Here is a 522,008-nt window from a genome sequence, read left to right on the forward strand (position 1 = left end):
CCATCTATCTTTTACATCTTTGGCTGGCAGCAGACGGTGCAGAAGGACTGCATGCCATCCACATCTCATGGCTGCTCGGCAGAAGATGGTGCAATATGACTGCTAGCCATCGTCATCTCTTGCCTGCCCGGCAGAAGATGGTGCAATATGACTGCTATCCATCCTCATCTCTTGCCTGTCCGGCAGAAGATAGTACACTACGACTGCTAGCAATCCGTATCGCCTGCCTGCTCACCATTAGATGGTTCAATAGGACTGACTGCAGGACTAAAGAGAATGACCTGATCAAGTCACTCCAAATTTAGTCCCTGCCCCGTGTCTGCCCAGGCGCTCCCAGCCGACGTGGCCAGGAGCACCTGGGACATGACGATGATGGCTACCAGTTGTATTGCACCGTCTGCTGCCAGAAGGCAATGGGTTGCTGCTACTGTGTAGCAATGCAGTACCGCGTCTGCCAGCACCCAGGAGACATAGGGTGACGGTTACCTGAGCGGGCTCCATGCTTGCCATGGTATGGCGTCTGCACAGGTAACTCAGGAAAAAAGGCGCAAAACGATTGTCTGCTGCTGATTTCACGGAGGGAGGGAGGGAAGGGGGGCCTGACGATATGTACCCAGAACCACCCGCGACAATGTTTTAGCCCCATCAGGCATTGGGATCTCAACCCAGAATTCCAATGGGCAGCGGAGACTGCGGGAACTGTGGGATAGCTACCCACAGTGCAACGCTCCGGAAGTCGACTCTAGCCTCGGTACTGTGGAAGCACTCTGCCGAGTTAATGCACTTAATGCACTTAGAGCATTTTCTGTGGGGACACACACACTCGAATATATAAAACCGATTCCTAAAAAAATGACTTCTATAAATTTGACCTAATTCTGTAGAGTAGACATACCCTAAGGTGCCACAAGTACTCCTTCTGTTTTTGCGAATACAGACTAACACGGCTGTTACTCTGAAACCTGTCATTATGTGGTAGGAGTCTTCCAGTCAGACCTATTCAATGTTTGCTCAGTGTTCCCCATTCTGGTTGATACAGGTGTGTTTCAGATTAAGGAGCACTCCACTGATCAGTTCTTCATTTGATTTTCTTGGGACCAGGTTGAGTGAACAGAGTGATGAATAGATAGTATGGACTCTGCAAGAGCCATCGATAGCCTTGATGCTTGGCTTGCAGCTTAAGAATCCCAGCTTGAAAATTGCTCCTCTAAACTCTCATTTAACAACCAAGAACTGTGGCCTGATCTAAAAGCCTGAAGGGACAGTTTCTTTCAAACCATGAATTCTCATGAAGGTCGAGACTAGTCACCCTGCTGCCATTGACTCCTCCAAAAACTTTGCCAAACAGTTGATTTGAAAACAACAGCTAAAATGTTCAAATTTTAAAAAAACAAGTGACTTCAGGTGCCTAACTTTAGGCACTCATTTATGTTTAAAAAAAAGAGCCTGAAACTGCAATATCGTATCTGTAACCAAAAACTGTGGCTCCTTTAAAATACCAAAGAGGGTAAAATACATGAGTCAGGATCAATATAAGTAAACCCGAGTCAGGAGAAATGCATTGCTAGTAGAAGGTATTGCATCTAAACTCTGATGTAGTGAATTACCTTTATAGTTGCTGTTAAACTATTGATGTTTCTCTGGCCAAAGGAAAAAGGTGTTAACCTGTGAATACATCTGAATATTTTTAAACTATTTATGGCAGGGCAGATGCACAATATAGTTACCCTGTTTAGACCAGTGGTTAGCCAAGATTGGGAGTCCTGGGGGTTGTTTCAATGAGGAGGGGAAACTGATGATGGAGCTGAGTTCATTGTGGCAATCCTGTTTGTTTATAAAGGATTACAAAATCCTGTTTCCCTCAACATAGGGGGAAATCAAGCAACAGGGGAGTTTCTTTTCTCACAGTTCCAAGCCTCTTTCAGCCAGCACTCAGTCTGAATAGCTCTCTAGGCCTTTTCTTAGGGCCATGCTCTCAGTACTTGCTCAGCTGTCTCCTTGGCTTCCTGCGTCTCTTCTGTGATGATGGTTCTTGCTGTTTCACTCTCACTGACACACTACTGTGGTCCAATCAATACCTGGCCCTTGAGTTTATCGAATCACAGTGGAACCCCTCCTTGGGCTGCCTGGCTAAATCCTACTCCAGCTCTGCATGTGGCTTTGTTTTTGGTGGATGCCCTAATTTTCAACTATCTATTCCATGATAGAGCTCAATTGCTTTTTACGTTTATACTGAATGAAAGGTGGCTATTTCACCCACCTGTTTCAAAGACATCTTACCCACCCCATAACAGTATAAAGAAATAGGGCCTGATCTGAAGTTCAAATAGGGCTCTGGAATCAGGCCCATAGTGAAGTAGACATATATGTTCCCAAAACAGGTGAAAGGAAAGTGCAGAAAGCAGGCAACTTAATAACACATGTCATAGAACATTGCTTGAGGAAAGGAATCAAACATACACGTTTAAACATAGTAAAATTAAGAACAATTTTATAATAAAGGAAAAGTATGACATCTGCTAAATGAAAGCTCATGTGACAGCCCCTGCATGTGATCTGCACACTAACATGTTTCACAAGATTGTCTTTTCTGGCTCTTGCAGCCCCTTTGTTTTTTTTGTTGTTGTTGTTTGTTTTTAAATAAATTATTTGTCTTGTTAAGTCAGGAAGTACTGAGGAGTGATTGCATGCTACCTATGACTAGAGAGTATTACCATGTCCTTCAGAGTGGCCTACAGTTGCCTGGGAACTTTCATGAAGGGATCTTTTTTAAGCTTGTCTAACCAGTTAATTATTTAGTTGACACTTACAAGGTTTTTTTTTGTATGCTTCTGCTATGCCAGTATGGTTGAAGTTTGGTCAATCTTATCTGATTATTCAGACTCATGCAGTGGCTCCCATTTGATGCTCCAGTGGGAAGCTGCAGCTCTCATGTCTCATGGTGAGCCTACTCAGTTACAGAATTCTATCTTTTTAACCCTCATAAAAAAGCCACTCAGTTTTTGTGCCTTTGTAACATAGCAAGCCAGTCTGTAAATGCTATCGTTGCTCATCAGTATCTTTTGATGCACTTGTAAACATACTTGCATAAGTGACGTTTTACAGCAGTGAATTCCACAGGCTCCTGCATATGTACTCTTCATTTACGAGCTCCGGGGACTGTTTTCCCATCAAAGCATTGATGTTCTGAGGGACACAGTTGGAACTTCTTTATTTTCCCTTTCTTTCCCAGGTGTGGTGGTGCTGAATCACCCGAGAAGGCTTAATGAGCTGACTCCACTGCAGAAGCAAAGCCTTCAGGAATGCATTAATGCTGCTGCTGCTGGATAAGTAGGAGGTGGAAAATAAATATATAGGATTGGAAGCTGCAGGCTGGCAGGAGCTAGCGAACATAGTTGAATAGCAGGAAAACACCACGTTACATGTCATAAATGACACCCTCATTTACTAGTTAGTGCAGTACAGAGTAGTATGTTGATTCTGTTATTATGTTTTAGTTGATAATTGAAGTTGCTTATGAGCTTGGCATCTTTTACTGGATATGTGGCAGTATTTTTCCATGCATTCATGTGGGGAAAAATAGGCCAGTGACACAAGAGTACTCTGTTTCCAAAGGGAATCAGTGGCCTGCTGTTGCTTGTTACCAAGGTGTTAGCCTCTTTCTGTTTTTTCTTAGCTTAGTATTGATTAAAGATTTCAGCTATTAGTGCTGTCAGTCGGACGTCTTCTACTGATTATAATAAATACTATGTGGACAACAGCAACACAAGCAAAATATAAAGGGGACCAAGATAACAAGAAACACAGGCAGAATAGTAAAGTGGAAAGTCCATGCTAATCCATAAGGAGAGAAAATAACGTGCCATTATACCTGAAACCCAGATATTCAAAGAGAAGGAGACAGTTGGGGAGCAGTAATACTGAGAGGTTTGGGGTGATAGTAGACAGTAGGTGAGAAATTAATTTGCCATGGACTAAATATTTACAGGGATATTTTCTCTGTTCAGGGTTTTAAATTGTTCTATAACAAAGTACAATTTCACTCTGGACAATGACTATGTAAAAACAGGCCCTTCCACTCTGCTGTTCTACTCAAAATCATCCCTGTTGCCTCCTAGACAAGAGCAAGTTTTAGTTATGCAAGGATGACAGAAGCAGACACACAGTTTTGGGGAGAGAACTGGATTCTCTTTTGGCTGGATCCTTATCAAGATTAATTTAAATATTGTCTACATGGGGGAAATTGACTAGCATAGCTATTCCAGAATAACTATTCTGGTATAATGTAAGTATTCTGGAAAAACTCTCCTGCATGCACACTCTATTCTGGAATTAAAATGATTTTTTTCTGGAATAATTACTCGGCTTCTGAAGTCACTTTTATTTCGGAGGAGTGTGTCCACACAGGAGAGTTATTCTGCAATAGCTAAGCTAATCAATTTCCCCACATAGAGAAGATGTAAGGTCCAATTGCAAGACCATCTTTGCAACCCTATTGGCTTCAAATTATTCCCTCATTTACCCCAGTGTCATTTCTCTGAGGGCAATAAGGTTGCACAGACAATGACCATGGGTTTATTGGTAGTAGCACCTAGATATTCTGGAAATGGGCAGCCTAAGACTATGAGATTTGGTCTACACACAATTATTTTTGTAATATAACTGTTGAAGTTAGAGGAGTGATTTTTTTCTATTGAAATAGCTAAATTGGTCCAGCCTCTAAGCCAGATGTAGTTGTACTGGTATAAAGGTGCCTTATAGTTGACTCCTCTTCCCAAACATGAATAGCTATATAGGTAAAGACACCTCTTTTTCTACATAGCTGTCTACAGTAGTGAGATTGTGCTGCCTAAACTATACCAGTATAACCAAAGCAGTACAATTCTTGTTTGTAAATAAGGTCTGAGCATTAGATTTTTGGGACAATGGGATTACATAAATGTAACTGAAGGCAGCTTTGGGCCTGTGGAACCTTGATAGTGCACAAATAAAAAGTAATACCTCGCTCTTATATAGTGTGTTTTTTCTTCAGTAGCTCTCAGTGCATTTTACAAAGGCAGTCAGTATTACTATTCCCATTTTACAGATGGGGAAACTGATGCACAGGGAAGAGAAGTGTCTTGCCTCAAGTACCCAGCAGGCCAGTAGCAGAGCCAAGAATAGAACCCGAATCACCAGAATCTTAGTCTAGTGCTCAAGCCACTAAAATAATGTAGCTTAACTATCAGATCTCAAGCTAGCCCCATGGTAGCGGGGTTAAAAAAAAAAAAAACACCTTTGTCTTACCTGTAAATTCAGCAAATGTGATCTGGAAATCATTGAGACAAAATACAAGGAGCTACATAGAACCATTTTAATGAAGTCACTTCCACGGGACAACCACAATTTAACTTAAAAAACAAACAAACAAACAAACAAACCTGGCTATTTTACACATGTTCTGCTGTCCGCCAGAGTCCACAAACAGCCTGAAACAGTAACTTAAAGAAAGGTGTGAATTGTTCCCATTCATCCCAAAGAGGGGATGATTCTGAAGTCTAACAATGACTACAGATGTTAACTTTTTTACTGCTGATCACTTTAGCAAAAATATCCGACTAATGTGATTTCCCAGTGTGGTTGGATGCCTGGAAGATATGGGGGAGAGCAGGGGCAACCTGAACTATTTAACAGTAGTGCACAACTATAAGTGGTAGAACTCCAGTGCTTAATTTATAATGAAAGAGGTGCTGGGGCTCAAGCAATGATTTTTGTATTCAAGATGTTAAGTCTATTTATAGTTTTTCACCGTGTTTCTACAATAAAACACTTTACCTTTGCTGAAGATGTTAAAGTTCTATTTACATTTTCCAGATGCCTTAGTCTTTCACCATTCAACATCAGGAAGGCACAGAAGATAAGCCATTCTCAGAGACATCAAGAACATTTGTTACCTTTAAAGCAACAGCCTTCAGCAATCAATGAATAGATTATGCTAATCCATTGATGTGGTTTCTTTTTAAAATTTGTGACAGATGTGTCAATAATATTTTCTTCAGAATATGCTGTGTGATACAATATGTTGCAACCCTACTACAAATTATATCAGTATATGTTGATGTATATGTAGAAATATTGTGTATTTAGCTATCACAGTTAGGATATAAATGTGACAGACTTTACCCTTATGTTCACCACTTTTACAAAACTATGATGAATTTTTTTCAAAGTACTCCTTATGAGGTATCATTTGAAAACTCATAATTCACTGACCTTCATTGTCCTGGTAAAATGTGTGGCAACTCTGTATGTAAATTAAGATTCTACTGTATGATATTACTAAGGCATATTCCAAACATGGGGAAGCAGCCACAAACCTGTTCCTCAGAGACAAAAGACAAATGGACACTGTGACATTATTGACATGAACTGTGACCGTATAGATCATTGTTGAAACCAGGGTCTTATGGTTGCACCATATCTTGTACAGAGGAGGTCAAGTGGGGTGTCTATGGAAAGGTTGTAGTTTGCTGGTTATGATTATGCTGTCTGCATGTGTGTATCATTTTTGTATTTGAAGTTATGAACATTAGCTATGTACTTGTATCTCAATGTGTTTGATTCTAAGTAGCCTCAGTGAAGCATTTGGTCAGCTTCTTGAGAAAGGACTATTCTCAATAAGTGCTCAATCAAGGAACACTTAACTGACAATAGACTTTGAGAGACACCAATGCACATCTGAGCTTTCCTGGGAAGGTCCAACCTAACATGTAAACAATGGTGTCAGTCTGTAAAAAGCTGAATCATTCATGGACATGTGACTTGCCCAGGTGGCTACAAACTCCATCTTGTTGCTCTGATTTTGCACAGGAGAACAAAGGGGTTTCCACCCACAAGAGAGAATATAAAAGGCCCTGGAAACCCCTCCATTTTGTCTTCAGCTGGCTTAAGAGATGGCCTCTCCACCCCCAAGAGATGCTTGAAAGAAACTGGAACAAAGGATAGTAACTACAGGGGTATGAATGATTGCTGGACCCAGACTAGGAAGGAGTCCAGCCTGTGAAAGAAGCTTATTTGAACATCTCTAAGGGTGAGATTTACCTGTATGCAGTTTCTTAATGTATTAGGCTTAGACTTGAGTGTTTTGTTTCATTTTGCTCGGTAACTTATTTTGTTCTGTCTGTTATTACTTGGAACCACTTAAATCCTACTTTTTATACTTAATAAAATCACTTTTGCTTATTATTGAACACACAGTTAGTGACTAATACCTGGGGGAGCAAACAGCGTGCATATCTCTCTGTCAGTGTTATAGAGGGCAGACAGTTTTATGAGTTTACCCTGTATAAGTGTTATACAGACTAAAATGAATTCATTTGGGGTTTGGACCCCATTGGGAGCTGGGTGTCTGGAGCTGGTGCTGGAGACAGGAGTACTTCTTAAGCTGTTTTCAGTTAAGTCTGCAGCTTTGGGGCATGTGGTTCAGATCCTGGGTCTGTGTTGGAGCAGACTGGTGTGTCTGGTTCGACAAGGCAGGGTTCTGAAGGCCCAAACTGGCAGAGAAAACAGGCTCAGAGGTAGTCTCAGCACATCAGGTGACAGTCCCACGGGGATTTCTGTGATCGAACCCATCACAGATGCCTCAGCCAAGTGTCAACAAAATCAGTTGGACAATCACCTGGGAAAGCAGCCATTCTTTGGCAGAAAGAAGGGCATGAGTGAGATATTTACATCTTTGCAAACAGACTTGCTATTACCTGAACCCCAGCTGGAGATGATTCTCAATGAAGAGAAATGCTATAAGAAGGGAGAACAGAGGACACAAATTACCTCTCTCCCCTCATCTCTACTCACAGCATCAACAATATTTGAAAGACAAAGAAAGCATCAGGGAACTAGGGGAGGGAAACAAGCTGAGAAATCCAGTCAGGCTGCTATGAGCATATAATGAGAGAAACCTTTTTGTTTTAAGTTAACTTAGCTTGTTACGTTAGGTATTAGTTTGCATTTTATCTTTTATTTCTTTGTAACCAATTCTGACTTTTATGCCTCATTACTTGTAACCACTTAACATCTATCTTTCTGTAGTTAATAAACTTTTTTTATCTATGCCAGTGAGTATTTGGATTGAAGTGTTTGGGAAACTTAATTTGAGATAACAGGGTTTGTACATATCATTTTCTATTAATGAAATTACAGACTTCCTATGAGCTTGTACTGCACAGAAGGAAAGAGCTGGGCAGTACAAGATGCACATTTCTGGGGACGAGTCTGCGACTGGGGATTTGTTGTAATATTTGTTGCCCTGTAATATAATTCAGGAGTGGCTGGCTAGAAGCACTCATAATTCAGCTGGGAGTGATTTTGCATGCTAGAGGCTGCGTGTGAACAGACGAGGAGTGGTTGTTCTCATCGTGAAGTAATGTGAAAGGCACCCCAGGTTGGAGAACCTGGGGGACACAGCTGTTCAGCAGTCCAGATTGTACCATAGGGAATCTCACAATAAGAATTAGAGGTAAACTGTCTATCTAATTGTCAGAAATTTCTTAGTAATACACAATAAACTAAACAATTTATTAGGACCCCACTGATCCAAGCATTGTTGATGTAATCTATTTTCATCTGATTAAATAAAGTCTGAGGCTTATGACAGATATATAAAAGGATAAGTTGAGATTCTCAGGTGCAGAAAGGTCAGGGTAAACACTGGCCATATTTGGCAGAAGTACGTATCTGGAAACTCCACCCATAATTACATCTGTTCTGCCATAAATATAGATGAAAACCAAAGAGCAAAATACTAGTAGCTCTGCTGCTTAGCACTCATGCAAAGAGCCACTAATACTCAGTCTCTGATTTTCAGTGAGGCTTCAATCTGAGCTCTGCTTGTGCAGAAGCAGCTCTGCCTGCACACCAGCCTACAGACTTGCTTTTCCAGTGCTAATACCTCCCTGCTCAAGGTGATGAAATCTATATCACCTATCTACCCAGGTGTTTGCGTAAGCTTGGGCATTCACAAAGTTGCAAGTATAAGAGAAGAAGCAGGGGTCAAGGACCAGGCCCTTAGCATGTAAGTGGTGATCTTTATATACGTAGGAGTTTGGTCTTTGGATTCCAAGATGCATTTCTCTGTATATTATAGCAATTTTAAAGTGGGTCACAGTTAGAGCCAAAGCTGTTTCGCATTCTCAATTTTAAAATAGTCGTCTTTAAATGGAAGGCAGTTTATATTCAAACTAGCACATCAGATATTACTGTGCTTTTTGCATCAACATTGTCCTTTCACATTGTGCAGTACATTGTGAGAGTGGAAGCAATGTCAGAAATGAACAGGAAAAGTTTCTTCTCACCGTTTTACAAATGGACATGAGTTTGGATTAGGGTTAGCACTTAACAGGAGCTAGCAGAATGACATGAGCATAATGAGGTTTAGAAGTGTTTTAGAAGGACTAACACACAAAAAATCCTAAGGTTGTTTTCATGTATTACAGTGGATCTTCACCGCAAGGGAAGTAAGTGCCAATACATCATCAGATCACAGGATTTGGAGGTGTAAATGGTTTTGCACTCATCTTCACAGCATTCTGGTCCAATTACAGCAATGTTCTGCCTCTCAGTATAGAATGAGAATACTGATTTAGCCTTAGCAGAATGCTGGGCAGATATCCTCCAAAATGCATACATCAACACCTCTTCACCATCATTAGGAATATTCTAGTGAGAAGCAATTTCATGTTTTCTCTATACCTCTTTAATCACCAGCAAAATGAATGCATCTAAGTGCAAGCCCTGATAGGGCCTAATCAGAACCCTGTTAGAGTCAATGGATCAACTCCCATTGATATTAATGGAGAGTGGCTCATGCCCTTGGAAAGGATGTGTGCAAGGGCACCACACTCCTGTTGTCTTTGGCAGCCCACAGATCCAGCCATGTTGGTCAGGTGAACATAAAAGTGTAAAGAAAACCTTTGACATGTATTTTGTTAAAGCTTACCTACTCTAGGGGACAACCGCTCTAAAACCACACAGCAAGTAAGAAAGATATTGGTTGAAGAGTATTAATGACGGCATGAAGGTAAATCTCAGCCAGTGGGAGTAAGTATCTCAGGATTTTGTCCTCAGAGACTATTGTAACTGACCCAGGTAGGCTATAGCCTCACACTGCATGAGCAGTGTTGCAAAGAAATCACTACTGCTGGTAGCCTGCCTCTAAGGACTTGGGGACTAGAACCTGGGGATGCAGGGGTTTTGACACATTGATCTTTTTTTTTTTTTTTAATCCCTCCCATAATCTGAGTTGGAATCATGTCTTCCTTTAAAGTCAAAAGGAGTTTACCATTTACTTCAACGGGAGCAGAGTTAGGTCAACACTGAGCACTTTTCAAAGTCACATGGTACCTTTTTGTGTTTTCTACCATATCAGCATATTTTCTAACTGATGTAGCACTCTCCTACTTGTCACTCATGCTATCCCTGCAGAACCAACACAGCAAGAAAGACTCTATCCTGACTCCTGCACTATCAAACAGAGTAGTTACCTATGTATGTGCTGATGAAAGAATCTTTACTGCTGGTGGGGTTGCACAAGCCAAACCCCTCCACTGCCAAACCACCACCCCCCTACAAAAAAAAAGAAAAAGAAAAAACAAAAACCACTAAATCTAGTTTGAGTTCCAGATCTCAGTCAAGTTTGTTGGAGGTGGCAGTTTAGTTAGCCATATTCTTACTTGAAAACTGAGCAAGTTTAGTCAGGAAATCATTGAGAGACAGCAAATAAAGAACCCAAAGTGCCATATTTACAGCGTCACTTTTTAGAATATAATCACATTCTTTATTTTATGATAATTTAGGGCAAATCAGTTTCTCTCTGTGCATCAGGTCCACATCTGCAAGAAGGGATATGCCACTGCCGCCTGCTTACCTCATGGAACATCATGCTGATAAATATAATGAGATTGTGAAACACTCATGTCCTGCTTCATTCGTTAGGGAATGTTCCCAATATCTCTTTTGTGTGATCCTTTTTTAGGACACTAGGGTGATGGGGGCCATATAAACACCATGGATTAGACTGATAGATAATTTAACACTTTGAGTTGGCCTTGTATGTCCTGTTTTAATTACACGGTACAGAAATCATGATAAATATAGCATCGTAGAAACTTTCCCCTTTCTTTGGGTGCACAGGGGGAATCCCATGAAGCTAATACTTTCTTATGAGTTGTCACTTTTGTCTCAGTGTGCCTCTGCCTCTCCTCAGAGGTAGCATAACCTAGCAGGGTCACCACCCAGGCCTTGATCCCATCTCCGCTTGTATGCTAAGCAACGACTCTACCATTTCAATTACTCCCTTGACCAAAATTGATACCTGACCCATCCATGCCATGCCAGAGGCTGCAAGGTCCCTGAGGTAGCATGTTGCTCCTTCCTGAAGTGGCTATGGGAGGTGTTCTTCTTGTGGGTTGGCTAGCTCAGTTGGTTAGTGTGTGATGCTACTATTACCATGGTTATGGGTTTGGATCCCTTAGAAGACACAGGCCTTTGGAAAGTGACTTTTCTCTCACTGCTCTGAGCACAGAGGCCAAAAATAGGAAAGGAGGCAGGCTCGATGCCTCACATGGAGCTGGCAAGAGGCCTCACCCCAGTGCCTGGAGAACACTATGTCTTGAGCTAATCCCCACCTTCAGCTGACTTCTCTCATGCCAGTGATACAAAGAGATGGTCCCAGGGTCTTGAGCAAACCAAAGGCATGGCTCCCCCCTGCCACAGCAGAGCAGGCTGGAGAATGCAGGCATCAATCTCATTACCACTCATATGCAAAAGGAGCCCTCTACCATTTCAGCTAATCCACCTGACCAAAAAATAGGGCACCACTCTGATGTCATCCCATTGCAGCCTATTTCATGTACCTGAATTGGCTGTGGGACGGGTCTTTGACATAGGCAGGCTAGCTTGCTTGGTAAACATCACCACTGCAGGTTTGAGTCTCTGTGCTGGTTACTAGCTTCCCTGTAGGTGGGCCTTGCCCTGTAGCTTTTGCTATTTTCCTTGACTTCTATGGGTAAAGGGCCAAAGGAAGAGAGAGGGTGGGGGGGGCGAAGTGCTTCCTCCATCCCCAGAAAATGGGAGAGCCATTGCCCAGCATCTGGAGAATGCAGGCACCAATCATACTATATCTTCCATGTGAAATGAGCACTAATCCCCCTGTGAGGAATTGGACCCCAACCAGCCCACGTTGTGGCAGGGGTCACAAAGACCCCCACAGAAACTTGTTGCTCCTGTCAGAAGAACCAAGAGAGATGTACTGCTTGTGGGCTGGCGAACTCAAGTGCTTAGAGAATGGTGATAGTGATCCCTGCATGACCCCCACTGCATCCAGACTTACCCTCACTGCATCCCACTAGACCCACTAGATCTAAATTAATGCTCATTGACCCCTGCATCACCCCTAGTATTTCTAGCATTGCTCTCAGTGTCCTCATTTGACCCCACTAGATCCAGATTAGTGCTCATTGACCCTGCATGGCCCCCACTACTTCCAGCGTTGCTCTGAGTGTCCTCATTTGACCCCCACTACCTCCATAATACTCCCCATTGACCCCTGCATGACCGCCAGGACTTCCAGCTTTGCTCTCAGTATCCTCATTTGACCCCTGCATGAGCCCCAGGACTTCCAGCCTTGCTCTCATTGTCCTCATTTGACCCCCACTAGATCCAGATTAATGCTCATTGACCCCCCTCCATGACCCCTACTACTTTCAGCCTTGCTCTCACTGTCCTCATTTGACCCCCGTAGATCCAGATTAATGCTTATTGACCCCTGCATGACCCTTACTACTTCCAGGATTGCTCTCAGTGTCCTCATTTGACCCCACTAGATCTAGATTAAATCTCATTGACCCCTGCATGAACCCTACTACTTCCACCCTTGCTCTCAGTCTCCCCATTGACCCATGCATGACCCACAGGACTTCCAGCCTTGCTCTCAGTGTCCTCAATTGACCCCACTAGATCTAGATTAAAGCTCATTGACCCCTGCATGACCCCTAGTATTTCCAGCTTTGCTCTCAGTGTCCTCATTTGACCCCACTACCTCCATAATACTCCCCATTGACCCCTGCATGACCGCCAGGACTTCCAACTTTGCTCTCAGAGTCCTCATTTGACCCCTGCATGAGCCCCAGGACTTCCAGCTTTGCTCTCATTGTCCTCATTTGACCCCCACTAGATCCAGATTAATGCTCATTGACCCCTCCATGACCCCTACTACTTCCTGCCTTGCTCTCACTAGCCTCATTTGACCCTATCCAGAATAATCCTCTTTGACCCCCTCCATGACCCCTAATAATTCCAGCCTTGCTTTTAGTGTCCTCATTTGACCCCTGTATCACTCCTAGTACTTCCAGCCTTGCTCTCAGTGTCCTCATTTGACCTCACTTGATCTAGATTAAAGCTCATTGACCCCTAGTACTTCCAGCTTTGCTCTCAGTGTCCTCATTTGACCCCAATACCTCCATAATAATCCTCATTGAGCCCTGCATGACCCCTAGTAATTCCAGTGTTGCTCTCAGTGTCCTCATTTGATCACACTAGATCCAGATTAATGCTCATTGACCCCTGCATGACCCCTACTACTTTCAGCCTTGCTCTCACTGTCCTCATTTGACCCCCGTAGATCCAGATTAATGCTTATTGACCCCTGCATGACCCTTACTACTTCCAGGATTGCTCTCAGTGTCCTCATTTGACCCCACTAGATCTAGATTAAATCTCATTGACCCCTGCATGAACCCTACTACTTTCACCCTTGCTCTCAGTCTCCCCATTGACCCATGCATGACCCACAGGACTTCCAGCCTTGCTCTCAGTGTCCTCAATTGACCCCACTAGATCTAGATTAAAGCTCATTGACCCCTGCATGACCCCTAGTATTTCCAGCTTTGCTCTCAGTGTCCTCATTTGACCCCACTACCTCCATAATAATCCCCATTGACCCCTGCATGACCCCCAGGACTTCCAGCCTTGCTCTCAGTGTCCTCTTTTGACCCCACTAGATCTAGATTAAAGCTCATTGACCCTTGCATGACCCCTACTAGTTCCAGCCTAGCTCTCAGTGTCCCCATTGACCCCTGCATGAGCCCCAGGACTTCCAGCTTTGCTCTCATTGTCCTCATTTGACCCGACTAGAGCCAGATTTTTCCTCATTGACCCCCTGCATGACCCCCTGGTACATCCAGACTTGCTCTCAGTGTCCTAATTTGACCCCACTAGCTACCAACTAATCCTCATTGACCCCTGCGTGACTCCCCTACTACTTTCAGGATTGCTCCCCATGTCCTCATTTGATCTCCAGTATGTCCAGATTAATCCTCATTGATCCCTGTATGACCTCTGCTCCTTACAGCCCTGCTCCCCAAGTCCTCTTTTTGACCCCCACTACCTCCAAAATTAGCCTCTTTGACCCCTGCTACTTCCAGTGTTACTCTGTGTTTGACCTCACAGCATCCACATTAGGCCTCATTGACCCACTTCTTGACCCCATTGTTTTGATACTGGCTCTCACTGACCCCTGTTGGACTTTGATTGCCTCCCAATTGATACTAATCAACCTGTGTGTGACTTCTAGCCTTGTTCTCTGTGTCCTCATTTGACCCCACTATCTCCAAAATAATCCTCTGTGACCCCTGCAGGATGTCGAATGCTTCCAGCCTTGCTCGCCACGTCCTCATTTGACCCCCATTAACCCATACTAATAGTCATTGACCCTTGCATGACCTTTTCTTTGTGTAGTCTTCCTCTCTGTGTCCCTGTTTGACCCCATTGCCTCCAAATTGAGCCTCATTGATGCTTGTGTGACCCTGATTGCCTCCATATGGATCTCAATTCAATTGTGTGTGAGAGCCCTGCTACGGCCAGTCTTGTGCTCTGTGTCCCTTTTGGACAACATAAGTTCCAAATCAATACTCTTTGAGCCCTGCCTGATCCCCACTACCTCTTGTCATGCTCTCTGTGACCCCCATGTGACACCCCCAGAATCAGAATCAGCCATTAAGTAGGATGATTTGCATGAAAGTGGGTTTATATTTACAGTGTTTTCTGCACATTTTAAAATGCCCACTGGTTACTGAATTTTTTCTATTTAGTTGCCAGCACTAGATCTGCATTGCAATCAAGTTGTATTAGGGGTCAATTTGAGACCGTATTCTCACATCACAAATTCGCCACACTATTTAGCAGGACTTCTCGGGGCCTCTGACCCAGGACATATCACCACACTTGTACAGGGTTGGGGCCACTATGTACATTATAAAAAGATGTTTAAAAATAGCCAGAATTTTTTCAGAATGTCCTCTCATCTAGCCTTGGCCCTGGAGGCTGCCACTTTAATACTAATTCCAACAGAAAGGCAGATGGTGGGATATTAAGTCAAAGCTTCCTGGAGTGAGACATGGAACAGGCATTGAATCCTTATTTTGTGGAGGGAAGAGGAAAAGGTTCATGGTGTCTTTTCTCAGTTTCTCTTCTCCCTGTCCCTGCCCATGTTTGGTTATGTGTGTCACTTCCTTTCTCTGCATTTTTTTCTTTCTCTCCTCTATCTGCTCTCTAGGAAATGAGCTAACGAAACATTTTTTTTGGTGGGGGTTGGAGACACTGCAACTCCGATTCTCACCCCCGATCTGCCAGCAACTCCTGTTTGGCTCCTGGCAGGCTTCACTCCTACTCCCTTACCAAAGAGAATTCGGTCATGGGGCTCTTCAAGCAGCAGCTCCTCTCCACGTGTGTGGTTTGTACAAATATAGATCTTCGTCCACTGATCAAGATCCTGCCCTGTTCTTGACTCTGTGTCCCAGTTTCTCTGACTTCTGCTATACTGTGTTATGTAGGTAACAATCAGCAGTTGGGAGCACAAAGAAGTCAGAGACTTCAGTCAGAATAGCAGTGGTTCTGTGAAAAAAAGTAACACTGGGCAGGGGAGGCTTTTGAAAAAAAAATCACGCTGGGACAGGGAAACCCCATGATAGCTCATTCCCCCCATCACCCCAACTGACAACCTTTCCCCATGTAGACGAGACACTCATTTGGTAGTCTCCACGTGGATCTATGCAGAGAGCATCAGGGAGCGAAAGGATGGCACTACAGCGTGCTACGATTTATAGTTGTGCACTCCTTTTAAATAGTTCAGGCTGCCCCTGCTCTCCCCCCCATAGTGCTCTTCCTGGCACCAGGAGATTCACAAAGATTGCAGGGCTAGTTACTACTCCAGGATAAATATCCCCTATATGTCTTGCAGCTAATGGGCTTGTATCATACCAGTCTTAGAGGCAAAGGCCAAAGATCCCCCCCCCCTCCATCTGTTAGAATTATGTAATCCTATATCTAAACCAATGGAATAGGGTCTTCTAGAATTCACATGGTATTTACGTAATAAACATGGAAGCGTTTGTGGTCAGGGACACATTGTACCAGCTTTCCCATGAACAGGTTAGATGTGATGGAAAGACTCTTTCTCATTGATTCCAGTGGGAAAAGTACTCAATTTTGAATACTGCATTTAGGTAAGTGCCACAAACTGACTGGCCCTTTAAGGGGAGTCAGACTCAGCTTTACCTGGGAAATAGCAGTTGTCCTCCAGCTGATCCTGATCCTGTGGCTTAATTACCATTAGTAACCCCAGATATGTCCACCCCAGATGAGTCAGCAGTGTGCCCTTGTTGCCAAGAAGGCCAATGGCATTTTGGGATGTATAAGTAGGGGCATAGCGAGCAGATCGAGGGACGTGATCGTCCCCCTCTATTCGACATTGGTGAGGCCTCATCTGGAGTTTTGGGCCCCACACTACAAGAAGGATGTGGATAAATTGGAGAGAGTCCAGCGAAGGGCAACAAAAATGATTAGGGGTCTAGAACACATGACTTATGAGGAGAGGCTGAGGGAGCTGGGATTGTTTAGCCTGCAGAAGAGAAGAATGAGGGGGGATTTGAGAGCTGCTTTCAACTACCTGAAAGGGGGTTCCAAAGAGGATGGCTCTAGACTGTTCTCAATGGTAGCAGATGACAGAACGAGGAGTAATGGTCTCAAGTTGCAGTGGGGGAGGTTTAGATTGGATATTAGGAAAAACTTTTTCACTAAGAGGGTGGTGAAACACTGGAATGCGTTACCTAGGGAGGTGGTAGAATCTCCTTCCTTAGAGGTTTTTAAGGTCAGGCTTGACAAAGCCCTGGCTGGGATGATTTAACTGGGAATTGGTCCTGCTTCGAGCAGGGGGTTGGACTAGATGACCTTCAGGGGTCCTTTCCAACCCTGATATTCTATGATTCTATGATATGGGCACAATACATAGAGAGGGGAACTCAACTGAAGGGAGAAAACACAGGCATATGGAGGAAGGAAATTTCTTGTTGTTTAGGAAGGCAGGCTAGAGAGAACCGCAGAGAGCTGGTCAGGCTTGTGTGCGAGGTCTGGAGCTAAGCCTGTAAACATGGGGCTTTAAATCCTTGAGAGTAGCCACCAGAGTCCCCTGGGAGGGGAGGCAGTGGGGAAGCCTGCTCTGAAGAAGCAGCATTGTAGAACTCTGCAGGGTGTAGAAGTAAGAGATAAAGAGCAGAGAATTTCCCTCTAGCCCAAGAATAGCAGAAGAATTGTTGGTTTGGATATTTATTTGGCTCTTCAGCTGGGTTCTCCTTCTGTCAGGAGGAGACAGACCTGGAAAAGTGACCTGACCACCAGACTAGAGCTAAGGATGCCTGTGCCATGGCCTGACATTAAAGGGTGCTGTGGCTGTGAGTGGAACTGTTTATGGTAAGATTTAACGTTTAGTTAAATCTAACTCTGGATAAATGCAGTTTTTCTTTAAATGCATTGGTTTTGATGTACTGCATAGGCAGATGGGATCTGTACCCCTGGGGAACCAGTATTCCTAATGTTTCTCCCAATAATACCTACCCCCAGACAACCTTAATTTGCAGTACAGTGAGGCCTCATTATACCACTCCGGCAGTGTAAAGAGGACAAATCCAGCCAGTGGACACTGCATTAGGGGCTTCCCTGGGTGGTGTAGAGTTGCAGCAGTGATTCTGGGGGGAGCACTAGAGGCATTGTGGGTGAAATCCTGGATCTACTGAAGACACCTAGAGATTTGCCATTGACTTCAGTAGGGGCAGGCTTTTACCTGGTCTCTCTGGGAGGCTGAATATCTGCTCGAGACCCTTTGTGTGCCCTTCTCTGAACAAACTACCCCACTGCTTAGGGAGTGCAGCCTACCTCTCCCTGTGTGCTGCTAGCCAGCATGGGTGGTAGGGGGCGGAACTATAGTTCTACCCACTTACTGCCCCTTTCTGCCTCCCTGCAGGGAGCATCCTGATAGCAGATCTGAGCTCTTCCTTAGGGCTTCCCCTCACACTCCACACCCACACCTAGGTTAACCAGAATCTTGACTGTAGGGAGCAGGTCTCTTGAGTAAGAGGGGACTATTTTTACATAGCTTCTTGGTGGGTGATCTGCCTGGGGAGCAGGGTACAGTTGGGGTTCCAAGTATAGGAGGGGGGTGGGTGTTCTGGATAGAGAGCAAGGAAGCAGCTGAAATGCTGCCCAATCACACCAGTACCTAGCTATTCACTGCCAGCATCCCAGGTGCCATAACAGCCACTCCAGCCCCTCTGGGTCCTGCTCTTGCCTTCACCCCCAGAGCCCTGCCAGGCCTGAGCATGTGAAACAACTCACTTAAGAACAATGTGCAGGGTGGAAACATAGAGCAGACCCACAATAATTCCATTGTGGGAGCTCTGTGTCCTTGGTTCTGCCCAGTTGCTGTTGACAACCTGATATGGGGCACACATAGTGTCCCTGCCTTTCCGGCTGTGCTGATGACTTTATAAAAGATTGCACTGATGTAACAGTTGACTAAGTCCTGAGCCATATGGACATTAAAAATGTTTGCCTGCCACTCCCAATCCTCTATCAGATTTCTTTTTTTATGCCCACCTTTCTGATTAGAACCTTCCTGGCCTCAGGGACTTGGAGCCAGCTGGAATCTTGGGCCAGCTGGCAATTGTCAAAAGGCATTACTAAGGTGCCACAAGTACTCCTTTTCTTTTTGCGGATACAGACTAACTCTGAAAACTAACTAGAGGGTGGCTAGGGGATCTTGTTTCAGTTCCTAACAAAGAGCTGTCACCGCCACAAGAGCTAAGAGCCTCTGCCAAGCCTTGGGAAGACTGGGCAATTGCAATATTCTCTCACCCCTAGATTGTAAAGATTTACTCTTCAATAGAATAAGGCGTTACTAACACAGGTAATGAAAAGGTTTTCTTAAATACATAGGGCCAGGTTAATCACTGGTATAAATCAATAGTTACACCAGAAATGAATTGCTGTGATTTTTCAGCTGGCAGTGTCACTAAGTTCTATAGTCTCCTAAAGGACAGCCTGTGGCCCTAACACTAGAATGATAAAATTCTCCTCAGTAGAGTGAAGTTTTATTTATAAGTTTCATTGTTTATAGTAGCAACCAGATCTTATGCTTGATTACCTGAACACATTCCAACAAACATAAAAGCCCCATGCTCAGTGGCTTACCCATGCAGAGCTAAATGCAGCATTGGGACTTGCATATTTCAGTAAACAAAAAAAATGTAGTCTAAAGGCCCTATCCTGCAGAGATCTAAGCACCTGCTTTGCTTAACTTTATGCCACTGAAATCAGTGAGAAGACTGGTATGTGTATAAAGGTTTTTGCAGGATAGGGGCCTAGACTGTCATTTCGAACTAGTAGTAATGTGGAACCAACATAAGCACTTGATAAACTACTGACAATTTTAAAAATCAATATTTCACTAATAATTCTACTGCTAGTGAACTCCAAATTCATATAAAACCAAGGCAATGGATACTCAATTCTGAAACAGAAGTGATGGTGGCGTCTCTCTCAAAAAATGTAACTGATCTTAAACTCAAAGCTAAGAATATTCTCACTCTGCAAAACTTAAGTGGTTAATTTTAAAGCTACGAAGGAGGGGTTAGTTTCAATGTACTGTGTCAAATTCATCCACTGACACTTTACTCAGGCAAAACCCCATTTCTCTTCAGTGGGAGCTTTGGATGAATTTGGCCCATGGCTGCCTTTAATACCCAATAACACTATATCCTGCAGTGCTTATTTAAAAGATCCTATTGAAGTCAAGTTAAGAGAAAAATTCATAATAAACTATGGTACCAAAGACTGATACTTTCATTCTCATTAGATTAATGCAGCTTAGCACGTTCTGGTCCAATTCTGGTCTTGCATCAGTGCTAATTGGAAATAATTCCATTGACGTAAATGATGTAAAACCAATGCAAATTCAGAATTGACCCCATTTGGCTGTTGGTTAGCACACAGAAGAAAAAACCAGGATGGCTGGGTTTTATTCCTGATCATGAACCTATTCCTGCACCATCGAAGTCCATGGGACTTTTGCTATTTACTTCAGTGAAGCAGGATCAGGCCGTTAGCTGAGTCTGCGGCAATCTACAAAATGGGTAGAATAAAATTTACCAACCTACCAGGGGTGCCTGTAGAGGCATTTGAGGTCCTTATGTGAAAGGCAAGCAAGAGCAGAGTATTAAAGATTAGTTTTCAACCAGAAGTAGACAAACTAAACTTCACCTTATTTCCGATGCAGTATGCAAAAAGGTGGACACAGAACCTGTCAACAAGCTTTTTTGTGTGCGCGCAAAGATATAAAAGATAGATTCAAGGAAAGAGTCTTCATCTCTCAACTTCATGGACACTCACAGGGAAGCATTGCAGGTGCAAGACAGACACCCCAAAAGTTATTTTGGGTAGTCCTGAGAGGTTTATGGAAAAGTGGCAGATTACTACATCTCTGCTATCATTTTGGACTTACAAACTTTGACTCACCTGTTAATGTATTTTACCAGCTTTAACCTCTCAACTGATTTTTTTCTTCACTAATAAACTATTAGCTTATTAGAGAAATTGGCTGTCAGCATTGTCTTTGGTGTGAGACTGAGTATCTATTGACCTGGGGTAAGTGCCTGACCCCTTTCGGGTTGGGAGTAACCTGAAATGGTGTGATTTTTGGTTTTAATAACCTCTTATCACTAAGTTCAATTTTTCTGGGTGGCAAGACAGGTTGGAGGGTCGTAAGGAGATTGTCTGTGACTCCATGGTAATACTGGTATGGTGATCCAGGAATGCACATTTGTTACTGGCTTGGTGAAATTTAATTATAGTATTATTCCTGGGTGAATTCTATACCAAAAAATCAAATTCTTCACAAAATATTTTAAAATTCCGCATATCTTATTTGTCAAAACACAACATAATCTGACAGTTTCAATTATTTTGGTAACTTATGTCAAAATACCTGTCAGCAAGCATGTCAATACAGACAAAGATTCAAGAAACATTTTTTTTTACAAATAGATCCCATGCTAGGCATATTAAAATGGATCTTTAAGTAAGTCCTTTAAACTACAATACAGAAACTTATTTCCCATGCCCCTCAGAAGCAGTGCAAAGGAGGAGCTAAAGGAGAGGGAAGTAATTGCTGGGCAGGAGCCTGTGAGTGAACCTGAAGGGTTGTTGGGTGTGGGTGGGAGAAGTATGGAAGATACGGGGTTTTTTTGGGAGGGGAGAATTGTTAGAGATGGGGAGCCTCTCCTATGCAGACCCTGGTTGATTGCTGCTCTCCCATTCAGTCAGGTATATCTATATCCATTCCCATGTAGCCCTGCATTCCTCCCCCATTCAGTCCCTGGCTCAGTGCTATCACCTCACTAGCTCTTCTGAATTAGTCTGTGACCTCTTCTCTTCTCCCCCCACACTCCCCATCCCATGCCTCCTCACTTGGCCCCATGGGCAGGGTACTGTGAGGGAAAGCAGCCTTTCCTCAGCTGGCTGCTCTAGCTGCCCTCTCTTCTAGCACCACTGCAGCCCCTGGTGGGCAAAAGGTGCAATTGCCATTGTAGTATTCTGCAAGGGGCGGGGGAGAAATCTGCAGAGGACATAAATTCTACACATGCACAGTGGCGCAGAATGCCCCCATGAGGCTAGAATATACCACCAGTTTGGGGTGTCTAACCTTTTGTCTGACAGTCTGGTCTGAGACTGGCACTCTGAGTTGTAAACCACTCCAGACAGCATGACACTGACATTTGGCATAATCCCCAAAGTAGGTCGTCCTAAATTGATCCGATTAGTTGCAGATGGGCTCACATGTATGACTTTACAGGGCATTATGTGAAGTCCCAAACCATCCAGTGACAAGACACACCCCTTTTTCAATATATGTGCATTATATCCAAGACCACCTTTTGCATGTGCCCTTTCAGGTTGTGACGATACTCATACCCTCTTTTGCCTGTTTGAGAGACCTGACAGGGTACAGGGAAACTACATTTATAGCCCTGGTTAGCAATGCCTTAGCTTGGTCTGGCTCCCACTCCAACAGTGAGGAGTGTGGTGGACTACAGCTCAGTTGGCTAATTCTCTGAGGGTGGGGCAGCAGCAACATAGTAACAACTATCCTTCACCATTGCAGAAGGGAGACTGAGCAGGTCCAAATGCAGGCATAGCGGCGTACCTACTTTGCCTTTCTTTCATTCTGGCTCCTGCTCTGGCAACTGTTTGGCTTATACACCTCATCTGGCCACAAACCAGGGGGTGGAGCATTAATGTGACTGAGCAGTGCATGGGGGAGTTCACTTCACTCTGCAAGAGGTTCTCAGTTGATCCAACAGACTTTAGTTTGTTAATGTCTAGGGCACACAAAGCGCAATTGCTTCATCCGCTTTGCCTGAGGCTGTGAAGGGTAGGGTTATAGTCCTGAAAGTCCCTGTATTACCTCATATTTATGAACTTGTTTTAACAGATACACATGCCCAAATAACTTCTGATGGGAGCACACTCCAAATTAGAAAAGAAATACAATAAGCAGCTAGAACCCAGGTCTTCCCCAAGTACTCACGCCTCCTGCTGTTGCAAATAAAACTGGCACTCTTAGGTCTGCACACCCACACAAATCCTGCCAGGTGCTCCTGGAGGGAGTGAGGTGCACCTATTCCTGCACTCAAAAGTATAGATTGCTCAGCAGGTCTTTAACAGCATTCGGGGAAAATCAGCCCTGACAACAGCATCAGGGCTGCAATCAGTTCCCTGGGCCAGAATAAAGATAAAACTTGAGAGCAGGAAAAGTCTCTGGTCTATTTACCAAGCACCTGTTTGCTTTGTAGCAGTAGGGCTATACTATGTGTGTGCGCACGCACGTGAGATCCTTCCACTCCCCTTTGGGACTGCCTTATTTTGCATGTTGGCTAGCTGTTACACGCCCTGAGATTGCCTGTAGTGGACAGGAAAGAGGCTCTTGGTCTCATTGGTGCATTACCCTTTCCAGTTGTTTAGCTATTCAGTGGTTGGTATGTACTACTTTCATGTTTGATTGTATTCTTTCTTTTGTCTCAACTCTTCTCCAGTGTAGTGGATAATGCTGGTCAGCGTGTTGACTAGGCTGTAGCACTCCCCGTACTTTGCAAGGGCGGCTAAAGCATTACACTGTGTGCAAAATGAGGACTGAACTTTAAAGCCATATACTGGAGAAATATTTTGGTTTATTACATACAGCACAGGATGAGCACACAAAAGGGTTGGAGTGCTGAGCTCAGACCTGCCTTACGCCTCCTGTGTAACAGTGGGCAAGCCACTTAACAGCCCCTTGCTAAATTACCCTTATCTGAGAAAGGGACCAGCATTTTTTTTCATTCCCTTTAGGAGTATGTGGTGTCACTCAATTAGATTGAGAACAGAGATTTAGAGTTGACAAAGAAGTGAGAATAGAAGTCATGACCTCACCACTCAGCCCTGTATTAATTCCCCTGAGCCAAGCAGGGATTCTGGTGAGGAAAGCAAAAAGAGAACAAGTCCTTTAATTAGATCTTGGGTTTTCCAAAAACATCTGGAAAGTTGTCTCAGCCAGTATGAGTAGTTTCCTACACACACACACACAGTGCTTTGTTCCTTAGGTGTACACTTAACCAACTCAGCAACACTCTATTCTGCATGGTGCAATTTTTGAATGTTCATAATTCAGTCAAATCAAACCAACTGCTGCCAGAACAAGACTCTGTGTCTCACTGAGGACTATTGTCCATGCAAAACTGCAACGTTCAAATGATCATTTTGGCTGCAGGGCTGTTAAAAACAGGATCCAAAATGTTATAAATGGAAATGCATTTTTTTTCAGTCACCTCTCTCTCAAGGGTTGAAATGTTTTTGCTCGAACTTTTCACAACCAAAAGTTATCCTTTAGGAAGAGGAGAAGCATGGAAAATCTCAAACACCCAAACCCTCCAAGAGCGTGTGTTACAAAGCTCTGTCTGTCCAAGAAGAGGGCTCTAGACCAGAAACCGTTTTACAACTTTAACTATCGTGATTGCTGCTGCTCTAACTACAATATCTGTTTAACAAAACTGCAGCTGTTTCACCACAGACCGCATCTCTCTCTCCTGTTTATGGTGCACCATAAACAGCTTAATGTAAGACTATTTCTCAAACTTTTCAGGTTGGCAACCCTTTATTTGAAGTCAAATTTTTGCAACCCCCTAAATCAGTGATACTCAGAACTCAGAGTTTCAGGAGTCAAATTAGTGATCAACATTACCCAAAAGAGCCAAAGGTGTGTGAATTCATTCTTTCATTTACTATAGCACTATATATTCAGTCACAGTGTTTTAATATGATGTGCAGCAAAGAGCCGCAGGAAATACATTATAGAGCCACTTGCAGCTTGAAAGCCTTAGTCTGAGTATCACTGCCCTAAATTTTCTGTAAAAGTTAAAAAAATAATAATCTATTAAGGATAAACCCATATACCATAATTTATTTGTGTTTTGAGGGAGTGACAGGGAATATTTGATCTTGAAAAGTAACGGTGTGGGAGAACAAGATTTTTGGTTTAGACTGTTATAAATTTTTCAACACCTCATGGATCCCTGTGGGTCACAACCCCTAGCTGAGAAACACTGATGTAAGAGGAATCGGAGCTGGTATGAATATTAACTGGAGGAAGTGGCACTGTATTTCATGCTACAATTAGTCACAACACTGTACATACATTTTTGAATCCAGACACACTAGAACAAATTTTTGCATCAACACTGAGAACTTTATAACTATGGAAATCAGCATCAATGGTTGGATTAATATTTTAATAATTACACACTTTTTACATTATGAAAATAAGTCATAAATAGTGTAAAAATAATTCTGAAGATCAACTTCTCACAAGCTAGGACCAAAAACCCAAGTACAAAACTCAAAACAAAACAATATTAAAAACTGAAAACCAAGGAGAAACTTTCAAAACAAAACCAAAACCATGCCGTTCGAACCAGAGGCCACAATAAAGTGGAAATAACAAATTAAAATGGATTATTTAAACATTGCAATTATTTACACTACTGGGCAAAACAGGTTTTGTGCCATTATTTACAGTGATAAGACACTCCAAAGAGTTGTAACAGAACTGATTACATGAGACTGACCCAATGTTTTCCCAAAAGCAGTGTAACTCTTGCCAAATTACTTTTCATTGCATTTTCATGTCCTCTACTGTACTTACAAGAGACCATTTGCAATACAAAAATAACTGCACTTATAGATGAAAAAAGTAAAAAATACAAATAAAAATATATAATATTTTCCAAAGGAAAAAAAGTCAGATACATACATCTTTAAAAAATGTTATTAGGCAGTATGATATTATATTTTCCCAAACATGTACAATAATATAAGAATATTCACATAAATGTTAACAATATGTAAACATTCTTCTTCTACAAACCAACCTCTTCAATAATACTTCAGAGAAGTGTGCAAGTACCAATGGTATCTGGGAAATTCATATAACTTCTTGGTTAAACAAATAAAACACTAAAGGTCCCAGGTTGGGTAAGGCCCCCATTCTCCAAAGAAAGACAATTGTTTCTAAGCAGCATTAACTTGATATATTTAAAATTACAAAACAAACAACACTCCAGAAGGTTATTTTTAATATGTTACTCCACAAAAGAAGTGGAATCTATGTTCAAATTCTATCAGAAATGAAGGTGGCAGACACTTGTTTGCAACGTCATTTAATTAATGCAACCACCACGTAAAATACTTCAATAACAGAAGGTTTGAGAGAACCTTTGTTTTCATATTACTGTAACATCGATTCATAAAAACAAGTTGCCATATGAAAGAAAACAATCAGATGATAGGCTTATTATTTTAATGGCCCCAGGAAAATGAATCAGAATCCAGAACCATCATACTCCATGCTTGCTTCTGACGTGTCTCTTTGCAAAGATCAGAACTTCTGTGAGATATTTTTTTTTTCCCTTTGTAAAAACTGAAGTGTTCTCCTCAGGTAAAATGTAAAGATACAGATTTACCAATACATTTGTATGATGGACAAGTAGTGGAGGTAAGGAAGTTTGAAAGAAAATGTCAACTTCTGCATGTCCTGTAGGATCTTATTCGTTTTCAGAAAAGCGATATTGTTCCTGCATCCACAGTCCCATTGAAGTCAATGGATTTTCTCTCACGATTAATAATGCTTAGCTCTTCTATGCACTTGTAATTAGTTGATCTCAAAACACTCTACAAAGGAGGTAAGTAGTATCATTATCCCCATTTTACATGTGGGGAAACTGAGGCACACAGTGAAGTGACTTGCCCAGCATGGCAGTGGCACAGCTGGGAATAGAATCCAGGGAATGAAACCATGGTGTAAGTCAATGGAACAACTCCCATTCTCTTCAATGGGGCCAGGATTTCACCCCATTTCCTCTGACTCCCAGCCCAGTGCTCTAGCCATTAGACCACACTGTCTGCTCTTAAGCAGTTAAGGACTGCCAGAGGCAGGGTTGTAGTATGTCCCACTGTCATCATCAGACAACAAATACACAGAGGTACTTAATTTGTGTGTATTCAATATTATAAAGCTTCAATTTTTCACACTGTACATAACACTGACTCTTGAAGATAACCCGTTTTAAGCTATTAGAGCACATATGCTTCTTTTTATGGATGCAGACATGCTGATTTGACCTCTTTCAAACTTTCCAAGAATACTTCTATGGTATACAGAGAACACACATATAACAACAGCTGGATGCACAGAGTCATTCTGCCTCACCAGATTGTCAGACAGTGACATCAAAATCACCAATACACTAAAAAAATATTAAAAGAAAAATAACTTATCAATATAGTGAACGAATGTTTCAGGCTTTACTTTGTAAAAATGAGGTTTAAAAGCATCCTGTAAGAAAGTTCTCCCCCCCCCGCCCTCTGTAATTAGCTTATGAAAATAAAGACAAAAGGCCACTGTTCAATGTGACTGCAATACACTTAAGTTAAAGATACATAAGAAGATTGGTACCAAACAAATACTGAAAACCTTAAACAAAGGAACAAGAAATAATCACAAAAACAAAGCGAAGGATACAAAACCTAAGTAAATTCATGTCCTCTACACATTTTTACAACTGAAAAGGTTGGTAGATGAACCACTGTTTCTGCATATTCACAAAATTAAACAAAGCAAATGAGGAATGCTATTAAAACTGTAATAATAAAAAAAAGGTGGTTCGAACCAAAGCTGTACTGCCAAACAAAAACAATGATATACTGGTAATAGCACCAAAACCAATTGTCTTTAAACTAAACAAACATGTTGCAAGTCTTCAGAGGGTGCTTTTCGTTATGAAATATTCAACTTGAGCTATTTTGTCTATACTACACATCAACCTTTTCTAGATTCCCCCCTGCTTTGCATGCTGTAGGCACCTTTTCAATACCACTTAATAGGTATGTATTACTATTCTAATCTGACTGGTTATATTGATAACGCTGCATGTCTACCCTGTCATTTCAGTGGAATGATCCTTTCCTGACATTAGCCAAAATCCAAGACACCGTTAACAGACAGCAGAAGCATTCTTACCTGGAGGGAGTAAAAATAAGCAATTTATGTTACTTATTTTTGTTTTTAAGTTTACAGATACACGTATTCTGTGGGTCATTGTGTTACTGACTATCGCACACTTACACCAGAGCTGAATGTTGCCCTGTGTTGAAGTCACCAAGTACTATCACCAGAACTGTATGTACGGTGATATTCCACACGAGGGGAGCCTCAACACAAGTATCGGAACGAAGGCTCATGCTTTTCTTGTTTACAAAAGAGGATTTATAAAGTTGATGTCAAGTCAGGTACAGCAAAAAATATTGGGGTGATAAGGGACAGCACGCATTTAATAGTGCGTTAGCTTGGTGCGAACGCCTTGAAATGACTCACTTTCATGGGCAATTCCAAGTTTTTGCGACCATATTCAGCATGCTAACACGGTAGTAACCTTCCTCATTTATTCTGCAAGCACAAAATGTGAGGGAGAACATGCACGTATCCTGATTTTTTCACTAAAACTAGCGGACTCCATGCTATTATTACCTTTTATCTTAATGTCTTAGCTAACGGGGCAATTTTTCTCATTAGAAGATCGGAATTACCATACTGCACTGGACAATAGACCATATAGTCCAGTAACTTGCTGCTGGTGGTTCCCAGAAATTGGTGTGCCACAGAAAGATGCTACTTCCAGTCCCCATATGCATAATGCACTTAATCATTATGTGTCATTTTAGGACATGGACAGCAGGATTCTCTCCTGTTAAGAGGACAGCCTGAAGGTTTCCCAAGAAACCAGAATAAAACTCGGAGGTGGCAGGGTGGAATGCTGCTCTTGCCCTGTTCCTGTAATCCCCTTCATGGGTGAAACTTCCATACTGGAACACTCAGACTTAAAACAGTACATAACAAGCCTGTGCAACGGTTGCAAGATCAAGCTGTTGGTGGTGGTTGTTACTACTTTTTAAGTAGAGTAAAACATCCATTTCTAGCAAAACATCACTGGGCCTTTTAAAAAAACAATTGCACCTGGAAGCAGGCTCTCTCTAGGAAACTAAAATGGAGACTTATGAAAGAAATCATCTTTATAGAAGTAAAAAAATTAATTATTCTCTCTCCTTGAAAAGCTATTTTCTTGACATGGTTTTGATATATTGAAACGGCATTAAAAATATTATGCAGAATGAAAGAAATGCCTACAGTGTGGATTCTAGTGACTTGAGATTCTAATGTAGTAGTAACTATCCACTTGAGAGTGAAATCATGAAAGGTCCCCACTTCCAGATGATCTACAAACCCACTGAGCAACAAATTATGCATATTTCCAGGAATGGCAGGGTGCCTTCACATTGATGGAGAAATACTCTTTTTCTGCAACTCTGTTTTTGGTCTGCCTATAAAATGAACTCTCAGAAATGTATATTAAAAGTTTGTGATCATCTCAATATGCACATTATTTGAACAGATCTAAAAATGATTTGCATCTATCAAATACAGAATTGTTTCATGCAAATTAATCTCTTAATCTGACCACAAATACACCATATGAAGACTCAAAACTGTAACTGAAACAAACAAATTTTCAGGGAGGCTCAAACTACAAACTATGCACCAATTCAATGTTTCCAGTAATCAAAATGCAGCGAAACAAAACAGTTTCTGCTTCTTTTGTGTACTAGTCACTTGATCAGAAATGGAAAAATAATTACACCTTATAGAGTGTATTGTGACTACCATATCATGATAATCACTTGGGCTCACTCCTTTTCTACATTCTTTGGGTAACCATGTTCAGCAAGATCATTGCAATTGCAGAAAAAGAACTATGTGAATAAATCAGCTTGTGAAAGTAAAATGAAATAACTTTTTTTCCAATTTAAAGGCTTCAGAGACTCTAAAAATAGATAATACTGAAACAAGAGGAACACATGGTGTGAAGTACTTCCTTCAATGCCTAAATATTTGTCACAACAAATCTGAAAGAGGCTACTGAAATTAATCTTCTGCAAGTTTTGAAAGCTATGGTTAATTTTGTTTCATTCCCCCCCCCACAAAATACAAGAGTCGTGTAATTTAAATTGGATAATCCAAAGCACACACTACAGTACATACAGATCCCATCAGTTTCATTAGTCCATAGAAGAGTGTTCTAAGATTCCCCATTGCCAAGAATGCTTTCCTTTAGCAACCCAAAAATACAATATGTGCTGCAATCCTTGAATCAGACTGAGAAGTTTCTAATCTCAAATGGGGCCTGCGGTCAAACGATCCACTTGGCATCTTTTCAACCTTTTCAAACTGCCCACAGAGGAAGTCTGGTTTCTCCTTCAAACTTCTTTCCTTCTTGGTTAAACAGTTGACAGCACTTGGCATCTAAACCCATCTATCTTGAATGTCTTCGTGACAGTGAGCAGTGCAAGAAAAACCAATGCTGATCAACAGGCATGACCCCTTTTTGACCAAGGGGGGGTGCACATGACCCACACAACTGGAAGCCATCCACCTGCAGTTGGAACTGTGTTCCCCAAAAATTCAAGACCTTTTTCTAATCTCCTCTCCTTTATCTCTTTTTGGCAATAAGCCACGGTGTGACTCCCTTGAGATAACAAAAGGAAATAATTCAGAACTTTGGATCAAAGGTCACAGTGAGCAGCCATTTAGCATGTGGAGTGATCACACAACAAGCAGGTTTAACACACAATTCATGCTTTTTTTTTTTTTTTTTTTTTAGTCTGTACAAGCAGGGATGATGGCATGAATCAGTGATGGTGTTTAAGATGAACATGGAAGCAAAGTCAGTAAATTCCAATGACAGTTGGTACAGTGCATTTCATAGCATTTAGCTCATATTTGGTCACAATTTCATGTAAACTAGTTAATGGCACTCATTGTCCATGCAGGTCCACAAGCCAAAAATAAGAGAACTTGCAGAAAAAACTAAATCTCCATGATTTATCTCTGTATAGATATCTCTATAGAGAGACTAATCTTTATTTTTGCAGATTTCTCCTGTGGTTATATATATTGCCTAACTGCAGATGTAAGTGAAGAAAATGTACACATGGACTACTGCAAACAAGTAGAAGCAGCTACATGTAAACATATCTCAGACTTGTAAAATAAAATTTCTGTTTTCAACTATAAATACAAAAAGTGGAGTATTATACACAACTTCATGCTTCTAAGGTTAGATTCATCACTGCAAAGAGACAAAAAGAGATAAATTGGCCAGGTTAGTACTCTAGTAGCCAAACTTCTATTCCAAGTATATAAAGATAGGGCAGAACCCCAAACATCTTTTATTCTCTAAGCCACAAATGTGCTTTCAAAATGCCTATAATACTTTTGTGGGTTTTTTTAATTATTGTTCAGAGATGCGGTCACAAAAATGCCTCTGAATAACTCTTTCTGGGAAACTAAGAATCACTGATTTAATGTGCATACCTACTTCAGTTGTCAGTTACCTAAAGAATTATAGGCAGATACTGACCTCTTTTGAGAAGAAAAACAATGCTTATTATCCTGGGAAGCAAATAGTGGCTCCTGTTTACCTCTAGCAACAAGATGGGTAGCTGTGTAAATACCACCATCAATTTTAGATCTGGTCATCTTCAAATATGAGTAACAAATAGCTTCAAGTACTACAGCAACTCCGGAGTTGCTTTGCCTGTTTTGAGAGCCACAGCTGAAACAGTGCCTCTAAATTGTCAAGAGAGGCACTAGTTAAAGGGAAGCTGCAGGTGTATTGACTTTCTCTGCAAATACAGCTACACTTCCGCACACGTTTTCCCAGCTTAGAAGTAGAATTTTTATTTTCAGTCTAACCTACACATTGTTTCAGCTTTGCACATAGGGCTAACCCTGCTCTGCTCTGCAGTAGCTGGCTTGGGGGTGGGCAGGTTGGGAAAAGGTAGAGCAGCTCACTGTTGGCGATGTATGATGTCCCGCTCTATAAAGCAGGACAACTCAGTGCAAGCTGCCACAGTATGCTGCTGCCCACTGAGTGGTGTTTATAGCTCCTCTTAGCTGAATAACTTTATACCTGTGCCAGTCAGCACGCCTACTACTGGCAGCATACCTGCTTCCTGGCTTGAGGGCTACACTCCCTCCTGATCCACAGCTCCACCTGCTAACTGGTGTCTTTCAAATAAAATATTCAACGCTCTTCATTATTAGCCAGACTCTACTATGTGACCACAACTATCTAGAATCATCTTTTGAAAAATGCCTGGGGTGAAATCCTGGCTCCTCTGAAGTCAATGAGAGTTTTTCCATACCCAGACAGGATTTCACACATGGTTTATTCTTTCAAGTGAATTCATGCATCAGTATTCAGAGAGGAATAAATATCTGTTCACGGATACATTTGCTCTGAATGCTGATGCTTTTAAATCTAGCATTGTCAGAGTTCGACCATTCAATAGCGGAAAACTTTACCAAGTAACAATGTTATTACCTAGCATTGCTGAAAAATCAGCAGCAAGCAGTAATAAAATGCAACAGCAGACTTTGGGGGTTGGGAAAGAGACAAACAGGAAGCAAGATGCATTGTCTCTTTGGATAACCTAGAAAACCCAAAGCCTGATAGGTCAATATGAACATTTTGGTAAGACTCTGCCACACCCCTGATGGGCAGATCTGATACTGTCTCCCAGCTCATGTGCAGGGGCTGAAGGAGATGTAGCTCTCGCTGTGAGGAAGAATGATGGTCTTTGACTTCTTAGCAACTCAGGTGCCAATTGTTTTCAAATACTGCATAAATCAGTTGCTGTTATAACCTCTACATATTACAAATTCACCATGCAAATAATATTTGAGAAGAGGTTATAACTTGGACTGCTGTGTATTCCAAAATCTGTAAGCTATTCTTACTGAAATCAGAGTGTGTAAGGTCAAAAGGGTTCTCTTATGCCAAAGAAAAGGGATGGTACCTCTGTGGAGAAATAATTTGGCACGTCTTACCTTTTGCCAACAGCCAGGCATTGGTAATCCATCTGGCCCCTGTTCCAAGGAAAAAGATAAAAAGTGCATAGATGAGCCGGACAGTATATCTGATGAAACAATCATGCCTTCTTAGCTAATGAATAGCTCCCACTTCCTAACTAATAATTCTGTCAGTTAAGATGAGGAAAATTCCAACATCCAATACAGGCTGAGTGCGTTCACATTGTAAATACATACAATCCGGCCCCTCTGAAAAATTCAAATTCCAAACTACAGTGTGCTTAATCATGGTAAGAACTTTAAATCATAACTGCTTTATTTTTGCTGTCATGGCAACATTATCAGGGGTCAAATCAGCAGAGCTGGATTCACCGCCAGCAGACTATATGTTAATCTAAAGTGTATCTATTATTCATAAGTCAGTGACATTTAGCCACAGATCAGTCAGCAATAGTGTATCGCTTACTGTTTTTGTGGTCCTAGTACAAAGTTAACCCATTGATAGGATATTTATATCCAAACTGCACATGGGAATATTTTCATACACGTTAATTCTTACCTTTATAAAATGAAAACTAAAGGACTGAACCTATTCATACTAAAATCAGTGGGGGAAGTTTCCATGAGAGCAAGGCACTAAGGTAGAAGCTGACTATTCTGTAGCATGCATAACATATGGCTGTCAAGCTATTTGTAACTTGGACTGTGCTAGTTACGAGCACTTAAATATACTCCCAGCACTGTATTCTGTTCTTGCACATCTGTGTCCCCAGTTTAGCTCATGGGACAGATTCTGGTCTTAGATACACAGGTTATAATGTTTTATAATACACAGGTTATAATGTTTTTCCACTGAATGCATCCAATGAAGTGAGCTGTAGCTCACGAAAGTTTATGATCAAATAAATTTGTTAGTGTCTAAGGTGCCACAAGTCCTCCTTTTCTTTTTGCAAATACAGACTAACACAGCTGCTACTCTGAAACAGGTTATAATGAAGTTATTCCTGATTTACACTGGTGTAGAGGCCCGATCTTGTAATGTGATGAGTGCACAGAGTCGAGGGAATTCAGCACCTCACAGAATTGGACTATAAATGAGAGGAGAATCAGGCCCCAACCATTTATTAGGTTAAGGGCAATACTACTTCATACTTGGATTTCTTTTCTGCTAACAATTCTGAGAAACAGTGTTTGTGTGTGGGGTGGCTTTATTTATTTATTTATTTATTTTCTGGCAAAAACTACCTGCTTTCTAGAACACGAAACAGTGCTGTTTGTTTAAAAGTTTATTCTGATAACTATCTATCCCACCAATAGAAGAACATTTTCACAGCAGTGGTGTAAGGATTCTCCAGATATAAATGATACTACAAAGACAAACACATTTTTTAATTATGAAGGCATGCTTGATTACCCCCCAACAAAATATGAGATATGGTTATCATTAATCAGAAGCAAACAAAATATAACATGGACTATATACTTCAGATTAAAATTCCATTGACAATTTAGATTAGAAACTTTGTACTTGATATAAAACCTACTTAATTTTAACATTCATCTTTAGATAATCGTGCTTAGCTAACAAACAATATCAGAACATGCAGACCAAATTTAACTGCCAACAATTAAAAACACCTATATCTTGAGCCTTTCGGAAATGTGTATGTACGGTTCAATTTTAATTGGAAAAAATAGAACATACTTAGATTTAAAAAAAAAAAAATCTGTGTTGCCAGATTGGTACAAGGGAGAGGGTCAACAAGTAGAATTTTAGTATGGGGGGAACTTGAATTCATGCTAACACAGAGTGGGGGAGTATTGTGTGTATTGCAGGGAGGTAAGTTCCAAAGGAAAGACCATTAAATTGAAAACGTTAAATAACGAAGACAGTGAGGGTTTGGGCTGCAGACCATTATCTTCTTACAAAGCTCAGCTAAGTTTTCTGTTTCAAATTTAAATACTACTCTGATTTATGGGCCCGATCCCAAAATCTTTGTTCATAGGGCCTCATCCTGCAGATCTTACGCATATCTTTGCTTATTGCAAAGCTCTATGATTTAACTTTGACAGATTGATATTTATCTCTTTCTCTGCATAAATGTCATCTTGGCTCAATCCTGAAAAAAAGATGCACTCAAAACTCCCATTGATGTCAGCTGGAGTCAAGTGTGCAGAATCGTTTCAGGTGCAGGTTAGGGTGAAACTAATTCCTGTGCAGAGAGCCAGCATGAGGTCCCCACACCATTTATGTTGTGGGACTTAAATACCGTATGGTCCTTGTGCTGGCTCTCCGCAAAGAGGTGTATTTCATTCTTAGTGAGGAAGGCAAAAGGCATTTGTTGGGAGAAAAAAACAAACAGTGCTGAGGGAAAAATTATGTTGGAAGAGCACACTCAAACTACCATGTGATGTGGGAGCAAAATGCTGGGTGTTAGGTTCCAGGTGTTGACAGAATGTGTCTTCTCGATACAGTTATGATTGCTGAAGCAGCTGATTTGTTCATGCACATGCATGTATTAGTGGATAATGTAAAGTCTGCGCAGAAAAACACCACTTTACACTGAGAATGACTGACTATATACAAAGGAATCGCATGCAGGGTTGGTAGGAAAGAGAAATACTGTACCAATTGGCAAGGGGCATCCAGCCCATCCAGGCCTGGCTGGCCTGGCTCCCCTTTTTCCCCCTTAATTCCACGGAATCCCTGTTTGTAAAGATTAACTTGCAACGTTACTGACAAAGAAGTGTCTTTGGTATTTGATTTAACTGGAGCAAAAAAAAAAAAAAAAGAGATCAAGAGGAGCAAGCTTACAGCAGCAGTGATTAAAACCCATGTGGAAATGACCCAGGTGCAGTCTCACAGCTAAGATCTTAGCCTTTAAATGACCCTCCAATCAAGAAAGAACTATTTAGCACAACAGGTTTCCAATTTGTATAGAACACTGACAGGTAAGTACAAGGAGCCAGAACGTCTACGCAACACATTCCATGAAAAATATTCCACAAGTGACATTCATTTTTAAGACCGTCAAACTGTTAATTTAAACCAAATTAGGAGGACAAAAAATAGCCCAGGCTGGAATTTTCAGACTAGGAGAGGAAACCCTTTGAATTATATCAGGTTACACTATAGCTGTGGCTTGTTCCTCTTCTCTCACTTTATCCCGTTATAATCTACAGCAGGAGGAGCGATTTCCAATACATGAGTGAGACATACCAATGGGCAAGGTGCATCTAATCCAGGGGCACCCTGTTCTCCTTTCTCCCCTTTAGGCCCCTTTTTGCCTTTCTTTCCCTTTTCCCCCTGTGGACACAATGGTTTGGATAAAACAAATGTTTCATTCTTTTGGGTAAAAAAATATAAATGAAAGAGATTGGTTTAAAAGATGTTTTTTTTGCCAGTGGAGGGCTGAAAGGACACTTACCACTGTGTTCTGGTTTGGATGGTGCATTATGTGGAAAAATAAATGATATGATCATAAGCAAGACCTGCATCAGTTGGTATTATTGAGCTTTTGTATGAATGTTTGTATTATGAATTATTTGAATCCTAAAGTAGGGTTTGAAATTATAGGCTGACTTCCTGATTCAAACTGTGGATAAGGACAGAAATGGCAAGCGGATTGTGGCCCTTTCTTTGGGAGCTACAGAGGAAGAGGAATTTCTAGTCAGAGGTGCCTTTGGAACAACTAAACAGATCAATCTCATTTCTACCATTAGGGGGCGGGAGGGGAAAATAGTGGGAACAACTGATTCCCGGTGTGATTCAGTGGAGTCACAGCACGGATGACTATGTCCCAACATGTCCTTTATTGAATGGACCTTGCATGCATCAGTCCCAGTAGCGTATGGGCCAAATTCTGCCCTCAGTTACCCCCATGCAAAACCCACTGAAGTCAATGGGATGGCATGGATACCACTCAGAACAGAATTTGGCCCTTCATTTCAAACCCTGCTAAAGGACTCAGAAGATCCATACTGCTTGATGTTGAGGTGCTATACAGTTTTCCAGTGATCCCTATCTTTCTGTAATTAGAAAAAAAATTAGAAATGCTAATGAATATTTTCATTTAAATTTCATGTTCAAAACATGATTTCCAAACATCTCTCCACTGCAGGTAAAATTTCATTGGTTTATTATTATTCACTCTTTTAAGCAGGTGACTGAGTTTGCACTGAGTTGCTTTTTAAAAAAGCAAACGATTAAGACTTCTGAAAGAGAGGTTTACAGCAAATTTCACAGCTTTTGATAATCCATTGAAATGAGACACGGAAAAAGAATCTTCTTTTTCCTAACAGGCCTACCGTGAAAGGATGACTCCCCTCCAGCAGTATGTGATATTTGGAGAGTCAATTTTATAATTGATTTCACACCATTTGATCACAATGGTAAATGAGTTTCAGGCTCACTTGCAGTTTAATAAAACCAAAACTGCTTCTATTAAAAAACAAAAAAATGGAGTTGGACAATAAAAAAAGAGGTGGGTGCACCATGTATATTACAAAGAAATAGAAAAACAGTGAAAGGAAAATTAGTATGACACTGGAGAACAACCAAGGGAGGGCTTTCAAGGGTTGTGGCTGTGGAAAGGATTCAGTTTGTAAGGAAAAGGGTAAAAAGGACAAGGAAATTGTAAGGAAGGAAGGTAAAAGGAGAAGGAAAGAATGCACCTCTGAAAAGGCAGACATGTTTAGGATGAAGTACAGTAAATGGACTTTCAACCAGTTTCACAACAACACAAAGATTAAATCCATTTAGAAAATGATTTTGTTTTTACAAAAACTTGATAAATTTAAGAAGCAAACTGTCTTACTGTAATGCATTTACAAAAGGGAAAACACATAATATACATGAAATACTACAGAATACAGTACCATTCAAATGTAAACAAGAGTTTTCCACAGACAGATATACTGTATTTATGGCACCATGAGAACAGAATTTCCTCATTTATCTTTCCTGTGTGCCAAAAAGCATTCTTCCATCAACCTAGCTGTGTCTACAAAAGGTTAGATCAGCATCCTTGGTGCTTAAGGGGTGTGGATTTTTCACACACCTGAGCACCGTAGCTATGTCGACCTACATTCTAAATGTAAACCAGGCCTCTGTCGGTTTTAACTCGCTGATCCTCCTATTAATTCTTCAATGAACTGGGGGAGGGTGGGAAAAATGGGGGGGATTGTTGCTGTTCCCTTAACTTGCCACTCCCCACTTCCTTGAGTTTCAGGCAGATTTCAAGGGATCCCCAGAAGTCCAGGAGCATCTGTGTGAATGTCCCATTTGTCACTACTGCTGTCCAGCACTGATGGATGCTGGGGAGCACAGCTCCTGAAGCAACCATGCTTCAAGGGATCAGTCTATATGTCCTGACTCTGGGCTCTTTCCCCAGTGAGAGGAACAGCATCTGGGGGGGGAGAAGCAGCACAAAGGACAACAGATTAAGAGCTGTTATAACTTGTGCTGTGTGTTCCCCATGTGATTAAAGATGGAGAATCAACAGAATTCTACCTGGCTTCCCTACCCCACTCTCCCTCCTGTTCTCTCCAGAACTGTGCAGCCCAAAACCTGTGGAGGGACTGCTATGTGATTAGGGGAAGGACACAGGCTCCTCCCTCCCCTGGAGACAGACTCCCCTCAGAACACAGAAGAGAGCATGAGGCCCTTAGAGTGCAGTCCAGTGAGGTTCTGGACTTCCCCCCACTCCCTTAACATCAATGGGCACTTTGTGAGATTGAATTTTAACCTGGGTTGAGAAAAATCAATCTTTGTCCTTTTTTAAACTGTTAATGTAATATCTTTTAAAAAGGTGGGTTTTAAAAAACAAAAGGTAAAACTACTGGCCTCTTATTTAGTAAGGTTTTTAAAACCCATTTTAATGACCCAAAATACCACATTATTTAAGTGCAGACTTTTGAGGATTCATTTTTTTGATTAATACAATTTAAACAAACAAACAAAAAAAAAACAAACCCCAAACCCAGTCAAACTAACAACAAACCAATCAAATCATTTTAAAAAACCTATTTCTCAAAAAGTGCTCCTGGAATATAACCTTGTATGTCAATTTGCAGCTTTGAAAAATTATATTTTTACAGCCAAGTTATGAAGAAATTATGACGCAAACACTGACTCACTTTCACTGTAGCAGAGCTAGTGAGCACCTGTAGGAGAAATTACCAGTCTATGACTTAATCCAGAACCAAGGGGCTGCAGATTTATGCGCTGCCCAACATTATTCGGAGCACACGTGAAAGAAGAGATGTCACTGGTTGCTAAAAAACATCATGTTGTTTATGCGAGAAATTTCTGCAGTGTAAATGAACCTCAGGTTTTCGGTGCAGTAATTTAATAATCTGAATCTCTGTGACACCAGCCTAGCAGTCAATATCATTCAGCAATATTTAAAGTGACGTTATCCAGAAAAAAAATCATGGTAAATTGGCACATAGCTGAATTGAAATCTGCGCAGCTATGCTAATTTACACTAGCTAAGGACCTGGCCTCAGCTCTCTTGACCTTTTTTTCTTACCCTAACTATTACAGCTGAGAAAATAAGTTACAATGAATGATTTATCAGTTTAATTTAGCCCTTACTGAAAAATGTATTGGATAAAATTAGCCTCTTTGTTCTGATCTTGGAACAATGACAAGCAGATTGTGATTTCCTCATATCCATTTTCCAAAAACATATTGTTTTTGGGGAGAGGGGTTAAATTTCTTTAATTCTATGAATCGATTATGCATGAACATTTCTCTCCAAGTTTTGGCTGTTTGCTCTGAAAGTTGTGCTAATCAAGGGTGGTTGGGCAGATAAGTCACACGGTATTGTTTCCCCTTGCCAAGCAATAGCAGATCTTGAGACCTGGTGGGTCTGTTTCCCACTAGGAGCAGAAATCAGTGTTGCAGAGTAAAGATGTTTTCTAGTATAATTTATTTCCAAGAAGTATACACCTCCTATTTCCCTGAACACAAGTCGTCAAAAACTGCAAAAAACCTCAGCTTAGACACCACTGCCTTTTTACCAAGAAGCACCTGTCTTGGACCACTCTTTCTCTTGGAATGTCAGTGCTTAATATATTGTTCCCCTTCCTACCTCAGCCCCTTGGCTTTCTGGGAAATCCCTTGCCTAGGATTACATGGTTTCCAAAGGTGGCATGGCTATCCCTTCTGCTACTCTACAAAACAAAAGAACTCTAAAACAAATTTAATCAGAAAGAAGAGCGCTTTAACCCACACAATCCTCTTAAGAAATGTCTGGGTGCAGTACTGTACAGATCCCTTTCTATGGAGGGTTTAATCCTCCTGAATGCTTATACCTCAATGACTCACAACAGACGTCATATTAGCACTTGTTGCCATAACAGTATTGTTTCTGTGCCCTGACTCGTAAGATACGCAGGCACTTCTGGAGCGAATACTCATCATGCGTGTAATATTTATAGTTCTGTGTCTGCCAATACTTGCTCATGTGACTCTGAGGTTCACTTTCTGTGAACATTCATGCCAATGAAACTTGATCACATGAATGTCCATGGAACAGGAACACAAAAGTGGTACGGGTACAGTTAAAGTGAAGCCATTTAAAAACTCAAGCTAATATTCTTTGACACCATTTGCAGTGTCTTCCTTTAGGATGATGTAGTCTGCTCCCCAGCACAAGTGGCTTGCTCTGTAGGCTGGTACAAGGCCAAGGTCATACCTTCTTGTAGGCCCCCTTTGAAGGAGCAGCCCTCTCCTCCTGTGGGCATAGAGAGACTACACTTGTTGTAAGCCCCTGTGTGGGCAGCACGAAAGGAGTCTCTTTGCAAACTCTCCCTGTGGCCCTAGGGAGAATCACAATCTGGCCCTAGAATATTAATTGCTTTTCACTGTGTTTATTATTTGCATATCACTCAGCTTGGGTTGTGAAATGAGGCTAATGATTTCACCTTATGGTTCTCATGCATTAGAGAAATATTGCATTGTTTGGTTTACATAAACTATAGGGAAGAGCTTTAATCCATAAAAGCAACTGAATGCAAATAATTAAGGTAATTATCTTAATTGTAAAGTTTGTAATTTTTTTAAAATAATCCCTAGAATACTTTCTAAGGAACCAGATCCTCAGCTGGTACCAATCTGTCTTGACCCACTGGAGTTACATTGATTTATACCAGCTGAGGATCTGAGTCAGCATCTCCCTCACAAAAAATTACTACCCCAATGACACGTGCATTGAGAATCACAGACTGAGAAGGACTTTCATCAGGCATGGCATGGGTTACAGAAAAGGAGCCTGATCCTAGGGTGAGAGTGGACAAACTCTTCCCTTCCTGTCTCGGCAAGTGTTGTATTACTGGTTCTGCATGGAGGTTTTGGTTCTCCTTCTGACTGATGACTTTGTCTAACAAATACACGTGACCTGCCTTTTGGCACACAGTAGGAAGAAAGATCAGGTTTAATGGACAAACAATAGGGTTGGGACAGCAAAATGGACTGGGCTGAGGAATCAAACAACAGATAACAGCACTGAGGTCACCTTTTCTCCCTTTTCGCCTAGGTCACCCTTTTCTCCTCGAGGACCAGGGAAACCCTATAAAAAAAAAAAAACGAACAAAGATATCTATTGGCTTCTCTATCAATGTTGGTTAGGTTTTAAAATAGTGCTGGAAAAAATGTATAAAGAAAAAGAATACTGCACTCCATGCTATTTGTCAGAAACTTGGCTCATATTCAGCAAGGACATTTTCTGGCAATGGAAGTAAAATGTGATTCAAAGTGACTCCTACTGTTGTACATACTAAATGACATTACTGGGCTCCAAAGGGGGTTGCTGCAATTTGGGGCCTTTGACAGTAGGGAAGGTGGGAATGGGATGAGAGTGGGAAAGGTGGGAATGGGATCACAACAGGCTCTCACCTGCATGCCATAAGAAATCCTAAATTGTGAAAAACGCGTCATTTGTAGAGCGCAGGATTTTTTTTTTTAAGAGGGTTGAAGTTACTTAACGAAATGTCGGTGGCTTCTTGTTCTGCTCCTAGTGAGGGGCACTAGTTAGAGTCTGACTCTGCAAACTCTTCTTACCAGGTGTAGTAGTTACTACTGTGATTAGTCCCACGCAGGTCAATGGGACTCCTTTGGGTAGTAAGCACTGTGCCTTGTGGGCTTTGCAGGCTTGGGCTGTACTTTCTCAAAATACCATCGTTCAGTCTGTCCCTCTCACCTCTCTTTATCATATGCAAACATCAATGCAATGTTTGGTATGTTCTCTGCATGTTCAGCATGCACAGAAAATGGGAAATAAATGTGCTGCACCCAGTGAAGGAATCATTTACCTACCATTATGAGTAAATTGGTCATAAATATTACTTACATCAAGGCCAGGCTCGCCATCTTTGCCCTGCCAAAGAACCATATAAACTATGTTAGCATCCCTAAGCCTCATGACTAGCTGATGTCTTACCTGCTAATCACACCTATGAAGGCTGTGTAGATATGCAAGCCCCTGCCTTCTCCCTACAGGAGAGCAATAGCATTCTTTTTGTACAGCAGCAACACACATTTCTAGGGTTACACAAATAGCATTGCCATTAGTGAAGGGTCTTTCTGTCAGTGTTTAACATTTCCCCTGTTTCCAGGAACTGATAACTTGACTGTAAAATTTTGCTACAGATTGAAGCTTATTGTTCCAGGAGCAAGTTAAAATAATGCAATCACTAGGCTTTCACCAGTTTCAATTCACAAAAAGAGCAGGAAAAGGTGAAGATTTTTATTTATGAAAGTGGCCAGCAAATAAGCATACACCGCAAACCAATACTCATCCAGTATTTCACAGAGATGTTTAGTACACAGATAAAGCTGAAAGCCCTCACTACCCATTGGCCTTCTCCTGTTCCAGGGGAAGTCTATGGAACTTTTGCCATGGACTTGTCAGAGCAGGATTAGGTGCATTGACTTCAATGGGAGTTGAGGGCGCTCAGCTCCTCAGAGGATAAGACCCACAGCATGCACAGATTCAGAGATAAGCCTCATTCTGACACAATGTCTGCTAGTGATCTGTTCCACTTTCAGTAGGACAGCCACGCTGGTTGCACGGAAGACATGCCAGGTCACTGATCCCAAAGGCATGGGTTTATACGCTTCCTTTCAATGTAAATTATTTAATTTCTCCAAGGCTCAGACAAAACAGCTCTGGGAAATCTGGCTCAGGCAACAAGGCCTCAGAGCTGTAGGGCGTGCATGCAAAATAAAGCTGCTGTGTCATCTTCCCTCTAGTGGGGACAGCTGAGCTAGCTGATACCGGGGTAAGAGTAACTTATCGGTACGCAGTGCCAGGGTCCTGAGCTGGGGGGGCAGAAGGGGTGGGGCCTTTAAATCCCCGGGCCCTTTAAATCACCACTGCTACCCCGGGGCTCTGGTGGCAATTTAAAGGGCCAGGGGCTCCGGCTGCGGTAGCGGCGGCTGGGAACCCTGGGCCCTTTAAATCACTACTGGAGCCCCACGGTAGCAATAGCTGAGGGCAGCCCTGGGCCCTTTAAATTGTTACCGGAGCCCTGGGGCTCCCGGCCGCTGCCACTACCCCAGGACTCCAGCAGCGGGGCTCTGGTGGCGATTTAAAGGGCCCAGGGCTCTGGCTGTGGTAGTGGTGGCCGGGAACCCCAGGACCTTTAAATCACCGCTGGAGCCCCATGGTAGCAATGGCTGCGGCGGTGGACGGGAACCCTGGGGCTCTGGGGGTGATTTAAAGGGCCAGGGGCTCTGGCAACTGCTGGGAGCCCAGGGCCCTTTTAAACTGCCCACCTGGGGAAGCTGCCCCCTGCTGGTACAGTTGGCTGTGTACCGGCTCTTGCTGGTATGCCGTACCATACTGGCTTACTTTCACCTCTGGCTGATACACAGAGAAAATGTGGTTAGGTTCTGTCACAGAGTGGCTGGCTCTTTAAGGGGAATTGGGCCCAACCTCACCTGTGATGGACCAGCTATCTTCCAGCTGAGTCTGATCAGCTAGGGATCAGGTAATTATAAAAGCCAGCAAGTGGCTCAGTTAGGGGTAGAGAGCTCCCAGGAATAGGGAGACTCTAGCAGGTAGCCCCTGGGTCACGGTGGGAGAACTACAGGAAGTAGGTTGATTCGGGATAGCTCAGTGGTTTGAGCATTGGCCTGTTAAACCCAGGGTTGTGAGTTCAATCCTTGAGGGGGCCATTTAGGGATCTGGGGCAAAAATTGGGGATTGGTCCTGCTTTGAGCAGGGGGTTGGACTAGATGATCTCCTGAGGTCCCTTCCAACCCTGATATTCTATGATTCTATGATTCTTGTGGGAGGCCCTAGAATGACAGTATGACTGTCAGGCAAGTGATTTATAGAGCAGAAATAGATAGGCTCCTGCAGAAGATCCTGGGTTAGGGGGAAGGGATAATTGATGTATGTGCTATACTAGTTTAATGTGGAAGAAATAAACCTAAAAATCGAAGAAAAGGGTCTGGACCAGACTTCCTGGGCTGAGAAGACAGACCCACAGCCCCTCACTCTCTTTTCAGGAAAGATAATGCTGCTGTGAGTGCTAGCTTTGCAGACTCCGTGTGATCTCTGTGCTCAAGAAATCGGATCATGTCTGGGCACTGCACAAGGCCTGGTGATCAGGAGTGTTCCACTGAGGGCTGGAGGCAGTTGTGCTTTGAGTAAAGAGTAGCCCTGTGATTACAACAACCAGAAAAGGAATACATAATAGGTCTAACTTTCAGATCAGCCCCATCCTGGCATCCCTTTTTGTGCCTGCAGTTTTGTGGGAGCACATAACTGTGTGTGAGATGTCACTTTGATGTCTAATACTCGATGTGCAGGTGCTATTAGATATCCAAGTGACATTAACTGTATCTGCAAACTGTGGACAGAAAAAAAAAGGGAGGGCAGAATTTTTAAAATGATCTAGTTCAGTGGCCCAGTTCTGCAACACTTACACTTTTGGGGCCTTATTCTCCACTATCTTGCACTTTACTTATCTTTTACGCTTGTAAAAAGTGAGTGTTATATGCTAGCACTGGTACAAATGAGTAGAGAATCCTGGTTTGTTCTCACTTTGCACAGGTGTGAATCACTACACAATGGGCAAGTCAGTGGAAAATCTGGTCCTGTGTCTTGGGAGTTTTGCTGGACTAAGAACTGTGGGCCTGGGCCTGTCATGCACTTGATTGCTGGTTTTGTACTCTGTGTTCCTTCATCTTTTGGAAACATAAATATGGGTCAGATTTGGCCCAGGTTTACCTGACCTGCTCACAGCCCCAGAGGGAGAAAGTCCACTACCAGTGGAGAGATTGTGGTGGTAAAAGGTAGTTAACACTCGCTGGTGTTGAGGAAACTATCAGAATCCAACTCACCTCTCAAAGGGGCAGCGGTAGCTAGGAAAGGGGCATGGCCAGGGCGTGCACTGTCTTAGCACATTCCCTCAGCAACCTCTCACAAGGGCTCCTATGGAACTTCCAGATGAAAATAAAACTGCCCTACTGTGGCAAACTGTCAAAGGAATATGGTGGCAACACTACCACCTGCTCTCATACTGAGAGACTCTCTAGTGCAGGGTGATGTAAATTACAACTCCCTGTTCAGTCTTGAGAGAATCCAGTTCAAACAAATGAAACTGGAGAGGAGATGTATAAAACTCTGCCTTTGTAAATAATGACCCAATATAATTGCAGTGGAACCACTGTGATCTTACCAAAGCTGGAACAGATCTGTGTTTGTAACACACCACAGCCTTTGTGTCAATGCACACAGTAGATATCCATGTGCACACACACTGAGCTAGATCCTCAGCTGGGATAAACCAGGGTAGTTCAATTGACTTCAGTGGAGCTATGCTGATTTACATCAACTGAAGCCCTGGTCTACATATGTTAGGGATGGGTAAACTAGTTAACTAACTTATAGAAAAAAGGATCCCCCCTCCAGCCCAACCCTGCCTTGAAGTTGCTTGCTCTGGTATAGTCAGATAAAACTTTTATCATTTCTGGTTTCTGATCAGGAAACAAGTACCAAAATACTATAAGAAAATCAGTGAGACTTCTAAGCCAAATGTGCAAACTTGAGAGGTTTGGATAAGCTTTAGGTAATCATCTGAACTTCTAAATATTTATCCAAACCAAACCCAAACTATGAACCTTTTAAAGTTCTCCCATCCCAAGTACACAGAAATGCAAAAAATCAAAGCAAACCAAAATCTTCCACACACAAACAACACAAAAAATAGTAACAGCAAAATATTGTTGCATCAAAGAAATCTGAATAAGACATTATGAAAATCACAAAAACTTCCATGGCTACACTCTGTCCTGAGCTCTTTGCCAGTCTATTTTGGTGGTCTCAGGGCATCTAACAACATGTGTCGACCATACATAATCAAAATGGCATAAATTGCAGAATAAGGGGCACTTAACTCTATATTTCCTCTTTCTTTTTGGTTTGTTAGCTCCATTCCATTACTTTCGCACAGATGTATGTATGTTTAGGAATCTGCGTAAGTTTGTGATATGGGCCTGCTTCAAGCTCAGGACTTTGCGTTGTCACGGATTATCATCTGCTCTCACCACTCTCAACTAATTACACTGCTGGATGGAAAATGGTCATAAAACACAGCAAAGTTTAATCAAGGAGTGGTGAAAGTTGCAATGTGTACAAGTTCCATGCAACTTACAGGCAAACCATATGGTCCTCTGGGTCCAGGGTCACCAACAGCTCCCTTTTCACCCTAGGAAAAAGGTTAAAAACACACATCTGATTCAATCACAAACAGTCTCTTCATGTTAAAATAATCCCTCTTGCTCAAAAGTGGAAGCCTATTTATCTCTAATCCTTTGTCTGGATAATATCTGCAAATCTGATTTTCAGTAAATAGTTAAATGAAAATGACAGGGCTGTATATTCCTATGTTCAGACACACTGATTGTATCTCTTTCTGGGCAACTAAAGATACGCCAGTACAGTATGATAAATGGCAACTGTGATAAAGGTAAACATTATCATGTATTAATACTATTTTGTGTAGTTTGTTTAGTTCCAAAAATGTATGTAGTCGCTAAACATCCAGTTTCAGAGTAGCAGCCGTGTTAGTCTGTATCTGCAAAAAGAAAAGGAGGACTTGTGGCACCTCAGAGACTAACAAATTTATTTGAGCATAAGCTTTTGTTAGCTACAGCTCACTTCATTGGATGCATTCAGTGTTATTAACTTATTCAGTGTTATTAACTTCCAGCCAGCGCTGTGAGCTCGTAACAGCTGGAATACTGGGCCTTCAGGAGGAGCCCAATACTGTAATGAAAGCTGTGGGTGCTCAACACCTTGCATCCCACTCTGGCTAAACAGCTGAGATTTGCTATGATGAACCACAAAATTACTGTCAACCAAGGCTTGTGTGTAACAGGCAATATTATTAACAGTAATATCGCGAAGACCATACCATATGTAGAGCCATACATTTAGCTGCTCAGATACATTAAATAAAAATTCTAACCCGCGGTGAGACAAACGGAAGTGATTCTCACCGAGAGTCCGATCCCACTCCCCACTGAAGTCAGTGGAAGAATAGAGAGTTTCCAAAGAGGAGTGCTGTTAAAGCAACTATGCACATCACTTTTTACAAGCCAGTCCAGAGGAAGCATTTCCAGAATGAAACGAAATCTCTAGAAAACAAATGTAAGGTTGGAATCCATACTGGACTTAGTGTTTTTCAAGGTGACTGACAGAAAAAAAACCACCTTTCAAATTAGCTGACACATGGCTCTGCATCAGTGCTGCTGCAGGACCTCTGGTGGTGATCATGTTAAATCGTGTACGCTAAACATAGATATGCCTGGGGAGCAATGAAATGGGAGACTCCAAGAAACATCAAATAATGTTTCAGTATTATTTCAGTAAATAATGAAAGGTTTGCTTTCCATGGTATTCTTCCCTCTCACTGAGTACTGAACCAACACTCCAGCATAGCCTTTTGGTGGGACTGTGCTGCTGGAGGTGTTGTGTTTTGCATGAGACGGAAAAGAGAGGTCCTGGTCACGTACGGTTTTCAAGGCTTCTTGTTTGACTAGGTTCCCCCTGGAGTGTCGCTTGAGTATCTTTTTCACTTTTTTTCCTTAATACAAACAAAGCTTTCGTGTAACGTTCCCGGCATGGAAAGACACCATGTTCCATCCCAGACATTACTACAGTTCAGTGGTAGATGAACTGTCTGCCTCTTGGTGAAATGTACTCTAAAAATCTAGATTATTTATTATCCATTATTAATAGAAAGGGTACGTTTTAAAAGCACAGATTTAGATGTGTGTGTTATCTTTGGGAGTCATGGATGAATCCCTGTGCACTGCTCTGAGAATGTACCACTGAAGTGTAAATTATATTGCTTGGGTAGTAACAGCAAGGAGGCTTCAGAAAAAAAAAATAGCTGAAAGAATCTCTTGTTTAATAATCCCAGCAACAAAGGATGCATTGGGGGACTGACATTTGATCAAGTTTAGATACTTTACTTTTTGATGAAGATTATAGCTTCTTATATGTGCCGCAGTTTGGATGAGACTAAGTGTCCGATTAAGGTCTTTCTTGATTCCGTTGATCTCCCAACTGTTTCTGACTAGGCAGCGAGACTAGATACCCTTGTAAAACAACAGGAGGTACTAGAAGTAACAGCTGATTTACAAAATTAATCCCCTGGGGCCTCAGCACTTTCTGCCAGAAGAAGCTAAGAGATTTGCTAACCTACTTAATATAACAGCTACAAAGTTCTCTGATCCATATTTGAGATTCATCAAGACTAGTTAATGTCCTTTTGATCTAGACCATATGGAGTCCTCTCAAAATAGGCCCGTATCATTGCTAAACATATGGTAGACATAAAAATACTGGCAAAGGGTTTGGCAAATCAGTTCAGGGAAGTCATCCCATCTATTATACACAAGGATCGGACTGGATATGTACCCTACAGATTTTCTACCTCCAATGTGAAGCACCTGCAGAAAGGTGTTTGGAACATGGGCTCATGCCATCAGTGGCTATGGATTAGGATGGATTAAGGATGGGGGGGAAGACTTTTAGGATTGCTGCCCCGAACAGTGAAATAAACTACTTGCTTCACGGAAACAGACTTTCACAGTCTAGTTTTAAGAAACTCTTAATCTTTTATTTTCAGAATCTTGCCAGTGCAAAAGTAACAATTTTGTCGCTCTTCAGTGTTGTTTCCTGCCATTTTAGATCCAGTGTCCTGAATTATGTTGTTCTGTGTTGTGCTGAAGTACTGTATTTGCAGGAACAACACTATATTTGGTGTCACCCTAGAACCTGCACACAAACTAGATGGAGATCTCATGAGACCACCCCACTGAGAAGATTTTTAAATAAATAAATGTGTTGTCAGAAACACTAACATATTTTGAATGTCTTTAGTGACAGAAGTTTTAGGCAAGCCACATGTTTGAGGTCCTGAAAAGAGCTAAGTTCAGAGACAAAACTTTGCCACACAGATGAGAATCCCTTGCAATTCCTATTTCATTAAGTGTGAATCTTTCAAGACCTTTTGAACTAATAAGAGACTGGAGAAGCCGTTTTGTCTGACAACATTATCGCTGAAATTTACATTAGCTATTGGATGATTAGCCATAGGGAATATATAAAATACAAATACTCCAAAATGTTTGATTGTCCAGAGGGAAAATAGAGTTTACTGGCAAACAGACAATGTAAATTAGATGTTGTTAGGGCTTCCAGCCAGCCTTTATATCTATTATTAAACAATCAATTCCATTTTTGGTTAGAAAAATCATTAAAATATAAGCAGAGATGGCTGTAGTAAAAACTCCTGCAGTTCCTGGTGAAATGGCAATGCTGATATTTTCAGTGTACTAATAAAAATGTGAATGTATGTAGCACCTTTCATACCAGAATATCAAAGTGTTTTACAAATTTTAATTCATTGTCATATCTCTTTTACAACAAGAAGCATCACATACAAATATATCATTGTGCACAAAGTGTCATCCTGAAATGCTGCCCATGGTCATCTGAGAGTATTATATTCCCATAAAACAGATAATAATAATTTGCAAAGCTTATACAACATCTTACATTTTTAAAGCACTATTCTCACAATAACTATATAGGGTGGTTAGGCAATTATCACCATCCCAGTTTTACAGAGGGAGAAACTTAGACAAAGAGCATCAAATTCAGCTCTGGATTAAATAGGTGCAACTCTGACTGGAGTCAATGGGAGTTGTATTCCCTTATGCCAGAATTGAATTGGGCCAAGAGAAATTAAATGACTTTACCAAGACTATGCAGTGAATTATTGCCAGATCCAGCATTAGATAATTTCCTGTCTTGGAGTCCCCTGAACCAGTTCTTTAGATCACACTGCCTCCATCTAAATTGGAATAGTCAGTGTTTGATATTCTAGTGAAATAGCTAAACTCGAAAAAATTCAGATCTGGACAATGTTCCTTCTGCCACATGCCACAGAATGGTAAATGTTATTAGATCAGGTGACTCCATCACTGCCCAAAATCTGTATATACAAAAATGAATCCATATAGTTAAGGGAATTTTATTTTAATTTGGAATTATATTTTAATTTGATTTTCCTTGCTCCCTGAAACGTTTAAGGAGTCCTAAATCTGCACTCAACTACAGTGTCTTTTAAAAAGCGAGATTAGCTTTCCAAATTATAAGTATAATATGTGGATTTACAATTTACTTTGTATTTGCAACTGACCCTTCCTCAACATTTCACCTTGAGACATCTGCATAGCCTTCCAACTTAACACTAGCTTCTGTTCCTGAACCAAAGATTTAGTTGTCATCATGGACAAAATTTGATCCTGTACCATGATATCCAGCAGCCATATATGGCCCATTATTTTGAAATGTAGAAGTTGAGGTCCAAGGACAAAATGTTTGTGCTCCTGTTTTTGCATACAGAAGCTCAATAAGTGCATGTGCAAATTGTAACGATGCATTAAAATAGCTGATAGTGCATTTATTATTTATTTCAATTTAAATAGTTTAAAAAGACATTTTTACAAAAGTCTAGGTACTCCGACTCATAACAAATGCCACAGCAAAGCTCCAACAGCATTAAATAATTATTCAGGCAGGAGCTCTGCAAGCCTGTCACCTACAAAAAAACTTCTTTCCACCCCCCATCATTTAATTGATTTATTATTAGTTTTATTTGTTATTTATATTACTGTAGTGCATAGGAGCCCTAATCATGGACCAGGACTCCATTGTGTTGGGAACTTCACAAACAGAGAACAAAAAAACATGGTTTATAATTTAAGTTTTAATCTTTTCACTCTTTTTTTCCTCTTTTTTAAAAAAGGTTTGGAGTGGTTACAGAATTCTTGGTCCTCCACAGTTTACCAGAGAAGACCGGGATGTGTCACAGCAAGGAGCTTAATAAACATAGGAACTTCTTGATTAGGGAGTTCTCTAGTTGCTGCTTAACGCGTGGCTCTTCATGTTTATGTTCTTACACTACACAGAGATGTCTCTCTTTCAAAGAAGACTTGAGTAATGTAATCCCCTACAAAAAATAAGCTAGGGCCCTCAAGACCATTAAACTAAACTGAGTGGCAACATTAGCTACTGTACCTGCTTTGGACTACAGGACATGTCTACATCTTATATCTCACCACATATTTTTGCAAAAATGAATCCTCAAGTCATGCAGATCTGTCTCGGATGAGCTGCTGTTAAAGCAAATTGGATCCAGGCCATATACCAATGACTTCAGTATGGCAGGTCTGAAATAGTGTTACCACAGCTGTTTGTTAGAAATCCAAACAGACGTAATTCTGGGTTTGCGACTCCTAGGAGATTTTAGTCAGTATCAAGTATCATCTTTTGTTTTTTTCTGCAAATTTAAAGTGGCGTTAAGGTTGACAGGCTCATAGTTAAAATGCCTGGCCCCCATCTTATTTAGACTGAAATCGATAGGAAATTTCCTACGGATTTTCAATGGGAACAGGCTCAGTTCCTAGCTTCTACCTTAAAAAACAGTGATAATTAAATGATGCTTTCCAGATTTTGAGGACACCCCTCAGCTCCTCTAAGAACAAGAACTGTAAAAATCCCTGTTCCTCGCTGGATGACTCAGCAGTCATAAATATGGAGCACTGAGCTTTTTGACATTGTGCATGTACACAATCAAATCACACTGTCTTCTGCTTTCTCCGTTTTCTCCATCATTCTAGGCACACAAGACAATGAAACCGACCAAAAACCTGTTCTGTGCAACATTCAGAATGCAGGAGTCCTACTAGTTTCTTCCTGATCTGTGATTGCAAAATACCCATTACCCTGGATTCCTCTTTGTTAGTGAACAACAGAAGCATCTCCTACAGCCTAAGTAGATGAATGTGTGGTCAGCAAGAATATTGTGGGAGACCGTGTCAAAAGCTTTGCTAAGGTCAAGGAACAACACATCCGCTGCTTTCCCCTCATCCACAGCGCCAGTTATCTCGTCATAGAAGGCAATTAGATTAGTGAGGCATGACTTGCCCTTGGTGAATCCATGCTGACTGTTCCTGATCACTTTCCTCTCCTCCAAGTGCTTCAGAATTGATTCCTTGAGGACCTGCTCCATGATTTTTCCAGGCTGACTGGCCTATAGTTCCCAGGATCCTCCTCCTTCCCTTTTTTAAAGATGGGTGCTACATTAGTCTTTTTCCAGTCATCCGGGACCTCCCCCAATTGCCATGAGTTTTCAAAGATAATGGCCAATGGCTCTGCAATCACATCCGCCAACACCTTTAGCGCTCTCAGATGCAGTGCATCCGGCCCCATGGACTTGTGCTCCTCCAGCTTTTCTAAATAGTCCCGAACCACTTCTTTCTCCACAGAGGGCTGGTCACCTCCTCCCCATACTGTGCTGCCCAGTGCAGTAGTCTGGGAGCTGACCTTGTTCGTGAATTAGCTTTTTCCACATCCTCTGTCACTAGGTTGCCTCCCTCATTCAGTAAGGGGCCCACACTTTCCTCGACTTTCTTCTTGTTGCTAACAAGAAACCGTTCTTGTTACTCTTAACATCTCTTGCTAGTTGCAACTCCAAGTGTGATTTGGCCTTCCTGATTTCACTCCTGCATGCCTGAGCAATATTTTTATACTCTTCCCTGGTCATTTGTCCAATCTTCCACTTCTTGTAAGCTTCTTTTTTGTGTTTAAGATCAGCAAGGATTTCACGGTTCAGCCAAGCTGGTTGCCTGCCATATTTACTATTCTTTCTACACATCGGGATGGTTTGTCCCTGTAACCTCAATAAGGATTCTCTAAAATACAGCCAGCTCTCTTGGACTCCTTTCCCCCTCATGTTATTCTCTCAGGGGATCCTGCCCATCAGTTCCCTGAGGTTGTCAAAATCTGTTTTTCTGAAGTCCAGTGTCCGTATTCTGCTGCTCTTCTTTCTTCCTTGTGTCAGGATCCTGAACTCAACCATCTCATGGCCACTGCCTCCCAGGTTCCCATCCACTTTTGCTTCCCCTACTAATTCTTCCCAGTTTATGAGCAGAAGGTCAAGAAGAGCTCTGCCCCTAGTTGGTTCCTCCAGCACTTGCACCAGGAAATTGTCCCCTACGCTTTCCAAAAACTTCCTGGATTGTCTCTGCACCGCTGTATTGCTCCCCCAGCAGAAATCAGGGTGACTGAAGTCTCCCATGAGAACCAGGGACTGTGATCTAGTAACTTCCGTGAGTTGCCGGAAGAAAGCCTCGTCCACCTCATCCCCCTGGTCCGGTGGTCTATAGCAGACTCCCACCATGACATCACCCTTGTTGTTCACACTTTTAAACTTAATCCAGAGACTCTCCGGTTTTTCCTGCAGTTTCATACTGGAGCTCTGAGCAGTCATACTGCTCTCTTACATACAATGCAACTCCCCCACCTTTTCTGCCCTGCCTGTCCTTCCTGAACTGTTTATATCCAACCATGACAGTACTCCAGTCATGTGAGTTATCCCACCAAGTCTCTGTTATTCCAATCACATCATAATTCCTTGACTGTGCCAGGACTTCCAGTTCTCCCTGCTTGTTTCCCAGGCTTCTTGCATTTGTGTATAGGCACTTGAGATAACTTGCTGTTTGTCCTGCTTTCTTAGGATGAGGCAGGAGCCCACCCCTTTCGCGCTCTCCTGCTCGTGCTTCCTCCCGGTATCCCAGGTCCCCACTTACCTCAGGGCTTTGGTCTCCTTCCCCCGGTGAACCTAGTTTAAAGCCCGCCTCACTGATGTAGTATGGCACTAACAAATGGTCACTCATCCTGCAGTAACTGTAGTTCTTTGAGATGTCTCCCCAGGGGTGCTCCACTTTAGGTGCGCTAGAGATTTCTCATAGCAGTGTCCATCTGGCCTGCACATGTATGCTTGTCAGTCTCCTGCCCTGTGCCATTGCTGTATAGCACTGCGTGGGCAAACCACCCTCAGTTCCTTCTCTGCTGTGAAGCCTTATAGCAGAGAACTCCAAAGCAGTGGGGAAGGCAGGCAGGTAGTGGTAGTGGAGCACCCATAGGGACACACATCTTGTAGAACTACAGTTACTGCACAGGGTGAGTAACTGTTTCTTCTTCAAGTAGTGTCCCTTCAGGTGCTCCACACTAGGTGACTACCAAGCAATTCCCCTTAAGGCAGAGGGGGCTTCAGTGTGGAGTCCAGTATGGAAGAAAGTACAGCCAAGCCGAACACAGTATCAGAAGCTGAGTCGTGAGCCATTGCGTAGTGTTCAGCGAATGTATGCAGACAAGCCAAGTAGTGGCCTTACATATTCCAATAATGGGTATGTTTTTGAGAAATGCCGTAGAGGTGGAAATGGACCTCGTAGAGTGAGTATGTATGTCCGTAGGTGCTTGAATATTACCAGATTCATAGCAAGAATTAATGCAGTCAGCTATTCACGTAGAAAGTCTTTGATTAGAGACTGCAGGCCCTTTCAATCTACCTGCAAGCAAGACATCAATTTGGAGGTCTTTCTGAAGGGTTTAGTCCTATCCAGACAGAAGGCCCTGGACAGTGATTGGTAAGCAAATGGCAAAGTACATCAGATAAGGAAACCATCTTTGTCTGGGCCAGGTTGCAACTATTAGGATGACTCTGGATTTGTCCTTCTTTATTTTGAGCAGCTACCCCCGACCCCCAAACGTTTCTCTGTGCCCCCCCACAGATTGGAGACCTCTGTTTTAGATCATACCCTTAGCGATGCATATTGTCAATATCTTTGCCTTGTTGTAACTGACTGAAACACAGGAAACAATTCTCCTGCTGCTGCACAAGAAGGACTAGCATACAGCTCCCTTCCTCTCATCTTTGTGACCGCGGCAGGTTTTAACAGGAATGAAAAGCAATAAAAACTTATTTGAGTAACTAAATTAAGCAGATATGACTGAATACACTCAGGGAGTAGATCATATGAGTAAGAAGGTGCTATTTTTACATGTTTCAGATTAAAAATGCACTTTAAACTATTTTAGGAAGTCTGACCCTTAAACACAAGAGGTACTATTCTGCTCACTAACATTTGTGCGTGTCATTAGTTTTAGAACAACATTTTGCCACAATGTTTTCTTCATAAGGAGAAACATCTGAATAATGTGTACTTACTCTATCTCCTTTAGGACCTGCTGGGCCATGTGGACCGACTGGGCCATCCATACCCTAAAAGATTAAACAAACAAGTAGTGAAAAACAAATGCCCTGAAATCTGTTAGCGGTTCTTAATTGCAGATTTATTCTGGTCAGGAACTACCTTAGGATCAGTTCAGCTCCCACTGGCTGAAAATATAGGTTGAGATTGTCAAATCTTAATGATGCTGGGAATTGGGCATCCAAATCCACTAGGGGGTTTGAAAATCCCATCTATAAACTATTAGCTATGATGTATGTAGCTCATCTTTCATCTAATTGGTTTGTACTTTATTGCTTTAAATCAACAGATTAATAAAGGTTTTAAAATGTAGAGTGAATTTCTGCCACTAGGAGTTAAAGGGTTAAACAAGGAAGTTTATACTAAAAATTGTGTAGATTAAATATAAGAGGCCATAATGACGAATGACAGGCTTAACAAGGCCTTTAAATACATAGCTATGTTGTTCCTTCACTTTTCCCCTTCCTTCTTCATCATTATAAATGCCACAGCAGTTAACATTTGTTGTAAATATCAAAAGGCTCAACATCGAGTTGTAGAAGTTTTGCACCACTCTCACAGACTCCGTATTACCTGGTCTTGTGAAGGTAGTACAAAACTCATCAGGGCTTCAGATTATACAGAGAAGCCTAATTTTACCAAGTAGAACAAGCGCTAGTGAAACTATTGCTTTTTACACTTCTTGTTGTTGCTTTCTCAGCTCAGAATTGATGTTCCAAGCATGGCATGGTTTCCACTACTGAAGTCAGACGGAACAGTACAAATAAAAGACAGGAAAAGGAAGAAATACAGCATGCTTCATTCAAATGGCAGTTCTCCTTACATGGGATTTGAAAGCTAGTCTCAGTGACAAAGCTACAATTTCCAAGGCCAATGTAAATCCAAGATGAACATAAAGCTCAGAAAGAAGATGAATATACTTAGATATTCTGAGCCATGTCCCCGTTTTAACAGATTTTCCTGTACAGCTGTATAAACTAGGCCAGCTCCAACCAAAATTTCACCCCATAATACATTAAGATTCAGAGCCCCATCTATAGAGCATGCCACTATCTGTCCCCCACTGCTAACCAGTACCAAGACTTTCTTCAGATTCAGCATCATGTAAGTTGCTTGATAAATTTTGCCTCATTCCATGTAAGTCACATGTATAAACTAGGCAAATAGGACCACTGTGAAACACATAGACTCAGTAGCAAAGCATGACACAGGAATGCAAGGGACTCACCCGGGGTCCTGGCTTTCCGTCTAAGCCAGATGCTCCCTGTATGATTAGGTGGAAGCATGGATGATGGGTATAACATGAATGACAAGAATGTGAGATTAGTAAGTGGTGTTGATGAATAAACATAACTTAAACACAGAATATAAGCTGTTACGGGGTTCTGGAATGAGGATTACATTATTACAATATGTTAGTTAAAAAATTACATACAACATTAAGAGCCGGATTCTGATCTCAGTTACATTGGTTTTACACTGATGTAACATCACAGACCTGATGGAATTACTCCTGATTTACACCAGCGTACCTGAGATCAGAATGAGGCCCTAGATATATTAGTGTTACAAACATCAGACATTATGGTGTTTCTTGTGCTTTAATATGCATATACTTAATTTATAAATTAACTAACAAGTTGTCTAATGTGAATTATAAAATACTGACAATACTGACTACTCTACTTTGCAATGAAATTAAAATATACATTTTAACATCGATAAGAAGAGTTTAAGCTGAAGAAAATTGTGTTACATCACCAACAAAATCTTGGCCCTCATTACAATGGTTTTATTCGTTTTCAAGAGCCCAGGAGACAATGACGTTTCCTGTTTTTACCAGCAAATTACAATTGTAGCGCATGTTCACGAACATTGAATCTAATTCCAGGCTGGAAGTGCAGATATGCATTGCACTTTGGGCTATTCAGTTTAACATCCTCAGGGACTGGCTGACCCCTGGTGGATTTTATATGAATAACATAAGACTGGTACACTGGAAACTATTTGCTGGATTATCAAAGGGACTTTTTGTCAACTTGAAAATTGCTAGTTTCACTGAAAGACACTAAAATCTTTCTGGTAAAGGTGACATTCCTCAGAGTCTCTCTGCAAATCTTTAAAAACTTTTGACCAGATTTTTTCTGATCTTTTTTTAAATGCTGCTGCGCACAATATCTACACAGCAACAGGGGAAGCAGATTGACTATAAAGTGGAAAACAGTTAAATTGACTTTTCACAAACTGCTGTCAAATGCACAAAGGAAACATAAAATATATTGTTTTTCTTCTAATCACTTTCAGCTCTGGTGTCTCTTGGGACAAAATTTTCAAATGGAAATGTGATTTTTAAGTCAATTATGTCCCTTTAAGATCAATTTATGCCAAGTACCTATAATGAAAACTGTTCTGAACAGTACAAGGCAAAAGTACAAACAAACAACCAAACAAAAAATCCAGCATCTCTGGCTGAATGGGGAATGTTTTAAAATTCTAGAAGCCAATTCCCAAGGTCTTTACTCAAATTTTACTCAGTCCTGACTCAGGCAAACCTCCCACCTTAGTGGCAGTTCTTCAATGAAATATCACTGAGGATACATCGAAATTAAAACACAACGTGTTTGATAAAACCACGTTTTTAAAGCAAACACCACACAACATTGAAATCACAACATGATTAATGTAATGGGGCTGACAGCATCCTCGTGAGGCTATTAACACTGTCCACTGACACGTGACAAAAAGAAACTGACAGCACTGTGTGTTACAGGATGTGACTTTGGACAATGGTACAGACTCTAGATACAACAAAACAAGACTGATGTTCTGCTCCAACATGATAGAGGTTTATAAATGCTGTTGAGTAAACCAGATTTGTTGGTTGAAAGTAGAGAGAAAAAGTCTGTGATTTGCACTGAAATTGAATAGTTTTTTTTACTTACTGGAAGACCAAGGGGCCCTCTGTCACCCTTTTGACCTGGTTCACCCTTCAATCCTTTAAGACCATTTAACCCTGGTTCACCCTAAATGTAAAAGTATAAATGCCAATTTTTTGGTGCTATAATGGGTAGTTAAGCTGGGACAGAAGAGAGCCAGTCTTAGATGTAGCTGCAAATTCCAGTTCAAAACAAAAGCAAGTTCTTTTCAGTGTAAGGTACTAATTCAGCATTCACAGATTATTGGCAATTTACATGGAGATATTGTACTGACCTGTGCTAAAATATACAATAGACAATGACTGGTCATTTTAAATACAACTGTGTGTTGAAATAATACAAGAAACTGCTGTGTAAAACTTTCCTGACTCACTTCTAAATAATTATTGAAGTATTTGTCTCATGTGGGGTCAATTGTAATTTTCCTGCCTCCTGAGTTTCCTCTATGCCCACACGTTTCTGTCATAGACTGATAATTCAAAAGAAAAGAAAAACCTTAGACAAGAATATTAGAGATTGTATTTTGTTCAGATTAGTAATAATTGATTTCTGCAGTGAGATCTGCAGAAAGGTGCATTTTGTGTGGAAGTACATTCTCTTCCAATGACAAACTGGAATTTGCAACACAGTCTTATGTAAAGATACTTTAAACCTTTAAGCACTCATAGTTAAACAGGAAATTAAGAGGAGCAGTGTGTTGTACGGGGACAATGCATTTTGGGGGTCCATCCTTCACTGATCTCACAAAAAAGCTATTTATAGTAGAACAAAAGATGTTGTGGAAAGATTGAGATTATCTAGTTACTTGGACATCGCTCTATTAAAAATGGTGAAGTGAATAATGGTGAACCTAGGGTATGTGTAAAGGCATCTTCACACTATGTAAAACTACCACAGCATGGTGGCTCTATAGACAACTCAGGGTGCTAACAATACCTGCTTCCAGTGAGAAATGGAAATGCATAGGATTTTCTCTGTGCGAAGGACGGTGCCCTGCTCCCAGGGTTTCTCACAAACAAACAAACAAACCATAAAAGAATTTAATCTATGCTTCTGCTTTCAGTGATGTCTCTTTTGTCCCTGCCTTAAAACAGGAGCCATTTCTCTATTCTTCCTCCATTTGAGTGAATGGATGTCTCTACAATGGAGCTGGAAATTGTAATTTCCAGCTTAAATAGACATATCCATGCTTTGTCCCTTTCCTGACATTTGGAAGCAGAAATCCTACAAAAACTTGACTCTCAGGTCAAAAGTCTGAAGTAAGACAGGTGCTAAGCTGGAATAGAACTAGGGTTGTCAATTAATCACAGTTAAATCACGCGATTAACTCAATAACATTAATTGCGATTAAAAAAATTAATCGTGACTAATCGCAGTTTTTAATTGCACTGTTAAACAACAGAATACCAATTAAAATTTACTAAACATTTTGGATGTTTTTCTATATTTTCATATATATATTTTAGCCTGTGTTGTAATTGAAATCAAAGGGTATATTATTTTTCATTACAAATATTTGCACTGTAAAAATTATAAACAAAAGAAACAGTATTTTTCAATTCACTTCATACAAGTACTGTAGTGCAATCTCTTTGTCATGAAAGTGAAACTTACAAATGTAGATTTTTTTTGTTACATAACTGCACTCAAAAACAATGGAAAACTTTAGAGCCTACAAGTCCACTCAGTCCTACTTCTTGTTCAGCCAATCGCAAAGACAAACAAGTTTGTTTACATTTATAGGAGATAATGCTGCCCTCTTCTTATTTACAATGTCACCAGAAAGTGAGAACAGGCATTTGCATGGCACTTTTGTAGCCGGCACTGCAAGTCATTCACATGCCAAATATGCTAAACATTCGGAGGCCCCTTCATACTTCGGCCACCATTCCAGAGGACATGCTTCCATGCTGATGACACTCGTTAATAAAATAATGCGTTAATTAAATTTGTGACTGAACTCCTTTGGGGAGAATTGTATGTCCCTTGCTCTGTTTTATCCACATTCTGCCTTATATTTCATGTTATAGCAGTCTCAGATGATGACCCAGCACGTGTTGTTCATTTTAAGAACACTTTCACTGCAGATTTCACAAAACGCAAAGAACATACTGATGTGAGATTTCTAAAGATAGCTACAGCACTCAACCCAAGGTTTAAGAATCTGAAATGCCTTCCAAAATCTGATCAGGACAGGGTGTGGAGCATGCTTTCAGAAATCTTAAAAGAGCAACACTCCAATGCTGAAACTACAGAACCCCAACCACCAAAAAAGAAAATCAACCTTCTGCTGGTGGCATCTGACTCAGATAATGAAAATGAACATGTGTCGGTTCATACTGCTTTGGATTGTTATCGAGCAGAACCCGTCTTCAGCATGGACATATGTCCCTTAGAATGGTGGTTGAAGGATGAAGGGACATATGAATCTTTGGCACATCTGGCACATAAATTACTTGCGACGCCGGTTACAACAGTGCCATGGGAACATCTGTTCTCACTTTCAGGTGACTTTGTAAACAAGAAGCGGGCAGCATTATCTCCTGCAAATGTAAACAAACTTGCTTGTCTTAGCGATTGGCTGAATAAGAAGTAGGACTGAGCAGACTTGCGGGCTCTAAAATTTTACATTGTTTTATTTCTGAATGCAGGGTTTTTTGTACATAATTCTATATCTGTAAGTTCAACTTTCATGATAAGGAGATTGCACTACAGTACTCGTATTAGATGAATTGAAAATACTATTTCTTTTGTTTTTTTACAGTGCAAATATTTGTAATAAAAAATAAATATAAAGTGAGCACTGTACACTTTGTATTCTGTGATGTAATTGAAATCAATATATTTGAAAATGTAGAAAATGTAGAAAACATCCAAAATATTTAAATAAATGGTATTCTATTCTTGTTTAACAGTGCGATTAATCATGATTAATTTTTTTAATCGCTTGATAGCCCTAAATAGAACTGATTTCAGAAGATCATTACTGAACCAAGCCTCCAATGCCAGGCAAAGTTTGACATAGTCTGTGACTCAAACCTTTAAAAAGGGATATTTCTATCTCATCCCCCGTACCTCAAAAACCAAATAATCCTTTTTTAGAAAGCTGAATATGAAAAGAGAAATGTAATGATTAAAATGGTTGTTACAGGATTCATTATGCTTGAGTGTGATACTAAATTTTTGAACTAATGTGTTAATTTAATTAAAATACAAATTAAACCATGGTTTCTTTTAATCTTTCCAAAATCATCCATGTTTTCAGGAAACTGGCTGTTGTCTAAAACTTTTGCAGGGTTTCTGGGGTATGTGTCATGCGCACATTCTATGCTAGGGATGAGGGAGTGTTTCCAGCAGCACTAAGATATATACTGATGCCTGGTGTGGGACTCCTAGTGGGGACTGTGGGAAGGAAGGTGAACTTGTGTTGGAAGGCGTAGGAGATGGGAGAGAGAGCAGAGGAAGAGGAAAAGAGGCATATCTGGAAACCAGTTTATTTGATTTCTCCTCCTCCATGTACAACACACTCATCCTCTGTGTTCTAAAGCGTAATTTAAGGCAATTGCAAATCACTAATTAGAATAGCATGAAACTCTCACCAGCAAACAGGAGGCTAGGTAATTTTAATACCAGTTCATAATCATAATTATAAAAATCTAGTCCCATTTATGCTCATGTGTAACACACACAAGCAATCATCATAAATTATTACAATTCAAAAATATCCTTTAACTTTTACTTTAGTATCTGCTTAAAGGCTTAAGAGTATCAGAAATATTTCACAAATAAATGAGACAAAGGACACAACATAGATGCATGCTTCACTATGGTTAACAAAGAACATAGCATGGCACATTACAGATTTAAGGAATCCAGGCAATTATTCATTTACCTTTGGGCCAGGCAGTCCATGGGGTCCCTGAAAATAAAGATTCCATCTTTAATGAAGAAAATAAAGGTTTGTTGCCTTTTCTAGGTACAAGTTGCACCTGCATTTTTCTTTTTACAAAATAAATTGCAAGTGCCAATATAAATAATTGCACCGCTAAGTACCCCACTGGGGGAACAAAACAGGGAAACACATTTATACCCACAATTAATTTCTCCACTTCCTAAGAACTTTGGGTTAGGATCCAAATACAGGTCCAAAATCCAGGGCTTGGGTCCATCTCTAATAGTCATGTACTCTCAGCACTTTTATTAAGCAAGCATTACAATGTGGAGAGGGAAAGAAAGACTTACCATAGGGCCTGGTGACCCATGCGGCCCTGGTGGTCCTGAGGGTCCTATGATCTACATATAGAAAATGATGTCATTAGCTCATGTAGTGAAGGGATCTCCCTTGTAAATACAGGAAGTCAGACTCTTTCTCCCCAGCTCTCTGCTAACATCGTTTGTCACTATTCAGATGAAGAATACTGCAGAGTGCTGCAGTTGCTGGAGAGCACTTTAAAAAGTAACAGCATAACTTGCACATATATATGGCATCTTTAGCTTTGTACTTGGAGTGCTTCTCAGACTTGGCTATTATTCGCACTTAATGGACGGGGTATCTGAGGTACAGAGAGAAAAAAATGACATGTCCAAGGTCATACTTCAAGTCAGATGCGGAGCTACAAACAGAATACAGGGTCTCCTGATTCCCAGTCCTCCACTCAAACCATTAGATAACTTTAAAACACTAGCTAGTAGTAAACTTCTTCAAATGCTGTTGGCTCTTTTATTTTCTGGTACATATTCCCTGCTATACTTGCAATCTATATACTACAGGAATAGCGAAGAATGCTGTGATGCCATTCCCTGGTTCCTTTCCAATCCTGATCAATGGAGATAAAACTAAACAATTTACCTTAAGTCTTGGGACGTATCTAGATTGCCCTCTTCCTCCCTGTTTATTTGATTTAGTCCAACAAGCACTACTTGCACAAATGTTCAGGCTTAATCCCAATGATGAAGTCATTACAACAGGTAATCAGGTTATTCAGTGTTCAGCATGTGTTCATTACATGCTGGTTTACTTTACTGATCCCACCAAATCCAGAAATAAGAATTTCATTCTGGTATTTATAATGTTTAACACCACTTCTCACACTGGGCTCAATCCAAAATAGCTATGAATTGTGACTTATGAGAGCAGTACTGAGAGCTACCAGGAGGGCTGCTGAGCAGCACAGCCAGTTCTAGGGATTATCATATAGCGCTAATCACTTTTCTAGCCAAACCTCTGAGGTTAAGTGTGGTGTCAACAAAGCAGGTTTTAAAATATAAAATAGGACGAAGAGAGAAGGGTTGATAATGGATGGTGGGAATTTGTCCTGGGAGTGGAGAGGAGTGGGATGGAAAAGAAAACAAGGACGATTGCCATGGCTGTTTTCTCTGGGGGATAAGCCTTTTACAAAAACACTACTAGGAAATTCAGCAAGATCTTTGAGTTCCACACACACATAATGTTGGAAAGAAACTAATTGATTTTCCCTTCAGAGCTAGATTGAGACATTTGTGCTCTGTACTGAGAAATGGGATCTAGAGATGCCAGGACAGGGAGCCAGCAACTCTTGAATTCTTATCCTAGCTCTAATATTGGCTGCCTGTTGTCTTGGACAAGATACTTAACCTCTTTGCTTCAGTTTCATGATCTAAAATATTGAGCTAATGGTACTTACCTATATCACAGGAGCCTTGTGTGAGGTTTTTATTTATGTTTGTAAAATGTTTTGAAGAGCCACATACATGTCTGATACTGCAAACACTTACTCATGTGAGTAATCCTGAATATTTCCATGGGACTATTCATGCCAGTAAAGATGCACCCCTGAAGCCATTAAGGACCGGATATAATGCTCAACCAAATCAATGGGAGTCCTTCATTTGACTTTAATGGGCTTTGGATTGGGGCCTACTATCATTATAGCCCTTTGGAGATCTGGTACTCACTGTACAAGGCTGACAGATAGATAAACAGATTGCTGAGACAAGAAATTCCCATCAGTCTTAACTCTCTGTCTTATCTCTCTATGATTCAACACAAGAAGGGATGGTTTCTATTCTCAGTGAAGCCAATGGGAGTTTTGTCAATGACTTATGTAGGGGGTCTGGATTCTTATATAGTTTTTAAAACATAGTATAGGGTTAAGTTAGTAAACTAGTGACCTACTTTCCAGAAGTCTGTATAGAGCAGTGATTCTCAAATTATTGTCCATCAGTGGTCTCCCTTGCCCACCGCGGTTGATCATAGAGTGAAACATTTAAACAACCCAAAAGTAGGAAACTGTTGGGGTTGGTAGGAGAGATCATCCATGAAGGTCCCTCTTTCTCTCATATGAAGTGTCCCTCAGAATGAAAAGGTGGAGAACCACTGCCACAATAATGAGCACATCACAATAGCATGGCAAGACTTACAGAAGGACCTTGAGGACCAGGCAAACCAACATCTCCTTTTTCTCCTTTCATACCATTGGCTCCCTATAAAATCATTATAAAGAGTTATTAAACAATTTCTGTCTTATTAACAATTGAATTCACTGTAGAGAAAAGAACATTTTTGTAATTAAATATTTATGCTTTTCATAATAAAAGTTTTGCTTGTAACGGAATTGTATCTCTAACTGTCATGACTTTCATACTTGACACCATGTATTATAAATGTACGCTTATTGCAAAATCCCATGATAATAGCCAGTAAGCACTAGACTATCAAACAATTACAAATATTAATTTTAACTTGCATGGTTAAAAATATAGATAGAGCAGATAGCAAGGAGTTTATTAAAAGTTCTTTGTATTGTAATATACTGATTTCATTATACATTGTCGAGGGGTGTGTGTGTGTGTGTATACACACTCATTATTCATGATTAATGAATTATCAAAAAAATTAATCATGATTAATCGCAGTTTTAATTGCACAGTTAAACAATAGAAAACCAATTGAAATTTATGAAATATTTTGTATGTTTTTCTACATTTTCATATCTATTGTAGTCAGCATTGTAACTGAAATCAAAGTGTGTATTATTTTTTATTATAAATATTTGCACTGTAAAAATGATAAAAGAAATAGTATTTTTCAATTCACCTCATACAAGTACTTAGTGCAATCTCTTTGTCTTGAAAGCGAAACTTACAAATGTAGATTTTTTTGTTACATAACTGCACTCAAAAACAAAACAATGGAAAACTTCAGAGCCTACAAGTCCACTCAGTCCTATTTCTTGTTCAGCCAATAGCTAAGACAAGCAAGTTTGTTTACATTTACAGGAGATAATGCTGCCCTCTTCTTATTTACAATGTCACCAGAAAGTGAGAACAGGTGTTCGCATGGCACTTTTGTAGCTGGCATTGCAAGATATTTACATGCCAGATATGCTAAACAGTCGTGTGGCCCTTCCTGCTTTGGTCACCATTCCAGAGGACATGCTTCCATGCTGATGACACTCATTAAAAAAATGCGTTAATTAAATTTGACACTGAACTCCTTGGGGGAGAATTGTATGTCCCCTGCTCTGTTTTACCTGCATTCTGCATATATTTCATCTTATAGCAGTCTCGGATGATGACCCAGCACATGTTCATTTTAAGAACACTTTCATGGTAGATTTCACAAAACGCAAAGAAGGTACCAATGTGAGATTTCTAACTGGACCAAGGCTTAAGAATCTGAAGTGCCTTCCAAAATCTGATCAGGACAGGGTGTGGAACATGCTTTCAGAAGTCTTAAAAAAGCAACACTCCGATGTGGAAACTACAGAACCCGAACCACCAAAAAAGAAAATCAACCTTCTGCTGGTGGCACCTGACTTAGATGATGAAAATGAACATGTGTCAGACAGTACTGCTTTGGATTGTTATCGAGCAGAACCTGTCATCAGTATGGATGCATGTCCCCTGGAATGGTGGTTGAAGCATTAAACAAGAAGCGGGCAGCGTTGTCTCCTGAAAATGTAAACAAACTTGTTTGTCTTAGCGATTGGCTGAATAAGAAGTATGACTGAGTGGACTGCAGACTCTAAAATTTTACACTGTTTTATTTTTGAATGCAGGTTTTTTGTACCTCATTCTATATTTGTAAGTGCAACTTTCATGATAAAGAGATTGCACTGCAGTACTTGTATTAAGTGAACTGAAAAATACTATTTCTTTTGTTTTTTTACAGTGCGAATACTTGTAATCAAAAATAAATATAAAGTGAGCACTGTACACTTTTTATTCTATGTTGTAATTGAAATCAATATATTTGAAAATGTAGAAAGCATCCAAAAATATTTAAATAAATGGTATTCTTTTACTGTTTAAGTACGATTAATTACGCGATTAATCCCGATTAATTTTTTTAATTGCTTGACAGCCCTAGTATCTGTATGTGTGTATATATATACATATACACCCCCCCCAAACAAATATACATAGCATATATTATATAGATTTAAAATCCTTCTATAAACACAAAAATAGACTTTCTCTCCTTCAAGAATATGAGTCAGCCACTGAGATTCCCGGTATCAAGCTATTTCTTGTGTAATCAAGCAGCTCATTTCTCCTGAATGTTACCATATTTATTTTTGTCAAAGTACTGCTGTGATTGATGACTCTTACAATGGACAAATAAATTTGTCAGCATACCAGTTAATCTACATCTTTCCACATTTTATTTGCCCATAAATAGAATGAAAAGTTCTGGCAAACAACTTTTGGTCTATTATTCATGCCTCCTCCTAGTCTAGAAATGGAACTACTAACACTTTCATTTTATGTTTTCTGCTACTTCTGAAACGTACAAACACTTAAGAATTACCAAATGTGGAAGATATCATTAAAAAACCCAAATTAGCTTTCAGCTAAATTAAATTGATTTTGCAAACTTACTGGTAAGCCTGGAAGTCCAATTCCTCCCTTTTCTCCTGGCATGCCAGACTCACCCACGTCCCCCTTTGAGCCTTTAGGACCCTGAAAAATCATATCTTTGTCATGAAAATGACTTATACAATGCTCACATATCAATAAAATCCTGGATTTGTTTAAGGATAAACCAGTAAAACATAGAGTGACTTTTTGCCTCTGATAGGTATGAATTTATTATTGCATCACTGCATAGTCACTGCATGTGTCACATATGGCCATGTCATGTGACTATGAATTCTAAAGCCCACCCCTTCCACAATGTACAGTAACATTATTTCTAAAAAAAGCCATAATTGTTCATAGGGTCTGGCCCTAGGTGATGTACTCATGATGTACCTGCTCCCCTTCAGCTCCTGGAGTTCCTTGGGATCCTGGTTCACCCTGTAAGACATAAGGTGGAATTGCGTTATCTTCCCTTATTACTCCAATTATTGGAGAGATTATGCTGTGCTAAGTAAATTATGTTGGTCAGTAATACCCCAAACCCCACACCTTAGCAGTGCACGACAGCACAATGAATGACGTAGCTGCATATTACACTGCAGAGAATAGGAGAGAGATGTGTCATCTTGTTAAACTTGTTGTGGAAGTTTATCTGCTACAGTATCTACATACACAGAATACTTACAATGGGCCCTGCCCAACTAGATTGTGTAAGGCACAGAAAGGGGTATAAATTGACTGCACACTGGCTGACTTACACAGGAGAAAAATTCCACCATCCTCCCAAAAAACACCCACTCTGCACCATTAAAGTCAAATGGGAGTTTGTCATTCACACCAATGAACATAAGATTAAGCTCATGAGCAGTGGTTTAGGATGCTCAACAATGTTGCAGCCTGGGTGAATAAATATGGACGACTCAGACCCTTTATGATTTCTTGCCTGGCTAATTTGATTGTGTCAGTCAACCAGGGAAGAGCCTCCCTACCCCAGTAGAATGTGGGAAGATGCCCTGATTCCTGAATGTCATTCCCACGGGAGGAGATGACATATAGGGGAGTTGGGGTCGGATCTTTGGTTCCAACCTCTTTAAGGCTGAATTCTGGTTTACCTTGGCTATTTCTGAGGGGGAAAGTATCCTCTTTGACAAGGAAGCCATGTTCTGCAACTGTAGCCCCAGAGTTTCAGAAACCCACCCCTGACTGGGAGCTGCAGAGACTCTGTAGGCTACACAGATCCTACTGAAATGTCTTTCTATGCCCTCACATATACTGTCCCTCACCAGTTTGTGAAAACCAGAAAGACAGTATTTTCTCACAAATGCTTGCATTGACTCACTTACATCTATACTGGCATTTGGTGAAAAACCTTTAAATGCAAGAACAATTTTTGATAAACCAAAAATAATGCATTTTCCCATGATATCATGGGATGGGATGCATCATAAATTTAAAACAAATGGCATTGTTTCCAGTGTGGGCTGCACAAGAGAGTATTTGCTCTTCACGAGAGCTCATAATCACTGAGAGAGTTTGCTGCTACCCAAACAGGATATTCTGGAGGATACATTATATGATAAGCTCTTAAGAACTACAATAATTATCTCTTATTTAATCCTATCTGGATAGGTTAGCTATCCTGCACCAGCTTAGGGAGGATCCACTGTTCACTCAACATATTCTGCTTTAAAAAAAAACAACCCCTTTGTAAGTATAAGCAATTCATGATTTAGATTGTATAAACAGAGCCCCACTTGGAAAATGCATAGCATACAGCTCCTATATGCTGCACTTTAATGTGTGCATCATCATACAGAAAATATAGAGACTATTCAAATTTAACCAAATTTTGTTTTGCAATTAATAAATGTTAGCTAATAAGACATCTTCTATATGAAAAATACATGTAGACAGAGAAACAGACAGCTAGACTCTGTTCTATTTTGTGTGGGTTTACTGGAGTGGAAAAGGGAACTTCCTCCACTCTTGCATATCTCTGCAAATACAAGGCAGAATATGGTCCTAGTTGTCTTGAATGCCATATATGGTGTTGGCCTGATAATGCTCCACAGCACCAAAGAGATGGGATCAGTTGGCTTGGGATTGCAGCCAGTCTCCTGGCACCCTGTGCACATATTGAACTTGGTGGCAAGTCAGGGGAGTAGAATATGCTGTTCCTTTTTGGAGCAGCAGTATAGCATGCTGCAGGAATCAGTGTTTTTCTCTTTCTGGTGCATATATATGATACAAAAGCTGCATTAATCTGTCCCCATATTTTGGCAAGCACTTCCATGTACAGCCCCAGTGCAGATTATTTCTGCCAGCCAAGAGTGTGAACAATCTGGATGTTGCTGTGTGCATGGGAGCCATTGTCTGGTGAAGTAGCTACTTCTAAAAGTATGTGGATCACCCTCCCTGACCACTAGGCCATACCTTGGGACCCTCCTCCACAGCAGAAGGCCTACAGAGCAACCTCAATGCAGAGCTGGGAGGGAACACCAGCAGTGCACCACATCGGCTGAGCATGGGTGATTTTCTATTGGGCATCAATGCACAACACCCAACCAAAAGTGTACATATATTGAAATAAACATTTTATACTAATTAAGATGCATATCATGATATTAGTCCCATCATGTAATATTTCAAGTGTATATGCTCGTCTATGCAGTATATTTTATATATAAATGAACCACGTATGTAAGCAAATAAATAAGCAGAAAATTGGACTATACATATAACATTTTTTGGTTCACTGGCAATTTTGAAAAATTGGAAAAAATCATTTTGGGTTAAATAAAACATTTTGTTTCATTTTTGAGCATTTTTTTCATTAAAAAAATTAAAGGAAATTTTGAGAGGAAAAGTAATTTGAATAAAAAAGTTGAAACATTTCATTTAGAAAATCTCAAAATGAAACATTTCAATTTTTATAGAATTTTGTTTAGCTTCTTTTCTGACCAAAACAATTCAGTAAAATCAACATGAATTTGCAAAATGTTACAGTGTCATCCAATCTACATTTTTCACCGGAAAAAAGTTTTAGTCAAAAAATTTCACCCAGCTCTGCTAGTGAATTCCTGGACTTTTATAAGAGGATGTGTTAATTAAGAAAGATCACCTTTGGTCCTTGTGCTCCTTGAGGTCCGGGTGGCCCTGGTGGACCCTAGACACAGAAACAGAAAAATCTGTTAGCTTTGAACCGTCTAAGCTCTTTCAGAACATATCAGATACACATAAGTGTGAACGTCACCATTGTTAAAAACACAACCAGTCTTTTTAAGAAAACTTTATTAACATGGGAAGAACCAACACCAGCTACAAACAGGTTGTTAATTTATGACAACTCTCAACAGACAATATGGAGTCACAAAAACCTGTGTTAAAATAACATTTCATGGTTATGGTTTTGAACTTATGAAGGGGCTGCTGCTCCTATTGATGGAAATGGCAAAGCTTCCATTGATTTCAGTGGGAACAAGACTGAATCCCAAAGTACGAAAAATGTAAAGCTGGCATCAGAGCCTACTGAAATCAATGGACAAACTCCTATGTTCAGTGCTTTGTGGGATGAGGTCATGAGTCATTAACTCATCCCCTTTTGGCTAGCAACTGTAGCAGAAACAGCCTATATGATTGCTTACTGTTCTGAAAAGCTGCACAATGGGGGGATGCATTAAAAACACACAAATTCCATCACTGTTATAACAACATTTACAAAGATGGCAAAACAGGCCTAATGAAAATGTTAGAGATAAACAATTAAACAAAAAAGGGAATAAATTAATTTGATCAAATCTGCAGCTCCTTTGGAGCCTAATTCTGCAAAATTCTAAGTGTGTCCTATGACACACTGGGTCCCCTAAGTTTCTAGTGAAGTCAAAAACTCTGGCCCAATGTGTATAAACCTCCAGTGGGAGTCAGTGAGAGTGCAAGGCATAGAAAATACTCCGCACTCTGCAGGATGTGAGCTGTAGGTACTGGAAAAATTTCAGTATTTCATATGACAAGTTCTTTTAACAGTGTCTGACAAGAAAGAGAAGGAGAAATCATCACACTAAATCTCTCTCCTATATTCCTGCTTATAAACTGAAATAGGCTACTTTTTAGGGGGAGGGGGGAAGGTGAACTTCTGTGTAAAGTTTTCACCCAATATGATTTAAAATAACTGAACTGTCTACCCTGAAAAATAAGGCTGACAACGGAAAGTTAACTGGTGCCCAATCCTATACTTCTTGCACACTCAGAACGCCCATTTAAATTAATGAGAGATTTGAGAACAGAGCAAATGAAGGATCTGGTGCACAGAGACAGCAATACTAAGAACCTTACATGTCTAATCTGTCTTGCACTTCTATCAATGGAGTTTTGTCATTATTCGATAGGAAAAGAATCTGGCCCTAGTTTTCAACAATATGTTCATTGTAAGGAAAAATTTAGTGAACAGACACATACATGATGATGAACAGGGTCAAAATCAGATGAATGAAGATACATCCTAAATCAGCAGAATTATGAACATGCAACTACACAGAATAAAATAGCTACAAAGCACAATAAGTCATGCAGTAAGAATTACCGTGACAGTTAGGGTGGTAATCCTCTGTTGGCAAAATATATTAACAAAAGACAATGTTATCAGATGTGAATACTGAAATAAAATATTTCACTTGTTTAATAATGAACTTCACAGAATCTGTGCTGTGTCTGGGAGATCTGTATCTTACATTGGAGTTTTATATAAGTGAAGACTACAGGCTCTGGCTATAAAATTTTTAGGTCCAAATAAGATGTACCTTAACAACAGTAGAATTTGATGGGGGAAAACTTTTGGCTCCTATACATAGCTATATATTAATCTTCCACACCTCTCCTGTTCTAAAAGCTGTTATTTTGCCCAATATTTTGAGGTCTCTGCTGGTTCTGTGTCATTAACAAATACAATTCCCAGAGCTGTGATGTAGGTAGTAATAACGGTACACAAACCAAGTTGCTGATCCACAATATCAGCCATCTTAACTTCAGCTCCATTTAAAACATTTGGAGGAGGGGCAGATCAATATTTTCATAATGGAAAAAGGGAAAATAGTTAGATTGGTAATTTTTTGTGTTTCAAAGATAGAATAAAACAAAAAGTAGTGAAAATTCTCAAAAGGCAATACAAAATTACTTGGTTGTATTGTTTAAACATAGTCAGGGCTGAATTGTGTTTAATTTACTCATACAGGTTTTTTCATTGACAGCAATGTGACCACCTGCACAAATAAAGTAGGCAGTATTTAGTCATGAAAATGCTTTTACTATGTGTCAGCAAAGACGTTCATACATCTAATGTGTCTATCTAAATGTAAGATTTAGTCTTATTCAGTTTAATAGGCATATAATCATACACTATTTTATAGAGAATTGCACAATAAAGAACATTTTTTTATAAAACTAGAATCATATCAACACAAGCTAACTTTGGAACCAAAATCTCTAGCAGATGGCATTTTATATGGTGGTGCATTTGCATTCACCCTATATATGGAAGTATTTAAAGAATTTTAAAATGGAAGAAAAATTCAATTCTGCTAATTTACAGGACAAATAACTAAATTAATTATACCAAATGCAGTAATTTACAGTTTTCACATTCATTTCTAGCTATATATTTAATTTAATTTTCAGTGTTCATTTCTAACTATATATTTAAAATTTTAATACATAAAGCACCTGATCCTGCAGTTCCTCCAAAGGTAAAATTTCCACTTCAGCTATTCGCTTTTGTCTCTGTGAGGACTAGGAGCAGACCCAAAGAGAGACTCACTTATGTATTTTGTGTCTGGTCCTCTAAGTCAAAGATACATAAACGCTGCAGGGTTCTTGCTTGAACTGTGGTGATAATTTCTATACCATCGTTTTCTGTGTTGATGGACTAAGATGTCTCATTCTCCAGTGACACATGAAATGCAATGGGAGGCACGAACTTGAACTACTGTAAATTGGTCTGAGTCCTCCAGGCTTCTTTATGATGTCTTCCCAAATTGTATAAAAATTCATTCAGACAGAGGGACTGGATCCTGTAAACTCTGTCAACTTCTACTTACATTCTGAGAGGTACTGAGAACCCACTGAATACTGAAAATTCCTACAAACTCCTATTTAAGTTAAAAGTCCCAGAACCTCCAAGAATTTGGCACAATGAAAATTGCAGGTGAGTGCTTCCATCTCATAGGACTGAACTGGTAGTTAGCAAGACCACCAAATACCGTTCTCATAGCTTGCAAGTCACCCTGGTACACTTGGCTTTCATGTGAACATTCACTCACCCTTTATGTAAAACACTTATTTTTCTAGGGCTGAGTAAATAAGGCGGCCAATGCTTAAGTCTATTTAATATATTTACTGCTAAGGATCCTAATTCAAGATGCTGATTGAATCCACAGCTTGCTAATGGAGTCAAGTGAGTTGGTTTCCAAACCTCAAAGTTTCTGCTCTTTACATTTTGTGGAAAGAGTAAGAGGAGGAGGAGAAGAAAAAGACAAAGACAAAGAGAGACGGTCAATATTATTCTACTTGAACTGAAAAGCAGACACTTCTGTGGGATCTGTGTAAGTGGTTTATTAGATGAATTCAGCACTAAAAGCTGTGGAGCCAGCAGTGAATCAGTTCTGTCCTCATCAGATGATGTCAATACAGTCCAAGGAATATATAGAGCTAATTCCCTCACCACTGCATCAAGGAAACTCTTTGTCTAACACCAGCAAGAAAATCTAGCTTCCAAGCACAAGAGATTCCTAATTAATATTTCCAGCAAATCTTTAAGATACTATGGTGGAGTAATTTCATGTCCTGTGCAAAACAAAAGTATAATTATGCCAAAGAGTTGTTCTTTCAGTATTTAATTATTTGAGCTTCTTTATGCTCACATACCTGCAGAGCTTCATGGATATTGCCATTGTAGTCAATTATCTCTGTTGCACCTTGATCTCCCTTTTGTCCAGGCGGGCCCTGTAACATATCACCCAAACACTACATTATTTGAATCAAGCACACAAACTCTTAGTGACTGATTGTTCTATCCTAGTCTCTCTTAGTCTGTCTGAGACTGTTTCATTCTATAATCAGCATTTGTTTGAAAGATCTCCCTGCGCTGAAAAGTTCAGGGTTGCTAAGATCCAGGTTTTGGTTGGCCCACAATAGAGATTAGAACCAGAAGCAAAGTTTAGATCTGAATCTTGTGTTTCCATTTGGGCCCCATAACTCATTAGTTTCTTTCTCATATTTTTATATTTTAATTAAAGAGGTTTTCAGAAGCGTGAAACTCATTCTATGAAAAGAAATATTGACCCAAGCCTCTTTCACATTGCAGCTGAGTCTGTGCTAGCAACAATGCTATTTAAACACAATTATCGTAAGCATGTTTTCTGTACGGTTTCCATGACGTACTGTAGAGAAGGGTTGTTTTCTGACTTGCACTATTTATTCATTCACATTTGTTCCCTGAACTTTTTTGTAAATCTTGGTACAGTACATTTTATCATTTTATAGCATTTTCAATAAATCACAGACTGCAAAAGTTAGTCTAAAACCAAAGGTTGTTTTAAGAGGAACAAACATTTTAAAAAACATAAATATGAATGAGTAAATCATAACACAGTGAATGGTGCTCCAAACAGTAACACCGATATATAAAACTATTTAGATAGAACACTGAAAGAAGGTGCTGTGTCAGGCCTACTCTCTTGGATCATTCAAGTAAAAACCACACCCCACCTATGAAATTTTGCAAATCTCAAACATCATCGTCCAATCCAGAATCCCGCTATCCTCTCAGGCAGCTTCCCAATCAACTCTCTCCCTTCCTTAGAGAAAGTCTGGGGGAGAGGGGATCTTCCAGAAAGGTGGGATCCAGACAATTTAGGATTTTATAGGATAGATCCATACCAACACTTTAAACTTCACCTGGAAATCAAGTGATTGCCACAGCAGAGCAAATATTTGCCAAACAGCACTGAAGGATGACTAATCTTCTATGCAGTGTTGTTGTAGCTGTGTCGATTCCAGGATACTAGAGTGACAAGGTGGGTGAGCTCACACAGAGCTCAAAAACTTGCCTCTCTCACCAACAGAAGTTGGTCCAGTAAAAGATATTACTAATCTTCTAGGCATCTAGAGTATGATTTATAACATAGATTTCCCTGTTGACACTGAACTCCTGTTAGAAACCCTCTTCATGCCACAACTATGTTAGCAACAATCATGTTTAACCATAGCTGGTGCTAACTCACTTTCACCTGTAGTTGTTGATGTGGCCTACATGTAACAATTGAGATTTCCATTGGACAGGTTAAAATGAAGTACACTTACCCTAGGACCTATTGCTCCTGAATCACCTTTGTCTCCAGGATGACCCTATGGAAAAGTAATATTCGTAAGCAAAAAAATATAAACAATCTGTCCAATAGTTTTTATTGTTGGTAGTTTAAATATTTTTATTACTGTCCAAGTTGAGCATATACTTTATTTTAAAAAACAAAACAAAAAAACTTGACATGGGTTATAAACAAATAGAATATGGGTTTTAGTTACATAGGGGTAACTCCGCTGAAGTCAATGGAACGTAAGGATTGAGACTGTTGCAACTGAGAACAGAGTTTGGCTCTTTGTATGTAGCATTTACTATATAATACATTACCGGGGTTGCTTTGGAAATAACAAAGGATCAAATAAAAGGCAGACTGCAAATTCAGTCATTTAAACAACTTCCCCATTCTTGATAGCATGGATACCCCACTATCAGAAGCTTTACAAGAAAGCTCAAGGGGTAAGTCACTCAGGGTATGTCTACACAGCAATTAAACACTTGTGGCTGGTCTGTGTTGCTGACTCATTATCACAGGGCTTGAGCTGCAGGGCTGTAAAATTATGGTGTAGATGTTTGGGACCCTCTCCCCTCACGGAGTCCCAGAGTCCAAATTTCGACACTGCAATTTTACAGCCCCACAGCCCAAGCCCTGTGAGCCTGAGTCAGCTGACATGGACCAGCCACGTGTGTTTAACTGCTGTGTAGACATACCCTCAGGAATTGCCACACAACTTCTTCAAAAGGGATTTTTCAAACCACACATGCATTTCTTTGTGTGCTCATTATTCCCATTGGGGTTGCAGAACTTCTTTCCTCAGCCACTGCCTCTCTGACCACCACATCATCGTTGTCAACATGTAATGATTTCTTTGCCCTAGTATCCCAGACGGAATAAAGATCTTTATCATCTCACTCTCATCTTTTTCCTCCTGGCTGTCACTAATAAGCTCAGAGGGGTGGAGAAAACTTTATCCATAAGGGCAAACTCTGTGAGTGAACCTTGTCTTCATAATCTGAAATCTAGTGCTTGGGACTTATTTCACATTCACAGTCACTTCCACAATAAGCTTTCTTGTTTGTCAGTAGTGTCAGTAAATTCAATTAAATACTGCTACTCTTACTCCTGTTTGGATCTATACTTGCTTTTGTGATTCTGGTATGGACAAGGATTATTAATTCACTAATGATACGAGAAGGGTGCATATGAGAAAAAAAGAGAGGTGCATAGTGGGAGGAGATACTAACATTTCTGCCATCTGGCTCTATATCCCATGTCATCTTCTCTGCAACAGGAGAGGGCTGGTGGACATGTGGCTAGGGCACTGGCGTATTGCTTAAAAATCTGAGTTCATTTCCCTGTTCTTCCACACAGTTCCTGTGTAAGTCTGGGCAGTCACGTAGCCCCTCTGGGCCAGATTTCCAAAGGTATTTAGTTGCCTAAAAATGCAGACGGGTCCCTCGATAGATTTTCAAAAGTGCTCAGGTGACTAAGTCCCATTGGGAATTAGGTGACTAATCTGCTCAGGCACTTTTGAAAATCCCATTGTGCACCTTTCTGCATCTTTAGGTGCCTCAATACCTTTGAAAACTGGTCAGCTGTGCCTCGGTGGCCTTTCTCTGAAAGGGGAATAAAAATAATACTTCTCTACCTCATTGCGATGTTGTGTGGATACCCACCACAATATCAGGAAGGTGATCAGATACTGCAATGATGGAGGTCTCAGAAGTAGTGCTTATCATCTCTCTCTCTCTCTCTTTTGACAAGCAAACACCTTTATCAATCTCCCGCCCCTCCCAAGGGCTCCCTTTTGTGAAAGTCAATGTTGACAACCTATGGGTGAAAAGTGCTTCTAAGATCATCCTGCACACACTGAATTTAGTGGTGAAAATTCCATTGACTTGGTGTAGGATCAGGCACTAAGGCCAGGTCTACACTACAAAGTAAAGTTGACCTAACTTACGTCAGCATACAGCTGCCACAGTAATTACATTCCCTGCGTGTGTCTACACTTTGCTTCTTGTGTCGGCGGTGCACGTCCTCAACAGGAGTGCCTGTTTTGATTGTGGGATGGCTCCTGAAAGCCAGTAACAGCCAACGGAAGCAATGTGTTCTACACTCATGCTGTGTCGATCTAATTACATTGACCTTGACTCCACACTGCTTGTGGAGGTGGTGTTATTAAGTTGGTGTGGCAGGCGAGTTACATCAGTGGGAGCAAAAATTAAGCGTAGACACTTCCATAGTTACATTGACCTAACTCTGTAGTGTAGACAAGACCTAAAAAACCACATTATTCTGTGAATAATATTCCAGTGGAGACCAAGTTCTTCAGCATAAGGAGGAAAAGAAATCAGGAGTATTTAATTGTTGTTTACACCACCTTGGTTCTGTGAACCACTTTTTATATTTTATTATTCACTATGAGCATATGCTTAACTTTGTGAAGTCAATGGGACTGAAGCACTTACTTAACTTTAATTGTGTGCTTATGTGTTTTGCCAAATGGAGATATACTGCCAATTGAGGGTTGACATTGCAAGCAATATAGAAATGATTCTCAGCACAGCTTTGTTCTCTCAAAGTCATTTAATTAAACAAAAGAATAAATATTTCAGGTTTTATTTTGTTTGGACCTCATAGTATAAACTGGCAGACACTAGTAAGATTTTGCAAAAAATATTGCAAATCCATTGAAAATTTTTACTTTCACTGATTTTGTATTCACTATGGTATTGAAGCTTTAACTTTTTGCCAAGGTCCTTGGTAGTTTTTCAACTATCTAGAAGACAAATCTGAGAGACCCAAGCCTGGTACATCTCATGCCCAAGATTCAAAATAAACAGCCACGAACCCCCTACAAAACATCAGCAGAATAACAATAAGAAATTATATTTAAATCAAATACTTTTCAATGGCTATTGGATCAGCAAAAGGTAGAAAGTACCAATTTTAATAGCTCTTTCCTCCAATCCCAAAGAAAATGGATTAAAACACAACCGTCAAACAGAGAGAGATAAAGCAGGTACATGGAAAAAGAGAACAGACAAAAAAGAGACTAATCATTTTAAGATGTTACAACAGAGAAAGAAAGAGCACAATCATGGTGTACAAAATATATAGCACTTGATTCTGCAGACCTTACAGTTAAAAAGCCCAGTGAAATCCCTGGTAGTTTTGCTTGTATGAAGCCTGCAGAATCAGTTATCATTTCTTTCTAGATCAAAGTTGATGTGATATTACTAATAATTTGCCCTGGAAATCTTCATGTTACACCAAAAGAGGCAACTCAGTTGACACTGACCTTTGACCCCTTTGGGCCTCTAGTTCCAGATTCGCCTGATTTCCCCTGTGTGAGGAAGACATAGAAGATGGGCAGAAGAAAAAAGAGAGAAAGGAAAGAGCAGAGGAAAAGAGAAATTAGTTCTGGCTATTAGTAGTAGAGAGCAGTGGAAACACTTTATTTTCTATGAACAACCTCATGAATCCATCTAGTTTAGCACCCAGAATAATGAATTAGTATCAATGCGCTCACACTGTCGGTTCCCTTCTTCCACAGGAATTCCACCAACTATTCTCTTACTGATTCTTGCAGACGGCTGGCACAAATAATTTTGCCTTGCAGGGGGTGCCAACTGTACTGCTAGGCCCACCAAGAACTGAGAGGTTAATAGACCCGCTAAGTGTTTACAAGATAGTACTGCTAAAACAAAGTGTTACCACAACAGTTTTCCCAGGAAGTATAGATAAATAAAAATCTACCTGACAGAGAAGCCGGACTACCATTTAAAGATATGCTAAGAGTAGAAAACTCAAGCACCAATCCAGTAGAAAATGCTCAGAAGATATTAAAATGTATTGAGGATTATTTCTTTATTTTTTCTTACAAAATTAGAAAACAAGAAGCAAAATGGATTTTCTCTGAACTTGAAAGGTCACAGTGTTCAAAAAGCTCAAACTAGGGTGCTTATAGACACATCAGGGCAGAGCTTCATCTTTTGTCAATTGCCATAGCTCCATCACAATTTCTACCATCTGAGGATCTGTCTCCTTCAGTCCAAATAATGGATTCCACTTAGGGCCTAATTCTGCAGTTCTGAACATTATACTACCACTGACTTCTGGACTAAACTGTAGGTATGTCTACACTGCAGCCGGAGATATAATTTCCGGCTCAGGCAGATGTCCACACACTAGCTGTGATTGATCTAACACACTAAAAATAGCAGTGTAGCCATGGTGGCAGAGGCTAGCTGCCTGACTAGTAGCAGTGTACAGGGATGAATTTACCTTGTTCTCCTTTAAAGCTCATTTGCAAAGTTTTGTTCTGGTTATTCAAAGCAATTATTGAAATGCCAGTGTTAAATCAGGCTGACCTTTAGCCCAGGAACTCCAGGTTCACCTCGCTCACCCTTTCCAGGAGGCCCTGCTTCTCCTCTTTCACCCTGTCAAAGATTACAACACACATGTATGTATGCATCACAAACCACAGGCAACCTTTAGTATAGTACAAAGTCAGTTCAGAAAAACTAAATAGGATGTACTTTCAAGCTCATGTGAGAGCTATAATGAGATGGAGAACATTTTTCCTAGGTAAATTTACAGCATTCCTGAAAGCAGAAGTGGATGTTTTCTGTAACTTAATCTGAGTCATTTTCTGTTGAACAAGACTGTATTATCTGAGAAACAGTATGTAACAAAAGACCAGAATAAGACATAGACCGAAGGGAGCAAAGTTAAAGTAGTGCTGCCTCTTACTTCCCTTCTCACAATCCTGGGGTGAGTTAGTTCCAGTGATCTAAATGAGTGTAGGTCATGTGATGGGTAAGAAATGAAGAGGTGGCCTTTTAGGAGCCTATTGGCAGCCGGTGTAGCAAACAAATCACTTTTGCTGGCTCACCCTGGTTAGGTGAGCAGCTGTATTCTGCACAAGTGAGAGCTGTGGAGTGCTTTCCACACTTCGCCCAAGGTAAAGTTCATTGTAGTAGTCACATCTAGAAGTAATACAGGTGTAGAATACTGAGTTGGGGTCTGCATTTAAGGAGTGGGGATGGCTAATGAAGCAATTAGGGACTCTAGAAGCCTAGGAATAAATCATGTCCTCTCATAGAAAAGGACAGAAACAGCACCATTCCATAGTTAAGACTGAAACTTTCCATTCAAAGCTTGTTTTGCATTCTCCAGCATTACCTTAAAACACATACAACATTTTAAAAATGGAAAGTTGACTTCAGAATTGGTCTGGAGTTCTGTTTTTTTCTTCCAAATCTGAAGTGAACGGGACAATAGGTTCACAAAATTTGGCTCTCAATTGGTGAGTCCACAAGACTTCAAAAATTCTTTTAACTTTATTTCCCGCTCAGTTGCAAAAGAACAGACAGAAGGAGAGAGGAAGAACAATGTTTTTATTAATGGATTTATATATCCAAGATCTAGTGCACAGGATCAAAGGTTCATTGCTTGGAGTCTATTTCTTAATAGTTATTAAGATAGATTGTCCATACTGGCATGTTGGCTCTCATGGCCTAATTTAGGCATTCGGTAGCTTTAGAGAGGCTACGTTGACTAAGGCAGCTAAGGAGCTTGAGACGCCTATGAATGATTAAGTACTCTGACTTTCTGGTTTTCTCAGGGCACGCTGTAGGCCAATTTAAAGTAACCTGGGTACCCAAAGCATTAATTTTAATATTTCCAAATTTTGGGCATACTTTAAAATTTTAACCTGAACTCTAAACTTTTTGGCAGTTTTTTTACAAGTACCACATTCTTATAAGGATTTTCATCCTTAAATGACTGATTATAGACCCTCAACTTCACTAACTTTTTTTTGATCATTAACACAAAAGAACCCAATATAATATGGACGAGTGTGTGGTAGAAACTAAACTTACCTTTGTTCCTGGTAACCCTGGTAATCCAGGTTCTCCCTGTGGACCAATGAAACCTGGTTCACCCTTTAACAGATGAAAGCATATTAGATTATTCTTCTTTTAATTGAAATTTATTACAATAAAATCAGTTTACTTTTAATAGTATTTTCCCTGATCCTTCAGGGCTTTCCTGCTGTGATCCAACAACTATAGAGAGATTAATTAGGGATGATTAATTAATCAGGGATTATTTCCATCAGCATACTTCTTGGAGCAAAGCTTCACGTAGTTTGAGAAAAACAAACTTGAAAGCTGCAAATCTTGTTTTTATGAAGCTAAGGACTGTTAACATGACCCTAGATTATGATGCAATTTATGAAACAAAAATCCACCATGGCAAGACTAACATCATGGTGGATTCAGGGAGTAGATGGGGTGGAGTAGGTGGGTTTTCATTCCCTGTACCCTCCCTGCCCATTTATCTGCAGACCGGAATAACAGGTAAGTAGCCCCTGCTCTCTCCCACCATGGTCAGTCGCAATCTGAACACAGCTGAGTAGGGAGTAAGGAGGGTCTTGTCCCCTCTCACTCCCCTGCATGTCTAAGGAACAGCAGTGACAATCACGTTCTAGATTAGCAACTACAAAAAGTTTTAAATAACTCTGTATGGTCTGTAAGGGACAAACCATACGTTTTTCTTTACAGGCTCTTTCTGAATGAGGCCTCATGGTTCCTAGCATTACATTTTCCCCCAAGAATCTGAATCAAGAAGAGGTTTAGCTACCAGCCATCATGAGTGCAGGTGGCCAAAATACTACTGAGCCAACAATCGCTTTTTAAAAAAATGTTCACATATAAGTTTTAGTGGTATCCCCGGAATCTAAGAACAAAAATTCTACTTGGCTTTATGCAGACTGATTCTTCTGGGCGCTGAGTACCCTCAGCCCCTGCTGAAGTCAGTGGGAGTTGGGGAAGAACAGCACCTCACAGCAGCAGATCATTAATGGCTTCATTTAAAAGAAATCACAAACACTTGCTATTTTAAATACCTAGAATGACAGACACATCCATATTCCTTGTTTACAAAATTATTTACATTGATAAAGGGAGACATATGGTTGAATAACTTTTAATTCCAATTAGAAAATAAAGGGAAATATCAACTTGCTCATCGGCATGGAATTACAGGTATGGTGCACTGGTGAGAAAAACAGTGCAGGTTATGAACTCAGGGAGGTTTCTTGCATATTTACATATGAAAATCACTGCTATCACTGATCAATGTACCACTGGTGGTATGAAATAAAGGCCAGCATATCTGCTAAAGCACAAAAAGAGAGGGGGAAGCGAGGAAATTAGTAGGAAATAAATAATGCAGAAGCATGTATTTCTTAATGAGGTTAGAGGGTATGTTATAACAATAAAAATAATCCTATAGTTCACATGCTGTCTTTGTAATGTAACTGTGTTAGTGCATACCAGTGAGAGTAACCTTTGGGTATTCACTGTGGAAGGAGGCATTCCCTTTTAATGAAAAAAGCACTTCGCCTCCACAGCCATGGAATTTCAATAATTTATTTTAAAATTAGGAAGGAGCTTGACAGCTCAAAATTATTTTACAGCACACCAACACAAACTATCACCTGGTCAACTCGGCAGATTTATTACTTGACCTGTTAATTATGATTTCTAGGGGAAGAAACAAGTACTGATTCCATGACCCAACTTCTGTCTATCAGAGGCCAAGCTTAGAAATGTTATACAAAGATCTTAACAAAAAGCTTTTGGCTTGAATTCTGGCAGACCATTGTGCATAGGCTCATACTAGAAACTTCATACACTATAAAAGGAGTGCTGGCAAAATCTTTCCACTGCAGTCCCAGCCTTCCCCCAAGCCTGGAGAGAGATTGCTCTACAGGTGCTTTGTAACAGAAAACATGGAGGATATTGTACAAGGTCTGTGGTTTTACTTCCATGATCTGAGAGTGCAGGGTTTATATCGAGACCTGCTTTAATATTTTATCAAAATAGTTTTCTATAAATTGTGTAATATCCTTGGGCCTGGGATAGGTGTAGTGGGAAAATCGAAGTACATAAAAGGCTTCCACTTTCTCTCTTTATCTGGAAAGCTCAGCCCATCATATTCCTACTTTCCTTCTGGAGTAAGGTATAGGGGTGAGGCATTAATCTGTACAGATACAGAACTATAACCCTGACCTGGGAATGACCCCTAAATATAACCCATCTGAGTGGTTTATTTGTGCTCATAAGGGGGTTCAGGGAAGCTCTGGATGGGCCTTCTGCCAGCCAGCATTCTGGCACCTACTATGACTGCTTTTGGACCACAGATAGGAGTGTGTTTGGCAAATCATATGCTCATAGAATTATTCTTTTGTCTTTTACTTTTTCTTATTGTTCAGAAAAAAGTCCACATCTGTTAATGTTCCTGGATGATAAGTCACCTCAGCTCGTTTCAGTGATATCGTACTACATTTCTCAATGTAATAATGTCACTGATGCAAACTGCTGGGGTGAGGGGGCTACAGTTTACAGACAGAAATATGGTTTATAAATACCTGTTGTGCCATTTTAAATAGAAAAAAATACTTGTTGCCCTCAAAAATACATAGGTTGATGTGCTTAATGCCACATCTATGCGTGTTCATGTACTTTACTGTGCTGCCACCTGCCAGGGCCATGCCCCTTGTGGCTGTTCTCCGCCCCTCCCCCCCACTCCCGAATATCTTAAGGCCTCCTGTGGAGATGGGGTTGATACTTGCAAATGCCCTAAAAACTCCTGCAGCTAAAAAAAGGGAGGAATTAGGACATCAGCAGATGTTCTTACAGATTTCTGCTTCTCCAGAAGAGCAATCTGGCTTCTGGTGGCACTTCTGAATGTCTCAGCAGATTCAGCTTTGGTGTGGGGTCCAACCTTCACAGACTTACGAGCAACTTCACATGAAGGACAAAGTACCTTACCTCAAGTTTTTTTGTCTAGTGTAGACATGTCTGAAATGTATAAAGACAAGGGCCAAATTCCAAACTCACATTATGCCCCGGACGGAAGTGGCAGATGTGCAGTACTAGTAGTGAGGGAAAATAAATCACATCAGATGAAGTGAGCTGTAGCTCATGAAAGCTTATGCTCAAATAAATTTGTTAGTCTCTAAGGTGCCACAAGTACTCCTTTTCTTTTTGCGAATACAGACTAACACGGCTGCTACTCTGAATCCAAGCTACTGTACTTGAGCCAAGAGGGAAGTGATAGATAGATAAAATGGAAAATTGATCTAATCACTACAGTTGCGAAGGGCCACAAAGCAGGGGAAGAAAAAAAAAATGAACACAGCTCTGCTTATAGTCTTCCTAGATCATTGCTGGAGCATGGTTATATCTCTGTACTCAAGCACCAAAACCAGGAAGGGCACTGTGAACCCGGGACCTCTTGGTTCCAAATGGCAGATGGCCATAGGGATGCATAAGGGTTACCGGGATCCCATTGGTCTGGTATCTACATACTATTTTGCCAGTGAGTGTCACACAGGTCTCTACTGAAAGCCTGTGTCACACTGGTCCTCATAATAATTGTGAATCTTATGTGTGGATAATATAAAAAGAGTTATGTATATCTACATTGATAATTATGTCCTTAAGGTCTGTGACTTGGGACTGGTCACCAAAAGGTGAGAAACAGATTTTTTTCAGGCAGAAGATGTTTATCTATCCGTCTACATGTACACTGATTATTGTATATGTCACGCCTAATTTTATGGTCTGAGCAAAATGCTTATCAAGTGACTGCAAAGTCTCCAGGGTAGATCCTAGACAGGAAAACAGACGCAGCAAGGATTATCCTGTTTGCAAGTGAAGACAATGGATTTTTGGACTACAACTGCAGAGACACAGACAAACTCCGGATCTTTCCACTGAGGAGTCAACATGACAGTGTGCTTCCCTCATAAATGGAAGATCACAGCCACACCTGGCTCTAATGTGCTGGAAGGATTTTGGGTGACCTTTTGCTCTGTATGAAATGACAATGACAGGAAGTTAAGTTTAGGCTCTAGCATGTGTGCTATGATTTTATTTTATATGTAACCCTTCGTTTCCAACATTTCAACTTGCTATCATTGAATCCCTGTTCTTTGTTACAGAAACTTGCTTTCTCAATAAACAAATCTAAGTGCTGTGTGTTAAGCGAAGCTGTGTTCTATGGTGTAACTGGTAAGCTGTGGTGTACTGTTTCTTTGGGAACAGAGGACCTGGGAAGTCAGAGTGCCCAGTGGATCAGGGGCAGGGCACTCCCAGGAGATGCTTGGATGATGCAGGTATTGGAGTATGCCTATTGTTGACCTGTACAGAGAGCAAGGCCTGTGGAGGCCTGGAAGGCAGTGCTTGCGTTGCTAGAAGCTGGCGGTGTCAGGGGAGCTGACCCAAGCAAGCATAGACAGGGCAGGTGGTAGAGAGGTGCACAACCCCAGGAACCCCTTGGGAAACATCAGGCACAAATGGAATATAATGTATTTTCAAGGAAATTCGCATGACCAAATAGGTAGCTTTAAATATAAGGTAAATAGGTAGCTGTTCAAATATAAGAGTGATTTGCGAACAGAACTAAGTTTCAAACTTTAAAAAAATCATTTTTTTAACAATATAATTTATACATTGTCTGTGTATCTCTAACAGCTCTTCAGTGTAACTACAGCATGTTTACTGACAGAAAATATCCATAAAGAGTACTTATGTGCCATTCACAATACGTGCAGGAAACTGTAGGAAGCCCATTCCCTGGCTTTTCTGTCAGCTACTCATAAAGGAAATGTTTGCTTTGCAAACAATATATGTTCATCCTACCTACTGTATAGTGCTAATATTGCCAGATTTCTGCTTTATCATAATCTACGCTGCTCAGATAACAAATCAAATGACTTATAAGTGTGTGAAACATAATGAAAACAAACAGTTTTATCTCAGTAACGTACACTGATGCCCCTGCAATGCAGAGGAAAAGGGAAAATCATTTTGATTAGTCCCTGCTACAGACATGACACAGAAGCCATACAGGATTATAACTAGAAAATCAAGACTATGATTTGGTAAAAATAATACTTGACAGTAAAAATCTAACCCAGCATATTGCCACAGGAATACAACAGTAAGGGTTGGTTCTGATCACATTTGCACAGATCTTTTACACTGGTGTAACAATTGACTCACTGCAGTTACTTCTTATCTCCATTGGTTAAGTAAGATGAGAATCAGGCTCTAACTACTGTGGGATGCAGTATCCTTTAATGTAAGCACATAATGCCACTAGGATTCACGGTACCTGCTGTCACACACACTCATCTATTTTAGTTTAGCAAAGGATTTTTCTAGTAGGTATGATAGGTGAAAAATTCACCCCGTGCAGAGCACTCATGCCAAGCCCTCTACCCCCAACTAGGGCCCACATGAAAGGCTCAAATAGACCCTCCAAACTGGGGTTAATGTCATCATAGATGATTAATCATATTTGCTCTTGTGTTAGTCTGTTTAAAATGCATCCTCAAAAACTAAATTCACCTTGCATCACTGATTAAGTAAGCACTAGGTATCTTTCACATTTGCATTTAGTCATCTTTACTTCAGCATCAATAGGCATAAGGTGCTGGGGACAAAAGCTGTGGTCCTGGAAACTGATTCTAGATATAAGCTAATGCAGCTTGCAGTCGGGTAGCAGATAAGTGTCATGTCACCATCCAGACAATCCATAGATTCTCAGACCCTGAGATGCTGAAGTGAACACTGCTGTCTATAAAATCAAGATGACCTTTAACCTTGACTTATCTAAACACCTGGTGCAGTTTCTTAAAGCAAAACAGAAGTTTTATCTTTGAAGGATCTATTATAAGTAGATCGGGCTGCAGGAAACTGATCTGGGGGCATGAAATATTGAAGGTGACATGTTAGGCAGGCAGGAGGATTGTGGTAGGAGATTGGCCATTGGTATTTTCTAGAGGATCAACAATTCCTCTACTAATAGTACTGCCAGGAAGCTTTAAAAACCCCCACAGAGGATTGCTTGTTTGTATTTTAGCTTAAGATTTTTGTGTTCATTAGTTATGAAACACTCGCTTAGCAACTGTCATCCCAAAGACTGCCCAGGTTTTCCAACTTTTCAGACCAAGATGTTATTGATTTGTTGGGATTGAGGCAAGTTCCACCAGTTTACTTGATATCAAGATACATTCCAAAAATTATTAATTACTTCCATTATGCAAAAGGACCCATATCATTTGTTGTTATTTGTTACGCTGGTAGACCAGATGTCAGCTCATGCCAAGGTCCCAAAGCCTCAAGTGAACGCTATCAGATGTGTAGCTGGAAATCAGTCTGACTCACCTATGTGTTAGCATTGCTAAAATAGGTATTAGACTTGTACCAATGTGTTCAGACTTTATGAAATACTTGTAAGTTGCTGCGTCCATTAATCTCACTTATAATATCTCTAACCCATGCAGTAAGGTAATATTGAAGTGTTTGTTCTGTAATGTACAAATGTTCTCTCTGAAACTGTAAATCCAGCCAAGAAAGAAACATCACCAAGTGAAATACTGGTTTCCACCCATGAGGAGGGGCTATCTCTGGCCCATCAGGAAGACCTATTGAATCCAAATGGGCCATAGTAAGCCATTAAAGAGCAAGAACTTTGTTGATTGCTCCCAACACAACCATGAAGAGGGGGACATGCAGAAGCGCTCGTCCTATCATCTTGGCCTCAAGACAGATGGGGATAAAAATTCCTGGCCAGAAGGAATTAGAGTTTTTTTTATGCAGTTCAGACTCTAAGAGGCAAAGATTCCTAAACATAAGGAAGAGATCCCCAGGATTAACCTGAGTTAGCCCTAAAGGACTTAAAGAGATGGCATATTTCAGCACTCTACCACCATCTGAAACCTAAGACTGCAACTCGTGTGTGTGTGTATGTTTACCTGTTTCAACCACATAAATAACTCTCATTTCTTTTTCTTAGGCTTTGTCTACACTAGAGACCTTACAGTGGCACAGCTGTACCGAGGCAGCTGAGCTGCTGTCAGTTCTCTCGTGTAGCTGCTCTATGCCGACGGGAGAGCGCTCTCATGTCGACGTAATTAAATCACGCCCAAGGAGCGGAGGTAGCTATATCGGTGGGAGAAGCTCTCCCGCCAACACAGTGCTGTGCACACTACCACTTATGCCGGTGAAACACTGCTCAGGGGAGCGTTTTTTTCACGCCTCTGAGTGACATTAGTTTTGCTGACATAAGTGGTGGTGTTGACATGGCGTCTGTTAATAAACCTTTAATTAATTTACTAGAGGTTTGTCTACAAGTGTTGTCTGTGGTGTGAGATCTAAGGTGCAAATTGACCTGAGGTAAGTGACTGGTCCTTTGGCACTTGGAGTACCCTGACTATTTTGTGATCTTTGGTGTAAAATGACCATCTATCACAGTGTCAAGCTTGCCTGGGTGGCAAGATAGTTCAGAATGCCCCAGGGGACTGTCTGTGAGTCCATATTAAGGCTGCATAGTGCCTGAGGAGTTTACACTTGTTAGTTGGTTGAATGTGATCACATCAAACCACCAGAAACAATAATCCATACCTCTTTGATTTCACTATGAGTGTTCATGCAATGCAGAGTTGCTATCTTGGCAAATGACAAACTACAAAGATACTTTTTGCAAACCTTGTTAGTATTATTTTAGCTCCTAATCAGGTAAACACGGGACATCAAAATGAAAAAATGTGTTAGTCCATTAAAACAAATGGTGTGTCGGACATCTAACAGAATGTAAGCTAGATAGATATTTAGCTAATATTTTATACTTAAAAGGGCTTCCAGATTCAGCAATAGGGAAGCTTATAATTATGTTAAACTTTTTTTTGAAGACAGTCTACTTTTTTTACGAAGATTATTATCTAGACAAATTCTTCAGTGACTGTTTCACATTTATCAAAACTTTTATGTGAGGAAGTGGAGACAAGATTTAATATGAGAGGCTAAGGGTAAGAGCAACACCATTTACTGTGGGTATCTTGCTTGCCATACCTTGCAAATTTGTACTTTGCTTTTAGCCCCCTAATGGTGAAAACACCACCTGTTGTGCTAACGGCATTTTAATCACCAGTAATTTGTTGAAGGATTTACACTGCAACTTATTAGCTGTAGATTTCTAACCACTTACTGACTTAGGTTGTGTCGTCATCTCACAGTTCATATGCAGATCAACAGAATTATTTAACACTTAACACTTTAAATAGGTCTACTCTGCATCAAGTGCCTGGAAAATATTTCTGTAGCATATGGACTTTAAAAATAATATAAATATGCTGCTTAGAATAACACATAAACTAAATATATACGCAACAACTGTTGGTAAGTAGTATACATTTGGTTGCAAAGGAGTAAGTAGGGCCTTGCTTTTATCATTAATGTTTTAATGACATAATTTCTTTCTCAGTCAGAACTATGTATGCACAAATAAACTGAACCTTAAAAACAAAAATTGTACCAAAGAGCCTGACAACTTTTTAAAAATTTGCTGACATCTTTGACCTTCTGTTGGTGGTGAGAGAGATGCTTAAGCTTGAAAGCTTGAAATTGTCTCTCTCACCAACAAATGTTGGTTCAATAAAAGATATTACCTCACCCACCTTGTCTCTCTAATACCCTGGGACCAATGCAGCCACAACAAAACTGCATATTTTTGACCTCTAGCAGTCAGTGATGCAGAAATTATATTATTAGGAAATTTAAAGGTATTTTAATTCTCTCATTGAAATACTTATGTAAGGCAATAAAAAAATATGGGCCCAATTCTCCCTGCCATAGAAAAAAATCTTGCCAGGGCAAAGACCCTCCCAGAACACCATGTGAAGCTGTGTTATAGTGATCAGAGGTTCCTCGGTCTGAAGCGTTTATGGTAGTTACATGGAAGTGGGAGGGCAAAGGACATTTAGACCAGGAATCTCCAAGGAATACAGGCTTAAGCCTTACAGACCCCCCGTCAAACCTGCCAAACACTTGTCCTTCCCATTTGACAACCACTCACTCTACCACCCCAGTGATTTACTGCAAACCCCTCTTTAAAGTTAATATTGCTTCCAGCATGAACCTCTGTAGCTATATGCTTTGGAGTTCTCTGCTAATGGCTGCATATGGCAGATCCTCCATGACCCACCAGCCCCTTGCTCAGCAACGTACCACCCGCCCCGCCCCCATGCACACTGCAGAGCCCCAGACCCAAGATAGCCCACTGCAGAGAAGGTCCAATCCATTTTTTCAATGCCCTCTTCCATTTTTGCTCCTATTAGCAAGGAGAGCTATGGACTGTGCAAACGGAATATCCTCATTTTATCCAGTCAACCAGATATATAGTTAGCCCATCATACATAGGGATGTGCCAGCCCTAAAAGACTCTCATGACTCATGCCTAGGCATATTTAAAATAGAAACAATATGAGCTGTATTCCTTCCTTTATGCTATTAAGAGATTTAGAGGCAGATTGAGATTAAAAAGAACAAAATAAAGCAACTTCAGTGAAAGCAATGAAGTACATCAGGCCTGAATTTGAGCCACTGCCTCCTCTGTTGAGTCTCAGACACTGGCATCTGCTGTCCTTTACTTCCTATTTTGCTTTCAGAAGGACTACAATAGTGAGCTTACGGTAAGGAAATGAAGGGGGTAAAGGTAAACCCCATAAACAATGATCCACGTTTTCTTAGACCTCTGTTTTGATTTCTGACACTAATTCAGAATTGGCTCCATAGGTGCCCCATTGCACAGGCTCCCCGGCTCCCTCATCACCCATGAAACCATATTTTGACTTTCTGATCAACCCAGTTGCCTAATCAACTTCTTAACTTGGAAAAATCTCTCTGGTTTTGTATTTATGACCATTTGTTCAGTTTTTATGATTCGTTAGAGGCAAAAGTGTATTATTCTTTAACCTGCCTAAAAACCCAAAGCTTCAGCTTATAACCAGACTCCGTTTTCTACAACATTTATTGCCTTTTAGTGAGTCCAATTTTCATTTTAAGAAAAGTGCAGTGGTGCTTGAAAAATATGTGCTGATTTGCAAGGGTGCTAAAAGTATCAGCAATAATTCTGACGAATGTGTCATGATTCTCCATGCATTAGTCATACAGAATACTTCTTACTTAAAGGCTAATTAGAATTCAAGTCAGCACGATACCTGCTTTTGAGGATTACAGTAAAAACATTTGTTGTAATAAGAGCCTTGTTTTTTCCTAAAGGCAGCCAACTTTTGCAATGATTGATCTGCTAAATTATTAGAAGAAAAGAATGAGACTCTATAGTCTGTCCAAAAAATTGTTTTCCTCTAGAACCAAATTAGATGATAAATTTAAGGGGCTTTTGTTGCTAATATTAAAAATGAACTGCAACTGTTTTTACTCATTTATGACTATATAAAATCAAGAAAACATTTTCTATGGTGGCATTACATCATAAGAGTGTTTTCAGTTTACTATTTGAGGTCTCCATTATGGCTGATAAAATCCCTGATTTCTGAATACATGGGTCTGCTAATTGGACTCTCAGATTATTCAACTGGATTCTAAATTTGGACTGACTTTATCTAGCACAAAGAAGCAAATTAAAAGACACTGTAAACCAGTTTCACTCTACCAAATCCATCTTTTAACCTGTAACAGCTTTTGGGGAAACAGAATTCACATCCTGTGTTTCAGTTACTTACGTTTTACCCTTTTCTCACTTCCCTAGTACGTTAGTGTCTTTTCCAGGAAAGAAATCCCGGCTTTTGTGGATTTAGAGGATATTGTTTCTGAGGGATTACAAAGAATTGCATATATCCTGAGGAATGCCATAGCAAATGCTCTTGCCACCTGCAACAGTTAGTCGTTCATTCACAGTCCACTGTCAATGCGGAGTTCATATTCTGGGCTTGATTTTCAAAATTAGGTCTGGGCAATTACATGCCTAATTTGTGCAATTGCCATAGTGACATAAGGAAATTAGATAAGTGGGCATGCAAATGTACAGTTAGTTGTGTAACTACTTTCTGTGCATCCAACTACCTGATTTATGCATCTATTACAATCCTGGTAACGGCATATTCAAATTAGGTGTACAACTGTGTATTATTTTTGTACATATAATTCCATGTACCTACTTTTGAAAGCAGGTCTATAAATCAATGTAACAAACAGTATAAACCCTCCTGATACTACTTCCTCCCACTGTCCATTTTTATCACGACACACATTTCATTGAACTCTACTCTCCAGCATTTGACCTGCATGCACTATCTATTTTTTCTACTCCCAGAGATAACCTACCCCCAGGACATCATTATTTGGATGAGGAAAGCGTAGGAGTTAACCAGCCTGCATGTTTCACCAGGGATTTCAAATGGGGGCACATGCATATTAGGAAGCTGTGAAAGTGTTCAAAAAGATAGTTTGGGGTTGAATTTCTTCAGTTTTCAGTGACTTCAGTGAGCTGTTCAGCACTTCTGAAAATCAAAGGATTTTTATTTAGATGCCAGTCACAAGGTGAACTGCTCTGTTTAGAGGGGTTCAAGATCCAGCCCTGATCTTTTTTCTGATTTCTGCCCAGCAAGAAGGAATTTTTGGAATGATGGTCTCTAGGACTAATAAAAGTTGTAGCTTGGCAGCAACACATGCATGAAACAGGAGCAGAGATATAAGAGTTCCCTTCTTCCCAGTAAGGGAGACACCATGGAAAACTAAGACCTGTTGTGAATTTTTTTAAAGAGAGAAAGGAAAACCTGAAGAACACAGGAATGGCTTGTGGATTCCTCTCTAAAGAGAACCAGGCAAAGGATCTACCATGCCTTGGAAACCTGTCAGCCCCTCTAATGCCAAAAAACAGAGCAAGGACTAAACAGACCAGGCCAAAGAAAAAGAGAATAGAGAGTAAGCATCTCCATGGCAAGCCAGTTCAATAGCATCTAAATAAGGGATTTAGGATCCTAACTTTAGGCACCCAGGTTTGAAAATTTTGGCTTTTGTTTTTAAAGTTTTGTCTGCATGGGAGTCACTTTTCTATTGGATGCAAAGTTTATTTGACTCTTCCAGAACTTAAAACTTTGGTTCTGAAAAGCTTTAAGTATTTCAAACATGATTCTTAGGCCACTAAGTCCTACTGTGCAAGCAAAGAACAAGATCCTGGGATATAGTAAGAGAGAGAAAAAATGAAATTCAAATACAAAATATAAATGAAGGTTGGAATTGTCTTTGCTTTCGATAAAGCGAATATGGGACAGACCCTGAGGTCCTTAGCCAGTTTTTACTGAGTCCTTACTCAGGCAAAATTTCTAATGATGTCATGCAGCTGGGAACAGAGTACGTTGGCTTGGATTGAAATCACATGGCCTGTATAAGCAACTACGTAGAAAGATGTAGGTGACTGAGTTGGCAACTCTATAGTCTCTCTCAGTGTTGAGAATAGAGCAAACTCTTATATGTAGGTCTCTCCCTGTCACAAAACAAGTAGGGCAGAGAAGCCAAATCCTTCAATGAGAGTTTGCTTGAATAAGGGCTGATTTAAAAACTCAGCTGGGACCTCAAGATTTGCCCCAGTATTTGTCTCATAAAATGAGAGGAACAAGAAGACAGATTATGTCTACTGTTGATGGAAAGCCTGTTCTCGCACAATATACTATATTGGGCCAACTATTGCAAACAGCTTATCTTCTGGTAAAGGTAAAGCTGGGATAATGTAAAATGTAATGACTGTATTGATTAAATGCCACAAAATTGAACCAGGCTAATAGAACACCTTGAAAGAAGGTCTAGAGATCACAAATGAATGAAATTACAAATGCCTCCGATTTCAATAGGTGAGCCATTTTGTATGTACTTTTTATGACTTCTTGAAGAGTAGGATAAAACAAAGTTACTACATTTTTGTCGTACTGAAAGTATTCTGCATCCTTTTGGCATCAGTAATAGGGTCTTACTAAAGGCTAACATGAGATGTCACAGAGATGAGTCAATATTCTGTGTTTAGGTGCTTTACTCATTTTCCTGAATGACATGGTGGAAAACATTCAGATGCTCATTAAGTTTCCAGCCATTCCTAAACAGCAACAGATGGTCAAGAAAAGTTTCTACAATATGTCACAGCTGGCTTCACCACAGTCCTGGAAATAACTGACTGAAGTTCTGTACTCTCTGTGGCACCTTTGATAATGAAAGGGATGAAAGAGATCAGGAAGCACTCCCAAAACATCCATATGCATATAGTGAATGAGCCAAGGAATATAATTAATAACTTCTTTGTCACATATACTGAATTCACACAAGATACTAATGTGCCTTTCAGATGCTGCCACTCATTCAGAGTGAAATCATGTTCAACCAATCTCTAACTGGCTATCTTGAAGGTATACTGAACTGCTGCATTAAATAACTAATTGAATAATTGCATATTATGAAGTTGAAACTTTTCTACTGACTGATGCTTATTAATGTTGTAAGTGACTTTGGCTACTCTTTCCAAATGATCTTAATGGATCCCTTTACAAATGTACCACATCCAGCACAAGAAAGATAAGAGGCAGTTTGAAAGATTCACTGATTGAAATGACCTGTGAGTTTAAAAGTTTACACAAAGATTGCTTTCAAACTTATACCATAAACAGTGTACTTGCTATTTACAGTTGCATACTGTGTTTTATTATACAGCCTGCCACAGTGGACAGGTTCAGAGGAGATTAGCTCAGAAGAATTTGTAGATGAAATGACACATTTAAGGAACAGAAAAGGTTATACCTCATATTTATCACATGATATCCATAAAACAGGAGAATGCCTAGGTGTTGTGTACTTCTCTTCTCCATCAGAGTTACAAGAATGGAAGACATTAAGTGAAGCTTTCTTAGAATTTGGTGGCACAAGAGAAAGCCTCCCCTGCTCTGCTTCTCATATGCCATGAAGAAGCCTATGTGTATCAGTTCGAAGACTACCAGCCAATTCCAAGGGGATTTGTAACACATGCTCCTCAGTCATCTGCATCCTTCTCCATAATATACACTGATGTAGGCCATGTTACTGTAAATTTGATCAAAGGCAATATACATGTCTGCTATAGACCACCGGACCAGGGGGATGAGGTAGATGAGGCTTTCTTCCGGCAGCTCACGGAAGCTACTAGATCGCATGCCCTGATTCTAATGGGTGACTTTAATTTTCCTGATATCTGCTGGGGAAGCAATACTGCGGTGCATAGACAATCCAGGAAGTTTTTGGAAAGCGTAGGGGACAATTTCCTGGTGCAAGTGCTAGAGGAGCCAACTAGGGGGGGCGCTTTTCTTGACCTGCTGCTCACAAACCGGGTAGAATTAGTGGGGGAAGCAAAAGTGGATGGGAATCTGGGAGGCAGTGACCATGAGTTGGTTGAGTTCAGGATCCTGACGCAGGGAAGAAAGGTAAGCAGCAGGATACGGACCCTGGACTTCAGGAAAGCAGACTTCGACTCCCTCAGGGAACGGATGGCCAGGATCCCCTGGGGGACTAACTTGAAGGGGAAAGGAGTCCAGGAGAGCTGGCTGTATTTCAAGGAATCCCTGTTGAGGTTACAGGGACAAACCATCCCAATGAGTCGAAAGAATAGTAAATATGGCAGGCGACCAGCTTGGCTTAACGGTGAAATCCTAGCGGATCTTAAACATAAAAAAGAAGCTTACAAGAAGTGGAAGGTTGGACATATGACCAGGGAAGAGTATAAAAATATTGCTCGGGCATGTAGGAATGAAATCAGGAGGGCCAAATCGCACCTGGAGCTGCAGCTAGCGAGAGATGTCAAGAGTAACAAGAAGGGTTTCTTCAGGTATGTTGGCAACAAGAAGAAAGCCAAGGAAAGTGTGGGCCCCTTACTGAATGAGGGAGGTAACCTAGTGACAGAGGATGTGGAAAAAGCTAATGTACTCAATGCTTTTTTTGCCTCTGTTTTCACTAACAAGGTCAGCTCCCAGACTGCTACGCTGGGCATCACAAAATGGGGAAGAGATGGCCAGCCCTCTGTGGAGATAGAGGTGGTTAGGGACTATTTAGAAAAGCTGGACGTGCACAAGTCCATGGGGCCGGACGAGTTGCATCCGAGAGTGCTGAAGGAATTGGCGGCTGTGATTGCAGAGCCATTGGCCATTATCTTTGAAAACTCGTGGCGAACCGGGGAAGTCCCGGATGACTGGAAAAAGGCTAATGTAGTGCCAATCTTTAAAAAAGGGAAGAAGGAGGATCCTGGGAACTACAGGCCAGTCAGCCTCACCTCAGTCCCTGGAAAAATCATGGAGCAGGTCCTCAAAGAATCAATCTTGAAGTACTTGCATGAGAGGAAAGTGATCAGGAACAGCCAGCATGGATTCACCAAGGGAAGGTCATGCCTGACTAATCTAATCGCCTTTTATCATGAGATTACTGGTTCTGTGGATGAAGGGAAAGCAGTGGATGTATTGTTTCTTGACTTTAGCAAAGCTTTTGACACGGTCTCCCACAGTATTCTTGTCAGCAAGTTAAGGAAGTATGGGCTGGATGAATGCACTATAGGGTGGGTAGAAAGCTGGCTAGATTGTCGGGCTCAACGGGTAGTGATCAATGGCTCCATGTCTAGTTGGCAGCCGGTGTCAAGTGGAGTGCCCCAGGGGTCGGTCCTGGGGCCGGTTTTGTTCAATATCTTCATAAATGATCTGGAGGATGGTGTGGATTGCACTCTCAGCAAATTTGCGGACGATACTAAACTGGGAGGAGTGGTAGATACGCTGGAGGGGAGGGATAGGATACAGAAGGACCTAGACAAATTGGAGGATTGGGCCAAAAGAAATCTGATGAGGTTCAATAAGGATAAGTGCAGGGTCCTGCACTTAGGACGGAAGAATCCAATGCACCGCTACAGACTAGGGACCGAATGGCTAGGCAGCAGTTCTGCGGAAAAGGACCTAGGGGTGACAGTGGACGAGAAGCTGGATATGAGTCAGCAGTGTGCCCTTGTTGCCAAGAAGGCCAATGGCATTTTGGGATGTATAAGTAGGGGCATAGCGAGCAGATCGAGGGACGTGATCGTCCCCCTCTATTCGACATTGGTGAGGCCTCATCTGGAGTACTGTGTCCAGTTTTGGGCCCCACACTACAAGAAGGATGTGGATAAATTGGAGAGAGTCCAGCGAAGGGCAACAAAAATGATTAGGGGTCTAGAACACATGACTTATGAGGAGAGGCTGAGGGAGCTGGGATTGTTTAGCCTGCAGAAGAGAAGAATGAGGGGGGATTTGATAGCTGCTTTCAACTACCTGAAAGGGGGTTCCAAAGAGGATGGCTCTAGACTGTTCTCAATGGTAGCAGATGACAGAACGAGGAGTAATGGCCTCAAGTTGCAGTGGGGGAGGTTTAGATTGGATATTAGGAAAAACTTTTTCACTAAGAGGGTGGTGAAACACTGGAATGCGTTGCCTAGGGAGGTGGTGGAATCTCCTTCCTTGGAAGTTTTTAAGGTCAGGCTTGACAAAGCCCTGGCTGGGATGATTTAACTGGGAATTGGTCCTGCTTCGAGCAGGGGGTTGGACTAGATGACCTTCAGGGGTCCCTTCCAACCCTGATATTCTATGATTCTATGATTCTATGTACCTTTATTATTTCTTCATTCACCTGACTAGCTCATCCAAGGTAGCTTCCTATGACTTAATGTTCTCTTGATCGTCTCTTGGGGATTTAGTTTTCCACTGATAGTACCATGCTCCCCTGAGGGTTTGGTCAGGGAATGTAACTTTAAATGGCATCCAATGCTCTATAAGAATCTGTGCATTTTAGATACAATGCCAGTACCTGTCCTACCACTGCTTCCCACCTTTGGATGGCAATGGCTGTCTGCAGGCTCCCCAGTGAAACAGCATTCAAAGGCATCTCAAACAATGCCACACACATCCAGGCAGGCTTTTCACCACCAGGGCCCTGGTCTGTTCTATATAGATCCTTATACCATAGTATCTGAACACCTAGAGTTCAGTGTTGAACTGGCTGGGAATTGAACCTGGGCCTCCTATGTGGCAGGTATGAATTCTACCAGTGCACCCTACGTTATTCCAGCAGAAGTCAGCATCACCCCAGAGGCTTAATGCTGGAAAACATCTATTCCACAATATCCAGAACTTCATGCTTCCCCCATTTCTCACATCATTAATCTTTTGTCTCTCTAGTGGACCTATCTACCACCCTCTTTGTGCTGCCATCATCTCCAAAACGATAGTATGTGAAGAGACAAAAGCACATATAAAGGCTGAAGGTGACTGCTTTCTCATAAGTTTGAAACAGCCGTATACAAAGTGCACTGGGGAATTTTTAGTGTGCTGCAGCAGGGTCCACACAGGCAGTGCACGGCAGGCTGCAGCACTGTAGATTCACACCCCAGCTTGCCGCACACTAAATGTTCAACTAGACATTCCCTGAGAGACATGTTTAAATTAGTTTTAGATTTTTTGGGGTCCAGCTGTCAGCGACAGTCACTGGAGTCTTTGCAGATCACCTGTCGTAGTATAGTATCAATAACCACGAGTCAAAGGGTGCTCGAAAGAGAATTCATTATTGTGGATAGTCCCCTTTAGAAATCTAGAAAAAAAAGAAAAGAAAATTCCTTTCTAGGAACTGAATCCGTACTAGGAGATGTGACTCTGATTTTTTCCAACGAGCTTCATCTTTCTTCTCATTAAAATGTATATGTTGCAATGGGAACTATCTCAAAAGTGCTCATTCTGCTAGCCCCCAGAAGATGTTACCGTAATAAGATCTTCTAGCTTGGTTGGCTCAATCTCAGGTTTTTCAGTGCCCAAAGCCAGTTTTGATAATTGCTCTTAATCTGCTGGCAGTGACCTCCAACTGAACTATATTAAGGACACACTACAAAACAAATGTTATTTCTATACTGACTTTCCAAAGTAGATAGAGACAATCACTAAAAGTGTTTCTTTGTATATATTAATGTCCCATCTACACTATAAATTTAACCATTCTGAAGGATCCATTTGCAACATGATCTTTCACGACACAGTAAACCATGGTTCTTTCTTACAGAACAGACAGGACCTAACATAATTTCTATCTCCAGGTCCTGCACCTTTCAGTATTAAGACACATAAGCCCACATTTTAAAATAAGCACACATGCTCTTGCATGTGTAGGATGTCCAATCAACTCCTCTTATTATTTTCCACAAATGAAAAATGGACACTAAGTTAAAACATTGTGGCACTCGACAACTGTCACTGAGCAAGCTACTGCAAATGTTATACACTTTGAAGGAAAGCCTGGTCCCACTGCTCAAGGGTGTTTTTACTTTGATGGAGGCAGGATTTCATCCCCTGTATTCAGTGGGGAGAAAATAAAAGCTCTCCATCAGCTGTTCACAGGCCCATGCTGAAAATGGAATATAAGGAAATTCTAAGAGTTTTCATTGTCTGAAAGAATTACCCCTGCCATGAAAGAGAAGCAATCAACTCAGTCAGCTCTCATTCAGAACATTTCAAATCTGCTCACTTTTTATAGTATAATACAGAATGAATCAAACTGAGTTCCAGTATAATTGGCAGCAACTCCCAATGCAACGCCAGGGCTGAACTGACTCCAGGTCTTTTATAATAATTTGCCTAAATATAACAGGCAGAATGGAAGTCAGCAGATAAACCAGTTATTGGTCCACAGATTGTCTGACTGCTTAATGGTAATACTGGATGAAGTATTCTTATTCAAATATTTTGACTTGTCAGTGGAAATTACTAATGAGCAATGAGAGCAGAGACTATTTTTGCTCATAGCTGGTCCTCCACAATTTGTGGATAATGAAGACAGTTCTTTGGCTGTTAGCTTTGCAGGTTCTGTAGGCTATTGTTACTGGCAAATACTAATTAAACTGCAAACAAACATTGATGACTCCTGAATTAAATAAAAATGTAAAAAAGACATTATTTTTAAAGGAGTCCAGGTTTTTTTTTCAAAGTAAGCTGACATTTTACTGCACATTAAAGTGTAAGGCATATTGTTCATTCATTCATATATAGATGATCAATTTTCTGTGTAAGGCCTTCATGTGACAAAATCCTTTTTAAAATAAAAAATGTTTAGGAAGATATAAGTACCACTATACAGATATTATGGTTGTATTTACCTTTATCCCGGGGAGTCCAGGAAGCCCAGGAAGACCTGGTTCACCCTATACAGGAAAATTACATAACATTACAGAACAATATTCATTTATAATTGGTATCCAGAAAACAACCAGGTATACACTGTAGTAGGTATAGTATGAAATCACATACACACACACGATTGCTATTCATTTCAGGGATCACAGATACTCAGGCCAACACAATGTACATTAAAGGGCTTGCTAACCTAGAAGTATCACTAAAATGTTTAAACGGAATGCCTAAATTTAGTCTCTTAAACCTACATTTAAGTACCTAAACATTTCCTGTGGATTTAGGAGCCTAACTAGACACACAGGTTGAAAATTCTGGCCAGTATTTTTATCAAAAGAAGAGGGAATAAATAGTATTAATTAAATAATATGAATACTGACATTTACTGCATTTGCAGTAATTCTGCAAAACTGCAATTGCAGATATTTAATTCTATCCCCTATTCAGTTATTGGCTGGATAGGGTGCAGTATAATGTCCAGTTTAGCTACAAATGTGGCTCAAAAATTTAATTTAATTTGTACATTTTCAGGGGGATTACTCAATTACAATTAACTATCATTTTTATAGAACCATCAACACTCTCCACATTTCAGTGTAAATGCACACACACGTACACATCCACAACACCACAAAGTACCATAAGCAAATAAACTAGAACTACTTCTAATAAATACCCTGCTTATTTAGCACTGCAATAAAAAAGAACAAAATACTCTACTTTCAAGAAGAAAATGTGTAACAGGAATTGAAGACTGAACACATTCATTCTGGAATGAAGTTGATATTTTTCTATGGGAGAGAAGGACAAGCACAACATTTACATACATACAATCATCCTAAGAAGTTAGTTGAAATGGTGCTGAAATGATGTCCTCTTAGGAGAAGGAAAATGATGAACACCAAAAATCAAAGGGCATTAGGAATATAATGGATGTAATAATTTTGATTTCAAGGACAAAACAATTAGACAGACAGTAGATTTCCAGCTATCATAGAGAGAGACCTGAACCAAAGCCCAGGATCTGAACATCCCTGAATTATAGGGAAGATCAGGTCCAAACTTTGTAGCTGGTCCCTACCTCTTGAACTAAACTCTAGATTCATCCATTCCTGAACTTTACTGAAATCCAGATCTCAATTTTGTGGTTTGGGCCAGTGCATGGAGATTACAAGCACACACAAATTCCTCAGCTTACATAACCAACTGCACTATATTTTTAGGTAATAATATTAAAACGTACTTGAAGAATTTCTAGCAAATTTACAATCTGCCACAACAAAACCAAAAAAAGAATAGTTGATTTGAAAATTGATTTGCCAAACGAAAGAACTGTGAAACATTTTAGGAGGACCCAAGCCCATCTTCCTTGCAGATTTCAGTCATTCCAGAATTTTAACAAATCTTTCTGACTGAAGCTACTGAAAAGGACAATCCACTTTGGAAATTTTAAATGTGAAATACAATAAAGGAATGGAGGACAGGATATCATTTTCAGCAGATTCTATTACCAGTTGGTATACTGCCTACCATTGTCTAACAGACACTGAGCCATTACTCCTGTTTAAAGAGTAATTCTCTGAACAGGATGTATTACATTCACTCTTGATATAGTATTAGCCCAAAAGTTCTACTCCATCTTTTTTTTTCTTGCATGAAGAGTCAGATATGCTAGTGAAACAAAGATATTAATACTATAATCTGTCAATTACTTTCATTGACGTGGACATGACATGACTTTTTCTCCTTCTGTTTTAAAATAAGTAAAAATCAGTTCTAAATATAAATGTTTAATCATTATAATTAATAGATCTTTTATTATTATTTTATTTGTGTTGCCATGGCATGCACAGTCCACGATCAGGGCTCGGGACCTCACTGTACTAGGCACTTCACACACATATAACAGAAAGACAGTCCCTTCCTTGGAGAACTCAAATTCTAAGTACACTAACTAAAGTGATTAAACTGTACTCTTCAAGGCAAGATTAAAAATACATTTCAATTACTCGTGTTCTATTATGAAGTTCATTGAAGTTGAATGGACACTATTTTCATTCTTTAACTTTTTTCAAAATATACGTTTGATATGATTTATGAGATTAAATGACTCCAAAGACAAACAAAAGCTGAATACAAACTCCAGTCTATCAAACTAAAGCAGTCAAATATTCTAAGTTGTTATAGAACATATATAATGTACGTGGGCTACATCTATAACGTATATGGCACACCTATCCTTTTTTCATACATTCACACACAGACGTATTTCATTCAGTCATACACAAATATCCTCACATATGAATCAATACATGAATAAATGCACAACATGGACCAAAACTTAATGTCTTTGCTCTGTCCTTTTTATTATTTTATGGTGCACAATGGGAGTTTTTCATGCGTAAAGACTAAGGCTCCAATACTACATTGAGATCTGGAACTTCAGTGTGTTTCCACACATATCTACTCTAGTGAATACTAATAGAGGATCAAATTCTTGGTATTTAATCAGAGAAAACTCCCATTGGGTGCTGTAAAAATAGCTGTACATTCTGAAGGTGTCCTCATAATAGGAAAGAACAAAAATTTGGGAAATTGACAGTTGACACAGTTCATGCCTATATAAACGTTTCTCATTGCTAGTTTATTTGTGTCTTCATTATATTTACACTCAAATAGTGAATCTCATTTAAAGTGTGATATTTAAATGTAGATTGATATGTATTTATCCATTAATCTGTACATGCATGGTATATATATAAGAAACGTCAAACCCTCATTTCATACTTATTACTTATTCACGAAAAGCTCACATTGTCTGCAATGGGAGTTTTGCCTGAGTAAGAACTATAGGATTTAGCCCATATTCTCTATTCACAGGCAAGTAAAAATATAAGGCAAAATTACCCTCTGATCCATAATACAGGTCTTTTATTCACTGCAGTTCAGATCTCTATCAGACATTCTGCACTTGTTTTAAGTACTGAACTCAGACTGGTGTGACTTGGCGTTCCATGTAGGATGGATTACAGACTACACAACAGAGATCTGCACTTCAGTGAATAAAATACCTTTACTGTGGATCAGAGAGGAGAATTTTTCTCACAGGGTCAAATTTTTAAAGACCAGAAGCAGAAGTCCATATATGTGCATTTGTGCAAGAAACCGGTTAATTGTACAAGCAAACAGATATTTTATGAGCAATAACCTGTTTGTTTTGCACATTCAATTGACAGATATGCTCATGTAAATACAAGTGATTATGAACCTCAGCATCTATTCATTAAAACTTTGGCCCATCTTATTTCAGTGAGAGACTCTTTTTATTTACAGTATTATCTTCACATCAATTTCTTGGTATTACATTTACAGTGATCTCGCAGAGAACATATTTTTGCCTCCAGATTGTAAGGTTTGAAAATAATTATATATATATATGTGTGTGTGTGTGTGTGTATGTGTGTGTATACACACATAATGAAGGGAAACATATGGGCTAAGTGGCACAATGCATAAATCCACAAGCCTTTTGCCTCTAAAGTACTGAGTTCAAATATGATTTACAGTAGATCACAAGTGAAATATGTTCTGTGGTTTCAAAGTAGCCACTAGACCACATCACAAAACAATCACTCACTTTAGTCTGACTGGCAATATATGCTCAAGTGTGGCCTGATGCCGAAACTGGAGGGTGTACTGAGGTCAAGACTGAGGTGCATTGGAAGGGCAGTGTAAAGAAATGTGCACAGTCCCTTCTGGTACAGCAAGGTGCTGAAGTACGTTTAAGAATCATGCCCCAATTCACTCGTAAGTTTAAAAAAAGAGAACAATAAAATACAGAGAGAGAATGAGTATTCAAAATATTATGGGCAATGTAAATGTTTGAGACAAAAGCCTGGCACTTTCTTTCCATAACATCATATGCAACCACACAAAGACAAGCTCATCACTTATAAAACTCTACATTAATGTGAAGTTCGTGGCTACTGGTTATTTATCTATATTACATCTATTATATCAAACCTGATTGCATTGGGCAGTGAGATCAGTATCTTGCTAATAAATCACTGCTAGTTGTTCCCTGCCTGGCAGATAGCAAATGAGAGTATGAATCTAAACATTTAAAGTGCATTCTGTAGTTTATTATCCAAGTAGAACATGCAGTACATGATGCACAATGATTCCACAGGTTAAAACTGCTTTCGCTAGCTCTCCTACTCGAAACTGAGCTTTACTAACAAATTTAATTTGCATATCATAATAGTCGTATAGAGTCTGTTACAAATCATTCCGATTAAAACCTGCCAAGTAGAGAAACTCAGCTGCAATTTTGTCTTTTACTGATTTTAAAAAAAATGGTTTCTCAGAGTTCCATATGGCCATAAAAAGGAACTGAGTTTTAGAATATAGCTGGCCTGATATTCCCTATATACAGTATATGATTTTACTTGTCCCCTGACCTGAGTACTGGAAAATCTCCAAAGTGTACTTTGCAGATTAAATTTCCAGTTCTCCTGTTGGGATAGGGGAGAGGTTTCTTACTTTACAAGAGGTGGGGATGGTGAAGGGTTGTTCCCAGGAAACACTGTACACTCCAGAGGGAAGCCAAACTGCTACCTCACACCTCCCAGGATTGTAGTGTTAAAATCCAACCTCTCCTTGGTGTTCTGCTAGCACCTTCAGGCTCCTTGAGGAGAGACACAGTCACAAGCTTTCCCATCTGTGCCTGCATCCTATCCTATCCTCTGAAAAAGGGTCAAAGGCATGGAGGGGGCAGGCAATGCTGCTTGGTGCACCATTCACTTCCTATTGGCAATTTCCTAGGCCAAGAGGGCATCATGCCATATTGAGCAGCTGTTCCCCGCTACACCTCCTCCCAACCAAGAAAGCTCTGGCTGCACAGTGTCCAGTGGAAAGGCTTCTCGGGGGGCAGGGGAGGGGTAGCACGTAGTGGAGCTACTTGCTCCTAACTTTTCAAAGCTTGTGTCCGCTTCTACCAGTTTAGCTCCTCACTACCAGCACAAGTGAGAGAGAACTTCCAGCCCTAGAGTCAATATTTATTTCATCTTAATGAGGTGTAATAACATACTATAATCTGCAGGTCAATATTTAGTCAAACATGCGAGGGTAAGTTGTCAACATTCAGACAGCAGAGCCATTCTTTGTTAGTTTCAGACAGCTGAGATAGTGCAAACTTTCAGTGTGGAAAAAAGTGCCCTGTAGTTATAAGAGTGGGTGGGTTATTCTAATTCTCACTTTTCACTCTATCCAGTGTCATTCTTATTCAAGTTTTTTTCAAAACTCAAAATTATCATAAACAAAATGTGTATAGACCTTGAGCAATCAGTTAAATTGCACTATCTTGCAATCATTGCTATGACCAAATAAGCAATTTATGTGCAAGACGGAATCTCCAGTACTAATGTTTTGTATAAACAAGATTTGATGGCAAGTCTAAATGTGAGGAAAAAAGGGACTGAATGCTTTCATGTATTACCTTTTGTCCTGGCCGACCAGATTCTCCAGGTTCTCCCTAATTGAAAGATTAAATAAACAAACAAATAAGCAACCACAAGATCAGACAAAGTGAAAAAAAAAACCTCAGGGTCGTAGAAGAGGAGAAAAGAGTTGTGGCATAAAGTGACAGGGATTCTGCAAAAAATGACCACTATAAACACAACATTACCTTAATTCCTGCAGCAGAAGATCCAGGATCACCCTGATATAAAATTCACAAGGAAACAATGATCACACTTATTATGTACATGTATATTTTCAGGAAACTGATAGTTCAGGAAACTAACAAACACAGGCATGATTATCCTGGAACCTTCTCAAAGTACCTCTCAATTACTGTAGCAAGATTAAATATGTCTTGAGACACTGCATACCAATTTGACCATTGACAATAAGTCAGTATTATTCAAAGAGAAACAATTCTGCTTTCAAAGAAATGCAGATGTGGGATTTGCTTTCCATTTATCCAGACCACTTAATAACCTATTCACTTGTTTGAAAAGTTTTACAACCAATAATGTAGTTGCTGTAACAAAAAGGAATTTTAAAGAGATGTGTAGTGGGAAGCTAGAGTATAGTGCTATGCCTCTTCATGTTTTGACATCCCCAAGTCTATGACACATTCAAAATTATTTGCCATATCAAAGAGCATCACTGGTCCTTTGGGTCCACAACTACAGATGGCAAGTCTCAGGCCTTAATTGACAAAGCTTTTGTGTTAATGACATTCAACCTCAAAGAATCCAGTGACCCATTAGTTTATCTTGTTTAACATGTCAGACTATCCATCTCTTTTGCACAGATTTTCGCTGTTTTTATCTTGATGCTTTAATGCACTAAATGTTGTAAGTAACAGAATGTCAGATGAGCTGAAATTTATTTGCTCAGGAAAGGTCAGTTCTGATGAAGCAACTAACTTTCAAAGAGGTTCTCCTGTGTTTTGCTCTGAGTGTCTGGGTTTGATAGGACTTGCCCAAAGTCACAGAATCAGCCAGTGGCTACGGCAGAGTGCTTCTGGTTCTCAGTTCTTTACTAGCCTTTGTAGACTTCTGAAAATTCCTGTACTTTCATTTCACTGCACCTTGTCTTCAATGGAACACCAAAGTAAAGTGGAGGAAGCTAAATTATTAAATGCTATTTCTCACTTGAAAAGTTTTGCTAGTCAACTTACTCATGTAAATAGGTCAACCCTGTGAAAACTGTAGAAGTTGTTTACAGAACCTGTATTTGGACAGTTTCCTTATTATTATTATTATGAATTACGATTGATCAAGAAAATTAAGAGATCACTGTGCAGTAAGCTTACCCTGTGTCTTAAAGCAGAATGCTACTGATGCACATACTGAGTAGAATAGCTAATATCTGTAACAGTAACATCTTAACAGATGTTAAGCACAGTATAAATGCTAAGTATTATTATTATAGTCTTGCACTATATAAAACAATAAAATGTAAACTACTAGTATAAAAACACCAGTTTTTGATTAGCTGTCCTGTGGTTCAGTAAAGCTGAACGAAGAGCCGTGGTGATTTATATTTTAAAAGCCTGGTTTCCTTTTCATAGTTATTGTAACTCTCTCTTCAGAGGGCAAAGAGAAAACAAAAGGCCATTTTCTGAAAGGCTGATTCATGTCTGGAAACCTGAGCGGTCTCATTTTGATAGACATGTATGTGTGATATTGCTGTTGTCCCTCACAGCACGTACAACTGTGAAATCTCAAGGACTTTTTAATAGCTATAAAGTGGCAAAGCAACTGCTGAGAGACAGTCACAAGTTAAACATTTTAAGGGATAACACTGGAAATAGCACAGATAAGACACAAAGTGTTTATGATCCACTTTCATTCAAGAATGAAAACTAATACAGGATAAAGTAAAAACCATGTAGCTAGAGCGTGTTCTCAGTCCCTCACTGAGTCAGCTGGATTGGAAATGAAAGAATTTCAGCAGGAGAAAACACAAATGGAAAAGTACTTCAAGGGGATTTTGGCTGCTTGAGAGGCCAATGGCTACAGCAGGAGAATGGAAGCAAGGACTAATGAGTGGTTTCCATTCCCAAGTCTGCCACTGACTCTGTATGTGACCTAAGACAGCTCACTGATGCCAGCGTTGTCAAAATATACGCACCTAAGTCTATGTTTATGTAGTAAGATCAATGGGAGCTGTGGATGTGCGTCATCTGTGGAAAATGACACTACTTTCATTTAGGTGCATAAATATGGGTATATGCTCCTAACTTTAGGCACCCTGGTTTGAAATTGTTATCTCTTCACCTCTCTGTCTCAGTATCCCCATATATAAAATGGGGATAAATAATACTTACCCATGTCACAGGAATTGTGAGTCTTAATGTTTGAGATCTTTGGATAAAGATACTATATAACTGCTTATTATTAATTATTAATTATTATTATTTACTGCAATGGTTTATGTATTGTTCATTCAGACAACATTTATGGAGGTTTACTGTATGGGGGTGTGGACAAAGGGAGAGGTCTGGGTGAACTGGCTCTAATCTTCTTTCATCTCTGAACCTTATTTTTGGTTCAGATTAGTCTTGATAAATCATTCCTGCACATCCAAAACTTCCGTGGTTCCCTCTTTTCTCAGGTTCAAAGACCCCTCCCCATGCTACCTTGAAAAAAGAGGCTCAGTAAGTCCGTAAGCCTCACTGCCGCTCAAGTACTGCTCCAATGCTTTGCCCTAGTGATGTCCTAGAGTGCACCAAATGTTTCAGAAGCCCAAGAGTCATCCAAATATCCCATGTTCCGAGACTTCTGAGGCATATGGTGCATCCTGGCTTAGATATAGCATGCATAACTTTGACCAACACCCAATATTAACGGTGCAGCAGAAAGGACAGTAGAGAGATATTCTGGAACACAGTGCCAACTGCTTCTATCAGGGCAGGGGGAAAAGGAGAGGATTTCCCATACCCCCATCAATGGCTAGAGGAGAGTGTGAAAGGCTTCTCATGGCACTACCCGAAATTCCTGCAACTATGTTGGAAGAGAAAGCCACAGAGCTCCCGTCTGTCTCCTGAAGACGATCCTGCCATTGACGGGGAGAAGTGACTGATGGATTAAGAAAGGGAAGGAAAACGAGAGCTATTTGGTGAGTATGCTACTGTTGGCTGTTCCTATTAGGGGGCAGCAGTCATCGTGATTTTTTTCCTCTGCAACCAACACAATTAACAACCACTGGGTCAAATTCATCTCTGCTATAAGTATAATGACGGTCAAAGATAGTGCAAGTCACTGGAGCACTAGCCACAGGAGCACTGCTCCTAACTACACTGGTGTAATTGTGGAGTAATTACTCTGACTTCAGTGCTTACTCACTCCTAAACTTCCACACCAAAAATATATTCTCCTAAACTCCTAACCAAACAGTCCTCCACTGCAGAGTCACTCTGCAGGACATAATCAGAGAAGTTCTGTGGCCTTCTCCTATACCTTCACAGATCTATGGGAAGCCCAACTCCTATCATGAAGCAACTAGCCTGATGCTGGTAAAGTAATGAGACCTGTACAAAAACTATCTATCCATCCTCATTTCACCCCAGTACTCCAGACAATTACATGAAACTTGGAAGTGGTGGGAGCATTATATGTTTCAGAGGTTCAGTCAATTCAGTTAAAGTTTTTCAGATGAACATTCAAAAGGCCATCTGCTGACCTATCTTTTCTAAAAGTTCTTCCCAACTAGAATACCAAACAATTTGAGGTCCACACAGAAACACACACAATGTCTGGCTTTGGAAGGATAAATTCCCAACAGAATGAGGAATTGATTTTTTTAGATTTTTTTGTTTTCACTTGGACACATGCCAAGTACTTCAGTAGCAGACACAATTGAAGAACAATTACTGAAGCGTCATGGGACTCACAGGAGAGATTCTGAACTTCTATTTTAGCTGCTGTTGGACCTTAATATTGTTTCATGAACATATACATGACCTATTTATCTGATCTACTGTTCCAATGATTTGGCTAAGCATGACATTCTCAGGACATAAAAAATGTCTCTAGACATGCTACTAGGTCTCTCAGGAAAATAGTTATGAAATCAAACTGCATATATTTTTGAGTAATAGAATAATAATTTAAATATTCAAAAATAGATAGTAATGATTCCTGGCCACTAGAGACCAGACATGCCAAACTTGTGATAAAAATGCAGAAATTGGGCTTGTTTTTGGCTTAATTGACTTGTAAGATGCTTGTTGGCTAGTTTTTGGCTTGTAGCTTGTTGCTTCTTTTTTTTTATCTACTCCCAGCAAGCGGGGGCAAGGGGCAAACAGAGGCAAGGGGAGAAGAGAGTCAGGGGTGCACAGCAGGCCCACCACAGTCCCAGACTACACGATGGGGGGATATAGTTACAGAGTGTTGGGGTTCTTAGGGACTGGCTTATTTTGGCCTTGTTTTGAAATGGGATTAGCTTGATTTTTGGCTTATTGTGGAAGTCGGAGTGCTTATTTACCACGTGAAAGTTGGCAACCGTGCTAGAGACATGGACTGGATTTGAATTTATTGCCTGCAGGTATGATTCTCTATTTTTCCCATTCCTCTTAAACCATAAAATCTGTCAGTGGTAACAATCTCAGCTTCCCATTTCTCAGTCATAATGCACATGATATACAAAATCACCCATTCTTTGGAGACTTCTGAAATATGGTACCTGAGGAGACTGAGCTGACGTAAAGGCATGGAAGCCAGATCTTTAGCTGGTGTGAAATAACAAAGATCTGAAACATAATTTTTAACTTTCACTCTGAATTTTCAAACTTTTGGGGGTTTTGGTCAGCCACTTGGATTATGTTTTCAACTGTATGCCAGATTGCCTTGGCCCTTCCTTTGGAAAAGAATGTGGAAGGGGATCAGTTTCCCCTTACAGAATTTTTTTTTCCGATCCAGTCAGAGGGCAGCATTCCCCACTCTGAAAAAGTAAGGGGTTGGTCCTCTCAGAACCCTCAGATCTCCTGAGATCCCTACTAACCTCAGGGATCTGTTGGGGACACTGGGTCTCTGTATGGGGGTGCTGTGCCTTGGCACATCTCCCTTAGCTCCAGATCTCCAGCAGTGTGGTTAAGTGGATCTACCTGGCATGTAAAGAGGCATGTCCTGGGAGGGAAGTGGGGACTGAAGTACCATCTATAGGGAGACCTAGCTGCTGCTCCATGTCCTGGTTGTAGAATTCTTCCCTCTCAGACTCAGAGGAACTCCCCAATGCACATCCTGAGTACTCAGGCTGTACACTGCAGCTAGGATTTTGGACCCAGATTTTTAAAGGTATTTAGATGTTGCTGCCAAACTATTATTGACTGTTGATATGATTTTGGTTCATAAGTCTCTTACTGCCTTTTGAAAATAAGATTTATGTTCTTACACCAGTTAGGCATTGCAATGCTGAATGCAGCAATGTCTTTGGCCTTAATACTCAAAACTTGCATCATTTACCAAACAGACATAACAAGAATATCTGATAGCTTGTGATTCAAGTTTCTGTGTAATGCATATTTAGAGGTTTATAAAAGATGCACTGTCAGGTCTCATGTTTTAACTACTGTAGCATAAGCAGGCCCTCTGTACTTAATTAGAACTGATGAGTTTCTGCTGTTTGTGAGAATGAGTCAAGGTCAGACCATTCAACCTTTTTAAAAGTCTCTTTGTATATTTTCTTTTTGGTATCATTCCCCTTTCATCTTCTGGTTATATTTTATGGCCTTTAAAATATCCTTTCATCTCTACTCATTAATAGATGTACCTTTTCACCCATGTCACCTTTGGGTCCGTTTTCTCCAGCATCACCCTAAAATTAAAAAATATATATATTTGCAGTGCTGTTTTGCAATTTTTAAAATAATTTTCATGCATTCACAAAGTATCCAGAAATAACTTGCAACTTGCAAACACTATTACCAGGCTAACAGTTTTAATTCACCAGCCAGAGTCTATAATAAATGACCAAATAAATAAATGTATTTACCTTACCACCCTGTCTCTCAAATAAATGTAATAAGACATTTACAACATGAACTCAGAGTCTTCATTCAACTTAAATCCACAGGAGGAGAAAAACATGATTTGATATATTTCATTTGGATTTGTAGTCTGAAATATAACTTACACAACTGTTATATTTGATCACTGATAGGAAAGGTATTTCAAAGTTATAAACCTCTTCACAGTTCCTTGAGTAAATACATACTGTCATGTCATTTCATCTTCTTGTTCATTTAGTCTACAGACATCCCCAGTTCATTCTGGTTCAGTGACAAAGGAATGATTTTATGATGATTCAGCATTAGGAATAACCAGTAAATATTTTTCACCACAAAGTCATTGATAGACGCATTTGATCAAACAGAGTTGGCAATTACTGGCTTCCAATACATTTTTATTATGATTTTGAAGCAGTTCATGATATGCTCTTTGAATTTCAAGTATTTCCCCATGAATCAGTGTGAAGCTAGTAAAACTTAACTAAAATATAGAATAAGCTACCAAAACCATTCATGTCTCCATGTAAATGCTAAGCATTACTCAAAGAGGTAATGTTGAAGTAATACTCTTGTCATTGCCTGGGAGAAAATGTCCCTATTTAAAAATTGTTGATAGCTTTTTTAAAGAAATATTTTAAAAGCTTCACCTGTACAGAAAGGCTGAATCCTAATTTACACTGACTCACCCCTTGCTGGCCAGAGAAGTGTAAAAGGTGTAAATGAGAATCAGGCCCAAAGACTTTTGCAGGCTTCTGAGTTCTTGAAAGAGAGGGGGTTTTTTAAAATATTTTTTTCATCAACTAAAATTTGTTGATAAATATTATCTACTATTGGACCAAAGAGTGTACCAGTGAACCCATGTCAAACACAAGGAATTCTTATACAAGTAATGGATGGCTGTCATTTATAAAATATTTGTTAAGGAATTCTCATTGCTTTTGAAACCATTTTGGAAATTTTCCTGACTAGGATCATTAAAAAAGTTGCCCAAATAAAACAAACAAAAAAAACCTTTTAAAAAAGGTATGGCCCAATCCTGGCCTCCCACCCTATCTGCTTATGTAGCTAGTTGGGGATGATTCTCTATGCCATTTCCCTCCTGGCCCAAGTATAAGGTGCATTTCAGGATTTTCCTGAGGTCTGGATGGCATATAGCCAGAGAAATTTACTCCTTGACTAGCCCCATTGTTTTCAATCTATTACACTGCTTCAGGAGAGTAAAGGGAGGCTCGGTTCTATAAGCCTTGCTCATGTAGAGTAGCACTTTCTTATAGGAGTAGTCCCATTAGAATTCTGCTCTGATAGGACAGAATCAGACCCATAGTTACTAGTACTGTGGGGACGATTCTGATCTGTGATATTGTACTGGTGTAACTCCATTGATTTCTATGGAGTTGTTCCTCATTGATACCAATGCAAGTGAGAACAAGTAGTGCATTTGTGTTCCTGTCCTTTTTCATGAAGTCTAAAGTTGAGATGGATGGGCCATCCATCCTTATTCTCACCCTTATTCTCTCACCCTTATTCAAGTAGAGCTGGGCTGCAACAGAGAACTCAACATGAGTAAAATGAGATATCACTGTCCTATCTGACTGCCTTTCCAAGAAACTACTGCCCACAGACACTCACAACACCAACACCAAGTAATGCAAACCAGCTTGCTTTTCTGTTCATTCAAAGCAGGAACATTCTTTAAAAATACTATAATATCAGAGTCCACCTGTGCAGCCCTAGCATATATTAGTGAGCACATACAGGACTCACATGAGTAGTTTCATTAAGTCAATGAATTGTTTGCATGAGTAAGTGCTACTTAGCCCCAGTAAAGGGTTCCACAAGAGGGTCCACAGTTTTGTCAGTTCAGTGACTGAATTCTAGTTAATAATTTTTAACACAGCAGGTTGTTGTTTTTTAACAGATCAGTCCTCACTGCTGCCTGTGCATTCACAATTCTTCAAAACAAGATAAACACAGGGAAAGTGAAATATGCCTCACCTTTTCTCCTCGTTCTCCAGGGTCACCCTGATCAAAAGAGTAGGAACAAAGAAATCTTGACGTTATTAAGATGATGTCATTAGATAACTCAACAGAAGAGACATTAGATAACATATTTAATGCAAGACACTGTAGAGCAGCTGAATTTCATTTAATATTACAGATTATTCAATAGAAGAAGCCATGTCAGAAAGGATTCAATACTATAATCTGATGGGCTGCATCAACACATTACACACAGTGCAATGCAAAAGGCTGGTCAGTTGTGTGGAAGGCTCATCTTGGTTTTTCACTCTGGATTAAGGGAAGTGAGGAACAACTTCATGGCTCTGTGAAGCCACCCATTAGGACCGAGAGGAACCAGAGGGAGATGTGCCAAGCCCACCTTACTCTGGAGGGACTGAGGGAGAGAAGAAAATGAAAAAGAGAGCGGTCCTGAGGTTTGGAGAGGAGTTTGGAGGACACCTAATGAGAAACAGAAACCCCTTAAATATCTTGTCTAGATTCATAATCTGGTAGAGAGCAAAAAATGCTTGCAGAATTTTATATAAAAAAAGACAGTTTATAGCCATTACTTTTTAATTACACTTTGTGTGAGAAGCCAGTACAATGGCAAATCCCCTTTCATACACTGAATCTGACCCTGGCAACTCATCTCTGTATTTTTGACCATTCTAGCTTATCCACACCACTTTTGATGGTTGCTTGGCAACTCCAAGAATACTGCTGTGAATATGAATTAAGCAATAACTGCAAATACTTTGCATTCACTGAGTATAAAACAAGAAAAGGGTATGCCCCAAATGGCTTGTTTTCTTTCCTGATGGACAAGCGGCACGTCAGTACATTTTAAAGACTATCCTGGCTAGCTGTCAATAGCAATGTGATCTGTAAAATCAGCTGAGAAGCATATGTGCCCGCACAGACACACAGACACAGCTGATGGGATTAGAAATTGGTATTATCCTTTCTGAGAGGCCCAACAATCAAAGCATTTTGGATGTGTCTGATTTTTATTCAAACAAAGTTATCAAGTTTTGTGTGTTCAATTTCATCTGTTCGGAATCGAGTAAGGAATAATAATCAAAAAAATAAATGCAAGGCAACATTTTCTTTTTGCCATAACTATGGACTCAAACCTTCTCCCACTCAAGTTTGCTGTTAACTTCCAAAGAAGCAGTCTCAGACCTCAAGATTTAATCCTGACATTCATCAAAGAATTGACTGCAGTAGTTCTTAAAAAAGGGTCTGAAATGCATTATGAGAAGCATAAACAATACTATGTAAACAGGTTTCCAAATTCCTAAACGCTTGCATCATATTTGCCTTGCAGTGCACATATACTCGTCACTAATGTTGACTGGAACTATGCATGTGCAGCAAAAGAACATGCCCCTTTATGGTGAAATGTTTAAAGTCTCTTAATACCACTTAGCACTGTAGAGAGGCAGAGCCTATTACAAATTAATCATGATATACAAATCAAAAAGCATGACACTATCATCCATATACATACCTGTACTGTGCTTTATTTTTCAGTTGGTTTTCTGCACTAACCTTAAGCCCTGGTGCTCCGCTTTCTCCCACTTCACCGGGCAAACCTGGCTCACCCTAGAATGACAACAAATAAAGACGTGGTGTTAAGAAAAAGAAGATGAAGAATATCAGCAATATTCCACCTAATGTCTCCTATTGGGTTTGTAGTAGTGATGGAGAAATCTCAAAAAGGGTTCAATTTGGATAAGATCCCCAAAGTTGGGATGCTAATATGAAGCTTGCTGAACCTCTTGGGGCTGATTATGATATCATTTACTCCTGTATAAATCAGGAATAACTCTACCGAAGTCAGTGGAGTTACAATGGTGTCATATTATCCTCAGAGGAGGATCAGGGCCCTTGAGTCAGCAAAACTGGCCATTATCCTCATACATCTTTCTAAGAAGATTGCTAGCATGTCCTCCTTCTCTTTGGCCTGGAAATAGCACAATAATGGCCTTTTAAAAAAAAGTTATTTTGGTACTTCTGGAGGAGAGATGTGCAGAGGCATGTGAAAACCCATGACAACAAATGTTAGCTTTCAAAAAGGTCCAAATCTAGAAATGTGAGAGGTTTTGGGAAGTAGAGTGTTGTTTTTATTTTTGAATATGGACTTATTTGCCCAACTCTCATGGCCTGAAACTGAGGATGGAGAACCAGGAGGTGCCCATTCAAAGATGCGCAGGTTGGGATAACAGTAATTAGCTAATGCTCAGTAGTGTTTGTTTATTGTGTAGGCAGTGTAAGGTTATGAAACCCAACCACTTAAAAGCAAGGAAATGTCTGAATGGTAGGTAAGAACATTGTAATTTACAAACTTTAATTGTTTTTTTTAAACACTTTTTTTTTCCACTTTATGAATTTCCCATGTTTTCCCCCCTCTGTGTAGATAAATAAAGACACCATTTAAAATTTTTTAAATAAATGTGATGGAGAGGTCAACCAATTATTAAAGAAATTAGTGGTGCTGGCCAACCTAATAATGTCTCCTACAGAACCCTGCCTCATTCAATCACCTAATAAGGTATACATGTTCCTCAGATAACCTTTAACCACATGCATGCATAGCACAGCTTACCTTCACTCGACTGTTGATCAAACATGTTCAAAAGGCATAGAGGTCAAGATTTTAAAAACATATATGTACAAAGTTAGCTTGTAAATCTATATTTAGGTACCTAAATAAAGTGGTCTGGTTTTAAGAAGTGCTGAACACTCATCAGCTTCCACTGTAGCCAAGCTAGAGACAGACACTAACATAACACAGGGAACTGAGCTGACCAAATAATAATAATAATGAAAAAAAAAACTGGGAAAATTTCTTCAGACTTTGCAGAAATATTCTCTTCTGCCTTCAGAGAAAATCTAGCGAAAAACAAACCAGTTTTGCAAGTCAAAGTTAGAGGGCAATTAAAATGGAAGCTGCTTGCAACTACAACTACTATGGAAAGATTCTACTTTTCCAGAACACAATCTTCCATTGCCAGATGCTTTTTCCATCCCTAACTGCTATGGTCAGTTATAAACCACAGCTCTGAAGTACCCATTCCTCACAGTCATGTAGCATTCTATTTCTGCACTAGGTCATAAAAAAGGTGGGATATGTTATGATTATCAAGAGTTGGGTAATTTGAATAATACAAAACAAGAATGTTGAGATTCTCCCAAAAGCATTTGTGACATTAAGGAGGGATGTTTTCCAAGCAGGGGGTGAGGAATTAGCCATCAGAGCACCATGATAGTCACAGAGAGTTATATGGCCAACTTGGGCAATTCATTGTCAATATTTTTAAATGGGTTCAGCTTTAGATTGCCAATTTTGGTTGGATGAATTGCTGGAGGTTTCATCACATGACATAATCTTTAATTAAAGATTTATCTTTAATTCCTGGAGACTTCAGGACAAACCTGGAGGCTTGGAACCCTACAGCCAGCTACTGTAGCAATTAAATCTGATCTATCAGGAAGCTAGGATTTAAATGTACTGGCTATCAAACATCCATGTCCTACAAAGGGACAATCTAAAAGTCACTTAAAGAGAACTGTCATTTGAGACACTGAGATGGAATGAGCACTTGTATATTTACTCATTTCTCCACCCTTCCAAAAAACAAGTCATTGTTCATTTCTGTCCCCTTCACTTTAAAACAGCTGTTGTCTGCTGACACTTGCCAAGGGCTTAAGTCTTTAATCAAAGTATCAGGGTTCCAAGCCTCCACCTTCTTCCTAGGCCTGCACATCAGTGGTATTAATGCCCATAGTTATTGGTATGGTAAAGAGAGGCTGCATAAGTAGAATAGAAAATTCATCTGATTTTCCTTGAAGTGAAATGAAATGCTGAAGCTTTTATCGAGTTATAATAAATCCCTCCTAAAACAAAACTCCATCTCTGACCCCCCCTGTGGGTTTCTATAATTTACTCTGCCTAAGCCCTGTGCTGGGTTTCCAGGGTGGTCGGTACCAAGTGAGAGAGAGCTATGGGGGAAAGGAGAAACTGAAAATATATCTGGAGGGACAGCACATGAATAACATACATTTGAACGGATTATCCTCCTCTGAATTTAATGGCCAGCATTGCAGGGATTATCTCATGTTCTGATTTTTTTTAATACACACAATACCCCCTCTTCAATTTTTCATCGTACTCTTTTCCAGGAGCCCATTTAGTTTTCTGAGAGTCTTGATGGGTGAATCAGCTATGATATTGCTGATTATTCTTAGCACCATGCACACATGAAATCTCAAAAACTTGGCAGCAAACTCAGAGCTATCAGTACCCTCACCCAGCTAGTTTGTATCATTGCCCTGTACTAAACTTTCCTAAACATTGGCCCTGTACCCTAGTGCAAGCAACTAGCTACATCTCTCCTGCAAGTGAGAAACTAAAGACCTCCCCTACCCTGCACCTTTTTACAGATAATAATTCAGTCAAGTATTGGGGTGCTCCAAAGGCTTATTTTACTAAGCTATTCCAAAACTCTTGAGCTGAACGGTGGTGTGACCATTCAGGACAGGAGTGCATTACATCAGCAGGGAGAGAAGGGCATATGAAAATTGTTTCACAGCCCACCAAACTGAGGGCCAGCCCTGCAAAGAACCTAGTAGAAGCAAAGAGAAGACAACCACAACAGGGGGAAAATGGCAGAAACCTACAGTCTGGCTGTTTCTAAGGAGTATTGGGTAATGCACTACGAAGAGCAGCAGAACACAAGGGAACTTTGCAAGTTGCAACTTTTTTCTAGGGGAAAGTCAAATCTCAAAGTGGGACACTGCCACACAATCCATTACGGCTTGTGTGATCTCTCTATACTATGGACCACATTTTGCTCTTCAGTTGCATCACTGGCACAGAGGGTAGGATCTGGCCATAAACACTGATGGTTTTTAACGTTTCTGTTTTTCAAAGTCTTTCAAAAAACAAAACAAAAAAAACCCCAAACCCCGACAACATTTCAAACACTCAGTTGATTAGGAAATTCCACAGGTAGTTATAAAAGCAAAACAGCAGCTGACATTTTAAATGTAGATAGATTGATGGTGCTTCCTCTGCTATACCTTAAAACACAACATTATTTCGGGTTTATTGGTCCCAACTGACCATTTTAGTAGTTAGGCTGAAAATAATGTTGAATGCCTTTGTTACAAAGTATGGCTTATTACGTTATATTTTTTTTAACCAAAACACATTTTAAAACCATAATGTAAAACACTGCTTGGGTCTTTTTCAACCATTCAAGTAACTGTTTCAAAGAGAAACAAAAGATTTATGTCATTTTTAAGGTGGAAAAGTGGTTACACCATTTTTTAAGGAAATGAGGCACCAAAGGAAAAATTGGTCATTCAACAGGGCTATCACATGCAATAATTTCAATCAGATTGTTTTTCAACTTGGCATTGGTAAAATGAAGAAAGCTGTGAATTTAAATCTTTAATCACAGATAATTTGACATTCGCTATGCTGCAGTGGATGTGTTTCCTGACTAGTGCTGAAGTCTACCCTTAACAATGATGATAACAAAGATGTTAGATTGTGGAAATAGTTGTCTTCTGTATAACATTTAGCTCTATAATTTATTCAGGATTTGGGGGAGGGGGTTCCACCCCCCAAACAGTTACTTTGTTCAGAGCACATTCCAAAGTTTAGGTAATGGCTCGCTCTTTTTAAACTTCTGGGGGGAAAAAAAGGCACCATCATTCTAAGGGGGGAGCGGGGACCACCAAGCAAACATAACATGTCCTATAATCTTTTAGTGCGTAAAATATAATCCAAGCTCTTAATTAAAGTAAGAATGAGGACTGTATTGTGTCCTCACATGGAAGATGGACATAGGGCCCAGGAAACTCTGTAAAGTCACGCCTGGAGACTTCCCTTATAATCCTTTCCCTGCAGGGAGGGGCTCCGGGGATTGCAGAGGAAGCAGTATTGCAGCTTCCCAACCCCGTGTGGATCCAAGGGAATCTCCAGCTCCAGTTCTTCCGCTCTGTTTCTCTGTTCCACACCCAGCTAGATGGCTTCTTCAAAGCTATGCTCCTATTGGCTACTAATGCTATGCCTACGACAGAACCACCCTGTCATATGCAGGAACAGCATCTTAGCAAACACTGCTTCTATTAGTATTAATGTGAGCTGGGATACGCCCTGCCTCTTGAAGTGGGTTTTGCAGCTCTGTGGAGCCCACTTGACACAGTAGTTGGTAGAGAAGCTTCCACAATGTCCAGCAGCAGATGTCATGGTGCTGGTAGCTTCTCTGCTGCGCACACCTCCCAGCTGCTGTCAGTTTTGTTTGATCTGGTGTCCTTGCAGAAGCAATGGTGGCAATCAGGTCCACAGAAAACATGTCCCAAGACTGTAAACATACAAATACTCCTTCTAGAGCAAAAGTGCAGTTTTAATATCCTTTAACTTTTTTTGCATTACCAACCGTACCACTTCCTAGCCTTTAAGAACACAACATTCACCTCTAAAGAAGGATCATATATTGAAAAAAAAAATGTGACTGCCTATACAAAAGACAATGAAATATCAGAAAAAGTGCATGGGTTGCAGTTATTGTTTTTCAAAAATTAATATCAATGTGGCCAAAGAGCTATAAAACTTGGAACAGTGAGTTACATTGTCCATGTTCGTAAACATGGATAATGGATAAACATTAAATACTGCAGCCACAGGATCACCACATGGCAGTCTGACATCAAGTCACTTTAGCTAAACCCAGGGCAAAAGAACATGAAGCTTCCTGTAGTCTCTTCCTAACCCAGAGAGAGGTATGTTGTGACCTAAGCAATGGTGAATTTGGACCTTGGTGCACATTGGTAGAAGTTTTAAAGCTACCTTGTCAGCAATAAGAATGGGGAATTTTAGTCACATCACATAGCGCAGTATTACGGAAGTTGCCAAAAATGGACCACGAAGCATATGCGCAGTCTGTGCGGGACAGGAGTGGTGAAAAAGGAACATGCTACACGCAATAAAGGACTGAGTACTGATTTAATTTACACTGGTATTAATCAGGATGAATTCCATCAGTGGATTTATACTGGTATAAAAGAGATCAGAATCAGGCACGTAATTCTTTAGACTCCTACAGTGTCTTTAAACCAAGCATCTCAAAGCATTATCTAAACACGAGTTAAATCACACAAATCCTCTGTAAGGTAGAGAAGCATCATCCTAATTTTACACATGGAGGAAACTCAGACACAGAGAGACAAAGTGACTTCAGTGGAGTTCAGAACTCCATGACAATGTAACACCAGCTCATGAGCTGACCTCAACTTCCTGCTCTGACCTCTAAATAAGTAGTTTATCTGCTGACCACTGACACAGAAAAATAATACTGCTGACCCAGGAGGATTTTTTTGTTGTTTATAATAATACAGAGAGATGGTCCTCATTTGTGCAGTAATGATGGTATATTTTCAAACAAACACACAAATAGGCTGAAACATTCAGAGGCTTTAATATATTACAGGAGTCAGCTTCTGGGCATGTAGCCGCCATCAACGCTAAGTGGAGTTCTGCACATTAACTCCAAGTGCACTGATGGGACAATATGCACAGTAATGCAAAATCAGCAACAACATGCTAACAAGTTAAGCAGCCTTCACTATTGCTATAGAGATCACAGGATTGCCACTGTTAAAGATAACTGTTGTTTCAGTAAGCTGTGATGCCAATGCGTAACACAGAAACATCATTATATTACATTATCGCTAAGGATGGGCGAACCATTCTGAATAACACCACCTACCACCCAGAACTTCTGAGAATTTCTAGAACTGACAGTAGAGTGAGGACACAAACACAAAGAACGAAGCTTTATGCAGCAACTAAAGAACCCCCTAACCAGGAAGTTCCTACATTCATTAAGCTCCCTGCTGCAACACATCCTGGTCTTCTCTGGTTACTGTGAAAGATCAGGAACTCTATAATCACTTCACATCTCCCTTTCTCTTTCATTAAATATTATAACTTAAATTATAAACCAATGTACAACAAGAAAAGGAGTACTAGTGGCACGTTAGAGACTAACCAATTTATTTGAGCATAAGCTTTCGTGAGCTACAGCTCACTTCATCGGATGCATTCAGTGGAACAGTTCAAAATAAACTTCAATTTTCTTAAAACTATTTACACTACTATGTCCCCTTATCAACTGCATTAAAATAGTCCAGAGTAGTATTCTAAGCATTTCAGGGGCTCTGATCAGTCTTCCAGACCATGTTGTCAGTTCTGTTGAGTTTATGCATGGAGTTTCCTGTTGAGGAGGCTCACTTCCTGATAGAATATCTGTAGGACCCAGATCCTCTCTTTGTTGTGTTGCAAAATATTGAAGATGAACCCGATTCCTCTGAAGAGTCCTTTAGGAGTCTTCACTAGGTGGGATCGGGGAGTTTCTGCCAAATTGGGAACAGCTCCAAGTGTCTGGGAGCTTTTGAGACAAACTTTGTTCCCTCGTCTCAGTTCAGGTAGTGCTTGTCTTCTGTGCTGAATAATGAAGTTTTTTTGTTGCAGAATTTTTATTCCAGCATCCTGTTTTCAAAATTCCTTCAGGTCAGTCCTTAGTCACCCTGACATCAGAAGTTTTACCAGAGATAGTCCAGACACGAGGCATATTGACTGATATGCCAGGAGTCTTCTGTTATGAATCCACTGATTTTTGAAGAAGTCTTTTTAAAGTCTACACTGTTTCTCCCCTTCCCAGTAGCTCTGGGAATAAAGGGGACTACTACAATGAGGTTCAAAATCAAAATCCTGTGCAAATGCTAGCAGTATTTCATAGGTAAATTAAAGCCCATTATCAAATATGAAGACTTTAGGAACTCCATGTCTTGCAAATGCTGACTTTAGTTTCTGGATGACCTGTGCTGATGAAGCGTGTGTAAGTATGTCCAAGTGAATACATCTGGAGAACTACAATAATGTGTGCGAGTCCTTTCCAGAAAACAAATCTGTGGCTACCTGCTGCCAAGGTCTGTCAGGTAGCTTTGTAGAGAGTAATGTTCTGGCAATTTTTTTTTTTTTTTACTTGTTACATATCTCATAGCCCTCTACTAAGCTCTGAATTTGCCTACTCAGACAGGGCCACCACATGGATTGTTGTGCTCATGCCCTGCACTTGTTTATGCTTTGGTGTCTCTCATGGATTTTGGAGAGCATCTCTTTCTGAAGTACCATCGGGATCAGAATGAACCGTCCTTTCAGAAACAACAGTCATGTGACGGTCATTTAGATTCTGCCAATATTGTAGTAGGTCTGGTGGAATTTGGCTCCAGAACTTTGGCAAAGTTGAGTCAGTTTCTGGTAACTCCTATCCTTTAGCTGTTCATCTCCAATTTGTTGAAGTCAGCTAGCAGATGCTGGAATTGCTTCCAGAAAAAGGACAATGTAGACTTTGACATCTTTCTCTAAAGCTTTTTCTTCCATTTGTGGCTGCTCAACTGGGGATCTAGAAAGTGTCTGCTGCTATGAGTGCTTTCCCTGCTATATGTTCAATGTAGAAAGCAGCCATAGTCAAAATCTTTGAATCCTAGGTGGAAAGTCATCCAATGGTTTTGAACATCATAATGCCACTAAAGGCTTTCGGTCTGTTTTAATACTCAAATGCCAGCCAAACAGATATGCACTGAACTGTTCACAGACAAAAGTGACTGCTAGAGCTTCCCTTTTCCACTTGAGGATATTGCTGCTCGCTTTCGGTAAGCCTTCTTGATATGACTGCAACAGCCTCTGGTCTCCTTCTGGGTGGTTTTGCGTGAACACTGATCCTAAACCATATGAAGATTCATCTGCTGCTGGATATTTTATGGGATATTGTGCAAAAACACGTGGCGATATCAGTAGTTCTTTTATTTTATTAAATGGGTTTTGTTGTGTGCTCCCCCAGATAAATGTATTATGACCACAAAGGAGATCTCTTAAGGGTTTTGTTAGATGAACTAAATTTGTTAAGAATTCTACAAAATGTTTTATCATGCCCAGGAATCTTCCTACAGCAAAAATGTCTTTGGATTAAGGTAAGATCAGTAATGCCTTCGGTTTGTCTGAATCCAGCTGCATTCCCTGTTTACTAATTGTGTGTTCAACAAATTTTGTGTGTTCCTTTTTCCAAATTCACATTTCCCATTCAGAGAGAGGCCAGCTTGTTGGCAGCATCTCAAAACTTCATGTAGTCACTTTTCATGTTCATTTTTATCTCTGCCATACACCACCACCTCATCTGCATGGCAAAGGATGCCAGGCAGACCTGACACAATCTGAAAGATTCTCTTTTGGAAATGTTCTGGTCCTGAAGATATGCTGAATGGAAGGCAATTAAAACAGGGGCTTCCAAACAGCATCATGAATGTCATTAATAGTATAGGTTCTTTAGCAAGGAGGATTTGCCAGAAGCCTGCTGTAGTACCTATCTTTGAGACGACTTTGGCTTCTGATAACTGAGCTAATGTCTGGACAATTGCGAGAAGCATGTGTCTTTCTCTGCACATGCTTTTATTAGGTTGTGTTAGGTCCACACAAATTCAGATTTTGCCCTTGGACTTTGATACTACATACTATGGAGACATTGCATAATACCCCAAATATATCTTAGAATTGTTTTGATATCCTGTAAGCTGTGGGAAAGACATGCAAAGGAACCAAAGGGAGTTGAAAGCCTGTTTCACCTTGCAGGTACTGTGTGCCCTGCAGGACTGGGATCTAAAATCAGGACTGTTCAGCAAAAATTGAGGTGGGTGGCTAACCTAACTTTTGCTGTATGTCTTGAATTTAAAAGAAAAAGGACCAAAAGGGTAAAAAAGCAAGAAAAAAAGCAGCCTCTTTCATGTCAGCATAGTTTTGGTGTGATGAGTACCTCTTGGTATAGCATCTGGTTGATTTTTCCCTGCCCTTGAGAGGAAAGGTTTGTCAGTGCTGCTATATTTTTCAGTCACTAGAATGTAATTAATTTTAAGGAAGAGGAAATACAAGAGGCCCCCAAAACCTAATCCAGGCTAATTTTCCTGTAAAATACATGAACGAGGACAGGGGGAAAAAGTGGTTTCTCAGACATGTTACTGTGATTTTCATTTCAAGCAAGGGTTGAATTACCTCCTTTCAACTTGCTTTTCGTCCCTCCCCCCCACCCCCCAAAAGGAACTTAAAATTGTTTGTTTAAGGCCTGGAAATCTCTTCTGGCCCACTCACCAGGTGAAATTAAGTGAAAAGACTCTTCAACAAGGCTCAGCTGGCCCACAAACTCGTCTGAGAATTTGTGAATTATACTCAATGATGTTTCCTTTCTTTGTATTTCTTCTTTTAATAAACTGCACTTCATACAACATGGTTTTTATACCTGCAAAAAATACTTTAAAGAAAATCTTTTAAAATATGTATCCTGTGTAATAAATAGTACTGGAAGAGAAATGTATATGCACAAGAGTAATAATAAATAAGCAATCAAAAGGGTAATAATAAATCTGCACACCCTCAAGTCTCTAAATCTACTAGCATATGTAAAAGAAGGAAATTTTTTTCCAGGTTTGCCAAATTGCTATCTGGTAACTTGGTCAAACTACTGAAGCAATTTAAAGTGGAATGATCGACACTGACCACACATTTTGCTTTCAATACATCCTTTTCAAAAAAAATTCCCAAGTAATGTATAAATAAAAATAGGGGTCTAACATATGTAGGCGGTGAAGAGGGGAGGATTTATGTACTGTAAGAAAGTCCCATTTAAAGCTAATGAGAATTACACAGCTCAAGTAAATCTCCAATTCGCTCATGGGAAAGTGAATTCCTTCAGGCCAAATATACTGCAGTCCTTACTGAGACAAAACTCCCATTGACTTCAAAAGTCCTTCTGACTTGTTGGAGACAACAGGAGTTCTGCCTGAGTAAAGCCCACATAAGGAATAACTGATTTGAGTCATATCCTTGTACTATCTAAACTTTTCAAGAATCCTTTTGTAGCCAGTTTAATATTAGTGATACAGGGATACACTGTGTAAGTGCAAGAACTCTTCTACTTTCCCTTGAGTCCCCACATAGGCCAGGCACAATCCTGCACCTTGTGTTCCCAGTGCACGCCGATGGGGCAGGCTTGTGCTACTGTGAGCGCTTGATTCTGTAAAGCGGGTGGAGAGGAGTGGGGTTAGAGCCCCGCTATCTCTCTGGACTAGCCAGGAGAGCACCAGTGGCACAGGGTGCCCACTGTGTTTTGTGAAAAGGAAGAGAAGGCCCTGATCAGAGCTACATCCTCTCACTGCTCCAAGAACTGTTGTGCCTGTCTACATTGCTATGTAGCCCGGGCCGGACCTATTGGTCATAAGCAGTATCCGTTTTCCATATTCCACTATTCCAATTAAAGGACGGATGAAGAAAAAAAGGAAGAATATAGAAAAACCTTCTATGACTGAGAGTGCTTCGCTGCACATTAAACGGCTCGCATTAAAAGAAAAAGTAACTTCACTGCGGACTTTCAGTTGCTGGGGGTGTTGCTATGGCTAACGGCAACCTTACAAAATTTCCTCAAGGTGAGTGATTATTTCTGAAGGGGGAGTAAAACTGAGGAAAGCATTTGAGCACATGCTTAACTTTAAGTCAGCGGGCCTTAAGTGCATGCTTAAAATTAAGTACATGCTTAAGTGCTTTTCTGAACAGAGATACTTTCCTGAATTGGATCCTAAGAAAGAAAATATTAACCCCATTAATGCCCCTTGCATTCTAGTCCAATACATCATTAGACGGAGGGAGTTCACTCATTAAAAGGCTATCATGGCTCTAAGGCTTTTCTAAACCTTTTACCCATATGTCTTCAAGGGAGATGATTTGCATCACATATTTGAGCCTGGTTCAATATTCTGCAAATCACAGTAAATCCATAAGAACGCTGCCAGAATCACCAGCCAGCATCCCACAACAAACTCTAACTTTAATTCATGAAAACTAGCTTCTTCAGCATAAACATTCATTTCTCAAAGGAGTCTATCTCTAGTTTGAGACTACAGAGGAAGAGAAGCCTACAATGGACAATGGAAAAATTAAGCCAGACACTGAAGTTATTATTCCAGTTTTTTTCAACAGTATCTCCTGCATAAAATGGAACTATGGGTTTGCATGCTATCTGAAAGATTTAACCTTTTGGCACCAAAATCTGAGCACAGGGATCAACTTGCACAGCTCACTGGCAGGAACAAACCTTATACTGCATGGTGTATTGTACAGTATATTATACGCCTCTTCATATATTATACAATGTTATTTTAATTTAGCTTTTCAATATTTTTTTTTCATTTATTCGCAAACAAATGGAATTTATTAGTCATTTACTGAAAGGAATTGCAGCATGCCACCTTTGTCACATTTGTGCTACATTAAAGTAATTCATTTTCTTTCACAATAAAATATTACATGTCGTCAAGGGCTGTGAAAAACAACTGTAGTATAATGAAAAGAATTTTGTCTACATTTTTATTTTAGATCTCTATAGCTTTGCTCTAGGATTTAGTTTCTTAGTTTAGTAATGTGCACATTCTTTCTTCCAGGCCAAAAGTAAAGCGTTCAACCTGAATGAAAATGTGATGACGCCTTTATAGGAAATGTATAAGCATTTAAAAGTGTCTTCAAGTTATACAGAGGAAAATGTTTGAAAATGCCACAACTACTGAAGGAAATCAGAACATAAAACTATAAACAGAAACTGTTAGGTTCTATCTTTGAAGCACAATTTAAATTTGATGAGTAGCATATAAAGAGCTGTAACATTTTTTCCTTTTTTTCCTATGGAAACTCCATATTTATTTTTTCCTTTGTAAAGTATGAATACCATGCCGTATACGTAACTTTCAGAAGGTAGATGTACAAATTGTGAGACCACAGAATCATTTATTCGTACCCGCAGTGAAAGTCCACATTGGTCTTTCCAATGTATTATCTTAAAAAAAAAATATTGACCACAATCCGGCAAATCCTAACTCGTATGAGTAGTCCAATTGAAATCAATGCATCTGCTCATGTGAGTAAAAACTATTTGCTTGAGTAAATTTGTGTCCTCAAGCCCCTAAAAATAATGTTTTTTATAAGAAGTGAATCATCAATCCAATATAGTTCAATTTGCCTGGAATTAATCTTGTCCTTCCTTTACAAGTAAGTAGGCCAAGTTTTCAAAGATGATGTTACTAATTTTGCACCCACACTTTGGTGGACACACCAGATAACGTTTAGGAGGTAGACTACATGGTCACAAACCCGATTTGAACATACAAATAATGCACTGGTAATTAGCGTCTACACTCTACTGTTTTTGCCCATAAGTGATTGTGCCTGCAGAATCGTTCTCTCAACTAAGTACAGTCACAAAAAAGCAGATGCAAAATCTGAGACCCCATGAAAAGTTTGGCTGGTGATATTTTAACATATCTTAGATCTCACATATGCTGATTCCAAAATATTTTCTCCTTTGCTGTCTTACAACAGACAACACTATTTTTTTTTTGTCTTCCTCGGATATTATGGCAAAATTAGGTTCATGTTTTACTAGCAATAAAATGAAATGACTATTAAATGTTAACTATTATAATCAAATTATACAGATCCAGAACTGCAAATTATAATGTTAAATGCTGTACTTCTTTTTTGTTAAGAAAAACTCAATTCAAAATAAATGATCAAACACTTTGGAGTTATGCTTTAAGGTTTTTTTTGTATGCATAGCACCATCTTTATATACAATGGTTTGTCATCCGAACACAGTGAATCAATTATATTTTTTTTCCTTTTGGTATTCCCTGCAAGTGTTTTTGAAGTTTGGTAGGAAAGTAAGTGTTCATGAGAAAAACAGATGCATAGTACTGTCTAGAGCTGGGCCAGGCATATTATGTAAACTTCCCCACCCAGCACAGCCAACAGACCTTAGTGCTGATGTGAAACACCCCTGCTGTTTTAGTCAGAGGCCTCTCTTGTAAGCAGAGACCATCAGTCATGCTGAACTGTGAGTCAGTTTGGTGATGGAACTAAAAGATTAGGACTACCAAATTGATTTCACTAGTGACCAAAGATAAATCCCTCCTCCCGTCCCAACTGAATAATTGTTTTGGGGATTATTTTCCTCCCAGATGGATTAGTTTGCATTTTTCCACAGTGAATCGAAGTTTATGTTCCCCCTACATTTCTAATCCATTTTCTTATTCATTATTTATTGCTAGTAGCACAACAATGAGCCAGGCACTGTAAAAACAGCAGAGAAGACATGGTCCTTTATAGAAAGGCATTAAGCCATGAGAAAGAAAAAAGAAATTACAAAAAATCTTTTGTATTTTTCTTTTTTTGTAGATACATTGTGTAAAGTTATACACATCCATCTGACAAACTTCCATTTATCTCTCCCTGAACCTAGCTGCAGAACTTGGCATGATCTATAGAAAGAACCAAATACAGCCGTGTCTTGTGTATCAGTGAAAGAAGAAGCTTGTTTCTAGGTTCAGATTTCATAGGTGTCTCGCAGGTGGAGGGCATAGCTCACTGGGGGCCTGACCCTCAAAAAACTGAAGCATGAGTCAATTTACTCACATGAGAAGTCCCATTATCTTGAACGGAAGTACTCATGGGAGTAAAATTGCTCTCTGCAGGACTGGGCCCAACAAAAAGCTATAAGGTTGTCTTTTTTTCCCTATGTATATAGTAATTTAAGGCTATTTGTTGTCTTAATTTAATTGTAAGGAGACTTTAAAACTACATGTTCTCATAATACCAACAGGACTGTATTCGTTTCAGCTTAAAAGCTTTATCTCGTTCTTTCCATTTAAGGGCCAGATCCCACAATCTTTATTTACTCTTTATTCAAGCAAAACTCCCACATACTTCAATGGAAATTTTGTCTGAATAACATAAATGACTGGGGACTGCAATATTTGGTGATATATAAAATGCAAACCCAAAATAAACCCTCCAACACAAACTTCAATTTAAAACTAACAATAACATTGTACGTATTTACCTCAACATCTATTTTTGCAACAATAGTGTTATCATTTTGAACAGAATCTTTGTCTAGCTATCTTTGCTTACCTAATTTATGTGTATTTTTATAGCCAATCATTGATCCTGTTGTATTTCACGACTTTCCCTGGGAGTTCAGAAAACTAAAATTTCATTGTATGAATTGGGAAATTAAAAATTATTCCTAATGAGACATAGTGACTGAGGATTTGTCTACATAAGGCATTTCCATTTAAGTTATACGGGTGTCTTTTAAAAGCTGATTTAGTTAAACTAAAACAAACCCCTGTGTGAACACTCTTAGCCCAGTTTCACAGTGGCTTGTTTCAGTTTCAATTAAACTTGTCTCCAGTTGCCTTAAGCTAAATCAAAAAAAGTCCCTTAAACAAAAAAAGAGTGTCCACGGTGTCTTTGGCAGCAAGTTAACAAAATCTGTTAAAAAATCACATCTTTGGTTATATCAGTGCAATTCTTTCATGTAGAAAAACTCTGACTGGCTTTAGAAACTCAAGTAAATAGCATTTTCAGCACTGAAAAAGAAGGCGAAAAAGTTTCATATTGAACTCACCATATGTCCATCTATTCCTGGAACACCAGGCACTCCAACAGAACCCTGGTGGGAACCATAGACTTGGGTTTAGCAAGTTTAACAGACAAACAAATCATAAAACATGTCAGCTCTAAACCCAATACTTAAAGAATTATGTTGAACACATGCTTGCCATAAGTGCAAAATGTTTTTAAAAATAATCATTGTTGATGGTAAGAGCTCTTCCCACTTGACCTTCTGCACTAATCAGAAGTGTCCTAGTGTTATAATTATTGCATACTTGATGTCCTACTTCGTTAACCAAGTTTCAAATGGCTGATTATATTGTGATGTTCTGAAACCTTCAGTAAAAACTAAAGAATTATAATTCAATTCCACTGACCACTCTGCATGAATTTGGAAGACAGAGCTTCCTAAATCTAGTGTTTGGACCTCTGTAATTAAAAATATTCATAACGGGAACCATGCTTTAAAGCTACCAACTGGTAACACTGACCAATCTTTAGTACTTTTAAGAGATAAGCTGGAATAATTCTGTCTGGCACTGCTTAGTTTTAGTTACTACAATCAAAACATTAAAAACCACTATAGATCAAACAAGAAGCAGACGTGAAGAAAGAATTAAAAAGAAATCGGCAATGAAATGTAACATTTGAGGGATCTTTTTTTATAAAGCCTTACAACAAATGTAAACTTCTTTATGATGCATTGTCTTTTTGTACTAACTTGTGCAACTGTCATTATGAATTTTCAGTGACAATTCAGAAGGTGAGGAAAGCAGCAGTACAGTATGTGCTGACATAGCGGGTTTTTTTTTTAAACACTAAGTTTCAGTGAAAAAGTACATTGAAACCATCAATTTATCTTTCATTTATAAACACATCCTCAGCTTAGCTCACAAGCATCTGAGCCTCTTTATACAGGCTAGTTTGTTCTAAAGAGAAGGGGATTGCCAGTGGTGGGGTGTATTGTTGTCCAGGACTCTTTCAAACAAATCTAGAGCCCCCTGTAAAGCCATTCATTTGGGTCCACTTTCTGCAAGACCAAAGAATCAGTGCGGGACCCTCTCCCCTCCATCCAGTTATGCACACCAGTTAGAAAGTTCAGTCTAGTGGGAGAAGTCCGGGGACATAGAAGTCATTAGGGAATGTGTCCAATACTGATGCCTGCATTTGTGGATGGATTGGGTTAGGAGAATAATGGATGGAAAATTCCTGCTAAATAGGAAAAGGAGGAAATGTGTCATGTGTCCCAGAATGGGCCACAGTAAAGGGAGACATCCTGAACTCTCAGAAGGCTCCAGCTCTTGTCTCCATAGAGCTGTGAGTCATTCAGAAATTGTTTGTATTCCATACAACGTGGCACTGTAACCTTAGCAAGAGATATCAAATGAGCATTTCACCCTTTTCCCTGCTGGAGGGATGTGGGGAGGCCTTCAGGACCTGGAGGCCCCCGAAGGATGCAGACTTGGTAGCATTGTCTGTACCAGCCCTGTTGTTGCTTGATGCAAGCAGCCCATGAATGCTAATCAGGAATAGGGGGCATTAGTGAACAGTCACATATTCTTGTTCTTCCTCCCAAAAAACAGAGGGCAACACACAGGCTCAGAAGGGAGGTAAGCCATCAGGCTCTTGATAAACTGTTTTTTTTAGTATGGACTGTTCCCTTATTGATATCTGCTGATTTTTCTTATAAGATGCTGACATGCATAAATAAAACAGGTTTAAAATTAGCATATGCTTAATCATGCAAAAGGATCTCAGATTTTCTAACATCCAAAAAAAAAAAAAAAAAAAAAGAAAGGCTTTGCTGATGTTAAGCATGCTATTAAAGTACCTCCCAAGTCTGAAGGAGCAGTTTTAAAATGGCAACATGGGGACTAGGGCAGCTTTACAATTTCACACACTGTCTATCAGAGGTTATATTGCTAAGCATACAACGCTCCTCTCCTTAGTCCTAGGGCTTGATCCTGCTCCTATTTATGTCAGTGGGAAAACTCCCATTGACTTGAATGGTGCAGGATCAAGCCCTTACATCTTCATAGCTTTTACCTTCTTTTGTTTGAAATGTTTTGTTTTAACCAATGCCAAACAACCCAGATTTCAAAGAATGCTGTGCCTGTGACAGTCTCAGGGACAGAAAAACAGGGGACAATATCATTCCCACCTCTGAAGGATAATTATTCTTTTAGGTTTTCTCTAGATAATTTTAAATCATTAAATGAATTTTCTTAAACATCTTTGACAATATTGTTTATCTTCTGAAATCACTTTTCAAACAATTTGGCCTTCATGATAATTGGGTCACACACTGGCAAAGTGCAGCCTACTAGTTTTTATTACCGATATATTTAGTATTGTTCTGATGGTTCAATCCCATAAATCCTTGGTTCATTCCATCAAACTGCAGCAGTCAGTCCTAATGAGTGTAAATAATGCTGAAAGCATTCACAGGAAGTCAGTTGTCAGGTTACCATAGAAATAGGAAGACACCGGCAGGCCACCTGAATACAGCCAACCAAACACCATTTATCAGCAACACCTACATCCTTTATTTCTTCTGGTCACTTTTTTGGTCATATGGCACTGATCTACTTGAGTAAAGACATGCATTCAATTTGAAACTTTATCCCCCACCTTTTACAGTGTTTCAAGTTTGGTTTCATAGTTATACAGTACTTGAATAAAGAAAATTATAGTGCCCTTTTAACCTGCAAGTTCAGCAGACAGATTGAAAACAGTCTGCTCTGCATTGCTTGAATTTCCTATAATGGGCGAAATTAGAAATCCTGTGTCTCACATTATGTAGTTGTATTTTCGGAAAACAAAATTCACAGACTAAACTAACTGCTTCAATGTGGTGTACAGTAGCTAATTCCATTCACCTCTCCTGCTTGCAATTTGGCACTAGGAAGTATAATCACTTTCACAGTATTGTTGTTTATACTATACCTTTTGTCCTGGAGGTCCCTGAGGCCCCTGAAAAGGGAAAATAATTTAATTAGCATAATAATGTAGCCAATTTAAGCTTAAATGACCAATTAAAAATGCCCTATTGTGTAAGCATTCTTATGCTGGACTGAAACCAGCTGATGTTTTGGACATCAAGGAAAAGTAAAACTTTCTGCTGGAAATGTACAATGGATCTTTTCTCCTCTTTTTTGGAATAGCATTAACTACACACTGAAAAATTCAGATTTCCCCCCTTTTTTAATCTTTTATATTCCATTCTGTCTGTTTCTTCTTATAGATGCAAATGTGTCAGCATTTAGAAAGCTAAGGCCTTTCTGCTTCTAATACCAGCTAAGAAACAGGTGTGCTTCCACAGTGAAATACCTACATTACATATTCGCTTGCCAACATAAAGAAAAGATTTAAGCAATGAACATTTTTGGGAAAAAAAGATAAATAAACTCCCCCTCCCCTGCAACACACACCTCTCTAAGTCTAGGATTAAGCAAATCTGCATAGCATTTTACAGTGCTTTTACAGTGCTTTTATTCTTCAATGCAGTTTAAAAACATTAACCAATTATTCTTAACACCACCCTTGAGAGGTAGGGAAGCATTATTATCCCTATTTTACAGATGATCAGAGAGGTTAATGGGCTGTTGTCTTAAAAAAGCACTTAAACATCTGCTTAACATTAAGCATGTGCTCATGTCTTGTTGATTTTAATGGGACTTCAATGGCCTGGATTCTCCACTCCACCCAAATGGAGCTTGGCTGCAGAGGAGAGGCATCAGGGAAATCATGCAGCTCCTCGATCCACGTCAGTTGGTCCTGGAGGAAGTCAGATCAGCTCCAACACAAGTCCTTCCTGTATCCCTCTTCCTAGGCAATGGCCAAGGGAAGGTGGGGAAGCTGTTGCAGAAGCTGGTTCTGTCACCCCTGGAGAGATCCACAACGCAGGGGAAATTCTTTACTAGTCAGGTATGTCAATTGTCTATGCTGCCTGAGTGACACAAAGCGAACAGAAGAGAACACAAAATCCAGCCCTTTGTGACTTGCCCCAAGTCAAAGAGGGGAGTGATACCAGAGCTGGAGTTGTTTAGACACTCAGCTTGCACAATGAAAATGCTGCTCTGAAATATAGGGATGGATTTTGCTTTATGGCATATGCTGTGAAAGCAGGGCAGAGGTTGCTAAGGGACACAATGCCTCCTGGAGTTTCCTGGCACACAGTGGAAGAACAGCCATTACAACATTAATCAAGAGGGTGAAGTGTGATCTTCACCCCATTGCTGGCCAGTGGAGATAGAGGCCATGGGAATGTCCAGGGTGCAGAATGTGTTCTGTTCAACACTCTCTCCCTGACACAATAACCTTCTGCACTTTTCAGTTGTTCATCCCCTGAGGTGTTGGATGACACACCACAGCCACCACCATTGCTAGCATGGATGAGTTCCAACGGTGGTGAATTATGGGTCCTAGAATTGCCAATACGGATGGAGTTATGTAGGTTTCATATTTGGATTTATGTGACTAACTTTGGGTGTCCAAGTTTGAAAAATTTAGGTTAGTGCCTTTGTCATGCAGGAGAGTGGTCTGACAGAGCCCTAAATGTTTAAGCATCAAACAGAAATAGAATGTTCTCCAGTTTCACCATCAAAAATCCTATCACCTTCAGGCACTAATTCCCTGGACTAATTCATTCCTGGATTGGATTTCTCATGAATAAGGATAGCTCATTATTTAGGTTCCAATCCTGTCCCACTGAAGATTATGTGGGTTTTGTCATTGGCATCAATGGGAGCAGGATTAAGGCCTGATTGTGCAATATTCTGAGCATCCTCCTTTCTGTTGACTTCAGTGCCTGATCTTCAGAGATGCGGAAAGCCACTTGTGAGGTGCTGAGTGCTTTCAGCTTCCAATCTTCAGTGGGAATTGAATGTGCTCAGCACTGGGAAGAATCAGGACAGTGGCTGGAACTGCTGTCTGGTTTACTAGGCTGGAGGACAAGTCCTTCCAGGCCACAGAATTCAAGAAACTGTAGAATAAGTCAGCTCTTATTTCCATTAAGTGGTTGGCGCTTGGTAAGAAGGTCTGTTGGTGGCTGAGGGGGGGGGGGGGTGTGTGGCGGGGGAGGGGGGAATGCTGGATGTGGGAATAAAAGAATGCATGTTTCTTGATTGTTAATTGTGGGTGGCACCGAAGTGCAAGAAATTTCAAGGTGAAGTTGAAAAAATACCAGGATGTTGATAGCACGTGTGTCCTATTGAGTGCAGTACATTGGGTAAGCAGTCAGGGGCATAAAAACATACAGTGATAATTTACAAGGTGTATTTTTCTCTCTCTCCTCCCAATGGAAAAAAAGAGAGAAAGCTTCTACTAGAGCCAGTCACCACGACACCCATTAATTTAGAAACACTCAGCCAAATCCCCCACCCGTATCAGATACCCCTTGTGCTACCTGCAGCAATGCTGCAACTTTCCACACAGCTGTGCTGGTGAGCAAAAGGGCTCCTTGCATTTCTCCTGTATCAAGCATACTTGGTAATTGTTAGCATCCTCTAATAACTGGGATCAAGTAACTCAAATAGTGAGGTGTACTGTGGGTGGTAACATCATCCCATTACTCCTAATACCTGATAAAAAAAGGATAAACTGTGGAATGGTAGGAGCACACCATATTTTTTCCAGTTTGAGCATTATTATTATTGTTTATATAATGACTGTGATGTGTGAGGCACTTTACATACCAAGTAAAAGTCCTGGTCCCTGCCCTGAAGAAATACAGTTACAATGTAGGGCTCTTAACCATTCTATTGAGGCCAATGGCAATTTTGCACTGACTTCGGTGCATTGGAGCCATGGCGCTACCTTCCTCTCTACTGGTCAGCAGAGCTGCCTGACCACAGAAAGGAGCACACATTGCAGTGCACCCCATTAGGGGCACAGCAATTGCCACTCCAAGCATACTGGAGCTCCCACTCAGACAGTACAGCTGTAATGCAGGAGCGTGGTCTGAAGGTCTGATAGAGCCCTAAATGCTTAAGCATCAGTCTAGCGGCAGGCAGCACCAGAGCAGGCATTAGCTAGACCGAAGACCTGAATTTTGATTAGGGATCTGAAAAAGGATAGTAAGGTCACTTGGTGTACAAGGCGAGGGAGACTAATCCAGGTACATGGGCTGAAGTGGAATAGGCCATCAAAAACAGTGTTACATTAACCATGCCATCAAAAATAGCACCCCCTATAAACCTTGAGACATGCAGGATAGTGCCTCAGACACCTCCAAAATGAAAACAATAGTATCATAACAATGAGTTCTTTAAAGGAAGCCTTTACCAAGAACCCTTAGTCCAGATTGTAAGGGTGAAAAACAATTTTGGATGACAGCTTAAAAAACCCCTGGTACTGTTATAGCAAGGGTTAGGCATGAGATCTCTGGCAAAATTTGCCTTCCCCCAACTGTGCTCCTGTTCTTTGCTGACCTCCATCACAAATGTGGCTGTATTTCAGTGGTGCTCTATGTCTATACTTTTTGAAGTGGTATCTCTCTATGTTTCTTCTAAGGTATCTCTCACTGAAGGGCCAGTTGGGATCCTTCAGCGGAAAGTGACTATTTAAACAGAAGTTAATATCATTAATATATTATTGCTATCTCCGAGAATAAACTGTGAACTGGGAGTTTATTAATTATATATGGGACATTTCTGTGTCTAGTGCCAGAGGCTTCTAGTCTGCTGAAAAGTGATATAATCTGTGACCCTGTGGCTGTGGCAAACCAGGCATTTTCCCTAGAATTTCCTCACCATCGCCACCACCACTCCAGCTCCACCAGGGGCAGTAGTAATTGGAGTTCTCGTATAGACAGGGCTACAGGCTGCTGTTGGTGGTTTTAAGTACTGCGTCTAATTCCATTGGTGATTTTCACAGTAGAGCTCCTGACATTGCTATCAGATGGAACTGAACTTGTTAGTGGCAATTGAAAGAAATTTTAGGAAGGAAATCGTAGCACAGATAAAGTCTAAATGCATGCAAGCCCAGTGGAAGAGACAGTAAACTACTTCCTAAAGCACTTTCTAAATGGGTTAACAGTTGTGCAAAGAAAACAGTGGATGATATTTTAAAATGAAGTATTTTATGTCATTATTAGTGTTCTCTTTATGGTGCTTAAACCCAAACCTGTATTAAATCAGGTTGGAAATTGTTTTCCTGTCTCTTCCATTGAGCTCTTACACTACTTGAGTCAGAGATTATATCACTCTTCAGCAAGATGGCTGCCTCCAGCACTAAGCCCAGAAATGGCAGTTGTAATTAGAAACTTACCTAGATATTCAGGGTGACAAGTGCTTCTTACCCTGTGAACTTCCAAACTGCTGAGCTCAGTTAAATGGGAGCAGTATTTCTTTGAAGGATTGCCCTGTGGCATTGGGACTGGTGAAGATCTGGCACTCAAAGCTGTGTGGAAACTTTGTGCAGCTGATCCACCGATGATTCCTCCCCCCACCCACCTTCCAGTCATCTCCTAGGTAGAACAATGGAAATGTAGCCATTTATATACCAAAGGAGAGAACTTAGTTAAATACCAAAATTTTAGCATGTTCTGGACTTCCCTTAGATTCTGTTTTTAATGGGTTGTCTACAATTTCTAACAAAGCATGTTGGAAGCCTTCCCTTTTAGAATAATATAGCATTGATACGTGTGTGTGTGTGTGTGTGTATATATATATATATTTGCAGTGTTCTTGTAGTCAGCTTGGACCCAGGGTATTAGAGACAATAATGGGTGAGGCAATATCTTTTATTGGGCCAACTTCTGTTGGTGAAAGATACAAGATTTTGAGCTACAGAGAGCTGAAGAAGTTGGTCCAATAAGAGGTATTACCTCTCCAATCTTGTCTCTCTCATATGGGTCTCTAAGCACATAAGTAAAATATCTGGTAAAATTTTAATGACCTTTTCTTATTAGGACTGCAATTGGGAGCACTTGCTACCCTACATGATAAACTCCCACTTTTCCCCTGGAATTGGGAGAGGGCTGTGTTGCCCACCTAATGTACTGGACCCCTTTTAGGCCCTGGGATAGCTCCAGAAACATCTACAGAGAGGCTCAGTTTCCACACAGCTCCCTAAGTCTTACTTCCATAGCACGGCTCCCTCAGGAGCCACATTTTGGTCCCTGCTAGTGGCTGCAATGAAACCCTTCTCAGCAGTGCTTTGCAGCCGCACATTCAACCAGGATAATATCTGGGTAGCTATTTACTGAATTTCTGGCTGAACTTGAAGGGCATATGCTGCATGAGTGCCTTCTCCTCTTCCCCATCTCAGTTCTACCTTTCCCCCAAGCCCTGGAGCCTTTGCAGTGTATGGAGACAGGTGAAACACACAGTAGTCTCCTCTAGCATAAGGCCCAATCTACACTACTTTGCTACTTTCCTCGTCGAGCATAGAGTGGCATCTGGCCTACTGTCACTATCGCCATTAGCAGCAGAAAGGATGTTATTGTAGTTAAGGAACAGAGCTTGAGGACAAGTGGCCTACACCTAATTTTTATTTCCACTAATACCGAAGACGTTCATACGGCTTTAGCCAAATCTCCTACTCTCTTTGTGCCTCAGTCCCCTGTGTAAATTGGGATGATAATACTTATCTATTTTACTGACCTGCTGGGAGGCTTGGGCCAAAATTTTCAAACCTGATACCTCAAGTTAGGCTCCTCAATCCATGTTTTGTAACCTAAATTAAAGTGGCCTGGCTCTGAGAAGCATTTGAGCTCCCTGAAATCCCATTAAGTCAATGGGAGCTGCAGGTGCTCAGCACATTTAAAGAGTATGCCACTTTTATTTAAATTCTAACGTGGACTGGGAAGGCTAACCTGAAGCAGTCAGGTTTCAATGCCTTGGCTGTAATGCCTGCACAAAACAGGGAGCTAAAATAATGCTAAAATACAATAAAAATAAAAGTGTAGCTTCTGCTAATCAGAGGCCATCAAAATCTTTGTAAAGCTACTTCTTTAAACAGTATAATATCTTAAGATACACAGTGAGTAAACATAGCTAATATGTCAGAAGGTAATATAGAGCATTACCAGAGATGAAAGACAGGTTTGGGAATGTCTTCTGGAGGCCTAACCACTGGCACATACGTTCTGAAGAGAGACTGGAGGGAGGCTGTAGTTCACAAGAACCTCATATTGCTAATTGTGTATAATTGCAGCGGGGAAGCTAATTGATTGCTCCAGCTGATTATAAGTGTGTTTACAACACATTGCACATGCCTCCATCTGATGCTAGTGAAAAATGGGATATCCTGGGATAAGGTGACCCAACTGGTTTGTGTGACAGTGTGCATGTAAAAGCCAGAAGACTTCTAGATTGGCTTTAATCACTACTTTGTGAATTTAATTGGTCTCTGGACTTCTGTCTCTTTAGGGTTGAGAACAGCAAAGATGAACAAATGGAGGTGTGTCAGATGATTTGATACTTGGGTGTTCTCTGGTTAGTAAACACCTGGAGTAAAATCCTGGCACTACTGAAGTCAATGGTAAAACTGTAGACTTCAGTGGGATCAGGATTTTCTTCTGAGCTGCCTTACACAGCCAACTCTTCTATTAAAATGAAAAAGTGGGGGTAAGAACAGAATAATCATTATATTGTCCAAATATTTTTAAGCACAATCTGTTAACTGTGTGTGTTTTAGCAAGTTACAGAACAGGAAAAAGTCTTATAGTGATGAGGAAATATATAAATCTGTCCTGAAAATATTATAATGTACTTTAAAAGTATCATAGAATCATAGGATATCAGGGTTGGAAGGGACCTCAAGAGGTCATCTAGTCCAACCCCCTAAAAATAAAGTAATTTCAGATTGTAATATTTTAGGAAGAGTCATTCAAGGTGTTTTGTATCCAATTTCAAATTACCTAGATGTTTAACGTTCAAGGAAATGTAAGAAATAGGAACTTGGACCATTTTTATTTGTATGATCTGGTACAGCACAGATGATTTGTTTTACAAGATATCAGATTTCATGGATAGCGAATGTAAATGCCAAATGAGAAAACGTAATGAAAAAATAAAGGAGATGTGAGTGCTTTTGCTTGTTGAGGCATATTTATATTAGATGCTTTTAATGAAGTAAAACATCTCTCAATGGCCATAAATAAATAGTATCAAAGTGTGATACTGTGACTTTGAAAAACTCCTCCGTCACCTGCTTGCATGTTGACGTGATGCTCGAGGTTTCAACCCAGACCAGTAAGTGGCTGTGTCACCGTCTGCCCTGTAACCCTTGGTGACTCTATGCTGTGCAGCTTTGGCTCAGAGCCCTGATACCAGCAGCAGCTGGCTCACAGTGCAGTGGCCTTCCAATAGCCTAGTTATTACTTGCAAGGTGACACCAAGAGCCCTTCCAGCCCCGAGTTTCCCCCGAACGGTCTCCCCTGCAATGTCCAATACCTCTCACTGGAACACTCGCAAAAACCTCACAAATTTGCTGTTCCTTTAAAGAGACAGTACACATTTTGTTGCTCCCTGTCTGTTGGCCCTACAAAACTTCCAGCCCCTGCCAGCCTGCGGGCAGAAAAACTGAAATAGAAATCTGAACCAGGGGACAGTGTAAAGCTCTAACCTTATATCAGGGGTGAAATCCAGGCTGCATAGTCAATGAAGGTTTTGTCGTTAACTTCACTGGAGCCAGGATTTCACCCACTGAACATCTGATCCTGTTTTGTATGCACAATGAGCACATGAAAACGTTTTGAAAATATGGTCCTGTATGGCTCCAAAGGAGACTTGCCCCATGCAGAGCTAATTCATTCTTATAGTACGTATTTATGTTTAACTGCATTTGTCTCTAGTATTGGTGAAGTCAACTGGATAAAATAATAGCTAAGTAAGAAACAAACTAATTATCAGATGGGAAACTTCACATAAATTCTGATTAAGCAGTGGCCTCAATGCTATTTGCATTCACTGATGGAAAAAACAACAGCAACAATTAATTAGTTTTTATGTAGTGCTTTTCTTCAGCCGATCTCTGTTGCTATGGCATCCCAGAAAATGTAAGTGTCGTTCTATTTGATAATACCACAAGTGCAGAAGAGATAATTATAAATTGAGCAATATACTCTTGGAACTAAACTATGGGTCACGTCCTGAGCTGAGGTAAATAGTTTCAAGCAAGTCAGTGGAGAAATGCTAGTTTATACCAGCTGAGGATCTGGCTCAGGGATGATAAAATTTTATCATTTAATTTGGTTTGCATTATAACTTCAACATTTCAACTTTGGTTTCTTTTTCGGGTCAGTTTAGGTTCCCCAATGTTTGCAAAACTTCCCTTTGAACAAAGAGTTGACGTTTACATGCGTAGATTTGCATCCATTTATGTCACACAATTTGTGAATTAAAGTAAGACTCAACATTTCTAGAACAAGAGAGTAGTTTATGAATTTAAAGAGTGATGTGCCAAAACTGTTCTCCTAAAACTTTTTTTTAAAAGAACAGTAATTAAAAAAACACAAACAACAATTCTCCACTGTCCCTCTGTTATTTCATGTATATGGCTCAAAATTTTGGTTTGGCAAAGAAAGATATTGTTAACTCATTCTCAGGGTCAGTGGATAAAGAAAGTAAAAATATCCATTGTATTTTAAAAGATACTTTCAGAATCAGTTAAATGTTAACATATATCATACCTCGTTAACTGCCTCCCACTGGATTTGCTGGTCCATGAGGATAAGAGAATGAGTGAGTTATTGGCAGATCACATAGAGAGAAGTCCTTCACTGATTGAAGGAAGGGCAAAAGCAGGGACAGCACCAACTGGAGGAGCCAGGGCTGAGCAGCCAGAGGACAGGAGGACTGGTAAGTGAAGACCAAGGATAAAGGGGGAAAGTATGGAACGCTAAAGAATTGGGAGGGAAGACGCCAGCAGGAAGGGCAAGATGTCCAACATGTGGTGGGTGGGCGGAGCATGGGTGGAGGCAGCAACAGAAGGAGGAAGTGAAGAGACATTCCTTTCTGCTTTCGTGAACTTGCTCCTCCAGAATAGGTCATGTAGATATAGAAAGAAAGACGCAGGAAGGAAATATGCCCAAACTGATTTTTTTTTTAAACTGAGAGCACTGCAAGAGCTCAGTGATAAATGGGGGAAAAGCTAGAACTAAAAGGATTAGATGCCTCCAATAATGCCACTTCAGGATAGTAAAACCTCCAGAGAAAGTCCTGATACTGCAGAAAGCAGATTTGATAATTCAGTAGTGGCACTTTATCCTCTGAGTAAATACAGAGCAAATACTCCAGTCTGATCCTACACATGCTATTCCATAAGAGGTGCCTATTTTGGGGATGAGATTTGCGCCAAGAACAGATGATCTGTGATCGTTAAAGCTATGATGAATTTTTTCACAAGAATAGGGAATTTTGTCTGTCTGAACAAATTGCAATTAAAGCAATTATATTTTGCCTGTTACATGCCTCTTTTGCAACACGCTGTCGCCCAGGCTTTGGCCTGTGTGTGTGTGTGTGTGTGTGTGTGTGTGTGTGTGTGTGTGTGTGTGTGTGTGTGAAAGGACTTTTTCAGTGACGGAGACCACCTGACTTAAGTTGGCCAGCTGGGCAGCCAGCACTTTTAATCTTCAGCAGTTTTCTTATTTTGGAAAGCTATAGAAAATATCAGCTGGATAGAGCCCCAAATGTTCATTATTTGCTCAACAGACCTTAAATACTCCACTGGAGACATCCTAGTACAGCTGTATGACTGTACACTATTCTGTACTAATGTAATGAAAATGTACTGCATTTGTAGAGTGCACAATTTGTTAAGCGCTTAGCGTTTGGGCCACATGAACCATGCAAAATATTTGTACATCTGTTGCTCCTACAAAACTCTTCATTTGCATATTTACACATGCAAACTGATTTCATTTTCTCATTTACTGGCTTACACACACAATTTGTGCACATACGTTTTCTATAGCTCACCTGTTGATGAGATCTTTGAAAATTTGGCCTAACATCTCAGTATCTTAACGAGTTATATGTTTTTTGCCTTCCAAAATAGAGAGACAATTATCCATTCTGAAAAACAACTACATTGCGTCTACTCTCAAATACTAGAGGTATATTTAAAACATACAAAAGCATACAAACGCATACTATATTTTCATATGAGATGCCAAATTAAAACATGCAGAGACTTGAGGTAGAGGAACATTAAAAAGGATGAAAAGCACATGACTGACATTCTTGCTGGCAACTGGCACGAGCAACTCCAAACAGCCACCTAGATTTGTGTTGGAGGAAGGAATAATTGCCTTAGGATTTATAGGCTGAAAATTGGACTGCCAACTTTTAGCCCCTAAGTTGCAAATTGTAGCCAACTTAATTCTAAAATAAACTCATCCAGGATTTATATTGACTACACTGCCAGAATGGCACAAATAGTGCACTATAGCTTTGTCTAGATCTTACACGTATAAAAGCAAAATTATTAAACTCCTCAGCTGGTGTAAATTCCCACAGCTCCACTGACTTCAGGGCAGACTTCCCTGAAATCAATGGACCTGTGGGAATTTACATCAGCTGAGGATTTACCCCTCAGGATTTCACCAAAGTTTAAACTAATAGCACTTCACAGTCTCCGTTTTGACAACCACTTTAAGCTTATTTCAGAGTTAGATTGCTTTCTTTTTCTCCATATGAAAATTAATCGGTTTTCAGTTTCAAGATTTGGCACTTTGAGAATTCAGGGTCCGATCCTGCAGTCTTCTACTATTCTTCAAGGGTGACAGTTTCTTATGAGAGAGGACTCCAGGATCAGGCCCTTGTTTTGCATATCTGAAAAAAACAACATGTAGGTCATGTTTTCTAGAAGAGTTGCCCAGTGAAAATGGATAAATGCAAAGTTGTTAATCCTACAGACTTTATACGTAGCTTGCGGTGGTTTTGCACTAGGGATGATTATAGTAGCATGAAACTTTTGCATCCCAAAAGCAAAGGTCCGTATTTACTACCAGTACACTCTGGCTGCTTTGCACTACTCTAGGGATGCAAAACAGCTGTAAAATTAGCTTACTTGACTGTTAAGCCAGGTGTCCAGTTGCTCTGTACCACTGACGTGGCACAAAGCAGTAGGCACATACCACTGAACTTGACACAAAATGCTTTAAGAAGTGTTTAAACACTCCAAATGGAGACTGCAAAGGAATCATATAAAACAGTATAAGAACATTAATATTTCAGTGCCAGGAGTTGAAGTTTCTTGTCACAAACCACAAATGAGGCACTCACTAGTTTGCAACCAGAAATTCTAACTCCCGGTACAAAATGATCAGCAATTCAAATTTCTTATTCTCAGTTCTGAAAACGAGAAGGAAATAATAGGAACCACTTCTTGGGTATTAAAGATTGTACAGCATATTGGTTGGGACACACAAGTGAATAAAACACAGACAACAAGGATGGATAGTAAGTGGCAGGCTTCAAGTGTGGGGGTTGGAAGGGGCACAATCCATTCACCCCCTCACATACCAGGCATTTCATTTAGTTCAGTATGGAGCTAAATAGCTGCATACCAGCTAACCAATAATTCAGAACTGACTCACTTTAGCCTAACTCCACAACTCAGCCCATCTCTGAATCTTCTGCCCACCCTTCACACTTGAGGGGAAATGGGGGTTACCTCAGTCTCAGAAGACGTAGTGTTCCTCTCTCCATATACACAAAAATGACAACTAGTTATATCCTGGGCCTTTTACTCAGATTTACCTCCGGGTACTACCTTTAACCTTTATCTGTATTAGACCGAAGACACAAGAGGTGACAAACTAAATACTCCTTTATCACTTCCTAACCTTAAATATTTGTATTCTCACTCTCTTTCACCTAAAACTGGTCTTCCATGATGCTGCAAGGAAAGGGACCCTTCCATCCTTGTCATCCTGACAATTTGGCCCTAACGGAAAAAACACCTCCCCAATACAGAAGATACAATCAGTTAGAGCCACAGTATCTAGAAAACGGAGATCAACAGTATCTCAACAATAGGGAGGGAGAGGGGGCAGCAGTAGCCTCAAGATGGCCCCAAGACTTATGGGGCATCTTTACACTGAAATGAGGGTGCCTGTAAGACCTAATTGGTTCCCTCTATTCCCCCATGAATCCCACTGGCCAATGAGAAGCAGAGAACCCCTTCTCTCCTTAAGGGGCACTCCAACCTTCATTCTAAGGCACCTGGGAGAGTGGGGACTAAGCTCCTGCATATATGAGCACAAGCACTTCCTCTCCTGTGCCTCTCTGGAACCAGGGGTTGGCCATCCTCAAACTGGTCCAACCAAACCTCCTCCAAGTGAGAAGTGGCACTGTAATACCAACTGCCCTACTGATTTCATCTGAAGTATGCGTTTCCTTTATCAATCAATCCAACATTGCTATCTGTTCAAGAGCTTTCAGTAAAATGGAGCCAACCACCAGCTGGTGTAAACCGTCATAACTCCATTGAAGTCAGTGGACCTCTCATTTAACTGAAGAAAATTATTCTCAGGAATCCAGCTACATTAAAATGATTTAAGACTATTGTGTACAGAAGCATGAATTGTTTTAAATTTACATATAAGAATTTAATACATCCAGTGACTTGTATGTACATGTGAATAATATTTAAAAAGTCACTGTGCTCACTCTAGGCCCTACACATGTATGCAAATTGTGCCTATATGCTATCATCACATTTTAGTTCCAATCTGTCCTTACTTCAGTATGCCTGAATAACTCTTATTAATGTTAAGCGAAGTTATGCAAGCAAATTGAGGGAAAATGTGTGTGAAGATTTGATTTTAATTGGTGCTTCTAAATAAGAATTATATTTGCTACTATATTAGTCAAGTTTTAAGCCTGTGTGAATTCAGACCTTATATGACTTTACAGTGTCTCTGTAATATACTTTGAAAGTATAGGGAGGGTTTATTTTGAGAACTATTGTGATGAAACCTCTGCCATAACTACTACGTAAGGAGTAACACACAATATGGTATGCAATTGCTGTGCGTGTCGGTGTACTGTACGCTGTGGGTGAACACTGACACACAGGCTGCCAAGACTTGCTATCATCTCATTATCTCCCAACAGTCCCTCTCTGTGAAGTGTTATTCCACTTGGAAGGCTGCAAGACTGACTATTTGTGAGAGCAGAAAATAGTTAGCAAAGCTAAGTAGTTTCAAGATGTGCACTGCAGTTGTTGGTCCATAATTGCAAAGATTGGAACCTTAGTTTCCCCCATTCTAAAAATACTTCTCACATTTATAGGAAGATGTCAAGGAGCTTTACCAACATTTAGGCCTTATGACATCCTTATGAGGTAGGTGTGCCTATTTCCACAGAAATAGTGTAGGGCCTGATCCTGTAGCATTTATTCACATGAGTAATCCCACTGAACCTAATTTTTGGAATGGTTCGCTCCGTCTCTACCAGTGGCAAGGAGGTTGCAGGCACCGTGCACTGCTGCAAACCTCATCCAGGTAGACTTTGCCTCTGGTGATCCTGTGCCAAGGTCTGTACTAGAAGACACTGCTATAGAGCCTGAGTGAATCTAGTCCACAGTGCATTAATGAGAGCATGTAGAACAGTATTAAAGCAAACGTAAAACAAACCCGCAGCTATTATACACTTTATAATCAACGGGCAATCAGAAAAACAGAAGAGGGAAGGAGAAAAGAAATAAACTGATCAGAACATTGGGTGGTACTCTTTTTTCCTTAATCATTATCTTCAAATGAACAGGCCATAGGATTTTCTTTAACTGTTTTCCCAGCAGGACATTTCAGAGCCAAGACATTTCTTAGGTTCATCAGCTTCTAAGAATATGTGCCTATTGCCATCCAAAATAATCTGAAGTTTTTCAAGATAAAACAACACCATATCTGCTCAAACCTTCAGAAATTCAGACTATAAGCAATCAAATTTGTGTCTGATTACTGATCCTGTTATCTTGCTACCCAGGGCTTCTAGAGATCCACAAATCCAAAAGGGCCATGGGCTGTGATTTTGTCAGCTCTCATAAGAGAATAAGGTTGGGCCTGGCCAGCACTGTGAGAGGAGACCTCAAAGGCCAAAAACCAGTGTATGGACCACATATCATGTGTGCACAGGGCAGCAGTCACTCTTTCACCGGCTCTTTGGTTGAAGTGGGGGTTAAAAATGATGGTACTCATTTTATTTCAAATTGAATGGGGTTAGTCTTCTTGATGCAGCAGAACACAACTATTCCCAGATCATTGTACTCATTAAAAATGCATTCCCTTGACTATGGAATTAAGGGCCAGATGCTCCCATATATGGGGAAAAAATTCCTAGGGAGAAGAAGACCCTGTGAATTTCAGTGTGCAGCATTTCCTCTTTATTGTTCCATCAGCGAAAGGGGCTTGGACTGTCACCACAGAGCCAGGTGAGAGTTGGGCTCTCTAAAGACTTGGGCAAGAGGCAACAATTAAGCTTTGAAGGGAGGACATATATGGGGACTCCCTGGGAGTGGAGTATTGTGCAACTCGGCTGGCTCTTTCTCCTTTCCGTGCTACCAGCTGGTTAAGGTCCCCTCTGCTTCTGTAAGTTGAGAGAAGAATCTGGCCTTAAGAGTCAGCCTGTTGTGCATAGGAGATCTGTCATTCAAGTCTCTCATTACAGAGGAGAATCCATACACTTTTGTAATAAAAAAGGGTTAAGCAGAACAAAATCATAAGACTCTTTGGAGTTATTACTTATGAAGAGAACATAAAGGTACTTTTTATAACTGTTTAGTGAACTGGAAACAGAAGAAATAAAGGTACTTACCATCAACCCTTGTTCACCTGGTTTTCCTGGCTCTCCCTTAAAAACAAATTGGATTTATATCAATAATGTTATTTACATTCACTCCCTACTTAGTAACATTAAAATGTCTATTAACTACATTATACCAAAATACCTACTGAAGCACGTGACAGCTGCAGGGACATATATGTTACTATGATCACTGGCTACTAAAATGGCAGATAAAAATCCTTCCTGGTAACATGATGGGCTTCAAAGAGTTGCTCGTGGTTTTTCAATCTTTCAGTGGGATAATTCTCTTAATTCAAGAGCTCTTAAGTACCAAATATCCTGACTTCCAGTCCCCTGTTCTAATGAACAGACAACATTCCTTCCCAGCAAACTGCAGTTTTAAAGGAAAATGAAGTAATGTTGTTTTGCATATGTATTATAGGACCTGCTTTTTGTGCATTCCAAAGTAATTTACAACTACATATTACATTCTCTGTTAGTAGGCTTATAAATGACTTTGCAAAGTAGGTGTTGTTGTGGCCATGTCGGTTGCAGAATATTAGAAAGACAAGGTGGATGAGGGAATATGTTTTATTGGACCAACTTCTGTTGGTGAAAGAGACAAGCTTTTGATCTTAGCTCGATGTAAGCTTGAAAGCTTGTCTCTCTCACCAAAAGAAGTTGGTCCAATAAAATACATTCTCTCACCCACCTTGTCTCTTTGCAAATTAGTGCTTTGGCACATTACATAAATTGCTAAAAAAATCCTAGGCTTGATATTTTCAAAGCCACACTGCTAGTCTCTAAGGTGCCACAAGTCCTCCTTTTCTTTTTGCGGATACAAACTAACATGGCTGCTACTCTGAAAACTGCTCCTATTAATTTCTGTGAGAATTGTGTGGATAAATCCTATAGTTGGCTTTGAAAATCTCAGCATAGAACTTTTCCAAATTCTTTCTCACACTGAGTAGGTCAAAAGAAGAATTACTGTTCTGCTGACTGATAGGAACCTTTTCATTTGCTCTTCAGTGGTAAAGAAGGCACTAGCTATTTTGTGTCAGAAAACTGATGGGTTATATGTTGCAACAATCCTATTAGATGGAAAAGATGCAAAGCAGAGCCAGGGTTGCTTCAAACTTTCTCAGAGCATGCTACTGGCACATGATTTAAATGATGCTAGGGTTTCAGAAGCACATTGTTGTATTCTGGGACATAAGTACTGAGAAAGCCCCAGAATAGCTGCAGTGAGACCTAATTTCTCACTCCATTCCCTTCTGAGGATGCATGCGGTACTGAAACTTAGGTGTTGGTGCAACTGTCCAATACATCCATTTCAGGTGGGAAGATAAGATAAGGCAGCCTCACCATTGGCCAGTTTTCTTTTAAATACGTGGAGTTGAAGAGGAGGGCAGAGTGCTGATTTTATTAATGGTTGCTCTAATATGGACTTTGCTGATGATGGAGGGGTCTGTGTCCTCTAGCCGTGGAATTCTGCAGTGTCTCTTCTCTTACACTCTCTAATCACTGCTTTGTTGGATGTGTCAGTCCAGTCCTGCAAGGTGCTGATTCTGCAAAGTCCCATGGACTTCACTGGGAAACCCACTTAGGCTTTTGAAAAATTCCACTAGGTGCCTATCTGCATCTTTTTAGAAACCTGAATACATTTGAAAATTTGGCCCTCAGGACCCCAAATAAAATATAAGAAAACACTGATGTTATATACACCTGAACTCTAGCTAAATGGTTTATTTACACAGAATGCTAGAAAAGGAAATGGAATAGTTCTCAGACATCCTAGCTTTCTCTGACATTGCCACAATGTCACTAAATTGTTCCATCTTTGGTGACCGCTTTGCCATTGGATAGGAAGCAATTTGTGCATCTGGTAAATAGTTGCTGCAGGTAACTATTCTTAAATGTTATTTTTTTGTGCATGTCAACTTAGTGTTTGCTAAAAGTGCTGTATTGACTGCCCAAGGAACTGAAGGCCTTTATCCACAGGTATAGAGGAGTATAAGTGTAAGGCTTCATAGACTGTCCCATTAAAGTGCCTTCACTATGGCTTGCAAGGACTGTAAAGGTAAAAGGGCAAATCAGTCCCTGTGCCTACTTATTCTTATTCTGCTCCCTTTGCTTGAGAAGCAAACATCAAGTCACATTATAATCAGTCTTGCTCTCCATCATTGTTGACCTTCCCCAGCCTCTTGTGGATTATCCAGAAAAAATTATACTATTGGAGTCAGACAGCTGATTCTGATCTCACTTACACAACTGTAACGCAGGAGTAACTCCACTATGTGACTGGAATTGTACCAGGGTAAGGGATATCAGAATGAGGTCCAAAGTTTTTTTTCCCTGACAATGCAGGGATGGTGCATCACTGGCAGAAGTGAGTGGGTGGCTGAGATGAACCTTAAAGAATGGAAAGTAGCAGATGTGTACAACCTTTCACAGTGGTCTTCTAATCAAAGGTTTTTCAACCAAGGTTTTTTGGACTCAGACTTCTAAATGCCAGGTCTTGTTGGGTTTTCCAAAGAAGTTTTAACATAATAATAGTTCAGCTCTGTTATGTTCTATAATTTTATACAGTTAATATAATGTAGGATGAGGCACTCAGAATGAGACCAGAACATGATCTTGGATGTGTTTTCCTTTTGGTTTTACCTTTTACCCAAAAAAGGACTCTTTTGGAAAGGTTTATGTCTTTCTGCCCTGGCCCCACATATGAAATCATGAATTTTCCTTCACAATGTTGATTTTATGTCCCATTGGACTATGAAAATGGAGGGTGGGGGATCCCCTTACAATAAACCTAAAGAGTTTAGTACGTCACAAAAATGTAAAATCATGAGCATTTCCAAGACTTGTTAAAAATAGGGCCAAGTGACTTTTGTATTTATGTTTTAATTTAAAAAAGTTTTGGCAGGCTTCCAACAACAAAATGCCAAAAAGCTAAAGGCCTGATTCTTCCTCCCAAACAAATGATGACTGTGAGTAGTGCCATTGAAATGTATGGGACTTTCTGAGGAGCAGTTTACCGCTCGTCTTGAGTATGGATGGCAGAATCAGGCTCTGGGAATAGCGTATAGAGTTTAACAATCTATTTCTTCTAACTTCATTTTTTTAAAATATTAATCATCATTAGGGAACCAGAAGTCTAATCAAACACACAATAACCTAGGTTCAAGTTTAGCTTTAATTCTCTTCTTATGTGCAAAGAGGCTGCCCAGCACTGCAATAATTAGAATATCAGGGAACAATTCAGAAAGGTCAGGAACCGGGGGAAACAATTTTCAGGACTGGGAGTCATGAGATCTGGGTGCTGTTCCTAGCCTGGCTACTTACTGACTGTGTTGCCATAAGTATGTCATATAACCTGCCTATTGCTCAGCTTTCGTATTGATAAAATGTGAATAATAATATTTCCTACCCCACAGGAGTGTTTCTGAGTCTAAATTTATTCATGCTTGTAAAACACTCATATACCACAGTGATGCCTCTATATCCTCTAGGCTAACTCACCGGTACTCCAGGCATCCCTCGGGGGCCATCTTTGCCAGTGTCTCCTGGAGGACCTCTGGGTCCTGGTGGCCCTGGAGGACCAGGGGGTCCAGCTTGTCCTTGGTCACCCTGAACAGGAGTCGACAAAATCATAATCAGAAGTTTGTCTTCAGATGTACAAAGCCCCACAAAAAGGCACCGATTTACCTACAATGAGTTCCTGACGGGTTGAAATAGCTGCTATGAGCAGGATGCTTACTTAGATCATGGATGGAGATGGTCTTTAAACTGCTGCTTCATTTCTTATGGCAGAGATTGCACTTTGCGTCAGAAGATTAGTGTGCTGCACCTGTACGGTGCAACCAGCCACGACAGTCACAAAGAGAGGCTCAAGTTCCGAACTGCGTGTCCAATAGCAGGATTTACACTGCTGTTTAGTATAGCCTTGCAAAACTCTACTCACTCAGTTTCCCAAAGCAAGTAATTGATTTGGAAGAGCAGGTATAATTTTCACTTTGTGATCATCATCATGATCATAGATTCACAGCAAAGACTGAGTGAGTTGGTTTGTCTGAGAGTTGTTATATTTTCAAAGTAATTTTGCAAACCTCAACAATCGAGCACTGATGGAGTTCTAAAATGATGGTGAAAAATAATTGCCTTGCTGAAAAGTTGCATATTATATTTTATCTTTTATGGTTTTGATACATTGATTTTGCAATAACTTAAATTTACAAATTGTCAAAACATTTCTTTCCTTTAAAAAAATTAGCATTTTTATTCAGTTTCCAGAAGACAAACTACTGTAAGAAGCCTCATTGGCTGAATTTTAACTACGAACCTTTTAGCAAAGCTTTGTGTAGTTTCCACTGCTATTTTACACAAACACGTTTCACGAAAAATGGTTTGGCTCCAAGTCATTTTTCAGATTAATTACCCACTAAAAGAAGGCTAATGACAAAAAGTACAGTATAGAGTAATATTCAAATGTAAAGAAGAACCAGACTCCAGTGAGATTAAGCACTACCTTAATGAGGCGGCGTTTAATGAGCTGCTGATCAGCAGAGAGAAACCCATGATTGATTTTAGGAAACACCATCTGATCAGGCAGGTGAGGTCAAAGGTTGAAGTTCAGAGATGAGAGAGTTGAAGAATAGACATCAGAAGGCCCCAAGAAAGAAATAAAGATATATACATTAGATTTATAATAGCTAATATAGTATAAACTGGTGCTTGTGTCTGATAAAATCTGTGCCTTTTCTTTTAAAGGAGTTAACAGGATTGACAGGATACAAGATAGAAGCTTTGTTACTTATGGATTGATTGAAGGTAACATAACACAAGTTTTCTTCCCAGCAATTCTTCTAGGTGTCTCTGAGTTCATCAACATTTTATAATCCCTGGGGTATAAAATCAGCACATTTCTCATATGGTAGTCTTTCAGCAAAGATTCCATAGACAAAGCACCAATTCAATTTTCAGTCAGATTTTCCAACCAGCATATTGCGCCATGAAGAATGGTGCCATTTTAATGATATCTGAAGTCCAGGCATACCTTGATTGTTTAAATCTTTCCTGTTTCATTTACACATTTTTCAAAGTGCATCTGCAAGGGTACAGCTTAAACTACTGGTGCACGACACATAAACAGAAATAGATCATTGAATCTGCTGATGCTCATTATGTGCCCGATGTACAGTACTTTGACATTTTCCATACTCCTGTATGTCTTAATAAAGCACAATTATAACAAAACTTAATCTAAAAACCAAGAGTATGTGTGATTTGGACGTTAGGGTAGGTACTAACACACACAGAGCTGGATTCTAATCTCACTCACACTGTAGCTCAGGAGTAATTCCACTGGAATAAGTGGAGTTACAGCATGAAACCCAGGTGTGGTGTAATCAGAATTAGGCCCATAGTAAGATGGGCTAATTGGTATCCCATGGCAAAATTAACTATTCATGTGCACTCTTATGCTGATAGAAAGACCTGACTGAACTGGTACATGTCAGCCACAAACCTTGACGGTGAGGATCTGATTACTGTGCAGAGCAGCAACTGTGGGGAAGCCTGGCAGACCCTAGGGACACAACATAACATAGGACCAAAACAACACGACACAAAACATCACACAGACAATTTACTAATGGACAAACAGAACAAACACTGTGTTTAGTACATCCCACTGCCTATCAACAGCTCTGTCTGTCACATGGGAAACAGAACTAGGTGTAAGCAATGTATCAGAGATTTGATTGATTATTTTGCATAAAGAATATAAAGGAATTTTAAAGAGAAAAGCCACCTAGCAGTATCAAATATTATTATGGATAATTATGAACATTTGACATCTGTTAGGCTACAGTTGGCTGAGGGGGTAAGCCATTTTCAATCAACATATGTTATAGTACTTTTAGAGAGGTATGTGTACAAAGCTCTGCCTGGAGATCACTGTGGAACCTGCAAGACTGAGAGCAGATCCTGAAATGACTTTGAATTATTATGCCTTTAATACTCTGTTCAACATATGACATTCAGCACATACACTGACAGTATATACACAATAATACACATTGAACAATGGTCTCCTGCTAGATCAGGAGTAGTCAGATGGCTGAGTTCAACATTCTTGACATATACAGCAGTATCTCCACCTTCAGGACAAAATTCTCCTCTCAGATCCCCCATGGTGGATCTAGCCTCTCATATTCTACTCTCCCTGCATGTGCAGGACTCCCATCGTATTGAAGGAGGACAAGACAAATACCAGAGTTGGAACCAGCTGAGAGGATGAGAGAGGTGAATTTTGCACCCAATTTATACTTTTCCAGTATTGCACTGGAGGGTGGGAGTTAGACCTGTTAACAAAGGAAAAAGGCCTCTCTCTCTTCTACAGTTGATAGGTATATTTTAAACAAAAACCTCTTCTAGCCTGTAGCACAGTATATTATCTAAAGCATCTCACGGCACTTTTAGCCTGACAGAGACTGTAAGCCACAGCAGGATTTTTTAACCATTATGAATAGTTGAATACCACTTCTGTTTCACACCCCGCCCCCTTTTGATCACAGTGATTTAAGATTTTTCTTTACAGATAAGGTCATAGGAATTTTTCTAATGCATGTGGCATTTCTCCAATGGTACATTTAAATCACATCTTAAGAATTGGGGTGTGACCCTCCTCTCACTTTGGTTTCATACCGAGGTACCTCTACTGACTTCAGTGGAGTTACTCCTGATTATAGCAAGCAAGCAGAGACTGACCCTAGTACTGTACTGCAACAGTACAAAGCAAACTTTATTGGCCTTGCTACTTTCTGCTACGTTGAGGGTATATAATTTTTGAAAGAACAGCATCATCCTCTTTTTATGTTTTTTAAACATGCTAAAACCATCTAAACACACACTGCTACCAAACACAGGAATGATGCATAATTTGGAAAACAGATGTATTTAATTTGTGTTTGTCTTATTATGGAATATAAGTTTAAAAAGTTATTAGATGGTAACATGCCAGAATCTTTACATCTGTGATTCATTAGCCCTACTGTACACACGGTCCATTCCTTTCCTTGACAAAACTACAATCCTTATGTAAACAGGTACAAACAAAAAGCCAACAAAAGAGCTAAAACCTGAAGAGCAATGATAAATATTAAATCTCACATATTAGAAAAAGGATAAATTGAAAATCTTCTAACGGCTTCATTTTTACTCTGTAGGCTCTACAATTACAACATGATAATGCACACATTTTCATAGTTAGCTCTGAATATAACAGGCTTGAAATTTGGCAATTTAAAAAATATTAATGGAACCTCAGACCAGTGTTGATTTATTCCCTTCTGAATACGAACCAGACCTGTGGATGAAATAGAAAAGGAGATTTTGCTCTGAAAAGGTGCCATTCTGCTCAACTCAAGAGCTCTGAAAGGCTCAGGCTTGTGAAAATTTTGTACAGCCCTTTAAAAAGGGTTCACCTGGAGCTCTGCACATACCACTCTGGCATACTCAACCCCTCTGAAGCTACATCAGCAAAATAAGGAGTAGTTATCAAGATTGCAGCTATTTGTGTGTACAAACACATGAGGGCATGAGAGAAACTCCCTTTTTAATATTAGTTTAGGACCAGATTCTGATTTGTTCTCATGAAAATGTGCAGTAGTAGGGAAAGGCACAGATGCTTAAAAACCAGACCTTTCACTCAGGGTAGCACAGAGATTGCTCCCTTCCTACTCCCATAGGGACACAAGGTGCTCCAAAAGGGGGTAGAAGGGAGTGAGGATAATGGTTCATCTCCCACAAAGTGTCTTCTGGAGCTAGCCAACCCTGCAAAGATGTTAGGTAGAGCCCCATGAAAGTGAGCAGAAATGGGTACATAGCGTCTGCATGCCTGGGAACTCTGGGAGGCATTCCACCTTCTGGGGTTCAGGGAAGATGGTGCTAGTGCACAATGAGTCTCTCAAAATTAAAGGACATAAAAGATCTACCTTTTCCACAGAATGAATTCTCCTCCCTCTTTCATCCTTCTGCTATACATATAACCTTCAAGAGTTCCTAGATCTTTTTGATTTTTTTTTTCTAACTAGAGCTGTTATCAGGGATGGATTCAAAGTTGTTCAGTGATGGATTATTTTGTTTAAGTTTTAAAACACACATACAAAGAGCACTCATCCCACGCTCTGCGTTCCCCTTCCAATAATTAGGACACCACAATAAGCAACAACTACACTGGACCACTAAGGTTCATCGACAATCACAGTCTGAATTCATTTCCATTCCAGAACTCCAGTAGTTCACAACATCCAAATATGCACACTGTCACACCCCCTCATCCCAACCCCTCCACAATAGCCTAAGCAAAACGAGGAGCTTTGGAGCATGCCCACAGCCATGGAATTGCACAATGCATAGGGCCCTGCTTACCAATTTGGAAACATACATCATGGCTGTACAGTCCCATTTGACACCTATGGAGGAAACTGAAGAATGTTAGAACTTTCTGATGCTTTTCCTCAGAATTTTCACTCCAATGTAGTAACTGTTCCTCTTATATCCCTCATACTGTAGTCTAACTTCTTCAGTGGAGGAATTCCCACCAGCAGTCCCAGAATACACTCTGGTGGGAATACAATACACTCTGCTCAGTGTGGCAGTTTACATAAGGTCACAACTTCTTTAAGATATTTTAAAAAACCCATCATAATTTTACTGCTGTATTATAAATGTAGTAACATTATGAAGTCATTATTACGAGCTTTATATAATGCTGATGCATATACTGTATGTTGACTGTTGGATTTGCTTATTATGGTAAATGTGACAAAGTCTTCATCAGTGAGACAAGGTGGGTGAGGTAATATCTTTTACTGGACCAACTTTTGCTGGTGAAAGAGACAAGCTTTCAAGCTTACACAGAGCTCTTCTTCAGGTGACCTGAAGTAAGCTTGAAAGCTTGCCTCTCTCACCAACAGAAGTTGGTCCAATAAAAGATATTACCTCACCCACCTGGTCTTGCTACTATCCTGGGACCAAACACAGCTACAACACTGTATACAAAGTCTTGCTTAGGCTTTTCCTTCTGACCTGTCAATAAACCCATGCTGCAAAAGCTTACATGTTCCTGTGAAGACATGGTAAATGAGACAGGAATTACCACCTGCTGCTCACTTGCACTTCCTAAGATTACAACCAGCTGCTGCTATTTCACATCAAATCACACAGGCTTCAGGCCAGAGTGATTCTGACACTCTTTATGGCTGACTTCCCTCCCCCACCCACCCCCTCAAATTCTAATTAATCCCTCAGACCAAGTGCCAGTCCTGCAGCTAATTATTGTACCTGCCCTGGGGAATACAGTGTCCTGTATCACTCTGTCCTGTGCCACAGACTCTCGGCAGGAGCTCTTTTATACAATCTCTTTCATCACAACTGCTGCTTTCTCCATCACCAGAATTCCGCTAACTTACACAATGCCCTGCAATGAATGACAAGGATGGGGGGGGGGGGTTCCCATACACAATAATACAACACAGAGCTTTAATTTTAATGTATTATGCCACTGTTAAGAGTTCATATCACCTCAATAGAAACCTGATATTTAGCAACTAGCACAAACTAATTCTGGCTAGAGATGGGTCGTTACAAAATATTATTTTCTATGATCACTATACTTTCATACCAGACTCTGATTGAGCTACTTTGTTTTTAGCATTAGACGAATTTCCCATAACACAATATCCTCTCCAGAAATAACTCAATTACAAGTATATTCTAAGTGGGAACACGTTAATGTAAATTGCAATCTAATTGCCTACATGGTAACTCTGCCACAGTCAGGCATAATAGGAGTTCCAATAAACAATCTCAACCTGAACTACATGAACTATCCTGTCTAAAGACAATGTCTCAGAGCCAATTCAGCTCCCACCAAAATCAGTGGGAAAGAATCCTATTGACTTCAACAGGGGTTGGATTGGCTCCTGTGTCCGGTTTCATCTGCAACCCTTATCAAATTGCACTCCATTTCTGAGATGTGAACTGAATTGGATAGGCTTCAGAGTGGTAGTCGTGTTAATCTGTATCAGCAAAAACAGTGAGGAGTCCTTGTGGCACTTTAGAGACTAACAAATTTATTTGGGCAAAAGCTTTTGTGGGCTAAAACCCACTTCACCAGATGCATGATCTGATGAAGTGGGTTTTAGCCCACTAAAGCTTTTGCCCAAATAAATTTGTTAGTCTCTAAAGTGCCACAAGGACTCCTCACTGTTTTTGCTGAATTGGACAGGATCTTAGTAAGCAGAGGCCTCCTTCCTGGACCCTCTGCTCAAAATTTGCAGTCCTGGCTCATTCTGTTTCTATTCATTTCATATTGTAGTATCTGAACCGAGAAATGGCACAAAGTGCATTTAGAGTATTTATTAGAGCTGGGTGAAATATTCATAATGAGTTTTATTTGATCAAATTTGTGTATTTGAAGTGTGTAGTACTTCATGGTAATTGAAACAATTTTACACAATGTCAACATTTTGAGGTGAAATTTTGTGTATAATATTTTTCACAACCTTGAGACTAGCATGGGCGTGTTTGTGCATGCAGTGGAAATCACGCTGAGAGAGCCTTCCTTATTCCTGCCCTTCTTGCACCACTGGCAAGGAGCCTACTACAAATTGAAGACACTGCCCCCAACCATTAGACCAGACATGCCAGCATTCTAATATAGGGGGGCAAGTACACTGAACACTTCCCCAGGATGTCACAGCTGCAGCTGCTCTCTCCCATGGCACCCCAGCGCCATGACTTAAAAGGCATAGTCTGGCTCTGGGTGGTTGTAAAAAATAAATAATAATAATCAAAAGGCACTTTTGTGAATTTTGAAAGAAGAGATTCCCCAAGTCCACATTTTCTAATGGATGAAACATATGGCGGGCAGTCAGGAGAACTTGAGTTCTGTTCTAACCTCTTCTACTGCTTGCATTCGCTGCGTGATTTTCCACGCTGCTACACTACTTTTATGGGGGTGTAACTCTACTGAAACGAGTGGAGCTACAATGGCATAAAACTGGTGTAGCAGAGTGGATAACCAGGCCTATTTATGTAGGTGGTAAATATTTTTGATCCCATTTTACAGATAGGGGAACTGAGACTCAGAGAAGTTAAATTACTTGCCCCATGTTTCATGGTAAGTCACCATTAGAACCAGAATGGGCCCTAGCCTCTCTGCACTTCACTAGAGCCCAGTGTCTCCCAGACAAGCCATTGAAACTTTCTAAGCTTCAGTATTGACACCTAACGAAGATACTGAAGATAGTTTAAGTTATTCCTTTATTTACATATGATGAGACAATGCAAAGATTAAGGGCTTGTCTACATGGGAAGTTATACCACTATAGAGTAGGGTGTGAATTTAAATTGCTATATAGTTATACCAGTATTACCCCCTGTGTGGACACATTTATTTGGAATAAGAGTGGCTTTTTGTGGTTTAGCCTAAAGTTAAGGAAGTATGGGCTGGATGAATGCACCATAAGGTGGGTAGAAAGTTGGCTAGATTGTCGGGCTCAACGGGTAGTGATCAATGGCTCCATGTCTAGTTGGCAGCCGGTGTCAAGTGGAGTGCCCCAGGGGTCGGTCCTGGGGCCGGTTTTGTTCAATATCTTCATAAATGATCTGGAGGATGGTGTGGATTGCACTCTCAGCAAATTTGCGGATGATACTAAACTGGGAGGAGTGGTAGATACGCTGGAGGGCAGGGATAGGATACAGAGGGACCTAGACAAATTGGAGGATTGGGCCAAAAGAAATCTGATGAGGTTCAATAAGGATAAGTGCAGGGTCCTGCACTTACGATGGAAGAACCCAATGCACAGCTACAGACTAGGGACCGAATGGCTAGGCAGCAGTTCTGCGGAAAAGGACCTAGGGGTGACAGTGGACGAGAAGCTGGATATGAGCCAGCAATGTGCCCTTGTTGCCAAGAAGGCCAATGGCATTTTGGGATGTATAAGTAGTGACATAGCGAGCAGATCGAGGGACGTGATTGTCCCCCTCTATTCGACATTGGTGAGGCCTCATCTGGAGTACTGTGTCCAGTTTTGGGCTCCACACTACAAGAAGGATGTGGATAAATTGGAGAGAGTCCAGCGAAGGGCAACAAAAATGATTAGGGGTCTGGAACACATGAGTTATGAGGAGAGGCTGAGGGAACTGGGTCTGCAGAAGAGAAGAATGAGGGGGGATTTGATAGCTGCTTTCAACTACCTGAGAGGTAGTTCCAGAGAGGATGGTTCTAGACTATTCTCAGTGGTGGAAGAGGACAGAACAAGGAGTAATGGTCTCAAGTTGCAGTGGGGGAGGTTCAGGTTGGATATTAGGAAAAACTTTTTCACTAGGAGGGTGGTGAAACACTGGAATGCGTTGCCTAGGGAGGTGGTGGAATCTCCTTCCTTAGAAGTTTTTAAGGTCAGGCTTGACAAAGCCCTGGCTGGGATGATTTAATTGGGTATGGGTCCTGCTTTTGAGCAGGGGGTTGGACTAGATGACCTCCTGAGGTCCCTTCCAACCCTGATATTCTATGATTCTATGATAACCAACACCAGAAAAAAGAACTCTTCCGTAATACAAGCATCCACACAGGGAGTTATACCACTATAAGTATAGTGGTTTAAATTCACATCTTACTTAATACAGTAGAACCTCAGAGTTACAAACACCAGAGTTACGAACTGACCAGTCAACCACAGACCTCATTTGGAACCAGAAGTACACAATCAGGCAGCATCAGAGACAAGAAAAAGCAATACAGTACAGTACTGTATTAAAGATTAACTACTAAAAAAATAGAGAAAGCACCATTTTTTTTGCAGAGTAAAGTTTCAAAGCTGTATTAAGTCAGTTCAGTTCAATGTTCAGTTGTAAACTTTTGAAAGAACACCATCATGTTTTGTTCAAAGTTCCAAACATTTCAGAGTTACGAACAACCTCCATTTCCAAGGTGTTCTTAACTCTGAGATTCTACTGTACTGATATAACTTTCCATGTAAACAAGCTCTAAAATTACTTAATCTGAGAAGGAGAAGAGCTAGAGGGGACTTGATTTTGACCTGCTAAATTATGGCAAGTGTAATGAAAACTAATCAGTTCCTCTCTTAAACAGACAAAAAAAGAACAAGAGGACACTAGGTGAAATTAATGGCCAGTACATTTAGAACAAATAAAAAGAAACACTTCTTTATGTGGCATATAGTCAGTCAGTGAAGCCCAGGAGGTCATCAAGACAAATATTACAATATGGCTGGATTAGATAATTTTATGTCCATTCATACTGTATAATTTAGAGCTATGATAAGAAAGCTGCATTGGGGCATAAACTAGTTGCAAGCGGGGTTCAGAAAAAATTGCTGCATCTCACCACTAATTACCATACATTCTTGAGAGTTTTCATCATCTCCTAAAGAACTGGGCGCTGGCTACTGACTGAAGCAGGACCCCAGGTTAGATGAACAAAGGGTTTGATACGGTCCGGAAATTCCTACTCTGGGGACTGAGACTGTTCTGACGGAAATTAATGGAACTTCACCACTGACCTCAGAGGGGAGAAGAATCAGACTGCTGGCTGGAAATATATTACAAGGTGGTTTTGATGCAAGGTAACGACTAGAGATTTATTCTTCAGCCTCTAATTACTATTTTCTGATTTGTCATCAGAGAGTAAAGAGTTGGACTAGACCCTGCACCTATTAACGTCAACATGGGTTTACTGCTTAAGACCTTGTCTACACCTACAGCACCGCAGCAGTGTGGCTGTACTGATGCAGTTGCACCTCTGCAGTGCTTTTGGTAAAGATGGTCTATGCCGATGGGAGAGAGTTCTTGTCAGCATAAAAAATACACCCTGTGCATGGCATAAGATATGTCAGCAGGAGAAGTTCTCCCGCCAACAGCACTGTGCACAGTAGCACTGATGTCGGTGTAACTTATTTTGCTCACGGGGGGGGGGGGGCAATATTTGCATCCCTAAGTGACGTAAGTTTGCCGACATAGGTGGTACTGTAGACATAGCCTTACTTCAGTGAGAGCAGGATAGACCCAAAGTGTTGTTTTTACTCTGCATTCACTGGAAACATATTAACTAAAGCTACCGTACATGTATTAGTCGATTGGGTTTACAAACAATTTGACTTTTTCCCCAAATACTCCCTCAACAGGCAAAACGTACTGATATATTTAGTTTCCATTAAATATAGAACATTTTATAAAGCTCTTTTCTAACAGAGTCTAAAATGTAATAGGCAAAAAAGTGATTTGATTTTAACATGTAATCAGGACATTTTTTAATTTTAATGAGCTTGCTGTCATCATGCCAACTTCTGTCAATATTGGAAGAAATTAAAACAGTTTTCCCACACTCAAGTATAGAACCTGTAAAGCATCAATTGTAACACAGCGATTTCTTTTCCCTAAGCAATACATACAGCAGTAAATAAGCAGCAAATTCATTAAAGGCAAAGAGGAGGGAGGCAAGGGTTAAGCAAATAGGAACACTGCATTACTATCTGGGCCTAACTGTTTTAACAGAGCAAAAGAATCTGTTTAATCATTCAAGTCAACAAAGGTTAAGATAATAAAATAAACTTCTGAATGCCTTGCTTTTCTGGAACCTAATCTCTCCTGCTTAAGACATTTTAAAGATGCTATCAGTTTTGTGTAGACCCAGCTGCTAGGAAAATTTACTTGAACACACCATGAGGAGAAAATAATTTTATCGAAGTCATTATGTATGGCTCCTGGGTGACTTGCTATTGCACCTAGCTCCCAAAACTAATTTAGAACCAGCTGCTGGCTTACGATTTTTTGATCTGATAAACAAGAAATCTCTCATGTATCAGGAGTGAATGACAGAAGCTGTTTATTATGTCATTTGCAGGAAGATGATAGAAGACTGATTAAGATACTGTGCTATGGCTGATTAGCCTCTGCACATTCACCTCTCAAAGTCTATTTTCATTAATTAGGCTTCAAACTCTGCTTGGACAATAAATCCTTTGCCACCTAAAGGTGGCAGAGTTCCTTAAGTAAAAGTCATTATGAAATCTTCAAAGGCTTTGCTAGTTTCTAAGCTAATAATTTTAAATTGAAGTGGAGTTGAGCAACTGGAACTGAGTAGTGGTTCAGTACCAGCACTTATTCTAATAGCCCACAGGCTAAAATACATCAATTTTAATTTTCAATGTCATGACTCAGTATAGCAATGCAGACCTCTACAGTCATGTGTGAAACAAGCACTTTCATGGAAATTGATTCGGGAGACTTACTAACACTGAGCCTCTTACACTTGTGATTGGAGGAATTCTAATTCTGCAGGTGACCAAAATATCTGGTTCAATCCGAATTTTTAAAATAAGTAACAAATTCATAAGAGGTTAGGTACAAATATACATGGGCAGAAAACAAACTTACTCGGGAAGATCAAACATTTAGGGTAGGACTTTCAAAAGGGCTCAGCACTGGCACATCTCTAGTCCTACTGGCGTTAACAAGGCAGGCCAACACTGAGCACTTTTGAAAAATCCAACTTCTAACAAACATTAGCCCCTTTAAAAAAAAAAGTGGAAAAATACCCATAACTCCATGAAAAATGCAAGTCTCTGAACCTCCACACAATGTTTGCAGGATTTGGATCCTCATTTGCAATACTGAAGGAGGACTTGTGGCACCTTAAAGACTAACAAATTTATTTGAGCATAAGCTTTCGTGAGCTACAGCTCATTTCAAGGATGCATTCAGTGGAAAATACAGTGGGGAGATTTATATACATAGAGAACATGAAACAATGGGTGTTACCATAGACACTGTAACCAGAGAGATCACTTAAGGTGAGCTCTTACCAGCAGGAGAGCGGGGTGGGGGAGGGGGGACTTTTGTAGTGATAATCAAGGTGGGCCATTTCCAGCAGTTGACAGGGATGTCTGAGAAACAGTGGGTGTGGGCGGGCATAAACATGGGGAAATAGTTTTACTTTGTGTAATGACCCATCCACTCCCAGTCTCTATTCAAGCCTAAGTTAATTGTATCCAGTTTGCAAATTAATTCCAATTCAGCAGTCTCTCATTGGAGTCTGTTTTTGAAGTTTTTTTCTTGAAGAATTGCCACTTTTAGGTCTGTAATCGAGTGACCAGAGAGATTGAAGCGTTCTCCGACTGGTTTTTGAATGTTATAATTCTTGACGTCTGATTTGTGTCCATTGATTCTTTTACATAGAGACTGTCCAGTTTGACCAATGTACATGGCAGAGGGGCATTGCTGGCACATGATGGCATATATCACATTGGTAGATGTGCAGGTGAACGAGCCTCTGATAGTGTGGCTGATGTGATTAGGCCCTGTGTTGGTGTCCCCTGAATAGATATGTGGACACAGTTGGCAATGGGCTTTGTTGCAAGGATAGGTTCCTGGGTTAGTGGTTCTGATGTGTGGTTGCTGGTGAGTATTTGCTTCAGTTTGGGGGGCTGTCTGTAAGCAAGGACTGGCCTGTCTCCCAAGATCTGTGAGAGTGATGGGTCATCCTTCAGGATAGGTTGTAGATCCTTGATGATGGGTTGGAGAGGTTTTAGTTGTGAGCTGAAGGTGATGGCTAGTGGCGTTCTGTTATATTCTTTGTTGGGCCTGTCCTGTAGTAGGTGACTTCTGGGTACTCTTCTGGCTCTGGCAATCTGTTTCTTCACTTCAGCAGGTGGGTATTGTAGTTGTAAGAATGCTTGATAGAGATCTTGTAAGTGTTTGTCTCTGTCTGAGGGGTTGGAGCAAATGCAGTTGTATCTTAGAGCATTGCTGTAGACAATGGATCGTGTGGTGTGGTCTGGATGAAAGCTGGAGGCATGTAGGTAGCAATAGCAGTCAGTAGGTTTCCGGTATAGGGTGGTGTTTATGTGACCATCACTTATTAGCACTGTAGTGTCCAGGAAGTGGATCTCTTGTGTGGACTGGTCCAGGCTGAGGTTGATGGTGAGATGAAAATTGTTGAAATCATGATGGAATTCCTCAAGGGCTTCTTTTCCATGGGTCCAGATGATAAAGATGTTATCAATGTAGCGCAAGTAGAGTAGGGGCATTAGGGGACGAGAGCTGAGGAAGCGTTGTTCTAAGTCAGCCATAAAAATGTTGGCATACTGTGGGGCCATGGGAATAAATGGACACAAATCAGACGTCAAGAATTATAACATTCAAAAACCAGTCGGAGAACACTTCAATTTCTTTGGTCACTCGATTACAGACCTAAAAGTGGCAATTCTTCAAGAAAAAAACTTCAAAAACAGATTCCAATGAGAGACTGCTGAATTGGAATTAATTTGCAGACTGGATACAATTAACTTAGGCTTGAATAGAGACTGGGAGTGGATGGGTTATTACACAAAGTAAAACTATTTCCCCTTGTTTATTACTCCCCCACACACACTGTTCCTCAGACGTTCTTGTCAACTGCTAGAAATGACCCACCTTGATTATCACTACAAATGGTCCTCCCCTACCCCACCGCTCTCCTGCTGGTAATAGCTCACCTTAAGTGATCACTCTGGTTACAGTCTGTATGGTAACACCCATTGTTTCATGTTCTCTATGTATATAAATCTCCCCACTGTATTTTCCATTGAATGCATCCAATGAAGTGAGCTGTAGCTCACGAAAGCTTATGCTCAAATAAATTGGTTAGTCTCTAAGGTGCCACAAGTACTCCTTTTCTTTTTGCGAATGCAGACTAACATGGCTGCTACTTTGAAACCTGTCATTTGCAATACTGTATCTCTGTCAATTGGAAATGTGTTATATAGGGCCTTATTTTCAAACCAGTAAGCATACTATTGTCCACCTATCTTGTGCATACTGTTGTGTATGCAAATCAAGTAAGGTGAACTTCCACAACTCTGAAATAGTGTATTTAATTTCCCCCCTAATAATTTCAGAGTGATTTAAGCAAGGAGCGTCTTCAAATTTTTAAGATCAAAATAGGAAAATTGAAAAAGGGGCGTGCCTGAGGGTTGCAAGAGATGTTCTTGTCTCAGGTATAAGTTATGAGAGAAGATGATGATGATCTACATCTTTCTCTTCATTTCACTGTGGATTTTGCAAGCTTCAGGGTCCCATTTTCACCCTGGCAAATCTCCACTTTTTACTTTGGTTTCTTTTACTAATGAAAGTGCCTGAAAGAAGAAGGTGGCTGTTATAAAGGCTAAGGGGCTCTTTTGAATTTTCAAAGCCATAAAAATGGCTTGGAGCAGTAAAACCTTTGCTATAAGCAAGTCTGAGCTTCAAAAACATTTGTAAAAAGTTTCTTATATAACAAAGAAACTGCAGGCTCCATATCTCCAAAAGATGAGCTAGTTTAAAAGTGTCCAGGACTTTCAGGTACAGTAACCAGTCTATTTTCAGGCTTTTTGAATGTAAATGTTGATGTCATTCCAGTATCACTTTCAGGCAGAATACTTCTGGGAACAATAGAAAACATGATTGTGGCACCCACCACAAAACCTATGTTACATACGAAATGATACAAAACATACAGAAAAGTAACCAAGGAAAGAAGAAGTGGGTATAATTTCATTTTGGTGCATGATGGATTTACACGAAGAACTTCCATTAATTACACGTCTAATCCGCTGGCAATGCAAGTTGAGCATATACATCCTGAAGACAGTAATCAGAAAAGATAACTATTGTAGCATGAAAAATAAAATAGTAAGAAGCACTATCCTAATATTTACACTTGAAAAATCTGAGGAAAAAGAAGGAAAGGCTCCTGTAAAGCATATCCAAACTCATTTTGAGAAAGATAAGGACATGAGAAAGGAGACTCTGAAAATTACTCAAATGATATCTACAAAATTTCTTAATGAAACTCTTCAATACAGTGTAAACTAATTAAACCTCTGATGAAGATTCTTATGTTCTTATTCTTATACCCCCATAGGTACAACACTGACCTGCTCTCAAGAACATGATCTACAGTACAGGATACCCTCTCCCAACTCTGCATCTCCACTCCTGATCTGTTTTTACTATTCAGTCCTGCATCTGAGCCAGTCTCTCTGACATCTCCTGCAGGTTGCCTCGCTGTCAACGTAACATGCTTAAAGCTGAACTCTTTGGATCTGATTCTTCTGTACCTTCTAGCTGCATTGCACTAGTCTAAAGTCTAACTAGACTTGCTAGCCCCAGGACTGAAGAGCTGTAACAATGGTTTAAAGCCACTTTCTCCCTTTCCCCTCATTCTGGATTTGTGCCAAGACTGCTGGTCCAATCTACAGAATCTGGGCCCTTTTCTCCACTCCCATGGCCTCTCCAGTCCTCCCATTCCCTGTCACCATTAAGACTTCCTCCATTCTCGCATGACTTGGGAGCCATTTTTGACTCTACCCTCTATCCTGCCACACCCAACCATGCCTTTGCAAATCTTTTCATATTTTACTCAACAGAATTTCCAAGCGCCAGCGTGTTCTCTCTTTCCATCCTGCTAAAGCTCTCACCCAGGCCCTGATGATTCTTGGCTTAACTCCTGCAACCCCCTTTCCTCTGGCCTCACTCACACCTACTTTTGAATTCCTCCACTGACAACTCCTTCTCCACCACATCAATTTCAAGATCCTTCTCCTCAGCTTGTTAGGGCCTTTCTCAACTCTGCCCTTCCATACATCACTCTCTTGTACCTTCCTGAGATTGTTCCTTGCCACTTTTGCTTTCCTAACAATGCCAAGCTTGAATGCCTGTATGCTCATTTCTCCCACCAGCATGTTTCCACTGTCTTCTGTGCAAAACCTCATGCATAGAATACCTCTCCAAAGTAGTATAGAGATGCTAGCCTGCCCTCCTCCAGATCCTTTGTTAAAGATTCACTTTTGCCACGATGCCTTCAGCAAACAGTCTGCTCAAGTAGACAACCAGTGAGGATTTCTGAGATCTATTTTAGCTACTTCTATCTTATAATTAAAAAACAACTTTAAATGATTCACAAACATTAAGTTGTGCATATAATCATTCTAGGTAACAATGTGCTGCTTTCACTATTACTCTTGTCATCCTTCTTCATTCTTGCCTTTAGTTTGTTTCCTTCTCTTGTTTGTCTTAAATTAGATTTTAAGCTATTAGGACTGGGACTGCAGCTTTCTAATGTCAGCACATCACCAAGCATAATGGGGCCTGACTGGGGCTTCTAAGCACTACTGTCGTCACAATAATATGGCCAAGTAAATATGTTATGACTTTAACGATTTCTCACTCACAGTAAAATTAAAATATATTAACTAATTGACAGAAAACGTGCCCTGGCATGAGAAAATGTATAAACATGCAACTGAACTGAGCCTCTGCATCATTAGAACAATATGTTCAAATATTTGTATAATGAAGAACGGATGTAAAGACAATGAACTGGCACTACCAACATAACAATTTGTTCACCATTGTATTCCTGTGATTAAAACAAACACAATACTTAACAACTAAAATAACTCCACAAGGAATGTGTTATGTTTACATCACTAACGCTAAAATTTTCTCTGTTTCTAACTGCTTGGGGGAAAAATGCTATGTTTAAGAGACAATAATATTATTCTATTTGGTACATGTATGTAGGCATAAGAACTAGTCCATGAATGTGCCATGCTTTTATAATTCTCTAAATAATGCCCTCTGCATTATAGGAGTCCATGCAAGACCTGAAAGATGGCTGGGAAAACTGGAAGGTTTACTCTGGCAAACCATACCAACTCTTACACAGCAGAGCACAATCACTGTCAAATGCATTTCCCCCCACTAGCAGCAGTTGTACATTTTCATATATAGTAATGTATGTGTGGCTATTCTTACTCAAATGCTTCCCAGAGACTGTTTGGTTATATTTGCTGTCCTGCAGACGCTTACTACAACATGCAGGGTAAATGCAGCTAATAAGCATGATTAGCTAAGACACTATATTTCATTTAGTTTTGCGCTAAGGACTAATAGCCTACTCAGGGAAGGGGAAGTGCAACATTTTTTTTTTTTAAGATGCTTACCCGAGGGCCCTGATCACCTTGATCTCCCTGCAAAGGGGAAAGATGAGATGATAGTTTTAACACAGCATCTGTGTGCTACCCAACTCTCTTACATAATTTCACATCGTACTGCGTCAATATAAACTATGTGTTCAGTAAATACCAGGAGGGGTTTCCATTTATTTTGTAAGTGTTGACAATATGTGTACTCACCTTCTCACCTTTTGGACCAGGAGGACCCTAAAAAAAATAGAAAAAAAATTGACAAATTATTGATGCTAATGAAGTTCAGTGATCAGTTACAGGGATACAGTAAGAAGCAGGTCTGAATGATCCAGAGATCTATCCCTAATGTTATGATTTCTTACGGTTTTCATTCCATAAGCTGCAGGTATTTTTGGGACAGGTTCTGCAAAGATTTAGTAGCAGGTGTAGTGGGGTTACTCCTGTTGAGTTGTGCACACGGTCTTCAATGGGATTACTCACAATAGTAAAAAACATGAGGGAACTCCTGGCAATAGCAAATGGCAATGGCAAAACTCCCACTGACTTCAACAGAGCCAGGATTTCATCCTGCATCTGGTAATAAGCGTTTTCTAAAACAGTAAAACTTTTTACCAAATATGGCTAATAAATCTGTCATGTATTTTGGCAGCCTTCTTAAATTAGAAAAATAAAGGAAAATTAGATTAGGAATTCTAGGAGCATAGCAAGTCATGTTCAGTCCAGTGGTATACTGTGAGTGGTAGAGAAAAGTGAGCTCTTCTTTATCAGAATTCAGTTTGATATGACTTTTCAGAATGAAGGATAATTATTTTAAAAACACCAGACAAACAAAATGGTGTAGTGGTGATATTAGGGTGGCACTATAGGTTCTTTCATTATTCTCTGTTGTCTGAACAAGTTCCCAACTTCTGTGTTGTGCAACTGTCCAGAATCAACTTTCTAGACCCAGTTCTTAAGCTGTGGTTTGTGGATCACTTGCTGGTAGTCTGCACAGAACTGGCAGATTAAATGGTGCTGTCTCTGCCTACAAGCTTCCAGCTCCTTCTGAAGATGTCCAGGTGTTTCAGTGCAAATAAGAGTATGGTCACTGGTAAAAGCATCTGGAAACAAAGAGGACAAGCCCAGTCTAGTTGTGTTCAAAAGGGGCCATGGCTACAAGAGAAGGAGAGGAAAAAAGCACCACTACCAGAGAGCGGCACCACCCGCAGCATAGTTAAAACTAACTATCTTCCTAGTGCTACTTTTCCATGTAACCAAGCACTATAACTGCCAGAAGGATTTCATAATCATAAATGGCAGGGGAAGTGGTTTGCATGACTTGCAAATGGAAGAAGTGGCCCATGAAACACTGTCTATTAGGATGCTGGCTACAGCGAAAAAAGCTTTGAAAATTCCCGTGCTAGCCGGTTTCTGGTGCATTTTTAAGGGTTCCCCAGCATGAAGGAGAGCCCCTTCTACTACACCTTTTAAAGAGACGCAATGTATGTTAACTTCTGTAGCAGGCCATCTCTTCTGGCTGGTGCAGGGGGGAAGAATCAAGCCCTGGCCTCCTCCTTTCCTTCCCATTTCTCCTTTGGGGCAGCTAGAGGAGTGGAGCCCTTGCACTCAATTGAATACCATGACTGTCATTGTGGCCCTCTCCCCCTTATATCCCCACACAGAGGCTGGACACTGTCCCTCCCTGAAGTTTAAAAAACAAGTTAAAACAGATAAACTTGTGATGAACTTTTGTCTGTGTGCATTCACTTGGTCAGCTTACACACTGAGGTTCACATGACAAACAGTTAAAATTGCATGCAGAATTCTATATTCTGTGTCAGCAACTGACCCCATGAATGCTTGTACTGATGTGACTCAAAGGGATAATAACGCAGCACATTTTCAGCAGGCCTGCTTTAAAACATGTGAATATATATATATATATATATATATATATATATATATATATATCAAGCTTGCAAGCTCTCAGACAAACATATATCAACATTTACCAATAGTTACTGCAGAATAGTGTTTGAGAGTATAGCAGGTGTGTAATAATTGTTGGTCAATACTGACTTTAAAATGGTGACCACTGAACTGAGAATACAATATCGACTGTGGTTACATTCCCTTACCTTAAAAAAAATAATCCTTTAACTGACCCTTGACGACCCACCAATTGTGCACTATAGCTAAGGGCCCAGATTCAGTAACGCTGTATATTACACTCCCTGTGCTAGTGAGGCCTCTGCAACCCAAAGGTATTCAACTCAACTTAAGGAAGGGCAGAGCATTTTACTGCCACTGTACTCTCTTGGAATGCAGTTATTCACAGTCTGGTTTCAACAGAAACTCCACTGGCAGAAACTGCTGAAGGCATGGTACAACTGTTGCAGCTACAGCCCTTCCCGACCAGTGCCACGCACTTGTTGGGCTCACAAGTATGTAATTAGTCCACTATGACACAACTAAGGATGCAGTCAATTTGCACCACCACGACCTTCTTCCCAGGAGACATGCTAGAGCTCTGGGAACATGAATGTGAATCCAGCTTATGATTTTTAATAGAGCTGGTTCTACTATTTGTTTCAAATAACTTATCCAATGATTTTTGCCCTCTTTTCTCATTGTAGATTATCCATGAAAAAACCCTGACTTCTGTGAATTAGTTAATTATTCACAATTGTCTGATGGCTCAAATTGGTTGATGTGAGTATTTGCTTTTTTGCACAATATGGCTAGTTACCCAAGTCACATGGTATTGTTTCTGTTTATTGATTGGACATTTTATAATTTAAAAGCATGCACCTTTCTGCTTACAAATTATCCAAAAGTATTTGTTAATGTTCAACAAATCTACTGTATGAACAAACAAAAATATCTTTTCAAAATGGCCACAAGCGCATTTGTGGTGTAAATACTCTCACAAACACTTGTACTTTTATTCACAATGCTTTTACTTTCTGTGAGCTCTCTTGCAAATAAAAATTAGCTCTTGTAAATACCAGTAAAGGGAATCAGTGGCATTTCATTGTAAGAATATTCAAGTAATATTTTATGGCTGTATTCACCCAGCTCTAATTTTTGAGAATACCATTTCCATTGTTTTGGGAACTTTAAGAAAGAAATCTCCAACCCTCAGCCTTTGACATCTTCTTTCCATTTGTGTGGAGAAATTCTCCCAAGGTTGTACTGCAGGTTTTATTGATGTGTGTGTTTTCGGGAGAGGGAGGAAAGGCTGTACAGATTTGGTCTGAGGCAAAGAGATGTTTGTGGAGGTGGGGTGAGAGTTGGGGACTGGTTTGTTTAAAGGAGGGCAAGTGTTGCAGGGGGTTTGTTTTTCCCAAAAACTCTATTCTTTCTTCTTAAGAGCATAGAAACAAAGAACTGAGTGAGTTAAAAAAATGCTAATTTCGAAGGCTGCAACAGAGACATCTTGCCCTTTTTCCAAAGGAGCTTTCTGTGCTTTCATCTGTGAGATGGCAGAGATCAGGCCTCTAACTGCTGCACAAATGTGAAAGCATTTTGTGTCTGTTATGTGAAACGTCTGAGGTCAGAACATTTCTGAAATAACTTTACTATGTTTTCACTGGAAACAGAGGCTCTTTTCTCAAAGAGTAATTATCTACTGCAGACTGCCATACATTTTCAAATACAGTTTATAGCCTCTTTGGCATAAGCAAGGCCTCGTAAATCACAAACACATGCAAAATTTGCATTCATAATTAGGTGATAAATACTGCTCTTTTTAAAACAGGGTATTCCAAAGCAGACTGAAAGGCGTCCAGGCACCTGCCAACTGAGAACAAAGCTGAAGTAAGGGTCAACTATATTTTACAGCTGTTGCTGCCCCTGAGTACAGACACAAGCTACATTTATACATTCAGGATTAATGGCAGGTGCTTCTTTCTTGCTGTCTTGACTGCAGCCACATTTCCATTCCTTTGTCACATCCTTGTTATTATAAATGGGTATACAAGGAGTGGAAGGCCAGGGCAATGTGAGAATGGACAGCATAAGGCCTAATCTTGTAGTCTGCATTCAGACAAGATTCCCACTGAAGTTTATGAGAGAATTATCTGAGTAAGGTCTGCAGGATTTAGCCCATAGGAAGTATTTCATGGCACATTATCTAAAAGGTGCTAATTTTTTTACTTTACTCTACCGTGACAGCTATTTCCCACCTGTAAAAGTGTTCTGATGATCATAGTAGCAACGTCTTCTCAACAGCCAGTATTTAAATCAAACAATTTAAAAAATATATTTGATTGTGCATTCTGTTATCCTCCAAGCTAGTCCAACTTTTCTTTAAAAGTATAAATACAGCCACAATCTTCCGTTCATTATAGACCCCAACTTTAATCTGCATAACATGTCTCTGCATTAAGAACTAGTATACTGTATATTCAACAAAGAAGTCTCCCAACTTTACTCTATGGTCTGTCTCTACATATGATCTGTTTCTATACAAATAGTTAAACAGGACATGAAATAATGAGTGAGGCTCAATAATTTAATAGGGAAGATGTAGAGTGTATAATGTAGTGTGACACCTGACAGATCAAGGATACCCAAGAAGAGGCGGTTTAAAGATATAGCAATATGCCCAGATTACACATAGAAGGCCAGATTCACAGCTGTGGACCCCAAGGTGTGGGTCCCTGGTGACAGTAAGTTCATTCCACTCGGAGCAGTAATGCACATGTGCAAGTTACCAGCAGTCTCCGGAGGCCAGAGGTGATTGGCACAGGCCATGAACTGTGTTCAGTAGCCTGTGATGATACAAGGTCAACACAGGCAGTGCATCCACCAGTGGGGCTTCTAGGGAACCCCAAGTGTAAAACAAAGCTGTTCTCCCCTAGTAGAACCACTGTGGAAGGGGCTGATAATACTTTTTTCTCCCTTCTCTTTTCTACCCCTCAGCTAGCTTCCTCTGTGAGCCCCAGCAGAGGTACCAACTTTCTAATGTGCCGGGGTGTGCTTGACCCCTGCTGTGCCCCAGGTCCCACCCCCACTCCACCCCTTCCCCCAAGGTCCCACTCCCACCCTGCCTCTTCCTGCCCCATTCCACCCCCTCCCCCCGAGTGCACCCCACCCTCACTCCTCCTCCCAGCGCCTCTTGCATGCCGTGGAACAGCTGATCGCAGAAGGTGGGAGGCGCCGGCTGGGAGGGAGAAGAGCTGATCAGGTGGGCTAGCGGTGGGTGCTCAGCACCCACCATTTTTTCCCCATAGGTGCTCCAGCTCTGGAGCACCCATGGAGTCAGTGCCTAAGGGCCCAAGGAGATCCCTGCACACGTAGGACGGAATCTGGCTTGCAGGATTAAAAATATCTACGAATTAAGATTTCATTTTTAATTTTGGACAAAATAACCCCACAATGATTTTGTCACCAAATTACAATGCATACTGGGGCCTAAGGAACGTTTAGAGGTCAACTGTGGTCTTCTGGAGGGTGCCCAGGATGAAACAGAATTAAAGAACTGACTACAAACAAGAGACAGCATCAATGCAATTGCAGAAATGCAACTGATTAGCCAACTAAGAACAAGACACTTTTTAAAAATTGTAATATGCAGGTTAGATTAGCCCAAGCCAAGTCTTACAGTAAACACACAAACCCAGAACATAACCCAAAGTTGTTCCTTAACCTGGAAGAGTTATCAGGCAGCTTCTCATTATTGATAAACTGGCATTAAATCATATTTTCAGAATTATATAAAAACATAACATTAACCTAGAATTTTTTGCTGTTTGTTTTTTGAGGATTTTATTTCAGTGATGGAAGGTAGTTTCTGTAGGTGAGGAAGAGCCATTTCACTATGAAAGTATTGATACTTCTTCCTTCACAATTTTGCTCAGAACTATCAACTGTCCCGAATTACAAGAGATTTCCTTGACTTTGAAACTAAAATTTACATAAAACTCACAGAAACCCAGCAATTATTGTAAAATACTATAGGATTGGATATGCTGAATTATGAAATGTGATGTTATAGAAAGTATTAAGAAAAGAGTTACAAAATCATTTTAAGCTTCCTGCCCTATTATTTTTCTCGTTTCCCTTATGAGTCCAGGAATGTTAAGCAGCATGGTTTTGGACTTCATTAAATTTGGCCATGTTTGCAGACAAAGGGCTGTGCTAGCTGGCACACAATGCCAACATCTCACCTTGGATCAAATTTACTAATGCTCTCCAAAATTTCCAGTGCATTTGTAGAGCTTCTTCTTCTTCTTAACCAATGCTGCCTCCATCCCCTTTCTTGGACATGTTTCATTCTCCCCTCTGGGATTCTCATAGCTTCTCTTGGATCATAAACAATGTTGTAACAAATTTTGCTTAACTCTCTCCCTCTGCACTGCAGTTTCTTTTTGTGACATCTTTCTTCCAGTACAGAAGAAAAGAAGTCTTCAGATTTGACAGTATAATTTGTACCTGACTTAATAATCAAGAAACACTATGAAAGCGTGCAAAAAGTAAGATGTAAAATCATTGTACATAACGTATCTTAGATAAACAATTCAGTCTTGTAATTTACTTGTTGATGTCAATGTTAACCTTAACCTGACATTTATTTACACCACCGTATCCAGAACGCAGTGATATACACTGCTATGCAAATCACACAGGTTCTTAAACTGCAGGTTAGAAAATATGATCTATCCAAGAGGTACCAGGAAAGTGAAGACTTACATTATAATAGCACTGATTTACACATGTATATTCACTTCTCATGCAGTGTTGGGGTTGAGATCAGGATTTGCAGCCTTACAATACTGCCCCGGAAGCTCTCAGAGAACTACAGTGGCCAGTGGTTCACCACAGAACTCTTCCACAGTGCTTCCAGCCACCCCAGTAGTCAGGAACCAAGCCAGAGTACGAAGCTCAGATTCCCAGCATGTTAGCGCATTGTGCTATTGTTATATGTCCTTTGAACACATTATCCTTTATCTTGCATGCGTTTTCTTTGGTTAATCAATACAGCTGTTTTCCTTTTCGCCACATGCTTTTCTTTGAAAAATCACAAACCTTAGTGCAAATAATACTTAAAATAAAATAACTGAAAGAATATGCCTAAGTGTCCACTGCCTGGGTTTTATAGACAAAGGGTCAAATTTACCTCTAGCATAAGTGAATGCAGCTCCATTTACTTCAGTAGTATTGAGCCTGCCTATACTAGCAATGCATTTGGCCTAATTTCTCTTCTTAGCAGTCCAACAATATAAACAATCAGTCAAGCATAATGACATTCTCAATCAAATTGTTCAGTCTCTTCTGAACCAGAGCTAGATGAGTACCTGCAGGTTACTCCTAGACCTGCTGTGCTAGCATGACACCATGACCAAGAATATAATGGCAGAGAAATGAGGTGCATTAGCAGAACCAGAATACTGAGGTAATTCTCTCATCCAGAATAGTCAGACAGTTCCTGGATGCCATTTGTTGGCTAATACAATATAATGAATGTACTTCCCAGATCAAAAAATTTGAGCCATCACCTCATTGGTCACAATGTGTTTCCCTATGCTCATACTTTGCACCTCTGCATAAGCATGAATTTACTGATACTCTTATGTATTCATGCAAATTTTGAGCACTTATGAGGAGGGATACAGTGAATTCATAAAGCCATATAAAAGATTATTGTGATAAAATGAAGATATATCTGTATTGTTAAAATTATGACAACTATCGAGTAATTAATTAGTGATGGACAAACCATAGAAGGATTAGTATTTATAGGCCAGTTCAGGTAAGCACCCAAAACTTTGTACTGCTTAAACATATGAATCTAGTACATAAGAATATAAGAACAGCCATACTGGGTCAGACTAAAGGTCCATCTAGCCCCGTATCCTATCTTCTGATAGTGGCCAATGCCAGATGCTTCAGAAGGAATGAACAGAATAAGTAATCACCAAATATTGGCAAAAAGTGCTGACTGAGTCCTTTAGACTGAAGTCATCCATGTATCCACAGAAAAAGTGCAGCATGGGTGAAGGATGTCCACACTGACCCACCAACATGTCTCAACCTTGACCTGGAGGGAATACCTCACATCAGGAAGAAATCTCGGCCTCAACGGCCATTTCACTCCTTGGCATCCTGCTGAGACTGCCATCCATGTTGGTTTTTATTCTGGGGATGTGGAGAACTGTTCCTTGGGAAATGGAATGAAACCACCCAAATTACACAGGCAGCTGAAAAGCTGTTTGGTGATAACTTTCAATAACAACCTATCTGAGTCATAACTTATCTTTAGAGACTGGCCATTCAGAGACTGAAGCAGCACAGTTGTTAATTTCCTTTTCCCTTCCTCAAACTCATTTTGGTATCCCCTATTCGGTCCATTCTTCCCCTGCTCTGGGGATGCAGTCCTATTCAATCTCTATTCTGGAAGATGTCAAGTGGTGCTCTTTTCTTCTTCCTGCCATGTTCTCTCTCAACTGGGATTATATGTGTGTACCCATGCCAGAATTTCAATGTAATACTATATTTCTCACACTAGTGTTCACTCTGCATCTCTGTGTTCATAAGTAACGAGGCAGAGCATAATCAGTTATGTCACACCTCAAGCATGGAAGGGGGAAAATGCTTTCTAACGCCCCTTAACACTAATAGAAAGTATTTGTTGGAAGTCACGGGCACTTGATAGGATTCAATAGCAAGAGAAAGTGCAGTTGACTCTGGCATTGTACTTTGGTTAATAAATATTCACTGCAGTCAACAGAGATTATTGAAATTCAGGTAGCAGAACAATAAATCAATCAGCTGCATGAACAAAAAAAGGAGGAAGAAGAAAGGAATAAAAGGCTACCTTAGAATTTACAATAAAAAGGAACTAGAGACTGGACAAAGAATTATAAAAGCACCTTTCCACCGAAAAATTGTGTTTATTATGGTGTCAAACTCTGTTACGCTGGAAAAGTGAGTTACAGCTATAAACAGATTTATAATTTCAGATTTCACACACCTTTCATTGTATGCTAAAGATTAAAGTGGCCATGAAACAAAACAAGAAAAGAAGGAAAAATAAATAGAACTGCTAGATCTTCCAGTCAGCCGCCCGTATTAGGACTACCAATGATATTGTAAAAGTCTGTATTTTTTGTGGACACTTCTGTGAGGATATCTTTACTACTAAGCTATTTTTCTCAAAAGATATGATGTTCATTTGAGCCCAGGCCTAAGAGGGCTCACTAGGTACTGGCTCTGATCACAAAGCTCTGCCTCATGGAAGCAATTAATGTGGTCTAGAACTGAAAGAACACTTGGAAGAGAAAAAAACCTTAAAAGGAAGACTGATATAGTCCAGTGAAATGCAGGGCTTATAAAACTACATAGATCAGAGAAGCATATTCTGGATTTCTTTCCTAGCACAATACAAATTAAACAGCAAAATTATACCTCCTGCCAATCAAAGCCATAAACCCTTTTTTTCCAAGGTCTTTTGAGATATAAACATACCGTTAAACCTTTTTTATAATTTTTATTTATTTTACATTTCCCTTTGCAGATTTTTCTGAACTGGCATGTTCTTCCATTTACTTCTAAAAGTACAATATGAAAATGGCTCTTTGATGAGGCCTAGGAAATCTTTATATCATTTTAGGTAACTGTAGTTCACAATGTGATGTTTTATTCATGTTAGCTTAAACTTGAAAAGCAGCTCTTTTAAGGCAAAGGTTGTTGTGGTTTGTCCAATTACGCAGTGGTCTGGTGAATAACCCAGTGCCTTGTGAAAGACTTACTTCAGGGGGTTATTTTAAGCGTCTTTTTCTTTTGGATCACAGCCTCTAACACCTTGAAGAAAATTACTTCTCCATGCAAGAGAGGTTCAGAGTTCAGTTGTGCAAAATATTTTGGACACAACTCTTTTTTGATGAAAAATGCATATTTGGGTACATTGAAATATTTGCAAATCCATGTTCAATTTGTCTACTGCTTCAGCTGGGAAAAAAATTCTGAAAAAGTCAAAACAGTTTTTCAGTGTGAAATGACTCTTCATTTAGAATTTTTCTTCCATTTTATTTTTTAAAAAGTTAAAAAACTAAAATTAAACTTTTGCTCAACCCAAAATGACATTTTTTCAACTTTTAATTAAAATTTTTTGTTTCCAGTTGATCCAATGCCAATTCTGGCTATGTTTACATTGCAGCTAGGAAGGTGTTTCCCAGCACAGGGAGACAGAAACACACTAGCTCTGCACTAGAAATAGCAGTGTGACCATGGTGACATGGGCAAAGGCACGGGCCACCCATCCAAGTACAATCACACCTGACCCCTGGGTATGTACTCAGGTGGCTGGTCTAAGCCACCTCAGCCACTCTTCTATTTTTAGCACACTAGCTCAAACAGAGCTACCCACCCATACTGGCCACCCATACTGGGAAGCACATTTCTAGCTGCAGTGTAGACATACCCTGAGACTAATGTGAACTTGTCACTATTAGTAGCCAGTTCAAGAGCAGCACTGCTGCTTACTGACATCTGTCTTTCAAGTACTGACATCCGTCTTTCAAGCTTTCTTCCCACTTTTGGGGCTCAGTGAAATCTCTCTACTTTCGTCTTTCGGGGAAAAGCATTTAATTATATCCCAAGCAGAGCTTCCTGCAACCAGGAATGGAGAAGAGCAGAACTAAAGTAAATGGTGGATTCTTAGTAACGTGAAGTCTTTAAATCTTGATTTGAGAACTTCAGTAACTCAGCGAGAGGTTATGAGTCTATTACAGGAGTGGGTGGGTGAGGTTCCGTGGCCTGCAATGTGCAGGACATCAGACTCCATGATAACAACGGTCCCTTCTGGCCTTAAAGTCTAAGAGTCTATGAGCACAAGACTCCTGCAGACCACTAGGGACCTTCCATAGGTGATGGGCAGTACAGAAAACTCTAAAATAAGTTGCTAAAAATAAAACTATGAAGCATCTGATTAGTGATGAGGTTCATCTGTCACTAACTAAGCGCTGAGAACTGGCCAAGATTAAAATGTCAATATTTACCAACATCTTCACAGCACAGTATCTACTGAAATAACTACATACTAATCGACGGTATGTCGACTTGCTAATTGCAACCACTGCACATTTTGTTCAGATTTGAATGACATTTTTCAAGACTGTTTGGTTTTCCACAACCTGAAAACAAGATTTAGTTACTGAAAATACTAAAAACAATGTCTCATGATATCTGCTATTAAATGTCGGGTGCCTCTTTTGTAGAATTTTGGGCCCAGTTCAGCTCTCAGTTACATAGGTGTAAATCCAAATGACATCAATAAAAGTTGCACTTACATAACTGAGCAGAATTGTGAACATGGTGTTAAAAAGAACCGTGAAGGCAATTTGTTGTACAGCCACATTAGCATTTGGCTTTTAATTAAGCATTTAAAAATCTGGGGGCCAAATTCTCCTCTCAGTTTCACCAAGGCAAATCCAGAGTAACTCTATTTACTTCAGTGGAATTACTCTGGATTTATCTTGGCATCAATGAGAGCAATATTTCAACCTATGCTTGTACTGTATTTTTTTCTTCCAAATTTTACTATAAACTGCATTACAACACACATTCATTCTTTCAAGGAAGCAGAAAACCAAAGAAAGATTTAGATTTCCTTTTAGAAATGTCTACAAATACAACCATAAAATGCAATTGTAAAAGAGGTGGCAGGTTATATTATATAAATCATGACTGGTTAGAAGGGCAATAGCAGTAAAATATTAATATGAAGCCATAGCTGTGTAAAATATTGCCCAAGGGATAGAAGAGTTTCTGAGATTGTAATATAATCTCAATACCCTAGGAGTGAAGGAATTATTTCACAGTCTAGGTAACTTTTTAATCCTTAGGGTATGCTAAAGCTTGGGAAAATAACACGCAAAAATGTTGGAGTGAAATTTTGCACCATTGAAATTGCTTTTTAAATTTTCCTGTGGGACTTTATGTTTCCTCCGTTTCCATGCTACCTTGCACATCCTGTAAGTCCTCAAATAGTTTCTCTGTCCGCCAATGTTGTTGCAACCTCAGACATTGTGTAAACAAATCATAACATCTTTTTAAAACAAAGTACATTATGGCTGTTTATCAACTGTGCGTAATAAGAACTGTAGAACTTTCCATAACCTAAATCCATCTGAGGCAAATTACAGTCCAGCAGAACACTACAAGATATCTAAACATCCTATCTGAGTCGTGACAAGATAGGCAAAGTCTGGAATTCCTGGGTTTCTATTTCTGGCTCTGACATGGATCCGTCAACCCTTGCTCACACAAGTAAGTCAGCTGAAGTCAATGAGACTACACATATAGTAAAGCCTACTAGTGTGAGTGATGGTTGAAGGATCAGTCCCTTAACGTCTCTGCATCAGTTTCCCCATCCGCAATAGGAGATAATAAAGGCATACTTTATAGAAGTATTCTGCGAATTAGTTAATATTTATAGTGTGCTTTGAAGATGAAACACCCTATAAATGCTACACATTATTGTACATCAGTTATACATATCTACACATATTTAGACTAATGTATATATAAACATGAGGTGACTAGAGAGATTTTTTGTAACCTCTGAGGCTTGCAACATTTTTTAAAAAGGAAGCAATTTAAAACAACATAAAATTTATTAAAAACAAAACTAAAAATTTTCCTAAGAGTAATATTTTTGTCTGCAAAACTCAGACCATCTTCAGGGGAAATTACACACATATGTATGTGTATATATAAACGAATACTTATTCTTTTGGCAAATGATCACTAGCAGACGTACTGAACAATGCAATTGTATTATATTTCTTCAAAAATATGTGATTCTTTTAAATGTTCCCCAGCAGCTCATGATGCTTAACATTCCTTATGACTGCCAGTGTTTGAGATTATCCAAGAGCCTCTATTATATAGCAGGGCATCCAAATTGTGTTCCATGGGCAGAATGTGGCCCGTGGAGTTCTGAATTATGGCCTGCTATACACAATGGTGACCTGTAGAGATTACAGGTTGCAGCATGCCATGCTTCATCTTGATGCAAACAGGCAAATTACTGAAACTGCAGAGACATTTTGACCTGTCCTTATGAATGGAATTACAGTATTTCCTACCACACTGAGTTCTTTTTGCATCATGTTATCCTCATGTAAATGTGACCCATATGCATATAAGCAGAATAATGCATCACCAGAGCTATGCATGCCAGCTCCTCATCAAATACACATAATGTATTAAATTCCTGAAAGAGAGGGTATGATAACAGTATTGTTATAATACCAAAATATTAGTGTAAGTCTTAAACATTTTGGGGCCTCCTCCTGCAAATGCTTATGCATGTAAGTTTACTCACGTGCACAAGTCATTGTAAAGTGGGCCCTTACTGAAAATTTAGGGTAAAACCAGGACCCACTGAAGTCACTGGCAAAACTCTCACTGACTTCAGTGAAGTCCGGATTTTTCCCATGGTATGCATTACTAATCCAGCCCCTACACACACAACTAATCTTTACACTTGTAAGTAGTCCTGCTGAACTCAACTGCACTACTCAGACTCATAGAGTTTAAGATCATAAGGGACCATTAGATCATCTAGTTTGACTTTCTGCATATCACAGACCCTTAAATTTCACCCAGTTATTTCTGTATTGAGCGCAATAACTTGTGTTGGCTAAAGTATATCTTTCAGAAAGGCATCCAGTCTTGATTTGAAGACATGAATAGATGGATAATCCACCACTTCCCCTTGGTAGCTTGTTCCAAAGGTTAATCACCCTCACTGTTAAAAATGTGTCCCTAATTTCCAATTTGAATTTGTCTGGCTTCAGCTTCTAGCCATTGATTCTTGTTAAACCCTTCTCTGCTAGATTAAAGAATCTTTAGTATCTGGTATTTTCTCCACATTAAGCTACTTATACACTGTAATCAAGTCATCTTTCAATCCTCTTTTTGATAAACTAAATAGATTGCGCTCTTAAATCTCTCACTGTAAGGCATTTTCTCCAGCCCTCAAATAATTTCTGTGGCTTTTTCTTTTCAACATACTTTTAAAAGTGTGGACACCAGAACTGTATCCAGTATGCGTCATACCAATTACTAGAGCTAAAATCACCTCTCTACTCCTACTTACTGCTCCCCGTTTATATGTCCAAGGAATGCATCAGCCCTTTCTGCCACTGCATCACACTGAGAGCTCATGTTCAGTTGCTCATCCATGATGACACCTAAATCCTTTTCAGAGTCCTGCTTTCCGATATAGTCCCCCAGCATTCCTTGGGTCTGGCCAGCATTCCTTGTTCCTAGATGTATAACTTTGCATTTGGCTATATTAAAACATATTTTGTTGGACTGGATCCAACTTATGACTGTCCTGTCCTCATTGTTGTATACCATTTTGCCAATCTGTCTCATATACAAATTTTATCATCAGTAATTTAAAATTTATTTTCAGCTCATTCATGAAAATGCTGAATAGTGTAGGGCTTACTTCCCAAGTAGAAACACATCATTTGATGAGGATTCCCCAATGGTAAGACCCTTCATTTTCAGTTTTTACTGATTTTTACTGAAAAATTCCCAGGTTTTACAAAAACTTCATTTTCTAGTGATTTTTGCCCAAATTTTGGACCATGCAAGTACATGAAAATACCATTATGTTAAAAAAATCCAATAGATTACATTAGGTAGATGTGTTTATGTTAATAATAAACTAGTCTAAGTGTCAATGCCAGGCTGTCAAAGTAAGGCAATGTAGTGGAAGACATACATACATACGTATGTACATACTATTAATGTACAGTTCATGAAATAAACCACAGCATTAAACTGCTTTTACTTCAATGGTCCCCAAACTGTGTGGCATGGAGGAATGTCGGGGGGGGGGGTGCAGTGGAGCCCAAGCCAGCCCCCATGGGGGTTGGGGAGGGAGTGCCACCCAGCCCCACTCTGTCCTCAGCTCCGCTCTGGCCCTGCTGCAGCTGTGGCCCTGGCCCCACTCCTAAATAGATTGTTGATGCATTTATCTTTATCAACCAAATGTGTAATCTCCATCAAATAATTAAATTAAGGTTTGTTTTACAAGACCTATTTTTCACAAAAACATGCGGACTAGCATTAATTATATTCCAATTCTTTATTAATTGGTAAATGGTGAATTCTCTGTAACGCGACGTCTTTAAACCATGGTTTGAGGACTTCTGTAACTCAGCCAGAGGTTATGGGCCTGTTACCAGGGTGGGTGGGTGGCTGAGGTTCTGTGGCCTGCAATGTACAGGTATGCGGCTGCGTAGGGCCCCTTAATAGCTAGGGACGGCCCTGCTTAAAGTCTATGAGTCTGATTGAATCCCATGTGAGCTTTTCTATTATTTTGCCAGGGACTGATGTCAGGCTAACCAGCCTATAGTTACCTGGTCAACCCATCTGCCCTTTTAACATTGGCACCTCACATGAATAAGAAGTGCTTTATTCTCACAAAAGATACAGGATCAGGCCCTATATAGTAGAAGTCAGTTCAGATATTTTAAAGCTGCCCAACAGTTTGATAAAGAATAATGCTTCTCAAATTTCTTGATTTTTGTTTTGTTTTGTTTAGCTTCAGTGAAACTATAGGAATCTGCAACAGACTGAGCTGGAATTTAGAACTGAAAGAGAGCATGGGGATCATTAAAAATGCTAGGGTAGTAGGCATTCAATATGGAATACAAAACATATGTAGTAGGATAGTAAAATACCATGTTATATACATGAATATGGCACAGTATTTTGCTCTGACATAATTCCTAATAAAACACAGAGGACGCTACTACATTTTCACAGTTTTTCGGACTATACCAGTAAAATGTAACTTTAATCTGACTCAAAACTAGGGAACGCTATGGGAATACAAGAGATGTTTCATAGTTCGTTAATTGTTTTTTGACAAGCTGTTTGTAGACTTCAAATGGGAACCACAGTATATGCTTGCAATTGGCCTGTTGTGCTCATGTGTGCTTTGTTGAGTAATACTATACAGAATTAAGGAATGCAAGACATTTTTTCTCTTCTTGCCATGAGAAGATCTAAGCGCTCAGAATACCGTGGTGATGAGTGTGAAATCAATTCCCGGTTAAAAAGATAGAATGTGCATGGTATGTTTCCACTTAACACTAACGTTAAGTGTGTGAGACGAGGGGAACAGATCCATCCTGGTTTTGTCTTAAAAGAGGTATTGGTGGATTTCAGAAGCTATGGGCCTATCAAAAGAAACTAGAGATAACACCCTTCACAGATATTCATAGAATCACAGGGTTGGAAGGGACCTCAGGAGATCATCTAGTCCAACCCCCTGCTCAAAGCAGGACCAATCCCCAATTTTTGCCCCAGATCCCTAAATGGCCCCCTCAAGGATTGAACTCACAACCCTGGGTTTAGCAGGTTAATGCTCAAACCACTGAGCAAATAGAAGTAGATGGTTAATTTGTTCTCCCTGCAGCCTCTCCCTCATGCCCCCCATTAGTAATTATTTGATTAAAGTGTACCTAGGTCTCCCAGGGCCTAATTCTGCAACTGCTGAGCAACACCTCCAAGGTGCCGAGTGCCCTCAATTCCCATTAATTTAATTGGGAGATGGGGGTACTCAGCATGCTGCACAAGGTGCTCAGTGCCCTTAAAGATTGAGCCCCACCTATTCAGAGAATCTATCTCTCCAATTTGTCTTCATCTGCTATATGCAGCTACTCCTGAGAGGGTCCTTCACCAGTAGATGAGGAAGATAAAAACTCCATAGCTGTGCATCAGCACCCTTGGCACTGATGTTAGCCTGCACAGAGCCCTGTTTCTAAACGATGCTGACTCCAATGATTTCTTTCATTTTGATTGTTACATTGGTTTATATTCTTATACATTTTCAGGATGGAAAAAAAATCTGAAAGCAGCTTTAAAATATTATTGGGATTAACAGATTTGACCAGACATCTTTCTGAACCAGAAGACTAAATCTGTACAATATCAGTACCTGGATCTGCTGGCAAGCACGTAAATATTCTGCTATCCAAGCACAAAGTTTTAGTTGGGGATTGGTCCTGCTTTGAGCAGAGGGTTGGACTAGATGACCTCCTGAGGTCCCTTCCAACCCTGATAGTCTATGATTCTATGATTCACAAGATTTCCAAAGCCCATTACCCGAACTGCAACCCTAAGTAGGAAACTGAACAAGCAAAATGCATTTTCTGCACAAAGTAGGTAAATGCAATTGAAAATATATTTTGCATGAGAGCCTCATCCCCGCTCCAGTTCCTTTCCACTGGCAAAAATGGGGAACAGAATGGTGTAAAGGGACTCTAAAATCCCTGGATCTGGTCAGGGAGGATTCATCTGGCACAAGTACTGCAGAAGACAGCCATAAGGTTGCCACCTCACAAGGCCTGGCAAAAGCAGTGGGAGGGGGTGTACTAAGGGTAGGGCTGGGAAGGGTTTTGTTGCAGGTGAATGCCCAGAATGCGGTGCTGTGGAGATTTTGCTCAGTGCTTTCACCCACAGAGCAGCCCTGGGGAGGCTGCCATAAATACCAGGTACCTCTCCAGCCTCCTGAGCAGCCAAGGATCAGGAGGACACAAAGGCTTAAAGCCACCTTAGCCACTCCCCCCTGTGAGTTCCATGTTGTGTTTCTAGCATAGAAGCACACCCTTGGTGTTTACATTATTTGCTCATTTAGTCGTTTGAGTGGGCAGTTAATATTAGGCATTTACAAATACTTGTATGCACAGATGTGTATATTTACCAGGTGCAACTGAAGTACTCATGGTTTAATATGTGCCCCTTACTGTCAAATCTTTTTTATCAAGAAGTTATTTTACAAGTTATCTTTGCTTTATAATATGCATGCTGTAGCTCACGAAAGCTCATGCTCAAAATAAATTGGTTAGTCTCTAAGGTGCCACAAGTACTCCTTTTCTTTTTGCGAATACAGACTAACACGGCTGTTACTCTGAAACCTGAAAAAAAATCAACACACTTTTGAAACTATTATTAAGTTAATTACTTCTGTAAAAGTAAGCCTTAGCATGGGTTTTGTTTTTTGAAACATCAGACATCAACACAAAGTCTTGAGCCCAATTCTCCAGCTCTCTCTGGTGAAAATCAGGAGCAACCCCACTGAAGTCAATAGACAACACTGGAGCCAGGGAAGACTCTGGTCTGTTGCCTTTTACTGGGCAACTATGGTAAAGAAATTTATAGACCATGGCTATGGCATTTGTTTCATTAGTTACACAACTTAATGCTGGCTGAGTGTTTCCTGTAAAGATCGCATTAAATTTCAGTACTGTACAAAGATTACATTATGGCTGTAAAAAGGAAGGAAGGTTATCAAACAGAGACGTAATAGAAAGAGAAGTAATAAAGTGTCCAGAATACTCTCTGAAGTTCTACCAGTCAGATACTTAAGTGACTTTGTTCAGACAAGCTTATTTATGAGATGCACTCAGTTAAGGCTAAATTCCGATCCCACACAAGTTAATGGCAAAACTCCCATTAACTTCAATAGAAGTAAGTTTTGGCCCTTGCTGCTAAAATGCAGACATAACAAATAGAATTTTGCACACTCTCTCTCTCTAATTCTCTGTTCTATTACATCCATCACCTATATGTGGTTGCTAGAAGTAAGCTGTAATGATTTTTTTTCAAAAGCACAACAACAACAAAATCAAATAGTTTAAGAGCCCAAATTATCAGAGTCTGGGCCCAACTTTCTTCTCATTTACACTGGTGTAACTCTATTGACTTGATATTCTGAATATAAATGATTGCAACCGAGAGGAGAATCATTGTCTTTATGTATAGACAAAACTACAGATGCTGTAAATACCTTTATAAAGAACAATCAAAATAAGCAGACCCATTGTTTAATTCTGGTTCAATGTCTCCTCTTCCTTATTATAAAAGTCTAGTAAATTTTTAATTCCCATAAAAAAATATTTTCCGCCCTTAACTTCCAGCACCTGCCAAGATATGATTTCAGGGTTCTACGTCTTCCAGTCAATGGATGTAGACATCACTAACACCTGATACAGGATAGGGGATATGCAGTAGCTCTCTGTACTGTTTATGTGTTAGTGAAGTCATCTACTGTAGGAAACAAAAAAAACAAAAACAAAAAAACTGACCCAGTGTCTTTAAAAGTAAAAAGCTTTTTGGCTTCATTTTAAATGAAAGATCACAGTAATGAGGATGCACAGTGGGCCTTATACTGAAGTCCTTATTTAGTTGTTACTCAAACTTCAGTTTTTACATTAAAAAAATGCAGTTTTACGCATACAAAGTGAATGTACAAACTTTGTAGCAAAAGTTTCATAGCCCATATTTATGCTTGGACTAATTAGATTTAAATACAATTTCAATGAATAATATTGATGTTTATTTTTAACTATTTTTTCCTATTTTTATCAATTCACATTTTCACAGTTGTGAGAAATTACAGGGGAATTAAACAATGGGGAAGAGGGCTAGACAATTATTTAATGACAGAAAAGCGGAGATTCAAAAAGTTAATGTCGGATAGCCATTGAAACACACATTGTCAGTATCACATGTCAAAATATACAAGTAAATAGTCTTAAATCAAACTCTAGTAAGTTCTCAGGAAGCATTTTTCTTACTTTGCCTAACTGTACATTTCAGTGATCGTCGATGGAAATATTTTTTTAGTCCATTTGTGTGTAGAAGGTGAAATGGACATTCCCAACATTTACTGATAAACATTGAATCCTTCCAAGCACACCTATATTGAAATTTTGGCTCTAATGATATCATTTAAACTAATCACCACAACTATACCAATTTCACTCCATACTTAACTCAGTCCACTGTGCCTCGAAATGAAGGATTTATGAGACTGTACATAACTTTATGTAACACTGATCAAATTGGTAAAGTTTGGGGCTTAAGTTTGACCTGCATACACTGTGCATCACACATAATGCATATCTGCACAAACAAATGGAATTTTCACATAATAAATGGGCATATCTCCTTTTATCATTCAGCAGGGGGAGGGACCACTTGATGAAGTGAAGCATCAGCGGCCACTAAAAGGGAAACAGCTGCCAGATTTTTCTGCAGAGTGGAACAGGTGGTGGCCCAGATGACAGCCATCTCCTGTGAGTTTGGGGCTTCTCTCACTCATTAGGACAAGGCACTGGATGATCAGCGGTGTGTGCTAGTTGACAAAAATCTCTGGCTCATGGACAGCTAGAAGACAGTGTCATTCAGCTAGCATTGCAGCTGGCTGAGATGCCCATGGGCCAGGAGACAGTAAATGAGGCATCACTTCTTCTGCATCCGCAGTCATGGGCTACTTCTCTGGACCCGGTTTTGATCCTGCACACTGTGAGCTTGTCTTTCCCTCTCTTCCATCCCCTACAATCCATGGTAATATTGCAAGCACCCAGGTGGAGAAACTGTCAAAGAGTTTAAACCTCAATTTGGAGCAGCTGGAGAAAGGGAAGCCAGTTTGAGGGAATAATGGATATTGTTGTTAGGCTTTGTTGTGATGGTGTTGCACCAGATAACCCAGCCTGTTTTCCAACTCTTCAGTGTACCTACAACACTATTGATTCTTATGACCTGCACGCCACGGGACTATAGCTTTAACATAGCCACCTACACGTAGCAGCCTGGTGTAAACCAGCCTCCCAAAACTAAATTATATATATATTTATTGAGAAAGGTACCGCAAAAGGCTGAATGTGGATGGCTATCCAACCTGCCTGCACCTATAGAGAAACTCACCAGGCCTTGCAGCCCACTATCCCCACATAATTGCCTTCCAACTCTACTTGGTGATTGCTTCTTAAGCAAAAGGACCTGTTGCCTGCTACCCTCCTCTAGTTTCTTTGGCGGATGCACTGATCTCTCTTCCAGTGTCTTTGCGGGGCCACCAGTCCTGGCCAGTACTCCCCTAGAATCCTGGAAATTCTTTAAGGGATGATAAACTGCGTTCCCACACATACTGCAGCACAAGACATCACAGAGCTACTCTCTGTGTGCTGCTGACAATTTTCTTCCTGACTGTCACAGGAAAAAAGTACAATATGAAGGCACTACTCTTAGAAAACACATCAAAGTGTTTTTTCGCCAAACCTGCTGACTACATAGAGTGGCTTCAGCCAATCAGGAAACCAGAGCCAATACTATGGGGTTTTTGGGACCAAATATAACCGAGTACTGTTGTTCAAAGCTCGAAGTTAAGGAAGCTCGAAGTTAAAAAAAAAAATGCGAACATTTGTCACAAAAAGTGTTGCAGTTCCCTTATGACATGTACATAACATTAAATTGGGAAGTATCAAATGGATGTAAAATTCTTTCACAGACATTTCACAAATATGAAAACAGGCAATGTCTGATTAAAACCAATAATTATTAATATTTTGCCCAGTTCTAATAAGGATTTGGAGGGCCACTGAAGAGAGGAGAGCAGTCTCTGTAAAGCTGTGATGTCCCATATAAAGTGCAGATTGCAAGTTGTCAGTCTCTTGGCTTGGTCTCCTAAGTAGTTATGCTGGAACACTGGAAGAAGTATACTGCACCAGGAAAAGACCGGGCACAGGGTACTTCCACGTGATGCTGGGGGAAACTGGGAGGTAAACGGTAAAAAAAGCTACAATTAAGCACTTTGACAATATTTTTATTTATTGGTGGTGGGTATTATTTTTATTTATTATTTGTACTACTGCAGTATCCAGGAGCCACAGTCTTGGATCTGGACTCCTTTGTGACAGGCGCTGTACGAATACTCAACTAAAAGAGCTCACAGTGGGATTTCCTAAGCAAGTTTGGTCTTTCCTTTGATTATTGTAGTATGCTCATTGTTTTCTAACATTTATGTGCCTTTCGTTACTAGAGAAAATAACAAAAGTTACTCCTTTTCTCATTAATGTAACCCATCTTCTTTCACTGCCAGGGTATTATATTCTACGCAGGCTTAACGATAACCTACAGGCAATATTCTGTTCTTTGATAAATGTATGTATTTCCATTGTATTCAATAGGAGTTGCATGGTCATGCCTGAGGGGAGAATTTGGCCTTATGGATTTCCAGTGGAAATGAACCCCTTTGGTGAGTGTTAATCGCTGGATTTCATATCCGAAATAAGACATCCCTGATGCTCTTCGGAATCATTTTAGCACCAGCCTTTTAACTTTAAAAAACCAAAGCCCGGCTTCATGTATTGCCACTATTCCTCAGACTAATTCTGTTAACAGTAGGGTATTCAAAACTGTTTTCTTTTTAAAGGAAAAAAGTAACCCTAAAAAGGCGCTGTGCTATTTAAAGGCTATGACAAAAAACCTGTAGTTCTGCTTTGGGGTCATTATTGTCAGCACTAGAATAGGAAGAGGAGCTTTTACAGGAAGTGCTCGTGGTTTGTAATACAGAGATCATTTTTACTGAGCTGAAGTAGGAAAAACATAAAATTAAATGATCTTTTATATTGTATTATTACGAAAAAGACCCCGTTGATATTGAATCAATAAAAACTTAAATACAACTGTTTTCCAGTTGTGGATTTATTTATGTGCAGTATTTATGTGTGTGTTGCATGGATGCAGTAAATACTTCATACATATCAAGGCTGACGCAAGAATAGGTGTTAATGTAGGACATAGTACTGTAATTTAGCTCTGCTCTTAGTGCAAACAAATAGACCTATAACACGGGAAACTTTCTAAGTGTTCCCTTTGACAGCATAGGAAAAACTTATTCTTTGGAGCCAGGAAGCCATTTAGTTTAGCCAAGCCGATTAACTTTTTGCACTCCAAATTCCTCATGAGCATAGTTAAGACTGGGAAAATTATTTAGTACCAGGGCTGATCAAAAAATTTTCATCAAAACTGGGAAGGGGTAGTTTGCTGAAAGTGTCTGCTTTCTATGCAAAATATTCATTTTTCAATAAAAAAACACTTAAACATCAGAAAACCATAAAGTTTTCAGACAAAAAAAATCTAAATATTTCATGATGCATTACAACCATGCAAATGGAAAGAACCTTAATTTTATATTAACTAAAACCCAGTTTAGTTTTGCCTAGTCCTCCTCCTCTTTTACTCTTCCATTTTTCTGAATATAACCCAAGTAATTTATATATCATTTCTGTTATATCTAATACTTCCCCTCTTTTATTTTCTGTGTCTGACTGAGAACTCTGAATGAATTTCCTTTTCACTGAATTCCCATTTCTTTAATTACCCCTCACATGACATGTAGTTGTGTTATCCTTAACCAAAGCAGAACTAATTCAGGGATTGTATATAATTAATCAAAGAAGTCAGTAGTGCAATATCTGAAATAACTGAAGCCTGCCCAGATTACAACAGCATTATTAGAATGTGATTAATAAGCAGTTAATGTGAACCAGCTCCTGCTACACATTTGTGAAGTTATTTCATCTTGCTTTAAAGTTATGTGGCAAAGTTTCAACCCATAGTTAAGTGATCTGCTTTATTTGGTAATACATTGTTAAACCCACCATCTGGTCAAACAGCTGATGGAATTAAAACAACCATATGGGGGCCCCATGTTTCTCTCTTGGGAAATATTTGGTCTACTGTGTTGTGTAACGATTACCAGCTTCTAGCCTTTTTTAAATGCCCGTCCCAAAAAATAAAAAGAATTTGAAGATAATCAGAGTTCTGTTGACTCCACAGTTAGGCATAATTTAGTGTAAAAGAACAAGATGACACTTACTTGAGGACCCGGTTGACCCTGCAAAATAAGAGAGAGAGAGGGGGAAAGAGGGCGAGTTACAAAAAGGCATCATTAATCTGAACAGAATCTGACAAAGTTTTCTGATACGGAGGTGATGAACATTCCAGCAAGAAGCAACCTTGATAAAATTAGATTCTGGAGTCTCATCATTATGTTCAATTAGAACTAAAATTAGTGGCTTTTTGTCATAATTAATTGATCCATGGGAAATTATGACAATAATACACCTTCATTTAAGAAACTTCGTAGTTCTACTGATCAGATTAGTGTGATTCAGAAATGATGGAAGGACTTAAATTAACTATACAGGAGTGAGGGAGAAGATACAGATATTGGATTTATTTAGACAAAAACACTGGGCTTTATTTATTTATTTTAAGCAGTTAAACTACAGACATCCGGTTTGATTTATCCCACTGGTGCAGGGAGGTATAAACTACTCTCTACTTGGAATTGGAAAAGGTTAAAAAAGGGCAACAAAAATTATTAGGGGTATGGAATGGCTTCCATAATGAGGAGAGATTAATACGACTGGGACTTTTCAGCTTGGAAAAGAGACGGCTAAGGAGAGATATGATTGAAGTCTATAAAATCATAACTGGTGTAGAGAAAGTAGATAAGGAAGTGTTGTTTACTACTTCTCATAACACAAGAACTAGGGGTCACCAGATGAAATTAATAGGCAGCAGGTTTAAAACAAATATAAGGAAGTATTTCTTCACACAACGCATAGTCAACCTGTGGAACTCCTTGCAAGAGGATTTTGTGAAGGCCAAGACTATAACAGGATTCAAAAAAGTGGTAGATAAATTCATGGAGGATAGGTCCATCAATGGCTATTAGCCAGGATGGACAGGAATGATGTCCCTAGCCTCTGTTTGCCAGAAGCTGGGAATGAGAGACAAGGAATGGATTACTTGATGATTACTGTTCATTCCCTCTGGGGCACCTGGCACTGGCCACTGTCGGAAGACAGGATACAGGGCTAGATGGACCTTTGGTCTGACCCACTAGGGCCATTCTTATGTTCTTATGTACTGTGCTAATGAGGGCTGCCACATCAGGGAACACACTTATCAGGGAGATTACATGGTCTTTCCACCCCTGCCATAGGGTGGGTAGGTTTAAACTAAGGCTGCAGTACCACAGGAATCCTGCCAGCAGAGGTGGCTTGAGGATACACTGATTCAGTGCATCTCCCATCCATACCCTCCCTGGCAAGCAATCCACTTGCTCCTTGACTTTTGTTGGGCACTGCTGGTCCGGTCAGCTGAGGGCCCCAAGGCAGACCAAGGAGCTATAGGAATCTTGTGTTGCTGCAATCCTTTTTTGGATAGACTTTCTACCACAGGGGTCCCTGCATCTTGGATTCCTCTGGAAAAAGTTAGCGAGTTCCACGGGTAAATGTGAAGAGGAAATGTACTATGGTACAATATAGTAAGTGTGATTGTGAACTACAACCTCACGGAAGATCAAATCACATTGGAAGACAGAGGAACTTTTACAAGGTGGGAAATGTTTGAGCTTTTAGAACTAGCTAAGATTTTTGGCTTTTCTAGTAACTCAATAATATTTTAGTTTAATGAGAAAAACCTTTCCTTTTGTTAAATGTTACTGCGCCTAAAGACATTTTAAAAAGAAATAAAAAATGTCTTCACTTTAGTTTCAGGATACTGTAATTCCTAAAATGGGTCAAAAGGTTTATATGGCCTCTAACCATCTCAATCTGTTTTCAACTATTTTTCCCTAGAACTTTAAATAGCATAAATAGAGATGTTTTCTACCCAAGGACTATTACCTACAAACAAAAGTTTCTGAATAATGCCACTTTTTGCTTATAGATGATCAGATTTTATTACACTAAATAGAGAAGAAAATGTCCCTTTGAGTTATAAATAAGTCACTTTGCCATATGAATTCTATGATCACCACACAGTAAATAGTACTAGAACATTACAGAGATATCACAGTCCAAGTGTAGCAGAATTGTGGCTATCAGATGTGCACTGAGAGAGAACTACAAACTCCTACCACTTAGCATGTGGTTGGCATTTTGTATTTCTTCCTTTGGAGGAGTGAGTTTCAGAGCCAGCCACTCCTGAAGATTTCAAAGCTTCCTTTTTTTAAGACAAAACAATATTTTAAAAGTTGGTAAATGGTTCTACTGTAAAATGAAGCTTCTAAATTTCTCAGCTCTGGGGATGACACCTCAGACTAGGTTAAGCCAAGGCAATGAAAAGAATTACCCAAGTCCCACAGGATTTCCCAAAAGCCTACACTTTGTCCCACCCGGCTGTAACAATTTTAAAGTCAGTGACACTTTACATGTACATGCTGGTCCTGATCCTGAAATCAATGAGAATTTTGCCTAGTAATGACTGCAGGACTGGGCCCCCTATAGATAAACCAAATTTGGAACAATACAAACACACATATATACACACACAGACTCACAAACACATGTAAAGCCATACTCTATTCTGAAATATCTATGAAAGACTATTAAAATAATCTCATAAGAACTGAAATGTAAAGGAAAACCAGGCAGAACTTCAAAGTCAGTTGTACACGTTCATGTGTACCTACACTTGCACATACATGTCCGTACAAACTTTTGATTTGCACACATACCATAAGCATGTCCCAATCTAACGTAGATGTACGCAATACGAGTACAAATGTGCACATCTAACTGGAAAATTTGGCCCAAATATCAGCAATACACAGATATTTACATACATTCAGAAATATCAACACCAATATTCAAACAATACTAGGGTTTTGATTTAAAGCAATAAATTGATTAAACAAAAAATAGATTTGAAAGCTGCCACTCCTTTCTTATCTCCATATCTTGTGCCTACATGCTACAGAGTGTTGCAGTTTAGAGGGTGTTGTGTAGCACACAGCTAAGACTGGAGATGAAATTGTGGTCCCACTGAAGCCACTAAGAGTTCTACCAGTGATGTCAACAGGGCCAGGATTTCTCTTTAACTCTGCTTTTCTTTTATCATGTATACATTGTAGCACTAAGCCTCAGCTATGTACTAGGGGCACAGGGCCGCTTTTGCACCCCAGAGAGAGAGTCAAGTGCAACTGTGTCTCATAGAGGCACACGCCCAGCTTTGCAAAGGGATTTAGATGTTGCCATGCTCAGCATTGCAGTGTTTAATTTTTAGACACCTAAAAAAAAAAAAAAAAAAAAGTCACAGGAACAACACTGTGATCCACAAAACCTGAGTTAGTTACTTAGGTTCCCTACATAATGAATGGTGGAAGATAGCTGCCTCATAATGTGACCCACAAAAGCTGGCATACTAGGCAGGGAGCTCCGCACCTCTCTCAGAATAGATGCCTAACTCTACTTAGTGATTGACGAGCGAGAACTCCTGTCCTGGAACCACACAGCTTAGGTAATAAGTACCTTCTTGTGGGAATGAGTTAGATATGTGCCTTGCTCCACACAAAATGGCAGCAGCAAGTCGGGGTGCCCACTGTATAATTTTTAACCCAGTGGTTAGAGTACTCCACCTGAGATGTGGGAGACACAGGTTTAATTCTTCCATCTCTGCCAAAGGGGGAAAGGGGATTTGAACAGAGGTCTCCCACCTCTGAAGTGAGGGCCCTAGCAACTGGGCATGGGATATTCTGTTGAAACTATTCCACTATGGATGAATAATTAAAGAGTGATTGGAGCAGGGGGACTGGACCCAAGGTCTTCCAACTCTCCAGTGAGTGCCCCAACCTCAAGGCTACTAATTCTCTCTCTTGCCCAATGACTATTTAAGTCTTTACTCACAGTGGAATAGCTATTGGGCCAGAAAAAGAGCAAGAGAATGACTACAGCCTAGTGCTTAGGGCACCTGCCTGAGAGGTGAAAGACCCATGGGTCAATCCCCCTGGTTCAATCACTCTTTAATTATTTATCCACAGTGGAACAGCTTCAACAGGAGAGACTGCGGGTGTTCCTCATCAGAATATCCCATAGCTGAGTAGCTGTGGCACTCTTCTCAGTGGTGCAGGGATCTCCTCTTCAATTCCTTTCTTCTTCTCCAACAGAGGGGGAATTAAACCTGGGCCTCCCACATGCCAGGTGAGTGCTCTAACCACTGAGCTCAAAGTTACAAGATGGATGACACCATCACCGCCTCCTTGGTTGTGAATGCAACCCAATCTGGTAGGCAGCCTCTGAGACCCCCTACCCGATCAGGCCCCACAAACAAACACCTATTCTTGCTGGTTCATGAATTGTTGTGGGGCTTAGGCAGGAGACAGTTGTATGGACACCTAGAGGGAGGCAGCAGTGTATATGCTCAGAGGCAGAAACTTAGTTAACTAAGGAACTTTTACCTTGTAAATTTCAGTGCCAAGTGAGTGTAGGCGCCCACAGGGTTCAGCAGAAGTTTTCTGGATTGCAGTGGAGCCTAAAACTGGGACTTAGGTGCCTAAATTGGGGGTTAAGTGCCTAAGTACCTTTGTGGATTGGGGCCATAGTGCTTTGTGGAAATACTTTGGAGCATAAGGGTGCATCGTCCTTAATAAGGCTGATTTATACTGGCTATCTCAATCTTAACACCAGAATTATCCAACATGGAACTGTATATATGGGTAACCAATATAAAAGCACCACTAGACAGGAAAAGATCTCCAAGTCTGCTCTAATCTAAATACAGAATCTCCTTTCAAATGTGAACATATAATATGGAACCTTGTATCAACCAGGCTAATTATTTCATAGCTATTAACCCTTCTTGATCAATAAATATTTCTGTATACCCTTCGTAGGTCAGATATTTTATGTTACACTACCCAATAATTGCAGTTATAGAATTGTTTTTATTATTGCTTCTCTTCATTTGTCTCCCTAATGTATTTGTTGTTTTGTATGTAAAAAATCAATTTGTTGTACAAGAGATGGTGTAGCAAACCCTCTACTTTGGTGCTGGCCAGGTGCAGATGGAGGGATGGCACCATGAGTCTGACCTCTACCTTTTCACTAGCTGCTATTTGTATTGGCCTGGAGCACAAGAAGGCAAAGGTAGAGGGCATAAAGAAGTTCATGATGTCCTTCTCCTTCCTTATGTAGCTACACAAGGGCCAAGCACAACCAGGTCCTAAATGAGTGGCTTTTGTGTTTATTTTTAAAATTATAATATGAACATGATTTGTTTTGAAAACTCTCCTAGGCAGCTCCGTTTCAATCATTGCAATAGTACTGTATTTCTAAGGGAATGCTGAAGGACAGTGTCTCTCAATGGTACTGAAATTATTCCTGGTGCATGAGTAGTATGGATCTTTAACACAATGCACTTTATGATGCTGTATATCAGGTTTTAGCTGGGAATTAACTTTAAAATTCTAGATAAAAATCACTGAAAAATTGGCTCTGATGTTGAAAGGTTGGCAGAATCTTAATTATGAAACATTAGTGAGTGCTTCTTTACTAAAATATGCTACATAATGTACAATTAATATTTCTACTGCATATTAAAAAGGGATAACATCAAGGTATGGGGCTGAATTCTGTTTTAACACTTCACTACAGTTATGTGGGATTTATACTGTGGTAGCTGAGCACAGAATTGGTCCTATTTAATTTGCAAAAGAATAACTTCCTTAATTTATATAATTTATAACATTTTAGACGATTAAAGTATAATTTCACTTAGGAAAGTGACTCTAAAAATGACTTTGTGGAGCTTCATATTAATTGTCTCTCAGTGTCTGGCATATCAAATGTCCTCATCTTAAAAGTCTAAAGGTGTTTCTTCTGTCAGATCTGTAAAGTCAACCTGGGTTCTTACTGCCTCTTCCAGCACCACCAGTAATCAGCTGACTATTTTGATTACAGTCTCTGAGGCAGGATAAAATCCAGCTTGTTCTTCCATACAAGTAGTGCCTCTTGCAATGCTAACAGGAGCAACTTTTGCGGGTAAAGTAAGCATACATGACTCAGAGATGCACTTGACGCGGGTGGGTTGATCTTAAGAAAGAGTGAATGTTTTAACTGGGAAAATTTGGTGGTTTGTGCCTTAAAAGTGATGGTATGCACCATTTTTTTTTATTCAACAGGTAGCAGAAGGACACGGGGATGTGGTAGTCACCTGGAACCCCAGTTCAAGCACTGAAAGGTGCCCTGTTTATATTTTCTGACTTCCATAATTTTTAGATGGCTGATTTTAAAAATTGTATTGGTTTTTCCCCATTGAGGTACATATTTTATTTGCTTTTGGCACTTCCCTCAGCTTGGATGGTGAAACTGCAATACAGTGTAGTTTTATTTTCTGTTTCTACTCTGTTTCACTTTCTGTTTTTCATGAACTAGCACAATGCTGTTGAATGTGACCTTACAACTCACTCCCTATGCTGGTAACCAATCTTGCCGTTCTCACTGGGGTAGCTGCTATGAACCAAATGCAGAACTACTTTTGTGATGATTATATTGACAACCTTCTCTCATCTGTTTCATTAGCCATCACCCATTTCTGCCTTTTCTCATATAATACTATGATAAAGATAGCTATGTAGTGCTCCCCATTTTCAGGTGAGTCTTGTGAACAATTTTCCTTCAAATGTACTTTTTTTTGGGGGGGGGGGAGGCAGATTAATACAATTGGGTTTGAGTTTCACTTGAAAATTTTTGGCTTCAAAATTCTGGAGTTCAATTTGACAGCCTCTTCAAGATTGTCGATCAAAGGGAGTTAGACTGGCTGCTAACTGATCCCCTCCTCCCAGCTAATTTGATATCCGCTACTGACAGGGCAAGTGATACTGAAAGGAGGGGGCAAGGAAGTGAGGGCCAACTTAAGCAGCTGTAGCATCGAAGCCAACACTAAAAGTCTTCCAGACAAGTACCAGAGGTGATAAAAAAGTACAGATGAAGAAGCGTGGTGAGTGGTGGTGGTAGTTGCAGCTGAAGGTTACTTTCCAACAGAACCAGAACCCTGGAGAATAGAGAAAAGACTAACAAAAGGAGGGGGAAGGGAGCTTGGCAGTAGAGAGGAGTAGGTGTGGCCAGCTAAGACTGCGGCTGGCAGCAAATAGAGGGAACGCCAAGAAAGATATGCATTTCTAGTATCAAAACAAAAGAAGAGCCCAACTGGGAAAAGGGAGGGAAGGATGGGAAAGAGTGATAATGAAAGAGGGAAAGAGCACCTTTTAGACGTTGAGAAAGAGTAAGAGAGGGAGCAGAAACAGGCCTATAAACCACCTACAATATTTATTTTAAATACTTAAAGGATTTGTAAACAAAAAACTTCAAGATCTTCCATCACTTCAACATTCATTTTCTAATTGAGAAACTATTTGTTGTGACAACTGATAACTGAACAGAATGCACTCCACAAAATTAAAACCCACCTCTGATTTAATTAATTAAATTTTAAAAATATCCATCTCCCAAAAGAGTATTTGCGATGTGATACAAACAACTATAAAACCAAAACCAGGCCAACCCAGATACCACCAGCCAACAACACTGGAGAAAGACACAAAACCCGCAAAAGAAAATCCAGTGAAAAAAGGCAGCCAAAAAAGGGTCATAGATGTGCTATTACAAATAGGCAGACCTCATGCTAAGTTATGAAGACAATCACCAAGATACTTTGATGGACCTCCTGTGAGTGAGTTCCATGGACAAAGATCCTGAACTGAGATGGCCCTGCCCCAGCACGATCCAGACAAAATGTGATTAGGACATAGAGATAACTTGGCTGTTCTCAGTTAACTTGGATGAATGCAAAAAGAAGAGGTGGTTGGTAGGTCATCAAGCCTAGGTTACTAAGGGCCATATCGGTTATACTAAGATGAACCAGTCCATGGCTGGCTATAAATTTACTTTAATATACATTTTAGCATAAATGATTCAAAAAAGAAAGAACAGAGGAAAAACGTGTGGAAAGACCTAGTTCATACTAGTTTTGAACAAATCACCTACCAGCTTTCCATCCATACCAATCGGACCCTAGGATAATCAAAAGCCAAAACAAAACAAAACAGTTAAATCATAAGAACACTGATGTCAGGGGCAAATATACAGACTTGTGGAATACTATAGGCTTTAGAGGATGATTTACTGTATGTCAGCAGTTAAATGCAATACCCTAAGGGCATTGCAGGCACCAAAGTTAAGAAAAAGGAACAGCAGGAGAAGCAGACCTAAGAAGGTAGTAATCAGAACAATATGGTGGGAAGTAATCAGGCAGTAGCTGGTGTTTCACAAGAAAGTGTTCAACTTGAAGTGAAAGATTTGTTAGGCTTGCAAACCACAATGGTACAATACGACAGAACATATGAAATAATGCATCTGGCTTATGTATTTTGCTTTAAGCAATTAGGGAACTATATTAGGTAAGCCATTTACTGTATAGCTGTTATCACAATTATGGCTTCAAGAACACTTGAAAAAAGCAAACACTCCTCTCTAAAATCTCTGAAGTAATTTAGCTTTCAGATGAGGTTATTACAATGACTGCTATTAAAAAGGCAGCATTTGCCAACAGTTACTACATTGCGTTAGCTGAGGTACTGAACTTTTTCTCTGTACTTAGCGAAAGAAAACCCCTCTGCTAAATATTGACTTTTTCTTGGTAACAATTGCACCTATGTGATATTTCAGAGAGACAGATTACTTATTATTACCCAATGTCCAGGTTCAGATTTCAGTTATATGGATGTAAACTCAGAGTATCTCCATTCACTTCAATGGAGTTATTTTGATCCATATTGGTGAAACTCAGAATATGCACCAATACTAAGTGTGTTGAGACTGTTTTGGGAAATATTATTTAAGATTTAAAGCCAGATTTTCAAAAGTTCTCAGCACCCTCAGTTGGAAGCTGTTGGGTACTGAGTTCTTTTGAAAATATGGCCACTTACATAGGTGTCTAAATGGGAGAGGCAGGGTGCTGTACTCTTTTGAAAATTTGTTCTTGAATCGCAACAGTCTTCTGACAAATAGAGTTTATATATTTCAATAATTCTGGTTACTCGTTTGTTTAGTTAGCAGTGGATTTATGTAAGAGTCATTCACTCATTTTGAGAGTTTGTCCAGTAAGACATCGTGCTTCTCAGTATGATGATATTTATGCCTTGATACGATTGTTTATCAGTATATCACTGAACATCATTATATCTGAGTCACAATGCAACATCATGTCATAAAATGACATGACAATGCATCAAACACTAATACAAAATCAATATGCAAAGATTTAATCTACCCACTGAAAGTCATTTTTGGATCCTTTGATGTCCTGCAAACTAGGCTTGAAGTAAAAATTGGACTGATCCAGAGGAGAATTAAGGCAATCTGAAGCCCTGTGTAGATTCTACAAGGGACCCCGCATAATCCACTTCTGCATCATGTTCCCACACCTTCTTGCAGGGACAGAGGTTAAGAGGAATGGGGGAAATTCACACTTCTTGATGTGGTTGTTTCAGGCTTTTTACGGACACAAGGAGACATGGCTCCACCAGTTACACTTGGATCAAGTTTTCAAGCTTTTCTTCATATCCATGAGTGCTAGAAGCTTTATTTTTTTCAATGAAAGCTGAGAGACTGACATCATCCTGTGCCACCAGTTGGTGGGGGGTCTATGCATGGGTCTATATGCCTATGCTTTAGTCCAGCCATGGACTGAGCAAAACCAACCAAACAAAAACAGAATAGATGGGAAACCTACAAATGGTACTGTATATATCTGATTTCAGATACTGAAAATAAAATGCTATCAGTCCAACAAATATGTCTTAAAGAAAGCAAACACATGGGTAGTGTGCAAAGAATTTATACCAAAACAGGACAGAGTAGTCACTTAAAGCATAGCAAAAGTCAATTGCCTCATCAACATTCTCAACACCCGCTACATTACTTCACAGCAGCCATTCTGGAATCACTACTTTTGAGAATGAGATTTTCATCTGCCCTTTGACTTTCATTTATAGAAATATCGGATCACAGCATATATGAGCTGCAACAAAGGCTTAAAACATGGTGGTTTGAATCTCCCTCTTATAAATAACAATTGCGTGACGGCGGAAGAAAGTCGACAGCTGCCTCAAGGTCCTACATAGTCTTGTAATTGGTCTCCTAGAAGTAAAATTTGTTTTCCCCCCCATATCAATTTTTATTAATACATAATAAAGAAAAACATGTATCCAATTTATTAAAAGAGCAGTGTTCACTATTCTGCTTCCCCAATACCCTCTAACATGTACCACATAGAAAGCACTTAATGATTTCCTAGCAATTATATTGCACTTGAGGCCTATAGTTTTATAAATTATCTTTGTTTTTGCAGGCACAATCTTATATCCTCAAATTATAACACATGCATTTTTGCTTCCACAATGAACCGTGCACACAAATAAAAGTATTGGGTAAGTGAACATCTAATAGCGAGACATATAACTACTAGTACAGTAGTCAAATATATTAACTGTTAATATTTGCGCTTGCAATTTGTTACAGGTGTGGAAATGAAGACTGAGTTGAATCCTGACTGTAAATCAGGTTCTAGTTCTACAAAACATTGTATAAACATTAACTAATTAATCCTCCTAACCGTACTATGTGTCATAGTAAGCAAGTAGGTAGATATACAAACCCTCCCTAAGTTCCCCATGTTGGGCCAGCAGCTGAGTTTAACAATTTGGCCAACTGTAGGTTTAGCATTAAACCCCAGAGGTTTAATTACTTTTATAATGAATGAATAAATAAAGAATTATACAAGTATTTTTAGAAGGAAAACTCATCATAGGATGTAACTGCTGGCTCACAAGGAATGGTCTCAGTGGGTCCCCTAGTCTACTGCAGCTCTTACAATTAAAATAATGTTTCTATTTTCCAGACGAACAGGGAATTTCTTTTGCCTGACTGAGAATAAACATTATACATAATTTATATCACCAGCTGTGTTACCTTACATGATGGGCATTAATTATTCTTATAGCTTTTACCTTCTCTACAGCCATATTTATATCACTACAACCCTAGAATTAAGGGTCTGTGTGAAACATATTTTCTATCAGTAAGTCCATGATTCTCAGTGTTTTATAACTCTTGGAAGGGTGGAAAGTGAAATTCCTACTCAGCTGAAAATAACATAAATGAGGTTGGATCCTGCTCCTATTGATTTCAATAGGAGTTTTCCTTTTGATTCCATTTGGAGCAGAACTGAGCACATGATCTCAGCCTGGATGGATCGTCTGGGATTTCTTTTAAAGATGTAGGGAAAGGAGAGGGAAACTTAACTGGGGAATACTGATCTACAGAAAAATAAAAACAAATTAATGGCATATACTTAAGATGGTGTTTTTATTTTTTGAGGCAATTACTCTACCAGAAGAATTAATAAGATTCTTATTTTATAAAAATATTGAACTGAACATCATATTAACTGCTAACTTGTTTTTTTCTCTATTATCTTCTTCTGCTACTGACAGCAAACAAATAATGCACTTTTCAAAAACGGAAACAATCATTTCCTCTAACAACAATTATTATTACTAATTAGTATATATTTTTTTGACAAGCAGCAACAAAGTATATGGTTTTCTATGAGAGAATCTCTGTCAAATCTCTTTCAAGAACTATCTAGACTAGACAGGATGCACCGTGACAGAAGGGACTGATAGGTTTTTAAAAAATAGTTAACACTATTACTCATTCACTTCTTGTGGACATTGTGGAGGGTACAAAGAACAGAATGCTCTCTCCTGATTATACAAAATTCCTTTCTAGGTTTGCACTATTATCTTTAAAATGTGTCCTCTTACTGGGTATGTACTGAATATACTGCTCTATTGGGACCATATTTCCCCAATTCCCACTTATTTCCTTGCATAAAACCCACATATTCTGGTTTTAAGCAGAGAGATTAATTTTACTCAAGAATATTTAGAGCTGGAAAAGCAACAAAATTAGTAAATTACACATGCAAAAGTAAAAAAACTTTAACAAATCAATTTTTCCTGTTTACAATCAATGCCTCTTTCTTATTTATGGATTAATTTAGAGGCCTATATTTTTTAAATTAATATATTTTTTCAAAATTAGTTTTAACAATATTGAAAAGACATCAACAAAAATTTTGGGACCTCTGAAATATACATATATCTCTGCTTCCAAAAGATACCAGCTTTATTAGTGTTGTCTTGGTCTCAGTTTGGGCATAACTAGGAGTAATTGGTAAAATTAAGAAAATGAATGCTCAACATCAGGAAATACTTCGTGAGAGCAACTAGACAGTAATAGAGTCTTCCAAGGAAAGCAAAGGCAGAGAAAAAGAGGAAGGATCTAGATGACTTAACATCTTTTCTATCTCTAACGTCTAAGATTCTTTGATCACTTCTTTCTTTGTGATCCTTTTAATCTCACCAAAATGAATCATAAAATACATACTCAGCTGAAGGCAGTTATGATCTAATATCTGATATGTGCAGATCTTTCATTGCATTAGACATTTTCTACCTGTTTTGCATACTATGGGATGTATTGTCTTATCATAGCTGGTGTGAGGTTTGAGCCACTTATACTATAATTAGGACAATTCATCTTAACATTATTGCTGTGAGACAATTTTTCTCTGAAAAGTATCTAAGGAAAATTATGGACAGTGTAATTTATATTTACGCATGTAACTAGAAATGAACCAATATGCTAACAAGCTAATATAATAAGCTCCAAATCTGTATTGACGTCCCAAACTTGGCTTAATCATTCACGTTGCTTTTCCAGGCCAATTTATGTTAAATGAAATATTTTGGACCAAAGTATCTTCTCTAGTCTCATCTGTGGATCTCTATTGTATATTCTGCATGCAAGACCAAAGCAGAAATCCCACACACATAGCAGATTTGCAAAACATGGAACTGAGATCCCCACTGTGGATCCAAGAGCAGGATTTTGCTCCACACAATTTGAACTCATTTTATGGTGCAAATAAGTACCAGAGTCTGCTCCCACTTTTTTCATGCAAGATTCTGTGCTCACAGATAGACCTAATGAGACATGTGTGTCCATCTCACTGCAATAATTTAACAAGTGCACAAGTAATCTTTGGGCTAAATTCAAGTCCCACTAAATTCACTGGAAGTTTTATCACTGACCTCAGTGGGATCAAGATTTGGCACTTTATTGTCCAATCACATTTTAATATATACACCAGAGTGATTTTTTTTGTCTCTATGACACTAATTTGACATAGTGTTAAATTATACTAGTTTAAGATTGTCACAGATGCATATTTGAATTCACAGACTCTTAGTCTGATTCATATGACTAGAAGTATGACAATTTTCTAAACACTATGCAGTAAGATAGGTTGTGAAATTGTTACTAGCAGCTGTCTGAATCCTTTTATGTAAATACATATCCACTAGAAGGTTTCCAGCAGAGTTTCAGAAAAATAAAGCAGGAATTAGCTGTAAAGTAGCTACATGAGTTGCTTACCTTTTATTATTTTCAGTGAGAACTTTAAAATACCTATTTTTAAAAGTTTTTCAGTGTCAAACAGCAATTTAACAAATCATCCACTTTAAATTCAGATTAGGTAAAAGATGGCAAATTTTTCTTTTTGCATTACCTTGGCTAGTTCCAGATTCACACTGGTTAAAAACCTGACTGTTATCAAATCTGTTCATCATGAAGCCATTAAAAATAATTGATCTCCATTTCCTCTCCCCCAGCTAATTACATGTTTAGCAAGATTGGCATTAAATTAGGTGTTTTAATGCGATATTCCTAGTAGTCTGATGACTGGGTTTTTTTTCTTGTAAAAGATTTTTAGAACATAGGTGGGTGGTAGGTTTTTTTAAGAGGAGCTCCTCCACTAGCTAAATTGCTTCTCCTGATGAAAATCTGTTGGTTCTTTTTTGTATGAGTCTGAATGACTGCTGTTAAAAAGTATAGTGATTGCAAACAGTTTAGCTACAGAAGTTGTGTGCCCAGTCTCCTGGAGGGAAGGAGCACTTTAAAACATTCTGCAGCAACTCCTTCTGGCCAACAGAACATCACTGACAAGATCAAGGGGTCTAGTCCTCTTTGGCTGGAGTGACGGTCACCCCTTAAACAATGAAATGCAGGGAAAGGAAAAGATCCTTCTTCAAAAAGAAAAAAAAAGTCCACAAAAACAAAAGCCCTGACAGCAGAGATGCATGAAAGCACTATCGGCAGGTTATTCCATAAACATCTATTGTGGAGTTTCTTGTATTTGGTACTGGTCCCTGACAGCAACATGAGAGTAGATTAAATGGACCATTGATTTTATATGGTAAGAGAAATGAATCCCTTTTGAGGTGGGGAATTGATTTATTGCTTTAAATCTCTATTGTAAAAATGATTTTAATATACATTTTTATAGCAGAATTGTGCCTGGCTAGCCTTAATTAGGAGCAATTTATGTAGACCCCAATCCTGTCCCTATTCCAGGTCCTTTTGACAAAGGACATGTTGTCACTCTTAAATCCATTCAAAATGCTGCTGCCAAGATCACCTCCCCAGCTCATTGCTCTGATTTCTCTCTCTCTCTCTCTCTCTCTCTCTCTCACACACACACACACGCTTTGCAACCCTCCACTGGCCTTCCTATTTCCACTGCAGCAAACACACTGTTTACAATAGTCAAGCCTATAATAGCCTTGACCGACACCACCTATCATTTCCTACTTTTTTCAAGACTTCAAACCCTCCCTCCCCTATGCCCACTTTGCCATCGCTTACTACCTATCCATCTAATTTCCCCCTCAAACACCTTTGTGTTTTCTCCCATTCTTTATTCAGGGAAAGAGCAGACCTCCTCCTAAAAAAAAAATGCAAAACCATTACATTGTCCTTCAAACACCTCCTAAAAACTCACCTCTGCACAGTGCCTACAAACCACCACTGCCACACCAAACCACCACTGAGCAGGTGTCTGAGCCACCACAGCCCTGGGGAAAGGCACCAAACAATCACCACCGCAAGGGATCCCAGGGATGAAAGACTGAACCACTGGTCCAGGTTGGGGGCCCCAAATTGCCGCCATCATTGCTACCACTGTACCAGGGCAACAGCTGCTGCTTGGAGTGGGTGAAATAGCAACCGTTGTCTGAAGTGAGGGCTGGCTGGTTAGCAACCAGCCAGCATCACCAAGTCTTACGCACGCTGCTTCCTGACGCAAGAAGATGGGAACAACAGGAACTCAAGATCTTTCCTTTCAGGTGAAGAGGAGGAACAGAAGCCCGCACAGCAATAATTCAGCTAAAACTGAACAGCAGGAACCTCAGGACACTAAACCAGACCTCATACGTAGGAAGCCTGTACAGGACTCCAGACTGGACCCCAATCAGCTGGAAAGACTTATGAACAAAACCTCAGACCAACTAGTGAAAGACAGAGGGACCAAGACCTCAAACTAGTCCCCAGCTTTAGTACAAGTAAGTATATAGCCTTTTGTTTTATTTGCATTTTCCCTTCTTCTTGATTCGTCTCTTCTTTGATTTTTAATACAGAATCTAAAGCTATGAATTTGCTAAAGTAGGTTTAGTGTCCTATTTAGTCTGAGTTAGGCAGTAAGGGCATGAGTACAAAAAAAAGACAGAACACCTCTGAAGAGTCCAACAGAAAACATCAGTCCATGAAAAGCAAGACCTGAAAGCATGGATGCAGTCACCAGCACTGTTCCTTACAGCAGCATTAGCCGGTGCCTGAAATGCAATCTGACTACCCTAATAGCTCATTTGAAAGAACAAGATGATGGGTGGTTATTATATCTAAAGGCGAGGAGTTTGGAAAATGAAAAATTGCTAGGAGTTTGGCTGTCCATGGTGTGAACTACAAAATCACCTCATATGGTGACAATAAGTCAGTGTGACAAAGTCCTGTGGAACGAAAACTATATTCACAAGCTATCAAAAGCAAATCTTGCAGCAGAAAAATACTTGCTGAAGTAATCAAACCTCTCTTGGGCCCCCCCAAAATGGAGCCAGGCATATTTCTGCCCAACAAGAAGCCATCTGTCAGATTTTTCATATAACATAAAAAATTGAGAAGTATCAGAGGGCTTTGACTGATTTTCCTACTCATGCAGATACACAGAAGGAGCTGGAATGGACCCAACATGGGATGAGTTCTTCAGTAAGGGATATCCTTGAATATATTATGGCCAAAATGAAGGAAAAAAAAACATTCCAAATATACTGGTGAATAGAGCCAAACACATTGTGAGGGTAGATGAGACGACGGCCAAGCTAACATTCGGTCTTGATTGTGTGCATTAGGCAGCAATGGGACCATTTCCAGATGCAGACTACTGTCTTTCTCTTTGAAGCTGGCCCATCTGACTAACTGTCCATTTGTAAGTACTGTAGCTGTTTTCTTGGAATGCCTTAGGTGCAGTACATTCACTGAAAACTTCCTGCAGAGTAACTGTAATTCTTTTGCATTTGACAGTGCCTCCAGCATGCTGAAGAAAATCAGTCAGGACTAGCTCACCATCTGCTAACTTAGTATCTCGATCTCTTTGTCTGCCTTGGCTGTTGTCGCAGGCTGGAACTTACTGCTGGAGACACTACCTGAAACATCAATAGTACAGCTGAGCAAAATCAGAAAACTTTCAGTTTGGAGATATCAAAATCTTTTGCTTCAATATTTTCAATTGAAATTAAACATTTCAACATGTCTGAAATTGAAATGTTTCGTTTTGGTTTGTTGAAATGACCTGAAATGCTTAATTTCTGGCCAGATCAACTTTAACTAAATTTTCCCAATGTGGCACATTGCCTCTGTTCCCTATTACAGGACGGGCATCCTGGCTGGACTACATCTCCCATGATGCACCTTGATGCATCACATCAAGCTCAGTCAGAGGGAGATCACATGTTGTCAGTGAGATTGGTCCAAACTACACCTCCCACAAGCCATTGTGAGGACAAGGAAACAGAGTTTAATGTTTTATTGGACTGATTCAAAACAAAACATTTCAGGTCAGTTCAACTAAATGAAACATTCCAATTTGGGTCAAACTGAACATTTCAATTTTACAGAAATTGCAAGTTCCATAGAAAAATCATTGTGACGGGAAATTCCCAACCAACTCTAACAAACAGCATGAATCACTTGCAGGTGATACTTCAACAAGTCACATACCCACTGAAACCTGTTTCCCAAGGATAAATAATAATTACACATCTGTGCTAAGAGTGTGGTGACAGGTCTGCTCATCATTGGCAAGATCCTGGGTATATATTGGGGGAGTATCAACTCAGGCATCTATTAAAGAAGTGTGGAATGAGTATCCTTCTCTTTAGAAACATTTCTGAAGTTTTCACAGTCAAAGACAGAGGTGCCAAGCAATGTGCTTAGTACAATAGCATCGGAAACATCCTGATCTCTGTCATGCTCCGGCAAAATTTAGGAATTATATTTGATATTTTGTGTGAACTGTGACATTTGTCAAAACAGTTGCAAAGAAAAGATATAACATTGCCAAACACCCCCACAGATCATTTCCATGTGTCTTCATATGTATGGATGATGCTCAAGGATCATCTGAAGAGATGGAACAAGGCACATCCACAACAGATTCTGTCTTACTGCAATGTCAAATTACATCATAGAGAATATGTTTGGATCCATGATGGTCAATTTTTGTGCAGCCTGGCTAATGCAAAGGAAAGCCAGTTGATTCTTCCAGGAATGGGAAGGAAATGGGTGGGCTTATATACAGGTGTTCACTGATCCCATGCTTCTTGGTGGGTGAAGTGTATATTAGTGTATCACTATATATCAGTGCCCTTGACTAATAGGATGGGAAAAGAGAGGAATGCCAAACATAATTTCCTTCTACCATCAGGGACCATAATTAAACAACATTCAATTACTTTGGTAAATAAAATAAAGACTTTCACGCTACTTAATTTTAATCCTGGAGGATAATACATGATTTGATGCACTAAGAAACAACAGATTATAAATTTGAAGAACAGCTTGTATCAAAAAGAAAAGGAGTACTTGTGGCACCTTAGAGACTAACCAATTTATTTGAGCATGAGCTTTTGTGAGCTACAACTCACTTCATCGGATGCATACCGTGGAAACTGCAGAAGACATTATATACATACAGAGACCATGAAACAATACCTCCTCCCACCCCACTGTCCTGCTGGTAATAGCTTATCTAAAGTGATCATCAAGTTGGGCCATTTCCAGCACAAATCCAGGTTTTCTCACCCTCCGCCTCCACCCCCCCCCCCCCACACACACACAAACTCACTCTCCTGCTGGTAATAGCCCATCCAAAGTGACCACTCTCTTCACAATGTGTATGATAATCAAGGTGGGCCATTTCCTGCACAAATCCAGGTTCTCTCACTCCCTCACCCCCCTCCAAAAACCACACACACAAACTCACTCTCCTGCTGGTAATAGCTTATCCAAAGTGACCACTCTCCCTACAATTTTGGATAAGCTATTACCAGCAGGAGAGTGAGTTTGTGGGGGGGAGGGAGGGCGGAGGGTGAGAAAACCTGGATTTGTGCTGGAAATGGCCCAACTTGATGATCACTTTAGATAAGCTATTACCAGCAGGACAGTGGGGTGGGAGGAGGTATTGTTTCATGGTCTCTGTGTGTATATGATGTCTTCTGCAGTTTCCACGGTATGCATCCGATGAAGTGAGCTGTAGCTCACGAAAGCTCATGCTCAAATAAATTGGTTAGTCTCTAAGGTGCCACAAGTACGCCTTCTCTTTTTGCGAAGACAGACTAACACGGCTGTTACTCTGAAGCTTGTATCAAAATTGTGGTCTTGAAGTGATAGCCTACTCTCCTCACCCATGCACATGAACACTGAGCATGTGCATAGAACAGATAGGAATCTCTAACCCTCTGCCTAAAAATTCTCATTTCTCTTGAAGAAATTGAAACTCCTGTACCCATAAATAGGAAGCACATGGCTAATTCATCAATGCCAACATCACTCTGTGAATATATTTGATGTGGCTGGTGTCATGTTGATGAGAAAACAATAAACTGTGAAAAATGTCACTTCTCAAAATTAGCTAGCTCGAGTTCAGCAGAGATGGATTGTTGTAACAGCTGTGGCATTATGACTTTGATTAATTAGATTTTTTTTCTTTCCTGGAATAATTCTGAAGAACCACTTCCCACCCCAAATCAATCCATTTGTTCACATAAGTCATACTAAACAATCATCTGTTCTACTATCTCTGTTGTGACAACTGAAGAGAATCTCCATGGTACGATGAAAATATATTTATTCAATTCTTTTTCAGAGGGCTTCAGTTCATTTTTCAGTTTCTACAAATATTCCCCTCCGGATAGGCAGGCCGCCACCCACCACACGAGAATGTTGGGAATATGACAGAAAGCTGCACCACGTCACTCCTTCCCTCCAGTCTGTCTCTGCATACGCCTGCAGAACCTGAAATCTGGAGCAACCATGGTTGCCCTCCCCCCCGCTCCACAGGCTTGAGAGAAGGGTAGAATTAACACCTCCCGCTTCTGCAACCCCGCAAAGGAGATCCACCAGAGTAGACACTTCCACTACATATAGAGGGACAGGGAAAAATCATGGCCAAAGTCTTTAAAACAAAAAACAAATGTTATGGGAGGTTTCAAAGTAAAACTGAAAAATTGTTCCATCCAAAACCAATTTGTGTCTATTCCATGCAACTGTTTGGGGATGTCTACACTGCAATTAGGGTGTGTAACTGCAGCCTACGTAGGCATATCCAAGTTTAAATTTAGCTAGTGTTAGTACCCAGCAGTGATGCCATGACAGCATTGGCTTCTGCGTGAGCTGTACAAGCCCACTCAAGCTTCTAGCCCACACAGAAGTCTGTGCTGCTGTGGCTTTACTGATACTGGTATTTGTGAGAGCTAAATTAAAGCTAGCTTGGTTATGTCCACATAGGGCTGCAATCACACACCCCGATGGCAGTGCAGACATAGCTTGAGATCAGGGAAACAAAGGGTAACTCAAGAGCCAATGTTCATATTTAGTCCTGGTGCATAGGTACAGCAGTTTCATCTGGGCTAGAAATATAGGGAAAGACTGTTCAGAGACACCATGTTAAATTTTAATAACAGAACAAATGCTTTCAACCCGTCCCCCACAAACACATTGCCACATGTGCCCTGATGTTAGAATTTGCCATGGTGCACATGCAGGTCCATTCAGATTCCAGATATTTGCTTCACGCACGTCCTATATTTAAATGACATTTACTTGTAGTCATTGTAAAGGGGCAATTATATTTATTCAATTATCATCATACTGTGTTTCGCTCTTCCTACCCTAAAATGCACTTATATATCTGTATAATTTCTACAGACAATCAGGCACGGAGTAAGGTACACTGAATAAATTATTTTAGAAATGGACTGACTACCAGGTTCCCTGTGTAGATTGTAATGGCACACCACCTGCTGTACCTCATACCTGAACAAAGGGTTATATCTAGTCCTAAAAAAAAATATTCCCATAAACCTTCTCCATGACAGTTATCAAAACCGGGATTCCAGAAGGAATGACTACTAGAGTGCCCGAGAAATCTAATTTATTGAGCATGCAATAACGAGGATAATAAATCACTAAGTATTTAGAGGAGCCTTTAATATCTTTATTTGTGAGGTATAGGATTTGATTTTAACTAGTTTAGCTAGGGAGTCAAAATCTATCCTCACTTCTACTTATGCAGCCACGCTGATCTCAAATGGGTAAAATCTACAAAATCTGAACACCTCCTGTGAGCACCCTCAACTTAAATCTGGGGTATAAACAATATTTACATAGGCACTCAAGCAAAACTAACAGTGGCTCCAATCTTCTTGCACCACTTCACTAGAAATGTTTGTTCTTTGTCCTTCAGAGATATAGACCTGATCCAAAGCCCAATGAAGTCAGTGGAAAGATTTCCATTGATGTTGATGTGCTTTATAATCAGGTCCATAGTGAGTATACTGATAATACAGCACAGCATTCAACTCCTAGGTGACTGCGGTGGTGATGACCTTGATAGGAGTATCCTTACCAGGAACATTGTTTGACAATGCTCGGTGCAACCTCGTCTATTCCAAAGGGAAGGAAAAGTGTGTTCTTTTGAACAAGTCCCAAGGTAACTTATCTCTGGCAGATAACTAGTAGTACCTGAAAAGGGAATGATGGCATCAGAAAGAAATAGGGAAATCACTCTGATGGTACTAGAATTTTCACAAAGGACTATTGGGAAACCTCAAGAGCCTTCTACACCTCCAGCAAATCAGGCCAGAGAAAAACAGGGGCAGGCAGTGGTTGGGAAGGGAAGAGCATGAAGGAGACAGCAAACCGCACGAGGGAGAGAAACCTCAGACATAGGAAGGCAGGCAGTAAGGGGAAAGAGCAAGAAGAAGAGAGTGTGGGGAGACATGAACCCAGTAGGCAGACAGGGTCAGGATGACAGTGTATCTTTTGGAAGCCCTTAACAATGTGTTTTCTTTCTCAATTGCTTTGCTATTAGTTGGCTGCTTTAGGACTAATTGTGGTGGAACTGGAGAAGGTGGTCTTCCCCAAAACTGCCACTTTTCTTTACCGCCATTTCAGGGAAATAGCAACAATGCTTCTGTGCAAAATCCCTACTCTCTGCTGCTCTTATCCTTCCCCACAAGCTGAAGGCAATGTAGCCCCATCTTCTACCTCTCCTCCACCAGCTGCTTCTCCCCACATCCTACATCCTGCCAAGCCAAACAAAGGCAGGAGAGGAAGTGGCAGCTCTGAAAGCCTCATATTGGTTCCCATTTCCCCTCCAACAAAGGCTGATCCTTGCTGTGTTTTCCACCCCATTTCTGGATTTGAGCGCATTCTGGATATTCCAGATTGGACCCTAAGTGTAGGCAGAATTTGACCCTAGAAACTTATATATATATATCTATCTCACAGTGTTCTGTGTTTTACTTTCTAGAGAAGGGAAACTCTACTTCTCTTTTTTTTAAGCAGAATTCAAGAGACGTGTTTGAAAACAGTCAGAACTTCCATGATTTTGGCACAGATGGCCTTCTTCAGGGACCTTAAAAGGGATCAGTGAAGAAGGCTGTTAGTGCTGAAACATGGAAACTTTTATGACTGTTTCCAATTACATCTTTTGAATTGTATTAAATATGAAACGAAACAGAAGTTTCTCTTCGTGTTCGGCAGCAAGAACACAGCTCTTTATCCGTAAATCTGCCTATTGGAGTCACATTTTTTTCAAAGGTTATTTGGAAAGGGCCACTGAGTTCCTCTGTACCTGTGCCCTGATCATTGTGGTTAAAGTAATTTATTGCAGGTTGTGCAGCTGGAATTGAATATACTGATTTTCTTACTATGGTTCTGAAATTTCCACATAATTCAAAATGGTATCATAGCCTTCATGTTTCTGTTTGCATTTGATAAAAGAAGTCCTTCCTTTTCTCCCTACCAGCATTGCTACAAGGATAGTGGCAAACAAGAACAACTAACTAAATTTTGCTGCAGACACTAAGGCCGAAAATACTGAAATATCAGCAAGCGAGATAGTACATTGGGGAAGAAAACTTTTCTGTTTGCCCATCAATGTTTTACACCTGTGCTTTTGTGAACAATATTCCAATAGCTAACACATCCTTTTTCTAACAGTCACCAAAATTCTGCCCACAGATGCAACATCCACTGAAGTTCACAGGAGTTAAGCAGATGTACCTGAGGACAGAACGTGGCTCATCAATTTTTTAAAAATCTGATCAAGTTAACAAATTTAACAGTTAGCTTCATCTCCTCATTGGTCTTGCAATCTCTGAACTATACCTTGAATTGTGGCTGGATGGAAGCAAAATGGCACGAAATTAAATAACTTGTCAAGTATGCATTTGAATGTTGACCCAATACATTATTGCCCATTTGAATGCCAAATTCCTCTCTCTCCCTCTCTCTCTCTCTCACACACACACAGCTAGAAAAACAAAAACCAGCAATTTTCCTGACTTTTACCTAGTTTTCAAGCTTATAAAGGATTCTTGCAAAAGCCAGTGACAATATGAGGAACAAAAGTTTGCTCCTTTGCATTCATGGCCAGTGAAGAACAATTTGTATGTATGCATTTGATGGCAATAGCAGATAACACTTTCCACACTTTAAAGGCAAAAACCCAAAATGAGAGATCTCCTATCAAACACAGAATGGGGAAAATATCAAGATAACTGATTCACACAGCTGGAAGTGGAAATGTTTGGTCTTTTCCTATTTAGGGATATAGTGAGGAATGGCTAAATGGTTAGACTACCTGCCGGAAGACCAGAGCCCGATTAGTGCAACTCAAGGGAACCTTTTTTATAAAAATGTATCTGCACTTACACTTTAGTGTTGATTAGGAGTGTAAATGCTGCATTGTGGATGATGAAAGATACTAAATGGTTACAAATTATCCTAGGTGCCTGCAGTGTACTCTAATCCACTCTTCAGCATTCACTCTCACCTGTGGAAGCCTGCAAAGTTGTTAATAACGCTCTCTGGAACCAACTGTAAGTAGTAGACTAAAGTCATCCTGATAACTGCAAATCAAGAGACCTATTATGTGCATCTACTGTTGAACGAAACTGTATACCCGAACGTAAACGGTAATTTCTCAAACTCAGGGATAAGACATGTCTTTCACTTGCTTAGCAAAACCTGTGCCTTCAGAAGTAGAGCATTTTCATAAACAATTACCATTTTTCTCCTGAAATGTGTTTCTGTAAGCCCCAAAGCTGCAGTTCTTTCTTGTGGTAAGTTTTATTTATTCAGGTGAGTAGCCATGGCAATATAGGACCACTCTCCTGAGAAAGTGCTGCTCAATGCGAACAAGGATTATAGAACAAAGGACTATCGTAGTATAATTAATATGGTATAAAGGGAACTTTTACAAAAAACTTCTGTGATGTTTATCAAAAATGGCACATGGGAAAAAAAAGAATGTTGGAAATTTCCAAGTTTTTCCTCTATTTCTCTTATAAAAAGCCGCAAATATACAGACCATGAACATATAGTGCACAATATTTGTTAAAAAAATCATGTAACAGCAAGAAACTGATTTTTACATTACAATTGAATACTTCTTTCCATTAATGAGCATTCATGTTTTTCGTCATGCTTGTCTTGAGAGGTAAAAAAAGCCGAGGGGACAAATTCTGTTTGGTATACCAGCATTTGCTGAGAATAATTTATTCTGAATGCACCAGTGAAAACGGGAGCAGAACTTAGATCAGTGATTTTATATTATATAGTCTGTACATGATACACACATCTAAATAATAGACAATTATAATAAAAATGCTAATTTTTTTTAACTTAAGCTAAAGAAATCAATAAAAAACAAAATTACAATGTGGTTTCAAAGAACCCTTTTGAGAGGCTGATTTATGAGCTGTACAGTATACTGTCATGGGAAACTTTTCAGTTGACATTCCATACTGCCTTTATAAGTTGTTCATACTAGACAAGCATTTTTAAAAAGCTTTTAAAAAAGTAACTGCTTTAACTAATCCCCATTTCTGCTGTCCGATATGCACATGTATACCAGTGAACTAATCTGTGCGTGTGAAGAGCTAACAACAGCCTCCACACAAAACTGCTGCCGTAAGAGTATCCTTGAAGCAGGAGAGGAGAGAAAAGCATGTTCAATGTGTCTGTGCCTATAGCAAGTTGCATTTAAAGTAGGAGGATTTAGCCCTCCCTACAGTTATTTGTACAATAAAATAAGATCTATTAGGTCACCCAGTCCAGTCACCTGCCATTGCAGGATTGTTCCTTCAATATATTCTCCACGGGAAGATTTTCAAAGGCATAAATGGGAATTAGGACCCTGATTTCTACTGGGTATCTAAATGCACTTGGAAAATCATCCTCCCATGTGCTTTGTCCAGTCAGGTCATAAAAATACTACCATCTTTGAAGCGTGCACTTCAGGAACAAATTATTGAGATTAATTTTTTTCTGACTTTTTCTACAATCAACAATGTACATGAGCTTCCTCATATGCATATTAGTTTGGGAACTGTCTGGCTAAACGGGATTTTACACCTCTTTCAGCTATATCATAGATCCAGATGGAAAATCTAGCTTTCAAGGATATCATGTTGATTTGTGACACTCCTGGAGAGCTTTGTATCTACAAAGCAGTGAATGGATTACATTCATTCTTATATGTAGGGTTTTTTTCACCCATGACAGATATATGGATAATCTTCATGTTATAAGTAATAAAAATAAATGCAAACCATTAATATAACTATTATATATTTTCTTCTGATCTTTCAGAACCTCATCGTATAAGAAAATGTCATACAAACGGTAAGAAATATTTTAAAACAGTGAAATATTTACTGATGAAGTAATTTATCATTGGGTTTTACACACACACACACACACACACACACTTTTTTAGCTTGTAACTATCACAAATACAATTTGACAAATGAGAGCCGGTATTACATTTCTTGCTTATGTATATGTTGGCTAAAGTGTTTAGAACCTGAAGTTTCAGTCAAAGGTTGATTATTTCCTATATAATGCTATTTTCATTTACTCTATTGGTCTATATTATCTGTTGTATGGAAATGATTAGGTTGCCTGCTCAGAATAGGATAGCCAGAACAAGAAAACATAAAAGACACAACTGGAGATCTTTAAATGGTTTTAGGTATGGGTTAAATATGAATCATATTTGCCAAAGCACGGATATGAAAATCCTGTCTTCAGCCTCTTCTGCATATGTTTATTTGCCAAACTAAAATCAATGTATCAAGAACAAAGAATAAATCTGTCCAGTGTGACCAGAAACTTACCTACTGTTAATTTTTCAAATAGATGGCAGAACCAAACCTCTAGGTAGCACTAAGTTATACTTTTTCTCTCTTTGCACACAGAACTCCAACAGAGAAGAGAATAAACTTGGTGGTGGGGGGGGAACCACTAGTGAAAGAATAAGATTCAGCTGTCTCTTTGCTCCCACTTCATCCATCTGCCATGAGAACATTAGAATGGCCATTCTGGGTCAGACCAATGGTCTATCGAGCCCAGCATCGTGTCCTCCAGCAGTGGCTGGCACCAGATGCCCCAAGGGGAATAAACAGAACAGTGTAACCATCAAACCATCAAGTCACCCAACCCCGGTCATCTATTCCCTGTTTCTGGCAGTCAGAGACTTAGGGAAACCCAGAGCATGTGGTTGTCTCCCTGCCATCAAATATAATCTTCTCTTTATTTTCTTGTGTGCATAGGGCCAGCTCCCCAGCTGACATAAGTCAATATAGCTCCAAATTATGTCAACGGAATTACATCAATTTACACTAGTTATACCATAACGTCCAATTTTTATTATGCTCAGCTCTTACTATATACAGACGCCTTGCTTGCCAAGTGAACTACTGCATGAAGTTCCATGCACATATGTTGATTTTACAAAACAAATGGAGTTATCTACCAATGACTAACATTAGAACTGGGCTGCACATGTTAATTTAAAGAAGCTGCATGAGAAGTGAGAAAAATGATAAATGATGGCTGAGTCACTAATGCTGCCTCTTCAGGTGCCTATTAACATTTTAATTTATTATTGTATTCATTGTTATATTTACAAAGTTGTTTACAAAATGAAACCGTAAAAAATGAAAATGAGCTGAATATAATGAGAAAGTTTTATTGAGCTTAAGTCAGGGCACACAAATGGCGTGTGTTTATTACATCACAAATCCTCTTCTGAAATCACCACATAAGGTTCCAGATTTAGAGTTGTTTTAATTGTCATTTAATAATTGCACATAATGAAAATGGTAAAATTCACCTCTGATACAAAATGTGGACTTTTTGCTTACAGAAAGAAGGATGTGAAAAAATTGGAAAGCGTCCAGCGGAGGGCAACAAAAATGATTAGGGGACTGGAACACATGACTTATGAAGAGAGGCTGAGGGAACTGGGATTGTTTAGTCTGCAGAAGAGAAGAATGAGGGGGGATGTGATAGCTGCTTTCAACTGCCTGAAAGGGGGTTCCAAAGAGGATGGATCTAGACTGTTCTCAGTGGTAGCAGATGACAGAACAAGGAGTAATGGTCTTAAGTTGCAGTGGGGGAGGTTTAGGTTGGATATTAGGAAAAAACTTTTTCACTAGGAGGGTGGTGAAGCACTGGAATGCATTACCTAGGGAGGTGGTGGAATCTCCTTCCTTTGAAGTTTTTAAGGTCAGGCTTGACAAAGCCCTGGCTGGGATGATTTAGTTGGGGATTGGTCCTGCTTTGAGCAGGAGGTTGGACTAGATGATCTCCTGAGGTCCCTTCCAACCCTGATATTCTATGATTCTATGATTCTAAGAGTATATCGCATATCCATTGCATATTCAGCACTCGTCCCGTGTACCAAATTCTCATTGGCCTTACCCAGAGTATAGTAAAGAGGGTGCTATTACAATTATGATGTTTACTACACGATGGTATTCACTTTACCTGTGGCATTTGTATTATGCCTTACACACACATATAACACCAACATTAGCTATAAATTGGTCGCTGTAAATGTAAGTTTGTCATGGTGCCTGCTGTAAGTGGATATGCAACAGAGATCCATAATGTAGATCTGAGAGCAGTATTTTGTCAGTATGTAAATACTTATGACACATTTTGCTTCCAAATTCTTGTCTTCAGTTCTGCGAGATTCTAAACCGTTTGATTCTTGGGCAATCTGTTCTTACACGATCTTTTCTAGCAACATTACCAGCCTCTTTAAAGAGCATGCATTAAGAAGTCCATATATAAGGAGCAAATTCTGCCTCTACTTTGCATACAGTAGAGCTGTGCTCCATGTGGCTCCTGAAGCAATATGCAGGGTATAACTTCAGGGTGAAATGGATAAGTGTGTAACCAGTGACTGGGACTATGAGTTTCTAACAGCCAAACACCCACATACCCAGGGATAGATTTCTCTTTTACATTATTATGTCCTCAGCGACAGTATTTCTTAGAAAATGCATTACCATCATTGATTTCTGATAGCATGACAGTACTGCTTGGTTAGTTAACTTATTAACAGTCTTTTGTGCCTGCTGATACCAAGAAATGCATCTGAGAATGTTGTAAAAAGCTGGCACTGATAGTATTGTATTGCTGAGAAATTCTGAATCACTGCATTATAACTTAGGGACAGCTTTCAAGTTCAATCAAAATTATCTGTTGCATAGAGGTATTTTATATTAAGCATATACAGGCCATAAGCCTATCAAGCGTACACCAGGGCAGAGTGGCAACTAGAAGAAAGAGAGCATTAGTAAAGCTTTCTCCAGGGCACAGAGTTTATCCGTTATCCATGGGAATGTGGATTTTTCAAGAGCCTGTCTGGACGTATCTGCCTAAAAACTAATACTCTGGTTGCTTAAGAGAATTGATGGCCACTTCACAACTAATATAAATAGGAAAGACTTTGAGGCCTTGGACTGAGCCCAAGAACTTAGTTTACCAAGGGTGTCACACATGAGACTGAGCTTTGTTTACAGGACAGTCACATGCCATGGGTCAGGGTTGCAAGCTTATACCCCTATCACAGGGCATGGGTCTGTATCCATTGTCTCTAATGGCTACTGTTGGGCTGGGTGCTGGATAGATATGTGGATGAAAAAGGCAGAAAGCTTCCTTCTTCCACACCTGTGGAATAACTGCCTTGTCCCTAGACACCATGCTACTCAGTGCCACAGACCTGAGCCACATACCATGCTCCCCCTCCACACTCTCTAATTCCTACAACTCCTTGGGCAGCAAAACCACACTAATTCTGTTGCCAGAGGACCAATTAGAGCAGGACAGTAGCACAAGTGCAAACACAAAAAAGAGGAAGAAGGTTCATCTAAGCAGTATTAGAATTAAATTTCACCTGGGTCAGGGCAAAGTGTTGGTACATTCACCCTAAGGACTGATTTTTGCTCAGCAGTACATGGGCTGCAGTACAACAATTTGGAGTTTCCTTTTTTGTTGTTTGACTGTGGGCTTGGACCTGTGTTTTAAGGGAATATCTTAATACATAAAAGACCGCAAAGGCTTTCCTATTTATATAAGTTGTGAAGTGGCCATCAGTTCTCAGAAGCTACCAGAGTATTAGCATTATCTTGCAATATTTTGAAGTACTAAGGGCTCAGAGTGCTCAATGCAAAAATGCAAGCATGAGACATAATCTTGGCAGAATGTCAAGAGGGAAGGGTGGTCTTGTGAAGAAGCCTGTTGAGAAGAAATCCTGTAAAGTGGGGAAGGGTCATCAGACAGAAACCCAAAGAGGCAGGCCTGGAAACTGACATAGTGACTGCTGGAACTTAGGCAGCTTTACTGTACAGCACCTGTGGGAGACAGAAGCCCTGATTAGGCACTGAAAATACAGCAACTGTTGCAGAGATGAGTAATATTACTGCAGGCTGAGACTGAGCACACTTGGGAGGAGATGAGAGGGGAATAGATGAGAAGAAATGAGCAGTGGTGAAAAATTAGGGAATCCAGCTTCTTCCCAGGATGTGTGCTGGTGCTGCTTGCTCTGGCTACCACGCCAAATCAAAGTCATAGAAATGTAGGGCTGGAAGGGAGCTCGAGAGGTCATCAGGTCAAGCCACCTGAACTGAGGCAGGACCAAGTACACCTAGACCACCCCTGACAGGGGCTTGTCTAACCTGTTCTTCAAAACCTATGATGATGAGGATTGCACAACCTCCCGAAGTAAGCTATTCCAGTGCTTAAATATCTTTACAGTTAACAAATTTTCCTTAATATCTAACTTAAATCTCCAATACGACAGATTAAGACCATTACTTTTTGTCCTACCTTCAGTGGCCACAGAGAACAATTGATCCCCATGTGACACATGGCCAGAAAGGGTTAAGCATCCTGCAGCATAAATGACCCAAATTCAACCTTTAGAGACTGTCATAAATATAAAGGGAAGGGTAAACCCCTTTGAAATCCCTCCTGGCCAGGGGAAAGCTCCTCTCACCTGTAAAGGGTTAAGAAGCTAAAGGGAACCTCGCTGGCACCTGACCAAAATGACCAATGAGGAGACAAGATACTTTCAAAAGCTGGGAGGAGGGAGAGAAACAAAGGGTCTGTGTCTGTCTGTATGCTGGTTTCTGCCGGGGATAGACCAGGAATGGAGTCTTAGAACTTTTAGTAAGTAATCTAGCTAGGTATGTGTTAGATTATGATTTCTTTAAATGGCTGAGAAAAAAATTGTGCTGAATAGAATAACTATTTCTGTCTGTGTATCTTTTTTGTAACTTAAGGTTTTGCCTAGGGGGGTTCTCTATGTTTTTTAATCTAATTACCCTGTAAGATATCTACCATCCTGATTTTACAGGGGGGATTTCTTTATTTCTATTTACTTCTATTTTTATTAAAAGTCTTCTTGTAAGAAACTGAATGCTTTTTCATTGTTCTCAGAACCAAGGGTTTGGGTCTGTGGTCACCTATGCAAATTGGTGAGGCTTTTTATCCAACATTTCCCAGGAAAGGGGGGGTGCAAGTGTTGGGAGGATTGTTCATTGTTCTTAAGATCCAAGGGTCTGGGTCTGTAGTCACCTAGGCAAATTGGTGAGGCTTTTTACCAAACCTTGTCCAGGAAGTGGGGTGCAAGGTTTTGGGAAGTATTTTGGGGGGAAGGACGCGTCCAAACAGCTCTTCCCCAGTAACCAGTATTAGTTTGGTGGTGGTAGCGGCCAGTCCAAGGACAACGGGGGGAATATTTTGTACCTTGGGGAAGTTTTTGACCTAAGCTGGTAAAGATAAGCTTAGGAGGTTTTTCATGCAGGTCCCCACATCTGTACCCTAGAGTTCAGAGTGGAGGAGGAACCTTGACAGAGACATATTAGAAAAGTATGCAAATAGTAATTACGGCCATTCCATGTTAGATAGGCTAGAACATTGAAATGTAAACTTGTATTGTTAGAGAATTAGAAGTGACACTAATTGTATGTGTTTACTTCTATCGTGTTAGATGATAGCCATGTAAACAGACAGTTCCTGTCTATTATTATAGTTATTGATTCAGAAATCAAAAGGGAATATTAACATTTAAATGAAACAGTGTCATTGTCGAAATGTCTCTTTAAAGCTGTATATGAGCTACTTAATGGACAAATTACCTTATGTTAATCCATGTGGTTGATTACTGGTGATGTTTGGGAAACAAAAGGTTATATCAAAAGCCTATTGTTCACCCAGGACTGGTGAGGTGAAGAGGTCAAGAGGCTGCTAGAAAATTGTACAAAAGACTCTTGGGACCTGATCCTTTCATCTCAGATCTGCTTCAGACATAAGACTGAGATCTGGATATGGACATTGGATATGGATATTGGACATTGGACTATAACCTATGGACTAATTCTGAAAGAACTCTTTGCAACTACAAAGCTCACCATCTATACTATGAATCTGATCTCAGAACTGTACTCTTGTCTGTATGTATACTGATCTTTTAACCAATACTCTCTCTCTCTTCTTTTTTAATAAATTTTAGTTTAGTTAATAAGAATTGGCTGCAAGCGTGTATTTGGGTAAAATCTGAAATATTCATTAACCTGGGAGATAATGCATCTGATCCTTTGGGATTGGTGGAACTTTCTTATACAATGAATAAAATTTGCAGCAATCCTCATCATATTTGACTTAGATGTTTGGGTGGAGGCCTGAGGCTTGGCTGTTTTAAGGGAACTGTGTTGTTGGCTTCTGAGTAACCAGTAAGGTATTACAGAAGCCGTTTTGTGCTGGCTTGGTAAATCTAAGTATTGTAATATCCACCAGCTTTGGGAATTGTCTGCCCCATTCTTTACAATTTACCCTAACTGAGTAACTTGAGTGTGGCTCCCAGGGACCCCCGTGACACCCCATCCTCTTAATAACAGTCCTTAATATATTTGAAGACTTATCAGGTGCCTCCTCCGTCATCTTTTCTGAAGGCTAAACAAGAACAGTTTTTTTAACCTTTCCTCAGAGGCCAGGTTATCTAAACCTTTTATCATTTTTGTTGCTCTCTTCTGGATTTTCTCCTGTTGGTCCACATCTTTCTTAAAGCATGGTGCCCAAAAATGAACACAATACTCCAGCTGATGACTTATCAGTGCTGAGTAGAATGGGACAATTACCTCTCATGTCTTACATATAACACTCCTGTTAATACACACCAGCGTATTAGCTCTTTTTGCAACTGCATCACACTGTTCCTTCCTCCTTGTTGTTAATATTAATTATGTTAAGTATCTGTCACAATTAACCTTTTTAGTGAAAAATGAAATAAAATAGGCATTAAATACCTTGGCCTTCCTGGTTTTATCCATTATTAGTTCTTCTTCCCTGCTACATATTGGATCTACACTTTCCTTTGTCTTTCTCTTGCTCCTAGTGTATTTAGAGAACCTCTTCTTACTGCCTTATGTCCCTTACTAGGGATTATTCATTTTGTGCATTAATCTTTCTCATTTTGTCCCCACATGCTTGTGCTCTTCTTTTGTACTTTTCGTTAGCAATTTGTCCATATTTCCACTTTTTGTAGGATTCCCTGGGGATTTTCAGGTCATTAAAGAGCCCCTGATGCAGCCATAATGGTCTCTTGCTATTTTTCCTTCACATTGGTATAGTTTGTTGTTGTGCCTTTAATATCATCTCTTTGAGAAACTGCCAGCTCTCCTGAACTCCTCCTTCCCTTAGATTTTTTCCTACGGCACCTTAACCTACAAATTCTCTGCGTTTGTTAAAGTCTGCTTTTTTGAAGTCCATTGTCCTTGTCCTTCAGCTCTCTGTCACAATCATGTAATAGGCCTAGTAGGCACTGTAACAGCTATTAAACGTTTCCAAAGGTTCCCTGTTACACTGATTTCCTGCAAGGTATGTCAGTGTAATCTGCACTGCAATACACAGTTACTGCAGTGGCCAGGAGATCCAAGGACACTTTTGAATTGCTAACATACATCAAGTAAGAGAATTTTAATCTTGATAGTACTAGGCATTGGGAGAATAGAACAAACCATCATGTGGCCTCTTTGCAACACAATAAATAGGCAGCCACTAGCTCTACTACAACTGAGGATCTGCCAATATAATATACATAATCCTGTATTTAGTGGTTCATATATTAACTCAGTTGTCAACTCAGAGGCTGGACTGAAATTTAGCACAAAAACTGACTTTTGGAAACAGTTCTTTTTATACCCGTTTATAATTTACAATGAAAAAACCAAGATGATGTTTACTAGAGATGGGCTGAACAAACTCAGATTTGCAGACCAAAGGGTATATTGGATATTTTGACTGCTTCAACAACTTCTCAGTTAGTATGCAGAGCAGTGTTGAATGATACTCCCAAGAGTTGCATTTCCAAATAGATCACTGTTGAGCAGGGTGAGCTAGTTGATGATAGCATCAGCATAGTAAGGAAGGCCATCTGTCACAGGATGACTGGCCCCTTTAAGAGAGAGCAGGGGGAAAGTGCCCCTATTCCTTATCAGCTCACTCCAGTTGGGCTTAAAAGAGGGCACTTGGGTCCTAGAGGAAGAGAGACCTGGTGAGTAAGAGGTGCCTGGGAGGAGGAGGATTGGCAGGAGATGAGAGCTGTCGGAGCCAGAGGGTGTCTCCTGCGGGAAAGCTGAAGGCAAGAAGAGCAGCAAGAGTAGTTTGCTGGCTGAACTCTCTGAGCCAGGGCCAGAGGGTTGAAGGCAAGAGGAGCAGCAGAGGGAGATGCCTACGGGCTCTAAGACAGAGAGCTGAAGGCAAGGGCTGTAGAAGGTTGATGGTAGGGGAGCACTGGAGGGACTTACCAACTGATGTCTCCATGCTGGAGAGCTGGACCGAAGGGAACAGAGAAGACCAAGGAGAGAATGATTTCCCAGCACAGAAGCTGTGGAGATTTCTGCTGGGAAGAATGGAGTTACACTCCAGCTGGAAGAGCTGGACTGACTATCCTGTTATAGGGATGGAGGAGGATGGACAAGGAAACTAGGTGTGGTGGAAGACACCAGAGTACGATGAGGATGCACTCCCAGCAGAGAGGCTGGGGGTGGTTCCTACTGGGAAGAGCAGAGTGTTAAATACGACATGCACTGGGGATCATATGAACTATGTTTTGGAACTTTTCTTACCAGACTATTTACATTATGTTTTGTAACAGCCTGGCTCCCAGGAGAGGCATTATTCAAGCAAGAGAGTGTGGCATAAAGTCCTTGGGCTACCTGAGAAGGGAAACTGAGGCAAGCATGCCTCTCATGCTGCAGCTTGCTGCAGTAAGGCTCTCCAGGTGGGACTACCTTCTTACACCATCTTTTTAGATGCTATCTAATGAAGCAATGTACAAACATGGAAGCTGATCCTGCGCCTACTGACATCAATAGGAATTTTGCCATTGACATCAGTGGGTGCAATATCAGGCCTATGGTAAAGCCTTGTGAGTAGGGGTGTCATTCTGAATAATACATTTCCACAAATGTTCAGCATCTGGCTGAATAAACAAAATATTGGAGGCATTTTCAGGAAATGCATTATTCTGGGCTTTCAAGGACAACTGCTTTTCTGTAAAAATAGTCAAGTTGCACTTGCAGGAGGCTGTAAATGTAAACTATCCAGTGGTCTGATGGGTGACATACACAGTCATGTACAGAGAGCCTCCCATAACTCCTGGAAGCACGGAGACTATGTACCTTTGTGGGGTGTGCTCTGCTGGCCACTGCTGGGGGGACAGTGTCAGGACACCATCTCCTCTCTCCCCAATTGCTATCACCTTTCCCAGGGAACTATAGGTAGAGAAAGCTCCTGTGGTCTGCTCAGAGGAAGAACTGGAATTTTGTGGTGTGGGTAAGAAGCTCTTTATGCCCTCCCCCAACACTATATGTCAGAGTTAGGGAAAGGTAGAATCTGGCCCACAGAGAAAAATTGCATGATACCGAGAGGAGAGATGTCAAACACAGGAGTAGCCATCCTGGGTCTGCTTGAGAACAAAGGGAATAAGGCTATTTGATATCGGTAACCAGCAGCATCCTCCAGGTAAGACAGTAAGGAATGAGATGCACAGAAAGATATTACATTTCTTTACAAATCTTAGGGAATTATGATACCATTGGCCAAATTCTCAAAGGTGCAGCAGGACCGTCGATGCAGCAGAACCACCACTGTCCTGCTGCAGAGGGAAGGCCAGGGTGCAAAGAGGGCACTTGGGGTGCACCCCCTGAGTACCATACCTCTTCATCAGGCCCCTGGAAGGGGGCACAAGATGGGGGAATTTCGGATACACTGGCTAAAGTGTTCCACATGCTGTGCCAGGTTTGAGATGGTGGGTTCTCTCTCTCCCACCTACTTGCATATATCCAGTTCAGTTGGGGTGTGCACAGGGACCAGGATTTGGCCCCTAAATGAGCATGATTCGGTGGGTGGAAGTCTGGAATGTCTGGGGAAGAATAATCCAAAACAGAGATCTTCAATGGGAGGGGAAAACTTGAAAAACAGTGAAGTCAAAAAGACCTAGGAGCCATAGTGGACAGTAAATTATACATGAACTTGCAATATGATATGGCAGTAACAAAACTCAATGTGATTTTAGGCTGCATAAGCAGAGGCATCACAAAGTGCAGCTCTCTGTTACGAAAAGCAACTCCATAAAAATGGCACCAGGAGGTTCCACATTTATTGTGTCTCAATGATTTCCAGATCAAATTTACTCAGTTACAGTGCATGGAAAAAGATGTTATTTCTAATTGCCAGCGTGCAAATTTACCCTAGTATCTGAAAGTCAAGCTGTGTTCCCATAAAATCACCAGTAACCAGAATCCACCTCAGCAGGATTAGAGGTGACACACCCCAATTTCACCCAGAACACACTTCAATTGGATCAGGGCCATTGATGGTGATGCATCAGCCAGACCCATCTTCACTTTCTTATTCCCTAATGAATTTGCTGTTAGATTTTTTTTGTTGGGGGGTGGGGAGTGAGAGGGTATGATGAGAAAATTTGATTTGGAACTCAGTGTGGTAATATAAGCATAGGATCTCACCATACTATTTTCTAGAGTCACTGTGGAGGGGAGGAAGAGGATTGGGGAAATAGGGGGATTCCAGAGGAAACCCTAAAAAAAAGTACCTTATGGTACTAATTGGATTTGGTTTCTTTTTTTAAAAGTCCACAGTCATTTCTTAGTTAGGAAAGTATAAAAATATTTAAAATAATAATCAAAACCAAAAGAGCTTATTCTGGCCCTCCCCTAACTTTACAAATGGCCTGGTGTCTCTTATGCAAAGTTTTCCAGGGACACTATCAACTCCAAATCTAAGCAGAATAAAATAAAACTGTATGAAAAGTAATTTCCTGTACTGCACTGCTGCCCCTGAGTCCCACTGTCAATGTCTGTGGTTTTAGAATCACTTTACAATATTTCAAAAATATTTTTCTTCCCCCTGTTGGTGCGTGAAAGACCCACAGAGACAAAAGGGGAAACTAAGGTCCAGATTCTGTGGTTGTTCTGTGGGGGAGGACGTAAGGAACTTTCACACACCATCTTTGTAAGCTCTGGAAAGCATTACAGCCCTCACATTCTGTGGAATATCCGGCTGCTTCTTCCTTATTGCCCAGGGGCTGCACAATGCATAATCACTGTCTGTCCCTGAGCCCCAAGAGGCATTCTGTCTCACCGTGCAGAATTCCTACCAGTGCTCCTTCTGGGGTGGGATGGCTCTACAGGGCCCCTTAGTATATATGGCACAATTTAGCTCTAATTCACTGCCTATACAGGGGGAACAATGAAATGGGTTTATATAGTAAGTGCTGTCACATGCCCAGAGAAACACTGAAACATTATTTCCCCCCTCTTGTCTCTTTTAGCAGTGGTTCTCAACATTTTCCATACCTAGACTGTCCAAAAACCCATCTACGATCTAGCATTGGTCCCCTTCCCGTTTAACACTGAGGGAAGGGCAGGGTGGTCACGACCTCCTGACACCTACTTGCAACCCCTCCACAGGTCATGGTCCCCCATCTTATAGTACTGTAATTGTGGATGTTATTTCTAACTAGAGTGGGAAAACCAGAAGTGTAATGTTAAAGTTGTCCTGTAACCTAGAGGGAATTATAGACAGACTGATGCGTATGGAAATTCTGTTACCCCAACCTCAGCTCTGGTGGGAAATGAAAACTCTGCCAGTATGTCAGCTACAATGTTCATGGTTCAATATATTTTAACATTTTTCAAGGCTATTAATTAGTGACCAGTGAAAACCCCAAGGGTATCGAGTTTGAGTCTGGAAAAATGGTAATATCCAAATTTCCACCAAACCAATAAATGACAATAACAAGAGATGAACAATTAAGTTAGGTACATTCCCATTCTGCAGTGTGGGAACTCACCCACACCTTAAGGAGAAGGGACACAGACCGTAGGGAGCTGGGAGTCAGACTGTATCTACACTACAACTTTCAGTTGATGCAAAGCCTCCACACTCGGGTGCATGCACAGTTGGCTGCTTGCATCAGCACTGTGCGCACTGACCAGAAATGTCTGCAGCAATGTAAAGTGTGGTGCACCATGAGTAAGTATGCCAGTGCACGCGATGCCGCTGTCCAGCACGATGCCTTTTGGGATATTTTTGAAGTTCTTTGTCCAGGGATTTCAGGGAGCTACAGGTCAAGAACCCAACAGACCATTTTCTCCATTCCATGATACTTTCCACATCCCCTAATTTTTGCCTCATTATTTAAAATTCCTACAGTCCTGCACACCACTTTGCAGTCTCGGCCATCTCTCTGACAGAAGCTTAGAGCTCAGCACAATTCTCATGTGCAGTGCTGTTACAGGACACGTCATTCTCCAGTATTTGCAGATCTCTGCTACAGTCGGGATGGTGAGGAGGACAATGAAGAGATGTTCCAGCTCAATAACTGGGTGCTGATGAACAGAGTAAAAAAAATGCCAGGTTGCTGCTAGCATTCACAGAGCAGCTCCACTTCTGGGCCCAAGAAACTAGCACTGATTGTAATGAAGGTTTGGGATGACAAGCGGTGTCTTCAGAACTTTCAGATGAGAAAGCCCACATTCCTTGAACTGTGTGCTGCCAAGCTCACCCCAGCCCTCTGGCACAGACACACCAGAATGAGACCTGCACTGATAGTGGAGAAGCCAGTGGTGATCATGCTCTGGAAGCTTGCAACACTGGATTGCTACCCATCAGAAGGCAATCATTCTGGAGATGGAAAATCCACAGTGCGGGTCACGTTGACGCAAGTGTGTAAGGCCATTAAACATCTCTTGTTACACAGACCTGTGATGCTCAGTAACATATAGGAATTAGTGGGTGGATTTTCAGCAACAGGGTTCCCAAACTGTGGTAGGGCAACGGACTGCAGGACCTCTCTCTTCTGGCAACAGCCCAACTTCATATTGAGTACATCACCAGAAAGGGATACTTTTCTATGGTTATGCAAGTGCTAGTGGATCACTGGGGGCTCTTCACTGATATCAGTGTGGGCTGGTCAGAGAATGTGCATGATGCTGGCATCTTTAAGGACACCAGTACTTTTCAAAAACCTGCCTGGAGGTACAGCTTTCCCAATCAGCAGATTACCACTGGAGATGATGAAATGTCAGTAGTGATTCTGGGGGACCCAGCCTACCCCTTGCTCCGCTGGCTCATGAAACTGTACAGTGACCACCTTGACAGCACCAAGGAAAGATTCATTTACCAGCTAAGTGGGTGCAAAATGATTGCAGAGATGCCAAGCTTGCTCTGAGACTTTTAGGGATTTTATGAAAAAAGTAGGGAGGAATTAGGGAGGTTCCTTGGATCGCTCTTCCACTGCTTGTGCTATCCCCACAGAAAGTGGGCCTCTCCCTTCCCCCTCCCTGCCACACACCTCACCCTGAAGAATTTGGGACCTCTCCCACAAGCCCTCTCCCCTCGCTCTCTGTGGTCAAGAGGAGTGCTGGCCCCGACCCTTGTTGCACCGTGGCACCTCACTGCCGAACAGGGAGGAAGGGAGAATCAATCCTAGGAAAGTTGCCCTCCTATGCAACTCCTATGGCTCTTAATTACCTTGGCCAGTTCCAGGCCTGGACCTCTTTCCCAGGATTACCCTCCTCTTCTCCCTCCTCTGCCACCACCACCTCCTCCTGCTCCTCCATCTTCTTCTCCCCCACAGACTGCGCAGTGAGGGTCTGACAGCAGGCAAGCCACAACCATTGTCAGTGGAGTCTAGGGTGCTGGATTCACTGCCCAAGCCACAGGCTGTCTGTTGCACTCTAACCACCCAGTGTAGACTCTGCTGTCATGCTTTAGATACATAGAGTATGTTAAGATAGTCCAACGGGGTCCACATGGAGCAATTACACAACAATGCATAGCCTGTGGCTTGGGTGGTGAATCCAGCAGACCCCTAGCACATTCAACGTCACCGCAGCTCACCTCCTATCAGACCCTCACTGTGCAGTCTGTGCATGTGCCACAGGAGAGGCAGAGAAGAAGACTCCCCACTATTTGTTGTGTTGGTGACCCGTGTGCTGGCGAGTGACATACACACACATGCCATGTAAGTGTGAACTTGCAAAATTTGTGGATTTAAGCCTGAATTAGAAATTTCACAATTACATATACAATTTGAGAGGATTACAGAACATGAGGGAGGGTTGGCATCTCTATGACTGTTGAATGGGCTTGTGGGAGGTTGAAGGAACATTGGCATCATTTACTCAGACTGGATCTCAGCAGGAAAAACATCTTAGTGGTTATAGCTGCATGATGTGTACTGCATACTACCTGTGAGGCAAGATGGAGGGGCAAGGTTGACCAGCTGGCTGGTGAATTTGCATAGCCAGACATGAGAACTATTAGAAGGGCCAACCATTGAGCTCTGCAGCTAAAGGAGCCTTTTAAAAGAACACTTTAACAGTCAGCCACAGTGCAGTTCTCTGTTGCTTTCATGAAATATTCTCTCTCTTATGTACTTTAGATAATTTCTTGGTTGGGTCTTTGCCTGCCGCTGTGAATTGTGTAATGCTTGGTGTGAACTAATAAAGATCCTCTTAATTTCCAAAAATAGGACTTTATTGTGTGCAGAACAGCAGCTAACAAAATTAAAGTTCAAACACACATATACAAGGTTAAAGAAACATTTATCAACACTGTTAACAGGGTCAACCATAGTTTACAATCCCAAATGAAAACGGAAGTAAAGAGTAAACATCTTCAGGAGAGGACTGCAGAGTATCCTCATGAAAGTTTCATTGAGATCTCTCAAGAGGATAAAAGAGATACCCCTATTCAGATAAACAGAGTACTCTGCATGGTCCCGCCATCTAGCCCAACAAGCCAAAGAAATGAAATGATTGACACTGATTCTACCTCTGTTTGTTCTACCTCTACCCAGACACAAGATAATGATATGATGTGGACTGTGTAACCAAACTGCTATATTACTATTTTTGAACTTATTCCCTAAGGTTGTATTTTACTACATTGTATCAGTGTAGCAATGACAAGTTGATACCTTTGTCTTAATTTATGGACGAACCAGGCACCATTTTTAAATGGGGAACCAAGGTGGGGGGTGAAAGGAGAGAGGGAGATGAGGTTTGAGGGAAAGGAAAAGCCCAAAAACATTACAAAAAATAATGCACGCACACACTTACCTGAGCTCCCTTCCCCTTCACGAGTGGGCTCATCTGCTCTCACCTGGCTGGACTGGCTAGACTCCTGTGGAGTGTCAAATAATTCCTGGCTCTCTGCATGGTTTCAGTCTCCTGCTGCGACTCCCTTCCTGACCCCCTCCTCCTCGCTGTTCCTGGCCGGGGTTTCAGACTCCTCTAAGATATCCACAGTGGTCTGCGGGGTGCTGGGGGGGTCATTGCCAAGTATGGCATGCAGCTCATCATAGAAGCGGCCGGTCTGCAGGGCAGCACCAGTTCGTGTTGCCCTCTCACACATTGTGGTTTTCCTGGCATAGTTCCTTTGCTTTCACGCAGTGGTGCTGCATATCTCCATCATGCCCCTTTGCCAGCATTCCCCATGCAATTTGCTCCTAGATGTCAATATTTCTACAGCTGGTCCATAGCTGTGGTTGCACAGCCTCTCTCCCCCACATCCCGGGAAGATTTAAGACTTCTTGCCTATTTCGGGCAGCCGTGCATCGAGTAGCAATCTGTGTGTGTGGAGCTGGTATGGTCAGTTGGACAGCGGAATGAACATGACACAGGTGAACTGCTCGCTGTGCTAACCAAGCTAGGCACTCAGGAAAAGGCATTTCAAAAACACCTGGGGTTTTAAAGTGAGGTGGCGGTGTGCTTCTGGTCCCTCTGAATGCTGGGCAGTAGAATTCAAAATTGTAAACAGAGCAGTCGCTGTTGTGGGAATTGAGGAACACCAGCTGGAAAACTTTTAGGCTCAACACAACTAATGCAGTGTCTACACTCGCACTGCATTGACCTAAGTAAGTCAGCCGTGGCCTCTCATCATTCAGGGAAGTGGTGGTGTTAATGCATCGCTGTAACGGGTCGTTTATTCAGCGGGAGAAAAAATTTAGTGTACAAAAATGCATAACGGTCGACGCAAGTGAACTTACGTGATCTAACTTTGTAGTGTAGGCCAGGTCTCAGTGTAGATGCACAAGGAGCAGCCCTATGCCTCCACTGGTCCCAGAGGTTTTGTGGCTTTTGGGGCATTAGCAGGTTTTGGGGGGGCTGATGTCATGGGAGAGTGTAGGAGAAACCCCACAAACTTTCTCTCTTTCCCTGGAACAATGCCAGGGAAACTCCTCCGGGGAACTTTGCACTCCAGTACTATGGAGGCCCTGAGATACTGACGTGAAAGGAACCATATAAGTACATAGACAGACAAGATGGGTGAGGTAGTATCTCCTACAAAACTTAACCATGATGAAAGTAATAAGGAATCAAACAGGGCTCCAAAATACATGCTAAATTTAACAGAGAATGAGATCCCTGCTATAGAATTGCATAGGATGGTATAAAAAATTAAAAATGTATCTCATTTGTTATTAAATTCCATTCAGGAGAAAAGTTAGTAGGTGACTGTAATTTCACCAAAAAGGACCAATCAGCCAGTCAGAATACGGCTTTTGATAATTAGGGCCAAATTCTTCCAATCACTCCCACTCAGCGGTAGCAGAGTTAGGTCAATGTTGAGCACTTTTCAAAATTGCTCTCTCTTCCTTTCACACATACATACACACACACACGTTTGTGGACACAAAATCAACAATCTGCCTCAGGTTATGCAATTGATAGCTCTATGCATTTAATTTAATAATGGCAAAAATTACATTCAGCATTACTTCAATTCTAATTTTTACTATGTAGCCCTTGAAGAACTCTAGTCCAGCCAAGCCATGTTCAGAAGCCTGGGTGGAGGACACAAGTGGCTTTTAGAAGCTTTTGTAGCCCCTGGATCCTAGGGCCCTGTCATAAATATAAAGGGAAGGGTAACCACCTTTCTGTATACAGAACTATAAAATCCCTCCTGGCCAGAGGCAAAACCCTTTCACCTGTAAAGGGTTAAGAAGCTAGGATAACCTCGCTGGCACCTGACCAATGAGGAATCAAGTTACTTTCAAAGCTGGAGGGGGGGAGGGAACAAAGGGTCTGTCTGTCTGTCTGTGTGATCCTTTTGCCGGGAACAGAAAAGGAATGGAGTCTTAGAACTCAGTAAGTAATCTAGCTAGATATGCGTTAGATTTCTGTTTTATTTAAATGGCTGGTAAATAAGTTGTGCTGAATGGGATGTATATTCCTGTTTTTGTGTCTTTTTGTAACTTAAGGTTTTGCCTAGAGGGATTCTCTATGTTTTGAATCTAATTACCATGTAAGGTATTTACCATCCTGATTACTGAGGTGATTATTTTACCTTTTCTTTAATTAAAATTCTTTTGTTAAGAACCTGATTGATTTTTCATTGTTCTTAAGATCCAAGGGTTTGGGTCTGTGTTCACCTGTACAAATTGGTGAGGATTTTTATCAAGCCTTCCCCAGGAAAGGGGGTGTAGGGCTTGGGGGGATATTTCGTGGGGAAAGACGTTTCCAAGTGGGCTCTTTCCCTGTTCTTTGTGTAACACTTTGGTGCTGGCAGCATAAGGTCCAACGACAAAAGGTAAAAGTTTGTACCTTGGGGAATTTTTAACCCAAGATGGTAAAAATAAGCTTAGGGGGTCTTTCATGCAGGTCACCACATCTGTACCCTAGAGTTCAGAGTGGGGAGGAACCTTGACAGGCCCAAAGTAGATGGAGTGGAACCAAAGATAGTGCTCTCAGGCTCTAAATACGCTTATAGTTAAAAACTCTATGGACATATGTCTGTAACCATCATCTTGACAAATTAATGATCTGCAGATCAAGTCTTCTCAGTTTACATCTCAAGCCAAGCAATAAAAGTTTAATCTGGCTTCTTTCTGCTTCCTACATTCTCTTCACCATGCATCAATGATAATTACGATTCTGGCTAGAGCTAGGCACCCAGTTCCTATTGAATCTCCATATGGCCAGGGAGTCTAGCTCTCTGTGGGTTCTTTGGAAACACCATCCTCTGTAATCGGAACATGTAGGCATATCCATGAGGCAGAAGAGAATTACTGTCAAATATTTTTTTCCCCAACACAGAACAACTTTGGTCTAAACATTACGAATGGAATTGCAATTTGTACTCTGAAGCAATTTAGGTCTTTCACGCTACAGTATTTAACTATAATGGAGTTTCAGCATGTCCATGTTCTTTAGATGCAGTTCTGCTGTATTGTTTGTTGGCTATTTCATCACAATGCTGCCTTTAAATTACTGATAGGGTTGAGTTGGTGTTTCCACACACACTCCTTCTGCCCTCCCGTCCCACCCTGGTAAACTAAACAGTAAACTGAAGATATTTAGGGATAGATTTGCATAGTAGCTTCCACCTGACCTCTAATTTGGAGTGCCCCAATGCTGTGGTTTGCATACACACACACAAATTGTTAACACATACTGAGCAATCAGACATTTAACTGCCTGAGTCGAACATGCAAACCCAAGTTTTGAAGGCCCCAAACTACCAGTAAGTGCTTAAAATAAAATCAGAACCAGACTTAAGCAATTACTGTGTTCTGCAATTATAGTCTCTCTCAGATTTATCCAATATCCTCTTTTGTAACTTGGTTTCAAAAATATATATGATACTGGTCACACTCTGGATCCCACAAAGGAGATAATATAACTCAAGCTCGTGCTGCTGACTGGTTATTTCCTAAACTTCTTATTGGTGCTTTTCCAAAAAGATGCATTATTTCATACATTTCCATTTTTTAGACAGAAAGCCATAAAGATGTAAATGAAGAGGACACAAAAGTGAATTATATACATTATCACAAAATTGCTCTATTACAGGCTTTGCAGGCAACTGCTAATTATATTAGCAATTACTTTGCTCAAGATGCATAGAACTAAGCAGCCAAAAGGAACAGAATACAATGCAAGTGGAGGATATGGAGGTTCAACATGCCAACCGAATAGCTTTCTGATAGAGAAAACTGATATGCAGGATCCAGTTTAAGTAACATTTAAAATTATGGTGAAAAAATTATTTGTTTGTGCGTAGGAATACACAAGTTCAACAAACAAAACATTTCTAGTATCAAACACTGCATAGTGTTTATGGCATACCTTATACATGTCCATCTCACTAGACCATTTACAAAGGACTGCTACATGAAGAAGCAAACATTTAAAAAATAAAAAAAGCCTTATGTTCTATAGGCACTTGAGAAACATCAGGGAAGGGTGAATTTCCCCTAGTTCATGTGAAGGTTAATAAGGCAGAGACAAACAAAAAGACAGAAAAGAAAAGAATGTTTCTGAGAGCAAAAAAAGCTCTCATAAATATATGATAGAGCAGTTACCGGATAGCCATTTCGCCCTGGTTGACCCTGGTTGAATGAGATGAAATGAGTATGACACACATTAAGAGCATATTCATGACATGTGACATTACCAACATGTGCAGTACACTAATGGAAAATTTAAATTCGAACAGCCATTGATCCTCTACACTTGATTATATTTTACAGATGAACAAGTATGGCATAGATATATATATACAGTGAACATTTTTTTTTTGGCAAGGCACATTATTCAAGATAAAACATAGTCAACATTAAAAATAACTAACAAAAGGGCCACTTACTGCCTTTGATCCTTGATGGAATTCTTGCTATCAGTAGGAGTTATATACATAGATTGAGGGGCAGCACGTGGCAGAAAGAGAATAAGATAGATGGAAGGTGTGCTGCCTACAGTATGTCAGTGTCAAAGAAGAAATCGTAGAATGTTCTATTGGGTCATAAAAAATAAAAATCCATGGGACTTGGATTGTCATCCTGACACACTGGTTATAGGTAGGAAAAGACAGCTAAAATTTCAGTGGTCACCTTTGAAGATGCAATAGCCACTTGCAGCTACTACACGATGGTACCTAAGGTACCATAATTATTCACTATTCTAAATATACAGAACTACTGTGGGATCCCAGGTGATAACCATGGTATAGTTTTTAAGGGTTACCACTATGTTCACAGGGTCAAAGCTAGAGTAAAACATTTTCAGAAGTGATTTAGGAACTTGGGAGCCAAAGTCCATTGACTCCCAATTAGACTTCTGAAAAGTCTTTGAAAATGGGATTTAGGTGCTTTTGAAAATTCCATCCTTCAGAGAATAAGTCTCATTGAAAGTCACTCCTAAGTGCCCAAGTCACTTTTGAAAACAGAGCTTAGGCTCCTAAATCACTTAGATGCTTTTGAAAACTTTACCCATCATCCTTGGAGCTAATTCTGGGTTATATTAATAATGTATGACTCTCCTTTTTTTAAAAAAAAATGGAACTGTGCTAAAACAGTAGGGAGATGATGTCAAGGAGTAAAGATTTGCATACTCAGAATTCACTATCTGCTTTGCTAAATTCTCTTGCAGTAGGAAAATCATTTATATCCTGATTAATGCTTGATCTTTACATTTTGTGAGAAGAGACTGCAAAAGATATTTAGGAAAGCAGCATTTCCTTCATTTAAAGAGCACTAGTGTGCATTAAGCCTGCTCTTTCGTTGATAGTCTGTCAAATGAGTTTGCCAAAGTGAGCCACTAAGCATTTTGACAATTTAGAAGTTTAAATGTTTCCTATAGCGTTACTACTCGGTAGTTACAGTTAATGCTAAAATGATTGTGTCAGACAACAGAAATTGAGGATATTAATTAATTATTCTAAAATACATATGCCACTCAGTTGACAAGATGATCTGGTCACGAAAGTAAGACTGGAAATGCCATGACAAATCCAAGGAAAGAAAAGAGCAAGTCTCATAAAAATCTCTTTACAGGAGATATTATTCTTATGGTTGCATTGTTTTCTTCAGATTGTATAGTATCACAACAAATATGAATACTTTAGATACATATGTTAAATACTATACATAGAAAAAGAAGCGTGACTTAAGTCTGGAAAGGTGTGAACAAGAAAAAATGGAATTATTTTGTCGGAAACAAATTTATGGCCAGACTTACCACCCTTGCTAAAACTGAGTATTATTTTTTACTATTTGTATTACAATAGCATATAGTGGCTGCAGTCTGGATAAGGGCTCTACTGCCATAGGCATTGTACATACACATAACGAAAAGACAGTCCCTGTCTCAAGGAGCTTATTTTACCAGAGTAAGTTACTACTCAGTGCAAGTAAAGGTTGCTGAATCATTTCCTATATTTATATGGTTCAGTCTTCTGGCACGGTTACTGATTAACGTTTCTATACCAGACCGAACAGACATTAATAACTAGTAGACAAAATGAACAGAACATACTTACATGCTATTCTGATCCAAAAATGCTATCTGTAGGGCTGAGGTAAAGTTTTACTGTTTTAAAGGTTTGTTTAAGAAAAATAAGTTTCCAAACAAATCATTCAACTCCAGCAAAATTAGTAAAAGTTTACACTGTACTAACAATAACTAAATTTCCTCTGGATCAAATATAATCCATTCACCATGGAGATTACTTAACAGGGTCTAAACGCATTTCTGCCTGATCCTGGTTAACCTGGGAGACCGAACAATGTATCAACTGTACTTACAGGAGGTCCTGTAGGGGGGAAAAAAAGAGAGAGAGAGAAAAAAAAAGAGTATATAAGTTTATGACGTTAGTAAGAAAGATTCATATGCAAGAAGCCAAAAATGAGACCACATGATTATAAAATTAGCATAATCAACATACTGTCTAGATTTTGTTCTTTAACAACATTTTTCTTCGATGGTTCTTTGAGACTAGTAGTGATGCCAAAGACTAGAACACATGCAGTTACTTTGCTGAAGAATTAAATATTCTTCACCCATTCCATGCAATTTCATGTTAATTATTTTTTATTTATTTTCATGCAGTCTCATGGCAGGCCAAAAAAAGATTAACCATAGAATACAATTTGTTTTCTCAGACTTCACATGTGCATATATTTTATATCCACCAGTTTCAATTAGCCATGCAACTGGGAATTAAATTACATCTTGTCTGCAAAATTACACAATTTTTTTTTACCCTTGGCATTTAACCTTGGCATTAAGACAGAAATACTTGCATCTAGATCTTCTTACCTTCCTCCTCTGCCAATAAGGAGAAGTTCCAGTGATCACCTGACTCTACAGACATTTCCTTTCATCACTGTCTTTTTTCAAGACCCACTTATAAAATGCTTCCTATTAAAATGTCACACTTTGTGAAGTGATATTTGCACATTTTTCCAATTATTTAGATTCAAAGGCTTTTGTACAGCAGTTCTTGAGAACATTATCAAAGGGCTGCAAATCAAATCTAATATTTCACTCTTATTAAGTGGAGCAGCTGCAGCTCCCAAATCAACGGCTTTTCATTAGCTCTCATGGCCTCCCTCTAACTTCTGAATAAAGTGAGGTGCAAAAGGGGCATAAAATAGCAACAGCTGTATTTTCAGTTTGCTTTTGATATTGTCAGGCTTTTGTTTTTAACAATGTGATTTTATTGTCTAGTAACTAAGGTAATTTCTTTATACTGGTAAACATTTCCAAATAGCATTTTAATGTGCAGGGTCTGTTTCTAAAGGAAAGAGATCAATTTCCTCTGTTAATATCTTAATGTGTGTTTATTTGATGTGTAAAACAAAAAGTCAAACATACTGCAAGGTAGCTGCCAAGTTCATTTGAATTGTCAAGATCATTTGTAAAGCCAAATTCAACCTGAGCAATTCCCGCTGTATAATAACTTTTGTCTCTGCAGCAAGTATCGTAAACTGATTAACATATCAAAGTTAGTGGATCTAATTTTATCAGAGTTTGGCTTTACCTTAGCTATCCAAGAAAAAGAAGGAAATAATTTTCTAAGAACAAAATAAAGTTCTAATTTATAACTACCTAAAAGACAAAACAATAGATTACTGTGAACAACTAAGATTCATGGGAATCAACCAGACTGTAAATTTCTCCTAATCTGCCAGATTAATTCACAGATGACCAGAAATACCTAATATAACCAGGTGGATCTGAAGCACCCATTTCTCTGCCACTTCTAGAAACACCATCCTGACAAAGAGCTGAATCCTGCAAGGTGATCAGTGCGTTAACTCCCACAGATGTCAGGAGGAGCTGAAGGTGCCCAGCGCCTGGGAAGATCAAGCCCCAAGTGTAGTTTCCACACAAAGAAAATGCCTCTCTTTATTTATGTGTTGCATTTGCAAATTTTCAGCCACAAACACAGACTGGATTTTAATTCAAGAAGATCCTAAATGCTACAAATTCCTGATAATCAACAGCTTATTTTACAAAGTTCAGTCTATTTAGACATTATCTCCATGACCATTCACATAACACATGTTCCCTTTTCCTCATGACATGATCTTTTCTAAACACAAAGGGCTTGATTTTATACTCATCTATACCATTGTAACATTATGTACTTCAATGGAATTATGCAGATGTGCACAGGTATAAATGAGAGAAGATTCAGAGTGCTGAAATTATTACAGAATTATCAATAACCAGTTTTATTATCAATGGCTTTTATGTCAGAAATTATAAAAACTATTCAAGGTTCTAGAGATGCATCAAGTATTATGAAGCAGGCCTACAATTTAATGACTATTTGAGATTGAAAGCAATTTAGAAGGCCACAAGTTATATGCCAAGGATCACAAAACTTCTATCAGAATTTTTTTTTTTAAACAGGTCTTTTCTTCCTATAGATCACAGGCAACAAAGAACAAAAATAAGGCATGCTAGGTGCATTCCTCTTCCCCCAAGACAAAATGCAAACCAAAATAAAGTAGCTGAGTCATCATCTATCCAGTAGAATAATAGATACATTTGCACAAAACGGACAAAATACTGAGAAAAACCCATCTACCCAAAATAAAATCTGACATCTTGCTTCCAAAAGTGAAAACTTACCAGTCTCTCCTCTTCTGCCCCTCTTACCTCGTTTCCCCGGAGGGCCTGAAAAAGCAAGCAGTTTCTGGATTGTGACTTTGCAATTTAATATAGTTCTTGACATTTAAAATGCAATTTGTATGTAGACATAATAGTATAAAATTCATCATAATGGGCCAGATTTTGCCCTGCTCCTAGTTGGCTGCATGGATATGAACAACAGTAAGATTCATATTCACAGATATTGAGGCCAGAATGGACCATTAGATCATCAGGCCTGACCTCCTGTATACCACAGGCCATTACATTTCACTCCTTTAGCTCTGTACTGAGCTCAATAACCTATGTTTGACTAAAACATAACTTGTGTTTGGCTAAAGAATTTCTTCCAGAAAGGCATCTTGTCTTATCTCAGGACATCTAGAGATGGAGAATGCACCACCTCTCTTGGCAGTTTGTTCTGATGTTTAATTACCCTCACTGTTAAAATGTAATTTCTAATTTGTCTGTTTTACATTTCCAACCATTGGTTCTTGTTAAGTTTTCTCTGCTACATTAAAGAGTACTTTACTACCCATTATTTTCTTCCCACAAGGATATTCATTTGGACACTATAATCAAGTCACCCGTCAATCTTCTCTTTGGTAAAATCATCAGATTGAGCTCTGTAAGTCTCTTACTCTAAGCATTTTCTCCAGCCCTCGAATCATTTTTTGTGACTCTTTTCTGCACCCTCTCCAATTTTGCAACATCCTTTTAAAATGTGAACACCTGAACTGTATACGGTTCATCTCCCACTCACATACCCCTGTGTGACCTTCACAGATTGCTGCTGCACCTGTGCACCTGTTACATCCCCCATGCAGGTGCGACAGAAGCGGACAGGTGCAGGGCAGAGATTTCCAGTGTGGCAAGAAGGGGAAGTTGTTTCTGGTCAGCAATGGGGAGATATAAGCAAGGATTTTCAAAGAAGCCTAAGGGAGTTAGGCACCCCAATTTAAAAAAGTACCTAAAGCATATAGGAGCTCAAATCTCAGGCTATCAGAGGGACTTGTGTTCTTAAACACTTTGGGAGCTTTTAAAAACCTCCTGTTTCCCACTGAAATTCAGTGGGAGTTGGCTCTTAGGCTCCTTTGAGAATCCCACCCATGATTCTTTCCCAGGGCTCATCTAGCTGTAGTGCAAGAATGTGCAGCCCCTAATTCTAAGGCTACATTTAAGGGGACAATCTAACCAAATGTAAAGTCATCTGCAAACCATTAGGCTGGTCCTGCACTCCTCACACATAAAACTCTCATTTACCTCAATGGACATAACATCAAAATATTGGTGCAAGTACACAGGTATTTGCTAAGTATACAGTGTGCTTTTTGTCACGGTCAAATCTTGTCCTTAGATACTGTACAGATAATTGAGAAAGAATGGTCTTGTGATTAAACAGAGGACCAGGCATCAGGAGGTCAAGGTTCCATTCCCAGTTCTGCCAGGGACTTTCTGTGTGATGTTGTCAAGTCATTTAGATCAAAATTGTCAAATGTGGCCAGCGAAAGTTATACAATTCCGTATTTAAGCACCTAAATTGCAGGGAACTAAATTTTCAGAGATGTTGAGCACTTGTAGTCCCACTGATTTCAATGGGACACTCAGATGCTCAGAACATCTGAAAATCAAACCTCCTTTAAGGGCCTGATCCTACAACACTGGGGTGAGTGGAAGTTTTGCCATTGAATTCCAGTGGAGCAGGATTGCGCTCTAGGAGCCTAAATATGGATTTAACTGCCTGATTTTAAATACCCAAGTTTGAAAATTTCATCCTTAACTTCTGTGTGCATCAGTTTCTTCATCTGCAAAATGACAACACTGATGAGGGTAACACCATCCTGCCTCAAAATGTACTGTGAGGCGTCATGAATTAATGTTTGTAAAGCACTTTGAAATACTTGGACTGAAGGTGCTACAGGTATGCAAAGTTTTGTTATTCATATGTGTAAGTCTCATGGACTTTGATTAAACACCAGAAATCAAACTTTCATGCAACAATAGATTGTGGAGTCACAAAAAGAGGATTAGAATTTTTACTTGACTGAAGCCATTGGAAGAGAGAGGATATGAGGAGATGGAACTGATTTTTAAAAAATAAATAATTTATTTGCCATAAAGTGTATTTTCCTTGCAAGGCCTCCACACGTGAAACTGCCAATTAATGTCAATGGGAGCTCAGTACATGGGAATGGGGAAAACATTATTTCAGGCAGGGAAAGGGCAATATGTACTTGAAAGAGAAAATTAGTTGGATTAAACAAAATAAATATTCTACTACAGTGTTGTACAGTCTCCCCAACACTACTTTTCAGTTTTATCTGCTTTTATTATATGCAACTTTGTTTTCAGGGGGGCAACTTGGACATAACTTTCCTCCTCTATGAAACTTGGCATACAAGGTTAGAAAGGCAGAGAACTGTCTTGTGAAACTTAAAGAATACAGACCTCAATCACTGTCGCAGTAGTTTTATGCCAGTGTATTGTCATTGGAATCAATGAAGTTACACTGCTGTCAAACTGAAGTAATGAGTTAGCAAATCAAATCCTGTCAGTTTAAAGATTTTTTTTTAATTTTATTTGTAAACCAGAATAAGAGCATCAGGAATTGATCCCCCGTTTCTACTTTCCTTCCTCTATTATGCAGTTTTTAAATCAGTCCTTACTTGGGCAAACTTCCACTGAAGTCAGTTAGAGCTTGTCCAAGAAAGACCTTAGTACAAACTGGGGTCTGACATTTACAAAGGTTTCCAATGAGCCTTGGCCAAGTTTTGCACAAACAGCCTCCCTCCCCACGGATGCTAAGGAGGGATTTATGGTTTTAACTTGAAATGGTCTGAAACTGTAGTTCCAGCTGCTCTGAGATTTTGGGTTCAAACCTGAGAACTCAAAGCGAAACTCAGAGGGAATGAACAAAAAACAACAGAGTTTCTTAAACTGAAGTTTTGCACAGCTGTAAAACTCTGTTCCCATATGTAACTCGCATTTATGGAATCAAGACCCAATGTTGCACATCTTGCACATCCAACATTTCCACTGACTGTATTGGATGGATGTAAGATCAGCCAGATAAATCACAGCAATAAAAGAATACGCCCAGCAACTTTGCCCTTAAAGAGAAACTAACCTATTTGAATATTTCTTCTGGCATCAAATGCAGATCACAAATACACTGATACCTTGAGATCACTGGACGAAAATGTGGATAAGTGCTAATCACTTGATACATTCTGATTGTTATTGTACCTCCATAGTCATGATACCACTGAAGACTATGGAATTACTCTGCATTTATGCCAGTATAAAAGAGATCAGAACATGGCCCCTGACCTTTAGCTCCCCAAGCCAGCCCCATTTAGTTGCAGGAACTGCTGTTGAATGACATGAGGCACTCCTCCTTCCTAATTAAATCTTCAGGAACTTTTGTCCAATCCTGCTCTGCGGCCTTTATACTGATCCTTGGGATGTGGGAATGTAAACTGTGAAATAATTGGCAGATCCTTCAAACTTCCCTTGGAATGCTGAGTACCACCAGAGGATACGAAAAGAATACTGCAATTGTTTTATATATGCAACGGATTCCACTTATAAGTATTTATCATGCAGATAGGCCATTACCTTTGGCCCCAATTCAGAAAAGCACTAGCACATCTGCCTAGGTCCATCTCTCCATTCAGGAAAGCACGTGACATGCTTACACGCCATCTCAAATAGGGATCCTTTCCTAAATCAGGGTTGTTAGCCTTCTCTGTTGCCCCGATTGTGTTCAGCTATCAAAATCACTGATCCTTAACTATGAATGTCCATATTTTTCCATGTTTGTATTATTATTATCTCACAAATAACATAGGGATTTGGGGGAGGCGTGGTGTGGTGGAGGAAATGGATCAATATTTAAAAAGCTATATTAAGCATGACAGTTAATTTTAAGGCAATGCAACAGATTTTCATTTATACAGCTTGGTGTGATATACAGTACTATATATAAAGCAAATGTACTGAATGTTCTCGCCCTGGATAAAATCCCTGTAGAATATGATCAGCAGATTCTATGCTGAGTTATATTTCACCCATACAGAGTACTTAAACAAGACTTGTTTGTTTTAAATGTCTTTTTCAATTTTCATGTCTCTAAAAAGAAAGAGACTTTAAGCTCAATGGGATAAACTGGTTTAATGAAGATTAATGATGCCAAATGATAAGCAGTAGGGAAAATCAGTTTACAGTAGCTAAGTTCAAGAGCTGCCAACATACTGTTCTACAGGGTTTCTAGATTTACCTACAGGTTAGGAGTGCAAGTGAAACATTGGAAAAATCAGCTCTTGTTCCTTTTTTTCCCTGTTTCACTTTAGAGATGTTTTAAACAAATTTCATTCTTGAGGAGATTGTTTCTGAGTCCAGTTTCTGGAAATCTTAATTTTAATTAAAAGCTTAACAAAGAGACAGGGTTTTTTTTTTTTTTACATTAAAATGTAACCAATTAATTTTATTATTCTTCATCTACAGATACATTTTTGACAAATTGTTATGGTGATAACTATTGATTATCCATATTTATCAAAAATCTAATAGCTAAGTAATTACGTATCTTAATATTTGTTTTCTAATAATAGAAAACAATTTGGTAATTATCATTAGAATTATTTCTTGAAATTCCACAAACCTTAGCTATCCCCAAGTTATTCTTTCTAGTAATTTGGTGCTAGGTATTACTTTCTGAAAAACCTTAGCTTTTAAAAAAAAATCTAGACAAGATCAAATGTACTTCAGCTGTACTTCAGCTAGATTATAGCTTTAGACTTAGTACTTTAATGTTGGTGTATGCTTTCTAAGGCAGTTAATGAAGTAGTGAAAGAGTTATAAATGAACATGTTCCACAGTGTTCAATGAATTAAGCACAAAACGCCTCTCACTGATAACTACTGGAGTATTCAGAAGAATGGGTGTGTTAAAAATGGGCAAATTATCATTAAGGACATAGGTCAAGTAAAAATTCTTATGGAAAATTACTTTTAAAAAACATAAGGTATAACTTTCCTCTCCTATTAATCTAGAAGAGGTCTCATCCACCTTTTCATACACTCAGAAACCCCCAAATTATAGTGCTCATAATCAGGATGACTAGCACTTTTTGTCAGATGTTCATCTATCTTCCTCTAGCTCATGGGTTCACAACATGGGGGAGTTGCACACAGGTATCAGGGCATCTGAACCACTCTGCTCTTTCCATATTGCTAAACAGAAGGATGTTCTTAGCTAGATCTTAGAGGGAATGGAGTCCTGGTATGGTAAAGGTTGAGAACCACTGCTCTAGTTCTGAAATGTCTTATAACTGCTCCTTTAGACTTTCCATGTAGATACATTTTCTTGAAAACGCATGCACCAACTATATTTGAAGACAACAGGTTGTAGTGAAGCAAATTATTATGAATAATTTCAACTGTGGACAGTTTGTTTAGATATTAAAATCAAGATGACAAAACATCTTTTCAAAAATATCTGTGGTCAGAGTTGAGGTTATGTTGTGATGTACTATGCATTTCTTTGTACGTGTTAAGAATAAAGGGCCAGATGCTCTGGTCCAGCCAAGCTACGCTCAGTTCTGGAAAAGCCACCTTTGCAGCCCCTGATCCTGGGGCTGTCTGGCTACTGAGTAGGGTTACCATATGTCCCATTTTGGCCGAGGCAGTCCCTTTTTTAAGCCCTGTCCCTGCCATCCTGACTTTTTTGGCAAAACTGGGCATTTGTCCCATTTTAGCAAACTGGACAAACGCCTGGTTTTGACACCCCCAAAAAATGTGGTGTGACCCCAGCAGGGTGTGAAGAAACGTGTGGGGGGAGGGGCGAGAAGCAATGCCAAACCTGCAGTGGAGGGAGGGCTCTGGAGAGCAGCTCAGGCCAGCCTAGCCCCATGCAGGCGGGTGGCAGGGGGTCCTGGGCTGGCCCCATGTGCAGGGGGAGAAAAGGGGGGCCATGGGCAGGTGACGAGGGGCTTGTGCCAGCCTCATGCACAGGAGAGAAATGGGGGCCTCAGGCCAGCCCCGTGGGCAGGAAGGCCTGTGGGGGAAGAGGGGGCATTAAATACCGGAGGCGGGGAGGGGCTTGGTTCGGTCCTGTGTGGTGTTTCATTTTCCCTTTGGGAAAATATGGTCACCCTGCTACTGAGCCAATCCTCCGAGTAAAGAAGAGCAGTGCATTATTACAGATGATCTACTTTATGACTTTCTTCCTATAGATAGAGGACATAAGGAGCCCTAAAGGAGTCATTTCAGCAACCAGGGGATCAGGAGGGGGATTGGCATAGAAGCCGTTATGCCTACAGAAGGATTACCATTTGCAGTTAAACTGGTTTTAAGTTGCTAATACAGCAGGAAGCAGCCTTAAGAGACCAGTGTGTCCCAATGTGTCTATATTTATTATTTGTCCAGAATAAGATTTATGATGTCCCTAACTATTCATTTCCTTGCTTTTAAGTCCTTGCATTTGGCAAACGATGAGATACATAAGTACACTGTTGTCATTTATCTACCTTGACTGGTTTTTGAAACAAAGATTTTTGGTTTTGGAATGATATACATTTTCCAAACTGTATACAATGGCTATAAAGCCCAGGCCTTTTTAATTTTTATTGACTCCTGTATTTTCCAGCTCCTAGGTTTGACTCTTTAAAAAGAGGTCTCTATAGACCAAGGATTGTATACTGCTGCTGTTCTCAACAGTGCTATTTTATGAATTAAGTACTGTATGAATTACACTAATTTATGAATTATGGCCTACTTCTTGGAAATTGTTAAATACCACAGTGAGTTCATTGACTCTAATGAGGTCTGATGTGACAGTTGTTATTTCTATCATTCTTATTTCCTAAAAAGTGTTTCATTGTTAGATTTTTTTCCCCCTCCATGATTCTGGAGACAATTTATCATTAAAGGGGTACACATTATATACAGTGAGTGGTTTTTTAGATTTTCCATAGTACATGAAAAGAAAGAAACAATTTTAAAAACATGGGTTACCTCCAAGACTTGCAACAAAAAATAAAAAACAAAAAGGCTGTTCTGGTCTAATTTTTTTTTTTTAAATAAAGATTATTCTAAACTCAACATTTTGTTCTGCAAAACTCACACGAACCTCACAGGAACCAAGTGAATATTCCTAATAGTTTGTTCTAATTTAACTTTTTAGAAGCTGAAAAAGAATCAATGGTGTGCATGAGAGAGAGAATGGGGAGAAGGAGCTGTGATTTAATGAAAATTGGTATTCTCTTTAGTCGTCTTCTTCACCCACATGCTAAAACAGAGACCAGCCTTTTGAGGGAAATAAAGCCCAACAACATTTCATGGACTTTGGAACTGTTAATGCACTAAAAGTATGAATGGCCCTCTCCAAAACAAATCATTAAGGGACTATCTCTCTCAAAGGAAACACAATCTTATTTTTGATTATAGAAGGAAGAGTTGAGATCTTAAAGGTGAAAATGTACATGTACATAGTATTGGGAGGATCTAGCCAGATCCTCAGCTCATGTAAATTGGTGTTGCCTCATGGAGTGACACTACATTACACCAGTTAAGAATCTGGCAGCCACAGGCACTGTGCAATCTTCCCATTAACCTGTTTGGCAGTACAATTCACTCTTAACCTTTTTGGGAATAATTCTATATTAGCAAAGAATTGTATTAAATGACCTAACAGCCCAATTGTTTTGTTTTGTTTTGTTTTTTTTTGGGGGGGGGGACTATCAGCAGCTGTGGTCTATCAGCAAATTATGTATATTCATGCATGCAACTGTAAATAAATTATTGCACACACAAATGCAGTTATGCCATTGCCTGATTTTATTTATTTATTTATGGACACTGGCATTTATTCTTTAAAAAGGAAAACACATAGGTCTTTTCCATCAGTAAATTCTATGATTCTATTATCAACCCCCTGTCAGCGACTGCCAGTCATGCCAAACTGTTTTGTCATTTGGTCAAACAGGACCTGGAACCTACATGTGACCTAATTTTAGACTTGAATACAGAACTCCAGAGATTAAATATGCATGCACCAACTCAGTGTACCACCCAAGAAAGACGGACAGACAGATATGCACAAGACTCCATTCACAACTTAACCGATGCACCAGCTCTTGCTCATTCATCTCTCCACATATGCACATAATTCCCTCTGAAGTTAATGGGAGTTTCATGCGGACACCAAAAGAATACATGCCAAGGCGTTTAAAAAGGTAACTATTGCCATTTGAATTTTACAGCATCGCGCTAATCCACTTCTTATTAGCTAGGAAAGTTAATGGGTCCAACTATTGTATTAGTTATAGGAGTAGAAATCCAGAGTAAATTTGCTGAAATTAGTAGAGTGGTTCCAGTTTCTCAGTGGTGTAACAGAGAGTACAACTTGGTCAATGTTGTTAAAACTATGATAAGGAAATGCCCCCAAGTCACTTTTTAACCCAAACTGGCCTTTCCAACCAGACTTCAGCAGGAACAGAAAGCTGTCATCGGCCTTGTCACAGATGTAAACAATTGCAAATTCTATCATCCAATTTGCAAACAATTTCACTGGTTCCCTACTTATTTCAGGATCCAATTCAACAGCTCTAATTTGTCCTAGGTTTCTCTTTGCTAAAAGGAAAAATAATTAGTTGCAGAGTTGCATTGAGAACCAAGTAAACTATCCCACAGCTTCCTCACTGTGCCAAATAGCCCCTCTGTGCTAAAGCCATAGGAGTTAAAGCACTGCATGACATTGTAGGGGAGGGACGTGCGCAGACAAGGGGCAGAGATGAACAACCTCTGCTGAACGTGACATATATTCTTGTGAAGTATATATATGGTATGCACAAAGTGAACTGAAGTTAATGCTGCTTGAATAACTACCCATTTGTACTATGTTACTCGCATTGGAACGGTCACAGAGAACAACAAACAGCAGCATGACATCTGAGCCGGGGGAGACAGGGATCTGCACTGTCTTGTTCTCTGGATTTCTTGTCAATGTGAAATTTGAAGGCCACACCCCTTGCCCCTGCTGCCGACCCCATCCCAACCAAGGGAGAGTGAAAAGATTTTCGCTCCAGCAGATCCAAGGATTTGGGTAAACACATTGTTTTGCAGAAGGGGAACATAAGGATAGTGGATTTTAAAATACTGCATGGATTTGTTCCAGCCTATCTCCTATGGACCTTTTCTCTCTGTACTCCCCTCCCAGGTCCCTCAGCTCATTTTCGATGAGCCTCCTTTCGTCTTTGTCTCTACATAATCTCACAACAGCTGGCATCTCAGCCTTTTGCTTTACAATGCCTACGGTTTCGGATAGCTCATCTGTAATTTCCGTACCTCAATTCCCCATCTCACTTCAAACCTCAAATCCTTTTTGAGATGCGGTGACTGGTTGTACAGAATATTCTAGATGAAGCTGTATCAGTGATTTAGACAGAGGTGTTATAATATTTTCTGTATTAGTCTCCATCCCATTCCTTACATATCAAACATCTTGTTTGTTTTTCACCACAGCTGCATATTTAACAGAAGTCTTCTCTGAGCCATCCACAGTCTCACCCAGGTCTCTTTCCTAAGTATTTGAGCACCTACCAAATCATGAAATGTACACATAAGAATATATACTTCTCTTCCCTCCAGTCAGCAGGATATGGATTTTGTGTATGTGTGCACAGCAGGTTGCTGTTGATGTGGTTTTATTTTGGGAAGGCTAAGCAACATAGCGGCAACGTTCAAAAAACTACTAACGCCCTCCACTACTTCCTGGACTAGTGGAACAGGGCTGGAGTAGTGATTAGGTCTGTGGAATAGAGTCTATCGTCTTTTAGTGTAAACAAACAATTTGCTTTTGAGTGATGGTTTTAAAAATAACATGGTTGTAATGTCCAGATTCAAGACCACGTTTATAAAAGAAGGAATAAATTCACCCCAGAAAACAATCCATCTCACGTTTTATAATAAACTCAGTGAATGCTGGGGCAGGAATTTGAGGTTTAGTCAGCAATTTACTGATTGTGTCTGCACTGCATAGGTATTAATAAAGCTCCTGCTAGAGTTACATACCTCACTATAACGCTTCGGCTCTTTGATTTATAAGTGTTTCAAGTAGCCTGGGCCAGAAGCAATGATTGGTTCTAACATATAATGTGGTGGGGCACAATCAATGAGCATACAACACTGCATGCACACATAGTCTTCTTTGCAAATACAGAAATAGCTCTCATGACCTGGCTGACAAATCCTACTGAGGGACAGCTGAAGCAGGCAGGCATAGCCACTCTATACTAGTAAGGCATGAAAGCCTTCTCATAGTTTCAATTTGCCATTCCATTGTATTACTACCATGGCCATGCCAATCACTTTCCTTATCATGGTACAAAAAGCATACTATGTATGGAGAAAATCATAACAATTTCATTTATCTTTTTCAAGTACATATTTAATTTTGATGAACTCATAATAAGATGTTAGGGCCAAATTCTGCCCTTGACTTCAGTGGAAACTACACCCAGATAATAAGGACAGATTATGGTCCTTTGTGAGCACTTACAACTATGCTGAATATTTTAATGTTTTTATATGTTTAATATATCATGAGTGATCTAGAGAAATGAACCCAGGGCTAGGAATCAGGAATTCTCAACTTCCAACCTTGGCCCTGCTTTTGATTTGCTGGGTGGCCCTGAGCAAGCCACTTCATATTCCTGTGTCACAGTTTTGTCATCAGGAACATGGGGTTATAATAATGACCTACCTTCCTGGTACAGTGCTTGAAGCATGCAAAATCTGAAATAAGGCGTCTGTAGTGATCACCATGAAATATCAACATTCTGAAGGTAATACATAGAAATACCTGGGATACGTACCAGAGAGCAATACTGAGATATCTTAGGTACCACTGTAGATAAATGTTCACATTTTAGTGCCAACCAATGGTATAAGCTGTTTGGGGCAGGCATTGTCACTGTTACATGTCTGTATGGTGCGTAACACAAAGGGTCCAACCTAGTTGCAGCCTTCATATGCTACAGTAATCTAAATGTTAAAATACACATAAAAATTACATTAAAACAACATTAATGTTGCAAAGTCAAGCACTCAAAAATTAAGAAATGCCAGAATTAAAGCTGTTCATGCAACTCTCTCCAAGCTCCTGGTCCTGATCTACTGGCTTTGCTGATGCTTCCAAGAAGTCCAGCTCTTTCCCCCTCTCCATTTGAATCAGGTTGCTTCCTCCTCCTTGCCACCTGGATGCTGGCAGGGGAATCACTGAGAGCACAAGAGAGACACACTCCCTGCTCTCAGATCCTGTTCCCAGAACCAGAGAGGCAACACAGCAGTTGAGAGCAGCAATTGAGGAGAAAATACTGCTGAGCCCTAGCAGTCCTGGGATGCAACATGCTCAGTCACTCTGGGGGATGGTGCATGCACATTCTGTCCCCTGTGAGAACTGTGAGTTAAGAATGGAGCATGATGAGTATAGAGGGAATACTCAGCCTGAGAACTTAATGGCCAAACTATAACAACAAGTTCCTAACAATCTTGTAAGAACTGTGATTTGTCAAAGGCTTATAACGGCCAGATGTGGGTGGTTTTTCAAGGGAACAGCAAAAGACATCCCTGAGACAAGGACCACTCTTTGCCAAATTTTAAGCCTTTGCTCCAAAGATTGTGAGCATTTTTTAAAATGGGCAAAACAATGTATTGTTACCTAATCCCATTCTTGGAAATGAATGTATTATTTTTTGCTGAAGCTTAAAAAAAAAAAAAAAAAAAGCCTGAAACAAACACCCTGAGACATGGAATATCTCATCCCAAAAGGTAAAAATTTGGCAAACTTAGAAGCAGTTGAAAATGGGGTCTTATAATGGAAGTGTCAGGCAACCTGAATGATATACACCACTACATATGATAAAATAATAATAATAAGCAATGTTACTCTCATTCATCGCAATGGAAGTAAAAGGGAACAGGATGAACAAGTGCCTTAAGTGTGGGATTTCCAAAAGTCTTCACCATACTGATTGGGAGTTTTATGACTAAGTTCAGAGTTAACCCAACACTAGTATTCCTGAAAATCCTACCGTAAATGTTCATTAAAAGGGGTAATTTAATGCACCACTAAGTGCTTTCAAAAAAGAAAGTAATGTTCCAAATTTAGATATTCATGCTACTATTCCAGTAGATCTCATACAAAAACAGGTTCATCTCCAGAAAACTGTATTAGTCTCTAATAGAACTTCCCCCAACCGGGCAAAATCCCATGTTGAAGTCACAGTATCTTTCATTAAATCAGAAAGCATTTTTAGCATTGTATTAGACTTCACTATTGTGATGATAGCAAAATATATTACTTTATATTGCACTTTGCAGTATTAAGGTTGCTATTATGATATATAAATGAAAGATATAATTTAATACATTTTTATGCCAGGCTTTTAAAACCACACAAAGGCTGACAAAATATTTGTTAACAAGGTGTAACTCCGCTTTTAAATACACTGTCTTCTGGACACAGCAAATTCAGTTTCTACTCTCTCTTGTCAACCTCTGGTGATCTAATTTTGTCCGTTTTCTGAACCAACAGAACGTTCCTTGCTTTCGTGGGTAGAGCAAGTTTAGGGGCTAAAAAACACTGAGGCATGTATGCTGCAAAAGTGATCTTGGATAGTGCTACCGCAGGCTTTAGCAGGAAATAGTCACATTTTTATGTGCTGTACTTTTGGCTAGCAATTTCTTCCTTCAAGGGAAGACTAGCATTATCTCTATTCCTGTTTTGTTTGTTTGTTTTTGACCATATGGAACAATTCTAAATATGTTCATTTAGAGTAATAAAACACAAAAGAGACAAATATTTCATATCCTTCCCCTCAGCAATGTCCATTTACATTGTGGAGTCCAGGTGTCTCCTTTTACCACATATTTGATCTGCATGCTTAACTTTTAGGCCAAGATTGACAAGACTTTCGTGATTACAGTGACAGATTAAAATGCTCATTGAACGTAGAGGTTTTTCATTTCACTCGTGACAGTAGTGCACCGAGTGACAATGAAATACAACACTATAAGATTAAGGTGGCACGTAAGTCGGGCACACTGATACTGCAACAATCTTGGTTTAACCCACACACATGCTGATCGTCCATTTAAAAATAATACTCGACTCTGAGCTGAGCATATTCTTTTCAAAGTCTGGTTCACATGTCCCCTCTCATTTCTAACATAATAAATATATCATTTGATGAGGAGCTTAGTGACAGCTGCAGAGTTTAGTTCTAATTACAAAAAATAATCAGTGGCTTTGAAACATTTAATAATCTCCTATTGCATAACAATGCTGAACGAACATGTAAGACACAAATAGCAAAAACATAATAACATTGTCTTGTTTGTGATAAAGGACATGGTTGTTTCACTGATATTCTATGGCAGTGGCACTGAGGCTCCATTATCTACAAAAGAAAAAAACCAAATTTATAGGTTTTTAAATGTCTCTCTTGGATTAACACAGAGTGGGGGGTACAACAATCAGAGTCCAAAACCAAGAAATAGAAAGTAATTTACCCTTGATATCTTACATCTCAGAGCCCCTGCTGGCCTATTGCAGAGGTAATGACTTTGGGCTCCTAAGAAGATACTTGTTCATAACTTTGCTGGACACTAAAAATCATGGATCAAATAGATGGCTTCTTACAACAATCTATAGCCCACTCAACCCTCCCCTCCCAGCTGTTCCTGACCCCCTATGACAAGAGAGGTATTAACAAGCCACTTCACCTTGAATGGTCCCTTGAAATGTGTGTTAACTACTTATGCTACACAATCTGTTCTATCTTCTACTTAGCTGTGACACTCTGAGTACATTTCCCAGACCTCATAGACTTTAAAGGTCAGAAGGGACCATCATGATCATCTAGTTTGACCTCCTGCACATTGCAGGCCACAGAACCTGAAGAAGATCTGTGTGTACATTTGAAAGCTTGTCTCTCTGACCAACAGAAGTTAGTCCAATAAAAGATATTACCTCATCCATCTTGTCTCTCTAATATCCTGGGACCAACTCGGCTACAACCCCACCACATACTTGTTCATCCTGGCAGATAGAGGTAAAATTACATACAAAATAACATGCTATTCACTCTAAGCCAAACTCTGCTGCTACGGCTCATTGACTTCAACAAGAGACTTTCTTGAACATGGACTGCACTATAAATGCTCAATGAAAGTGCTACCTGGTCATCCTCAGCAATATCCTCCTGTTTAGACATTCTCTTAAAATTTCCCTGATGAAATCCAATCAGTGTGTCTTCGGCTCGGGGAGATTATTTAAGGAGGAGATGCTGGTGCCCTGGATAGTCACAGCAACAATTTTGTGTATGCTGGGAAAGGCGGGGCATTAATTATTCTAACTGTAGATGTCTTTAGCATAATTTAAGCTGAAAACTTAAAGAAAACTACAATGGATTGGACACAGAATGAGACCTCAGCATTAAAGGATGAACGTTTTATTGAAAATCTACACAGCTTTGTCTTTGGCCAGCTAGTCCTTACAATTTTCAAGTGATTGTAAAACTGTTCATAAAACAAACAAAAGCCCAATAAAAATTTCATGCTTGAATGCAGGACATGTTCTACACAATATTCAAAAGGCAGAAAAGGGGGACGGATGCTTTCAGCTGCTTCTCTATGACCAGCTGTACCTTCAGTAGCTTGGAAACCATCCAGTGAGTAAACTCTGACATACAACTGTAACCCTCTGTTGAACTTAAAGAACTTAATCCACTCTATTATTGCCTTTTCACAGGTGGAACCTGTGCCCTTTTCTTTTATCAAGGTCCTCCTCGTGATACAATAAAGACTCCAAAAAGCCAATGACTGTTCATATTACTCTTTATATATATAATTCTTTCCTCTCACTATGGGTCCAGATTAGCAGAACCAACCTAGTTACTAATAAGTAGCAAAACCCAGCCATTGAACTGATCTATCCTTTTAGACAGCCAGACACAAAAAAAGGTAAAACTAGAGTAGCATGTGCACGCGCGCGCACACACACACACACACACACACACACACGCTTTCTACTTTAAAGCCAGTTCCTGAGGTTCCTTACTCAGTTTTTGATTAATGGGAGTTTTGTTGAGTACAGTCTCAATAAAATAAAAGTAGCTCAAGATATACCTCAACCTCTGAGAAATTAGTTTAACAGATTTTATTTTTCTTATTACATTTAGAATGATAAATATAACCTAGTACATAATAATATATTTCACATACCAGCTAATTAAATTTCAGAGTGAATAATTAAAGATAAAGACATAGACAGGGAAATGTATGTAAACCTGAAGTAATTAATTTATGATAGATATATTGCCTATGCAAACAATGTACAAAATGTAGCTAAACAAAATGTCAAGTAAGTTACAAACTCATAAGCATGTATATGGTTTTAAACCTACTGCAATGTTTAAAAGAAAGTTATTGTGATAAAAGAAAAGGAGTACTTGTGGCACCTTAGAGACTAACCAATTTATTTGAGCATGAGCTTTCGTGAGCTACAGCTCACTTCATCAGATACATACCGTGGAAACTGCAGCAGACTTTATATATACACAGAGAATATGAAACAATACCTCCTCCCACCCCACTGTCCTGCTGGTAATAGCTTATCTAAAGTAATCGTCAGGTTAGGCCATTTCCAGCACAAATCCAGGTTTTCTCACCCTCCACCCCCCCACACAAATTCACTCTCCTGCTGGTGATAGCCCATCCAAGGTGACAACTCTTTACACAATGTGCATAATAATGAAGTTAGGCCATTTCCTGCACAAATCCAGGTTCTCTCACTCCCTCACCCCCCTCCAAAAACCCACCCCCATACACACACAGACTCACTCTCCTGCTGGTAATAGCTCGTCCAAACTGACCACTCTCCAAGTTTAAATCCAAGTTAAACCAGAACATCTGGGGGGGGGGGGGGGGGGGAGGAAAAAACAAGAGGAAATAGGCTACCTTGCATAATGACTTAGCCACTCCCAGTCTCTATTTAAGCCTAAATTAATAGTATCCAATTTGCAAATGAATTCCAATTCAGCAGTTTCTCGCTGGAGTCTGGATTTGAAGTTTTTTTGTTTTAAGATAGCGACCTTCATGTCTGTGATTGCGTGACCAGAGAGATTAAAGTGTTCTCCGACTGGTTTATGAATGTTATAATTCTTGACATCTGATTTGTGTCCATTTATTCTTTTACGTAGAGACTGTCCAGTTTGACCAATGTACATGGCAGAGGGGCATTGCTGGCACATGATGGCATAAATCACATTGGTGGATGTGCAGGTGAACGAGCCTCTGATAGTGTGGCTGATGTTATTAGGCCCTGTGATGGTGTCCCCTGAATAGATATGTGGGCACAATTGGCAACGGGCTTTGTTGCAAGGATAAGTTCCTGGGTTAGTGGTTCTGTTGTGTGGTATGTGGTTGTTGGTGAGTATTTGCTTCAGGTTGCGGGGCTGTCTGTAGGCAAGGACTGGCCTGTCTCCCAAGATTTGTGAGAGTGTTGGGTCATCCTTTAGGATAGGTTGTAGATCCTTAATAATGCGTTGGAGGGGTTTTAGTTGGGGGCTGAAGGTGACGGCTAGTGGCGTTCTGTTATTTTCTTTGTTAGGCCTGTCCTGTAGTAGGTAACTTCTGGGAACTCTTCTGGCTCTATCAATCTGTTTCTTTACTTCCGCAGGTGGGTATTGTAGTTGTAAGAAAGCTTGACAGAGATCTTGTAGGTGTTTGTCTCTGTCTGAGGGGTTGGAGCAAATGCGGTTGTATCGCAGAGCTTGGCTGTAGACGATGGATCGTGTGGTGTGGTCAGGGTGAAAGCTGGAGGCATGCTGTAGCTCACGAAAGCTCATGCTCAAATAAATTGGTTAGTCTCTAAGGTGCCACAAGTACTCCTTTTCTTTTTGCGAATACAGACTAACACGGCTGTTACTCTGAAACCTGTCATTATGCAAGGCACTGCATTTAGCCGTATGGAGTGGAAATCTATCAACTGCATGAAAAAACTTGCACAGATACAGACAGACATCATCTTCCTTTCCAAATGCAAACAGATGGACATCGTACCAAAAGGACTGAAGGTAAAAAATCCATTACAATCTACATACCACACAGACTATGCTGACAGCTTGTGCCACACGCTCTCAAAGAAACTGCGGAATCACCTGATTAACATCCTCTACAGCAAACAGGGAAAGATTAAGAATGAGCTCTCAGAACTGGATACTCTCATAAAAAACCAACCTTCCACACAAACTTCCTCGTGGCTGGATTTTACTAAAACTAGACAAGCCATTTACAACGCACACTTTGCTTCTCTACAAAAGAAAAAGGACACTAAACTTTCTAAACTACTACATGCTACAAGGGGCCACAGCAATGGTTCCCTCAACCCACCTAGCAATATTGTTAACCTATCCAACTATACTCTCAGCCCAGCAGAAGCAGCTGTTCTATCTCGGGGCCTCTCCTTCTGCCCCTCCACCCCCATGAACATGATACAGTTCTGTGGTGACCTAGAATCCTATTTTCGACGTCTCCGACTCAAGGAATATTTCCAAAATACCTCTGAACAACATACTAATCCACAGAGGTCTCCCTACCAACACTACAGAAAGAAGGATTCTAGGTGGACTCCTCCTGAAGGTCGAAACAGCAGACTGGACTTCTACATAGAGTGCTTCCGCCGACGTGCACGGGCTGAAATTGTGGAAAAGCAGCATCACTTGCCCCATAACCTCAGCCATGCGGAACGCAATGCCATCCACAGCCTCAGAAACAACTCTGACATCATAATCAAAAAGGCTGACAAGGAGGTGCTGTTGTCATCATGAATAGGTCGGAATATGAACAAGAGGCTGCTCGGCAGCTCTCCAACACGAGTTTCTACAAGCCATTACCCTATGATCCCACTGAGAGTTACCAAAAGCAACTACAGCATATGCTCAAGAAACTTCCTGAAAAAGCACAAGATCAAATCCGCACAGACACACCCCTGGAACCCCGACCTGGGATATTCTATCTACTACCCAAGATCCATAATCTGGAAATCCTGGGCGCCCCATCATCTCAGGCATTGGCACCCTGACAGCAGGATTGTCTGGCTATGTAGACTCCCTCCTCAGGCCCTACGCTACCAGCACTCCCAGCTACCTTCGAGACACCACTGACTTCCTGAGGAAACTTCAATCCATCGGTGATCTTCCTGATAACACCATCCTGGCCACTATGGATGTAGAAGCCCTCTACACCAACATTCCACACAAAGATGGACTACAAGCCGTCAGGAACACTATCCCCGATAATGTCACGGCTAACCTGGTGGCTGAACTTTGTGACTTTGTCCTTACCCATAACTATTTCACATTTGGGGACAATGTATACCTTCAGATCAGCGGCACTGCTATGGGTACCCGCATGGCCCCACAGTATGCCAACATTTTTATGGCTGATTTAGAACAACGCTTCCTCAGCTCTCGTCCCCTAAAGCCCCTACTCTACTTGCGCTATATTGATGACATCTTCATCATCTGGACCCATGGAAAAGAAGCCCTTGAGGAATTCCACCATGATTTCAACAATTTCCATCCCACCATCAACCTCAGCCTGGTCCAGTCCACACAAGAGATCCACTTCCTGGACACTACAGTGCTAATAAACAATGGTCACATAAACACCACCCTATACCGGAAACCTACTGACCGCTATTCCTACCTGCATGCCTCCAGCTTTCACCCTGACCACACCACAGTATGCCAACATTTTTATGGCTGATTTAGAACAACGCTTCCTCAGCTCTCGTCCCCTAAAGCCCCTACTCTACTTGCGCTATATTGATGACATCTTCATCATCTGGACCCATGGAAAAGAAGCCCTTGAGGAATTCCACCATGATTTCAACAATTTCCATCCCACCATCAACCTCAGCCTGGTCCAGTCCACACAAGAGATCCACTTCCTGGACACTACAGTGCTAATAAACAATGGTCACATAAACACCACCCTATACCGGAAACCTACTGACCGCTATTCCTACCTGCATGCCTCCAGCTTTCACCCTGACCAAACCACACGATCCATCGTCTACAGCCAAGCTCTGCGATACAACCGCATTTGCTCCAACCCCTCAGACAGAGACAAACACCTACAAGATCTCTGTCAAGCTTTCTTACAACTACAATACCCACCTGCGGAAGTAAAGAAACAGATTGATAGAGCCAGAAGAGTTCCCAGAAGTTACCTACTACAGGACAGGCCTAACAAAGAAAATAACAGAACGCCACTAGCCGTCACCTTCAGCCCCCAACTAAAACCCCTCCAACGCATTATTAAGGATCTACAACCTATCCTAAAGGATGACCCAACACTCTCACAAATCTTGGGAGACAGGCCAGTCCTTGCCTACAGACAGCCCCGCAACCTGAAGCAAATACTCACCAACAACCACATACCACACAACAGAACCACTAACCCAGGAACTTATCCTTGCAACAAAGCCCGTTGCCAATTGTGCCCACATATCTATTCAGGGGACACCATCACAGGGCCTAATAACATCAGCCACACTATCAGAGGCTCGTTCACCTGCACATCCACCAATGTGATTTATGCCATCATGTGCCAGCAATGCCCCTCTGCCATGTACATTGGTCAAACTGGACAGTCTCTACGTAAAAGAATAAATGGACACAAATCAGATGTCAAGAATTATAACATTCATAAACCAGTCGGAGAACACTTTAATCTCTCTGGTCACGCAATCACAGACATGAAGGTCGCTATCTTAAAACAAAAAAACTTCAAATCCAGACTCCAGCGAGAAACTGCTGAATTGGAATTCATTTGCAAATTGGATACTATTAATTTAGGCTTAAATAGAGACTGGGAGTGGCTAAGTCATTATGCAAGGTAGCCTATTTCCTCTTGTTTTTTCCTCCCCCCCCCCCCCCCAGATGTTCTGGTTTAACTTGGATTTAAACTTGGAGAGTGGTCAGTTTGGACGAGCTATTACCAGCAGGAGAGTGAGTCTGTGTGTGTATGGGGGTGGGTTTTTGGAGGGGGGTGAGGGAGTGAGAGAACCTGGATTTGTGCAGGAAATGGCCTAACTTCATTATTATGCACATTGTGTAAAGAGTTGTCACCTTGGATGGGCTATCACCAGCAGGAGAGTGAATTTGTGTGGGGGGGTGGAGGGTGAGAAAACCTGGATTTGTGCTGGAATTGGCCTAACCTGACGATTACTTTAGATAAGCTATTACCAGCAGGACAGTGGGGTGGGAGGAGGTATTGTTTCATATTCTCTGTGTATATATAAAGTCTGCTGCAGTTTCCACGGTATGTATCTGATGAAGTGAGCTGTAGCTCACGAAAGCTCATGCTCAAATAAATTGGTTAGTCTCTAAGGTGCCACAAGTACTCCTTTTCTTTTTGCGAATACAGACTAACACGGCTGTTACTCTGAAACCTGTTATTGTGATAAGCCACTAAATAATGACAGTATTTTACCCATCTATCAATCATCTCCAAGCAAAAAAACAAAAATAATGGGATTAATAGGACCTCATTATTTTTCTATTCAGCTCCAAGCTGTACAGCTGGATAGCTCTCAAGTTGTGCCAATGCCTAGCAGTGCATATGAGGTGGAACCAGGTATGAAGGGGCCAGAGGCAGTGTGATCTAGTGGATAGAGCACTGTGCTGGCAGTCAAGAGACCTCGGTTCTATTCCTGGTTCTGTCACTGCCTTTTTGGCTGACCCTTGGCCTCACTAGGCCTCAGATTCCCCATCTGTAAAATGGAGGTACTGACATCCTCTGTAAAGGGCTTTGAGACATACTGATGAAAAGAGTTTTATAACAGCTAGGTGTTATTAACTGATACTGCTCATTGCCCCCTTTGTATGTAGCTTTACAGCTGCACTGTGAATGGACCCACTGGCCATGCCTTTCTGGCATGTCCACATTCCCCCAGGTGAGCTGTGGAGACCCACCACAGAGATAGCTGTAAAACATCAGGGTTTTGAATCCGCTGCATATGATCTCTGCTGCTTTCCTCCCTCTTCAGCCAGTATGCAGTGCTAATGCTCTTTATGAGTCCTGTATGCCTGTGTAGGAGTCCCATGATATAGCCCGTCATTCCTAATGCATCCTCATCAGGCAATGACTGGTATTGCTTGTACGAGCAGGTTGATGACCTAGGGCGTCTTTCTAGGATTCTCTCAAACTTGTCTATGTTTTTGCCCTGGTGAATTTCCTAGAACTGTAGACAACATTTTAAAGAAAAAAAGATCTTCCTAACCATCCAATTATTAAAAACTGTCTCTGCCTGAAACAATATTTGGACTCTTCTACATAACTGGAGGTATCACCACAATCTAGAGTGATGTCACTGAAACAACGGCATTAAGAGGGAAAAAGCTCAGGAACATTGTGTGATCAATTCCTTTCTTTTACACTATTGGCCAGATATTCAAAAGTGTTCAGCACATTGGGTATGGAGCTTTTTTGAAAATCTGGCCATTCATGTCACAAGGAGAGTTGCTGGGTGCTGAACACTTAAAATCTGGCTCCTCCTTACTTATTTAAAGGCGAGCTGAGCTCTTTTGAAAATCTGTCTCCAAAGGGGATGATGAGCACCTGAAAATCTGCCTGAGTATGGAACACACCAAGGACCGTGAATGGAATAAACCACTTCTTTCATTGTCCAATAAGCTGGTGAGTACAACTTATTAGTGCCTGAGCAGAATGGGATGTTGAAAGGGTTAGGCTATACATTAAATCTAAAGTGTTCTCTAGAGCTAACAAATTTATATAGTAGGGCACTTAAATCTCCTGAAAGTTGAATTTACAGGCAGTTAAACATTGTCACTTCATTCTGAATCTAAGTGCTGAATTGTCTTTGTGGAACATAGGAAGTTACATTCATAACTCCCATTAATGTTAACCACTAATAAAAATGTCTCATTTTTAAACCTTAAACTAAATTTTAAAGGTAGCACACTGTCTCCGGATCAAAAAAAGTTAGAGGGCTAAACTAAAGCTAAGAAATCAAGCCATTTTCCTTATACCAGTGTTATAACACAATCTTAGTAGGGGCCACAATACTGTTGGACATATTCTGTGTCTATTGAGAGGCCTTGAGCATTCATAAGGGCTTAAAAATCAAAAGGTTGTTTAGCAGGTAACCACTGTAAAGATGTCAAGACTGGTGATATGAACTCCTATATTCCTGACAAAATGTTACGTTGGCCACAAAATTTGGAACTTAGTGCTTGCTTATCAAACTACTTGGCAAGCCAACTAAAAGGGTATTAGAATGGATGAAATAAAGGCATAGAGTTGTTTCTCAGTGTCAGTCATGGACAAGCATGTTAGGAGCTGCCAGAGATGATAATACAAGGTCATAATCATCAGATGAACACAAGAGTCAAATGTCTTTTCTGGATTCAGAACAATACCAATCCTAATTAATGGAATACTGGAGTAATCAGCCAAAACCTATTCAACTTCAGAGGATACTACAAAACCACCTGTTGTTTTTGCCTTGCCACCATAACCAACAAGAAAATGATAACATACACACAGATGCTTTAACACACACACACACACACACACACACACACAAAACCATTCTATAACCCGTGAGAAGCACGGAGCTGAATCCTTCTATGGCCAACTATGAAAATTTACATTATTATATTTAGCACTTAGACACTACGATGAAGAGCATTTCACAGATAATGGCATCAAATCCTGTGTTACTATAGAGTTTGGAGCTTTAACTATAGAACAGATACCATTTTAAATAAAGGAAGAGTTTTTACTGTTGTAATTCCAGTCAACATTCATCTCTCAAATGTATTTGCTCAACCTGTTGGTAAGAGCAAACTATTAACACTAGAATTTTACTTGAAGATAAGTGAAAAATATTAGCATTCATTACTGCTTAATATCTGTCAGACTGCCAGAAAAACAACATTATTCAGTTTAACCTAATTGGGAGACAGACCTGTATTTTATCAGCAGAAAACTGAAACCCAACATGGTGCCTATGAATAATCTGACATGAAGGCAACATCTATAGATATTAAACAGTGACAGCTCTAGATTAGAAGCCTGTGGAACACCAGTGTTAATAACTGTGCAGAAAAACAATGCTCACCTATTTAAACATACTGTTCGACTGTCAGGTGCATATGACTGAAATCACTTTGAAACGGAACCAGACAGAATGTCAAAATCCCTCAAGTATTTTAAAAATATATAATAATCAGTGGTGTTGAAAGCTGTCCTAAGATCTAGTGCTTCAGGATGAGGACAGATCGGAAGACAAAAATCTGTAAATGTAACAAGGTCATTTATAACTTTGACAAGGGCAGCCTATACGTCTGAATGCTTTTACAGCTCTGAAATGTATCACGTAAAGAGTATTTTGAGAGATGGTTGTTCAATAATGTAGGGATCGCCCATTACAGAATCATTTGGTGGGGAAAAGAGAGGATGGAGGGATTTTTTTTTTTTTTGTCTTGATTGCCCTTGGAGTGACACCGCTGACAGAAAAAGTCCAGATTTCTTCCTCAACTGATTCCTTCTCCTTACTCAGTCTTACTGCTCTTAATTTCTTCTAGAGATTTTCCTCTACCCATTATGTCTATACCCTATCGTATGACTGCCCCTTCAGTTATGGAAAGCACTAAGCACTAATAATATTAGCGAGCACTAATAATATCCTGCCACCAAACTTCCACCATCTTATTCTTAATAAAGGGGTGACCTTTGCTTACTCAGCAGTTTTATAAACCAGCTTCTGCTACGACTGCAGAAGGATTTGGATTGAAACATATTTTTTAGAATATGGAATTAGTTATCTTAGTGCTTATAAAATGAAAAACACAGTCACAAAGATTTTATTGTTTTCTCTGGTCCAGGAAATCCTTAAGATACAATAAAACAAAATGAATCCTAAAAAAGCAGACAAATATATCACGTAGTTTTGTTTGGGACTCAGGGGACTTGGGTTCTATTCCTGTCTCTGCCACTGGCTGACGGTGGGCAAGACTTCTTCCTCATTCAGCCAAAATTTCTCCATCTGTAAAATGGGGATAGCAATACTTACTTCCTGACACGAAGCGCTTTGAGATCTATGGGCAAAAAGCACTGCGTAAGAGCTAGGTGATCGTATTACTACTACTCGTTTGCCTGATGTCTGATATAATGCAAAATAATTAAAACTCCAACAGGGAAAAGCAGAATGCACACAAACTCCTTTCCACCTCCTTCACCAGTATACAACACAGACCTCTCTAAACTGAAGCATACACCTCAGGAAGAACTAAGAAAATACAGTCACAGCAAAATCACAATATAGGAATCTTATTTGAAATACTGTGTCATGGCTTCAGCAACCAGGTCATTGTTCTTTTGGATCCCATGCTTTGAGAACTATGAATTCCTCAGACAATTTTGCCACACAATTTATGGTTCTATTTTCAACTCACGCTTCATCATGAGCATGACTAGAGATACAGGTATCTCTAGGAGTGTTTTCCAAGAAAGCTTGTAAGGACTTGTTTGTTTGAGATCACATCTCAGAAGAACAGCTCACTGTGGTGGAGCTATTTAAAATCAGATTGCTGCTTTTGCTGACTAAATATGTAAAGTGGTTTGCTGTTATCCTTGGCAAAATTACAGGTGCTTGCTGCCACAAGGCTTTTGCAAATCTTGTTGATGTACTTGAAATCCCTGCTTATTACAGATTTTCCTCAGCAGGTGATTAATGAAAGTATATCCCAAACTCCTCTAAAATAGATAAACCGTTCCAAGATTAAGTTCACTAACATTCTTGCAGCTCTCTCAGACAGCGGATCTATCCTATGGAAGGTATACAGAAGTACTTAATTATGAACAGCCATCCATATTATTTGCACAACATGCACTGTAAATCCCATCACAGAAATTTTCCAAGAGTCTTTGAAGAGTCCAAAACTCTAGTTACTATAATAAAGGAACACCTGCATCTGTCATTCCTGTAGGTATCTCTGCATCATCTGAACACACAGTGGTATTAAATCTTTTATGGGAATCCACAAGGTCCATTCTTCTTGGTAAGGACATACTGTCTTTCTCAGATATGAATGGTGGAAAGTCAATTGCATGGCATTTTCAAGAGGTGTCTTTACTACCACAACTAGTGGTACTCCTGCTTTTGTCTCCTGTATTGTGATAAAACTTTGCGGGTGACATGAACATAATAGCCTTTCAACTGTTTCAGGTTGTACATGACCTCTGAATAAAAAACTCTTTAAAGCTGTGGAACAGTCTTTTTAAAAGTAGCTTATATATACATAGATGCAACAGAGAAGTATAACAAAGGACACCATGCTATACCACTTTATCCATACTTTACAATATACTTTCTTCAAATAGACTTTTAAAAGGATAAATCTGTTAGCTTTTTTAAAATTCTCTTGTTTTCTCAGTCTCCATTGCATCCTGTTACTAATCCACCAGAGAGACAGCAATATTCACTCATTCTAATATCATTCCTCTCATACAACTCTCAGCAAACAAAAAGAAATAATATAGGACACAAATTTGCCCTCAGAGATGCATGTACAATTCCCATGGAACTTATGGAGATGTGAGTTTAGCTGAAGACAAAATTTAATTTGGGGTTTCTAAATATGTGATTTTTGTCTGTTTTTCTTCATTTAATAAAACCTATTATCTCCCAATCAGAAAAAAAACTGGCCATGAGTTATGAGTGATTTCTTAAGAAACAGAGCAACCTTCAAAACTTCTCTGTCTGTGGAGGCTGGATACAACAAAACTGTAGATGGGGCATAATTTTGATCCCACTAATTGATTTTTCACCAGTGGAACCCATTTCCAGCACTATATCTATTCCAGACTTCTTATATAATTTCATTTACTTTAGTGAGATTAGTTTTGATTTACACTAGTTTAAGTAAGAACAGACTCTGGCCCTTTAATTCAGGGTGATTTAAATCATCACTTTTAATTGTGATTTAAATCAGCAACCAAGAAACCTTGATTTAAATCACCAGTTTTAATCTTGTTTTGCATCTGTACTTTTTAGTTAAAGAAAGATTTATTCTCACTGGTCGATAACCATCAAAACCAGAGGTCTGTGAGCTCCATTCAGGTGGTCCGTGGATAGTTCCCTCTAAGGTGCGCGCCTGGGCGGCCGCAGACAAAACAATGAAGGGCCACCCACGTAATTAGTGGAGCCGCGCAGGGAGGGGTCACTGGGGTGAGAAGAGGGGGTGGGGAGAATTTAGAACGTGCAGGGCTGTGGCGGCCAGAGAAAGAGGCGACTTTCCCCAGCTCCAGAGCTGTGGCGGCCCTCCCTCCCAGCCTCAGCTCTGTGGCTGCTGTGGAGGGGAAGAGACCCTCCTCTTTCTCAGCCCAAGCTCGGGGGTTGCTGCGGTGGGGGAGAGAGGGAGAGACTCCGCTCCTTCCCAGCCCCAGCTCGGGGGCTGCCGTGGCGTGGGAGAGAGAGCACATCCATCGCATTAGAAAGGTAAGACTACTGATATTAAAATATGAGTTGTGTGCTTTTATTTATAGAAAAAAAGTTAATTATTATTAAGGAGTTTTTTTATATAGAGCTTTTATCCAAAGCGCTTTACCATATGAGCTAACAGTACAAACAACATTTGGAAAGATCATTAAGTGGTTCACCAAGACCCTCAGCAACTTTCAAGTGGTCCGCGGAAAAAAAAAGTTTGAGAATCACTATATTAAAATATTAATTTGCAACCAAATATAGCATTTAGGCTAAATTCAGTACTTCTTTTTGCTAACCAGGAGGATACACTATGTCTATACACATTTATTTAAGCAAACATATATCTTAACATACATTTATTCAGATTCTGAATTTTATATGTTTTATTATGTTAGAATAATGCATATCTGATTTACCATATGACTAATTTTTTTTCTCATGATTTGTGCCAACCTGCATTTGGATGCAATTTGGAATTCAATTAAAAATAGACAAGAACAGTATTTCAAAATTGTTTTATTAGTTAAGTAAACCTACCTTAAATGTGCTGGATACATATGAAAAAAAGTAAGTTTATTAAAACATTTTTTGTATTTAAAAACTAACGGATTTATTAAACAAAAGATGTATTATCTATAATTAGTGAATTGAATGGATTGTTTCTGGGTCACCATGTCCTGCAAGATTTTAGAAGTAGTAGATCTGATCCTCTCACACCTCATTTTTATTCTTAGATTGGAAGAGGAAAACAAGCTTTCCTGTTTTTTCAGCTTCCAATCTGTTTCTTAACTTTGAACGAAGTAGTCATTGAACTGAACTAGTTGAATAAACCAGAATGAACAAAATATTCTCTCTGCACCTGCAAAAGAGGGTACTGCTCTCAAAAGCTGGTTTAGCACTGCAACAACTCTGGTTTCACGTGCTTAGTCAGTGACTTACTATAATCTATTAAAATCATTTACATGAAATAAAATAAAACTATTCAAGCAGTACATGTTGGCTGCCTAAGTTTTAAAGGAAATGACAGAAATGTTCTGTTTGCAAGTATCTTAACATGTTGATACTTACAACAAACATTCAGTAGGACTCTCATACATGGGCACAATATATCTGATATAACCTTTAACAGTTTGTGAGACAGTGTGAAGTTCGCTCCAGCTCTACACAACAATTTTGAATATATTTAGGTCTATAATATTCACCATATCAATATATTATCATCACAGGGCACAATCCCACAAATATATACTATTGCTTAGCATTGAGAGTTTACTATTGAGTTCAATGTTGACTTCAGTGGGCCTATTCAGAGCAGTAAATACTGCCTCTTGTGTTAAGTGTTTGCAGGATTGGGCCTATAGTTACTTTATTTAATCATTGGATTCAGAAATAATGACAACATTTTATATTTTAATAGTGCTAAATGAAAACCTGAAAGAGAACAAAACACAAAGGGAAAGTTATATATACAGTACAATCTCCAAAACATTTCCAAAGTGATTATCTTTTTAAAGACATTTTTCAGTTAGGTCAATATTTCACAGCTCAAAACACATTAATACCAACAATGGGAATACTTACTAAAGTGTAACCCATCACAAAATCTTCTTTAAAAGGCCATATAGCTACACCACAAGCTCCAGAGATGCTGCAATAACTTCCACCAACCCAGATGGCTACGATATGTTTATTTTCACATCACTGACTCTAACTAACACTACAGGGGGGCCTAAACACTTTTACAACAAACTGTATTCTTTGGGAGTTTAAGCCCTCATGTTATTAAGGCTGTGAGTAAAACTGCAAAGCAGGATTTTATCCTCCAGTATCTAAAGCCCATCTGCAGTTAGGCAAAATGCCCAGCTTGGTAAAATTACAATGGTATGTCACCTTCTATCTCTTTGTTTAAAGTGATGGATTTCATATCAAGTTATTTTGCTGGAGTCAAAAGTAATTTTTTTTCCTGGAAGCAAACTGGAATGGCATGAGATTGTGTGCCAATTCCAAAGTACTGTAATATGCTCCTGTGGCCATTTTCATTTGTAACATTATATAGTAATTCATATTTTATACCCTGCCAGCACTTTATCCCAAACAGGTGCTCAGATAAATACTTCATACTGTACCACTCTTACTGTTAATAAAGTCAAGATATGACTGCAGCAGTAGCATGAGGGGAGACTGTAAATTATGCTTAACAGGAGTCTGTATGCTGGATCAAGGATCACATCTTACTGATCACGGCAATGGTTTTCTGGACCTCAAAGTGTCAGGCAAGGTGGTCATTCTTACTAATAGTTCCCAATCCCATTTATATTTGAAGAGAAGCATTTCTGGCTCATGTTGATAGTCATCACAGAAAGGAGTGTCACTGGGCTTGCACTAACTAGCTGCATACTAATAAATACAAATCATGTATAACTGCCCATTTAACTAAACGTATATACTGATTATGCTATCCAGATAAATGCAAGGAATTGTAATGTTCCATACAGGAAGAAAAAAAGAATCCTTGAAACAGAGTATCTTGTTGAAATACATAGTCTCTTGTTTGGTTCACAAAATATTGGAAAAGCAGCTAATGCAGAATTCTCCTGGAAATCAGTGCTGGATGCAGGAAAAAAAAGGGCACAATTCTCATAACAAACATTTAAAGTGCTATATACTTTTAAATGATGTATCAATGTCTATTTATTTTTTTACTAGTTACTGGTACAAGTACAAAGAAACCACAAATATAAGGTTAGAGACTTGTGGCATAAGAGGCTTGTCACGCTGTCCCTGACATACGATTGTATGTAAAATGTACAACCTAAACCATACTGAGCACACAATATCCTGGGAGTGAATCCAGAGTTCTCTTCCCAGCTCTAACACTCATGTCACTGTGTGACATAGGGCAGCTCATGTAACCTCAGATCATCAGTTTTTCTCAAAGTAAAATGGGCACAATAATCTCAGGGTGATACTGTAAGAATTCATTAATGTTTGCAAAGCACTTTGAGATCCTTAGCCAAAAGCATGGTAAAGCAGCAAAGCAATACTAGCTCTTCATCTTCTGTTATGCCCCTCTTAGGTACTCTATTTGAGCAACGCAGATTATACAGCAAATCAGGATCACTTCACAGGTCTTCTCATGAATTAGTTAAAATGTCCACCGGAATTTCTCAGGCATCTACAGTGCATGATGATGTCAATTCCACAAACAGATTCAGTAACAAGTCTAGTGGCACAGTATGTTGCATTGTGTTGTACAGCAGGAGGAGGAGAAGACCAGAGGAGGCTCGTGAGACAGTGAGTAATGGAACACCTGCTGTCACCTACAGTTGGTTTTGAATCCATGCTATATTGTTTCACCAGTGACAGCATCAGGGTGTGAGTAATGCTGAAGGCCAACTATGGACCTGCCTATCAACTACACGGTGTTTGGTGAAAGCGTCCCGAGTAGCTGATGGAGCTGCATCATTCAAGAAACGTAAGAAACATAGGTGGATCCCAGCCATTCTAGTGCTAGTGATTCATACTATGGTATTATTCTTAATTTCTATAAAACCCTTTAATTGTAAGACAGCCCCATGGATTACATAAAATCTTCCTTCCCTTTAAATTTATTGCAGCAGTGAAAAGAATTTGAACTTGTATCTCAAAAATGAAGCATGATGGCAGACAAAAGTGCTGTGAGGCATCCAGACATTGCTGCCTTGACTAATGCCAGCATGATCAGCTGCCACTCTCTGACCCAGTGCACTAGTTACTGTCCACCTCCCCAGCTAACAGCTTGCACAGGTGCAAGATAGCCCTCCAGTCTAACTGGAAACTGCAGAAGCTCTGCTCATCTGTCATGCACAGGATGTTTATTTCAGATCTAGAGACCCCTTGCTCCTCAGCATCACTAAGGAAGTTAAAAGAAACACTTGCACATGCATGAAAGCTTGGAGGATATATGAGCCTGATCCCAGGAGGTGAGGAGGGCCTCTTGGATTATGCTCAGTGTTATCTGCTCCCACTAAAATCAGTGGTCCCCCTCCTCTTATTTCTTCCCTTCAGAGTATGTCACCATACAGATGGTACAAATCTGAACATCTATTCCTCCTTCTCTGTTTACCTCTACCCTGACTCCTCTAAACCCAAACCTGCAGCACTCAGAATCCCAGCAAAACTCCCACTGATTTCAGTGGTATATTTTCTTGCATATGGTCTGCAGTATTCTTTCTATTCCACGTGCCTCCTGTATTTGCAGAGATACAGAGTAAGTTTCCTAAATCATTAAAGGCCAAAGGGGAGCATACTACTGCTTAATGAAAATCCCACAAATACTGGTTTAGGAGAAGAATTCTGTCCTTTCTCATTACTGCATGGCATGTATTCCATATGGTGTTCAGACCATTATTATATACCAGGGGTCGGCAACCTTTCAGAAGTGGTATGCCGAGTCTTCATTTATTCCCTCTAATTTAAGGTTTCGTGTGCCAGTAAAACATTTTAACGTTTTTAGAAGGTCTCTTTCTATAAGTCTATAATATATAACAAAACTATTGTTGTATGTAAAGAAAATACAGTTTTTAAAACGTTTAAGAAGCTTCATTTAAAAATTAAATTAAAATGCAGAGCCCCCCGGAGCGGTAGCCAGGACCCGGGCAGTGGGAATGCCACTGAAAATCAGCTCGCGTGCCGCCCTTGGCACACGTGCCATAGGTTGTCTATCCCTGTTCTATATGTAAAACTAAGGAAATCATTATTATTCAAGAAGTTAAGTACAAAACTGATTTAATAAGCTGGTATTACTGTTGTAATGAATGAACTCTACATTAAAAGATGAGGAGGTGTACTGAGAGGAGGATTTCTGAGACTGATGGTTCTATAAGCAGCAATAGCTGCTTCCCTTCTCAGAGTCTGCAGATAAATTACAGCTTCCTCCTGGGCTACCTGGGCGCATTAGGAGAGGAGCAATTTAAATTCACTGTAGAAACCCAGCAAATGTCTCCAGGTTTGCTTGAAAATACAAAACTGTTTCAATCTTAATCCTGAAATGAGAGACTATTTCCTTTTACACCACTACACAACCATGGCAGGCACCAAGCCTAGCAAAAATGCCACATTTCAAGCAGAGAGGTCCTGAGAAAAAGAGAAGTTTTGAAACATGACTGCAAAGGCTGCTGCCCACCATCTTTCCACATGGAAGCACAGAGGATGGGTTTGTGGGTGGATAGTGGATATTGGAACTGCCCAGATCCAGGGACCGCAACGACATGCAAGTTGAGTACAATAGACTGTAGCCACTACTGTAATCCATGGCTTTAGTACCCCTGTAGCTGGATTGTACCCTACCAACAGGTTGGGTGTGCAAAGCAAAGCCCTGTAGCATGCCTTGTTGAGTATGGGACCAGAGTTTCACCCTACGGCACTCAGCCTTATCAGCTTCCAGACAGAAATGTTTACAAAACTAACCTATTCCATCCAAAATTATGAGCAGCGTTTTTTATTCTGTTGGGCCATAGATTATTGTTCACATAACATAAGATTTATAAGCATCTGGTAATGAAAAACTCATAATTACTTGGTAAAAAGAAAAGGAGTACTTGTGGCACCTTAGAGACTAACCAATTTATTTGAGCATAAGCTTCCATGAGCTACAGCTCACTTCATCGGATGCATACTGTGGAAAGTATAGATCTTTTTATACACACAAAGCATGAAAAAATGGGTGTTTACCACTACAAAAGGTTTTCTCTCCCCCCACACAAACCCACTCTCCTGTTGGGAATAGCTTATCTAAAGTGATCACTCTCCTTACAATGTGTATGATAATCAAGGTGGGCCATTTCCAGCACAAATACAGAGTTTAACAAGAACGTCTGAGAAGGGGAGGGGGGTAGGAAAAAACAAGGGGAAATAGGTTACCGTGCATAATGACTTAGCCACTCCCAGTCTCTATTCAAGCCTAAGTTAATTGTATCCAATTTGCAAATGAATTCCAATTCAACAGTCTCTCGCTGGAGTCTGGTTTTGAAGTTTTTTGTTGTAATATCGCAACTTTCATGTCTGTAATCGCGTGACCAGAGAGATTGAAGTGTTCTCCGACTGGTTTATGAATGTTATAATTCTTGACATCTGATTTGTGTCCATTTATTCTTTTACGTAGAGACTGTCCAGTTTGACCAATCTGCATGGCAGAGGGGCATTGCTGGCACATGATGGCATATATCACATTGGAGGATGTGCAGGTGAACGAGCCTCTGATAATGTGGCTGATGTTATTAGGCCCTGTGATGGTGTCCCCTGAATAGATATGTGGGCACAGTTGGCAACGGGCTTTGTTGCAAGGATAGGTTCCTGGGTTAGTGGTTCTGTTGTGTGGTATGTGGTTGCTGGTGAGTATTTGCTTCAGGTTGGGGGGCTGTCTGTAGGCAAGGACTGGCCTGTCTCCCAAGATTTGTGAGAGTGTTGGGTCATCCTTCAGGATAGGTTGTAGATCCTTGATAATGCGTTGGAGGGGTTTTAGTTGGGAGCTGAAGGGGACGGCTAGTGGCGTTCTGTTATTTTCTTTGTTAGGCCTGTCCTGTAGTACGTGACTTCTGGGAACTCCTCTGGCTTTATCAATCTGTTTCTTCACTTCCGCAGGTGGGTACTGTAGTTGTAAGAATGCTTGATAGAGAGCTTGTAGGTGTTTGTCTCTGTCTGAGGGGTTGGAGCAAATGCGGTTGTATCGCAGTGCTTGGCTGTAGACAATGGATCGTGTGGTGTGGTCAGGGTGAAAGCTGGAGGCATGTAGGTAGGAATAGCGGTCAGTAGGTTTCCGGTATAGGGTGGTGTTTATGTGACCATCGTTTATTAGCACTGTAGTGTCCAGGAAGTGGATCTCTTGTGTGGACTGGACCAGGCTGAGGTTGATGGTGGGATGGAAATTGTTGAAATCATGGTGGAATTCCTCAAGAGCTTCTTTTCCATGGGTCCAGATGATGAAGATGTCATCAATATAGCACAAGTAGAGTAGGGGCGTTAGGGGACAAGAGCTGAGGACGCATTGTTCTAAGTCAGCCATAAAAATGTTGGCATACTGTGGGGCCATGCGGGTACCCATAGCAGTGCCACTGATTTGAAGGTATACATTGTCCCCAAATGTAAAATAGTTATGGGTAAGGACAAAGTCACAAAGTTCAGCCACCAGGTTAGCCGTGACATTATCAGGGATAGTGTTCTTGACGGCTTGCAGTCCATCTTTGTGCGGAATGTTGGTATAGAGGGCTTCTACATCCATAGTGGCCAGGATGGTGTTATCAGGAAGATCACCGATGGATTGTAGTTTCCTCAGGAAGTCAGTGGTGTTTCGAAGGTAGCTGGGAGTGCTGGTAGTGTAGGGCCTAAGGAGGGAGTCTACATAGCCAGACAATCCTGCTGTCAGGGTGCCAATGCCTGAGATGATGGGGCGCCCAGGATTTCCAGATTTATGGATCTTGGGTAGTAGATAGAATATCCCAGGTCGGAGTTCCAGGGGTGTGTCTGTGCGGATTTGATCTTGTTCTTTTTCAGGCAGTTTCTTGAGCAACTGCTGTAGTTTCTTTTGGTAACTCTCAGTGGGATCAGAGGGCAATGGCTTGTAGAAAGTGGTGTTGGAGAACTGCCGAGCAGCCTCTTGTTCATATTCTGACCTATTCATGATGACAACAGCACCTCCTTTGTCAGCCTTTTTGATTATGATGTCCGAGTTGTTTCTGAGGCTGTGGATGGCATTGTGTTCTGCATGGCTGAGGTTGTGGGGCAAGTGATGCTGCTTTTCCACAATTTCAGCCCGTGCATGTCGGCGGAAGCACTCTATGTAGAAGTCCAGTCTGCTGTCTCGACCTTCAGGAGGAGTCCACCTAGAATCCTTCTTTTTGTAGTCTTGGTAGGGAGGTCTCTGTGGATTAGTATGTTGTTCAGAGGTGTGTTGGAAATATTCCTTGAGTCGGAGACGTTGAAAATAGGATTCTAGGTCACCACAGAACTGTATCATGTTCATGGGGGTGGAGGGGCAGAAGGAGAAGGCCCCGAGATAGGACAGCTGCTTCTGCTGGGCTAAGAGTACAGTTGGATAGGTTAACAATATTGCTGGGTGGGTTGAGGGAACCATTGCTGTGGCCCCTTGTGGCATGTAGTAGTAGTTTAACTAGGTCACCACAGAACTAACCCAGGAACTTATCCTTGCAACAAAGCCCGTTGCCAACTGTGCCCACATATCTATTCAGGGGACACCATCACAGGGCCTAATAACATCAGCCACATTATCAGAGGCTCGTTCACCTGCACATCCTCCAATGTGATATATGCCATCATGTGCCAGCAATGCCCCTCTGCCATGCAGATTGGTCAAACTGGACAGTCTCTACGTAAAAGAATAAATGGACACAAATCAGATGTCAAGAATTATAACATTCATAAACCAGTCGGAGAACACTTCAATCTCTCTGGTCACGCGATTACAGACATGAAAGTTGCGATATTACAACAAAAAACTTCAAAACCAGACTCCAGCGAGAGACTGTTGAATTGGAATTCATTTGCAAATTGGATACAATTAACTTAGGCTTGAATAGAGACTGGGAGTGGCTAAGTCATTATGCACGGTAACCTATTTCCCCTTGTTTTTTCCTACTCCTCTCCCCTCCTCAGACGTTCTTGTTAAACCCTGGATTTGTGCTGGAAATGGCCCACCTTGATTATCATACACATTGTAAGGAGAGTGATCACTTTACATAAGCTATTCCCAACAGGAGAGTGAGTTTGTGTGTGGGGGTGGTTGGGAGGGGGAGGAGAGAAAACCTGGATTTGTGCTGGAAATGGCCCAACTTGATTATCATACACATTGTAAGGAGAGTGATCACTTTAGATAAGCTATTACCAGCAGGAGAGTGGGGTGGGGAGAGAGAAAACCTTTTGTAGTGGTAAACACCCATTTTTTCATGCTTTGTGTGTATAAAAAGATCTTCTATACTTTCCACAGTATGCATCCGATGAAATGAGCTGTAGCTCACGAAAGCTTATGCTCAAATAAATTGGTTAGTCTCTAAGGTGCCACAAGTACTCCTTTTCTTTTTGCGAATACAGACTAACACGGCTGTTACTCTGAAACCTGTAATTACTTGGTAAACGTTCTTAGAAGAGTTCAAGCATTTCAGCAATGAAATCTCTTAGTTCAATGGCCTTATGTATAAAAGCAAACAGAGTAAGTGTCGCCAATTACTACATAGATGTCACATCCTCGCAAAAATGTAATTTTTGCAAAGGTTTGTAAGAAATATGTTAGAATCCTATATCACAAGTCTTATAAAATGGCACTAAGCTTGCTCTTACAGAAATAATAATTCCACAATTAGGTGTAAAGCGCTGTTAAACTAAAAATATCACTCGGGGAGAAAACCAAACAAACAAAATTATTTCTCTCTACATGCATCAAACAAAAGGCTTTTTTGTTAAAGAGTATATTCTATCTAGCTAAGGAGAGAGACACAGGCATGTTGTCATGCTTTTCCAAGGTTTAGTCATTTGATAAAACCTTTGATAACTTATTCATGGATGTTTAATCTGAAGTTTTAATCTTCAAACAGTTTCCATGCTAACAGATTTGCTTTATTCCCCTTCCATATTCTGCCTCTACATAATTACCACTTGCTTCTGTAAACGATTTTCCATATTGATTAGCGCAATGAGGAAGATGTCCATCATCTGAAACTTACTGTGTTTATCTCAAATTGGTGACAACTGCTGGAAAAAATCATCAAGACTGTGTACTTAAACCAAATTAAAAATGTGCCTTTCTGGAACATGAGACAAGCATTAAAAAGTCTCCCTTTCAGGTGCTGAAATGTAACTGGTTTCCTTCCTTCTCTTGTTTGTTTCAGGCATTACTATAAAGGTAATTTATTCCTAAGCGTTACGAAGAAATACTTCTTTTGCCACTACAATTTCAAACACTAACACCTCAGTTTGAATGCCCAGCAGAATATATAGGGTTGCAATTCCACTTGAAAGTTTATTTTCTCAACCAACATCATTCAGACTTATGGGAGCAGCATAACAGTGTGACAACTACTGAAGTAATTATATTCGGTTCAGAATGAAGTAGTGATTGATTGCTTTCAAAAAGTGAATTTGCCTTCCTGTAGATTCACCCAGGACAATGCTAATGACACCACTACTTGAAGTAGTGCTTCAAGTGCTTATATGGACAAATAAAAATATTAACCAAGGAAAATGAATGCACATACCTTCCATAAGTCTGGTACCCTATTTCAGCATGTATTATCATTTCCAGTGCTCTTCACTGATGAAAATCAATTACAATATATGTTTCTCAATAACTTACAAAGAAATATGTGGTGTCCAAAAAGCCTTTACCACTTCAAGCATTGTTTCAGAGGTAATCAAATCACCTTCTATACTCGTACTTCCACTTTTCAGAGCCCACTGGTAATTTGTAGCAAAGTATTCCATATACTACATGTGGCAGATAATAGCTCTTCAGGTAAAAAAGTAATTTTTTTAACAGATTTCTGTCTTCAGGACTCAATTCAGTGGATCTATTCTAATCTGAAATATGCCAATATATATCACCACTTATCTTGAAAAGTCTGCTGCTGTACTTGAGTGTACAAGTGCAGTAGTGGATTTTCCAAGGGCACTGCTATGGATACTAGTTGATGTGTATCTCAGATTAGAACTGAGCCCCAAACTGGATCATCTGCACACTGAAGTCACTGAGGCACACAGAGTCCTCAGCAGTGTTGAAAATCAGGATGCTTATTTAGGTGCCTAAATACAGGTTTAAAGGCCTAAATTTAGGCACCTGGCTTTCAGATTATTACTCATTGAAAGGCATCATCCCTTGGTTGTCTGGTGGTCTGTAGCATCTGAAATGAACTTGTTGACCTCAGTTATGTTCCCAGTGGACTGCTGTCCACATTGCAAAACCACCACTGCAAGAAGCACTGTGATGCAAGTCTCCCCTGAAAGATCAAGGACTGAATGTACAAGGAAGCTGAGGCACATTTGTGGAGTAGTGTGGAAGAATAAGTTTGGAAAAATATTTTGCAGAGGGCCAAATTTTACCCTTGAGTATGAGCGCACCAAGGCTAATCTCTTATTAAATGTGGTTCTTCTTCATTTTATGTTGGGATCTCCTCCTACATTATAGTACATCCAAAGTCCTGTATAACAAAACTGTTCTGATTGGTGGGTAGCCCAGTGAATCCAAAATATTTTCAGACACATAATAGCTGAGTGTTTTCCGCTGTGAAAAATTTACTGTCAAGGCATTTTTACCACAAAGCCCATGACTCTAGAACGCATTTCCCCATAGGTCCAACAGAATTCAAGTGTGCTGACCTCAAGGCTAAGTTGCAAACCCTATCTAGTTACTCAGAATTTTCCTGAGGGATGGCGGTTATTTCTATGAATTGGGAAGAAGGGGTAGGTACTGTATTATTCTTGACAGTACTGTCAATTTGCATTGATTATTGTGTTATTGCATTTGAATATGTGTGCATCTAGGGATGAGTGATAGGTGCATTGTTAATTAGAAAAATAAATAAAATGTGAAATCAGATCTAACAGCTTTTTAAACTAGTGTGAAATATAACACAATTGCTTAATTTCCACCATGTACCTTTTATTTGTGAGCATCATCTTAGTAGTGTACTGTTCTCTTGACTGGATTAAAACACAAAGGTATTTTGATGCAGCAGTTGAAAGAAATAGTAACCACTTGAGTAACTGACTCTTTCATCATAGCATCGCAGAAACCTTTGCACAGATAGCATTTGTTACTGTATTAACAGTGTGTTCATGTCTTTCTGAGTTGCGGTCTTTTCAACTACCAGGCGAATGTAACAACATTCCAGATCCACGGTCATACACGTTTGAGGAGAGTGATAAAATAACCACTATAAATTCTGCATCTTGCACAGAAATATAAAATGCTGCAGGCTTATATTATTTATATGGGACCAAGACCTGAGGTTCTTGCTCTGGTTTTATTCTGAACTGTTGGGCAAACTTGAGGCCAGACTGCTTGCTGTCCTTGCTTGAAGCGAGGCCTGCAAGAACACTCCCCTTCTTGAGCACACAACAGCAGTTATTGCACTCTTCAGAATGCAGACTGCTCCTATTTGGTGAATGTGGTGTCAAAAATAATGGAGGGCCACGAAGGAGTTGGGGCCATGTCTCCACCCCATCAGTACTAGTCCGTAGAGCAGAGCCAGCATACTGAGAGGAGCGTTCTGCTCCTGCCTTATGTATGGTTCAAACTGCACATCCCTGTCAGCAGGACCACTACCAAAGGAGCTTGTGGCTGCCTGAAACAATTTTCCCAATATATCTCCTCAGGTGGCATGGCTCCGTGCTTCCCACTACCTAGCCTTCTAACTTTACTATAATCTCTGCTTTCATAGATAAGGCCAGACGTGAGCACTGTGACCATCTAGTCTGACCTCCTATATAACAAAAGCCATTGAAGCTATATAACAGAATTAATTCCTGCTTGAACTACAACATATCTTTTAGAAAAAAAACCAGGTCTTTTCTCTGACTTCTTGTTCTATAGTCCAAATCTAAAAATCAACACAAGTATAAAACATATAAAAATAAACTTGTGCAAGGGCCAAAGTGAGCAAAAGGTATCATTTAAACATCTAAGGCCCACAGCAAAATTTTGACCCAGGATTTACCCCAGGCAAATGGTACATGGCAGGTGTAGGCTAGAATCCTGCCACCTACCCAAAAAAGGGTGCAGGACTACCACATGCCACCTGCATGGTCACTCTACAGCAGCCTCAGAAATGGAGCAGCATTCACGGGCACTATGCATGAGTTTAGATCCAAGGATTCAAGTCATGGGTTTCCCTCCACCACATCCTCTACCTCCCACTATGTAAGCCAAGGACAAAGGTCACTCCAGGAGTGGGGTCTGTGGCAAATAAGGGATATGCAGTCCTCATACATGGGCTAGCTACACCCTGAACTTCGCAGTGCAGTAGAGCAGCAGTGGTTTCACTGCATTTGCAGACTCACTCTGCCTTTCCTTGTCTGGGAGGATTTCCCCTTCAGATCTTATTCAGGCAAAGTTTGCATTGACTTCACAGTAGGATTGGAGAGTTCAGGATTGGGACCCTCATCAGCAAAGGCTTGTGTTAAAACTAAGTTATTCTCAGTGGCTATACCGCAAGTATTCATGGAAAATAAATTTCCATAACCGTTTTAGAACCTTTTACTTTTTCTAATTATTTCTTATTAGCATATGATTTCCCTGTGCTGATTTTAAGACTGATAGAAGGCTAAAATGGCAAAGCTCTTCTATAATAGGCAATTGTTACTTCAAACAAAAGATGCTTAACACAAGCATTTTTGAAGAAGCAAAGATACAATGTATTCTTACATTTGCCTGAGTACATCATATCATTATAAAATTAATAATTTGCATTAAAGGGAAAAGGTCAAGCACTAAGAAGCCCCTTAGACAAATGCTATTAAAATCATAAAGCAATTGATTCTAGGATTATAATAAATGGATTTTGTTTCTAAAATTGAACAGCACGTAGTTATGAGTATCACCTCAAAAGCTATTTACTGAAAACTATGACTGAAGAGCAGAACTGCTTTGCCCATCTGTCAAACACCAAGTGCCACGCAGCTCTTTCAGTATATCGTGTTTTTTCCATGCAGGTTTTTCCACATTACTATGTCCCACATGGCACTGTTGACCAACCAATAGCTCTAGCAAATCTGAGTTAGTCTTTGCAGGACCTAAAGAAATCTCAACAGGTGCACTGCCTGTATCCCTGTGAACTAAGAGCCTGATTCTGCAAAAGATACACCCAAGTATAAGCATTTGCATAATGGATTGTAAAGTCAGAGCTCCATATTAAAATTCAGTTACAATCAGTCACAACATTGACTGGTGAGAACTCTAGCAGCATCTTTAGTCAAAATAAGTGGAAATGCAAAACTACAGTTTGTGTAATTGTTCAGTACACATTAGGGATAACCTGATGTTTGGGGCAGGGGAGTATGTATTATGCAAAAAGCATGACAATTGCTTACTGTGGAAAGCAGATGAATTTCTACTATTATTTAACAAAACCCAGTAAGGTGAAAAGTGCACATTACATTCACTGTCACCAAATGAATTCATATTCTATGTGAATGGTTTTGTTCATGAGTACAGGCTGCATAAACACTGAGAGCCAGATAGATGTGCCCCCATAGGGGCCAGGAACGTCTGTGAAGTTCTGTTCATGGATTCTTCTGTTTTAGGGAGAGTGAGGTGTGCCCCCATGTGGAAGGAATCTGGCCCACAAAGGCTATGGATATCCTGAGATCTTGAAGTGTATGTGCAGAGGCTCCGTATCCTCATGCTAGCTCTAGGCTCCCTTCAGCTCTGCCCCAACATTTGTCCTATTCCTCACTATAAGGAAGTTTCCCCAAAGCCCAGTATTTGTTTTTTGATCTAACAGAAACTGATTTTAAGCTATGATCCACAGCCTCTCTTTCATCTCTTTAGAAAAGATCTCTGCCCCCATATTAGAACAGAGGGGAAATAATTTTACTCCTAATTTGCATAGAGTATTATAATAGCACAAACTGGATTTCGGGGGGAGGGAAGGAGACAAGAAATTACCACAGATTATTAGCAAATTTTCTTTTTACTTTTTAGTTTGAGGACCACTGAACCTCCCTGGTCTTGTTGTGGAAAAATCAATTAGTGATCACATGAGTGAGACAAACAACTGTAATTAATCTTTGCCCCACAACTTTACCTCCACTGTTACACACACATACAAAACTAGCTGGTCAGGAAATTTTTTTTGGTGAAAATAGAAACATATCACTTTCACCAAAGCTTTAGTTGGGAACATGTCTCGGGGTAGAGGAAGACAGAGCCACTTCAGAATAACATATAACCCAGTGGTTAGGGCACTCACCTGGGATGTGCAAGACCCACGTTCAAGTCCTTGCTTCGAATCAGGCAAAGCAGGAATTTGAACCTAGATGCAAGTGTGCTACTGTTAGTCAGATTCTGTCTTTCTTTCAATCTCTCTTGCTGGAGCAGTTCCACTTTGTATACCTAAATACGCACTGACCCAGCGAGAGAAAGAGAAACTGACTCTTATAGCCCAATGGTTAGGACACTCACTTGGGATGTGGGAGACCCAGGCTCAAGGAAATGCTCATCTACCCAACTAGCCTGAGGAAGGGGTCACTCTGGAGGCCGGGTCTCCCTTGCTTCACTGCTTTCCACTCCGCTTGCTATTTGACTTCTTTTTTCTAGAAAACTGCCCTTGATTTATTTTGGAGTCCACACAGTGATTGTTAATGGCAAGCAAGCTCTTCTCCTGCTTTATGAATTGCAGGCCTCTAGTTATCTTCCAGCACAGCTGAAGTTTGGTATTGAGCTGAAAAGCTATAAAGCTCTCTGGTTGGAAGACAGAAAGCAAGAGAGCATATCGAGAGTCAAAAGTGAAGTGCGATAGCTGTGAAAAGAGAGAACAATTTTCAGGACAAATTACAGCCGTGTGCAAAGACAGCCTACAGCATCCAACACTGAGCTCCAATCAAGAATTAATGTTTGCTGCTTTCGACTTCACTGAACAATGTGGGTTACAAGCTCTGCTGGTTTCCCAAGCAATTATCCAAAGGTTATAAAAATTCCAACTCTAATTCTCTCTTCTTTCTTTCTTTTTATTTAAACCTCCTAACATGATTCATGTCTACCAGCAAAACTGTTTAGAAGCACCTGGGCATTTATTATTATAACTAACATCAACATAGTATAAGAAATTGCTGTTTCAACCAAAATGTTTTTCTAAAAAGCTCTTATTCCCCACTCAAGGTCCTTTTGCCACAGATCAGACAAAACTCAAGCTCACCATGAATTGTAAAGCATTCACATAAATCAATGACCTCGTATTCTTTCTGAAAAGATCATGGTAATCGCTGCAGGTTCAATTGCTTGAAAGCTAACACACATCTTTTGTTTAATAGATAGACATATACAAAATATGCACACAAAAAATCAATCTAGACCACATATGTGATGGATAAGATACATTATTTAGGGAGAGCTAGAAAACAATATCTACATTCAGAATATGCCAGACATCCTACAGTTGCACTAGAATAGCCCTTGAATTTAATTCTCTTCATTTCCACTACTTCTGCTTGGCACGAAAATGCTATCAGAACAGAGGAAACCTATTAAAGACATTACCATTCTCCCTATCAGTCTTCATTGAACACTTGCTTTTTAAACTATTCTAACAGACACTATATACAGTTTCCTTTTTAGATATGTGGGAATCCTCTATTATTCCTTTAAGTGCCATTACTACTTTCAAGAGGATTTAGCTTGATTCATATACATACCTAGTGCTTGACGTAAGGTTTATATTTTTGGTAGCAGGTTGTCAGTTCAATCAAATAATTTATATCACACAGTATTAAAACATTATATTTTGGCAACAGCCCTCATACCACATGTTTGAAAAACTGTTGAAGGTTCAGAGATTAATCAGCCAGAAATGTGAATTTTTAGATGAACACTCTACATTTTGTGGTAGTTACTTTTCCAATAAACCACTAGTTAAAGCAAGTTTGGAGGTCCTGTAAGTTACTTAACAGAAAACAAAATAATTTTGTTATAAAAAAGTAATGGGAGCAGAGTTCATGGTGGATCATGACCAGTGATAGGCAAGCCAGCCAGAAGAAGCAAAGAATCAACTAAAATCATTGTTTTAAAAAAAAAACCCTTTCTAAACCAAACCTTTCTTGGAGGTTTAAAAAGTTCTTAATTTTAAATTCTTAATCTTAATTTTGCTTAGTTTGGTTTAAATTAGTCACACACAGAGCTGGTAGAAAAAACAGTGATGATTTTTCTTGATATTTTTAAAATTCTACAGATTTTGGAAAAGAACCATTTTTAATTTGTTTTTAAAATGATGGCTTAAATTTTTGATTTTCCATTTTGTACCACTTTCACCATTTTTTCCCCTTCCTTCATTTCCTTTTTTTCCATTTTATCACTGAAAAAAGGGGTAGAAGGCAGGAAAAATAAGGGAAGAGGGTGTGGAAAAACCAAAACAAAAACATATTTTTTCAGACTGTTGAAGAAATTGAAAATTTAAAAAAAAATGTTCACCAAAAATTGTTTTTTTAAAGAAAGGCCCTTTTTCAACAAAAAAATTTTTTGTTAAAAAAATATTTTTTTACCATCTCTAGTCACATGCCATCTGAACTTCATAGTGTTTCCTAATACCAGATGTGGAATAATGAAATAACACTACAAAAAAAGATCTTTTTTCTCTGACCCAGTTGAAAGTAGAAATCTCACAAGAGAGCCTGTTCTCCTTAGATTTCTCTAGTATAGTTGTTTGGACAGGCGCAGGATGGTGCCTGATCTCAGTGTAGATGACACATGGAAATGAAGCCTGTTCAGTATGTGATGCTGGTGGGTGGACTGAATGAGATGTTAGGAGGGTTCAGCAGTTAAGGGCTGCAAGGGGGTTCAGCAGTATAACTTTGGGGCACATCTTCAGGGACTGGAGCTAAAGCAGTGTTTGATGACTCTGACGGAGACTGGAGTCTCCCTCTGAGACAAAAGGAAGGTACATCACCGAGAAGGAAATTCACTCAGACTTCCTGTTGGGCTGTGAGCTTTTGAAAGAGACACAGGTGTAATGGTCTGTGGAGGCAAGTAGCAGAGTTTTGCAGCTTTGAGAGGGGTATGGCCATTTAGGGATTATAGGAATAGGACTATATATAGTCACACAGATGTTGTGGGAAGCCATAGTCACAGATGTTGTGAGAAGGCTCATACAGTGCGAGGAGAGCGGGTCACTTGTCAGTGGGTGAGAGGTCATGTTGATTGCTGAAGCCACAGCAGGCAGGGTCATTGGCTGGGAGAGTAGAGAAGGGAGCTAGATCAAAGCTGGGACGTTTACTACAAACCGAACCAGTGATGGAGACAGACAGACAGACAGAAGAGAGAGAACCTAGGATATACAGCATCCAAAGCATAACCCATTACCACTGGAAGGAAAGGAAAATGTGATGCTGCCAATCCGAGTTTCTATTACTGCTGATGACAAATGGTGTCTGTTCACATAAGGCCAGAGGTTTGCTACAAAACTGCACCTCACCAGTCTTTTACTCAGACATACTAATCCACATTACTTTATTACTATTTACTGAGGACACATACTGTATACTTATCTATAGTATTTGAGAGTTAAATCAGAGCGATATTTGTTTGCATTAAACATGTAGAAAGTATAACTAACCACGGAGGATTACTGTCAGCTTGTTTGTTTAAATGTTTTAGACTTTGGATTAGTTCATCTCCTACTTTTATTTTTGTTAATAAAACACAATAGCATTTTATCATGACTGACAAACTTGCCCAGGAGTTCATCCTAGCTGCAGTTATACTAAACTCAATGGTATATCTGATTATGGGGCATGTGAACTTCCTTAATTGAGATTATATCGTCCCACGTAAACAACAAATTTCATTTTTAAAACAGCAAATGACATTCATTCAAAATTATGAGGCAACAACATCCGCTGAGGGACAGATGGTCTATCGATTTTGTGAAGGGCTCCTCTACACAGAGGTATTTTATCACTCTTTGGTGGAGTATATGTGAAGGCTTTTTGTTGCTCCAGACAGCACTTTACATCAAAATCATGTGCTTCCTGAAAAACTTTCTGGATTTATAGCGTGCTGCTTTTCTTTAAGCAGACTACAGTGGTGCTAAATTGCTTAAGTTGATACCTGCTTTGCAAGACTCAAGCTGTCATGTGGGTAAGTGTCTGCACACAGAAAGACAATGGTATTTTTCAACCTGAATGAGGAAGTGATGGTAGAACAGAGGATACAGGAATATGACACCAGGAAACATAGGGGGCATTTAGTAGACTACAATTCTAACACATCTGGATATTGAGATGCTTTTGGTTTTGACACCACTATTTGCTTAAGCAAAATCCAGCAAATGCCTATCTATCCATAGGCACTAATTTAAAAGATATGGGTAACCACCTGCTGCACTCTAAGCTACTGGAATGTTTTCTAACATGCCAGGAAGCTTGCTTGAATCTAATTTAATTACCTTTGACATTCCAACACATGTATCATTTTCCCTTTCTTTTTCTTTCAGAATAATAATTAAGCATTTTTTGGTAAAGAATTAGCTTTGATCCCAAATTTACATCAGTGGTCATCACCATCGCTTGAAAGTGCCTCTGTCATTTGCACTTCTTGGCTTAACAAACTTAGAGTGCCCTACTAATTTAGCTCAGATCACTTCACCTGTTTGTAAGAAATGTAATATGTACAGAGAGATATGAAATGATATGATACATCAGGCTCCTTATGGCAGCATTGTTTTTTTTCCCCCAGAAATCAGTGTCTGGCAAATGAACAAGTCAGATTACTAAGCAATGTGCAGCCACCAGCATTTTGTCTATAGGGTACTATGTAACAGCTGCTTTATAATAATGTTTTCCCTTTCTTGGGGTTTTAAAGGTAAACAGGCAATGGACAGTGAGTTCAGACTCGCCAGCAGGAATCTTGTGCAGGAATTCGTTTGTAACAAAATGCCTTCCTTGGGAAAGGTAAACCTAACAGAAAAGAAGAGATTAGCAACTTGACTCAATGGAAAGGCCATGCTGAGCTCATTTAGAAAACTCAATGTTTGCATGACTTGTCCAAATCAAATATTTACATGTCTAGACAGAGGGATGGTGTATTTTTAAATGTTGTACATATACGTTTGTTAAATAATGGATCAAGAGCAGGTTTGTGTATATAAAATCTTGCAGTATGTTCATTATATGAAGGCAACAATATTAATCTTCAATAAAGATAATGCTCTGCCTATATTTCAACAGACATGTTTATGCATTATGTCATATACAAATAGTGAGAGAGAAATTCAAGAAAGTTCCTTATGGGCAAAAGCATGAGGTAATGCAGGGGTCATTTTAGAAATGAACCTAGTGCATATGGCCAATTTCCATTCATCTCAGTGAAGGCAAATATATTTGTTCTAAACCGAAAATAAACTATATTCTGTTTTAAGCCATTTCATAACTTAACAGAGCTTAAAGAAAACACAGCCCCATTGATCCACTTGCTTTGGCTAGTGCAGCACTCTCTGAATCATGGAGAAGGGAGGGCGTATTGTCTGGTGATCAAAGCAAGAGACTGGGAGTTAGGACACCTGGGTTCTTTTAGCAGAATAGCAGTGTTGAGAAGCTTAATTAATTAGGGCTAGAGTGTGCTTGGTGATGGCACAGGTGCTTAACCAGGAGAGGGCGCAAGCAGCCTTTTCCCTTTAGCACCTACACTAGAGCCAGGCACAGCTGAAATCCCTACGCTCTCCTGAGAGCAAGGACAGCTCTTTTCTAATATCCCCATGGGCATTAACCGACCAAAGGGGGAACAGGGAGGGTGAGCAGGGTGAGCAGCCTGTGGAGGGAGAATGACTTGCCATGAAGGGAAGCCCACACTACACCTTTCCAGAGGATGGCTTTGGTCCACACTTGCCCACATGCCAGGTGAGTTTCCAAAGCTCACATCAGCACAGCACAGCCCCACAATGACTGGCCTATGCCTGAATTTGACAATTTGGCCCTTTGTAAAGTGCATCTTTGGATGCTCTGTATGAATAGCACCAGTACAAGTGATAAGCATGTAGTATAGGTTCAGATGAGGGTGTAGTGTTTAGAAATCTTGTGAGAATAGAATACAGAATTTCCAGTACTTCCAGGCTCTAGTGTGGTCTGAAATGCCATAAGAAAAGCCTGTATGCAGTGTTGTTGTAGCCTTGTTGTCCCAGGACATTAGAGAGACAAAGTGGGTGAGGTAATATCTTTTACTGGACCAACTTCTGTTGGTGAGAGGGACAAGCTTCCGAGCTACACAGAGCTCTTCCTCACAAGAAAAGTCTGTCATGTCAATTTGGTACTTCTTCAGCCATCAGCACATGAATCGTTAGAAAGTTACCATTAATCTCCAAGTGGATGACATAAGCATACTGGGAATATTCTGAACTGCAGATGATAGGGTTTAGAGTTGTTTGTTTGATAGAATTCAGCAGTCAGGAATTCAGCAAATTCGGAGCATTCATCACTGAGGGAAGACATGGGCAGGTTAAACAGGGAATCAAATTGGGTACATTTGGTTGGAGTCAATGTTAAAGAGTTAACAAAACTTGTCTGAACACCTGTGCTAGGGTAGTTAATCAGTTAATGTCCTTTCCATAGCTATCTCTGGGCTTAGAAGTGAAAGAAGACCTGTCAGTGAACTCCATTGACTTTGATAACTATTCCTGATTCACAAAGGCATGAAATCAGAATCTATATCCTCTACATCTGCCTCTGCACCAAAGAAAGAAATTATTGTGAAGTATACTTTAATAGCTACCTTTGTTTCTACTTCCCAATTGTGACTGGGTGCTTAGAATCATAGAATATCAGGGCTGGAAGGGACCTCAGGAGATCATCTAGTCCAACCCCCTGCTCAAAGCAGGACCAATCCCCAATTTTTGCCCCAGATCCCTAAATGGTCCCCTCAAGGATTGAACTCACAACCCTGGGTTTAGCAGGCCAATGCTCAAACCACTGAGCAATCCCTTCCCCCAATGAGCTATCCCTTCCCTTCCCCACCTTCAGCATGGTGTGTTTTTTCAGCACACCAAATGAAATAACCATGCTTCAATATATTCTTCATGTGTAAGGACTAATCATGCCAGGTGTTGTGCACTTCCTGTACGGAGATGAGTCTCCTCAATTCCCACTGAAGTCAGTGGGAGCTGAGGCAGGCTGAACCTCACGGGAGCAGGCCCATCATGTCCCCTCTATTGTACGACATCAAACATTATTTTAAAGATTTCATACTCCAGAAAAGCACCTTTTCACTTTATATGATATAGAGAGATCTGTTTCCAGGTCTCACACAATCAGCCTTGAACTTAAGGACACTATTCCTATCTCTCATTCCTTATTTAAAACAGATGGAGATGGAAATTCCAGCTTTTACATTGTGTAAATGCAGAATAATTTACAGCTACAACAATTAAAGGGCCGACTAACACAAAGGTTATAACTGTGGAAGGTCCCAAGGGACAGGGGCACAGCAGGCAAGAGGATGAAAGGCTCTTTCTGTGCCCCAATCCTCTTGCGTACCCACACAGACACCAGCCATAATGTGCCCCTAATGTTTTCTTTATCCTGTTTAAGACCCTGATTCAGCAAGACCCCCTAGTACATATCTAACTTTAAGCACATACCTCTCACATTAAGCATGTGAAAAAGAGTCAAATTGAAATGAATAGGATTACTGTTGTGCTTAAATACCTTGTTGAATCAGAGCCCAGGACACAGGAGAAAGTGTCCAGCAATTCTTCTACTGACTAAGGCCATGTTCTGCAATCACACCCATCACTTGACACCTGTGCACAGCCCATTGACTTCATTGGGATTTCGTTTGGGCATAAGGATCTACCTGCACGGTTCTGATTTTAGTATCGGGATCTAAGAGGTGGCTCTAGTAAAGAGCAATGTGACCTCTGAATGAGAATGCATTATTCAGACATAATTACACTTGTATTTGTAGGATATTGATCTCCCCTCTCCCGCCTTTGCCCTCCCTCCCCCCCGCCCACACACACCCTTTATTGAAGACAGTGGTATAAAATTGTTTTGGCTTGATTTGTGATGTACCTATCACATATAAAGAGAAAAGATGCTTTTCTAGAGTATGAATTTTTAAAAATGATGATTGCTGTTGCACAGTAGAGAGGACATTATGGGCTTGGTCCTGTGAGGTTCTGCCAGACTCAGCTCCCATTAACTTCATTAAGAACTAATCATGCAAGGTGCTGGGGTCTTCCTGTAAGGACCTGAGCCATTTCAATTCCCAAATGAAGTTATCTTTTCTCTTTATATGTAATAGGTACATCACAAATCAAGCCAAAAAAATTTTATACCACAGTCTTCAATAAAGGGTTTGGGGGGGAGGGGGGGAAAGAGGGGAGATCAATATCCTACAAATACAAGCGTAATTATGTCTGAATAATGCATTCGCATTCAGAGGTCACATTGCTCTTTACTTTAAACAGGAAGACTATTAAAGCATGGTTATTTCATTTGATCATACATATTTATGTATGTATGTAACTTGTATGTAATTTGAGTTACATGAACAGAGTAACTCAACTCGATGTAGCTTTGATCTACTTACCACAGGGTCCATGCTACATGACATTGACGGGAGACGCTCTCCCGTCGACTCCCCTTACTCTTTTCGATCAGAAGTACAGGAGTCGACGGGAGAGTGATCAGCGGTCGATTTACCGGGTCTTCGCTTGACCTGTTAAATCGACTGCCGATGCATCGATCGTCGCAGCGTTGATCCTCCAGTAAGTGTAGACAAGCCCTAATTTATACTGTTTGCTTCAACAGCCTTCTCAGTAACTTTTTCCATATGTTTATTATACTTTGCATGAAATGCACGCTACCCTGCACAGAAACAGAAAAAAAAATCCTTTCAAGCTGACATCTAGCTGTCCCCCATAGAAACTCAAACTCTCAGAGCTTCTCCTGGGCTTTCCCTTCACACACACTATGCTGTTTGAGCTACCATTGGCGTTTTTCTTTTTCTATCCCCAATGAGAAATTCATAACCAACAGTTCACTACATCTGACCTTATAAAAACACGCAACATTACAACTAGACTGAAAAGACATGAAAGAAAACTTTTAATAAATAACATGGAACATATTCCTTTTATACTATTAAAACCTTTATTATTTCCCTTAACTATTAAATTTTTTACAAGATACTCTTACCCAAGCTCAATAAAGAGCAATAACATGCTCACAGCTCATATATTACTCTGCCCTGGTCCAAGAAGAAGAAAGTAAAGACAGCAGAACTTGGCTCTGAGTATTTATAATGAAGTTTGTTAGACACAGAACTTTACAAGACTCATTGTTCATACACGAATGTAATCAGATCTTCATTCAAAGCAATACAACAATATGGGAGGTCAAGTGGCAGCATTAAGGTGTGCCACATGGAGAATTTGAGTTCAGGTCCTTAGTTTAATCCCAAACTGGCAATAATTGGGAGCACCGTGGAGGCTGTACACTCAGCTCCCTTAGGGGAAGGAATGCCTCACACCCCTCTCACCAAGCCAGGACCAGCACTGGCTTCAGTGGGAGCTGCATTTAGCTCTTTTTAGCCAGAAGGATTTGTCAAGCTGCTGAGGGCCTTTGAGAGGGAAATAGGAAGGAGCTCAGAGGATCCCCCCTCACCTGGCTCCCCTTCCAGTATAAACCATATTCATTATCTTCCTAATTTAAAACAAAAAATTAACCATAGGCCAAATTCTGGCTAATAATGCATATACACTGGTGAAAGAAACCTGTGGGATCCCATATTGGAAGTTTGCAGTCCCAATTTAGAAATCACCTAGAAAGTCATGGACAGATGAGAAGTACTTTGTGATATTGGAGGCATGAGTAAAGCAGCCAGTATTAAGCGGAGTGCCCCAGGGGTCAATCCTGGGGCCGGTTTTGTTCAACATCTTTATTAATTATCTGGATGATGGGATTAATTGCACCCTCAGCAAGTTTGCAGATGACTCTAAGCTGTGGGGAGAGGCAGGGTCCAGAGTGACCTAGACAAATTGGAGAACTGGGCCAAAAGAAATCTGATGAGGTTCAACAAGGACAAGTGCAGAGTCCTGCACGTAGGAAGGAAGAATCCCATGCACCGCTACAGACTAGGGACCAACTGACTAAGCAGCAGTTCTGCAGAAAAGAACCTGGGGATTCCAGTGGACAGGAAGCTGGATATGAGTCAGCAGTGTGCCCTTGTTGCCAAGAAGACCAACAGCATATTGGACTGTATTAGTATGAGCATTGCCAGCAGATCGAGGGAAGTGATTATTCCTCTCTATACAGCACTGGTGAGGCAACACCTGGAGTACTGCATCCGGTTTTGGTCCCCCCACTACAGAAGGGATGTGGACAAATTGGAGAGTGTATAGTGGAGGGCAATGAAAATTATTAGGGGGCTGGGGCACATGACTTATGAGGAGAGGCTGAGGGAACTGGGGTTATTTAGTCTGCAGAAGAGAAGAGTGAGGGGGGGATTTGACAGCAGCCTTCAACTACCTGAAGGGAGGTTCCAAAGAGGACTGAGCTAGGCCGTTCTCAGTGGTGGCAGATGACAGAACAAGAAGCAATGGTCTCAAGTTGCAGTGGGGGAGGTCTAGGTTGAATATTAGGAAACACTATTTCACTAGGAGGGTGGTGAAGCACTGGAATGGTTACCTGGGGAGGTACTGGAATCTCCATCCTCAGAGGTTTTTAAGGCCTGGCTTGACAAAGCCCTGGCTGGGATGATTTAGTTGGTGTTGGTCCTGCTTTGAGCAGGGAATTGGACTAGATGACCTCCTGAGGTCTCTTCCAACCCTAATATTCTATGATTCTATGTGGTTATGGTGGAAGTGGGCAAGATCTGTATGTATACCCATGAAGGCATTTGCTAAGAGCAAATGCTACTCCCTATAAACAGTCCCTATACCTTTTGAAGCAACAGCCTATATGAATGGGCTGTGCTTAGATGCTGTCTGAGCAAGAATACAGTATACAGAAACAAACATCGTTTGTGCAGCATATACTGTATATAATGGAAAGAACTGGGGATGGAAGCCCCAAATGAACCAGAACTTGCCTCTTTTCTCTCTCCACTTGCTTAGCAACAAAACAGAGAAGACATAGTATTACTTAATGACCAACCACTGCACCACTTCCTGCTGTGTAAAAATTAACTCTCCTTCCTCAGTAATGGGTATGGCATACGATGCGATTCTCCACCTGTAGACAGATACACCCACTTACTGCTTTCTTCGGAAGGCCTAACGTTAAGCCATTCCCCACAATCAGCTTTTAGTATACTTCAACATGGGAGCCAAGCCTCAGAATCAACCTTGTAATTCCTATTTATTTGTTTCAAGAACAGACAATACTCTTCATTTTCAATCCTCTACTCCTATGGCACCCAAAATTCCATTTAATGCAACAGGAGTTTTGGCTGCTTAAGGAGCATGGGATCAGTTCTGCAGATTACAGTGATACAGTGGGTAGAGTGGGAGGAACGTTGAGGAGTACCACTATGCTGAAATAGCAGTGCCACTAGTGTCAGTGAGAGCATCCACAGAATTAAATGGAGACACATACCTAAAAAGAAAAATAATGGTCACCCAGAACACAGAGTGGTCACCATTTAATTAACAAAAATATAGACTAACACGGCTGCTACTCTGAAACCTGTCATTTAATTAACAGTGTTTCTTATTGTTAAATGGCTAGAAAAGCTGGAAGGATGACTAAAAGAAGAAAGGTTCTGCTCCTTGAGGTTCTGCAGATGTATTGTTCAGAGAATCTGAATGCAGTAAACATTGGTTTTTCAATTTAGCTCTGCCACATTTTTCTTCACAATCTACAACATATCATTTTCTTTCCAATTATTGCACATGGTTAGTTTCCAGAAACCGTAAAGCTCCCTGTCAAAACTATACTGTTTCAATACTGTTGAAATCCAAATGACCATCTTTACACACGAATATGATGGTGTAGAAAATGCATGCCAAATTAGACAGTCAGACATGATAATCTATTAGGCATAATGAATCGACTGTGCATGTTTTCTCATTCTTAGAATTAGTGAACCCCATGGTGTGTTCTCTTGGGTGGAGAAAGGGAAAGAGTAAGAATATGAAGCTGCAGTTTCAGAATGGCAGAAGTGTAGGAGTATATAATGTTTTAATCTGAGGTGAATCTGACATTCTAGCTCAGAAAAAGAAAGGTGAAAAGGCCAAAATTTTCAAACGTACGTGGATAAAATTAGTCATCTAAATACATTTGGCCTGATTTTCAGAGGTGCTGTGCAGTCCCTGCTCACATTTACTTCAGTAGCAGTTGTAAGCCCTCAGCCCTGCTGAACGTTCATTCAGGTTCCTAAACATAGATTTAGGTGCTTCACTTTAGGTTCTCATCTTTGAAAGTTTTGGCCAAGTGGCTTAAGTCTGACCCTAATTACACTTTGCACAACTCTGTTCATATTGATAAGGTTGCATGAGGCATACATTAGGAAAGAACTATGCTCAATTATTGTATCTCCTAATCTCCTATGAAGACTTCATTCCTTTACTGTTAAAAAAAAATCAATTAATTCATGTTTACTGAGCTGTACGGTCACACGCGAATCTGTACACCCACAAACACCTTATGACAGCCCTTACTCTGGTCCTGCATCTTCACAGACTCAACAGTGCCTGAATATCAAATCTGATTCTTCTGAAAATTGACTCTGACAACAATGCAAAGAAAACATTGGTTAAACACATCCCACCAAATGCCGTTCAGACAAAAAAAATCTTGCAATTATCCAAAAGATTTTCAAGGCGCTCAGAAGCACTGGAATTTCAAATCTGTAGGAGCATTTGCTTATAAAGACAGATGTGAATGTACTCATGAAAGCTTCTTTTCCATATTCTTAACCACCTCCAGGCACTCAGAACTTGTATCCTTTAAGAGAGGTACAACAACATCCAGAGCAACATATGCCTCAATAACAGTTTACAGTACATGTGACGTTCTAAGGATGGATTAAATATCCAAATACAGAACATAAATTTGAAGCTTTACAAAAAACTTCACAGCTCCAGATAGATAACATTACTGAAGGTCACTTTAAATTTCATTACTTCTCTTCTCAAGGGAGGAGAAATTAATGAATGATTTAGTTTAATGGTCACCAGTTTCACTGTGCAGGCTTTTTCACCACATATTTCTAGACAATCTGGTGCAAGAATTAGCTTCAGTGGAGGTCCATCGCAGAGGTAATAAAGCTCTATCATGCAGTCTCTATAAGAACATAAGAATGGCTATACTGGGTCAGACCAAAGGTCCATCCAGCCCAGTATCCTGTCTACCGACAGTAACCAATGCCAGGTGCCCCAGAGGGAGAGAATTTAACAGGTAATGATCTAGTAATCTCTCCCCTGCCATCCATCTCCACCCTCTGACATACAGAGGCTAGGGACACCATTCCTTACCCATCCTGGCTAATAGCTATTAATGAACTTAATCTCCATGAATTTATCCAGTTCTCTTTTAAACCCTGTTATAGTCCTAGCCTTCAAAACCCCCTCAGGCAAGGAGTTCCACAGGCTGACTGCACTGAGTGAAGAAGAACTTCCTTTTATTTGTTTTAAATCTGCTACCCATTACTTTCATTTGGTGGCCCCTAGTTCTTATATTATGGGAACAAGTAAATAACTTTTCCTTATTCACTTTCTCCACACCACTCATGATTTTATATACCTTTATCATATTCCCCCCCACTTAGTCTCCTCTTTTCCAGGCTGAAAAATCCTAGCCTCTTTAATCTCTCCGCATATAGGACCCGTTCCAAACCCCTAATCATTTTAGTTGCCCTTTTCTGAACCTTTTCTAATGCCAGTATATGAACTACAAAGGCAGGATTCTGCCTCTGCTGCTAAACGTCCCTTAATGCAGAACTGAAATAGTGACTGTGCAACCTTTTACCAAACAGTTTCCATACTAGTTCTTTCTCAGTGCTTAACAAATAAATATTAGTGTTTTTTCCTTCTATGATAGCAACTGTAACCAACTGAAAGACTGTATGGATAACATTTACAATCAAGAAGTGAATGAAATTTTTGTGGCTTATAACTTTAGTTATGGGGAAGGAAATCATTAGCAGGTGAATTTAAGTAGTTACTGAGTTTAAGTAGTTAAGCTGTCAAAATAAATTTTATAATTGTCTTTCCATTTCTAATGAGGGGAGAATACAAAATGTTTACTGAATTAGCATAAAATAAAGAAAACGCACAAAACTGCTCCCTTTAATCACTGAAATGTGTTCCTGTGACACTGAGATAAAGCAGAAGCAGGGGAGCTATCTGTCAATCTTTCATCACCTCTTTTATGCAGAACATTAACATGAAGTAATCAGATATACCAGACCATACTTACAGAAAACAGTTACTAGGATAGTGCTGACATCTCTAAAGTCACCAAAGAACAGCCTGTGTAGACAAAAACAATAAGTGGCTGCTTCGAAGAAATGAAGACCCTCAATGTGATACCAAATACTATTGAAACAAACAAAGGCTTGGCAATCAATAAATGCTACTCATTTTTCTCCTTTTGACTTTTCAATTTATATAATGTAGTACCCTGGGTTTAGTAATACAGTAGTAGCTAAAGACACTAAACACACCCCAATTATTACTCGAGTTAAAGGGTTGATGCAGGCAGTCAATACTTCTTAGGATATGCCTATAGGTATACCTCCCAGAATAAGGACTGAAAAGACCTTGGGAAATATGTCCAGTATAACAGAAATTGTTTTACAAACCAGCATTTCCACTGAAGGGTGAATTTGTCTAATCACATTCCTAGTTCCCTCCCTTTCTTATATTAATCCTTTAACTGAAATATGGCAATTCAGTCTCTGAAATTTACAACAAATGTAAGCTGAAGCAAATATTGTCTTTTACAGTCTTTTACAACTGCATTAAACTTAAATACCTCTCCTGATTCTTTTTCCCTGCACATGGCTGTTAGAATAAGGTCTTTTTCCATAATTAGTGTCTGAATATGAATTCAGATATTTTTCCCATTGAAATTTTTGGGAAATGGTCATTTCAATTTGTACTCAGTTCCACACACAAATACAGTTTGTATTCAGTTCCACGTACAGGTGAACCTCTGGCAGTATTCTAATGTAAACACATTGGCTTTTATAGCAGACAATCTTGTGGTGTCTCCAACATGGGCACTCTTGAAACACCAGCAGCCTCAGAGTATTTCCTGTTTTAAATGGGCACTGCCATGCTCATTCGGGAATGTTTCATTAGAGGGTGGTAGAAATACAAGACAGTAGAGTCTGGAGAGGTTTTTCATATGCAGAAAAAGTCTTCTTTTTAAAGACTAAAACAACACAAAAGCATCCTCTGCATCTTCTATGATTGGTTTGGAAATAGTGTGGAACCAAACAAACAGTCTCTCTTATTCCATGCCTTGCAAACATTTTTACATGACCATGAAAAGGAATAATTAAGCAATAAGCCTGACTTATGGAGCCCATATTATGGTCAGGCACACAACTCCAGTACAGGGGAACACAGGAGCACACAGCTCATTTATCCACACAACTAAAGGAGGATGTCACAGGGATGCCATTACAGCTTCTTGATTCTTCCTTGCCTGGACACAGACTAAATTAAAGCTGAAGGAAGGCAGCTTTACGTTACACTGCTGGTGGAATACCTTCCATCCGCAGAAAGTCAGGATTAACAGAGCCTTGCTTTGCCAATCCCCTTGTTCTCTACTCTCCTTCTCAGCTATGCCCCCTTTTCTTTGACCTGCCACCTGCCTCCCCTCCTCCCCTTTTTCACAAGGGAGATTCTCCACTGGATTTCTCTGGCTGGTGTAATTGCATCGTTTATCCAGGGCAAAGTGGATTTAGCAAAATGGAGCACCTGGCCCAGAGAATTTTCCATACCAGATGAGATCATCTCCCATCTAGTCTCTCAGCATGTCTCTCCAATCCTGTTGCCTAAAAATAGCCAATCCTGTTGCCTAAAAAGCTAACATTTACATTATATGAATGTATGAATGACACTGTGTAAGACTCAACTCCTATACAAAGCACTAGATCCTTGGGCCCGATTGTGATCTCACTAGTGGTGTATTGACAAATTTTAATAAGAGGATAACCCCTCAAAAATTATCCATGGCAGTCAATAATACATCTCCCTTCTACTGGCAGGCTGAGCAGTCCATTGAGGAATAGATCCCCTTTGGTTCTTCAGACAGGCAGGCCTCACCTATCTGCTAGCTTTTCCATTAGCTGATATAGAGAGTCAGGTAGAGGAGCAGGTCTCCCCTGGGTGCTATGTATTGAGAGACAGAAAGGAGGAGGGAACCGGTGGGGCAACAGGCTTCCTCCAATCATGGCTCACCAAACTCCAAGCCAGGATGGATGGGCAGGCAGGCAGCAGGTGGGTGGAAGCACTGCAGGACTCTCCCTCAGTGAAGCACAGCTTGGCCCTACCTTCTTTCCTGCACAACAGGAGCTGACAATGTGGAGATGGGGGTGCAAGGCTGGCATTCTCAATCCACCATGGCCGGTGCTGGTGATAGCAGCAGGCACAAGAAGCAGGAGCCCTAGCAGCAGTTGCCATGACAACTGTAGGCATGCACCCGTGGTATGACATCTGCCTGAATGAGCAAAGCTGGCTCAGTGCCAGCCCCCAAAAGGGTAGACATTTGGGGGGCAGACCTGTGAACAGTTTTCTTGCTGCCCTTTTAAAACACAGCTGACTCCTACCCATCAGTATCACATCACAAACTCCCTGCACAGGGCCAGATGAATTATTAAAGGGAGGGCTAGCAAAATGATTATTTGGGACATACTAACATTTGATTGACTCATTTTACAGAATATTGGGGGGGGGCACTGTGGGTCCCCCTGCTCCTGCTTCAGAAGAGGCACTTGATTTCTTGTTCCTTTCAGGCTTAGTGACCAGTTTACCTTTCCAGGGCTATCTGTATCTAGAAAAGGGCTACAGACTTACCTTTTTCCTTAGCAAAAGCTGAAGTTCAACTTTATGAGCCCCAAAGCCTAACTCTGTCAACAGTGGGCTCATGCAAGCCCTCACCAGGTCATCAGTCTCTCCTAAAATTTGGTCAAATGAAGCTGATAATGAACATAACTCTCAATTTAAAAAAGTTCTAAAAGTTTTAAAAATATTCACAATATATATCAAATCTGTGTCAATGCTAGTCTTCATCTTCTCAGTTCCACAAACTGCTATAATCATTCCTGCTGGTTTCAGAGTAGCAGCTGTGTTAGTCTGTATTCGCAAAAAGAAAAGGAGTACTTGTGGCACCTGAGAGTCTCCGAGTTTTCTTAGCATTAGATAAACAGAACGCACAAAATGTTCCTGTACTACAGAAATATAAAATAAAACGCCATGTTACAGCAGCATTGGTCAATTGTGACTAATCTCCTCCTCTGATGTGCTTCCCTGAACAATTAAGGGGAAAAAATTCTCTTAACCGAACAGAAAGAAGACTGCTTCTTTAACCCCCGATGACAGAAACAAATTGATTTGCAGCTACGGGAAGAGATTTTCCCCAAATGTGCAAAACAGATCTTTCCTCCTTGATATTATACAGAGCCGCAGCACTGCATTTTCCAAGGAATACCGCTCCCAATCTGAAACAATACCAGAGATTTTTTAAACATACAGCTCTACAGTGATGTTCAACAGGTATTTTTTACTGATAAGGCCTTTTCTTTTAAAACTCTCATCAAAGAACTGTCCTTTTTAAGAGGACTATCCAACCTCCAAACATTAATCTGTCCTTCCCATTATTTCTATCCAGAAATCACACTTTACACTGAATTGTTATACTTTCTACACACTGTGTATGTTTGTGTGGTATTTTTGTTACACATGTACATTCACACATATGATGGAAGTGGGAGTTAATGAAATTTAGCACTCATGAGAGTTCCAATATAGAATGACATCCAGAATACTGAAGGCTGTCTTTATCCACAAGACTGGCACAGTGGCAGTGAAAGCTTTTGCACATTGACCCTAAAATATACCTCAAGTCCCAGATGAAAGGACCGCCTCGGATAAAGGTACTTCACTCTCCTTGCCTAGTCCTTAGCTAGAGCTGCCAGCAAGAGCGCTTTTTGCTAGAGCTTCCAGCAAGAGTGCCATTTGTGATGGTTGGCTTTGTGATAGGAATACTTGTCCACTGGGAACTGGACTGAAACCAGTTCATTCATTTTACATAGGGCACCAGACCATCATCAATAATACTGTCTCTAGTTTCATTCACTTTTTTGTACTTTTTTACATGGATTTAATTTTTTCTGTAGATAAAAAAAACACAGAAATACATATTGAAATGGAATAGAACATGGCCTGTTTAATGGAATCACTTTGTTGCACAGAGTATTGAAGTTTATATGCCACATTATTATACAGGGGCTGATCCTACGAACAGCAAACATGATTCCTTCTGGGTGGAAAACCTCTCAGGTCACAGGAACGGTCTGAAGAAAGACATTTCCATGTTTTCAGTACAGCAGTACTCAACTGTTATAATAGAAATAATTAATAGTTTCATTAAGGGAGTGATGATTTTACATCCTAGGTATTCAGTTAAAGATTGTTTAATAGTGTTATTTCAGTGATGATGGATCTATTCATCCTAAGACAAGTTTTAAAATATTTTTCCTTCATATTCCAAAGAACAGTTATTTTTTTAAGACTGTGGTAACATGATTTGCCCCACATTTTTGACACATGGGCTACACAATCATCAAAGAGTGCGTTTCTGAGCAGCAATCATCTCTGAGCTGGTCCTCTCATTCTATCTAATGTACTCCCCTCTTCGTGCTTAAAGGCAAGACAAGGCGGATACATGCATGCATGTAGTCCCATCTACACCCCCCAAAACAAAATTTAAATGGTGCTTGGGTCTTGTGCTGGCTCTCTGCATGGGAATATAATTTGCCTGTCTAACCACCATCACCCCCCACTATGCACCAAAGCACCTTTATAATGGGGGCTTTAAAAATATTTGTAGTTCTAATCCAAAGCAATACAGATGATTCTGACAGGTGGCTGACTGATAAAATTAACTACCAAGTTCCCATTGGCTTAGAATAATAACATTTGGCACAGATTCATTTATTATGGCAGATGAGTACAAGGAAAATTCCAAATATGACCACTGGGTTTTCCACAAGAGGTCAGCCAAAAGAAAATCAGCCTAACAAGTTACAAAAATTATATTAATTTTTTGTGTGAGGCACTCATGAGTCCTTGGAGTTCTGGAGGAATTAAGGTCATTGAGGTCACCTGCTGTATTTAACAGATTTTCGCTTAGAAAACTGTTAGAGGAATGAGTATGTTATTAATGTGATACACATGTTCACCTGAGGTATGGGTTGCTGTCACCAATGATAATTTTGGGGCCAAAATTACTCACTGGGGTGAAACAACAAAGGAACCTGCAAACCAAGTGGGGGAACCCCCCTGGTCTTTATTCTTTCCCTATGCCAAAATTAGATCCCAACAATTGCTGCTGGACATGGTGATCTGGAACACTGAGTATTTGCAATATTGGATCAACATCACAAGGACTAATGTACCACAGCAATGAATCACTCCAAATAAAAAGTTTAATTACTCATCACTTCCGCTCTCCTTCCTCAATCTCCTTGGTAAGATGATCTGCACTGCAGAGATGAAGGATTGCATCAACTGTATGCGGATCTGATCCAGCTCAAAAACAGACAGGAAGAAGGCTGTATGGAAAGGAATCCTAGATCGAAGAGCATGCTATACTAGATGTTGGTATGCTGTCCTTGGTATTGAGAAGGTGTACAGACAGAAAGAGAGGAAACCATGAGTTATATTTTCCACTTGATTTGCGCAGTAACGGCCATTTACATACCAAAAGTTAAATGCCTACATCAAGGAGAGAATAACTTCTTTACAAGTAAATGTAAACTATATGACTGTACACACACATCAAGCGGGCCTGATGACATCCATGGTAACCAGAACCTCAAGTGATTTGTGATATCAGAACCCCAACATGTATGTAAAGTCTTAGCACCGAATTCGGTCCTTGGATAGATGTACAAAGCTCACAATGCCACTTACAGCCACAGACATTAAGGCAGTGCTTAACGGAGCTGATGCTTTGGCAGCATGTGGCTGCACCACAATAGAGTGAAAAGAGAATGTGAATCAAACATTTACAGAGACTTACAGATATTGACAAATGTAATCTAGCTGTCTTTCATGTCTGTTAGTACAGGCTATTACTACAGATTAGTAAAAACAGTGGGTAATTATTCCCCAATTACTATTAATTTATGAACTGATCATTCTATTTACTTTACAGGGACTAATGACCCACATTTCCCAACATTTATTACATTGACATTACCTGCTCTAGGAGGAGGAGGAGGTGCATACCTGGTAACGATATGTTGTCTGTCATTGTTTTTGTGTACACATTTTCATACACCCCACACTCTCCGAATGTAACTCTTGATTCCAGTGGAGTGACTCTGACATAAAGCAATGTTGAGCCAGACCCAAACTTTCACTTCAGAGTTAGGCTTACCCAGAAACACCCTTTCAGAGGAAGGAAAGTTACAGGGCCAGATTGCAGCTCAGCTAGAGCAATAGCACAGAAGTGTAAAAGGGAACAAAGCTTCCCCTCACGCTGGCGCATTGGTTACCCACAGCATGGGAAGGAAGCAGACTCTGCAGAGCCACTACATTCCCCCCAACCCACTCTTCATGCAGGTGGGCAGAACAGGGCAGTGGCTGGGGAGAGCTTTGACTCCATTCCTCCAATGCACCAGCCAGCATACTGCCCAGGAATGCCAGGGAATATATGCTGCACAGGAAAAGACCCAATGCATTTTGCTCCTGCAGCGATGGAAAGGGAAGGGAGATTGTGACTTAACATGAGAGTGCTACTGGAGCAGAGTAATGGCATACTGCTTTTCTACTGTGGGCTCATGGCAAAGACACAACTGAACCTAGAGTAAATAATTTTGAAGTACAAAATATTTTATGGTCATACTGGTATTTTGCATGTGCACGGGCACACACACACCCACACACATACACACACCCCACTTTGGCTGTGCTGAACATTTTGCCTTTACTGTGTGTTCTGAGTAAAAATATTTTTCAGCACAAGGAATGACACATGACAAAGTATGCAACTGCCAATTACACCCATAATGATATTTTCCAGCCAGAATCTTATTGAAAGACAGAAAGACAGAAAGACAGAAAGAAATTTCTTCTTTTCAGAGGGGGCAATACTTCTTTCCTCTCCATAGATCACAAACATACAATGCTCTTTCTAAAGTGTTCTCATTTCCCTTTCATATTATTCCAAGTCAATCAGGGCCAGATTCTGCTACCCTACCTCACACTGAATAGTAATATATTCCATGTATAGTACCAATAATTTCAATTGGGCTGCTTGTGGAGTAAGGTGCTACTCACTATATGAGCAGGTGTAGCAGAATCTGACCATCAGTGGTAAATTCCCCTTCAAATACAGCATCACTATCAAAAGCCAGCACAATTAATGAGTCATTCTACAAGAACACCATTTTTGGTTATGAGGCAAACAAAACAAATCAATGTGCCCAAATTCAAAGATTTTAAAAAATCCCCTATATAAAAACCCTTGGATTTTATATCATAACATGACATTTCAAATATTCTTTAGTGATCTCATTTATTTCCATGTAACTCATTTTACCATTGATTAAATAAAGTCTTCTCAAAATAGCAATAGTTTTCAGGATGTCTTACAAATCCAGAGGTTGAGATGGTTCATACAGAATCCCAAACAAAACTATGCATTACAAATGCAACAGTTCTTGTTGCAGATTCTCAAGTGTATGTAGAAAGAGCAAGGAAAGCCACCACAAATCACCCATGTTACTTGTTCCATTATTACTGCTCAGAATAAATTGCCTGATCATACATTGTGGACTATATTTAGGATAAAGTACACAGAAGACATCCTGTTTAAGACAGGAAAGAAATGTAAAAGATGCCTGTACTTTCCAAACAGAATTTAAACAAAACTGATGTCGATGGAAATGTTTTTTTTCTTTTCCTTAGGATATATCAAAGGGGATTATAAACATAAGCCATTCCCCACTTACTTCCATTCAGTGAGAAGAAAGAGAAATCAGACAGCTACCATTAGGGGGAAAGACTTTCATTAGCCTGTAAGACTAATGAATACAGTGATAAAAATCGATTCCTGTAAACTTTGTAATCTGTTTAGCACATACCTTATTCTCAGTAGAAGGGAGAACACTCATCTGAGGATGTAACACTATAATGAAAATCTCAGTTAGGCACTTTTTACTTCAGTGTGTTTTACTGGACATATTTTCATGCTGTCAAACACAATATTTCATAGAAGAAAGTGGTATTACTATGGGCTATTTTATTGTGTTTTAAAGATGCTCAGATATGTGACTCTGAGAATGGCATTACGGGGTTGTTCATTGACTCTACCATAGGTGCTAGAACTAGGGGTGCTACCGCAACCCCTGGCTTGAAGTGGCTTCCACCATATACAGGATTTACAGTTAGGTTTAATGGCTCTCAACACCCCCATTATAAAAATTGTTCCTGCACCTGACCTCTCCATGATTTCAGTACCAAACTGGGTCAGTTTTCAACTACATAAAGATCACTCGGCCATCCTTCAAACTTGGCCCAGGGTATGAAAGTCAAACTTGGCTCCTCCCTTCATGTACATCATAATCTGTAATGTGATGATTTCAGGACAAAATTATTTATGTATTTCTTTACTACATATCCAGAGACATAGGCATTTCCCAAAATTTAAAACACAGACTCCACCTGGAAACGTATCAGGATGCATTGCATCTCTCGGAATATTGCTGTTAAATGTACACTGCATAATGCACTACCCACCAGCTTCAGCCACTTAATGCATTTTCAGAGCTTCCAAATGGTCTCAATGTGTAGCCTCCTACCAAGGAACAAAAAAATGTAAGTCATACTTGGATAATGGGATACTGTATCCCAGGAAGCAATGAATCTGAAAAAGGTATGGGGCTGTGGCAGACAATCGGCTGACCACTATGATGCTGTGGCAAAAAGGGATAATGCAATCCTTGGATATATAAACAGGGGGATTTAGAGTCAGAGTAGAGAGGTTATTTTACCTCTGTATTTGGCACTGGTGCAACTGTTGCTGAAATGCTATGTCCAGTTCTGGTGTCCACAATTCAAAAAGGACATTGATAAATTGGAGAAGGTTCAGAGAAGAGCCAGGAAAATGGTTAAAGGATTAGAAAACTTATCCTACAGGGATAGACTTCATGGAGCTCAATTTATTTAGCCTACGAAACAGATGGTTAAAGGGTGCCTTGATTACAGGATAGAAGTACTTATATGGGGAACAAATATTTGATAATGGGCTCTTCAATTTAGCAGAGAAAGGTATAATATGATCCAATGGGTAGAAGTTGAAGCTAGCCAAATTCATTCTGGAAATAAGACAGACATTTTAAACAGTGAGAGTAACTAACCACCGGAACAACTTACCAAGGGCCATGGTGGATTATCCATTACAGGAAATTTTTAAATCAAGATTGGATGTTTTTCTAAAAGATACACTCCAGGAATTGTTTTGGTGAGGTTCTAGGGCTTTTGTTGTACTGGAGATGAGACTAGAGGATCACAATTGTCTTTTCTGGCTTTGGAATCTATGAGAAATGTGCATTACTGACGTCTCATTTCAAAAAGTACAAAGGCACAAATCATGGTAGCAAGGTCAATATTGAAAAGAAAAGGTCATGCTCTTCTAGCCAGAGGGATGCAAACAAACCCCCACCTTTTTGATTAAAGCTCCTTTCTGATCTTCCCAAAACATCCCTAGATCTCATAAAGCTCCAAGAATAAAACCTGAGAGTCACAAATGGTAGGTGCACGCCCTCAACCAGTGGTGGAGATGTTACCCTTCCCAACTCTTCCAGTTGCTTTTCCCAACTCACCAACTTCATTTCGGTCTTTTCTGAATTATGCCCACTTGGATTTTATAAAGACACCAGGTTGATTTATTTTGATGCACCAACTGGGACTGATATGATGGAAACAGAGAGCTAAGTGCACACACAGCATACTTTACACTAGTTCTTGGCTCTTAACAGCACGTGTGTAATCTAACAGTCTTCATATTATGCCCTGATTGACACCTGTGCATTACATTACTCACCTCATTACTTTTAGTAAATTTGCTCAGATTGGAACTGACAATACTAAAGAAGGAATAAAATCCAATTAATTCTTCTACCTGCTTTGATTCTGTAGGACTAAATGAACTAAGATGCAGTAAAAACTTACGTTTGTAACTAAAGGAAACAGTTCTGTTTCTGTGTTATGATACACACAGAAAGCAGAATTGTTCATTAAGTTTTATATAGTCACTTTTCAAAATAATATGTCTTTCAATAACACAGTTCCCTCAACACAGATACACATTAAAAAAAGTAAAGGCAGAAGCATTTTTAAACCACAACTATTGATAAAAGAAAGAATAATTCTTCATGCTTGAGAGGTTTTTATGCTCACAGTTAGTACCAAAACTGCAAGAATAGTGATGTGCAGTAGTTAGTGTGTCTTTAGGTCTTTTCTGATCTTAATGTTACTGATGTTTCCAGACCACCAAGTATAAAATTGAAACCAGGCAGTTTGCCCCAATTATTTTAATGGGAGACAGTTACCAGAGCCCATTTATTATAGAATGAAGTTCCATCACAACACATCCAAAATCCAGTGATAAAGAACATTGAGCTGATGGGCCAGATTATGCCTTAGTGTAAGTGGATGCAACTCTACTGAATTTAGTAGGTTTGCATCCATTTACACCAGGGCTGCATTTGGCCTTGTAAAGAAATTGACAAGGAAACAGAACACAATTCTGGATAATGTTCTCACTCCTGCAGAGCTTCCTAACTGCTTAATGGCAAAGAGCCAGGCTCTGAAATCAATAGCATTACTTCACATTTAAATAGGTTCTAACTGAGGTCAGAAGCTGGCCCAAAGTGCAAGTCTCAGGGCCAGTTCCTGCATTCCTTGTGAAGCCTTTGAAGTCAATTGAAGATCTGAGTGCATGAGGAATGCAGCATCAGGTTTCTAATTTGTAATACACTTGATTTTGTCAGCATATCACAAATTTAGCTCCAGCATTTAAGATCCAAGTTTTACCAAATTTAAAATTGGACCAGATTGGGCCTTAGCGATGTGGATCAGTTGCCAGTGTCACTTCACCCTTCCTCCATTGCAATTTTTTGTTTTTGTTTTTTCTTTGAACTGTTTGGTTAATGTATTTGCTTGCTTGTATGCATCTCCTTTTCAATCCACATCTTTGCACGTTGGGACCAGTGGGAGCCAATGAGCCTCAGAACAACTTAAATCTTTGAACCACAAGATAGACTGAAATGGAACATTTACTACATGCTCACTAACTAATATCCTGTAACTACTCTAGTCAACGTCATTACCTCCTCTGTATATTAAGACTATTAAACACTACAGAATTACGGTACTAGGATGATAGTAGTTCCACAGAAATCAGTGGGATTTAATACTATTGGAATGGCTCCATAATACACAGTCTGCTAAAGGCTATAAAAAGTAGTTTCCATCTGCAGATATGAGCAATAGATAATATTCTAAAACTCTTTCAAATTAAAAACAAAAATCTATAATTAACTGATTCTGCAACATGGATTATTGGTCTGAAACATGTTCATTTTAATAATCACTGGTTTTTATATAGAAGCTGTTTTAAAGGAGGATTTAAAGCTCCTGATTTTGCAAAAATACCAGAAGAAATTTGCCATTCTCTAATATACAACAAGGCTAAGGCTGGGATTTTCAAAAGATCCTAAGAGTCAGGGACCTAAATCCCATTGACACTGAATAGGATTTGGGCACCTAATTTCCTTTGGCTCCTTTCAAAATCCCAGCCTAGATTCTTCATTATGGATGGGATTTTAGAAAGCACTTAGGGTTGGCCAAACTCTGCTCCCATTGAAGCCAATTGTAAGGTCTCATTGACTTCAGTTGGAGAAGGTTTAGATCAATGCTGCACATTGACTTCAATGGGAACAGAGTCAGGTCCATGTTGTGGTCTTTTGAGAATCTCACTCTGATTGTCAGGCAATAACATTTGGATGTATCAAATTTCTTGCACAATTGCCAGCTATGAACCGTCTCAACAGAGCACATAGACCTTTGAATTAGTATCAAAACTCTCACCTTCTTGGGGTTAGGCTTTCCTGATAACTGAAGAACAAAAATACAACTGATACTTAAGTTTCCTCCCAAACTTGACTATTACAATGTTTTATCGGAATATGAGCTTCCAGTGCATCGTTGCAGCCAAAAGAAATAATGCGATCCTTGGATATATAAGCAGGGGACTCGAGTAGAATCAGAGAGGTTATTTTCCCTCTGTATTTGGCCCTGGTGTGAATACTGCTTGAACACAGTGTCCAAGTCCCCACAATTCAAGAAGAAAATTGAAAAACTGGAGAAGGTTCAGAGAAGAGCCACGAGAATGGTTAAAAGATTAGAAAACTTGATTTATAGTTACAGATTCAAGAAGCTCAATCTATTTACCTTAACAAAGCAAAGGTCTAGGGGTGACTTGATTACAGTCTCTAAGTACCTACATAGGAACAAATATTTGATAATGGGCTCTTCAGTCTCGCAGACAAAAGGTATAACATGATACAATGGCTGGAAGCTGAAGCTAGACAAATTCAGATGGTAAATAAGGTATACTTTTTAACAGTAAGGGCAATGAAACAATGGTTTGGTACATGCTGGGAGAGTGGGGAAGGAGGGGGGAACCCTTCACCCAGACATCTTGGAATGCAAAAGAATGAAAATCACTGAGCCATATCCTCCCTTGCCCTTTTATGCAGTACATGGAGAGGGGAGGAAGGAGAGGCACAAGGAGCCTTGCACTCAGGGGCACACAGGCACTGGTTCATCCCTACTCCTTCAGGGGCACATGGCACCCCAAAGAGGATGGAGAGGTATAGATACAAGGTGGGGCCATAGCTCTGCCTTTCACAACAGCACACAGAGGGGGCAACTGCACAAGGGGGAGCATGTTGCATCCCATAAAGGAGTACACTAGTGGGAGCACTTTACTTGCCTGGCCAAAGTGACTTCCCACTGCTCTCCCAGTGCTCTCCCTGGGAGACAAAGAGCTCTGTACTGCTCCTTGCCTCTGAGCTATGCCTTACCAGCATGTGAGAGCCCTTTACACATTGTATGGCACTGAGTTCTTCCAGCCCATCATAGCACACACGTGAACCATAACTAACCAAGGAATAAAGCCTAGAGCTAGGCGACGAGCAGATTTTTCAGATCGTTGGCAATTTAAAAAAAAACTGCTTTGGTTTGGATCAAAAACAAAAATTGTGAAACACTTTCAGCAAATTGAAAAGTTAAATAAAAATTGGTTTTGGTTTGACCAAAACCAACCGTTTAAAAACATTTTTGAATTTCAAATAAAAGGAAATTCTGAAATGAAAAATTGTTTCAAGACAAAAACAATCAAAACATTTCATTCTCAGATTTTCAAAACAAAATGTTTTGATTTCCCCTCTCCCCCAAAAAAATGAAACGTGTGCCTTATTTTTCATTTGAATTTGTCTGACTTTAATTTCCACCCATTGTTTCTTCTTATGCTTTTCTCCCAATAATCAAGTCACTTCTTAATCTTTTTGATTGTTAAATTTTGAACAATCCAGAGAAATCAACATGAATTCACTAAATGTTTCGATGTCAGCAAATCTGCATTTTTCACTGAAAAGTTTTGGCTAAAAAATTTCAACCAGCTACCAGAAAGAGTAGATCTTTTGACTAATTTTCTTTGCAAGCATTGAGTTCCTTTCACATAACATTTGTTAGTGTGTGTCTCTGTATATATAAACATAAAACAACAGTAAAATGGCTGTGTCCTGCTATAGAAAGACTTCCTAGCTACTTTGTAGATTCCTCACTGTTGAAGAAACAGACATTCCAGCACAGGGAGTCTCTGGATTATAGCACTCCATTGCTGGAGAATACAGAATCATAATTACACCATTTTGCTAACCCTGCAGGCAGGCAAAGAGTAATTTTCCTGGATATCAAGCTGTACCTTGACTGCTTAGCACAATTCTGCTAGCAATATAACTGCATGCTATTCATGTGATGAATCTTATATTGAATTTTCAAGTCCATTGCTTTACAGACAAAAAGTATAAGGAATGTATAAAATTATGCAGAGGTGTAAACCTCCCTAGATTTTATATGCAACTAGTAACACAATTCATAGAGGAACACAGAGCCAATCTGAGCCTCACAGATTAAATCAGAAAAAGTAGATTTTTTAAGAGCTAAGACTCAGTTGGTCCTTAAATGTGATACTTTCATTCAAAACTGATTTTTTTTGGTAGGGTACCAAAAATTTTATCTGTCACAAACAGGTAATGATTTGGGCTTGCTTTGGCACGTTGTGTGCGCAAATGCACTGAACCAGAGAATTACTGCAAGGCGTTTTTTTTTGGGCGATGTAGAATACCTCCCAGTCATACAGCATCTATGTACACCTGCCACAACCACATCAAGTGCTGTGTCCCCACAGGGGAGTAAGGATGCACCAGTACCTACATGCACCAGTACCCATAAGTATAGGGGCTGAAATTCTGCCAGGATTCTATACAAATTGCATAAGCATAGGTAGGAAGGCCCCTTACACAATCCCCACAACTCACTGTGCACATGTCCAAGGGTCCAGCAGAATCTCACCTTTAAGTTTTTTGTTGTTTGGGTTTTTTTGGGGTGGGGAGGGTGGAAGGCTAAACAGATTTCAATTCACGGGATGATCTTAATTATATTTTTATTATTTTAAGATTGTTAACGTTTTTCATCTATGTTTTCACCTCTGCAATCTGACAAACAAGCAATACATTCCAGGCTATCAACTACAATGCCCAAGAATGAATAAACTACTGATGCAGAACAATTACTTTGATATAATTTTAAAGATGTATGCTCATATATTGTTTGCATGGAACACATTACAATATGGATTGGGAAGACATTACATTAGAAAATTGACTCGGTAGAGTTATGGGCCCAAGACAGAGTTGCCAAGTGAGTTTTTCCATCGATTTTAAGGCCAGAAAGGATCATCTGATCATCTTGTCTGATCTCCTGTATAACACAGGCCAGCAAATTTCATCCAGTTGCCTCTGCATTAAGCCCAGTAACCTGTTTGACTAAAGGATACCTTCCAGAAAACATCCAATCTTGACTTGAAGACACCACGAAGAGATGAAGACTCCACCTCTTCTCTTGGTAGTTTATCACACTGGTTAATCACATGCACTGTTAAAAATATGTGCCTTATTTTTCATTTGAATTTGTCTGACTTTACTTTCCACCCATTGGTTCTTCCTATGCTTTTCTCCCCATAATCAAGTCACCTCTTGTCATAAATATAAAGGGAAGGGTAAACCCCTTTGAAATCCCTCCTGGCCAGGGGAAAGCTCCTCTCACCTGTAAAGGGTTAAGAAGCTAAAGGTAACCTCGCTGGCACCTGACCAAAATGACCAATGAGGGGACAAGATACTTTCAAAAGCTGGGAGGAGGGAGAGAAACAAAGGGTCTGTGTCTGTCTGTATGCTGTGCTTGGCCAGGGATAGACCAGGAATGGAATCTTAGAACTTTTAGTAAGTAATCTAGCTAGGTATGTGTTAGATTATGATTTCTTTAAATGGCTGAGAAAAGAATTGTGCTGAATAGAATAACTATTTCTGTCTGTGTATCTTTTTTGTAACTTAAGGTTTTGCCTAGAGGGGTTCTCTATGTTTTTGAATCTAATTACCCTGTAAGATATCTACCATCCTGATTTTACAGGGGGGATTTCTTCATTTCTATTTACTTCTATTTTCTATTAAAAGTTTTCTTGTAAAAAACTGAATGCTTTTTTCATTGTTCTCAGATCCAAGGGTTTGGGTCTGTGGTCACCTATGCAAATTGGTGAGGCTTTTTATCCAACATTTCCCAGGAAAGGGGGGGTGCAAGTGTTGGGAGGATTGTTCATTGTTCTTAAGATCCAAGGGTCTGGGTCTGTAGTCACCTAGGCAAATTGGTGAGGCTTTTTACCAAACCTTGCCCAGGAAGTGGGGTGCAGGGTTTTGGGAAGTATTTTGGGGGGAAAGACGCGTCCAAACAGCTCTTCCCCAGTAACCAGTATTAGTTTGGTGGTGGTAGCGGCCATTCCAAGGACCACGGGTGGAATACTTTGTACCTTGGGGAAGTTTTGACCTAAGCTGGTAAAGATAAGCTTAGGAGGTTTTTCATGCAGGTCCCCACATCTGTACCCTAGAGTTCAGAGTGGGGGAGGAACCTTGACATGGTGGCATAGTGGTGGGATTAACCTGAAATCATTTTGAGATCCAGTTGAGATTTTTTGAACTAGAAATACAGATTTTAAAAAGGAATTTTTTTTTCCTGTGGCTTTGAAGCAGCTTTGAAACTGAAAGCAGCTTCGGTTTTCCCTGCTTTGTGGCCAAGCAGAGACAAAAGGGGATTATCTTGTGAATTGCAGGTTTTCTTTGCCTGGAGGCAGGGTACTTAACTCCTGCAGGGAAATTCACAGTCTTCCAACCCAGAGGTTTTTTTTTCTTTTCTTCCTAAAAGTAAATAAGGGGTGTGTGTTCTACCCATTTGCTTTTTCTTTGGGCTGGGTAAGCAGGTTTCCAAGTAGTTGGAGGTTTTTTGCTTTAAGTTGGGCCCAGAGCAGAGACAAGGGAATTGTCTTTTTCTGTAGGCTGACAATCACTATCAGAGAATAGGTATTCTATTCCAGCACAGCAAAATTTTACAGCCAAGTTTTGTTTGTTTATTTCTAAACCTCGGGTGTAAAGTTAGTTAAAAACAGAGAGGTTAGAATGACCAAATCCTCAGCTCGACTACAGCTGGAATTAGCCAAATTTCAGGCTGAGGAAAGACAAAGGGAACATGAAAGACAGATAGAACTCATGCGGCTGAAGAAGGAACAAGAAAGGGAGGCAGAACAACACCAAGCGGCTGCTCACAGGAGAGCTATGGAAGCGAGGGACAAAGAACTGGAGGAGAAGGAAAAAGAGAGGAAGTATGTGGAGGAGATGGAGAAGATAAAGGCTCAGCAGAATATCCCAACAAACCCTAGTAATCCTTCTCCAAGTACCACTTCCCATCCCAGAAAGTTCCCCACCTACAAGGCAGGCGATGATACTGAGGCCTTCCTAGAAAACTTCGAAAGGGCCTGCCTTGGATATAACCTCTCTACTGACCAGTACATGGTAGAGCTGAGGCCGCAGCTCAGTGGACCCTTAGCTGAGGTGGCAGCTGAAATGCCTAAAGAACACATGAACAAGTATGAACTGTTTAAATCCAAGGCGAGAGTCAGAATGGGGATAACACCCGAGCAGTCTCGTCGGAGGTTCAGAGCCCTAAGGTGGAAACCAGACATGTCATTTACCCGACATGCCTACCACATTGTGAAACATTGGGATGCCTGGATATCAGGAGCAAGTGTTGAATCTCCAGTAAATTTGCCCTTCCTAATGCAAATGGAACAATTCTTAGAGGGTGTTCCTGAGGAAATAGAAAGATACATCCTAGATGGGAAACCCAAAACTGTAATCGAGGCAGGAGAGATTGGAGCCAGATGGGTGGAGGTGGCAGAGAAGAAGAAAACTGGTCGCAGTTGGAGCAGAGACCAGAAGGGACCACCCCAGACCACACCCTATTACCGGGGGCCGCCCAAAGCCCCACCTACCTCCCAAAGAACCCTCCAGACCCCTTATCGTCCTGCCACCCCGTTCTCCAGCAACCCTCCTCACCCCAGTGACCCGTCAGCTGGACGATGTTTTAAATGTAACGAGCTGGGGCATGTAAAGGCCAACTGCCCCAAGAACCCCAACAGATTACAGTTCATTGCACCGGAATCACACCAGAGGTCCACAGGCCCAGATACTTCCCAGATACCCTTGGAGCGGAGGGAAACTGTGAGTGTGGGCGGGAAGAAGGTCACCGCGTGGAGGGACACCGGAGCACAAGTGTCAGCTATCCATGCTTCCTTAGTGGACCCCAATTTAATCAACCCAGAGATCCAAGTGACGATTCAACCCTTCAAGTCCAACTCTTTCAATTTGCCTACAGCCAAGTTGCCTGTCCAGTACAAGGGCTGGTCAGGAATGTGGACTTTTGCAGTCTATGATGATTATCCCATCCCCATGCTGTTGGGGGAAGACTTGGCCAATCATGTGAAGCAGGCCAAGAGGGTGGGAACGGTCACCCGCAGCCAGGCTAAACAAGCCGTGAGGCCTAGCTCTGTTCCGGAAACTGCTATCAGGACCCAGTCAGAGGTGATGGACCTGGACCTTAGGCCAATGTCTGCAACAGCAGTAGTGGATCCAGTCCCAGAGACCCAGACGGAACCAGTCCCAGAACCGGAACCAGCCGAACAACCAACACCAGACCCTGTGTCAGCACTGAATCCAGTACTTGCAACCTCAACACCAGAGGGCCCCACTGAACCTGAACTGGCAGCAGCCGATAACCCTACACAAGAGGCTCAGCCGGAGCCTGAATCCCAAAATAGTGCACCAGCGGAGAGCGGTTCACAGTCAACAGAAACAGCTCCATCCCCTATATTGCTTCCAGAGGGACCAAGCCTAGGTCCACAATCCAATGAGGGACTGATGTCTCCAGCATCAAGGGAACAGTTCCAGACCGAACAGGAAGCAGATGAAAGCCTCCAGAGAGCTTGGACAGCGGCACGGAGCAACCCACCGCCTCTCAGCTCTTCTAATCGATCCAGGTTTGTTGTAGAAAGAGGACTTTTATACAAGGAAACTCTTTCTGGTGGACACCAGGAAGACTGGCATCCTCAGAGACAGTTGGTAGTTCCAACTAAATACCGGGCCAAGCTCTTGAGCTTAGCCCACGATCACCCTAGTGGCCATGCTGGGGTGAACAGGACCAAAGACCGTTTGGGGGGGGTCATTCCACTGGGAGGGAATGGGAAAGGATGTTTCTACCTATGTCCAGTCTTGTGAGGTGTGCCAAAGAGTGGGAAAACCCCAAGACCAGGTCAAAGCCCCTCTACAACCACTCCCCATCATTGAAGTTCCATTTCAGCGAGTAGCTGTGGATATTCTGGGTCCTTTTCCGAAAAAGACACCCAGAGGAAAGCAGTACATACTGACTTTCATGGATTTTGCCACCCGATGGCCGGAAGCAGTAGCTCTAAGCAACACCAGGGCTAAAAGTGTGTGCCAGGCACTAGCAGACATTTTTGCCAGGGTAGGTTGGCCCTCCGACATCCTCACCGATGCAGGGACTAATTTCCTGGCAGGAACTATGAAAAACCTTTGGGAAGCTCATGGGGTAAATCACTTGGTTGCCACTCCTTACCACCATCAAACAAATGGCATGGTGGAGAAGTTTAATGGAACTTTGGGGGCCATGATACGTAAATTCGTAAATGAGCACTCCAATGATTGGGACCTAGTGTTGCAGCAGTTGCTCTTTGCCTACAGAGCTGTACCACATCCCAGTTTAGGGTTTTCCCCATTTGAACTTGTATATGGCCGTGAGGTTAAGGGGCCATTGCAGTTGGTGAAGCAGCAATGGGAGGGATTTACACCTTCTCCAGGAACTAACATTCTGGACTTTGTAACCAACCTACAAAACACCCTCCGAACCTCTTTAGCCCTTGCTAAAGAAAACTTACAGGATGCTCAAAAAGAGCAAAAAGCCTGGTATGATAAACATGCCAGAGAGCGTTCCTTCAAAGTAGGAGACCAGGTCATGGTCTTAAGGGCGCTCCAGGCCCATAAAATGGAAGCATCGTGGGAAGGGCCATTCACGGTCCAGGAGCGCCTGGGAGCTGTTAATTATCTCATAGCATTCCCCACCTCCAACCGAAAGCCTAAGGTGTACCATATTAATTCTCTAAAGCCCTGTTATTCCAGAGAATTAAAGGTTGGTCAGTTTACAGCCCAGGGAGAAGATGATGCTGAGTGGCCTGAAGGTGTCTACTACGAAGGGAAATGTGCTGGTGGTGTGGAAGAGGTGAACCTCTCCATGACCCTTGGGCGTATGCAGCGACAGCAGATCCAGAAGCTGTGCACTAGCTACGCGCCAACGTTCTCAGCCACCCCAGGACTGACTGAACGGGCATACCACTCCATTGACACAGGTAATGCTCACCCAATTAGGGTCCAACCTTACCGGGTGTCTCCTCAAGCTAAAACTGCTATAGAACGGGAGATCCAGGATATGTTACAGATGGGTGTAATCCGCCCCTCTGAAAGTGCATGGGCATCTCCAGTGGTTCTAGTTCCCAAACCAGATGGGGAAATACGTTTTTGCGTGGACTACCGTAAGCTAAATGCTGTAACTCGCCCAGACAACTATCCAATGCCACGCACAGATGAACTGTTAGAGAAACTGGGACGGGCCCAGTTCATCTCTACCTTGGACTTAACAAAGGGGTACTGGCAGGTACCGCTAGATGAATCTGCCAAGGAAAGGTCAGCCTTCATCACACATCTCGGGCTGTATGAATTTAATGTACTCCCTTTCGGGCTGCGAAATGCACCCGCCACTTTCCAAAGACTTGTAGATGGTCTCCTAGCGGGATTAGGAGAATATGCAGTCGCCTACCTTGACGATGTGGCCATATTTTCGGATTCCTGGGCAGACCACCTGGAACATCTACAAAAAGTCCTTGAGCGCATAAGGGAGGCAGGACTAACTGTTAAGGCTAAGAAGTGTCAAATAGGCCTAAACAGAGTGACTTACCTTGGACACCAGGTGGGTCAAGGAACTATCAGCCCCCTACAGGCCAAAGTGGATGCTATCCAAAAGTGGCCTGTCCCAAAGTCAAAGAAACAGGTTCAATCCTTCTTAGGCTTGGCTGGTTATTACAGACGATTTGTACCGCACTACAGCCAAATCGCTGCCCCACTGACAGACCTAACCAAAAAGAAACAGCCAAATGCTGTTCAGTGGACCGGAAAGTGTCAGAAGGCCTTTAACAAGCTTAAAGCGACACTCATGTCTGACCCTGTACTAAGGGCCCCAGACTTTGACAAACCGTTCCTAGTAACCACAGATGCATCCGAGCGTGGTGTGGGAGCAGTTTTAATGCAGAAAGGATCTGATCAAGAATTCCACCCTGTAGTGTTTCTCAGCAAAAAACTGTCTGAGAGGGAAAGCAACTGGTCAGTCACTGAAAAAGAATGTTATGCCATTGTCTAAGCTCTGGAAAAGCTACGCCCATATGTTTGGGGACGGCGTTTCCACCTGCAAACCGACCATGCTGCACTGAAGTGGCTTCACACCGTCAAGGAAACTAACAAAAAACTTCTTCGGTGGAGTTTAGCTCTCCAAGATTTTGATTTCGACATCCAACACATCTCAAGAGCTTCTAACAAAGTGGCTGATGCACTCTCCCGTGAAAGATTCCCAGAATCAACTGGTTAAAATCGTCCTTGAGATGTGGAAAATATTGTTAGTCTTTATGTACTTGGTAGTATATTTAGAGATGCATGTGTCTTATTAACTCTGTTTTCCTAGAGCTCCAGGAAGAAATCCCAGCCAGTGTTTCACCCTAGCTGAGATTTGGGGGGCGTGTCATAAATATAAAGGGAAGGGTAAACCCCTTTGAAATCCCTCCTGGCCAGGGGAAAGCTCCTCTCACCTGTAAAGGGTTAAGAAGCTAAAGGTAACCTCGCTGGCACCTGACCAAAATGACCAATGAGGGGACAAGATACTTTCAAAAGCTGGGAGGAGGGAGAGAAACAAAGGGTCTGTGTCTGTCTGTATGCTGTGCTTGGCCAGGGATAGACCAGGAATGGAATCTTAGAACTTTTAGTAAGTAATCTAGCTAGGTATGTGTTAGATTATGATTTCTTTAAATGGCTGAGAAAAGAATTGTGCTGAATAGAATAACTATTTCTGTCTGTGTATCTTTTTTGTAACTTAAGGTTTTGCCTAGAGGGGTTCTCTATGTTTTTGAATCTAATTACCCTGTAAGATATCTACCATCCTGATTTTACAGGGGGGATTTCTTCATTTCTATTTACTTCTATTTTCTATTAAAAGTTTTCTTGTAAAAAACTGAATGCTTTTTTCATTGTTCTCAGATCCAAGGGTTTGGGTCTGTGGTCACCTATGCAAATTGGTGAGGCTTTTTATCCAACATTTCCCAGGAAAGGGGGGGTGCAAGTGTTGGGAGGATTGTTCATTGTTCTTAAGATCCAAGGGTCTGGGTCTGTAGTCACCTAGGCAAATTGGTGAGGCTTTTTACCAAACCTTGCCCAGGAAGTGGGGTGCAGGGTTTTGGGAAGTATTTTGGGGGGAAAGACGCGTCCAAACAGCTCTTCCCCAGTAACCAGTATTAGTTTGGTGGTGGTAGCGGCCATTCCAAGGACCACGGGTGGAATACTTTGTACCTTGGGGAAGTTTTGACCTAAGCTGGTAAAGATAAGCTTAGGAGGTTTTTCATGCAGGTCCCCACATCTGTACCCTAGAGTTCAGAGTGGGGGAGGAACCTTGACACCTCTTCATCTTTTTGATTAGTTAATTTTTTTTCCCTTTAGCAAAAATTGTATGCACATTTACGAACATGGGAAAGAAGTTTCAGGAAACTCATTGAACACTATGGCATTCCATACATTTACCGAATAATGAAGTATTATCTGAAAGCACTGTTTTTAAAATGTGCCTAAAGCACCCCTAATAAAAAATATGTAATTTATGTTGCCAACCACTGAGTCAGTAGCTAATTTACCAATGAAAGTGATTTAGAAATTTCACACCACCAGATATACGACCCAAGAGCATATGCGACAGGAGAATTTAATTTTATTTTGACTCTCGGTCTTTCCTTAAATAGTGTCATTTGGGAAAGTGATGACAGCTATCCACCGGTAGAGCATACTCAACACTTCAGGACTTCAGATAGTGAACTGCCAAAGTAAATTGAGTTGTCAACTACCCACATACTCTTTAGGTCTCCAGTGAAAGCAAAAGCAAGGGCTGCTTTAACAGATTTTACTTGCGATTGGGTGCTTTTCAGACATTTGATGTGAACCAACTTTTCCTCTCACAGGGACCAATTCAAAACAGACCACTTCTGGCTACTCATGTACAAAACATAGGACTTTCCTAATGACACAGCCTTCATATATATGTAAATTCAATGGAACACACCAAACTGAAATATTTGTTTAAAATGGCATATTAAAATATTACAAAAATATGTATGACTGCAATAGTATTTCCAGAACTCAGCTGTGCTGACTTATCACAGTGTGTTTAGGGTTATTTGATTAACCAAAAGAAAACATGGACTAAACTGCCTACGGTTTCACTCTGAAAGAAGCTCTCTATTCTGGACAGAAGAGTGAGCTATGAATCATCCACTGGTCCTATACTTACACGGAAACAATAATCAACTGTATGAGAACAGCATCCAGCAGCACTGCTATAGTTCAGAATCGGTCAGTGTTTCTATTATATATCCCTGTTTTGAGAGGTTTATAAATTGGCATTAAAGTATATTTGCTCTAGGCCAAAATTTGGCATGAAAGGGCCTAATTCAGAAGAAAATTTATTGAACAAATTAAACCTCCCCCAACGGTCTCTTTAGCCATTCTTAATTAATGTAAATGTTGGGGAGGTAGGAAAAGTTCTCTAGTTTTGATTTATAATTTTGAGTTTCCAACTAAAAAGGGTTTAACTTCAGAAACATAAGCAAGAGAAGAGGTACTTGTGTGGGGTGACTCTTGATAGCTCAGGGCCCACTTTATTATTATTTTTAAATAATGCGGTATCATAAGGTGTCACCACCTAATACTTTCTGCTTTAAGTTTTTTATCACATTAAGAAACTGATTTGTCCACAAGAGTCTAATCACTCTGGATTAAAGTCTGAGGTCCTTCTACAGGTCCTTGTACAGGTCCTTAGTCCTTGTACAGGTCCTTAGTCCTTGTACAGGCAAACTCCATTGGAGCAATAAACTGAATAAAAACGGAAGAAGGATTTTGGGGTTTGGACTTTTTTCCTCACTACAAAAAATTAGAAAAGGAATAAGTCATTTAAATTTGGAATGCAGAAAAGGGAACGAGAAGACTGAATAGGGTATGGACCAGAGTTCTGGTAGCAGAGATGGAGGGAAACAGATACATTTACTTCACGGGAAGAAATGACAACCCTCTACTAAGAAAAGGAGTACTTGTGGCACCTTAGAGACGAACAAATTTATTTGAGCATAAGCTTTCGTGAGCTACAGCTCACTTCATCGGATAAATTTGTTAGTCTCTAAGGTGCCACAAGTACTCCTTTTCTTTTTGCAGATACAGACTAACATGGCTGCTACTCTGAACCCTGTACTATAACTTATGTGGATGATACAAATGTATTGACAGGCTGTACAGATATATATTAAAAGACAGTTCCTGTTCTGAAGAGCGCGCACTCTAAATAAACAAGACAGAAAGAGTGGAAGAAAAAAGTATTATTTCCATTTTATAGATGGGGAACTGAAGCACAGAAAGTAAGTGACTTGGCTGAGATCACACACAGTCTGTGACAGATCTGAGAACTGAACCCAGCTCTTCTTAGTTCAGTGCCTTTACCACAAAACCTCTCATTCAATTTCTATCCTTCCTCTCATTCGATTTATAGCTACAGATAAATAGTTTCCCAACAGCTATTAACTAAGAACCAGCTCCATAGTCTGCAGTGCAAGAAACTGGAAAATAAATACTCAGTATCTACTTGATAGGAATGGCAGTCAAAGGCAAAGTCAAAGGCTTACTTTGTAAAACTAATAACCACTCATTATCCAGGACGACACGACTCCTCTCTGCGGCGTTGCCAGGAGCACTCCATCCAGAAAGGTGAAACAAATAACCTAATGTTCAGTCTGTATGAAGTAACTTATAGATATCAGGTAAACCTTTTATTGAAAAATTGATAAGGGTTAGAGTGAGTGAAGAAAGACAAACACATATAGGTATGGAAGAAACAGAGGGAGAGGGAAAGGGGATCTATATCTCATAATGCAAATAATTCCTGGAATTAACAACTTTTTCTGTTCAAACTACTGTTGTATCCATTTATCTAATTAAATCAAAATCTGCTGATTCTGTTCTGCCAACCCACTACCCTTTCATTTCTCAAATCCCCTTTAAAAACTAACTTCTTCCATGACGCACAGACGAAGAGCATAAATAATAATTATTGGGGTTTTTTAATCCTTTTTCTTAAATCACCAAGTCATGAACGTGACCCATGCTGAGTAACTATGTGATCTTATTGCTGGACACTGTCCTTGCTCATTCTTTCCGTTCCCCACTGCTTGTTACTATATTTGTGATATCATGTCTAAAATGATAAGTTCAGCACATCAGGGCAGGGACTATGGTCCTGGTCATGTGTTTGAAGGATCAGAGCCTCAGACCGTTTGTTTGCACGGTGAAGTACCGAGCACAGTACTACTACTAAATTATTATAAGTACTAGTTATAGATCAAAAAAGACTCCTAGGCAATTTGTACAGTATTACAACCACTAATAAAAAAATAAGTATCTCACATACAAATACAGGGAAAGCGAAGAAGCTATATTTATTGCATTGTATTTCTCAGGGAAGTACGAGTTTTTACAAGGTCAACCAATACATGCCATGATTTAGAGGATAAAAAAGATTTTTTTGTAAATAGCAACCCAATACATCTCCCAATGCATGTAGTTCTTTTATTGGTTTTGTAGACTACAAGTGTGCTCACGTGTAATTATACTTAATGCATGATACATAATGACAAATGCAATAGAAATTTAGGGCCCAATCATGCAAGTAGGTGAGTAAGTAATGTGATATGGGTTGCTAATATGTGTATTTATGTTGGCAGGATCACACCCTTCGTGGTAATATGGCTTTCTGTTGTCACCCTGACCTTCTTTATTTTAAGAAATGGTGAGAATAAGCTTAATCGGTTTTAAAATACACTAGTAAATGGAGTCATGCACTTTACTGCGAAAGCTGCTTAATAAATGTATATGACATTTGGTATCTCATAAGACAATTCTTGCACAGTTTAATGCTTTAGAACATCTTAAGTTATTGTACATAAAGACCAATTGGGGTGTATTACATTGTGAATTATATACTTACAGCCACTAAATGCATCACACTTTGATATATGCTAAGTAACCAGAAGATTTTTTTAGTCCTTCTTTGCAATCTACACTTCACTTAGAGATTTTTGAATCATAAAAGCATCCATGGAGAGAGATTTAAAAATCATTACAATAAAATATTTGTTTAATAGAAAGTGATGGCTTAAATGCTACAATATGTTCCTTGAATATCTTCACATTAAATAGTAATTGAACAAAAAGCCTCCTGGTCCTGTTCAAGGGCAAGTCCCACAAAGCTCCTCATTATCGTAATTTCCAACTTAGAAGCCAAACTGAATAACAAGGAATAATTTGCCAATTAGAACTTCCTGCTCTTTTCCCTTTATTCCTTAAACACCATTCAGGGGCTGAACCAGTCAAACACTTTTAGCTTCAAAACTGCAACTGAAAGAATTTAATTTGTGTCTCTCCATGGTGAACCTGTCAAGAGGCAGCCGTGATGCATACCATGTCCCAACACAACAACTGCCCTTAAATACGCAGAAATGGGTTTCCATGCAGTTGCATTACCTGGGGTTTCCTTTTCTCATTTCCTACCATTCTGCTTCCATTATGGGAAAAAAGATGATTGAGCTTTAAGACTTCTCATCAATGATTTTTGACATCTTGAAATGTCCCAGGGACAGAACCTGTCTCTTGCGAATGGAGAATTTTGCAAGTCAGAGGTACTAACGGATGAAACAAACAAGAAAAAATGCAGAGAAGAAACAAGGTTGCATTCAATTGATGAAAACTGCAAGGATGAGTCCACTTCCATAGAGATTTACAGCTTGAAAGTAGAGAAAATTACATATGACTCTGCAATATTTCTTTTAGAACGTAAATTCTAAATGACATGACCTTTCAAAAGCCTAATTACAGTCCCCAAATGAGAGGCAGAATATACGAGTACCGAAGTTTGGCTCAGATATAGGACTGAGATTACTCTCATTCTGCCACAAACTTTTCATTGGTGCAAGCCACTTGGACTAACATTTTCAAAAGTGACTACTGATTTTATATGCCTCAATTTTAGTGGAAGCAACTTAAGACACTTCCGCATACTTTTCAGAAATCCTGAGCACCCAGGAACTCCCACTGAAGAAAAAGGGAGATGTAGACATCTCAGGCTGGAGATCCAAAAGCAGAAAAACTCAAAATCAGTTGTTACTTTTGAAACACTTGACTTTAATCTGTCTCTGCCTCCATTTCCACTTCCAGTCAATGGCAGAATGTTGAAGCTTGACAAATTTAGACTTGAAATAAGGAGCAATATTTTTTTTTTAATCATCGGAACAACTTACTAAGGATTGTGGTGGATTCTCCATCGCAGACATTTTAAAATCAAGATTGGATGTTTTTCTAAAAGATATGCTCTAATTCAAGCAGGAATTAATTCAGGGAAGTCCCATGACATGTTTTATGCCAGAGGTCATACTACATGATCAAAATGGTCCCTTCTGGATTTATAATGTGTGATTTTTAATGAAAAATGGGGATAATAAAACATCCCTGTCTCCCAGAGTGTTGTGAGACTAAATTCATGCATTTGTAAAGCAATTTGAAATGCCCAGATGAAAGGCACTATATAATGGAATTGAAAAGTATAGTCATTACAAAAATTCTACAGATCTAAATATATTTACAAATATATTTTAAAACAAGATATTTGAAACTGGTCCCCCTCTTTATCTACGTGCCGGGACCTACTGATTTACTGAAATCCCAGATAACATCACAATCATCTAGAGCAGAGCATCCTATATCCTTTCAATCCTTATAATAACATTAACTCTCCACATTTAAAGAGGAACTGCCCGTTAAACATTTTTTTTAAAATGCATACGTATGTCCAATTTTTGTGTCTAAACGTTTACCCTCTTTTGGGCCATGTTGCTATATTGTCCCCTCACAAGTAAACAATAAGTCAAGTTGGCTTTTTCCTTTATTTATTTACAAAAGCTTTCAGTATAACAACTCAACCTGAGAGAACCTGATATTTTTAGCAGCAATCCTCTATTTGAAGGAAACAAAAGAAGAGGGATAAAAGTTTTTAGATCTAATGCACTAGAATGGGGTCAGGGCTTGGAGGTCAAAACCAAGCCTTGAATTGTCACCACAGGCCTTGAAAAACTTTCTGTGTTATCTGGGAAGAAATAAAGGTTTCAAAAATAAGTTAAAATCACTAATTTTGGAAGTTTTGAACCTGAAAAATTCTCTTGGAGCTCTGGCAGATTTATTTAGGGTTTGAGAGTCCCATAATTACATTCATCCTTTTATAAAAGTGACAGCTGTCTGAGCTACATTGTCAAAACTTGTTAACAGCTTCTCTGGCAGAATTTGAATTTTAGAGAGACAAGGCGGTTGAGGTAATATCTTTTATTGGACCAACATATTACTTCACCCACCTTATCTCTCTAATATCTTGGGACCAACATAGCTAGAACAACACTGCATAGAAAAATTTGCATATGTCCAAACTGAGTCTCTTACAGTTCTGGGACATCTCTTCTGTGGTTTCCTTTAGATGATTTTCAATAAAAAGTTGTAATTTTATGTTGGCTATATAAGCTTCTCCCCTCACCCCCCCACCAACGGTTTAAGTTAAATAGTCCTGCTGCAAAGGGAATGATTTTAAAATATAAAAACATGAGTCTTTCCCACTCTAGATATACTGTGAGACTAACATGGGTTGAACCATTCACACTGGTGATTCTCTGATCTTCAGACTCCCAAGTCTCTCCTGCTCTCTCTCCTGAAGCTCCAAAAACACAGATCTCTGCTGCCTCTGCTCAATCGTCTTCTGATCCTTTCCTGTTCCCTCTGATACCATCACTTTTACGAAGAGACTCCACAATACTTCCCCAACCCCATTGGCTGACACACTCCCAGAGGGAATAGTAATAATTGAACAGAAATGCAAGAGCAGTATCTTTCTGACAGCTTGAACCCCACTTGCATCTCACACTCAGTGTAGCTGAGTGAGGTGCGGGAGCCTCCTTCCTGCCTCCCCCAAAACTAGATACGGCCAAGAGACAAACCAGCCCTCTGTGTGAGTTATTTCACTGCACAAATGGAAGGTTAGATTTGAAAGGGGCTGCAATGGAGATATATACACCAGGCCAAATCCTCTTTACAGTGCCAAACCTGAGCTGGGATGCAGAGATGGATATTATTTCTTGCTACAAATGATGCAGTAAAAATGAATTAAGTTATGCAGATGTTAGGGAAATACTATACATTCTAAAGTGCAGAGACTTTCTAATTGGAGAGCTCTATGAAGTATATAACATGATTAAAAGAATACAAACATAACAGTATCTGTACTGCTTTCTTTTTGATGAGAACAATGATAATAAATTGCAAAAGTCAAGGGAGAGAGAGAGACCATTGAACAACAGTTTAATAGTTAGATTAAACCTTTCCAGTCAGGGATTACAAACTCAAGCAGAGGAACCAGGTTAGCCATGGGTCTTGATCAGTTAAACTTTTAAATCTTTTCTAATATAAAAACCAGATACCCCCTGTTTATGACTGAACAGTTCTGTTTTTAATTCTGACAGCAGATTTACCAGTACAGTTATCGTATCTCTGATTCCCACCCTCCTTCAGAAATAAAACCCACCAACAACGTTCTTATCTCTATCCTTCATGGTGCCCAGTGAGACTCGTGGGTATCAGCTCTCTGTATTATACCTATGGATTATGTTTACCTTAATCTAAACCACATAGAGTGCACTCAGACACCCATCTACAAAGAGAGCCAGTACACAAATCCTTGTCAAAATACTAAAATAATACCTCAAAAATTGTCTCATTGACAGCCAACATCCTACAACCAGCCTGTAGGCAGCAGTTAGGACAGAAATAAAAAAGAAGGAAAGCTAAAAACAAAATAAAAATAATGGCATCTAATTGCTCCACAAGATGATACAATATATTTGACTGCTTCGATTTTGTGATATTTTGTGAATGCCAGATAATATGCTGGAATCCACTTCCTATAAAAATCTGGTGGAGGGCCGAATATGAAAAGGTGGGGGATATAAAGGTTCATTCATAAACCATCACGATAGCATAACTATGTACTTCAAAATCAATCTCACTACAATTACTCTGAAAGTTGGCTTACCCCAATGTGGTTCTCAAAATTAGAAACTATTAGGTTTCCTGAATTTCTAATGTTTTTGGCAGTTCTCCTCAACACAGTAATCAAGCAATACCTCCTAAGGGCTCTTCTGAGAAGGACTAGGGTCATAATTTCTTGAATGCTATGAAAATGGGATTTTATATGTGGGATAAACCCCAGGGGTGCAAGTGCTGTGAAGCACTACTTTGTCAGGGCAAAAGACAAATATATTGACTTGATGAAAAGTCCTTGCATCTTTCTAATTTATTTTAACAGCATGTAACAGAAATAATTGTTAATTCAAAAACATCAAGCAAATGAGCATGGGGAAAATTAATCTAGTACTGGAAGGAACAACATTTTCAAACCCACATTAAAACTCCAAGGAGTGACCTTCACATTATACTTAGGCAATGAAAAAAATCTCAAAAAATTATGTATAATAGTATTCACAATAATAACACGCACTTAAATAGTATGTTTCATCTGTGGATCTCAAAGCACTTTACAAAAATTAATTATCACGTCATCTTCTGAAGTTGGCATTGGTTCACTGATTTTACAGATGGGTGAACTGAGACACAGAGAAGTTAAAAGGAAAATTTCCAAAAAGCCTCCACTGGGCACTCTGCAAAGGATATGGCTGCCCAAGTCTAGGAGCTCAGAAAATGAAGGGCATTTTCAAAGCAGAATATGGGTGATCCTGATTCTTTGGAAATAGGGGAATTTCTTTGGAAATTCTTTCTGAACTGGATGCCTAAGGTGACTGAGTACTCAGAGGCTCAGCTGAGCGCCCAGCCACAGAGATTTTCCAAATTTCAGTGCCATGAAATTTGTGCTGCCCATTAATTATTATTCTCTCTGTTTCTAAATGACATTATCTGCCCCACACCGTGCAGCATCACTCAAAATATTTCAGCATCATCCAATGGGACCCCTGTGGCTTAGTGTGACAATACAACAGCCTCACCAGTACATGAATTAGTGGAAAAGGCGTATACATATTGCAAGTAAGGAACTGGTCACTGGTTTTTAAAAGTAGTTTTACACATTGTCTCTAGTGTTGAAGAAGTGAAATGTGAAGCAGATAAGGGGCAGTTTCTTAAAAATATGGACCAAAATGTTCAAAAGCTTGGGCCGGTGTAAACAGCCATTTGAGTGTTGAGCTAGGGACTCATATGGGAATAGGGATTTTCCAAGCTGATGTGACCATGCAAATTTCCTTGCTGCTCAGGGACTAGGGGAAAAAAATGCCCACAGGCTAGCATATGCAACCTAGAACTGGCTACTTACATTTTTGAATTAAATGTGTCAGGCTCTGAAAACTTATCCATCAGGAGTAGCAGAGCAAAAGAACTATTTTGTTTTCTTCTCCTATTGCCTATTTTGCTTACTCCACTACTCACAATATTTAAGATTTGCAGAACCTGACAGCACACATCAGAATTCCTGCCCCTTTAACTACCTCGCCATAGGTGCAAATTAGGAAGGTAGGGAAATGTATCCTCTAATTCATCCCCACAGTTCATTTTGCAGGTGCAAACTGGGTCTGAAAAAGGGACCTTAGTCCACTTACAAGTGTACTGTAAAATATTTAAACAGTGAGGTTCTTCTAATATTAAACCAAAATTAAAGTGCTGTAGTTAGCTACAAACTTGTTTTACTGTCACTAGGAGCAAGGCCACCCTCAGTGTTACCAATCATGGATCGATTGTCCCCTAAACTTCTGCAAATAGAGGGGATCCAGACCTCCAGAATTTTGGGTGAAAAGCACAGAAAAGGGGAAATGCTACTTACACTGCATTGTCGTCCCCTTCCCTGAAAACCCATGACAGCCTCTCCATGGGTGGTTCATGAGCATTGGACTTAAAGGATGGGAAGCAAGTAGGCCTGGAGAAAAAGTGTCTGGGGTTGGAAGGAACAAAGTTGATACAAATGGCCTTTCACAACACTACACATTCTTGTTACCAACATTATTTTTGTGACATGTGTCATAAATATAAAGGGAAGGGTAAACCCCTTTAAAATCCCTCCTGGCCAGAGGAAAAATCCTCTCACCTGTAAGGGGTTAAGAAGCTAAAGGTAACCTCGCTGGCACCTGACCAAAATGACCAATGAGGAGACAAGATACTTTCAAAAGCTGGGAGGAGGGAGAGAAACAAAGGGTCTGTGTGTCGGTCTATATGCTGCTTTTGCGGGGGATAGAACAGGAATGGAGTCTTAGAACTTTTAGTAAGTAATCTAGCTAGGTATGCGTTAGATTACGATTTCTTTAAATGGCTGAGAAAAGAATTGTGCTGAATAGAATGACTATTTCTGTCTGTGTGTCTTTTTTGTAATTTAACGTTTTGCCTAGAGGGATTCTCTATGTTTTGAATCTAATTACCCTGTAAGGTACCCACCATCCTGATTTTACAGGGGTGATTCCTTTACTCCTATTTACTTCTATTTCTATTAAAAGTCTTCTTGTAAGAAAACCGAATGCTTTTTCATTTTTCTCAGATCCAAGGGTTTGGGTCTGTGGTCACCTATGCAAATTGGTGAGGATTTTTACTAAACCTTTCCCAGGAAGTGGGGTGCAAGGGTTGGGAGGATTTTGGGGGGAAAGACGTGTCCAAACTACGTTTCCCAGTAAACCCAGTTAGAGTTTGGTGGTGGCAGTGGTTATTCCAAGGACAAAGGATAAAATTAATTTGTACCTTGGGGAAGTTTTAACCTAAGCTGGTTAAAGTAAGCTTAGGAGGTTTTCATGCAGGTCCCCACATCTGTACCCTAGAGTTCAGAGTGGGGGAGGAACCTTGACAACATGTTTCATGGGAGAAATTGCTTACAAACAGAAAGTTTCCATATCACACCAGTCCAGCCCTTTAGCTGTACTTTTTGTGTTAAATCTAGCTGTAATAAACATATTACTGTATCTATTAAATACATTCCACTGGAAACCAATTACACAGTACATAAACATTTAAATGTACAGTAATACATTTACACATACAGTAATACTCATTCTCTGTTGTCTATTAGTCCATGTCAAATAAATTGGTGATCTTGGTCCAATTCCTAGAGAACACCTGTTCATATCACAACCACCACCATCATAATTGGCAGTTAGTTGGCAGTCTCAGCAGAGCGACCAATGACTGGCATGGAGAATGAATTACCTTCTCAGCCCTGGAGACTGTCATTCCAGAACATGATTCAGTCATACTAGCAGGATGGAATGGAGGAATTTGCAGCGCTGCTGCCTGTACTGTTCCTGTTCTGCTAATAAAGGACTCCATTCAGAAGAGTTCCCAGGTATGGGCTTAAATATTTTTCTGTTCATGAAAGCACTTAAGCATATTCTTAACATTAAGTGCATGCCTATGGCCCACGGCATGTGCTTAAGTCCTTTCCTGAATAAGGATTCTTTCCTGAATAAGGGCTAACGTGAGGACTTATCTTAGGCTATTTCTACACTGGAGGTGTAATTTCCTGCTTGGGTAGCTACACTAGCTCTAATCAAGATAGCATATTAAAAACAGAAGGGTAGCCACCATGGCATGCATGTGGGACAGGCTAGCCACCCTACGTATATACCTATGGTCTCAGACTCGGGGCAGCTGGCCTGTCCCACCATTCACACTGTTATGGCAATACTCCTTCTTCCAGCATACTAGCTTGATCAGAACTAGTGCAACTATGTCTATCCTAGTTGTAAATTACACCTCCTGCTCCAGGACAGACAACAGACAGAGGAATAAATTGTGGCTGCATCTCCCAGATGTCCTGCCCCCACCTTCTGCCAGGCTAACCCCAACCACTCTGTAGACTGCACTAGCCAGAAACCTCAGTGGCTAGCAAGGTGGCACCCAAGCTCCTGAAAGACCCTTGGTTGCTGAAGGCTCAGAGTCTCATTCTTATAGCGAATCTGGTTCATGTTATTTATTTAACACAGAGAACAAAGAAAGGGACAAGCAGAAGATACATAATCCTATTTTGACCAATTTAAATGTTTATGTTAGTGACCAGGAGAGGTGCACAACTGGGATTACATTGTTAATACTTTCCTCTGGCAATGTCGACAATGTGCTAAATGCTGCTCACATATACAAGAAAACACAGACCTTGAAGAGTTTACAGTCTAAGTGCCAGATTCTGGCACTTTTACTTATGTTAAGGAGTATTATTCTACAGGTAGTCCTATTGCACTCATGAGGCTGAATTTGGCCCCATGTTTTTGAAACAACTGCAAGTGTTGTTATAGAGCTTTACCACACTGTGGTTTATATTAAAGGCTCAAGTTCCCCCCCAGAAAATAGTGCTGGGTAGTCAGGATAATAACAAGTATCCTCACGCACAATTATAATATATATACACACACATTTATATACATGTAGTTATGCAGTGATTACCTATAATTGAGAACTAATTTTAATAATGAACCTATGGGAAAATTCATTAGACACACTGTTTATTCTGATAATATCCCAGAGATCATGCTCCACTGGGACAAAATTAAGTTAATAGGACTCCTTGATGTTCAGAGACTGCACGTGATGTATTTAATAAGAGGCGATACTTAATAAGTATGAAGTGGCAAAGAATCCCACTCATATTAATAATATATGAATTCATAATCACAGCAACTGCAAGACGAATATATCAAATATCACTTTACAGAATGGCTGTGCCCCTTAAGCTTACTTTTAAAATATTGAAATTTCCTTAGGACTAAAGCCAAATTGGTGTGGTTTTGTTTTTTTATAATTGAAATAAGTTGCTGAACTGGAGATCAACTCTCCTGCTTCCAGTCCCTGCTTCTGGCTTCTTGGTATCAATATTTGAAAAACGATGATTAAGTTAAAAAAAAGTTACAAGCATAAATTTAAGAAAAAGGTTAGGAAGCAAAATTATACGAGTGTATTAAATATTAATACAATAGAGGACAATATGGTCTGTCTACAATTACCTGCCTTAGCAGAAATGTCTCTCATATTAAACTGTCCTAATATGTACAGTACACCTACTTACCTAGATATTTATAACATGCTTATTACCACAGTATTTAAGTTCCAACTTCACATCCATGCTCAAGAATACAACATGCATCAATGCTATAGCTTGTGTCAAATCATATTTCTGAATCTAGAATGCTTAAATTCGGACGAACGCTAACTCATCCTCTGTACTCTGTGACAGTCATTAGTGGGCTGTGTTAGCACAGAAAGAGAATCCTTTTCAAAACAGACGGCTAAGGACCTGCTGATTTTGATGCTTTGCAACGAATGGACCTCTTGCCTCTCTATTTCTGAGAGCAAATCTTTTATCCCAACTGCATTACTACCAGTCCCATGGTGCAGGGGATGGATGTAGAGATGTTTAGCGATACTGCCATACAACTTTTCAGGTAACTGCTGTCCTTTATTCTTTTATGCAGGAGAGGAACATGCTATAGAGACCTAAGAAGGTACAGCTAGACTAATCAATCACTCAGGTGGTATTAGAAAACTGTCTAAAAGTATCTGGAGAGTGTAAACATCCCAGAGGCAGAGAAATTGCTCAAGGTGGTCCTCTCTCATATATGACTTTTATATAACACATATCACTGTGGTATATAAGCACTGAATCTAAGGAGGAAAGTGAATAAATCCGAACAAAGTAAAATATCTAGCTGTAGAATGGTTTCCTGAAGGAACTGGTAAAATTCCAGCACTAGAATAATTTAAAACAAGACAAGACTGGACAAAGCACTGGACAATATCCCAGACTGGCAAGATGATATACAAGATCAAGTACGAGTTCTCTTCCATCTTTTATTTTGATGATTGAGACACAGAAGCTAACACTGAGATGGCATTAATAAAATTCTGTTGGAATATGGTCTGTGATTCCACTGAAACCATCAGAGGTAAAAGGATGAGCAATTTACAACACAAGGGAATAATGCTTGTAACATTAAAACTTTTCAAAAGTTCAAAGGCAGCTACTTTTACAGAAAGATAAAAATGAGAGCAAATCAAAGATTACATTAGAAAGAGAGAGAATCTCTTGAAACCATTTTTTAAGCTGTTCAGAAACAATCAGCCTCTTTTTTAAATGTAAAAACACCAAGGCATTCAAAAGAGAAAGAAAAGCTTCCTGTACAGCATGTCTGACCTTCACAGCTAACCCTTAGCCTATTGGGAAAAAGCAGCACGTATTCCGGACCCCATCCATCACTCTTATTTTAACAGTCATAAATTACTTCCAGTGATGTAAAGCAACAGGATTCTAATCCAGTAAAATAAGACTTGAATTCCATCAATTTTTATTCAGATTTAGGTGTCAATTTCACAACTTTTAAAAAGCTGCTCATTACAAGAGTTGGCTTCAATGGCATTACCCCAGGGGTGATGTATTACTTATTCTGAGCCAAGGTAGCAGAATTTGGCCCTAAATGCAATGAGCTAGCAGAACTAGTAAAAGTAGATTAAAAATAGTGTTCCATTGAGGTCTGCCTGCCATCTTGGCTATGCCATCTGATTCCATGTTTTTCAAATTTTGACAGACTTTTTAAAAACAATTGCAAGTTTGAAGAAAAAATTTCATTTCTATAGCCCAACAGGATTTGATTCTGCTCTCAGTTATATGGATATAAATCCAGAATAACTCCATTGCCTTTCATATAGTCACTCTGGATTTAAATGGTAATGAGACCAGACTCTGGCCCTACATGTTGAGGGTACATTACTTATAGTTGGATAGTTGTGCTACCAGTTTTGCTAACAAAACTCCTTCGTGATTTCATGTAGGCGTTCTGACAGCATGATATAGCTCAGTAATTGTAACAACTGTAAAATGATGAGTGTATCCTCCACATATGAAAGAGAAGCAGCTTAGCAAATTGTAAACTTTTAAAGGTACCTTCAGCTTTCCCCCCTCCCACACATATCTTTGGCTACATGAGAGCAGTTCACTTAAAGGAACAGATAATATGCATTGCCAGGGCCAGATTTAAACCTTACACATCCCAAAGAACAGCATCTTCAGTGCCTCCCTTGCCTACGGGTGACCTTCATGTTGCACACAGTTTTAGAGAGGTAAGGTGCCCCTAGAACGCTGGTACCCCTAGGCATGTGCCTACCATCCCTAATTGGAAATCCGGCCCTGTGCATTGCAGCTTCTAACCATTTAGCTACTTGTTGGTAAAAATCCTCCCATAGCAGCCCAGCTGTCTAGGAAACATGGTGAATGATTGTGAACCTACAGCTGTTCCTAAGTAAAGCTTCAAACAACTACAATTAAATGGTCCAATCCTGCAAATGCTTGGTACCAATCATAGCGTCCCCTACCCTGAATCATAGCGTTCCCTCCCCAGGGAAGTCAACAGGACGGTCTGTGGTAGTAAACATTATATACAGTAAAAAGTGTCTGCAGGATTGGACTCTTGACTTTTTACTTTTGTTAATATATAATTACCTGGGGTGAGTATACATGATAATAAATTGTATTAAAAATCTGCATATCATTGATGTGTAACACCTAACACAAAAGGCAAGGCAAAGACCAGAGAAAACGTGAGTCAGACACTCAAGTTAAGAAAACAACCTTTGGAATAAAGCCAGTGAGAACCCAGAAGGTCTATTAGATGCTTTGTCAGCATAGGAATGTTTATGAAAGTTATGTTTTAAAAAAATCCCTCCAAGTGGCTGCTTTACGTGATTCAGGAGGTAGAACTGAGCTAACGCTGTCAAAAGTCACCGCCACAGCTCAGAGTGCAGGAGCGCTAATTTGACCCTTCAGAAAAAAAATCACAATTAGAAATGCATAAAAAGGAACCATTGAGACCTGGTTCTTTGGGACACAGTGTGTAGATGCCAAGTGAAACAAAAAGCTGAAGGAATTTTCTGAAAGGGCTTTGCCTGCTTCAGATAAAAGCTAAGGACCTTTTAAGACCCAGGTTTTGAAGCTGGCCTCTGAGTACTACTAGAGTGAGGGCGACTAACAGAGTTGAAAGCATCTTCTTTTTTTCCCTCAGAGTATTAAAGTGCATGCAGGAAATGATTCCCAAGTATTTAAAGAGCAATGAACTAGCTGAAGAGTTCTGTACTGAATCCCCCATAAGCAAGGTTGTGGGTATTATTCAAACACGTGATTTAAAACATCATTTTATCTTCCTTCCAAGTACCCTAAAGTTGTGGATCTCACCTTCCTGTGGCTAATAAGGCTTAGAATGCACAATGGCCCCAATTCAGAAATGCATCACTATTCAAGAAAGCACTTATTCACTTGCTAAGTGCTTTCCTGAAGTGGGGCCTCTGCTGATGATGTCACATTCACCACAGAAACTTGAAGATGCATGCAGCTGGCCTATAGAGGGTCAGATAAATGACCTTTTTTGTTAAATGACAGAATTTTGCTGAGTATTTTTATAATTATTTCATATACCAACTCTCTGAGTATAATTTTGGTTTTACACATACACACACAATTTTTTAAAATGTGTACCCTTTTATGTGAGTCCCAATAAACCAGTAGTTCTCAAACTTTTGTACTGGTGACCCCTTTCACAGAGCCAGCCTCTGAGTGCAACCCCCCCTTTAAAAGTGAAAAACACTTTTTTATATATTTGACACCATTATAAATGCTGGAGGCAAAGTGGAGTTTGAGGTGGAGGCTGACAGCTCGCGACCTCCCATGTAATAACCTTGCAACCCCCTCAGGAGTCCCGACCCCCAGTTTGAGAACTTTCTATTCCATGATTCCTGTACTAGGATAGGTTTTATCATCACTAAGGCTGAAACGGCCTTTAAATGTAAACTAGGTGCAATATTTAGCTCATATCCCATACCAGCATTCTCCCGACTAGAAGCATGGGAGGTCAAATAATTGCTATTCAGATGGAGATTCATCTTTTATCTATTACAAAATCAGGTATTTGTTTACTTCATCAAGAAACATATGTTGCAATATTTTTAAACAAACAGCAATGAAACAGTCTGCCCAGGGGTTTTGTTTGACACACTTAAAGCTGTACTGTACCTATTTTTTCCTGTCTTTTTGAACAACATGAATCTAGTTATACTGTTAAGATCCTCTTGGTATGATTATGAATCACCCTCATTCTTATGTTGTTTATGGAGCTGCCAACTATATACACCAATTATAAACAATGATCCATCATTTCATATCTTGCAAGTTGGCAAACACTGAATTTAACCCTTTAATTAACATTCTGAGAATTAACCCACGGGACTAGCTCTCTGGCACCGATTTCAGAAAACATGCACACAATGGATCTGGTGGCCAAAATTTTACCTTAAACGTACTGACTGTAATGAAAAAAAGCCCACATTACAGGGGTGGCAATGGGAAATCTGAACCTAGCGTTACCTACTGGGAATAACACTCCAGATGAAAAACATTTAAGAAAAGTTCTATAAACTATCAGTCACGTGCATAACTATCTGGGAAGATGCCCAAATAATAATACTTCCGTAAATAATAATTTACTACCATTTTAAATTCTAGAATTACCAAAGCTGTATTAAAGTCAACAAATCAGTTGGCCAGGATATTAGAAGTATTTTCTATATCCTGAATTGGATTTATAATGAAAATTACTTACATGTGAAGGGAAGTATATTATTTATATTTTTAAAATTATCTTGTTAAATACTATCTGAGCTAGCCTGTACCCGTGTCTTTTACATTGTGCCTCCTAACCCCCAGCTCAGCTATGCCAGACCTACGTGGATCTTCATTCCAGGTCGTATGTGTTCAGCAGTGGACATAGTGACCCTATTAGCAGGAAGTTGCAACTGTGGCTTCCACCTCCCTGTCCAGCTGGTCAAAGCTGATGGTGGGAGGGGAGAGCGGTGAGCACTGCTGTCTGATGCAACCTCAGACTGATCCCTCCTCCTCCATTTGCTGTTCCCTTTCCTCCAAATAGAGGGGAGATATAATATGTTGTCCACCACATGCTGAAAGTTGTGGGGGTTAAAATGTCCCGTCGCCCCCCTCTAATTACACCCATTCTCCCTTGCACTTGTTCTATCTTGTATCCTGCCTGTATATGCCCCTCTCTCCAACACATCCTCATCATGCCCAGTCTCCTTGTCTTTGACACTCCTGACTCCAGTCCTGCTAGCAGCTACCTGGCTTTTCTCCACATGGCAGAATTTGGATTTTCTTGTGCTAATAGCTTTGAATTCCTATACCTCCCTATTCTTATGATTGCAGCAGACCCTTGGGGAGGCCCCTGTGATTGCTCCTCCTTTTTTTCACACCTGGTTTTACAGCTGTCCAGGCCCTTCAAGAAGCAGCTGAAAATTAAGAGGAGACTCTAGAAGCATGTGGACTCAAATACTCAATGGATCATCAGTGATCCACAGACCACAATTTGAGAGCCACTGGACTAATGAATAGGCACAAAAATGGTTATTTTTTCTTCACTTCACTGGTTGTAAAAGAACAATCGGACATTATATATATGTAGTTACAGATTCCAAGACAAAAAAAAATTAAAGTGCAGTTAAGATTAAAAGTACACAGCAAAAATTTAAGAGTAAAAATCATTACAGGGATGTTGTAATTATCCCAAAACCAAGCAGCAGAAATCAAGAAAACTCAGAGATAAGGTTACACTTAAAAGAAATCCATAAGGCATGGAAATGGGCAGTAAGGCACCCAAAACTCGTGACGCCATGCAACAATACAATTATGATTAAGGCATTTCAGTGTTTGTGATCCCAGTTTAGATTAAACTGAATTTTATTTACACATTAGGATGGGTTTTTTTCATATCTGAATCACCTCCATGGTGAAACTGTATATCTATGAACACCCTAATCTGTATATACACATACACACGAATGTAGCAGTATTTGATGATAGTGAGATGATGCACACCTGTAGGGTTTTTAGTCTGGCTAAGAACTGCTGGCACCCTATTCATTATTTGTTCTTTGTAAAAAGGTACAGTGTTCTAGTCTGGGCACAACTCCCATTCAGTTCAAATGGAGTAGGAACAGGACCTTTGTTGTTCAAATCCAGTTATAGAGAAATGAGGGGGCATCAAACAGTTAATGCATATGACATATTTTGGTGTTATTATATCCTGATTCTTCCCCCTTTTATACACCAATGACACAGTGGCACTGAGACAAAAATAGATATCTTGGATTTGATTCTCCCATCACACATACTGCCATAAATCAATTAAGTCAACAGAGCTATCCAGTGTAAGTGAGAGGGGAACCAGGTTGTTAGAAAATATTCTCCCCTTTTTAGATTTTATCACTTCCAAGACAGCTCCAGTTTTTGATCTAAAGAGGCTAAACATATTCCTTTAACCACACTCTTCAAAGTTTCCTTCTGTCTTACTAATTGTTGCCTACCATGTAATGAAACTGCTCCTGAAACTGAGAGCAATAAATAAAACAGACCACATCATTCATGCACCCTGCTTTGGCCAGGTCTGCTTATTGACAAAGGTACTATTTTGCACTATGTGCCTCCCCTTATTAAGCACATTTGTTCATCTGACAATATTTTATGCATTATCTAGGAGGCTGTTTTATGACAACGTTTCTAACAATGGTGTTTATCTATATTAGCAACAAATCAAAGAAACCCAAGCTTTACTAATACAGCTGCCTTTCACATGCACAGCATGAGCAGTCATTGACACAAGAAAGCACTGAGCTGGCACCAGGCACACAACCATGTAGCCAATACTGACATACACTGAGTTTAAATAGTGCCATACCATTCCTGACACTGTAGCACAGTATCAAAGGCATGGACATAATTGGAATGCCATAGTCTATGTCCCTAAAGCTTCTAAATACCTCTATATAAAATTACAGTTATGTTGACAAGCCACCTGTTGAGCTGAAGAAAAACTATATCACATTGTGCCCTTGTGAGGCCACCTTTTAACGCATGTCCTCCTGACGTTTTCCTTTTCTCCTACACAAATTTGTGGGCCAGATTGTGCAAACAGCAAAGGGCTCTGTTGAGGAGATGCAGAAGGGACTGTGGCTCAAGAGGCACATTCTGCTCCTGGGCTCCCCAGTGCACACAGGGAAAGCACAGGTTCCACCAACCCTTGGAATGGTGCAGTCTGCTCTCCCAGCAGAGACTGATTGTTTCTGACCCTTTGCTCTGGATGGACAAGGAGGTCCTCGCTTTCTGCCCTGAAGGATCCCAGCATTGCCAGCCCCAAACATTCAGAAACAATGAGACTGGCTTAAAAATAATGAGATTTAAATAACAATAATAATTTGGGGCATGGGGAAATTTTGCCTTCTGGTTTAGGGTGTACTTGGGTCACTTCTCAAGCTTATCTCTGCAACCACAAAGGCTAAAAACTTGCTTTTTTTCTTTTTTTTTAAAGAAAAGCTGAAATCTTAAAAGATTCCCATGACTCCTAGAACGGCGGCTTTAAATAAAACACCAAATATCAAAGGATTCATAAGTTTATCGTGAGTCCCATGTTATTTGGTGTTTTACTTAAAATCATGAGTTTGTAACACTGGGATCCATGCAAAACCCACGCAATCTGGCTTTCAATTGGCAACAATTGGGTGGGTTTTAAAGTTCTACAAAAATCAGCTAGATGAAAAAAACAGAACGATTCACCATCCCTGAGATTCCTTTGAACAAAGACAATAATTGTGCATCTAATTCATTCACAATTATGGGCTGAGTCGGTAGTGCTGCCCACTTTAAGGATGCCTGACACTTTCCTTTATAAGACCCTGTTTTCATTTGCTGAGAACTTTGCCAGACTCGAACAACTTGGGCTCAAGTTTGCTAAGCCAGCTGTCTGCCTCAGGCTGAATCTGGAAAGTTCCACCAAAATGTTCAGCTGTTTCAGAGAACAAAATTAGGGGAAAATTACATTGTTTGGGACATGTTACAAAATTCTTACAACCATTTCATTAAGATACTCTAGCTCTTCCATGCGTTAGAGTAGGGTCTTGAAATTCAGCAGGAAGCTCATTCTAGTGTCAGGAATCTGCCTTTTGCCATCCCCACGAAAATCCACCCAAATCTGGTCAAGTTACATGCCTCTGACATGGAGGCCAATGGATGGTCAATATGGTTTCACAGGTTGGAATTTGGGGGCAAGAGTCAGTTTTTAAAAAGCTAGGAAATCACATTCATGCAACACTACAGTTTTTTATGCAGTATTGTATTATATACTGTTGACTTGATTTTTCACTGGTGCTAAGAATCCAGAGCAGTCACTGACTTTAATGGGAGCTTTGGGTGCCAAGAAACCTCCGGGGGAGGGAGGGGAGACAAAAAATGAACATATAACTATATATTACAGAAAGTTTCTTTCATGACAATATTACAATGAGTTACATTAAAATATTCTGGTTCTCTATTCCCCACATCTTTTCACTTCAATTTATCAGATTTTCTCTCTCCTAAGCATCCCACAAAGGGTATTTTGCTTTTCCAAATGTCAAGTTTTATTGCTTGGCATCACATTTTCACCCTACAGGGTACACATAGATCTGCTAGCAAAAACTGGGATTGTGAAAGATACTGGAAAAGAAAAATCCGATGAGAAACCGCAGAGAACTGGAAGTAATTTCAAGCAACTTTCTAACAGAAAAGGGAAGTATACTTATTTTTTAAATCTGTTTTGATCTTTTTCTAGTATGTTCTGTTTATGTTTTGATTGAAATGTTCTATAGCGTAGAAAGATTTAATTGTTGATATAAAATTAATATTTCTGAATTATAGGTTTTAAAGAGGGGTTTTTGGGTCAGTTTTGCTATAACAATAATTTAATGCTCTTGAAAGGTGCCATATTGATAAGGTGAGAAACTGAATCCCTCCAGTTCTTCACAGTACAGGAACAGGACTTGGAAGTTTTATCAATTTGCCACAAATAAACCTCAGTGCTAACTATAAGTAACCCCTTCTAGAGGTGATAGGGCAGTTCAGTCTTTATATCTATTCAGTCCTTTTATCTCCATACTAAGATTGTCAGATAGAATAACAATAAGAATGGCGGCTTTTTGGGGCGGGGGGGGGAGGGTAATGTGGACACCTGTTCAGTAGGGACTGGACTAGGACCAACTACTCATTTCACATAAACTATCAGCTGTTAGATAGTCACTGAAAGCTGGTACTATCAACCTGGGGTAGATTTGAACTGGTTGACCTAGGAGTGAAAGGCTCTGTATCCCATTACCAATCCCCATTAAAGAGTATATGTAAAGAATCCTAAACTGCACTATTGATTCAAAATATTGAGGTTGTTTTTGTTTTGGCATTAATAAAGTGGATTTATTTGGCTGGAATGTTAAATGTAAAATAGTGGATTTCATTAGGCTGGTGTTAGTTGTGCAAGGAGATAGTCAGGATTTATTGGTAGGCTGGTTTTACAGTATACAGTATTTCATTGTTTTTCCTGTCCCTTCATCTTTCTTTGTACAGGCTGTAAGTGTGTACAAGTCCTCCTATTCAACATGCAGGTTCACGAAAGATTAAGAAATGTGGCATTTATAAAAGTTAGTAAGAGGAAGGTCTGGAGATCAGTGACACAGCAAGGGATACAAATATAGAAGAGAATGGAAGAGACAGTAACCTGAAAGCAGCAGAAGGCAAAAGAAGGCAAAAGAGGCGTTAGTATGCAGGAAGGTTATATAATTAAATAGCAAAACATAAAGCATGGGATGGGGGGACACAGAGAATTCAAGTATGCCAGAAGGATTTGGGAACCCAAATCAGAACGAATCAATCAAACATATCCATTTGGTATAAAATTCTATCTCCGACAATATGTAATCTGTGTAATTAAAGACAAAAATGTCCTGACTTCCTTATAAATAGCACAGATGTCATGATTTGTGGAGAATACCAAAATAACAGTCATCATTAGTAACTAGGTTTTGAAGTAGGACTGAAGTATATGCCAAAAAAGAAGAAATATTAGGATTTAACAGCTTATTTCCACTTCATTCAGAATTACACAGAAACAGAGATTGCTATACCAGATCAGTAGTTCATCTAGCCAGTTTCCAGCTGCTTCAGAGGAAGATGTATGAAAGGCCGTAGTAGGCAGTTATGGTATACCTGCTATAAGGGAACTTTCTCATTAGCCCAGTGATACTCAGACTGAAACTCAGGAGCCACAAGTGGCTCTTTAATCTGTCTCCTGCGGCTTTTTGCAGCACATGATATTAAAACACTGTGTGATTTAATTATTAACCAGTCTAAGTTATTAACCAATCAGGATCCTTTACTATGTTATCATCCAATTGTAGAATACTTGGTCAGTCATTTTGCTGTGAGAATGATTATTATTATATATATATCATAAATGAAACAATGAATTCACATTACTGTGGCTCTTTTGTGTAACGTTGATCTAATTTGGCTCCTGAACCACTGAGGTCTGAGTGTCACTGCATTAGCCCCTGTTGACTAGAGTGGAGCCTGAAGGTTTATATCCCTTAATTCTTTTAAAAAAATACTCCACATTTCACAAAAACATATGAGCACCAGGGCCCAAACCACAAAGTTGGCATCTGGATACAAACTTTCCCAAAGTTTGGAGACACTGAGCTCAAAGAGTTTGGTTCGAACACAGCTCTAATGACTGCAGCCTCTCAGAACTCAACACACACACCACTTCTGTCTCTTCCAAGGGACTTGTGCTACATCAGGAATCTGGTTTCATCAAAGTTACTATTGCCTTATTGTTTTCTTTATGACAACCCCCGTGGAACCAAAGGATTCCTTGTGGAATTTCTCTTTTTGAGGCTACAAATATCAATTGTGTTCACTATACAAAAAATGAGCGGTTTCATACCTTACCATCAATAGATTTATTCCTAAATCTAGGTACTAAATGGCCATATATTGGGTCAGAGCCTAGGGTCCGGCTGACCAGCACAAGTCTCAAGTCAGGTGGATGTGTGCAAATCTTTGCACTTACATACACCTGATGCATACTCAAAACCCCTTAGCTTGCTAACCAGTAACAACAGGGAGTATAAGTGATTTACACACTTACAAAAGCCTAAGTCATCGGAAGATCATTTCTGCATGGAGGTGAATCCCCCTCGGCCAGCTACACTGACTTTTCTGCCAGTTTATCCCATTGGTGCAATATAATGTAGAATCTGGTCCATTGTCTTTAACTGAGAAATTATAAACATTTGGGACAAACTCTGAGGTCCTATTTTATTAATTTAGATGGAATAAATGGGCCCAAAGACTCAAAGGTGATAACATGATCCTGTCACTCTCCAACATTAAACAGTTTTAAACAAGATTCGGGGTTTAGTATACTGATTAAAGATACAAAAAAAAAGGAAAAACAGTTACAGGATTTGAAATGTAAAGTATTAAATACAACTTTCATTTTAACAACATCCCGTTCCCTTTTGCTGGAGGGAGTTTTTAGAAGGAACCCCCACCCCCCACTAGACAGCCTGTTAAATGGTATTAAAGATGGTAATAGCTACCCTTTTGGAGAAAAGAGAAAAGGTTAGTTGAGATGAGCTAGAGCTGTCATTGTTGCTAAAGTGCAATCCTGTTTCCTAAAAGACAAGATAAATCCACACAAATAGAGAAAGAGAAGAACCACAAAGATAGAAAATGCAGCTTCTGTCTCTAGCATTGACTTTTATTATATATGTAGAGTATGGATACAAATATAGCCAACTGCTGCAATGAATTAGGTATTGTTCTTGATCCTGATTCTGCAAAGTATATAAGCACATGCTTAAAGTTAAACACACCCTTCATTCTTCACGAGATCAGGGTCTCTGAGCACAAAATGCATCATTATGAACAGCTACTCTGTGTGCTGTCTTTTTCAGAGAAAGATGAAGCCCAAACAACATGCCACTTAGGATTAAAACAAACAGAAATACTTTTTTGCAGAATCCTAGGAAATATGTTAATTCCAATGAGGCTGAGACTGATTTGTCTTATATTGTTGTTTCAGCCTTGAGCTGCAGGCCCTGCCACCACCTATAAGTTCCTTCATGTTTGACCTTTGTCCATCTGTACAAACTTGTCACGTTTCCTATATTTACCAGAAGAGTAGCCTATTGTTAACCCAATGACTACTTATAGGCTGAGCCAGTAGTCAAACAGGGGGAGATGTGTGACCCATTTATTGACCTGAATGACAAGCTGATGACCTTGTGGCCCAGCCTGTAAACGAAAGGGAGTGCTTTAAAATGGTCATTATGATTAATGGTTTTCCCAGACTAGACCAAATGCGTAGCTGCTCAAACAAAAAACTCAGTACCCCAAATAGCATTATTACCTCTAAATATAAAATATCTGTTCAACACCATTTCAACTTTTCTAATGTCCTTCTTAGTACAGGGGGTTATTTAGCACTTTATTTTGTCTCATACAGTATGAGCCTGGATTAAAAAAAGACTGGATAAAATTGCTCAAAATTATAATACACTCCATCAGTGCTATAAAAAGTTCTCTTATAGCGCTCACTGAGTTTAAGGATACTGTATCTTGAGTCCCAGCTACTGTACTTTATATGACCCACACGCACACTATAATACCTTCTCATAATATGTAACATATTTGATTCCAAGGAAGATTTTATTAAGAATAGCTCAGATCAGATCAGTAAATTAAACATGGTCTTACAAAGCTTTCTAGGAATCAGTTCAGACAAAATGCAGATCATCTCAAATTGTATCAACTGGGTAAGCAATCTGCTCAGCTAGCGGTCCAAGGACATTCTTTACGACCAAAATTCAACAATTCAGCATAACCAATAAGAAACTACAATACTATACAATTTCCAACCCCTTATTTTAAAGTGGTACCAAGATAACATTCTTTGCATTCAACATTCAGAAGTTCTGAGGAGCGGGAAAGAGCTCAGTAACTTATTAGCAGGGTCTATGAGCATCTCTAAATGTTTTCCATTAGGTGGAGAGCTGTTGGGTAGCCTATTTGCTGATCAGAGGAACTAGGCAAGTGATATGCCCCTGAAGAGATGTAAGAAGTAGGCCAAAGAATCCTACTGTAGGATTAGCCTTTGTTAGCTATCAGGAATTAATACCCCTTTGACTGACTATAAAAACGTGTGCCATTAAGTGTTAAGACTTTCTGGCTTATTTCTGATTGTCAGCACTGATGAATTCCCCCAACACTTTAGCCATAAGTGCTTCTGAAGTCATTGGGCCTGAGAACTTAACTTCAGTGGAGTTACTTCTGATATACATCACTGCACCAAAGATCAGAATCAAGCCCATTAAATCTTCACTGACAATTAAGCATCTTCACTTCATTTAAAAAACAATACCCTTGTTCTTAAGGGAGCTGTAAGTCATAGGCGATCATGCATCTAAAGGGTTTCATGACATAGGACAAGGTCAGGATCTCTGTCACGTGTCGGATGTGACAAATGTCAGAAATCATATCTCATATCCAGAGTCAGAAAGCTAAACTGGTGATATGCATGTGCAGACATTTAAGGAAGATTGTTCAAATGTTCACAGTTTATCAGCAAAGGAAATATGTACAGGCTGCCTAGAGATAAAGTGAAACAAAATCCATAAGATTTCATTGCAGAAGTCTTGGTTATAAAACCTTCCAAATGTGTTGAAAGACACCATGATTGGCGGCTGCCACTCACCATTATGTTTTAAATCTGTGGCAATCATTTTTCAAATTAAAGGGATCTTTTCAATTCTGTACAACCCTGAAAATATTGGTCCCTGAGGCTTCTTACTGAGTTTGCAGTTCTGCAATTTATGGTTCAATTCCAAAAGACAAAATATTAAGAGGATGGAATGAGGGGAAACTCTCACACTGCAAATATGATCTTATACCATCACAAAATAGCATCTACAGACCAAGAATACATTTCATATGGAGGATTAAATTCTACCAAGAAAATGGGAAGCATTCCAGAATTAGGGGTTAACTGGCTGCTAGGTCTCAGGCAGTCCAGAATCTGATCAAATATACAGTATTTTATCTGCACACCACTGCCCAAATAAGAAAGGTGATGTTGCTTAAGCAGTATTTTTACTTTTTATTTCATTCTAAAGAGTTTCTTATAGGTGTTGACTGTATGTGTAGGAAACATATCTTAGACAACATAATATAAATCAAAACTATAAAACCATAAAAGCCTTTTAAAATCCTTTCATAATTTGGAAGAGGGAAGCTGCATTTGGAAATCTGAGGTTCTGAAATGCTAATATAAAATAGTATTTTTATATGCAGTTTGTGGAATTGCCCACGCAAATGTTGGTGTGCAAATGTATGCAAATTTTTTGCACACAGCTTTCAGACTTTTAAAAAAAACTGCTCTCTCTTTTTAGAAAAATTTTCTTCATCACTGTGAGGTATTTGCTCCAGTTTGGGGTTCCTGGGCTTACATCTAGAAAACTAAGAGTTTTTCCCCCCTTTAAAAAGTCTCTTTTTGGATTGCTGTCCTCATCAGCGGCTCCCTCTTCTTTGCCTCATCAACCATGATAAAAAGTTGAAAGTGCTGCCAGTCTGATTTTCTTGCTTTTCTCGTCACTGCAATAACAAACCTATTCATGTGAATTTACTGGATTAAACCATTCATATTAGAAATGGCTGAGTTTCAGGGTTAAACCCTGAAATCTCAGTCATGACCCTAATAGAGCCCAAAGAGTCTGTGCCCTCCACTCCTGCAGGAAAACCCCATACTCAGAACACTTCCTCCATTCACCAAATTCTCAGTCAGCTCACTCCTTCACTCCATTTGTTGTTAATTTTTACTCCCTGGGCAGTTTATTTTCCTTTCCTTTAGCCTCAAACATTTCCCATCTTGGTTTCAGCTGCTGTGAGTGTCTGCTCTTGCTTTTATCCTACCTACTAATTTTAGCAGGTAGAGTTCCAACTGTCCACTGTGTAGAAGAGAGAATACCTTACGTGTTATCAATCATAGTGTTCAAAGCCTCTAAAAATCTCTCTCCGGGGTGCTAGCTACAGCACGATGGTTAAGAAGAGGCATGAAAGATGGAGCTTGCTCTGTTCCGATCTTGCTGATTGCATGAAGTCAAGTCATTTTTCCTACATATATCTCTAGCTCTCTATATTAAATAATAAATATAAATGTGTGTGTTTGTATTTCACTCCCCTCTTCCTTTATTACAATGTTTCATTCCCCTATTCCTTCAAGCCTTACCAAATATAAGATTCTACTATTCTTATTCCATAGTAATTAATTTTAATTAATGGAACTACAAGCAGATTAAGTTACTGCTACACATGATTAAGGGTGGCAGACTCTGGCCCCAAATCCATGCTCCATTGTAACATCTACTCTTCTGAAGGTATTAGAGATAAAATGCTTGAATGGCTGCCGACATTCAGGAGCGCTTTGAGCATGCAACCATTTCTGCTGCCATCAGGTTACAAATGCTCCCTCACCCTCTACATTTTTACTTTTAGAGTAATTAAAGTATCATTTTAAATGGAACTTTTCCAAATTCTTTGATATTTCTATCACAAAATAATGTTCTCAGTTACACCCATGTAACCCATTTCACTCCAAGAGTTCACATAAAGCCTGAAAACGAGACATTTGCTTCATGATGCCTGTGGTATTTACCAGCATGCTCTATATTCACTCCAATGGCTGAGATTCCTCTTCTAACTTTTTTCTTTTTATAATTGTTCCGCACTCCCTACCACTGGACAGATCAAATACTGCTGATTGGGTTGGGCCTACATAGTTTTCATAATCCTCAGTCAACATGATATCCCGTTCCAAATTCATAGAGTGATATGAGGAGTTCCTTTTGTTTAAAAAGCAGCATTGTTATGGTTTCTTGGCAAAGGAATTCAGGAAGAATATGGTTATTTTTGTTATTATAGTAATCAGTATCCTTCCAAATATTCCCTGATATCATACATTTAAGTAACCAAAACAGCAAAGCCCTAATCAGAATAGAAGCCTGTTAAATGTACATAAATACAGTCTCAGTTGAGTAAAAGTCTGAGTTTCATTGTAGCTGTTAAACTCTTTTGTCATGCCTCGTTGGAGAAAGCAGCACTATCTTACTACAGTCTGCAGAGTTGTTTGTAACTCCTACTGCACACCCAACACCCCATCCACATTGCGGCACATTTTGTTTGCTAAGAAAACTCATTCTTACAATTTAAAAAATAAAGCTCAAGAGCACAGAGATCTTGTTCCCTACCTTTCATTATAACTTTACATGCAAAACAAGTTAGTACCTTGTAGTCTGTTGCTACTTCGGTATGATCTTCGCCCATCCATTCAAACTCAACATATGTTCACTAAGAGATAGATGTCACAGCTGTTGGTCACACAGAATCCAACCAAGGAACAAGATTCATTAAAGCTTTTGAAACATTTGTGGTTACCATCATTGTTTTGGTCCTGACTTCTACATGTTCATTATAAATATTGGACGTAAAGTTTATGCCTCATGGCACTTCAGGAGTTAATTATTAAATAGCTGGAGTCTGATTTAAAGTCTTTTACACTTTTTCATCATGTTTCTGTCTGTGAAAAGAATAAGCAAATATTGTAGCAGAAAGAGACAGCCAGGGTTTGTTGGTTTGTTTTTTTACTGTAAAGCCCCAGAGACTGAACATGCCCTTTCATTAGTTTCAGCCTGTTCTATCCATCAAATTATCACCATTTGATACCAGAGGGAGCCAAATGGGAGTTAAATTCAAATTTAGGTGTAACACTGATGAAATATAAGCTCTGGCAGTTTTAGACCAACTTACTTGTGGAACCCATTTTACTCCCCTTTCCATTTATTAAAGGAAAAAAACAGCACAAAGCAAAATATACGTTAGTAAAAACAAAATATAGGGTCATAACAAGCGAAAACTACTCCGTGGTGCACTGGTACATAAAAGCAGGAATGTTCCATAACACTTTAGTGCAAGGAAACTTAGACTATAAGCTTTTCGGGGCAGGGACTATCCTTTTGTTCTGTGCTGGTACAGCGCCTAGCACAAGGGGGTCCTGCTTCACGACTGGGGCTCCTAAGCGCTAATGCAATACAAATAATAAAATAATAGAAATCAACTTGGCTGTAGGGTGTGTTTTATAAAGATCTCAGAACAAAAAGGGATATATCAACACAGTATTCAATGCCCCATCAAGGGAAGCACCGCATCTGCAGCTGCTGGGTCACAGAAGTTTGGCAGCCACCCTAGCTATGCCGACATGAACACTGCCCCGTCTTCTAATGAGGTAACTCTCCTTTAGAATGCCAGTTTAGTACAAAATTCCCTCTGACCAAGGGTGGAGCCACAGATTCCAAAAAGTCTGATTGAAGTGAAAGAGGGAAAGAAGGTGCACTTCACCACACACCCCAACAGCCGATTCTTATTTAGTTTTTGTAACATGTCCCCCTTGCCCCCTGCACTTCCCTCCAGATGATCAGAATCCATCCTTCTCCCCCTCTTGGGGCTACTCTTTTCCTCCAAAACAGGCCTGCAAAAACTCCCCTTGTCTGTGCAGTCTTAGCTGAGAGGCAGAGGTTGGAGAGCTCACAGGAGAGAAGCTCATATAGAAGAGTTATGTTGTGGTGCAGCCCTCCAGCATAACAGGCAACCAGGGTGCTCAGGATAGCACGCTAACCATTCTCCTTGATTCATCCGTTCTGCTGATGGCTAGTGTGTGCAGCCTTCTAGGGGCCCACACAACCCCATAAAGCTATAATCAGTGATATGAAATTTCACCTAAAATCAATGCATATTTACACACACACACAGGAAAAAGCAGAAATGGTCTGTAAGTGAGCTGTATTGTATAGGGTTAATTCCTGAATCAGAAGTCATATGCACATAAACTTGTGGACCAGGCCCACGGACAATAAGCCAGAGCCTGTTCCAGAGCAGCCTCCATTACTACTACTGCGGAGTGTGTGGATGCTGGCTTCTCTGCTGGCCTTGGAAGAGAAAGGCGAGAACAGCCAGTATAGGATCATGTGGTCTGTTTCCCCACTCTCCACACTACTTCATATGAGGGAAAAACACTGAAGTGCCATGGAATGAATTAAACTTTGTTATGTCCTTTTCCACCCCTCTGCACAACAGCACAGAGAGTAGCATTTAGTGCCCACTTGCTGGTGATTTTCTGACATTTCAAGTAAGGTTCGTACCTGTAAACTCAATGTTCAATGAAGAACAAACATTTGTCCTTGAATCCAGCATTCCCGCACAGTTGCAACATATCAGCATATTCACTTTTACTGTACCGTAATTTATTCTTCAAATGCAAGAAAGAACACACATGCATGCACAAAGGAATACAGGAGGGGGGGAAGGAACCAAGAAAGAAACTGCTATTTGCTAACAACTATTGGCATGATTTTAAAATATACTTTAGTTATATTAAGCTTCAAACTGTGCTGAAGGGTTTCAGTAGCATACATTTTATTCCCTGTTGAATAACAAATGTGTTTCACTTGGCACCAGTGTTGCATCAATTGTCACAGTCTCCATCCATCACTAGTTAATTTTCAAAACCTGAAAGATTTTCTTTTAAATACAGCTGAAACTCATTTGCTCCTCTTTGCCAATCTAGTTGCAATGCTATTCTTAAGCTTTTCTCTTTTCTTCTCTGCTGAATGAGATCATCATTTTCATTCCTCGGTTTTTGGTGTACATTCAGGAAAATTAGGCTTCCACAAATCTGTTCTGTATGACTTTGTCATCTTCCCTGTTGCTTCTGGATCACAAATGAAAATAATTAAGCTGCATTCTACTGTCCCAGTTGTCTGTTGTATTTATTTGCATTATACATGCCACAGCTGGAACGGGTGCCAATGCCTCCCCGGCTTTAATGCCTACTTAAACATCAAAATATTGGTGCAATGGGTTTTATGTTCCATTGATCTCTTCCTGAAGTCAACATTATGACTGATGAAATGTGTTTATTGTTAGAAGACTGTATGGCACTGTGAAATCTCCAGACTTCTTCTTGCTCCAAAATGTGCTCTGCACCTTCTGCTACCATCTGCCAGGTGACAAAAGTTGAAGAATCAATTTACTGAATCTCTTCCAAATGTGCAGGAAATAGTTTGGGACCAATGATTTTCCAAAACAGTGAAGACGGAGCTCTAACTGCAAACTCGTACTCAGTTGGCCACATTTCCGTCATCAGTTTATTCAGTATGCAGTAGGTGCAATCTAGGTTTTAGTACAAGTCAAATGCGTTCCTGTGGCACCCTTAAATAATGTTGTTTTCTATCCATAATGTGGCTGACGCTATGGCAGAAAAATGGCATTCTGGCAAACTCCAAAATGCTCTCTGAATGAGACAACGTGATGTGGTGCCAAAGAAGACCACTAAACCTGACTGCGGTTGGTATGTACATAGAAGGATTAGAAATAATAGACCTTAAAATTCTGACTTTTTTGTTTTGGAAAAACTATTTTAGTCCTGTTAAATTGGATTCACTGGTAACTAAAGTACTGGGCATCACAAATGGGTACAAGAAATAGTCCAAGCACAATTTTTACAGTGTCTAAAACATTCATAAAGTACTTTGCTGTAACACAGGTGGCATACACAAGTGTGGGATGAAGATTGTATCAGCACTCATTTGGAATGGCCTGCATAAGTCACATGTGGTTCTCCCAATGTGCTGTGTCCAATAAAAAGTCAAAGCCCTTACTAACAGAACTTTAAAACAACATTACACCACCATGTATTTTCTCTCCCTCTCTCAAATACATAGATTATATGCGCGTGTGCACACACACACACACACACACACACAAACTTCATATATGGCCTGGCTTGTGCCAGCAGCTCAGATCAAAGGTAGCAGTGCAAAAAGGAGAGCAGCCTACATGGGTCAGTTACATCCAAGCTTCCCAACACAATGAAGAAGGGTGGACAGGGCAGGAAAGATAAAGGGCAGATCTTTGGCTCCAGTTATCAAACACAGCAGCTACTGTAGCTACATGGTGCATCTTGAGATGTATGTGGTACCGGGTCTATACCCTATTCAGGGTATTTCTCCCTTGGAGTAGAAGGAAGCAGGCAGCAGATTGTGACTGAGTCACAATCCAACTTCCAGACTGCTCCTGGGACAGTGCAAAAATGCATTTGCTTTTTGTTCAGGGCTTGGGTCAAAGCCACATATAAGTCCATAAACAACAAATTTTCTTAGAAACTCATTGCCATTTGCGGAATCCCTCTGCACTGAATGACCTGGGTCAGAAACGCTGTCTGTCTAACACACAAGAGTAATCCTCAAAATGGCATTAATAATCCTTAACATTTTGTGCAAAGCATGTAGGGTATTACAAACATGCAGTATTAAGAAAATACCACAACATAAACAAGACTGATAAAAGAGTGTGTGTTTATGAGATAGCATTTTCACTTTTGTTAGTTTATGTATCAAAGACTATAGTACCACATAACTCACTCTCAGAAACATTTCTCTTGAGTTAGGGTTCCTTCTTTCATCTATGAAACAGTCAAGTTAAAAGTAAACCACCACCACAACCATTTGCTTTACACATACAACAAACTCACTCTTTCCATGAAAATAGAAAAACGTACAGACTCCTGTGTTTTACCTAGAAAATGGATGCATATTAACACCACAAAAACAGTAGGGTTGGGAATGGCAGGATTGTTCCCTTACAGTATATTTTCTCCAGCGCTTGGTTCAGTAAATTAATTTTTCATTAACCTAGTAATGGAGCTTCTCCCATTTCCCTTGAGATATTATTCCATCGTCTGATACATTTGATTATTAGGATTCTTTTTCATAATATTTAGCCTTAATTTTCCATTGCTTAATTTAATTCCAAACTATTATTCTTACTTGAATGCTCTGTTGAGTATCCTAATCAATTCTTGTAAACAGTTATTGGTGTTAACATCCTTCAAATAAATGTAAAATGATCATCAGATCACTGCTAGATGCTGGTTAACCAACATATGACTATTTTGTCCTTTTAATTTTCCTCATAATCCACTAAATTGTTTCTGTTGCTCTTCTGAAAATTTCCTATAATTTAGTAGGGCATTGAGAGAGGCCCAGTACTGCATTTAGTTTCTAAGCACAGTCTCTCAAAGAGGTTTTCCCTGTTCCCTGGTTAATTACATGATACCACAGTAGCCACAATTCAAAATCATATTGCTGTCTTTTTGAAATGTACCATATACCAAAATTCGTAACTAGGCTACTTCTCACTGTCACCCCTACGCATTTCCACATGTCTCTTCCCACTGAATCACTGCGTCGTGGGATTACTTTCCCAAGACATAGGAGCATGCATTCTCTTGGGTTCACCTTTTTATACTTCTATACCCAGCAGTTAACTTTTCAAGATTCAGAAGAATAGGACTTTTGTTCCAGAGTGTAGATTGAGCCCTTAATGTGCCGTTATTAATTCATCTCGTGTATATTGATTTCCACCGAAAACACCATTAAAATGTAAAGATTAGAACTATAAAATCAATTTATGTAAGCCAACATCTAACCATTAGCTACACTTTCTACAATTCCATTTGCTGAATAGTAAAAGTAAAGAGACTGAACTACCTCATTTAAGACTAACAACACTTGTTTTATTCTGAAGAAAAATGTGTCTGTCATACAGCAAGGTCAGGAACAAGAAGAGGAGTATGCTGCATATAACTGACTGAGATAACACTTCATAATTTTCCAGAAGGGTAATGCAGGCCAGGAGGAAATTAAACTTGTATTCTTATATATATTTTCCTGCTGTTATTTTCATCATGGAGAAGTGAAATTACATTTACTCCCTTGATAGCAAAATGAAACAGACTGATAAAATTTAGTTTAGTGCATTTCAAAACAATGGATATTGAAATAGGAAAGTCATATTGTTTTATATAGTAAAAATTATTTTGTGCCACCCATATCTCAAAACTGTTTATGCTTAATAGGAGTGCCTACAACCAAATCAAAGGTGAGAAGAGCAATTTAAATTATGTACTCTCATTTCCAATGAAGGTTTAATTCTCCATAATACTTATATAATAATACTGACCCCCCTTTGTAAAGCACTTGGAGATCTACTGTTAAAAAGCATTATGCAAGAGCTAGGTATTATTTGTTAATGATGATCATTACTTCTCAGAAGCTTATTCTGTGATATCATCCAAACAGCATCTTTCTGAATAAGAAAATCTAACAGGCAAGGCTTGTCTTTACAAACACTTAGTTCGTGGCAAGCTGGGTGTAAATCTTTGAAAGAGAAGTAGATTGAGGCACACTAGGGAAAGTAGCGGCATTGTCCATATGAATACAATGCACAGCAGGCTAGCATGGGTTAGATTTACATCCCCGCTTCCTGCAAACTAAGTGATTGCATAAACAAACCATATAGTTATTCTATCATGCTTCTCAATAAGAAAATCTGTGATGCTCCCAGTAATTGCATATTTAATAAGAGTGAACAATGGACCCAATCCAACTGTAAGCTTCCATTGATTCCACTTGGGGATGGGATCAGGTTCGATAAGCACAAGACTTTGTACACATTTACCTTCTTAAGTGAAGAGACCTGATATTGCATGCAGGGCTACATCGCTCTTTAGTTATCAAACCTCTTCGTAAATGCCATAAAAGATCAAAGCTCTCATGAGTTGAAATACTTACCATAGAGCAAATGCATAAATTAGGCATTTTCCTTCATACCAATTACATCCCATAAAAGTTATAATTTCTATAACATAATAATGTATAGATTTGGACCCATACATTAGTAGCATAAAGGTATAAATTGTGACTTCATAAAAAATAAACTGCTACTTCCACCCTACTCATCTACAATCAAACAGCTGTTTTCTGCCTTGTTACATTGTCACTACCATTTGAGTGCCACCAACACTGTACACAGAAACAAGGATGCCAAAATTATAAAAACCCCAGAAGTCTTAATATATGTTTTTTATACATTCTTTCTTCTGACAGTACTAATTTCACTCAAATGGCACTGCTGGCTTCCCTAAAATGGGTGAGCAGATGTTCAACATGCCAGTTTCAAATTTAAGGTCATACAGAATGACACCAAAGATGGCCAGAAACATAAGTGAAATAAAATAACTGTAGTACTAAATACACAGACAACTTGAAATGATGTTTACTATGTTTATCCTGACTGTTCATTCGTGAGGGTATGGGCACTATGCAGCAGCTCACTCTCCTGCAGATAAAATACTAACTATTGTTGGAAGAAGTAACACCAGCATTTTCGACATCCAGCTCATGGCTAATACCTTCCAGAATGCCAAGAACTTATGTCTTGGTCAATTCTAATTATAGTGCAGAATTGTAGATTTTCTACTTCAGACCCATGATTCAGACTTTTTCGTTTGCAAATTCTGCCTTCTCACAAGAACACATTTCAGTTTGGATTTGAAGTTACTCCAAACTGTTGCATGGTTTTTGCTCACTTTTCAGGTCAGGAGCATTAGCATTTGAAAGTCAACATTTCTCAGTGATAGCTGAGAAACAATGAATATTCTGTATTCTGAGTATGGCAGGGGGAAGAGGCACTGTATGGTGGAGATGAGCCCTGGAGATCCTGTGGACTGTGAACTCTATGGGTGAAATCCTGACTCCACTGATGTCAATGGCAGCACCCCACCCCCACACCCAGACTTCAGTGGAGCCAGGATTTAATCCTATGGATTTTGAGAAAGCCAGGATTGAACAACATAAGCAATACCACACATTCCATCCCCTGGCTGAGTTTCTCTAATTTTCATGTAAGTGACTAGAAGAATTTGGCCAATGGACTTTGCTGTTGTTTCCAAGACAGAGGGAAAAAAACACCAAAACTTACTTTAAAAACAAACAAACAAACAAACCAAAAACCCATGACACAAATGTAATGCTTGCCAATCAAATGATCACTTAATTTCTACAAAATAAATCGTAAAACATCTCTTTACTTGCAGAAAACTGCCTTAAACAAAAATCACTCATACAGAGTATAGTTATGCTCGTGACTATTTTCTCTTCCCTGCATCACTGTATTCAGTCAGACAGGTGCCCATATATAGCGTGTGCATCTCTTCCTCAGCAAAGAAAAGAAGCCAGCTTCTCTGTTATCTCCACATCATTAAAATGAGCTACAAAACTTTCTTCCAAGAGTGTCCTCCTCTCCCTTCACCCTACCCCCTCCCTCTTTGCATATCTGAGCTCCTTCAGGGCTAATGTAGTGGTTACCATCTGCTATCAATACCGTCCACACGCTTCCCAGTCGAGATTTGTTTCAGGCCAAGTTTATCTTGTGAGTTAACGGGAGGTGACAAGCATGGCAGTTCATGAATTTTCCCTGCATGATTGATTCAGCCTGGCTGACCAGATCCATGCTAATGAGGATGTGCCAGCTCAAAACAAAAACATTTTTGAATAATTTAAAAACGTCAGAGCTTGATGTGCCAGATAATGTGATTCATTGTTTAATTATGGCACCAAGAGAATCTGCTTCTGTATGCATTTACCACAAACATTAGCAATTGTAAATTTGCTTGTTATCAAAATTGACTTCATAAATAATGCAAAGGAAAAAAGTTACAGTCTCTAGAAGCAAAATGCCATGGAGACAACGAATACTTAGGCTGCATTGCCATACACAGGTCTTTTAAACAAAGCTGAGAATTCATGGAAATATGTAAATATTCAAAGCTTTAAAAAGTACGTGAAATTTAGTTAAAATGATGTAGTTGATGTCAGCTATTACAATCTTTGATATAGTCTAAAATTAACTATTTTCAATTACCTCCAATTTTTCTAAGGCAGTTCATATTTTTAACTCCTCGTGTTCCCTTTTTTATTTGTTACACTACTGTGACATTTGAATCGTCCAATTGGGAAACTACGCAAGTAAATCAATTCCAGTGCTAATGTACAGACTGGTCAGATGAGATGCTGCAGAGCAAAACACCTGGGATATTCCCTTAAGAGATAGATCACTTCCATTCTGCAATATGACCAGTTCAATCGTCCCAAGGCTTTCAAACTCAAGGCTAGATTAACTTGGTTGGATGGCAACACAGCCATCACTCCAATGGACTGCTGTTGTTTTTACCATAGCGTCCCAGTACTGGAATCTGAAAGTCTGGGAACTTATATATAGGACGTTGATTTAATCTAAACAAATGTGAATTTATGGTCTATGCCGTCAGAGATTGAGGAATGGACTAATTTATGGATCAATTAAGCACTGCTATTGGATTTGCCACTGACTGCTATATATAGTAAGGTACTCTATCAACGGCATGAAAAAACTTACAGACAGACATCATCTTCCTTTCCAAATGCGAACAGATGGACATCGTACCAAAAGGACTGAAGGTAAAAAATCCATTACAATCTACATACCACACAGACTATGCTAACAGCTTGTGCCACACGCTCTCAAAGAAACTGCGGAATCACCTGATCAACATCCTCTACAGCAAACAGGGAAAGATAAAGAATGAGCTCTCAAAAATGGATACTCTCATAAAAAACCAGCCTTCCACACAAACTTCCTCATGGCTGGACTTTACTAAAACTAGACAAGACATTTACAACACACACTTTGCTTCTCTACAAAAGAAAAAGGACACTAAACTTTCTAAACTAATACTTGCCACAAGGGGCCACAGCAATGGTTCCCTCAACCCACCCAGCAATATTGTTAACTTGTATTCTTAGCCCAGCAGAAGCAGCTGTCCTATCTCGGGGCCTCTCCTTCTGCCCCTCCACCCCCACGAACATGATACAGTTCTGTGGTGACCTAGAATCCTATTTTCGACGTCTCCGACTCAAGGAATATTTCCAACACACCTCTGAACAACATACTAATCCACAGAGACCTTCCTACCAAGACTACAAAAAGAAGGATTCTAGGTGGACTCCTCCTGAAGGTCGAGACAGCAGACTGGACTTCTACATAGAGTGCTTCCGTCGACGTGCACGGGCTGAAATTGTGGAAAAGCAGCATCATGTGCCCCACAACCTCAGCCGTGCAGAACACAATGCCATCCACAGCCTCAGAAACAACTCGGACATCATAATCAAAAAGGCTGACAAAGGAGGTGCTGTTGTCATCATGAATAGGTCGGAATATGAACAAGAGGCTGCTCGGCAGCTCTCCAACACCACTTTCTACAAGCCATTACCCTCTGATCCCACTGAGAGTTACCAAAAGAAACTACAGCAGTTGCTCAAGAAACTCCCTGAAAAAGAACAAGATCAAATCCGCACAGACAAACCCCTGGAACCCCGACCTGGGATATTCTGTCTACTACCCAAGATCCATAAACCTGGAAATCCTGGGCGCCACGTCATCTCAGGCATTGGCACCCTGACAGCAGGATTGTCTGGCTATGTAGACTCCCTCCTCAGGCCCTACGCTACCAGCACTCCCAGCTACCTTCGAGACACCACTGACTTCCTGAGGAAACTACAATCCATCAGTGATCTTCCTGATAACACCATCCTGGCCACTATGGATGTAGAAGCCCTCTACACCAACATTCCACACAAAGATGGACTACAAGCCGTCAAGAACGCTATCCCCGATAATGTCACGGCTAACCTGGTGGCTGAACTTTGTGACTTTGTCCTTACCCATAACTATTTTACATTTGGGGACAATGTATACCTTCAAATCAACGGCACTGCTATGGGTACCCACATGGCCCCACGGTATGCCAACATTTTTATGGCTGACTTAGAACAATGCTTCCTCAGCTCTCGTCCCCTAACACCCTTACTCTACTTGCGCTATATTGATGACATCTTCATCATCTGGACCCATGGAAAAGAAGCTCTTGAGGAATTCCACCATGATTTCAACAATTTCCATCCCACCATCAACCTCAGCCTGGTCCAGTCCACACAAGAAATCCACTTCCTGGACACTACAGTGCTAATAAACGATAGTCACATAAACACCACCCTATACTGGAAACCTACTGACCACTATTCCTACCTACATGCCTCCAGCTTTCACCCTGACCACACCACACGATCCATTGTCTACAGCCAAACTCTGCAATACAACCGCATTTGCTCCAACCCCTCAGACAGAGACAAACACCTACAAGATCTCTATCAAGTATTCTTACAACTACAATACCCACCTGCGGAAGTGAAGAAACAGATTGATAAAGCCAGAAGAGTTCCCAGAAGTCACCTACTACAGGACAGGCCTAACAAAGAAAATAACAGAACGCCACTAGCCGTCCCCTTCAGCCCCCAACTAAAACCCCTCCAACGCATTATTAAGGATCTACAACCTATCCTGAAGGATGACCCAACACTCTCACAAATCTTGGGAGACAGGCCAGTCCTTGCCTACAGACAGCCCCCCAACCTGAAGCAAATACTCACCAGCAACCACATACCACACAACAGAGCCACTAACCCAGGAACCTATCCTTGCAACAAAGCCCATTGCCAACTGTGCCCACATATCTATTCAGGGGACACCATCACAGGGCCTAATAACATCAGCCACACTATCAGAGGCTCGTTCACCTGCACATCCACCAATGTGATATATGCACATATGTGCCAGCAATGCCCCTCTGCCATGTACATTGGTCAAACTGGACAGTCTCTACGTAAAAGAATAAATGGACACAAATCAGATGTCAAGAATTATAACATTCACAAACTAGTCGGAGAACACTTCAATCTCTCTGGTCACGCGATTTCTGATCTCAAAGTGACGATCCTTCAACAAAAAAACTTTGAAAAGAGACTCCAACGAGAGACTGCTGAATTGGAATTAATTTGCAAATTGGATACAATTAACTTAGGCTTGAATAGAGACTGGGAGTGGCTAAGTCATTATGCAAGGTAACCTATTTCCCCTTGTTTTCCTAACCCCCTCCCCCCCCTTCTTCAGTCGTTCTTGTTAAACCCTGGATTTGTCCTGGAAATGGCTCACCTTGATTATCATACACATTGTAAGGAGAGTGATCACTTTAGATAAGCTATTACCAACAGGAGAGTGGGGTGGGGAGAGAGAAAACCTTTTGTAGTGATAAACACCCATTTTTTCATGATTTATGTGTATAAAAACAAACGTCTTTTGTATTTTCCACAGTATGCATCCGATGAAGTGAGCTGTAGCTCATGAAAGCTTATGCTCAAATAAATTGGTTAGTCTCTAAGGTGCCACAAGTACCGCTTTTCTTTTTGGTCATAAGCTGTACATCTTTAGATTCAGCATAATTATATTTTAAATTTTTAAATGTTCATTCCCTGCCTTCTGCTTGTCTCCTTCACTAGTTTGATGTCTAACTTCTAGAATGTAAATTCTTTGGGGCTGGGCTTTTTGTATGTTCTGTTAAGTACCTCACACTTTGAGGAACTATAAATAATAATTCTTGGAGAACTCTAGGCACCCTATAATAATAAGCACTAATTCTTAAGAAAAACCCTAGTCCTATGGTTAAAATAAAGCATGTGAAGCAGCATAATGAACAGAATAAACTAACAATCCAGAGCCCAACAAAAATACATCGGAGCCCCGCAAACAGCCTAAAGTGGAATTTTAAAAATGCTCAGCCTTGCTGGGAGGACCCCACTGATATGACTAGGTATATAGTGGGGAGAAAATACCAGGTGTTGTGAGAGAAGGTCCTGCTTCCCATCGTCTCAAGACTATAAAAAGGAAAGAGATCCAGCCCACCAATCTCAAGTGCCACTGAAATTAGTAAAGTAAATGGTCCATCATATATTTGGCTTAACATTATAGAGCTTATTTTTCATATATAAAGTCCTACATAGAACACAGGCATTTGCAAACCAAATACGAATGGTCCACCTAATCCACTATCCTGGTTTTTTACATAGTGACAAGTACCAGGTGCTCTAGACGAAGACACAAGAAACAGAGTAGAGGACAATTACAGAATAACCTGCCCTGAGGGAAAGAGTCTTCCTAATCCACATCAGTTAGTGGTTGGCTCACGACCTGGGCCATGAGAGTTTATGTCCCTTACTCAAGTCAAAGACAGAAAACAGCAGGCTGGCTTAAAGATAGGTCCCAGCTTTCCTGAAGAGGAGTGACAATGGCAAGCTAAGGACGCCCGGCTCCAAGGCTGTTTAGAGTCTAGTAGCAGGCTTCCACCTACCCAGCTGGAGTTTCTTGTGCAGATGGCCTATGCCCTCACCCACCCAAGTGGGATGAAAGAATAATCAAGGGGCAGAGCCACTGTGGATGTGCCTAGTGCCGGTATTACCCTGCTAGGGCATTTCCTCTCCCTCCCTACAGTGTAATGCCTACACTGGGCCCTACAACTGAGACCACCCCGGTTCCTTTCCTCACCAGGCCTTTTCCCGTAAATATGCCCCAATCCTTGGACTCAAATACAGCTTCAATCTCAGAACTAACTTCCCACACAGTAATTTAGAAGGAATGGGGTAGTAAAGGAAGAGAGAGGGAGGGAGACTCATAGTGAAACACTCAAAGACAACCTACCTCTTCAGAGACAGTGAACTTGATTCACATTTGTGGCACAAAGGAATAAAATCTGCACCTGTTGTGCCCGGGGTGGGGGAGGGAGGAATAAGTGGCAGTACTGCCACAAATGCCCTCCATCAGGGGAGAGCGGCTTTAAGCTCCAGATGGAGCTCCATGGAGTCTACTTAGCAGGAGCTACCCAAGACATGCATTGAATCAACACATCGCCCACGTGCTCTGATCCCACTCCTAGTCCAGCTGATCCAGCCAGATCTGAATCCTGGAAGAGTGGAAGCTGTATAAAAACCGGTGGATTTTCTGCTGCCCAAAGACCACACTATTGTTCCACCAACTAAAACAACGAGGAGTCCAGTGGCACCTAAAGACTAACAACTGAAAACCTGGGTCCAAAAATGCTACTGGTTTGTATAGCTGATGTGAGGATAACGTGCCTGTATTTAGCAATCAAAATCTGTTTGGCATTTGGAAGAGTAAACTGTATTTGTGTCATCTAGACTGAGGTATGATTAGGGCGTTTGTTTTAAGTACTACACTTTCTTGCATCCATCTTTTCCATCCCATTAATAATACTTTGGGTGTACAATATTTAAAAACTTACAACTATACATTAGCCATAGTATTTGAATGAAAATGCATGGTATTTGCTGCATTAGGTTTACTCTTGTACAATAGCAAAGAAAACATCACATGTCTAAACATGGATTTTACAAAGTACTTAATGACAAAGAGGAAGCATCCACTAAAACTATTTTCTCCTCCAACTCCCCTGTCCCCACCATTGTATGGCTGTCATTTATCACAGAATGAGCACCCAATTCAAGGAACAAAGCTGACTTGACATAATCTGAACATAGCAATGCAATAATTATCTTAAATAGTGTTTATTTGTGTTAAGTAAAGGCAACAAATAGGGACAGATTTTCAAGAGAGCTCAGCATGTTGCCTCTCTGAAAATCTAGTCCTAAATCTAGTAAAAGCTGTTGAATGCCGAGTGATTTTGAAAATCTGGTTCTTATTTGCTTACCTAAATGGAAGCTGAGCTCTTGAAAACCTGGACCCAACTGTAGCTGCTGAGGCCCTCAAAAATCTGACCCCAAATGCTTCTGCAAATCTAACCTTTACTATATAGTGTTCGTTTCTATTTCAAAGCAATACACAAGCACTAACTACCTTACAACACGCCTCTGACATAGGTACCTATTTTTATACTCACTTTGCAGATGGGAAAAATGGAGGCAGAAAGGTTACAAGCAATATTTTCAAGCCCGAATGTATACAGATAAGCACCTACATTCATACCAGAGCACCTGAATAAAAATAGCCTGATTTTCCAAAGTGATAAGTCCCAACACTGGAGTCACAAAGTCAACAGGAGTTCTGGGTGCTCAGCACCTCTGAAAATCAGGTCACCTTTATTTAGGTGTCTCAGGGTGGATGCAAGGACTAATTCTGGGTGCACACATTTGAAACTTTTAGCCTAAATTACTTGCTCAAGACCAAATCAGTGTCAGATGTAGAATATAGGCATTCCAGTCTCCCAATCTTGTGCTCAGATCACTGGAACACACATTCTACCTTCACCCTCTCTCTGGATCACTCTTTCATTAAATCTAGGCACAAATACGTGATATATGTAGTTACGGTAAGGATCTAGAAGAACGTTTCATCTATAAATTTCCCACTTATATCACTATTGTGTAGTTGCAAGTTTAAAAAGTATAAATGCTTTTCTCCGGTTTTCTGCTGTAAAGCGATATGTGAATGCTAGCTAAAGCATATTAAGTAATGTAGATAGGCACACTTTGGACATCTCAACACTACTAGTAGGAATAGAAACAGCCTGACGTATTCCTATAAATTCCCATAACTCAGGCATGGCAGGCTTAGCAATTTTATTAGATGCTTTAATAGACATGAACAGGCAACTGCTAGGGATTTTATAACTACTCTAGTCTTCCCACATGCCACAGAAAATTGGCACACTGCTACAACAGGTATTGTGAGTAAAGTTCAGTCAGAGTAGCAGGAATGTAAGTTGAATTCATAAAAATAAAGTAAAATAAATGTTTTAAAAAGCCCAAAACTATGAATTATTATTTCTTTTATTATATTTTTATATTTTGAGAACTGGCAGGCAGTATGTTCAGAGATGCGCAAATAATTATGAAGACCCAGTCCCTGTTCCAAGGAGCTTTCAGCCGAAGTTTTGACAATTCTTCATTTTTATAGCTTACAGCATGACTAATGTATAACTTCTTTTAGTCATTTAAGAGGAAGGTCAATGTTTGACATCCTCAGAATGTGCTCTGCCACCCTTGTACAGGCATGCTGAGTGTCATATCCTCATATCCTTGTTAGCAGTCACCAGTGACTGCAAGTTTGCACTAACTACACTATGATCACCAAAGGTGACAGTCACCATCTGTGCCCCACTAAATTAATGTTCTGGGCAGCTGATTTTGGAATTCCTCCAAGCTGGCAAAAGGAACACATCCTCCACCACGTCATAGATGGCCTTCCATGCAACCTGTCTTGACTGGCCCCAGTTGCACCTGACACAACAACTGTTTGGACAGCTCCAGCCAGTACTGCTGATTTCAAAGCCCTGTACGGTTAAACTATGCATGCTGGTCTCATCCTGGTTCGACCATCGTCATCCGAGACCTCTGATATGTTGTCACGCTCCCAAACATTTGCTCCAGCTTCTTTGGACTTCAGAAACTAAATCCTGTATCAAAACTTGCCTGTATATTTTCAAGTTAGAACATTTTTTTTTAATTTCATTTTGTGTCATGCACTGTATTATATAAGACCTGTGCTGCAATAAATTCAGCTGTCTTCTCAAGTCAAAGCCATAAAGAGAATGAACTTCCTAAATGTTACTTAAAAAATAAATCCAGAACAGAAGAGCTGTTTTTCTTTCTCTTGGCTGTCCTATAAGGCCTGGTCTACATGTACAATTTAGATTGACCTAACTACATCACTTCAGGGTGTGAAAAAACCACAATTAAGCCAGCCTAACCCCTGGAATTCTTCTGTTAGCCCAGCTATCGCCGCTCAGAGAAGTGTTGGGGACACTGGGGCATGGCCACTAGGTAACTTGAGGGGATGGAAGACCACAAGTGTCGATGAAGCCCCCACGCATTAGGCCCAAGTGTCCTTGGCACCCCCCCACCCCCTGCCTGGAGGCACTCGCAGCAGCTCTGCGTAGTAGGCCCAAGTGTCCTTGGCCCCCCGGCCTGGAGGCACTCGCAGCAGTTATGCTGAGGATCTGCAACAATATGTTGCAGAGTCAGACTGGCTGAAACTAAACAAGGCCAAACAGGGCAAATATGGAAAAACAATGCTGAATAAAGCAGCTTTATGTATACTTTAACAAATAATACAAAAAACAAGGGAACTAGCTGGTAACTGGATTCGCTGGCTATATGGATACTTAGGGCAGCTTGCTATTAAATAAGTATGCTAAAGAAAGGATATATAAAAGCCTGTGTAACTTCCTGCTCTGTGTACAGGATTTGAGATTCTAATCTCCTTGTACCTTTTTGAAGCTTCAAATAAACTTTTCTGCTTCTCCACCCCGTTGTGATTATTGAGTGAAGCACACCGGGTAACAAACCCTTGCTGGTATTTTGCCTCTCGGCACGGGGTGCCGGCAACACAAGTGACTAGCATGGAGCTCAAAGTTGACTCATACTCAGACTTCCCTTCACCTCCTCTGACGCAGCTAGCACATATAGTCCTTGTGCTCACATATGTACAAGGGATGAGATCGTCCCTGCACAGAAATGCAAGGGAGTCTTCTCAGCCACCCAGCTCCTTGTGCACTGGCACAGGGGCTGGCCATAGTCTGTTCCAAACTTTTTTTTATTTCTCCAGAAGATGGGAAATAGGCTTTGCGTCATTCTCCTGCTACATGTTTGCATTCTATAGGCCTGGCTATCTCAGCATGACAATTTTATTGCAAAAGATTAGGAAATACATGAGTTATTTAAAAGCAAATGAGCTGTCAAGAGTTTCAAGTTAATTGCTGAATGCTCATAAATTATGTCAAGCCAAACTCAGAGCCTGGTTGCAGAAAGGGACGTCATCTCCAGATGGCTACATAAACTCACTGGGTATAGAGCTACCTGAACTTCGGGACAGTTGGCCCAACAGATAAAAGTGATAGTGGCGAAGACCTGCACCTGCACCCCTCTGAGAGGATGCAGCGCAGGTTAGCAGGAGAGGGAGAAGTGAGAAGTCATAAATGAGTTCTGGAGATGTGATTGTGGCAGTCGCTGAGACTTCTCATTCCCATTGCATACAGATCTTTTGACAGGGGGTTCTCAGGCCCTGGCTCCTCAGCCTGGCTGACTGCTCTGTTTCAAAGCTGACCATCAGGTGACGTTTCTTTGGACCACATGACCATTTTACAGATCATCCCAGCTGCCTTACCAGGACATTGACAAGGCCCTGTATGCTTTAATTATTTCCTCTGCTGCCAACCCCAGGTGCCTGACTGCCATGAATGGCAAGATGATGATGTCACCACAGGAACAGGAAGAAAGAGAAATTGGGCCATGAGTGAGAAAGTTCTTATTCAAAACACGTGTTAACAATAGTGGGGGGACTTTCACAAGTACTAGCCAAACACAATTCCTTTTGTATGATTATTCTGATGGGGTTAGGGTGTTTTCCCCATCGAGCTGTGACTCTGCTCCCATAGCATTCAATGGTGAACTCCCTTGACTTCAATGGTTCAGGATTGAGTTTGCTCCAGTTTCAAAGTCCTCCTTTTAGATGATACAAGTGGAAAAATCACAACCAATGTTGTTTTCACATACACTTACTTCAATCAAGTAAGGTAACTTTTCTTCAATTGCTCTTGGGTATCTTAATGTGCACTACTGGCTTTCTAAAACTAACAAAGTGGCATGCCTTGACATACCCTGTTATCAAAAATTAACATGAAGCTTAAAAACAAATGTATTCAGGAGGATGCAGATTATGCTAATATGTTTTTGTCTCGTGCTGAATTTTAATAAGCCCAATTTAATGCTTGCCACAGAGATGTGTTTGCCCCTTGCAATATTAAGCCCATTCTAAAAAATATAGAAAACTAATTTTTAAAATGCCACATTAAAGTAAATAACAGGTTTAAAACAAGTAATAGTTTAATATTAATCACTAAGTTGTTCAAAAGGGGATATCCCAAGGCCTCTTCAGTGCCCTCCTTCTACGAAAGCAAAGATATAACCAAAAAGTGTGACTTTTCTACAGCAGACAGGATTAAATGTTTTATTGTTCCACCTTTTAGAATGTATCATTGAGAAAAGGGAACGCTGAAGTTTTCTTGGCCACAGGTTTCTGTGACCAAGCAGATGGCTTTGTTCCAAATGAAAGCTTTCAAGGAATATTGCTCATAGGTTTATGCTGACCTAAATATTTATCAAATATATGTCTTTTACTTGGTTAGAAATCTTCACTAATAGGCCCAAAAAGCCTGTAGCCGAATTTCCTCTGTGCAGAGCTGTATAGTATTTCTGCTCTGAAAGTCCTTTCAATAAAGTGTTCTCTTTTATTTCTCTTTCTCTCCCTATATTTCTATAGTACCAGAAGAAAATGGGTACACTGGCATTTAACATGAAGACCACTCCCAGATTTTAATGAGGTGTTAGAGGCTGGAGCAGAAAGCAGTTCTACTATACAAGTTGTTGGTGTCTGAAATACAAGTACATTTCCATGCAATATTTTTATAAATAGAGTCAGAGTCATGAATAGGGCTCTACAAATTCAAGGTCATAAGGATTTTAAAAATCGTAAATTTCATTATTTCAGCTATTTAAACCTGAAGTTTCATGGTGTTGTAATTGTAGGGATCATGACCCAAAAAGGAGTTGTGGGGTGGTCACAAGGTTATTGCAGGGGAGGTTGCGGTACTGCTACCCTTACTTCTGCACTGTTGTCGGCGGTGGCCCTGCCTTCAGAGCTGGGCAGCTGGAGAACGATGGCTGCTGGCTGGCAGCCCAGCTGTGAAGGCAGAACCACCAGCAGCAGCAGCATAGAAGAAAGGATGGCATGGCATGGGCTGGCATGGTGAGGTGTGGTGTTGCCATCCGGACTTCTGTGCTTTTGCTGGTGGGGCGCTGCCTTCACAGCTGGGCGCCTGGCCAACAGCTGCCACTCTCTGGCTGCCCAACTCTGAAGGCAGTTCAGAAGTAAGGGTGACAATACCGCAACCCCCCTAAAATAATCTTGGCACACCCCCTGCAACTCTCTTTTGGGTCAGGACCCCCCATTTGAGAAATGCTGGTCTCCCTCATGAAATCTGGTCTTTAGTGTGCATTTACCCTATACTATTCATAGGGTAGTATGTACACAGCATAGGGTAAAAGCACACAAAAGGCCTTATTTCACAGTCCGTGACGCCTTTTTCTTGGCTGTGAATTTGGTTGGGCCCTAGTCATGAATATTACTATGTAAGGCACACGCTGAAAAGACTGTGCAGAAATTCAGTAGGACCCAAATATGCTGTGTGACAAAGTTCCTGCTCTACCTTGGTGGGTCTTGCGCTTATTGGCGGATTTGCTCGCCTTGGAGCTTCACGGCAGCCCTCAGCTTGGCCGTTTTTCTGAATTCACAGTCCAGGTCGACTCCTCCTGTGTCTGACCAGGAGTTGGGAGGATTTGGGGGGAACCCGGGCCCGCCCTCTACTCTGGGTTCCAGCACAGGGCCCCGTGGAATGCAGCTGTCTAGAGTGCCTCCTGGAACAGCTGTGTGACAGCTACAACTCCCTGGGCTACTTCCCCATGGCCTCCTCCCAACACCTTCTTTATCCTCACCATAGGAGCTTCCTCCTGGTGTCTGATAATGCTTGTGCACCTCAGTCCTCCAATGGTCCACGTTCTCACTCTCATCTCCTAGTGCCTCTTGCTCCCAGCCCCTCACATGCACACCACAAACTGAAGTGAGCTCCTTTTTAAAACCCAGGTGCCCTGATTAGCCTGCCTTAATTGATTCTAGCAGCTTCTTGATTGACTGCAGGTGTTCTAATCAGCTGGTCTTAATTGTCTCCAGAAGGTTCCTGATTGTTCTGGAACCTTCCCTGTTACCTTACACAGGGAAAAGGGACCTTCTTAGCCTGGGGCTAATATATCTGCCTTCTATTACTCTCCTATAGCCATCTGGCCCGATCCTGTCACAGCTGGTAATTTTTTATTGCCATGCCAAATCCAGATTTAATTTTCATTCACAATTGTCTTCCCAAAGCAATGTGATGCAAGGATGTTTTTGGATGTTTGGGTAAGAAAGGGTCTTTCTCCACAGGCTCCAGCTAGCCAGGTATCTACAGAGCTCTCCGAGACTAGGAATGAACATGTTAGGGGGGACAAGGGCAAAGCGTTCTGCTTTGGCTAACAGGTGTCTGTTAAATATTTCAGGCTCTACAAATCGTGGCACAGCCTTATAATTGTCATTTGTCACACATTTTTCTGTGTTATACATCACGGAAATCCCATTTCCTCAGCCCACTTTGACAAGTAACCACTATAAAAGAGAGATCTACAACATGATCAAGGGAGGAAGAAAGAGAAAGTCAGTTGCCAGAGCCATAATCATTTACCCTAGTCTCACAAGTTCTGCAAGCTGGGCTGGAGGAAAAGGATCACGAAGGACCAGCCAGACACCTACTGAGGAACTGCACATAGTCAATGCCGGATACTAACTAAAGAAAAAACAGTCAAATTCCTGTACAAAGCAGAGGGCAAACTCTGATGTCCCCCTCCTCTAAAGTGCTAAATTCTACAGTGTGTAGAGGGAGCAAGAACTACTAGACTTACAGAGTTTATGGTGACCATAACTGTGGACAGCTGTAATTGTGGACAGCGATGGAGATGGAGATTTTGACAGTCACTGAGAAGCAGAGGAGGACACTGCTAAGCCTCCGGCTGCAAAACTGAGAAGGAGATTTTCTCTGGGCTCTGTCATGACTTGAAAGCATGAGGCTGTGTTGGGGGCAGGGTGGAGCTGCAGTGGGAGTGGGCTGCTACTATATGCCTTAAGAAGATGCCATGTGTACCACTCTTCCTCATCTCCAGGGTACAGTCGTGGAAGGGTCATGACTTTACCTAGTCCTGCCAACTAGTACCACTTTGAGGTGGCTGCTCTGGTAAGCAGAAGGAATGTCACTAACCGGTCCATGTGGAGAAGAGGATAGGAAAGAAAGGCTCCTCCTACCCTCCTGCCTTTGTAATTCCACCGTGACTATAACTATCTAGCCCCTTCTGAACCACACACAGACAATCTCTCCAAAAATCTGGCTCCTGATTATACGGCAGATACAACATCAAAACAAACACTTTTGTGCCACATATGGACAGTACAGTAGCAACAGGCCACTATTGTCATGTTACTGAGTGTTAACAGACCTGCAATAATAAAATAACCCAGAAGTGGTCATTTCAGAGCCCTGTAGTTTCTAATGCATATATTATAATGGCTGTCAGTCACTACAGGCCAACAGAAGCTGGCATGCTGAGTCACAAGCCCTGTTTCACCAGATGCTTCTACATGTCACCACTGTCTGTGTGGGCCATTCTACTAAAGTGTAGTATCTTCCATTTACTTACAGTGGCTAGGGAGCTGGATTCATTACAGGGAATTCCACTGCACCATTAAGATAAACTTTCCTCCTTTTGACTGTTCTTCATTTTCTCCCCTCTTCTGCTCTTATTTTTATTTCTTATCCCAAAGCATTAACGTGGAAGGCTGAAAAGACAATCCTTAGATTTCTGAACAACTCATCAAAAAAGTACGCACAACCCGTGAACAACCTGGGTAAGACTTCAGTGAAGCATTTAAGCAGATCCTCAACTTTAAGCACGTCCCTTAAACCCTATTGTAATCAATGGGAGTTAACTATGTTCTCAGGTGCTCTGCTGAACAGGGATGGACTGCTGAACTGGGACCTAAAGCAGGTAATTACTGGAAGCTTGATACCATACCCCTTAATCATGCAAGTAGCCCCTCTGACTTTAATGGAACTACTTGCAGGGCCTTTGATACAAAAATTCAAGCAAAATATTTATACTTTTTATGTAATACTAATGGAAATAATGAAGAAAAAAGGAACAATTTGATGTTATTAAAAACTTGAAATGTTTGTATATACTCTTTTCTACATTTCTATACAGTTTTAATTCACATCTTCTCCCAAGCCTGAGCTTTCAAAAAAATAACCATCTTGAGCTGAACAATGCAGGCTTGATGCTTGAAAGAAATAAAAAACATCATCTAAACATAGCTCCAACTTCTGGAGTCTTCCCATAGTTTAATGCCTATAAAAACAATAATACCATGACACAGGAAAATCACAAGGGTCCATTACCCTGATGTTTGCGGACCTTTGGAACCCATATTCTTTATGTAAGTTTGCATCCATTGTAACCTATAGACTGTCCATTAGACAGACAAGACTTAATGATATGGAGATATGCCACACTATGCAATCTGGAAAGAATGCACTTCATCGAGTTTCATGCTCACAGTCAAAAAAAAAAACACAGTAGGCCAGATCCTCAATTGAGGTAAATCAGCAGAGCTCCATACAATTCAATAGGGCTTTGATGTTAACACTAGCTAAGGATCTGTCACAACTTAGTTACACTTTTATTATGAGTATTTAAAAGTGAAAACTGTGGGTAAACAACTCCAGTAGCATAGAAATTTTAACTCTAGAATGTATTTCCAGGCTGCAGGCTCTGGGCTTTTAATGGCTCATGCTGTGCACTGAGGGCATCTGGGGTCCTTTGTACTGTCTAAGATTAGGGCCATCAGCACTGCTAGCTTCTGCAAAGGAGGCTGCAAGACAAAGGGAAGAGGAAAAGCCATTACTCCATTCCCTCTGTCCACTGCTCCAGTCAAACATGTGGATTGCCCTGCCACCAATGCAGGGCTGAGATTCTATGTCACAATTCAGTCTTAAATACTTAACTGTCTAAAAACAGAGACCCATTAACAAGTAGGCTTGATTATCCACTCCCTTCTTCCAGTTTTATGGCATAGTGTAATTCCAGTGATATCAGCAAAGTGATATCAGCATTAAACTGGAGCAGAAAGGAGAGAATCAGGCCAGCTGTATGTTGATAAGAGTATGAGGCTTATCCTTATCAAAACACTCCATGGTACTTTTTTAGATTAATACTTCCATGACTAGAACATATTTCGATTGAAGTTTGTTGTTATACCCAGTCATGCATTTGACCTTGCAGGCTGGAAGGAAGAGCATCCTTGTGGGAAATCGTGAAGTCTAGTTAGAAGAGAATCCTAGTTATCTGACTTGGGTGACAAACTTGAACAGCTGAGGCCATGAACCCCAATGTTCCTTCATTCTGTCTCTGTCCAAGAGACATTTTACTTATCACCCACAAGAAACAGAGACATGGAACACTGAAAGTGGAGCAGCTGCTCTGAAGGGCCAAGTGCTCATTAACTAGCCAGCTGATTCTATGAGGTTCTGTCTTTTCCCAAGCCTTTAAAGTGTTTTTCATTTTGGACTAATGCAAACTTTAAAATAAAAAATCTGCAGGAGTGAACTGGGCAAATTGTTTTTTCATGAAACTCCAAGAATGATAGCCCTAGCTAGAGGACAAGTGCAGGTGGAGTAGGATGTGTATGCAAAACAATGCTTCCCCACACAGCTTTGCTGATTTACCAGTACCTTGACCTGCAATATTTGACTCCAAACAATTCAATGTGCTGTACCTTTCCTGGGCAGAGAGAGCCTGATATGACAAAAACAGATGCTGGTTTGTGACTAGGACAAGCACCAGCTAATGACAAAGACCAGCAAACTGACTTTCACTTGTGGCCTCAGCCAGCTGCATTAATAAAATCAGTGCATGGATCCATTTTACCAGCTAGACCACAGAATATAATTTTTTATTAAGATCAAACTTAAAGTGTCACAATTAAGGTGGATGGGCCAAAATCATCACCGAGCTCAAAAATATTCTCTCTTAAAAATAAAATTTCCACTAAACAATCCCTATAAAATTTCTACTAAATGGTTATCTTCTAGTGAAAGCATGTTAAATTCCAATATTAACTGATTCTTGTCTTGGGGGAGTCAATATTTATTTATTTATGCAATTACAAAGCCAGAGTGGAACAATTTGCAGAATCAGGGCTTAGTCAGTAATTTCTGTGTGTCAGGGATGGTATTTCTTCATTTGTACAGTACCTAGTGTAACAGGGCCGCAATCGCAATCGGGGCCTCAACTGCTAATATAAATATTAAATTATAACCATTTTAAATGTTAATGTTTTTACTAAAAAATAAAACTGCAACATTTTAAAATTTTATTTGCTGCACCTCTTTGAAAAATCCAAAATTAAATGGGAAAAAGTTCATTTTCCAAATTTTATTTTGAATTCCTCTTACACTTCTCTATTATCACCTCTCCCACTCCATGAAGGTTTGCAAGACTGATAAACACAGCTTCTCTATTAGACTACCCTCTTGCAAAACCAAAGACAATGAGTCTCTTTCAGCTTAGGGGTCCACATTTGCATTCAACTTGCAGGAGCACTCACATGCTCATGGGCATGCCTCCATCTCTCCAATCTGCCACCTTGGTCTCTTCTTATGAGACTGCAGCTATATACCAGGATCTTGTTCTCAAAAGTGCTCTAAGAGCCTGTAAAGTGTATTACAATGCTGTGGAGAACACAGCAGGCAGACAGAGTACAGGGGCAGCCTGACACAGCTGCAAACCCAAACAAAACTATTAAGTCTAAAGTCAAATCCACCAGCCTTGACAGTATACCTTTAATGTAAACAAAACACACACTGTACAGTATACCCTCAGGAACAGAGCTGAACATCAGTCTACTTCTTACTATCAGACTTCTTTTGCTGCTCAGACAAGGCTCAGGATTCAGACTTTGAGACTCAACTAAAATTTACAGTTTTCCAGACGCTGTCATCTTGAACACATCATGACACACAGAAGCCAAGAAAAACAAATGAAATTCATGTTTTACTGGGTCTCACATGCTGTGATATTTCCAAGCCTGCTAGCATCCACCAAGAAACACTCAGAATGTTTGATTCTGGAAACAAATCCACAACGAGGATGGAGCACAGGACAAAATCAACTCAACAAGTCACTCCATGTGTTTTTCATTTAACTGTATTCTGCAGAGGAAGTGAATGTGGTATATAATATATGTGGCTCACATTTTGAAGACTCCTGTCCATTTATATCTATTTTCTCAATCCACATCTTCAGAGCCCTGATTCCCTTCTCTCTATCAAGTTTTGCCAACTGCAATTGAAGCATAATGGCATAGCAGAAAAAGATACCTACTCAAAATTGTGAGAGGACACCAGAGTAGATATAATGTGTGCACACAGACACACACATACACACACACCCCGTAAGTATGGCACACGTGTGCTGTATAGCATAGTGTATACCTGTTGCTTGGCTGAACCCGAGTGAAGGCTGCTACAGTCCCTAATTTAAGACAATTCAAAACACTGAAAAGTCCATACAGTAGTGTAGGCAAAACTGAAAGTAAGCTGAGTTGGGCAGCTTTCCTTGTCTCCTCAGTGAAGTTAAAATGATAACGTATTAAAGATGTTCACATGGTTTGGATGTCACCCAAATGTTTACGCTCTGAAGAATAACATTCTTCATTTATGCAATAATATATTGAACAGAAACCTTAAGTACAGTACATTGCAGACGTGCGTGCACGCACACACACACACACTATATACATACTACTTTCAGCTGGATCAGGTCCCATACAGAAGAATGTGACAGACAATTCCATCTACAGTTATGCAGTTCCTGCTCCATGCCACAAATGAGTGACAGTGGATTTATCATCCCCTGCATGCGTGTTAAAAATTATAAGCAAATATTTCACTTGCACAAAAGTGCTAGTCACTGTGTGTAGTTCATTTTATAAAATTACTGGGTAAAATAAAACTATTGTACTTCCATTTGAGGCACAGAAAAGACTGGAGAACAAAGGGGACAGTACAGTTAAATTGCTTTATTTTGTACCGTACAATTCTTCCATTGAACCATACATTTAGGTTCACTTGAAATAATAGCATATATACACAAGATGAACAAAACCAGAGGGGGGTGGGGGTTGGTTTTCGTACATAAACCATGCGCAGTTCAGACTTGGGTCTTTTTAACACAAACCCTCGCTTACAGCCCCCATTTTACTGCCAGAATTTGGGTAGATATGGATGCAAGGTTCTAGTTTTGACCCAACTCTAATCTAAACTGTTAGATTTAACAGGCTAGTTATTGAATGATACTGAAATACCAACCAGCTATTAAAAATCAATTTCTGAGGATTAACATACCTGTTTGCTATAGAGTGATTAATCATCAATGTAAATGTTTGGAATAGTCAACTGGTAGTCCAGCAGTGCACCGTGGTCACAATTCTTTCCTGAATGTTTAAAAAGCTCCATGGAATTGGCAGGTCTCATTATTATTACACATGTATTTATGCTCGATATACCAAAGCAATTTTGCAACATTTACTGTTTTATTTCTTGTAACATCTTTGTGTAATTTCATAAGAGGCCTGTGTTAAAGCAAGAACATTCTGCTATTTAATAATGTCAGGATTTCTCAGTCTTCTCAAAGGACTATAATATTTTTATACCTGGAGTCCTCTTTTCCTTTGTAGCTTGCCTCTAAGTTATTTTATTCCAGCTGTGAGGAGGTGCAAAGTCTTCTTGTCTAGCACTTAGGCCACTTGTACATTATCCTTCCAGGAACTTGGGTAAGCAAGACAATACATCTCCTCTCTATCTCATGGACCAAAATCAGCTCTTGCAAAATGCATTCACTCTTCATATCTCCAGTATAACAGAGTTTGCTTTGATACCTACGGTTCAAACTCTAATTTCAGCTGCACCAGTATAAATCTGGAGTAACTCAATTGGCTTTAAACAAATTATTCCACAGTTACACCAATGCAAATGAAAGCAGATTTCAACCTCAAAACCCGGACCATTAGTTCACTGAGTTAAATCTGGAATATGAACAAGAATAAGTACTTTTAAAATACTACTTCACTTGTCTGGTAGGCTATTTAATATCAGATTTCAATAACTTCTAACTTATCTTCCATATGAATTATGATGACAACATGAGGAAGAGGCCTTAGGTCTACAGGGAGATAGGTAAAAAAAAAAAATGTACCTATCCAATTACACAGCAGTCCGTGAAAAACAGAACTCCAGCAAGGAGGGACTGGTGATATTCTGCAGAGTACTGAGGAAATTTGAACTATAATGCACTGTTTCACAACATTCCCTGCAGAGATGGGAGCTCAGAGAATATGAACATAGTTTTCAGCAGACCCCATTGTATGATAAATCATTCTTTCAACTGTGATGAGAAATATCTAAAAAACAAAACTCCTCTCATATATGCTCAGATTCAGTGTTTAACATTCACCTACTTGCATTCTCAAGACTCCCACACCAGTGTCCTATGCAGCTTTACTCAGCACTCCCAATGAAGACAAGAGTGCACCTACTGAAGTCATAGAGGGCTTTGACTTAAGGGCAGCAGAGCTGTGCAAGGAAGACCAAATTCAGATGGTCACATGTGGATGCCATGGCACTGACTGGGAGTTGTATGCATGCCTTTGAAGGATTTGGCCCTAAATTCTTAAAGGCAAGATTGAGCCTTCAGGTTCAAGCCTGTATAAGGGGCACTGTGTAGCTGCACCTCCAAAGCCAACGCAGCCCTTCAAACCCAGAAGGGTCCTGCAGAGCCAAACACAAGGCTGGGTGTTTCACTCACCCATTGGCCACATAGGACCAGGGCACAACTAAGCACTAAGGCTGCATGGGACACTGCTATGGAAGTCTTAAAAATGCAAGTGGGTGAATATTTGATCAATTTACTACCAGTGGATTTACTAGCTCCTAGAAATTGACCTAAAAGAGGCGAATGTGCTCTAAAAATTAAAATAGTTGCATTTATCCATTCAATACACAATACATTTCAAAGTAAGCGTATATGATATTTTCTACTTTACATAATCACATGTGCAAGAATTAGCACATCCCATTCTGTTCTGATAGGATACAGACTGCAACAGACCAGGAGTTTACAAAGCACAACATACAAGTCACCATCACCAACAGAACTAATCTGCACCCATGAAGGCTCTGCAGAGAAGTCAAAGACTGGACGGACGTGACATCTGAACTACAGCAAAGTGGTCAGTCAAAGGCATATCAGCTGGATGGTAAGGAGAAGCTTTCAGTGACGCTACATTGGACAGATTTAAACTATGATTAAGAGCGTGCTTACTTAAGTATGTTAGTAATTGCTCTGATAGACTATGGGAGTACTCCTGTGATTAAAATCAAGCACATGCTTAAGAGCTTTGCTTAATCATAGCCTGTGGGTAAATAGAGAATGTTGTTCTCTAGACCTGATTATCTGCCCCCTCACTAGCATAAATTTACTTAATAGTAACAAAGAAGATTATGGTGACAAATCAAATAGAAATAGGAAGTGAACCTGAGTAGCTAGTACACGTATGAACCTGGGAAACAGACATTCTGGTCAAACTGATAAGCCCAAGGGAATAAACTATGGCATTATTATTAATAAATATTATAATCAATCATGTTTATTAGGTGAGTGTCTATGACCCAACCAACAATGGGACCTTGCTAGACGTTCACAAAGTAGATATGGTCCCTGACCCAAAGAGCTTACAATCCAAATAGACATGATAGACACAGGGTGGGAGGAGGGGCATAACACACAAGAAGAATGAACAGTGTGATGGCAGCAAACATCATGTTAATTCCACAATTTTATTTTATTTTGGAAGGGTTTACTTAGAAGGGATCAGCTAAATGGAAACAAAAGGGAATAAAAGAGAGGTCAGGGGGACAGGGTAGGAGAGAAGAGGGTAAGAGGGCAGGTGTGGGATGAAGCTAAGGTGAAGCAACTGTGAAGGAGAGGGAGAGAGAGGTTTGACACAAAACAGCCAATCAGTGCAAGGCAGAGAAAATCCAGTGTGAACGGTTGCAAGTCCAGAACACTATTATGATAATAATAGCTTGCATTAATATAACGCCTTCCATCCCAAAGGATACAGTCACTTCACCTGAAGCACAATCACTTCTATAGCAACAACAGTTTAGGACAAGAAATGAAGACTATGGCATTGATTCTGTTCGCAATTATACTCATGTAAATTTAATGCCACACAAATAATTAAATTTACTCCAGATTTACAGTGGTAAAAGTGAAAGCTAAATATATCCTAAATATCAGGTCAATTTTCAATCTCACTTCGATTTTACAGTGATTTTAACTACTTAGGCTTCAATATAATTACTCCTGATTTAGATTGACATGAGACCACAATCAGACTTACCATATCCAACTGACACTGCAGGATGAATTTCGTAGATAAAATGCATTTCCCAAGATGGGATTTAACCAGGACCCTAAGGCTAATAACAGCCTTACTCTTGAAAAAAGTGTTACAGGATCTTAAAAGCATGTCCATGGTCAAGATTATGAGTTTACAACTCCTTCAAAAGACAGTATCTCTGCCCCAATTAGTGTCCTGGTTCAATATGATCACACAATGAAGAGTGCCGACTGGCTGAAATGTAAACATCACACCCAGTAGAATGCTAGATTTTATCTGAATGTCTCCCATCCACATGCTGGCCAGGCCTACTTTGCAAGATCACAAAATCACAAATGAAGGGGATCTGGCTGCAGGCCACATCAAAGTAGATACTGTACAAAGGCCAACAAAGAAAACATTTGACATTGGAAACCTTAGAGTTCTTTGTTTACCAGAGAGCTGAGCCTAGTAATGACAAAGAAGGATTAGTGTTCATTCTTTCAGAGTCATCCTAGAAATTAACTCAAATTTTCCCTACTCAAGCTCATAACAAAACCCTGAAGTAGCAGCATCAGTACATGAGTGCAAAAGAGATCAAAAGTAATATACTATTGGCATTAAAACGTAAGAGCTAGTAGCCATTCATACAACTGTGGGTGGGCAACTGGGGAAAGAAAGGGTGCAAAGAGAGTCTTGCACCTACTCCTGCTTGAGGACCTGGACTTCAGGGCTAGTGCCATATGCAATACAAACCATGCTAGATGCAGGGACAAAGTGAATCTCCCACCACTCTACAACTAAAAGCAGAGCTGGCTACTCACAGGGAGGAGCACCATTCAGAGTGTAGCAGCAAGCAGGCTTCTCAGCCATGCCAGCGAGCCCCCTGGAGACATTGTGCATAAGAGATCAATGGGAGTTGAGGGCACTCATCTCCTTGTAGGAGTTTTCTTCCCAGTGTGTCTAATTCTCATGACTATCATGTGTCTCATATTTGATGTTTTTCTTAAAGCCACAGCTTCTGGAGTCCTGTGATTATGTGAGAATCTCAGCTTTCATGAGAAAAAGTAAGTATCTAGTCTTCATGATTGTGTAGAAGAGGTTGCACATGAACCCTAAAAGCTCAAAAACCAGAAATCAAATAAAGAGACCAGCATTTATCATTTTAACAGTTTTTAAGCCAATCATGAATTTTGGGGCCTGACTTGTAATTTTTGAACCTTTGGGGTTAATACTCTCTCATCTTGCAGGACTGCTCCCACAATGTCCAAAACTTTCCCCTCTTCCTGGATTTAGCTTTTGTTAAACAACCACCATATAAATCTCAATGTCAGCTTCTTCCTGAGTCTGCCCTTTTGCAAGGATTTCTCCCTTCAGGGCCCCTCTCTTCCTGGATCTAGTTTAGTGTGTCCCAGATGGGCCCTCAGACACTTTTTCTAACTCAGTCTTAACTATAGGTACTCTGCTATAATAATCCAAGAACTCACCTGGTCTTAAGAGTCAGCAGAAATAACCTCAACACAGTGCAGGGTCCTAGCACCTGACACCAGGATGGGTAAGCAGAAATAATGCATTTCTACACAGGGGCCCAGAATCTCATCATATCCCTTTGGCAATTTTACAGTTAGCATACGTGGGGTGATCAAAACATCACCATTTCTCTTAACTCTGCACTCACAATCTGGACTACAAATATAGGTTACCTTTTAACAGACACTTAAAATATCACATAACCAAGCTCCTCTGACACACACACACACACACACACACACACACACACACACACACACACACACACACTGACCAGTCTTGTTTGTCAGTTCACAATAGGTGGGAATGTCCAAAGTCTAAGATATCATTTGATTACCTATACTAAGTTTGAGCAATGCTTTTATGAATAAAGATTAAAGAATTCTCCACATATCATCTGTTGCCTAATGAAAGTAATTAGGTAACATGGCAAGTGGCTGCTGAAGGAGGATTGCTTGTTCTGTAACCATATTGCAACAGCCGTAGAATTAGTCTCACCCCATTCGAAGGAGTCTGTCTCAGGAACACACTTCAACAAACAGAATTCCGAGATGTTCCTCCAACATGATTATGACCTAGCACAGCAACAGGATAAATTGTTTACTACAGCTACGTTTGTTTGTTTTTCTTTAGGCACATCAATTACAAACTAAGGCTAACAGACTGAGTTACTTCATACAGCCTAGAATAAGCCTGATTCTCCTGAGAAGCAGGGCTCACCCAGTGTTGGCAAAAGATTCTAAAGAGAGAAATTTAAGGTATATTTAAGGGAATTCAGTTCCATAAGGAATTATACATAGGAAGTTTTATTTTCCCATTATTTCTCATTCAGCCTTTTCTCTTAGCAAATTCAGGGAATAATTTTTGTTTTAGGGTGGGTGGCCTGGTGCTTTTCTCCCCCCTGCCTATTCTCTAAGATTCACTAACTTAAATACTAACACCCATTTTAATTTACATCTCATGCAAAATAGGTTTGATAAGGGTTTGAAGAAGCAACAGACAGGAATAAGGGAGATTCAGAAAGAACAGTGCAGCCACAGCTTCTCTACTGTCTAGTACAGCATGTCTGCCACCTCACTGGGTCTAGCTAGTAGGAAAAAAAATCTGGCCTTATATCAAACTATTTCTTTCTTTATTTGATAGTACTATGCAGGGCCCTGTTGTGGGCAACTAAAGTAGGGAGAGAATTTGGAAATGGGATTAAAACTGTAAACAAAAAGTTGGAATTGTAAAAAGTATTTTAGTTCAGTCCATAAATTACAAAGTGTTTTATTCTTAATCTGATATCTGACACCTAAGTGACCCTGGGCTAACATCCTGTTTACCTTCACAGTGGGTTAAGTGAAAGACTTCGCTGCTTTTGGGTGAAGTGCCAAGTGTTTCAGTGTGCACCATGCTGATTTCGGAAGTTGCCAAACATTGAAATTAGAAATGAGCATGCCAGCTGCCCTTGTATCTCACTCTGTGTATATGTGATACTGCCGAGTCAAAGCATCCCAGATCAGATAGTCAATTAGCCAGGGAAAAAACAGAAGCTTAAAGATCTTGGCACAATCCTTCGAGTATAGTTATAGAGATGTAAATAATATCAGTGTCTGCATGAATAGCACAAGGGACATTCAAGGTCTTACCATTACACTGCCATCCTTTCCTCTCTCTCACATTTACACACGTACACTATAGTAAGGCACTGTAATAGCTATCTATAATTCATGGTTCTAGTTGCTGAGATTTTACAAAACGCTCTCTCCTTGTAAGTGAAAAATAATTTTTACTGACTAGAATACGTATCCCATCATACACAAACAAATCCAATAGATTCTGTGAGATGTAATCCATTAATTAATAGGTCTTTTAGAACTTTATCCTGAAATCTCTTATTCCATCGTTCTTTCTAAGGATTGTAAAATATATATAAGAAGCTCAAATACAAATAACTGAATCCATGTCCTATGTTTAAGCAACAGGGCAGCTATCTAGAACAAGTGCATCACTGTAAATAAAACAGGAGCCTTACATGTTAAATTTTAACCTTAGCACCATGCTAGTCAGAAATACAGAAGTAATAGCACTTGTACTTTTTGTATCCTTTTTCATGATTAATCATAATTATATATCTGACTAGAATACTTGAATACTTGTGAAAATCAAAAAAAACAGAAGCAAAAATATAATGTTGAATGTTGGCATAATTCAGCACAATGTCTGTGCAAGTGCAGCCATCTATTTGAGTGTTTGCATTAGTTCAGGGCTGCCTATATTGAGTATATAACAACCTTGTTTGTCTGTCTGTGTGACCCTTCCTCTCACACTGCACCACTCACTGATCTCTGCTGACACAATCACTCCCCTCAGTGAGCTGGGCAACAGCAGCAAAGGAAGATGGAATAAGAAAAGGCTTGCCAGACAGTACCACTGGCTGCTCAATGATCAGCTATTTGCAGAGCAGCAGCAGAGAAGGGAGGGAGAAGAGGAGAAAACTGGAGAGGGGATGAGGTGGAAAGGGGTCTTTGGAAAGAGGAACAAAAAAGAGGAGGAAGGAGGAGCGAGAGCTATCCTGGTGCCATTCTGCTGATCCATGAATTTTGCAAGGGTACATGCCAGTGTAAAAATCAACTTAATTTTCCATTAGAAAGATGTCCTGGCCCGTATAGTGATCAGTGAAGGGCAATTAGATTCCTCTTCCCCATATTCAGTGCCGTCTCTTGAGAAAGGGGGACTGGAGATCCGATGGTTTGCTACCAAACACATTTCCTGTCCAAGGCCCAGCCTGTCTAAGTAATATTAACAAAGTACTGCCTGCTGCCGTTGGTTTGCTAGGGCTAACTCACCATACAGAGTGCTTTTACTCCCCCGGCGCAGGCCATCGACATTGCAGGTCGGAGCACATGGGGCAGAGCAAACTCCAGGGGGCTGCCACACACCCTCATGTGGAGGAAGAGTACTACACCAATTTTCTTAAATTGAGGATCTTAAGTATCTCTCTGCCGCCCTATCTACTTTCTTTATACAAGACAAATAAAATCGCCCCCAAAAAAGTGTCTATGGATCAAAAGAAGCAAGTCATGTCTAACTGCCTGACTTTCTCCTGTAAGCAGCCTTGTCAGCATTAAGATGGTAACATCAGAGATTGTATAAATTATCCAATCTCTCAGGCCACATGAATTACATCCACACTAACCTGCACAGTCCTACAATTCCCATCCCCATAAATGTAGGCTTCAAAACAGAAAGATGGGGAAATGGAGCATTTCTAAACTGTCAGCACTGCCTGGGAGTGTCTCTGTATTGCTTCCATATGAGTGTGACCTGATGGCATACTTCTGGGGGGGAACTGTACTATGGGGGGATAATGGGTGGGTCTCTCCCCCATTTCCCCTCTTCCCTCATTTAAGGCTCTGGGCTTGAGGGCCACATAGTCTTGTAAATATATGGTATTGGCTTATTCTTCAGTAGAAAAAGTGAAGTAAGTAAGTTTAGGTCTAATGCACTGAAGCATTTTGGTAGGGTATGGAAAGGAATTACTACAAATATGAAACTAAGTGGTGTCGTAAGGGTGTATTTTGACACAATACAGCTTTACCGACTGCCTTTGGGGGGGAATGACTTTGAGAGCTTGGAGATTAAATGGAAAAGCAATCTAGGAAACAATTATTTGAAAATAACAGAATGTGTTGCTTTGAGGAATGAACAACAACATTTGGATTGGATGAAAAGGAAGTGCCCAAATACTTATGCATTTGTCATTTTATCGGGTGAGTTATAAGTTTACCAACAAGCTGGCCTGAATGAAAGCCAACAGAAGTGTTTATACAGAACCATTATTAATGGATTCTTGAGTACAGTTAATGATTTCATACTTCCTAATAAATGTACTGTAACAGGATACATATGTTAAAATGCCTGAGAACAAGCTATGGCACAGCTATTACAGAAAAGAAATGGACTTTTTTGTCTTGTTAAAAATAATAATTTGAGGAATCTATGGTTTTAGGAGACACTGAGGAGCTGCATAGCTGCTGGCCACAGAATTTCCATTAGCCTCCTGATGTATTCTATATACCTGCAAGTGCAGGTATAAAGAAAACTCCATATGGAGGCAGAAGTAGCTTTTGCAGTAGCTTTAATTTAATCTTTAATTGTTATTTTCACTTTCCAACATATTTTTGCACGTCAATGGGATTTCTGAAAGAGAACTATTCAAGGAACTTTATAAATGCTTAAAACACATCTGTGCTGGTATTCACCTCCCATTACAACTAGAATGAACACTTTCTTATGTCAAACACTGTGTGTGTGTAAGTGCCCCATGGAGTGCCAGAAATCATACATTAATGATCTTTCCATTTTTAGGAAGTAATAGGCAATATAGGCAATGCCAGTATGCAACGCTCTAGGAGAGAGGATCTAGAGTATATAGGCTGAGCAGTCCCAAGAGGAACCACAGAAATAGCCAAGCCTGGGGAGAAAGACTGAGTTGAGATTCAGATTATTTTATTATTGATTTGTTGTTGTTGTTGATAATAAAGGCAAACTCCATGCAGAGAATTAGTTTGGATTTTTCATAGTGTAGAACGCATATTGGGAAATGCAACTGCTAACAAAACAGCTAATGAATAACGTGTATGTAGGGGGAGTTTCTTCCCAACACCATGCGTAAGAAGCTGGTGCATGTCCTGAATTATGAGGCTTTATATCTCTTATAGAAACTTTATTTTCAAGAGACTCTTTTAAAAAAGAAGTCTTAAGGATTGCACACTTCTTTTATGATTTGCAAGTTAAATTACAAGCAGATTTTTTTAAAGATTTACATTAACTATAAGCTTATTTTAAATATTTTAAATACACATCTTAAATATTTCATTAAAATCCATTTATGACAACATAGTTATGTAAAAAGCAAAAAGGGACCAAAGTTTCAGTGTTCAGTTGTGAATTCTCTAGAGATATATAAGGTCACAATATCAAAGGGTGAGAAGAAGTAACTTTGGCCCAGATATCTCTTTACATGAGAAAAACCCACATATGGTACTGTAAGTTTCCATTCACAAAGTTTCGCTCAGTCATTCCTGTGGGGAAGTAAGGGTTCCTCATTCTAACAAGAAGGGGCTTCTGTCTGCAAACCCACAGTTCTTAAGAAATCTCCTGAAAGCTTCTGCTTTCCCAAATGGCTCTCACCAACCCTGGCTATATGGAGAAGGGATTTCCTTTCATTCACTGTCTTCAGAACCCTCCTCAGTAGAAAACTTGTGCAGGTGACTAATAAGAAAGTCATCATTGTCCTTTTTGCATCTTTACTAACAATGATGATGGACAACATTGGTGGCAAGTGTGTTGAAATTTTCTTGTAATGTTTTTCAGACATGCAACTTAACATCTATGAAGATTTGGGGCCATCTCCCACTATGTATATGCTAGTACACAATGAGGAGAAAGCATAGGAAGCCTCTTCTTCCTGAGCACACAGCAGGACAGAAAATCATTGTAGTGTTCAAGATCACACTAAGAGAAGGCGCATGGCTAATGATTTGGGAACGATCAGCAAGCGAACAAAAGAGCTTTATATATACGTGTATGTATAAATGCAGGTCTGGGAGAAGGCATGCAGATTCAGAGGAACGGTGGTAATCTTGTCCTCTCTGATTCTAAAGAATTCTGCCCTAGATAGTAAAATTTCCTGGGCAAAAGATGCATCTTCTTTGCATCAAACAGAGCAGGGGTTATCCTTTGTCATTTACATCTAAGGAGGAAAAAGATGGGTTAGTTAAACACAACTCACCTAGCTTGATTTTTAAAAAAAGTATGGTTTCCCTCTGCTTCCTCCTAGATTTTCTCTCCCAACAGTGAGATCAGGATAGCTAGCTTGAAGGCATACTCTAAGTGTCATGGGAGTAAAACAGTAAAATGCTTATTAAATTCTCTCATCAGCCTCTGGGTTTCGTGAGCTCCATAGGCAATTGTGCTGACAACTTTAGCTTTCCCTTTGGATTTGTCACGTGGGTATCTGGCTGATGGGTCATCTGTCATTTCACAGCATTTAGTTTTACTTCAAGAAACACTCCAAATAAACACTTTCCAAACTATCCATTTGCCGTGTCCTTTGATAATAAAAGCCATGTTTTCCCAACATCTCACTTATATTCAACAGGTGCCATTTTAAAGCAACATTGAAGGTCTCGCATCCAAAGGAGCAAGACTATTTTAAACATAGGCTCCTGCCATATTATTTTTTCTGCTTCCTTAAGGCACTGGTGATTCTAGCAATAGGTCCCAGACCACACGCTAGTGTTACATGTTAATTATTATTTGGTTATTAATTATTATATTTAAGAACCTAGAATGTGCTGAGCCTGTACTAAACATAGAAGATTCAGTACCTGACTGAAGGAGATTATAATCAAATTGTTTCTTTAAATGCAGGCACACACAAATGGTACACAAAACATTGTATGTCCATTCATCTATGGGACATAGCCCAGATAGTTGAAATAACTATTTTAATGTTAACTATATGTAGCATCATCTACCATTGCAAGAAGACTATTGTGCCCTGTGGTGTCTTACTCTGCTGAGTCGTGCGCTATCTGTTGATGTTAGAGTTTTCCTAATACCTAGACTGCACTTTCATTATTAAAAATTTTTGTTGCTTAGGAGTGTGGAAAAAAACCCTGCAGAACAGCAAAAGTTCTAACAACGAAAAGTGCCAGTGTGAACAGCGCTTCGTCACCAGGAGAGGCTCTCCCAGTGACGAAGCTACCACCCCTCATTGGGGGTGGTTTTATTTTGTCGTCAGGAGAGCTCTCACCTGAGCTTACCTTCCAACGGCGTGGCTGTAGTGGCATGGTCGCCCCGTTGTAAGGTGTGCAGTGTAGACAGAGCTGAATATAAACTGAGTCAATAGCACTGTAAGTTACCAGAATAAAGTTTTTTTTAAACCTACAGTGATGAAACCAGTTAACTTTCAGGGTGTAAAATATCAGGATAGGCCACAAAGCAGCTATGCCACAAGTTAACTGAGAAGCAGGAGAGCAAATTGGAGGCTTCGATGATTTCTCAGGGAGCTAACTGGACATGTATGCGTTTTCTTCAGTCGTCCAATCTGAAATGCAGGTCTGCATTTTTTCTTGTCAGCTGACGTTTTGTCTATATTTCTCTGCAGAGCAGTAAGGGTTTGGAGGCACGTTAGAGGAGCAGCCACACAGACCCTCAGCAGTATCCCCTCTGTTGCTGAACTAACAGGAAAGACTCCACAGAGTGTGCTTGGGACAGAGCTGGGAACCCAATGGCAAATTTGCAGAAAAGAACGTGCCTCAGGCTGCATTAAGTCTTCCAAGCTCTCTCTCCCCAGCTGACATAGTGGAGCTTTCCGCACTTTAATGGGTGTTTTGGGAGCTGCCATGGGCATTGGAACCACTGACCACCAGCTATAAAGGAATCACCCTGTCAGGGAGCCAGAAGGGTAACAGTAAGGCTGCCTGGGCAGGCAAGCATCTTTATGCAAGTTGCCCTTCGTCTTGAGTGAATCTCAGGGCAGTTCCAGGATTTGTCAAGCAAAACCACTGCTTTTTCTGCAGGGAGGCAGGTCTCACCCTTTAATGGGGGGGAACTCTGCAAGATTTTCCTCCCTACAGCCCTCACCTGCAGGTTTTCTCCTCAGAGACAGCAATCCAACCACTCAAAAGACAGAGTCAAGAGCAGCAGGAAGTGAGTCCACTAAAGAGATTTCCGCAAGTCTGACCCTTGCATGATCTGGAGAAGAGGAGTACTGTAAGGCGAGTCCGTGCCTGTTCCACAGCCCTTCTCCCCTCCAAGGAAGGAGACTTTTACCAGCTGTAAGTGATTCTGAAATACTAGCTGACGCTCTGCTAGGAGGGACATTTAAGGCATCTCTCCATTCAGTGCTTGAAGCAATTACATTTTAGAGGAAAATTAGTGTCTTAGTCATACAAGGACTGAAAGCATCTAAGATGGAAGACAAAGGAGGAAACTAAAGTACTCAGAGATTGAAAACTCTATCCGATAATGTTCAGGCCATTCACACAGATGTTCCTAGTTTCAAGACTTACCCAGATTCCTGATGAAAGATAATCCCTCATAAAATTGAAATGCTGGACAATACCAATAAAAATCCTCATATGAGTGTTGGGACTTGTAGATAATGGTGTCCATTAAACCTGGCTCTGGTTCTCTTCATTTTTAACCCAGACTCTTCTCGTTTGGACAATAGGATGGGCAGCTTCTGTTAATTCTATTTTATAAATTGTAATCTGAAAACCTTTAAACATAATTAATCTACTGGAGAAATGTTTTAGTCTGTGCACCCCTAAATAATCCTTACTCTACTAGATGACAATCTTCATCTTTAGGAGCCTAAATACCTTTAAAAATCTGGTTGTTGGAGCTCTCAAGTCAATTGGAATCTTTGTGTCCATAGGACAAAAAATTTATCAACCCACATTCATGAGAAGTCTTGTGTTGTCTGGGAGATATTATAATATGATGTCAGCTATCTGAACTGTGGTTTCTTTATTTGGCTCATTACATTTTGTATTAAAGATTAGTTGATTTGATCTTCAGTAGACCCCTGTTCATGAACCTTAAGGCTCCTTGATATTGAACAGACCTCCAGATCACTGTAGGTACTTGTATTAGTGATTTAACTCACACTGGAGAGACATTCAGAAGTGACTGGACCAAACAGATCTCTTAATAACAAAAGCAGTTCAGTGGAGACAAACAGATCGTCTACAAAGCCATTGAGCAGGCACACAGTGGCTATTTTGTTGTGGAATGCAGGAAAAATTTACCACAGAATTTTAATTATGTTGAACAAAACTGAGCTAACTATGCCAGTGCATCATGCTTGAGTTTAATAGCACTCAAGCAGGTATACAAAGTATTGTAGTTCACTAAGGGTGTTTATTGCATAAGTATACGTTGAACTTAATTGATGGTTTCAGTGGGAGCATTCTCCGAGTAAGGACTGAAAGATGGGGCCCAAATTTTATATATATGTATTGCTAAATCTATATAATAAAATAAAAATGATTACCAAATAAGTCTTTCAAAAGTATGATTTAAATTCTGAAATATAAATCATGGGGCACATGGAACCAATTTCTCTTTTGTAAGACCATACATTTCTTTCTTTTAACTTCTGTGTTATTTCAACACCTTATTGCTCTTATTATATCATGTTTCTATATTTCTACTTATAGCAAGAGCTCATAGCCATAGTCACAGACTGTGAAACAATAAGGTTGGTAAGTGTGGTAAAGAAATAATTTTACTATGTTTCAACGCACAGCCTAAATAAAGTAAATTACACACCCAAAACCTGATTTCGCTATGGCTTGAAATTTCTTTGATTAGCATCACGCTCTGCTGAACGTTTTTCAGCTAATCCTACTCTTTTCCAGTTTCAGATAAAGTAAATCACCACACAAACTGATGGCACGGTCCAAAACTGCTAGTCAAATTTTGAAAATCTAAAGCAACCACTGCTTCTCTTTAGATACATACTCTTTGTTCATATGCTTGCATTCAGATCACCATTGCTTGCTTGAGAGATGTAGAGCCAAATTCACCATCACACTCTGGCTGCTTTGCTATGTTCTGGTGTTGCAAAACAGCCACAGACTCAGCATATGTACCCAACTAGTGGCTAGTTTGCATCTTCAAAGCAGTGTAACACTTAAACTAAAAGTACTAAACTAAAGCATTTTGGTGGATCTGGCCCTTAATATTAAAATGTGATGGACAGAGAGACAATCTGCATTTATTGTAGATGTTGGCATGCTACATGTAGTTTAGCTGTCCAACACAGATGGATTTTTTTCTTACATAAAGTCCTTACATGAGAGATCATTTATGCTAGTTTAGACCACATACTTTTTCTGCATCTGGCCAGCAGGGAGAAAGAGTCAGAATTTTAAAAACTCAGCACCCAGCAACTCCCATTTCAGTAGCTAAATAAGTGGATGGATTTTCCAGAGATCCGCTGCCACCTAGGTAATGAGAACAATAGGAGCTTCTGGGTATTGAATACTTTTCTGAAAATCTAGCCACTCGATTTGGTGCCTAAATAGGAGATGAGCCCTTTTGAAAATCTGGCCCAGTGAGGACACTGAAGACAACATTCTCAAAAAGCAGACAATTTCACAAGCTCTCTCGTTTGTAGTTATTCTACAGTGCTATCTTCCAAACAAAGATTTTAAATAAGTTTATAGCTGCTCGAAAACATGAGTAGTAATGAATGGCCTGCTGGGATGAACGATTTTGTTGATCCTTTTGTGCATGGTTAATTGTAACTAATTCTATTAATTCATGCTTAGTTATATGAATGGCACTCATCCTTTGACCTCATGCATAACCCCTCGCTAGAAGTGCATTTATGCAGCACAATTCACACTTTGTTGTGTCTTATTCCAGAGCAACCAAATCCTTATTCGGTCCTTTATCAAGACTTCAGTGGGAGTTTTTTCTAAGTACCACACTTCTGTTGCTGTTCTGAGGAGTTACTTAGTACTCTATGAACTTTTTCCAGCAACCAGACTCAATTGGCTGACTGAAATGCCATTAAGTAGAACTGTAATCTAAATTAAGTAATTTTCAGAGACTCACAGATTCATATACTTTGAGGCCAGAAGGGACCATTAAGGTCATTCACCTAGTCTGACTTCCCAGATAATTCAGGCCATAGAATTTCATCCAGTGATTCCTGCAACAAGACCATTATTTCTAGACAAGCTGCAGCATATCTTTTAGATTGACATCTAATCTTGATTTTAAAATGACAAGTGATGGAAAATCCACTACATCCCTCGGTAAATTGTTCCAATGGTTAATTTCCATCAGGGTTAAAAATCTGTTATCCCTCTTTCGTAAACTGAGTAAGGCACAAAATAGTAATATTTAGAAGTGAGAATGAACAAAAATACCCAAGAGATGATAAGGGTAAAATAGTTCTAAACAACATTTTCCTCCTGAAAATAATCATCCTTAAAACAAAGAGAGTTGAAAAATCCATTAGCACTGAAAGATCAAAGAAAGCTGAACAATTTTCTCCAGTTACATGATGGCAGTAGCAGGCAGAAGCACTAAGCAAAACCATTTTCCAAGTTTTACTCATCCCAATCTTTAATTCTGAGACACAGTGAGTTTCTCAAATGTCCTCTTTGAAAGTGATGTAATTCCCACAATAATACGTTGCTACATTGTAAATATTTTTTCACAATTCCTAGGATTTACAGCTCTTCTGATTGGTGACAATCAACAGTTGCTATATTTTATTAAATAATTCCTATCATACTTCCCATCAAATAATGGGTTTCAACACCGCAAAGACTTAGATTTACGGAAGACCCTTTAAAGTTTATCAAATGGCATACATTATTCCTATGTTTTGGAAAAAAAATAACCAAGAAGGTCTGTTTAAATTTTCAAGGAGGAAATGGCTGCAAATGTCACTGCCATTAAACAATGAGTTCAGAAGCACCTGTTCCAAGAAATAGAAGGAAGCCCCTCAAAGTATAAAAGCAGTACCTTTGAGAAAATTATTAACTAATAGTTGTTAATCTCATTTATTACTAAAATGTGACCCTTATAATGGGCAGAGATTTCCAAGAAGAATACTAAATGTATGTTTTCCTGCACTGTAATCCCACAGAATGCCATTTGCAACATGGAAGGATTAATAAGAACAGTTTAATATCTGCAAGTTTAGGGTATCAAATGTAACTACCCATTCCATGGGATGAAGCGGGATCCTGCCCGTCCCAGAGTAGTATGAACTGGAGGAAACTACTCAAATGAAAATTCACTTTAGTCTCTGGGCCAAAACATGGGGTTTAACAAGGTAGGGGGAATTCAGCCCTGTGTCACAACTAGTATTGTGCAGACTAAACCATCCAAATTCAGTATGGGTATGAGAGTAGTTGTTTGTACAGCCTTCTATGGAGTTTCATCCCCCAAAGTGCTTTCAAAGATTAAAAGGAATATAAAATGGTTTAATTAAATTCAGACCCTTATGTTTGCACTTAATCCAATAGTTAATTTGCCTGACAGCTATTCTCACTTATTTATAAAAGCATGAAAGTTATAAATTGATCCTTTGCTGGGACAGATTTGCATAGAATAAAACATATCATACTTGTTTCACTCTATTTTATAAACAAATGTCATTAACTTTTACCTGTAAGACACATTTCAAATAATGGACCAGATGCCCCTATCCTGAGCTTTGGTTGCTCCCTGGACATTAGGCATACAACATGATTTGATTCCACAAAAAGTCTGAGTAGTTAGGGTGTGGGTTTTTTTGCTTCTCGTAACCACTGTTCGGACTGGTAAGTTAAAATATTAAAACCCTGAGGGGAGTCTGCATGTTCCTATATTAACCATTAAATCCAAATGCATTGTTATGGGATCACATGTGACTTGAATCCTAGAGTATATTTCATAATGGCTGATTTCCGCACATCTACGTAAAGGTGCCCAACCCAGCTCCTATTAACATCTATGGGAGTCTTTCCACTAACTTCAGTGGGAGATGGACTGGGCCTAAGGCGAACTGTACAACAATGCATTGTCTCATCGCAATGTCATTGCGCCACAAAACTCTGAGGTCTAACTACATCATCACACTGCGTGACAAAATATTAAAGTAACGTCATCACATTGCAACATCATGACTCATGAATTTGCCCTATCAGACATCCTCACAAAAGTGTCTTCCCCATACAGGGGTCAACAAATGGACAAATTTAGACTTGGTGTAAGTGGGTGCAACTTAACTGACTCAGTTCCCTTCACTTCACTGACTTCAGTTGACTCAGTTTCAAAACTCATTGAATTCAACTGGAATCAACTTCATTGACTTCCATGTTCCATTCCTTTAAATAAAGTCTGAATATGGCCCTATGAGGTCTTTTCTCACTGTTGTGCATATATGCAATATATATTACCAGCAATGGAGATTATGAAGGCCTCAAGGGAAAAACAGACTCCTATATTTGAATTCATCTGCTGTGTCCATGCTGATATATTTGCATAAAAAAATCTAAAATGAGTCCTCTGTTTTCTTAATATTAATACTATTCTAATGTTGAAGAGAATTCATCAAAAACCTATGACATACAAGAATTATGAAGCTGTACATTCAACATTTAGGACCTGATCAAAAGCCCACTGAACTAAATAGAAATGCTACCTTTGAATTCAGTGGGCTTTGAAACAGAGCCTTAATCACTGTATAATCAGTACTCACTGATTTAAAAATGAACTGTTTATTTGTCTATTTATTGTAGACTATAAATCAAATATGACAAATTCACAGTGAAATCAATTAACGATGATTACATATTTGATTATTGTTTCATGTACAATGTTAATCAGAAATCCTTTAAAGTGTCTTTCTACATCACCACAGTTCACAACAGAAAATCAATGAGTGCTTGAAATGAAAGGGGATGTTGGATAGCCCCCAAGGCTACAGTTTTCACATAGGTTTTTCTGATCTTCCAGCATTCCTTTGCACTTTACCCCTCATGAAAAATATACCTTTTCCTCTTGTTTCTATTTTTCTTTCTGCTTAATTGGTCTACAAATTTGCAAAAGCACCCTGAGTGATTTAGAGCCTAAGTCCCATTTCTCAAAAGCGATTTAGGCACTAAGGAGCCTCGGTCTCAGTGACCATCAGTGAGATTTAGTCTCCTCATTTTTGAAAATGGGACTTAGGCATTTTTGTAAATTTTACCCTATAGTTATTATTTTATGTCAGGAAAATAAGGAAAACCGATGTGTGTGATGTGGAAGGGGTGCAGTTAGGGACTGTGGGAAGACGGCAAAAGAGCAGAGGGGAAATCAGAAGTTATTCAGGATCACAGCTCTAGTTAAAACTGAAAAATGCTTAAAATATAAATATTGCTCATCAAATTGTTCATGGTAATTATTTCCATCAATATTCCTCCCCTGAAAATGTTATTTGAAAACAGGCATTTTCGTTATTCAACTAGCTCTACAGATGTTCAAATTATTTATTCAACAATATTGGTCTATCAATGCCTAAATAATGTATTTGGGAATATTATTCCCCATCCTCCCCATTACTCAAATATCAGTATGGAGAAGGACTCTTATGGTATGTTTTATAAGGAGGATTTTGACACTAACCTTAGTAAGATGGGGAAGGAAGACACTAAAAAATATACTCATTATGTCAACTCATTTATACTAATTTTTTCTTTACATCTTTGCTCTGTATTTAAAATTCAAATACCCTTTTGCAGAGTATCCATATTAGATTAGATGAAAGCTGATTTTGCAGTGGGAGGAAATCTGACACAGAGAAATTTAAGTAAGAGAAAAAAGTGTAATGGGTCTATATTGCTTAACTTACTAGAACACTGGAGGCATGTGTAAATAGGTAGTGTATTGTATATCTTGGATCAGGATTGGCCCACAAGTGTTGATATACAGAGTGTGTCAAAGAAAACTGCTGTGATAATTTGATGAAATAAGAAAGACGTTTTGGGGCATCAGATGGGGTTTCCCCTTTATTGGAAATTCTCTCGTGAGTCATAGATCATATGAAAAATTCACTTACTTACAAGAAAGAAGAATTCATTTAGATATAACTTCTGGTAGGTGTAAAACATTAAATACTGTAACAGACCACATTCTAAATGGTATCTAGTTTTCCCGTTGGATAGGGACCCAGAGAAAGTGTGGGCTGAGGTAAATTTTAAGACTTTTGCCCATTACATGAGGAACAATGCATTGTAAATCAATCTCTGATTCTACCACTTGTTGCCCACTTAAAATAGTCTCCACTAGACCAAGGTCTTGGTTTCAGTATAACATATATGCATTTTTAAACCTTCAACAGAAAGAGCGTTAACCAGACAGAGCCAAACAAACAGCTGGCACTACTACGTGAAAACAATGTTCCAAAAAAAGTGCAAGAGTGTTCAGTGCTATCCTTCATGTTTCTCCTTCTAATATTTCAAAGTCATATAAAAAGTGCTAATTACCGTTCTAAGTAAGAAAGAGGAAGTCAACCACTGGTGGAATTAGAGAGAATGTCAAGCCATCTGACTGTAGATAACCATGCCTTCCATTTCCCAGGCATTACCAATGTCATGGCTTTTGTTAGTCATTAACCTAGGCCATCCTGAAATGTGCTGAGCACCCAGTGGCTTCAGGACCTCAAGATATGGTTCTAAGAACTTAGTCCTGTAATCTTTCTGAACAAAGAACCTCTACTGACTTTACACCAGTGATGTGTGTCTGTGTAAGAACTGTAGGGTAGCACTTTGTAGGTTTCAGAATATAACTTGCATAAAGACCCATTTCAGAAAAGCACTTAAGCACCCGCTTAACTTGAAGCATGTGCCAGTCATTTCATTCTCTTCTCAAGAGAATTATTACTTGCCTTAATCATTCTCATTTCCCATCTGTGAATCCCCTGCAATTCCCCAATATCCCTTCTAAACTCAGTTCCCAAAGCTGATCACAGGTTGAAGAACACAAATAATAACATGCGACTAATGTGGACAGTCACAGCTAGTAAACAGCTTAAAGGCTGCATATCAGGTATAAGATATGTACAGTAGCCTCTTTGCCACTGGTCCAAACAATAAATATTTTTTTAAACTCAAAAAAATTGTGGAGTAAATCATTTACTTGTGACATCCCACAACTGGGAGAGGGGGGGAAAAGATACAATTAATCAAGTCAACTCTTCAGTGCATATTATTTACTCAGCCCTACTATTCAGAACACTATTCTAGGGCACCAAACACTACTCCAGCAGAATTTTACATACTTTATTCCTGTAGACACTGAGCAAATTCTGCTCTCAGTTACACCTGGGTCAATTAGGAGTAACTCCACTCTGTGTTACACCAATGTAAGTGAAATCAGAATTAGACCCATGTTTTGCATGAAGCACAACATAAAATATAGGGCTAGACCATTCCCTGGTCTCATGTGGCTGTGCAAGGAGTAAGCCTCCTCCCAACCCCTGCACAACGATTCAGAATAAGCTCTAGGGGGTCAGGGGAAATCTTGGTGTAAGACCAAGTGGTCAGGGAGGGTTGGGGAGCGGACAGGACGAAGGGAGGCTGGGACATAACGATGGCTTTCCCCCACAAAAGGTACGTAGCAACTGGGAGGTGTGATTCCCTGCACGGGTTCACAGACTCGCTCTAGCTCAACAAAAATAGTAATGTGGATGTTGCGGCATGAGTGGCGGCTGGGCCTAGCCACCTGAATCCAAGCCCGCCTGCCCCATTTGTGTCTGAGCTAAGGCGGCCTGTGCTCACACTACTATTTTTGTTGAGCTAGAGCGAGTCTCTGCTATTTCTAGTGTGTTACCGCTAGCTGACCGCACGTCTGTCTACCGGAGCTGGGACTCACCCACCCAGCTGCAGTGCAGACAAGGCTGGATTCATGAGAAAATATGCTGCACTTTTTAAACTGTTGTAACAATTTACTCCGTAGTGCGACATGGGAGATGCAGAGGGATTGTGCCTCACTGGGGTGTCTCTGTGCTTCCATTGGCTCCCTCTCTGCCCTGCCCCTTTTGCTCAGGGATGTGCCGCAAGGCACAATGTAGCCTGTACTCAGAATTTAAGTCCGAATAAAAACTCCAGGTATTAAATAGAACACCATTAGTAACACTGGCAGCCTGTTCTTCAGGAGACTAAAAACTATCACTCTGATCTGCATTTAAGCTGCTAAACAATTTACAGTTCAGAAGAAAGGAAATGATTGCAAAATAATATGCTAAAGATTGCTGATAACTGCTCTGAATGAGCAGTCAAACGGGATTAGCCTTTTCCAAGGCTCTGAACTTGAGCATGTCACTCAGTTCTCGTTGAGTTAAAGAGTGTTGTTTGATGCCCTGTATACAACAGCCACATTTTTTTAAAAAAGCCAGTTTAGTACAGAGCTTGAATAAATTACGACATGCATCTAACTCAAATTTTCCCCTCAACAAGAGCTCTTCTATATTCTCCTGCCCGCCACGCAACAGTGGTTGGCAGGGCACGTTAAATCTAAACTAAATGAAACCCAAAGCAGCTCCCAGTACACCTGTAACTTCTCCAGCTCATTTTCAAAACCCCCCATTAAAGTCATAAATGCAACCACAAATGGACATTTCACCCCTTCAGGATTACAGAAAATGAATAAATCATACCCATTCTATGAGGCCTTGGACAAAATGAAATTTAGCACAGAATAGTGTTCAATGTAGAAGATTTGCATTCTCTCCCAACAAGGACATCTCACTATCTACTTTCACCAATATAATGTGTGATTTATAGACCTGAACCTTTACCCTCTCCATTGTTAATGCAATTATCTCAAGAACACAAGAACATTTTAAATTTAAACTGCACACTCTAATTCTCTCTTCCTGTTTGTTTGTTCTCTGCAGATATTTGATCTGATTCTCCTCGTACACCATTATAAATCAACAGTCACTCAATTAAAGACAGTGGGGTCACCCTGGTGTAAAATTGGTGTAAGCCAGAGGAGAATCATTGTTTCAAACTCTTGTAAAAAGAGGGCTTGATAAATTTTAAAAAAAAGTCTAAAACACTGCTATCTGACTTACACTGTGAACTTGGAAAATGAACCTGCCATGAACATAAACTTGAATCAGTATGATTCAGATCAGTCATGTAAAAGGAACAGTGTGTTCTGTTTTACTCACAATGCTTAGTTTTATCCTGGGAACACGGTAACAATACCATGTCTCTTGCATGGGTAACCAGATAGCTACACAGAAAAATGTTTTTAGTGTGATGTATTTCTTAGTAAGAATAACAACTCTGATTTGCTGATTGTGACTATTCAGGTGAAGAGCATTATGGCATAGAAACTGGAGGAACACAAAAACTCCTATAAGTCATCTATGAATTAATGATGAACAGGGGATCACATCACTTCTAATTGCAGGTTATGAAAACAAGCTGCTGAAGAGTAGCTGTTTTACAGTGATCCTTGGATGATTATCTTAGAGAAGTTAACTTTTTATCAGAAGTGGTAGTAACACTGAAAAAAATCTTTGGTTACAAAAAACAAAAGTGATATGGCTGAGAGTACTGCTGTGATCTCATGAGATCTCACCCACTAGATGGAATTCAGCTTGGTCATTACCTCAATGGGAAACCTCCAAAGTAATCCCAAATGCTACAAGAAGTGGTTTTAATGATGCAGTTGATGGCACCCATCATTCTAAGTCCATACTAAAACAATTCCACAGAGTGGATTTAGGAGAGCCATCTTTCAGGTGACACTTAAAGTGTGATTTTTTTCTGAGCAGTGGCTGTAAAAACAGTATTGTAAGGCTTCCTGTTTATTTTCTTTCATTGATTTCCATGTTAAATGTGCTTAAGTTTGCAAGAGTTTTTGGTTTGATTGCCATATTCAGTGGGTTTAAGCAGATATGATTGACTGTATAATAGTAAACATCAACTGATGAACAACAAGGATGAGAATCCAGCTCTCCCCTCATAGCTATGTTGACTTTGTGTTGTTAAAAAAGGAGTAAAAAGCAGTATAAATATAATTTTACGCCCATCAAGTGAGGAGCTAATGACTCTTAATACACACTAGAGGTAAATCCATGGAATAGAAGGATGCTGTTGTTACAGTCTATTCCCATGAACTGCCCTGTAAACCAAGGTCCTGACTAGTGCTGGGCCAAATGGATCCAATAGTACCCCTACATCTTCCCAAATTACAATCTGGATTGCTATATGATGCCTGGAAGCTAATATTTACATCGGTGGTTAAGATGGATACACAGTTTTCTTTCTTACTTTCCCTTCTATACTATTGTGCTATTTATGCTATTAACCATCTGCCATATTCCATTCCAGAGGAATATTTTCAATGTTAGGTGAAAAGATTCTTACAGCATTTTATAAAGTACTCTGGAATCCTTTGTGATACACGGTGTCATAAAGGTGCCGTATATTTTATTATTATTAATATTACTACCGCCACCTCCTCAGGTTCTCAATAAATTCTACCTCATATATGTTGACAGGGACCTTTATGCAAAATCAAGGCCCTATCCTGAAAATACAGTCGCCTGGTCTCTCACAAGTAGATCCAATGAGCCAGCTCCTTCCCTGCAGTACCACCTTTCCGCAGTGCACTACCAACTACCATCTTACTCTAATGCTGTTTTTACCAGCCATGGGAGGGTAACCCACACTGTAGTGGTTAATTTCTGGTGGCAGAGAGTTGATATAAGGGCTCTTATGCCACTCCCTCTCCCTGCTACTGGAGTAGAAGAGAAAAGGGAATGTGTCTGGAAAAAAAGTGGGGGTAAGGAGTAGAGAGAGGGGTGGGTGGCTGGGGCAGCCCTGTGCTATGCTGATCCTTACTTATGTTTTTGGCCACCTTTGACATTTACATCCAAGTATCAATTGGAGCAGCCATCAATAAACTGGGTGTGATACTTCCCCAACATACTGGAGTGTTGAGATGAAGAAAATCCAATTCAAGTGAATATTTGTAAGGCATTCAGATACGACAGTGATGAACACCATATAAGTATTTAGTTACCTTCCAGAGCCGGTGAAAAATTTTTAGATGGAAACAGTTTTCCAATCAGAAAATGCACTTTCATCATAATCTAAGTGTTTCACATGAACATGTTGATTTTCATTAAACTTTTTACAGGAAAATTTCAAAACTGTTCATTTTGACTATCTTGTGTCAATTTGGAAGTATCAAAATATTTCGTTTCAATAAATGTTTAAATGTTTTCTTTTAACTATCGTTCACTTAATTTTGACTACTATAATATATTATATTAAAATATAACATCACCATTATCAAAACTGTCAACATTTTAATGCTTCTGAAATGAAATTTTTCTGAATTTCTGATCTGTGGAAATTTTTGTCTTTTCATTCTGATTCAGAATGTATTTTTCTCCCATGGAATGAAAATTCAGTTTTCTAACCAGTTCTACTACTTGAGATGAAATAGATTAGATATAATAGTAAGATAGGTAAGATATGCTGGTATAACACAGAACAGTGGGACCAGAAGTAGGGTTGTACAAGAAGAACCTTTCAGCAACCCTTGAACACACACCCCTGACATAGCCTGCGTTCAGCTTGGTCACAGCTGAGGATCTGGTTCATTGATTTTAATGGTGCTACTTACAGGAGTATGGACTATATAAATGTTTGCAGGATTGGGTCCACCCAAATGGAAATTTTATTACTCAGATTGCTCAAGTTCAAATGTGGAGGAAATAAAGATGGGGCTTCATTTGAATTAACAATCCAGTGGCACCAGTACACAGCAAAAAACATGGAGAGTCCATTAAATAAAATGGGTGTGCGAGAAAAAGCCCTGGGCCATTTTAATTTTCTCAACCAGCCCTTTCATAGCAGCTTATCCAAATCTTACTAAACAGTGATAATCTTTATATAGGGATAAACTGTTCTTGAATAATTTCCACAATGTTTAAGGCGCAAAAAGGCTGTCCTTCAGCATCAGGCATGTGCCCCTTCTCTTTTGACTCTTTCCCTGAAGAAGCAGTAATTATGACCTGATGAATTCATCACCCCACTATATTAGATTACATTAGTACACATTGTCTTGAGCTTCATCTTCCCATGCCTGACCACAAGCTGTGTGTGTCCCTAAACCTCTGACTGCCAGAAGCTGGAACTGGATGATGGGATGGATTACTCAGTAATTGCCCTGCCTCTGAAGCGTCTGGCACCGGCCACTGTTGGAAGACAGGATACTGGGCTAGATGGACCATAGGTCTCACCCAATATGACCATTCTTATGTGCTTATGTATTGTCTAACACAGGGAGATATATTCTATATAAATGATACTAATGTTAATGCATTTGTTTAAAGTCTTTGGGTACATAAAGTTAGGCACCTAAATCCATATACCCAATGGGTATATTTTCCCCTTGAAGTCAATGGGAGATCTAGGTGTTCAGCACCTCTTAAAATGATGGTTCTTATTTAAGTGTCTACATATAAATTTCAGAGCCTAACTTTAGGCACCCAGATATTAAAGTGTGGCCACATTCTTTTTATTGCAATGGAAGCTACACACCCATATTGGAGGGAAAGCACTTTTTACAGGATATAACTGTAACATGGAATTGCAGTTACCACATAGAAAGGGTATTGCCACATAACCAATCCTATCCTTTTCCCATTGAACCCTTTGGAATTCTTCAACGGGGCAGGATCAGGCCCTAAATTTTCCAGACTACCAATGGAGTTCTGCCCTTTTCTTTTTTGTGGGATTCTTCTGGCAGATTACAGTAGCATTACAGTGCACTGTTATACAGCTGCCTCATGTCTTCCCAGAAGTGACTGTATTTCAAGGGAGGGAGAAACAATTCATAAATATCTAAATTCTTCCATCAATTATACCACTGACTTCAGTGGAGTTATTCTGAATTGACACTGGTGTAACAGAGCAAAGACTGACCCACAGTATGTAGATCAGTTTTGTGAAGCTTGTAAAGCAATTTCAGATCAATGCAGATGAAAAGCACCATATATGTTTTTTATAGTGCCATAAGGAATGAGGCATTACTGCACAACTGGGCTGTGTTATGTCCATAATCTATTCACATTCTGCAATAAAGAAGTCAATCCCTTTATTTTTCTCTAAATATCACATCAAGATTCATATTTCCAATGTGGCTCTAGGGATATGCACACAAATGTTGTGTGCATTTGTAAAACCACAAATCTACACACACAGTTTCAGTAATTGTGCAACTGCTCACCTGACTGATGCATGTAAATACCCTTAAGCACCTGCAAGTTTGAGAGTATTCACGAAGGCAAAAAAGAAATGTGGAGCAAATTTGCTCCACATTCTATGGGGATGTGAGCTACAGAAATGTTATAAGATATAGGGACTGATTTAAAAGGGCATAGTTCCTTTACAGTTAGTGAAGCCACATCAATCTATACCAGCTGAGTGTGTATTAAAGTGCAATGATTTACAATCCCAAATCTTTAATGGAATACAAGTGCAGACTCAATTACAAAAAAATGCTTTAAAAACAAAATAAAGCGGGCTGATGTACCATAAAATTAGAGCAACAGTGATCACTCAGGCCCACAGTATTTAAAATACTTCCTTTTTCCACTTATCCACTCTCAGGTTTCTGCGTTTCCCCTGCTAGAGCTGGTAACTTTGCAAACTATTGGATCTGCAGGAGGAATGCAATGCTCTAGCTTTAAGTGCTAGAGATATCATGAGCTGTACAGAAGAAATAACAACCTGAGGAACTCAGATCATGGTAGGTAAAAGGCAGTTCAATTCACCTTTAAGACTTGTGCCCTTCCCCTACCCTTCCAAAAAGCCACCAAGAGTAAACTTGGGCCCAATGTTGTGAAGTGATGAACTCCTCAGTGTCCTCAATTCCTACAGAGATGAGGGCACTCAGCAATTTACAGAACCAATTTGTTTATGTCCTTAACAGCAGTTCAAATTCAAAGCTGTTCTCTCACCTGTATTCCAGTCTACGCATGCATGTATAGACCACCAAATCAGGAGGAGGCCGAAGAATCATTTCTAAAGCAAATAACAGAAATATCGAAAACACAGGACCTGGGGTGGAGAGGAAATTTGCCTACCAAGACATCTGTTGGGAAAGAAATACAGCAAAATACAAAATGTCCAATAAGTTTTTGAAATGTATCAGGGACAACCTTTTGTTACAGAAAGTGTAGGAAGTAACCAGGGGGGCAGCCCTTTTAGACCTGATACTGACCAACAGGGAGAAATTGGTAGAAAATCTGAAGCTGAAAAGGAAAGTTGGGTGTCAGTGATCATGAAATGATAGATGTCATGATTCTAAAGAAAGGAAGGAGTGAGAGCAGCAGAATAAGGGTACTGGATTTCAAAAAAACAGGCTTTAACGAAGTCAGAGAATGGGTAGGTAAGGTCCCATGAGAAGAAAATTGAAGGGAACAGGTTCAGGAAAGGTGGCAGTTCCTCAAAGCCACAATATTAAAGGCACAAGTGCAAACTATTCCAATGCAAAGGAAAGACAGGAAGAATAGTAAGAAGCCAATATGGCTCCACCAGGAGCTCTTTAATGACCTGAAAATCAAAAAGGAATCCTACAAAAAGTGGAAACATGGTCAAACTGATAAGGAGGAGAACAAAAGAACAGAACAAGTATGTAGGGACAAAAACCAGAAGGTTAAGGGATTGCTACACTACAGGTTACGTTGGTATGTCGCTCAGGGGAGGGAATAAGCCACCCCGTGAGCAACATAAGTTACACTGACCTAAGCGCTGGTGTGGTCAGTGCTATTTTGGTGGGAGAACTTTTCCCACCAAAGTAGGTACTGCCTCTCACAGAGGTGGTTTTATTATGCCAACAGGAGAGCTCTCTCCTGTAAGCAGAGAGAGTCTTCACCAGATGTGCTCCAGCAGCATAGTCTACAGCGTAGACTAACCCTAATGCACAAAATGAGTTACACTTAGCAAGCAACATAAAAGGCGTTAAGAAGAGGTTCTCAAAATAATTATTAGGAGCAAGAAAAAGATTAAGGAAAGTGTAGGTCTTCTACTTAATGGGGAAGCTAATAACTGATGATATCAAGAAAGCTGAGGTGCTTAATGCCTATTTGGCTTCAGTCTTCACTGAAAAGATCAATGGTGACCAGACACTCAGAACAATTAGTATTAACAACCAGGAGGAAGCAATGCAAGCCAAAATAGGAAAAGAACAGGTTAAAGAATATTTAGATAATTTAGACATGTTCAAGTTAGCAGGACTCGGTGAAATTCATCCTAGGGTACTTAAGGAACTAACTGAAACAATCTCAGAGCCATTAGCAATTATTTTTGAGAACTGCTGGAGGACAGTAGAGGGCCCAGAAGACTTGAGAAGGGCAAACATATTACCCATCTTTAAATCGGGGAACAAAGAGGACTGGGAATTATAGACCAAACAGCCTAATTTTAATACCTTGAAAGATACTTGAGCTAATTATTCAACAATCAATTTGTATGCACTTGGAGGACAACAGGGTTATAAGGAATAGTCAGCATGGATTTGTCAAGAAAAAAAAAGTCATACCAACTTAATTTCCTTCTTTGATTGGATTACTGACCTAGTGGATGAGAGGAAGCAGTAGACATGATATATCTTGGTTTTAGTAAGGCTTTTGACACAGTTTTACACAACATTCTCATACGCAAACTAGGAAAATGTGTTCTAGATGAAATTACTATAAGATTGGTGCACAACTGGTTGGAAGAGTAGTTATCAATGTTTTGTTGTCAAATTGGAAGAGCATATCTAAAAGGGTCCTGCAGGGCTCAGTCCTGGGTCCAGTACTATTCAATATTTTCACTAATTACTTGGATAGTGGGAGTAGAGAGTATACTTATAAAATCGGCAGAGGACACCAAGCTTGGAGCAGTTGCAAGCACTTTGGAGGACAGGTCTGACAAACTGGAGACTTGGTCTGAATTCAACAAGATGAAATTCAATAAAGACAAGTGAAAAGTACTTCACTTCAGAAGGAAAATCAAATATACCATACAAAATGAGGAATAACTCTCTAGGTAGTAGTACTGCTGAAAATTATCTGGAGCTAATAGTGGACCACAAACTGAATATGAGTTGTCAATATGATGCAGCTGCAAAGAAGGCTAATATGATTCTGGCGTGTATTAACAGGAGTGTTGTATGTAAGACACAGAAGGTAATTGGCCCTTTTGGCACTGGTGAGGTTCCAGTTGGAGAATTGTGTCCAATTCTGGGCACCACACTTTAGGAAAGATGTGAACAAATTGGAAAGAGTCCAGAGGAGACCAATAAAAATGATAAAAGATTTAGAAAACCTGACCTATGAGGAAAAAAGTTAAAAAAACTGTGCATGTTTAGTTTTGAGAAAAGAAGACCGAGGCTGGACATGATAACAGTCTTCCCATATGTTAATGGCTATTGCAAAAAAAAAAAAGACAGTGATCAATTGTTCTCCATGTCCACTGAAGGTAGGACAAGGAGTAATGGGCTTAATCTGCAACAAGGGAGATTTAGATTAGATATTAAGAAAAACTTTCTAACTCTAAGGGTAGTCAAGTTCTGGAACAGGCTTCCAAAGGAGGTCCTGGAGTCCCCCATTGCTGGAAGCTTTAAAAACAAGTTGGACAAACTGCTTTCAGGGATGGCCTTGATTTACTTGGTCCTGACTCAGTGTAGGGGGCTGGGCTTGACTTCTCAAGGTCCTTTCCAGCTCAACATTTTTATGATATATCAGATGCTCTTCCCAAATAGAGTACAGTCAAAACACCTATCCAGTTTTCAGAGCACATACAGTCAAAGATACATCTGACTAAAGTAAAACACTGTACAGTCCTCAGTGTTTTAAACCATGAAGAACACATGCTTGTAAAGAAGGTCTCTTGTCTGACAAAAATGTGAGTATGAAATAGTGTTTTCACCTTTGACTACTTTTAGACCTATAGTCCTTTTGAGCTTCCAGATGGCCTTAATTAAAATAGAGCAGTTTCTAATTTACAGCAGGAAACATTCTGAATTTGTTGTTGAAGTAGAGTTAGTGAAACCCCAGTAACCCCGATCTCACCCCAGACAGCTTCTTCAATGACTAATTTATCTGTTCAAGTTCCTGATGTGTTCATAAGTCTTTTTTATGACAATAATTATAAAGTGCTTCCATGGTACTTGAACTCCAAATAAATACATGAATTAAATGATTTCACATAAAAATGGATTTGTTATTAACAGAAGAGCTATTGATTTCTTTTCAGTTCACCTTGTGTCCACTTGAGTTGTTTCAGCTCCGGATACAGAGGCTAAGCGCAAAGACAAAGAACCTTCGGTCTGGAATATTAATAGCTGTCTTGCTTTTCCTCTCATATACAGCACATTTTATAAGTGTGACATCACTGCTCTGAAGCTTCTAAGTGGAATACCACTCGTCTTTGCACATACTTGTCATGTATCTCACCAGGCTGCTTTTCCTGTATACAAACACCCAAGGAAATGCCATGTGTTTCCTCAGCTTTGCACCATGTGTGCAGTCCATATCCACTCAAAGTATAATCATGCAAACAATCCCTCTAGAATTGTCCTTGGATTTAAAGTCTTTAACCCTTTTTTGACCAGCCCTTCACAACTGGAAATGAATGGCTCCTCCATTCTTCATAACTACATATTTTCCAGATTTTTTGGTCAAATTAGTAAGTATTTTATGGTTTAGGCTAAAAGCCAACAGACTGTGCATGAATTGGACAAGGTATATTGTGAAATCCCAGTGGATCAGAAATTATAGCATGTGTGAATAATTTCCCCCTTAATAAATAAGTCATTATCAAAAAAAGAAAATCAAAGTGATGTCATTACAAACATAACTATAGGGTGCTCTAATTTTACTGCACAAAAAATATGCTTTGATGCCAGTAATATGTAAAGATTCGTTGTTATTCTGCAGGAAAGATTTGGAGAAGTTGCAGAAAGTCTGAACATTATCTGTCAGAAACTAACTCAGCTTTTGCTCTTTAATTACAAAATACCAAATTACAGAGCTAACTGTAAATCGTTAACACTGAATATATTTTTCTCTACTTTTTTTTTTTGGTTAACTTCAGAAAATACAATCTTAATTTCCATGTTAAATTACCTAGCACTGATACCATTTCATTACACCAAAGCCACCAAATCAGTATTGCCCCATGAAACTCCAACTCAAGCACAAAGACTTAAGGACCAGAATGGTGCATTCACACTACTTTGCACTGCAACAGTGATGCAAAGCAGCTGTAAACCCTGTTTATTTAAACCATTTTGATCAGATTAGAGGATCTGGTCCTTGGTGCCAAGGGGCATCAACATCCATATTTAGCCACTTAAATAAGCGGCGTGATTTTTCACCAACAGTTTTCATTGACTTAATTCAATTAAGGGTTACTTGTGTGACTAGGTATTTGCAGGATTGCTATTAGACTCCACTAGGCACAAGCAGTATCATTATACTCTACAGTCAGGATGCTGGACTTCCCTCTCCATTGATTGGCTGTTTCTGATCCTCATTCCCTCTGCCAGTCCTTTCCAACTTCTCCCTCATCTTTCCTACCCTCCTCCCCCAAATCCTCTGTCCCTCTCTGCAACATCCCCATATCCCTTCCTTCCTTTTCCAATGCTTCTAGTGACTCTGCAGCTCCTACCATTCCCCTCACTCGACTTGATCCATGTGTGTTTGTGTGCTCACCCAGTATATAAACAAGTTAACATTTCACTCTCACTATTTTGCTTACACATTGAATCCCTTTCTGCTCACTCGTTGTCTGTACTATCTATTTAAAATGTAAGCTTTTTAGAGTAGAGACATTTGTCTTATGTGTTTGTACAATGCCTAGCATAATGGGACTGGGATCCAGACTGGGGCCTTTGGGTGCTACAATACATATAACAATAATAATTAAATATGAACACTTGTTTTTTCCCTTCGCCCCTCTTCTTCCCTTCCCTACACACAATTCCAATTAACATTAAAGGGAGTTACCGACTGGCAGGAAGCATAGCTATGCACATATCTCCAGGGGAAAACCCGCATACCATGTCAAAATGGCATTACAGCTGCTTAGCATCGCCCAGAAAGCTCAACACCGCCACTGTAAGCCCAAGGATCTGGCCCCAAATTTTGACATCTGGCCATACTATCCTCCCAAGGAATAATTCCATGATAGCAGGATTCCTGGATATTTGTACAAAAAGGAACCAACTTGATTGGTCTAGTGAATCATAGACCCATTAGGGTTAGAAGGGACCACAGGGGTCATTCAATCTAACCCCATTTATCCTAAGTATCCTAAATTCAAAGGGCAGAACAGCTGACTTGCTCACTCCCATTAGAAGAGAAGGAACCAAAACATGAGAGGAAAATAACTCTAACAAAAGGCAATTGCGGGGGGAGGGCAGGGCAGAGAGGAATCTGAGAGAGCATCTGAGATCCACAAAATCCTGTGGCTCTGAACAACAACAACTACTTTGTGTGAATTCTCTTCTAATATGTTCTAACAACTCATTTTAGTAAGATTTTAATAAGTCAGACTTACTGTACTAAGTAGATATCGTCAGTCATCTCTTTAAAACTTTCCTTTAACTTGTGTTGCTTTTGTCTTGCACAATATCTCAGACAAATCTTATATTGATCATGATATTAGCAAATATAATATCTATGTCATGTTACTGGATACAATCCATTCCAAAGTGAAACAACGATGTCCTAGTTCCAGGTACGCAGTTAAAACAGCAGCAGCTTCTGAATCTGAGCTTTATCATTACAGCCTTTATCAATATTTGTTTGGTAATGTACATGGACCATGAGCACTGATTATTGACATGTATTTTTCAATTCTAAATTTTATGCCATTTGTGTCAGTGGGCCAGGTACTCAGCTACTGTAAGTTGCCTTCCCCCAACCATGAGAGCTATGCTGGTTTACATCAGCTGAGGATCTGGATCTTTATGAACTTGATTAAACAGCTGTTTCTTTCACTTCTGGAGCATGGAAATAAACATGTTGCTTAATTCTGAGTGCCTGCAGCCACATTCAGCACCCTTCTGATTCTTTAACTCTCCTCGTCCCAACGCCAAACCTTGTAGTAGTGTTTGGGAATGGAGATTGCAATCCCCTTTCACACATGAACTTACACTCAATTACCTGTATCTTCCCTGAGGTCAGAGTTCAGTTTCACTTAGACTCCCACCAGTAACTTTCCCCACTAACAATTTCTAAATTTTCTTAAACAAACAGCTTACGGGACCATCTGGTCCTCTTTCATCCCAGTAATTTACTACATTTCTGGCTTCTTTTGATTCGTGAAGGTTGAGAAATTATCTGAATTGTTAGCATGCCAGGTATTTCAGCATCATTTACCAGACAACATTCTGGAAGATCATTAGGATTGCCTATTTACGTTATGCTATTTTTCACATCAAAGGTACTGACTTACTTTTTTAAATTGTTGTTACAGTAGGTGTTATCTATTTAGCACTGTCTGGATTTCTCACCTGAGTGTTTCTGGAACTGGAGCACTTGCAATAGGATATAAAAAAGTTTTATCTTACATAACCACCAAATATGTACAATCTATAGATTCCTGATTCAGTCAGTGAGAGGTTTCCTGAGTTCTAAAATAAACTAAGTTTCTATGCATGACCCTCGAGCAACAAATTTAGTGCAATTCTTTATGCCCAGTATATAGCATGACTTTTAAAATTAAATACTTTTACAAGCAGCTTTGCCATGCTTGACCCTGCAGTAGTGGCTCATGAAATTCACAGTCTCCCACAATGCTTGCAGATCTAAAGAATGACTTATGTTTCTGTTGATAACTTACAGACTGTCTTTAAGTACTCTTTGATGACTGAGTGTATTCACTTCTTCATAGCTAAGATTGCCTATTCACTTTCATGAGTTGAAGCCTCTGTTTTCCTCTCTAGCAGGCTTTTTGCTAGGCCAACAGACTTGCTGGGAAAATCTTTTGCATGAAAAGGTTACATACAACTATCTAGAAAAAAGCACTTCTCTCTGAACTCTTACAAAAGCACACCAAAAGAAAAACAACATACTGCTACGAGTCAGTGGATTTCAGTGCTACAAAACAACTACCAGTACACTTCTTATTTGTTTGTTATTATATTAGGCGTCCGCATTGCAAACTGACCATCAATCAATGATAAATAAATTATCTTTGTTACTGCAACTCTAGGCTGAGAATTATATTTGACAGAGCTAGCAGATTCAGAGTAAAGGGCCTAATTCTGCAAACCCTGATTCACATAAGTGAGTAGTCCGGACCCATGTCAGTGAGACTACTTTTGTGAGTAAGGTTTGCAGGATCAGGCTCTAGCATTTTCATAAGAACATTAGTTCTGTTCTTATGTGAATTACAACAGAGTATTTCATTACATGATTACACAACACAAATTCCATTACAGAAAATGCTATATGTGGTTAAAGGTGTCATTTCACCAAAACTCAGTAGTGCACAATATAATTTAGCTATACAAACTCAGTTTCTGAGCCTGCAACAAGATCTGCACAGGTGGATCCTTTGTGCCCATGTGGATTTCTTGCAGGCATAAGTATTCATCCACAGGGACGCAACTGCAGGATAGGGGCCATAGGAAAAAGTACCCAGTAGAACCTCAGAGTTAAGAACACCGTTGGGAATGTAACTCTGAAATGTCCGCAACTCTGAACAAAACATTATAATTGTTCTTTCAAAAGTTTACAACTGAACATTGACTTAATACAGCTTTGGAACTTTACCATGCAGAAGAAAAATGCTGCTATTATCCATTTTCATTTAAATGAAACAATCACAAAGACAGCTTCCTTACCTTGTCAGATTTTTTTTAAACTTTCCCTTTTTTTTTTAAGCAGTTTACATTTAACACAGTACTATACTGTCTTTTGGGGTTTTTTGTTTGTTTGTTTGTTTCTGCTGCTGCCTGATTACATACTTCCGGTTTCGGTCTTGGGGTTGATCGGTCAGTTTGTAACTCTGTTGTTCATAACTCTGAGGTTCCACTGTAGTTCCTTTCCATTACATTGTATTCCATACTATTGTGATATTTGCTGAAAAACATATCACAGTGCCCAGAAGTGTTTGATCATATGCAGAAGACCATATTGTAAATGCACAGACACAAAGAGCCACTATTTAATCACATTTGCTCATAGAGAAGAGAATCTTTCACACATACTTTCAGATGGGAGCACATTAAGAAATAAAATCCCAGACCTAAGATTTTTAGTGAACTAGGGGTATGTCTATACTACCCACTGGATCGGCAGGCAGCGATCGATCCAGCGGCAGTCAATTTATCAAGTCTAGTCTAGACATGATAAATTGAACCCCGAGCACTCTCCCGTCAACTCCTGTACTCCACCGCTGCGAGAGGCGCAGGCAGAGTCAACGGGGGAGCGGCAGCAGTCAACTCACCGCAGTGAAGACACCGTTATTCATATAGCTGAAGTTGCATAACTTAAATCGATTTCCCTCCCCCCCAACCCCCAAGTGTAGAGCAGGCCTGAGTTGGTATTCACCACTAATTAGACTGATAGCCAAAAGGTTCAAATACAATTGCTATTATGACATTCAGCACTTGGGATCCATTTTTTAATCTTTTTCTCTGAATCCCTTTCCCATCAGGGACTTATACCTCTCCTGTCCCGGGAATTTTACCGATTCCCTCCACGTTCACTTTCTAAAAATAATTTGGTCCCATCAAAAAAAAAAAAAAAAAAAGAAAGCAACAAATATAAAAGAAGCCCTGGCTGCCACATTAGTTAATTCAATGAAATGTAAATTTAATCCACAGAATTTTAATGTAGACAAACAACTACAATTACTTGTATGTACAGTCATTAATGTATTAAAACTGTGAGTCATTTCAAAAGACTAAATTTATGAGTGCTGTAACAACATACATTTCAAGTACTGAAAACATCCTTCTTGTATGTCTGTCTTTGTGTAAATGTGAAGGCTGAGAGAGTATCATAGGCAGTCCTAATCCTATACTCAGATTCTTCATTCTCCTGGATAAATTCTTTTCAAAGCCTGAGCCAGTTTGTCCAGTAAAGCCTCACAGTCTCAGGGCTGTATCATGAAAAATAACATCCTATTTACAAGCACATCACTTCTGGATATGGGATTTTCTAGTTTTCAGACTCCTGTGGTGCTGCTCTGATTTTGCACTATCCCCCATAAATACAATATATTGCCTAGTGTAATCCACTAAACTACCCTTCATTTTCTTAATTCTGATAAATAGGGTACTGTATTTTGTCATTCGAAAAATGACCCTATTTTTCCAGAGCTGAAAGCTAACTCAGAGTTCAATTCAAAGCCAAACTTTTACCCTCTGTCTGAAACATAATTTAAACATAAATCAGATTCACATTAAGCACCCTTTCAAACTCTCATCTTATATTTGCGAGCTATTAACTTATACTACAGTTATACACAGAAAGTTTTCATCAAAACTCACTGCCTCTTTCTGCTGGTTGATAAAATGAGATGTTAATCCACTTTCAAAATATTTCTTCAGTGACCAAAGGGATTATGAAAACCATAGTACCATGTGAACAAACAAGCACAGGAGTTGGCAGAAAAGAAACTTCCGATTTCCATTTATCTACCATGGAGAATTAATTCAGAACAAAACAGATAAATCAATTTATGTCAAAAACATAAGCATGAAAATTGATTTTGAAGATCCAACATGATGAGATATATAACTTGGACACTAATAGACTATTTTCCCCCCAATTCACTCTATGTTCAATAGGACAGTATAACTGCTTGTATTATCTAGTTTTGTCTTCTTTCATAAATCTAAATAAATGTCAAGTCCAGCAATGTGCCTCAACCCTCAGCTGGAGAGACTGGGTTGCTCTCAATTGTATCAGGGTAAATCTGGAGTAACATCATTGGCATCAGTGGAGCTACTCCAGATTTGGAGTAACTCCATCAAAATCAATGAAGTTACAACGCACACAAATAGTGTAAGCAGGATCCAAAATGGGCCCGCTGTCTCTATAAATGTCTACACTATGAAATTAGGTCGATTTTATAGAAGTCGATTTTTAGAAATCGATTTTATTCAGTCGATTGTGTGTGTCCCCACTAAGCGCATTAAGTCGGCAGAATGCATCCTCACTAGCGTGGCTAGCATCGACTTATAGAGAGGTGCACTGTGGGTAGCTATCCCACAGTTCCCGCAGTCTCTGCTGCCCATTGGAATTCTGGGTTAAGCTCCCAATGCCTGATGGGGCAAAAATCTTTGTCACAGGTGGTTTTGGATACATGTTGTCAGGCCCCCTCCCTCCATGAAAGCAACAATCATTTTGTGCCTTTTTTCCTGGGTTATCCATGCAGACACCATACCAAGGCAAGCATGGAACCCGCTCAGCTCACCGTCACTGTACATCTCCTGGGTGCTGTTGGCAGACGCGGTACTGCACTGCTACACAGCAGCAGCTCCTTGCCTTCACAGCAGACGGTGCAGTAGGACTGGTAGCTGTCGTACGTCTCCTGGGTGCTCCTGGCAGACCTCAGTGAGGTCGATCAGGGGCGCCTGGACAGACAGGGTTATCCTCCTCTTAGGGCACCGAATGGAAGTGATTCCAGGTCATTCTTCTTTAAGTTTCATTTCATAGAGATTTAGTCCTGCCTGGAATATTATGCAAGCTGGAGGCTTCTGCCTCAGGCTGCTCTCCCAGCTGGCAGCACCACGCGGTCGCACCTACCCCAGCCTACCCCTTGCTCCCATGGCTCATGAAGCCTGGACAGTAGTAAGGAGCAGTTCAACTATAGGCTGAGCAAGTACAGAATGGTGGTAGAATGTGCCTTTGGACGTTTAAAAGCTCGCTGGCGCTGTTTGCTGACTAGGTCAGAACTCAGCGCAACCAACATTCCTATTATTGCTGCTGCTTGGTGTGTGCTCCATAATATCTGTGAGAGTAAGGGGGAGACATTTATGGTGGGGTGGAAGGCAAATCGACTGATGTCCGATTTTGAGCAGCCAGACACCAGGGCAATTAGAATAGCACAGCAAGGCACGCTGCGCATCAGTAGGGCTTTGAAAACTAGTTTCATGTCCATCCTCCCCCCTTCGAAATAAAGTAACTATTGTTTTGAAACCATGCATTTTTTCTTTTTTATTTTTTAAATTAAAAGAGAGAGAGATAATGGACAAGGTAGCCTGAGTGGAGTGGGGGAGGAGGGAAGGACAAAGCCACATTGCTTATTGTAGCCACACTAAAAATCAAACTGTTTGAATGACAACCTTCTGTTGCTTGGGCCATCCTCTGGAGTGGAGTGGCTGGGTTCCCAGAGTCTCCCCCCTGCCCATGTTCTTGGGCGTCTGGGTGAGGAGGCTATGGAACATGGTGAGGAGGGTAGGCCGTTGTACAGTGGATGCAGCGGGGTTCTGTGTTCTTGTTGGCTTTCCTGCAGCTCCAACAGACACTTCAGCATGACCATTTGCTCCCCCATTAGCCTCAGCATCGTGTCCTGCCTCTGCTCTTCACGCTCACTTAATTCTTTCCTGGTCTCTGCCACTGAATGCCTCCATGCATTAAGCTGTGCCCTATCAGTGTGGGAGGACTGCATGAGCTCAGAAAACATGTCATCGCGAATGTGTTTTTTTCACCTTCTAATCTCCGATAACCTCAGGGATGGAGATGATAGGGGGAGTGTAGAAACATTCTACGCTCTACGATTCTGGGGGGACTGCATGGTCACCTGTGCTGTTGAGTGCTGCTGAGTTCGCCATGCTGACCAAACAGGAAATGAAATTCAAAAGTTCCTGGGGCTTTTCCTGTGTACCTGGCTAGTGCATCAGAGTTCAAAGTGCTGTCCAGTGCGGTCACAATGGAGCACTCTGGGATAGCTCCCGGAGGCCAATACCGTTAATTTGCATCCGCACTACCCAAAATTTGACCAAGCAAGGTCAATTTTAGCGCTACTCCCATCGCTGGGAGGAGTATAGAAGTCGATTTTAAGAGTCCTTTAGGTCGACGGAACGGGGTTGGTTGTGTGGATACAGTCATTTTTAAATCGACCTAACGTGACTAAATTCGACCTAACCCCGTAGTGTAGACCAGACCTCAGTAATAGATTAATCTGCCTTCCCTGACTTCAGGAATTACTCCAGATTTACGTTGGTATAAATGAAAAAAGAATTTGCCCCAACAAGCCAGCATAGGAACAATATAATTATATCAGGACTTGATTGCATCTTTTCGACATAGCCCTGAGTGAGAGCAGAACAGAGCCCTGAGTAAGCATATTTGATTGCATAAGAAATAAGCTCAAATAGTAGTGGGAATGATAGGCTATGATTTGGGCCAGGTGCCTTCAAAGGAAGCCTCCACTCAGAGTTGCCAGGCATCCAGTTTTTGACCAGAATGCCCGGTCAAAAAGGGACCCTGGCGACTCCAGTTGGCACCACCAACTGGGCCATTAAAAGTCCAGTCGGCGGCGTAGTGGGGGCCTGGGGCTAAGGCAAGGTCCCTGCCTGCACTGGCTCCGCATAGCTCCCAGAAGCAGCTGCCAGGTCCCTGCAGGCCCTGGGCGCATGGGCAGGCAGGGAAGCTCCGCATGCTGCCCAGGCCCCAAGTGCCGGTTCCACAGCTCCCATTGGCCAGGAACTGCAACCAATGGGAGCTATGGGGTTGGCACCTGCAGGCACAAGGGCAGCATGCGGAGACTGCCTGGCCACCCATGCACCTAGAGGCAGCAGGGACCTAGAGGCCGCTTCCTGGAAGCCGCGGTAAGTGCCACAGAGACTCTGCTTCCCAAACCCCTCCTGCACCCCAACCCCAAGCCCTGAGCCCCCTCCTACACCCAAACTCCTCATCCTCAGCCCCACCCCAGAGCCCACACTCCCAGCCAGAGCCCCTCACACACACACACATGCCCACCAAGCTCTGAACCCCTCATTTCTGGCCCCTCCTGGAGTCCACGCCCCCATCTCAGAGCCTTCACCCCTTCCCGCACCCCAACCCTCCTACCCCAGCTCAGTGAAAGTGAGTGAGGGTGGGGGACAGTGAGCAACAGAGAGAGGGGAGATAGGGTCTCAGAGCAGGGATGGGTCAGGGGCGGGGCCTCGAGGCAGGGGCATTCAGTTTTGTGAGATTTGAAAGTTGCCATCCCTACTCAATCAGCTAGTGCATTCTGAACTTGAGGACACCAACATTTGAGGACACAGACTTCATGAGTCTTTGAATATGATGTAACAGGCTTGAAATTTCCTATTCTAAAACACCTGGCTCTGAAGCACAAACCTCCATATTTAGGTCAAAGGCAGAAGGTTGTGCAGCCACTTTCAAGTTCGGAAATAAGAAAGTCTGGCATGTGGTGCCAGGGCATTAATGCATTCTATAGACTGCTTAGGGAGCTAAATTTATAATATTCAGAGGATTTTATTATCCCATACAGAACTTAAAGATACCTTCAATGAATTTTCAAGATCAAAAAGTCTCCTCATATAAACAGACTGTACATCTGGAAGGGGTTCCAGTTTCACAAAGAGTGGCCAAAAAAATTTAAACAGTACCTTTGGAAATGTTTCCATAGTCATCAGTTCAGATTACCCTAAGAAGGGACATATTTTCCATTAGAAAGTAATTATTTTTGGCCTTTGTAAAAAGCAGTATGATAAAGTTACCACTTTTCTGAATGACAAACTGACTGCAGTTTTTTCACTAAGACTTTATACTAAACATGCCACATTTCCCTTCTGAATCAATTAAAATTAATCCAAAAAATACTGATATTCCTCAACTGGAGAAGTAATGATGATCCATTAAAAAGGTGACTTACCCAAGTGAACGCAGTATTTGTTTCAGGCCCAAATAATAGTTTGACACTAATATTTATTACATCAGATTTCTAATCAAAGAAACCAGAGACCTGCATTGCATTCTTGTATACATAGTGTGACGGGTTGGATCCCCTTTGGGATGCCACCTGATGTTTTTTCACACCCCTGAGTGAGAAAGTTTTAGCGCTGTGAAGTGGCAGGGTAGACAAGGCCTCAGTCTGGACTCATCCCTACATTTACCCTCAGGTTAGTTCCTTTTTTTCTTCAGTTACTTTCAGTATTCTTTCTTCTTGGGTAGGCAATGGAGGAGAATCATGTTTGCCTTATTGCCCAGCCTTAAATAGATTTACATAAGGCGGGAATCTTTTGTTTTCCCGTCTTGATCTCCCCCTCCTTTTAGTGAAAAATTACTAGATGTCCACGATAGTGTTTAGTACCAGGTGACAGGAACTAGTAGTCTCACAGCTATGTGCTAGTTATGTGACCTAGCAGTCTCACAGCTATGTCCTTTCAGGAAGGAGAGAAACTAGTACCTTCAAAGTCTTATTGTTTCTTCCTCAAGGTCCATCAAAGCTGATGGCCTGTTGTCTGGAGGGTGTCTCCCCAAATACACACACAGATGTAATTGTTATGTAGTCAATAATCCTAACTTTAGATACAGAAATGATACATGCATACAAATTGGATAATCACATTCAGTAAATCATAACTTTTCCAATGATACCTTACAAGACCCATCTTGCATCAAATATATCTTAGGCCATATTCATATCATAACCATATTTCTCTGAAGAATTGGGGTGTAACATGCCAGATTTAATGCAGAATTACTGTGATCAAAAGACATCTAAATACTCATTTGCACATGCAAATGTATGATATGCATGACCAATTGCAGTAGCTGCACTTACAAATGTATGCAAAAAACTTTTCTAAAAATCTGGCCTACAGGTCTCAACTATATATTTAATTATTCCTCACCTCTTACTAGGACTCTACTTTGCATGTCCAATGTTTGTAAAACAGGACATATCTTCAAATAAGCACTGGAAAAATCACTACAAACCAAGTTTTATCTAGGTCTCTGATAAAACAGAGAAACTAGAATTGTTTTGAAAGTCATGCCAGTAATAGATTCCTCCCCCCCCCCCCAAAAAACCCCACAAATTCTGATGCACAACTGTTCTTTTTATATATTTTATATATTAAAAAAACAGGAAAGATGGAATAATGCCCTCTTTCAGTGAAACCAAATTGCTTAGCGACCTTCTGCAATCACACAAGCCAAGACGATTACTGTGGCAGATCCTCAGGAACACTTATTTTTGGGCAGGAGAAAGTTTTACTAAAGTTTGCAAACGAATTACATCATTGTTATACATAGATTCCTAGGTGTATTTTTCCTGTTACAAGACAATTTTAGAGAGAGATTCTGATACCCTTATTTATACTGACTAGTACCTTGCACCTCAAGTACTCCCTCTGAAATCAGCTGAACTATTTGAAGAGTGAGCTGCTCCTCACCATAAGCAAGGGTATCTTAATCTGTTTGTGAGTTAGCTATGATTGCAAAATGCACTTCCATATAGGGTAACCTTACTAAGATGTCACCACAGGACTATGCTTTTCAGGCTGGTCAAGTCTGGAAACTACATATGTGGAAGAAATGATCTCAAGACTCCAAGATATTAAAAGTCATCTTTGGAAGCCTCTTTACAAGTTATTTATCTCAAATCAAGATTCACTCTTATCAAAAAAGCTTTCCCTTCCCAAACTCTCAGAATATTGCTTCTCTCTGTCCTTGAGACTCTGCAAGTCTCCTTCCCTCGTCACTAAAGAGAAATGGAAAACATTAAGATACAGCTAGTCCCTGTTATTATTATATATTATTTGTATTGCCATAGCACTGAGGAAACCCAGTCATGGATCAGGAACTCACTATGATAGGCACTGTACAAATAAAGAACAAAATAACAGTCTCCACTCCAAAGAGCCTACAATCGAAATATAAAACAAGACAACATCAGATGGATACAGACTGATAGGAAAGTACAAGGAAACAGTGAGACAACATTGGTCAGGGAAGGGATCTGAGCACACCAGAGCCTAAATGCTATCAAGCTTTATGTAGGCATCACAGCAAAGGGGAGAATTTTAAGGAGGGATTTGAACAACAACTGAACAATTTGAACAATTAAGTGGCTCTGTGGATGTTTATGGAGAGCTCCTCCCAATCATGAGGGGCAGCATGGGAGAAAAGCATGAAATGTCCTATTGACACTAGCAGATCATGACTGTGATCCCAGTGATTATCTGCAGGGAGAGAAGTTAGTCAGAGTTAAGATGGTAATTCCTTTTTCCATAATCAAAACGGTCCTTTTCAGACAGTTCTACAAAGCCAACTGACATTTAAAATTCTACTGTTACCAACTGGCTTTGCTACTCTGAGGGGCAAAAAAAACGAAAAAGAAAAAAAGACAATAAAGCATTTAAACTACTGCTGTCAGGCTATTAAAAAATTAATTGTGATTAATCGCACTGTTAAACAATAATAGAATACCATTTATTCAAATATTTTTGGATGTTTTCTACATTTTCAAATATATTAATTTCAATTACAACACAGAATACAAAGTGTACAGTGCTCACTTTATATTTATTTTTATTACAAGTATTTGCACTGTAAAAAAACAAAAGAAATGGTATTTTTCAATTCCCCCATTACAAGTACTATAGTGAAATTTCTATCATGAAAGTTGAACTTACAAACGTAGAATTTTTTTTGTTATATAACTGCATTCAAAAACAAAACAATGTAAAACTTTAGAGCCGATAAGTCCACTCAGTCCTTCTTCTTGTTCAGCCAAACAAGTTTGTTTACATTTGCAGGAGATAATGCTGCCTGCTTCTTGTTTACTCTGTCACCTGAAAACGAGAACAGACTTTCACATGGAACCGTCATCACCGGCGTCGCGAGATATTTATGTCCCAAATGCACTAAAGATGCATGTCCTTTCATGCTTTAACCACCATTCCAGAGGATATGCATCCATGCTGACGACGGGTTCTGCTCAATAATGATCCAAGTGCAGACTGACGTATGTTCATTTTCATCATCTGAGTCAGAGGTCACCAAAGAAGGTTGATTTTCTTTTTTTTTGTGGTTCAGATTCTGTAGTTTCTGCATCAGAGTGTTGCTCTTTTAAGACTTCTGAAAGCATGCTCCACACTTCATCCCTCTCAGATTTTGGAAGGCACTTCAGATTCTTAAACATTGTTCTAGTGCTGTACCTATCTTTAGAAATCTCACGTTGGTTTTGTCAAATCTGCAATGAAAATGTTCTTAAAAACAAACATGTGCTGGGTCATCATCCGAGACTGTCATAACATGAAATATATGGCAGAATGCAAATAAAACAAAGCAGGAGACACACAATTCTCCCCCAAGGAATTCAGTTGCAAACTTAATTAGCGCATAATATTTTTAATGAGCATCATCAGCATGGAAGCATGTCCTCTGGAATGGTGGCCAAAGAATGAAGGGGCACACGTATGTTTAGCATATATGGTATGCAATGCCAGCTACAAAAGAGTCATGTGAATGCCTGTTCTCACTTTCAGGTGACATTGTAAATAAGAAGTGGGAAACATCTTCCATAAATGTAAAGAAACTTGTTTGTCTTAGTGATTGTCTGAACAAGAAATAGGACTGAGTGGACTTGTAGGCTCTAAAGTTTTACATTGTTTTGTTTTTGAATGCAGTTATGTAAGAAAAAAATCTACATTTGTAAGTTGCACTTTCATGATAAAGAGATTGCAGTATAGTACTTGTATGAGGTGATATGAAAAAAACTTTAAATCATTTTACAGTGCAAATATTTGTAATAAAAAATAATATAAAGTGAGTACTGTACACTTTGTAATTGAAAACAATATATTTGAAAATGTAGAAAAAGATCTAAAATTATTTAATACATTTCACTTGGTATTCTAATGTTTAATAAAGTGGTTAAAATTGCAATTAACGACTAATTTCAATCACTATTCATATTTTTGAGTTAATTGCATGAGTTAAGTGTGATTAATCAACAGCCCTAATTTAAAGTAATATTTCTAAGTAGATTATTTATTGCAGTTAAGTTAAAACTAATTAAAATGATTCTAAATGTTATTCTCATTATTTCTAAATAACTCAGGCATAGGAAGCAATACATTTTAGCAGCACCAGCATTAGCATGCAAGACAACAATATTACATTGATCATACTGTCAAAGTCAAAGAAATTGTTACTAGTGGAATAGCCAGCCTATCACATTACGTTTATTAGCTATATTATAGGTGAAATTTATCCAAATGCAGACAGCCCAAAAAAGGTCCCATTCAACACCATTTGGGGCTTGATCCAGTACCTAATTAACTGTAATTACATAAATGTCAATGAGACTACTCACATGGTTCAATGTATGCACACGCTTATGTGTTTTGCCACATCAACACCATAGGAACTTAATGTAGAGCTTAAATAGTTCCTGGGGCTTTGATGGGACCTCTCCACTGTCGTAAATTCCACCCTTTAAAGTAAAGCCACCATACAAAACACACAACACCACCACCATCCTCAGTGGGGATTTACTCCAAAGGCACTAAAAACATTCAAAAATTGTGGACACTCTTGGTACAACCACTCTTTAATGCCCTTGTTTGTGCCTAGACATTTCCATGCACATAGTAGATACAGAGATTTCAGTGGAGGATCTTAGTGTAATACCTAGGAAAGATAGCACAAGTTCAGGACAAATGACTGTCACCTTTAACTTTGTCACAATTAGCAATTTACACCAGCCTTATCACTTGTGAGAACAATACAATTATAAATTCACAGATAGCAAGCCCACAAAATACATGAACATCTGTCACGATAGTACCTCACCCACCTCCTCTCCTTAGTCTGTTCCACTATCTCTTACTATTAACAAATCACTCAACATCAAGTTTTGCTCTCACAACACTGGAATGATTGTTTCCAATGCTTTGCCTAGTTACATAAAATGGACTTTTATTAAGCAAAAGAATTTTTTTTAAAATTCCATTAGCATGACAAAAATACTCAGAGCCACTATGTTTTCGAAAAAAGAAAAGGAGTACTTGTGGCACCTTAGAGACTAACCTATTTATTTGAGTATAAGCTTTCGTGAGCTACCGCTCACTTCATCGGATGCATTCACTCTGAAACCTATGTTTTCGAAGCAACAGAGACAGTATGGAGCCTCTTTTATATCACCACAAGTATATGGGATTGTGTAGAATTCCTGAATGCTTTGGACATAACACAATGTTAATGGAATGCGTAAAGATTTCCTTGTAACTGTAGTCTGTAAATCTTAACAGTTTTCCAGGGTTCATACCAACCTGTTTTGATTTACTTTGGTTTGCCAAGGTCTTATCCCCAGTTTTGATCTGAGTTTCAGTTCCAAACGCAAAAGTGAAACTCAGCTGTAACTACCTAGTTTTGCCCAGTTTCCTCACAAAACCATAAATTGGCCAAGGTTCATGAAAAATTTGGCTCAGAACTCAAGCCACATTCTTTGTCGAAAGGTTATCAAACCTCGGCAAACTTGGCCTAAGTTTTGGGATTTAACCTCTAATCAAACTGTTTCCTCCCCATGATAAAAACCATGCTAAAGTGCAGTCTCATGAAAGGACTTACAGCAACTGCAGCTCCCTAGAGAAAATCCTTTTCAAAGAATATAAAGCTTTTAAAAGGCTGCTGCCTGGTGATAAATGCAGGATCAGAGTTCTGCAGGGGGTGGAAAACTCTTTAGCATGATTTTCTCAATTCCTCCTACTCCTCCCACTCCTGAGAACTCCGCAGCCTTGAGTAAATTTAATGAATAAACTTACTGTATGCAGCCTTGCTGAGGTTCTACTGCAAAGCTCAGCCAGGTCTGCACCCAAGATCTATAGCGTTATGCAATCATCTCGGCTGAATTAGATCTTGAAATGTTTCTTTGCTTGAGGTCAATTGCCAATGAAGTACTGTGCCTCAGCTTCGGGAGTGCATGCTGTCTTTAGAGTAATTAATGCCTTTTACTATTTCAATACAGCTCGTGTTGTCTTTGTTGCATGAGGGATGTGTGAAAATTCAGCAAATAAATTGGTGATTCATTATGGAGCGGAAGAGTAAAACAGGACTTCAATATTACTTCAAATTAATCTGGCCATTTGGAGAAATGAAATAAAATCCAGATTTGTGTTCATGCATCATGCTCACAACCGACATTTCTGACATTTTCAATTTTAACAATGTCACTAAGATGGAGAATTTCATGATTTAGTCATTTCAGCAGGGCCCAATGACATTCCAGTATTTAATGAGAAAATCAGAAGTTTTAGATCTAAGTCAGTATTCTATCCCTTTAGCTATTTTTGTTTGTCTCCACCATATGCTGACCCATACTAATGTTTTGGAAATGAAATAATCCAAGGTGCTTAGAATCTAGGCTAATGCTCATAGCCTGATGCTCATAGCATTATACTGGGTAAAAATGGTCTGCACTGCAGACATAATATCATTGCAAGTGGAACAGCATTGCCTTTGAACAAGCTAACTTGAGTTTCAATTGTTGATTACAGGGTAATGCTGTTGCAGGTACTTTTGAATGTATTCTTCATGTATTTCAAAAACTTAATGCACCACATGTCGTAGCGGAAACTTTGGCCCTGATTTAGCATAGCACTTACACACATACGTAAGTACTGCTTACTGAATTTGGGCCTTACTGCTTAAACTATAAAAGGTCTCCTTCCAACTTGTATTAAATGTAGTTATATAAAGCTTTTATATTAAAAATGAGTTAGAAATGTGAAAATAGTAACAGCTTTATAATATGTCCTACAGTTAACAATTTATATTTGTTTATGTAATTTCCCGTGGATTGTTTATTTGAGTATTGTCTCTATTACAAAGTAAACAATCTACTTGTTATGGGAAGACACTACACTACTTGCACTTGATTGACCTTATGTAAACTAATACAGCTGTACACTGAATTTAGAGAATTAGTTATTCCAAATGAAACTCCATCCTAATATAAAATTAGCTTGTCAACACCATTATTCTAATACAAAATAATATAAACTGATTTATTAAACTAGTATTTATACAACCTACATGGAAGCTAAGATTTTCAGAAATAGGAGCTTAAAGTGACCTGACTGCAATGTTGTCATGATTTCAGTGGACCAATTGATAAGTAAGCTACTACTCAACATAAGTATGTGTGGCAGAATTTGGCCTATTATGGTTTTACTAACATAATGATGATGATGATGATTTCTAACCTCATATTAAGGTGCATGAAGAACCACATTTTTTGTCACTTTGAGACAGATACTGCAATGTGCCCTATACACAGATATATCTTAAAACCCTTCTCAAATTGAAACTAGTGCAAAATGTAGCAGCCCACCTACTGACTAAGGCATATTGTGGAAAGCACATGATGCTCCATGCTATGCACTGGCTGTTTGAAAGTCCTAGGTGGAGTTCAAGGTATTGCTTTTAGTTTATAAAGGCCATAATAATTTAGGACCAGATTTAAAAAGTGGCCATCTCTCCCACGAGGCAATATTACTGCATTTGGAAATCAGTAAAGGCACTCATATCAGATCCCCAATATTAACAAGAAGGAAATGCCAGTAGGGTATTACCTGATGTACCACAGATTCTGACATTTGCCATCCCACTTGGTCCACCAGAGCCCAAATTTTTTACCTTCCGCATGTGCTGAATCAGGTCTCAGGTGAAGATAAGTGTGAAAAAAATAAGGGTTTTATCTATTCACGAATATTCTGATTTGTTAGTAGGTTACTGCCCATTACACTTCTCAGGATGGATGGAGTAATTAATTACTTGATGTCCATATATAAAGTACATGTATATGAAGCAATTTTTTAATTTTGTAAAAGGTGCCAGAGCACGAGTTTGGGGGCATTTGATAGATTAGAAACTGAAATAAACAATTTTTTTCAGTAGCAGCAAAGGAACCATTTGTAATAAAACCTTACAACTATGTTGAACTAATAAAAAAAACTATGCATCCGATGAAGTGAGCTGTAGCTCACGAAAGCTTATGCTCAAATAAATTGGTTAGTCTCTAAGGTGCCACAAGTCCTCCTTTTCTTTTTTTAATAAAAAAAAGTAAATGATAGGATGGAAAGCAGAATTCACAATGACTAACCTATACTGAAAATAAAAGTGTTACCCTTTCAGAGTTCTCCAGTTTTGAGTGTTTTTCAGTAAAGAAGGTGCCAATTTTCAAGGTTGTATTAACAAAGCAGGATTGTCTGAGTCCTGAAAAACGTTAAATGCATTAAGGGATTTTGGTGACTTAAAAATATAGAAACATTTGTGATGACATATGAAAGTTTCTTTGGCACTATATGGGTATGGTTTGGGAAAACATTTCATGTTTAATTGATCAGGTAACGGCTGTATTATTTAAAAGCAAAAAACACTGCAATACTGTATCTTTAAAAAAAACTGATGTCACTTCCCAAAGCTTCCCAAGCTGAACTGATGAGATCCAATCATTACTTACTTTTACAATATTGTTACAATATAATTGAGATCCTTTGCTTTACAATTTGATAATCAGACATTTCTAAGGAAAAGATTATATAAAATAATGAAAAATATAGGTTCTCAGCTAAGCTATTATTTCTTCCATACACCTTTGAAAAACTTCTGTTAGCTTCAGGATGTAGTATAATTCATTACAAGAGCTACCCCCCAACTACCTTATTCATACAGCTTTTATGTATCTTTGCACACTCATAAAAGGGAAATTGCCATCACTCTGTTTGCATAAATCTAGATCATAATGAAATTTTCCTTTTTCCTTTCATGCCAATAAAATCCGTCAAAACACTCCAGACAAGTTTTCCAGCACCACAGGGGAGCAAAGGCCAAAAAGTAAACTTAATGAGGCCAAACAGAGGCCTTCTCACTCTTGTGAAAATGTTAATCTTATTTATAAAGGAAGCGGGCTGGGGGAGGATATTCACAAAACCTATAGTACTGATTGCAGGAAAAATGTTTACAGTATTCCCTTTGTCCAGGGTATCATGCAGGGCTCAAATTCAGGGAGAACTGGGGGGAAATACAACTCCCCTTATTAAAATATATTAATTAGTTTAATATATACAGTTCCAGCCTTTGAAAAGCAGACCAAACCCGTGGGACAAACAGCAGGGTCCTGCAAGACCTTGCCCATGATCTTGGATTTGCTCTTCTGAAGACAGAGTCCTAGAATCTCTCTCTGAAACTTCTTCTAACACCCCCCGCCATTTTATTAAAAGCTTTTTTTTAAAAAAATTTCTTGCTCTCTTTTTTTAAAAAAAAAATAATAAAGGCATATTGGCACCATTGTAGATCGAGCTGCACGAAGAACTTACACACCGTCTTGGTATGGAATCTTAAGATACAAGGACTTTCTGTAAAAGTGTTTGGGTTTTTTTTTTAACTACTTGGTTTGAGCTACAGTCAAAGGGTACATCTACACTGCAAGAAAATGCAGCAGAGAGTCTCAGCACCTGAATCAACTGACTTGGGCTCGAGTCTCAGGCCTAGTGCTACGGAGCCTAAAAATAGCAGCGCTGACGTTCCCGCTCAGGCTAGAGCTCAAGCTCTCAGATCCACCAACCTCATCAGGAATGACAATTTTATTTAGATGATGTGGAAATAAAAGGAAAATGGTACAGAGTTTAAGCATAGAAATTTCTGGTTATCAGGGAATAAGGTACAGATTATCAAAGGGTGCAAAATTCGGTTTAGGAACCGATGGTATAAGGAATAGATAATCTGCAATCTCCCCGATTGGGGGTAAAAGGTTAACAGGTCAAAGTACAGACATTGAGATATGGGGGTATGTTGTTCATATAATGGCTATGTTCAGGTGTGGAGTATAATGAGTGGATACGATGATGAGGATGGATTTACCCTCATTTGGTGAGATTTAATGTTCAGTGAGTTCATGGTTCCAGTTCATATGGTCCAATGGAAAAAGTCTCTCGCTCCCTTTCTCATAGTTGATACACGATGTCATACTGGCTCACACCTCCTGGTACTGTCGGTGGCCGGTGATGTGTTTGATGTAGATGTCCCTGGACCGTCAGATGGTGTCCGAGACCACGAGGTGCTGCATGAGCCGTGCGTAGCATCCATCGATCCCACAGGTCCACAGCACACACTTGTTGCAGGGGTCCCAAGCGCCCAGGGCTCCGACGATCGGGGCATCCATCTGCACCTCGTAGCCCTTCGCTCTCAGGGTGTCGGCCAGGGGGCGTATTTTTCCAGCTTATGAGCTCGGGCTTTGCGGAAGGCCGGGGTCCTGTTCTCAAAAGGAGACCATGACATCGACGAGGATGATCTTTTTCTGGGCCTCGTCGGTGACTACCACGTCAGGTCGCAACTGGCTGTCAGCACCGGGGATGGTGCTGTTCATGGCAACCTCCCGCAGGTGCGGTGTGATGGCTTTCACCAGGCGGTTCTGGATGGCATTGTGGCACAGCTGCCAGGTTCTGGAGTGGGGCTTGCAGCTGCACAGGACGTGGGGCAGGGTCTCGTTGGAGTAGCCGCACTTCTTGCAACACTTGTCTCAGTTCCCGTGGTAGACGGCTCCATTGAGCTGGACACAGTTGAGCCGGGCATGGTGGACGAACCGCCAGTCGGCGAAATGGGTGAAGCCGCCCCCGGAGAGAAAGTGGTTGCTGGCATCCCACTTGCTGGTCAGTTTGAAGGCTTTACCCTGGTCCGGCTTACGCTTCAGGGTTTCCATGTACAGTGAGTGGATGGCTGCCTTCAGGGTCCTCTCCAGCATGCCCTGGCACTTGGGGTGACGATGGTGTTGTCATCGGACCTGATCTGCTGCACCAGGACTCCCAGCTCCTGGCACTCCTCGCACCACTCCCAGCGGCAGCCGATGTATTTCCCCAGGCGACGTGTGGCATTGCGAGGGCGGGACCACAGTGAAACGATGTTGCGCCCATCCTGTCTGAATTCGCCATCCAGGGAACCGCTCAGGAAGGTGGAGATGTCTTGGTTGGAGGAGGCTCTGCCAATCCGCTTCTTTGTTGCGTCATGGAGGGCGTTTGCCGCGATGTTCCTTACCATGGCATCGGGACACGTCAGCAGGCGGAAGGCGTGGGTGATCACCGCGATGTCACACAGGTCGCCCATGCAGGGGACTTTGGCGATGTAGACCTGTGTGTGATGTAAACCAGCTATGCCTGTGGGCGATGTAGACCAGCTCGTTGCTGGCTCTCTGGGGAAGGAACAGCCACTTCTTCACCAGCTGCTGGACGATCTTGTCTGCCTTGTTGAGGGGTACCTTCACCACGGCGGATCCCCTTAGAATGAACGAGATGCTGGGGATCAGGAAGGTGTTCAGGGCGTTTATCTTCTGCCATGGTTCGAGCACGGAGGCGTCGATCTTGGCGGCATCCTGCAAGATCTCCTGGATGGTGTCCTCGGGTGTCTGCCAGACACGGAAACCCGTCGGCATGCCAAGGTTCTGGCACGCCTGCCCCTCTGCCAGGGGGATGACAGGCAGCTCAACTGGTGGCATCTAGCATACCTTGGAGGATCTCTGGGTTGTCTGCGGTCAGGACCAGGTCATCTGCTTAAGCCAGGACGCTCACCCTCTCACCATGGAGGTTGAAGCCATCTGTGCCATTGGAGATCGCAAATGCAGCAGTATGAATCCAAAGGTTTTCGACAGTGTTCCATATCTAGCTAAATTAATCGCACCCACTGAATGTTCAGTTCTTTGCATTGTGTTTGTACTCCTCATACAGTCCTTAGCCAGTCAATAGGCCAATTGGCGGGTGTAAATCAACATAGTTCTATTGAAGTCAATGCAGTTATGCCAATTTATACCTGAGGGGGTGTGTCCCAATGGCTCAAGTCATCCTTATATGGGAATTTTCTTCCTTTTGTTGTTTTGGGTCACAGTCTCAATTATTATTTAACTCATTTTCTGTATTTAGTAAACACGGATTTTTAATTAAGCAAGCTTCTATTTATAAGGAAATGTGTGTCAAAAATTCAGATTTATATCAGTTATCAAACGTTAAAATAATGCCTTTAAATTACTAAATACAATTCTCGATTTCTAAGAGTACACTGCTGACTATGCTTCTCTTCTAAGCTATATAGTTAGTAGTTTAATTTAATGATGCAAACAATATGCCTCATATTTAATGTCTTCTTTGCTGGAATAGACTCCTACAAGTATCACATTAATTTAACCCTAAAGTAATCAATGGTTGTGTACTTGATAGGTTGAATATCGAATTAACTGATATAAGTGAGATCTGTGCTAGGATTGTACAAGTTTCAGTCATTTGTAAACATTTAAATGCAGTCCCACTCTGAACACTGATTCTGTAGAGGAGAGTATGAAAGGCCTTTATTGTGTCTAAATAATTTCTACATGTGCTCAGTTTATAAATAAAAATATGCGTTTTTTTCTAATTTCCAATTTTGTGAACAATCTGGGATTTGAAAATAAAGCTCATTTCTTTCTTGCTTGCTCACTGTTACCAGTAATAAAGATTCCTTCTGACAAACTCTACCATCAGCCATGACATTTGGGGAGACTTTTGCATTAGTAGATTCCCTTGGTTTGCACAGGTGAAAATGATTATAGCCCTGTAATTTACTACACAATTCTGTTGACGATGCAGAAGGAAGAACAGAATCCAACTCAGTCTCCAGTTGCCAGCAGATGTAAAAGAAACACATCTTTGTCATTCAAGGCATATATATTACATATCATTCACACACATACACATGTATCTATATACTGACTTGAATGACAAAGATGTCTAGATGGAGAGAGAGAGAAAGAGAGAGAGAGAGAGAGAGATGAATACACACAAGCCAATTTATGAGAGAAAACGTGTTAATTTTAAAAGTCAGTTTTCAGAGCTGAACTATATTTCAAAGTCACATTCGTTTAATCTCTGCTGCCACCAAGCATTTGAAGGGTGCCCTTAGCACTTTGTTGTTGTTTGCAACCCTCTTCACAGAGGACATAAGCAAGTACCAACTTTTCGTTTTAGAATAGACTAAGCATTATAGGTAAAGTTTCCACTCTCTAGAAAAGACCTCCCTTTTTATGTCTGTAAGGGGGAGAAGGGTAATCTGCCTCCATGGCATTATCTTCTACTCCCTGCAGTTCTTGAGAGGCCAACTGACTAAGGAGAGGCTGAGGAGACTGGGGTGGGGGAATGCTCATCGTTCCATCTTGGCCCTAACAGAGAGCTCCCAGAGAAGATAATAGAATCTGGCATTATGTTATCTATTATTGAAGTAAACCAACTTTAAAAAAAAATTTAAAAAAAACCCACAGGTAAAGGTGGTATGTGCGGTTTTGTTTTTTTTTAAATGAGGCTACACTGACTCCAGGGTCTATGGTACATGTAATTTACAACTATATGGATCAAATTTTCTGACCCAGACCCATGACAGGCTTCAGAGTGACCTCAACAAAGTTACTCCAGATTTACAGATGTAAGAGAAATCAGAATCTGGCCCGCTTGCTATAAAATTAATATCAAGAACAGAATGAGTAGACATATTAGACAAGCGACCACAATTTCAATTTATATTCTAGAAGCACAGTTCCCCCAAACACGAGGCTGAAATATTGATTCAATATTCTTTCCACTGCGTTAGTATGATCTAGTAACTCACCAACATACTTCCTGTAGTACCTGTTTTTTCCCCTGAAGGTCTACCATCCAAATACTGACTAGATCTGAACTTTTAGTCTGCAAACTGGGATAAGACCGCACAGCCTGAGACTGCTTGTATGTAATCAATTAGTTTGTTGATATTCTTGTTCCTTACAAGTTCTAAGTTCCACAGGTGCAGTTCAGGAAAAAAAAGAAAAAGAAAAAGAAAAAAAGAAAAAAAAAACAAAGGATGTCATCATTCAGGTACTGCACAGTTTTAAAGATAAACTACTTATCCTTGCCTAACTAAAAATACCATCAAGAACTCATCTTCTGTTGGAACCAAGATAAACATTGCATGCCAAAAAACAATGATCTTCTCAAGATCCTCTGTTCCAAGCACAATTATATCTTAAGAATTCAGCTACTGTGCCTTAAATAAATGTGAATTCAAATTAAATTAAATGCAAAGTTATTAGAGGTATTGTTCATATTTAATCTGGATACCTTCAAAATATTCTCCAATTTCCCTTGATAGTAACTCCCCTAACAATTTGTTGAAAGGAAATCTGCCTAGCTGCTCTCTCTCTCTCAGACTGCAACACCATTAATTTTACACTAAGGAGCAACACAAAACTGAAAATGATGGGCGGTTCCACTCAGAAAATTTATTTTACACACACATTTAAACCCTGGCTAGATGAGTTATGAAAAAAAAGTAGGCTATATTATCAGCAGGGTCCCCCTTTCAGTTCTGCAATTAAATATTTAGCAGTTGTTAATAATGAGTCCAATGTAGACACCACAGTAATTACTGTATATCCCTGTGGCTAATCAGTGAGTAGCTGGGATTTGGAAGTAATGACATCTGCCACAAATTAGGAGGCAGGCCACTGACTCTTACTTTTATTAGGACCAGGATTAGGTGGTTTAACGAACAGAGAAACTCTGCCAAGGAAGAGTTTTTGAAAGACAAAATGTTGGGACTCCACCAAGATCCACAAGGAAATCAAAACTAGCGCCACTTGCTCACCTGCAGAAGCAACAGATGAAGTAGCAGCAGGCAGCTAAATGATTTTCTCATTGAGCAAACAGTTTAATCTCCTGGTGGGGATGTGGCATATAATTAATAGCCATTTAATAAAGATATTTATTTAGAGTGTGTCGTTTTACTTCTCATTCTGAAGCACATGACAGAGAGAACCATTAATTATTTTAGGACAAGAGTTGCTCTCTAAGCAAATATTTCTTTAACTCTCACTCTCCCAAGTAACTTGCATATGTTGTTCATTTTTTTTATTTGAAAGTTATTCCACACATCTCTGAATACTGTAATACAACATCTGAATGTAAATTATTCACTTGTCATCATTTGTTTATGAGAATCAACCATCTTCCCGAAGTGCATTTGTAATATTCGTCACAGTATAAAATTACAAGTGTAGGTGTTTTCAAGATGTTAAGAATACTATGGGGACAAGAAAGGGTCATGCAAACCTGACCTACCAAATTTCTATTTACTTCAGGAATAAAACTTTGGCGGACACCACAATAAATGAGCTGTGATCCAGGCTATTTTTGTTCCATGAATAAGACAATTGAAAAATTTGATTCAAGATTAATGGGAGACAGAGGAAAACAGTCTGGAAATGACAACTGAAGCACTGTTTTTACTATACATGAAACGGTAAAATATGATGGCCAAATATTCAAAAGAAAGAAGCACAAATATACATGCAAATAATAAATGCACAATTGTGCTTGCAATGCAGGTAACATTCAGCCACTTAACACATAATTTGCATATGCATTCGCCCAGTTAGCACAAGCAATCATGGTAAATATGAACACTGCTTTTTGGGAATCTAACTATCCTTCTTTGAAAATGCAGACCAAAAATTATTATTCTGGTCAGAAAAAGAGCCACATAAAAGTGGTACCTTATTACACAAGATATCTTTTTTCTGTATGTCCCCACATCTTATCAACTTAAATTTACTTTAATTTCATTTTTACTTTTGTTGGCCCTGCAGATCCAGTACAGCTAGGCAAGTGCAAGCTGCATGCTCTTCTGCCTTGTACACCATAAACACTACTGCAGAATCTTTGTCATTAATGATGCTGCTTGTGAAAAGACAACAAAACACAGCTTGATTCTCAAATAAATAGGTTGTGGTCACAGTGCTGGCAAAGAGAAAAATCATCTTTGGTTTGGAAACTGAACACGTTTATGAGGACACGAGGAGAATAAATATTGACCCCACACACACAAATCATTTTTTTCAAAGGGTCGTTTTTCTGGCTATAACTGCACATTGAATAATTAAATTCTCAAGCTAAAAAACACAAGGAAGGCTCTTCAGATTCTTAGACCTTGGGTCGAGTGCTGTAGCTATCTTTAGAAATCTCAGATTAGTACCTTCTTTGCATTTTGTCAAATCTGCAGTGAAAGTGTTCTTAAAACAAACAACATGCTGGGTCGTGATCCTCAGAGACCGCTACAAAATGAAATATATGTCAGAATGCGGGTAAAACACAGGGCAGGAGACATGCAATTTTCAGTCACAAATTTAATTAATGTATTCTTTTTTTAACTAATGTAATCAGCATGGAAGTATGTCCTTCAAAATGGTGGCCAAAGCATGAAGGGGCATACGACTGTTTAGCATAGCTGTCATTTAAATTCCTTGCAATACCAGCTTCGAAAGTGCCATACGAACACCTGTTCTCACTTTCAGGTGACATTGTAAATAAGAAGCTGGCAGCATTATCTCCCATAAATGTAAACAAACTTGTTCATCTTAGCGATCGGCTGAACAAGAAGTAGGACTGAGTGGACTTGTAGGCTCTAAAGTTTTACATTGTTTTGTTTTTGAGTGCAGTTATGTAACAAACAAACAAAATCTACATTTGTAAGGTGCACTTCCATGATAAAGAGATTGCACTACAGTACTTGTATGAGGTGAATTGAAAAATACTATTTCTTTTATCATTTTTACAGTGCAAGTCTTTGAAATAAAATAAAAAGTGAGCACTGTACACTTTGTACTTTGTCTTGTAAATGAAATAAATATTTCTGAAAATTTAGAAAAACATCCAAAATATTTAATAACTTTCAATTAGTAGTCTATTGTTTAATAGTGCGATTAATTGTGATTAATTTTTTTAATCATGATTACTTTGAGTTAATTGCATGAGTTAACAGCCCTAACGGAGATATTTTTGAATATTTTTAATTTGCTTCTGCACTGAGTCACAGCACATTTGAAGTCCAGCCCATATCTTGTATATTGTCAACAAAATATACAGTCCAGGACAGTAAAAAATATTGAACATGGGAAGCATGCCAGAGTATAGTTTTAAAAGATTTAAGAATAGTGGGCCAGATTCACCAGGACTGCTTTCCGCTGCTCCAGTGACATAAAACAGCCATAAACCTGGCTCACTAGCCAGCCTAGCTTATGGATGTTTTGCTTTGTTGGATCGACTCAAAGCAGCTGGAGCAATGAATCCGGCCCAGAATTTTTTCCAGAATTACAGCCCCTTTTATGGGATAATAAAAAAACCTTTATTATTTAAAGAATCAAGGCTCAGTGCCATTCAAGGCAATGGGAAAATTCCTGTTGATTCCAATTGTATTGGTTTTTGCTTTGCTTTATCCTGCTCGTATACAGGGTTTGGAGTTTGCAGGAAGTTGTTTTCCTTTCACCCACATAAAGATAAACATCGTGGATAAAATGGATGCTGAATTTACTGAAAATAGTGGAAGAAAATAACCTCAGAGAAACTACTAATAGCATTCAAAGAATTTTTATAGTTTTTTTATTTGTTACCTGCTATTACTTTTTCCCCCCCTGCAAAATATACCACACTGATGTCCTGTGAGGACTATATTTTATCCTAAATATTTTATTTATCAGTGTATTGATGCTTCTCTGCATAGTAACAATTTTATGATTGATGCAATCAGAGGGCAATAAATTTGGCTAAAATGTAAAATGACAAGAGGCATTATATAGGGGGAGAGAATGATGATTAAAATTATGAGGCTTGTTTATCTTAGATAGGAAGAGAGATGCTTTGCAGGAGGTAGGACCGAATCTTTCCACTCTCCACAATGGCAAAGGGCAAGAGCTCAGAATGGAGGGCAATGGTATCTACGTTAGCATTACTTAATGGACTCTATATTGTATAGAATGGGAGAGTCTCAGAATCTTCCTTGGTTTGCACTAGGACTGGACAAAATTCTTCCATCAAACATTTTTCTGACAGAAAATTGGGTTTTCTATTAAGAGAGAGAGAGAGAGTGTGTGTATATATATAAAGTATCCCCTTTCCTCAAAATTTTTTGATTTTTTGACAGAAAGCCAAAAACTCAGAAAACTATTTTTTTTTTCATTTTCAGAGAAAAATGTTTGCAGCTTTCAGTTTTGACCACAAATTTTTTTCTAACAAACCCTTCTACCCACCTCTTTTGCTGAAAAGTCTAAATTTTTAAGGGGATGGGGGGGGAGGACATTTTCAGACCAACTCTAGTCTTCACTTAACTGAGTTCCGAAATGTCACTTATTTTAAGCAATAATATTTTGTTTCACAAATGTAATTCTGTTTACACTGTATTATTATTCTTTTTACATAATCATTTGAAATCACACACACATATTTTTGAAGTTTACACATTAGGGTTCTTTTATATTTATAGGACTTTTACCAAGGAGGCACTGCACATTTCCAGCGGCCTTTTATTTGAAGTAAAGACTTTGTCTTGTTTCATGACAAGGGGACATATTGCTGTCAAGCCTTCTATATAAGTTCTTTGTGCTCAGGACTCAATCCTGCATGCTTTATAAAAGCAGGGTAATATTTAGTCACAGGGAGTCCCATTTAAATCAGGTGACTAAAGATCACTTTACATTTGTGTGTTTAGAATTATCTGATGGAGCAATATCTACCTATTATCTCTCTATTTTATATTCTTCATTTTCTGTAAGATAAATATTGTTAAAATCTATTCTGTTAATGTATGTCTGCCTGGGTTTCAGGTTTCCAAACCATAATTACTGCAACCAAAGATCAATGAAAGAAAAGGTCAGAAGGAAAACAGAAATTACTTCAGATGAACTATAACTAATAACAATGCTTCAAGCTCTACACTAAACTTCTCAATGCCAAATTTACGAACAATCATTTCCAATAAAGTTATTTAGTAGTTGGCAGCCCAGTAAAGCAGCAAGATTCTAACATTATTTTATTCCCACCCCATACAGTGACTGCAAAAATAAATATTCTAAGAGCATGTTTATCATCAAAATAGAGATTGTCACTGACTACAGTGAAAAATGACCTAGACAAACAAAAATACATTCATTTTACAAAATGTGTTGTTTGGGGATTAACAAACAATTGTATGCGCCCTCCCCAGCTTTTGTCCCATTTCACCTTATTTTAAGTCAGTTTACAGATGATAATAGAATAAGAAGAATCAATCCTTTGCCCCCGTAGTTATACCAAGAGGCATTTTTAGACCCCTGAAAGGACTGATGTCTAAAAATCGTATTTTGTACAGACATAATTAAAAAAGAAAACAGACTGAATTAGCAAATGCAGCACTTTTAATGAATGCCAATTAACATTAAGAGTAGCTTGTTGTTGTGCAATACATCAGCTATATTACGTACAGCAGGATTAAGAACATTAATTTACTCCGGTGTACGTTCTTTCTTTATATAATAAGCATATAATTAACTTTCTACATGAAAAATTCTCATTTGATTCTATCCTATTATTTGCAAACACAACTGAGACAGTTAATTATATTATACCAAAACACAAACAACAGGATTTGGAATTATTGGTACTGACCCTTCCTTTCTGATTGTATTCCAAATACAAAATTAGTTTTTACACAGAAGATACATATGTAAAGAATGACAGTCTTTAGGATGCTGATGTTCTACTAAAAACCCTTTTTCACTTCACAAAAGGGTAATTTTAGCCTCCCAACAAAGCGGCTGAAAGGAACAGTAGCAACAAGTAAATGTCCCCCTGCTGAGTCTATGAGAAGTATATGTTCCCATCATGAAGCAGCCTTGCAAAAATCACATGATGGGGATGCAAGTGCTCGAATCATTGTATATTCTGTATGATCCCAAGTAGAGAAAAACATCTGTCCATTTGCCATGAAAGGACCCCCCGACCCACATGAGCCCCTCTTCCCAGGCTTTGAACTGATGCCTGTCTGTCACAAAAAGTCCCTCTCAAGCCACTTTTGCTCAAAGGTTCCATAGGGTTTAGACTGAGGTGACCAATCATGGCCTAACAAAAAGATTAGTGTATCTGGACACAATGCAATGCAGAGATGTGAGTAACCCCTTTTGTAATGTCCTGCAACACAGTGTAAAGAACACTGAATGCAGTCAAAGAGAGAGTATGCTTAGGCGCCTGAAAGAAAGATGATGATTTGAGGGGAAATCTGTCTTCAGCTGGAAACAAGTGTTCTTTAATACCATCATGAATTTTCCCAAAGAGTCTGAATAATCATGGATTCATTATTCCCTATCCCAGAGCTATTATTAGTAATTGACTATGTTAAACAGACACAGTTCAGCTTCAAGTGTGATTAATGGCAGGATAATATACTGTGTCCCTGCTATATAGGGCCGTTCTTAGAAGCCAAGCATTTTGTATATCATAGCAGCATCCGTGCGGTAAGAATGCATTCATAATGATGTCCGATGGAATGCATTCCCTCTTACTGGAGTAGCGATATAAACTGATGTCCCTCATACGGAGGAAACTTGGGAACCTCCTAGGCCCAATGCTCACAAAACATGAAACCATGCACAGGATCAGAGTTCAAGATTTGGGTTTAATCCCTGGCTTCCCATCACGCAAGGGGTGGAAGCACTGTGGGGGCAGTATGATCTGTCCAAGAGGCAAGAGCGAGAGTCATCCGATCAAGTCAGGAGTGAAGTTAACAGCCTGTGGAAGGAGTCAAACCTAGCCTTCCTCAGGCTAGGGTTGTCACGTGTCCGGTTTTCAACCAGAACACTCAGTCAAAAAGGGACCCTGTCCGGATGGCGATGCAGGCAGGCTCCCGACCCGGCTCCACACGACTCCCACCCAGGAAGCTGCTGGCATCTCCCTCTGGCTCCTAGGTGGAACGATGGCCAGGGCCAACTCAGCAGCTCCCATTGGCCAGGAACCATGGCCAATGGGAGCTGAGGGGATGGCACCTGCAGGCGTGTGCAGTGCACAGAGCCACGTGGTCATGCCTCCGCCTTGGAGCCAAAGGGAGATGTCACTGCTTCCTGGGAGCCGCCTTTGGTAAGCACCACCTGGAACCTACATCCCTCACCCATGCCCCAACCCCCTGCCCAAGCCTGGATCCTCCTCCCGCACCCTGAACCCCTCATTTCTGGCCCCACCCCAGAACCAGCACCCCCATCCCAGAGCCCTCACCTTCTCCCACACCCCAACCCAGAGCTCTCTCTTGCACCCCAAACTCCTCATCTCCAGCCTCACCCAGAGCCCGCACCTCCACACAGAGCCCTCACCCCCTCTCACACCCCTACTCCCACCCCAGCCCAGTGAAAATGAGCAAGTGAGCAAGGGTATGGGGAGAGCGAGCGATGGAGTGTGGGGGTGGAGTGAGTGGATGTGTGGCCTTGGAGAAGGAGCAGGGCAGGGCAGGGGTGATCACTTTTCTGCAAATAGAAAGTTGGCAACTCTATCTCAGGCATAGGAAGCTGGTATGTTTTTATTGGGTATTAAAACCAGCAAGCAGCTATAATTCCCATCAGAATTTGGGGCTTCAAGAGATATGAACACAGTTCAAAATATGATGACACTCTGGGGCTTTGAGGAACATCCCCAGCACAGGGGGAGGTAGCAGGAGACCCTGTATTTACAACACTGGAAAGCAGTATTACCACAAGCCCTGTATATGGCAGGGTGTGTAACTGTGCTGTCCCAGGATGAGATTCAGGATTCCTTCCTTCTGACCCCCTTACTCCAGGGAATAGTACTTTGCTACAGTTCGTCGCCAGAGCAAATTATCCGTCCCCACTCCTGTACCAGCTTAACTCTGCTGGACACCACACACTCTCAGCAGGATGGAAGCATGGCCACACTCATTTCTCGCAAAGCCACTTGCTGAAGAAGTAGTGTGAGCACAAGTCCTTTCTTAACTGCACATGCCGCATGAGGGGGAGGGGTGGCTTACTCCCCATTGTTTCCCTCCATAGGTACATAGGCAACATGGCCCAGATCCTCGAAGGTATTTAGGCTCCTAACTTCCACGGAAGTTACCTTTGAGGACCTGGGCCTCTGTCCCTGTTAATATATTAAAGATTTTTATTTTATTATTTTTGCAAGTCCCTACAAGTGATTCATATGTGTACCAAGGAAAAACACAACTCCAGAAACTGTGACTTAGTGAAGTGTCACCCTTCCTCGCTCACTTCTGGACACCCCTTGTCCCTGATGGAACCCGAAGGACACCCATATCTTTTTTTTTCCCACTTCATTTTGCCACACTCTCAAAGCCCTGTGTTGCAGCCATAATCACAGTATGGAGATGACAATACGTAGGTGCCAGGTTTCAAGAGGCTAACTCCAGCTCTCCTTTCCTAGATGTTCAGAGGACGAGATATAGGAAGGGTTGCTAGAGAGACTGAGAATGCCTGAGGGGAGGGCTCCTTACCCAGGATCTGATGGCTTGGTTGAGCCCCAAGTTATGTGTTACTCATCTTTTTGCTGATATTACTCTGGCTTGATCTGTGTTTACAAAAGCTGTCTTTTGCCTGTTCTGTTCAGTCATGTCACCTTTGAGAGCAGGATTCCCCTCACAGCCTATCAACTCACCAGGGTCTCGAACCATTCAGCCTGGTTTCTGCTGAAGCAATCCCTCCTCTAATGGAGGAGAAGGCTTCCCCCATAGCACTCCAGCTTGCCAGCAACCACAAATGGAACGTGTTAACACTGAACACAAAGAGACCTGCAAAAGATAGCCTGTAAAACACTGTTTCAGCAAAGAAAGGGAGGGAACATTTGAGTTCACCGAATAGTGATTTTTTTGGAGCTCTGTATTGGAGGCTGGGGAATGGGTGAAATAGTACTTGAAGTTCAAACAACCATCTGAGCTGAACAGAAGGGACATATGCAAAAAAATGAAACAGCCAGTTGGTTTGGGGGGCGGGGGAGAGGAAGACACTCAAAAAGCTGATCAGAGTGATACGGTAAAGATCATAAAGGCCCGCATGTATACACTTTTTTTTTTCAAATCCCAGAATTGATGCTTTGAACAAATCTGTAGGTTGAGAAGGATTTTTTAGTAACTAAATTCAGTCATTTGGAAATAACCAATATTTAGAGGCCCCACATACTTTGAACACAAAAGTGGGAATACCCAGCCCTGCAATAAGCATGAATACATTTAACAATTACCACTGTCCCGACAGCATCTGAGTACTAATAGAATTATTATAGTGTTATGAAACTAATCTTGTACCTTTCCATGTGCAAAGAAATGAAGATTTTGGTTTTTAGACCAAGGATTGAAAAAGGATATAGGTTATATCCATTTAACCTTAGGTAGTTCTTTTCCATCTTAAAAATGTTCATAATATTCGAGCTAAAATAGGCTTTCGGGGCTGGTTTCGGGTCTGTACATAAGCATAAGATGTCCAAACTGACATATGGCCAGAGTCTGCTTTTATATAAACTGATATAAATCCAGAGTAATTCTGCTGACTTCAATTGAAAGGCATGAGGCTAGTCACATGTGTAAAGTTATACATGTGCACATGTTTGCAGGATTGGACCCAATTATTTTCACTCTATTAAAATTCTATTTTAAAGGTAGTTTCACTTATTTTTTGTAAAAGTGAAGTCCTTATTAGCACGAATGTACTGTAACTTGTCATCAGTCTAATTCCTGGGATTTTGCTAATATTAGCATAATACCTTATTTCTCTGTTTGAATAAGTTGAACTTGCCATTATCCATCTGGGTTAGCCAGTGAATAATGTTCTTTGGTGTCTTTTGTTTTATTATGAATTTATTTCTTAAATAATCTTCCAGAGCAGAAATTATGAAAAAAAAGCCACTTTCCAGAAAGAAAAAACAAAATAAATATAGATATGAAACCATCAAATCTCTTTGGAACACTGCAAGCAAGAATGACTAACCAAGCACTGCAAATACATTTTATCTGTTGAAATATTTAAATCCAATTATCACATGCAGAAAAAAACCCTCTTTCCATTAAATTTATATTAATCTCAGTCTAAAAAGGGCATACAAGTATATTTCTTCTTTGTTAACGTCCAATGGTGAGTTGTGTTGATTTGTTCTGTACAATACAAAAATAAATTTTCTAACCAAGAAATATGACACTAGCAGTTGGACTGATGCCATCTTATTCCCTATAGAAGACCAGGTGGAACCTTTTAGAATGCACCTGGGATGCAAACGGTTACGATTTAGAAGGAAACATATTGGTTTCCTCCCAAAAGATTACTTTGATTACAAATCAATCCACTTGAAATCATCTTTTATATGTGATGGTTCAGTAATCTTCAGGAATAACAAAGAGTGCATAATTCAAGATCTCATTGCAGAATTCTTTAAAATGCACACAGAATTGACAGTGATGGTGCTTTTAAGAATTCTAGCTGCTCTTAGGAATCAAAAAGAAACAATGCTGATATGTGACCTCTCCTCAAAGAGTTGCTGGAAGACCACAGCAAAGGAGAGAGGAATTAATTTTATCAAAGAAAAGATCTCCCTCCCCAAACAGTAAATTATTAATAATTTAGCAGAATAAGAGTAATTATTGCACTTACATAGCGAATTTTTGTCTGAAGATCTCAAAGCACTTTAGAAATACTGGTAATTATCATAGATAAGATTTTGTCAGGGAGGTCATGGATTCCTTGTCTTTAAGATGTCTGCAAGTTCTTCAGCTTCAGCCCCAGGCAGCAGGGCTCAGGGATGCACTGCCACTTCCACCCCCAACTCACCTCAGCGGGCCACCCAAACTGTGGGTCAGTGTCAATACTTCCGCATTACATTGTAATACTTTATTGTTAAATTGCTGCACATTTTTGTTGCCGTGACCATACCATGATTTTGTACATTTTTATCATGACGGTTCACTAAATTTTGCCTAATTTTACCATGACAAAATTGTAACCATAATTATCATCATCCTCCCCATTTTATTGATGGGCAACTGAGGCACGGAAAGAGTAAGTGACTCCCCTAAACTCGCAAATGAGCCAGTGCCATATTAGAATACAGGACTACTACTTCCAAGTCCTTTGCTCCCACTACTGGGTAAACCACAGTGCCTCCTTTGATCATTTACTCCCTTGAACTTCTTGAGAAAAACTGAACTTTACAGAACACTCTCTTCCCCAGTTTATTGTAAAAATGAACCAGGGATGCCAGTTTTATTATATACTTATTTTATTGACTTTCTAAGATGGTCTAGAGTCTACGACAAACATAAAAACAACATCCTACATACACCAAACCAACTCAAAGATAAAACCTAGTGATTTTGCACTTGCTTTAAGTATCTTGTTGCTCAGTTTATTTTTGAAAGTATTTGTTCCTCTTGAAGAGGGAACTATAATGGTTTATATGAAGCCTCTTTACCGGCTACTCCAAAGTGCAGAATGAAGGCTCATTTTAAGGTGTTGTTTGCTCTGGGGTTTAAAATAACTCTTTGATGGACAGGAAGAAAATAAATCTGTTCTAAAGCAAAATCCACAGAAATTACAGACCTAAAGGCTAGTCTACACAAAAGAGAAATGTACCCGGATTTGATGCCTGCAATGCTGGCAAAACAATTCATCTCCATATTCAGAAACGCTTCCAGGGTTGCACAAGCATTGCCAGTACAATTACAATAGCACCAGCTCTACACAACTATTGTCAATGGCTCCGCAAACACTGGTTCACTTCTGAGGACCCACACTATAAGAAGGATGTGGAAAAATTGGAAAACGTCCAGCGGAGGGCAACAAAAATGATTAGGGGTCTGGAACACATGAGTTATGAGGAGAAGCTGAGGGAACAGGGATTGTTTAGTCTGCAGAAAAGAAGAATGAGAGGGGATTTGATAGCTGCTTTCAACTACTTGAAAGGGGGTTCCAAAGAGGATGGATCTAGACTGTTCTCAGTGGTAGCGGATGACAGAACAAGGAGTAATGGTCTCAAGTTGCAGTGGGGGAGGTTTAGGTTGGATATTAGGAAAAACTTTTTCACTAGGCGGGTGGTGAAACACTGGAATGCGTAACCTAGGGAGGTGGTGGAATCTCCTTCCTTAGAAGTTTTTACGGTCAGGCTTGACACTGCCCTGGCTGAGATGATTTAGTTAGGGATTGGTCCTGCTTTGAGCAGGGGGTTGGTCTAGATGACCTCCTGAGGTCCCTTCCAACCCTGATATTCTATGATTCTAGGACCTCCAAAATATGGAACAATATTTCCGGAAATGGAAGCTCAAACCAAACCCTGGAAAAACAACAGTAAGTGCATTTCATCTTGATAATAAGAGTGCCAAAAACACTGAAAGTAGATTTCTGTGGCAAAAATGTGCATGATTACACTCCAACATATTTCAGAGTGAAACGCGACCGCACCCTCTCCTTCCATGGTCATCTTGAGAAGGAAGCTGCAAAGATAAAAACGAGAGCCAAGATAATCCAGAAACTAGCAGGTACAACGTGGGGTGCATCAGCATCAGTGTTGCGAACATCTGCAATAGCACTTGTATATTCAGTAGCTGAATATTGTGCACCAGTATGGACCAGATGCAGCCACACACAACTTGTGGATACCCAGCTAAATACAGTGATGTGGTGCATCACGGGACTCCAACATCATGGCTACCTGTCCTGTCTAACATCGCTCCCTCACCGATACACCGAACTGCTGCAACATTCTGCAAAGCTCAGCAAATCCAGGAAAAAAGATGTCTTCCTCTTCACAAAGACCTTGACAACACTGCCCCCCTCTTCCCTGCAATGTCTTAAGTCCTGCATGCCTTTCTGAGAACATTCATTTAGCCTCATGCAATCAGGCTATGATCAGAAGGAGGCTGGGAAAGCAGATTGGGCTAAACAAGACTTAAAAAAATAAGCACCTTGCGCCAGATCCCATGCAGAAGGTTCCTGGATTTGACCTTCAAGGTCATCTTGGTCAACTCTGAATCGAATTTGAACCAAACATGGTAGATACAGATATCTAATGCACAAATGGAAAATCAAGGACTCCCCGATGCGCAAGTGTGGTTAGACACATCCAGGACAGACCATCGAACATATCACTACTTACTGCCCAATTTATAAATATGAAGGAGGCATTACCACAGTAAATTCTGCTACTCCTGATGTAGCCATTTGGCGCGATCAACTTGAGGTAAACTTATAAGTTGCTGCTCTACACCAGCCATACAAAAGAAGAAGAGACTTCAAACATGCCATGCTCTTATAAACAGGAACTGCAGATGCATCATACAGCCATCAGCTGTATAACATGTCTTCCTACAACAGGCTGGCGCAGATTCTTGGGCATAAAGCATCCACTGAGCCTTCCATGGAACTGACAGCACTGGAGCATCTTCTGGTATGGTGCTGGAAGGGCAAGAGTTGAACGAGGACAGCCTGATGCCTGCAGAGAACAACCAGTTGGCAGCATGGGGACTCTTCAACACATATAGTGGTCTTTATCATAATGATTTCACTCTCTTGTACGTGTGCACATGGGGCACAGGCTGGAGAACAGGGAACACTGGATCAGGAGCATAGCAAGACTATCCTTTCTGTCCCCTTTGTGAAGGTACACGGGGGAAAGAGGAGGATAAGTGCTCACATTCTGTGGTGATGGGTTTGGTATAAGGACTTAAATAGAATAAAAGGTGTAAGCATAAACTGTACTGGAAGAGAGCAGGTCTTCGCTGCCTTCTAGTGGCTAATCCTTTTATCCTGAAGATAAGAGATTACTACAGCTGCCAGCTAATGGAGTTACCCATGTGGTTCTAGTCACAGAGGCTTTTGACTTTAGCACTGAAGGTCCTGAATCAAAACCCCACTAATGACCCAAGAGAGAGCGTTGATACACAAGGAGCCCTACACCAACTAGACCCTGCATCATGTCCTGTTGGCATAATGAGCACTACAGAATCTGGCCTTGAGTCTGTATTCAAATGGATCTAGTACTCTTGCAGCCTGTATCCATACATGATCTAATAAAACTTACACCTCTGCAATGTAAGTTAGCAGCTTATTTATCTTTCCAGTCACCGAAATATATGGTAACATTCTGCCCTCACGTGTGTGCACAACTGTCAGTCACTCTGATGGGAGTCACATATCTCAGAGCAGATTTTGCCTCTTGGCAATTAAAAGTATCTTTCTGGTTTCAAAACTACTTTCCTCCCCCTTCATTTTATAAGATTTTCTTTTAAAAGCAGTTTTCTGCTGAATGCATCAATCAATATTGTCCAAAATATCGCTAAATACAGTATGCAGAGAATGAATAATGTTTCCCTGGGTTATGGAAAAAATCCCACTTATGAGCTAAACCTTTAAAATATACTTGCGGATTTGGTGTGACCTGTTGTTTTTCCTCTGCGTTGCTATATATAGAAAAGAACAGAAAGAATAAACAGAAGGGTGGAATAAATGGAACTTTGGTTAAAGACAGCATAACTTGCAAATGGCAGAGCAGCCTAGGGCCATGAGTGATGCAGGTGAAGATGATCTGTTTATTCTCTGCCCTCTTCCTCCTGTGCGTTTTAGTTATTGCACTTGTACCATTGGCCCCTATAATGGTAATTCATAATGACACCTCAGTATCTCAGAGGGGGGGCAATTTTATGAAGCTATAGACTCCATTTCCTATGTAAAAGCAAGTGAAAAGGGAGCACTTGAGAGTCAGTCTGTCATAACATCCTCCTGAGACCAATAGACTGAAACAGTAACTGGGTATGAGGCCTTGGCCATAATTTCATAGCATAAATCAAATATTCACAGCCCACAGTAAATAGTAGGGCAGACCACTCTGATTATACGTGGGATTCCCCAACAACTCCAGGCTGTCCACTGCTTTCCCTCCAAGGCTACCTTGCTATGTTGCCATGGTTTGGCTCTCAGCCTACCCTGGGCATTATACAACATGAAAAACTGCATAGATGGACTTAATGCTGCTCTGAGAATTTACACTGAATGTTGTATGATGAATTATACTGCTCTGAGAAGAAACTATGCCTCTCAGAGCAGCTGTTCTCTGATCCCTTTCAGCTTCTTTAGCTCACTGCTCCTCAGCTGAGCTTGTGCATTATGGCCATTGAGGGGCTGAAGGAGGCTACCCAATAGGTAGATACTCCTTCCTCCCCTGCATGGCCCAGTTCTACACCTTCCACAGAGGATTTGAGAGTTTTTGTTCCATTTCACAGCAGAGGGGAGCACATGGGCTAAAGGTCAGTTTCTCAAAATGGGATCCCTGAGTCCCTTTTCAAAAGACCCTTTTCCTCCCCATGTTTACTGGAAGTGTATTTATTTTTAATATGAACCATTTAGAGACACATTGGCCCAGATCTTCAAAGGTATTTAGGTTCCTAACTTCCACTGAAAGCAAACTAGGCCACTGTGACTTCAGATGTACACGTACAGCACACATGACCTGAAAGATAATCCACAACCAAATCCAGAGTAGGAATCTGAATGTTTAAAGAAGATTGTTTGAAGTATAAGGGCCTAATTTTGAGTGTGGGGGCCTCAATCTGTCTTCACTTTTTTTAAAATTAATTCAGATTAATTTTCCTGCCTCCGTATAGACAACCCCTTAGACACCTATTGAGCATGCCAAGAATGACTGTAGTTGCTGACACTGTAATTTCACCATCACCAAAACAAAAAAGCCTTAGGGCAGACTCTGCCTGGCTTCTATGGGTTAGCACTGCTCCCTGTTCTGCCCTTCTTTAAACCGCTGGGATTATTTGCAGGTATGCCATCTCTGCGCTGCCAAGAACTCCATAGGCACCCTGTAGAAATCTCCACTGAGTTCAGTAATCACTCCAAGCCTGATTCTGCCATCCTTGTGAGTGCTTGCTATGGGAGTAGTTCCACTGATTCCATAGTAAGCTACTGCTGAACATGAATGGGAGTGGCAGAATCTGGCCCTGATTGGGCCACATTTTCAAAACTTTTTGTATAAATTGCACCCACAGATACTGCACACAGAAAACTTACAACTGCATGTTCACGTAATGACCCATCTAGACACACACAATCATCCAGTCTGCACAAGCAGATACAAGCTGCGTGGGCAAGTGAAAGTTTTGCATGGGCAGTTCATCTGTTTACTTTTCATTTTTATCATAATCTCACAAATTGTCTCTTTCCGTGGACACAGCTCTCGGACTTTGCTTTTGATTCGAATAGGAAAACTTGACGGAGGCTACAAACTTTCAGAACGCAAGCCTACAAGATCACATTAACTAGAGTACATTTTTTTCCCTAACAGTTTGCTGCAGCTTTAGTTTTATGTGAAAGGAGGAGCTCTTCTGACCCATATTACTCTACCTGTCCTTACCATCTTCCTAAATGAGGTGGGCGATCAGATTGCCATTCTATTGAGGACTTCTAGGAAACCTAGCAGGGTAATTAACTGAAATGATTAAGGGGGAAAAAAATCCCTTTGTACACTGGCAATCTTGAAAGGGCTGTAACTAGTGTTATGAGTAATAGAGCTGTGCATTAAAAATAAAATAAATTGTTCAAAAAGCTCAATAACCTGAACAGAGCAATTCTATTATTCTATCTGGTGACCTAAAAAGGCATTTAGAGAATGGCTACGGTCAGCCAAGCGGTCTTCCAAAGCTAGCTGGTTATTACAGTATTGAGCATAACAGCAAATCACTGTAGCATTCAATCATGCAGCTAACTAGCTTGGCTGGCTGTGGCAAGTCAATTTAGAAGGGAATCAGAAAGAGCACTACTGCATCCTATAGCAATGCCACTGTTTTAGCAACATAGTCAGTAGAATGTAGCACCAATCAGTTCAGTGTACCAACATTTAACTGGAGAAAAGCTCAGTAGAACTTTGACTAAACCAAACTGAACATATCCAAGCTGTAAAGACTTCAGGTGGAAAAGAAGCAGACCACCATAAACAGAAGTTTTGATTCTGTTTATCATACAAAGTGTAATACAAGGGTCAAACGACAACTAAATAACTATTCAGGCCTTTCTTGGAAGCTGAAGTTAAATATTTTTCTAAACTTGTTTGGCAAAGCAGAGCAAGTTCAGTAAGATGTAATCCAAGACTTTTAAAGACCTTATTAATAAAACATATAGTACCAAATTACCATTTGGTGCAATACCGCTGAAGTCAATAGAGTTACACATGAGATGAATTTGGTGCATACTGTTGTCAATCATCCTTCCTTTAATCATCCTTATGTTTCATTCATCACGTTGTACACATTCCCCCCACAGCGAAGAGATTTAAAAGGTCACATCTTAGCCAATAAAATCATTTATGTGTACTATGGGGAAAAACAGTAACCTTAAGCAGTCATCCAAAAGTGACAACAGATTACCCAGAAGGTTGCATACTACTGCACATCAAAGATCATCTGTGCCGAGGAGCTGGAATCAAAGAATCAGTGAAAGTATAAAAGAGGAAATAAAAGCATTGTCAGAAAAAATTAACATTAATGAAGAGAATTGCATTCACAAAACAGCTGATGCAGAGCCATCAAGGAGATAAGTAGTTCTGGGTGCTGGAATAAGATACCACACTGCTGGATTTTTAAATAATATAGAAAATATCAGAATAATTTTCTCTATCATTCCATACTTTCCTTCAGGATTCCCCCAACCTGCAAACATTAAGTCGTCTCCCCTTATTTTTACTTCTGTAGTTTCTGTAGGATTACTTCATTGTGGTCGTAATAAAGAATACATACCCTGCTGATGTCAATTTCTGGATTCTTTTAATCTCTGAATTTGGACTTTTCCTCTATTCTTTCAGCCTCATTACTTGCAATACTCCAGGAAACAATCTTAATGGAACACTGACAATTAGAAATGTGCTGCTGTTCTGCCTATACTATATATCGCACTTCAGCTGCTGGCACTGTACCTTAAGACAGACCCTAGGCTTTCAGGAGAACAAAAATAGCACTTGTATGCAAAGAAAATACATTGGTTTCATGCACCCATACCAGTATCACAATAAATCTGATGCATATGTTATATAAGAACATTAGTATCTGTAAAGTACAATTCTTTCACAATAAGAACTATAAATTATAAACAGAGTTGGACAAACTGGAACTGTACATCCCTGAAAAACCTGGCCTACAACATTGCTGCATCTACAGACTGAGCATACTTATATACAACACCACAGGAGCAAACCTGATAGCCTGACTGTAGCAAATAGCACAGTGAACTGGGAGGCACTACTAATGCCAAACCATGGGGATCTTCTGACACTGGGATGGTGAATCAAGGTGACACGATTGCAGAAACAGCACAAAATAGCAGTGGATGGCAGAAGAGTGAAGAAAGAGGAGGTTGAGAATTATTATGGTGTCTAGAGACTGGAAATGATTTCAAGCTACAGGTATCTGAACGCACAGGGCAAAGGTGGGAAAATGTGAGAAAATGAGGGGGAAAAGAACAAAAAAAACATTAAAAAGATACCCTCTCATGCAAAAAAGGAAAAATAAAAACTAAACTAAACTTCGGTTTGGCCACTGGAGATTCTGTCAGCTACCCAGGGATTCAAGTAATTAAACTTAGCTAAAGGTTCCAGAAAAACAGAATAATGAAAAATAAACAATCATTTTATAGTTAAGCTATAAATACACATAATGCAAGTGCTGTATATAATAGAAGTTAGACATGGAAAAGACCGGTTATGTTACCACATAGTCCATCCTTTTGACAGTGCAGAATTAAACAGACATAGGGTACATAGACATTCAGGACTAGACTGCGTAGCCAAGTCTCATATGTACAATATCGTAAAACAAGGGCTAAGTAAAAAAATGACATTTATTCAGGTCTTTCTTGGAAGTTTAACTTAAATATTTTTCAGTGACTGCTGGCCAAACTGAGCACATGCAGTAAGATTTAATGATAGCTCCAAGACTTTTGAAGGACACTCTTAATAAAATGGATAGGGCCAAATTAATCCCTGATGTATGGGACACTCATGTAAGTGCTCACCATCATGTATATGGAATGCACAATCTAGCACTTACAAGGATGTATGACACATTTCATATAAAAAATTCCTATTTACCTTGATTTTTGTGTTTTGTTATGTTCATTTACTGTTAATGATTGCATTATAACCCTACTACTTGCTGCAGTTTGATTTTTTAAAGATCAGACAGCTTAAAAAAATTGCAGGCGAAAAATAGCAAGATCAATTTTGGAAAAGCTGATGTTGTTCCAGCATGAAAGAAAAAAACTGTACCTGCCTCAGAAATGGGTGTACCACACTTGCATTTTGAAGGCTAATAAGATATTTTTAAAAAGTAAGAGGAACATTAAACAACTGCATGGAATTTCACCCACTATGTTATATAAAAGCTGTTTGTAATGTTGCTATGTTTAGCCATCACAAACCGAGCTGCAGTACCCAGTTAAGACTGACTCATCCTGTGTTTTTACATTTTTCAGCATCCCTTCAATCGACCAATAACCCTCAGAAAGTGGAGGTTAACCATAAAAAAAACTTTTTTCTCCCACAGACACTTTTAGCATTTTAATTCAGTGTTATTCTTGTGTCAGATTACTTTCTTGTACAAGTGCCACCAGACAATTCCTACTTTCGCTTAAATCAGTAACGCTGTATCTTAATACTATTTAGGGGCAGATTCTGATACTCTTATACCGATACCCTGCCACTCTTATATATGCCAAGTAGCATCTTACTCCACACGTAGTCTCACGGAAGACAACTCATTCAGTAAGGCATGACTCAACATGAGTAAGGGTATACAGGCTTAAGTGCTTTGTGGAATATGACGACAGCATCCTCTGGCAAAGAGTTCAACAGGTTGACTGAGCATTGTGCTACACGCCAACATACTGATTTTTTAAAGATTCCTAACAATTGGGAAATAGATTATAACTAAGCAAAAAGAAAAAAAAAAAAAGTGTCCTGCTAGCAGGGATGTTGGAACAATGTTTATAGTGGGGGTACTGGTAATGGAAATCATGGAAACCATGTATTTGGTGTTTGTTATTACTACTTCAAGCAAGGGGGTGCGGCGGTACCCCCAGCTCCAGCACCACTGCCTGCTAGGGCAAAACAACCTATGAAAAGTAATGTTTAGCAACCCAATTTGTTCCCAGTCCCCTGGGTGGAGGGCATCTTGCCAGAATTTTATTGTAGTACTAGTTGCAAGTGTAGGGTTAAACTGGCTCACTCATTATGTCTGAGGTAATTAAAGAGGAATTTAGATTTCAAACTTTATTGTTCTGATTTGTGAGGGGACGGAATGCCTACTACTGTCATTTGAAAATTCTGTAAACATTATTGAATTTACCTGTTTTCGGTGTCTGGTTTTAGCCCCACATAATTGAAATCAAACAATGTCCCTGATGTTAAACAAGCTTTTCATTGTGTAGCTTTTTGCTAATAAAAAAAGCATAATTAGAAAAACATGTTTAGTGGAACTGTCCAGTTTTTAGATGAGAAAACAAAGCACTACTTATTCTAGACAAGAAGATTAAACCCCCCATTTGGCTAAAAGGATCCACACGAGTATGGCCTTTCAGATTATGAAAGCTGAGAATCTGGCTTCCCTCAGTGTCCAAGCTATTCAAAACCCATTTTCCTTTGAACATGTGAGTTCCTATCACAGACAACCACAAGGGGATGAATAACTCAAGCTAACGAGATCTACACCAGTTGCAGAAGTTTAACAACAAATCAGAGCTCAGATTCTCACCCTTTTTCTCTGCAGATTGAATTTCCCTCTCTCACTTTGATAGAGCATGAGATAACCTACTTTTAAATAACCTTCATTTCTCTTTGAGACACAGAATGCTGGAAGACTATCTTGGTGGCCACTTGGCAGCTGTCTAACTCCCAGAGTACTGGTGTTAAAGGACCACCTCTGCATGTCCTGTGAAGTTCTCCTTGAAGTCAGATCTAATGATCGTATATCTTACTACTATGTAGCCCTAGTGAGGAATTGAGGGAACTAAGCAGAACAGCAAAACTGGGATTGTGCAGTCATGGTAAAGACACTATTTACTCTTCTGAATCAGGATTAGGCTTCGCAGGTGCCAGGCCACAGAAGCCCAATGAGCTTCCATGATTCCGTTCCTGCTAAGCCAAACACTTCCCTGAATAGAGCGTTTCAGGTTTGTAATGGAAATGTTTTATTTATATTCCCCAAAGAAAGCCCCTCATGGAGAGTTAAAAACCATTCCTAATTGAAAATTAATCAATTATTTTAAAGATTTTACTTTAAAAAGACAATTTAGTGCATGTGAAAAATATATTGGCTGCCTGGGGGAAGAAATATTTCTTTATAAATAGAACAAATACCACATGGGCAACAGCAATACACTACTCTCCCCCACTTTCCTACTCTGCTTCAACCCTGACTAGGAGACGCACCTTCTACAGTTTCTAAGGCACAGTTGTTTTGCCTTTGTGTCTATTCAGTCCTTGTCCTCTGTGCTGAGACTGCCAAAACAAAGTCATTTTGATGTGGACAACTGTCCACTGGGAATGCAGATGAGAGTATCAAATCATTTTAAATAGTCCAAAATGTAGCCATCACATGGTGCTAACTTTCAATCACTATAAACCTGCCTCCAAACTGAAATAGTTACAAAGAGGTGAAAAGCTATGTATCTTATTTCTAATCCTCTGACCAGCTACTCCTCTTTGTAAAATAATTTTTGCCAGTTCATATTCATTATCCTAATCTGATAGATCTACATTACCCAACAGGAAACATGCTTCCCAACATACTGTATTTTGACTTATGCTATCTGATTTATGCCATGCGTTCTAGTGAGGATTGTTGAAAATATTCTAGTGCTTTCAATCCGTTTGGTACAATTTAATGGAATGTATTGCATAAAAATAAAGTACATTTAGGTAAAAACTGGTATTATGTGGAGCTCTAGTGGCAGTAAGGAAGTAAAGCAGCACATAACACCAAATGAGACAATGGCAGAGGATGTTCTGAGCCTGAAAAGAGAATTGTTGGAAAGTGACAAGATTAATTTAAAAGAGTTAACACGAAAAGAGAAAACTGTTTGATGCTTCAGGATCATGGATACATCTCTGTGTATAAGCATAACACTGTTCTTTAGTGCTAAATCTTGAACATCATCAATCTTTCTAGAGTTAAGCATTAGGAATATCAAATCCAGGCTGTATGCATGACTCATTTTTTTTGGTTGATAAAATTACTATTGCTTTCCCCCCCTACACTCCCCAATTTGATAATATTTCTTACCAAAACTAGCTAAGAGTTGAGTAAAAATCCTATTCCAACATTCATATGCCCCATTTCATGCTAGTTGCTAAGGTTTCTATATAGGATAGTAAAAAAAGGATTATCAGTTGCATTACCAGGAAAATACTATACCAACTGTCACAGGGAGTTTCATCCCTGAGGTTCAATAATCCCCTAAAATTGATGACTTTGTCATGAGTTAATCCCTTAACTAGAAGAGCTCCTTCCTTAAATACCTACTTTGCAGTCTCACAACCTACTGACATACAAATGATTTATCAAGAACACACCATGTCCAATATTGACTCAGTATATTCCATCTCTCTATGCATGTCAACATCCCCATCTTTTAAATAAAGAGCCAATTTTCTCAACACAATACATATATAGCATACTGTACATCCCTGGTGCCTCATCACGCACAATATGTGCCAGTGTCCCTGCAGCACCTACTGAACACCAGCATTGTCTCTGTAATTTCTGAGAAGTCAGAATGCTCTGTTGTATATGTCAACAGAAGTCTAATAGATAAAATAAAATTAATCTTCAGCAGTTACCTAAAAAAAATAGCACCAGACCAGACCAGTAGTAGAGAACACAACACAGAAAGGACCATAAAACTACTGTTTGGGTCCACAAGCAACTGATCCGACCACCACAGAACTCAACTCTGAAATCCTTACTCAGACTACATTCTCACTTAAGATCTTGGGAGTACTGCCTGAGTAAGGACTTCAGGATTGGGTCCACATTTCTTAAAATAATATCCATTATGAGAACGTCACTTTCTAAAATACCATATTATCCATGATGAAGAAAAAAAAACAGATAACTGAAAAGTTCATAGGTACACTAGGGCAGATTTAAAAGGAATCCTAAAGTTATTTTTAATCTGTTTAAAGCTGCATGTACTTAACATATTGCGTTCTCCTCTTCAAAAAAGCCAGAGGCATATAGGAAATATATTTCTTCTCATTAAGCTAATGCATAGGCTTGGTTACACTTTTTAAGCATCCCCTGGTCTAATTTCATTTTCATGAATATTTTTTTCTCATCTTATGCCACCCCACGATAGAAGCAGGGTAACACTACGGGCTTTATCCTCTCTCTCAAAAGCTCAGTTGTTTATTAAAAGCTGTGTCCCACGTGTTATATTTAATATTTGTTGTTATTACATGCATGGCTGACAGACAAAGGATAAAAAAAAAAGTCAAAATCCTCTGACTCCAAGGAAACATTTCAGAGTTGTTCCTGTTTACCTGCTGGGCAGTTGCACTCTGGAGGCGCTTCTCTTGCTATTCTTATTTTTGCCAAATGCTCGTAGGATTTCTGTGGGGGGAAAGTGAAACATTAGCCAACTTGGTAAGCATTAGCTCACTCCATTACAGCCAGGATTATAGACTTGCATGTGTTAAACTATGATTTACAACTATTTGAAAGACTGCATAACTAATGATGACTTCTTTACTTGGACTTGATCCAAACTGTATCAGTGACCTAAACACCCCGACCACAACTTGAGCAGTTTTCTCTCTCTCTCACTCACGCACACACAGAGAGAGTTTCTACCTACCCATCGCAGCTTTTCATGTGTGGTATTACATATCCATACAAACTACCTCTTCCCACCCCACCCCCCACCCCCCCCACACACACACATAGCATCTGGGGCATATGGATTAAATGTAGAAACTTGGGTTCCTCGGGTGAAAGAAGAGTCAGTAACAACATTATATACGAAGGTTAACTACTCTATCAGGGTTATTTCAGACACTGCTTCCAAACGGGCTAGAGAGATCCTTATGAGAGCCCTTTGAAACAGCCACATCCAGGGGCTTCTTTTCAAGCCTTAATTTTAGATACTCATGTATCCAACCCACCCCAAGTAAAGCCTTTATTAGGATCAATAATATTCAGTAAAGGGATTTCCCTTAATCTCCACGAGATCATATTATCTTTTAAACACAGGCAAGTGTCCCTGTCTCTTGAGCTCTCCCTCTACTCTCTGCCATACAAACATTTGGCAATTTCACTTTGCTGCAAGTGCCCAATGTTTTTTCGAGCATTTCCACGAATGCCCTCCCCCCCGACTCATCTACCCCCACCCCAACTTTCACTTCAAGCATAAATCCTGGGGAATAGGTTTGCTCACGTCCATGAAGCAGAAACTCATGTTGGAAATGACTAATTAAAGGTCCTGCATAGGACCTCCCAGTCCCACCCATGTCCAGACACACAGACAACACCAAGTCTTCCACACCTGAGCGAGAAGTCGCTCCACTTTTTCTTGCATCATTGAATTTAGCTGATCCAGGGAGAAGCCGGGCAGCAGCTGGTAAGAAGCAGCAGCAGCAGAGAAGTCCCCTTGGGCGCTCTCGATGGCAGAGACCCTCGCATGTAGATCACTGGTCTTCACCCCCAGATACACACAGGAGGCTACAGCCACCACTGACAGGAAAGCAGCCAGCAGCGAACTGGAGGGCAGAGTCCAGCTAGGGCAGCAGCGCTGTCCCCCAAGGCAGCTCGGCTCCCCGTTGCCATCCTGCCCTTTGGCTTCTTGGCTTTTCCCCAACATGCTTTTCCACCCTGCAGATGTAGCAGCTTTTCCTCGCCCTCCCCCTTCCCCTTCCCCCCGGTGGGGGCAACTAGTTTACAGAGGCAAAAAACAGCTGAAAAAATAAAGCAAGAGCCCAGAAATGGGTTACACGCTTTCAATGCAAGGAGAGAGCACGCAGCAAAGCCTTCATTGGCAACCTCATCAAGGCACCCCGGGAGGGATCAAAACCAACCATCCAGCGGGAGAGAGGGCGAGACCCAAAAAAACCTGCCGGGCAAAAACAAAGCAGCGGGGTGGGGTGGGGTTTTTTTTTGGGGGGGGGCGGAAGTGTCTCTGGCTCCCCACCCGCCTGGAGAAAAACCTTTGCGAAGTATCCCAAGAGCGGCGCCTGCAAACGCCTGCCACTTGTCAGCGAGATTTCAGGTGCACGGGGAGGAGATGGGGAGATGGGGGGGGCGGTATAACGGGGCGCCCTCCGGGAGATGGAGAGGGCGGACTTGTTGCTTCGCCTTCTCCCCTCCACCTGGCTCGCCCCTAAGACGCGGTTCAGTTCAAGAGCCGCAGCACGGCTCGGCGAGGGGGGACCCAGCAAGTGGCTGCAGCCCCGCGGCTCCCCAGCCCCCAGTCTGTGGGTGTGAGAGCCCCGAATATCCCGCACGCTGTATGTGTGTCAGTAGCACAGAGCGGCGGCGGCGGCTTCCCCTCTCCCGCTCTCCCCTCCGTACTGGCCACAGCTCCCGCTGCACGCCGCCTCCAAGCCCCCGACAGAACCTCCCGGGCCTCATTAACATAATTTATTCACCTAGTCCGAGGGGAGGTCGCCCAGCCCCTCACCCCGCGGGAAGATCGGGGGATTCGGCTCTTCGCATAATTTATGCAGAAGCCCGGACGGCTCACCTAAAGCTGGTTGGCTGCGCCCGACCGTTCATTAGACTAACGGGCTCGGACGGGCCACTTGCGAGTGGGGGGAGGAATGGGGTAAGGGCTGCTCCACGCGAGGCCAGCAAGGCCCCTGGCCCCTGCAGCGGGGTGGGGCGCTGGAGCTCGGCCCGAAAGAACCTGGCAGCAGTTTATTCTGAGTGATATTCGAACTCTGCATTGTCCCTCTGGAGAGGTGGAGGGTGTGCGGCTTAAGGACAGGGCTTGGCTCCCTCCCTGATTCTGCCACAAACTCCCTGCGAAATCCTGGGCCATAGCACTACTTTCTGCTACTTAGCATTCTCCCCTCCCCAGACTTCTAAGTACAAAGCTGGGTAAACATCATTATCCTTGTGTTACACCTGAGGAAACTGAGGCACAGAACCATTATGTGACTTGCCCAAGGTCCTGTGGCCATGCAGGTTGGTGGACACTGCAATCAATCACCAGCGGCTGGCCCAAGTCAGCTGACTGAGGCTAGTAAGACTACAAAACTGCAGGGTAGATGTTGCTGCTCAGGCTGGAGCTGGGCCTCTGGGACCAGCCAGGGAGCCCAAGACAGCTGAGCCCAGCAAGCCCTAGACAGCTGACACAGGCCAGCTGCAGGTGTTTTATTGCAGTGTAGATATACCCTCCATGGCCAAATCAGGAGCAGAAGCCAGGTTTTCCAATACCATGCCCCATCAAGTAACCGCTCTCGGAGTCACTCAATTTCCCTGTCTGTGAAATAGGAGAGAGAATACTTGCATACTTTCACAGGGGATGAATAAGAGAGTGTTATGATATGTAATTCATTAATATATGTTGCATTTCACAGTGTTATTATTCAGTTGCTATTTCTAAAGTGGATGTATGACACCATTTAAGAATGAAAAGTACAATTGTGTGTACAATGTAGTTGCTATTTGCAAAGTGTGTGCACTCAGACTCCACTCAATATGCTTCTTTTTTTCCCCAAGGTGGACACATGAACCTTGCACAAATTCTGTGTCACTTGAGAGATGTGTGCTTCTTCCCCTACCCTGTGTTTGTGTAGTCATTTTAGCTATTGGATTTTTGTTTTGTTTTTCCTGTCTTTACCAACTTGCTTCTCCACTCTTGCACACACTAATGAATGTGCATTATTCCTGTTTTGTATGTACTGAATCACGACATGACCTAGTGGCTAGTTCAGTTTTTGTGCCCTCTCTTTCTCTATATCTCTTTCCGGCTAACACTGCATTTACCTGTTAGGTTTTGTTTCCCATTTTAGCCTTGTCACAATGTAGTTGAGAGAGTTGCTGCTGACTAAAACTAATGCTTAGCACTTATATAGCACTTTTCATGCTCAGCAAACATTTCAGACACTAAAGGGCCTGATAGTAGAGTCCTTATTCACCCTGGTGAGCACATATGGAAATATTCTCAGGAAAGACAATGGAACTACTCACATGAGAAAGTGCTCACCGTACTCAATAAGGACTCCATACTCTGATTTCAAATAGATTAGCAGAGTTGGTCAGACAATACAGAAAGTGATTTGCAAATATTTTCACAAACAACAGCAGCAAGTTCAGGAGAGGGTTTTTTATTTTGGTGGAATCATTTGTTGTTTAGGACTATTCAGACAGTGACTGCTATCATTAAAACATTTGCAAATCCCAACAGCTTTGTCCATTCTAGCATAAACAAAGTATTTGAAAATTTGTAGCAGAACTGTATTATTCATAGTTACCCATTTGCTATTTGTCATTTGTTGTTTTTTTTTCCCTTTAAAGTTCTAGGTTCCCAGTCAGGGAGCAAAACTAATCCCATGTGATTCTAGGTGATCAGTCACTCGCTATAAATAGTGAACAGTTGAAATGAACAGTTTACAACCCCCCATAGGTCAAAATCACACAAACTATTCAGTCAACACAGATGAATAATGAATACTTTCTTAGGCTTAGTTCAAATACTAGTTGCTAGCAGTGAAGAGCTAAATTTGCAACAAACATTATTTGCAATGCATAACCTGGCCATGTGAAATAATCTTCACAACACCTCTCCCTGTAGTAAGGGAGCATTGTTATCTCTGTTTTACAGCTGGGAATACTAAGGCAGAGAGAAGACAAGTGTCTTGATTAAGGCCACTGAGGAAGCCACTATTAAAGCCAAGATTATTCCTGTGCCTCTCTCAAGACAAATAGTATTCTGCTATATTTTACACGACATCAACGGTAGGTACTGCTTCACAGAGTAAGGTGAAACTCTCCCTTGAGGTTAATGGTGGAAATGGCAGTTTATTTCCATTTCAGTGCAGAAACAGCCTCTCTCTAGATCCTTACATACCCCAAGCAGGGGTTAACATTAGCCATAAATCACATCTGACTTGTTATAACATGAAAAGGGACTACTGTTTGGCTAAAGAGGGGGTGTTTGTGCATCTCTGAGACGACCAGTGCCAAATATCCTGCCCTGCTGTGATTAACGTAAGCAACATTTTCTTTATTACAAAATCCTAGGTCAGAAATGGTTTGTCATACAAAATGCTGTTTGCAAATGCTTATGAAAATATTTGTCCAGAAAGCAACAGATAAAGATGAGATAGCATTAAAATCTCTATTGGCTTGGTTACCATCTGCACATAATTCAAATTGTCTGTGAAACAGACAATTTTGTGACTGTAGGCAAATGCATGTCAATAGGGTGATCTTTGTGTTTCTCTTCCACAAAAAAAGCCTGAAAAATCATCACAGAGGCGTCTTCATTCACCTGCCCATGCTCACCCATGTGGCTAATACCAGGTTGGGATGTCTTGCTTCCAGAGTGTGAAAAGCAAGGCAGTAAGTATGGAACAAATGCAATTAGTGCACTGAGTCAGTATGAATGAGGACATAACATGGGTGTGTAACTGTAATAATTTTCTTTGGTTACCCTCTTCTACCTGATAGACACCCTGAACAGAAAGGATTCAGTAAGTGTGCTCTCCTCACATTTTATATTGGATATAATATAATGGATAACTATTAGCTATGTAAGATACTCACTCTTCACTGACCATAACACACTGCAGGGCACTGGACTAACGGGATCAGACCATGACACTTTTCTTTTGCTTTCTTTCAACAAGCTACAGGGAGAATCCATGACGGGCATCCCTCCCAATGCCAGTGGACCTTGTTTTTATTTTGGAGCCATCATGATGACAGAGCTAAGATTTCATCTGTTTGGAGCCATCATCAAGACTGAAGCCAGCTTTCCATGTTGCTTTTGAGTATGTTGTTATTCACATAGTGGAGAAACTGTTTTTCATTTTTGTTTTTAAAAATAGCCCAACAACTTATTTGAAAGTGTTGTTTTATTAGTCCCGATTTCATGTTTTTGAATTACAAGGGATAACTAGGTCCAAACAGTCACGCTCCTGCTTCACGACTGAAACAGGTAGCAGTTCGTATGAGCAAACAAGTAATTTAACCACTCTGAAACAGTATCTGTACCTCAGATATAGTAGGTCACAGATAAAGTGTATTCTATTTACATTCAGAGTATAGAACCTGTTCTAGAGCCTGTTCTGCATTTGGTAACTAATTAGAACAAGGCAGCTTGAAATAAGAACTATATCCAAATATTACAAGGAAAGCTATTTACCTATACAGAGGGCAAAATACAAGAAATCCCAGATCTGCCGCAGCTAAATTCAAAAGGCAGTTAAAAAATAAGGAAGAGGTTTCTAAATAAGATCTATTGAGCTGATGGTGCTCAAAGACTCAAGGCAACATTACTCTCTGACAGGAAGAGGTTGCTCTTCCTGACTCCTTTGAAGATCCAAATCTCTAAGTGCCACATTTCAGCAGATCTTGTGTATGACCAGGACAGAGGAACTTGTACCAAATGCTCCTGTCTGATTTTCACAGATCTGTGTTGGAGATGTGGATGAGATTTGCAGATATGCATTTATGCCAGACAGGGCTAGTGTCTGAATTTATTTCCATATTTTTACTTCCTCAGTGTGCCTCATTTCAGTTGACCAATATATAACTCCATTTCTTACCAGGGACGACATAGACCTTGATTAGACGCATACAAGAATAAATCAATAAAAAATAAACCATCATCTGCTGAAACTACAGGCTACCCTGAGCTGAGGCAACATTTGTATCTATGGTCAAGAAATGCAGGAGACCTAGACTAGACAAGAGTTAGCTATAAATGTTGGGTTTTTCAGATTCTGCCTTCGGGTTCTGGTTCCACATCTAGAGAAAGAAGATTAAAAGGAGTTAATGCAGTCACCAAAACTCCAAGATGGAATTTTAGCCTGATATTCCAAATGTTGCTGTGGCTGCTGTGGTTAAATTAGATTTATACATTACATGGATGTGGATCCTAGATCCTGGCTGTTGCTTCCTCCTTCCACTCTTCTCTATTCTGCCCTACTTCACACCTTTTTCCAGAGAGGAACTCACCTTCTGCTCACATGGTTTAAGATTCACATGATACATGTCTGGGAAATCACACTCTGGAGTTCTGAAGATTTTTTTTGGTATTCATTGTCCTTAACACTGCAGCCCATGAATTATTACACCCCCAAATTCTCATATTCAACATTTTGTAGTAGAGGGAGTGGCATTTCATGGCACGAGGCAGATCACATACCAGCTTTTTCCAACTACAGCATGACACCTAAACTATAACATTCCTTTCACACAGACTTGCCACAAAATGCTGCAAACCTCCAGTTTGCATTGTAATTTCTTTCACTCACTGAGCCTGATTCACCCCAGTCAGACCAGAGAAGTGCGGTTTGCTTGCCCCGTACCTATCAGGCCAGACACACCCAGTGGGAAATTCACCTGCTAGCAAAAGAAAATGTAGTAGCACTGTTGCTACCCTCTGCCAGGGAAGGGAAGCTTTAGTAAGAACTCTGCCACCTGAAAGTGCACCCAGATGCACTGTTGATTTCCCTGTGTACTTTGTGGGTCATACCAGTGGGCTTCAGGCCCATCAGCAGAGCTCACGTCTGTGTGGCTCAAATAGGGTAGCAGACAATGTGGCCAGTAGGGCAGATCTAAGGGCTTGTTGACACAGTGGGCTCTACAGGGCTGAGATTTCTTAAATGCACTAATATATTGCACATTAACTGGTCCATGTAGACCCTGTTGGTGCTCACTGTTCCCTAGTGCACTTTAATGTAGTACGGTTTCAAACAGCACTATGTTAATCAATCATATAATCATAGGACTGGAAGGGACTTTGAGAGGTCATCTAGTCCAGTCCCCAGCACTCATGGCAGGATTAAGTATTATCTAGACCATCCCAGACAGGAGTTTGTCTAACCTGCTCTTAAAAATTCCACAACCTGCTTGGGCAATTTATTCCAATGCTTAGCCACCCTGACAGTTATGAAGTTTTTCCTAATGTCCAACCTACACCGCTCTTGCTGCAATTTAAGCCCATTGCTTCTTGCCCTATCCTGAAAGGTTAAGGAGAATAATTTTTCCTCCCTCCTCCTTGTAACAACCTTTTATGTACTTGAAAACTGTTATGTCCCCTCTCAGTCTTCTCTTCTCCAGAGTAAACAATCCCAATTTTTTCGATCTTCCCTCAGAGGTCATGTTTCCTAGACCTTTAATCATTTTTGTTACTCTTCTCTGGACTTTCTCCAATTTGTCCACATCTTTCCTGAAATGTGGCACCCAGAACTCCAGTTGAGGCTGAATCAGTGTGGAGTAGAGCAGAAGAATTAATTCTCGTGTCTTGTTTACAACACTTCTTTCAATACACCCCAGAATTATGTTTGCTTTTTTTGCAACAGTGTTCCACTGTTGACTCATATTTGGCTTGTGATCCACTATGACCCCCAATTCCCTTTCCATAGTGCTCCTTTCTAAGCAGTCATTTCCAATTTTGTATGTGTGCAACTGATTTTCCTTCCCAAGTGGAGTACTTTGCATTTGTACTGAATTTCCTTACTGAATTTCATCCTATTTACTTCCGACCATTTCTCCAGTTTGTCCAAATCATTTTGAATTTTAATCCTATCCTTCAAAGCACTTGCAATCCCTACCAGCTTGGTATTGTCCGCAAACTTTATAAGTACTCTCTATGCCTTTATCGAAATCATTGATGACGATTTTGAACACAACCAGACCCAGAACTGATCCCTACGGGACCTCACTTGATATGCCCTTCCAACTTGACTGAGCCATTTATAACTACACTTTGGGAAATGTCTTCCAACCAGTTATGCACCCACCTTATAGGAGCTCCATCTAGGTTGTGTTTCCATCATTTGTTTATGAGATGGTCATGCAAAACAGTATCAAAAGCCTTCCCCCATCCACAAGGCTTGTTACCCTGTCAAAGAAAGCTATTAGGTTGGTTTGACATGATTTGTTCCTGACAAAAATCAATGCTGACTGTTACTTATCACCTTATAATCTTCTAGCTGTTTGGAAATTGATTGCTTAATTATTTGCTCCACTGTCTTTCCAGGTACTAAAGTTAAGCTGACTGCTCTGTAATTCCCCAAGGAAGAAATCCACTTTCTATTTCTATAGCATTGTTCATGTGAATGTATTATAGATCACTTCACAGCAGATACAAATCTATCCTTTGTTTTTAGACCCTCAAATATTCACTGATGCTAGCTTTACAGCTGACATTTGGGAAATCCTGGCAGGAGGCCAAAAATGAGTGGCGAACCACAGTCAGAAATGGAATGAGGAGACCAGACTTGAGAACCTTGAACTGAAAGAGGCTTACTATGACTCCAGGACAGTTAGTGTCCGTGGGTGCTCTGCTCTATTATTTTTATTTACATATATAGCACCATTGGTATGCATAAGCTTTTGCAGACAAATGGGAGGACAAGGTCCTTGCCCCGAACGGTGAATAATCTAAGGACTCAATCTTGAAAACACTTACGCTCATGCATAACTTTACACATGAGTAGCCCCATCCAAGTCAAGGAGTATAGTTAAAACAGGCACTAAAGTATTTGAAAGATCAGGGCCTATACAGAAAACATATAAAGGAGAAGCAGGAGATGGGATGTAGCAAACAGCACATGATAGAGAAGTGCTGTTTGCCACTTGTTTTATTGATTCCACAGTTTTATTTGGAGCTTTTTGGCTGTCTGTTTTGTTTTGCTGTTGGGTCAATGTCAAGTGTTTCTTTATATAAGCAACTTCCATATATTTTGGTTAAAATTTTGTTTTAGAGTCGTGAAAAGAAGAATAAACAAAACGTACTCTGCTTTACAGGGCACAATGTGTGCCCCTCATCTGTAAAAACTACATCAACTCTGGAGATAAAAGGCTTATGTTCCTCCACTGTGGGAAGAATGATTTAGAATGGGGAAAAAACAAACTCTGGGAGTAGAATTTGATTTATTAAAATGGAAAATGAAGAGTAATGGGTGAGGAAGAACATAAGAGTTATTGGAAGGGATTTGAAACGAGTGAGGGAGCCATTTAGGCTGGGAGTTTTGCCATTTTTCAAGGTGGAGTGTGTCTGCTCTAATTGGGGACAAGGCAGTTGAGACTTAGTAGATGATTTGGAATAAAATATCTTACCACTAACACTGCCGCCTCTCTCTCATTTCTAGAGTTACTGCCATAACTCTGTGTAGGATTATGTATTCTTCTCCCTCTAACCAATTTTCTAAGGGGAAGGATGAACTATCAAGATGTCCAGCACCCTCAGTCTCAGCCATTTGAAACTTCCCTTCTTTCCACCTTTAGTGCTTCCTTTGCCATCCTAAGCCCTTTATGTTATATCTATTGCTAAATCTGCATATATGTTATATACGTTACTAAATCTGCAGTAAAAAGTCTTTAATGGACTTTGCCAGCATTGCTTTGAGATATTTTATTTTTCCAATCAGTTCTAGACCCTCTTATTTCACGGAGGTCTGAATAGAGATGGCTCCATCCCCCCAGTTTAACCACATTTAGGAAAGGGGAGAATGCTGTTCCGTGTATTGTTAAACAGTCCCTTGCTCAAACATCAGTGTTTTACCAAAACTCCCTAAGCAGTTGCAATATGAGAGGAAACTTTATGGCTTGACCTAGTTCCATTTCAGGATTGTTGCTTCTTATTTCGTGGATGTTAACAAGACCCTGAAGATAAAAGATGATGAATGGCAAAGTTTTCTAAGTTACCATGATATATTTTAATTTCTACCCCAAATCACCCCCACAAGAACTCTATTCATTCCCTAGTTCTGCTTACAAACTACAGGTTTTTCTGATTTTGCATAAAGGAAGCCTCAGAAAGAAAGCAGGACTATTGGCAACAGCAAGGTGCCTAGAATGAGGTGTTCCAATACAGAACAGAGCAACGTTAAGTACCTTTGAGGATTTGGGCCTCAGTACCTAGGAAATTATTAGAGGAAGGCAGTCTGCCTGTTTTTTGCCTTTGATCAGGGTCCAATTTCTAGATGAAGTGTGGGCAGAACATCCTCTTTCCTTAGCAGCAAGACACTACTATGAGAGCACCCCCGCATGTTCATCTTCAGCACTGACTTATTCAAGAGAGAATTCTGCATAGAATGGTGACCTCAATATCAAGAATCTTTTCTTCTCAATGCATTTCTATGTACAGCAATGCAATAACCACTCCTATTTGAAATTCTCTGGGCTTACTCTTATTTTAAATTATTAAAGAGTTCAGTGGGATATAAATGCAGTCTTTATTATCAGTAAAATGTTGAGAAACTAATATTTCCCCCTAGCTGTAAAGAGAAGTTATCAAGCTAAAAGGAACATGATGACCAGTACATTGTCATGAATCAATTTACTCTGAGGTAGCAGAAGGTTTAGCAAAGACCTGTGCTGCTCTGAAATCTTTCTGGCGAGGAATTTGTTTTTTCCCTTTTGATAAAAACACCAAGAAAATAGGCCTGTCCGTAAAAGTTAGCCCCTTCAAGAGTCTATGGATAGCCAGGAGCTGATATGACCTATGTAATACAATTCCCATATTTGCTTGGGAATATGGGCCTCAGAGTTTTGTCTCCATCATCCTGACCCCCCTGGGCCAACATCTCTCAGAGCATTTTTTAGAATCTTTCAGAGGCACAGACTTCCCACATTCTTGCCATAGACTCCCTCTATCTTATGTTTTAGACTAGTTCTATAGTTTGTAGGTGAGGAACAAGTCAAAGATGAAATCAGGAGTTTGTGTCTTTACCCACACGCCTTGCCTACCTGCAAGTTTAAATCTTTGCTAGTAATATCAATCATTAGCCCCAGCTAACGATGGTTAGGTTGAGAAGCAGATGGGTGGGGGTAGCTGACTGAAAGCCAGTGGGTTAACTAACCAGCACATGCATCAAAAAATTCTCAGCCACAGAATTCCAGGCCTTTTTCCTTCGGGGCTTCAGTTAGAGATCAGGTGATAATTGAAAATAACGTGGTCCTCTTGAAAAACAGCAAGTAGATCAGTTAAGCTGGAAAGATGCAATTTTTGGAGAGACCATATTATCTTTAATTATCACCTGATCTCTCGCTCCACAGTATTAGCTGGGAGGCAGCTGGTCAGTCACAGGTGGGGGCTAAGCCTAACTCTCTTAAAGGGCCACATCATGACAGTGACACTTGATCTATTTATATGATAATGATGTACCTTACAGCAGTGCCACTTGATCCATGAAATTCAGCTACAGCTGGGATGAAATATGTTAAATGTCTAACAGCACATAGCAATCCTATACAACAGGTTTGAAAGGAAGGGAAAAAACTGAGACCATAGGGTAAAATTAGGTAGAATATAAACTACTTGAATCAGAATTGTGTTAGGATGCTAGAGTTAACACTCCTATATTTGCAAAATGTCCCACCGAATCTTTAATAACTATACATACTTAGGATGTCAGCTTTATGCCTCATGAAACAGATGGCACCTACAGTGCCCTCCAACACTATGTTAGCAGATCAGTGTATTGATTGAGGAGGAAGAAGTCTACCTATGGAATCAGCAGCATCACAAAAGTGTTTCAAGTTCTACTTTAGATTGACCCTTACTTAATTTGTGAAATTTGACAGCATCATAGCACAAAGTACTATGAATGTAGGCAATGCACATTAATCTCTAGAATGTAATAAATACTTAAAAGTTACCAATATTAAGACATACTGGTAGTATCAATCATTAAAGGGATAATAAAATTTGGCTATAAGGTGGGAACCCCACTCTTTTCTGGAAATGCTTAAAGATTTTGCTGCCAAAATTTCATTAGTTGTACTATATGGTTTAGTTATTTGTGTCTTCATTAATGTGTCTGTTCTGGAACTAATTTTTTAGGCGGTTTACCCACAGGACTACCAGCCCATATGCTTAAAATAAAACTGGATTTTTCTTATTGGAAGTTAGAGCTTGCCTGTATAGGATTACATATTTTAAGAAACTCATAAGCCTTCTTCTCAGTCTGTTTATAAGAGAAGGGCAAGTCCTATTTATTTATGAAAGATGCACCCACTGAAGTATCTTGGCACAAAACATGGTACATTTATTTTAACACATTATTAACTACAGCTGTGATATAAGACTTTGAGTGGTGTGAAAAATTCAGATTCTTGGTTATAGTGAGCAATTGTTACCCCACTATGATCAGCACACTGCAGCATGCCCACCTAAACAAGAGGTTGCAGGCTGCTTCTATATTTCCTATGAAAGACAGCTGCATATTATCCTAGTGATCTTGGTTGAAGACTACACCTCTATATTGGAGTCTTATTTGAAAAGATATACTGACGAAGAAATTCAGATAAGCCTTTGTAAGATGATTCCAATAGGTCGATTTACTGCTGTAGCCGTACTATCACCACCATCTATACCATCATGAATCGAATTAATTTGAAAATATTTCTACATAATCTGACAGACTGTCACTTGCACTGGATTTGAAGCTCAGAATGGACAGCCCCCCGCCCCCCGATACACCCAAATGCAAAAGGTGGAAACCTCTGTAAATTAGTCACATGCAGTCCTTGTTTATTTCCCTTTGCATTACTCTTGGTGGCTCCTGTGACCTCGTTGTTAAAGTTCTGCATCCAAACAGAAGGGAAGGGCAGGTGACTTCCTGTCTCTACTGGAGTTCATTGTTGCTCTGGGTACTGCTTAAATCACCTTTCCTAGAGGGGACTGAGTCCTGAGGCTCTTACAAATACTTCCGAAGAGACTTTTTTTTTTGCCTTTGGGATGCACCAAGGGACAAAACGTTATCAATTGTTTCCTAGGGAAGATACCTCCCTGGAAAAAGGGAGGAGACCCCTCCTCAAGGACCTCTACAAATTACACAAGTATAACACTCTCCTGTACTATTAATGTATTATGCTGGTTAAGGGCCAGATCACAATTTCCAAGAAAATAAACATTTTCAGCAAAGCATCACTTCGTACAGATTTGTTTACCAAAAAGTGCTCCCTGTTTCTTTGGTTTTGGCTATGAGAAAGCATTGGTGTTCAAATCATAAATAAATGGATTCTCCAGCCTCTCCTCTCTCCAAGCACATGCACCTCCTTTATGTGAAATTAATCACACGTTAAGAGGGAATATTTCTGTGAGAGCCCCTTGATAAATTATTGGCAGCACTTTTTTGCATTACCTGATTTCTCTGCAATTATTTACTGTCGTCTTAGCTGATCTTCAAGTTACTGGCCAAAGTCAGTTGGTCTTTCTTTACTACAAAAGTTAGATAGGTCATATCCTCAGCAGGTATAAATCAGTACAGCTCAATGGAGCGAGTGGCAATGGAGCTACAGTGAAGGCAATGGAGCTACAGTGACTGACACCAGCTGAGAATCTGGCCCTTTTGTTTTTGAATAAACGGCATTCTACATATTAGGTAATCTCTCATGCTAGACAAGTAGGCAATCAATGGAAATTGTTTTGCCTAAAAAACCGTGCTACTTTAAAAACAAATCAAATTGTCCTTATATCAGTTGCTATTGCTTGAATTTTATTTCCCAGTGATTAACTTTAAAATACAGCATAATTGCTTAGAACTGGATACAGAGACCTAGAACTTAATCAGCCTCTTACAATGAGAATTTGTGGATTTTAGTTGAGTTTTGCAAGACCCATTCAAACACATAAGGGTCACTGTTTTGTCCCCTTGAGCCATGTATTTAAGTACCATTAACATTAATAAGATTTGTGGGTATGCATCCAGGGAGAATAAACCTCTTAAACACCTTTTTTACGGTACCATTTTGTTTCCTTAGCATTTCTCACCTCTCACAGCTATTTTGTCTTATTGCTCTGTCTTTACAAATACATATAGCACACATTTCTCACTCTTTGAACAATCCTTCCCTCACTCCCTTTATTGATAATTCTCAAGGAAGCTTGAGATACTGTTCCTTACTTTATTTTCCATTTTCATTGTGAACTTAAGAACACTTATTTTTTCCTCAGCAACTTGTTTCCATTCAGAGACAGAAGCTTCCCCTCCCATATTTCACCCCTGTGAAGGGACAGTTATTTGTCTGACACCAGACAGAGACAGATTTATTTCTTTGCATTGTCTTAGTATAAACTTACATTTCTGTAACACCTCTCATCCCAAAGGATCCCAAAGCACTTTACAAACTATGGTCCTGATACTGCCAGCACTTACTACCAGGTGTGATGTTGAGTAGTCCCACTGGGATAAACAGATCATTGTTGGTTCCCTTTGAATAGTGAGACCTTGATGGTTACAGTATCAGCCTTTGCGTACATACAGTACCACTGATATGTTGCCACCTCAAGGGTGGATGGAGTTAACCAACTGGCACACAGCACTGCAGTAGGTGGAGAGGAAATTTTTCCTGTAAACTTAATGGGCCAGTGTGCATAGGAATGGCACTCCATACGTCAGAAATAACAATAACTATACACAAATGAGCTGTTAGCTATGTTTGCTGGCTGAGTTATATTTCCATCATCTAACATAATAAATAACTTCAGATTCAGTTGTAAGCTAAAGATTTTCTCCTCTAACAGCAAATCACTAACAAAATGAAGCAAAACAATAAAGATGGAGAAGGGCAGAAGGTTGCTTGCAATACAGTTCAATAAAAAAAAATTATCTGCAGATATTTCAAATATAGTTTAAAAAACCTAAACTGAATGCTGCACATCTTAGCACTAACCTCAAAGTTTTGAGGAAATTGCAAGATACAGTACTTGAATTTTGCTCTCCTGCTCTCCGTAAGAGATTTATATCATGTCACTGCTCACAGACAGTAGACAGTATGTTAGACATAACATGTTGGCCTTTGCACCATTATCCAATGTGCTATTATCCATTGTGTAAAGGTATATCCTTTACACCATTATGACCATCCAATTTATGTTATTACTATTCCATCTTTTCTAAAATGTTTGTTAACTACTATTGCTATCTGAAGTGTCTGTGATTTGAATCTGTAGCCACAAAGGGCCATTGGACCTCCACGTTTCTCAGCTAAGCAAAGATGTTGCAATTGCAGTAGAGGACAATGAAATCAAGGAGAAGTTGAAGGGGAATACATCATCCCAGCACATTATAGCAGGACAGGGTGAAATCGATGACCATATCAATCCCAGGTAACTTTAAAAAGTGTGCATAGTAAAAAAAGATGCACCAAAAACTTGGGAGGATATGACAAACACCTATGAGTGCAAACTCACCTAGCACTGATGGTAATGTGAGCAGGAATCAGTTGGTGAGGTTTCACAGATGGTCCATACATAAAGGAAAGGCATTGATGCAGTAATGTTATCATGTTTGTCTATATCACTTAGTTCTGGTGTGAGAGATCCATCTTATTATGCTAACAAAAGAGGTAGGACAAAGCAGCAATTATCACCAGCTTTGGGATACATCAAGATTATATGATATCGGGTGCGGTATGGGGGCGGGGGAGAGACACTGCATGTAAAATACTGTTTGCAACTTGCCCATCCTGTGCAAAAGATCATAAGTTCAGAAGCAAACTATCCTGTGGAGGTAGAGATCTGGTGTAAGTATAGAGTGTGGCAGGACTCAACAGGGCAGGAGAGATAGCTCAGTGGTTTGAGCACTGGCCTGCTACACCCAGGGTTGTGAGTTCAATCCTAGAGGGGGCCATTTAGGGATCTGGGGCAAAAATTGGGGATTGGTCCTGCTTTGAGCAGAAGGTTGGACTAGATGACCGCCTGAGGTCCCTTCCAACCCTGATATTCTATGAGTCTATGTAGGAAGGCTCTGCCAATATAAAGCAGCTGCTGTCACCACCACCACCACCATTCAGTAAACTCACGTCACTTCAGAGCACAGTATGAATCTTAGATGGTGCTCAGTTATCTCATGCAGCAGAGGGCATGTCGCAAGAAAAGAACAAGTCAGGAGCAGCTTCAGATGGGAGTGTGAAATATATATTTACACTCTGCACCACACACTCAGGAAAAGACTGATGAAAATATCAGTCATTGCAGATGACAGCTAAGAAACAGAAATCATATAAATGTGATAGGGGATATATTACCTGCTCTGAAACAATGCTCCCAGCTCATTACAGAGGACTTGTCTACATACAAACCTCCACCAATTTAAGTAAATCGGTGCAAGTTTGTGGGTGAGCACTCATATCAGCGTAAACCTGCCTATATCAGTTTAACAGGGGCAAAGGGGCTAGATGCATTGCAGGGTGTCCACACACAAAGTTGTACTAGTTTAACTAAATTGGTGCAACATAACACCATTAGTTAAAGTAGTGCAACTGTGTGTTTAGACCAAGCCTAACATACCATTGGCCACTGAACAGCAGACCTCTAATCAAACAAGTCCGAATTGATACAACTGTCAGAATGAAATCCATCAGCCATGCTGGTAGGTGGAGTCTCCCCACCATTCACTCACACAGTGGCACCATAATAGCTCCCATATGTGGAGGGGAAAGTTAGCATGTTATTGCTTTTTAATGCTGGTTCTAGAGGGCTGCACAAAGCAGAAGGGATTTGGACACGGCCATGCCACTTTAGGAGAAGAATACACGAGACAAGAATAACCCATGCACATCATTATCTGCCCTCTCCATCCCTGCTTTGTGCAGGTAGCATGATGGTGTAATAATTCTGCTATCTTACTCACTTTTCAAATTGTTAAGGTGTCAAATGCTGCTCACTTTCTTTCCATCACTTGCTTGGCGTGGCTACATAGCCAGCAGTTTGCAGGTTCAAAATCCAACACAGACTCCTACATTGTGGGGCTCCTTCTTAGTGGGGTGTGTCAGTGTTGCCAACTCTTACAGTGGTAAGAATGAGTTTCACAAGATTTGATGATTTTCTGAAAGCCCCGTCCTCTGTGTTGGAGTCAGGCAATTACATGAGAATCTCAGTTTCCTTTAAAAAAAAAAGTTTCTAGACCCTAGAGAAAAGCCTGAAAACATGAACCCTAAGGACTCAAAAACCAGAAGCCAAATAAGTGTCATAATTTATGAGTTTTTAGACACGTATGATTTATAGCCAATTTCATGATGGGGGTGGGGCTGACATGTTTTTTGAATGCTTGCTCTTGGAAAAGCTAGTGTTTGCACTTTTATTTGCTCTCAGCTGCTATTGTCTTAAATAATATAGCCAAGTTTCCTTGCATAACTGGAGACATGGGGTAGTTATGATTGGTTTAGGCTTGTCAGTAAATTATACAGAACCACATTGTAGCTGACCTTTAAGCAGATGTGTGGGGCTTAGTGGGGGGGAGTGAGCTTGAGCAGCTCTCTTGGGCAGCCTGCACAAGGGCCTCTCACAACTGCATTCCTTATGCTTTGGGGAGCACAAGGAATGTTCCATCAGTATGTGCCCACAGGCATAAGATGCCCCCAAGAGGCTGGGGGCAGGGAGGAAACAGGTCTTCTCCTCCCTCCCCACTTCTCTGGCCAGCAGAATGAGCTGATTGATCAGGCTCCCTGAAGCTCATTCTCTCCTGTATCTTATAGATAAGACAATGATAAATAAAATGCATAGCTCTCAGAAATAATAATTAGCATTTCTGTATCACCTTTCATCCTGAAGGATCACAAACGAAGCATTGCTGAGATGCCGCCACCTCTGGTATGCAGGGGGGCAGCCATCTGGCACCCAGGATGCTGCATAACAAGGAGAGGAAGCATTAGAAGAACATTTATATAAATGAATGTATATCTGTGCTATAGGTTTCAGAGTAACAGCCGTGTTAGTCTGTATTCGCAAAAAGAAAAGGAGTTCTTGTGGCACCTTAGAGATTAACCAATTTATTTGAGCATAAGCTTTCGTGAGCTACAGCTCACTTCATCGGATGCATTCTAAATGCATCCGATGAAGTGAGCTGTAGCTCACGAAAGCTTATGCTCAAGTAAATTTGTTTGTCTCTAAGGTGCCAAAGTCCTCCTTTTCTATCTGTGCTATAATAGCTCTACTCCAACATAGTAAAACCCTCAGATTAATATTATAGGGTCAGTTTTCAAAGTGATGCACAGAAGGTATGTACACAAATCTAGTTTTCAAATTAACAAAGGTATGAATCTCCTGCAGGATGCTTAGCATATTACACACTATGGCAAATATTCAGAAGTATTTTCTATTATGTTCCATTTATGTTTGGAATGTGCTTCTGTGTTTTGAGCCAGTAACAAGTACAGTGCTGAACTCAATACAAATGGTCAGCAACATCAAATAATTTGATAATTTTGACATTGCCAGGTTGAAATCCTTGTCACCCTTTTTTCTGCCCTTTGTGTTGGTTGTTAAATGATAAAATATTTATTGTTTGAAATTAGAAGTGTGAGAAAGGACACAATTCAAATCTTTAGATCTGAGCCCAAAAGCCCCAGTTTGTCTCCAGATCTAATCCAAAAGGAACCTATTTGCCAGTCAGATTCAGGTACTGATGAAATTTGGTTCTCATCAGATTTCAGACGAAGAGGGCAGAAACCTAGTGAGTACAACTGATTTTGCAAGGTTTTAATTATTCAAGATGTCCACTGTTTGAACTTTCAAGAGAACAGCTCAGTAGATTTCACTGAGCACTGTTTAATCTGAACACAAACCTCTAGTTTTAATTGTTTTCAGACCATAACTAGATTTAGTCAGGATTCTGATCTGGAGCGAAATACCACTTCTTTGACCCATATTTAATACGTTGAAATCCAAAAGTACACTTGGAATAGAACACACAACAAAAAATCTCACAATGTCTGGGTTTGAAAATGTAAACAATCATTATATCCGAATACAAATGTTTTGGTAAATAAAAGACTTCTTCTACATTGTATCCTTCTATGTTGCAGCATGGAGAATGCAGTGTTTTTCCTTATTTATTTGTATATAAAAAATAGATTGCACTAAATTTGTTTCCTTCAGTATAATAAAGCTGTGTCGGGATGGCAGAGCAACATTATTGTAGCTAGAGAAGATAACTATCCTTGCTCAGATCAGAAAAGAACCATAATATAGAAGTGACGCAGCCAGATGGCCAAGTGCATAAGACTGTGGCTGCCATGAGGGAGACATCCACGTTCAGCACTGCTGATCCTTAGGCCAACTGTGAGGCACCCATTTGTCTATGAGATGTGATGTCCTCAGCCTCCAGGGCACTTAGTGCATTGCACTTTTGCGCTGCCTAGCAGGTGGTTACCAAGCAACAATGCAGTTTCAGAGGCTTATTGTCCTCCCAGCCACTGGATGAATGCATCAGTCACAGCTGCTGCTTTTAGGAAGGAGACAGCATGATTTCGGGGGAGGAGAGAGTGGGGGGGTCAAGGTAGCCTTAAATGAACGTGTTTTTTATAAAAACTTTTGATAATGTTGGTGATCAGGTGGTTGATATTTAGAGTTACTCTTTCCCTGGCAAATAAGACTACAAGGAAAGTTCAAAGGTCTCTGGTACCAACTCTCATTACAAAATAGCAAACAAAATCTTTATTTTTTAGACTAGGATGACTTTAGCATCTGCCTTTGCTATGAGTGAGTTACAGAAATCTACATTTTATCATGATCTGTGAGGGAGAGGAGATACAAAGAAGCAATAGCTTTCTTATATGTGGAAAAACATATCTAAAATGGGACTATCTTAGCCCCAATTTTGTGTTATAAGATTGTTAACAGCTCTGACAGCTCCACATTACCTGACAAAGAAATTATGCACATAAATTGTTTGGATTTCAAATGTTTTTTGGTCCCCTCGTGTCTGACAGAACAGCTCCATAGCATAACTTTAAAAAAAAATATTTCAAATATTTCATTCCTCTTGTGTTTGTAACAAAAACCTTACTCTTGCTGCTCTCAGATGTGTTTCTAAGATTCAGAAGGGCCTGATCCTGTGTAGAACTGTCTACTTTCTGAACATTGCTCAGGGCACTTAATTCCCCTTGATTTCAGTGGTAGTTGTGAACCTTCAGCAATTCCCAGTTAGAGCTCAGCATCTTGCAGGATTTGGCCCTAAGAGAGACCTGGGCTGACATCTTGGCTCCACTAAAGTCACTAGCAGCATTCCTATTGACTCCAGTGGGCCAGGATTTCATCCCTGGTTCTCACACCATTCCCTTTGCCAGCCAAACATAGTGACTGGTTTCTGCTTTTGTCCAGCCACTTTCCCACATAGCAGCATTTGTTTGCGGCCTGAGCAGTTAGGCCAGGAATCTGATGTAGCTCTCCCAGCCTGGAAGCCATTGAGTGGGGTATACATCAATCACCACAAATATACACAAGAGATTTTCCAGATGAAACATGGTGGTGGGGGAATGTGGAGAGGGGAACCCTTGCTACAACTGTTTAACAGGTGTAGCCAGTACTAGCCCCAGCACAGCAATCTCTGGGGCACTGTCTCCCCCCAAGAAATGCTAATTTCTGGCCAGCATAGCAGCCACTCCTCTTGTGCTATCATATGGTGAAAGACAGATTATGTCTGGGGACACACAATGGGGGTAGAATGCTCTCTTCTTTATTGGACCCATACAGAATGGCCCATAATTTAGCCCACCACTGTAGATCTAGTTCCACACGCAGTACTGTTTGGCAACACATAGTCACACTCATTCTTCATCTTATCAAATGAATTACATGCCCAATTTTCTAAAGAGCTAGCTAAACTATGCCTGAAACATTTTTTGTGCATCAGTCGTTTCAATTTGCACATGGAATTACCTGGTTGGCCCGCGCAAATTGTGTGGGATGTATCACAAACTTGTGCCTGTAGAGGCTAGTTCACAAAAGAAGCAGTGGTTAAGCAGGCTGGGGGGTAAGATGGGAGAGTTCTATTGTCACCCAAATTCTAAAATGGAAAGTTTTTATATGACCCTATTTTGCTTTTGCAGTATTTCCTCATCCAAAAAAGCTTTACTTTCATTGCACAGGTCCTATGCATTATCTATTAATAGGACAGCATATTTCCCCCCTCTTCTACATAAAATTCGGCCTGATCTGAGAGGTGCTCAGCACCTGCAGCCAACACTTACCTTGCTAGGAGTTAAGAGCACTCAGAATCTTGCAGAATCAGAGTCTAAATATTACACTCAGATTGGGGCAAATGAAGGCTGTTGAATCTGTAATTAAGAGGCTTCACCTGATGAGATTGAGCACCTGGCATGACTCAGTTGAAGTGTGGCGGCCTTCCATGATGTGTTGTTCACAGGGAGAGCAAAATAGTACATTCTTCTTACTGCCACAGGAATTCCAACAGAAGCAGAGAGGCTCTTGAGAGGCCAGCTGCTCCTAACTTTGCCGCTGCAAGAATGCAGCTGAATTTGAAAGCTTGTCACCAAGCTGAATCCGTGATACACCTGTCCCTCTCGTCAGTCTCCTTCTAGAAAGTCTCACAGGGACTTAAAAACTAAAGCCATAAAAATGGGATTTAACCAGACTTATTCTAGAATGCAATATGTAACATACATGCTCCATATGTCCCATGGCGGGAATGTCCTTTAAACCAGGATATGTAAACAAGACAACAGCTGAGGAATGGCATGAGCTGACTCACTTTAACTCAGAGGAGGAGACTGTTAGATAAAGCTTTATAGGAGCATTTCTTTTTTAATAAATATATATATACACACACAGCAAGAGAAAACAGGAAATATGTTTGATGGCAAGCACTGTCATCTACTTTTTATTTTAATAAATGTTGGAGAAAAGACACCATTTCAGTAGGGCCACTATGATCAACCCAATAATAAAAATGGGGGGAAAAATATATACTGCTCACTTTCACACATTGATACATATAATTGGAACATCTTAGCTTGTGAAAACCCTGTCTCAGGGCTTAGCTAGGTGACATGTCAGGAAGGCCATGTCTACACTACAAACTTTGGCTGACAATTTACTTTGGCTTATCACCACTGAAAGCTTATATCGCACATGTACATGTGGCTATTTGCGTCAGTGATGCACATATCCATTAGGAGTGCTTACGGTGGTGTAAAGCGCAGTCTGCCACAGGTAAGTATCCCAGTAGGCCATGGGCCGCTCTCTGGCACAATGCCTTTAGGAACATTTTCGCATTGTTTTATGGCATAGTAACAATTTGCACAGGGACTTCTGGGAGTAAGGGGTCAAGATCCCAGCATGCAACTTTCTCCACCCCATAATACCTTCCATATTCCATAATTCTGGACTTTTTTTAAACTCCCACAAGCCTCCACAACCCTTTTTAGTCTCTGCCATTTCTGACAGAAGCATTGAGCCTGCCGAGCTCAGCACTATTCTCACGAACATTGCAAATACAGGGTGTACAATTCTGCTGTATTTGCAGACCTTCAGGGTGTACCCCAACCACCAGGATCACAGGGAGGAACATGAGGGTATCTTTGAGGACAGTTTGTTGATGGACATACTGAAAAAAATTGCAGGTTGCTGGTGGTGTGCATGGAGCAGCTACAGATGGTGGAGCACCATTTCTAGGCCTAAGAAACGAGCACTGATTGGTGACTTTGCATTGTAATGCAGGTTTGGGACAGAGACCAGTGGCTGCAGAACTTTCTGATAGAAAAAGGCCCATTCCAGGATCTCTGTGCCAACCTTGTCCAAATCTGCCAGTGCAAGGACACCAGAATGGGACCTGCATGGACAGTGGAGAAGTGAGTGATGATCATGGTGAGAAGCTTAAAATGCCAGACTGGTACTGGGGGACATTTGCATGCAAGTGTGTAAGGCCATTAATCGTTTCCTGTTACACAAAACTGTGACTCTTGGCAATGTGCAAGAAACAGCGAATGGATTTTCAGCAATAGGGTTCCCGTACTGCAATGATGCAATAGATAGCATGCCTATCTCTGTTTTGACACCAGTCCACTTTGCTACTGAGTACCTCAACAGAAATGGACATTTTCCATGGTTATGCAAGCACCAGTAGATCACTAAGGAGGCTTTACCAATATTTGTGTGGGTTGGTCAGGCAAGGTGCATGAGGCTCACATGAGACTACAGGTCTGTTCAGAAAGCTACATGCAAGAATATTTTTTCCAAAGAAGTGAATTAACATTGGTGATGTGGAAATGCCAGTAGTGATTCCGGGAGAGACATCCCACTCCTCACTCATGAAGGCATCTACTGGCCATCTGGACTGGGCCGAGAAAAGATTCCACTATTGGCTCAGAAGGTACAGAATGACTATGAAACGTCCTTTTGGTAGATTGAAGGGTCACTGGTGTTGTTTACTCACCACATTAAATCTCAGCAATAAAACATCCCAGTGGTTACAGCTGCATGTTACATAATATGGGAGATAAGCAGGGAGAAGCTGCCACCAGGGTGGAGGGGTGAGGTGGAGTGGCTGGTTGCTGAAATGAAACAGCCAATGACACAAATGTTATTAGAAGAGACAACTGTGGAGTTGTGTCGCTGAAGGATGCTTTAAAAGTTAATTTTCACGGTCACCTACAGTAGTAATCTTCAGTATAATTTAAATCATGTCATTTTTGCTTTTTGCCTGCTGGTATCTAGTGCAATGGTTCTCAGCCTTTCCAGACTACTGTACCCCTTTCAGGAGTCTGATTTGTCTTGCATAACCCAAGTTTCACCTCACTTAAAAACTACTTGCTTACAAAATCAGATATAAAAATACAAAAGTGTCACAGCACACTTAGTAAGCAATTTTTCACTTTCTCATTTTTACCATATAATTATAAAATAAATCATGACCCTCCCAGGTTGAGAAACACTGAGAACAATATAAACATGTCATTGTCCGTATGAAATTTTACTGACCTTGCTGGTGCTTTTCATACAGCCTGTTGTAAAACTAGGCAAATATCTAGAGGAGTTGACGTACCCCCTGGAAGACCTCTGGGTACCCCCAGGAGTACATGTATCCCTGCTAGAGAACCACTGCTGTAGTGCCTCCTGAAAATTATAAATAGTGCTGGACTTGGGGCTTTGCCTGCCACTGTGAATTGTGTGGTGCTTGTTGTACATTTTATAAATATGAAACGTGTATTCACACTTACCTGAACATCAGCAGGCTCACCCACAGGCACCAAGCAGGACAGACTAGACTCCTGTGGAATTTTAAATGGGTTTAGCTTGCTGCATGGTTGGAATCCTCTGTTGTGTCTCCACCGCCCTCCTCCTCTTCACAGTTCATGGCAGGGGTCTCCATGTCAGGCTCCTCTGAGGTGTCCACGGGTGGGGTCACTGCCAAGTATAACATGCAGTCAGTTGTAAAAACAGCAGGTCTGATGGGCAGCCTCAGATTTCTTGTTGCCCTCCCTTGCCTTGTGGTATCCCTGGTGAAGTTCCTTCACTTTCACACAGCGACGCTGTTCACCCCATCATGCCCCGTTGCCTGCATCGCCCGTGCAATATGCTCATAGATGTCCATGACCACATCACATGATCCATTGTCTACAGCCAAGCTCTAAGATACAACCGCATTTGCTCCAATCCCTCAGACAGAGAAACACCTACAAGATCTCTATCAAGCGTTCTTAAAACTACAATACTCACCAGCTGAAGTGAAGAAACAGATTGACAGAGGCAGAAGGGTATCCAGAAGTTACCTACTACAGGACAGGCCCAACAAAGAAAGTAACAGAACGCCACTAACCATCACCTTCAGCCCCCAACTAAAACCTCTCCAGTGCATCGTCAAGGATCTACAACCTATCCTGAAGGATGATCCCTCACTCTCACAAATCTTGGGAGACAGCCCCCCAACCTGAAGCAAATACTCACTAGCAACCACACACTACACAACAAAAACATTAACTCAGGAAACTATCCTTGCAACAAAGCCCGTTGCCAACTCTGTCCACATATCTATTCAGGGGACACCATCATAGGGCTTAATCACATCAGCCACACTATCAGAGGCTTGTTCACCTGCACATCTACCAATGTGATATATGCCATCATGTGCCAACAATGCCCCTCTGCCATGTACATTGGCCAAACCGGACAGTCTCTACGCAAAAGAATAAATAAACACAAATCAGATGTCAAGAATTAGAACATTCAAAAAGCAGTTGGAGAACACTTCAACCTCCCTGGACACTCAATTACAGACCTAAAAGTCACAATTCTTCAACAAAAAACTTCAAAAACAGACTCCAACAAGAAACTGCAGGACTGGAATTAATTTGCAAACTAGACACCATTAAATTAGGCTTGAATAAAGACTGGGAGTGGATGAGTCATTACACAAACTAAAAACTATTTCCCTATGCTAATTTTTCCCCCTAGTGTGACTCACACCTTCTTGTGAACTGTTTGAAATGGGCCATCCTGATTATCACTACAAAAGGTTTATTTCTCCTGCAGATAATAGCCCACCTTAATTGATTAGTCTTGTTAGACTTGGAATGGCAACCCCCATTTTTTCATGTTCTCTGTCTGTGTATATATATCTTCCTACTGTATTTTTCACTGCATGCATCTGATGAAGTGGGTTTAGCCGATGAAAGTTTATGCCCAAATAAACGTGTTAGTCTCTAAGGTGCCACAAGTACTCCTCATTCTTTTTGCTGATACAGACTAACACGGCTACCACTCTGAAACATGTTTCTATGGTTGTTCTGCAGCTGTGCTTGTACAGACTCTTCTCCCCAAGGGCCCAGGAAATCCAACACTTCTTGCCTGCTCCATGAATGGCACTTCGATTGGTTGAACACAAACAAAGGTGAGCTACAAGGTGTGCTTACCAAGGTGGGCAACCAGGAAAGGGCACTTCAAAAACATTCAGAGTTTTTAAAAGGGGGTGAGGAGATTGTTCCAGTCTGTGACCCCAGGCAGGGGAGTTTAAGATTGTGAACAAAGCAATTACTGTCATGGGGACTGGGATGTTGTTGGACAGTGGCTGAAGGACTGTTAGGGTCAACATAGGTCATGCACTGTCTATACTTGCACTGTGTCAGACAGAGTAGGTTAAGCATGGCTTTACGCCATTTAGGGAGGTGGTTTTACTGCATCGCCATAATGGGATGCTTATCTCAGCAGGAGACACAGTTGAGCGTAAACCCATGCATAAATAGATTGATGCAAGGAGACTTACATCAGCCTAACTTTATAGTGTCAACCAGGCCTAGGTTTCTACTAATTACTTCTTCAGAGGTCAGCAATATAGAGGCCTGAAGCCATGCTTACTAAATAAAGCACATATGTAAATGAGTCCATCCAGACAGGTAACTCAGTTGCAGCCACTCAGGAGGCAAATAAGAGTTTGAGATTTTTCTCTGGACTTATATATCCACTTTAGCCTAAAAAGATGAATTATTACACTTCAGAAAGATTTGAAAGCTTTTACATTATGGCATGAGTTTTTAAATGTGTATCATGCTGGCTGCTTTCCAATATATTGCCTTTTTTTCAGTAAATACCAAGATTATTTCTATCCTTGGAGGTAAATATGGATGAGACAATAGGTCAATATGAACCTGTTATATTGACACATCCTGATGCTCACATTAATGGAAGTTAACCTACTTATATTTACTTATTTCAAAAACAAACAAAAGCTTTGTTTAATAAACTAATAAAGATTGCTAAGGCATAACAGCGTACTTACCTATCACATCATTTACACAACTCAAGCACTCACAACAAGTTGAGAATGTCATAAAACTTACACATCTCACACAGAGAGACTGTAAACCAGAATCTGACATGCATCATCCCACTGAAATCCTACATACCTATTTTAAACATGTATTTTAAGTGGTGATTTCAAAGCCAAGTTTGAAAACTGGGCATCTATGAAAAGAGTGGGCCTTCCACCACTAGACACACTTAGCTAAGCTCATTCAAGTTCGGTTCTTAGTAACACTGAAAAAAATATGTTATTAATGACATATCTTCCAGGCTCTGCATGGTAAGCCAAAATATGTATTTGCAAAGATTTTCAACAAGGAAATAAATGAAATCAGTCTTTCCTATAAAGCTTTCCATTACACAGTATCAGGGCTGGACTAAGGGCAGCCTGTATGCACTGGTCAGTTACCAAGTTGTGGTCGGGAAATAGGCAGTAGGGTCAGGATACCAGGAAGTCAGGATCAGGCACCAAATTGCAGGTGGCAAGCCAGTAGTGCAATGAGGGTTGAGCTGGGTCAGGACACCCAGGAGTCAGGGTCAGGCGCCGGGTTACAGATAGCGGACAAATAGAGTCAGGGACAAACCAGCATCAGAAGTCTAGGGTCCACAGCAAGGCACAGTCCAGAGCAGAGACAAACAGGCAATCTGCATTATTGCTCAAACAGCTCCCTAGCTTCCTTGTTTATATACCAGCATTAGCCAATCAGTGGGCTGCAGGGAGCTGCCACTAAGGACCCTGGGAAGCGAGGCACTGTAGGATGTACCACCCAATAGGGCCTTCAACAGAAAGTTTCAGGCTAAGCTTCCACTGGCAATGAGGATGCATCAGAAACCTAGAATCCCTATGGTCTCAAGTTCTAGTCCCACTGATTCTTACGTAAGAGGTTAGGGTGACTTACAATAAGTCTACCTTCCCCTGGCTCCCAGTCCCACTAAAAGCCATTATTTATTACAGCCTTGTTATAACACACGAATACTCTGTCTGGAAGGAGGGCAGGACAATATTGTAAGCTTATACCGAATAAAGTTTTCAAAACTAGGATCTTAAAATGTAGTTCACACTTTTTGTATTACTGACACCACTGTCAAAAGAGCTAGACTATGGAGGCTAAACATGGGGAATGGCCTCCATTCTTCCTTGCAAAGCAAATTGTTGAAGAACAAACATAAGGGCTCCCAAACCTTACAGTTTGTTTCTAGCGTTTGAGCATAAGCATTGTTTGGGACTATCAGTGAGCTGGAAGTGCAGCGCATATTGGCATGCAAATGAGTATACCAAGCACACTTATTAAATAGCAACACAACAAAGAACTCTCAGGGGACAGAGGGGAGTGATGGACAGGGAGAAAGGGTTCCTGGGGATCAGATACGAAGCTAGAGGAGGGAATTCAGGGGTTAAAGCTGAACCATCAACAATCTCTCTCCATTCTCACAATAAGGCATTGTTCATTCTTCTTAGTGGTGTCCTATATAAATAATGGTGTATTCAGTTTGGTTAGATTGCCCTAGAAATTAGAGGCCCTACCCTATACCAGAGAAAAAAAGAGGATGAAGTGAAAAACAGCCCATGTTCTCACTTTTCTACATTGTCATGGCAGTAGAATAGAATAGAATAAATTGCTCACATCCCAACTGGTCATAAAAAGGGTTGGAAATACAACAACTATAGTCACAATGCAAATGTGATCCTAAAACTGGAGAAAATCGAGAGGAGAGCAACAAAATTGATGAAAGATCTAGAAAACATGAGCTGCGAGAAAAGATTTTAAAAATGGGTGTGTGTAGTCTGGAAAAGAGAAGGCTGAGAGGGAACATGATAACAGCCTTCAAGTACATAAAAAGTTGCTATAAAGAGGCGGGTACAAACTGTTCTCTGTAACTACCAAGGATGAGACATAAAGAAATGAGCTGAATTGTGGCAAGAGAGATTTAGGTTAGACAAAAAGAAAAGGAGTACTTGTGGCACCTTAGAGACTTAGAGGTTAGTCTCTAAGGTGCCACAAGTACTCCTTTTCTTTTTGCGAATACAGACTAACATGGCTGTTACTCTGAAACCTCAGGTTAGACATAAGTTAAAACTTCCTAACTATAAGTAGAGCCGGAGCTAGGCATAAGCAGACTAAGCAATTGCTTAGGGCCCCAAGCAGCTCAACAGGGCCCCCCTGTTCACTTTTTATTATGTGTTGGGGGGGAAATATTCATGCTTAGGGCCCCCAATGGGCTAGCACCACCTCTGACTGTAAGAGTAGTTAAGCACCGAAACAAGTTACCTAGGAAGGTTATGAACTCTCTGCCACTGGAAGTTTTTAAGAACAGGTTACACAAACACCTGTCAGATAATACTGAGTCTGTCTCAATGCAGGAAACTGGACTAGATGACCTCTCAAGGTCTTTTCTAGTTCTACATTTCTATGATTCTATGATTTTGTTGCTAAATTTAAGCCTGCAGGCCATCTTTATGATTCTACAGCAGCAATCCTCAAACAAAAGACACCTAAGGAGGAGTAGAGTGGCCTGGAAACTGTTTCAAAATGCTTGTTACTGATGTAGCATTGGAAAAATTCTGTGCCTTGCCCTTCATGGCTGAGGGGACCAGATTTATTGAATTGATATAAGGCATGAATAAAGCCAACAAATAGGATAAGAGGGGGAAAAAACTCTTGAAGTTTTGGGTATTTACAGCACAAAATTGGTGACATCAAAAAGGCATGAAATATAGCGCTGAACTGAAACCAATAGCTCAGGTATTCTCTGGTTTAGTTGGGCTCTTTTAGATTGAGGTATTTAAAACAAACCCTATCTAAGGGCTCCTTGGACTCAGTATATTATCAGTAACGTTTATGTATGTTTCCTCTATAGTGTAGACCTTGAAGCACTTTACAAAAATCAGTAAATTCCATTACTTCTATTTTGCAAGTGAGGAAACAAAAGTACAGTGAAAAGACTTGTCCAAGGTCACATAGCACTTTGCACGAGGAGCAGGCCGGAGAACACAAAAGACTCCTGGCCCCCAGCCCTCTCTCCGATCCACTGGACGTCTAAGTTGTATTAGATCAGATATTTGTGCCATGTGAGGGGCAACGCAACAAAGGAAAATGCAGAGTTTGAACCTGTCAAAACACGTAGAAGATTCTCAGCGTATGAGGTGTGCTATGATTTTGCTTTGATGCACTTTTCGCTCCGAAGGCATTGGTTTTTCTTTCTTCTTTTCCATTTTCTTTGCCTTAAAATGGAGATGGTATAGTTGAGGTTATGGATAGAAAGCCACTCAAAACTCCTTTTCAACCTGTCAGATATAGAAGAGCTGGGATCATAAACCCCTGAATGTGAACTTGAATCCAAACTTTGTCAGGTAAAGGCACTCAGACACAGTACGTAAACAGTGAAATATCATCTCCCTTTCGAGTGTGTCTCAAGTGGATCATTCAAAAATTGAGGCTACCAAAATCACCAGTTGCTTTTGAAAAATCTCTGGCTTCAGACTTTCTTTCACACCCTTACTCAGATTGCATAGTCCCTTACTCACCTAGAAGTCAGACTGTTAAAGGACCAAAGGTGGCAAGATCTGGATCTAAAGGAACAAAGATATTTTTTAAAATTGATGGGCTAAGCATGCAACATTTGTCATTTCCATAATGACAATAATGATGTTCTATGAACAACGCAAATGTGTGAACCTTCATTCCATTACAGATACTAGATGCTATCACTTTTATTATTCCACAACTATTCACATGAGTAAAACATTTATCAATGTCACATTTTGTTGACTAGTATGGTACATTACATTACATTGCCCTATGTTATGTGATCATGTAATGAAATATAATGCATCTGTACAAAGGGAACATTAACTCAGTTATTGAGCATTGGTGAGTTTAAATCTCTACCTTATGGCTTCATTAATGTTTTGCATAAATGCAACATTGTGGCATTTGTGCTGGCCCACATGAATGAATCTCATTATCTCCTGTGAAAGCAGACATGAAAGTGTATTGCTTTCTGTGAAAAAATTTGGTGCATTTCAGACATTCAACCTGATCATAACTCTCTACATTTCACATACCCATAATGATCCATCAATAAATCTACCCTGTATGAAACATTCAAAAACATTTGGTTTTGTTGTGTTATGTTGAATTTATACAAATAAGCTGCTCTGTTTAGATTTAAAGTGAATACAGTTATTTTCAAACTGGATGCCTACTATGCACTCATATAGGAAACATCTGTACTATATTTATGGATATGGTAAAACAGTTAAATAACTAAATTGCTGCATCTTTATCCTCCCCCAAAGTGGCCTATGCAGCAGTTTGCCAACCATTTAAAACCGATTCTAAATGTTCTTCCATCATTTCCAATCTTGAAATAAGCTCATAACATGCTGACATTTCTGATCCTTTTCATCTAGAGAGAAGTCTGCTGATTTCTTTTCAGCTCAGGCAAGAATGGTATGAAGTGAGTGATTTCTTCAGCATTCCAACGGAGGCAATTCATTCAGGCAATGAATGATTCTGCATCACAGTATCACATTTGCAATGTTATCGTTACATGGTTGAGTTGCAGTTTTCATTTTAAGCCCCATTTTCACAGGTTTGTAACTCATACATAACTTGCCATTAAAGTCATCAGCCCAGGAACAAATGTTATTCCAAAACTTTGTTCAAGTGGGTTTAGTTTTCTTCTTGTTTTTAAAAGTGCTTGAGTATTTAAAAAAAATAGATTTTAGATGCTCTTTTGACAACCTCCATACTTAGCAATGTGGTACTTGAAGGTATATTTTCAACAAGAAAAACAACAGGGATCGAGCTGTGGAACTTGTGGAACTCCAACAGACCAAGGTTGTCGGTGGGTGAGATTGAACCGGGGACCTCTGGAGCTTACTGCATGAGCCTCTACCACATGAGCTAAAAGCCAACTGCCTATTAGCTAAGGCTGCAGAGCAGACTCCTTTTATCTCTCTCTCTAAGTGGCCTCAGTGCCACTAGATGGGACAGAACACCCAGGAAGCATGTGGCTTACACTTGCATTAACTTTAACGACTCAAGGAATATTTCCAACACACCTCTGAACAACATATTAATCCACAGAGACCTCCCTACCAACACTACAAAAAGAAGGATTCTAGGTGGACTCCTCCTGAAGGTTCAGACAGCAGACTGGACTTCTACATAGAGTACTTCTGCTGACGTACACGGGCTGAAATTGTGGAAAAGCAGCATCACTTGCCCCACAACCTCAGCCGTGCAGAACACAATGCCATCCACAGCCTCAGAAACAACTCGGACATCATAATCAAAAAGGCTGACAAAGGAGGTGCTGTTGTCATCATGAATAGGTCGGAATATGAACAAGAGCTGCTCGGCAGCTCTCCAACACCACTTTCTACAAGCCATTACCCTCTGATCCCACTGAGAGTTACCAAAAGAAACTACAGCAGTTGCTCAAGAAACTCCCTGAAAAAGCACAAGATCAAATCCATACAGACAAACCCCTGGAACCCCGACCTGGGATATTCTATCTACTACTCAAGATCCATAAACCTGGAAATCCTGGGCGCCCCGTCATCTCAGGCATTGGCACCCTGACAGCAGGATTGTCTGGCTATGTAGGCTCCCTCCTCAGGCCCTACCCTACCAGCACTCCCAGGTACCTTCGAGACACCACTGACTTCCTGAGGAAACTACAATCCATCGGTGATCTTCCTGATAACACCATCCTGGCCACTATGGATGTAGAAGCCCTCTACACCAACATTCCACACAAAGATGGACTACAAGCCGTCAAGAACGCTATCCCCAATAATGTCACGGCTAACCTGGTGGCTGAACTTTGTGACTTTATCCTTACCCATAACTATTTTACATTTGGGGACAATGTATACCTTCAAATCAGCGGCACTGCTATGGGTACCCGCATGGCCCCACAGTATGCCAACATTTTTATGGCTGACTTAGAACAATGCTTCCTCAGCTCTTGTCCCCTAAAGCCCCTACTCTACTTGCGCTATATTGATGACATCTTCATCATCTGGACCCATGGAAAAGAAGTCCTTGAGGAATTCCACCATTATTTCAACAATTTCCATCCCACCATCAACCTCAGCCTGGTCCAGTCCACACAAGAGATCCCCTTCCTGGACACTACAGTGCTAATAAGCGATGGTCACATAAACACCACCCTATACCGGAAACCTACTGACCGCTATTCCTACCTACATGCCTCCAGCTTTCACCCTGACCACACCACACGATCCATCGTCTACAGCCAAGCTCTGCGATACAACCGCATTTGCTCCAACCCCTCAGACAGAGACAAACACCTACAAGATCTCTATCAAACATTCTTACAACTACAATACCTACCTGCAGAAGTGAAGAAGAGCCAGATAGAGTTCCCAGAAGTCGCCTACTACAAGACAGGCCTAACAAAGATAATAACAGAACGCCACTAGACGTCCCCTTCAGCCCCCAACTAAAACCCCTCCAACGCATTTTTAAGGATCTACAACCTATCCTGAAGGACGACCCAACACTCTCACAAGTCTTGGGAGACAGGCCAGTCCTTGCCTACAGACAGCCCCCCAACCTGAAGCAAATACTCACCAGCAACCACATACCACACAACAGAACCACTAACCCAGGAACCTATCCTTGCAACAAAGCCTGTTGCCAACTGTGCCCACATATCTATTCAGGGGACACCATCACAGGGCCTAATAACATCAGCCACACTATCAGAGGCTTGTTCACCTGCACATCTACCAATGTGATATATGCCATCATGTGCCAGCAATGCCCCTCTGCCATGTACATTGGTCAAACTGGACAGTCTCTACGTAAAAGAATAAATGGACACAAATCAGAGGTCAAGAATTATAACATTCATAAACCAGTCGGAGAACACTTCAATCTCTCTGGTCACTCAATTTCTGATCTCAAAGTGACTATCCTTCAACAAAAAAACTTCGAAAACAGACTCCAATGAGAGACTGCTGAATTGGAATTAATTTGCAAATTGGATACAATTAACTTAGGCTTGAATAGAGACTGGGAATGGTTGATTCATTATAAAAAGTAACCTATTTCCCCTTGTTTATTCCTTTCCCCCCCCCCACTGTTCCTCAGACGTTCTTGTTAAACCCTGGATTTGTGCTGGAAATGGCCCACCTTGATTATCATACACATTGTAAGGAGAGTGATCACTTTAGATAAGCTATTACCAGCAGGAGAGTGGGGTGGGGGAAGAGAAAACCTTTTGTAGTGATAACACCCATTTTTTCATGGTCTGTGTGTATAAAAACATCTTCTGTATTTTCCACAGTATGCATCCGATGAAGTGAGCTGTAGCTCACGAAAGCTTATGCTCAAATAAATTGGTTAGTCTCTAAGGTGCCACAAGTACTCCTTTTCTTCTTCCACATCTTGTATGCCATGCAACTTCACTACCAACATTCCCATCCCTATTCAAGACGCTGCATTTACTGAGCTTCCAGTGCTATCCTTCACAACCCCACTCTTGCTTCTTGCTGGACTTTGTCCCAGACATCATTAATTTAATCTTTTTTTTAAAAAAGGAAAAAACTCACTATCTGAAAGGTTCCAGAGTGGTATCCGTGCTAGTGCCACAAGGACTCCTTGTTGTTTTTACTATCTGAAAGCTCAATGCAACTAAAAGGAATGCAAAATGAATTATGCACATATAGCAGTTTATAGCATTATGGTCCATTACAACTGTAAATCTTATCCTTCCCCTACTGCTCTCCCAACCATTTGTCTGTCATTCAGTAAGTTCCACTTAGATCTACATCACTCCTCTGGTGGAAAATCCCAAGGAGAAAACCTGGGGGGAGGGACACTCTGCAAGTTCATGGAGTTTCCACTAAATTGTTCAGCAAGAGGGAAGGGCAATGTTTGTTATCCTGTAGAACAAAGTGTTCCACCTCCAGAATCCATGGGTTCTCCCAGAGCCTTGGGGAGGCAGTGGGTTTTTACAGGAGACCAGGCCATTTGTATGGAGGTTCTTGGAATCTGCACTGGTTGTGGAGGACCCAGTCTCTCCTCCGGCTCACAGACAATGTGTCTCCAAAGGAATGGCACTATTACGGCTTCAGCCACTGGTGGCTGCCTCTGGAACATTAAAGGAGATTCTATAGTGTGGGAGGGTCTATTTATTAGCTCCTGAGCTCACAGACAGGTCCCTGTAGCCATGGAACTCCCTGCATAGATAGGGTTCAGGATATGGTGATATAAATGTGGCCAATCTGTCCACTATGCTGATGAGGGCGGACTTGCAAACATAGTTTCCTCCTGATTTAGCTCTAGGTGGCATAATTTGGCCATTATGTTGTAAACCCCTCAAGGCAGGGATGTGCCTTTTTTTTTTTGTTTGTAAAATGCTAGGCACACTTGTGGTGTTGTTGGCCATCAATGGTTTGTTTCAGAAGTCCAACAGTCAAAACTGTCTGATAAATTAACAGCCTTGGATATCACACTGTAAAGGGTAGAACTCATAGAATCATGAAAGCTGTAGTAGAGATGGACCAGTTTGGTCACCTAGCCCGTTTCTCTGCCATTATAGGATTGCTGCCTAATTCAGCATCATTCATTCATCTGGCCAAGTTCAAAACTAATGCACAGAGTACAAATTCTCTTCAGAGATGGGGTTTCCACCACTTTCCTCAGAAGACTATTCCATAATCTTATAGATCCCACTGTAAGGAGGAGTTGTTTGTTCTGGTTTTCTTCTCCCTCCCCTCCCCACCACCTTTTCTTAGTTTCATGACATTATTTATGGTTATACCCCCTTGTACCATAGTAAATAATTCTTATAGTCTTTAGGTGCTTCCATCTGTTCAGTGTTTGTATCATGTCCCCTATTACACACTGCTTACCCATGCTACAACCATTATAACTACATAATTTGATTGTTCTAACTCCTAATCATATTTGTTGCTCTTCTCTGAACTCCTTTCAGATTGTCAATAACTATTTTTGGCGATGGCATGCCCAGAGTCAAGTGCTATAGTCCAGGTGCAATCAGAACGGAATTATAGAAAGAGGTACTATATCACCTCCCTGTTTTTGTACATGCAGAACTTAATCACAGTGCCTGAGGGGTACGCCAGTAAAACTGCAATAGAAAATTGGAGCTTAACAAAAAAGTATACATTCTGTGGTTTGCATATGTGTTCTCTGAACTTGTCAGCATTATTTCTTTCCTCTCATCCTATTTAAATGTAACTATTGAAACATAATTAGATACTGATGTCTATTTCAGCACTTTTTAATCAAATGTTCTATGGGTCAAACATCGATCATTAATAAAGTTAAAATTAAGTCTTGGCAAGATTACAGCACAGCTCAGAGATTTCTAAAACTAAAAAGACAGACATATTGTCCCAATATTAGCTGACCCCCTACCCAAAATGTTTGGGGACAGAAAGTTAACAATACAGATTCCCATGTTTTTGTGATTTATCCTCAATTCAGTAGAATCCTAACAGTTTGCAATATGGATCCATTGTGAGAGGGATTAAATTAATTCTGCCTAAGATTATATGTAAAGGATATATGTGAGTCACTTACAAACTAGAAAGAAATTAAGCAGAATAAAACTACAGTAAACTCATCTTTTTCCTAGCTTTAGTGGGCCCAACACAGACCTGGTATAAGAGGGAGCAACTCTCCAGGATACAACAGATATGCAACTCCTTTCACCAGATTTTCATTTGGCCCACCTTTGTGATTTTATCATTGTTTTAATTTACAGAGGAGTAGATGCCGGAGGGGGGAGGGAGGGGAACGCTTACAGGAAAATTATGGGTGATGATGACTCATGGGGAAGCAACTGCCTAACAATAGAAAACAAAATAAACATGAATCAGACATGGATTTCTTTCTAGAAGGAAGAATTAGTATTGAAATGGTTCAGTTAGAATACTGCTGCTACTTTGGGTTTATCCTGTTCAGCAAGCTTTCGCTATTTTCAAACCTGGGGGTGGGGCTCTCTTATTCAGCATTAGCCAACTGTGTACTTTGAACTACTTTCTGAACCCAATACTTGCTACCCTGCAGAGAGAGAAAAGAGATGCAGCAATATATTTTGTTGTTGCTTGCACTTTTATTCATTATGAGCAAGTCTGACAACCTCTCATTCTCTTACTAATCCTTGAATCCCATAAATTTAACTGCTGCTCAAACAATCTAATTTAGCAAAGGCAAAAAAGTACCTTGGATTAAATGCTTTCTGGACTCAGGGAAAGCCATCATCTCACTTGATACAAATCATATTCCCTTTCTACTCCATCACTATTTTATTTTGATATACACTTGTGGCATGTTAGCAATAACACTCTACAGTGAGATGGTCAGCTACAAAGATAACCCCGTAAAGCATAGCTTGTCCTTTCTAACCATGCTCAATATAAATGGCAAGGCAAAGAATCATGAGTAGCACAAGGACATAACTTCAACGTGAGCTATTCATCCATTTCATCACCATTGCAAATCCCAAAGGAACAGAGGTTCCTTGAAGATCAAATACCATGTGGATCAATATCTAGGTAAGTCCTTAAAATGGCCTGGCTGGATGTTTACACCATGTCCCTCAATGGCAATTGTAACAAGCTGCTGAAGCTTTTGGCACCCATGTGTTCACCAGGGTTGTCCTTACCATGAGGTGAACTCAGGCGGCCGCCTCAGGTGCCAGACTGTGGGGGGGCGCCACTAGGACCCAGAGTGTAGAATATTGTGTCTGCTGCTGGTGCATATGTAGCCCTCTGCTCTAGATGCACAGGGATGGTGGAGTGCTCTGCTGGAGGAAGGAGGGCACAAGAGACATAACAGGCAGGCAGGAGGAAAGGTGAGAGGGAAGAACAGAAAGCAGCAGGAGCTGCAGGGAGAGAGAGGAGGAGGAACCTCTTCTGTACCTCTCTAGCACCCCCAGTAGCCTGGACTGATTAACACCAGCTTCTCTGGGAGCTTCCTGTTTCCTGCTGCTTCCCTGAACCCACTTGAGGAGAACAGGAAGTCAACTGAAGTAGTAGGGGCCAGTTAGGCCCTTAAGACGCGGATATCTTCCCTCACTCAGGCCCTGCTACCAGCCTGCTTATTTGTCCCCTTCAATTGAGTGTTGAGAGCCACTATAGCTGGCACAGAACAGCAGTCCTGAGTGAAAGAGGAAAACGCTCCTCTGGGGCAGCATTCAGAAAAAGAAAGAAAGCAAAGGAAGCTTTTCTATCTAAGCAGGAAGGAGCTCTCCTGAGATACATAGACACAGATGTTCACAGTGAGCCTTCCGGCCCCAGTGAGGATGTGAGTGTTGAGGAGATGCCTGATCTTCCAGTTAGTCAGAGTGAAGGTGACCTGGCAGCTACTGCAGCATCCATATCTCCATCTCAAATGGATGTAACCATGCACATTCCTGAAGAAAAGTGTAGATCAGAGAAGAGTGTGGTGGAGGTGCAAGAAACAGCTGCTGCTGAGTTTAGTTCCTTAAGTCTAGATGATCCAGGACTGTGGACCCACTTGAGCAGTAGCCTGGGGGACTTCCTTGTACTGCATGGGCCACAGCAAGTGAAAAACTTCATGTTCCCCAAAGACAATGAAAATAGAAGTTTCCATCCAACACATTACTGGCGTGAAATCCCCAATGGTGACAAAGTGGAGAGGCCACGGCTTATGTACTCAAAAACCCAGAATGCTGCATACTGTTTTTGTTGCAAACTCTTCCAGTCTAATGTTCCAGCTACATTGGGTTCTGCAGGAACAAAGGACTGGAAAAATATGGCTAGAAATCTGGCATGCCATGAAAAGGCAGCAAATCCCAGAGAGCATTCTGTAGGTGGAAAGAGCTTGAGATGAGACTAAGGTTAAAGGCCACCATAGATGATCAGCATCAAGAGAAGATTGCATCAGAGTCTCTTTACTGGCAAAATGTTCTGAAAAGGCTCATTGCCATTGTGAGAATGCTTGCTACACAAAACCTAGCACTGTGTGGCACTTCAGATCAGCTGTGTGTGCCAAACAATGAAAACATCCTTAAAATTGTGGAGCTGATGGTTGCGTTTGATGCTGTACTCCAGGAGCATCTAAGAAGAGTCACCACCCAAGAAATGTACACTCATCACTACCTTGGAAAGACCATTCAAAATGAGATCATACAGTTACTGGCAACAAAAGTCAAACAGAAGATAGTGACAGATCTGAAGTCAGCAAGATATTACTCTGTTATTCTGGACTGCACACCTGACATCAGCCATACGGAACAAATGACTTTAATGGTGTGTTTTGCAACAACAACAGAACCTAGTGAAAATGTCCCTGTAATGGTGACAGTCAGAGAGCATTTTCTAGAATTTATTGGCATTGATGATACTACAGGAGCTGGTATGACAAATGTGCTTCTTAAAAAGCTGGAAGATGTGGGAATTGCGATAGCTGAGATGAGAGGTCAGGGCTATGATAATGGTTTCAACATGAGAGGAAAGAACAGAGGAGTGCAGACACGGATCTGAGAGTTAAACCCTCAAGCTTTTTTCGTCTGATGCAGTTCTCATTCATTGAACTTGGTGGTCAGTGATGCAGCATCAGCTTCTAGTGAGGCTGCTGAATTTTTTAATGTAATTCAAAGCATCTATGTATTTTTCTCTGCATCAACTCATCTATGGCAAATTTTGAAGCAACATCTGGGAACATCCTCTCTGACACTGAAACCACTGAGTGCCACATAATGGGAAAGTCGAGTGGAGGCAATAAAGGCTGTCAAACACCAAATTGGGAAGATAGATGATGCCATACTTCAGAAGGGTAGCCATGTTAGTCTGGATCTGTAAAAGCGGCAAAGAGTCCTGTGGCACCTTATAGACTAACAGACGTATTGGAGCATGAGCTTTCGTGGGTGAATACCCACTTTGTCGGATTAAACAAAGACTGTGAATGGCTAGCCAACTACAAAAGAAGTTTCTCCTCCCTTGGTGATCACACCTCAACTGCTAAAAGAGGACCTCATCCTCCCTGATTGAACTAACCTCGTTATCCCTAGCCTGATTCTTGTTTGCATATTTATACCTGCCTCTGGAAATTTCCACTACATGCATCCAACAAAGTGGGTTTTCACCCACGAAAGCTCACGCTCCAATACGTCTGTTAGTCTATAAGGTGCCACAGGATTCTTTGCCGCTTTTACAGGATGCCATAGTTGCCATTATGGAGGATAATGCTATGACAGGAACTGTTCATGGGAGAACAGTGGCAGAGGGAAATGGAATCACCAGAAACATACATAACTTCAAATTTCTGTGTGGCTTAGTGTTGTGGCATGACATACTGTTTGAAATAAATGTTGTAAGCAAGAGACTCCAAGGTGTTGAGCAATGGAACAACTGGACAAAGCAAAGTCATATCTACAGTCTTACCAGTCAGATGAGGGATTTCAAAACATTCTGAAGAGTGCACAGAAGTTGGCAGAGGAACTTCACACTGAAGCTATTTTCCCACCCATTCAAGAATACAAGAGTCAAGAAGAAGAAGAAGAAGACATTTTGATTATGAGGCATTTTGATTATCCCATAAGAGACCCCAAACAACAACTCAAAGTTGAATTCTTTAACCAGGTGCTAGATTGTGCAATACAGTCAGTTGAAGAACAATTCATGCAGCTCAAGGAACACAGCAGTGTATTTGGGATGTTGTATGATATTCCAAAACTCCTCACTATACTTGAAGAAGACCTACATCAGCAATGCAGGGCACTAGAGACAATGACACATGATTACATGCACGATATTGATACGAGTGATTAGGTAATGAACTGAAAGGCCTTTCAAGATACATTTCAGCAGGATCAACTCCAAAGGCTGTTCTGGAATATGTGTGCACAAATAAGATGACCACCCTCTTTCCAAATGCTTTTGTTGCTCTGCACATACTTCTAACACGTCCTGTAACAGTTGCCAGTGGAGAACGCAGCTTCTCTAAGATGAAGTTAATAAAAACACATTGACACTCCACAATGACACAGGAGAGGCTGGTCGGCCTTGCAACCATCTCAAAAGAGCATAAGCTGGCCCAGACTGTGGACTTTCAGGAAACAGTTCAAATCTTTGCAACCAAGAAGGCAAGGAAAGCACCACTTTGATTATTCAAACAGATAAAAATGCCAGTGTTTACTGTGCAGACAAGAAAAGTTACCTTTGCTGTTCAGGCGTTTGAAAGTCAAGTGTTACTTAAAATTTTTGAACAAGGCATTTTAAGTTATTAGTTCTCCTTTTTTGGGGTAAGTAGCAGAGCAGTACCATGAGAAGGATAGAACAGGAAGAAGGCAGAACTGAGACCTTTCAAAGTTTTGGCCCAAGTGAGGGGGAATGGAGGCGTCATTTGAGCTCCCTGCCTCAGGTGCCAAAATGTTGTGGGCCGGCCTTGGTGTTCACTGGCTATGCAGTAGCATTCCTCGATAAGTGTGCTTTGTAATTGGTTGGTTTTCATACTAATATATCTGTACCAAGAAAGCTGCCAAACCCAAACCCAGGCTGATGGAGGTTGTTGCACTGTGGACCAAATTCAACAGTGACAAAAATGACATTGTAAGTTACATGTCAGGTGTAAGTCAATTGAAAACCAGGTGTAAATGGTAAAATAGAGTGACTTGCACAGATCTGGTATTAAATGGATGTGAAAAAGCATGTATCTGACATACTTAGAGGGCAGAAGTGTCAAAACACCAAACAAGAAGGGACTGTACACAGATGGTGGGGCTATTTTATTTTACACCTATATGCTAAATTCTTTTCCTGCTTCATACAATTCTCCCACCCTCTCAGCATGTAATTACATGAATTTCATATGCACTAAATGACACATCTTTTTCACAAGATACCCTGTTTCAGCACTTATACCCACTTTCTGACCAACATACACCTGACATTCAATTTACATTAGTATAGAAGTTAACTGGTTTATCTGTGAATGGTTATCAGTCACTAAGATAGCCCGAGAACTACCATGATAAAAACATACAAGCCAGCCATAATACTAGAGCTGAGCTCTGGTATCATGGAGTCTGGGCTTGTTGTAGATCCCCATAATAGATGTGCTTCTAAACACCAGCTGTGATACCCATGCTCATATCAAAAGGCTAGATCCGTGGTTCTCATCTTTTTCCATACCAGGTTCCCTCTGGGATTCCCCACCCATGTAGCAAAAATGGGAAAGGCAGGGTGGGGGCCTCTGACACCCACCTCTCCTTGACGCTTGTACTTAACTCCTAAATTGAGAGCCTATGGTCTAACTTTTTCTTCTATCTAAATAAAGTCTGCTGGATGGACCAAATAGCAATTATATTCTAGGCCAACGTACTAATGCTAGACAGCACCACTCTAAGTCATGATAAAGTCTGAGGAAACGGGAACACTATAAAAATTCTTGATATGCTACACCATCAGAAACATCTGTGCTAAATAATATTTGGCTGATTCCTTAAGAGAATTGAGTGTTCAATATTCCTTTTGTTTGTTGAAGGAGAGTGGCCAACTTTTGGCATCTTTGGCTGTAATATAGAAGGCTAAATATCCTTTAAAAGGATATTTTTCTTTCCACTGCCAGTAAGGTATAATCTCTACTTAGTGGCAAATTCCTCCTGGCCCTTATATAGGTGCCAGTACAAGATGAAGCATTTTGTAGAGTGTGCAAAAAGTGCGGGTGACCTAAAACTATGTGTGAGATATTCAGTGAGGTACTGAAGTAATGAAGATTTCCAAGTGGCTTTGCCTAACTAAGCCCTTGAGACTACAGAAGCCAAAGAGCAGTGTTCAAAGATCAAGTAAGTACTGAAAGGTGTTTACCTTGGGTTGCTACCCATTCAGATTGTGAATCCCATTCTTAGGCAGCTAACTCTCCCCACGCATTGTACAGGGAACCTGGGGACCTAACTCAGGGTTGAGGATTCTGCTGGGTGGCAAGGCACCTAAAAGTTAGGCATTGCAACACTGAGCATTGCAGAAGTCCCGTTGTGGATTTAGGCCTGAAATCCCATGTTTCGGCACCTAAATTAGGGGCCTGAATTTAAAAAAAAAAGGGTCAAGCACACAGTAGCTCAGCTTCTGTTGACTTGAACGTCATCCCACTTGTTTAGGTGCCTAAATAGTTTAAAAATCCTTACCTACAATTTCTAACTGACTGTTGTGCAGGCTCTGTGTAGTCAACAATTCTTTAATCTATCCCCTTGCAGAAAGAATGGGGCACTTTAAGTATAAACTTGTAAAAAGTTAAATACTATAAACTGATATTGGGAAACAGAATGGCCAGACCAGGAGCAACTGCCAGTGTTCCCACTTCTTAGATATCTGCATGCCAAGATTAAAACACCTGTTTTAACCCTTTATAAAGTTCTGGTACAAAGAACTTTATTAGCTCTACTTTGTGCGATCGTGTTGTTGGGAGACCTTGCCAAGAAGCGAGTGCACGGAATAGGATAGCGAAGGATAGACTTAAAGATCTGAAACACAAGTGGCGATATCACAGTGGGTAGCACTGAAGAAGCTGGCACAAGACCAGAGAGTTGCTTATGGTAATAGAGGACAGAGTTACTACAAACCCTCATCCTCATTCCACTAGAGCAGTTGGTAGCTGTTAGCTACACACAGACTGTGAAAGGAGAATGAGAAGTGGCCACATTCTATCATAAGAAGAATGAATAAAATGCATTAGGTCTCCTGCACATGAAGAATGAGAAAGCTATACAAATAAACTATTTCTGCAACAGGCACAATGCCAGCAGCAACATTGTTTTAACTGCTAGAATCCAATATGAGAGCAATGAGAAATGACAGCTACTCAAAAGACATCTTATAATAATAATAAAAAGCCCACAAGAAGCTGTATGTCACTCAGTATCTGATTTTTCTAACAACAGAACTACTGTGTCCACAGATAGATCAGTTTTCTTTGAGGAAATGAAGGAACCAACTTTATGAAGTGATTTAAAAGGGGAAGTGGATCCCCCAAAGTCCACACACAGCCTGGCTGGACTTAATAGTGCACTTCTTAGTCTCCTCATCTGTTTTAACTGGGCTAGTCTTTGACACAGCCAGGGTACCATTAGGAAACAAAGAGGGTCTAATGCTTCTCTCACTTACACTAGTATAAATCACAAGTAACCCACTGAACAACAAGACAGAGTGGTTCAATGTGGACACTGGCATAGGACAGGGCTGCATTTTACCTCCACTGTTCGGCATTGTCTTAGACTAGATAATGAAGTGTATAAGCACCACAAACATTGGGTATAGCATGGGTGGACGGCGAATGCCTAGAAGACCGAGACTTTGCTGATATCGAACTACTTAATAACACTCCCAAAAAGTTACAAAGACAATCTGGCGAAAAACAGGAGGCCAAATAGCGCTCAAAATTAGGTTATGCTAAAACAACCATCTTTGAATCCCAGATGTTAAGCAGTAACATCAGATTAGAAGGAAAAACAATTTCAAAACCCAAGAAAGTAGAACAGTTCACCTACCTGGACAGCACCATATTGGCCAACTGTGACCTCAAAAAGGAAGCGACATCCACAGCATTTACTAAACTCACTGTATGGAAATCAAAGATGTATAGCATCAGAACAAAACAGACTTTTCAATTCAAATGTAATCTCAGTTACATAACATATGGCTAATATACAGCTGCGATAGCCAGAGATCTACTGGAGTGTTACAACAAAAGCTATATTTCTTCAAAAATAAGTTCCTGCAAAAGATTTCAGCAGCTCATTTCCACAAGAATCAGAAGGAAATAATGGACTTACCTGGGGTATGTGCTCCAGATGCCAAGACACAGATTCTCATGTGAAGCTATCAAGAGGAAACCAACCGGTGTGAGGAAATGAGGGCACTCAAGAAAAACATTAAGAAGAATGCTTTAGCAGGTAGGGCAGAACAGTTGATCAACACCATAGAACAGATGGAAGCAGCAGCAGATGACAGAGGAGAATGGAAGAGGCTAATTTCTCCTGTGTGCCAACATTTGCCTGAGAAGGATGTAATGTAATAATCCACTGAAATCAATTAGTGTAAAACTGATCTGAGATCAGAATCAGACAGACAGAGGTTGAGATTTTCAAAGCAGTTTAAAGGATTCTATACATACATCTGCCATTAGTTTTAATGGCAGGTATGGGTCCAAATCCTCTAGGTTTCCCTGAAAATTTCAAACACATCAGCCATTAAATCCATAGTCTACAGTTAAAAATCACAGAGCATTGAAAGCAAGAAGAAAAAGAGGGCGTACAGCTGTAAATTCACACCACGTGGCTCTGAGCTTTCTGGCATGGCACAATTAATGTAGAGAGTGAAGAAAGGGAGAGTAAGGAAGAAGAGGTTTGACCAGCTCCTCCAATTAACTGCTCCAACTGCTTCCTTCCTCATGTTTTGTTTCAACTTTTCCAATATTTTTTCTTCTGCAAATCACTTGATAAAATGAAAAAAGAAAAGCCAAATCCATACAATTTTGAACATCAAAGTAGTGCTAGGGCACTCCTGTTAGGGGGAAGAACCCGAGTGCAGCTCTGATTAACTCCTGACTACTTTGTGTAATGGAAAGCTGGCAATTTCTCAAAGAAACAATTCTAAAGGCACAAGTGCAAGCTATTCCAATGCAAAGAAAAGAGAGGAAGAATCACAAGAGATCACTATGGATCTATCAGGAGCTCTTTAATAACCTGAAAATTAGAAATGAATCCTAAAAAAGTGGAAACATGATCAATTACTAAAGGGGAGTACAAAAAAAAAAGGCATAAGCATGTAGGGACAAAATCAGAACATGTAGGTCCTCCACTTAGCAGGGAAGGAGAGAAAACTGATGATATGAAGAAGGTGTTTAATATCTACTTTAGTATTCACTGAAAAGATTAATGGCAACCAGATACTCAACACAATATTAACAACTAATGTAAGCCAAAATAGGGAAAGAACAGGTTAAAGAATATTTAGATAAATTGAATGTATTCAAGTTGGCAGGGCCTGATTAAATTAATCCTTGGGTGCTTAAGGAACAAGTTGAAACAATCTCAGACCCACTAGCAATTATTTTTGCAAACTCATAGAGGACAGGTGAGGTCACAGAGGGCTGGAAAAGGACAAAGAGAGTACTTATCTTTAAAAAAAAAAAAAAAAAAAAAGGACCCCTGGAATTATAGACCCCCGTCAGCCTAACTTTGGAAAAACCTAGAAAAATACTGGAACAAACTATTAAACAATTTGCAAGCACCTAGAAGATAATAGGGTTATAAGGAATAGCCACCATGAATTTGTCAAGAACAAGTCATGCCAAGCCAACCTAATAACCTTCTCTGACAGGGTTACTGGCCTAGCATATGGGGGTGGGGGAAGCAGTAAATGGGATATCTTGATTTTAGTAAGTGATTTGATTTGACACAGTCCCATGTGACATTCTCATAAGTAAACTAAGGAAAAGTGTTCTGGAGGAAATTACTGTAAGGTGGATGCACAACTGGTTGAAAAACTATACTCAAAGAGTAGTTATCAATGGTTCGCTGTCAAACTGCAAGGTGATATCTAGACATGGGGTCCTCCACAGGCATAGGTCTAGTGGGGTCCTCCACAGGCATAGGCGCCAACTCTGTGGGTGCTCAGGCGCTGGAACACCCACAGAAAAAAATAGTGGGTGCTCAGCACCCACCAGCCACAGCTGTTCAGCAGCACCCCCAATCAGCTAATCGGGGACACCGCCAAACAGCTGATCGGGGGCACCACCAAACAGCTGATTGGGGCTGCCACCAAACAGCTATTGGCAACTTGGGAAGGGATTTGGGGGAGGGCAGAGGGGAGTGAGCAGCAGGCGGGGGCGTTGGGGTGGGGGCAGAAAAAGGCGGAGTGAGGGCAGGAAGAGGCAGAGTGAGGGCAGGGCCTTGGGGGAGGGAGTGGAGTGGGGCATTTGGAGAGGGGGACAGAGCAAAGGTGGGAAGGGGCAGAATGAGGGTGGGGCCTTGGGGGAAGGGGCGGAGTGGGGGCAGGACCTCAGGCAGAGCGGAGTGGAGCATCCCCTCAAGGAAGACTAAAAGTTGGCACCTATGCCCACAGGGGTCATTTCTGGGTCTGGTACTATTCGATATTTTCATTAATGACTTGGATAACGGAGGGGCAGGTATGCTTATAAAATTTGCAGATGAAATCAGGATCTGAGGGGTTGGATGAAAGGATTAGAATTCAGTATGACCTTGACAAAATTAGAGAATTGGTCTGAAATCAACATGATGAAATTCAATTAAGACAAGCATAAAATACTACACTTAGGAAGGAAAAAAAATCAAATGCCCAACTACAAAAATACAGAATAACTGGCTAGGCAGTAGTACTATTGAAAAGGATCTAGGGGGGGTATAGTGGGCCACATATTGAATATGAGTCAAGAATGTGATGCAGTTGTGAAAAAGACTAATATCTTTCTGGGGTGTATTAGCAGGAATATCGTATATAAGACATGGGAGATAATTGTCCCACTCTACTTGGCACTGGTGAGGCCTCAGCTGGAGTATTGTGTCCAATTCCAGATGCCACACGTTAAGAAAGATAAGGACCAACTGGAAAGAGCCCAGAGAAGAGCAATAAAAATGCTAAAAGGTTTAGAAAACCTGACCTATGAGGAAAGCTTAAAAAAACTGGGCATGTTACTCTTGAGAAAAGAAGAGTAAGGTGAGCCCTGATAACAGTCTTCAAATATGTTAAGGGCTGTTATAAAGAGAACTGGGATCAATTGTTCTCCATGTCCACTGAAGGTAGGACAAGAAGGAAAGGGCTTAATCTGCAGCAAGGGAGATTTAGGTTACATATTAGGAAAAACTTTCTAGCTATAGTTTAAGGTAGTTGAGCTCTGAAACAGGCTTTCAAGGGCCGTTGTGGAATCCTCATCATTGGAGATTAACAACAGGTTAGACAAACAGCTGTCAGGGATGGTCTAGGTTTACTTAGCCCTGCCTCAGCATAAGGAGCTGGACTTGATGACCTCTCTAAGTCCTTTCCAGCCCTATATTTCTGTGATTCTGTGAGACTTCCAAATGCTGTCCAGTCATTTATGGATAAAGTCTAAACATTCTCACATGCTAAGCTTCCTTCATTTCCTCCTTCAAATCCCTCCTTAAATGCATTTCCTTTCAGTGACGATATCTTCACCAACATCTGTACTCACTTTATGTTGAACTTGTACCCAGTGCCTTGTGTCTGAAGTAGACTGTAAACTCTTTAAGGCAGGGCCTAGTCTTGTGTGTGTTTGCAAAGCATATTTATGGCATTATAGAACTAAACTAAAACCACCACCACCACCACTAGCATTTGTCCTGTAAGCAGGAATTCTACTGAGCTTCTAGTAGTAAAGTTACTAAAGAAAGCACCCTAATGTGGCATTCAGTTTCTTAGGGAATGAAAGAAATTTGTCATATGCCAAACTATTCTATGTTCGTATGCGGAGAGGCCGCACCCCCACCCTTCACTCCCTCCCCACACAACAGAAAGATAACAATTAAAATATCTTACACCAGCTCCCTCAGGGCACCCTTACACGTGGCATGTCTTTCCTGAAGTTTTTTGGCTGATTGCCATAGATTTTGTATATTTACGTCAAAATTTGGTGCTTAAAATTGAGCAGCTATATCCATATTTAGTCAATGGACGTGTGGGGGCTCAGCACCGTTGGAAGTTCAGCTACTTACTAGGCACTATGCCAGGCACTTAACTCTATATTTAGGTCTCTTATCTAGGTGCCTAATTTTCAGAGAGAGTGAGTATCCTCAAGTATACTAAGTATGGAAATAATGCTTGCTTTTAAACACCAAGCCTGAAAATATCGGCCTTGTTCCATAAGATACTGCCGCTCTAATTGTGCCTGACTTCGATTGCCCCATGGATTGCTATTGAACTCCCACCCACCCCCTACCCCCAATATCCATTCAGAGATTTGTGCAGTGGCCACGAAAGAGTTAATTCAGCATTCAGAGTCCTCGTGCACGAACAGTCATTTATGTTGGCAACGTAAACATTTTGTTTTGCCAAAGGAATGTTCTACTAATATTCACAGGGATAATAAAATGACAGCAGAAGACAATCTCTGAGCACATTCTGAGCACAGCTACTGCCACAAGTTGCGAAGTAGAACATTAAAGCTACTCAGCCTATGGAGCTTTGCTGCAGTGACCAGCAAATACAAACACATAATGGAGTTTCAATTCATCTTTATTTTGGAAAACCTCTCCACTGTCTCCAGGAAATCCTCGTCCGATATGTGAGTTTCAAAGTGAAATCATTAAAGCTATCAGGTTTCTGTCCAGACATAGAAAATGTCATTATTTGCATTCTCCAGAGTATTTCTAATTTCTCAGTTTAATAACATCCCCCAAAAGTAAGTTTATTTTAGCCCACAAGTTCTTCCAAATATGTCAAAGTTACACTGCTGACCAGACATAACCCCTCCCATATGCACATAAATAAGTCTTTTTACAACATTCTCAGTAGTCACTATTGTAATCCTAGATCAGAAAAGCATATTGCTGCATAAGTAATTTATATAAGAACTCAAATGTATAGCCTTTAAGTGTAAAAATATTCCTTTTCCCAATTACTGGAAATTGAGGGTTGTTGTTCCACTCACTATGGCAGTCAGAAACATTTCTTGCTCTTTCATTTAAATAGCTGTTGAAAACATGTCATGGTTTGATAGAGAGAGAAGGTGGGTGAGGTAATATATTCTGTTGGACCAACTTCTGTTGGTGTGAGAGACAAGCTTGTGTGTTTAAAAGTATTTCCCTCCTTCATTTGTGCATATTCAATGTATTCCATGTACAGCAGCATCCCCTAGTGGACATACTATACTACTACTTGGAAAAGAGCATAATAACTATGAATGCAGTGTTTTCTTTTTACAGTTAAATTTGCATGAATTTGATTTTGTCTGACTTGTTTTTTATCTCACAAATGCTAACACTAAAGACTAACGGCAACATTCACCTCTTGGATTTGGCAACTCTAAATTCATCCCCAGGATTTGGCCGAGACTAAGCCACTCAAGCTCTTTCTGGGGGTCTGGGACTGGACATCACCAGTCCACAAAGTGAATGGAGCTAGACCAATGGGGCAGAGCCAGGTGGACCAGGAAATCCTCTGCTGGCAGGGCTCTTGTGGAGTTTGCCCACATCCCATGTGCATCGTGGATATAATTGTGCTCTAACTTTAGATTTTATATCAGTGTAACTCCACTGACTTCCTGATTTACATGGGTGTAAGTAAGAGGACTCTGGCCTCCCATCTCTACTTTAGAAGCAATTCAGGACAAGGACCTGTTCTCTGATTGGTCTCCAAGGAACCATGCACATTTATAGTACTACAGAAACAAATAATTTCCAGATATTTCCAACAATTTGCAGACAGCATAGGAATATCAATACTTGGCATGTAAAGGAGGGAAGGGAAATATAAATTAACAATGTATAAGCAGTGCATAAAAATTCGCTGAGGACCAAAAAATTTGAAGATTGACAGCTCTAAATTCTTACTACTATCATTGCCATCACCAGCCAAACAAAACTTAACTTTAATTAGCAACATTGACCACTCCAATAACTTAAACACAGCACAATGGCTGAAGATTACGTAATATTTCAACCCGTCTTTAGTTAACAAGGTGTTAGACTAGTCAGATGCGATTCAGTATAAGCACAAAAACGTTTTCACACATTCATAGAGCGGACTTGATTTTCTGAGGTGCTGAGCACCCACAATTCCCACTTAATTCAATGGGAATTGCAAATGCTCAGCACTGAACAGGGGAACCCTATTCAAGATAGCATCCCTATTCAGGGAAGCCCCTAAGCAAATTATTAGCCCCTGTTGAAGTCAAGTTAAAGGCATGCTTTGTCATAGATTGTGCTGTTAGCCTGAGACAATCAAGATTAGATTTTACTTCACAGAAAATGGGCTATCTGCAGTATCCAACCCCCCTCCACATCTATCAATGGTGTTTTAGTGTAGTTAAGACACAGGCAAGTTAAGGTTGCAAGCAACAAAATGGTGTTTATTGAGATTCACAACAATAAACTAGGATTCCCTGCAACTAAGATAACACAAAGAATAACTGTTCGGTTGTTAACACAGATGGCATAATGGGGATGAACCCTAGAGCCCAAACCCTTACACCATGGGGTTTACAAAAATAACAGAGAGGGACTATACAATGTCTTGCAGACACTCGACAGGAGAACAGGAACACAGACAGGAACCAGGATCTTAGGGACAGGTGCCAGGAACAGGAACACAACAGGAAGCTGACCTCAGGAACTTTGGTGACAGGTACGTAGATCTTCAGTATGGTGTCTTCTGTCTTCTATTCTTGATCTTATCGTCCTTTGTGCTCCTTTGTGTTAGATGCGAATGCTATCTAACGTGTTGATGGAACAGGTGAGTGGAGATAAGTTAAGGGAAGCTTGGTAGGTGTTACTGGTTCACCACTAGTCCTATTCCCTCAGGGCTCTAGCTAATAACAAAGCTGGTACACTGTGGGAGGACTCCTATGCCTCACTGGGATGACCTGCTTTCACAGCATCCAGAGACACAGACTGCCCCTCAGAGGGTGGACACTCCCTTATATGACAGGTTTCAGAGTAGCAGCTGTGTGAGTCTGTATCCGCAAAAAGAAAAGGAGGACTTGTGGCACCTTAGAGACTAACAAATTGGTGCCACAAGTACTCCCTTATATGCGTTCCCTATTGCTAGCCATATCCTACTGCCAAACTCGAAAAGAGCACCAAAAAGCTGAAAGAGAAGGAGTGCCAAGATAGAGGACAAGTTGTCCTTTTACCAATCCAAAAAAGGTGTCTATGTAAACTTTATGTTTCCTGGCTATATTAGGATATAAGACCAACTAATTACAAAGTGCATTTACCAAGGAATGCTGCTACACTGTCGATGATCACATAAATGACAAAAGCTTCAGTGGTGTAATAAGATCGCCAGTGATAAACATCGCACCGTAAGGACCTAGCTAAAGATTGATCCGGGAAGCATTCCATCTGCAAGGAGGCTGTGTCCCCTTGGAATTTGCCATGATGATAATGATTAAGTGATGCTTCACTTTAAAGTTAAGAATGTGCTTTAGTGCTTTTGTGAATCAGGGCCAGTATCAGGTCCCTTATTTGAAGAGAACTCACCAACTGAACTGATTTTAAATATTGGCCTTTTGAGCTGTCTTTAGTTTACACCAGTTCATAGATATTTATGAACCGCATTACTTTCTTTCCCCTCGGCCCACTGGGCAACTTTTAAACCAGGCCAAATGCCCAATCCATTACGGTAAGCCCTGGAAAGGAAATGTATGGCTTTTGAAGGTACAATTTTAAACTTTACACATTATTCCCATGTTACTATTCTCTGCACAGAGGCACTTCTTTTTTCTTTGAAGGTTTAGGATATAGGAACTGCTTCATGTGATGTCCTCTGGTGATGCAAAATGTACAGAAGAAAGATCATACGGCTCCAGCAACTGTGGCATTTATTGTGCACTGTCTGCATGATTGGCATTTCACAATATGCTGAGGAAAACCGACCCTGCTTGATGGGGCTCAACCTAGAGACATGATAAAGTTCAAAGCCAGCTCCCATACAAAGGTCTGAGCACAGAACAATACACAATTTACCTTTTAACATTAGTTTCTAGTTATATTAATGGGGAAAGCCTCAGTCAAAGAACTGTAATTTAAAGTGGCATGAAAATGCAAAGAGTGGGTTTTGGGTATACTCGGAGAAATCAATTCCAGGCAAAAAGGATAGCATGGAAGAAGGCACAAAGATGAGAGTTGCAGAAGGAGACAGCCATGAACTTTGGGTGGAGCAAAGGGAGAGAGATGAGAAGCAGGAAAAAAAATCAAATAGGAGTTCACATGTACTTGCTCCATGAAAGGTTCCATTTGCTTGAAGAACTGAAGGACAAGATCCTCAGGTGCACTCAAGCAAGAAGGACATAACGCTCCCAGATCCTGAAATTAACTGGGAACTAGTTCAACTACTGGTGCAAGCTGGAGCAGCCTCAGGGCCTAAGTGCCTTTCTACTGGCCCAGGATCACCAGAGCACAGCACATCTCTTCCTGTTCCTGGAATTCCTGCTATGCTGGAAAAAACAGGACTGGGCAGCACACAGCTGCTGGTTATGCAATTTTTACACCATCTGGGAATTCCCCTCTGCAAGAGAGATTTAACAGACATAGCTGAGGGGAGGATTTGGCCCAGGGAATTCAAGGAAAAGGGCCTAGGTCATGGCTTATGGCTAGATTTTTTAAAATAGTCTATTTTCTTTGGGAAGGATTGTGGCTGGCCCTTATTCAGTTGCACAGGTGGAGGAGGATGGAAGTAAGGAACCCTTCCTCTGGCACACCCAGATAAAGACCAGTTAGAAGTATATCCCCTTACAGTTGAGGTACCACTGGGTGGCTACCAAGAGGAAGTCAGCTGAAAGGCAGATGGTGAGGATCAAAAGAAAGAGAAGCCATGACTACACCCCAGGATGGGCTGGCCAGTCGGACTGGAAGGCTGTGCAAGGGGAATATGGTGCACCCCATAAAAGTGGTCACAGATTGCACTACCTCATTATCTCTGCATCACAGTACCTCCCCATTGCTCTTCAAGGGGGGGCGTGCTTCTGCACCATTTCTAATGCAGGGCTCTGTGGCCAAATGTCATGAGAATGCATTTGATGCATGAGAACAGCAAGGAACTACTTTCACACTGTTTAAGATGCATTTTTAAAGCAGAAGTATTAGACCAAAAATATCTTGGGTGTAACATGAATCTCTTATTCGAGTGTTGTTCAAAAACATGTTTTGAACTCATCGTGCTTTTGTTATTGAAAAGAAGCTATTGAGCATACACACACAACTTTCACAACTTTTTGTTGCATGGTGCTAGGGCAGGATAATAAATGTTGTTACTTGCCAATACAAATATTTACTAGATTGATTCCCTTTCAGGTGAATTAGGAGTTAGTGCACCACCATTTACTTCAATGAAAGTTAACAAAAAAACTACTGCCACTTCACAGGAAACAAAATTAAATTGGGGGAAACTACTGGAAAGGAGCCAATGACTCCCACTCCACCCCCACACACAGAAGAGAGATTTGAGTTAAGATGGTTACAACACCGTTACTAACCTCTGCCTTACAATCAGAATTTTAAAAATAATTCAGTATTTTACAGATCTGAGTTTAAAAATTAAAATTGGTTTTGAAATAAAGTTTCTCTGTTTACGCTACTTAATTTTTACTTGAAATGTGAAAATGGAGGCTGTCTGTGGATATTATGGTTCTATTTGTGGCTCATACATTGTGTCATCATTTTGAGCACCCTCACCTATAATATATCTTCACTTTCCTTCAAGAGCTAGGCCCTGCCACCCTTCCTATACTGAATAGTACCTCACTTCTCAGTTTGTCCCACTGACACCCAGCAGGACTACTCAATGTAAAATCTGGATTGATTTGAGGGAGCAGAACTGCAATTATGTCCTGGTAAAGGTAAATATTTACCAACTTATATGGTATACCACAGTATAGAAATATTGCCATGCCAGGCAAGACCAGTGATCTGTCTATAACTCAGTATACTGCTCCAAGAGCAGCCAGTGCCACATATTTCAGAGGAAGTTGCACACTCCCCAAAACAGCAATTTACGTAACAACGTGCTTGTGGGTAAAGCTTTTCCTAACCAGAGGTAATTTTATGCATCTTATTTCCCAGTTTGTTGCACTGAAGCCAATAGAACTACTCAATGGAGAGAATCTGGCCCCGGTCAATTCCTTTCTGTAATACTTATTGACATGACAAGCTATCCAGGTATTGCCAAAGTGCCTTGTGAAAGGAATTTCTCCATCCGTTTGAGGGCAGCAGTCTCTTCCCATAAAGATTTGGCCAGTTTCAGCTTCTTAAGTTGTTCAGAAAGTACTATAGCCAGAGCACCAGAGTTTCTAAACTGTGACCGCAGAAGCCTTGACATTTATAGTTCCCGATAAACTGTTAATCCACAGCATGGTCCTCGTGCTTCGTTGGCTTAATTATCTTATACTTTAGCTTCTGAATGTTTTGATCTACAGTTCACATGAGCCCAGTCTTGCTGCCCTCACTCACATGAGAAATCCCTTTGAAACTAACTGGGCTATCATGTGAGTGAGCTCCTCAGGCTCTGTGTTCACAATTTACATAAATAGTGAAGGACGTGTGTTTGCAAGGTTATAATCCACAGAAAAGATTGAACTGTGTTTTTTTTCTGCGGAAGGGTTTGTTATGCACTGCCGAAGTGAAGATAGGGAGGGGGTCAGTGCCTTAGGTATACCTAAAATGGAGAGATTCTTTCTAACTACAGTTTCACAGATTTGCACGACATCGTTCTTTCATAACAAACAGCAGGGTTAGCTTTAGGGGAAAAAGCCTATTTGGAGTCACATGAAAGAAGGCAGCAGCACCATTGGATTAGACAACCAGGGCTCCTTTTTAATGGAAAAATGTGTAAAAGGTAAAACTTAAACATTAAACAGTAAACATTAAAAATTACTAGAAAAACAAACCTGTAATTGTTTAAAACTGAAATATCTCATAAACTCAAGCTCAACCTGTTTTGATCCCAGCAGAAGGATCTCTTCTATAGTACGTTTGGGTCTCAGAGGATACAAAGGAAACTGATCCAGTTATCAGAATCTCAGTAACGCCATGCTTTTGCTTAGTATTAACATCACAGAGGAACAATACTTCCCTTCAGAGATGTCTCCTATCCCTATAGCAAACTCTTCTTGGCTTTAGCCATTTCTTACTTTTCAGTTACTGAAAGGCCAGATTAAGGCCCTGACCCTCCAAACACTTACACATATGAATAATCTTATTATAATCAATGGTACTATGTTTTCTCTAGGGGGGCCTAATTACTACAGAGGAGATAGGTGAAAGGTTATATTGTGTATTTATAATGCTAACATTACTTTTAGATTTAAAAAAGGTGACCTATAACTGATTTTTAAAAATTGAAGCCTGAATGCCCTGCGGCCCCTTGGTACCAGCTGGGCATGCCCAAAGGGACAGTAGGACAGGCTAAGCCTGATGGATGCAGGGGAACTCTTTGTGAAGACCTAGCTCTGTCAGTTTTGCACTAACTTTACAACAGGTCAAAGAAGCATTCTGGGATAGATATGGAGTGGGATGGACTAAAGAGGCATTTCAGGTATTTCAGGGACAGGATGGAGCACAGGTGGGCACCCTTGCAAGCCTCCGGAGACCAGTGAAACAGGGGTGCAACTTAGGGCCTCAAAAATGCCCTAGTCTGTGCTGAGGGTCCCACTGCCCTCCTTCCCCATGGCAGTTCTTATAAAGGGAAGCATGGAAGCTGCCTCTGTTCTGTCCCTATGTTGGTGCCTGCATTTGTACCCTTTTTCCATTGCTTAAAGTGGCTTTTCTCTTGCTTGTTTTTCCCCCCTTAGAATCATCAGAAGTTGTATGTTTCACATTCCTTGTTTTTGCAGAGGACCTCCTGGATGTCTCAGAGCATGTTTACCATGACCCCCTGAGCCTTACTGAGGGGGCAGAGGTACTGAAATTTCAACAGAGATGTCCTTTACACAAAATGTTAGTCATGTATGTTAAATAAGTGTCAAGAACACCACAACATTTTAAGCAGCCTCACTAAAAATCTCTTCTCAGTTGTTGAACTTTTATTCTCTCAACTCTTGCGATATTATTTAACTAATTCCCTGGTCATCATAGAGTTTTCAGAGCAGACAAGACCAGAATTACTAACGTAAAAAACAAGCAGAAAAAAGTTTAAGAACTAGAGGCCTTCTTTACACATCACAGAGAAGCAAAAAAAGATCACTTCACAACCCTTTCCTCTCTTTTCTTCCCTTTGCAGATTAGCTCTAACTGAAACAGTAGCATGTTGTCCCCTTTCTGTCTGGGAGCTCCAGACATTAATGTGGATTCTTCTATTATTTTATCCAAAATAAAAGAAAAAAATGGCAAATGGGTGAAATCTTATTCCGAATATTTTCCTAATATTCGGACAACACTGATAATTTTACAAAAAGAAAAGGAGTCCTTGTGGCACCTGAGAAACTAACAAATTTATTTGAGCATAAGCTTTCGTGAGCTACAGCTTACTTCATCGGATGCATTCAGTGGAAAAACTATTTTAGTAACTGTGTAACTAAAGCCCTGATCCTGCAGACACACACAGTCTCATTGAAGTCTTTGGGACTATTTATGTAATTAAAGTTAGCACATGCTTAATTGTATGCAGGAGCAGGGCCTACATTTGTTATTTTTTCCCAGAGCCCTAGAACCTCTGTGTGTGGGTCAGCAGGTGACAGTGGAAGCCAATATAAGTATCTGCCACCTGGAACTAACTCTCTATAACAGACTTTGTCAATATGAAAGCCAGCATCAGCCCTTCGAAAGCTAATGCTATCAAATCTAAAGTGAGCAAACTTGCAAGGCTGCTTTACAGATATAGGCCCTGCTTCTATAAATTCAGTACTACCAACCCCAAAAGTTCAGAAGTCATGAGTTAGTCTCCGCCCAAATCATGAGATTGTCCCCCAAAATCACAATATTCAAGAGGAAAGATTTAATATCATTTTTGGGCTGTCTTCTGATATTTGAACTCCTCCTAGCTCATGGCCTCTGGGCTTGTAAATTTAATGTATTTTCCATTAGGCTACAGGGCATTGTAGGGTGAAGAGATTTACTCACATATTTTGCTACCCCAAACTCATGCGACAGCTGGAGCTTTTTACATCATTGTGAGACTGCCAGCAGCAGGCCAAAACTGCATTACTTCCAACCAAATCACCAGAGGTGGCAATGCTGTAAATACCTCTGGATGTAGTACTTACTGTTATCAATGAAATTACTCATGATAGTAAGCAGTATAGTTTATGTTTGCAGGATCACATCCTTAATCATAGTAGTATACTTTGTTGCATTAAAATGTATTGTTTCAAAATAATTCTCTCTGACAAAAAATGTTAAAGGATTGAAAATCTGTATGAACAATAATATTTGCATTTGTGGGAGTTAAAAGACACAAAGGAAACTGAACCTTATATATCAGGGAATAAGATTGCTGACTGCTAAGGTCTGGAAATAAATTTTTTCACAGCACTGCACAAATGGCTAGCTGCATGATGGCCACTTTTTGCCTTCCTCAGAATCACCAGGACTTAGTTATTGCTGGAAGCAGGATACTGGACTAGGTGGACTAATGGTCTGACTCAGTAAGCCAACTCATATGTTATTGGTTGCTTGGTAGTATTAACTGCTTACAGATTTAATATCCAACCCTTGCTAATGCATCCTCATTCATAATGAATCTGAAAATTAATGGATTTGAGTTTATGATGGAATTACACTAGGAGGCTGGTGTGTTAACTGCTATCACATCTGCATTTGCTTCCACTGAATGGATTTAATCACAGCATAAACGCCATACGTGGAAGACAATTCATTAAGCTTTGTAAAACAATATTCAAAATAATTAAACAAACACCCAAAACTACATTTTTTTTACTTTAGTATTGTAGTTTATAATGGGGGCAGCTTGCAAATATATCAGTCTGAAAACTCAAAGGCTTTTAACCTTTCACATATTTTCTATAATGACTTATACTAGTTGCTAAATATTAAACATGTGTCTCTCCTCAGCTTGTCCTCCTTTTGTAGATGCTCTTACAGTGAAGTCATATTAAATACCAGTTTAGATGTCACAATATTTCCATAGCAATAGACTGATGTAATAACTGCAGGATGGATAAACTATGCTTTGAAAGGAAAACTTATTAAAACACAAATCTATCTATATAATCTATATGTTCTACAAAACAAACACCACCCCAACAACCCACTATTAATGCAACATTAAAGGTGAGAAATCAAGCACTTCAGAACAGAGCTAAACATGAAAGGTCAAAATCAATGGTTATCCTTAATTCTGCATGAAACCTACAGACATTACATACTTGATTTTGAAGAGTAAGAACTGCTCATGGAAGTTGTCAGCTCTGTGATCTGGTGCATGTACTACTAGAGGTATGCAGGTTACACAGGTTGTTTTAAAGTACAGTATAATACAAATCCATTATATCTACATTGATTAAAATAACAAAGGTGAGTCACCACACATGTCAGGTTTAAATGGGCCCCAGGAGGCATGTTCTACACTGCTGTAACTATTTCAGTAAGGGATGTGACTTTTAACTGAAATAATTATACCAGTAAAAGCCTAGACCAATCTCTCTGGTGTAGATGCAGTTATACCAATCCAAAGGTGATGTTTATTGGTATTATTTCCCTTCCCATACAGGAATAACTATACCATAGCAGTATACAGTTATCTAATCTAGATAAGCCCAGTCTCAGAACCACTGGCCTGGAACTATTTGGCCTCCTACCCTTAATGGAGGCCTTCTTAGTTCCCAGGAAAAATACCCCTTAATTATTTAGTTTGCAAATTGTGCATTAAAAAAAAAATCATAGCTTAGAATTTCAACTCCTTTAACAGCCACTTAACTACTTTACAATAGTTAACATTCCCCTATTAAGCACTATTTGTTATAGCAGCTCTGGTTGTGACTCCATAAAATTGAATCAAACATTTACAGTTTAGCAGGAGCTTTAACTTTCATTTTGTAAAAATCTCATTAGAATAGCAAATTTAGAGAGAGAGAAAAAGTTTTTTAGTACTATGTGAATTTTTCATGGTGGTTTAATGAAAATGAGGTGGATATGAGGAAAATACTACAAGTTCCAAAATGACCCCTTTATTTAAGTTTTTCATAGGGTTCTCGTATTTTTGGAACACTATGCTTTGCTCCACATGTGCTGATTAATACGGTGTCAGTTATAACTGGCTGGTGTTTGTGTGAGGATTTTTCCTTTTCTGTTATGCAGAAAAGGTTAAACATAGTTAACAGCAATACTGGAACATGTCTGGCTAAAAAGTCTATCCAATACCATGTGTCTTGGGGGGTGTGGGGAAGGGGAGAAAAGGAATCCCCAAAGCTGCAAAAGAAGAACCTATAAGTTCACCTCCTAGGAAACCTACAGATATTTAAGCAAGTCCAACATTACAAGTAGTTGAGGGCAAATGGAGCAACTTTGAACCAAGCCCTTAAAAATGATGGATACAAGAAAAATAAATACAGAACTGCATGAAATTTAAACTGGTTTTGGATTATTCTAAAGTCTTTAAAAAGTTGAACATTTGTGTGAGCATCACTGCAGCCTATTACACACAGTGACTCACAGAACTGGAGAAGGCCTATTAAATTATATGTAGTCCATTCCCTGGAGCCAGCAAAGGATTGTTCCGACATAATATTTTCTAGAACTTTGTTCAGTCTACTTTTAAAGAGTAATTTAAAAATGTTTTCATTTTAGTCATTGGATTGGTGCCATTTTCTACAACATTTCAGCTTTTGATTTAACTTTTGCATAGTGTCCTGTAAATAAAGTTTTATAGCAATAGGATTAGAACAGTGTCACCAGCTTGTTTCTTATTTTCTCCAACTTTATCCACACAGGTCTTTCTGGTTTACAGATGTTACAGTATAGATATACCTTAAGGGCTTGGCTACACTTGCGAGTTAGAGTGCATTAAAGGAGCCCTGGGCGCACTAGCTCACTACCTGTCCACACTGGCAAGGCACGTAGAGCTCTCTGTCTCTGCAGCTACAGCGCTGCTGGTACTCCACCTCAGCGAGTGGAATAACGTTTTGTGTGCCCCCACTGGAGCGCTGCGGTGCCAGTGTGGATGTCCTGGTCTGTTATTGCACTGTGATTGGCCTCCAGAAGTGTCCCACAATGGCTGTTCTAGCCACTCAGGTCATCACTTTGAACTCTACTGCCCTGCCCTCAGGTGACCAACTGTCAGACCCGCCCTTTAAATTCTCTGGGAATTTTGAAAATCCCCTTCCTGTTTGCTCAGCCAGGCGTGGAGTGCTCTCAGTGAATCTTTCCAGGTGACCATGCTTCCAGGTGCCAGGTGATCCCCAGTATGGAGCAATGGTGAGGTGCTGGACCTCATCAGTGTTTGGGGGGAGGAAGCTGTCTGGTCCCAGCTGTGCTCTAGTCGTAGGAATTACGATACCTTCGGGCAGATATCAAGTGACATGATGGAAAGGGGCCATGACCGGGATGCACTGCAGTGAAGGGTTAAAGTGAAGGAGCTGTGGAATGCCTACCGCAAAGCCCACAAGGCAAACAGCCACTCCGGTGCTGCCCCCACAATCTGCTGTTTCTACAAAGAGTTGGACGCGATACTTGGGGGCGACCCCACCTCCACTCCAAGTACCACCATGGACACTTCAGAGCCTAGTGCAACAAGGTAGGAGGAGGAGGAGAAGGAGCAAAGCGGGAGTGAGGGTGCTGAGGCAGAGGAAGACATCCCAGAATCCCTAGATGCATGCAGCCAGGAGCTGTTCTTAAGCCAGGAGGAAGGTAGCCAGTCACTGCGGCCAGTGCTTGGGGAAGGACAAACACCAGAGGAGATTCCCAGTAAGTGGCTTTTATTTTGAGAAGGAAGTTATTCGGTGCGGGCTCTTGGGGAGAGGAGGGTTAGGGCTGCATGCATGTCTAGATGCAGAATAGGGCGTTAATGTGCTCTTTCACATCGCGTAATCGGCCTCAGTGATCTCTTCAAAGGTCTCATCCACAACTTGGGCAAAGCGCTTGCACAGGTTTCTCGGGAGAGCCACTGTGGTCCTTGTTCCAGTAAGGCTAATTTGTTCCCGCCACTGTGCCGTGAGGGGCGGGGGACCATTGCTGCACACAGGCAAGCTGCATATGGGCCAGCGCAGAAGCCGCACTGTAGTAGAAGACCCTCCCTTGCTTCCCAGGTCACCCTCAACAGCGAGATATCTTCCAGGACAAACTCCTGTGGAAAATGTGGGGACAATGTTCAGTATAGGGACCCCATGCTGCTGTTAGCTCTCCCCAGGGCACAGAAACACAGAGGACAGTACGGCTGTGAAACAATCAGTCACATTTGACCCTGTGCTCAGTCACCATTTTGGGGCTCCTGTGGGTTATGTGCGCTCACTTTGGGAAGGGCAAATTATGCTATTGTGTAGACTGTGCTTGCCCTTAAGTACGGGGGAATCATTGCTCTGTCTGGTGTGAACAATGCTGCCTCTGTTAAGTGTTGCATTTTACCTTTACAGATGCAACCTTGAGATCTCAGCCATCTGTGTTATCACCGGCTGAAAGACTCCAAAGAATCAGAAAGAGGCCACGTAGAAGCAAGGAAGACATGTTGCATGAAGTAATGCAGCATTCAAGTAATGAAAATCAAAAAGTGCAGGGGTGGCGGGACAGTGAAAGGAGGATCCACCAGTAGAATGAGGAGCGCCAGCACAAAAGTGTGGTGCTCCGGCAGCAAAGCACGGATCAGCTGATAAGCATAATGGAGCATCAAGCAGACTCTATCCAGGCACTCGTAGCCATACAAGTGGAACACTACTGTGCCTGACCCCCAGCCTCCCCCCACAGCCCTTGTCCCAAAACTCTTTGCCTTGTGCCCCATGTCACCTCCAACCCACTTTCCGCAACATCCGGGTTCTTACCACCACCAGCTGCCTCCAACACCTGTAGCTTCACCACCCTGTCCTGAAAACTACAACCCTTACCCACTACTCTCAGCCCCCATCATCATGCAGTATAGCCATCCTGATGTGCAGCACTTATTGCACAGCACTCCAGACAGGAAGGCTGAGTATTGTGACACGGTCGGGCCAGCTGATTATAGGAGAGTGATAGAAGGCAGATATATTAGCCCCAGGTTAAGCAGGTCCCTTTTCCCTGGGTAAGGTAACTGGAGCAGTTCCAGAATAATCAGGAACTTGCTGGAACCAATTAAGGCAGACAGGCTAATTAGGACACCTGAAGCCAATTAAGAAGCTGCTAGAATCAATTAAGACAGGCGGGCTAATCAGGGCACCTGGTTTAAAAAGGACCTCACTTCAGTCAGTGTGGGGTATGCAAGGAGCTGAGAGTCAGAGGGTCTGCTGCTGGAGGACTGAGGAGTACAAACACTATCTGGCATCAGGAGGAAGGTCCTGTAGTGAGGACACAGAAGGTGTTGGGAGGAGGCCATGGGGAAGTAGCCCAGGGAGTTGTAGCTATCACACAGGTGTTACACGGAACACTGTAGACAGCTGTGATCCACAGGACCCTGGGCTGGAACTCAGAGTAGAGAGAAGGCCCAGGTTCCCCCCATCCCCACAACTCCCTATTGGATACAGGAGGAGTTGACCTGGACTGTGGGTCCCACCAGAGGAGAAGGTCCCTAGCCTGTCTCCCAACCCACTAGGTGGACCAACAGAGACTGCGGGGATTGTTCTCCTTCCTTTTCCCCATACTGGCCAGTGATGAGGTTAGCTGAGTGAACGGCAGGTTTGAGCCACTAGCAAAAGTGGTCAAACTGAGGGCTGCCATGAATCTCTGAGGTGAGCAAATCTGCCAATAAGCGCAAGACCCACCAAGGCAGAGGAGGAACTTTGTCACAGTATGATAACAGGACATAAGCAAATCTGTGATCGTACCATTCCGCACCCCATCCCGTTGCCCTTTCTGTTTCCCAAGCAGTTGTGTTTCTTTTCAATAAATGAATTTTCTTTTCAATAAATGGATTTTTTGGCTTTGAAAACATTCTTTATTCTTACATAAAGGAAAAGATACCTTAGCCCAGAAAAGAAACAGACACTGCAAGTCAGCATAGCAGACCCAGATTCCTACTAACATTGGAACCACTTCACTTTACTCCCGTGCAGGGCACCAGACTTTTCTGGTGGCTTTCAGCCTCAAATTGCTCCCTCAAGGCATCCCTAATCCTTGCAGCCCCGTGCTGGGCCCCTCTAATAGCCCTGCTCTCTGGCTGTTTAAATTCAGCCTCCAGATGTTGAACCTCTGAGTTCCATGCCTGAGTGAATCATTCACCCTTCCCTTCACAAATGTTATGGAGGGTACAGCACGCAGTTACAACCGCGGAGATGCTGTCATTGGCCAGGTCCAGCTTCCCATACAGAGAGTGCCAGCGGCCCTTTAAATGGCCAAAAGAACACTCCACAGTCATTCTGAACCGACTCAGCCTGTTGTTGAACTGCTCCTTGCTGCTGTCAAGGATCCCTGTGTAGGGTTTCATGAGCCACGGCATTAAAGGGTAAGCGGGGTCTCCGAGGATCACAATGGGCATTTTGACTTCCCCTACGGTGATCTTCTGGTCTGGGAAAAAAGTCCCGGCTTGCAGCTTCCTGAACAGACCAGTGTTCCGAAAGAGGCATGTGTCATGCACCTTTCTGGGCCAGCCTGCGTTAATGTCAATGAAATGCCCACAGTGATCCACAAGTGCTTGGAGAACTATAGAGAAATACCCCTTCCGATTAACGTACTCAGAGGCTAGGTGGGCTGGTGCCAGAATTGGAATATGTGTGCCATCTATCGCCCCTCCACAGTTAGGGAAACCCATTTGTGCAAAGCCATCCACAATGTCATGCACATTACCCAGAGTCACGGTTCTTCTGAGCAGGATGCATCAACATGATTCCAACGGTCGGTCGACTTTCCCACTCTAAACTGGTTAGCGACCGATCGGTAGCTGTCCGGAGTTGCCAGCTTCCAGATTGCAATAGCCACCTGCTTCTCCACTGTCAGGGCAGTTCTCAATCTCATGCCCTTGTGCCACAGGGTGGGAGCGAGCTCCTCACACAGTCCCATGAAAGTGGCTTTTCTCATCTGAAAGTTCTGCAGCCGCTGCTCGTCATCCCAGACTTGCATGACGATGTGATCCCACGACTCAGTGCTTGTTTTCCCGAGCTCAAAAGCGGTGTTCCACGGTGGTGAGCATGTCCATGAATGCCACAAGCAAACTCGTGTCATATGTGTTACTTGAATCAATATCATCGTCGGAGCCCTCATTTGTCACTTTGGATCATAAGAAATAACTCGACTGCCAAACGTGACGTGCTGGCGAGACTCGTCAGCATACTCCTCAGCAGTTCGGGCTCCATTCGCGCAGATGGAAAGGGAAGACAGAACACACAATACAAAAAACATTGAAAGACGGCACCAAATGTGGACGGAAGTACAGGGATTGCTGGGATGCGAACCGATGCATCATGGGGCGTTGGGACAGGACCCAGAATGCCCCACACCCACCATCCCCTTCCCACAAGCCACAGCGCCAGAATGGGAAGAGGTGCTCTGTGGGATAGCTGCCCATAATGCACTGCTCCCAATGCCGCTGCAAGTGCTGCAAATGTGGCCACGCCAGTGTGCTTGTTCCTGTCAGTGTGGACAGACTGCAGCGCTTTCCCTACTGCGCTCTCCGAAGGCGGGTTTAACTCAAAGCGCTCTACATCTCCAAGTGTAGCCATGCCCTAAGTCTACTTCTTTACCAGTGTTGCAGTTTCCCCCAGGCCACTTCTGACCCAGCCTCTTAAATTCCTTTCTGGGTCTCTGCATCTCTTCCCTACTTAGTGAGGCTGTCTCAGAGATCTCCCTACTGAAAAGCTTTCCTTCCTACTGAGCTTCCTACCTAGTGCTCATTCCACCTGGGATTTATCACCACTTACACCTAGTTTCCCCTTCTTTACTAGAACCACCTTCTGCTCTTTATGGGGAAGTGCCTGATTCCCCTCAGGTGGGACTCATGCTGTAATCAGGTGGATTTAGCCCCTGACTCTCCAGCCCAGGGAAGGCAAGCCATCCTGTTGCTATCTCCCTTTGCTAGCAGATGCTGACATTATTGATCTATTGTCTTCTTTGATACCAATAATCATTAAGTGTTGTTTACTCTCTGATTATGGTAGTAGGAGTGGAAAGGAAATGGCTTTTGCTGGGTGTCTCTTGAGTGTTCCCAGATAGTTGTTTTGGACAATTACTTCTAGTCCCTACTAGTGCTGTTGTGGAGTCCCACAGGGTTGCATTTTTTCACCTCTCCTGTTCAGTGTGTACAGTGTGCTCTTGGGAGGGCTAGTCAGCGGACGTAGGCTGCCTTGCTTTCAGTAGGCTAATGACACCCAGCTCTGTGTTTCTGCCTCATCCAATCCAGCCAGCACATAGGGTGGGATGAGAGCGAGCTGGTTGAAGTTCAATCTGGATAAAATTGAGGTGTTGTTGGTAGACTGAAGAATAGTGTGGAGATGACATCTGCTTCTCTTCCTGAGGGTGTGTACCTGACATTTATCACCAGATATCTCAGTGTGAAAGTACTGTTGGGTTCACAGCTGTTGTTGGAAGATCACAAAGTCACAGTGGCCAAAACAAACTTTTTTCCATCTCTGTCTGGTCTGAAGAGTGCAACTGTTCCCTTTAAATGTGGCTCTTCATCCAGGGATTTGTAACTGCCAGACTAGATCACTGTACTGTACTCTGCCTTGGGCTGCACCTTAAATCTAGCTGGAAGCTGAAACTGGTGCCGGATCTTAAAAGTTGCATATCCTAGGGGGAACGCATGGCACTGCTCTGCCAGGATCTGCACTGCCTTTAGGGTGACCAGATGTTCCAATTTTATAGGGACAGTCCCGATTTTGGGGTTTTTTTCTTATAGAGGCTCCTATTACCCCCCATCCCCTCTCCTGATTTTTCACACTTGCTGTCTGGTCACCCTAACTGCCTTTGGGTCTCTGGATGGACTTTAAGGAGCTGATCTCTCCTGAGAAACAAGATCCCTCCCAAAGCTTTGCTGTTAGAGCAATAATCAGCAGGAACACTCCAGCTGGAGATGGGACAGACAGCAAAGGGGCCCTGGCTGAAGGACTCCAGACCCCCATCAGAAATGGCTCAAATCTAGGGGAGAGGAGGAGAGAAGAGAAAAAGGGAAGGGCCCATAGGGCACATGCAGTAGCAAGGGCTGCAGTAGGGTCTGGAGAAGCTGGGGCAGAAGTTGGGACTTGCATATCTATATGGGCCATGGTTGGGAGGCGCAGGGGAGTCAGTGG

At 40.3% G+C, this 522,008-nt stretch overlaps 1 protein-coding gene across 1 annotated transcript; it reads right to left on the minus strand.

Moving 5' to 3' along the window:
* Positions 1 to 27,167: 27,167 nt before the first annotated feature.
* On the minus strand, positions 27,168 to 456,120 carry COL25A1 (collagen type XXV alpha 1 chain). The gene is made up of 38 exons (XM_077814764.1): positions 455,806 to 456,120; positions 454,805 to 454,874; positions 242,748 to 242,792; positions 240,410 to 240,417; positions 193,281 to 193,298; positions 169,811 to 169,837; positions 169,619 to 169,645; positions 153,094 to 153,165; positions 152,088 to 152,195; positions 148,596 to 148,631; positions 133,774 to 133,800; positions 130,841 to 130,885; positions 115,815 to 115,868; positions 114,258 to 114,284; positions 112,025 to 112,069; positions 106,428 to 106,460; positions 106,239 to 106,274; positions 100,708 to 100,752; positions 81,546 to 81,608; positions 80,031 to 80,099; positions 78,959 to 79,003; positions 75,659 to 75,703; positions 74,222 to 74,299; positions 71,886 to 71,909; positions 70,428 to 70,472; positions 67,700 to 67,744; positions 67,328 to 67,408; positions 64,865 to 64,927; positions 62,708 to 62,758; positions 62,358 to 62,384; positions 56,758 to 56,793; positions 55,487 to 55,540; positions 46,550 to 46,603; positions 42,235 to 42,261; positions 41,401 to 41,454; positions 35,508 to 35,585; positions 32,897 to 32,935; positions 27,168 to 27,197 (listed from the first exon to the last, which is right to left on the minus strand). The coding sequence occupies exons 1-38, from the start codon at positions 456,118 to 456,120 to the stop codon at positions 27,168 to 27,170; spliced, it is 2,046 nt and encodes a 681-aa protein (XP_077670890.1).
* Positions 456,121 to 522,008: the final 65,888 nt, after the last annotated feature.

This window comes from Eretmochelys imbricata, chromosome 4, assembly GCF_965152235.1.
Source record: "Eretmochelys imbricata isolate rEreImb1 chromosome 4, rEreImb1.hap1, whole genome shotgun sequence".
NCBI lineage: Eukaryota > Metazoa > Chordata > Testudines > Cheloniidae > Eretmochelys > Eretmochelys imbricata.

Bases quoted from the DNA above. Each gene is read 5' to 3' on its own strand.
- COL25A1 (XM_077814764.1), bottom strand. From the start codon at position 456,120: ATGTTGGGGAAAAGCCAAGAAGCCAAAGGGCAGGATGGCAACGGGGAG. The intron at 153,166-169,618 runs GTAAGCATCTTA...CTGCCTGATCAG, and splicing joins AAGGTGATCAGGGCCCTCGG to ATGGTGTTTCCTAAAATCAA. The intron at 106,461-112,024 runs GTACATCTATTA...ATTTTATATCAG, and splicing joins AAGGTGACATGGGTGAAAAG to GGTGATCCTGGATCTTCTGC.